Raw genomic sequence first — 576,716 nt, 5'->3', positions numbered from 1 at the left:
ATATTTATAAGTTGAATTATTCCGAATAAATTTATAAAATAAATCATCATTTTTCAACAATAGTACAAAATTGCTTAATTAATCGTATTGGTTTTAATTAAAATTTACGAACGTCCAATCAGATATATGCACCCTAAATATAGAATGCTGTCATATAAATGTATTAGAACACTTCATTAGACGCGATTGTTAATATCGAGGGCTCATCGAGTTTCACAACATCATAACAGAATAATCACTAACTACATTAACTGACATAAAACACAAGTTAGGAGTAATTAGTCTCTCAGGCCAGGTCTACAGAACTCTGGGGGAGAGTAATATAATATATATATATACATGGGTTATTCGAATGATTTGGAAACAGTATCCAAATCATTCGAATTGTATATGTCCAGTTTTATGAAATTATAATGTAAACACCATATTATTTTACTAATTAATTGTTAAAAATCCAACTGAAAGGTTTAGGCATAAAAAAATATGCACTACAGTTGCAAAAAATCAAATTGTAGTAAATGCAACTCCAATTAAAGAGCAGTCTAGTAAAATTTGCGCCGATTCGCCCATCTGCTGAAAAAACACACATTAATTGTGATTTGATTTAAAATTTGGTAAATTAATAATAATAAACGTATAAAATAATAGAAAAAAATAATTCTATGTTTTAGCGTTAAATACCTTGGGATTCATCTCGACAGAAAATTAAGCTGGTCAACGCACATCAAAATGAAAAGAAAACAGATGGAGAAGAAGTTCAAAGAATTGTATTGGCTAATTGTCAGGAGTTCAAATGTGTTATGAAAACAAACTCCTTTTATATATAAAACAATAATTATCCCAATCTAGACATACGGAATTGAGCTATGGGCGTGCGCAAGCAATTCAAATATAAAAAAATACAAATAGCGCAATCAAAAATTTTAAGATGCATTGTGAACGCACCCTGGTATATTACAAATGACACCTTACATAAAGACCTAAAAATAGAAACTATTAATGAAATGATAAAAGAAAGAGTAAAAAATACCAAGAAAAACTACCAGGTCACCCGAACATATATTTAAAAGAATTAAGCAAAGAATATCCCACTCGAAGATTGAAAAAAAATGGTCATACGATCTGAAATAAAATGTCAAAAAAATAAAAATAGAAAGATATCTCATAGGAGATAATCTCTTAAATGCATTTAAACCTAGCATGTTGTTTTAAAAAAATGTATATTATTTTGATTGGCAATAAAACTATGCAAATAAAAAAAAATTCTATGTTTTGTTATCTAATAATAATCTTAGTAGATACGCCGCTGGGTCTTAATATTTGATATGAAACTAAAATGTTTTTCTATTTCTATTGTTATACTGTACTGGTATTGTTAACCTCAGCTCAGTTTATTTCATATAAACTTATTTTGTATTAACAGATCTTAGAATTAAATTAGAAAATTACTAATAATGATATTGAAGCAAAAAAATGAATTACATAAAAAGGAGTTGCTTTATTATTTTACGTATTAAGTAAAATATTTTTTTTCCATAACAACAAATGGCAAAAACGCCTTTTCTTAGTTACTTTCAAGCTTTCATCTTTTACTCAAAATTTTTCAATAATAACATTATCAAGTATTTTACCATCTTACTATCCTGATTATAATTGCGACAACTTTTGATGGAACTTGCCAACTCAACTTTTTGATTGAAAAAAACCTACTCAAAGTCGACCGATTTTAAAAAAATTAAATTTATAGTTCAACAAAAAGTCTTAATTCTTGAAAACTTGGGGCAATTGTAGTATTTTTCACTGTAGTCCTAGAAATGTTCGAGCTCTATGCTGCACTTAAAAGTTCATAATTTCCAAACAACGTGAGATAATTTTTTTAAAAAAATTTTCAAGACAGTTAAAGTCAATACTTCACCCCGTCACCCCAAAGTTTAGGATACCATATATAAATATATATATATGCTATCATCTTTAATAATTCAGTAACCAAGTTACTGAAAATTCTCTATATATTTCATTGTGTTTGAATTAAATTTTTTACAATTATGATATAAATCAAATATTCAAGTAGCCACAGTGTGTTCATAGTTTACAGATAGGTAAGAGCTATTTCATTGTATTAGTCTAACATAATATTTTTATCAAAACAATTACGTGTTTTGCTGCTAAGGTAAACAAAATGTTCTCATAATTCGGCACGTGTATCAGCACTTCGTTCTAATTAATTATTGTAATTAATATACGAGTATCGTACAATTAAGGAGTTGACGAGTCTTGTTTTCGCATCCGTGTTTTTGATATTTACTACTTACTGCTCGAGTTATTCTGACTTTTCATGTAATTGATTAATTATGTAAAATATTACCTATCGAATAAAGCAATTGAAATAATACTTTAATTATATTTAAAATTGAAACCATTAGATTGCATAACTCTATGCAATGCATAAAAATTAATAATTAATATTATTGAATTTATAGTATCTGTTCGCGCCAAATCAAAGTAGCCGATATATTGATATAAACAAAAATCATCAATCCAAAATCATATATAAAATCAGTCATTACGATATTAAAACATATGGAAATTATTGTAAATACACTTATAACTTGTAATTAATATGAAAAAAATATATACAGTTATAATTAGAGTATTTTACAATTGGTCCTTCAAAATTCAATCAATTCAACCATTAAAAAAACATTGGTCCTTCGAGCCGGATTTGACATCCAGTAAAATCTAATATAAAAAAAACAGTATCTATCAATAATAAAACATGTAATAGATTTCAAATAAATAAAATCAATGATTATCCAAATCAGTATTTGTAAGTAGTGTAATTTTTTTATGTCGAGGAAAGAATTTTTTTTATGTCGAGGAAAGAATTTTTTTTCACTACCCGTCGGCATTATTGTTGCATATTGATTTTTCACTAAAATTATTTTCATGTAATTTTTCAAATATATAAAGCAATAAAGAATAATTATATTGTGGCTACACAAGTTGTCTATGACTGCGGAATTTGCTAGGTATAGAAAAACAAAATAAGATACTTGTCATGACATTTTCGAATTTGTAAAATTATTAGAAATTGTAGTACAGTTTCATACTTTTCTAATAAGTTTATTTTTGATGAATACTTTTCAACATTGGTGACCCCGTCGTGATTTGAACGTATACAGTACGCCCAGACCTCGGGTTGAATTGTTGCCAACACTGAACGGGGAGTGATGTGGCAACATAAGTTGGCAATGAGTGTCATGACATTTTTGAAAATGCTAAACTATCAGAGATTTTAATACAGTTTCATACTTTTCTAATAAGTTTATTTTTGAAGATTAAAAACAATACTAATTATTAGTTTTCTGAAATTATACATTATTTTCGATGTTTTTTTCACGTAGAATTTACGAATTTCTTTCAGTATTAATATAGTAACTATTAAATGAAAAGCAATCCTTTCAGTGGCGGATCCAGCTTTAGCGCCAGGGGAGGATATAGTTAAATTATTATTATTAAATCAATATTAACATATATTCGCAATACGTAATTTTATTGCTGAGTTAGTGTTCTATCTAAGTCTTAGGACTAGCTTAGGAGGGGGTTATGACTCCCGTGACCCACCCCTTGGATCCGTCACTGAATCCTTTAAACATATGTTTAATTTACCTAATAAACAGGTTTGTAATGTATGTATAAAATACGTGGGTAGATCTTTGCAGTCGAATGGGAAGATGCTAATACATTTTGCATTGCTATCACAAGATCGTATTACAAAACATAACATAACATAACATTGCTCGGTAAATAAACGACGTGGGTTATACACAAGTCCCCAATCTTTATTTTTCAATTAAATAATTATAAATTTTATGATTTTCTAAAATCTATAAATTACCTGATCTTTGTAGTCGAATAGGAAGATGCTAATACATTTTGCATTGCTATCACAAGATCGTATCACAAAACATAACATAACATAACATTGCTCGGTAAATAAACGACATGGGTTATACACAAGTCCCCAATCTTTATATTTCAATTAAATGAATATAAATTTTATGATTTTCTAAAATCTATAAATTACCAGGGCCTGATTCCCTTATTTAATCATCAAATTATTATAATGTGGTTGGAGAGGCTGAGAAAAATAAAAGAATTAGCTGACAATAAGCGAATTAATAATTCAAACATAATTCAATTTTATACAAATGTTAACATTTTATATATTCTGCACATATGCAAACTGCTTGTCTATACCACGTCACCTGTTTAGAGTATGCAGAAAAAAAAATCCTAAAAATTCAAAAGATTTGTGGTGCGTTTAAATCAGAATTGCAATCACAAACCTAAAATTGAAGCGAAACCCTTGCATAAAGAAACTTTACAATAGGATGAGTGAATTGTATTACATAAATGCTACTTGTAATTCATTCTTAAACAAAAAAGAGTGCGTGTAAGGTTCACACAAGAATGAAGTAAAACTTATTTGCTACTGTACAAGGTGACATTTAAGTAAAAATAAATACATCATATAACAATTTTGAATAATGTTTATTAGTAATATGGTAACACTCGTAATGCACATATTTATTAGTGTCAACCATTATACTCATTCGTATAATGATAAATTATAAATTATATATTTATAATAGCAATAAAAATATGTATAATATTTAAAAACAATAATGTAATTAAAGTCAGACTTCGAATATGACATGATCGGTTGGTCATTGTTATTAGCATTTAGAAATAAACCTTCATTAGAGAAATGAAGTAATTGCTGATTAATAACTTTTATAATATTCGTTCACACAGTGGATTATGTTAACAATGCCTAAACAAATATTGTTTTCGCAACTTTATTCATCATGTAATTATCTTTGAAGAACTTCATGTAATTAAAATTAACATACATTCATTGACTTATAGTATTTTTATACTTTTTCGCTGGCGATATAATCTCATTCTTTGAATAGCTGTAATATCTGTTTTGCATAAAAATATTTTTCATTTTAATAACTTCTAGGATTTATAGAAACTACGAATAATACAGAAATAATTTCTAATCAATAAATTTTGTTTATAATAAATTAACATTTGTTTTATTATTTTCAAGGAACAGGGTAAAATATCCTTCTGATTTAGGCATTTTTCATTAAATCAAGATTTGTATCACAATGTAACTTTAAAATGTTTAGTTATCTATGCCGATTTCCTTGTAGATATCGGTACGCATACAACGTTGACGCCGGTACGCATACAACGACCGATCTCTATTCACATACGCGACGACTAATCACAATCGACCCGTATAGAAATGATCGAGAACGAATGGCTCTCGACTCTTATCATATCTTATCTGCCGTAACGCACTTCCGTTGCATTTGTACGAATTTACACCCTAGTCGCGCCTAAAAAAGTTCTACTTTTTCAACTAATAAATTTATGTGTTTCTAATTGTATGCTCGCAGATAGTTGTAAATACTATATGAATCATAAAAGAATAAGTGCACATTTAAATTTTTGTATTTGGTATACAATTTGGAAAAAAGTTTTATAATAAAAATTAAATTAATACATCAACTTGACACTGATCCTTCTTGTTAGAGTATTCTAATATGTGTGCTTCTGCCGACCCCAAAGAGACGACTGGGGTGTGGGTTACCGGGAGCTTCGCAAAAGAGCGCTCGAGCTTTTAAAAAGAATTCCGGTTACAATACATATAGGGGATTTCGCTTATAGATATTTGATATGATTTATTCAATACGTATCTTTACTCTGTTGCCGCCTTTGATACTCTCAGTGCAACTCTACGGGGGATTTTCAACGCAACTCAATGGAGATTTCATACGAAATAGAATAAGCTACTTACGCGGAAAAGTACTGACGAATATTCAAAAATGTTATCAAAGTACTAAAAGGTGAGGAACATGTACGATACTGATGTATTGAAGGGAGGAATGTGCGGTAGAGTATGTTTAAACAACCACATGATGTATGACTGCTTAATTAATGTTGTTCAATAAAAAGATCGCTAACATCTAAGACTTCACTTGATCAACTTTTAAGCTACAAGAATACACTAAATTCTTACTAAAAAAACAGAAATATTAAAAATTGCAAAAATAATTTTGTTTTCCGACACATTATTGAACTAAGCAATTGAAGGTAATGCTTATAATTTGTTGAATTTTTTAAATAAAATTTGCAAAATAGAGTTGGAGCAGTGATGCCCAAAGTTGTCCATATGGATCCCCAGTGGTCCACGACAACACACCGTATTAATATATATTTGCTTATACTATACTTTCAATAACAATATAGTATACAATATTTATAAATGTACTTAAAAACTAAAAAATATTGTATATTGTTATAAATTTGTGGTTCATGGCAAAGCCTAAGGCACAAAATAGTTTGGGAACCTATGTGTTACGGCATCAACTTTTTGAAGAGCAATCAGAAATTAAAAGTTCCATGAACATATATCCAACGGTTGACTATCTATTTTAGATATATATTTGTTATTAGTATTTCTTTAATACTAGTGATATTATTAAATAAACTCAAAGTCAAGCCAAAATGGGGTGATAGTATTGATCGTGACTGTCCAGAAAAGTTAGAAATTAGTTTAGAAATTATGAGCTAGAGCTTTGGTGAAATTGTGAGCATATGCCGGTTATTGTGGTTGATTTTTATTATTTCTGTAGATATATATTTTCACGATAAGACTTTTTGTTAAACTATAATTTAATTTATTTAAATGCTTTACTTTGTGAGGCTTTGCTTTAGAAAAAAGTATTAAAGCATGCTGGCAATTTTCATCACAAGTTGGCGCATTTGATCAGGAATGCTAAAATACTTGATAGTTTTATAATTGAATAAATTGAGTAAAAATTAAAAACCTAAATATAACATGCCATATTATTTTATATTTTTTCGTCTTGATATTGGATTCTGAGACACCCTGTATTTCATATCCCAATTGCACTAGTAAACGAAAACCGCTTGTTAATAATATTCGCTCGGCCTGGCGGCTCAAAATTTGTCTTTGTGGAACTATCTTTCATAAACCCGAAACACATGAGTTTATTTTTTATAAAAGAGTCTCCAGGACAAGTGTACTTTGTGAAATTGTCACCTCCATGTCTCATTATTCTTGTTCGGTCATTCGGACAAACGCAAACTCGACTAACAATTCAAGGTTAACTTGACCATCAGTGACAACCCTTACGAATCCAAACAACCCTTATAGAATACTTGAAATAATAAAGACAAAATAATTGTTTTTGTAATAATTATACTATTTTAATACTATTTGCAAAAGAATTTGTAATTACTTCAAGTAATTCATAAAAGTACACTATTAATAATAAAATCAAACATTTATAAAAAAATGTTACTTCAATTGAATTTAATATAATTGTCCTGATAATTAATTATGCACGCTCGCTTATTGACTGTTATTAAAAAATTCTTGGCACTGTCTTTCATAAACACGTTACATTATATTTGAATGAAATTGCTATTAAAGTTAATATATTTTTATATTGTAAATATACCATTTACTTGAGAAAACTGTATATATATATATATATATATATATATAAATATATATAATATCGGGGGGAGTCCCCTAGTGGCGGACACCTGAGGTTACTTATAAATGAAAAAATATTTCATGAAATGATTATTAAATTATGACTTATCTTAGATAACAAAGTTAGAAATCAAACCAAATCAAATTAATACCATCAATCAAACTTTGATGACAAAAAATATGATTTTAAAAGTGGCACCTAGTACCGGACATTAAAAAAAAAACCTGCAGTGATCACATATGTAGCCATCTCCACACTCTGGAGTGTCTGCACATGTGTGTTTGACGAATATTCTTAGATAATGCATTCTTAGAATATGCATCTACCCTTTTGGCTGAGCCACACCGATGCTCTCAACTGGTGCATACATTATAAGCCTTTTATTCTTTGACTAGGAGAAACGAAAAATGGGGGTATGTAGTGACCGTTAGTTATACAGATCAAAATTAAATAATTAGAATAAATTACGTAAATTGTCACAAGAAAGATCAATATGTTTACTGTCCGGCGCTAAGGGACGACTTAGTATCCGGTGCTAACGGACTGACTGATTTTGAAATATAAAAAATACTCGCTTGAATAATAGGTGTTAAATAGAGTGTCCGGCGTTAGGTGCCGTCCGGCGTTACTGCACTTCCCCATATATAAATATAAACATATATATATTTATATGAACATAAATATAAATAGAGTAGAGCGGGGTTTAAAAGTCCGCGAGTAAAAAAGTCCACCAACAATATCTCAAAAACAAGTAAAGTTAGCAATTTTATCAACAACAATATTGCAATTAGAAAAATAGATAAAAAACATATTTCTAGAATTATGAATTAGCTTCATTGTGCATTGTGAGACATAACCGATACATAAACTGTGGTAATTATATAATAACTTTGTTGAATACATATTTAACACTTAATAAACGAACTTAATCGAATTTAAGATTTTAAACTCAACGAAGCGTACTTTCAATGATTACATATATTACGATGTAATCGAAACAACTAGAGAAAAGTACAAGAATAATATTTCTACTTTTTTTTTAAATAATAAGTTAACATTGTGTAAACGCAAATTTTAATGCCAAATTATAGGTTTTTGAAGACATCTAGATTCTAATCAATTTATATTTGCACTTTCGATATATGTGAATATTAAGTGTGAATATTAAATGATGAAGTGATGATAATTCTATCTAGTCAATATTTGCCCGATATCCATATCATTTTCCGGTAGAATTCCGTCGCCTAATGTGTCAACTGCAAGAATGCTTTTGAGTCGCTCCGAATGTAGTTAATTACTCGACAGCTATCAGTGCAGAGTAAGTTGTTTTCGCCCCTTCTCGTTCGAAAGATTCCCGTTATTAATAATGACTTCATAGCAACATCTTAATAACTTTGAGAATGTCTCCAGTTTTTAATTGGGTCGTTTTCACTATGTGCTCAGACATTCCGCACGCTGATGAATTCCGAAGCTAATGACAAATTTGCTGCATGGATTGATAGTTGTATGACAATAAGGGTGAGTTCGGTGACTAATTTGCGCAAGTGATAATCTAGGTCATATAATAATATGACCATAATATAATAAATATTTTTTATTGATATATTGTATTTATTGATTGATCTTGATGGAATAATTATTGTCTTAAATCTTTATCAGCATAACTTTCAGGCTACATATCAAAATTTTCGATATTTCACAAAATAATTATGGCTTTTTTAGTGAGATGACGCATAAATCTTAATTCTATAGCCTACAGTCTATACTATTGTCAATACAGCCAATAATAGTATTTATGAGTCTTTGATAAGTTTTCAAGCTGGAATAACATTTTTTTATATAGAAGTGCAAATATTCGAAAGTCACATAATGCATTAACACCAAAATTGTTTCAACAGAATTATTTGTTTTTCATTTGCATTTATGGTCCTATAATTACTGATTTTTGTTTCCTCATTGTTTATTAGCCATATTTATGATTGCGATTTAGCCATAAAGCAATGAAGAAAATAATTTTATCAATTTTTATATTTCAAATTAATATTGATATAATAAAGAATGATATATTTAATACTTCGACACTTACTGAATTACAAAACTTGAAGTGTAAATAATTTAATTTTTTGAGAAGAACTGATAATGTTAATAAGAATAGATAGTGTACTGAATTTCACTCTTCAAAAGTGAATTATAAAGTTCGAAGTGTATATAATTTAATTTTTTGAGAAGAACCCATAGAAAAGTCATGAAATAGTTACATGATTTTCATAAATCGTGTAAAATTTAAGGCCTAGGCCCTAAAAATAATGCTGACATTCCAAAAAAAGGTCCTAGATTTGATATTCCCTCGGATAGTCTGATATCGAGCAGATGAAAATATAAATAAATAAAATACTAATAACAAAAATATATCTAGAATAGATAGTCAACCGTTGGATATATTATATATTCATTCATTATATAATATATTCATAGAACTTTTAAGTTCTGATTACTCTTGAAAAAGTTGATGCTCTAACACATAGGTTCCCAAACTATTTTGTGCCTTGGGCTTTGCCATGAACCATAAATTTATAACAATATACGATATAATAATATACGATATTGTTATAGAAAGTATAGTATAAGGAAATAAATATTAATACGGTGTGTTGTGGACCCCTTGAAAGTTGTCATGGACCACTGGAGGCCCATATGGATCACTTTGGAAATCACTGGTCCAACTCTATTTTGCAAATTTCTTTTAAAAAAGGCACAAAATTATAAGCATTAACTTTAATTGCTTAATTCAATATTGAATATGCCAATATTAAGATGAGATTTGTTATTCTTTGTCGTCTAGTAGATTGCCCAAAGAAATTCTAGAAAGATAACTTTAAAGCGTTATTAACGGCTATAGTGTAATATGTTAAACTAGTGGGGCGCATGGCATCGTGCCTTAAGGCAAATTGCTGGAACTTTCCGAACCAAAAATTTTTTTTTTTAAAAAAACATTTACTCTGAAAAAATTCGATTTTAATTTAGAAAATATCTGATAATTTTATGTGCATATGCCTAATGATCATTTTAGGCCGCCAAATGGCATTTTTTTTACTTTTTCCACTAGATCATGATAATTTAATCAGTTGTTCATCTTGTCAATACAAGTAAAATGTTTTTTTAATTATTAAAATCGGACACTCCGTTCTCATAAATTATACTGTTTTTAGCACTTTTTGACCCGTATCTTCAAAACTGCCTATGCCAAAAACTAATCAGCACGTCTCCTTATCAACAGCAATCGAATTTTTGTGAATAATTGAAATTGGTTGAACCGTGTTCCCGAAATCGTCGACGTAAATTTGTATCCGCACACACACACGCATACATCCATTTTTTCTAAGGTATGCCAAAATGTTCAGAAACCTCTAAAACGTAAAGACAAATACAATTTTCAATTTCGATTTTTATGCTATTTCTATAACTTACCCTACGCGAAGTTAATTAACTAAACCACATATATTTCCAAATTATAAATTATATAGAGAATTATGTTATATTTGTAAAAACGAGAAGTTTTTACCACGTTTTGTCATATTGTGCATCGCACAAATGTCTGCTATGTGAAGCTATTTTTGATTAATGTAAAAGACAAATTTCCCTCACTTTCCTGAAAATGCTCAATCAAGTTTCGCATTGTGAGATTAGGGGGCGCGAGGTGATCCCATTGTTATGACGCACTAAACGTAACAGAGCAATATGTTAGGAGGGCACCATGGAATTCCGCGCTACCTGATACGTAATATGGCTTCATGTTTTCATTACGCCGGCATGCTTTCAGCGGAACCCAAAGCATTTTCCCCATAGGTAAAAAGCGATATGATATTGATATTGACCTCAATGATTATCATTATTTAGAACTGATTATAATGGAGATGAATGATGATTGATAATCGAGTGAAATGAAATAAATCTGTACGAGATTATATTTTGAACTAAATTCTGTATAATTTGTATCACTTATTAATCCTTTCGACTCGGATACCGCCGCTCCGGCGGTAAAATTCGTATAAATCTCGGAGTTCGCGAGTGTTAAGCTTGTGCAAATAAAAAATATTTAAAGAGACAATGAGTAAAATGCTTTAGAAATTACACGATTTTTATGGTTTTTACTTTTTTTAACTTCCCGTCTAGGGCAAGTTATAGTAATCGCAAAAAAATCGAAAATAAAATTTTTATATATCTTTACGTTATAAAACCTTCTGAACATTTTGGCATACCTTAGAAAAAATGGATGTATGTGTGTGTGTGTATGTGTGTGTGCGTGTATGTGTGAGTGTGCGGATACAAATTTTCGTCGACGATTTCGTGAACACGGATGCAGCGATTTGAATAATTAAAAAAACATTCGATTTGTATTGATAAGGAGACGTGCTGATTAGTTTTTGGCGTAGGCAGGTCTAGCCGTTCCGAAGATATGGGGCAAAAAGTGCCAAAAACGGTAACTCAGTTTTTAAGAAAACGGAGCGTCCGATTTAAATAATTCAACAAACATTTTACTTGTACTAACAAGATGAAGAACTGATCAAATTTTTATGAAGGCAGGTCTAGCAGTTTCGGAGATCTAGTGAAAAAAGTAAAAAAAAATGCCATTTGGCGGTCAAAAATGATCATTAGACATATGCACATCAAATTATCAGATATTTTATAGACATTTTAACAATAATTATAAATTTTATTTACATTCCTATGGGTTCCGTACAAATGTTTATCCGTTAGACGGCGACGCGGCGATTACGCGCTTTGATATGTCGTCTCTATGCAGTTAAAGCAGTACGATTGCTTTGAAAAAAGTTCAGAATTTCCAAAATATTTCAAAATAAATTTTTCTTCAAAAAGTTTTTTTTTTCAAAAAAAAGTAAATTTTTGTCAAAAATTTATAGTTTCTCAGAAATCTAATTGTTTGAGAATAAATTTTTTTCAAAAATGTTAATCTTTTGAAAAAACAAAAAATAATTTTTGGTACGGGAAGTTTCAGCAATTTTCCTTAAGGCACGATGCCATTAAGTTTCTAATTTTTTTAGTATGAAATTTAAAAGTAACAAGGGCAGATCGGGGCTTAAAGGTTTGCAGGTAAAAATGTCACCACCAATATCTCAATAACAAGTAAATTAAGGATTTTTTTAACAACAAGATTTAAAAGTAGAAGGCAAAAACAGTGTAACCAGTCATTGCCTTAAGTCAAGCAACGTTGATTCTCAGATATATCAGGCCATATTTGAAACACTATTACAATAGTATTATCTTTCGTTGTTTGTTTTTTGGTTGTGAGCTCTGTTGTTTAATTTACGATACCTTCATATAATTTGTAAGTAAATTTTATTTAATTATTTTATAAGATATATTGTTATTTTTAAGTTAGATTCAATAGATGTCTTTATATTACCTCTTACATGTGGGTGGGGTAAGAACCAACTAAACTTTTACCCAGACAAAGGTGTAAATAATAAAAAATAGTAAATAAAAAAATAAATAAAGTTAAAAAACGAAATTTTACAAGAGATAAATTAAATGTATAAATATTTCTGACAAAATACCACTTCAGTGTTATATACAGGGTTATCATACAGGCTCATTAAATTTATATCTTGCATTGGTTGATTAACTTAGCTATTATTTTGCAAAATATTTTTAAAATTGCAAATAGACATTTGATCTGTCCCTCTGCGGCTGTCTCATTTTATCCCAGAAGAAAAAAAGGGATAAACTATCAAAAACCATAATATAATTAAAAAAGTAAATTTCTAGAAAGTTACTACTCCAACAAAAAAAAATTATTTAGCAGATTATATTTTTATTTTTTTTTATTTTTTAAATTTTTTTGCTCCATTAAGTGAAACAGTAGTGAGAGACAAACATATGGTCCAAAGGACTATAACAATAAACCTTTGAGTATGTAACCGTAAAAATAAAGAAAAACTGAATGAGACCTGCAAGTCATTGAAATTTTAATCCATATAGTCGGAAAATGCATTATGATTTGGCCGGTGTGTCGCTTTTGTATTGTATTCCTTGGGCGTCTTTCAATGCGAAAAACGCATTGACAGAATATTTTCCCTGGTCGCGGTGTCTCCAAAGCCGTCCTGGTAATCCTCTCAGAGGATGAACTTTGTGACAAAGAACTGTCTAAGGGTGCACCATCACAATGATTAGAGCACGGGTCGGTATATTATGTATTATATATTAGATTTAGATTTATTGATAAATCAAAATTATTCAAAAGTTTAACAAATCAACATTAACAATAGAAAAAAATCGAATAATTGCCGGGAAAACCCTAAAAACAGCTCTTTTCTTTTTTACATATAAACGTTAGTATTTTCATATTTTTGCCATCGACAATGGAGCATTTTGGGTCTGAATTTTTTTACTGTGCTCCAATTCGTATGAAATTTTGAAATTAGGTTTGTCTTACTCTCAAGTTTAAAAGTGAAAATAATTTAGACTCCTTTGCCATTTCCTAGCGGGATGACATCCCTCTCAGTGGTGTAATTTCAATTTTTGTTCAAAATAACGTCGGAAATCGATAATAGAACTAATTATAAGAAAAAAATGTTTAATAATGTTTTTCAGAAAAGCAAATACTCATCATTTCATTTAGAGCAGTTGTACATTTAAGATGTATATGCATTTCGGTATAGACTGTAGTGTAAAAAAACATAATAACTTTTAACTAATTGGTAAATATCAGTATAGGTTATTAAAAAAAATAGGAACTTTTGAATTGTAAACATAAATACAGGACAACGCCTGTCTATAAGTTTATAATATTTTCGATACTGCATTCGATTTAAACTCCAAGTATCAAATTAATAAATAGGAAAACCTAAAGTGCAGAATGATCCACATTGCCAAAAATCCATTCATTTCCTCCATACTTTACCATCTATTGTAATATATAGTATTTTTAATATTGCATATCTATTTAAAGCGATTAACAGTGTCAATTATAATTGAATTATATCACCAAGTATAATCTAATTTAGTAGATATCTAGCAAAAGTAATTTAATAAAACAAAATTCGATAAAGATGTATTAATTGAATTTGCATAGACGTTCAACTAGACTTTTTAAGTAACTTATAAAATGTCAGTTTAAGCACACAAAATTATTGAGACTTGAGAATGATTATCAATCAGCCATTCCAATCATACTAAAGGTATATAAGAAATATAATTGAAGGTATATAAGAAATAAAAAAATAGTTAATAAATAATAATTAATTAATTATCGAAAATAGTAGGGTAGGGCGGGGCTAGTTGAGCATAGGGGCAAGTTGAGCAATCGAAATATCTCGAAAACTATTCACTGTCCGTTTGGGCATTATATGGCGGAAAGATAGAGGTTTAGGAGAAATAAACATCCCGCAATCGCTAGTGGCCGCTGGACAAATGAGTGAGGCTCACGGGCGTTTTGCTTATTTTGAGGCCAAAAAGTAAAAAAATAATTCATCACGAGTTTTTGTCTGGTTTAGTCAAATGTTATTTATTTTTAATCAGATAAATGTTATTCTTCCATATAATTATAGTACTTTTGATATGCACAGAGATTCTAAGTATAATTCTCACGGTTTTTTTAAAAACTCACTTTTATTTTGAAATTCCGAGGTGGGGTTAGTTGAGCATAGTTGCTAAACTTGTTCTGTCACTAAGACAATTACCATTACCTTCCAGAAATTAATTATTATTTTTAAGATTTAAGCTAAGTCTATGAGTAATAATATAAAGAAATAATGATTTTAAACAAAAATACTGAATATAATGGTAAAATAATTCATAAGATAGGATATTGTTTTGTTGATTCTACTTTTGGTTAATTATTCAAAGAAAATTACTATAAGTTTTGTTTTCTCTGTCAATAAAGACTATAAATATAGAACTGGTTATTAAAAACTAATTTTATTTCATCACTAATCGACATTGAACCTATGATTTCATTATAATTTCTTAGTGCTCAACTTGCCCCACCTATGGGGTACATTGAGCATACTTGACTTTTTGCATTTAAACAGCTGTAGCTTTTAAATTTCACTTATTGCCAAAAAATAGTATTAACACTTTTGTTAAGCGATAAACAACAAATCCATTAACCCTTATAGCAATTTATTAAGACTTTTCATTGAGGAGCTACATCCATTTAAGTAAAAAGTTGCTCAACTAGCCCCGCCCTACCCTACTTTAAACATAATATTCATATTTTACACTGAAATTAATTTTTATTAAAAAAATCGCTCTTTTTCTTTTAAGAAGAAAATCCATATAGATTTACTACAATAAAAATTGAATTTCAATGTCTGTGTCAGTCATAGTTATTTTTGAATAACTTTATGCGAATTGAAAATTGCACTTGAAGCATATTTTTTCAATTGCCTGATGAGCATAAATACTGCAGAATTTTTATATCAAATTTAAGAACATATTTTAGTAAACATAAATAACGAAACATATTGCAAACATGACATCGTAATAATAAAAATACTTGAATAAATACGTTGAAAAAATAATCTTTATAAGCTGTATACTAAGTATGACAGATCCAAGATTCTATTAGGCTTGAGCACACATTGCATACGAATTATTCTGCGAGTTTGCATTCATTAAATTAACAAAAATGATTTCGATACGTATGTATTATTTTTATATATTGAAAACAATTGAATAAAATTATTGTTAACTCTTATATTACATGAGACTTCTCCTGACATCGGTGTCTTATTTATTATCGTATCGCCAGGAAAAGAAAATCTCTGGTAAAATCTACAAGACTACAACACAAGCAGGTGAGGGCTGATAAATGTTATCTCTAAATTAATAATGAAAATAAATAATAAAACTTTGATAATAATATTTTCCGAATCACAAAATTCAAAATCAAATTATTTAAAGCTACTATGATTGCATTTGATTTATTTGAAATTTGTTAAATTTAAAAAAAATATTTTTGCCTCATTTTTTATTTTAGATAATTGATTAAATTTTCAATAATTTGTGCATTTCAATAATTTTAGTTTATATACTAATTTATAAGAAGTAAAATAATAAAAATGTCGAAAATCAAACATTCTGTTCACTGGCTTAAGCAAGCAAACAATTCAACAAAAAAATAGAGCTTTTAATGAAAATATCAGCATAAGACCAAAAATTTACAGAATACCAGTAAAGTAAAGCTTTTGTTAATAATTAAAAATATTCACAAAATGCTTGGATCTAAATATAATCATGTTGGGGGCATTATGATTTCTGATATTGGTTTTCCAATTCGTAATTCCCCTCTGAGGCAAAGGAAATAAACTAAGGCAATTGTCAATTAGTATTAGATCTGTCTCAAGCCATAATCCAATAATTCCCAGATGGTTTTAACGCAGCTAATTCATTACCAGATCAATAACGTTTATATAAATAAATATTTAACAACATAAAATTTTATGAACGTCGGAACACAATGTAATAAATATAAATTTCGGATTTAGTAAATTAATCAAAATAATTCATTACTTTCGGCACACTTGATGTTTTTTAGATATAAGAAAAAATATGGTTTTCAGTTTGCATAAATAAGTGTGTTTATTATTAGAGTATTTCCATAAGTCATTACGCATGTAACATAACATTATTAGTCTTCAGTTACATGGGCTGAATAAGTGGTTCACAAGATTAGATTTATAGTTTATATTGATGGCATATGTTGTGTATTTAATGGTCATTAAAATTATGGACTTTATTAAATATTCGTTCACTGAATACATTTAGATTTTTTTACATGGGATATTGCAGAAAATGCAAATTAGTTGTTTAGTTGACGTTGAATGTGTTTAATCGTTAGGTCCGTCGCGTGATTATTCGAGGCGACCTCGTGCGGATGCAGTAATCGCGTTTCTGCATGCAGGATATATAGGTATGAACATAATAGCTAAAAAATGTTAAAAGATTACTGAATAGCTAGTTCTACATGATGGCATTTTAAAAAACAGGACATTTCTATAACTAACTGAATAAATAAATCCAAATTTTATTAGCAAAACCTTTCATTAGCAACGGCTTTATAGCGCTTACATACATCCTTATTATACAAAACTATCAGCAATCTAATAATAATATACGTAATAATCATCAAATGCAAAATAAAAATTCAAATATTTTTTTAAAATAATTCTTAAAAATATACACTACCAGAACTTCTTAAACGATACAATTACTCTCTAAACATCAATGGATCAACAGATCAAAATAAAAAAAATCTGATAAAATTTGCACTGATTAGTTTGTATTGAAGAACTTAATATTAAGTAACAAGAAAAAAGTGATCGGGTGTAGATGTGTATAACTGAAATAATAGTATGTATAAATAGAAGTATTTTTGATGTCAATTCTTTTCAATATGATCTAATTTCATCAAACTCCTCGCATGTTTTTTCTATTGTTCTCAATTATGCAAGGAGCTCAATATTTGAAGTTTTTTAGAAAAAAAAAATAATTTGTTATTTAATTTACTGATTTACATAAGTCAATGACAATTTTAATGGATGAAAGTAAATTGAAATAATAACTATTGCTGAGCGATAATTATGGAGATTTGCTTTTGGGATCGCGGATATCAGTATGTATCGTTATAAATGTATAAATGATGCTTTTTTAATATTGGGTAGATTTGTATTTAAAAAATATTTGTGTTTGAAACGAGGATTCATAACAACTATATAAAAATGAAAGAACTACTGCAAACCAAGCTTTACATAAAAGCTCCAGCGTGGGCAACATGGTGATTTGATCGATGGAATTCATTAACATATTTAAAAGTTTAACAGTTCACGTAATGCAGAATTATTTTTGCGAGTAATAAGTTCTTTGTGTAATTTCAATATTTCAACGCGGTCTTATATATAGAAATCAGTTTAAACCATTTTTTCTTAATTACAAATTATATGAAAGAGATTAAATCAATAATTTATACTAAACATTTAATTTATATTTTATTAATAATATAATGGATTTTATTACATTTCATATAGTTATTCTATTATATTTCTGTAATAAAACAACTAAATTTTAAAATTTTGTTGTAACTAGAATCTACAAGCATTTATCGATGCATTGCGGAATTGTGCGATATAAAGTGTCAAAGAAAAAGTATGTTTCGAATTATTTAAAAAACATAATAATAATGTGAGATTAATACTTACATAAAATTATTAAATGATATAATTGTTATTAGAGCTTTTTTACTCAATGTTAGTTATAATATAGAGATAATATGTATATGTTATGTATATACTTAGTATATACGGAACAAATCGATTTTTTTCTGCAGTTATTCAATTTGAATCAGATTAGAATTCTTACAGTCTTAGAATAATTATTGGATTTTTAAATATACAATATAACCAATCAATTTAACACATTATATAATGATCAACATTTGCATTGCATTTTTGATCGAAAATACAAAAATATTGAAAACTGTAACTTCTATGAATGGTCAAACTGTAAATTCCCGTGAAGTAGAATATTAAAGCTCTACATATTTAATTTTTCTAAAATGAAATATTTAGCAGCGCAATTAAAAGTTTCTTATGCAAATCCGTTCATAATCAGTAATCTGTGATAACCCACATGTAGTATATGAATGGCTGGAATTATAAATTAGTCTTTTAACATGCACTCACTTCATTGTAACTACACGGCGCAACGCTACCACGCAATCAACGTAATAAATGATATATGGAGGGCAGAATGAAATATCACATAATGATAACATGTTCATTTAGTCGAGGAACTTTCGATAATTTAATAAAAAATAGTTTGGTGCAATGTTTTTAGTTTAACTTATGAAAAATCTCCCTTATAAAAATTATATAATTTATAGAAAATATGACATGATCGGTTTGTCATTGTAATTAGCATTTAGAAATTAACCTTCATGAGAGAAATGAAGTAATTGCTAATTAATAAATTCTATGATATTCATTCACACAGTGGATTATGTTAAACAACGCCTAAACAAATATTATTTTTGCAACTTTACTCATCATGAAATTGTGTTTGGAGAACTTCATGTAATTGAAATTAACATACATTCATCGACTGCTTCTATATTTTTACTTTTTCACTGGCGATATAATCTCATTCTTTGAACAGCTGTAATATCTGTCTTGTCTGAAAAGTATTTTCTATTTTAATAACTTCAAAGATTTATAGAAACTACGAATAATATAGAAATAATTTCTAAACAATACGGCACAAATTTTAATTTGTTTTATTATTTTCAAGGAACAGGGTAAAATATTCTTCTGATTCAGGCCTTTTTCATTAAATCAAGATTTGTACTACGATGTAATTTTAAAATGTTTATCTACGCCGATTTCCTTGTTGACATCGGTACGCAAACAACGACAAATCTCTGTTCACATACACGACGACAAATCACAATCGACCCGTATAGAAATGATCTCATCGAGAGCGAATGACGAACAGTTCGGGCGTAACGGACTTCCGTTGCATTTGTACGAATTTACACCCTAGTCGCGCCTAAAGAAGTTTTACTTCAGAAAAAAGAGTTATAATAACTAATAAGGCAGATATAGCAGAAACTTTTCTCAAAAGACAAGTATGACAGTGACATAAAAAATTAATTCAGCAGATTTTGAAATCTATTTTATAATAATTATTATTATTAGACAAATGCAAAAATTATATAAGATCTACATGTGCATTCATGTCTACAAATACGGTTTCAGTCCGTGCTGGAAAACTGGAATGCAGGTAGTCAACAGATGGAAACAATAGAACCATAATTAAAACAACATTTTTTGATCTCGTTCACAAAAAAAATAAAGCGAAATTGTTTGTTATTTGATGAATGATTAGGTGCAGCATCAGATTTCGAAATGCATAAACGAAAAGAACAACCTTGGAAGTTGTCTGTTTATTGTGATATAATAGGAGAATGTCCCAATTCTTCATTTCGCGATACATCGAAATAATTGAAGCGCTGGTGATATTGATAAAGAATTTTAATCCTGAAGAATTTTAAAAACCAATAATAAAAAATTCAACTAATGTAATTGGTCTTCTCTACCTGTACTAACCAAATAAAAAAGAATGACTGTTTTATCTTATGCAATAAGTTCAGCAAATTTCACAATTTCACAAAGATAATTATTAATACGAATTAAAATATTGCAATATGATTTTGTACTTATGAATGCACTTTTGTCCAGGAGGTTCATTAAAAAAAATGATGAACATAAGTGGTAGTATGGAATCATCACCAGCACACTATATACTAAATACTATATGTTACTATATACTCTATGTTATTATATATATATATATATATATATATATATATATACATCAAGGTGGTCCTTAATATGGACATTTTCGAATTTCCTTGCTCCCAAGGGCTCAAACGGTTCCAAATTGATAAAAAACAATGAAAGTTTTAGCTTTTAATATTCACTTTTAGATAGAGCGCAATTCAATCAAACTTCGTATCGAAATAGCATAGAAAATTTTTTGAAAATTAAAAAAAAATTTTTTTTAGGTATAACTTAGCGACTAATGAATTAAAAGTGAAAAATTGTGTTATTTTTTATTGAAAATTTGACGCTCTGCAAAATTTTTGATTTTTTTTCATGCTATTTCCATACAAAACTTTGAATTGCATTCTATCTAAAAGACATTATTAAGAAATTTTCAGAGAATTGTTTTTTATCAATTTGGAACCATTTGAAACCTTGGGAGCAAGGAAATTGAAGAATGTGCCTGTTGAGGACCACCCTAATATACATATATAATAAAATAGAAAAGAAAGTGTAATAGAGGAAGTCCTAGTATAATGTGAAGGCAAAAGTGATGATTCCGCATAATATTGTATTATATTATAATGTAATTTTTAATCATAAATTTTTAAGCATGAATGTAAAAATCAATTTGTTTTGATAAAAAAACACAAAATTTGTTTCTCTAGCTCCACCTTTATAATTATTCGATAAGTCTTACGATATCCGGTCATCATTGTCACCTCAAAATGTCTTGTATCTTTTGTTTCTATAAAACTGCTTGTTTAGCCCGAGGGCATTCTATTGTTAGTCAATTACCTAAAACGGTTCGAAGTGCGTAGGTAAGACCGAAGACCAATGGCCTATCACCGGAGGCAATGTTCGCAAAAATTATATTAGCCGTTAGTCAATCGAATGCTGATTTTGGTGACATCAGTTTGAAAATAGAGACATAGTACAATTTGGTGTTTAAATGAATTGATTATAAACCAGTTGGTTTTTTCTAAAATGAATTTTAAATATTGATCAATAGTAATTAATAAAAAATTTCATTTGCTTTTAAATGAACTGGTGCAGAATGTGAAGAAAGTGATACAGATTCATAAATAACTAGTGGGATTTTTCTTTTCGCTTATGTACTTCTTATTATAGTGTAGAATTAAAAATGGATTTAAAACATGAATGTGTTATAATAAGTTTAGTGCTAACTATCATTTTACAATTGAGTAACGCCATTACGTTACCCAATAGAACAGAGGATACTCCAATTGGTGAGTTACTCAAGTCTAAACGTTAAAAAACTAAATAATTTATATTTACAAAACAAAGGATTTAGCAGGTTTTAGCATTATTTTTGAATGTTCAATTATATTAACATAATTATGAGTATAATTGGTATATTAATTTCCAGATTGCTATAAACGTATAGTGGTTGGATCCAGACTTCAACCAGGTTCTTCCTACAAGCCTGCAAAACCCAGCAAAAGCTTAAGTGATTGCAAACGAGCATGCTCTAAACAAGGAATGCGATGTGGAGGATTTAGCATTGGGTAAATAAAAAAGAAAAGTTAGAATATCATATGAAATTAATATTAAAGTATTTCAATTGCAGAATGCAAAGTAGAACATGTTTTTGAAATATATCTTATATATAAAAATGAATCACAAATTGTGTTGGTAAGCGCATAACTCAACAACGCCTGGACCAATTTGGCAGAATTTTTTTTTAAATGTTCGTTGAAGTCCAAGAATTGTTCTTACGGCGAATAATTGCCGTGAAAATCCTAAAAACAGCTTTATTCTTTTTCACATACAAATGTTTTCTAACTAAAACGTAGAATCAATTTGAGCTCTATGGCTATTATATAATGTTCATATTAAATTACAAGCACTCACTGTATACTTCTTCTAAGCGGTTATTCGGATTTTGATAAATCTTTCTGAAGTTTGTTAAGGAAATTTTCTAGGATGTATGTGATTATAAATTACTTGGATGTATGTGCAATATTGTACAAATAAATGGAAAAAATTGCAAAAAACGACATGTCATTTTTTAAAGCAGCTTTACATTTAACATCGCTCATATTATAAATGTATATGCATTTTGGCGTGAAGAGTAATTTAAAAAACAATAATATTAATTTTAGGTAAACGGTAAATATTAGTATATTATAATAAAAAAATGGAGACATGGGTACAGGACAACGTCTGTCGGGTCATCTAGTTGTTAATAAAGTATATTTATGAAGTGCCACCAATTTAAAAAATGTAACTAAAATTTAATTTATAGCATTTATTATTAATAATGTAGTACGAGTATATAATATTGTTATTCCAACATGAATAATATCAATTTATTATTATTTTAATATTGGCTTCTTCATCACAGAATCAGTCCTTCTGGCAATGTTACATGTGAACTATCGAGGATTATAATAAAGTTATCCGATTTGCAAGCAATTACAAATCCAGATTTTGACATTTATACAAAATATTCTGGAACATGTGATGCCGATGATATACCCACTATTCAGGATACTATAAGTCAAATTTTAAATGAAACTTTTAAAATAGGTAAGAAAAATTAAAAGTAAGGGACCGATTCTGCCGCACAAGAGATCCATGTTATGGCAAGGCAATTTTATGCTCCTCATATATTATGCTACTGAATCATACTGAATACTGTCAAAAGGTCATGTATTTGCTGTGCATTCAGGCGTTTTACACGTAAACTGCACGGTCACTTGTATGTTATGAAGCTAGATCAGAAATACCCTGTTTTCTGAGATCGTTTTTTTAACAAATGTGCGGTTTAGGTTAGGATTTCTATGTTAACCAGAGAAAAACGCCTGACTGCACAGCAACAACATAGCTTTTGTCAATATTTAGAACAAATTTGTATGGAAAGTTCTTCATAAAATTGCCTTGCCATAATATTGTCAGTTATGCGGCAGAATCGGTCCCTAAATTAATAGTTTTCTGAGAGATTTAGAATCCACAATCTGTGTTTTAATTATAGACTCAAATATAACTGAAACAACAAATAGTACCACATCAAAAAATTCTACTCAAATTGAGATCAAAAACACCGAAAAGGAATTAACCATATTTAAGCAATCTTCGTATGGGCAACAATATGCCCCAAATTTCCAACCGCGAAAAAATGACGAAAACCAATCTTTAAATGTTCAAACACATGTTCAACTTGGAATCTATGATGGACAACTACAGCAAATGCAAAATCAACCGGTATATCCGACATCTCAGGCTGGCCTGATTTGGGAAATTCACCCGGCGCCTGCGCCACTCCTGGAGGGAATCTTCGATGGCAATGTTGTTCCATTATACACTCAAGAGCAAGTGTTGGAAGATCAGGTAATAAATAATATTTAAGAAAAATATATAGAATTTTATAAAATATATACCATTCCTAATTTAAAGATGAATCGATAAAGATAATAGTGTTGTCTTACACTATGTCTCTTGGTAACATGCTAAAACTTTCGGTTCTATTCAATGGTGATACTTGATAAATAAAATTGCATTTAAGCATTCTGGTGTCAGACAATTTTCCAAAATATTTTGAGTTTACCAAAATTTTCAAATCTTTGAAAAATAATGTGTTTTTTATTAAGGTGTTAAACGTTTATTATAATATAATATACGTCTATTTCTATTATAATTTATCTATTTTCAGATAAACTACGAAGTGCCCCAAACTATATACCTAAATCAACCGATAATTTCGGATATAGCCGAAAATTCGCAATCTCTAATTCCTTATGCAGACATACCACTAATCCTGCCATATGCAGGAGATTTCGAAGCATTTCAAGAAAAACTAGAAATTCCATCACCAGTGGTAGTTGTCGAGCCAGCATCAGTTATAAATAATGGAAATAATGACAAAACAGGAGCGGATAAAAATAAAGGTTGGTGAAAATTTATGAATATATTTTATTAACTTCCCGAAGAAGGGAAGGAGTGCTATTGTTTGTCAGTTTTGTGTGACGATTGGCCAAGCCGTTTCTTTGTAATTTGAAAAAAAAGTCTTAAACTTTTTGTCCACATTTAAGCTCATACTACCGAATCGATTTAAAAAAATCTTAAACTGTTCGAAAGAAATTAGTTAGAAATGATACTGAATAGTTTCAGGTGAAAATCTTTCGAGCCGTTTTCTTGTAATTAACTGTTGAAAAAAAAATAAGCTGATTTTTATAAAACATGTTGAACTTACTGAAATATAACGGCCTCACGACAAGTAGTTTTACTTTAAAAAATCATAAAAATATAAAAAATGAGTAGTTTTTTGATGTTTGCTAAAATTAAAATTAAACGATTTACTTGGTATAACGATAGAGTACTTGGTCTTAATGAACATAAACCATTAAAGTCCTACGGAAACTGGTTCAATTATAAAAATTATTGCTTTTTGAAAATTTGCTTTTAGAAAAAAACTCTGAGTTAGCGTGTTCGTTCGTTTTCATTTATGTGTAATAAATCTACTCAGAATACTTTTAATCACTCACAAATTAATTGATTTATCATAAATTAAGTCGATTATTTACACTTATCGGGAAGTTCATGTAACTTGCTTCAAGATACCAATACCAACTATGTAGTTTTTTTCTATTCTGAAGATTAATTAGATTTACTATAAAACTGTAAAATTATTATGTTAGAATTAATTATAATTGAGCAGAAATATAGACCTATACTCGCTTTCGCTTTCGAAATTGAAATTAGATACTCATTACTTAAAAATATCAATTATGATATAACCAATATATAAATGCAGTGACAAATATGTAATAAAAAAATATTTGTATTATTTAGCGGATAAAAAATGTTAAACGTAATATGATGAGATCTTTGATCAAAAGAAACAAAAAATCAATGTCCTTGTTCAAATATACTAAGTACTGATCAAAAATGTCATTGCAAAACTCACTAATGATTAATTAATTACTTCTGAGTGTTATCAACAAAATCTTCATAAAATAGTGTCATCATGAAATTGCCTACTGCAAAAAATATAAAGTACCTATTATCATTTTTATTAGTCAGCTTTACATAACTCTTTAGTTTGTATCTATTAAATTATATGGTTCTAAAGCTAAAAATTATTATTGAATTACTAAATTTGTAGATTTTACGAATGCAAGTTGGTTATTTGAAACAAGATTTTCTATTGAAATTATAATCAATTTTTATCGATTATTCAACTCTTATTCTACTTAATCATATAATTTTTTTCTTAATTCTTATCAACGTAGATAGAAGCTTATTTAGTTATAACAACTACATGAGTAAAATTATTCTGTAGGGCAAAAATGGTATAAAACTAAGATTTTTAAAAACTTATGCGCATTTTAAAAGAAAATTTTATCTGTTGCTTCATTTGCATCTAGGTACTTCCAAAATAGTAAATAAAAATATTTTTTTAACAATTTAATCACAAGCACAATATTTTAAGTTTTTTAAATTTGTTTTTACTATTTGCACCTATTCCATTCTGAACGTTACCAAATTTTTGGTCGTACTTAAAAAATGTCTAAATCGAATGCCATTTCAGTGATAGGATGTCCAGGAAGGATAAACGTTTTATATTGTTGCTATTTTCTATACATCTATTATAAATTCTGGAGTAATTAAAATGTCATAAATAAAAATATATCTTGAGAAACAGCGATATTACAAAGAATAACGGAAGTTATGTGACAGTTAAAGAGCAGTAAATAACCCTGAAGGTGTACAAACGTCAGTTACCATTTTTCATATTGTAAACTTTTTGTTTAGATAATTTATTGTCTTATTATTTGCAGGATATACATAATTCGTTTAATGATTTGCCTTCCTGCATTAGATTTTATGATGACCTTCGCGATTTATACCAGTATTGTCGTGCATGAAAATAATTAGAATTATTTATAGAAGAAAATGATGTTAAGTTGCAGTACTTATTTTTAAATTAAAAAATTATTACGTTCTATATTGGAATTTAACTTAAATACATTATACCAATATGTTATGAGTTAAGATCTAATAAATTTGATTAGTTTGATTTTCAGTTTCAAATGAAATGTTAATGGTCAGTTGACGGTCAGAGGCGAGGCGCAAAGGTCTAATTTGACTTTGAGGAATTATATTCTGAAAACCAGACCAATTTTATCGCAACAAATACCATATTTCAAACAAATAACTAGCTGACTACGTTCAGTAAATCTCCCAGCTAGTTCATCATTGTAGATTTTTATTCAAATTTTCAAAAGTTGGTGACCTCGCACTTTTTACTCCATAGTCGGGGTGAAATGGGGCAGCCAAGTATGAAACTGATCCAATGTCTTATTATTAATTTTGAGGGGATTTTACATAATAATATTATTTAGCAATAATTATTATTTTGATTTATTTTTTGTACAATTTTTTTAATTGAATTTACGTTTTTATTTACTATTTTTTTATTATCAACGCCTTGCCAGGGTAAAGATTCAGTTTTTCCCCACCCGCATGTAAACGATTATAAGATTATATAAAAATATCTCTTAAATCTGTAATTAAATTCGTATTTATTAATCTTATAAAACACTTATATAATATTTTTGTCGCGATAGATAAAATAAAAATGTCCATAATAATCACAAACAATAGTTCACAAGACCAATACGAAATTATACAAAACACCTTGAATTAGTTCATTATTTTTTAAATTCCGTTGCCTTATATTTTTTCCTAGAATATTAGTCATTAAATTCGCGATGAGGGGTCATAAAAAGTATAATTTCACTTGAAAAAAATCACACGGATATCTCAATCAAAACACAAAATAATCGACCTTCGCCTTGGAAGAATTATACTTTGAAGGTTTCAATACGGATGCTCACTCATAGAAGCGATTCTTATTTTTTAAACATCAGCGTAAATTACTGATTACATCATTAAGTGCAGACGGAATTAATTGTAATTAAGGAACGATTCAGTTATATGGTTAACTGATGAAATCTTACTGGTCATGTCAATAAGATCATCACTATGACGATTGAGTCATAATACATAGAGTATAATTTTGCACTAACCATATTTTTTTAAATTAAGATTCATACATTTTCTTGCTTACATTATAATTTCAGTGATGTAGAAATCGAACGATAATATTAAGAGAGTTTTCTAGCTAAAAATAATTTTTTTTTATACTTTCAAAGTTCAACTATTCAATAATATGTGTTCAAAAGGATTTTTTCAAAATAAATTACAGATACACTTCTGTTTGACCACGATAATCATTCATTGTTTGCTTTCTTTGCAAAACTTCAAACGCGTTTTTCTCAAAACTTTTTTGATACTCCACCTACGAGTCATCTGAAAATTTTCCAGAGGCTTCTTTATAGACTTCTTTTTTCTTCAGTATGAACTAAGTGCATCCCTTAATTCCGATTTTTACTATTTTCAAAAAAATCTAGAATATCAGAAAAACTTGTAAACAAATATTTTTTCATTAGACAATTGCTATTTTTGTGTCAATTTTTTACTTATCCGTAATTAATACGATAGCGACATTATTCTAGATCAGTAATTATACATATTTTTTTCTTGAGATTATTTGGTGGTCTAAATCATTGGTATAAATGAGGTGCCCTTTTGAGACCTCCTACTTCTATAAAGCAGAAACATTGTTTGCCCTTTTACAGCCTTCCAAAAATCGCATAAAATTAATGAATTATTATATTACTCCTTTAAGAAAATAAATCAAATTATCTAAAGTTTATCAGGTATGCACTTTGCCAATACTGAAGAGCATAAAATCAGCATTCAATACTGAACCAAAGATAATTCATACTATTAATATCTGACTATTCTGTTCTAAATAAATTAAATAATTGAAACAAAAATCAATTAAAGTCGAAAAAACACAGACTACTAGTATGATTAATTCACATTTTCCGCGTTATTGCCAGTCATATACAAATACTTGGTAAAAAATCATACACCGTAACATTTTATGCCACTTTAAGGAAAATAATTCACAAATATGTTAATAGGATGAGTAATAAAATCTGATAACATATGTATTACAATTGTGTTACTGCATGACTTAAACTTACATTGTTATTTGAATAGAAGTAGTCGATTATATAACCTGTTTAGTGGAAGGAAGCATTTATGGACGCGCTATAATTTAAACAGCGTCTATTTTTCTTGATAATTTGATGATTACTCTGACATATATTTATAATAATGCAAATGCAAACATGTAAGATGTTGGTGCTTCTCAGTATGGTGAATTGATATGATTCAGTATTGAATTCTAGAAATATTTGCTGAACAAGTAATTTTAAATGGCCAGTTTTGATAACGCTGATGATTTGATATGTCGATATTTCTTCAGAAAGCAAAAAATTTAGAACTAGAAATACTCTATTATTGCTATTCTATTATTCTATTATTATTAAATAAATTGCTGTTTCTATAATAATTAATTTTAAATAATACGAGTCTATCCGAATCAAAGGATTACATTTGTGCTTCCCAATGTGGCAAATCTGGATTATAGAAGGATCATACCTTTCTTAAAAAAGGAGCTTCAATTTTTTAGAAATGTTAAATTGACCCAAAAATAAAACAGTTGGGAATCAATAAGTTACACCGTTTTCTTGTTTCACTAACAAATCATTTAATTTAAACAAATATTTAGTAGATTGTCGAAGTAACCATGATATTGGTTTTGAACGTTGTTGGAAGTTCAAAATCATCGCAGGAATTGGTTAACAATAAATTTTGAATAATACAAAAGCTTTACATTAAACAGGTTCAATAATTGTTTTAATTATTCATTCTAAAACAATAGCAATTATTCATAAATAATTTGTCAAGTTGTCTGGTCCACAACAAATTTCGGAGGCGTTCGTAGCCGCTTCAATGTGATCGCATTGTCATTATAATGATGTATTGTGCGTATGCAACCATTTACGTTACATTACAAAATCAATGTCGTTCATGCGAAGGCTATACTCTTTATTCAAAATTTAACGAGAAAATTTCGAAAATTTAATTTATGTGACAATTAAAACAAATTGTTCTGCATTGCTATTGTAACGGAGGAACAAATAGTGGGACAAATAGATGTTACGCAATGCTTGTGGCATGAAAAGTTGATTTGGCAGGAAAATTGTAAGAACTTACTTTTTCTAAGAGTACTGGTCACAATATGCATAAATACTAAAAAAATGAGTGCGCGTAAAGTTCACACGCGATTGAAGTAAAACTTATTTGCTACTGTACAAAGTAGCAAATTGAAGTTAAGTAAGAATAAATACATCATATAACAATTGTGAACATTGTTTATAAGTAATATGGTAACACTCGTGCTGCACACATGTATTAGTGTCAACCATTATACACATTTATATAATGATAAATTATAAATTATATATTTATAATAGCATTAAAAATATGAATAATATTTAAAAACAATATTGTATAAAGTCATACTTCAAATATGACATGATTGGTTTGTCATTGTAATTAGCATTTAGAAATAAACTTTCATTAGAGAAATGAAGTAATTGCTGAATAATAAATTCTATAATATTTGTTTACACAGTGGATTATGTTAAACGCCTGAACGAATAATGTTTTCGCAACTTCACTCATCATGTAATTGTGTTTGAAGAACTTCATGTAATTAAAATTAACATATATTCATTAACTTTTTTACTTTTTTGCTGGCGATATAAACTCATTCTTTAAACAGTTGTAATATCTGTTTTGCCTAAAAAATATTTTCTATTTCAATAACTTCAAAGATTTAAAGAAACTACGAACAATATAGAAATTGTTTCAATAAACTTATGTTTCATACACGACACAAATGCTGCATTTGTTTTATAATTTTCATTATAATTATTTACGGGGATAGGGTAAAATATTCTTCTGATTCAGGCATTTTTCATTAAATCAAGATGTAACTTTAAAATGTTTATTTATCTATGATGATTTCTTCGTTGATATTTACAACGTTGATTCAGATTCAGCGTACGTCAGATCTCTATTCACATACGCGACGACCAATCACGATCGACCCGTATGGAAATGATATCATCGAGAGCGAATGATATCATTTCTAATATCATCCAACGAATCATTGGCACTCGACTCTTATCTTATCGACTCTTATCTGCCGTAACGCACTTCCGTTGCATTTGTACAGATTTACACCCAAGTCGCGCCTAAAAAAGTTTTATTTCAAAAAAAAAAAAAATATTGTATTATGTATACTGACATCAAACTGTAATAATGTTAGTTTTCATTGACTGAAAGTGAAAATAACTCTCGAGCAAGGCTGCACAAAAAAGTATGTAAAAATGAAAATGAAATGGATGAAATTGGATACGTAAGAAAAAAGAATTTATGTAAAAAAAATATGATAAAAATATATCGAACGAGGAAGGATATGAGGGTATGAGAGAAAAATAATGCAATTTTGTAAATAATGCTAATTAAAAAAATATATATCCATTTTTTTTTTTAATTTTATTTGAACAGCGATCAGAACTTATGGGTTCTATGAGCTGTTGTGATTAATATCTTACAAACTACGTTTGTTTTATTACAGATGGCAACCCAAACAGTTGTCACATCTCTGTATGATAAATTTTTATTACAATCTCTGTAATAGGGCAAGTATGGTGCAACAATGCCGGGTGAGGGCTATTTTCACTTGGAAACATATTGCTATTTATATTCCCAAGTGAAAATCGTTGTCACTGTTGCCTGATAACAGGCTGCTCGAAGTGGGTATCGAACCCGGGACCTCTGAAACAAGTCCCGTCGCTCTTAACCGCTTACCTACGGGCGAGCCCATATCCATCCCTAATAAATTATGCGTTGTGGATTATATGATTATAGTTTTATTTATATTGCATATAGAAATATCTAATATATACATGAAAAATGTATATTGGAATAAAATTTTTGTGATTCGATATCTTACAATTAATCAACAATTTTACGAGTGAAATGTTAGATCATTTTTAACAATGTTTACACAAATAAAAAGTCGTAAAGCAAATTGAGTAAAATATATAACAACTATCATTTTATAACGTAATAACCGCGAACAAAGAACGGTGGTGTTAATGAGATTTTGTACATCATCCGGTGCGCATCGCTCGTCATACCAAATGCACTGGAGTACCTGTACTTGTCGGTTGTCGCATGTAAACACGATTTTATAACCTAGTTTCGCACAATGTGTATAATAGCAACGACCTTGCGAACATTGCACACTAATCTCATTGTTCTACAATTATAAAAAGCTGGACAGAATCACAGAATTTACTACCGGCAGTAGTAAAGACGTAGAAAAGCAAATGAATCATTAAAAGCACATTTTAATGGACTCAAAATCTGGTTTAAGCTTGTAATAAGATTCGCTATAGATCAGTAGCTAGAGCTATGGGCTCTCAATAAGAAGTTCTAATTTCAATACCTTCTTCATAATGTGAGGCATCAGTAGTGACATCATTTTTTTCTTGGAACTATAGATAGCAATATCTTTCGATAGAAAAAAATAACTCTTATTGGTTTCTAATAATAAGTCATCATCAATATTAAAGCTATTCTATTAATAAATTCATCAAAACAAGATAGGCCCACCGATGGGGTTGCTATCTCTAAAGCCACATCCTTAAGAAGTTATTAACGTATAAGTTGTTACTGAATGTCTTTTTTTATATTGTAATAAATAAATATTGTAATTTATTGTGTAAAGACATAATGTATCTAGCATGGCATCGTGCCTTGAGGCAAATTGCTGGAACTTTCCGTACCGTAATTAAAAATCTTAGTGCGGACCAAAAAAAATTGCACAAAATGTGTACACATTAGTGAAATCTCTATAAAATATCTGATAACTTGATGTACATATACCCAATAAACATTTTGACCGCCAAATGACATTCTTTTAACTTATTTTCATTGAAAGTCTATAACTGCTGGGCCTGCCTTCCCAAAAAAATAACAGTTCTTCATCTTATCAATACAAATAAAATGCTTTTTGAATCATCAAAATCGGACGCTCCGTTCTCTTAAAAACTGAGTTACCGTTTTTGGCACTCTTTGCCCCGTATCTTTGAAACGGCTAGACCTGCCTTCGCCAAAAACAAATTAGCACATCCTCTCATCAATACGAATCGAATGTTTTTTGAATTATTCAATCGGTTAATCGGTGTTCCCAAAATCGTCGACGAAAATATGTATCAGCACACACACACATACACGCACGCACACACACACACACATACACACACATACATCCATTTTTTTTGAGGTATTTTAAAATATTCAGAAACCTTTGAAACGTAAAGATATATAAAAATTTCCATTTTCGATTTTTTTGCGATTACTATAACTTGCCCTACGGAAAGTTAATAAATAATCCAATCAGGGGTTTTAAGTGGTATATATCATTTGTTATACTGAAGAAAATTTATCAAGCTTTATTAAAAGCTTTTAAAACTAATTCAGCATTATTCAAGTATTTAGACGTAAACGAAAAATTAAATAGACTGGTTGCAAAAAATACCTTATGATTAGAAACATAAGTTAGTCCATGCTAATGCATATTAATATTAAGTTTAAGCAGATAATTATTTTTTGAATAAAAAATATAAACTTCAAAGTTCATATATCACAATTACATTTTGGTGTGTTTAATTTATTTAATTGTTTATAATTCCTCTCGTTATCTTTGAAAATGTTCAATGATTTCAAAGATGCTATCAGATCTGATGGGAGCATAATTATTCTCGATGTCACGAGAACAATACCTGAATTCAACTGGTGATTATTTACTTATTTGTAGAAAATTAGCGGCGTGATTTTGACAAACAATTTATTATTTATGTTCTGCGTACAAGAAAAAAATAACATGAAGGTTCTGGAAATCAATCTTGATACGATAGATGATAGTTTTAGTTAACGAGAGGAATTAACTCTTGTTACAAATGTATCATCAGATATGGTAAAGGTTAACTTATCAGACAGGTACATAATTGGTACTGATTTTATTATTTAATCGTTGCATTACTCTTTAATGAATTAAAGAACGTGTGAATAAACCTTAAAAAAAAAATTTATGACACCCCTGCTACTTTTCGCCGTATGTATAATATTAAGGTGACCATATTTTTTTAAGTCAAAACCGGGACGGCAATTTTTAGTTATGCTAATCCGGGACACGAGGGGAGAGGGGTTTAGCTTTAAAATGACAAATGCTATTTAAGGATACACTAAAAATCAGTTTTATTTATGAACCAATTTTTTAAATCGGAATTGCTGACTTCTAGTAAGAACTTTATTATTCAATTATATGTAATACATACTCTGTTATCTGTTTTATCTCTATATTTTTCACCTGCTTAAGCCTTGTATAAAATTCTAATAAAAAAAAAATAGTACTTGTTCGTTTATTATTATAATTTTTGTTAATTTACCTATTAGTTTTAAAAAAACCAAGACCATCCGGAACAAAAGATTTAAATCCGGGACAAATATTGCTTTTACAAAAATCCGGGACTCCAGTCGGATACAACTCCGTTCGGACATAACTCCGGTCGGATACAACTCCGGTCGGATACAACTCCGGTCGGATACAACTCCGGTCGGATACAACTCCGGTCGGATACAACTCCGGTCGGATACAACTCCGGTCGGATACAACTCCGGTCGGATACAACTCCGGTCGGATACAACTCCGGTCGGATACAACTCCGGTCGGATACAACTCCGGTCGGATACAACTCCGGTCGGATACAACTCCGGTCGGATACAACTCCGGTCGGATACAACTCCGGTCGGATACAACTCCGGTCGGATACAACTCCGGTCGGATACAACTCCGGTCGGATATGACTCCGGTCGGATATGACTCCGGTCGGATATGACTCCGGTCGGATATGACTCCGGTCGGATATGACTCCGGTCGGATATGACTCCGGTCGGATATGACTCCGGTCGGATATGACTCCGGTCGGATATGACTCCGGTCGGATATGACTCCGGTCGGATATGACTCCGGTCGGATATGACTCCGGTCGGATATGACTCCGGTCGGATATGACTCCGGTCGGATATGACTCCGGTCGGATATGACTCCGGTCGGATATAACTCCCGTCGGATATAACTCCCGTCGGATATAACTCCCGTCGGATATAACTCCCGTCGGATATAACTCCCGTCGGATATGACTCCGGTCGGATACCACTCCGGTCGGATATGACTCCGGTCGGATATGACTCCGGTCGGATATGACTCCGGTCGGATATGACTCCGGTCGGATATGACTCCGGTCGGATATGACCCCGGTCGGATATGACTCCGGTCGGATATGACTCCGGTCGGATATGACTCCGGTCGGATATGACTCCGTTCGGATATGACTCCGGTCGGATACAACTCCGTTTGGATATAACTCCGTTTGGATAAGACTCCGGTCGGATACAACTCCGGTCGGATACAACTCCGGTCGGATACAACTCCGGTCGGATATGACTCCGGTCGGATACAACTCCGGTCGGATACAACTCCGGTCGAATATGACTCCGGTCGAATATGACTCCGGTCGAATATGACTCCGGTCGAATATGACTCCGGTCGGATACAACTCCGGTCGGATATGACTCCGGTCGGATACTACTCCGGTCGGATATGACTCCGGTCGGATTCAACTACGGTCGGATATGACTCCGGTCGGATTCAACTCCGGTCGGATATGACTCCAGTCAGATATGACTCCGGTCGGATACAACTCCGGTCGGATACAACTCCGGTCGGATACAACTCCGGTCGGATACAACTCCGGTCGGATACAACTCCGGTCGGATACAACTCCGGTCGGATACAACTCCGGTCGGATACAACTCCGGTCGGATACAACTCCGGTCGGATACAACTCCGGTCGGATACAACTCCGGTCGGATACAACTCCGGTCGGATACAACTCCGGTCGGATACAACTCCGGTCGGATACAACTCCGGTCGGATACAACTCCGGTCGGATACAACTCCGGTCGGATACAACTCCGGTCGGATATGACTCCGGTCGGATATGACTCCGGTCAGATATGACTCCGGTCGGATACAACTCCGTTCGGATATAACTCCGTTCGGATATGACTCCGGTCGGATATGACTCCGGTCGGATACAACTCCGTTCGGATACAACTCCGGTCGGATATGACTCCGGTCGGATATGACTCCGGTCGGATACAACTCCGGTCGGATACAACTCCGGTCGGATATGATTCCGGTCGGATATAACTCCGGTCGGATACAACTCCGATCGGAAACAACTCCGGTCGGATACAACACCGTTCGGATATGACTTTGGTCGGATACAACTCCGTTCGGATATAACTCCGTTAGGATATAACTCCGGTCGGATACAACTCCGGTCGGATACAACTCCGGTCGGATACAACTCCGGTCGGATACAACTCCGGTCGGATACAACTCCGGTCGGATATGACTCCGGTCGGATATGACTCCGGTCGGATATGACTCCGGTCGGATACAACTCCGGTCGGATACAACTCCGGTCGGATACAATTCCGGTCGGATATGACTCCGGTCGGATACAACTCCGGTCGGATACAACTCCGGTCGGATACAACTCCGGTCGGATACAACTCCGGTCGGATACAACTTTGGTCGAATATGACTCCGGTCAAATATGACTCCGGTCGGATACAATTCCGGTCGAAAACATCTCCGGTCGGATATGACTCCGGTCGGATATAACTCCGGTCGGATATAACTCCGGTCGAATATGACTCCGGTCAAAAACAACTCCGGTCGGATATGACTCCGGTCGGATATGACTGCGCCAAAATATAACTCCGCCCGGATATAACTCCGCTCGGATATAACTCCGGTCGGATATGACTCCGGTCGGATACAACTCCAATCGGAAACAAGTCCGGTCGGATACAACTCCGTTCGGATATGACTTTGGTCGGATACAACTCCGTTCGGATATGACTTTGGTCGGATACAACTCCGGTCGGATACAATTCCGGTCGGATATGACTCCGGTCGGATACAACTCCGGTCGGATACAACTCCGGTCGGATACAACTCCGGTCGGATACAACTCCGGTCGGATACAACTTTGGTCGTATATAACTTCGGTCGAATATGACTCCGGTCGGATACAACTCCGGTCGAAAACAACTCCGGTCGGATACAACTCCGTTCGTATATGACTCCGGTCGGATACAACTCCGTTTGGAAATGACTCCGGTCGGATATGACTCCGGTCGGATATGACTGCGCCCAAATATAACTCTGCCCGGATATAACTCCGCTCGGATATGACTCCGGTCGGATACAACTCCGGTCGGATATAACTCCGGTCGGATATAACTCCGGTCGGATACAACTCCGGTCGGAAACAACTCCGGTCGTATACAACTTCGTTCGGATATGACTCCGCCCAGATATGACTCCGCTCGGATATGACTTCGCTCGGATATGACTCCGCTCGGATATGGCTTCGCTCGGATATGACTCCGGTCGGATATGACTCCGGTCGGATATGACTCCGGTCGGATATGACTCCGGTCGGATACAACTCCGGTCGGATACAACTCCGGTCGGATATGACTCCGGTCGGATATGGCTCCGGTCGTATATGGCTCCGGTCGGATATGACTCCGGTCGGATATGACTCCGGTCGGATATGACTCCGGTCGGATATGACTCCGTACGGATATGACTCCGTACGGATATGATTCCTGTCGGATATAACTCCGCCCGGATATGACTCCGGACGGATATGACATCGGACGGGTATAACTCCGCTCGGATATAACTCCGCTTGGATGTAACTCCGCTCGGATATGACTCCGCTCGGATATGACTCTGCTCGGATATGACTTCGGTCGGATATGACACCGGTCGGATATGACTCCGTCCGAATATGACTCCGTCCGGATATGTATCCGCCCGAATATAACTCCGCTCGGATATGACTCCTTCCGGATATAACTCCTGTCGGATATGACCGCTTACTGTAAGGTTTGGATTTAACACGCCATTAGAACATTTTAAAACTTTCCACATGACGTCTGCAGAAAAAATTGATGCTAAATTATTTTTTATATACATAAATCATTTTGAAAAGAATGATTTTGAATAGCATTCCTTTCACAGACTATTTACAATTCTTGACAATAATAGTATAATACAGTTAGGGATCCCAGTTATTATGAAAATTTATAACCTTAACCTTATAGTAAGCGGTCATATCCGACCGGAGTTATATTCGAGCGGAAGTATATCCGGGTGGAAATATACCCGGGCGGACTCCGCCGGTTATAACTCCGGTCGGATATGACTCTGCCCGGACTGATTATTTTTATTCTTCGCATGTTTAATTACGGTACGGGAAGCTTTAGCAATTTGCCTTAAGGCACGATGCTTTGCGCCCTACTAGTTAATATAATCATACACAATATTCCATGTTATGATGTATGTAGACATATTTTTTAATTCACCAATTTATCATTTAGCCCCGTTGCGGAATCTACGATCCTTGTAAGATCGCGTGAATGAAGATGTGCAAGGCGACAATACCGCTAGTCTTAGGGCTGCACGTCTCGTTGAATTTATTTTTTCCCTTAAATATATAATTCCATACGAGCCTATTAAATGTAAAAAGTAACATACAAGTTAATATAATTGTTTACTTGCACGTTTTTTGTATTTATCTACTCCTATTCTCTGTGTAATAAAATAATTAATATGTGCTCATTTTAGAACAATAATAATGTTAATATATCAATATAACAACTGCGGTAAATAAAAATATGACTAGTAAATTTTTCATTAATAATACCGGGATCCCGGTATTACAAATTTCAAATATCGAATACCGGTATTCAGATTTTAGTACGGTATTAGAAGCCCTAGTACCAGTGTTTATCCGTTAGACGGCGGCGCGGCGCTTACGCGCTTCGATATTTCGTCTCTATGCAGTTCAAGCAGTACGATTGCTTTGAAAAAAAAGTTCAGAATTTCCAAAATATTTCAAAATACACTTTCTTTCAAAAAAAGTAAATTTTTGTCAAAAATTTATAGTTTCTCAAAAATCTAATTTTTTCAGAGTAATTTTTTTACAAAAATGTCAATCGTTTTTAAAAAAATAATACTTTTTGGTACGGGAAGTGCCAGCAATTTTCCTTAAGCACGATGCCATGCGCCCCACTTAAGTTTATTAATAATGCTAAGATTAATTTATAAGTTAATTATTTAATAAGACTTTGTATTAGAATTGTATGAATGGCATCTGGCCAAATGATGTAAGTCAAAAGCCAATAAAAAAAACTAAGATCTATCAGCTCGTAAAGACACAAGTTTACATAAGCCAATCCACTGCTCTTTTTCAAAATAACTGAGTTTTCCATAAATATGTAAGTAAACATCAGTTATCCAATCTCCCACGCAGGTTTCAATTGGCCTTCGCGTGCTGTCATCAGCTCAAGCGGTTGTCATACAACAACATAGGCGAAGAGATTCGCGGTATAAAACCTTTGGCGCGAAATTTGGACGACATTTGTAAAGTTTGCTCCGAGTCGGATGGTTTAACCGGCTCGCGATGGTTGAAAGTGGTTAAATGTTGGTTGAGTTTGAATAGTGATAAAAAATCAATGTGATATGAGTGATAGTGGACCGAATTATAATACAATGTTGATGTATTAAAAGATTGGATTATATTTTGGTTATTATTATGTTGGTAGATACTAAATGTAATTATTAAATTAAGTCGGAAAATGCTACGTAAAATGTGTGATTAAAATATGAATTCAATTCGCCAAAACGAAATTTGAAAGGGTGTAAAATATTGTTGCATTAACACTAACATAATTGCGTTTAATTTATCACATCATACTATATAAAAATATTTTTATTTTTGCACTACATCTACTAAATATTTCTATACTATTTCATGCTAATATAAAGAATCAAAGGTTTTCAGAACTGAGACCAAAAAATGTAAACTTCTAAATAAATTTGAACAAATAACTAATTTGTTATCCTGAAATATCTGATTACTATAACAAAAAAGCATATTCTTACTTTTCAATAAAGCTAAAGTGCTAATAAGCTTGCTAATAAATATAGTAAAAATATAATGACTTCAACAGTTTAATCATAAGAGATATATTAAAACATGTATAAGAAAATATATTTCAAATTTTCATCTGTATTTAATATAGCACTGACATTTCCTTTTAATACTAAATTAGTATTAAAACTAATAAACTAAACTAACTAAAATACTCAATTAGTATTAAAAGAAAATGTCAGTGAAAAAGTCAGATGAAAATTTGAAATATTTTTTATTAGGCATGCTTTAATATATCTCCTATGATTAACCTGTTGAAGCCATTGGATTTATACTATATTTGTAAGCTTATTAGCACTTTAGCTTTTTTGCAAAAAAATAAGGTGTTTTTTTTTTCATTTTAGTAGTCAGATATTTTAGGATAAAACAATTTAGTTATTTGTTCAAAGATATTCAGAAGTTTACATCTTTAGTTATTAGTATTACTAATTGTATTCGAACTAATTCACTACCCAAAATCATCTGGTGTTAGAACAAACGCATGTTCTTATTCTGCAAACATAGTACAACAAAGACATTGCCCTACGTTTTTTGACCAGATAAAAATTTAATAACTTCAGAATTTGTCAAAGCTTTTAAATGCTTTTAAATTCTATTGCATTACAATGTATAAAAGTTAGAAGAATATGACAAATGTACAAAAATCATTAATTGGCTATTTAACTATCGAGAATATAACAGCTATATCATATTGTTTCAACCATATAGCCAAGTATCAATAAAATTTGCATTATTAAATTCACAGTTCACCAGTTAAAAACCTTTTTTTTCCAATTGCTTAAGGAGTTTGTTCGTTTTTTTTTACAAAAAAATGCAAGATATTTGTTTTTGTTTTTCTCGAAATGTATTTATCATAGAGACATGCGTTTTTTTTAAACAAAAATGGCAAAATCATAAATTATTACGAAATTTCCTTTTTTTTCGCTGTCATTTTTTAACCAGGAGGCGACAAAGTGGGCCTTGCAAAATCGATCTCTTTTGCGGTGCCACAGATAAATCCGTTGCGCATCGCCTGAAACAAAAAAAAAAGAACCTACGTTGAAGAAGAAGTTTGTCCAGTCCCCCTACCAAAATGAAAGAAAAAAATCAAGAAGGAAAAAAATGGCAGATTTAAAAAAAGAGAAGCTTCGCAAAAGTTTTTTGCGTAATGTTATCAAGTTGTTTGAGGTAGGCGTACTGGGTATTGTAGTGGTGAACAAATTAAAAAAATGCAAGTCAATCCGACTTGTAGTCGAATTACAAGTTACAATTTGAGAAAAACGTATTTAAAATTTTTAATATAATATACTAAATACACCGTTTAATTTAATGTACTGAATACACCATAGTGTTCAAAGATGCTGACACATTAAAAAGGTCATGTGCATGACGTATTATAATGAAAAAGAGAGCAGCTGGCATGCAATAGCTCGCGGAGCGATGAAAAAAACGGTTTCAGAGGATCATACATATAGAGATATATATCTCTAACTTCGTCAAAAAATAGATATTGAGATGATTTTTTTTTTTAAATAATTCTAAGGTTTTTAGCTTTCATATAAACAAAAAATCTCAAAATCGAAAAAAAATAAAAAACGAACAACCCTCTTAAGCAATAAATAATATTTCATTTATCTTTAATGTTTTTTATCATTTTTTTGAACAGTAATCAGAATTTAAGAGTCATATAAGCTCGGTTTACAGATGACAACCCAAACTGTTGTCTCATCTCTGTGTGATAATCTGCTATTATTACAATTTCTGTAATAGGGCGAATATTTTATTGATGCACGAATGCCTGATGAGAGCTATTTTCACTTGGAAACATATTATTATCTATATTTCCAAGTGAAAACCGATGTCACTACTGCTTGACATCAGGCTCCTTGAGGCCCCCGGCCCACGAGTGAGCCCATTATTTCTAATAAAGCTCATTATTATTCGTGCCAAGTTTAGAAAATAGTTATTAGTCCAAGTATATCAATAAGTAATTATAATGCAATAATAACGATAGAAAACCCAACATCTCAATTGACTTACTACGAGAAGATCATAATCCAACGGAAATGAATCAATCCTTTTTTTATACACCTTTCGAATTATAATGTAAATACGCGATATACAATTCTTAAAGAGCAATAATTCATTCGAGCGAGTTGAACAAAAGCCTCAATTAACGCTGTGCAATATACATTTTAATAACTATGTCGCGAATAATCTCACTTTCCCGAAACTTGCTGTAATATCAAATTGCGTTAGAAGTAACTAAGTAACGCATGTGACAATGCGCCGTGATATAATTTAATACCTGAACAGAGTTGGAATTAAACTGAGAAAAAAAGATTTACAAGTAATAAAAATAAATTTGCAACAAATCTAGGCACCATACAACGTTTTGCCATACATTGAAATATATAAATGTTTAACGGGTTCTTTTGAATGAGAACCAGCAAATACAATTTTGTTAAAATTGTATCTTTGAATGTGTGCAAATCACGATTCAAATATTAAACTAGTAGGGTGTATGGCATTGTGCCTTAAGGCAAATTGCTGAAACTTCCCGTACCGTAATGAAATGTTCGAAGAATATTGAATGTTTTGAAATAGATTATTATAAATACTAATATTGTCTAATATTTATAAGAATTATATAAACTGAATTGCAAAGTTGAAATTATTTGTTTAAAGTATATTAGAACTTTAGTCAGAATTAAAAATAAAATCTGAATCATTCTTGCCAAAAAAAATTTTCTGAAAAAAAAATTGAAAAAAAAATTTGGCAACAATTTTTTATTCCAAAATCAATTATTTTGTTAAAACAAGCAGAAAGTTCCTTGAATCATTTAAATCGGACGCTTAGTTCCCTCAAAAACTGCCATTTTTTGCACATTTAGCTCTGTATCTTCGAAATGGCTGGGCCTGTCTTCGCCAACAACTAATAACCACTTCTCCCAATCATTACTAATTGAATGTTTTTTAGATAATTCAAATCGGATGCTCCGTTCTTTTAAAAACTCGATTTCTATTTTCTGCACTTTATTTCCGTAACTGCTGGACCTGCCTTTACCAAAAACTAATCAGCACATTTTCCTATCAATAGGAATCGAATGTTTTTTGAACCATAGAAATCGGTTGATCCGTGCGCCCGAAAACGTGACCGAAAAATTGTATCCATACATACATACACACACACACATCCATTTTTTCTGAGGTATGCCAAAATGTTCAGAAACCTTCAAAACTTGGAGAAATGCAAAAATTTTCAATTTTGATTTTTGGACGCTTACAATAACTTACCCTACGGGAAGTTAATAATTAAATATACTAGATATAAAGTAAAATATTAACAGTATTATGTAAATAGGATGCGTAGCACAAGGATTCAATTTGACTTTCAGTAATTATACTCTCTCTAAACTCTGAACTAAACGAACTACATGCCAACGCATTACAATTATCAAACAAATGTTGAACTATGTTAAAAAAATAATAGTTAACTCCTAATTATAGAAATATATTTTCTACTATTTTATCTAAAATTTCCTATTTGTCTCTACTTTTCCCAAGGGTAGGGTAAGAAGGGGCAGCCAAGAGGCAAACAGATCCATCATCTTTATTTAGTTTTAAAATGATTTTACGAAATAATTGCTACTTCATTTAACCAATGTGAGATACGAGTTTTATTTTAAACGTTTTTTGTTACAGAGATTTAATAGTATATAACCCTGACCTGACAATTTGAAAGAAATATTGACTAACATAAGTTAACTATTAATTTAATTTTTCTTTGTGAAGGTTCAGTTGGTCCCTTTAACCCACTTACATGCAAATTTTCATAGAGGTAGGCCAGAGGCCTGATTATTCATAAAAATTATGCAATTCTATTTTGATATTTTTTATATTGTCGTTCCGATTACTAATGCAACTCATATACCAATTACAGTTTGCGGTTATTTTATTATTAATTTATTAGTGCAATAAATAAGGCATTATGTTCAAAGACTACTTATTACTGCCACATTCACTAGCCAATAATGTGTAATATAGGAATAATTTGTTATAACTAATACTTATAAAGTGATCAAAATGAAAGTGATAAATATACAATATTTGTTAATAGTTATATTAGGACTGAAACGAGTACAGTGCTCGAGTATTATATTAGTGGAAGATGCAAGAGGTAAATAATAATTGATTAATATCACACGAGGGAAACTTCTTAGAAAACAATATGTATATATATATATATATATATATATATATATATAATCAATTGTATATAATTATTTGATTATTTTCAGTGTGTTTTCAACGAGTGCTAGCCGGGCAACGAATTTCGCCCCGATGCGTACTGAGGCGTCTATTTTGCGAACGATTAGAAGATTGCCGCAGAGAATGTGCTGCCGAAAGAAGATTCGTTTGCGAAGGATTCAATTACAGGTTAGAGTCTTCAATTTTAATAATTAACCATTTACGATTGTTTGCCCACTCTCAAAACCGGCTGGACCGATTTTAAAACCCAAAGCTCTTTTACCGGTTTCGGTCGTCATTTTTCTGCCACCACGACAAGTTACTATTAGAATCGTGTAAAGTCTGTAAAATATGCATTCATACAGTATACAATACACAGTAACTATTAAACATAACTTTTATACAAAAACAACACTAGATTAGTGTATTGAATAAAAATATATCTAAAGTTTACGGAACAATTATTAAATCTTGTTAGCACATCCTAAACTTCGCCGTAAATTTAATTCCACCACCGTAGAGGGTTAAAACTAGTTGCAAATAGCATTTTACCCTAAGGGGGAGGCTTCAAAAAATCGCTTTTTTGAGAAATTTTTAGAGAAGAAATAAATATTTAATTTATACGAAACTTTCAGGTTTTATTGTTATGTATCTCAACATTCTTCTCATGTTTTTTTCAATAAAATATGTACCATAAAATGCCGGGTACAAGCATTTTGCCGATGCGTCATTTGGCGGGAAAGATGCAAGTCACATTTCCATCCGAAACAAAAAAATCAAAACAAATATATATTTTCAATGGAATAGATTCTAGTTGAACCTAAAATATCCATAAAAAAATTATAAATTCACCAATTTTTTGCAACTTGAAAAAAATCATGTTTTTTTGTACAAAATTTCACTTTAGATTGTTTAAAAAGTGGGTTAATTATAACTTTTTACAAGTTTTTTTTTAGTTCAACTAGAATAGAATTTAATCCTGAATACAATGAATTTTAAAAATCGCAAAAAATTGAAAATGAAAATTTTTATTTATTTTTACGTTTCAAAGGTTTTTGAACATTTTGGCATACCTTAGAAAAAATTGATGTATGTGTGTGTGTGTGTGTGTGTATGTGCGGATACAAATTTTCGTCAACGATTTCGGGAACACCGATCATTTGATTCATATTGCTAAGGCGACGTGCTGATTTTAATAATTCAAAAACCAGTTTACTTGTATTGACAAGATAAAAAACTGATTAAATTTTTGGGAAGACAGGTCCAGCGGTTATGGACTATCAATAAAAATAATTAAAAAAAATGTCATTTGGCGGTCAAAAATGTTTATTATGTACATCAAATTATCAGATATTTTATAGAGATTTTAATAATGTGTACACATTTTGTGTAAAATTTTTTGGGTTCCGTACCAAGATTTTTAATTACGGTACGGGAAGTTCCAGCATTTTGGTTAAGGCACGATGCCATGCACCCCACTAATTTCTAAAAATTTTTAGTCACTTTTACTTCGATTATACTATATTTTGCTTCCAGAATATATGTTACAACAGTTTGTTGAAAATTATGTCATTATTCGATCTGACAGTCGTGTCAAAAGTTATTGCACGCCTGATGTTTTCACTTTAAATGACCCATCTTTATCGTTTAAGCTATTGATATTTAGAAAAAAAAAATATAATAATAAATTTATCACTTACATTTTGCCAATTTGCATCCGTATATTTTAATCCTGGCCGGCTTCGAATATTATTTTAACTTTATAACTGCACTATGATATTTATTGCACAACTCCTTCCCACTAGACTGTCAAAATGAGACTGACCTTTGCATTAGATAATGCACATTCATGACCTTGAATCAAGGGCTCCTATTGGTCAAAAAAAATTGCCATCTTTGACAAATTCGACACAAATTTTGTAAGCGCGCAATTCAAAATTATAAATTGTAATACATATACATAATATAAAGAATCGGCTTTTCCTTGGCTTGTTGGTTAGAGCTTTGGCCTTCCAAGCAGAAATATCCAGGTTCGATAGCCACCCTCGATAGCTTGCTGTCAAGCAGTATTGAGAAATATATTTCCAAGTGCAAATAGCTAGACATTTCTGCATCAAATTTAATTAGTTATCAGTATTGAAGAGCAAATAATAAAAATAAATTAAATATATAAGTCATCATTTGGTCACATTTCATAGCATCTCAAAACCTGATTACTGTTCGAATATTAGAAAAATAGATTATAAGATATTGAATCAAGACAGATAAATGTTGTACAAAGGATTTGAAATTGAGTTGATTGAGTTAAAAAGTAGACAATTAATAAGACAAACGCTCTTATTATAATTTAACTTAGATGATATTTATTGTTTCGTGTCAAATAATTGAAATTTACACGATTATATAAACTAATTTTAAATATATACTTATTATATATCTACTAAAAGTTTGGTTTGCTAGCACTCAAAATTATTATAAAACATTTTAATAGAAAATAAAAAAAAAATTAAATTCGTCATTTTCAATTGAAAGACTTAGTATGGCTTAATTATACTGACTGACAAATATAACATTAATTTTAAAATACATAAACATTCTTAAATTTTTATGAGGAGCAAGCATAAACAAGCTTTAAGCCTTTAAACTAAACTAGGAGGGGGTTTGCAATTAAATATTATCATAATACATTTTACATTTATAATAAGAATAGTAAATTATATCAAATTACTGAAAATGTATTTTTCAAGTTTGATTGAATACAAAAAGTAGCCTAATATAATGACTAAAGTCTTTATAGTCGAATTAAACTGAAACTATTTCAAATACTTTTACCCAGCTAAGAAATACGCATTGAGAGGATTTTGCTTTGACTGGCAAATATAGCAAATTGAAAGGAAAACTTTTTTTGCTTAATTATATTGGCGAATATGACATTAATTGTTATAAACATATTTCAATTCTTGTGAAAGATTCTCATTCCATTGAATCCACAGGCTTATTTTTTTAAACTACATGTTAAACTAGTTGTAAACCTACAACCAAAAGAGTCAAAAACTATGTAGTACCACTAAATCAGTATTGAAATTTATTGCCCATGATTTTTTCACAGTCCTTTTATCCTCATTTAAATTTTCAATTTTTATCTTGCAATGGATCTTCGTCCCTTCTAAAACGATAATGATACATTCAGTAAATTACAAACAAGTTGTTTATTGTTTTGGCGGTCGTATTACATCTTTTGATATCATACACGATAACCTGATAAAAGCAGTATACACGTGTTTTACTAGCGGAAGCCCATCTATATAATCGCGTCTTGGACATCGTAATTAATTTAATTGTTGTGATGTAATTATTTAGTAAAAGTTAGAAGTGCATTGTTCGCTCGGCGAACATTCTGTTAGCTTTTCAATTACAAGAGAATTATAAAATTTTAATCGTAAAGTTTATTGAATTATTAGTTTTACATTTGAAGCTGGATATTTTTTTACAGATATTTTTTTTTAATTTCATTCATTCAAATATTTAATAAATAGTATCCACTTCAATTGAACAATTGAAAGTGTTTATTTATTGAAAATATGAATTTATCACATAAAGTTAAATTATACTTTTAAGAACAAATTGAAATAGGTTGTACGGCCCCAGGTCAGGTCCGTGAGCTGAGTTAAACTCTAACTCGATTCAGGAAAGAATAGTGTAAAAGATTCCTCGTTACCATTTTACACCCCAGTGCCCGAAATGGACTATTTTCAATTGGATACATATTTTTCAGCTATATTTTCAAGTGAAATTCTTCATCGCCCGATGTCAGGTTGCCCAGAGGGTTCAAACTCACGACCCACAAGTCCGTGAGCTTAACCATTGAGCACCCATAAATTGAGTTGTATTGAGAATCATTAAAGTTGATGTACTCTGGTATCTCATAAATAAAAATTTAATGAATTTAAAACCAATATTTTAAATTTAATACGAATAGTATGACTTCGAGAACTGTTTGAATATTTTAGATTTACATATTGTTAGTATTTTTCAACATATTTAGTACGATATTTAATATCAAAATTTTCAAGACATAATCTATAAAGCAAACAAAGGGACTCTATTAAAATTTTATCAAAGGCACATAAATTGCTAAAGTAAATAAATTAACAACTTTCGATGTGCATATATCATGTATTATATAATAAACTCTTGAACTTGTAAATTATAATTTGCATATGTTGAATGTGCAATTAGCATTTTAATTCGTAGGCGTATAAAAAAAGATCCCAGTTCTCGATTGTTGCCTTCTTCTGGTTAACAATACACTATAATACAATAAATTTATGTAAACAATGGGCCGATGCATATTGATAAAAAAATTTTATGCACAAACAAGAATACTTCAACAAACACCTTGGATAATTAAGAATGGCATGATTTGATACAAATTTTGGGATTTTTTTGTAAATCCGTTCTTACAAACTTACAGTATAAATTATAAACCTTCAATATATTTAATAATATAAGTTTTGCACCCTAGAAAAAAGCATCACTACAAATAAGCTGTTCATATGTAAATTATGAATAGCAAAATTCCAGCAATAAGTTTTTTTGTGACAACTATCAAATCATTCACCGTTTATGAAAATTGTATTATATCAAAATCTTAATATCAAAGATGGTAATTAAAAGCGCTTTTTTCATTCACTATTTAACGCTAAAGTGAACAAGAAAATTATTCGAATAGCTAAAGACAAATTGACTGAATAGGTTTCCTTCCTACGAAGAGATTGTCGCACAATACGTTTGATGGCTTCCCTTTGTTGTTCCACAAGGTTGATGTTATTATCAGATGACACATATAAATATATTATTTATTTAAATTTCAATTATTCTTGCTTTATAAAAGAATGAAGTGTTTAATTTACTTTTGCAATAGCTTTTTGTAATTTTACAATGAAAATCCGCATTGAAATCTTAACAATTATGATCGGGTTATTTTATTAACCATTTTAAAAGCTCAAGTTAAACGCAATTTTTTATACTGCGTCCAGGTAGTGATTTAGTACAGGTGGTTCGAACGCAAAAAGTGAGAAAAATAAACCGCTTCAACCAGGAAATTAAATTTAAATAATTGTAACCAACCCTATCAACAGGCACTAACCATTTTCATTTAGACTCACATACTTATTACAAAATTAATAATATTTTTATGGCAATTTTTTTAATCAAATTTTTACCTATTATGTTGTAATTAATTGTATAAGCACCTTCTCCTTCTATAAAACATCAGCAGCAGTATAACACACTACTGGCTACAGTTTTATATAATGTTTAGATATGTCCGTTTAATTATAATGAGCAAAATTTATTTGTCTAAAATAAACAAACATTTAGACAAGAATAATATACAAAACATGTTAACATTGTAAATTAAACAATAATATTTTTACCATTTTAGACTGGATAGGTCCGGGCGTGGTCAAGGAATATGTGAGCTAACAGAAGTTCCTTTATCGCAATTGAGTTATGGAAGAGACTATTTTCCTGATAAAGATTACGATTACTACGAAAGAGATCGAAATAGTTACCCCGATTGCAGTGGCACCAGACCCCTGGCACGCCCTTGGGATTTCGGCAATCTTGTTCCTACTGATCATTATAGTGAGCGAAGGTAATTGCAAAAAAAACAAAATCGATAATCATAGAGGAGATAAATATACATCTACTTTAGGCCTAGTTATCCTCACGGTGGAGGAGTATATGATCATCGCACACGTTATGATGATTATCCTGATTACCGGCCACATCAACACCCACCTAAACCTTATGGATATAATACTAGATATGACCGAAAACCTTATAGCCCTTATCACCCCTATCCGAAGTCATGGGGCGCTTATGGAGGGCAATATGGTGATCCATACAAGTAAGAACACAACTAAAAATATGTATTGGTATTGGCAGTATAGTTGCGTGTACATTAAATAATTGACTGCTCGGTTTGTTGATTATCAAGTTTTTGCTCCAAATTATAGGCATCATCGCGATGACGACCGCTACGTTTATTGGGGCTTCAATAAACACGGTGATTCGGGACCCCGTTATCCGTCCGACAGATTCGACTACCGTGATCTCGGTGGTAGACGAGGCGGCTGGGATAACTACTGGGGAGTCACAGGCTGGGGCTATGGCCGAGGCAGTTCCAGTCACGGCCATGGAATCGGCCCAGGGCAAGATTTAGGTGGAGGTTGGCGAAGGTAATGAAATAATGAGATATATATTTATGATAAAATAATATTTTTATGGCAATTTTTTTAATCGTTTTGTAATTTCTAAAGATACTCAGTTGGAACTGGACACAATTCATGGCCTGATGGCTATAGTTATAAAGGTTTTCCTTTCACCGGTGGTTATCAGCCACAAGAAAGGCCTAGATTACCGCCTCCTCAACCACCGAGAGGGCACGGAGGACATGGGATTGTTCCATACAACGGCGGGCACAGGGATTATGATAGACCGCATGTCGGGTTTCACAACAGAGGTTGAATATACTATTTTGGATTCTGTATAAATTTATTGCTGAATCAAATATAAATAATTTTTTTCAGGTAGTTGTGTTATACATGCCGCATCAGGCGTCAAACTGCATAGAAGTGCAGTTAGAGATTCGTGTTTTGCGAGAGATTTTGCTGAATGTGAGAGAAGATGTAGAGATGAAGTTAGATTTAAATGTTGTTCATTTAGCTATGGGTGAAATATTGCAAATATGACCATTTTCATAAGTGATCTTTAATGTTTGACCACGATAATATATTTTTAGACCTGCTCAATATGCGCCCATACCTAACTGTTTTATAAGTGAACGCGGTTTTGAATTATTGGATGCTTATCACGATTTAGAGCCTGATCGTTCGCATGATGTATTTACTGTGAACGATGCAGGAGACTGTTCTCCTCAAAGAATTTGGCCAGATACTAGAGTCGGACCTAATATTATTGCTGAAAGTGGTAAATTACATCTTGGTTGAAAAAATCTAGTAAAAATTATAAATAAATTCATTTGCATTGTTTTAAAATTCATACACACACAGATATATATATATATATATACATATATATATATATGTAATTAGAGAATATAATATATATTTGTCTTCTTAGAATGCTTCGTACGAGTTCGTAGCGGCCAACGTTTATCGTGGTCAGCTATTCGAGATGCAGTGTCAGCCTCAAGTGTAGGGCAATGTGAATTAGCATGTGTACGCGCGAGACATTTTCATTGTAAAACTTTTACTTACAGGTAACCAATAGCGTTTTTATTGTTACATAATATTAGATGATCCAAATCGTCGTATTGATCCAATAGATATTAAATCTATAGCACGTAATACTTACAGATACGGCCCATCAATAATTGGTCATTCAAACGAAAACTGCTTGCTCAGTGATTGCCCATTTTATGAATTAATACCAGGTATAAATCTACTAGAAGATCCTGGATTTGAATTATATGAAAGAGGTTCTCCAAACACAGGGTGTCATCTTCCGACACCTACACTTCCTCCACATTACCCACCAAAGCCCATAGAACCTGCATTTGCCGAAAAAGGTGAATAATGATTCTTATTTTTTTTTAATTTACAACATTAGTTTTTATATTATTATAAAATATTTTACAGTTTGCTACCTTTCATATGGTTCCGAAGCGAAACTCGTGAGACAATCTGTGAGAAAAGCAATGTTCTTATCTTCTGAATTAGACTGCAAAGCAAGATGTTCATCTTTAAGGAAGAGTGGTTCTTTGAAATGCATGTCGTACAGTTTCCGGTGAGATATTGCTTATTAAATCTAATTATATCGCTTATTTTAACAATTTAGATGCCATATTACTTAAAACGAACGATTAAATAAAATAAACTTCATACTACCCAGTAAGCCACAAAATGTATACAAAATCAATAAAATTGAAATTTGATATTTTGATATACATAACAAAAATTATCGAAAATTTTGCCGTTTATTGAATAGAATGGTGTCTGCGCCCGGTGATCGCTCTCCAAATTGCTTGCTATCTGACATTGATCAGAGAGACTTACGACTCGGTCTAGATTATGAGCATGTTCCTGGACATAGATTATTTGCATGGGATCTCCGAGATGAAAAGTGTAAAAGAGCTGCCTTTGACAATGACATATCTGGACCGCCTGAAAATAGAGGTGTAGGAGTTCCTGATGGTCGAGTTGGTCCATGGAGTCGATCTAATGGTATTGTTAAAGTGTTAACCAATATAGGGTTTATTAATATTTTAGTTCGTTTTTAGAGCCTGATCCATGGCAGCAGTATTCTGTCTCAGGATGGCCGTGCAGAAGAGATGGAGGTGGATGTCAGCACAATGTTATTTCGGGTCATTACGCTTGCGAACTTGAAGGATCCGAAGCAAGTAGTTGGGATTATTGTTGTGCGCCTGACCATAAATGCGGTTATTCGGAGGGATTTGATTACGCTTGGTGAGAATTATGTACTCCGCACAAAATGATTCTATGAACTTTAAGATTCTATTAAGAAACTGAATATAATTGTGATTTTTTTTCGCTTATGAAATGTGCTATTGCAGGTGCTACGTTGGACCAAATAAAAGTCAGTGGCGAAAGTGCGCGGATAGATACTACCCTTATGGTGTACCTACTCAATCGATAACCGGTAATAATCACCTCACCAGAGGCGACCATCGTCCAGAAATTAGTGGCGATCGCCCGTATCCACCCAAGTACCAAAGAGACTACGGTCATCATAGGCCATCCGCTGGATTCGTACCCCAAGCACCGCCTTGTTGCGGTGAACAAATACACCACGATGGACCTGATCAAATATTTTTAAGCCCGCCGTCACCAGGGGGTTTCGTTCAAGCCAGATATTGGCCTGTGGCTTATCTGCATAGCGAGACACCACCCAGCAACGTAACATACGCACCAAAGCCGATGAATGAATTGCAACAAAATGTCAATCAAAAGTCTAATAATACTGGAACAGATTCTGTAAATGCAGTTCAGACGCTTGCCGACGCATTAAAGACGAATGATTTATCTGATACCATGGCGTCTACGGTCGGAAAAAGAGGATCAGATACTAGAGTGAATAAAAATAAAACTGATGACGTTATTGAGTTCGAAGTGGTAGATAATATTTCTGTAACTACCGGCGATGAAAATGCAAAGCTTATAGATGATTCAAAAGAAAAACAGCCTACAAAAAATACAACAAACAAAGTTAGAAAGAGCATAAGATACTGGTAATGATAAGTGAATAACGTTTAAAAATAACTACGAAATATATTAATATAAATAATAATAATATTCGAATCATACAATGTTTTATATTAATTTCAAATAGACGTTAAATTCCATCGAATTTTAAAGTAAAGTACAAATAGCATATATATAATTTATATAAATTTAATAGTTAATTTTTTTGTATCTCTATTGCTTTATTTGAAAATTGAGATCAACAACATGTGATTCAAAATTCCACACAAATTTTTGATCTATAGTTATTTCTACATATTTATAATTAGGAAAAATAAATTAGGAGAGTATGTCAAACAAGCCAGACGCATATTGAAATGTTTCCTTAAATATAAATATAAAAATGATATGCTATAAAAAATAAAAAACTTACGTTTGTTTGTTCATATATACTAAATCGAAAATATAATATGCATATCGATTTCGTGATACTTTTACCGCTACCTCTGAAGTATCTTGACAATATTGCAGAAAAAATTAATAAAATGATTCCACCAAGAAACATGTCTTCAAAGTGATTTTGAAAAAAAAAATACATACTAGCACAATCGACCATTGTGGTGCATCACTATATAAATGTAATAGTAAATATATAAATATAGAAAATATATTACATAAGAGAATAAAAAAATACTATTTTAGATGTTTTTTTTATAATTATGTGACAATTATAATGCAGTCATAGAAATAATACAATAACATATTTGAATTGTTCATAAAATTTACCTCTGAGTTATTAACATCCTATATAGTTTACTAAACTAAGCACACAACTTAGCAATTAGTTTTTTCACGTGTCAATATTTCACTTTCTGTATTTTAATTTTACTGAATCCAAACAGGTCACAAATACAAACACTCATCATATATCACAATATTTCATAATATATTAAGCACCGACATAAAAATAAACAATTATTAAAACACTAATTGTTAAACAAGAATTCATCACACAAAAATATGTTATAAAAAATGCATCATTCATTTTTATTAAGATTCATCATATTTTTTTTTAGAAAATATGGTATCAAAATAATGCCTAATGATATTTAAAATAAATATTGGACAATATCAAAAATATGTTCAAAATAGAAAAAAGACACGTCACAATAATAATGGAACTTGCAGCACTTGAAATTTTAAACAGTTTTATTTTTTGATTAGAAAAAATATCATAATTTTTCCTTTTGCGCTATTTAAATAATTCTGTGGCTAATTCATCAATCATGTAGATATAATAACTATTATATCTAACTTGCTTTCATCAGAGAAGACGTTCCTACACAAAAAAACCTGAAAAATAGTAATAAAATATAATTTGTGCCATTATAAAAATTATTTGCATATTATTTTCTTGTGAACCATGAAAATAAGGATATGCTACTAAGAATATGTTTGTCCAAACAAGATAAAAAAAAGTGAAAATATAATAAACAAAATTTAATAATTTATACTATTATGTGTTTCTTGCCACTTTGACAATAAACTAAAAAAAACATTTGACAATATTACACACTTTTAGAATTATAAAATGTATAAGGAAGAAACATATTCTAGTCATTTAGAAGAAATCATGACTTGAATTTCAAACTTGACAATAAAAATGCTATTTGCAACATGTTCGACATTCTATAAATATTAACTTACACTTACACTCGATCCTGTGGTTGCTTTGTGCCTTAAGTAACTGCATTCAATCTTTCAAATAAGATATAGGTGTATATATATATATATATATATATATATATATATATATATATTAATTGTTTAATATGAACAAAACAGCACTCAGATTTGTTTAACACAACTTTATTTTATGATTACAGACGTTTCGAGACCATGGTGTGTCTCATCTTCAGTGTAATTTCAAAAACAGTTACTTATATACTACACATTCTTTAATAATTCAAAACGCCCGACTTTTTAACTCAAATTAAACATATATCAACATCAAATTCACGCCTGATATATATATATATATATATACATAATTGGACTAGGCTGAAATATATTGAGTCAAACTGATTTTTAAACGTAATTAAAAAACTTTTCAAGTCTATTTGTTTAAAAATTATTTTATTATGCTACCTTAAAACAACTCACAAACTAATCAACATAAAAAATGGAAGGTATTCTGAGTATATAAGTCATTGTATTTTTTAAGTCTTTGAAGACACAAAATGCAGAATATAATTCTCACTTATATCAATTATATTTAATTGTACACCAAATACACCCAAATTTAAAAAATATCAAGAATTTAAATGTAACTTTACAAATAAAATAGGATTATCATTTAAGTTGTAATGAAAATAAACTAAGAGGTCAAATGAGTTATTTTTTCATAAACTATAGTAAACTTCTTTATTTTTATATAATACATTTATCTCTTTAAATTTGTAAAAAGAAGGAAAGCAAGTACTTACACATTACTTATTTGCACATTACAGAAGGTAAAAGATTTTAAAATGTAGAATAATTTAACTAATATTAATCACTCTTAAGAAAATAGTGTGTCAATAAATTTCAGACGGTTTTTTGTTTTTTTTTTTCCAAAAAGTACCATTTTCTGTGATTGCATATAAACTCATATTTTCATGGTTCTCATATGTAATGTATCACAAACAAAATAATATTAATTTATACGCACTAATTAAGCCACGTAAGTATAGACTTTGCGGTCATCAGGCGTACGAGCAAGATATTCGCGCTCGATTAATCCTTCAATTCGTTTTTTGATAATAACTGGGGAAGGCATGAACCTGCTTCGTAACTGCGTTGTCACATCTGTTACCAGAACGTTATGCTAAAGGAGATTAATAATCCGAATAAATATGATTATTCAATAAATTATATTATCACTGAATAAACAAAAATAAATTTACTAACCGACATTCGTTTACGCGATTTCATAATACGAACTATAGCTGCTTCGATTTCATGTTTACGATCCTCATCCACCTTATTTCGAGTTTCACGACGTTCAGGTTCCGACTCGCCCTTAGCCGCCACTGTTTGAATTTTAACCCTTTAAAAATAAAATAAAATATAAGTTCAATAATTAATTTATCAAGATAGAATATCAAATAATAATTATGAATAGTATGTATATTCAAAGTACCTGTGAAACTTTGAAACAAAGTTATCATTAATATAAAATACGTTAGAAGGCTCAATATCTTTCGTTTTAGGATTTCTCATAAGAACTCTCTGTGCAGGTTTACCCATAGCTAGAGATTGTAACGCCCTGATTAAATCTCTTGCAGGAATATCGGTCTCGTTTAAAATTTCCTGAAATGTTGAACATATTTTTCCGTGTTTGAACAGCATATATATATATATATATATATATATATATATATATACATATACATATATAAAAACATATATATATATATATATATATATATATATATATATATACAACCAAATCCACTTCTTTGTCGGCGACCCTGATTAAAATTTGAAAACTTACAAAAACGAACAAATATTTAACTTCCCGTAGGCCAAGTTATAGTAATCGGAAAAAAAATCGAAAATGAAAATTTTTATATATCTTTACGTTAAAAAGGTTTCTGAATATTTTGACATACCTTAGAAAAAATGGATGTATGTGTGTGTGTGTGTGCGTGTGTGTATGTGTGTGCGGATACAAATTTTCGTCGACGATTTCGGGAACACCGATCAACCGATTTGAATAATTCAAAAAACATTCGATTCGTATTGATAAGGAGACGTGCTGATTAGTGTTTGGCAAAGGCAGGTCCAGCCGTTCCGAAGATACGGGGCAAAAAGTGCCAAAAATGGTAACTCAGTTTTTAAGAGAACGAAGCGTCCGATTTTGATAATTCAAAAAACATTTTACTTATATTGACAAGATGAAGAATTGATCAAATTTTCATGCAGGCAGATCTAGCGGTTTCGGAGATCTAATGAAAAAAGTAAAAAAAAAAAGCCTTTTGGCGGTCAAAAATGATCATTAGACATATGCACACCAAATTATCAGATATTTTTTAGAGATTTTAACAATAAGTATAAATTTTGTTTACATTCCTATCGGTTCCGTACCAATTTTCATCCGTTAGACGGGAACGCGGCGCTTACGCGCTTTGACATTTTGTCTCTATGCTGTTAAAGCAATACTTGGCTTTTAAAGAAAGTTCAGAATTTCCAAAATATGTCAAAATTAAGAATTTTTTTTTTCAAAATAAAGTAATTTTTTGTCAAATTTATAGTTTCTCAAAAATCTAATTTTTTCGAAGTAATATTTTTTCAAAAATATTAATCGTTTTTAAAAAAATAATAATTTTTGGTAAGGAAAGTTCCAGCAATTTGCCTTAAGGCATGATGCCATGCGCCCCACTAGTTACATTTATGAATTATAAAATTTTTAGTTGCTTTGCAATTAATTTATGTCAGCCTCCGATTTAAAAAAAATGTAAAAAATTGAAGACTCAAACCCAAACAATACAGGTTCGATTATCTAATGATGCATGGTGAAAATAACTACTAATTGGGCAGCAACGCGAGTCCAAAAAAACAAAAACCAAACGTCGACACGACGTTGTACCTACGTTATACATATTTCTATTTATATATTGCATAAATTTACCTCATAAGTAAGCCTATCTCGATTGTTGAACAGCATCAAGACACACATTTGATACGTTGAAACTTGAATTATATGCTTTTTAATCTGGCCGCTGTTAGAACCAACGCTTGCGCCACTCGAGCTGCACGGCGTGTCCGCAGACGCAGCTTGGGGCGTTCCATTTTCATCTCTTGGCTGATAGTTTCGGCCGTAAAACACAGCATTCAGATCAGCAGTGCCCATTTGTGGTTGCAGCGTTAACTGTCGGCCAGAATGTTTGCCTAAATAGAATCTGTAAAAAAAAATTGCATTCGAACAATTATATGTATTAAAGTAATCTGAACTATTATCTATTACCGATTCATTTTGACTGTATGTAAATTTTTTAAATGTACTTTTTTTATAAACAAAAGCTTTTCTAAAATAACTAGTTGGTATTGGTATTTTGCCCTAAGCCCTAAGAAAATCGAACACGTCAACCCGGTCGGATTGTAGGATTTTAATTGTTTAAATAATAATAATAATAATATGTTCATTAAGACTAAGTACTCTATCGTTGTACCAAATAAACCGTCTAATTTTAATTTTAACAAACGTCAAAAGAACTACTCATTTTCGCAACCGATCGCTGCACAAAACTGAGAAAAGATAATCCACACCGAAATACATCGATTGGCTTTTAAATCTTTGAAATCGGTTAAGCAATCGTCGATGAAAGTTCTTCGACTAACGCCAAAAAAAAACGATTCTAACTCTTGCAAAGTTTAAAGAATTTTTAAAATTAAACGACTTGTCGTAGGGCCGTAATATTTTAGTATGATCTATAAGACTATGGTTTCTACCAACAAAAAAAAAAAATCATGAAAATCGTCGAAAAAAAATTTTTTAACGAGTAAACATAAAATTATCGAGCCGGATTTTTTGATAAAAACAAACTTCTCCTTCTTGAAGTTAATAATAAAATAAAAAGGTATATTATTTGCACAAAAATACCTTCTGAATGTCTCAAAAGCATTTCGCGGCGCCAAAGGTATATTACAATTCGGAGTTGCAACTTGAGTCGGCCAAAATCCTGTAGTTAAGATCCGAACACTAAGATCTAAACCGTGTAAACTAGATCCTGTTGTGCCGACGTGGTTCTTGAACTCTTCCATAATGGTGTTTGAAACGGTCATGTCTTTAAACATGCCTTCCAGTTTCGATGTAAATTGACATCCACATTCGGTCTGAAAATATTTATATAGGATTTATTCTTAAACAATGCATTGATATTGTACACACATTACAATGATTTAATGATAAAATTACTTCAGAAATGATACTTAAAGGGTGTATAAGCAATAACATACAACAATACAATCACTCCATAACATCTTTTGTTATATAATATAATACAGTTATGATATAGTAAATTAGAAAGTTTACCAACTTAAAGCTTCAATACATGTGAAAACAATAATAAGTTTATCAAACGAATATAATTAATGATGAACTATAATATGACAAATTCATTAAATAAATATTTTCTGAAAACTGTAATGGTATTCAAATAGTTAATTTAAGAATTTAATTCTTACATATTATTAGCTAGTTGTACAAGTATTGCTTAAAGTCCAAAGCTGCAAAATTCTCAATATTAGCAAGAGCTTGTTCAAATAAATATTTTTTTTTAGTGACTACAAATAATTAATTTCAACAGCAAATTTAGACTTTAAGCAAAATTGGACAAGACTGCTGTTATAAAATTCAAGAAAAGCAGACTCACTGATAAACATTGAGAACTTTGCATCTTAAGTATTTTTTGGACACACATACATAAACACATTCTTGCTAAGACATTTCACAAATTTATCCATTTATGGATGAACAATCATCACTTCGTTTTCGCTTTTTAAGGAAGGGTTTTCTATATATGTTACGAACAGATTCTTGAAGGATGATATTGAAATCACTTAAAGCAGTTCTGCTAAGACCTTCTATCTGTGATTATTTTTATGAATATTATTTAATTAAAACAATATGATAAATACATGGACAAAAAAAGGATTAGTTTCCAAGAAATGGATAGAAAATTATATACATATATATGATAATACAAATAAATTAAAACTACTGAATTGATTCTGAGAAACATATATGAAAATTCAATTCATGTAATATATATGTGAAAACTTATTAATAAAAATATTAAATAGTAATTAAATTATTAAATAGTAAATAATTATTCAAAGTATTAAATATTGTAATATTATAAAATATTAAAAAATCTAACCTTGAGTTTGCTGATCATGTTTTTCTCACTATCATCACTAACAGATTTATTCAGTAACAGCCGTTTAGCCAAATGCTGTTTATAATATCTTTCAAAAACATCTTTTTCTTGCAGGTAACGAAACAGAACCATAGTTTTATCCAACACAGCTTCTATTTCTTGCTCCGTCATCTTTAAAATAAAGTATTGATTTAAATATTTGAAATATTCGCAATAAAAGTGATAATAATGGTACTACTTCATATCCTTACCCCTTTTGCGCCCTTTTTAAGTTTATCATCTATAAATAATGATAAATATTCCGGACTCTTGCTATTTAGATTGAGAAAATGTTCAAAATCTGATGATATCATTTGTTTGAAAATTTTATCATTGCAAAACGAGTTGTGCAAGAAATGATCAAACCTATCTTTTAGATCTAGAAGATTCTGAAACACATGTTATAATTGGCATAAATATAAATAACTAATAATAAAGCAATCAACAAAAAGAAAATTCATATCAAAATTATTTAAATTTTACCTGAACATATGTGATAGCGTTGGTACCAGCCTCCTCCTCTTCAACAAGTAGCTTACCTTGTTCTCGCAAGTGAGCCGAAACACAATCCGAAATTGTTTTTAAGCCATCTGTTACTCGAGAAAATAATTTATACATACATGATAAATCCTCTGTTTTGGTATTCTTTAACATATGCACTACTCCAGAATTTTCCATCTATAACAAAAAAAAGTTTACCAAATTAAATTCTGAAATAAATTTAACAAAGTTTTTTCATTTTTGATTAAATAAAAAAAATTATAAAGCTTAAAAATGTACCTCAACTATACTTTTCATATGTTTCTTAATTAATTCATCTTCTACAACTTCTACAATTCGAGGTTCTGTAGATTCATCGAGGTAGTGTGTTGCACGCTCAGCCTCTTCAGTAATTCTAGCTTCAACACGTTTTATATATACAGAAGCCGAATTTTCTGAGAGAAATTTTTGACTTTCGCCCTAAATTAATGAATAAAATTCATAAGGAATAATAAAATTAAATATTTTTATAAATAAATAAACAGATGATGCTTGGAGGGATTTAATGCTATTGATGAAAAATTATAAAATATTTGATTGGACAGACAAAAAAATTAGCTCCAACAAATCTGGATAAGATTACATACCTTATAAAATTCAGCTGATTGAAATAAAAATGGTCTTTCAAAATCTTCTTCATAAACACTGCGACTGTTTATACCTAAGACCATTAACATTTGACAAGCGTTTTTGATTGCCAAACGATCTACAACTTCTCCTTTTCTTTCACGCATCACCATTCCAAGAAGAGTATCTCTCATGTGATCTCTAATGCAACCATAACGCACAACCTGCAATAAAAATTATTGATGCCAATATTATAATTATACAATTGAAAACAACATACATGCAATTACACACACACACACACATGTATATATATATATATATATATATATATATATATATTTTGTAGAGTTTATATATATATATATATATATATATATATATATATATATATTTATATAAACAAATATAAGTAAATATAATTTCAATTATTCCAATATAAGAGTATAAGTCAAACAATTTGATCATGACACATTATGAAATTTTTTATAAATATTATATAATGATAAAAAGCTACACTAATAATGAATAGTAAAAGTATATGTATGTAGGTAGTAGCAATTGCAAAACTTAATGATCTGCATTACTTTACACCAAAGAGGATTTATTTCGCTTTCTTGTAATCTAAATCACAATCAAATTATTATGGAATGTAAAAGTTTGAGTAGCTTAAAAGTATTTTTGGAAAAATCTTTACTAACTTCTTACCACAAATTTGCCAAATTTTACTATTGCTTAAAATAAATATACATTTTATAAAACTTAGCTGGGTAACATACTGTACAAATAAATATAATCAAATTTAATATAAAGGAAACTCACCTGATCTCTGAAAATTATAAGTCCTAAGTTATAAACGTTATCTACATCATTTTGCTGGACATATACCCTATCCATGTACATTAAAATATCCCTAATCATAACCATTGAAGTTTGATGATCTGTCCAAGCTTGATTTAATGTTTGTAGAAAAGTATTGTGTAACATTCGCAGTACATCTTCTCTAACTTTAGTTTCCAGATGATGTGTGACAACTTCTTTGAGACCTGTGTATAATCGTTCTCCATGTTTATGTAATACCATAGTATATGCATTTCTATAGAGTTCTTCGAAAGATAGTCCTGAATTGTTCTTTTTCTGTATTTCTTGTATGGCATTCTTTAATAAGGACCAGATGTTCTCCACATACTTTTCGTCCATCGTCATCTGAAAAGATATTAAAACCAATATGAATTTGTAACCAATTAAATTACGAATCAATAAAATTGATTTTTGATCTAAATAATCTGTAGTGGATTAGTATGAAAGATATGAAATGTTATTGTTAAAAGAAACTGATACATCTGTATAAGTTCTCTACATAAATTTATTGAAATTCTTATTTAAATAGTAAAATAATTATTAACAAAACTTGCTTTATAACCTCGCATTATAAAATAATATTGAAATGATTTTCCGTACAGTATTAATAGTTTTCAATGCTTCTTAATTACAGATCATAACTGAGTTCACCATATTAGCAATTTTTATAGCAAATCATACTACCCTTGATATACCAACTTGTCAACATGACAGTTGCAAATTATGTTTCAAAAGATACATTATGCAATTGGCATTCAACCCTCACCAAAATTTCTGGATGTGTCTTGTATTTGGGGTTCCATATTTGGAATCTACTGTTCATTGGTCTCGACTTATTTTGCACCATTAAATTTCAAACATAACAAAAATGCAGGGAAATCATCAGTAATTTGCATTCTCCAAACCTTCATTTACCAGAATTTGTTAGGCATTTACATTAAACTTTAACTTTTTTTTGTAATTTTGATGTGGATTTTTGTTTAAAAAATTAAAATGTATATAAAACAAATTCTTATGAAACATTTGTTTGCATAAGTTATAAAAACAAAGGGCTACTATCCAAATGTCAAACTGTCATATGAAAAATTGTCAATTACTGACGATTATTCTAATTCAAAAACAATTATTGTATTTAATTCAAGAAACTCGCAAGATGTAGTTAGTGGAACTTGGAAATTTTACCTGATTGAAATTTGAAGGAACAGGATCATGACCTTGACAGATCAATGAACTTCATTTTAAAAAAATGATTAAGTGAACATAAAAATAAAACACAATCTGCACAATAACAAAATATCTAAATAATACTGTAGCAGAGTCATTTGTGGAACATATAATTGGGAAGGAACAAAATTCGTGTTTAACCTTACTGAAAAATTTGTTGTCGGTCACTTACAGGGAAAGCACGGATCCTCATCTTGCCTTCCTTTTTAGGAACTGCACTTTTCATCATTTTCAATAATTCAAGCAATGCTTTAATCGTTTACCAGCTGGACCATCAATGTAGCCCACAACTCAACACAAATATTTCACTTGTCATTTCATTGCAATATTTACTATTAACTCTAACGCCTCAACAATTATTATCTTTCACTGGCATGCTCTCAAAACTCAAACTTCATCATTAAATTATCAACAAATACTCAACACAGTACAAAATACTAAATAAGATGAAAATTAGTTAAAAGATCTCATCTTTAGCTAATCCACTAAAATTAATAATCGACATGAAGTTGTGTGTGAAAATGTCAACTGCAATAAATATGTGTTGCCAACGTGGAGTAAAGAGGTATTTAAGAGAGTTAGCGGTAAATTTGAAAGACATTGATATTTGGTTTTAAGTCTCTTTTATTTAGTTTCTACATAATTGTTGGTTCATTTACTTTTACAGCATTTATTTCTTAAATGAAATAAAACTAACTAAAAACATCAAATAAAATTTTATAATATAAGAAGTAATGTCTACAAAGTTTCTATATGTTAAAATTAACTTTAAAAATTAAATATGAATAATTTTTCAATTAATCAATCACTGACTAAGTAAATATATTGTATCACGAGCCTCATGTTGTTTATCTTGTGTTTTTCAGGACCCTCCGCGTGCACTAACAGCCAGCAACCAAAACTCTATTTTTTCAGATTCAGAGTGTTATCCACGGGGGCAGTAGCTTTTTAACCATTCTGCTTTTTGATATATTTTTGACAAATGTTATTTATATATTCTTAAGAATATATAATTATACTGTATTAATAGTGAATTTCAATAACTCATATATCTCTCACACATCTTTCTTATTCATTACTACCTCTACCCTTATCTCTCCCTCGTTCTTCCACTACCTTCTTATCCCTTTTTACATTTATTATGTATCACAGTCAAATGCGAACTTTGAGTGTTTTTCAGAAATATTCTAAGTGTGAAGGTCGAAATGCGCCACCCGAATTTAATATTTTGAACTGATATTTATTCAATCTGAAACGCATTTGATTTATCAAGAGACTTATCGAGAATTGAACCGAGAACCTCAAGCAACCGTAGTGAAAACTTATTAACGCTCTCGGCCAATTGTAAATACAGAATCACATTGAATTTCTCAAATAAGTTTTCTAAAAATATTGAATGAACAAAATTTAAAACTAAATATAATATTTTTTATATAATTGAACTACATAAAATATTATTTATTTATAAAACAACAACTAACAATAATAGTACATCTTACAATAATATATTATTATAATATAAATCACGTCAAATCAATCAAATACTATAATTTATAAAATATAAATATATGTAACACAAAAATCTATCCATCCGAATGTCGCCTAAAGCATATAACAATATATAACAATGAAAGTACATTTTACAATAATTATGAAACCACAAAAAAATCAATTGAAGTGTAGTTTTTAAAATGTGGCTAAATAATAAAAAATGAGCATGATACTCCTTCACAAACTCAAACGTAGGAAATATCCTGGTTGAAACTAAATTGGGAATAGTACTTACCGAAAGTTCATGCTCGATCGAGCTCGAGTTTCTTTTTGAAAAACCCATATTTTCTGAAGTGTATAAAATAAAATTAATAAAGTTTGATTACAACAGTAATATTATATTTGAATAAAACTTTAATCATATAAGCAGTTTTTTCATTTGTTTATCGTTAACATTTTTATAGTGTTTTTATTTTAACAAAAATTATGGATCAAGATGAGGAAGAGCATCCTACACCCGATGTTAGTTTTAAGGAAAGAGTTATTCAACTTGGAGAAACAGAGCAAGGTTTTATTTTCTATCATTTTTTTATGTTATTTTAATTTTAGAAATTGAGATCAAGTATAAAGGAGACAAACTGTATGAAAAAAAAAAAACAATAAACTGTATAAATTAAGAATGAAGTGAAAAATCGCACAAATATAACTAATTTTTACTGGTCAAAATATCCAAATAAAATCATTTAATATTTAGTTAGTATGAATATGTTCTATTTTTTATGGAAGGTATATCATCTATTGAACATAGTTTGAACGAGTATTATTCTGATGAAGAGCTCTGCGAAGAAGAAGACGTGAAAAAAGTAGAATATTCTCAGGTAGAGTAATAACTTCTTTACAATTATTACTGATGCTGTAACATATTTTTTTTTTAATAATACTTACTGAAGATAAAAAATTAATAACTCTTTAGTCAATTGAAGGCAAAAAAAGAAACAATGAATGTTTCACGCACGTTGCGAAAGTACGTGCAGTTAGTCTTTCAGCCGCTACTCGAAAAAATCGCGAAAAACTCAAACAAGAGATCAGAAATAAAATGCCTGTTATGACATATCAAGAAGTTCGAAGGTGTGACCCTTACATTAAAATATTTTTTTTGTTTTCAAACATTCAACATTAATATGTATACAGGCATCGTATACCATACTATAAAGCAAAATTTTTGGATTTGGAAGAATCTGGTCATTTAGAATCTGCTGCGTATTTTAATCAGCTAATTGAGTTTAATGTTCGTATGCGTGAGGATGCTGGAAAACATTCGATATTATGGACAAAACCGACCATTATGGATGTTCCAGAGATAATCGACATGGTGGTAAACAGTCTAGAAATAGCAGAGGATGCTAAAATGCGAGGTACTTCATGTGTTTGCATACTTATATTCATATAATCAATTTTCAAAATACAACCTATTTACTTACATCAATAGACAAATCAGCATCTAATATAATTCCTCCCATCAAATAAGTAATAAATTGTATGATATGGCTCTATAAAGAAATTCAGTATAGATTAATTTATTTCAGGAGACTCGATAGGAGAATGTAATGAATTCGTCCGTCTGGCAATGCGTTTAATGGAGTCTGACTGGAATTGGATATCTGATCAATTATTTCTTGTGGCAATCGATATCGCTACCCAAATTCGTGTTGACGGTGGCCGTAAAGAAGCGGTTACCCGTTATATATACGGACAATTTCTCATAAAAGAATGTACATCAACACTATTACAATTAGTATAAATTACATATCACTATGCATGTAAAAATAATTAATATTTTAATATTTTGCAACAGATAATCAAATAGAAGAAGGAGCCGTGCATTTGCACATTGCTAGAGAGCTTGCGAAAGAAAAGGTAATATGTTCTGAATTAGATATACTTAATCAGAACTTCTGATTAAGTATATCTTATAATACTTGTTTCTGCTTTGTTGAAAATTTTTGAGAATGTATCTGTCTTTCGTATATTCAGAAATGGATAGCAAGTCCAGAAGTAGAAGGTGCTTTCGAAAATTTGTATCGGCAAATCTGCAGTTTGTTATATTCAGGAATGTTGAAACTGTCGCAAAGAATACGTAAGACAAATCCGCAAAAAGCTGCAGATTATTGTGCAATAGCAATTAAAAGAGCGCAAGAAGGTAAATTACATGAAATGCCAATCAATAATATAATTAATATCACAATCATTTTTATATATATTTCTAATTACGTATACTATTCACTATTTAATGTAATTACAATTTACAATATTGTTTTTTACGTAAGCCGATAGTGATGAGGGGATAGCCGCAACATTAATGGAACAAGGTCTTTGCATGCTTTCGACTGGAGAACTTTCAGACGCAATGACTAATTTTAGGGAAACAATGAAAAGAAGCCTTGCAGCTGAAAACTATATTTCAGCTTGTGATGCACATTTGCAAATATCGAGAACTTTTGATGCGTAAGTTATTTGAATTAATTATCCTTGAAACTAAAAAATATAAAATTAATAAAATGCAACACCATAATTTCTGTTGTAAATAAGGTACAACAAAATATATTTTTATAAAAATATATATTGTACAAGTTTTGTGAGTAGGAAATTAAACTATAAAATTTAATTTATATAATAGATTTAGCAGTCAGTATAGATTATGTCAGGTTAACGACAAAATTAAAATATTCCATTAATATATCATTTCCATTATACTTAGATATAAGAAGATAAGCATAGTTTTCACAGTTTGGACGATTCTAATCATTTACAGAAAATAGTGATATTTTCTCACTGTTGACATCTAAATATGAGCAATAACTTTCCATATAGTATGAAGAATTTCCCTAAAGCAGAGAAGCATTTAATGAAGATGTTGCAGCTGGCCGAAACGCATGAATTACGATTTTCTATCGCAAAAGCACATCAAGCTCTCGGAGAACTTTATTTACAGAGCAAGTTAGACATCTTTAATTCATATAAAAAATCAGTTGATGAATTTGACAAAGCTATGCAAATTTATAATGAACTCGAAAAACACCAGGATTTAAGTGCAGCACGCGCTATGCACGCTGTTGCTAAAGGTGATCCACCTTACATTTTTTTACTTGAAAATCTAGCTAATTGCAGTATGAAATACAAAGAATATATTAAGTATTGTGAATCTCATGATACATTATTTCATGATATACGATCTTGTTTCTGACTGAACTAGTAATTTGCATGCATAAGTAGAAAAGCAATTCTGTCTACACATAGAAATTATGGCCAATATATATAGAATAGAATCGTTTTTTATTGATTTGGAAGCTTTTGCGCCCGTGAGAGCAAAGAAATTCGAAAATGTTCTTGTTAAGGACCACCCTAATATATGTATATGTATATATATATATATATATATATATATATTTGTTGTTTCGACATCTTTAATTATTACTTTAATTATGACATATCTATTATCAATACTTAAACAACCAGCTACATTTATTTTTTTCAAGTAGATATATTGATTATTGAATCTATATATAATTAATATATAGATTATATATATATATATATATATATACATATATATATATATATATATAATGTATATATATATATATACACATATATCTATATATATATATATATATATATATATATATATATATATATATATATATATATATATATATATTTATATTATCATATTTAAAATCACTCACTTTCAGGTCAACAACTCATGAAGCAGTTTTTCAAGACTGTATTAAAAGCTGGCGATCCTAATGACAAAGGCCACATGTTAACTAAATTAATTCAATGGAAAATTGATAGGACACCCTTTTGGTCGGAAGATACGTCAGATACAAGCTCCTTAGATATTGAAGAAGAATCTGTAAATGAAGAGTCCATTCATGAATCCTCAGCATCATTGTACACACCGCACTCATCGCAAAGGAGCAGCGTGATGTCAAACACATCGTTGCCTAATGGAATTAATTAGCAAGCCATTAGGCAAAATCACAACACACATTTAAAAAATGAATTAAATTAATATTTATTTAACAATAGTCTTTCTAATTATATATAATAAATTCATGAAAGAAAACAACTTTAATATATCAATAATTAAAATTCAGCAGAATTCATAAACAGCATTAGTGAAGAATTAACCACTTAAAGTGTGAAATTGTCTTACTTAATAAAAACGATCCATTTTAAAAATAATTAATATTAGTTACATATGACTTGATGTTCTATTAATTTAAAAAAGATCATAAATCTTCATTAGGCTCTAATCCTGACAATACTTCAGTTTCTTTTTCTACTAAATCACTATGGCGATTTTCACATATGATTGTTGGTTCTTCATTGCTGTCAGCATGGAAGGCTGCTTTAGGTAAATTTTCTATTAAGTTGCAACTACTTAATTCTTTCTGCATTGTATCGTTTACTTCACTTGTATTATCAGCAACAGAAATTGTAGGTGTGGTATCAGATAATTCTGAAAAATTCTCATCACAAGATTTCATACATTCTACTTTACTTTTTTTATTTTCAGCAATATCATTATCCACATTGAGACCTTCAACATCTGGCACCATATCGGAATTTTCTATTGAATCAGAATTTTGTGCTTCATTACTATTTTCAGCTTCTGCCTTTAATTGATTTTCAGAGATGGCTTTATTTTCTAGTTGCTCTTGGGCATTAGCTTCAGAATTAGAGCCGTTTTGCTTTTCTTCTATCAATGGCATTTCTTCATCTTCTAAAATTTCATCTGGTAGTGAGTTTGGCGGAAGCTCTATTTCTTCATGGATTTTGCAAATAGATTTGCAATTGACGATAGATTCTGTGCAAAATACACTATCTATTATTTCAGAATGATTATCATTGCCATTTTCCTCACTTTCTATAATTATTTTTTCATCTATGAAGAAAGAAATAATTTAATTAAAAATGATTCATTTTTATAAGCATCTTTCTTTTGTCACTATAGCAATAACAGTCATTAAGTAGTTTATGTAAAATGAGCAATCTGGAATTGTAATATATTTCAGACTTTTAATATCATTAATTAAAAATATAAAATCACAAAAATAATTAAGACTCATTTTATACTATCGAAAAAAGCATTTTGCATAACAAATTTGCTTCCAGAACGAATCAAGCATGGAAAATGAAGTATGATAGTAATATTTTCATAACATACATAATTCATAAAATCTTAATATTAAAGAAATAATGCATATTATATAAATACTTGGTACAAATTATAACTCAAAGATGTATTTCATTAGTTCATAGATAAAATCTATAAACTAATGAAACTAACATAACACATGAAGAGTTACATATAACTGATTTAATACCAATAAATAAATGCTCCTGTTACCTTTGAGCTCTGGTGATGCATTAACTGAAAAAATTTCAGTGGTTTCTTTCTTCGCGTCTTTATTATCTTGATCATCATGTGGAGTATCTAAATTAGATAAATCAAATTCTACATGCTTTGATTTCTTCTCTGACTTAGATTCCTCATCTGTAATCTTAACAGATAAAGGCACTTCATTTTCTATTGGCACTAAAAAATAAAATATTACATCCATTAAAGACTTTCTGATAATTAAACTAAGTATATATTTAAATTTTAAGCTGCCTGTACTAAGATATCATATATAAACAAAAAAATAAAATGCAAATTGATAATATTGACATGGGTATATGAGTATTAACAAATAAATAATAATAAAATACACTGTGCGAGTGGTATTCTGCTTTACAGCAAGTTACATGAATCATAAAATTTATTGTATTCACACTAAATGCTATTCGTTTCAATATATTTTGATCTAAACTAATTCAAACAGCAAATGGTAATCAGCAATAATATTAATATTGATTATACATATTATATATATACATATATATTTATATTATATATATATATATATATATATATATATATACTATTAATCACCATGAACCAAAGAATCTTTCCGCAAAACGGATAAAAGCATCTATCAGAAAAGAGTCATTCAATTTCAAAGACAACGGATTTTTAATTTTTAAGTTTTTATAAAATGCAGATGCAATGCAAATTTTATCTAACGGCTTCATTAATTATTTATTTATCATTTATTTAATTATCAACTCATTTATATAATTTTAAAATGAAAGATAATGTGTCCAAATTTACAAAATAATTTGAACATTAATGGTAATCTTACATGCTTCACTTTCTTTACGATCAGCGTTTTCAGTGGAACATTCAACAATCGTTTCTTCTATCTTCTTATTACCATCATTAGATGAAATTTCTTGCTCAACTTGTGCTGTAATATATATTAGAATTTAACATAGCTATTATTTTATGATGAATTTCACTGAAATTACTTGTTTTAAGTACAATCAATTTCTATTGAAATCACAATTACAAAAATGTATTTGAAAATTCATATTGTGCTCCATATGAATTAAAAATAAATTGATTGTAACTATGTCAAAACAAAAACATCTTGAAATAACTTAATTCACAAGGAAGTTTTAAAGTTTTTACACACTTTAAACTGTTCAAACAAGTTGTTACCATTTAGTTTTAAGATAAAATTTTTTTAGTAATTCTCACCATCTTCAGATATTTCTTCTTTTTGTGAAACAAGACAAATTGTAGAAATTTTGCTTGATTCATTATCAGGCTTTTCACTCTCAGACATATTTTGATCGGTATTTGGAACCTCATTTCCAAGTGCAGTTTCCATCACTAAAACAACATTACAAATAAAAATTCTAAATAATATATAATAGTAAACTAATGAATTAAAAATAAATTGATTGTAACTAAACTATGCCAAAACAAAAACATCTTGAAATAACTTAATTCACAAGGAAGTTTTAAAGTTTTTACACACTTTAAACTGTTCAAACAAGTTGTTACCATTTAGTTTTAAGATAAAATTTTTTTAGTAATTCTCACCATCTTCAGATGTTTCTTCTTTTTGTGAAACAAGACAAATCGTAGAAATTTTGCTTGATTCATTATCAGGCTTTTCACTCTCAGACATATTTTGATCGGTATTTGGAACCTCATTTCCAAGTGCAGTTTCCATCACTAAAACAACATTACAAATAAAAATTCTAAATAATATATAATAGCAAACTAAATCATACTATTTTTGTTTGTAGACTCTATTAGTTCAGTTTGAATTTGCGCTGGAACATCAGCTAACATATTGCTTTCTAATAGAACTTTACAGTCCATTAATACTACATCAACCTTTTTATTAGCCTTAGTTTGTCTTTGAACCTTATTTTTTGCATTTTTCTTTTTCTTAGTCGGTGAAATAAGTTTTATTTTTATTTGATCTATAAATAGAAAGATGCTGATAATTTGTATAAATATAAAAACAAATTTCAGTAAATCCACTCGAAGGATATCAGTTTGCATAACAAATCAAAATTAATATCTAATTTCAACATATAACTATTTATTATTATTATTATGTTTAAATTATGTGTGTATGATATCTACTTATTAATATCTATGTATTTATATAGAACCAATCTTACTCCTAGGCTTTTTTTCAGGTACCCCGATATCCTTGTCCACATCATTACCACCAGAAGATTTGTCATCTTCATTTTTAGTTATTTTATTTTCATCAGCAATCCCTATTTCATCATCAGCTGTGTTTGAAGTAGATGCTGTGGTGTCTTCATTATATAAATATAATCATTTATTAAACTTTCATGCAATGTATTTCAATATTTCAATATAGATTTTAATATATTGACAAAAATAAACTGGATCCTATCGACATACCCAGGTTAATAAAAGCATAAAATACTGAAGGTGCTGATGAATTTATTATATAATTTTTCAATGTTTAATTTAAGCATTAAATTAATTAAAATTTCTGTAGTTAATCACCATCAGATTTTCAATAAATATTAATACTAGGCACAATATTTCAGTTAATACAAATATATAAAATATCTTACACGGGAAATAATTTAAAAGGTCTAATAAATCTATATGGATTTCAACATATTTAAAACAATAAAATTTAGTATATTTTCTTGAAGTCAAAAAATATTTATTATAATAATTATTTAAGAAAAATTCATGTAATCTTCTGTAAAATCATAATATCCAGAAAAAAAAAACTATTAACCTTCTAGTCTTTCAATTAGACTAACTGAATTATCAGCCTCATTATTATCCTTTAATCTATCTTCTGAAGTTCTTCCTTTTTCATTTTTCTCAGCTATAAGACAGAATATATATAAGAAAAATTCATGTAATCTTCTGTGAAATCATAAAATTCAGAAAAAAAAAACTATTAACCTTCTAGTCTTTCAATTAGACTAACTGAATTATCAACTTCATTATTATCCTTTAATCCATTTTCCAAAGTTCGTCCTTTTTCATTTTTCTCAGCTTTTGCCTCTATAAAAATAAATATGAAAGGATATTAGAGCAAACTCCCAAGCTATCACAAAATATTATGAAGAGATCATAGACAAAACAAATTTTCTAATTCAAGGCATGAAGGCAAAATAATAAATAGAACAAGGTGAAGACAACTTTATGTGAATAAATTATGAAATTAAAATTCATCATAATTGACTATCAATTATTACTGTATATAAAAGTACCCATTATGAATAATGGATAATTAGAGAATATAATTATGGGTGTTAACACAACAAACATATGTTTTGTAAGTCTTCAATGAAATTCAATAGGATAAATATGCTAAAAATTAGAAGTGTCAAGAAAGTAGCAGCATTATTTATAACATTAAATATATGATTTAATAATAAATATCATTTTAGATTTTCTTGTAAAGTGTTCTAAATAATTACCTGCTTCATCTAAAATGTTTTCTGTTGTAATTTTTTCAGCACCTGTCTTTTTCTTACTTTGCAATTGTTTTCTTGTCGGGGTTTGTGATTTAGGACGACCTGTAAAACATTCTTGAATATTACAAGGAACAAGAACATGTTAATGCAACTTAAGCTTTTGTAAATAATCAACACACCTCTTTGAGAAACTGTTTTATTACTTGAAGTATCTTTTTTATTTTGAGACACTTTAGCAGTATCTACTTTAACCTAAAATTGATATATTGTTTAAAAATTATCCAAAATAAATTATACAATTCATACACATATATAAATATATAAGTACATGTTGTAAATATGTTCAAAGAAATAATTATAGATTAGGCTACTGATTTCAAAAATATAAAATAAAACTATAAGTAAAAATCTAATAATCAATGACTACTTTTTAAAATGCACATCCATCTGCATTACAAAACTACAAAAATAAAAAAAATTGTATACCCTGGAACATTCTCTTATATTATTTAGAAATACTATATATATATATATATATATATATATATATATATATATATATATAATTTTCATATATTTATTTACCACTTTACCATTCAGGAACATAGCCCTCAGCACAAATGTGTTTTATAGTGTGCGATTAATATTCGTTTACAAACAGGTCAAACATTTTTGTTCATAGCATATATGAAAATCTCAAAAGTATGGCAAAAGTGCAACAAAAATTTTGAAATACTAAAACTTAAACCAAGATCAGAAAAAAACCTATATTAATCAATAAAATGTTTAATACTACATATTTTAATTAACAATTTAAAAAAATAAAACTTATAGAATTCATATTTTTGAAAACGTCAAATCTTGTATGCAAACAGGAGAAAGTAAGAGTTGCCAGCAGTGAGATGAATGTGACTGCTTCTTTCGAACCAAATCTTTCATGTAATGAACACAAGTAAATGTAAATATCATGTACATGATAAATGATCCAGGATATGATTAGAAGAGAGAGAAATATGAAAACTAATATAAATATCAATATATAACTGCCTGGATATGGCTCCGAAGAAAAAGTCATATCCTTGGAGTTAATTAACATATATGTTGTGTGCCAGCAAATATATATATATATATATATATATATATATATATACACCGTCTTCGGAAGCAAATTTTTGATGAGTGGGCTCTGGGCAGGCAGTGGGTTCGTTTTTTTTTTTTAGACATATCAGCCCATACAATTTTTTGAGATTGAAAATTCATGGGTGGCCACACAGCCCACACGGTTCCGACGCCACTGTACATATATATATATATATATATATATATATATATATTATATATATATATATGTTTGTGTGTGTGTTAGGCATTATTCATTTAAAAAGTATATACTGACCTTTTTAGTGCCTTGCACCATATCTAAACCTAACTTTCTTTTAACAGCCTTCGTCATATTAGAAATAACATCTACTCGAGCTATCAATGTGTACATTTTTTTATCCTTAGTAATAACTGAATTAACTTTGATTAAATCTCTATCGACTAGTTTCTTTACTGAAGCGAGTTTACTTGTGCTTGTAAGAGCACTAACACTTCTTCCCTCAGGTACAAAATTTGCTGATGCATACTTTTTGCATTCTTTAAAAAGCTCAAGTTTGAAATAGCAATTCGAGCAAATGGTATCATTACTTTTAAATGATCTCTGTAAAAAAAAAAGTACATATCAAACATTAATAAATAATATCAATAGTTTCAAGTATTGTAATCTAACTAATTTAAGGTGCTGTAGTAATATATGTAATCAATTATATCTATATCATATTTGTTTAATCTATAATTTGAGTGCCATCAATCTCATTATCAATGGTTGAAAAACATTAGTTATAGTAATTTAACTAAAATCATTTAAGAGAAAGCTTCTTACGTTAATGTAATGACATAGTTGTATCTTTTCATCGACGAATGATTGGGCTACATCTAGATCAGAGTGTGGAGAACCACCACATAAAACACATGCCTGATCTTGGATATCGCATTCTAATAATTTTTTAAAATCTTCTAGAACTGTAATTTTATAAATGCACCTATGACACAAAGTTTTTGCTTCAGAATTTTCCTAAAACAAACAACGCAATTTACAATTTAATTATTTTATAGGTATAATCATAACTTTCACACTAGATAATAAAAAAACTTACTGGCATATCAGGCTGAAATAATTGATAAATATTAATAAGTTTCTCTGGTAAAAGCGTTGTGAAAACTCCTTCTTCTGATGTACATAAACTACATATTTTTACAGTATCACTGTTTTTAGATTTAGACAATTGAGCTTTCAGTCTAGGCATGATTTAATTTAAAACTTTATGATAAAGCAGAAGAAAGTTGTATATCACGAAAATAATTTTAGGAGTATGTCAATAAAAACAAAATTAAAATTGAAGCTAAGGTTAAGCGCGCTAAAACACTGTTCGGCTGTTTAACCCTTGTTTAACTACGCGTATGACATGTACATTTAAACCGTACATCGATGAAAGATCGAATGATACTTCACATCAGTTTTACACAAAGTTAACCAACTATAGAAAACTAAAATAAAGTTCATGTGGTTTGAATCTTAGACAATATATAATGGTTTGATTATAGATAAAAGAAGAGTATTTGAATTGGTTTGGATATAATGGTTTGAATTTGTATAATATAATGGTTTGAATTGGTTTGAATGGATTAAATGGCGGTTTTTAGTTCTTACAGTTATTTCCTTCGATTGAAATATATGTATTTTTTTTCACAAAAACATAATTTTAATATCTTTATCAATTTGAAATCTATTGATGGTATTTTTTTTTTTAAAAGAACTTTGTATACTTTTATCACAATGATGTAGTCATAGATAAAAGAATAGTCATATTTTATGCTGAAAATAATAATGTTCTATTTGATATGTATATTTTTACCGTAAGTTGTAATTTTCTGCTGGAAAATTAAAAAAATTATATATTCTATGTTCAAGTAGTTATTAAAGTGCCTATTTTCCAAATATTTCTTATTTGTGTAATGATTATGGTTTATATCCAACATTGCGAATGTTTTTCACTCCAGTCAATTCATAATTTTCTTGGTATCGTTGCTAACTTCATATCTCTTGAGAAACCCTTTTCAATTAAATCTAAAACAGTCAAAACTTAAATCTAAATCAAATAAATAAATTTAAATAGTTAAAAAAGTAACGTCTTTATCTGTATCTTTGATAAAAATAAAAAAGTAACCTTAATTAATTTGTGCAATCTGAGAAACAATGTGATAATTCATAAATTTAAGAATTATAAGAAACTGTGTCAGTGTAATCTAACTGTGACATTCAAGAAATATAAATTAAAATCAAAGGTATATATTCCACATTTTATTTCATGTTAAATTATTATTTCAATATGTATTGTTTTTATTCCAAATGCTTAATTTATGGTTTTGTTTTCATTTTTATTTATCAAATATTGTTTATTGAATTTATAGCATGAGCGTAGGTACTCATACTCACCATATACTGAGCTACAATATAGTAGCTAAAAATTTCTGTAAAAGTATAAAAAATATATGGTGTTCTCAAGTACGTTTTTAAGATCATTTTATATTAATAAAAGAATTGTAAAGCATTATGTTAATATCAGATCTGAATAATAATAATTCTAAGAATATATCTCTGAATAATAATAATTCTAAGAATGGCATGAATGAAATTTATGAAATTTTTAGTTTATTACAATTTCTTACTGACTTTATCAAATGAGACTAATTTACTACGACTCTTTAGCAACTTTTTTTTATTTTTCTGTTTCCCGTCTTGAGCTTTGGATTTATGTTCTGTTTCCGTATCCGAGCTTGTTTCTGCCTTTCGTTGTTGACGCCTCAGTTTATGTGTTTGTTTATTAGTGTTATTATTAATGGCCATAACAGCAAGACCCCCTAATTTTAATCCGTTATTTCGACTAACTTTTACATTAGATTCCTCGGGACTAGCAAATGACATGACAGTTTTTGCTGTGTTTTGTGTTGCTATAGGCTTTCTTTTTCTATGTCCTTTGTGCCAGCAATATAAATAAGATGGTAATGGTATTTCTGGTTTATCTTTACTAGTAGCCTTATCAGATCGCTTAAGTCTGAAATTAAATAATCAACACAGTGAGATTAGAATGTATTCAAATAAAACTCTGATGGAAATCTGTTTCCTAACAATGCATTACGATGCACGCGGTTTGTATTACAATGCAATTCAATTTATTACCATCCATTAAAATTCTATCATTTTTATCAATCAACTAATTATATCCACACCCAAATATAAGCATTTACAAGTACTTATTTGAATTAATTACTATGAAGAGTTTGCGGTTGGACATTTCTATAATATAAGGTACGCCGGGGCACAAAGGTCCAATTTGACTTTGAGCAATCATATTGTAAAAACTAAATTGATTATATCACAACAAAAATTCTAAGCTAATTCTTCATTGTAAAAATGTGTTTTTTGCTGTTTTTCAGAAATTTGCCACCTGCTCCTTTTTACCCCATAGACAGATATATTGCTTTTCTAATTTTTATTGTTAACGTATACTTAAAAATTATATTGAGGTCTCGTAAACTAAACAACAGCGCTCGCAACCAAAAGAACTAACAACAAAAGAAATTACTTTTGTTAAAAAAATTCCAATATTGAGGAATCAAGGTGATGGCTGGTTATACATCTTGTTTCCTTTTCTTTCAATTATTATTGTTAGAAAAATTAATTTTACTTGTTTTTGAGATTAATGGTGGGCTTTTTTACCCGCGGACCTTTAAGCCCCGCTCGACTCTATATAATAGGTGCAGAATATATATACCTTGGTTTTCGTTTTCGATTTTCTAAGCCATTTCCATCGCTCGATTGTTGCACGTAATTGGCTCCTGACTGACTGAATGATTTCTTTAATGATTTTGCGATTTTAGCTTCATTCAATATTTTCATGTGATAATTCAAACTCATACGTTCAAGGGTAAGAAGTTTTTGCGAGCATGATCTGAAATATCCAAATAATAATTTATTGATATATTCTTGAATAATTTACTATTTGAACAAATCTTAGAAAATAAAACAGTTTTGTTAATTTATACAAATCATGATCATATAAAACTCTCTTAATAAAGTAATCAAATGATTAACTTAAAAATTAATAATGATCATACATGTAATGAAATTTACATTTTTATATTAAATAACGTATGTGAAAACACATAATAATTTGTTAAATTCTTACTTTAACAAAGCGGTACTATCTCCATTAAAGTGTAACATTTTTGATAGACCCCATGATAAGGGTGCCCTGGGTCCCCATTCTGGTGTGCCCGTCCACACCTGCTGCCGCGCCGTGCTTGTAAGAAGCTTAGCACGCAACTCGCCTGAGCGATCACCCCGGTTTTCTGAAAACTGTCTTTGAAAAAAAAAACATGGTTGAACATTAGAACGTTATTTATATGGTCATTCAACTTATTTTAATAACAAGTTATTCGAAATTCTAGAACCTTGTTAAGATGATTATCAAATATTGTAAGTCATTATATGTAAAATAGTTGCCTGTAAATGCAAAACTTTGTTGAATTAATAAAAGTGATATTAAACTGACAAGGTTGATAGTATATATATACAAATATAAGGTTTCAAATCTTTTATAAATATTTTCCATTCGTTTCCCTAAATCATTAAATGATTAATAAAAATTGGCCAAGCAATTTAGTTCTTCTGAAACATTTTAAGTGTTAAAAACTAAATATTCATTTATAAATTAATATAAATTAGATATATTTTATATACTTATGAGGAAGACTCTTAAATTGATTCCACGGGCAGGTGCGCAGTTTATCAACGGGCGGAAAATCTTTAGGAAACTCGTATTCGCTGGATTGACGCTCTATGTGGATTTGGATTTCCGCTTCTCTTTTTGTTGTGTAACTTTCATTATCCGAAACCTGTTCATACTTCTAAAATTTATTAAAAATTTATTATAATAGTTATTGACTTTTGTCGCACATGTTTTCTTAACTTTCTTCAAACTACACTCACTTGCGCTATTTTAACGACTAGTTCTGGAGGCATTGAACGACGTTTTGTTTTACGTTTCCTGTCATCATTCAAATTTTGACGATTCTGTAGATTTTTACTGTTGGTTCTAGGCGAATATGAAGTTTTTGAGATAGCTACGGGCTCTGTATCATCTCCTGAATCTATTTCTGTTGTACATAAATCACTTCCAGGATCGGTAGTTGGTAAATCCAACGTGGTGCGCACCATCTTGAAAAAATAATTTCATTACTATATTATAATATAGAATATATAAATTTATAATTTAGTAATTCAAAGCATGAATGCATAATATATTTATAAATACATTAAACACATGTATATATATTTTGGATTGTGTAGAAATTTATATAGTTTTTTTACCTTAATAGCTTTTCGCTGATACGACTTGGTTCTATTTATTGGTTTTAACAGCTGTTTTTTATTCTGAAATTCAATTTTCTAAATTTCACTAAGTATCTGTTTAAAATTTGTATGTTAACAATATAATTCAGTTTTGGAATTTGCATTTTGAGTACCTTCTTGCTCTTCTTGTACTTATTTAAAATTACTGGTGACGGTGGTGGTACCACGAGTACTTCTTCCTTCTTATTGAACAAAAGATCGTAGTCTGAACTGCTCGAGCTATCGCCGTCATCACTAAGAAATGATAAAATTTTTAATGAAATATTGCTAAATTGGTAAACTGCTCTTTTAAGTACCTTGAGTAATCAGACAGCATGATGTTAATAGGTTCATCAGCAGTAGAACCTTCTTGTACGAGTCTAGTTATGATTTTACACCTAAGTCTTTCCTAAAATTTATATAGAGATTTCAATTGGGTTCTGCTATATAGACATATTCCGTTATTAAAATAATAAATATAAGTTATTTAAAACAAGTTATTTAGAAGTGTAAAAAGAACTCATAGTACCGATCATATAGTCGCTATGTAATTCCATAATTAGTGCAGTAAACGGAGAGGAAAAAAGGGTATAACCTCTGAATTTTTTTACTGTGCTCCGAATTGAATAAAATTTTGGAATTAGGTTCATCTTACCCTCAAGTTCAAAAGTGAAAACAATTCGGGTTGCGCCATCCCCCCCCGGGGGGGTGACACCCCTTCTTAATTGAGTGATTACATTTTTTCAAAATAACGTTGGAAATCGATAGAAGTACTAATTATAAGAAAAAAATGTCTTTTATAGTTTTTCAAAAAAAGTAATACTTTTCAAGTTACTGACCACTAAAGATTCATATATTTTTGGCGTTTTTCTTCGTTTTTTTGCAAATATCTCCTAAAATATACATTTTAACGAAAATCATGTAATGAACAAAATAATGTCAATGAAAATCTTAATAAATCGGTATTACATAAAGTGTTCTAAGAAAAATATTAAGCAAGATTTGAAGGAGCAAAGTCGTTTTTTATTTCGTTGAAGATTTAATTGTTGTATTTAAAGCCATCTAGTGTCGAGGTTTTACATTTATGCATTTCGGTGAAATTGGGTTTTATAGTGCTCATCATAAGCTTTAAAATGAGTGCTGTTACAAGTTTTTTGCGTGTAAAATGAGTGAGCTATCATGCAAATAAGAAGCATATACGAAGTTTTTTTCTTTTAAATCATATGGTTTAATGAGCGCCATTTCCACCAGAATCAAAGTAATTCACATTCCATCTAGAATTCACTTCATTATAGGCATCTTGATGGATTCTAGCAGATTCACTACTTTAGTACAAACTATTTTCAGAAAACTCACGATTTTATAAAAACTTTTTTTTCCAATTTGCGCGGCCGCGCAGTCTTTAAACATTCATAACTCTGTCAATTTTTGTGTGAAAGAAAAATAATAAAAAACAATAATAAGCTAAAAAGATCCCTTTGATTTTGATCTATATGCTTTTATGCGTATCTTTTATTCTTTTTAAGATATAATGAAAATAATTTCGATTTTTAAAAAAAATGGAAAAAAAAGTTTTTATAAAATCGTGAGTTTTCTGAAAATAGTTTGTGCTAAAGTAGTGAATCTGCTAGAATCCATCAAGATGCCTATAATGAAGTGAATTCTAGATGGAATGTGAACTACTCTAATTCTGGTGGAAATGGCGCTCATTAAACCATATGATTTAAAAGAAAAAAACTTCGTATATGCTTCTTATTTGCGTGATAGCTCACTCATTTTAAACGCAAAAAACTTGTAACAGCACTCATTTTAAAGCTTATGATGAGCACTATAAAACCCAATTTCACCGAAATGCATAAATGTAAAACCTCGACACTAGATGGCTTTAAATACAACAATTAAATCTTCAACGAAATAAAAAACGACTTTGCTCTTTCAAATCTTGCTCAATATTTTTCTTAGAACACTTTATGTAATACCGATTTATTAAGATTTTCATTGACATTATTTTGTTCATTACATGATTTTCGTTAAAATGTATATTTTAGGAGATATTTGCAAAAAAAACGAAGAAAAACGCCAAAAATATATGAATCTTTAGTGGCCAGTAACTTGAAAAGTATTACTTTTTTTGAAAAACTATAAAAGACATTTTTTTCCTTATAATTAGTACTTCTATCAATTTCCAATGTTATTTTGAAAAAATGTAATTACTCAATTAAGAAGGGGTGTCACCCCCCCGGGGGGTGATGGCGCAACCCGAATTGTTTACACTTTTGAACTTGAGGGTAAGATGAACCTAATTCCAAAATTTCATTCAATTCGGAGCACAGTAAAAAAATTCAGACCTAAAACGCTCCGTTTACTGCACTAAATTCATAACTAATTTTTCTATTGCTTATTCGCACACTTTGCCACACAATAATTAATTAAGATTAATTTTAATGAATGAAATCTAAGTTTAATCAAAACTATTTAAAATTATAATGATTGGTACTTATGCTGAAGTAAACATAAAAATTTTTTTACCTTGCTGGGATCCTCATCACTGTAGTCCAATAGAGTTTCGCAGAAAGATTTACCCATATTTTCATAATCCTGAGCAGTAAAATGTGTACCAGCTCGGGAAGACAATGCTGAGCCTGCAAATGAAGCCTCCATCGTGTAACTATTGGCAACACCCATCAGCCATACAACCACGCGTCCTGTGCCTTCTTTGGACCGTTGAATGCGAAAACGGCAAGATTCGAAGGAAAACTATGAAAATGATATGATAATTAAAACATTCTTTAATTTACATTTTTCAGCAAATTATTTATTATTTGCACACTTAATTTAACCTTATCTGCAGCATTTTTATGGAGCATCAGAGGGAAAACTTGCTCCAACAGGCGTTTGTCTGCTCCTCGTTTATTTTCACAGCCATATATAAAAGTGTTATGTTTGCGCGAATGTGCGTGCATGTCGCAATACATCAATACGCCACATTCTTCCATCAATCTACAAAATTGGGGATTTATAAATTTGCTTAAAAATCCTCTTTTTCATTAATCAATATTTTTTATTTTATAAATATTAATTATATTAGCCTAGAAACAATAAATAAAACACATTCTAGTTCAAGTTTTTATTATGACCCACCTGCGTATCATTAACTTAGTATGCCACACTGGTGGGTAAGTTTCCCTTATAACCGTTCTATATTGTCGATTTAAATCTCTTCCAGTTAATGAACATCTGTTATTTCCTACTATTACACCATCGGGGTTGAGCATAGGAACTATTTTGAAAATGAATTTAGCCCTGAGTTCACGAGCCCTTGCTGAGTCACCAGTTATGAAATCCATCAGACCTGTAATTAATTCATTGCATATGCATTTTTCATCATATTTAATAGTGAACCGTAAGCACGGTAATATCATAAATATTGTTATAAGCATGAATTTGTAGTGTTAAACAGTTTTTGAAAAAAGTAAACTAATTCGATTTTATATCTTATATCTATGAATAATTAGATTTTATCACCTTTCATCATGTACGAAGCCGGTGTTTCTCCTGGATGTACACGTGCTGTTACAATGATGGCTTTCTTTTTCTGATTGTAAGAGTAAAATTTATAAATTATCCTAATATCTAAAATTATAGAACTATACATTTCTATTTGCTGTCACCTTAGTTTCATTTTCTATTGGAGGTGCCGTGACTGTCAGGTAATAAACGTTATTGCCAGCTAGAGATTTGCATAACAATCTCAATTTACAGAAAGTTGATTTTATTGGATGGTTTTGAATTCTACCTAAAATAATTATTTTGAATGGCAATTTAGTGTCTATTGTTTATTAAAGCATTTATATATGATAAATATTTCACCTAAATAATCCTGTAGATCAGTGTATGTATATGGATAGCAATGAGCAAGATATACGGAATCTCTGTCGTGTGGAAATTCTATATTGAATGTTAAAGTATAGGAAGCACTTTGATCTGGTTCCTCATCGCTTCTGGCGAAAAAATTACTATTAGTTATAATTCATACAACAAATATTAAAATACTAGCTATCAGTAATAAATTTATGTACAATTCAAGGTAAATACAACTTTCCCATAAATAAAGTATCACTGTTTAGTAGTTTAAAGTATGATGAAGTTGAAATTTCAGTATAAATTTCTAATGATTTTTAATAAATTAAAATATCAGCTGTTTAATATTTCCAAATAATTATTACACTTACGATGAATCATTTTTATAAAAGCTGATATTATCACCACATCTTCTCCACCCTATGCTGTGCAAATGAGCATCGCGAGTTGAATAAAGCAATGGGCGCATACCCGAAGTGTAAAGGCTTTCACCCTTTGATAGATTTACTATAGAAAACCTACTTAGTTCAGAATATTTTATTAATATAATACAGGAAATAATATCTGAATGCTAGAATGTTAAAAACACAGATTATCTTTAAATAAATTGTTTAGGTTTACCGGTATATAAAACGTCTTCTCGTATTTGATACTCTGAAATAGTACCATTGCATATGTCTATTAGTGTACAAATCAGATCTCAAATGTAATTCATAGTAAGTGTCGGTAATTTTAACCACTTTGGCAAGATTTCCGCATTCGAAACGCGACTCGAATGCTAATTCGTCCTCCGATGTTGGCTCGCGCGGTCCAGCCGACGTCCCCGGAGGAGATAATCTGCTACCGCCTGCGGTAGATCTACTAAACTGAAAAAATATCATAGTTGTGACAAAATATAAGTCAAAAAAATTATTTGTTCACAAGTCAGAAAAGACTATGTGCTTACATAATTAACTGCACTTGTCGGATAATATTGATAAATCACGACACCACTTTCTTCACCAATAACCTTTGGCTGAGGTTCTTTTCCGCTAAAGTTATAATAAGGCTCAGGCTGTGGAGGTGTATACTCTATATGATGAACTCGTTCCTCCAAAACCTTAAAAATATTTAAAAATTAGATCAAGAAATTAAAGTATTGAAGCGATATACTAAAAAATAGTAAACCAAACAGGGAAAAAAATCATAAGTCGATAGTTATGAATACAAATTATGAATAGCAATAAATATCTGTATAAATTATACTATTTGATATAGCTCATATTCACAAGCAAAAAAATACATGATTAAAAAAAATACAAGAAAGAGGAGAAAAGAGAATATGCTTTGTTTAACATTGTTAATGAAGAAGTAGAATAACAGCAATTATTTTTCAAGATTACCTGGCATTCCGAAGGCCACCTAGCAGTTTGCTGGGGTCCTTCTGGATCCCGGGGTAAAGTGAAGAGTTCCCGCGGCTCGCGCAATCTGGCCTGCACCGACCCATCATTCAAGGTTCCCAACTCACCTCCGTCTATACCAGGCGGAAAATGAGTATCGACGCGTAACTGGTTACTTTTTAATGATCTTTGAAGAAAACTTCCCAGCAGGCCACCTTAACAACAAAATCTTGTTCAAGAAATAAAATATAATACTTAAATATAAATCAATGGTGTAACGCATAATCATATTTTAATTACTCCAGAAATGGTATTGTAGATTTGAACATTTGCTAACCAATATTATTAAAGCTCTATTTTACTGGAGCTGTACTATGATTTTGGAAAACTATAAAACAAATGTACATTTCAGACCAAATCAATACGTCAATGGAGCATGAAATAAATATAGATTAAAATGTTAATTTTGGTACACTGGGAATGGGAAATGGAAAACTTATATGTTGATATCTAAAAATCTAATCACTTCATAATTGATATATTATTTATATTCTGTATTTACTATTTATTACAAAAACCGTCTAAAATCTCCCACAAACCTCTGGCAATAACACAAACGGGAAAAAGCTCAGCTTGAAGATAACGTACTTGATCGGCTTCATAATAATCCATTTTCTGGTAAATTCTTTATTAATAACGTAACACATGTTACTAACATAAAATTGCTTTTATCTGTCCTCCATTGTTGAACTTTATTAAATAGATTCCAAATTGTTCCAAACACACTTCTCTTACGTTGTAGTCATTTTAATATTTACTCTTCGAATATTGTTAATTTTGAACTAACAGCATTCAAACAATTTTTTTTTAACTAATCAATATTTATCAATAAATAGTTGAGCAATTTTTTTTAAAATAAAATTTTCAAAAATAGTTTAGTTTAATTAAACGATCTACTCATGAATACGTACGATGAGAGAATAATATACTAAAATTCAACTTAAAGTTTATTCAACTATGACTAATCTATTTAATATCGGAATATATACCATTTATGCATTCGTGTTGAACTATTATTGACACATTTATCGTTTTCGGCTAAGAAACAAATTCTGATTTTAACTTATGACACGAAAGACATGTTGGCATGTAAATCAATCATAAACCGATTCAAATCGATTACACGTTGTCATGATACTAATACTATATATATATATATATATATATATATTTCAATTACTTTCTATAATATTAAGAATACGAATATGATTTTATCTATTTAAAAATTCACCGAATATGACCATTACTTCATGTTTTATTTATATCAATTTACAAAATGCACATTAGTCTTATTTAATTAGACCTATGTCTATATTACTCTGCATTACCAAACTTATTCAACTATACCGTAAATCTAAACTTAACTTATAAAACAAATTAAACTCAAATAAACTATTCTTCAGTAACTTTTTGTAATCATATACAAAACACATAATTTCACTAACCGGTACGAGAAAATAATAGATCACGAAAATTTATGGCTATAATTTGAATTTAGATACATTTGGATCGACAGTCGTTCAGGGTTTTTTCAATACTTTAATTTTTTGTACAAATAAAAATATAAACATTACGCAAACATTAAACATTATTTACTAAAATATAATATTTTACTACTTAGTAAATATTGTCCGAAGTAACCGCATGTTATAGTAATATTAAATTAAATATTTATTTCATTTGCATGTTCTAAATATGCAATAAATAAATAGCATAACTTTATGATACTGCTGTTTGACTAAACCGATAATTGATAAAAATAATTTTATTTTTAATGAAGTTCGTATACACGTATCTTATTTACTACTCATATTTATTGAATTAATTTTTACTTTAATTAACAGCGGCATGTTAATAAAGAACTTACAATGTTATTAAGTCTATGCACGGAAACATACTAAAACTAGACTACACAAATTTTTCTACACTTTACTTATAACCAAATTTGTCTCTTTATTGCACTTCACATTTCTGCAACTTGTATTTTTTTAACTTTTATTTTATATTAATATGTTAAAAGTTAGAAAATATAATTTGTATTGGTTTTAGAACTATACAACAATTTAATATACTTTTTTATTAGTTACATGATTATTGGTTTTGTATAGCTTTTGTGAAGTTTTAAATTATCGAACTGGTTTTGATAAGTATATCCGATGTTTATTTTCAAGTAGCGTCCATAGCAACCGGTATTGGATTTCATAATATATTATATTTTATCTTATTTATATATATTATATAATATATATATATATATATATATATATATATATATATATATATATCACATCGAACATGATTTCTAATATTATTTCATGTTTTAAGAAACACAATTTTCAATATTTATTTCAATTCCAATTGTTACTTGAGACTAGAAACATAATTATTAATAAATCGATTTTAAAAATAAATCTAAAATTAATTTTTTAATACTTTGATAATACAAAGGCTATAGATAATAATGACATATTCAGCAAATTTATATACAGAAATTAATTTACAATTGATTGGATCAATTAAATTTTTCATTTGAATTTTAAAAATCAGTTTAAAGAAACAAACAACACAAACAACAATCAGTGATAATTATTAGAAAATTAGAATGTAAACAATTAATAATAAACTATTTTGGTTGTTTTTACAATAAAATATATATTAATATAATTTTGAATATCTGTAACGATTTATTCGATATTGATGGGGAGCAAAATAGATAATTCTATATTTTGAATTGCTATGTATACAAAAATCATTTAGAATATTTAGTTGTTTTAAAATCAATCTTAATTTGTTTATATACTATAGTTGCAATGACTATATTGTTGATGAGAAGATAATATATTAATAGCTCTACACTTGACAAATTATATTTAAAAAAAAATTTTTTTAGAGTTTTATATATCAAAGAGCATGTTAATTATTAGATATAGGATGCAATTATAAATAAATAATATATCTAAGAACTACATAATCAAAAATTATCAAAAGACCGCAGGATTGAATAATTAGAAGCCACTAAAATAAACAAATAAAACCGTATTAATATTAATGAATAATATTAATTATTGATATTAATAAATTATATTGTAAAATAAAATAAAGGTTTAGTATTAGACCAATGTTAAATAAATTGATTTGTGAAAATTAAAAAAAAAACAATCACAAGTAAAAGTTCACACAGTGACAAGATTCTTGATTGATCAATAGTTATCAGTTAACGATTGATGTATTGATAAAATAGACTTATGAATCTATAATAAATATCTAATTTAAACTGCAATAAGAAATCGTTGTTTTACGTGTACATAAACTATCAATGATATCGTTCAATCTATAATGCAATTCTAGCACAGTTTATCTAATGAGCCGCGCTCACGTATTTCATATGTCTATAAGAAAATTCGTCTTCTTTTTTATCATTGTGAAAACCCAATTGAAATTGCTATTTTGGGTTTTATGTTTTACTTTCGTGCATTTCTGGCGCCATGTACAGGTAGAGTAAAGGTAAAGGTAAAGCACAATATGTAGATTGTAGGTAAAGCACCATATATAGGTAGAGGTAAAGTAAAATTAAGGGTAGGCACAATATATAGGTAAAGCACCATATATAGGTAGGGATAAAGGTAAAGGTAAAGCGCCATTTATAGGTAGAGTAAAGGTAAAGGTAAAGCACCATATATAGGCATCATAGCACCATATATAGGTAGAGGTAAAGGTAAAGGTAAAACGCCATATATAAGTAGAGGTAAAGTAAAGGTAATTGTAAGGCACAATGTATAGGTAAAGCACTATATTTAGTTAGTGGTAAAGTAAAAGTAAAGGTAAGGCACAATATATAGGTAAAGCACCATATATAGGTAGAGGTAAAGTAAATGTAAAGGTAAAGCACAATATATAGGTAAAGCACCCTATATAGATAGAGTAAAGGTAAAGGTAAAGCACCTTATATAGGTAGGGGTAAAGTAAAGGAAAAGGTTAAAAATAATAAAATATATGGTAAAGTAGGTATGCCTGCTTTGTAAGAAGGAATAAAAAATGAAACTAAAGATGGTATTTTTGAAAATTTCATTTCACTATTCTAGTTTCGGAAATACCTTAACAATTATGATTCAATTAAATGAAGTTGAATAAATACGTAAAAATTAGTTTGTATTTACCTATCGTAAAATTTAAAAACTGAAATGTTTGGAAAGTATTACTTCTGAATAATTTATATAAGAATAGATCAGCTTATTTATATGTTGAATGTTACATCTTAATTCCAGAAATTATAACTTCCATGAAAATTGTCACAAATTATAAAAATAAGATTTACTGCTAAAATATAAATGTTCTCGTGACATTCTATATTCAGCTATTTTTATAAATCTATATACTTTATGACATGGATAAATAAATTTAACGACGGCGTGAACGTTTCGACATATGTTCACCAAATGTTTGCGAATGTGTTTTGTGATATCTTTGCAATCGTAAATTGGAAAATTACGTAACATGGCTATAGAAATATTAATAAATTTAATATAATAAAATATATTGGGCTGGCGCGTAGGTAAGGATTTAAGACCGACAGCACTTGATTTAGGGATCCCGGGTTCGATACCTACTTCGAGCAGCCCATTGTCAGACGGTGACAACGATTTTCACTTGGAAATACAGATAGCAATATGTTTCCAAGTGAAAATAGCGCCCTCCGTAAGGAGAAGTTTCAGCTCAACAGCTTATAGCACTTAAGGTTCTGATTGGTATTTAGATATGAGAATAAAAAAATTAATTTATAATTAATTTATAAGTCATTTCACTGTTAAAAGTATTTTAAACTTTGAGATATATTTTGACATATGTGTTTTGAATACTAATTAACTAACTATATAATTATTAAACGAATATAAACATATTTTAAATTAAGCTATCATAAAACTTAAAGCAATGTTAGTAAAAATATTATTGATATTACACATAATATTTTATTTATTTAATCTAATCATTTCAAATATTTACCTATGTTTATATCTAGGAAGTAACGGAGTACAGTTAGATGATCTACAAAATTTGATGAAATTCTAATTGAAAATGGTTAATTGTAGCAACTTTGCACTAGTTATAGTTTGTATACAACCTTCAATTGTATTATTTAATTTATTTTATAACATTTATTAATGCTTTGTGTGTGAGAATGCAAATTAACTACTACTTCTGACGTATGAGTGCAGCATAGGTTATAGACCTAGATTTTGCACATATGTTTGAATTTAAGACAGATCTATATAACCTTTATTAAACTATTATAACACTACTAATAACCAGTGGGGTGCATGGCATCGTGCCTTAAGGCAAATTGCTGGAATTTCCCGTACCAAAAATTATTATTTTTTTAAAAACGATTAACATTTTTGAAAAAAATTTACTTCGAAAAAATTTGATTTTTGAGTAACTATATTTTCTTTATTTCGACATATTTTGGAAATTTTGAACTTTTTTTCAAAGCAATCGTACTGCTTTGTAATCGAACGCGCCGTTCTCTTAGAAACTGAGTTACCATTTTTGGCACGTTTTGCCCCGTATCTTCGGAACGGCTAGACCTGCCTTTGCCGAAAATTAATCAGAACGTCTCCTTATCAATACAAATCGAATGTCCTTTGAATTATTCAAATCGGTTGATCGGTGTTCCCGAAATCGTCGACGAAAATTTGTATCCGCACACACATACACACACGCACACACACACATACACAAACACATTCATTTTTTCTAAGGTATGCATAACAAACACCTAATTTCAAGAATTGTATTAGCAATATAACGATAAATGAGTTTTGGCGTGACATTTATGAATTGAGTCATTATATAAGACTAAGTGCATCATTTTCGGTCTATATGCATTGCTGAGTAATTATGATTTCTAATAATTAAAAGTAATTATGATTCTCTAGAATAGATATTTCTTTCTAATTAACAGTAATTTGTAATTGCTTTTGAGATATGGCTGTAAATGACAAAATAGGCACAAAAAATCCTTATATAATTTAAAGACATTTAAGTACTATTTAATTTTAGCTATTTATTTTTATAGTAAAATAACCAAACGTTATTGCATGATGTATAACAAGCTTTTTACGACTCGAATGGAATTATATTTATTATGGTCGTTTGATATTTATTAATTAATTTTTAGTTATGTATTTAAATAACGTGTAGAGTATACAAAAACTATCAAAATTACATACTTTCAGAATTAGTCAAAAATTGAATATTAAGAATTAAATATAATTGACAAAATGAAAATGCAAAATGTAAAACTAAAACACATTTATTTATTTCTGTAGTTTACTGTAAGTTTGTGTGGCCAACGCAAAATACTTCTTCCAAAATAATCAACTACATTAATTTATTTATAAAATAACATATTATTCATCTAGCGTTTATTTTTCTTTTTAGTCGATATATACAGGACAGGGGGTTGTTCCATCCTGATATGAAAGAAGCAACATGCATGCCTGCACGCTTCATGAGGCAAATCTGGTTCAACGATCCGATAGCGAATTATATTCCTACGCACCACTAAAAATAAATTTCCTTTGAACGATTTAAGCACGCCAAGTTAATTAGATCGATTCCGAGATCATGAACGACATGATATAATTGATATTATGAAGTTAAAAATTCTCTCCTTCAAGAATCAATCGGGACTCACCTGTAGCACGAATAAAATCCATTTCACATATGATTTGATATAATAAATAGAGATATATTTTTGCTTTTGAATATATGTTTTTGCTTTCTTGTGCAAAAATGAGAACATAAAATTCTATAGGCTTCACTTCACTATGTGGCTTTATTTAGAAAGCAACTCAATATGGGCAATATTATTGGGTACAATATTTGTTAGTATTTTTTAAGCATCCATGATATATTTTTATTCCATTGCAGCAAAACCGGGCTATTTTTCATTGTAAATATATTTTCATTTTATGTTTTGCAATAAAAGTGAATATCTCTACTGCTTGAAATTAGGTTATCCGTTTCGCGGGTTGGAATTTGGCGCGATTACGAAGCCAGAATATAGCCATAATTACCTTGCCCGTGGGGTAAGTTATTGTAATCGTCAAAAAATCGAAATTGAAAATTTTTACATTTCTTCACGTTTTGAAGGTTTCTGAACATTTTGGCATACCACAGAAAAATTGGATGTGTGTGTTTGTGTATGTATGGACACAATTTTTCGTCCACGCTTTCGGGCGCACGGATCAACCGATTTGAATGGTTAAAAAAACATTCAATTTCTATTGATAGGGAGATGTGCTGATTAGTTTTTGGCATAGGCAGGTTCAGCCGTTTTGGAGATACGGAGCAAATCAAGTTTTTGAGAGATCGGAGCATCGTATTTGAATGATCCAAAAAACATTCAATTCGTAATGACGGCAAGGTAAAGCACCATATACAGGTAGATGTAGAGTAAAAGTAAAGGTAGAGCACCATATATAGGTAGAGGTAGAGTAAAGGTAAAGGTAGAGCACCATATATAGGTAGAGATAGAGTAAAGGTAAAGGTAGAGCACCATATATAGGTAGAGATAGAGTAAAGGTAAAGGTAGAGCACCATATATAGGTAGAGGTAGAGTAAAGGTAAAGGTAGAGCACCATATATAGGTAGAGGTAGAGTAAAGGTAAAGGTAGAGCACCATATATAGGTAGAGATAGAGTAAAGGTAAAGGTAGAGCACCATATATAGGTAGAGGTAGAGTAAAGGTAAAGATAGAGCACCATATATAGGTAGAGATAGAGTAAAAGTAAAGGTAGAGCACCATATATAGGTAGAGGTAGAGTAAAGGTAAAGGTAGAGCACCATATATAGGTAGAGGTAGAGCACCATATATCTATTTGAAAACATTTAATATTCCTCGAACATTTCGTTACGGTACGGGGAGTTCCAGCAATTTGCTCCAATGCACGATCTCATACACACCACTAGTTTAATATTTATTCAAAACCGTATAAATTTGAGATTGGTTTCATTGATATATTAGATAATTCGTGTAAAATATTAGTTCCAAAATTGAATTAAAATTATTTATGCATTTTATACACATGGTTTCAAGAATTATCATAAAAATAATTTGTCATAAAAATCTCTACATTAATGAAATTTCATGATTAAATGTAGAAATAAAACTTAGAACGTGATGTTCAACAAAACACTTTATTAGGAATTTTATTAAATATTGATTATTTTTTATAATGTTTGTATAATTCAAAATAGCTTTAGAAAATCTTTGCTTTAATGGAGTTTGAAGATAAATTACGAAAATTACATATTGAATAAATAAATAAGAATTTTTCTTATTATGGCAAACTATAATTGTGACCTGTATTTTCTATTTTGAGAAATATTTTCCCTAAGATATAACTTGCCTTACATCCAATAATAGCGAAACTTTCTTATGCGAGTTTTTTTCAATTTAATATTCTTCGTAAAAAAATACATTACCAAGAATACGTTATTAAATCGATTTCGAGCAAAAACGAAATAATATAAAAGAAGGCGCATCAAAGTAGATCGCTATAGGCACGAGCTTTCAGAATTACTGACGGATTTAAAGGGAAAGTTATAAGAAAAATTATTGTGTAGAAACTCGGTCAAATAATAAATTTAATAATCATGTTTAATCTAGTACGTGTATTATCTATGAAAGACAATATCTAAATTGTTTTATAAAAGTTTCAATTAATGAATTATTCGAAAATAAAATTAAATGTTAAAATATTTAGGTTTTTCTGGATAAATGAGTAAAAAAAACTTATAGACATAATGAATTTTGCACTTAATTTAGTTATACAATATTCTACAAATATATGATATATATATATATATATATATATATATATATATATTTGTAAGGAAAAATCTTCCCATCAACTTAGAGTTACGTTCAATTAGCGTTGCAATAGTTATTTTAAACCCTATGTTATCTGAAAATATATTTAGATATATAATAAACTTTTATTAACCGTCTTCCAATATCGCTTTTCAGAGAATTTAATCAAAATCCAGTCGATAGTTCTAACAATCAAAGTAATTTTTCAGTTATAGAAGTTTTGGCATGTTAATGATCGGTTTCATGAAAGCGAAACTAAATTGAGAAATAGAATGAACGGCACTAACACTTCATATTGATCAATATAATCTCAATTTGTGAAACAAGTGATGTTGAATTGTTTAACATTTATCAATTTTTTTTATTCAAGCTAGCAAGCTATTTAAAATTTGTAAATAATTGTAAATATATGAAGAAAATGATAATTATAATAATTATTTTAAGAGAATAGAATTTGCAGTTAGATAATTGATTGTTTTTGATAATTAATAATTAATTTTCTGCATAAGAATAGAAATAACAGTATTTTACTAGTAAGGAATTTTAACAATCCACATCATTGTATTACTGAAACTTATGTGATTTAATCATATTGTGTTTCTTATGTTTTTAGACATTTCGTCATTTCTGATATTCATTGATGTCCAGAAGGGATAAAACTATTGAAAAAGTATTAAAAACTTTAAATTTAAATTAGTTGCAAAAACTATTATACAGACTACTAAGCTAAATCAAAAAAATAAATTAGCATATTGATTATTAAATTTTCTGAAGTGAAAATTTCTAGAACACTTATCTTAATTATTCTTCTTATTTAAACAACAATCACAATTAAACTGTTCTGTAGGTTATTATAACCAAACCGTTGATTATCTATATTTGATATATCTTTAATTTACTATTATAATACTGATGATACATAATTTTATGCAGCTATGCAGAAAGGGGGCTATGTCAATTGGAAAAATATTTTGATCTATAATTCGAAATGGAAATGGATATCATTGCTGCTTGATATCAGGTTATCCGAGGTGAGTATAAAACCTGAAAACTTGTAATTATAAAGCCAATGCCTTTTAACGAGCCAAGAATTAGCTCTTAAAACAAATTAAGATAGAATGAATTTAAATTTTAATTATTTGTTTTATATTTAAAAACTGTGTTAATGAATTTTTAAAACATAATTAATTATCCTCTAAACAAATTTTTTAACAAATTAATTATCTAGTTTTTATTTTTTGTTAAAAAATTGATATAATCGTTATGACTATATCGTAATCAATCATATTTTAAAATAGGTTCTTCACATTGCAGATAAGGAGTGCTGACTGTTACGATATGTTTATAAGTTTTGCTTATCGGGGAATTCCTGAGTGCATAAATGAATCAAATCATCAGTTGAATATTGCTCTTTGCAGTGTTTGGATTGTCAAATTAATATTTTAATAGAAATTGGATGAGAATGTAAATTAGTGAAACATCAATGTGAAAAGCTGGATTTTATTCATATCTAATAAATTTGTAAGTACAGTTTTATTCATATTAGAGTGTTAATTACCTAAGTTATAATGTTATTTGCTATACTATTATTATATTGAATTATTATTATGCTATATGTTATTTGTCTAATAATAATACTATATGAATTGTATCAACAATATAATGTCTAGTGAAACTCTAATGAGGTTTTTGGTTCAGAGACTTCTAGCGATTTTTAAAAGATGATTTTTTAAAAAAATGCAAATAACATTTTAACAATAAGTTTTTTACAAGTTAATAGTTAGTGTTTTGAGAACATAAAAATTAAATAATCATAGAGTTTTAATACTAGAAGGTGATGAATTGAAGAGTCTCAAAAAAATTTCACCTGTCATACTCAGAATTTTAACCCTCCAAATAATCCAAAGAAAATATGTTCATACCTGCATCAATCTAGAATAATGTCGCAGTCGTATGAACTACGGACAAGTTAAATAAATATTTCTTCGCAAAAATGTCTATGAATAAGATCTTGTAAAATTTCAAGTAAATCGTCTTAGTAGAAGAGAACCTTGGTATTGTATCGTAAAAGATAGTTTCGAGAAAAATGCGTTTAAAGTTTTGCCGAGGATGGAAATAGAGAAGGATTGTCCGAAATTCTGATGTCCGAAAATAATTCAAATGTTGAAAAATTGTCTTGTAGACATATTCTTGAATAATTATACGCTAAAAACATAACAAAAAATTATATCAATTTTAAAAAATTTTAGACCAAAATATCCCCTAACCTATTATACCATACTCATCACACTTTATAAAAATTAATTGGAATTGGAATCATATTTTTATTTTTTTACCAAAAATGGGCATTTTTGTCATTTAACACTCTGGAAGAAATTTTCCTTAGGCTTATCTATATAAATCATTACATTAAATAATAGAGAATTTCTCAATGAATGCTTGAATTGAATGCACGTGAATGTGAGAAACTTTTAATTATATTTATTTTAGTATCATATAAATATTGAATTTTAGATTATTGTTTCTACAATTATAATATAAATCACTTACAATATATGAGTTTAAATATGCTGCTTATTTCGGTACTAGCGAAAAATCTTACCTGTTGTCGAATTTTCATTATTTTTGACCACATCCACTCCGCCTGCCATCTCTGTAGATCTTGAAGAATATTTTCTTCTCAATCAATATTATAATATCATCAAAACCATTTTATTAATTAATATGATTTACTTCGTTCTCAACTACTTGCGGATTTTAACAGTGCGTCCCGCAAACTCAAACTGAAATGCAACGTTCATCAGCACACGAATGAATTAATCACATATACCTATTTCTATTAAGGAATTTGAAACTTGTTCGCCATTTTCAAAACAATTAATTTTAAACAATAATTGATTCATAAATTCCGATAGTTTGATATTAATTACTTGTATCGAATTGCTAGTTTTGAAACGCGTCGAAGTGAAGAATGAAATGATTATAAAAGCTTTTTCTATATTTATTGTTTCAAATATTACAATAGGTAATTGTTATACATGTTTATTATTTAGAAAGGTGATTCATGAATTAAAGCTTTATGCATAAAGTAATTCTGTTATTTAGACTTAGTTGAATCATATTTTGTAATCACTAGTTCAATAAATTATAATAAATAATTGTCATAAATAGTCAGTAATGGAAAATGTTAAAAATAATGAAAAATGTTACGTTTATTTTTAAATTAAAAACTTGACGATAGTTATCGAATTTTTTGATAAATAATATTGTTTAGATAAAATGAAAATCATTATTTACTACTTTTTTAACTGCCCATGTCAATACTACAAAGTTTTCGGTAACTTGGATTTTGAAGATTATTGATGAATTTCCATATGAAAAACTGTATAAACCGCTGATGATCACAATTTTTCGCAAACATATTTAACTATTGTTATTTTAAAAATTACTTTTAGTTATTTTAATTGCAAAACTCGATATGTTCATTTTGATTTTGGTTACTATTTTAAAAAAATCTAACAGTTCTACGTTAGCTATCACGCGCTCGATGAGCGTGAACTAAACTGGAATATCGTAAAAACTTTTTCCGCGGTTTACCATAGTTTTCTCTCGCGCTGGCATGTGCTACGGCTGAACCTATCATAACTCTCTAAGACTTATTGTCGATTAATCGACATGCAACTGATGAATCGAAATAAATTCTAGAAAACTTATGTGTGATATGTACTAAATATATCGAACAAAGCAGCCTAAGAAATCAAGCATTATTTAGCTTATTTTAGTCAAAACTAGTGGGGCGCATGGCATCGGGCCTTAAGGCAAATTGCTGGAACTTCCCGTACCAAAAATTAATTTTTTTACAAAATATTAAATTTTTTCTTTAAACTTTGAAAAAATTAAATTTTTGAGAAATTTTAAATTTTGAAAAAAATTGAATTTTTGGAAAAAAAACTTTTGGCAAAAAAATGTTTTTTTTATTTTGAAATATTTTGGAAACTTTGAACTATTTTTCAAAGCAATCGCACAAAGACGAAATATCGAAGCGCGTAAGCGCCGCATCGCCGTCTACCGGACAAACGACGTTACGGAACCCATAGAAATGCAAACAAAATTGATGCACATGATTAAAATCTCCATAAAATATCTGATAATTTGATGTGCATATGTCTAATGATCATTTTTGACCGCCAAATGACATTAATTTTTTACTTTTTTTACTAGATCTCCGAAACTGCTGGACCTATCTTCTCAAAAATTTAATCAGTTGCTCACCTTGTCAATACAAATAAAATGTTTTTTGAATTATTAAAATCGGACGCTCCGTTCTCTTAAAAACTGAGTTACCGTTTTTGGCATTTTTTGGCCTTCGCCAAAAACTAATCAGCACGTCTCCTTATCAAAACAAATCGATTGTTTTTTGAATTATGCAAATCGCTTCAACCGTGTTCCCGAAATCGTCGACAAAAATTTGTAACCGCACACACACACGCACACACATACATCCATTTTTTTTAAAGTATGCCAAAATATTCAGAAACCTTTGAAACGTAAAGATATATAAAAATTTTTATTTTCGATTTTTTTGCGATTACTATAACTTACCCTACGGGAAGTTAACAAAACTTATTTTTTAACTCTTACCTAATTTTAATTATTTTTAATAAGCAAGCAGTAATAAATTACATATATTATTTCAGGCTCTAATCAAGCTTTCTTATGATAAGTGACTAAAGTAAAATTATTTTAAAGAATGTTTAATATCTGGCACAGCATTCGCTTCTATTAAAAAAAATTGAAAGTTGAAAAAACAAATAAAAATTAAATAGACAATCGTCATACAATATTTCATGATAAAGTCTGATCAATCTCACCAAGCATAAATTTTTAGATAAATATTTGGTGAGAAAATATATTATAAGTAATATATTATAAGATAGAATTTACCAAATTCTTCTTATAAGCTTTATAAAGTCTTTTAATTTATTAACTTCCCGTAGGGTAAGTTATTGTAATGGGCCGAAAATCGGAATTGAAAATTTTTACATTTCTCGACGTTTTGAAGGTTTCTGAACGTTTTGGCATACCTCAGAAAAAATGGATGTGTGTGTGTGTGTGTGTGTATGTGTGTGTGTGTGTGTGTGTATGTATGTGTGGATACAAATTTCCAGTCACGTTTTAGGGCGCACGGATCAACCGATTTGAATGGTTCAAAAAACATTCGATTCCTATTGATAGGGAAAAGAGCTGATTAGTTTTTGGCAAAGGTAGGTCCAGCCGTTTCGGAGATACGGAGCAAAGAGTGCAGAAAATAGAAATCGAATTTTTGAGCGAACGGAGTATCCGATTTGAATGATCTAAAAAACATTCAATTAGTAATGATTGGGAGAAGAGTTTATTAGTTTTTGGCAAAGGCAGGCCCAGCCATTTCGAAGATACGGAGCTAAATATGTAAAAAATGGCAGTTTTTGAGAGAACTAAGCGTCCGATTTAAATGATTCAAAAAACTTTCTGCTTGTCTTAACAAAATAATTGATTTTGGAAAAAAAAATTGTTCCAATTTTTTTTTTTTTTTTTTTTTTTTTTTTTAGTATTTTGTATATCGAAAATATTTCAGATTTTATTTTTAATTCTGACTATAGTTCTAATATACTTCACAAATAATTTCAACTCTGCAATTCGGTTTATATAATTCTTATAAATATTAGACAATGTTACAATATTTATAATAATCTATTTGAAAACATTCAGTATTCCTCGAACATTTCGTTACGGTGCGGGAAGTTTCAGCAATTTGCCTTAAGGCACGATGCCATAATTGCCTCAAGACAGAATTCCACTTACAGCTAGTTTATTTACTTTATTTTGTCATTCCAATAGATACGAAAAATATTCAAATAATTTTTAATTTAACTAACTTTTCCTAGTATTAGGTTTTTTGTCTACATTAATTCCAGTAATATCGTTTTTCCATTGAAATACCCTTTTCCTGCAATGAATTATTCGTGGGACTATTTCAATTACGGATTTCTTGTGTGACTATTTTGAGCTTTAAGAATGAAGCTACTTTTTGATAAATAAATAAAATAAATTTAATATACTATGTCATCGATATATTGCCGGAAAGTGCATTTTGAACCTAATAGCAGCTTTATTAAAGCCTCCCGCACAACAGATTTGTCTGAATTTTATAATTATAGAGACCAACAAAAACATGAATATTATAATAATTTAAATAAGCACATAGTTTAAATTAGAAAACTCAAAATATAATATTAGTTTTATTACATCTTAATTGTATGAGTATTTTTCTACATTATATTTATAACTCAAAGTTTTTGGTTCGATGATTTATTTGCAAGTATACATAGGAATCTATACTTGGCAATATAAGCGAACATTGTACTCTTATACCATTTATTACCAGGGTAATAATAGTTATTTAAATATTCATGAAAATGGGCTTCCTTTTATGTATAAAAACCATTATCTTTACTTCTTTTATATTGATTTCATACATCAAAAACATTTTTAGAAATGGATGGTACGAACAAAATTGCAAGAGATAGTAGTAGGAGAGCGAAGAGCTAGCTTAGAGAAATTATTAACGCTTCTGAATGACTTGAAACGTCGAGGTAACATAAGTTTAGCAAATGGGATTTTTCGAGGAAACATATACTTCTCCTTCGGAAAGTTAACAAATTAAAAATTTCATTACTCACTATTATTCTGATTTTGGTAGTTAAACATAATATCAAACTTTTAATTGGCAATGATATTTAGAAAAAAAAATACGTTTGAACTTTGTCAGTTGCTAGGTTCTTGTTTCAAACCACTTTCCCAATTGAGAACTTGACCAAGACGCCTTGCACCAGTCAACCTGACCTCAAGGTATCAAATATTGAAATTATAAGTGCAATATCAATAATAATCTTTGCATTATTTTTCTGAAGTAATATTGCCGACCATACCATTGACTATAATAATAAGAAGCTCAGAAATTGAGATTTATGGGTTGTACATAGTATATTTATTGATTTACAAATACACAAGAATCAACAGAATAGATGATGATACCTTGGAGATTGTAGGCTGATATTGTTTGGGAGTACACAAACCGATTATTCCTGTAGTGTACTCATCCTTGTAGTGTTTCATGGAAAATCACTCTTGGTAAATTATTTTATAAGTTACAAATTATTTTTAAATATACATCTGCATTGGAAATCTAATATTAAATTTACTTTAATATTAATATTCATTTATTGTATATGAGATTTAAGAGTTTTTAATATACATTATTCAATTTATTCATCAATTCGGAAAAAATTATTTGTTTTTTCAATGTAATATGATAATTATATAAATAAATTTGCGCAAAAAGCTTTTCTTCAAAGTTATAAATAGAACATCGTAATTTTTAACTAACATAACGGTCATCATCGCTACAATCGGTACAAGAATAAAAATATGGTTAGAATATATATTTATCATGTGTTTTAAGTGTGAACATTTGTTATATATATATCTAAAATTTATGTTCAAAATTGTTCACGAAAACTAAAAATACTTGAATGATATTATTGTATATTTATGAAAAGTTAATTATTAAATGCACTTGAATAACTTATAGCTTAATTGTGTCGAATTTAGTAAATTTTATTTAAAGTATATAACAAACAAATTCTGCAAGGAAGTACATCAAATTGGAAGATATTTTTTAGTATTATCATTTTAATATGTTTCCACATATGATCTTATTTCATCTTTAGTGGCAATTTAAACTGGAGTAATCTTAACTCACTTATTTGTATCATTCACAATAGCACAACTGAATGAACGTCATTAATTATTGATTGAATATTTAAAGAATTTTATGAATGCTTAAAAAATTTGCTATTGCAATTAATTAGTTTACTATTTTTATAACTTACAAAACAAAATAACATATAAGATGATATGTTGAAACGTATGGAAATATTGAATGTACTATGAAAAAACTTTTATGTTTATTAGATATATTTATATAGATAGAAGATAGAAGAATTTATTACATACAATTAAATCGCATCATAATTATAAAAAAAAATTATTAAAAAAAATATAAAAAATAGCTATACTAACAATAAGTATTCATTCAAACTATTAGTAATTTGAATGAACTTCATATGGTTTGCAGCACAAGTTTTTTACATTGGAAATATACAAATAAATAATATACATTATTCAGAAATTTTATTTATTTTGCCTATTAATTTTATTATTATTATTATTATTTGCTTTTATTTTATATTAAATCAACATACTACGAATATCATTTGATTGAAAATTCTATCCTTTATTTTGTGCATTTTTAATAAATTTATATAATTGTTCATTACTGTTACTAGATGTTAATTATTTCAGCAGTTGTAACATATATAGTAATTAAAAAAAATATATATATATACACGCACACATATATATACATAAATATAAATATATATATATATATATATATATATATATATATATATATACATATATATATTTTTATATTTATATATATATACATATATATATATATATATATATATATACATATATATATATATGTGTGTGTATGTATATATATATATATATGTGTGTGTGTGTGTATGTATATATATATATATATATATATATATATATATATTTAATTACTATATTTGTTACAACTGCTAAATAATTAACATCTAGTAGGCTGCAAAAATATTTAAATATATATATATATATATATATATATATATAATATATATTATTTATCATACTTATAGTATAGTACTATAGTACACTATAGCATAGTATATATTCTTGTAACTCAGATTGCTTAAATCAATATATCAAGTTTTGAATAACCCGCCATTATTGTTATCTTCTATACTTTGAAGTAAGGTTCATTCGGTTATGTCAAATGTCAAAACAATGACGAGTCTGACGTTTGGACTCACGTGTATAATAAACATTCAATTAATTACATCGTTATTTTCTTTTAAATGATAAAATACCCTCTTCACAAATTAAGACACAATTATGCCAAACTAGATAAAAATAAGTTTTATATTTTCTTAGAGAATAATTAAATTACTATCATGGGTCACAAAATAACAGTCGCTGTGTGCACTTTAAATCAATGGGCTTTGGATTTCCAAGGAAACCTTGAAAGGATTCTGCAGTCTATTCAAGAAGCTAGGGAATTGGGTGCTACATATAGAACGGGACCAGAATTAGAAGTATGGTGCGTATAACTGATCCTGCTTGTAAGGAAAGTCTAATTATGAGTTTGACGATTATTTATTTTGCAAAATTATAGTGGTTACAGTTGTGAAGACCATTTCCATGAAAGCGATACAATGCTTCATAGCTGGGAAGTTTTATTGGAAGTCATGCTTTCACCATTTGCTCAGGATATGTTAATCGACTTAGGTTTGTATCATTTAAACAGGAAAATGAATGATTATATTGATTCAGTTATGTTGTAACCATAGATAAGGAAAATGGTTGTAATGGTTGTAACATTATATAAAACATACATACATTACATATATTTTTCAATAGTCTTGTGTTAATTCTATTTAGACGATTTAAACAAATATGACCTGAATATATCTTTATTGATAATATATCATTATTTTTTTTTATACGCAAACGATATGGATATAAGCAATGCAGATACTTATTTACTTACATTTATATATTTATAAAGATTATATCTTCTAGGTATGCCAGTACAACATAAAAATGTCACATACAATTGTCGGGTAGTTTTTTACAACAAAGAAATTCTTTTAATTCGACCTAAGATGACTTTATGTGAAGATGGAAATTACAGAGAATCAAGGTGGTTTTCACCATGGACAAAAGTATATTTTTATAAATTTCCTTATTATTATCACTTATATATTCATTTACATATTTATATGTTACTAAATATTTAGAAACGTGAAACAGAAGAATATTTTTTACCAAGAATGATATCAGAACGGACTAAAAGTAGTGTTGTACCTTTTGGAGATGGTGTTATTTCAACTAAGGATACTTGTATTGGCTTTGAAATATGTGAAGAACTTTGGAATCCTGAAAGGTATAAACCAAAAGTGGTTTTCTTTTATTCAAGTATTATGAACACTTCTTTAACTTCTTTTCTGTTTTCAACACATTAAGTTTAGTAATATTGAATTTATGTTATGATGAAAATTGTATCTATTTGTAAAGTTGTATTATATTTATTATTTACAGTAATCACATTCCTATGTCTTTGGATGGGGTTGAAATATTTTCTAATGGCTCAGGCAGTTACATGTCTCTAAGAAAGGCTTATACGATTGTTGATCTTATCAAAAGTGCCACATTAAAAGCTGGAGGAGCATATTTATTTAGTAATCTTAGGGGCTGTGATGGGCAAAGAGTTTATTTTAGTGGTTGTTCAAATATTGCCGTGAATGGTGCAATTGTAAATCGTGGTCAACAATATGCTCTGCAAGAAGTAGTAAGTTAAATATTTCACTTATTTAGTTGTTATTTAATAATGTTAACTAAAACACTTTGCAGGAGGTCACAACTGCGACAATAGATTTAGAAGATATTAGGTCATATCGAAATGCATTTAGATCTCGCTCTCATAGAGCAGCTAGTGCTCCTGCATATCCTAGAATTAAAGTTGATATTTCTTTAACTTCTAAACGTGATGTGCTAATTGACAACCATAAACCCATTCAATGGCAGTATCACAGTCCAGAAGAAGAAATTGCATTAGGTAAATTAATAAAAATTAATGTGTAGTATCAACTTTATGCTGAAATAACATAAATTTACTTAAACTTACCTAATTATATAATTAGGTCCTGCTTGTTGGCTGTGGGATTATTTAAGAAGATCAGGTCAGGGTGGCTTTTTTCTACCTCTAAGTGGCGGAGTTGACTCAAGCAGCTCTGCTATAATAGTTTATTCTATGTGCAGATTAGTTGTTGATTCAATCAGTAAAGGAGGTAATAAAATACAACGACATTACATTTTTACTCAAAAGTTGAACTAATAACTAATTACTGTGATTTTGTTTTCTAAATTTTTGATAGATTCAAAAGTCTTACAAGATGTGAGAAAAATTTTAGGTGAGTCTGATTATGTACCAAAAACGCCACAAGAGATGTGCAATAGGATATTAGTCACCTGTTACATGGGCAGTGAGAATTCTAGTCATGAGACTAAATATAGAGCAACAGTATTGTCATCACAAATAGGAAGGTTGGTGAAATTACACACACACACACACATATATATATATATATATATATATATATATATATATATGTGTGTGATTTAGTTGTTATTTTTGATGTTGTAATATGAGTAACTTCTTGTGGGGCGATACATCAAAGAATAAAAAGCAAAGATTTATAAATTAATCTTTAATTCCAAACGTTTAGACATTCAATTTAATGTCATCATCAGTGGGTCTAAAAACAGTATAAAAAACAAAATATAAAAGATAAAGGTAATAGAAACTAGATATTAAAAAATAGATAAAAAAAGAAACAAGACAACTCCGTAACTACCAACAGACTTGAAATTCTCAACAATAAAAACAGTTCTTCCACTTCTATTAAAAGTTCCAAAGACAATAATTATATCGGCAACATTTGTCTACCATATATAAAAGAACTCTTCCCAGTGTGGAAAAAACTTTTTCATAAGGTAGACATCAGATTAACTTGCAACATAGATCTATCTCCTAATTCCCTCTACACAAACCTAAAATCACCCACTAGTATAGAACGTCCAATATTGTCTACCAAATAAATTGCAATGATTGCCCCTCTATGTACATATGTGAAACCGGACAAAATTTGATAAATAGATTCAAACAACACGACAATCATTCGAAAAACCCCAACCTAAACCAAACTATGATAACAGACCACATCAAAAATTTCAAACACTCCTTCAATTTTTATGATGCCCATATTCTCTACCGGCAGTATTTTCTTTATGGTTAAAAAATTATGGCAATACCATTCAAAGACGTTTTGCAGAATCTTATTTCATAGCATTAAGTAAACACGCTATAAACAAAAGATGTGATACCTCCTTACTCTGCGATAACTACCAAGTAATCTCCTCTGAACAAAACTAATTCTGACCATACAAACCTTGCCTAACATTACCAGTTCAACTTCGGCCATGAAACCCGATCTTTACCTACCCACCCATAGCAAATTTTGAATGACCCTTAAAAATCTTTATTTTAGGTATTTGAGGTATTAGTATAACTACCAAGTAATACTAAATAATGTTTCCAAATTTATCTCCTCTGAACAAAACTAATTCTGACCATACAAACCTTGTCTAACATTACCAGTTCAACTCGAACTTCGACCATGAAACCCGAGCTTTACCTACCCACGCACAGCAAATTTTGAATGACCCTTCAAAATCTTTTCTAACATGTGCGCAACAGATATGCCTCGGATAGTGCAAAGTACACAAGTCGTGGCAGGAATTATTTAACTTTACTCACATTTTTGTCAAATAAAACTATCATTTTTCTTTTTACTTCATACAAAAAATGATAAAAAATTCATGGTGTTGACAAGTTAGATGTATAAATGTTATTGCTAATTTCTAGTGTTGTGTACACATCTTTAGATGCAACCTACCAACGTTAATGTAAGTCTACTTTTATTTTGTATGTATTCTCCATTTTCATAAATATTTTGTTTATGTTTTTATATTTTGTTTTGTTTATATATATATATATATATATATATATATATATATATATATATATAGTAATAGAAGTAATAGAAGTAATAGAAACTAGATATTAAATAGATAAAAAAGAAACAAGAAATATATATATATATATATATATATATATATATATATATTTGTGTATATGTGTATGTATATATTAAATATGTATGTATGCATATGTGTATATATATATGTATATATATATATATATATATATATATATATATTTCTTGTTTCTTTTTTATCTATTTAATATCTAGTTTCTATTACTTTTTCTATCTTTTATATTTTGTTTGTTGTTAAGTGTTGCTGTTCTGTTAATTTTTCTTTTATATTTATAGTTTCTGTACCAATCCACATATATTATAATTACCTAGTTATACTAATTTTTATACTGTTTTTAGATCCACTGATAATGACATTAAATTGAATGTCGAAACGTTTGGAATTAAAGATTAATTTATAAATCTTTGCTTTTTATTCTTTGATGTATTGGCCCACAAGAACTTACTCATATATATATATATATATATATATATATATATATATATATATATGTTATATATATATATATTACAAGAGAATTTATAACATATTGTTTGATTTTTTTTTAGTTATCATTTTGCTATCTCGATCGATGTTGCAGTCAGTGCGGTATTAGGAATTTTTACATCTGTTACTGGTCTTGTACCTAAGTTTAAGACCAAAGGTGGTTGCCCGAGGCAAAATTTAGCTCTACAGAATATTCAAGTGATGATACGATTTCAGAGTAAAGTTATGATTGATATATAAGTTTATCCTATCTTTTCTTTTATGTAGGCTAGGTTGCGAATGGTTTTAGCTTATCTCTTTGCACAACTGATGTTATGGGTGCGAAATAGGCCTGGTGGTTTATTAGTTTTGGGTTCTGCAAATGTAGATGAAGCACTCAGAGGATATATGACTAAATATGATTGCTCTAGTGCTGATGTTAATCCAATTGGTGGAATTTCAAAGACTGATCTCAAATCGTTCCTGATCTATGCTAAAGACAAGTTAGCAAAATTTTTAATTCTATTTTTTAGCTTTTTTTAGTTTAAATTGTTTATTTTTTTTAATATTTAGGTTCACATTGCCAATTCTTGGTGAAATATTGAGCGCTCCTCCAACTGCGGAGTTGGAACCATTGGATGAATCTGGTCGATTAGCACAAACTGATGAGCAAGATATGGGAATGACATATGCAGAAATTAGTGTTTTTGGAAAACTTAGGAAGCAGTCCCAATGTGGTCCTTATAGCATGTTTTGCAAACTAGTGTCAACTTGGAAGAAAGATTATACTCCTGCGGAAGTAAATAATCTAATTGAAAAATAACTTATTTGATATGATTCAATATATTTGATTTAAAATCAAGAAGCAAATTTTATCAGAAATAATGATTTTGATTGAATTAACAGGTTGCTGAGAAAGTCAAACATTTCTTTCGTTGTTATGCTATAAATAGGCACAAGATGACAGTTTTGACACCTTCATATCATGCAGAAAGCTATAGTCCTGATGATAATAGATTTGATCATAGACCATTCTTATACCGTGCAAATTGGTGCTGGCAATTCAAGGCAATTGATAATGAGGTAAATTGAAAATTATATCTCATTTTTAATTAAAATATTGTGGTGCTCTACTATTATTATTTTTCTATAAATACTGTATTCATAAATAATATGTCTTATTTTCAGTTAGATGAAATAACGAAAATGACATCCAAAAATTATGAAAGTGAAAAAATAGGCGATAGTTATAAACTCATTACATCTGGAAGTTCTTTGAATACTTACAACTATGATCGACAATTGTCAGGTAAAAATTCAATACTTAACAAAGTTGAAAATACTTCTGTTAGACGTGTAAGAGCAGCTGTTCCAGTCTAAACAATTTCCAATTTTACACTTGTTACACTTTTAAAAAAAATCATTGCCTTGATATTAGAGAATAGAAGTAATAGGGAATAGTTTTAAAATATTGACAATGCTCTTTGTTAGTGAATACCAGAAATTATTCGTTTTTAGATTTTAGGTTGTGATAGTACAATGTATTGTCAAAAACTTTACAAATAGTTAATAGTTCATGTTTCTTTAATCAATTAAATTTGTTTCTATAGCGTGATTTAATGAAAGCATTTCAAGTTTAATGTCATTCAAAATGACAACAAAGTTGTCGGTCTTTAGAACACATATCACAATTCCAGAATTTTTATGCAATTAAAATTTTTATAAGTCCAATCTACAATAAAGTCACTAATACTATATATAATAGGAAATTAATATTATAAAAATTCTAAATTTGAATTTATTAGATCCTGTCATTATTCAAAGTTCCTAAATTCTCCAAACGATTTTTAATCAACTAGTTGTAGGATTTTTAAGATAATAATTTTTCAAATTATAGACCAAAAATGCTAGATCTCTGATAGAAAAATATATGGCCGCTAGTATATAAGTTAATAAATAAGAATAATAGAATTTTTTGCTATGAATGAATTATAACTACTTACTAAATAAAACCATCTTAATTATATTAAATAGTTTTTAATATCAATTTATTTTAATAAACATATAAAATGAAGTACAATTCATTAATCTTTCTCTTTTCAAATTTTTTCCTCTTTTATTAACATGCTCATATTTCATTGAACATAGTAAATATAAATATGATACTGGCTAAAAAATATTTTAACAATCACAGGAATGAGAAGTTTCAATCCAAAAAATAATAAATAGAATGGGCAGAATTTTCTTGCTCTCTCTATTAAAAATAACGAGTTTTTATCATTTTTTGGTTATATATATAAAAAATTATAATTGATTAATTGATATTAATAAATAAGTCCTTAATCTAGTTAATATGATATAAATTTAATTAATGAATTAGCTCATATGAATACTGTCGATGCTTTCAGCAATTTCAAGAGTCCAGTTTCAAATTATACCTTATCGAAATTGCAAAATAGAAAATGTAAAGTTACGATATATCGTCAAACATTGGAAGATATTTAGTATTTTTAAGTACATCTTGTAGTTAATTATATTCTGCCCATTATAAAAAGGTTACAAAACATAAACAGAATTATTAATTCAATATATGATATTCTTCTTATAAACTAAGGATCTATAAATCTATAGAAAGGTACATTCAAGCATTATTATAATACGTAAAACTAAATATTTATTACTTATATACATAAACAAAACGTACAATACTATATAAAATATCAAAAATCATAAATATTTAATTTTTTATTCTTAGAATTGGGCGAACCAATCAGTTTAAATTATATTTAAATAATAGTCTATACTGTTTTTGGACAAACATTCAATCTTTATTACTACATTCCAATTAGGCTTTCATTCATACAAATCTTTCTAACTACCTTTTATACTAATACACTCATAAGCAATCTGAACTTTTGATTGTATATTCTTTAATAAAATTTAGCAAGGTAATAATTTTAGCGAATTTTTCTAATTATATTATTAATCGATAGTGATAATATCCCAAAATTACTGCTACCCACACACCTAGATTGCACAAAACCCCCTATGCTTTGTATATTATCCAGTCTTATTTGTATAAACGTCATTTATGAAACTTAGTCTTGGCTTTTTCTAAAAATAAGCCATTAGATGTTAGTTTCCTTACATCTTTTAGAATTAATATTATATTGCGGCTAGTTCAGATGTGTTTTGTCAGATGTGTTCTTATATAATTTTCTTAAAATTTTTAAACTAAAATTTGAGCATTATCATCAAACTATCAAACATTTAACTGACAACTTTTTAGAAACAGTTTATAGATTTTTTTTCACTATGATTCTAATTTAGGGAACTAAGTTCTCTTTCTCAAATGTTTATGTTTATCTATAAATACTTTAATATATCTTATAATAATCCAGAAATCATCTCTTAAAGATGCTCAGCTTTGCGGCAAAACAATTAAAGATGACATCATAGTAGAGTCTTAGTTCCCTATTCTAGAATAAAAAATCTATAGTCAATTATTTATTCAGTTTCTATATATCACAATAGATTTGTGTCATTTTTTCTTTAAATATTTTCATATATACATATTTTTGATATCTATCCAAAGAATTTATCCAAGATAGTAACATTTAAATTTACAATGTTTCTATTACACATGCAATTAATTTTCTACATAATTTTTCATATAACAAAATATAAATATGTATGTATATAGCTCATAAATGTCCAATAACTCAGTTTAATTATGAACTGGCATAGGAAACTGACCTAGTAGATTGTTTGCAAATTGTGAATTTGTGAATTTGAAATGACGTTTATCGTAGAATTTAAGTAGCGCAGGTGAATATGGGTGTTTGTCTTTTAAATGTAAATAGTGCACTTCGGGCTCACTCGTCGTGTGACCACATTCTTCACAGACGTACATCTGAAATAGGGAGAGGTCATTAAATATAATATATACAGAATACTTATCATATTTTGTAATTGAACTATAGTTTTATGCAAGTTTGTTTTAGCTGAACAATTTATCGTTTTATGCCAAAGATCTGAACAAATTTTATCGCCTGTACTTCTCATCTCATCTCATCTGTACTGTTCGTCTGTTTCACCAATCTTTCAAAATTAGTATAAAATTGATAAGCAACCCAGCGAAAGGGTTTTCTAAGTATCAAATACTATCAATATATATTCAATTATATTCAATTCCAATTAATATAATGAAAGTTTAGGGCATTTATTATTTACCTTTGTGCGCCTCTCCTTGTATGCGTATTGATGCTGTACTCCATGGACTTTTAGGCAATGGGATTCCAAGGAACACCTCTGCGTGAAGGATTTCTCACATAGATTACATTTGTAAGGTCTCACACCAGTATGCGTCCTTGTGTGTCTTTTCAAATCGAACGTATCATTGAATCCTTTTCCGCAGAATGTGCACAAGTACCTTTTTACATCAGAATGGCACTTCATGTGCCTATTTAGCAATCTTTGCAGAGTGAAGGTCTTTGCACAGACTCTGCATACAAATTTAGTTGGATCGTCATCAGAGAGTATTGCTTGTGGCTTCTTATCTTCATCTCGGTGCCCATGTCCATGATGACTATGGTGCCTGGATCCACCAGGACCTTGTTCTGTGGCGAGTGGGTTCTTGATACCATGACCGCCGTTTACGAATTCTAACTGCACTTCAGCAGGTAATCCCAGCTATAATTATAAGAAATTATATAAGAATTTGTTTTATTTATTTTGTAGTAATACTAATTACCGATTTGTTTAAATTTTAATCAATTTTACAAAAAATCTCAAGGCACTGATGCAGATTTGTTTGAATTTTTTTAATTATATTTGCAAAAATAATATTTTAAAAAAAAATATTCTAATTATTATTCTAAACCGTATAGTAAAGTTCAATTTGATTTTGGCTGTAATTAATTTATTTTAATTATTTATGTAATTGATATGAAATTTTTCTATATTTATTTCAAATCTTTAAATTTGTTGAAATAGCAAATAACGCGAATGCTATCGAATGAACTCAGCCGTTTTACAAATCAATTTGAATCTCACCCGGTGCGACAAAACGTGCAGCTTGCTATCGGCCGGTGCACTTGTCGCCGAATTTCTTCTGGACGTTGTTGTACTCACGCTGGCCGGGCTGAGGCTGGTTTCCTGATGTGAACAGTTATCTCCCAGTGAGCTATTGCCGCCAGGTGAAGGTAGGGACATCGTAGTAGGCGAGTCCAGATCCAGACCACTTCCAGAAAATGATAGACCAGGTGACAGTACTTGTCCTTGATGATGATGACCATTATTATTTTGTTGTTGTTGTTGTAGCTGAACCTGTATCTGTAGCTGTTGTGTATCAGCAGCGTGTTGTTGCATAAGTTGCTGTTGAAGAACTAGCTCTTGACGTTCCCTTGTCATATGGTAGCTTGGAGGTGGAGGTGGACTATTGTGGTTATCTTGATGATGATATAATTTACTATGATATTGCTGATGCAAAAAGTTTCGGTCATAATTACGATTTAATAGTAAATGTTCTGGATAAGGTTCTAATGAAGACTCAACAGGTGTTATGCTAACAGAATCAGGCGTTATGGAAGGTGTCGAAACTAGTTCGTCTGTGATTAAATCATCATTGTCATTGTTAGAAGAATCTCCATTAGGTAAACGCTGCAAATATGTGCTCAAGTCCGTGGCGTCTGACAGACTATCTAATAAAGCATGTTCAGCAGGACTGGAGAAAGTTAAGGTTGCGGTGAATTGTAATGGATCCACTACGGTTCCTGTGGCCATATCCACCATCATTGCATCGTTTACGTCATACCCATTATAAGACCCTTGCATCAAATTAGAATTGAGGCTTAATGCATCAAGCTTACTTTCATAGTCTAAATCTACCTCATCTTTCAACGCTATTCCATAGGCAGCGTTTTGAAGCATTGAGTATTGCTTTTGTCCATCGTTTCCATAATTATTCGAGTTTGCACTTCCGGAGGAATCGGGGTGTCCATCACAATCCATGGATCCCATCAGGCCATAACCATTTTGAGCAAAACCATTTGCGTTATAAGAATTCATTGATCCGTTGTTACCACCTTTTAATGTTTCGTAAAATGGCGGCAAACTACCAGTCGGTGGACTGTTAGGTCCATAATTAGACCGGCCATCTCGTCCATTTCCAGATCCACCAGCACTTCCGCCCATAGCTCCTCCTCCACTTGCGCCACCCCCACTGGAGAAATTAATCGAACCACCTCCACCTTGTGTATTACTTTGGCCAGAGCTTTGATTTTGACCACCATTTGATCTACCATGACCTGCTGCACAACTTGTTATAGCTGGCATCTTACCTCTAGGTGCCACGGCTTGTCTTGGGGCCAAATTTGCAATTTTGTGGGAAGAGCATCTACGCTGGTCTCTGAATTTTTTCTCTTCTTCTTCGTTTTCTGTTTCACCACGACGTTTTGGAATATGGTAATCGATGGGCTGCTCTTGTTCAGGTTGTAATAACATGAGTGACGTGGGCAATTTTACCTCGGAATCTTCTTTTCGTTTATCTGATAATTGTTTCTTGCTTGCTTGCAAGTTTATTAAATTTGGAGTCCGCTGAATTACTGATACTTGATGACAACGAGGTGGAAGTGGAGATGATCGCTCTTCCACTGTTTTGCTAATTACACCTAAATGAATAATTAAAATGGTAAGGTAAATCATCTATAAATTTAAACAAACTAAATAATTGAGTATGACGTATTAAATCAAATATTTTGAAACTAACCTGGAGAAGGGCTCCCGCGCTCTTCATCCGATTTCTCTGATTTTGCAGCACTATCTTTATTGCTACTTTCGCTTGTCGTCAGTGGTCTTCCAATTGGTAAATACTCTTTGCGCTCTGCACGCGTCAAGACATGTCCACGCGATCCATAAGGTATATCACCTCCCAAGATCGACGAAATAAATCTGCGGGCTGGAGGGATGCTGCGATCTGGACCAGGTGAAGAGGAACTAGGCGATGGAGTATGTCGTGATGGAGGCCTTTGTTGTTCTGAACTTGAGTCTTCAGAAAATATATCGCGATCTGTGAGGTGAAGAAAAACAACTATTATTATTCTAATGCATTTCTATTGATCAAATTAATTAAACAGTCTAAATATTCGAAACATCGCAAAAAATCGTTCTATTTTCTATTTATACATTCTAGTCATATATGATTATATTTCTACATGAGTGCATGTATGCTGTACCTTATTCGCACTTTGCAATGAAAACGCATGTCAAAAATACATAAGCACCTTAAATAAACAAACTTTATATTATAAAATATAATGCCTAAAAATATATAAACCTTATACTATAAAATTTAAATGATGTTATTCGTCATATTATAAAATATCTAAAACAACCAACTCCTATATAAACACCAATATTTTTTATTTATTATCGAGTATTACTTATATGAACTTCACGTTCGTGATTGTCCTGTAGAATAATATATATTTATTATTTAGCATGTAGTATTACCACAATTGACAAGTCGGCACGAAATCATAATTTTTGGCAAGTGGCGCTCAGGTAGCAGAAGAAAGAAAGTTAAATTATTTTCTGCATTCAGTACCCTATCGGAAGCACATTGACAAGTATCGGTAACCGCATGTTGGTGATACTTTGTTATTTATTACGAAGTAGTTTTGTTGTTAGCATTATATATGTGAAAAGATGAACAATCAATGGATCGAAGACAAGTCAAAAAATATAATCTGTGAGTTTCATAGTTTTTTTCTATAACAATATGTATGTTTTCTTAATTGTTATGGAAGTTTTTATTATCATGCTAATTGTAGTACGTAACTAAGATATTTTTCAATTTGTTTTCGTGTTAATAATGAAAATTAAGAATGTTTTTATGTTTGGCGTGTATTTGCAAGGATAAAAATACATAGATTCTAATAAAATCACAAATCATCACTTCTCATTGTATTCTGGTCATTTTATGCTGCGTCATTGCAATTAGATCTGTTGTACAATTGCTATATTTCTTATTTTTATTAATACATTTTATTGTTCTGCAAGAAACTAAACGTCTTTCAAGAATTCTAAAATGGTTTTACGATCCTTTATTCTATCCTTTCATACCACCTTCTCATTTAGTTTGTATTGTTTAGTGTCCCACGACTGGGGACGATTATATCACACACATATGATCTTCGCAAAGCTATTGTTCCCGTTCCGACAGTACAGTCTCGTCTTGCATACAAATGCATTCAAAACAACATGTATACCATATATAAATACATCGATGAACACGTGTGTTCATGGAAGGTGTGCGACAGGTTTTGATAACCTATTATTAACACGTTGATCGCTATGTCAGTCTTATGGGTCTGACGATAAGGAGTTTAACATGAGTCTGATATGCGCGATTTTGTAAGAGAAAAAATGTTTTAATATAGGGTCATGTCAGTGACATAAAATAGTGTTTTTATAAGAATTGTGGCACATTTTTTTCTTTTATACATTATTGAGGTATTCCGGGCTAGAATTAAACTAGTTGGGTGTATGGTGTCTTAAGGCAAATTGCTGGAACTTCCCGTACCGTAACGAAATGTTCGAGGAATACAGAATGTTTTCAAATAGATTATTATAAATATTGTAACATTGTCTAATATTTATAAGAATTATATAAACTGAATTGCAAAGTTAAAATTATTTGTTTAAAGTATATTAGAACTTTAGAATTAAAAATAAAATCTGAATTATTTTCGATATACAAAAAAAAACTAAAAAAAAAGAAAGAAAAATTATACTTTTTTTTCCAAAATCAATTATTTTGTTAAAACAAGCTGAAAGTTCTTTGAATCATTCAAATCGGACGCTTAGTTTTCTTAAAACCTGCCATTTTTGCACATTTAGCTATGTATCTCCGAAACCACTGGACCTGATTTTGCCAAAAACTAATAATCACTTCTCCCAATCATTACTAATTGAATGTTTTTTAGATCATTCAAATCGGATGCTCCGTTCACTCAAAAACTCGATTTCTATTTTATGCATTCTTTGCTCCGTAACTCCGTAACGGCTGAACCTGCCTTTGCCAAAAACTAATCAGCTCTCTTCCTTATCGATAGGAATCGAATGTTTTTTGAACCATTCAAATCGGTTGATCCGTGCGCCCGAAAACGTGACTGGAAATTTGTATCCATACATACACACACACATCAATTTTTTCTGATGTATGCCAAAATGTTCAGAAACCTTCAAAACGTCGAGAAATGTAAAAATTTTCAATTTCGATTTTCGGCCCATTACAATAACTTACCCCACAGAATCGATTTTGTGTTTTCGCTCATTTTTAAAGGTTCTAACTCTTCAGGAATATGTGTACAAGAGGATTTTTCAAAATTTAAGTTATTTTTGGAGATAACACTGTTTGAACTTTTACGAGACCGATTTACTTGAAATTTTTACAGTGTCATCTTTATAGACTTCTCTTTTGTTTGAACTGCATTCATCCCTAAATCCGATTTTTACTATTGTTAAAAATATCGAGAATGACTATTCTAAATATTTTTCATTGGTTTATATTCTTATCAATGTCGATATTTTTTATAAATTTACTCGAATAGATTTATAGATCATGCTTTTTTTGGTATTTCAAGAATATTATATTTTAACAATTTAAAATAAATCCGATAGTAGTTTATAAAAGATATAAATAGAAAAAACTAAAGGAAATAACAAAAGTTAACTAGAAACTAACAAAAGTTAATTTTATCAATTAACATCAAAGTATAAGTCATGTTTCAACATAAAAACCATGATTTTTTCCAAAAAATAATTTTTAAACTTATTTTTAAAAATAGTCTCTTAGCAAGCAATAGTTAGCAAAATACTTCATATAGACTGTTTATGCTTAACCGGATGGAAGAAGGTTGATTGTTCCTGGTGTTCACGTACATACAGAAGATGATTTTACAGTTGGTCGTGCTAGCCGTACAGTCTTGTAAAGAATCCTTGACCGTCAGACAGAGTCGCCGCTATATCGGTATGTAGGATCTTCTCGTTCCCTCGTTGTTCCGTGGCGATTACCGCAAGTAGAGGTTTTAGATTCGATCGTGAAGCAGAATGAAGAAAAAAGATGATAAAGAAATATACGTGGATTTTGCTTTTTGCTGCTTCGCGACTTCGTGTATTGGTTGCTTCAACTCAGCCCAAGCCAAGTCTCGGGACCGGTTTGCAGTTGGGAAAAAATATATAGGCCTAGAGAGGAATCTCGTGCTGCGATACCGCGATACTGCCGATATTGTAACCGTGCAACGTTTGATTTGGTGTGAAATTTTTTGAAGAAATAGATAACTGCTCGTGGGAATAGATTTGTGCATTCTTACTCGATCATCTATCTTATGAAATAACAGTCATTCAGTAATTTTAGTGACTAATGTGTGAAGATAATATTATAAAATGCTGCCCAGTGGTAGTCATTTTAAATTAGATTTTTTTTATTGTTTTGAACACCATTCAGTATTTAAGAGTCCTATAAGCTATTGGACTAATTTGAGTTAATATTTTGTCGGTTTTACAGATGGCAACCCAAACAGTTGTTACCTCTCTGTATGATAAATTATATTATAACAATTTCCATAATAGGGTGAATATATTATTGATAAAGCAATGCCGGATGAAAGTTATTTCCACTTGGAAACATATTGCTATCAATATTTTCAAGTGAAAACGGATATCACTACTGGTTGACATCAGGATCCTTGAAGCGGTATAGAACCCCGGACTCCTAATTCAGCTCCAGTCGTTCTATTTCTGTTTTCTATTTAAATGTGGTTTATTTATATTTGTTATAAGCTAATGCTGAAGAGGATTGTTTACCTTTATAGCTAGGAGCAATGTCTTAGCTAGTAAATTTAGCATTTTCAATTTATTTCTCGACTGGATCCAAATTGAAGCAATATTATCTATAATTTTGTGTAAATTTTTGTAAGATTTTTAAGTAATTTGTAAATGATATATGACAGGTCAAACTTAATCAAAGCAACTTGCACAATGAAACTAAAAGTATAATACAGAACACTTCAATTAGTTTTCAAATTTTTTTTTAGAAAAAAAACTATCTTGTGTTGTTGTTGTTGTTGCTTCTGCAATGATATGAATTACACTTCGGCATATCTTTCACTGTACTGTACTTTACAATATTGTTAGTTATTTTATTTGAGGGCTCGCCCGTAGGTAAGTGGTTAAGAGCGACGGGACTTGTTTCAGAGGTCCCGGGTTCGATACCCACTTCGAGCAGCCTGTTGTCAGGCAACAGTGACAACGATTTTCACTTGGAAATATAAATAGCAATATGTTTCCAAGAGAAAGTAGCCCTCACCCGGCATTGTTGCACCATACTTGCCCTATTACAGAGATTGTAATAAAAAATTTATCATACAGAGATGTGACTGTTTGGGTTGCCATCTATATTAAAAACAAACGTAGTTTGTAAGATATTAATCACAACAGCTCATAGAACCCATAGGTTCTGATAGCTGTTCAAATAAAATTATAAAAAAATTATAAAAAAAAATTATTTGAGATTAATAAGGGTTACATATCCTACTATTTTGAATTACATTCCAAGACCCTGAACTAATGCTTTAGAATACTAGTATTGGCTAATAGTGTTTTATCATCAAATCATTAGACGATTTCAAATGGTCTCAGCTTCGTTGCTCTGCCAATGTCAAGATCACGGTCATTTTATATTGCCCGAGAATGTTGCAGCATGCACATATAACATGCCATTCTCTGCTACCAATGTAATATCGTGTTCGCGTGCAACAAAGACTCAAGTCTACTACTTCCCAAGTGAAAGATATTCTCTAGCCAAGAGCCGAGAGTCAGAGTCAGAGCCACGACGAGTCGACTCGGCCGTGACATTGCATAATGTGATAATCAAGCTAATGATCGTTACGTAATCGCGTGCAGATTGCAAAAATGCAGTCTTCGAGTTGACATACTGATGCAAATGGTAATGAAAATGTATTATGTAGGCTGGAAAAAGATCACAATCATCGACAAACTTAAAATGATGTATATTGTAATTATTATTTTTATACCGTCTTGCTTTATGGAACATGGTATGTTACTATTTTACTTCAAGTAAGATCGTATAATTTTTTTTATAATTTTATTTGAACAGCGATCAGAACTTGTGGGTTTTATGAGCTGTTGTGCTTAATATCTTACAAACTACGTTTGTTTTATTACAGATGGCAACCGAAACAGTAGTCACATCTCTGTATGATAAATTTTTATTGGTGCAACAATGCCGGATGAGGGCTTATTTTCACTTGGAAACATATTGCTATTTATATTTCCAAGTGAAAATCGTTATCAATGTTGCCTGACAACAGGCTGCTCGAAGTAGGTATCGAACCCGGGACCTCTGAAATAAGTCCCGTCGCTCTTAACCGCTTACCTACGAGCGAGCCCAAGTAAGCTCGTATAATTTAAAACAAAAAACATTTTTATTCTTTCGAAATATTTTCTAATACATCTGTTCCGCATTGCATAATTACATTACTCTTCCCTGTTAGTAATATTTAGTTCACATTAATTTTTGGAAGCAACTTATCATTCTAACATTCCAATTCTGGCCATTGCCTAACATATAGATGTTACATGAATAGAATTTATTTTGAATGAATCAACAAACAAAAGACCCCTAAAAACAATGCTAGTTTATTCTATTTATTGCAGATTATTTGACGTCATGCAGCGTTTGTTTTAATTTATGCAGTAGGGTATCCGCTGTTCTGCATTTACATAACATTCATTTATTTCATTTTCAATGCTTCAAACAATAAACAAAGTCAATTTACAGTTGAACGTACTCGAAATGAAAGTGTTCTGAATTGCAATTTCCTTCATTGTCTGATTATGATGTATTTATTCTGATTTGATGGAAAAACTGAGTATTGCGATAACTGGCCTTTTGCATGTCAATGCGGATTGCTTCGGGTCAAAGGTTTGCCATTGCAAAAATATGTTCCATTGAAACAAATGTTGATTTTTTGTCACGAATAATATGAATAATTTACGATTGGTTTACTGGATTTCGAAAAAAGCGTTGGATAAAGTATTGAAACGTTGATATCGAAAGATTTATTGCCATGTGCGGATATATTTTGAAAATATTTTCATGCTATTTGAAGCTAGGTTGAAATTTCAATGCATATTTAAGTTGATAGCACATATCACAAAATTTAATCGATTAGTAGTAGATGATCGGTCATATAATATCTCAGTAGTGACATTTCAAATCTGCGATACATCGATATGATATATGGTATTTATATCACAAATCACAAGAAAATATAATATAAGAATTCGAAATTAAATGATTGACACATTTGCTATTGTGATATAGAGTGTCTGACCGAGAGACTACAATGCATTTATGTCGCGTGCTCATCCGTTCGGAAATAACATTGACACTTCCGTCCAGTTAATGGAATTCGTTGAACCGGTACATGCAGAGAATAAATAGTTAACTCACTGACTATCAACTTTGATTATTTTACTATCTCATCATTTATATGCGTTTTTAATATAATCGCAATATATGAGTTTTTTTTATTAATGTCTTTGGCTAGTACAATTAAATTCGGACGGTATCATGATGTAAAAATATAGGAAGTTGCCCAGCGCATTTATATCCTTGAAATTCATTCAAAAATATTAGGTTTGTACATCATATTTTGTACGTAATCATTGATATCCAATATTGGCAGCTGTTTAACATACTCCAGATCTTAAAATATTAAAAAAGTATGACTACTGGATGAAGCCTCAAATCCTTGAAAAACAAATAATTTCAAATTTAGTTTATAGATTTTCTGTATGTATTTTATGATTGCTAAATAAACAAAATAATATATTATAAATATTGATGGTATGGGACGTATGAGCTTTTTATCGGCTTATGTGTAATGAGCAAAATACTGAAATTGAACCAACCTATTGATTAGATTTCGTTATCTTAAAACTGCTAATACTGGTACCGCTATGCAATTGGAAATGATAATGGCAAATAAACAGAAAATTCAAAGTTCCTGTTTTAACTTTGCATTCATTCCATTTGTTGTGAAATAGAATTTAAACAGGTCGTATTATGGTAGTTAAAGCCTTAATGTTAATCGAAGCACTTGCTTATTTGAAATCAATGATAATACTGCCTTTTGAAATACATATTGTGACGATGATCCACGACTTGTTACACCTAATTAGATCAATATCCACGACTTGTTTTATGGATAATCTTCCACATATTATGTTATTATATTTTGTTTTTGATTTAAAACATTGTATTCTAGTAATCAGCCTGAAAATACGTGCGCGTTCGTACGATCGAATAATAAGTGGTTTTAACATCTTTATTTATTTTCTTTGCCTTGTTGCTTCATTGTTTTACTTATTGTTCTTTTCATTTGGTCTTTAACGTTAGTTGTTTCACATTCCATCATAAGGATTTGTACGGGATAACGAGCAGTGTTCTGCTAGCCGAGTTCAAGGCTTCGAGTTATCTAGTTTGCTGATCTTATTCGTGATAAAGAATAATTTAAATTATGTAAATTATCTTTTAATGATTTTTTACATATCTAACAAGAGTTAATGCAGATTGTATAAACTTACATTGTTGATTTAGTAAACTACATTGTCGAAGGAGGGAAGTGTATGAATATAATTGATAATATGTGAAACTACAATACTCAATATTTTGGTTGATCTCAATATTTTATTTAGATGTATTTCATTATATTTTATTTAGATGTACGTCATTGTGAACAATTCAAAATGACATGAATAATTCTTATTGCGTGAATTGAGCAACTTAAATCAGTGTCAGATGAAGCCGCCTTGATGATAAAATTCATTGTCTTTGACTTTGCTGTCTGTATAAAACATACAGTACAATAATTTCCTTGTTCAATGTCTGCTTCGTAAATATAACGTTCTTCTGGCCGCGGCCAGTTGGTTTTATTTCCGCGATTATAAAAACATGTGCTTTATGAACAACTCGAAGACTTTGAAGTCTTGTTCGACTGGTCTGGGATGAACCAGAGACGCATTGTAATTAGTGAAGTAATAAAAATCATACTTCAGGAACAAATTAGTTGTTCAGTTAAATCTTACTTTATTAGCTGTTATTCGGTGATGTTTTCGAGCATTTACTAATCAAAAATGTAATTCTAAAAGTCATAAAATAGTCCACGCAGCTGTTTCTATGTTTTTGCATTCGTCAGTCTGGTCTCTTGTTTCGGTCCTACTTCGTGCAACAAAATAGCATATCTTCTAAAAATTTACATGTCCAATCTGATTCTTTACTCATTAGGATTGTTGCATTTTTTTGCAATGCAAGATGCAACGCTAGTACACAATACTCGAGAAATAAATCTGAGCAAAACCAACCGGCTCCAGCATCGAGATGCAAGGTAAGACGAGGACCGGTTTTGCGGCGGACTAACTGCTTCACCGTGTGTTTGTGCCCTCTTGCCGCCGCGTTCGCCGCTTCCCGGCGGATCGTGAATATCTCGCCGTTTTCTTAGTCTTTTTGCAAGAATTGCTGAGACAGACAATATCGTAACGATAGAACGCTCGAAGGTTAGTTTTTGCCCCCGGGAAGACTTCTTATCAAAAATCGTGAAACTTTGGTAGAAGAAAATACGTGTTTTATAAAATTTAGAGTATGCATATTTAAGTATTTGTAGTCATTTTCTTCGGGAATATAAAATATAAACGATTATAGTTAAAAATAAACTATGTGAACGCTTTATGACATATTTAACATTCACAACTGCCATGGCTAATTGATAATTATAATGCAATAACTTATAACGTAGTCATTTCTTATGAAATTAATCTCCAATTTTATTACATATATTATTATTAAATGGAATTCAACTCGATAAATTGATAAATTAATAGATTTTCAATTATCTTCACATAATTGGTAATTACTAGTGTTTCCTTAGTTTACAAAATCAATCAGTCTTGATATTTTATTGCTCAGGTTTATATTTTTATTTTTATATTTTTGAATAGCAATCAGATCTTAAGAGTCCTATAAGCTGTTAAGCGGGCTAATTTGAATTAAGGGGATATTCTACTGTAGATGCATGAATTTCGCCCGGTTTTTGAAGCGCTGTTTAAAGGAAACAAATAATATTTTTTACTATCGATTTTTTTATCATTTGTTTGATATTTTATTATTACATAAAAAAATTATTAAAAAAAAAAAAAAATCACAAAGTTATGAGCAGTCAAAGTGGGGGCTCAAAAAAAAAGAGGGTGTCCTGGCGTGCATGATTCCAACCCTCCTGGTGATCTAAAACGTAAATAGATGGATTCTTAATTATTATAGATGCCGCTATCGTATGACCCTTGGATAAGCTAAAAAATTCTTTTTGTTTGAATGGCGGCAATTTGAAAAAAAAAAATTTTTTTCATGTTTTTTTAAACAATCCCGAATTTTTTAAAAATACTAAATGAAAAGTTATAGTTTTGGACAAGGTCCACGCGATAAAGCGATGTATAGAGAAGATCCTCTCCAAATTTGAAGTAAATCGGTTCATTAGATCTCGAGATATCCTTACCGCCAGAACTGAGACTCGGACCCGAACCGAGGCCACGTCACTAAAACGGCTATAATTCAGGAAATAATAGTAATTTTGAAAAATCCTTTTAATGACATATTTTGGAAAAACTAAACTTTGAAAATATGAAAAAAATTTTTTTTCGATTTTTTCAAAATTCTACAGTAGAATACTTCCGTAATACTACGTCGAATTTACAGATTGCAACCCAAATATTTAATATATTTTATTATAAAAATATTTGTAATATGGCGAATATTTTTGACGCAGGAATGCCGGATCAGGAAAACATATATTACTATCTACATTTCCAAGTAAAAATGAATCTCGTTACTGCTTACATACGGCTCATCGAAGTGATATTGAACCTGGAACCACTGATTTAGGTCCAGATGCTATAGCCAGTTACCCCGTGCCCACAAGTGAACCCAGTTTTATTTTCCTTACTAGTTGCTTTCCTTAGTGTAAATAATTTCTTGGAGGATAATTTTTTATGCCTTCATAAGGAACTTGCCATTGTGTACATATTGTTTCAATATCCTTTTAGAATTACTAAAGTAAACTGGTCTATAAATATTTAATACTCAGCAGAATATATCTCGTAAAGCTTTTAAGAGTACTTAAGTACTATAAAATTTCATATGGATACTTTCGGTTTATAGCGTTTAATTATTTCCCACAATATCCTGTGTTCTTCAGGTACAATAACATAATAACAACCTTGTACTTATCTTCCACTTGCATTCGACACAGCGGCTTTATTATTTTCGCATTCCGTTCGTCTCGTTCCATGTTCATTTACTGTTCCTTTACTGCAGTTCTTGTATGAGCCGAGAATTAAAATTAAAGGTTTCAGAGCCGCATTTGAAACACTTTCAGCTGGAATCATTACTAGGAAGCTTGCAAATTCAGCAATAGTGAGGGATCTAGTCAAAGGCATTCAGCGTACAAATGCCTCCATCATTCAATGCTTTGCATTTATTTGATTGACGAAAATCATTAGGTTTTTGCCGAGTCATGAGGCTATTTGTTCTAAGCAAAAGTTTCAGCAAGATTCAGTTAGCAATTTTAGTGTGTCTACTTCATATTCTGGCTCTTCCTCCAGAATCCTTTATCGTCCTTTCGAATTGATCAAGCAAGTTTTGTGGTCTGTGGATGCGTGCTCGATAAACTTGTACTTTTGCAATATAACCTTGCAGGAGGGATTGTTGCGTTAGTTTTTTGTATGTTATGCAGTGCAGAATCACGCCAGGAGAATAAACTGTAAATCCAACATGTCGACAGAACGGTCGAAGCCAAGGATGACACTACTATACTAATGATCCGTTAATCTGGAATCGAAAACTTGTTTGTTGCTCGAGTATAATGCATATTTAATGTAAAACTAACGCGCAAACTGAGCTTGATAAAACAAAATATACTAATCATTTTGAATCCAGCACTTATTTTTCTATACTAGTTTCTGTTACAATCTTGTTCAACTATTATAATGTATGTCTTTCTTACATGCAATTTTTCTAAGTTACCACAATTTTCATGCCAGTTCATTCATTAATTACATGTAAGAATCCAGTTATGCAAACAAACCAATGCCGATGCTAATATTCTCGTTACTCACACCCACGTGTCAATTTCGAGGTAAATCGCAATTGTGGATATAATTCATATTGTTGAATCTCATATTTCACATAAATGTAACATGTTTATGAGAAATTTCAGTTTTTATAAAATATTATATAGACACGCCAAGGTTTTTATCAATAAATAAATCTGCTTTATGCGTTTGTGTAGATATGGATCGTAGAAATAAGTGAAAAACAATCTTATCATCCTCAATTCAATAGCAAAAGATAAATTAAACCTATGGAAAAGTTATTAGTTATTGTTGAACATATAAAATTGATCAAAGGATCATCTTGAATTCAATTGATATTGAAATTGGCAATTACTGTTTCGGGTTACAATAGACATTTATAAATTAGTAAAACTTGTTTTTCATAATAAATGAGAAATGTTTAATCGATTAAACAATTTTTAAGCAACAAATTCTACATAAGATTTTCATGTTCTTTCACATAGATATTTATTTAAAACCTTGATAAGGAGTATCTGACAATATGAATCTTTATTAAAGCACATAAACCAAGTTTCGTGGTTTATATTCATACGGAAATCTATTACTAGCCAATCCATGGATAAATTATTTCAACAAACTATAATTATCTCAGTCATTGAATCTATATTTGGAAAACACTGAACAACTTTGATCATGCAATTCTTGATTTTTCCATACGATCTGTTTTTTCTTTATATGTACTCGCATACACGTGCTTTATGCATAATGCATTATGAATAAACTCCTAATGGATTCATTACTATTACAATTAGAATGTGATTGACTGACAGTGCAATAGAAGTATCGATTTTTATCATCGGTATCTGTTTTTTTTTTTTTTTTTTAAATTTTTTTTATTTGGCTTCGCTTACTCTGAGCATTTAGCCACCTACAACATTTATTTACATTCTACACTAATATTTTTATATCATATTCAATTTAGATTCTATCTTCTTATATTACATACTTTCTTTCAACTTATCTTCTTCACTTAAACCCTATTCTTCTTCACAGTTCAACTTATCTTCATTCTTCCCTTTTTATCTTCTTTACTTCTTTTTACTATTTCATTTTTTTTTTTTCAATTCTAATTCAATTTCTATACATTCTAATACATTAACCATTTTTTTTACATACATCTTACAATTGAAATTCTTATACATTTTTGATATTTTATATTTGGAAGCGCCAGGGATCGAACCAACGATCTCCGGCATGTGAGTCGGACATGCTACCTCTGAGCTATGTCCGCCACGGTATCTGTTTCATTAATTGAATATATCAGAATGTATAAGCTGTTAAAAATGATAATGCAATTTTTGAACAAAAAATCAAAGATGATTCAATATCAATATTTATATACAGGTTAGTTTTATTTATTCACCTGTCCGTTTAAATATTACATAATCGAAAATAGACTTTGTTGGCCCTCGTAATAACCCGTTATAATAGAATACCTATCATTAGTATAAAATTAATATTCAGTAATACGCCGAAAGGACAAGGTCACTTGAACTTTGTCCAAACTTGGTAGCTTGGCGTATCCAAACCGGTATCTGCCATATGTTGTCTATCAATACATTGAGAACATAATGAATTTATTGCAAAATTATTTGCATGACAAATCATAATAAATCGACGACCGCAGGATATGTAAATACATAAAAATTAACTTCAATAAAACTATAAATAAAAAAATATACTGGGACATGCCAAGTATAAAATTTGTGTTTTTAATAAGATGATTAGCATAACAAAACTAGTCCCTTTTCTCAATGAAAATTAGTTCATACTCTATTTATTGCAAAATGCGTGCTCTCTCAGGATTATAATGAATAAGCTTCGTAGATGATTCATTGGGCATAATTATACGTTTTGAACCCGGATGCAAAATATGGAATAGTATCATGGCTATTCCCGGAAAATAAGCATCATATATGAACGCTAAGGAATTTGCTCTTTTATGGCTGGAAGGTAAATACTTTATAGACAACCTGGAATCAACTTGATTGATGGTGGTTTTAGATATTCATTATTATAGAATACTTAAGAATGAGGAAAACTATAAATCTATATAGTGCATTTTATGCAGAAATCACCATTGTATAAGAAAATCAGTTTAACTGGAAGTGAGATGTTTGCTTTGAATTGAGTGTATTGTTCTCTTGTAGAAGATTTTGATGCGACAATATATGATCTAAACTTATCTAGCTTTAATTTTTATTAGAATTCATCAGTATTTGCATATCAAATTATGAAGTCTTTAAGTTTGAAAGATTGGTCTATTGTTGATTTTTTTCGTTCTTTTATTTTTTTCAATTTTTACTAGCATTAAATAGTCTTTCTCGACAATTGAAGTTTTAATTGAAAATAGTATTTCTCAACGCACAAAAACTTTTAAAGTTGATGTGAAATTGTTACATTTTTGTGCCAGCTCATCGCACGTGTCCATCATTTACTTTTTTAGAACCATAACCATTTCCCACAAACACATTTATTACTTAGGAAATTTTTCTTCTGTATAATTTAATCATTTATACTACACAATAATTTAATGCACACACAACATAATATATGTACAAATATATAACATAAAAGAGACGTTTGTTAATTAGCAGGTCAGTGGTATTATGCAAATCGGCCGTCATGCGTGCACGTTCTGCTAAATATGCTATTATATTGAATATTATTATGCCAGTGTTAGTATTTGCTATTTTCTAATATATCTGTGTAATACAAACGGTGAATCACGGTAATGATGATGGAAAAATAGACTGTTGTTGACGGAACAAATCATCCATTGTTGAAATACCATACGATGTAGTTTTGAATAAGTGATGTTGTTCTAGATCGCGGACACAATGACCGAAAAAGCGTTTGTTTTGATGAAATGGGAATAATAGATAATTTTGATTGACTGATATCATGTATTGCAGAAATGATATTTGCTATATACATTGCAATAACAAAAGACTGGACTGCAAACATTTCTTTCTTTATCAAAATAGCACTGATCATCTGATGTGTCTGACATTATGAAACCAATAAAATTATTAGAACGTTAATTCATTCTCTACTAATGACTAATATTTAAAAGTCAGTCATAAACAAATAAAACCAAGATAAAAAACAGCTCCAAACTCTTATTCGCGATCATTACATTATGCAGATATGTATGACGACACGACATCAACCAGCTAACGTGACTTTTACAACAACCTATAATTTTGATATGTCGAATTTTGATGATTTTGTTTGTTGTTGTCTTAACAAAATGCCATAAAAGTGTTGTTGTCGTTTCTTCAAAACGAAAGTTAACTCATCGCAAGGAATGTAACGGTTCAATTCATGAATTTCAAGATTATGCATGTAGATATGTCGTAATTTACGAAAATCGATCGATTTTGAGGAATTTCGATAAATTTATGGTGGACACCTGCGATACTTTAAACGCAAAATTCTGAAAATTTTATGGTCATTGCGAATTCCTGATAAATGAAACTAAAATAAAATATAAATATAAATAAATAAAATTTATTATAGAAGGTTTACTTGCCAGTTTGGTATAGATCATCAATATTGGTTTGTAAACATTTGGGCCTTTAATGATAATTTGAGTATATTCCTTAGATTTTAAGTGCAATATCTTCTTACTTTTGCTTTGACTGAAGTATTTGAGCAAAATAATTTAAAGGTGTGTATATAGGAATGCGTAAAGATGTTGTCAAAGTTGTCGTCAATTTGTATTCCACTATGTGTCATTTATCCATGAATTGATGTGTTTGGGCTTGGCTGTTCTTAGATAAATGTGGCAATTTGTCCACGTTGCCAGCAAAATAATATATAATATATTGCAACTCACGAATTTCAAATATTAGGTAACCAAACCACAAAATTTGGTCAACATCTATTGCAATAAATTGCATATGTTGTTACACTTTGCTAAATCTACTTTAACAACGCAGAATAAAAACTAATGAAGTAACAATTGAAGCAAATTGTAGTAATAAGTCTGAATCATAGGTAAGCGTCGGTATGTAATTTATTTGAAAGTCTACAATCAATGTCGATATCATTATCGATGCCCTGAAACCATCGCTTATCCCTAAACCAAACTCGTTACAATGAGATACCGTTTTGTGTGAACGTTTTTATTAGGAAACTAACAAGAATCTGTTCTGTTCTATTCTAAGTGATTCGTCCTCGGATTGTTCAGGTGTTAAACGTTTACAAGGTACCTCTATGAGCACATACACATAGTAACTGTTTGACCATTACACAATACAATATGTATACACGTTCTTGTATGAATATCAAAGTGAACCTAAAATCTCACGCATTGTGTGTATAATGCGTAAATAAATACATACATCTATTATATATATATATATATATATATATATATATATATATATATATATTATAGTTGCTCGGCTGGTGACGCAACACGCATTTATGCAGCGTTCTGAGTAACTGTAAAAACGCCGCAGGTCGCCTGGACAATACAACAACGCGATCAGATTACGGAATAACAAGAAATGACGCTTTTTTAATGCAAGATTGTCTGAGAGGATTTTTTTAATAGCAAGACGCGCCCTTATTGGAACTCTAAGGGAGTGGTGCTTTAAAATGACACTAAACCAATTTACATTCTTATTTGTTTATGTTTCCTTCGGGAAGGTAATCGTACAAATATTTTTAATACTACTTCATGAATTTTCAACATCAAATTATTGGTTATTTTTAGATGTGAACAGCAAAAATTTTATATAAAGAAGTACTTGAGGAATAACTAATTCTGCATAAAAATATATCTAGAGTCTCATGGGCCAATTCTGCCGTAAAATAGATCATTGTTATGGCAACGCTATGCTATGCTGCTTTTTTTGGCAGTTTTTAGTACCATTTTATATGAAAAAATTAGCATAACATAGCGTTCCATAATATTGGTCTATTTTACGGCAGAATTGACCCATACATGTTCATATTTTAATATATTTCAATCAATATAATATTGTAGTCAATGCCATTTACGAGAGTGCCCTATTTTGCACTTCTAATTTGCGAAATTTGAGAATCGTCATTTGAGGTATTTCTGAGAAAACATTTTTTCATCGAATTTATGATGAAATTTTTGTCGTTCATTGTGGTTTGTCCAGTCACGTTTCAATTTCAAGATATAATAATTAATCACATACCACATGTAGCACTATAATAGCATTTGTATTTAAACATTAAGATTATGTATAAAATAATATAATTACTACATTAGAATAAAAAGAATTAAATACTTTACACTATGTTTATATGGTAAATTAGATAATTTAAACTGTAGCTATTACAGTAGTTAATTTTTTAATATATTTTGAAACTAAATTTGTATCATAACGTTTTATCAGACGGCCATAGCCAAACAAGTCCAAACCAGGCAAATTTAATGAAAAATCCATTAAAATTCCATCAGCAAATTGAATATTTGCAATAACTGACCATTCATATTGTACAACACAATACTTATATTTATTTAAATTGGCCGATAGTGTCGTAATATTTGATAACGAAACGTATTGGCTCAATTTAAATTCATTTAAAATGCGACCTATATATTTTTATTTGATTTAAACTCTGATGCTGTTAATGATTTTGTTTTTTTCCATAAGAATGCTGTAAATCAAATTAACACAAGATGAACGAATAAAATAAATATAGTCTTTGAAAAAAAATTGAAATGCAAGTCAGTCTTTTACTTGAGAGTACTTTGTTGAATTAGTAGGAACTTCTTTGTTGGTGTAAAATTTATTTTATGGTGCAACGCAATGAACAATTATTTTACATACCCTTTACAAGATAAATCTAAAAAGGATGTTCTTGAATAATAGCAAATACTTTGTTAGTTATTTAAACAAATATATTGATTCGTTTATTTATTAAATATTTTTTTATAACAATATTTTTGAAAATACATAAAAATTATTTTACCTTTACTGTTAAAATATATATAAATAAATAATTCAGGTTTCATTCTCATGTTTTGGTCTGCAATATAACAAAATAGTCTGCATTAAATAAATTATCCAGAAAAAAGATCCTATTATTAGATAATCTCTTATATCAATTATTCCCCAAAGTCAACTGAACGCATTGTCTTTTCGTAGAATTTTACGCTTATAACTACCCTATTTCACGGTATCCGTTGTGTTAAAAGCAAATACAATTCTTTGAAGGGAAATACAAAAGACACGCCAAATAAGTTTGTCTTTTGATATTTGCATAACTATAGGGGAACAGGTTGCGATGGTATTTATTATTTCGTTCAACTATTATCCTACATACAAGATACAAGAGCCAGCCTGTTCTGACCTAATGCGTCGCCCTACGCAAGGTTACCACGAGGGAAAAACACCGTTATTGTTATCGAATAGGAATATATTATATGTAATAAGTGTCACATATAGAAGGAAGATGGTGGAAGACGTTGTATTTAATGAGAGAGCTGGTCAGCCAGAATTTGCATGAATTTTCTCGGTTTTTACAGCACTAAAGTACATAAAAATTGATGTATCGATGTGATTAAAGAAATTCGTTTTTTATTGATTTTAATGGTATTTATTAAATATATAAATACGTACCTACTGCCGATCAATTATAATATATAATAAATTAGTCATTTAATTTTCTGACGACACCTGATACAAGTATCTAAGAGAATAGCAGATCTCTTCTTTGATCATCTCATTTTACTTTTTGTACTTGTATAATAAATAAGTCAACGATTGTATATCCAAAGTATTTTATTTGCATTCTTTATCACATACATATCGAATATCTAAACTCTTATATCAAATCTATTGAATTAAATTAATTTTGAGTAAAATTTGCATCATGAGAGTCTAGTTTTACAAGGAGAATCTCAGGTGTACTCTTTTAGGATTTTTATGAAATTTTGCATAGTGAAAGATTTGATAGTTAAACTGAACATCTCAAAATATTAAAGGCATATGAAAAGTGGTTAAATTATAAAAAATAATTTAAGTTCATAAACTATTTATATCTCAGGTACGCTCCCTTTAATGCTTGAATTTGATGACAAGACTGAAAAATTATCGTTTTTTTAATTAATTTAATTAAAAAGTTACTTCAAATTACTTCCTCATTTGAATAATCGTGAATCGAAGTGTGAATGAAGCTTTAAATTGCGAATGCCATGCAAATAAGGACAATCTATATGAGTCTCTTGTTTGCTGCATTTGTCTTACTGTAAAAATTCTTTACGGCCAAGAATGTAAATACTTGAAATGAATATATAATAAAGAAGGCACAATGTGAGGACAACTGACAAGCCCCGGTTGTCTTATATTATTTTCGCACCTTGAAAACTGTTAATTTTTGACGTCATCTCACACGAAAATTGCGGTTTACATACTTGCACATACATTTGCATCTTATAAAAATAACAGTTGAAGAAATACTTGAAAAATGAAATAAATACAGATCATTGCCGTGCAAACAACCGACAAAAAGTGTTTGAATAAAATAAAAATAGTTATTTTTCAGATGTGATAATTTAATTCATTATTGTAAATATTTTAACTGTTTTTCATTTTAATAAAAAATATTACACAGCCGATATTTCATAAAAATAACATTGAATGTTGAATATCGCTTAAAACGTAATAAACAAATTTTTTCAACCATAATTATTTTTATCCATCGGAAACAATTACGAAATTTGAACTTGGATATTATGTCTTGTAATGCGGGCTAAACCGGCCACACATTCACCGCAGCCAATAAACTTTGAATATAAAAAAATCGCAATTCTAATAAAAAAGTGGAATTAAATTACATAATAAAACTAACCGAGAGAAGGAGCCGTAAAATACATATAATTTGTGAGTGACTGGTCAAAGGTTTACTCAAACACAAGAAATACATAGAAAAAGGTAGAGAAGGCAGAAAAAATAAAATATGAAATTTCAGAATAATTTACAATAATAATAATAAATTAAATTAATTAGCATTACGAATATTTAAACAAGATCAGTTTCAAATATATTAATTATAAATAATTCTGTTAATGAGGAAAAAATATAGTGATTTTCTTACATTATACTGCCAATGAAGTTAAAACCCTTTAAGCATTGTTTGATTCAATTCGACTAAAATATATAGAATATTATTATTTTGAATAATATCTGCTTTAATTGTGATTTTGATACTTATTGGATTGTCAGGAAAATTCTTTATTTTATTATTTTATTATTATATAGTCGACGAAGTTTTTTTTTTTTTGTCAATCAAAACTTTATTCAAGAATCGACGAAGTGGATACAAATTATAGATCCAAGTCGTTTAGAAACCGTTCAATCCTTTTTAAGCAAAATGGAAAATATCATACATTGCTTTGTTATTGATTCCTTATATTTTTTTCAAGAATTTCTTTAATGCTGATAATTTATTTAATAATTACTTTAATGTAGCAATTTCAGGAAAATGCTAGTTTTACTTGGGAATCTATTTAGATCGAAATTATTGGATGAAAACGGACATTACTACTACCAATTAGGAATATTATTTTTATCGGACTATTTTCGTTCTTAGTTATATATTTGCAATTATTCCATCCTGAACATCAGGAATTTTTTGGTTGTACTTGGAGAAACCGTCGAAATCAATTTCCAATCCATTGATTGGACGTCTGGGTATGATGGTATCCTGTTTAGCTGTTACATATCCAATTTAAGCAAACCATCGTACTTATAAATCTTTATCTTCCTCTGTGATCTAGCATCCTTACTAAGTACCAAATCATTTATTTCAATAAAATACATCTACCAGCTTGGATATTATTATTACAAACATGATGAAGCCGAAATTTATTCAAGGCTGTGCACGCACTCTCCGAAACATCGCGTCCCGCAAAGTTACAATGAACCGTACGATACCGCAGTCAAGGCCTTATTTTTACACAATCTCTTCAAAATCACATTAATACATATTCATGTCAGGTATCGTTGGTGTTTGTGAGCATGCACGCTTTAATTATCACTTAAGTCAAAAAATAACCACTCATACATAGAAGAAAATGTTTGTAAGCTCGTTCAAAGACTGCCGAATATTTTTGCCTTGAAATTCTTTTACGTACGAAACATTAAAATGAGTCTCCAAACTGTACTTGTTGCTGTTAGCTGAACCGATAGAGGAAATGATAGAATTTAAATTATAATATAAATAGTAAATGTCAATGGTAGATAATTATCATTATCCTCAGGCTCTTAAAGTTGTTTGGAACCCTCAAATAATAGCATTCTCAAACCTCGCTGGAAAAAAGCAGAGGTGAAATAAATTTTTTATTTCTCTTAAAATTTAGACAAGTGGTAATTGTTTTGTCTCAGATTACAATAATTTTTCTAGCTGAAATATTCAAGGCTCAAAAAAATTTTGAAATATATTTTTTATGATATTTTAAAATTATTTCGGTGAGTTAATCATTTTCATCAATGTTGCTCGACAATAATAGATATCGCTACTAGATCAAATAGTTTTTATACATCTATACTATACGATTATTTTATTTTTGTGTTTTTCATTGATGATTATCCATTGCTAAAATTCACCATGCCAATTTATAAGATTTTCATAATTAATCTAAAACATTGATTTGCCAAACAAGTCGTTTATTACTCCTTGAAAATTTAAAATTTTAATTTAAATACAATATTAATTCTGCTTTAATATTGTAATAGCTGATGACAATTTTGTGTGTATGTATGTATGTATCTTTGTTTTGTAACCTACTTTCAAAATCTTTTTTTTTAAATATTAAGAGTAGTGGAAGACTTAACACGTGCTATTGCAAATTTAAAAAAAGAACAACCACGTGAAAATAATTAACCATATATCACTACCACCGAGCATGTTTTTCAATAATATATGAAAATAAGTTATTTTGAACTATGACAACAACTCTGCGTCCGTGGTATTGTAAAACACTATACAAACAAATAATATTCAAAACGATGTACATGGAGAAATGGTTTTTCCGAATATAATTAACATTTTAATTAACGTTTCCAAAAATATTTTAAACTTGCTAATGAATGGCTTGAACCTTTAAAGATTGAGAAACATACATCGTTTTTTATTATGTCAAAACTTCACGCAGAATTGCTTAAATATTGCTCTTTAATGGAACCAGGAATTACGTAATTTTTCTAGTTTTTACTCGTATCTCTTCATTTGTCAACTACACATATAATATTCAAATGTTGATATTTTGGAGCCTGTGAAATATGAGGTTATTATGCAGCAGATTGTAAAATGGCATAAATTATCGTTTATTGTTTGTTATTCAAATAACGGTATTTGTGAATTAGTTATCTATACAAAAGATGTATTTGAGTATTGATGACATATTGCAAATGTAAAATCTATATTGAATCTATTCTATTTTACAGATATTTTAAAAAAATACAAAAATATACGTATTAAGTTGAAGATGATGAAAATGCATACCATATTTTCAAAATAAAATATTCTTTCTTTGCAAAGTATATTAATTTCAAATTATTTTTTAAATAAAAACTGACAAAGCTTTTTTCAGATTCGACATATGGCGTTTATATTTCGGAAGCAATAAAAAAATCTAGTAATTGCCTTTTCGTTAAAGCATTCTGTTTTTGTGGTTTTGTGGCCCAGAAAAAAATCATAGAACATCTTTTGAAACCAGGCAATTTTTTTTAAACAAAAAATGAACAAACCTGAAATGAAAACAATTTACACATGTGTGTAACAACTGTACAATGGTTCATTAAAAGTATATTGTATTAATTGATTACAAAATTAATTATGCACATGCTAAACGTATGCAAATGTAATCAGTGTGTAAAACAGCTTGAGAACTGAATTAGCTGAGGAGAAATGGAAATTTGTATTTCATTATATATATATATATATATATATATATATATATATAAATTAAATAAAACGTAACAGCTATTTCATTATGTATTTTGTTCCAAAAATATTCATGTAGATTATTTATGGTACTTTCTGTGATATAGTTTAAAAAACATCAATCTTAATAGTTGTTAACGAAAAAAAAGTTTTACATACAAAATTGATAAACGACTTCTGCATAACTTAAATTAAATGTTCTAATTATTATTAATTTCTTTGTATTTATTATTATTTTTATTGTACATCGGTTATTATTATTTTTATATAATCTTTGTTATTATTTTTTCTTAAATAATTCATAATTCTAAGAATCTTCTTGCAATTATTGATTTATTATAACGTATTTAATCAGAATTTATTTAATCGATTTATACCACAGCCAACTTGGGCTGCCAACTATAAATTATTTAGCAGATGCCCAAAACCTTAATTATTTAAACTTTAAACTTTTTAATATTAATATTTTTGAATCTTGGCGTATAAACTATCTAGAGATATTTGTATATTCTAATCTATTCAAAAAGTTAAAATTAAAATTTGAGTTTGAAAAAAGTTAAAATTAAAATCAAAATTTGAAAAAATCTCTGAAAACCAATTTTTTTACTAACCAATGAATTTACCAAAAATACAATATTTTGAAAAAGAATAAATAATTTTACAAAAGATAAAATAAATATCACCTGTTGGTAATTTCGTCCCGTATCATATACATTCAATAAATACATCTACACGCATTTATTATAAAAATTTATTCAGAAAATCAATTAGCAACCTGGTTGTAATCACGCTCAATAAATTTATTAATCAAAGTCGTCGACGTGCATCTGCCGCCAAGTTATAATATTAATGTTAATTAGGAAGTCGGTATAGGTATTATAAAATCTGAAAAGGGGTTTTTGCGATTCGCATGTTCCTTTATCTTTTTCGGTTTAGAAACCTGTAACCTCGGGCTCTAATTTGCCCCACTAGAGGCGTGCATGGGCACAGGTTGCGCCGAAATCGTTGCCAAAAAGTCAGCAGGTGCCGCCAGCTGACAGATGAGTATCGCCGAAAATAAATCGCAACAGGAAAAAACGTAAAAGGATCTTTAGAATTTTAAATAATAATAAAAGAACAAGTATGATAGAAATTGAAGAGCTGGTGGAAAGAAATAGAGATAATTTACTTTTAATGAATTTTTATATACATGTAAATTATTTATCAGTAATATCAATTTTATTCAAACTTACAGATTTGCTGATAAATAATTGCATTCAACAATATTGATACACGACAAAATTAACATTCCACTATTTACAAAAACATATCAAAGAAATTAATTTGTTTTAAAGAAACTATATGTACGATAAATAGTATAAAAAAATAGTAGATATAGTAAATCGTTTTCAAATAATAGGTTGTCAAATATCTCCCTTCCGCCTTTTTGTATTATAAACCAAGAGCAAAAAAGCGGAAGGGAGATATTTGACAACCTAATATTTTGTTAAAAAAAAACATAGTTCAAAATCTGAAAATCAACGTTTCTATAATTTAGCTTCCATAGGTTATACATAATATGTAAAAATAAAAGGCGTTTATGTTGTTGATAAATAATTTTTATATTTAAATATCGAAATGTTGGTTAGACTTCATCAATAAGTTTTATAAGATTTGTCTAATCTGATTTAATAGATTGTAACTCGTTTTGATATCCAAAATTAGATATATTGATTTTTATTTAATATTTTGTTTTTTATTAATAACTAGTGAATTAATTTAGATATAGCTCTAAAAATATATTTCCAGGTATTTCACAAATTTTATTTTGCATTTTTATTATAAATATTGTGCACTTGTTGTTGAAGACGACATTATATTTATAATGGTCCTGTACTCGTATTGTACTTTTAAGAATTTTGTAATCAGAATCATTATTTTTTAATATCCTGGTAAAATTAGTGTAAATACTTAAACTTACTTAAGGCGTACTTTTGTTTGATATTTCCATTTGAAATATTTGCATTTAATTAATTATATTATTTTTTATGGTATATTCAAATATAATAGTGTTTTTTGTATTAAATTTTACTGGATGTCAAATCCGGCTCGAAGGACCAATGTTTTTTTTAATGGTTTGATTGATTGAATTTTGAAGGACCAATTTTAAAATACTTTAATTATAACTGTATATAATTATTTTATATTATTTACAAGTTATAAGTGTATTTACAATAATTTCAATATGTTTTTAATATCGTATTGATTGATTTTTTATATGATTTTGGATTGATGATTTTTTGTTTGTATCGATATAATCGCACGCTTTGATTTGGCGCGAATAAATAGTTTAAATAAACACTATATTAATATTATTCATAAAAAAGGAGATTTTCTTCCAAAGTTTATTTCTCAATTTCATAGAAATAAATATGTGCAATAATAAGTAAATTTATTAATTGAATGTCAAATGTTTCAAATCATTGAACAAATACTAGTTTTCTTTTAATGAATAAATGGATGATTAACTCTCAGACTAATCGCAAGTACCAAATTCTGGGCCGCCGGTAATAACACGCCGTGATTATATGTTTGTGGCAGGTACACAGGTATTTTGCTTTGTATTATTGTGTACACCAACCGCATGTGCAATTTGCCATTATTATAAAAAAATAGAGTAAATAGTATTGTGGCTGACCGATATTGCCAGCAATAATAGAAAAAGTATCTATTTTATTTGGCAATAAGAGAATACTTACTTAAATTAAAAAGATAATAAAATTGTTATTGTATTCATGGAAAGATGATACAGTTATTTATTTCTTGTATGTTATAAAAAATTGGCGTATTATAAGCTTTTTTTATTATTTTGATTAGTTTTTAAAATTATTTAGATAAAAAGATAAAATTACACTATTTATTATTTATTTAAATTAATTATGAAATACGACCTGTCAATTTTGCTACTAGCCGTTTTTATTCTACAGCTTCTTTTTAAGTTTTTTGGTTATTGAAGTCGTATGAATTATTTTTGAAAAATAATTTATCATTTTAAATAAATATGAATTTTCCACGTTTCTACAGATATAAGAAATATATTTGTGAATAAATAATTTAATCTGATTTATATTCTTTGAGCTTTTTAAACTTAGAGCTTTTTACCGGAAAAGTACACCATGTGACCATCGGAGATTCCGACAGTGCGCTGAGCATTGAACCCGCGTAAAATTTAATTCGTGTAATTACTTATCGTCCGAAAGTATTTGTAATTATTTTAATTAAACACTGAAAGTATTCAGGATTTGCATAAAATTGTTAATTAAAGAATGGGTACTTTTTTGGTTTTTGTGGAAGCCATGTGTTGGTACAATTGAACATTTGGTGCAAGATTTAGGAAATTATGCAATCAGAGTTCAAGTAATTTGCTCTAATTAGACTTAAAGTATTAGTTAGTATTCATCAAATGTTACGAGAACTGAATAATGTATAAACAAAATGTTTCCCTGTTTAATTAATGATGCTCTTATTTGATCAGAAGTTTTGTGTTGGCAATGAAAATTTGTAAATTTACGTAAGAATTGATAACTATCAGCAATTACATGTAAAAATATTCAGGAAACATCATTTTACAATATGTTCAAAATGATTTATTTGCTTGCTTCACACAATTATTTTATTTAATCTAGCTAATGTAAAATACAGCCAATTCAAACATTTTGAACTAAAACGAATCAAATAATTAATCAAAATTATTGCGAAACTTTAATCAACGCAAGATAACAATTTTAGAAAAATAAAAAACACTTTACCATCAGCTTTTATCAAAAGGCAGGTGTTTATAAAAAAATTCTCGTCTTATCTACGATTAGAGCAGAAGACCTTTTGAAGTTTTGCACATTGCCAAAATAATAATAATAAAGCAAGAATAAATTGGTTTGCTGTTCGTGGCACGCGATCATTTTATGTTTTGGAAATAAATGCTCAAAGCTGATTAGTTTTTAATACTTGTCGATGGTCATCGAGATTGCCATCAGTTTGTAAATTTAATTCATGGTTTCTGAAGGGTATATACATGTCCTGCTCATTTGGCAATACTTTGTAGCATATAATTTAAACTGATATATGCGAGATTGTATTTATTTTAAAAGATAATCATTAGTGATTGTCATATTTCAAAATTGAATCAGTTGATTAAACATTCAGTTTTAAATGTTTATTATTTTGAACTCACAAATATTACAGCTAGTTTGAGGTATAAACCCATTTGAAATAGAATTGTTTTTGTACAAATAAAATGTAAGGAAATGATTGTCTTCAGCCGTCATGCTCCGCAGAACGTGACTTTTGTGAATTCTGGCTTTTCTCAGCAATTTCAGTAAAAACCCTCTACAACTAGCACTACTAACATAATTTTAATTTAGCAAATATATTTTTCAAAATAACTTTTTCAACTTGTAAAAATATAAAACCTATTTTTGGGGAAAAAAGTTGATTTACTGTTCTTAATTCCTTTATCTCCAACACATTTCAAAATATTTTAGCTAATAACTTTCCCATTACATAAATTTATATTCTTTTATACATCATCTTATCCGAAAGGTTCGATTTTGTGTATATTTTTGCTCCAGGTATGAAACTCCGTTATAAGAATTTATCAAGTATGTGTTATTTCCAAGAAAAAAGAGATTCTTGGGATCCAGAGTTCAGGATTTAGAATCTTTCCAAATAAAATGCGTCATTCTGAAATTATTACGGTTGTTCTTTGTTATGACAGGCCACATATTAGTGCAAGTTTTTGTACGTCTGCGAAGTGTCAACCAGTTTTCTATTGCAGGATTGATGTAACATAATGATAAAAATTGCTCACCAGAAATATGTGGTATAATAGTAGAAGAAAAAAATTAAGCTCCTTTATTTTTTATCAAAATATTTAAAATGCTGAGCTATTATTTAAAAAAAAAAAACTAAGTGATATTTATAAATTATTTATGGCATGATATTGTTTCATGTATTTTGATGTCAATGGTAATTAAGAAGTAGAATCTCGTTTATTATTGCAGTTTTAATAATATTAATAATTTTCGGGAATGAATTTGGTTTACTGTTTTTAGTTTTTATATGTAACACATGTTGTAATAAGTAATAACATTTGAAATCATGTCAATATTACATGAAAAGTGATTGGAAGCTTCTGATTTCCGTGATATTTGAAGATATTTATTTTTGTCAAGTATTGCGTTGAATGATGGCTTTTGTGGATTATTTTCTAATTACCTTGATTTAAATCAAATAAAAATTAATTCAGTTCTTATTTATTAATAAAGTATCGATATGCAAAAATATAAATATATTTCAGAACTTTTTGGATACTTAAGTATGACAAAATTAATGGATATTTTTTTAAAAATAATTACTCTATTAATAAACAGTAACTGTGGTTTATTAATTATATATTCTGTAGTTTTGTAGGGTAAATAAATATTTCACAAACCTTCTTTCTTCCTGGCGACTAGGGATATTGGCTCCCTGCAATCAAGCAGTTCATCTCCGGATGACTTCTGCGATTCCAGCAAACGCAACTGTTGCTGATGCAAGCGATTTTTAATCAAAAATATCTTCGGCATCTTGTCAAAATTTTATCACATAAAATCCTCAAAAAATCCTTTTCACACTCTGCACTTTTATCCCAAAAGTTATCAATATATAAACCAAAAATTTGGTATACAACACACACTATATTGCACAATGAGTTTACGTCCAATTTTAATTCAAAGATAATCCATTTTGGTAACCGAATCTGTCACGACACTTTCTAAGCTTATCAAAACTGAAATGAATTGTTCTATCCATGAAGGATGATGGGAAAGATTGAGTGAAATTAAGGAAAACACTGTTACGCGGAACTTGGAGGAAAAATAAAATAAATAAATAAAAAAATGTTCTGTAACGTTTGTAACTGTTAATTTCCGATCTGTTCACAACGGTGTCCGCGTACGTACTAAACTTGGCCTCTAATTTTGTTCAAGGCGTACAGCGAACTTCAACTTCTTCTGCTGCTTTTGCTAGTGTTAGTTCTTCGTACCTGAGTTTGCTTTGTGTACAGGTTACCTTCTTTGTTAGTGTTGGATGGAACTCTCTGTTGACTGGATTCTGGTCGTCTCTTTTTCGCCGATGTGTCTGTTTTGCTCTACCGACACAGGTATATGGCCGAGAATCGCGTTTTACCACTTCCATCACAGAATGAAAAAATTGTTGAAATTGCTCAAGTGTTAGTAACAGTATGAAAATGATGATTCGGAGGTGTGGTGGTGACCGTCACCAACACAACCGAACACTTTGAGAAGCTGGTGGGAGTTGTGAATAAACTGTGGAGCTTTTGTTGCAAACGGAATGATCAGTCAGAGGATTACAAAAAAATGCGCAACATGCTTTTTCTCATTGAAATTGATTGATTTTAACGCAAATATTATCGATTGATTATTTGTATATTTTTATATTTTCAACAGAAATATGACAACTTTTCAACCATTAATTTGGTTTTGATAACATTTTTTTTTTCAATTTAAAAAATCATTTTTTTTCTCGTAACTGCTAAAATGCATTAGAATGCCATATTCTCTACTAGTTCTTTCCTATTTTAATTCTTATCTATATTAATTTGAACAGCTCTTTTTTAATGTGAAAAATTAATTTTTTTTTGATAATTACTATATTGTCATTTACTCTGATGTTATTTATAACTAGTTTATTTCCCAATTTCTATATTAATTTTATTAAATAAACATAATCCTTTATGATATATTTTATTATGTTATATTTATAATATTGTATATTGATACAATTTTTCGAATACCTTCAAAGGATGGCTTCCATTGTTTTCTGTATATTTAATAATAATGCAAAATTAAGATTAAAATTACCCGAAAGTCAAATGATGCGTTTTTTCCAAATTTTTAATAAGATCTATATGTACTTTGAATTGGTACTTAAAACGGAATCAGGTATCTCAACGTACCTAACGTACCTATTCAATAGAAAATTACAAAAAAAAAAAAAAAAATTAGATAATTTTATTAAAGACCCTCACCTCACATCTAGTTTTACCAATGGAGAAGAATCTTATTTGTGATTATTTGATGTGGTAACAAATTTTACGTTTTTATTTGCGATGTGTCTTAACTAAAATCTTTTATCATATTGTTAGTTTCTATTTATACATTTTTAACTTACCTTGGGGTAAGTTATAGTAATCGCAAAAAATCGAAAATGAATTTTTTTTTTTTTATCTTGTCGTTTTGAAGATTTCTGAACATTTTGGCATACCTTAGAAAAAATGGATGTGTGTGTATGTTTGGATACAATTTTTCATCCACGATTTCAGGCTCACAAATCAACCGATTTGAATGATTCGAAAAACATTCGATTCCTACTGACGAGAAGACATACTGATTAGTTTTTGGTGCAGAGACGTTCAGCCGTTTCGAAGATCCGTGCCATAAACAGTAATTCAATTTTTGAGAGAACGGAGTACCCGATTTGAATGATTCAAAAAATATGTTACTTGTATTGACGAAATAGAGTTGATGAAATTTTTGGTAAGACGGGTCTAGCGGTTTCAGACATAAAAAGAAAAAAGTAAAACAAAATTGATATTTGGATAATGTAGAATTGATATAATGGATTTGATATTTTTTTTAAAAATGAGTACTAATTTTGTTACAATTATATTGTATTCCGTGCCAACGATTGTTAATTTTTAAAGTTTACTTATACAGATCAAGCAAATCTTTTAGAATTTTTTTTTAATTTTCAAAAATATACAAAATTTTATACTTCAAATATGAATTAAAATTTACTGAAAATGTTTATATTTTAAATCCCTTATTCTAATCGTAAGAAATATATCCTCAGATGGATTTATTCTTGCTAATGTAAACTTTCTTAAGTGTTTTGAGCGATAAGATCGTCACTGTATATTTTATGAACGATAAAACATATAGTGATTATAATTATCTATTTGAAAACTTTATATTATTGGGTCTATCAGCAAATATAGCAAATCGTTTGAAAGCTAGGAGACGAAAGTAACATTGCTGACACTTTAAAATGGAATATTATTCATTCATTACTTTTGCTCATATAGAATTGTTCTACAAGTTCAGTTAATGTTATCAGCAAATTAAGAAATTTGATATATTCTAATCTTTGAGATAAAGATCAGAATAAAATTATATTCGGTATTCAGTTGTTATTTTTTAAATAGTATTTTCTTAAATGATTCGAAATGATTTTTGGTAAATTTTTAGTTGCTAATTTTTTCATGATCATGACATAATCTTACGCTGCTTTTTCTCTGCTATCAGTTAGTATTCATCGCCATAATTTAGAGCAAGATTGAATAAGTGTCTTAAAATCTTCTTCTATTAAATGAAAAATAATTTAAATTTCCACTTTGTCAAACCAATGCGTCAAATTTATGTATCTCTTAAAGATACAGATAAATTTATTACACTATCTTGATTATGCCAATATCAACCAAATTCAAAACGCACAAATAAATACGTAGATTGTTGTACCTATTAGTTATTTTTTCATTTTCTACAATTCCAACAAACAAACAATGCATTTCTACCGTTATTCCAAGATGGGTCTAAATTAAATTATACACTCATGTGATTTTTCTAAATTTATTTTTATTTATTCGCCTATAAATAGACTCATTTTTTCGATGTGTACGTGTGCCGGAACAGCGATTTCACACAATCAAAAGTCGTTTCAGATTCGTTCGAGCAATACATTCACACAGGTGCACGAACACACACCTAGAATAGAATCGACGGTCAGGTTTGGCTGAACCTGGCCTTTACTTGGGCAGGTTGTTCTGAGAGCGAGACATAATAAGATAGAGAAAAAGAATTTTTATATTATGTCTTATATATACATATAAATGTTGTTATATATGTTCTAACAGGAAATACTTGAGTCTGTGTTACAGTCGGTACAGCACTTGCGGATTACAGGTATCTGTATAGGTAGAACTCGGTTATATAGCGCTATAAACATGGGGTTATTGTACATAAAATTTATTTTTATATCAAAATTTGTTGATTAATTAAATTTCATGGTGAATAATTAAAATGTTATCATTTAACATAGTTTTTGGTTAATCAATAATCTCTAATTTGAGAGAATTTATATAGAAACGAGAGAATGAACCTTATAGTTTTATATTTACAATTTCAGTATTAATTCCAATATTCTTTATATATATATATATATATATATATATACATATTTAAAATTCTTCTGTAAAGATCTCCTAAATGATTATTCGGATTTTGATCAATATTTCTGAAGTTAGTTAAGGAAAATTTTAATGATGTAAATGATAGAAATAGTAATATTGTAGAAATTTCAAAAAAATGTCATTCTGCGACATTGATAATACTTTCACAAATAAGAACTGTCACCTGCCAGAAATTTCAATTCATTTATGATCCTAGACAATGTTACAATATGATATATTTATGATTATGAATAAGAAAAATGTAATGTCTACATTATTATTGCCAAAAAGCTGCCGAGATGTGCCAGAAATTAAAATAATATAAGATACAGTATATGTTTGGCAGATAAAATTATATAAATTAATTTGACAGATTGGTATAGACTTGTGTAAAAACATTAATTTTTAACTAAAAGGTAAATATCAGTATAGGTTATTAAACAAAATAGGAACTTTTGAGTTGTAGATATGGGTACAGGACAACTTCTGTCGGTTCAGCTAGTATACTCAAATAATTGATGTTGAGACATATGAGTTGGTTCTTTTAAGCAATACACCAAATAAAAGTAAAAGACTTAAGTTAATTTTTAATTTTTCCGAACGTACATATACACTAACTTGTTTTTCAAGAAGAGAATGTGTATGTTTTCAATAATGTAATTGAAAAGTTTAGAGATATTTATAGTATTTATGTGTTTATTTATTTGCTATTTCCTAGACGGATCATATATTTTTATGCCTTTTTGATTTTTTGTCGAATCAAAGTAAAATAATAATTTACCTCACGTATATACACCCACACAATATTATTTACAAATTATATTGTGTACAAGTTATAATTAACATTTTTGTCCTATATTGTTTTGTATTATTAAGTATATTTTCTCATGAAATTTCAGTGTAAGATAAAGGGCTATTACATTAATTTCAAGTTACTGTTTTAAATTATGCTACATTTTTCATTAAATACTTGAAAAGTAATTAACAATTCAAAAATTGATGAAGTTTGTATTACAAAACTTTGTGTGTATGTTAAAGTTGAATTTCTTACAAGTTTACCATTAGACTTCCAATTGATGTTCAAAAGTTTCTTGTGATATTCAGCATTGAGATCTCCAGAAGATTTCAATGCTTGTAGAGGCTCATACTCCTAAACTTTTCAAAAATTAATGAGAATTCTGTAGTTAAAATAATTATGATATATAATTGTTCTTGTAAAAATATAGTTTTTTCTGATTTTTTATTTTGGTTCTCTGCGTTCAATACCGGGTGATTATTAGGAGTAGTTTTTCTGATAAATAAAACACAATTTGTAGAAATTATGTAATATTGAATTTTTAAAATTGTAGTACAATTTACATCTTGTATGTGAAATCAAAAAAATAAAAATTATTGGCATGCTGTATTTTTTACATCACAATTAAAATTCTATCGCGTTATAAATCTTCAATATTAAATTTACTGTACTATACATTAAACTTCGTGCAAATTAATAATTTCCACGCTTAATTTTATAAATTGCGTGAAAACTTGCTCGCTTCAAAGTAATAAAAGTCAATTCAGATATGCGGCGAAGATTATTTTCAATAACACATCAGAAAAAAAATCTATTATATTTTCACATTGTTCAATTTTTCTTGATTCTTTGCATTATATAGAATATTATCTTTTTGTATAACACTATTTATAACCAATTTGTGCGGTATTAAATTCATAATAGAGAGTATCAATAAACTTAAAATACAAGGCTTTTATATAGTTTTATTGCTATCCCCATGGGGTCATGCGGAATTCGCAAGGTCCATTTTACCCCATACGGTGTCCCTTCTGTGTTGTGCTACAATAAATGCATTTTGGGAAAATAATACTTTTATTGTGAACCGCAATAAAAGCATTTCTTTTGCAAAACACCGGCCTGCAGTATCATCCTTGATTACAATTTTAACAGGGTCGAATTTAAAATAAATATAAAGACGAGCATCTTTCTATACAAAGGCCGGTAAAATAATTAAATTGGTTGATCAATAAGTTAAGTATAAGCCTACGCTTTCCATTAATATGAATATAAAATATTAAAAATAATCTTTATTAGTTATATATCTATAGGTATTATTGAATTCACATTATTTGATATACATGTAATAATAAGCTCTATTCTGAAACAGGATTCCATATGTACACGTATAGAAAATTGAATAAAAAAAATATTAATTATTACTAATATTTAATATATGATCAACATGTCGAGTAAAGCTTCATTGAATTCAATGGTTTTATTTTTACGATGTGATACTCAAATATAAAATCTAATAGGTGTATAAAAACTTGGTAAAAGTTTATATATTAAAATAACTAGTCTTTATCTTTTTTTTAATATTACATAATTTTCATAAAGTTTTGTTTTTTTATTAAATTATATTAGAGCATTTACATTACTGATGGATGCGGCTCTGTTTGCACTCACAAGAAAAATTTAAATGAAATAGAAATAAGCTAACTTTTTGCAGCATTGTGTGGTACTAATCTCAGTTTTAATTTTCTCAGAAATAATTATTTCTTGACATTCCTAAAATTATAGTGAATCAAAATTGCTTTTGAAAATTTAATGTATATCTATAAATCTTTTGTGAAATATCACCACCATCGCATTATTTACTTGGGGATAGAAATCTTTTATTAGTATATTTTCCTATATAAATTAGTTAGTTTGCTAACTCTTTAATAATTTTCCAAAAAGTGTCGTCATAACCATAATCTTGATTCAATGAATTTTGTATTATACTGTGGCCAAGCTATAATTTATGCATAATCCTTAAAAAAAATACATGTAATATGACAGTATTATAATTATAATTGATTAACTTTATCCCTTTAACTGAAGAATATATTTTTAGTTGAGTATGCTTGATTTTAAATTTATTAAAATTATTTGATGGTATTAAAATTTCATATTTGGTAAAACATACAAAACTATTTTACTCTCAAAATTGTGTTATAAGTTGTTATTTTAGAAATAAGATAGCAAAACCTACATTGTGAATCTGTGGAAAATTCTTTTATATGAAAACTCAATATCTTTAAGCTTTACACAAACAAAAAACAAATTAGACGCAAAATTAAATAAATATTTGTAACGTTTAGAGCTTTACATAAGTATGTACATGAATACATACATACAATATATATATATATATATATATATATATATATATAATACATTAACAATAAGTTTCATAAATTATTACGTCTTTCAAAATATTTAACGACAGGTATTTGCAAGTACTTTCTGTATTTCAATTCATTCTTGTCGCAAAAGCGACCTCAAAGTATACACACTTTTCTGGTTTTCGGTATTGTTGGCAAAAAATATTTTGGGAACATTTAATTCTCATTTTGGCGCTTTTCAATTTTATTATACAAGTCTGTCAGACATAGTGGACAGCGTGTTATGTAATTATACCTTTTGGATACACTGATTTTACAATGCGTTTATTGGGCCATCCTTTACAATTTTTGCTACTTTGTGTTATTCGAAAATGTACTTTCGTGTACTTGTATATTAGAAAAATGAGAAAATCGATATATAAACAGAATTATATAGTTTGCTTGAAGTTTAAATATCATTAATTTGCTGTTGGTAGTTTTTTATACATCTAATGCAATTTCTTTGTTTCTTACAAATATTTTTTCCAGTAATAATTTCGTGAGTTTTGAATTATGAAAAAATACAGTTAACCATGTAACATAATAATATAGTATTATTGTGATAAAATTATTAATGCTATATAAAGCATTTATTTTTTAAATTTATTTCAATTAATTTTATTTTTTTTCATAAATTATTTTTATTATAAATGCAATTTAGTTCTAAGCATTTCTTTCCGAAATTGTTTCTGTTCAATGTCGATTTTAAATTTGTACGAATAGTATCCACTCTTATGCAAAGGGATAAAAAAAATAAAAAGGGTACAAATGCGATGCTCTAGTTTTTGAATATTATTTAAATACAATTTATAACACCCTGTCATAAAAATAAAAGCAGTATTTTTTTTAACAAAGGTTTTGGTTTGCGTGGTAGTCAGCGCATTCTGTTCTGTTATAATAATAAAATTTTGCATAGAGGGTTATAAAATGAAACATTTCATTCTTGGAAAGATAGTATAGACAGATAACTAGAAAATTAACTTGAAATGTAGAATTGATGGTCAAAGTTTTATGTTTATTTTTTTTGTATTTATAAACATAAGTATATATAGAATAAAACCAATTTGGCTTATTTTATATCAATTTAGAACTTATTTTTTTGTTTTACTAGCGAATTGAAACGACATCTTTCAGGGGTTCTTCTTGCCAGATGAATCTATATGAAGCAGTATTATTTAATAATAGATTATCATACAAATACAAATAGCTAAAAATTTCAATTTTTCTGCATACTATACCATTTTGCTATAGGTACAGAAAGTTAAGCTGGACTCTTAAATTTAATACAAAATATTAGTATAGAAATCACGTTATCGTCACGTTATGATAAGAATTATTCTTATGTATAGAATTAATATTATTGCTATAATAATAATAGTAGTACGAAGCTTTGAAAGAAAGATCCTCATCTTAATTCCATATAGATCGAGTACAAAAGTCGAGGTGCAACAAATGCAATATTCAAACCGCACGTTGAAAACGCAAATGTATTGTAACAACTATATTTCGTATTCATGTAGGCACGAAGCTTATATACGACCAATATACATATAGGTTTGAATTGATGTTTCTTTGGCTTATGTTAGTCTTTGCTCCCATGTACCTCACAAATAAATGCCTCTCTCGTTGGGCCATATTTCTCATACAGATCCAGCATATGTAGAGAATAATCGTGGAATAAACATGGAGCGAATAGAAATACATGATGGTGTTAAGAATTCTCATCCCAATTGTTAAGAAATGTATAAAAAGTATTTACAAATCAGTAACTACGTTTTCTCTAAATGCAACATTTAAATTTGAATTTATCAATATGAATATTACTTAATTTGTATTGATTCCACTGTTTTTTTTGTGAAAATCTCATATATGGAACTGGAAAACAGTAAACTAGTACTACTACTTGAAAGAATTTGATGCTTAATCATTAATATTAAGAATGTGTATCGGTTGCCTATAATTATGAAAAACATTCGAAATTTAAGTTTTCAGTATTTATTTCTAGCAATAAGAGGCACTGGGAACAGTTGTGCCACGTTACGATAGAGATATAGTAGTCATAAGAGCTAAACTATACTGATTTTGTGATAGACCAAAGGGGAAAGATGAAGTATGTTTGTTCGAACAAGTTTCCATTGCATTGAGTCAGCGTCCTGCACTAGATCTGTATACCCTATCGTTTTTAAAGAGACAAAAGTAAGTATTTTTGTGTGATTTTTTTTAATAACTGTTACTTTTATACAGATAGATCACTTTGTTTGTTATTTTGCTGTAAGTTGAACATTAGTAGTTTATTTCCAGTAATTAATTTTTTTTTTATGTGACATGTATATGTTGGCACATGTATTTCTTGTGTTTTTTGGACAAAGATTAAGTAGATTTACTAACTGGCGAATTAACATAATTATTGGTAATTACAAAAAAATGGCATATCCGTACCCGATCACTTCTATATAATCTACGTGTCAAAAATTGCAACATATGTTATTGTAATCTATCAATTCGTTTCCTCATTAATTCTAATTCATTGATTTTAAAACATTATTTCTATATCATGAGAGGTGCAAATCAAAATAAATCAACACCAACTCTCCTTCTAATCGATATACACCTATCCCATATTTGTTCCCACGATGTGTGCTCGGTTACATTGTAAACAGAAGGCAAAACTTTTCAATCCGAATGATTTTTTTGCGATTTTTGGCAAAAATTTCATTCGCTATAATGCGGGGGCGTTTCTATGCACAGGAACATCTGGGTTTAATTCAACTTTATTCTTGTCAGAGTGGAATATTATTCTATTATTAACAGTGGGATATTTTGTAGAGAATATTTTTCTGATTGAAGTGGGTGGGTGATATATAGATATATTTGATAGATGATAAAATTAGTGATATAATTATATTTATATTTATACAACACAATTATACAATTATAAATATTAATGGTACATAACTTAAATTATTAGATAATAATACATACTATATTAAATGAAATATAATTTGAAAAACAAATGTTCACTCAAAACCTCAATCTAAGTTTTGCCTTTTATATGAAAGAAAAAAAAAGAGAATGATTTACTAAAAGTAATAACTCAAATACTCATCAATAGAGTGAAAAATTGCTCTTTAAAAAATGTGTTGAGTAATTTATAAAAATTTCTTATTTCCAACTTCTCTAATACCTAATGCCCATAGTGATTAGTATAGGGATATTTCATAAATTCATCTTAATTATCGAATCATAGTTCTCATACTATACGAGTACAATAAAATAAGTGTAATAATAAATATCTTCACTAACAGTATGTTTGTTTGCAAACAAAAATTATAATAATTAAAAATATCTATACGAAAAAACCTATATGAAATTAATGGTACTTAATATTTAGTCCAATTCGGTATTTGATGTCCAAAGCTTTAAACTTGCAGAATTTGTTAACGATTAATATATATCTATATATGCTAATTTGAATTTGTGGCAAAAGTGGTAGCAAACCACAAGGGTGCTGCAAAACCATAGGCTTAAATTTGCGTTTTGGACAACCTGATATCAAGCAGTGGAAGTATATATTTTTATAACATCCAATTTCCAAATACATATTCAAATGAAAAAAACCCTTCCGAGCTTAACTGCAAAAATTAAGTAAAAATACTAATTATATTAAATAAACTTATATGAAGTTTAAATATCGAGCATTTGCAATATAAATTATAAACTAAACGAGTGGGGCATGGCATCGTGCGATAAGGCAAATTTAGGATTTAGGAACAAAATATCGAAACCGCGTTGCAGTCTAAGGGATAAACATTGGAAACATAAATAAAATTTATACTGATCTCTATAAAATATCTGATAATATGAAGTGCATACATCTAATTATTATTTGTGACCGCCAAGTGGCATTTTATTGCTTTTTGTAATACCATCACTGGAGCGCATTCCATAAATAACTAAATGTATATTTAATTAAAAATAAATACTAAGTAATTTTACGATGATTTATTAAACATCTATAATAATATTTTTATACATTTTTTAGTTTTCTATATAGCAATTATCATGGCACACTAAATCTAACTTGGAGCAAATTTGCTCCAATCACTTTTAACTTGTAATTGTAATCTGATTCTTAAAACTAGCAGAAATAAAAAAAAACAAAAAAAATCATTTGATTTGGACGCTCCGTTCTCTCAAAAACTCAATTACCATTTATCTCAATTTTGGCCCCGTATCTTCGAAACGGCTGAATCTGCCTTCTTCAAAAACTGATCAGAACGTCTCTCCATTGAATGTTTTTTGAATCATTCAAATCGGTTGAACCTTCTTACCAGAAATGTCGATGAAAATTGTATCCGCACACTCACACATACACACACACATAAGGTATGCCAAAATGTTCAGAAGATTTGAAGCTTAAAAATATATAATAAATTTCATTTTTTTTTTGCTATTACTATGACTTACCCTGTGGGAGGTAGGGTAAAAAATCCTTGACAAAAAACGCCAATAATTAGATTTTGTCTATAATGTTCAGCACGATCAACTCTACAATAATGCAAGCTATTTAAAAGTAACTCTTTATTAGCATATAATATGTATGTATGTTTTTTCATGACATTATGTATGTATGCATATAATATGTATATATGTTTTTTCATGACATTATGTATGGAATGTTTGTTTGACAAATATAAACCTATGGCAACAAGTGAATCTGCGCGATGGCCGTTGGCCCAGCGAATGTGGGGTGCGAGTGCGAGTCCGCGCCTCGATAACGGTACAACTTATGCGACGAGCAAAAATCTTATTTGCATGTCTAACACACAGTTCTACAGGCTCGGAGGCTCAAAGACAGACACACCAGCGTTCGTTCATGATGTAATGATACATGGTGGGATTTGCCCATGTGGATACAAATTGATTGAAAAATATAGCAAAATAGTAGTGCATGATATTGTATCTCAAGGCAAATTTGCTGGAACTTCCCGTACAGTAATTAAACATGCGCGAAATAAAAATAATCATTAAATTTTTTTGAGTAAAAACAATTGTTTTAAATATTTTAAAGTAATATATATTAGTAACCATATTTTTTGCATGAAATCCGGGGAACACATTTTTTTGGTTAAAATTTTTTAGTATATATTTAAAAATATATTGTCAATCAGAACATTTTTAAAAATTCGGGACAAAAGACCTATAACCGGGACAAATATTGCTTTTAGAAAAAGCCGGGACGTATGGTCATCTCATATATTGTAACGACAATTGGTATTTGGTTAGAGTTTAGGCACAGTACATGATTGTACGTGTAGGTACAGTCATGCCCTCAGATCTGTAATAATAATTAGTTAAATTGAATTAGATAAAAGTACATTCTCTCTCAATCGTGTAGTTAGTAGGTTTACTTTTCCCAGGTAATTACAGGGTGTTTATAGAGGTCGGATTAAGGAGTTGGAGTAACCCTTTCGTAATGGGTGCAATGCTAAGTTATAATAAGTGGCAGACATTGCAATACCCCCAAGAAAGGGGTCGTCAACCCCCTTAATCCATCACAATATATATAAATATTGTAAATTTCATCGTCGTATATTATATATCTAATGTAAGTGCTTATATTTGGGCTTTATCCATGCTTCTCTTTAAGAACGAAAACACAATAAATAAACAGCGTCGACACAAGCAATATGTTTTTTGAATCATTCTAATCGGATGCGCCGTCTCTTATTTTTTGCACTTTTTGCTCCGTAATCATTTATCAAGCAATCAATGCAAATTGAATGTTTTTTTAATCCATGCTGCCGATATCGTGGACAAAAATGTGTATCCAAACATACACACATACATACTACACACATATATAAATCTATTTTTTCTAAGGTATGCCAAAAATTTTCAGCAGGACTTGAAAAGTAAAGATACATAAAAAATTTATTTTCGACTTTTTTGCGATTACTATAACTCACGCTACTAGAAGTTAATTAACTCAAATTTTATAGATAACGGAATTATTGTAGAATAAAGAAGCATACATTAGAATTTGGATAATTTTTCTTTTTTCACATAATTATTGTCAAGTTTAATTAATCTGTACATAGTCATAAATAATTAATGTTCGTAGAAATTTATTTAAAAATAGAGTAATTCATCAAACATTTCAAAAATAACTAGGTATAAGTGACATTTTACTTTGCGGAAAGTTGCATGAATAAAAATATCAAACTTTTTCTTTTAATTTCAGAATACACATCTTTTACTAAATACCTGTAATGATAAAATTAATATTAAGTGATTTCAAATAAACATTTGAATAGTTAAACTAATTGTTCATATACTTCACTATCTCTGGAAAATAATTTATAATGTGAATCAATAAGAATATGGCCATAAATGGAGCAATTTAATGGAGATTTCAACAAAAAAATAGTAATTTTTAAGTCCAATTTTACAGATAAAAAGGAAATTTGGGAAACTTTTTGATCGAAATATTTCCGTACATTATCATTTTATTGCTTATTTGGTGGTACCGTTAGCTATTTCAAATAACACATAAAATTAAAGTTGATTTAAATTTATAATATTAATAATAATCACTAACAAATATATATTAAAATATGAAATAAATTATTGTTAACAAGCAATCGCTAATTTCAATAAACATGATGTAGAAAAACATAAATAATAAACTTTGAGAAAATCAACACGAAATTCTTAAAAGAATTGAAGGAGAATTAGAGCAGCAATTTTTTTTTTGCATCGACCCATTGTCCCCCCCCCCCGTTCTAATAAAAAAAATTGACGCGCCACCCTTAATTTATGAATTTATAATATTAATAATAATTACTAACAAATATATTTTAGAATGTGAAATAAATGATTGTTGATGATAAGCAACTGCTAATTTTATTAGAACATGTTGTAGAGAGACATAAATAACATTTGATAAAATCAACGCAAAGTTCTTTTGAATTGAATGCGAAGTTAGAGCAGTATTTACTAATTATTTTGCATTGCAACCCCCTGTTCTAATAAAAAAAATGTCTGCACCACCCTTAATTTTTTCATAGATTTTATTTCTTAAACATTCAATTGATGTAATCAGACAACAAATTAATATGCATTCACATGTAAAAATATGCATAGAATAGAATGTTTTTTGATTTCATTTTTTTGTTTATTTTCGAAAATTGTATTTTGCAATGTTGTACGACTCCCCCATGTAACTGCCTGGCCTCCACATGAGGAGGGCGCGCCCCATAGATTGTTTTTTGCACGGAGTTACGGTGTTGGTCCAAAATTTCGTCGACTTATTTCCACCATCGTATCCCATTTTATGAATATCTCATTTCAATGACAAGTTTAAACTTCAGCAATTCAATTAAAACAGCCTAATAGCATTTTCATCGTGGTATTACTTCATATGCGGTCTCTGGTGTGTAAACTTATACAAAGAGAAGTTAAACTCATACAATTGAATGAATCAAGTTTGTTCGCATAATAAGCTCGAAAAACAAGACACATTCCATCGCGTCCGTCCATCGGATGATATGAGCAGTTCTGTATTATGTATGCAATGCAAACAACATATATAGGCATCCGTGAGCCAAATTGTGCTAAGAAACTACGTGGTTAGGCACTTACATTGAATAGATTTAGATTTAAGTCGCATTTTGTGGTTTAGCACACAGCCACATAAGAAAAGTTCCTTAATGCAAAATTAACGCCTTAAAATAACTAATTTATACCCATTTTATATTCATAAATCTAATCTTTCCTTACGAGTACAAAGGTGGTGTGGTGTTGCAAAAAAAAAAAACAAATATATTCAGATAGTCTTTTATCAATTTTCCGCAGGGTAGGTTATAGTAATCGCAAATAAATTGAAAATGATTTTTTTTTGTATATCTTTACGTTTCAAAAGTTTCTGAACATATTGGCATACCTTAAAAATGAATTTTTTTATGTTTGTGTATGTGTAGTATGTATGTATTTTATGTATGTATGTATGTATGTATGAATGAGTGAAAACAAATTTTCGTCGATGATTTCGAGAGCACTGATCAACCGATTTGATTTATTCAAAAAATGTTCGATTCCTTTAATGAAGAGACTGGGAGACTTGTTGATTAGTTTTAGGCAAAGGCAGATCCAGCCGTTACGAAGATAATGATTCAAAAAACATTTCACTTATATTGATAGGATGAAGAATTTATGGAATTTTTGCAAAGTCAGGTCTAGTGGTTTCCGAGATTCACAAAAACCATAAGGCACTATACCATGCACCACTAGTTTTTTTTTTAAATCTTTTAAATTGATGAAAAAAATATTTTTTTGGAAGTTGGATATCAATATCATTTTCGTAGATGATATTAGTAGATGTTATCAAGAAGACCTTGGTTATTGATCTGAAATAAAAATTAAGTTTCATAACTTATTGGGATCAAACTTCTACTTGACTTCTAACTTAGAAGACAACCCAACGTTTCTTTTATTAATATTTGATCTATTTTATTGAAGTTCTGAACTGCATAATATCATAATTATGGAGTTCCTCTCATAATAATAATATTTTTTAATCTGATGCAGTATTTGTACCGAGTATTTATACTAAATATATTTCAGATCTCTATTTTCAAGTAAAAACGTATACCAGGATATTTGAAGTAAGAATTGTACCATTGAACCAGGGCAATTTTACCAGAACAAAATTGAACAGAATAGAATTGATGTTTTCCCCACATGAAGGACTGACAAAAAACTACCCATTAACTTACTGTAAAATGTGTATTTCATAGTCAAATAATACTCATAAGAGCAAACCTATACTATTGCTTCTCGTTTTTGTTGAAGAATTATCTACATTTAGTTTAGCTTTATAACTCATAGAGTTATGTCAATTACTCTATAGTTTTAGAATCATATGAAAATTATCAAAACAAAACATGGTTGTGATATATATTTAAAGCGACTTAAATGTTTACAATCATAAGAATTTCTGAGAAAAATCAAAGTTTACCTCAATTGCAGACGAAAGTATTTACCAGCCATTTATTTATGCATGCAGGTTTTCCAAATGCACTATTATTCATATTCATGAATTTAAAATTAAAATAATACTTTTACATAACCGTTTTTGTTTAAAAATACTCTTTCATTCATGTAACGAGCTAAATGCGCCATTAAACGTGTTTGTCATCGTTAATTTTGAGTAATAGCCAGTAAATATTTTTTTTATTCATATTCATAACGCCTTTCTTTATGGTTTTATGTATGCTTTTGTTAAATACAAAAATGGGTTACGTCTGTCCACCAAAAAGGTTTTGAAATTTCTTTTCATAATAGCCATTACATATGAAATGTCACTTGAATAGATGAATAATTTCTCAAATATCTATCATTTCAAGCTACTTCATACAATTTGTACTGTATATCAATATTACTAGAATATTATGAGAATATTGAAAAAAATACTTATATAAAAAAGTTTTTTATTCTTAAGAGCTTTTGGTAAAAACATTGAAAATTTCACTCTTATTATATTAAAATTCCCGTTGCTTAGTATCTAAGATTTTTTGCTACTCATAAGAGGCCACTTACAATTGAACTTATTTAGGATCAAAAAATCATTATTTGTTGATCTACTGATTTTATAATAAATAAGAATAAAACTATTCAGTTAAGAATTTCAGTTTAAGCTACAATTTAAATTAATTTATGTAAAATTATCTCAAAATTTAGATTGTTTCTTATATACAAAGATTTTTCGAAGATTCATCAAACAATTCTTCAAAATTAAAAAAAAAATTCTTATATAATTTATATCTCAACTCGTTGTTTATATATATATATATATATATATATATATATATACATTTATACATGTGTTTATGTATATATGCATTTGGTCCAGAATCCAGTCTTGCCATTATTTCTTTTCGACATCTTATTTCAAAACTGACTGACAGAATATTATATGTAATTTTCAGTTGCATACAAATCATTCGTATATTTTTTGGTTTCTTTGTATGACAGCAAAATCAATTCAGATCAATATAAACGTATTATAATGCATTCCGCAAAAAACCTTCGACCTGCAAGAAATCTGTTGTTGTCCAATCGTCTTCTTTAGGGTCAGAACATTCAGATCCGAAATTATTTAGTGTTGCTGTAAGAAAAATGATTGCTGAATAAAATAATATTCTTGGACTTTTGTCCAAGGTTTAAATTTTGGTATAGTCGTTTTCTGAAACTTTTCTCGGGTTGTCCGTTTTTTAATCTGAAATTTAATTCGTTTAGTTGCTAATTTAATTGATCTCAATGTGTGTTAAAATAGAATAATAGTATACATTTTTAAATCCACATTTTTGTGAATAATTGATTGTGAATATAAGATTAAATTATTAATGTCATTGTTGGATTAACATTTATTACTAATCACAATGTCTTTAATTTGATAAAGTAATTAATAAAATTGTATGGATGTTATGGTTTCTCAAGAATCAGATGTATATTATAATCTACTTCACCTGCCATTTGATCGTATTCTTGAAAATAATCTTTCCTTATGTATATATATTTAATTTTCATATAAATTTATAATATATTTTATAATTCCAAATCATGATTCATTAGAAAGTAATTCATCATGATTATAATAATAAAATGACATATATAAGTAAATGCTTCAGATTTTCTTTTTTGGTCATTTTAGGAAAAAAACTAGCTCGTCTGTTCAGATGTTCAGCGGCATCCCCCGACTTACATAATCTTAGAACTATTTTCTAATCCTTCAAAATTATTTGATAAAAAATACCTACTTTCATTTTTGTCGCATGAAAAACTTATATTTTTTTAAGTATTATATGTAAAGCCTTAAAAAAAACTCAGTGGAGTTGGCACTCAATTTCTTAAAAATATATTAAGATACATATGAAATAATTTTGTAATGGTAATATGATTTTAATAATTATTATTATCACAGTTATTTATTGAGCTTTCCTAAATATTTGCAATGCATTAATAAACTTTCAATAGTAATTTAAACTACTTCTGTAATTCGAAGTACGATATAAATAAATATGTGTGTAAAATTTTTTATAAAATTATCATTATTCCAGTTTAATTTTGTAAATCAAATTTGGTGGTGAATCCATCAGTACTTTAATTTTCATTTCATGGATAGATCCCGAAAAATATAGAGACGATTTTCTCGAATCGTTAAAGTTAATTTTAAAGTTTATTACATACTACTTATTTATAATTGATTCTTAAGTCGTAAGATTAACCAAAATAGTGGAATAAAAAAAACAACATAAATTTTGAATAGTTTGAAAATTTCTTCTGATATTTTTGTGATAAGTTGCACTAACATTCCTAAATGTGTAAGAATTGATTCAATTTGATATTGAAATTTAGATATTTAGATAAAATTTTCAACTGTTTATTTCAAAAATAAAGTTATCGCTTTCAATTAAATCCGAACATTGCGATTTTGAATAAAATTTATAAAAATTGGCAAATTGGCAAGGGTTAATTTCAAGAAAACGGCCGGGTAGATTTTTACCTAAAACTAACCGATATCATTTCCAACCAATATCTTTCGAACAGTTTTTGATTTTTTAAAATCGATTCAGATTTGAGAGCTGAAACGTCGACAAAAATTTTTTCTACTATCGAATGGCTTTTAAATTTTTGAAATCTGTTAAGAGGTTTTTGAGAAAACGTCTATTTACAAAATATCTGTTCACATACACACACACAAACTTTGTCCAAATTCGGTCTCATTCGATTCAGAAGGGCTTGAAAAGTCGAGAAAATCAGCGATTTAGATTTTTTGATAAAAACATAAACTTTTCCTTCGGGAAGTTAAAAATGAAATTGGTAACTACTATCATAAATATTGTTCGAATAAAAAATTTTAGTTTTATGTTTATATAATATAGTAAAGACTTAAAATTAGTATAGAATACATAAAAGAGTAAGAGACAACAAAAATGAATATTTAAAAAAAATAGGAATTCATTTGATACATTTTTATTTAATTATTGAATAATAGTAAATTAGTAAATTACTGATTTTATTAAAATTTTTATAATAAATAATAAATTACCTTTTTCCGAAAAAAATATTCACAAAATAAAGCTAAATATAAACAAATGCACCTGAATAACAATTAATTGACTTTTACCTTACAATGTTAAGCGTCACCAAAAAATGGCATTTGAAAACTTCATTTTTAAAGTATTTTTTGTAAATAAATAAATTATTTTTTTAAATATTTTTTGTTCTAACGGTTAAAAATAAATAATTACTAGTTTGTTAGTGAATTTAATAAGTCTTCTACAAATGTATGATATTTTATTATTAGTTGAAACAACTTATGAACAAATTAATACTAAAATTGAAAAAGTGCCCTAAAGCAAGATGACGTTTCAGTAATCCAAATTTAAAGTCCTTCTTGCATAAAATCTTGTCCTAAAATACTAATTAAGATGATTACGATTTCCTGGTTCATTTTATCCAAATCAACACTTACTTCCTTTACCACATTCAAGGTTCTTTATTTGAAACCATTCATCAAGATTACAAGGACCAAAAGTCTTTAAAAAGTAACACCATAAAATTACATGTTTCACTTTCGACGTAGTAAATACCGTCTGCCTTGACCGACAAACTCCAAATCGTATTATCCTTACACGCATCATACCATCGTATAAACATTCTCCAGAAACTTATTATATTAGACACAAAAGGAATAAGTTTAATTTTACTTTCGGTAATCCCGTATGTGTACAAAGGTAGTGGTCAGTCATAATAGACTATAAGAATTCATCAAGAATTTGTTTTGGGTAGGAACCGGTTTTTGAAAATTCAATACTTTCTTGATTTCTAACAGGACAGCCAGGTACGGTACCTGCAGGTAGATTTTGTAAGAATGTGTTTGTATGGGCTGTGGACAGTGTGGTTCACAATTCTGGTTATGTAACATGGATTAAGGGTTTTTTTTGTAAAGGAATATATAAAAGGCAAACCAAACTTTTCTTTAGAAACTTACATTTCCTAAATTCACCAAATTTCATGGTTTTTCCTTATAAAGCCAATTTGTTTCTTAGTATTATATTGTAAAATGGCTAGTGAGTCTAAATATATAATTTCCTTATCTAAATTTTGTTTATATAACACCTTTTACTTTTTTAAAATTGAAATGAATTTTTTTTTTCATGATATTTTGAGCTTTGTGCCTTCTCTTTCAATTCCTTGCTTTTTCCCTTTTTATGTAGTTTTTAAATTTCTATAAAATATAAAAAATAGGTGCAAAAATATATTGATATTAATTTTCTGAATAATTAGTATTTTATTTTATATTTTTTATATTCTTTATTTAATTAATATAATTAATATATATTGATTTCTTAAATAATATATTAATTGAGGTGATCAGTTATGTTTCATTTTATTCAAATTAATTCGTACTTTCTTTATGAAATTTAAGGTTTTTTTATCTGAAATCATTTACTAAAAATCACAAGAAGCAAAAGCTATAATATATGACATAATTAATAAGTTTGTAGTAATTAATACTATGTATCATCAGAATCTTTCTTCATTTTTTTAATGACATCATGTAGAGGGCTTTCTTTTTCTAACAATATTCCAATCCAGTTTCCTCTTTTTTTCTACAATCATATACAGCAGATTTCTTTTCTACTTCCTTGCTCTTAGCAGTAGGTAATTAATTTCTTTCCTTAAAAATTATATACTTTGAGGATTTTTAATTTGAAGCTGAAACATATGATTGGATTACTTAACAGTCAAATGTATAACTAAAAAAGTATTTATTATATAATTATAAAGGTGCAAATAAAAAAAAGAGTGATTAAACTATTATTAGCGTTTTTATAATATTTTGTGCTTGTTTTTTTGTATATTATTCAGATGAATAATGAGACACATTTTGTTCTCCAAACTGCTATTTAATTTTTTTTTATTTTGACGCATTTAGGAACAAATAAACTCATGCACCAATAATAATATTTGCTTAATTTATTGTTTTTTGCAATAAACTGTAAAATATTTAATCCACGCAAACAAAAAAACATGTACGCAAATATTCATATATACAAATATCTGTTCTGAATGGGGAGTGATGTGGCGATCAAATAAGCTCTGGCGTAAAGGATAATAAAAACAATATGTCATGATATTTTTATATTTTTGTAAACGATAAGTTTTGTAATACATTTTTATTCATTTCGAAAGTATTTTATTTTAATTTAATGCATTTCCGAATTAAGTCTTGTGAATACACATACAATTGTTATTTATATATCTTCATTTTCAAGATACCTCTAAATTATGAATCTTTTTATAGAATAAAATATTTAATTGGAAATTCAAAAACTTCTACGTCTCATTGTATCATTTCTGATTCTAAGTCTGGAACAGTAATTTAAAAAGCACTTGCTAGTTATTATACAATCAGTATTTGCCAAGATTTATGTGCAGAATTGTTATGTCAACATCCGTAGAAATCTGTTAATATTTTATTATACAAGGACAAGAAACAGTTGTATTTGACATAAGTTTATGGTAATTAATACTATGTGATAAGTTATGATAATATAACCTGTTATTCGTCCTAGAGAGATACGAGTACTATCGATGGTTTTGTGTCAGGAAATCCACCATAGAATTTTCTTCATAATTATTAATTTTTTATATATCAAATTTTTGTTGAAATAAATATTTTAAACATCAAGAATGCGAATCAGTCAACGATTATTTATATTTACATTTTTTTATAAATCATATGTAAGACAACGTCTTAACTGGTTATTGATTTACCTACACTAATTACACATTTCTTCATTTACAGGTATTTTTATGAAAATATATTTTCATTTATTTTTTTAAAGATTGAGAATCATTCTTATTAAAAATTGTTATCCAAGGACTTATGGCCTAAAAGTGAGAATTACTCATTCTTAAACCCGTCTGTTGCAAAGAAAAAAAATCATGGTAGTGTCTAGTCCTTCTTCCCATATGATTCTGATTTTACTTGTAGATAATAATAGAAGCAGGAAGACCGAGTAAAGACCAATTCTCACTTTAGTTTTTGTTTAATAGAAGTTCATACACTTTTTTACATACTATTCAAGTTTAATCATAAATTTTCTATTAATTTGTATATAATTCAGCAGTACAGTTTTAATATCTCATTGGAAATATTAACCTTATTAGTTCAAATAAGCTAATACCGATCTTGATGTTGTATTAAGTCCATATCTAAATTTTACACATATTTTATATTTAAATTATTTTAATTACTTTTTTCAGTTCTTTCAGTTTACTTCATTAATTTGTTTTATACATCTTTATAAAGTTGATGACCTTATATATATTATTAAAAAAAAATTTTTTTTTCAACGTTAACAGATAAAATCTTTCTACTCCGGGTATACTAAATCATGATATTAAATAGCATATTACAATTTTTAGATAATTTGCTGTCCTAGTTTTAGGCATATCAAAAACTTCGAGAAAACTGGAAAAAATTCGGGATTGATAATTCTTGTCTCTATAAATTGAATTAGATTTTTTGTTATATTACTAATTTTATTGGCTTCAAATTAATAAAATATTAGCATCAAAGCATAGTATTAAAGAATTTCATATAAAGGTTTTATTAGTTGATTGATTTTATACTTACGTTTTTATTTTCTTAATTTTAATTTTTGTTTGTTTATTTATTTGATACAAATCATACATACTGTATGTATCTCAGATGAAAAAAAATCTAGTTAAACAGATCACGGCAATATTAGAACAAAAATAAATTCTTAATTTTTCTATAAAAAGTTACATTGTGACTAACATATATACTTACATATATACATACTCGTATATGCTCACTTAAATACATACATACACCTAGGCATACACATTTTTCACCCGTTTGCTATGAATGTCGTTCATGGACGACATCCACTTTACTACCCGTGTAAAACTGTCCTCCATGAACGACATCCGCATGGCAGCATGTGTATTAATATTAAACTTATATAAAAGAAATTAATATTTCCTTTTATATAAATTTACTTCAGTAAATGTGAAAAGGTCCTAACTAACCTTAGTTACTATTTACCTATACACATATAAAGTTTTTTAAAACCCCTCGCTGGGTCACTTGACCCTTTCTCACTCTTCATTTCGTTTCGTTTTGTGATGCTTGGACGAATCGACGGGATTTTAATTTTTTATGTTTTTTTTCAGGACAGGAATAACATTATGTAATACGGGATCATTAGACGGTCACATGTAAACGAACGCCGAATGTGGGTAAGTCGTAGTTAATGTTTAATTTATTAGATAGAGCTTGACATAAATATGTTCGGCAGGTGAAATTTGACGATTTTTAAAATCTAGGATTATGGTGGTTTTTGTATGCAATGTGTAAAAAATATGAATGTTATATTTTAGATATGATATATCTTTCGTTGTCTTATAATCGTGATAAATCGGATACTCTACATTTTTAATAAGATTTTTTCTAACTGATGCAAATATAAATTGGAGTTATAAATTCATTAGTTTTTGTTCGACTCCACATAAAATTATCAGATGTGCTTGAATTTTATGCAGAATTATAGAACCTTTGAATTGTTTTTTATTTTATATTTATTCATGCATGTAGATTATTTACTTCTTATTTCATGAGAAACGGGCGAACCGATGTTTTCCTTCGGTTCAATTTACATTTGACCCCAAATTATCAGACCCGTCTTTTAATCTTTTGAATAGAAATATTCAAAATTACAGAAACGTATGAAGCTTTGAATTGTATTTTTTTATAACAATTCAAAGCAAATTATTTATAATATATATACATGCATTTTAAATGGTTTATTTTTTGTATCCTGAGAAACGCCTGCACAAATTTTACAAATTCAAAAGCCATTGTCTCTATAATTTTTTTTAAGTGTATCCTTCTAATTAATAATTAAACGTTAATGTTTTGTTGACTCGATAATTTAATACGTTATCTATTATGATAAATACACTTTTTGTGATTAATCAAACCATCCAATTTATAAAAAATTCAATTTCAATTTAATTTAAGTTCATCAATATATTGCATATATGTATCTACTGTAAGCATAAATGAATTTTTTAGCAACTTAAATTGTTAATTTTTGTCTAAACTTCCATTTTATGAAACGTATGATTTTCAGATATTTTTAATTTCAATAATACCTAATTATAAACCAGCTATCACCAATGAAATTAATTTTTCTCTTATGCGATTTGGTAAAATTTATACTGGTAATACTTACCAAAAAGTGCTTAACTAGCTGTAAGTGGAATTCTGTCTTAAGGCAATTAAGGCATCGTGCCTTAAGGCAAATTTCTGGAACTTCCCGTACCAAAAATTATTATAACTATATAAATAGCGATTAACATTTAAAAACACACACACACATATACACACACATACATCCATTTTTTCTAAGGTATGCCAAAATATTCAGAAACCTTTGAAACGTCGAGAAATGCAAAAATTTTCATTTTCGATTTTTTGCGATTACTATAAATTACCCTACGGGAAGTTAAAAATGACATTCAATTTAATTTTACGAATCTAAAAATTTGGCTGCTTTTGAATCTAGAAATTCAACATTATTTTGCAATAACTCAATAACTGTAACACAATGTCAAATATTGTGATCAATATTTTATAAAAATATTAACTTTAAATTTTTATCTAAAGGGTGGACCTGAATACAAAGGTTTAATTTGACTTTCAGTAATTGTACTGTCTAAACGAGCGGTCAGGAAACTTTTTTAATAATCATACCAAAATATTTTTGTCAAAATTAATATTACCTTATGGCGAAGAGGGATTAACTTAACATACGCACAAATATGTAGCAAATGCAGTAAATTTCTATTAAAAATATATTTTTTTACCCCAAATTACATTTTTACACCATTTGGTTAATTTACCCTGGCTCTCCGACCACTGGTCTAAACTAAATGAACTACATCAGATTTCACAATACATGATGTACATCAAAGTACCAACAATTGGGCTATTTTCAGAAAAATTACTCATTAATTCCTAATTATGATAAGTTCTATTGCTTTAATACCCCATGGGCAGGGTAAAAAGGTAGACATCCAGATCCTTCGTCTTAGTTTTATGCCAAGGTGTGTTGAAGTCTTGGAATTATCTGAACATTTAAATTCCGTTATGTTCCACCTATATTTATATGTTATATAATTAAATTTCATCTTTTTATTTTTATCACCAATTCGATCTATTGACACCATCCATATTTGGCCCTCACCAAAACGGTTACAGGCGAAGTAGATGTTCATTATTCAATCCAAGCCGTCAACTGTAATTGTTGTTTTGTTTTCGTCAATTTTGGCGTCTCAATTTGTTCGTGATCGCTTCCTCTTGTGATACCACGTATAGCTTCCGTTTCCTGCAATGTCACAATGTCCGATTGTCTTCGTGGGTAATGACTTGGCTATGACTAGGTGATTAGGTCTAGAACTGACCCTTATTGTTTACCTTAATTGCGTTTTAATGTTGGCTTGAAATATCGGGTTAAAAGTATTCGCCAAGTAGTCGCTTGTGATTAATTTTCTGCTTCGAGCTTTATCAATAACATGATAAAATTAGCAAGAAGACCATTACTTCTCAAGCTTTAGAATCATTCTCAAACTAGTGGGGTGTATGGCATCGTGCCTTAAAGCAAATTGCTGGAACTTTCTGTACCGTAACGACTGGTTCGAGAAATACTGAATGTTTTCAAATGGATTATTAATATTGTAACATTGTCTAATATTTATAAGAATTATATAAACTGAATTGCATAGTTAAAATATTTATTTAAAGTATATAAGTGAGCTTTGGAACTTTAGCCAGAATCAAAATTAAAACCTGAATTATTTTCGACATACAAAAAAAAAACAGTAAAAAAAATTAAATAATTTTTTTTCCAGAAGCAATTATTTTGTCAAAACAAGTAGTAAGTTTTTTGAATCATTCAAATCGGATGCTTAGTTTCCTCAAAAACTGCCATTTTTTGCACATTTAGCTTGGTGTTTCCAAAACGGTTGGACCTGCCATTGCCAAAAACTAAACACCGTCATTACTAATTGAATGTTTCTTGTTCGTTCTCTCAAACGAAACTGAAACGCAAAAAAGAGCCAAAAATCGTAATTCAGTTTTTGAGAGAACGGAGCTTCCGATTTGAATAATTCAAAAAACATTTTATTTATATTGATTAAACGACGAACTGTTTAAATTTTTGGAAAGATTCAGCGGTTATGGACTCTAAGTTCAAACAAATCTTATGTTTTTAATTCTTTATAGAAAAAGCTCACGTTTTCGCCAGAAAATCTGATACGCTAATTTTATGCTTTCTGGTAGTTTCAAGTTATTCTGAATCGTTTACTATTTAAATTGATAATATGTGTCAAGTTTGAGCCAAAACTTGACATTTGATGTCAAAACGGCTAAACTGATTTTTAATCATTTAAAATCCATTCGATGAAGTTTGTCAAGGACTTGCGTTAATTAATTTTGCCATACCATTGGTCAAACTGTTTTTCAAGAATAAGCAGAAAAGTCCAAATTTGTCTAAGTTTTCGGGAAAAATCCTGTGGAGATTTTGGAAATTTAATAATTTTCTGATTGTTTTTATATATTATATCATTATGATGAAATTGTGTGTGATGATGGAGTTTATGGCTTTAACAAACATTCTAAAATACTATAGGCCTACGAAAATTGGTAATAATAACATTGGTCTTCATATTTCAAAATTTTATTGTCACAATTTTAAAAGATTGCAAATCTCACTTCTCATTGATTAAGTCGATTTACACATGTCAGAAAGTTGGCATACAAACAAAATGCTACCTACACCTACATCTAGTTAAAATGCATTTTAAGATAAAATCACTAGCATCTACTGCTAATTTATAGTAATATTACAGTTGATTATAATCTTACCTTGTAATTTATTTCGATGACATTCGGTTTATGCGTGTCAATTGAGATCTTATGATATACTAATTAGTTGTAGTGTAAAAATACATTGAATTATTTTAAAATTATTACAGGGCACAAAAGTGATTTGATTCAATTTTTTTTATTTAAAAATTTTAATCTTCAACGAATGTTTCTTGATTGCTCTTTCCTAAGCTTACTTACATACTTTTTATAAATTAATTTTTAAAGATATATTTCGAACACGAAAAATTTTAGCATTTACTTCAAACGTTGTATTTTTATCTATTTTTGGAACACTAGATTATCCTTATTATTCCTTAACAGTAATTTTTCTTACTCCATTTGTCAATTTACCATGTTGATGACATCTCATCCTCACAATTGAGTATTTTCTCACAAGCTCTGTACCATCATTACCAGTAGTCAACATTTTGTTTTTTCCTTGTTGCTTCATTATTGGCAAGTCATTCATCATTAATATTGAATCAAGATCGTTAGCCAAATTTCTCACAGACTTAGGAAAACTCCATACAATTATTGTATAAAATCGATCATTATTGGTGCGATACCGTTCTGCACATAACGGTAATGTATTATATCATAATTAGACAGAAAAATGATTGAGTTAATTTATATGAAGTCGTTTTAATTAAATCATTTTTGATTAAATGGTGCTTCATTCGATGAGTTCATAATTATAAGTTTTGAGGTAAATAACCTGCAAGTAATTGTTGTAAATTATGAGCGCATATTTGTGCGAAAGAATTCTTTTGATACTGAAATTTAAGCATTATTTTATCAAAGGCGGTAAATATTAAACAACACATAGCGTGGTAAAAATATAATTAACAGCAGCCAGATAATTCATTATTCAAAATTTATTTTAATTATATAAAATAATTAAAAATTGCTGTTTTTAATGTTTGACATACCATCTTTTTACTCAGAGAAATATATTTTTTTTGTTAAACACAACTAGAGGGTAAATTAATATACTTTTTTGATCAAATAAGGAATCATGTTGATAAATTCTATGTAAAAATTTATTGAGCAGTTTTTATAAACTTCAATTTGTTTGTAAATTTTTCAAAAAACTATATTAATTTAAAGAATATGAATTCAAATAAAAAATAATAAAAACTTAAAAAGTAATTGTAATTGTTAAAAGTTATTGTAATCGTCCAAAAATCCAAAATCGTCCAAAATTTTTTTTTCAGATTTTTTTTTGTCGAAAATAATTCAGATTTTATTTTCAATTCTGACTAAAATTCTAATATACTTCAAACAAATAATTTCAACTTTGCAATTCAGTTTATATATTCTTATAAATATTAGACAATGTTACAATATTTATATTAATCTATTTGAAAACATTCAATATTTCTCGAACATTTTGTTACGGTACGGGAAGTTCCAGCAATTTGCCTTAAGGAACGATGCCATACACCCCACTAGTTATGTTATATATTTATACTTCATCTAATATCACAGAACAACTTTGGCTAATATATTTTACATGTATCAAAATTAATAAAATTAGCAATTTTGGAAATGACTGACTCACATTTAACCTATTGCATGAACTTAATCCTACATTTTTAGCAACCTGATTAACATCATGGTTATAAGTTTCCAAGTTTCTTTTACTTCAAAAGTTTCCATTTGTTCTAACAAGTTATTATTATTTGGCTAGTATTTTCTCGAATTTTTTACATGTATCAAAATTTATAAAATTAGCAACTTTGGCAATAACTGACTCACAATTAACCTAGTGCATTAACCTAATTTCAATTTTTTAGCAACCTCTTTAACATGCATCATTAAAATCCAAATTACCTTTTTCTTAAACTCTCCGAAAGGTTCCATTTGTTCTAAGACAAGCTATTATAATCTTTGATATATGATTCTTCTCTCTATACAAAAGATCTTAAAGACAATTGCATATATATGGAATTTATGTGTCAACTATTATGTGCATATTAGCATCCATATATAAAACTCATAAAACTTGATGAATTGTCATCTATCAAAATCGATGTCATCTGCTCATCGCAAAAGCTCGTTTGTCATTTTTAGAAAATTAATAGATTGCCAGATTATATGATGACATAGGGCTGAGAGACTAAATTGGATACAGAACAGTTTTAAATGATACTGAAAATATCATATCAAAAAAAAAATTTTTGCTACTATACATCAATTACTCTTCTACTACCATTATTCTGGAATGCAGTAACATATGATAAAGAAACTTCAATGCTTGAAGATTTTTTTGGATCTGGATTTTATAAAGTTCCTGTAATAAAACATTAAATTTAATTAACAATTCTCTAATATAACAAAAACAAATTAGAAATACAATAAAATCGACTGATATTATAAGGATGATATGTGCCTTTATATTATTTCTCTTCTTGAGTTTCTTCAAATTATAGAATTTTGTATCCCAACTTGTTTGCATTGCTAGATATTTGAGAATTTTTTCTAGAAAATAGTAACAGTGTCAAAAAGCCAAGTGTTGTTATTATGTTACTAAGAAATCTAGTATAGCTGAAAATAATTTGAAGAGATTTGAAAAAGTAATATATTAAAAGCCGCGCTGAATCCTGTGGTGAAATATAATTTCCGAATTTTTAGACTATTACTACCACATCTACTTTTATCAAAGTTTATAATTATTTACTAGCTCTATCTTTATCACAGCTAATGCGTGCAATAGTAATTGCAATAAAAAGCCCAGAAAGCATATTGTGCCAAATCTCAATTTCCTCTGGAATAGAAATAGACAATGCTGTGATCAAAATGCATATGGAGTTTTAATGCCTAGAGTTTTACGATTGTTCCAAAGTCTTATAAACTCATAATATGCGGTCGTTCGTCAGTCTTGAACAAATATGAAAACTCAACGAATCGCTTTTATAGCAATTCGCGTAGGTTCTATGCTTGAATACTTGATTTTTAGATACGTCTCGAATATTGCACCCGGGACGAGACAATAGTTTTCAATCTATGAGATATCTATACCAAAATTATCACGAAAAAGTTTATTTGTATACATACATTTATATTTTGACTTTGCCTCTGCATATATAATTATATAAAAAATAATTGCTTAAAATTTCATAGAATATGATTCTATAGAATCATAAGGTCATGCCTCAAACCTGCGTGCCTCAGATGGTGTCATCCCGAAACAATTCATCTGAATTCTACAAATTATTATTTGAATTTATCTTTGTATATATACATTAGGGTGTTTTTTGATATGGACATTTTCGAATTTCCTTGCTCCCAAGAGCTCATATGGTTCCAAATTAATAAAAAACAATTCTCTGAAAGTTTTAGCCTTTAATATTGTGTTTTTGATAGAGCGCAATTCAATCAAAGTTTTGTATGTAACGTTTTTATTAAAAAAGCTGCTCTTTGATATACCCTGGTTTTATTATGTGAAACGGAAATGGGAAACCATATTTACTTTGTTGATTTGAATTAGAGTTTAACTATGCTCATAGATCTGCCTTATGAACTTATTAATAATATTTATATTTGCATCCAACATCATAACCTTCTTTCAATAGATAATAAAGTTCAATATCCTAACTATAAAAATAAAATATTATTACACTAATTTATTAGGATGTGCACTTTGTTAATATTTTTTTTTAAAATACTCAAGATTCAAAATTGCAAATGTGTTCTGGTATAAATGTCCTAATTAGACATGGTTTGTCCAGAGCTGGTTGGTTTCTGGCACCAGTTAGTGATTAATTGGTGATCAATTGTACGTATCAGTTTGATATCAAGAAAGTTAGACAAAAATTCCTTTCTAATAAAACAGTCAGTAAGTGTTATTATATTCATTCTTAGATATATAGTTACATTATAATAGTCTACTAGTATTGATATATGTATGGAAATTTATTTCTTTGGGGTTGATTAGACAGACCGGGCTGACTTATACGAATTGTGACTCATATATTATACATAATGTTATAAAATAATTTTTCTTAACGGATATTAAACAAAATATAAGTACAGTTGAATTATATCTTTTACGTAAAAATTTGAAAATAACTATTGAGAATCTTTGAGCTATAATATTAAATTCGCCGTCCAGCATATCTAGTAATAGAATCCTATTCTCTTCATCGAAATAACATTTACAGTGTGAATAATCGTCAAGAATGAGCGCGTATCCTAGATCCATGTGAAAATAAGTTTTATATGTACCTTCGTTCTACTTTTGTCGAAGGTTTACAATTCTCACCTATATTGGTACACCAGATAAAAAATATTTGATTTTAAATCGATCACCTCAATTCTAATACAGAATGCATTGGGCGGTTTATTCTGTTTGCAGTAGTTAAACAAAGTCATATGTACTTTCGCTTTTAATGAAATTTCATCGTAAATCAGTTAGTTATTCATGACAAAAAATGATGATTTTGAAAAATATCCAAATGAATGATAAGAGATAACCACAGAAATATTTTGCATTATTCAGTGTCAATGCAGATGAATTCTTCAATTGAATTATTGCAAGTAGGATTGTTGCTTTTTGATAAATTATTTTTATTATTTATGTTAGAAATACTAATTATATTCCTATTGGAGGTGTTGGTAACCATATAGTTTTAAATGGAGTACACGAATAACAAAAATTTGAAGCTAATGAATCTATAATTTTAATAAAATTTATAAATTCAAACAGTTGCTATGCATTTTTATAGTAATTAATTTCTATTAACTTTGCTCAAAATTATTTTGATGTATTATGCTCAATATTGTAAAACTCAGTATATCCATATTTTCTTTGAAATTTAGAAATAAGACTTATTTAACAATAAAACATGTGTCAATCTGTAATTTGAGTGGATTAAAAATTAATGAAGTTTCAAAGCCAACAGTAAGAATTTACCTGAAGCCAATGACATTGGAAAGTAATATTATCATATATTGGTATAAATCTGTGTTTCCAAGTCAAATCTTTGACATTCATTTTAGCCGTAGTTAATTACAGTACAAATGTAAATATGCGTATATATTAACATCATTTGTTTATTACCATCGTTGAATGTTAAACTTATTTTTTTGTAATTCAAATCTGTGTGAAACCGACATTTGAACTTTTAATTGTGTTCAGTTAATTATGGTTTCAATGCCGCAGAGTCATTAGTCCGACAAATCGTGTACCGTTTCAATATCTTAATTATTATTTTTATTTAATTTGTACACCGTCTTAATCGTTTATGCACAAAACACTCATGCAATAAGTTTAATGAACAATAATTAGAAATATTTTTTTATTTACATAAATATATATTAAAGCAACGTCTCAAAGTTAATAAGGTTTTTAGGTGATTTTAATAATGTTATCTAATAAAAACAAGTAAATGATTTACTGCATTTTTTCTATGAAAGACATGACAGTGTTTGTATCGATTAGTCATTTACAATAATCATGAAGTGTTTTATCCCAGGTAATTATTAAAAGTAATAAAAAGTCGTTCAGTTGAGATGACAGTTATTACCGATACATATAATCATGTAAAACATTCAATGCCGTAACAGAGGCGATGTGTTCATGATCCAAGGAGATAATATATTTTCTAATGGAAGTAGTCGGGAAGTTGAGAGAAATTAACTTAATAGAAATTAAAATATATTTATAAATAAACCAATCATAAAATGATTCAGAATCTCTTCTAAAAATAGTTGCATATAAACGTTGCATTAAAACCATTAATGTTATCAATTTTGTTAGGAACAACCTGATATCAAGCTGTGCAGATATAAAATTTTACTTGAAAATATAGATCAAAAGTATGTTTCTAAGTGTTAATTTCGTTTGTCTCTAATCACTGGTTTATTGTCTCTAAATACACTCTATTCATCTCTATGTGTTACTATTTGTCTCTCACAATATATAATCTACTCAAAAACATAATCCCACACTTTCTGATTTTAATATTTTTGAAATATTATCAATGATATCCTACTTCTGATTTGTTAACTTCATTCATCTCTATTAACATACTTCATCTCTAATTACTCGTTTATTGTCTTTAATTACACTCTCTACAATATTCATCTCTATATGTCACTATTTGTCTCTCCAGCATTGCTGCATTTAAGTAAAAATATATCCTGCTCGAACATCTATCTAATATGAATATTTCGACAGATTGCCTTTTAACCCTTTCGACTCGGATGCCGCCGCTCCGGCGGTAAAATTCATATAAATCTCGGAATTCGCGACTGGAAAGTGTTAAAAATGTTGTTAAGGAGAAGTGCAAATTATGTATTACAAAAAGCTCATAGAACTGCTAAGTTTTGATCGCCATTTTGAAGTAAGATTAAAAAAATTAAATCGCACATGCTGGTAATCTGTAAAAAAGCTGTTAGGCTTCTCAGGCTAGGTTTTTTGTTTGGATATGTCAGACTAAATATTATTCTGGGTATAATACCGAGTTAGAATTACCGCCTAAAACCATTTTCACTTGGCTTGGAGACATATAGTTGTCTATGAAAAGTTAGCACAGCCAACAGTTTAAAATAATTTGAATCCCCGATACAATATTTTAAAAAAAAAAATTGTATCCAATGAATTTTTATCTCAAGTGCATGGAAGCTCGCATTATTAATAATATACATGTTTGAAGGAAAGATTATTTTCTATGTAATTCTGAGAAAGGACACTATGTAAGTGATCTGCAAATAGATTCTGATATATTATTATGGGTGCGGTGCATTTGTCGGCAGTTATTGTAATAATGCGGAATAACAAGTTCAAGCACTAAAGGTCATAAATGCATAAATAAAAATGCATCGACAATCAGCTATCAAGAATGTCTTAATGGGTGTAAAATTAATCTTAATACATTGAATATTGGGATTTAAGTAGATATTTTATTAAATTTGTGTTTTGGTCGACTAGATATCAAGCAGTACATAGTCACAATATGCTTCTAACTGAAATGAGACAAAATAAATCAACTGGATAAGGCAGTTATTGAGTTGCTTTCTGAAGATCTAGGAAGTAGAGCAGAAGTATCAGCATCACAATAGCTTTTGAAGCAAAAAACACTATATTAATCGGAATAAATTATTTGATTTAAAAAAACTTAGACAGAACATAAGGTTTATATTTGATTATCTACAAATATATCGATTCATGGATGCAAATATATACTGCGGGTTGCGATTTTTCTATTGGAATTGGTAAAAATTCATTTATTCTAATATATAAAATCTTCAATTTCATGTAGAGTCAATAATTATGATTTCTGGCAAGTGAAGTTTATGGTGGCTTGCTTATTTATGTCCAATAAATTGGTGATAAAATCTTGCATCTAGAGCAGTATCTATATTTTATTCGCACATGCGTTGTCTTTTTTTGTAATAAATATCATGTTCTAATATTACATTTGCTTTAGATGATTATCTTTAATAGTATTTTAGTGCAGATATCACATTTGCATAAACGGTTGTTTTGATCAAAATCATGAGTAACACCTGATACTAACCAGGAGATAGAAACAGTAAAGCTATGCAATATATCTAGAAATCGGAAATACATACTTATGTTCTGAGCTATAAATTAAATATCCAATATACTCGTATTTGATAGTCTATCTGATATACAGTCTATCTGATATAGTTTTATCCCATTTGTTTTACAACTAAATAATCCTGTAAAGATAATCTGCATATAAGTTAATGGCATCTATTAATATATAATGAATGCACTTAAATTATTCTGAATACGGTGTAGTTAAATCATTAGAAACACGCGCTTCTAATACATTGCCTGGCGATTAATATTCAAAAGAATTTGCAACTTATCTAGAATATTAAAATAAAGTACTTTGAAGCAGTATCAAAGACTTTAATATTTATATAGCAAGAGAAATTATAACAAATATAATATAAGCAATATATAGAAAAATATCTCTTAAGATAGAAAATATTTTGTCTTTTGAATCTTCAGACATCAGTGAGACACTTTTTACTATTCCACCAAACTGTCCCATATAAACTCATTATTATAATATCTCAAATTTCACAAGATACTTACAAGAAATTCTTAATGTGAAACCAACATCTTTCTTGAAATATTACTGTGTCTGAATTTTTGGCTTCAATTAGTTTGTTCTGCCATTTTGTGCTTTTGATTTAATTAAATATTAAACTAATCATTTATTTAATAATTTAATATTTATTAGTTCGTATTTTGCAGTAGAGATTTAAAAGAAATCATAGTGTTTCTACGTTGATTATATATTTTAATACATTGGAAAGTATTGGACTAATTATAAAAACTATCGATAATCATGATGCAAATTGTTGTAAGCATCAAAATACGCAATAAAATAAAGTCGAGAATTTCAAAAAGTACAGAAGTTATCATCAGAATCATAGATTTGCATACATGGCAAGCATACATTACAATTTCTAGAAGGAAAAAGAGTAAAGCAATTTTAATAATTGCATTCTTACATTGGTTCAGAACTTTATTTATGTTATATTAGAATAAATGGCTAAAGTCGTATAAAGCATATATATATATATATATATATAAATATATATATATATATATAGATGTGTATATATGTATATATATATATATGTATATATGTATGTGTATATATATATATATATATATATATATATGTATATATGTTTAATTTGAGTTTAATAATCGGGCGTAACATCAATAAAAATATTTATAAATTTTTATTGATGTTACGCCCGATTATTAAACTCAAATTAAACATATATATCAACATCAAATTCAAGACTATTCAAAAATATATGTATATATATATATACAAAACTGATAGACTACAAGTACCACATTTATCCATTCAACTTCTTTACTGTGCATGCTAAAATATACATGTATACCCAAACTATGATGTTCTAAAGTTCAAATATGTTTAAAATGAAATTAATATTTCAAATTATTTTTCTTAAATATATGTTATTTTGATCTCAAATATAAAGATATTCATATATTCAATAAAATTTGAAGATACTTGTTACCTTGCAAAAATATTTTGTATTTTATTTGCATTATTCTTTTTGCATGGTTAATATGCAGTAATTTATTAATATACAAAGAGATTTTTTTATGTTAAAGATAAGTGTATGAATATTAGTATTAGGAAAATTAAAGATCAATATATAAATCTTTTTCATATATTTCAATACCAAAACTAACTACTCTCACTCACACATATATTTATCAATAATAAAACTAGTGATGCATGGCTTTTCAGTTTTCATCGCCAAATGACATTTTTTGTTACTTTTTTACTGCATCTCCAAAACCGCTAGACCTGCCTTCCATTTTTGGCACTCTTTGCCCCGTATCTTTGAAACGACTGGATCTGTTTTTGCCAAAATCTAATGAGCACGTTTCCTTATTAATAGGAAATATTAATAAGGAAAATCTAATCAGCACGTTTCCTTATTAATAGGAAATATGTGTTCTAGGAGTAGGAGATCTGTTAATCAGTGTTCTCAAAATCGACGATGAGAAATGTATCCGCACACGCATACATACACATACACACATACAAAACAGACAAAAGACTAGTCTGGGATGCATAAAGGCATTTCCTTCGCTATACAAAAAAAAACATACACACATACATCCATTTTTTCTAAGGTATGCCAAAATATTTAGAAACGTCTGAAACGTGAAGATATATAAACATTTTTATTTTCGATTTTTTTGCTATTACTAGAACTTACCCTACGGGATCTGGTTTTTAAATATAAAATATTAATGTTATCGTGTTTATGCTAATAAATGAAATAAGATCAGTAATTTCCTGATATTATTTTACGTCTTTTTATTGTTTACAAAAGTATCAAATTGATAAAATTATCAGCTGTAAATGTACGAGTACTTTTTGTTATACAAATATTTGGCAACAATTGCACAGTATTTCAATATATAGAGCGCCTCCAGCTCTACCTACATTTTGGCGGAAATATTTATATATATCCTAATATAATAAACTTCAAATTCATAAAAACATCTTAGACTACAAATGCAGTTGCAGTGCTTTAAATTCATTACATTATTAAACTTCTATATCCATCGTTACATTTCTTGTGCAATCATCGGCGCAGCCTTCTTCCACCTTGCAGGAAATGTTTTCAATCTCTATTACCATGCAACATAATAACGAAATAGAGATGCGTAGTAAGTAAATCAAATAGCATGAGTTATTAATTATACATGTGTGTGCAGTTTGTCTGGTCATGACTCGGCGCTTGTTTTGTAATTCGAACACGTGGCTGGCACCAGGTAACTAACTACCTCTATGCGACAGGTACAGGTTCCGTCGTGCTATGCGATTTTCAATCGATCGCGCAAAAAATATTTATGGAAATTTACGATAATTACGTTATTATCGCTGTTAAGAAGACAGCTATAGCGGATAGTTAGTTACAAGATGAAAGATAAAACGTTTGTCGCGGGATTTGCTTATGGTAATGCATACATGCTAATATATTTGTATACATACATGTACTCCAGATTCATATTTAAAATATAAATAATACTTGATAAGTTTTAGATATTTTATTTTTGAATTTACATCAACAATATCGTTTATTTAATTTTTATTTTTACATAGCAATTATTACTATTAGGTATTGTGGTGATACTTGTCCTCAACAACGACAGTTTTTGAAGGCAACCCTATGCTTAGCTTATCTGTATCTTATATTCTTAACTTCTTGAAGGAGAAGTTTGTTTTCGCCAGAAAATCCGATCTGCTAATTTAATGCTTTCTCGACATTTCAATCCATTCTGAATCGAACGAGACCAACTTTGTAAAAAATGTATATGTGTGAGCTGATATTCGATTATTATTTTATTTTTTTTATATTTATTAATCAATAATTCAATTATTTTAATACAATGTAATTTTAAAACTATTTCAGCAATATTTTAATTTATTTAAAAACAAAATATATATTTATTACTGCCAAACTCCTTCCTAGTCATTCTTTTTCTTCTAATTTTGTTCAGAAAATCGTATAGTGATTTATTTTTCTCCAAATTATACCATACTATGGCAGAAACAAACCACAGTAAGGCTCTTTGCTTTTACCTATTTTTTATTTTGATTTCAATTATTCGTCGACGTTTTCTTTAAAAAAGGTTTGAACAGATTTTTTGATAAGCACTCGCGTTGATCAGTTTGTTGATAAAATCGGCTAAGTCATTTCTTTTGAATAAGCAGAGAAGTGTGAAATTATTTATTTTTGGGTAAATAACAAAAGCTTTTTGTAAATTTAATGAGAAAGCCACATTTGCAGGCTCTCAAATAACTATAACAATTTCAATAAGAAAACTATTCTTTAAATTTCTGACTTTCAACAAATATCAGATACTTATTTACATAAATAAATATTTATTTTCACAACTTATTTATCTACATGAAAATTAAATTTTCATTATTTTGGCATAAAATTCTCATTAACTCTATAATATAATATAAACATTCAACACTGTAGCAAAGAAACACAAACTTATCTCATTGTTTTATAAAAGCCAAAAAACAAACAATTTTTTGAAATAATTTGAAATATAGAAATAAACAATATATATATAGTTTATTTTTTCAAAAAATTCATTTATTTTTGTTATTTTACTTCAACAATTTGTTAATTTTGTGGGTTATTCTTCTCGTTTGAATCTGTTAATATGTTGAACTAATATTGTATTTTACAAAGTCAACAAATATATATATATATATATATATATTATTGATATTATTTTCATATTTTCGTCTGGCAGGGGTGCTTGTTATGAGATTATGAAAACAGTTTTCATATCGCATATATTACTATTAATAATGCAACATTCTTTCCGCTCTTACGTTATAATTTCATTAGTAAGAGTAAGTAATTCAATATAAATTTATGTCAATTATAAAGATTAATTAATAAAACAAATGCTGGGAACCTGTTATTTGCCGAAGCCGTTGGCCACGGCTTGACTCGCATGTGCCGTCTGCAAGCGCAACGGAGGCGCGAATAGCAGCATGCGATTGTGCACATGCATATTTTATTTTTTACCTTGAATTACAAACCAAGTTCAGTCCGAATGATGAATCATTTCGAAATAATTCGCCTCATTTAATATATTTCAATTGTGTGCCTAAGAATTGAATATCTCGCAATAAAGATATGAGAAATGAACGCACGCATAGTAGACGACACATGCAAATAGGTACCCATATGCCTGGAAATAAATACATTAATTCGAATAACCATGAATTTTATGTCGATTGCCATATATGCTGTTTATAATTAGTTACACATTTGAAAACAATAACGAATACATTAAGCTGAAACTTGGTTGTTAAGTGATTCATTAATCTAATTAGAGATACATATTTTTGTAATAGAAGTATTTAGTATAATATATTACTTATAAGCTACGAGTGTCACCTATAGTCGACATACAGTGTGGAGAGTTTGATTACAAGTAATAACGCTCTGATAAAGAATTAAATGAGTAACTCTGATAAAGAGATGTCGACTATGAAGTACCAGTGTCGCCTATAGTCAACATCCAGTGTGTCGACTTTTGATTTAAAATTTATGATCTTGATAGAGTTAGTCTACTATGCTTATTATATAGCTAGTATACTATGTATAGTCTACACACTAGATGTCGCCTATAGTCGATATACAGTGTGTAGGCTCTCGTTTCATGATTTATCAATCCAATATGGAGATATTTTGTAATAGAAGTATTTAGTATAATATATTACTTATAAGCTACGAGTGTCACTATAGTAGAAATACAGTGTGGAGAGTTTGATTACAAGTAATAAGCTCTGTTGATAAAGAATTAAATGAGTAACTTTGATAAAGAGTTTAATATCGACTATGAGACACGAGTCGCCTATAGTCAACATCCAGTGTGTCGACTTTTGATTTAAAATTTATGATCTTGATAGAGTTAGTCTACTATGCTTATTATATAGCTAGTATACTATGTATAGTCTACACACTAGATGTCGCCTATAGTCGATATACAGTGTGTAGGCTCTCGTTTCATGATTTATCAATCCAATATGGAGTTATGTTTACTATAAGTTACGAGTGTCGCTTACAGTCGACATACAATTTGTTGATTTTTGCTTCAAGATTTTATCGATCTGATAAAGAATTGAATGAGTAACTCTGATAAAGCGTTATGCCGACTATAAACTACCAGTGTCGTCTATAGTCGACATCGAGTGTGTATTTATAGCTCCAAATAGCTTAGCATTAATTAAATAGCATTAATTTTAATTAAACGACCTTGAAAATTAAATTTTGTTTCTGTAGACTTTTGTTTCGTGATTTATCACTCCAATATAGAGTTATGTTCACTATAAGTTACCAGTATCGCTTATAGTCGACATACAATTTGTTGATTTTTGCTTCAAGATTCATCGATCTGATAAAAAGTTAAATGAGTAACTCTGATAAAGCTACCGACTATAAACTACCAGTGTCGCCTATAGTCGATATCCAGTGTGTAGACTTTTGTTTCATGATTTATCAATCCAATATAGAGTTATGTTCACTAAAAGTTAGGAGTGTCGCCTATAGTCGACATACAATTTATTGATTTTTGCTTCAAGATTTTTTGCGCTGATAAAGATTTGAATGAGTAATTCTGATAAAGCGTAATATCGATTATGGGGCACAAATGTCACCAATATTCCACATACGACACATGTATAGTGTGTCGACTTTTGCTTCAAAATTTATCACTTTGATAAATCACTCTTAAATGAGTTATCCGGATAAGAAGATGAATAAAATTTTTAAAACTACTGACTAGCTAAGTATAATTGTTAATTTTTGAATACATTTTTATCGATATTGAATGGCAAATCTTAAAATATTCTGTGTAACAAATATATGGGCGGCTTGCTGGCTCGTGTAGCAGTGTCCACTCCTGCGGAGAACACTCTGGTAGAGAAAAAGTTAAATACCAAATTACATTAAATAAAACATGTTAATATCACATTCAAATATGAAACAACAATGAAAGCTTCAAAATTTTGAAATGATCTGAAAATATTTTATTACAAGATTGTATAAGAATATTGGATTTAAATTACTTTATCGGTTAAAATTTCTCTGAATAGGACGAAGCACGGACTATATCGTACTAAAACTTTTTTTCCAATATGAATATAAATGCAATTCATATAAACATCAATTTCAGCGCAATTGAAAATTTGTTTGAATGAAATAGTGTTTTAACTAAAATTATATACGTTTGAGTTTTCATAAACTTTAGAACAGACTCAAAGAACAGACTTGACAAACTCAAGATGTCATTTTCTCTATTATGAAATAATTTTTATTTGTTATGAATCATCTGATGAAAACTATTTTCTTTAACTTTTCATCAAATACAATGTTAAAAAAAATGTTATGATTGAAATTATGTTCAAATAAAACATTTATTCCCGAGTCTTCAATAGCTTTAAAACATACGAAACCAAATGCCATTTTCTTTCTATCCTGCAATGATTTTATGTTTATTTATAATCTGATGATAATTTTAAATGAAATATAAATGTACATTGCATGATTCCGAATAATTTTACATATAAAAGTCTAGAGCACCAAACAATGAATAAAATATTGAAAAATGACAGTAACTAATATCACAGCTACTGAGTACTGAACCAGGAAAATTTTATACTGTTACTGCACATACGTATTAAGCAACTAATAGTTATTAACAACACATCTTTATGTTACATATATTCAATAAACATGGATCTATTACCTTATTTATTTAGTGCAATATATTTATTTCTACGTTGTTGTATCAAGATTTGTTTTATTTATATAAGGCGCAATTGCCGCTAATTAATATGTTAAGTATTCGATACAGTTATATTTGCATGTTTACATTTTTTATCATTGGCAGTAGTAGATATGTGCGTGTTTTCACTTACTCATACTTACCTGTTACGTATTTGCAATTGTATAAATTTAACTAGAATAAGTAGTAGAAGAATTCAATAAATATTTATTTGCAAATGTATTTACTACTCTATTCTGCTCCATAAGCTGATTTAAAAAAAAATTCTCCAAAAGTCTGATGGTTGGCTTTAAAATTTTCGTAAGTATTAATTTGTATGTATTGCATAGACGATTTTTTAAAATTATTTCAATTAAAATTACCTGGTGGTTAAAATAAAATTTCTTTCTAAATGACTCTACGCAATAAGTTCTTTCATTGTGATGGATTTGATCATGCATAACTGGTTTCAAGTTTAGTGGAAAACATGTTTATTCAATAGATTTTTTGTCATGAAAATATGCGCAATAATTGTAGATACAAAGGATCTGTTGTTTTACAAAGTTGAGTAATAATTTCTAATATGTTACAAGTCATAATTTGTCGAAGACATGTGGTATAAGTTATGATATATTTATATAAAAAATAGATTATTGATATAAACATACATTTATGCACATACTCATATATATGTATATTTACATATATAGATGAATATTTTCATTTATGAATGTTTTTGATCTTTAAAGCTTTTCTTCTAAATTTATTACTGAATTTATTACTTTTAATTATTTAGATATTTTCGGGATTTTCACTCCACAAATTTCAAAAAATATATATTTTTTTTAATTTTAATGTAGGTACATTCATTAAAAATATAAATGGTGTAAAATAACTCATGTATCATTGATAATAATTATATTGACATAATATTGTTCTTTTTACCTAGATTAACCCATCTATCAATGACATAATTTTTCTACAAAAAGTGTCAATATAGAAGTTTCTCATTATTGTGTCCTTGTTATACTAAGTCAGTACTGAAAAAATTAACTTTTTGACAATGATTCCAAAAAATACAATAAACATAAAATTTTCTATTACTTTAGTCTTTTGCTGGTACAAGTTTTTTAATTGAAATTGATATTTTAAATAACTGTCTTTCTTTATTATCTTATCCATTTACATTGTTTGGACGTATTTTCATTTTATTATATTGGCCATGAAGGTGACAATCTTCATGACATTGAGTTTTACACGGGTTGGTTGCTACCCCTGGTAGAGGGAGTAGCTGATAGTTTGATAGGATTAATTGTTCAATTCCAAAAGTATAGTCCGCAAAACAACATGTATAATAAATAACCAATAAATATATCTTCTTTCATTATAACTTAGTAACAAATCAGTGATTGTAATTAGTTGATTGACAATTGATTGCAACAAATACATATTATGATTACAAACAAATCAGTGTTTAATACAGCCCACAGCTACAAGATTTAATTTATAACCCAACAACCAAAATTCTCGAAGGAGAGTTTTAATAAATTCCATAACTACGTAACATAAATACATACATATTGTTTATACCTTGTCTCCATAACCTAAAACTTGTAAAAGTTTGAAAAGTTGAAAAAAATAATTAAAATTATAAAGTCATTTCCTACTTGCTCATAGATTTGCAGATTAGGATTATAAGGAGCTACAGAATTTTTGCAATAAACCAAGGTATTTCATCCTCATTAAATCCATTTAGTACATTAGATTTCCACATAGTTGATAAAGTAACACGTAAAGCTTTCAGTACTATCAAATCCTCGCAGTTAGATATATTTTAATACCCACCCAGTAATGTCTTCAACCATGGCCAAGTGTGATGGTACCTGCATTGTCCATTAAACGTGTCTTTGCAAAACGTGAATGATTACGACTTTTGTTATCGTACAAATGTTTATAGTTAATATGTTTTTATGGCTTTTCGTCTTGTTTTGCTTTAACCCCTATATATTTATGTTTAGTAGTTGTTTGTTCGAACAGAGTCGGTGGAATCATTTAAATAGGCAAGGTTGGATGGACTTGAAGAAAAATTGTACAGCCAGGATTTGTGGCTGATGATTTTTTTTGGCTAATTGATTTTTAGACCTCTTTACCATTTTTTTAAATATTCTATTTGACAATAGTTTATTTAATTCTTATATAAGTGAATTGGTATTGTTTCCTATTTAATGAATTAGATCAACTAACAAAAGTGTTGAACTCTTCGGTACTATAATATTAAGTAGTAGTATGTAACTTCAAAAAGAATTTGTTCAGTAAGGATCTTTTACTGATGGTAGTTTACTTCGACTAATTAATTTATTTGATCACGATGTTAATTTTCCTCATTTCTTTCCCATTTGTTTATGTTTCTGATTTCTTGTTAGTTCATTCAATTTTTGGATAAGTGGATTGAGTTGATTTCCTTCCTACTTTTTCATGATATCTGATGCTCCTTTTCTTGATGATGACTTTATTAAATTAGATAAACTTATTACAGTGATTACATACAATTAGACAAATTAATAAAAGCATTTTTTAAATATTGTTACCAAAAACAACTTTTGGGTTCTATAAGATTATTAACTCCTGATGAGAAATATAAAATCCTGACTAGTAATTTTTCCTAAATATTATTTCAGGAAGTTGTATTTTTACTTCTGCCATATGAGGTTTTCGGTGGTTTCAATTTTTATAATGGTATTTTACACTTTTTTCTTACAACAATTTTAATTTGTTGAATTTTTAGGCCTCTATAAATTAGTTACTTGCTTTCATATAATTATAATCTGCCAAGGAAGACATTTAGTAATTTGTGTTCAATATCTAATTTCAAGTAAAACGATGATATAAAATTCACTCAATAGTATTTATTTATTATAGATTAAAGATTCAGGATAAAAAAAGTTTAATTATGTTCAATTAAACCTTAACTACTTATAAACTGACTAAGTCTAGCCGTCAAATGATTTTAAGTGACCTAGTTGCATTTAGGTATCTGGACTTTGTTACTATTTGGTAGTAAATCTTCTGAATTTCTATATTACTATGTTCATATTCGTGTCTTAGTGAATTAGCCAATTTGATATACATCTGAATGCTTCTAACATTTGGTTGAGTTTTTTTTTCAAATTTATTGCAAAATATTTATGTTGGGTTTATAATTTAAATTGACTTCAACTCTTCTTTATAGATCAAAATCTAGTTAAAGTCGATAATGTGATGCAGCGGTCGAGGAACCGGAGCAAATTACCCCAAATATGGTAAAAATAGATTTTTGGGGGTGAAAAGTATGTATTTTTGATTGATATTTACAGTATTTGTTACATCGTTGTCCGTATGGGGGTAAGACAAAAATATTTTGGGGTAATGATTATAGTAGCTCGCGACCGCTGGTGTAATGTATTAATAATAATGGTAATCCAGAATAATACAGGGGATAGCAATTTTTTACGAGTGATTAGATGTAGCTAAGACAGATTACTTACATTAATAAATATAATATTTTATCAAAATATATAAATTTGACTCTGTCATCAGAATTCGCGCAATGTGTAACAGTTGTATTGTCACGTTCAAGGGCGCGCCTGCGATGGGGGCACTCCAAGGCTGCGCCGAAAACCTTGAATCGTCTTGTCTCATTGTTTCCGACGTGCGTTATGATAATTACCTGAGCGATGATTTCAAAATGCTCGCGAATATTGTAATAAATTTGAAAAAGGCATTGACGCACCTTTTGCATTCGATGCAGAATAATAAATAGACAGGTTGCTGGTGTAGTTGTTACTTCCAGCAGAAGGAATAGATAGTTTAAGATAAATGCTGTTTTATAAAAATAGCCAAAGTACTTTTTATCTATCTGTGTTTTAGGGTAGTTACTTCTGAGTTACCTCTTTGTGTCTGGAATAAGTATTCTGCTTGAAGATAGATCCATAATACGCAAGGATCAATAATATAGCGTTTATGTATTTTTTCTCAATTCTAAACCTCAATTAATTAGGATTAATAATAATCAATATACTGCCACATTTGGGATATTGTCTGCTATTGTAAATATAGCGTTTAGTTTTTCTATTCTCAATTCAAAACCTTCAAAGAATTTTATAGATTTAGTATTAATCGATTTGATTAACACGAGTATATAAGTGATTTTAGGAGTATTTGCATAAAATTTTCCATAACTTGAATAATAATGTACTTGTAGCCATAAATCTTAATTTTTGATCAGAAAGACAAACTTTTTATACATGTATTCGAGTCATTGTGAACGCACCCTGTTATATCACAAATGACACTCTACATAAAAACCTAAAAATAAAAACTATTAATGAAATGATAATAGAAAGGAGCAAGAAATACCATGAAACATTACCAGGAGGTCACCCAAACAAATATTCAAAAATATTAAGCGAGGAATTTCTTACTCGAAGATAGAAGAAAAAGGGCCATACGATTTCTTTAAATGCATTTATACCCAGCATTTTGTCTTAAAAAATTATATTATTTTAATCGACAATAAATCTATGCAAAAAAATGCATTTTAATCAACGCGAGGTTCAATAAATTTTATCTACAACACGCCGAAATAAAGATGGCATTTTTGGATGCCTTAATTTAAAAGATTTTAGTATTAATCGATTTGATAGATAGATAAGTGGTTTCACGAGTAGTTGCTTAAAATTTTGCTCAAAAACTTAGATATTAATATACTTGTCATCACTAATCTAATTTTTTCAATCGAGAAGACAAGCTCTTTACTTAAAAAATAGATACATTTGAGTCGATTTAAGGTTCAATAAATCTTCACTAATCGCCGAATAAAGATGGCATTTTTCGATGGCTGAATGAATGGATGAATTTGAGAGATTTTAGTATTAATCGATTTGATAGATAAATAAATGTGTTTGCTTAAAATTTTGCAATACTTAGATATTAATATACTTGCCGTCACAAATCTAGTTTTTTAATCAGAAAGAAATTTTTTTTACTTAAAAAATAACATACATTTTAGTCAACGTACGGTCCAATAAATTTTATCTCCACAGAAGATGCCATCCCCAAAGTGAAGATGGCGTTTTTAGATAGCTTTGTATTTAATTATAGTTCACGAGCAAAATTTTTCTTGTTGATCAACCAAATTGCCAAAAAAATTGGTAGTCTCTTCAATCAAATGTTCGATCTATCTACTTTTAATCAAATCTTTAAACCTTGAAATATTTGCAGTTCTGTAAGCAATCGTGCTCTAAGATATAGTTCTATATTTTAGAACTAAGATATTCATTATCACATACTGCAGAAATGCAGTAATCTTAATCTTATAAAAATTAACTATATGCTATGCATTACCTATAAATTACAAACCTTTTAGATTACTGACGTTAGCTGTTCAGATTATAATAATTTAATATACATCAGCTTACTAACTTAAATGGAATGCTTTGTCGGCAAATGGGATGATCTCTATAATAACTCAAACTGCAATAAGTAAATCACAATCCCACATCATTGAATCATTTTAATTAGTTTAATCGTTAGTCATTTTCATTTTTAACTATGATTCGGTCAAATGTCTAGTTATGGTTAAAGGTGTGATCGGTAATAAAAATATTTATTGTAGATAGTATCTACGTCACGTATAGAATCATGGAAAATTTTGTTCACCGGGAGTTTCACCTTTTTCCAGGTGACAGAAAAACAAATTTTACAATGAATACTTTATATTTCATTAATTAAATATATCGATATACAGTACCTATAATATCAAATCATTAGAATTTCATCATTAGATAAAATAATAAAAAATCATTAAAATAAATAATATAGTAAATATAATAATTTACTATTTAGAGAAGTTTTGCTTATATCTTACCTAGTCCGTCTTCGGTTGTGACCTATTTTCCAACAAACCTGATTCCTTTGGATACACCATGCATATATCCGAGACTTTAATACAAGTTTTAGCTAATTGCGGAATAATTATAAGAGAATGAATTATTTTAATAATTATGGAGAACGAACATTGTTAAATCTAAATATGCACATAATGTGAATACTATAAATATAAATGAAACAAGATCAGTTTATATAAATATATGTATGTGAGAACAGTCTTTTATGAAAGTACATGTTCACATTCTGTTAACATGTCTTGATATTTTTTTAATTATTTAAGTAGTAGTAGTTTAATAAGCTTATAATATAAGGTTATGCCGTACAGTTTTTTCTTTTATTCCAATATTTGTCCTTTTGTTAAAGTATATAAAAAAAAATCAAGCTGCAAAATTGCAACAAAAGCTTCTAAAATACCCTTGACTTCTTTGGCTAAATGAATTTTTTGTCCATACTTTATTATGAATTTAAAAAAATAATTAGTCATATAAATGTTCGGAATAAACTCATCAGAGCATAATGTTATAAATTATATTTAATTAAATACAAATATGATATACAATTTAATCTAAACTGACCTATTCAAATTCTTGTATCCTTTTTAGAATTTGCAGTCACAAAATTATAATTAAATAAGACTTTAAATGTTCTGAATAGTACTTTTATAATTCAATTATAAATATATGGGGCTACTAGCCTGTCCAAGTAGTAAAGGCACTTTTTTGCATTGCGCCCCCCGCTCTAGTAAAAAAAAATTGTTGCGCTGGCCATAATTTTTTCAACAATGAAGTACTCAGCTGATATTTATTAGTTATCAGACTACAAATTAATATAAAAAATATGTAGAAATATGCAATTATTAATTATTTTTTGTTTATATTTTAATATATTTTTGTTATAAAATTTTTGGTTATTTCCGAAAATAGTATTCTGAAAACAAATGTTTACGTTTACGTTTAATTACGTTGGAAACCGCTGTGGTAAGCTCTCGCTACAGGGGTACTCAGATCGAATCTCGGTCGATCACTGTAGATCTACAAATTGAAAAATGATTTAGGCTTGAAAAACTGTCAAGAACAAGATTTCAGTACATGATTAAAAGAAGAAACTGAAGTTTGAACGAATTGTATTTGAATAAATGCTAAAATACTAAGACCAAAATAAGTATCAATTAAAGAATATGTAATAAGGAAGTCGACAATAAGTTGTAAAGATTTTTGTTGATAGATTATATGGTTATTTATCCTCTGATATATATGAATTTTTGTGTGTAGTCATGTTTTGACTTCTGTGTGCTTCTGGTAAAAGCTGAAATAAAAAATAACAAGTATATAAATTGTATAAACACAGGTAGCTCTTACACATGAAACAGTTGCTTGTAGGAAACACATTGTTATCTTGTCTTTGCAACCGGTTGCCGCGAGCCTGAAACTAACTGATGTTTCGGAACTCCATAGATAGCATAACATCAAGTAAAATAATTTATATTTAATGTTAAATACAAAAATTTTCAAAATTTTACTCACTCGTAATTCATTAATCATAGATAATTTATTTGGCAAATTTCTTGAGCCAGAAAAAAAGACCGCATCAAGATTTTTAAAAACAAAGTTTAATTATTTAGGTGCATAATTTTTTTATTGTGTACTTATTTCAATATCCAAGGCTTTCAACATTTTGACTGAATAGTTCTAAACATGTTGAGACTTTTCAAATACCGCTAAGTCATCTTCTTTAATCTTTCTGATATTCCGTATAATTTTGTAAATTCTGGTAACATGAATCCATAAATTTATGTAGGTAATTAATTCTTTATATGTATACTTATTACAATTTTTCAAATTTTAACTTTTGTTCAGAACTTTTTAGGACCACTCAACCAAAATTGTAAGTTTTTTTTGTATCTTTGAGTTCTATTAGCAAATATCCTTCAATCTTTTTGTAATTATATATAAAATTTATTAAAATTTTGTAAATTATACTGTCTCTATTTATTTCCAAAGTCTTAAACAAACGACGTATCATGAAAGAACACACTAACATTTTTGCAGTTCAAGAGCTTTTTACGTTTTTTGTATAATCTAAGAAGAGATTCTGAACTTTAACACCAGTCGGTTAATGAAAAATTGCGATTGAGAAACAACTAGGATATTTAACCATGCATCGTTATATTTTTACTATTTTTAACATAATTAAAATGTTTTTATCTTATCTAAAGTATCATTGTACATTTTATATAACTTTTATATAAATTTATTGTTTCTAGAAAAACCAGAAACGAATTCGTTTTTATAAGTCAATTAATCAAATATTAATTATTTTTATTAAGTTTATCAATACAACCAATATGATCCTCTTACTGGTATTATTGAGCAACTTTTACAACAGGCTGCAATATTTAGAGTATGTTGTCCTTAGATTTTTACAAAATGCAACAATTGTGATAAATATTTTTCTTAAATAACATTTTGTCATTCAAGACTTATAAAGTTAAAGAAGCAACCAGTAGATCTTCTTTAAACTATTGATCGTCAATAGAGGATCATCTACCATGTAAATTTTTGATAATCATGTAACATATTGCTTAAGTTAAATATTTATCCAAACAGCTATAGAACAACATTTCTGTTTGCTGTTTAAAAACAACCTATGGAGTCAATTATGCTATATATGTAGTAGAACCATGATTCAGAATTGCAAAATTCACAAAATTATTAATGCTTTTAAATTTCTTTCTTCAAATGTTATCTTGTCGGATATGTGACAATTAAATGACATTGTGAACGTGATGTATTTTTGTTTATAAAATATGTATATATTATTATATCAGGAACGAGTTTTTGTTTATTGCAGATAATTGATAATTATGCGGTCAAATATTAAATCTAGTTCATAATAATAATTTCTACCTAAGTGAATTAATTTACTTATATCAGCTTAATCTGCTACAGTAGTGGTTTGTGGAATCCTGAATTGTGTAGCAAAATCTTGTTTATTTCGCAATCCAGTTTCTAGAGTCATCAAAACATCATCGAGAGAATTCACTGTAACTGTATTCCATAATATTGCGGATTTAGAGTTGGAAAATCTAGTTTGACCTTGCACTCCAATTCTATCAGGTTTATTTCAATAGCAATGGAAAAGTCGTTATACACATTTTACATTAATTATTTGCACAAACGTTTGAGAGACTTGTTTTCACATGCGATTAAAATCCTGCCTTAACATAAGTTTAAAGTTTATTATCACTATAATTAACTTGTCTAATTCTTTTCTTCTAACTGTTGTTATTGTCGCATTTTTTCGTGTATTTTTGGGAGTGACATAAGTTCATTGTCATCAGGAAAATGAACTTGTACGACCGACATCCATGGCCGTTCTTGAGAATTCAAAGTAATAAAATAACATGTTTATTATGTTGATGTACAAGTAATTACATAGAATAATGGTTAGATTAAATAATGAGTTTTATTAAATGATTCATTTTGTTGTATCATGATATTAAAAGCTCGATATGGATAGTGGATATGTTAATACATTATGCTTATAATTTATATATTTTAATCGTTCAATTTGTTTTTTTTTTATTTAAAACCACAGTAAACACATACAATATAAGGCATAACTATCAAATATCAATTAATCTTAAAAATTGTATTTGAATTTGTTTTAATAACGTTTTTCCAAATTTATCCAATGCCATCACCAATATTTGAAGTTCTATAATATTTGATTCTAAATTACATTTGAAGTTCTTTTCTTATCTTGTTTTATATTATTTGTTCATAATATAAAACTATTTTTAGTTTTTTCTATATTGTTTATTTTTACTTGAAAACATTGACCTAAACATGAATTAAAGTGATAGTAGGCATTGCTACAACGAATTATATATATATATATATATATATATATATATATATAAATTTTATATAAAATATTACAATTAAACATAGAATTGTTTATATAATAAGTTATTAAAATAAACTCAATGATAATAGCCTATAAAATACTAAATTAATTCTATTTACTGCTCAATATAAAAAAATAAGAAAATAAATACTATTTAGTTTATCAAAAAACCCAATATCAAAAATACAAACATACGTGAAGTATTTTTTATTATATTCTGCATTGTATTTTTTATTACATCTGCACTGCAAATTAATATTATGCCTGATATATGAAAATTAAACTTAAAACAACTGCATTTTTTGCAATGACTATTTAACTGCCAAAATAGGTACTCAAGTTTATTTTGAAATATATGTCATAAAAAGTTACTTGTTTTACCTTCATATGAAGATTTGTTAATACTGCCCATGCTCTAATATATCAAAATGGGCAATTATACTTAAATTAAATTGTAGTAAATTTATAGAATACATAATACACCATAAATAAGCTTAAAAAACAAAACAAAAACTTATCATTAATTGGATAAAAATAATATTGCTATTCATTTTAGCTCTAACAATCAGAATTTTATAAGCCGTCTGAATATAATTCAGGAATAGCATTCAACACTTATATAGGTACTATAGGTTGTTATTTTTGTTTTGATATATGTATATATATACATATATATATATATATATATATATATATATATATATATGTATATATGCATGAATATACGAACAATTTAAAGCTTTAATAATATTATTAGTTCAATAATTACATGACAAAGAAGTGTTATTCCATTCAACTCATAATGTGCAATACATCATATCGACGACCGTGACACAGACGTAATGGCAAAATGTAATAAAATATGTTTTCAAAGGCCTATTCTTGTATATAAGTCGAAAGAAACTCAGTCATTCTCAATGTCGACCATAAAAATATATAACATACGTATATAGTTTAAATTATAATGAAATTTTTTGATATGCTGGAACATGGGAAATGGGAACAAATCTTCTAAAGTTAGAAATCCTTACTTTGATATATACTTGAGAGTGAATTTAAGAAATTATTTTGGCAGGTAAATTAATATATTATTAAGATTGATAAGCAGAACAATTATTTTACTGGCTATATTATAAAAGAATCCTTATGACAAATTTTTGGCTCTCTTTGTATTTTCTATATTGACTTTAAAACAAAATATCTTGAAAATTGCATACAATTTTTTTTCAACATAGTAAATCCATATAAACTCTATCAAATGTTCAATTTCAGGCCAAAATTCCTTACTTCAGCTTTTTTTTGATTATTCATATAAAAAATGAATTCAATTTATTATTAACATTTCACAAAGTATTTCAATCTGAAATCAAAATTTTGATAGTTTTCCTAGCAATTTATATGAAACAACTCTAGTCTTGCTCAATATATGTATTATCTATATCTATATTATATAGTTATCTTTTATATAAAAATAAGTCGGGTTTTCCTTTCTGACGATATAACTCCAGAACTCACGAACCGATTTCGACGATTCTGCATTCGTTGGAAAGGTCTCGGACTCCGTGAGGTTTACAGCAAAGAAAATTGAAGAAAGATTTCAACAGAAAAGCGGAAAACACTTTTTCTTTTCTCACATACATCGTCATCTCTGATACTTAGCATGTACTACAAACTAATATTTTTTGTTTGACTGCTACTCATTTGTTTGATAGCTACTCATTGTTCTCTGCTCAGTTAATTTCATGTGACGAAAAAGTAAAAAAATAAGTTATTCGTTTCCTAACATTTGGAAACCATCAAATCAATCACATGTATTTGCACTATTTTTATTCAATTTCAACAGCAGACAATTTGGTGGTGAAACGGAGTTCGCCCGATTTGCTAGTATATATATATATATAGATCATATGAGGATATATAATACTCGATACACGATGAAGTCGTATTATGCTCTAAAAAACAATAATTCAAATTTTATCATATTTTTAATACAACTATATATGACAACTGCTTATTCTTGATAGTATTACTCGTAAATCAATAGACATACAATTCAGTCCACCCGGTGTTCAAAATTCTATCTTTTATCGAAGGTATTATCTCCGGTATAGACAAAATATACGATTTCGCTATTGTTACTATTTTTATTAGAACTTAAAGCTGTAATAAACAACAACCGAGGAAAATCGCATTTGCGGCGACATTGTAAAACATGATGGCGAAACCAATCTGAAATAAACGATTCCATTGCGTTAGTTAAAGAAGCATCGCTGGTTAATGCCAGGAACTGTTATTCGATTAATGAAGAGATGTCAGTGATTTAATGATTTAATACATTTTTTTTTCTAAATCATGCCTTGGTTACAATTAAGTACGTCCACAGTTTTTGTAATATACTTGTTAATATCCTTCATAAAAAAACATAATAATATCTTTATAAAAATTGAAAATATTCAGCATCAGCATCCTGTGACACACTCCTAAATATTGTGATAGTATTTGAATTCTGTTGGTGCATATCTCTTTAGAAATACCAGATCCAAGTCATATGCAATGTTTTTTTTATTTATTTATTTATCAAGTAAGTGTTACCAACTTGGAGCATTTAGCCACCTGCAACGTTTTAAATTTATATAATCTATACTATTTTTTTAATTCAACTTTTTCCTCATCTTTCTCTGCAATTTCAAATTAACAATACATTTTGCAATTAATTTTAACTCAACATTTCAAATTCTAAGTTCATTTCTTTTAACTTCACAAATTCTTCTTTTTACTGCTTAATACTATTACCATACTAATACATCTTCTAATTCTGTCCAAATTTTTACTTGATATTAGGTTTTTTACATATTTCTTCGACATTACCTATATACTTATTTATTCAAGTATATTTATATTATCATATACATACTCGTTATTACCTACAATTCAATTTTTTGGGTATAGCTGCATATTATAATCATAAATTGTCAATAAATACTTTGAATATGGATAATTAGTCACAACTGGCAGTGGACAACTACAGGGTCCATTCAAAAACCCATATAAAACGTTAGGACTGAATGTCCTATTTTGACAGATTTGTTATTAATAATATAATTATATATACTTACATGAATTAAGTTCAGCCAAAAATTGATTAGAGCAGTGTTCCCCAATAAGAAGTTCACATCTCACAAAGTGGTGAATTGAGGGTTAGTAGGGGCAATTTTTGATTTATATTTTTTTAAATTATCTTAAATGATGAAAACTATGTTTAAAATTTATTTATACAATTTTTTGAAATTTTCAACGTGGGCACAGTCGAAACTTATCGAAAACATTAGATAAAATTGCTTATAACCGTTAAATCATCTTGAAATTTAGGATATAATTTAGGAGTTACTTATATTGTAATAATTAATTTTGTATTATGTTACTATTGTACTAACTTCTGTACAAATAAATTGACAACTTAAATGGTATTAAAATGTTCCACATTTAATAAGAGCACATTTGAGCACAAGAATTAGAATAGAGCCTTAATAATTATTTCAGCATATTACTTACAAATCCTTTTTAGTTTTTAATTTTTATAACAGTATCTTGTATTTTCACGTTTGTATTAAAATATGTAATTGATTATAAAAAGGTTCAAATTCAATTCAGTATCTGAGTAATTTTAATCATATTTCCTAAACAAGTTATGGAAAATGCCTGGGCTTACTATAATGTGCTTTAAGAAATGTATAAATCTTTTGAGTATGTTTTCAATATATATATATATATATATATATATATATATATATATATAATTTGCTGGATACAATAAACATAATAGCAAAGTCTATTATTATTGATACAATGGAAAATTCTCAATTAATTCAATCTATTGACAACATATCGTTTTCGATTATAGAATGAATTGGATATAGTAATTAGTAATTCTATAACTATTTGCTTCTTCTATTCGGATAAGATATGAAAAAAACTATGAATCGTTATTATTCAGACATTGAACTCTCTCAATTAAATCATATTGTATATTGCATAATTATGTTAATTTATATAGCATGCATAAAATACGTTAATAATACTATTAAAATGCTTCTAGTCTGGTAGCGATAATCTCATCGTGTATGAACTGTTATATTCGAATAATTGAAAAATTATTATAAAATATTTTTATTAGTTACTCATTCGGTCAGAGTAGAGTTAAAATGCATATTAAATTACGGTTTGTGAATACTAATTATTATTTAAACGATATGGATGTTTGGTAAAATGTTTTTCAAATGTCTGTCATGGAGTAACATATAACTTTGTTCATTACTGTATTGAACATGTTTAGTGCTACGACTATGATTTATTGACATGTATCATAAATAATAAATATAAGTTGCTGTTGTCAACGCTTAAATCTTTGTTTTCAAATTATCTAATTAATGTCAATTGTTTTTATGACTCAAAACAATGTCTTCACGTTCTAAATCATATCCCAGTAATACAGTATTCAGTGATAACTTAAGCTTGGTTAAAGTTTTTATTAGTATACGGATGAAACAATAATATTCTAGTAATACTTGTAAATAATCTCGATTTCACATTGAATTAATGTCGAGTTTTTTTCAGATCAGATTTTCTATAAATTTAACCATAGTTAATTTACACTTAATCAAATGAATCTTTCTATATATTTTTCCAACATCGGTGTTAAGATTCTTACATTTTATATATAATTTTAGAATAGAATTTTATTAAAATATCTAAAATATTTGCGTGTAATGTAAAATGATTAAAACAAAAATGAAGATTTAAATATTATCATACCTAAAGAAAATTCCTTGGAAAACTGCAGAAATAGCTGCAGAAATTGAATTTTTAAATTTCTTGAAGTAGTCCAAATATAATATACTTTTTGTTAGTGAATAGTATGCAATTCAGATGTCCATCAGTGAATAATTTTTTTCGTTTGGCGTTCATTGAACGATGAAAAATCAAATCGAAACATTTTGTCATATTTTGTATTTTTATTTCTGCAAAGATAAACACGCATCTCAAGCTCACAAAAATGTAAGAAGTTATGTACTGTTTATGGTGACAAAGCCTTACACTTCTGGTATATTTAGTTCTGGTGATTTTACACTCAAAGGTAAAAAACGCTCATGTCGTCCACTTGAAGTTGATTAAAAAAGAATTATCAATCAATCAAAACTAACAAAATTACACAATAAATTTCTAAAAATGCGCCCTGAGTTGGCAAATCAAAACGGTGATTTTTACTTTTATTGACATCCTATATCTTTGGCCACTCGGCAAAAATTATTGGAGCTTGGCTGAGATTTTTTATCATCCATCAGATCATCAGTCCTGATGGCGGATTGTTCTCGCCTTGCACTTGCTGATTAATTTTTGTTTCGATATCTACAAAAGTTTTTGGATGGTAAATAATTTAATGATTATGATGGCGTCAAATTGTATCTGATTCAGTTTTATGCTAATAAAAACCAGGAGTTTTGGGGAAGTGAGATGATGATGCTGCTTCAAAAATGACAAAAAGTTATTGATCAAAGGGAACAATGCATAAAAAAATAAAGTTATTTAGTTCTTCGAATGTCAAAGCCATTTCGACTAATATAAAATAATAAATAATTATTATTATTCAAAGAGTATTATTTTGAAGAATGTGTACAAGAAAAGAATTATAAAATGAATAGATTTTTTTTAACGAGTAGTTGACAAAGTTTTTTAATTTCCAGTAGGGTTAGTTATAGTAATCACAAATAATCGAATGAAAATTTTTATGTATTTTTACTTGTCAAAGGTTTCTGAATATTTTGGCATACCTTAGAAAGATGGATGTGTGTGTGCGGATACAAATTTTCGTCGACGATTTCGGGAGCACCGGTCAACCGAATTGAATAATACAAACAACATTCGATTTCTATTGATAAGGAGACGTGCTGATTAGTTTTTGGCAAAGGTCTAGCCATTCCGAAGATACGGAACAAAAAGTGCCAAAAACGGTAACTCAGTTTTTAAGAGAACGGATCGCCCGATTTTAATAATTCAAAAAACATTTTACTTGTATTGACAAGATGAAGAACTGATTAAATTTTTGGGAAGGCAGGTCCAGCGGTTATAGACTCTCAATAAAAATAAGTCTAAGAAATGTCATTTGGCGGTCAAAAATATTTATTGGACATATGTACATCAAATTATCAGATTTTTTATAGAGAATTTGATAATGTGTACACATTTTGTGTAATTGTTTTGGGGTTTCATACCAAGATTTTCAATTTCGGTACGGGAAATTCCATCAATTTGCCATAAGGCACGATGCCATGCACCCCACTAGTTTATTTTTTATTTTCTTCAATTAAGCTTTTTGGCAAAGATCATTTTCTGTTATAATAAATATATTCGTGCGCGTGCTCAATGCGCGGAACAGTCGGCTAGAACTTTGGCTAGAACTTGGAACAGTGCTCGGAGTAACTGTTGTTGCGTTTCGCACGACGGACCGGCAAGGCCAATTCGTGCGATAGAGGAGAATAAAATTATTACATAGCATCATGGATTCTAGACAGAGGGCTAAAATTTAATTTACTGTCACTTGAACGATTTAGACATAAACCTTAAATAGTCATGAACCCTGTCATTTTTGCATTACTGTGTAATGACACCTAAACTATACTGATTTTGAGAAAACTTCCAGGGAGAGAAAGTTATAGTATGTTTGTCACAATAAGTTTCCATTATTGCATTTAGTTAGCGACATACATTAACGTGATAGAATTGCTTTTAAAGAGTCAAAAGTAAGTTTTTTCGTTCGATTTCGTCTAATAATAACTGTTGCTTGTATCCAGATAGATAACTTTAATGTTATTTTGCTGTAAGTTGGGTCCCAAGTTCAAACTGTCCACCTACAACAAACTTCTTGTATGCAAAGTCGTCTTAAAACCAATATGGACTTACGGCCATTCTCTCTGGGGTAGTGCCAATTGATTTAATATAAACATCTTACAGAGAGCTCAGAACAAGGTCATCACTGGAAAAATACCGGAGGCTCGCAGATATGTATTTAATTGGCTTGTTCATCAGGACTACAACATACAAACAATAGCGGAATAAATTAGTAGATTCGCTGCGAAATACAAGTCAAGATTGGAGAACCATCCAAATTAACTCGCAAAGGACTTACTCATCTGCTAACACTATCAGGAGACTAAGAAGATTAGATTTATTAGATATAGTATAGTAATTCACACTTGAAATACTACCAATGGGCAGTATTTTAAATTTTTTTTTATTATCTCAGTCACAACAATTACTGAATGCCTTTTCAGACAGTTGTAGTCTGATGAAAAAAAATTGCTGTAAGTTGAACATTAGTTTTTATTTACCAGCAATTAGTTTTTGCTTAGATAATTTAGCTCAATCATAATGATAATTTGTTTTCAGAAGTGTGCGTTAAGTACGGTTATGACAATTTTGTGAGTATGGTGGTGACACATTTTTATGGTTGAAATGCTAAATATGTGAAGAAACATCTAATTAAACTAAGACAAAATGCAAAAGAGAAAAGGAAAAGAAAAAGCAATACAAGAAAAGAAAGATTCTGTCTATTTTGTGGAAGCTCATATTTTGAAAGACGTGGTGACGTAGATTTTTTGTAGGTTTTGTACATAGTGGTGACGTAGAATGGATCAAGAGCCAAGGAACATGTGGTTTTTGGTTCCAAGTAAAATGCGCAAGTGAAAGTCACTATTACATTTGTCACCATTGTAATGATGATTCTGACTAGATCTTAGTATATTGATACATAGTTACTGTAATATTTTGATTGGTAATTAACTGATAATTGGCAGTTAACTTTTTCGACTGATTTTAAAGAAAATATTTGTGATAACACGAACCATGATGATATTATTAATTATAAGAAGAAGAGTGATTGCTTGAAAGTTCAGAGAGTTTAGTTTATTTTTTGGTAACTTTGTTTAAAAAACATGTTTTGTTATATTATATTCTTATATTATTCTTATAATATATTCAAAAGATTTGTGATTCTTAAAATGATTATTTTGTTTTGTGTTGTATATTTCTGATACCAAAAGTCGTTATAAACCAATTGGGTGTTTATACCTATACTTATGTTTGTAACAACCGACCTAGGAGTGTTTATGCTTATAACAACCGTCCTGGCTTAAATGTTTTACCTGGGTATGTCCGACTAAAAGATAATAATACCCACTAAATGATCATTTTTTTTTGGGGAAACTACCGCTATTAAGCAATACTTTATGGGGGGAGGATCTAGAGTGATACTTTTCTCTTTCTTGATTATACATTTTTTGCTAAATGGTGCCATTGGCTCTCCTTATTTCTGTTTGTTATTATGTATATAAGCATGTCGTTAAATCCAACCACGCTTCAGAAAGAACACCTAAACCGATTTTGATCATTTCAAAACCTTTGGTACCTGTACTTAATATCATATTTATGTACCGAAGAAAAATCTATCGAAAACAACTCTGAGGCTAAAGATCAGTTCTCTACATTGTATGACAAATTATGTGATTATTACAATTGCAAATCGCAATAATAAAATTGCCAATGTACCTATGTTGCATCCGCTCTCCGTCTATTCGTCCGTACGTCTATCTACGGCGAAGAAGTCTCAACTCTGAGAACAGAACTTCAAGAGCGCGCTGTCAACGACCCCGCGGTTCTCCGTGGCCTAGCCTAGCGAATCTAATATCTCGCGGCTCGGTGGAAACTGTTCGGATCGAACGCTTCTTAAAACTTTGAAGCAGATGAATTATTGAACGTTTTATTTGATTGCCGTGATTTAATTAAAATTCTTCAAATTATGCGTCGTGTAAAATTAGCGATATAATTCACTACTGTATATATTATATAAACAACGAGCTTTATTCTGCAGACGTAAATAATTTCATTTAATTTGTTTGAACTATCTATAAAAAGTACTTTCTAGTTATTGTTTTTGATTTTCACGTATAATTTTTTTTGAGGTTTTACTGAATCTTAAAATCGACGTTATAAAAATGTTTGCAAATTACTACTATTTAATCAGTTTGAGGTTGCAGTTTTTACTTTTATATATAAAGGTAATTTGAAAAGGAGTTCCTATTGTTAGAGCAGTTATTTTGTAAATAAAACATGTCTAAAATATTTTCCACCTGGATACTTTTCATATGTTTTCCTGAAAATATGTTATTTTCTATAATGTGTATGCAAAATGAGTGAGTAATTCTTGGAAGTAGTCTTACAAATTTTCAAATTTGTCTGAATTAAGGGTCTCTCTTTAGGATCGTTTTCTCCAGTTTCAAGCTGGTGAAATCTGATCAAAACTGACATTAGGCAACTGTTTGGATTTATCCTATCTATATGAGATTGATTTTATTCTTACATTTTTTGTAAAAGTGAAGGTTTTTTGATGAAGCCATGTCAAGAACGGGTTATTTCTACTTGGAAACATATTGATATCTATACTTTCAATTGAAAACCGATATCGCTACTGCTTGACATCAGGTTGCCTGAGACGGGTATCGAACCTCGGACTTTTGATTGAAATTCCAAGATTTAACCATTAAAATACCACAACTGGTACAGCCTAATTGTTCTTAGTTGGCTTATTATTCGTATTGGTCAGGAGGAATGAACGAACTCTTAGGATTTAAAAATTATTTGTTCCTGGGTTACTAATTTGACAAATAAATTGTACTGAAATTTAAATGTATGATGAAGAAGCTCTATAATTTGAAATGTCATTTGATTCATGGTTTTAGCGACGTTGTTTTGTAGTTCACGGTTGAAATTGCCAGAAGTTAGAAAATGTTTAATCTTATTTTGTGCTGTATGATTCTTTGAAAATAAAAATATAAAAAAAAATAAAATAAATTTTACTAAAAACTAAAATTTTCATTTACTCAATTTTTTTAAAACTTATTTACTATAACAAGATTTATTGTAAAATAACTAACTAATCACATGTAAATGAATTTTAAATTTAATTTGTTAACAGTGTAAGTAAACTGATTTAATTATTTTAAGTATTTTAAATCATATTATGTGTTTTGTTATTTTTCTTTCGATATATATGACTCTAATAAAACGCAAATTACTAAAATGCTATAGTTCTGATAATTTTATTAATCTTTTTTATATGAAATTTGTTTGTACTTATCAATGTATTACGATACTTCGTAATATATCACGTGCGCAAGGAATCTTACGATGATTTTGCATATTTTGCTAATCATAGTAATAAATACTACGAACGACATAAAATTCTTCATCTGTAACATAAATCAATGATATTCTGATATTAAAATTCCATTTATGTGATCATTTCTGCATAACGCGTAGAAAGGTCATCAAACTTGGTAAGAAATTGATGAGACAGAAATTAGGTTGTAGAATTGCAGATTTTTCACACGAAGACATTTCCGCATGTAGTAGATTTTCAGTTCATGACATCAGCAATGATATTAAAAGTATATAAATTATTTATATATAAAATGCTAAATTATAAATTAAATGTCTTATTTGTAAACAGGCTACAGGTCAATATACCTCATCATTTATCTCATCTTACACGAATCTTTATTTAATAAGTACATTTAATGAAAATAAAATTCTATCTCAGTCTATTTGGCACAAAATCGCAGTCAATGAATTTGAATTCGATTCAAGAATTGTGAAATCTTTAATCTTTTTAAATGTTGCACTCTACGTATTTTTTACGAGAGATCATTCGCCTTAGCATATAGTATTCCGTTGGATTAAAATATACAAAAAAGGATAAATTAAATTGAAGACCGTGTTGTTTTTTTATTCTAATTTCACGGTGACGAATATTTAACAAAGATTAGGTTATCACGATTACCCTTTTCGAGTTCGCTGATCTTTTGCTGTTATTTGGAAATTTATTTTAGAAGATGAGTTCAATGTTTTTAGTAAATAAATTATTACGTCAGGTGTTGTAATAAATTTTAGTTAGGAAATAGTTTTTATTATTTGAACGGCGATGAGAATTTTTGAGTTCTATAAACTGTTGTGATTATTTCACTAACTACGATTTTATAGCCAGTTGTATTATCTATATAATAAATATTGTTATTACTGTTTCTTTAAAAGTGATGCTTTTTGTATTGATGCAGTAATGCCAAGTGAGGGCTATCTCTAATTGGAAACATATTGCAAACTATATTTCTAATTGAAAACCGATGTCACTATTGCTTGACATCAGGTTGCCTGCGGCGCGTATCACACCTTGAACCTCTGTTTGAAATGCCATGGGTCTAACGACTAAAATACCAAATGGTAGAGCCAAATTATACTATAATATTTAAGTTATGAATTTTTATATGCAACATTTTCATATAGTTTTAAATGTAAAATGATAAATGAATCTTTAACCCAATGTTCACATATTGTGTACAATATTTGTACATATGCCTGTGATTTATATTTTTTTCATTATTTTTGAATAAGAAATAAGGAGTTGATAATTTAAATGGACCATCCCAAACATACCGTGATTCCGTTAAGCTGAGACAAAAGAAAAATTGTATTTTTTAAATGTTCTTGTATTGTAAACTTTATCTCCGCCTAAAGCAGTAGTATGTAAAATACTACTTACCAATATTTTTACATGATTTTACTTCATTTTTTATTATATAAAAGAGCCTCATAGTCTACCCTGGATTTTCGTAAAATCAAGAAATAAGTTTAAAGTCAGAGTACTGCCCTTACTGCTCTAGGTCCGTAAACTTCTACTCAATTCAGGGAAGAATTGTGTGCGAGATTTTTCATTGCCATTTCACACTACAGTGCTCGTAATTTTCAATTGGAAACATATTTTTGATCTATATATTTAGGTGAAAATTGATAGTACTACTGCATGATATCAGGTTATTCAAAACGGTTTGATCTCACGACCTGTCTACTGATGGTAGTGTGCTTAACCGTTACATCATGAAACAATATAGACATAAATAATATGTTTGACAACATTATTTAGTTATAAACTCATCATATCCTCACTGTATTTCAGATTGCCTCGATTTTTAGGATGGTCCACTCTTGTTACCAGTTCCTCAAATATGGAAGTATACTGAAATTTGTAGAAATTAATGATATTTGTTGTAGATTTTGAAAAACATATGTATTAGAATTTTGTATCGACCACAGTCTGATGACTTTGTAAAAATACCAAATAATGATTAATTAACCATTATGTTTTGCCTTAACTTAAAGCTTGTAATTCTATGATACGAAACATATTTCCTGATTCCCCGATTCGTCGAGCCATTGGTAATGAAATTGCGTAGTAGAATTTAAATAATTTACGTCTTGTTAACATTCATCTCGGTTTGTTTATCTGTGAAGTTCATCGATCTACTTCTGCTTCTACACTATACGGAAAGTTTATGACATAACTGGCGTAATGTATAGCATAATACATTTCTCTAGCGATACGATACGAGCCCGGAATTGGAAAGCTTGCATTGGCGCGAGCACGGGCGCGACGATCCGAGCAAGAGCGGCCATGGAAAGGGTTCGATAAATCTAAAATAACAAGCTGTAAGTGGAATTCTGCCTTAAGGCAAATTGCTGAAACTTTCCGTACCAAAAATTATTATTTTTTTAAAAACAATTAACATATTTGAAAAAATTTTACTTCGAAAAAATAAGATTTTTGAGAAACTATAAAATGGACAACAAATTACTTTTTCTTTAAAAAAAATTTTTTAATTTTTTTTTTTTTGAAAAAAATGTTTTCTTTGTTTTGACATGTTTTGGAAGATCTAAACTTTTTTTGCGATTGCCCTACGGGAAGTTAACTAGTGGATCGCATGGCATCGTTTCTTAAGGCAAATTGCTGAAACTTCCCGTACCAAAAAATTTTTTTTTTAAAAAGATTAACATTTTTGAAAAAAAATTACTCTGAAAAAATTAGATATTTGAGAAACTATAAATTTTTGACAAAAACTTACTTTTTTTTGAAAAAAAAAAAATACTTTTTGAAGAAAAATTTATTTTATAATATTTTGGAAATTCTGAACTTCTTTTCAAAGCGATCGTACTGCTGTAACTGCATAGAGACAAAATATCGAAACGCGTAAGTGCCGCGTCGCCGTCTAAAAGATAAACACTAGTACGGAACCCATAGGAATGTAAATAAAATGTATATTTATTGTTAAAATCCCTATAAAATATCTGATAATTTGATGTGCATATATCTAATGATCATTTTTGACCGCCAAATGGCATTTTTTTTTAAATTTTTTTACTAGATCTCCAAAATTGCTGGACCTACCTTCATGAAAATTTGATCAGTTCTTCGTCTTGTTAATACAAGTAAAATGTTTTTTGAATTATTCAAATCGGACGCTCCGTTCTTTTAAAAACTGAGTTACCGTTTTCGGACCTTTTGTCCCGTATCTTCGGAATGGCTAGACCTGCCTTCGCCAAAAACTATTCAGCACGTTTCCTTATCAATTCGAATCGAATGTTTTTTGAATCATTCAAATCCGTTGATCCGTATTCCCGAAATCTCGACGAAAATTTGTATCCGAACATACATACATACACGCACACACACATACATCATTTTTTTCTATAGTATGCCAAAATGTTCAGAAGGTTTTGAAACGTAATGATCTATGAAAATTTTTATTTTCGATTATTTTGCGATTACTATAACTTGCCCTACAGGAAGTTAAAAAAAAAATCAGTAGAAACATATAACAATAGGAACTATATTTAATAATTAATAGTAAACAGAAGTTCGGACGAAGAAGTTTTCATTTTATAATATTGGCCAAGAAGGCGACAATCTTCATGGCATTTTCTTTTACACGCGATGGTTCCTACCTCTGGTAGAGGAGGTAGCGGAGACTTTGGTGGAACTAATCGTTTACTTCTAAAAGTAGAGTCCGCAAAGCAACATAAGTAATAAATCGTCAATAAATATGGAAAAATGGATCTGCCCTAGAACAGTACTACTCATCATTATTATATATTATTTATTGTAATTCTCATGATACTACAAACACCGTGATCATCTGCTTGTTTATACTTTTTATTTCAGATAATAAGTAGGTAAAACTGAATAAAATATTGATATAAACAAGTGTGTTATATTAAAAATACTTATTGTCATTCATTGACAATAAACAAATATGCTAAAAATAAATTAGATATCGTCTTAACCAAAGCACAACTTAATTTGTTTTTATGCAAAAACTAAAGCAAATTTGGAAAATTGCTTCATATTTCATCAATTTTATCAAAAAAGTTTACTCAAACTTGAAGTCTCACCAATTAAAATTTGCTAATTTGTACAGAAATATTTACAAAAAATATTTACTGAATTTAGTACAATATTTTTTAGCGATCTTTATTATTGTGGCTCTTGATTTTTTATGAATCGTCCAGCAATGTTGTAAATGGTCAAAGTCAGTGAATATTACATCAACTTGGAGAAGAGAAACATTCTCTCTGGAATCGCTCTCCGCTGAGTTCAAGGTCGGACGAGATAGCGGATATAAAGAAAATTTCTTACAGAAATAGATTTTTGCAATTACAACTAATAAATTAATCGTATTTTAGGAATTCGTCATTCTGAACAAAAAAAAGTTTGTTATTATTAGTACTCCTAATAAGATCCAACGCTTAACAGTAGAATTAGCAATTAATTAAAACAGATACTAGCCATACCTTAGCTAAGGATTAAGAGCTTCTGCATTTGGACTTGAGCCCTTACAACAAAATGAAATTTTCTTCACATTCTAATTGTTATCATCTATGTGGGTGGTATTTTAATTACAAAACAGTATAAATATGAACAAGCATAAACTGCTTCGCTTCCATCCTTCGTGCACCATGAAAATTTTCAATTCTCACATTGTATATGATTTGCCAATTTTGAATAGAGTTATGTACACGATAAAATTAATGCGTGCAGCGATTTCGCCCTAACATCAGAAACTACAGTGTTGTAAGTGATGCTTTATGAAGGTTTTTCTCTTCCTATGTGGTCTTCAGGTGTTATGCGTAGAATAAGCATATAACTTACCCTTTTCTGCTTATTTCCTGATGTTATATTCGCTTCCTCGTAGTCTCTGCGTGAGAATGGAGTATAGATAGATTATATGTATGTAATATCAGCCGTTTTCAACCTGAGATTTTCTTATAACTGGGAAAAGACGAAATAAAGAATTATCCACACTTATAAATACACAGACACGTATTTGTATATATGTGTGTAAAAACATAATTAAAAATAAAGTTTTTTAACTGGTATCCATCCAGTTACTAAGATTAAATCTAAAAAACGTTTAAATTGTATTTATAAATTTTCATAAATTTCGAGTCCCAATTTGGGTTTCCAACAGTGAGCAACAAACAAAATATTTGAAGACAACACAAACCACAATAAATGAAATGATTTGTCATATGATGATTATGAAGATGAATAATATATATATTTATAATGTATATAACTTTTATATAAATTTTACTAAAAAAAGTCATTATAACTTTTCTTCACTTGTCTTCAGCACAACACAAATTATGTAAAAAACACAAATCCTTACACAATGAACAAATGAATTGATAAACAGCCATATAAGCAAAATTAAATAATAAATTATTATCAATGAATAAAAAAAAACAATGAGAAATACAAATTATTTCAAATATTTCAAAATAACTATTATAAATACTGTAAATTTAACTCTAATTAGATACGCTGTTTTCCCAAAAACTTCTATTCTTTGCATTTGTGCCTTGTATCTCCGAACTGCATCTGCCTTCTAAAAAATGCAATCAATTATTCACTTAATCAATACTATTAATCGATTGATGTTTGAATCATTCTAATCGGATTTGTCGTTATTCCAAAACTGTCTTCGAAACAACTAGACCTTCTTTTGTCACAAACTAATCAGCACGTCTATCCGCCAATGCGAATCGAATGTTTTTTGAATCACTCAAATCGGTTGATATGTGCACCCGAAATTGTGGCCTTGTAACGTATCGTGAAATTAAATCCAAATACACCCACACACCACGCACACACACATAACATTTTTTTTAAGATTTGCCAATATGAATTTTAAATTATCAACTTTGAAATTTTAATAATTGATGATTAAACATAGCCTATCTTTGTTTAATTTGTAATCATAGAACTAACATATATAACTTAACCTTTATTATTAGTATAATTTTTATTAACTTTTCGTAGAGCAAGTTATAGTAATAGCAAAACAAATCGAAAATGCAAATGTTTATATATGCTTACGTTTTAGAGGTTTTTGAACATTTTGATATACTTTAGGAAAAAGTGATGTATGTGTGTGTGTGTGTGTGTGTGCGGATACTAATTTTCGTTGACGATTTCGGGAACGGGGCAAAAAGTGTGAAAAATGGTAACTCAGTTTTTAAGAGAACGGAGCGTCCAATTTGAATAATTCACAAAAACAAAAACATTTTACTTGTATTAACAAGGTAAAGAACTGATCAAATTTTTATCAAGGCAGGTCTATCGGTTTCGGAGATCTAGTAAAAAAAAGTTAAAAAAATACCATCTGGCGGTTAAAAATGATCATTTGACATATACACATCAAATTAACAGATATTTTATAGAGATTTAAATAATATGTATAAATATTGTTTACATTCCTATGGATTCCGTACCAATGCTTATTCGCTAGACGGCCGCGCGGCGCTTACGCGCTTTGATATTTCGTCTCTATGCAGTTAAAGCAGTACGATTGCTTTGAAAAAAAGTTCAGAATTTCCAAAATATTTCAAAATATACTTTTCCTCAGTCTTTTTTTTCAAAGAAAGTAAATTTTTGTCAAAAATTTATAGTTTCTCAAAAATCTGATTTTTCAGAGTATTTTTTTTTTTCAAAAATGTTAATCGTTTTTAGAAAAAAAATTTGGTACGAGAAGTTCCAGAAATTTGCCTTAAGTCACGATGCCATGCACCCCACTTGTCATTTATATTTTCATCCCTGTTTTATAACTTAATCAGTAATTTAGTATCCGAACTACCTCACTAACTTCGCATACGACTACCTCCGCCTGTGGGCAGTGTTATTTAATACGATTTGCGTATTGCAGATTTCCGTGCACCGCTCTTTGTTCGGACTATCGGACCATTATCCGCGTTATTACGGTCATCATTAGGTTTTTGTTCTACGTCACGTCTTGCCTTATTCTTCTATTCGGTTACGGTTGCGGACGTTGTACACGGTTTACGGTTTTATGTGCACATCCGCGCTCTTCTACGGAACCGAAGCAAACCGCTCTGTAGTCTGTAATAAGTGCAGGGTACGAGGCGAAAGATATGATGTAAGGATTTAACCGAGACGGGATATTTGCATCGATAGAAATAACGTAACTTTTCTATAGATTCAATCAATACATTGAATCGAATCATATACCACAAAAAAACTACATTTGTATACATACACGTACATGCAAAGCTTCGTAAGCCGTTTCAAAGGGCCTTATTAACTTTCCGTAGGGTAAGTTATAGTAATAGCAAAAAAATCGAAAATGCAAATTTTTATATAACTTCACATTTCAATACCTTCTGAAAATTTTGGCAAACCTTAGAAAAATGGATGTATGTGTGTGTCTATACAGGTGTGCATGCAATTTTTTGTTCAAAAAATATTCGATTTCAATTGATTGGGAGACATGCCGATTAGTTTTTGGTAAAAGCAGGTCCATTTGTATCGATGATACGTTATACAGATATTTTATAGAGATTTTATTATTATGTGTTTTAAAGCTTTTAAAAACTATAAATTATGGTACGGAAGGTTCTAGCAATTTGCCTTGAGGCACCTAAAATAAATACCTAATAATGAAGAAAATGGGAATAAACCAAATAAGAATAAAATATATAATAAAATTTATAATACGTTTAAATACCTTCTGAAAATTTTAGCGTACCTTATTATTAGAAAAATTGATGTATATGTGTGTGTGTGTCTAAGTAGGAGCGGATGCAATTTTTTGCAATATTCGATTTCTATTGATTGGGAGACATGCCCATTAGTTTTTGGCAAAAGCAGGTCCATCTGTTTCGAAGATACGTTATACAGATATTTTATAGAGATTTTATTAATAAGTATGTGTTTTAAAGCTTTTAAAAACTATAAATTATTGTACGGAAGGTTCTAGCAATTTGCCTTGAGGCACCTAAAATAAATATCTAATAATGAAGTAAATGAGAATAAACTAAATAAGAATAAAATATATATTTATTTACATTAACATATTTGGTCTACGACAATTAAACAAGGATTTCAGTGATGAAATATATAGACGTTAAATAACGCTTGATAAAATACTTCTTTAGTTTTATTAAATTTTAAATAAGGCATTATTTACTTTTAAATTAAATTATTTTTTTTTTTTTAATTTTATTTGAACAGCGATCAGAACTTATGGGTTCTATGAGATGTTGTATTTAATATCTTACAAACTACGTTTGTTTTATTACAGAAGGCAACCCAAACAGTTGTCACATCTCTGTATGATAAATTTTTATCACAATCTCTGTAATAGGGCAAGTATGGTGCAACAATGCCGGGTGAGGGCTATTTTCACTTGGAAACATATTGCTATTTATATATCCAAGTGAAAATCGTTGTCACTGCTGCCTGACAACAGGCTGCTCGAAGTGGGTATCGAACCTGGGACCTCTGGAGCAAATCCCGTCGCTTTTAACCGCTTACCTTTGGGCGAGCTCAAATTACAAAATTAAATGAAAATTTAATTTTGTCAAATTTTATTTATTTGACAAACGCTTACATGAAGAGTTTATAAAATACATTGGAAAAAATACGAAAGTTGAAACTTGTAAATTTTACAATAACCAGAATTTATGTGGATCAAAGTTGAAAAAAAGCTATCAGATGTAACAAATAAACAAAAAGTGGTTTTTACTTATCGTAGTCATTAAAATTTCAAATTCAACAAGCATTTGTACCTATTTAAATATTTAAACCCTTTACCGATACCATGTGCCTATAGCTAATTAAATTTTTTTATTAATTTTCATCTAATGGCTCGTTAAACACTTTCAACGTACTGAAATAGAATTTTTACCGCTGATATTTTATGCAAAGCAAAAATTTATGTTTCAATATTTTTAATAATTATTTTACAGTTAAGTATCAATGCAAATAAAAATATTTTTCAAAATCCTTATAATTAGTCACATAGTCATTTATCTTATAATATTATTCGTATAATACCTTCATTGAAAACAACTATTTTTTGTCACAAGGAAATCATTTTTTCTAAGCGGTGCAGTAAAAAATCAGAAATTATACATAAAAACTTAATTAAAATCTAATGAAACCAATTTCATAGCATTAAAATTCATTCGATATAAAAGTTGATTGCAGTTAACACGCTGTGATAATCTATATTTAATGTTGTAGTATCAATTGTGAACTTAAATGGACATTTCTTATAACGATTTAGTAAACACACACACACACACATATATATATATATATATATATATATATATATATGTGTGTGTGTGTGCGTATGTGTATTTATGAAATTATAAAATTATGAAAATATCAAATATAAAACGAAACTTGTAGAATGTTCACTTTATAGTCAAATAAAGGCCAATTTAGAGACAAACCTAACTCAAAATTTTAGTAATTTTCTTACTCCTAATTTTCCTTCCTCATTATGGAATGTACCTTACTAGAAAAATTTAAATTAGAACTCAGCCATGTTATTATTATTTTAAAAACATAAAATATAATTGCATTTCAGATCACATACGCCACTTCAATTACTATCAAGTGTTTGTTAGCAATATATATTTTGAGTGATATAACATTTGCATCGAATCTTGTTGCTCGTTTTCAATATGCATTCAGTTATTTGAATGCAGAATAGTACAATGATCTCTTTGTCACTATCTGTGAGAAATACAATTATTATAGCAAGTAATGAAAATTCTTGAACGAATGCTATAGAACTGTATTAGCCACACGACCACTGTACATCTCGTGAGAACTGCTCACTATTCTATATAGACGGAATATGAATAATTATTCATAGGAAATATATTTTATTATGACTACAAAAAAACAGCTTCAGAAATTTTACTCTAGATAAAATATTTGGAGTAAAACATTTGAGTTTGCGATCAGTTGATTTCAAATTTTGAATCCTTAGATTGATTTAGCAGATTTTTCTAAAGTTTTTTTATAGTTTCTTAAATAACTATATTTGGATACAGTAATATACTACAGTTATCTAGTTTTTTTATTCAAATTACATATTAGCAAAACTATTCAGTAGTTTTCGATTATTTGTTTAGTCTTGTTTTTGTATTTTAATTATCATCATTTATACTATAATATTTTATATTATGATCATTTATACTTGTTTATCCATGATTATGATGAATAATCATTGTTTTATTATTCATGAAAATAAGCCTACAAGAAGTACTTCAATTAAAAAAAATTATGTTAAGAATAAATAAATTCTATTATTGTCGGGAAGAAGTAATATACAAGAGCTTTGAATGATTTTATTTTTGCTATACTATTAATGGTATTTATTTTGATTGTAATATACATTTTTTGCTCCTCATATAAACACTATTTATTTATCCTTTACTCGATTTTGTTATGTTTTTTGAGAGTTAATTAAAATTCACAATCAGTATCTCCATATTCAGTATTTCGATAAATATTTTAAGATACAATTGTTAATTTCTTGGTCTAATTGAATTTAAGCTACCTTAAGGGTGTAACTTATTACTAGTCATTCCTAGTAAAACCAGTTTTAATTTTTATTCTAATTAATATATAGTTGAACCATTCAATGGATTAATTATATTAAATTACTTATATTATATTCTATTACTTCTTATTTTGTTCATAATTTTAAAATTATGTATTATTGCTAGTTGAATTATATTATCTATTTAATAACAAAAAAAATAATAAAAAAAAATTATAAAATGAATTTTGCAGAACCAATACAATGTTGTAACAAATGCTTTGAAACTAGAACGATAAAATCAAAATTATTATAATAATTTTTATAGATGTAAAAATTAAAACTCATAAATAAGTATATTATAATTGAATGCAATCGCATCACTCTAGAAATTTCTTTATGCAAAACTACTTTATGCAAATATAACATTTCTAGAAAACAATTTAAAACTAGAAAATTAGATTCAAAGTTTTAATAATTTTTTTATAATTAAATGCATTTCCATTTCCATCACAGCCGCTCTACTACAAAATTTACTTTATGCGAAATAATCAATTCGAAGTCATAGCAGAAATTATTGTCAATTATTTCCAAAGAAATATCACTCGTATTTGAATGTATAATATCCTTTAATGTAATTTCTATACTCTTTGAATGTTTTATTGTTAGTACTTGACATTCGCACAAATAGAGCTTTTTGCATCTCTGAGTGCAAGCTCTAGAAGAGCTTTGCTTTGCATCACGTCAGGCCAGTTGACCTCGAGTAGTCTCTTCATTCTAAACAAACAAAAACAAATTAATTCGGTCATCGGCATTTCTCTATACTCTTCTCTAGAATGGAATGACTTCAGTCCATTTGCAAAGATAATATCGTCTAATGTGCTTTTGCTATATTTGGATAGTCTTAACCAAGCCACTTGGAGTATTTGAGGAGTAGGAGTTATTAACTGCATCCGAAATTTGAGTTTTTAATTCATTTTGTATTGTTTTTTATATTCATTGTAGAGACGCTGAGAGTAATACATTTTTGACAAGATTAATATAAAAAGTAAATAAGACATACGAAATTACATATTCTTTAAATATTTTTTTCATTATTCAACAACAAAGGTATATTTGTGATCAAATAAAATTTCTAAACATTTCTTTCAGAATTAACATCTTGTTAGTTATTGAAGATAAGACAAATTATTTTTTTGAGACATTACATTGAAATTGACAATTCAGTAAATATTTTTAATTCCGTAGACGAAATACCTTTGGAAAAGTTAGCATTGTGTGAAGATCTACTAAGGAGTTCTTTGTAATTAAAAAGTCCATAATGATAAATTATAATTTTTTGAACAATTCAACATGCATCATATTATATATACAAAATATTTAGTTATATTCGAAAATCAATAGTTTATGATTGAAATTAATTTTTTTCACCAAAAGTCCAGAACGGACATTAACATTGGAGACTAAAGGATATAATTTAGAAACAGTTCTGATTTTCTTGAAACAGCTTCAAAAACCATTTAACTTTACTAAAGATATTTAGTTTGTTATTTATTTCTCAAATTACTCTTCTTCTTGAAAGTTCGCCAGAAAAAAGAAAAACTCGCGCATTACTTTTGTTATGTAACGTCTTCTCTGATAATTATAATAATAACAGTTCTGACAATAATCACATAATGCTCAATGAGATTTTAATTTCCCACATTCAGCAAACAATCCGTATTCTGTGAATTCAGAAAGAATAGAATCCATAATACCTCTCAGTACAATTTGCATGCAGTAATAATAAAAAGTTCCCAGATTTCCTCACCTTGAACTTTTACGTTAAAATTCAACTTAGAGATGAACTTGAGTTGCGTAAATACTTGGGCGAAATCGAATGAATTTTATTGGAATGGATAAATAAAATACATTCAACTTGTATCGAGATTTATTTAAGAAATTTTTATTACTTCCTATGTTATACTTATATATTATTACATATAGCTTTTTTAAAAGTATATTTACATACATTTTCATTCCACACCAAGGGCATTTAGAACTAAGGGTGCAATACCTATTTTGCTCAAAATTGATTTGTACTAATAAAAATTCATGTAATACATTTTTGACAAGATTAATGTAAAAATGAACAAGACATACGAAATTAAATATTTTTTTAATATTTTTTTCATTATCTAATACTAACCACAAGGGTATATGTTTGTGATCGGGTACAATTTTTAAACATTTCTTTCAGAACACCTTAACGCAAATTGCTGGAACTTCCCGTACCGTAACGAAATATGTTAGAGAAATATCAAATGTTTTTATATAAATTATTATAAATACTGAAACATTGTCTAATATTTATAAGTATTATATAAACTGAACTGCAAAGTTGAAAATAATTGTTTAAAGTATATTAAAACTTAAGTCAGAATTACAATTAAATTCTGAATTATTTTCGATATACAAAAAAAATATTTAAAAAAAGAAATTTGAAAAAAAAATTTAAACGAATTTTTTTCCCCCAAAAGCAATTATTTTGTTAAAACAAGTAGAAAATTCTTTGAATCATTCAAATTGGACTCAAAGTTCACTCAAAAACCTGCCTAAACCAAAAACTAAACATCACTTCTCCCCATCATTACGAATTGAATGCTTTTTGGATCATTCAAATCGGATGCTCCGATCTCTCAAAAGCTCGATTTCTATTTTCTGCACTCTTTGCTCCGTATCTCCGAAACGGCTGGACCAGCCTTTGCCAAACACTAATCAGCACATGTCCCTATCAATAGGAATCGAATGTTTTTTGAACCATTCAAATCGGTTGATCCGTGGCCCGAAAACGTGGACGAAAAATTGTATCCATACATACATACACACACACATCAATTTTTTTTTTGAGGTATGCCAAAATGTTCAGAAACCTTCAAAACGCGAAGAAATGTAAAAATTTTAAATTTTGATTTTTGGACGATTACAATAACTTACCCTACGGGAAGTTAAAAAAATGAAAAAACTTATAGAAAATGACAACAATGAAATAACTTTATCAACTGTTCCATATTTATTTGTTAACATATTTAAAAACTCTAATGAATCATAATATTTTAAAAATCATTTACACACGTGTGCACGTGTCCATCGATCGTGTTCGGGCTTTGACATCTCGATACGAATGTAAATTGTTATTAATAACAACGTCTACAAATACAAAAATATTGGAAATATAAAATATGTACTTACAATATATGAAAATATCTAACAATAGCACTAACATCTAGTAAAGGTATTCTAAATGAAATATTTGACACCAGAATGCTAAATGCATTCCAACAATACACGTGGTATATTTTGAAGGGAGCTGGGCGGTTAGTAATTGAAATGTTTTGCTTCAAAATGCATTTTATATCGTAATTGTAATGAAAATCGTCATTGTAAATCTAGTAATTAAAAATTATTAAAATAGTGATAAAAATTTTTAGTTTTTTATTTTATTATTAGGTGCAAATTAGATTATTATGCATTCATTTATTTAATATTATTTATTATATTTTTCGCAGCCTATTTTGCATTGTTGTTTAGAAATATGTTATTAAATATATAAAATTATTGTTTGTTTTCCACGGCCTGGAGGAAAACTGGTTTTACGCCGCACGTTAAAAATAATTCTATATTTAACATTAAATTAGTCATAGTTAGTTAAGAATCCCTATCTTGAACACACAAGACGGCATCGGCATCTATTATACTATTTAAATATTTGTACTTATGGTTTTATATTGGCACCAGAGTCAAGTATTGAGGTTTTATTCCGTTACAAGGATGTTTATGAAAGCTCTTTAGATCTGGGAGTGCCCTTTGTTTATTGATTGTTTTATGTTCGATTTGTGTCTATAATTAAAATCAAAGCCCACGCTTCGATAGTACCATTTTGATTTAAATGTCTAGTACTGTAACGTTGGAATAAATTCTAAAACGGGTAGAATTGAATTTATTACCTGACGCGTGTGGAGTTTTAATGGTAAAGGTTCCAAAACTTTGGATACAAATTTACTACATGAGTGTATAAGAAATATTGGGATCAATAAAATTATAAAAATAATCATTTATTTGTGCATTGCCGAGATAGCAAATTTTTCATCACAAATCAAAAGAATATTGAAACAAAATATTTATTTAAATGAATGATAATGTCAAAATATATTACAATGTTTCTATATATAATATATCATTAAGAAAAAATAAACATCTGTAACTACATTAATGGACCGATTCTGCCGCATAACAGACCAATGTTATGGCAAGGCCATTTTATGAAAGACTTTCCTTACTAAATATTGACAAAAGCCATGTAGTTGCTGTGTAGTCAGGTGTAACGCTGATTGACAGATAGAAAACCTAACCTAGAAATCGCACAAATGTCAAAAAAAACGATCTTAGATAACGGGGTATTTCTGACACAGCTTCATAACATACGAGTGACGTTGCAGTTTATGTGTAGAACGCCTGAATTCACATTGAAGTTGGAGCGTAACATAGCCTTGCCATAACATTTTTCTGTTATGCGGCAGAATCGGTCCCTAAATTTTACATTTGCATTTAATGGATATCTTTTTTAACGCTACTGGAATATTGATTCTTTGGCTACGAGCCTATAGACGACATTCGGTGTATCGAGAGATCGAGACTATCGAGCATTGACTCGATATTTCAATTGAAAATTCTTTTGAATTTATTTTTGTATTTAGTCTGGCTATCTATATCACTCTACATTAACTACCCTTGTCTTCATCATGTCCATAGTAAACCTATATAGATCCATAACTCTTATTTATACTAACATTCACACACAACAACAACGCCATCTATTGATAGCTAACAGTTGTAATGTTTATTTCTTCATAATTACATATTTTAATTTTTTAGTATATTTCAATTTCTAATAAATCGAATATCTTAAATTGTGTTGTCACAAATACTTTGGCGGCTTGCTAATTCTATTATTTTCAGAGTTATTTTATAATGCACGTGAATTAATTAGTAAACCTACTTTTTCGATTGAAAACGGGAATTAGAACTGCTTGATATGAAGGTGTCCGAGCGGGAATTGAACCTTGTGATTGCAATAATCACTATTATTTAATAATATTTTGTACACCTTTCATACTACTATTTACATTATTTTATTTTAGAAAATGTACAATAAAAATTTCCAAATATTTTTTTATATTTTTAATGTTTACCACGTTTTTGGGCAAAATTTATGATATTCAAGTCGATTTTGTTCCATTTGCAATATATTCGTTTTTCGTTTTTCGTTTCTTTCTTACATTTATATGTTACTTATAGAGCTTTTATAATTTACAGGTAAAGAAAGTCGCGATGAAGCAGCAAATTGAAAGGTAAGAATAGCAAATTAGTGCATGTTGAATACAGTGATACCTCGCATAACGTACGTCTCGCACAGTGGACGATGCTCATAACGAACTTTTTTTTCGGTATCGAACGCTCCACACAACGAACTTTGCTTCACACAACGTACTAAATCGTTGTCATTTGTAGTCAAAAAACATATATTGCTCAAATTAAATCAAAGAGTAGACTTTGGAAATTTTTGATCCGCTGTGAAAATATACTTGTTGGAAAAAACTATCGACGGTTTTTTTAAAAAATCAGAAGCTAAAAGGGCACAAGAAGAAGCAGTACGACTCTGATAACAACTTATTTCGTAAATCAGTAATAAGTTTCAAATGTCTTAATTATATGTAAAATATTTCTTATTTGCTATGAGTACATTTCAAACTACAGAACAAATTAATATAATTTTTATGTATTTATATGGAAAAGCGCGTTTCACATAGCGAACTTTTCGTACAACAAATTTTCTCCCGGAAGGAATTAGGTGCGTAATTCAGGGTATCGCTGTACATTAAGTATAAATTTTTGGGTGCCAAACACCAATGTCAATTATAAACATTATAAAGTTGAGCGATACTAGAGAGATTCCGCTAGTTTAAACAAGTTCGGAATATCAATGGATCTGTTGATATTTAGCTAACAGTTTTTGAATAAATTTTGAGAAATGAGTTATGGGCACACGCGTTTTATTCGCGTTCGATAACCGATAGTTTCGGCCCTGACATTCCACGTCCGAAGCTTGCGTGATTCTCCTCAAACAACTCGCGCGTTTCCTGGTTCACACGCGCAGAACCGCATTATGGCTTAAACATTTTTTTTGTTAGAGGAAAGATATGGAAATGTTACAAATTATTAAACTTTTTTTTATTCATATTATTCGGCATTAGGCCAAACAAAGGGGCCGTTCAAGTATTACGTAAGCACTATAGGGGGGGCGGGGGGGCTATTTATTTGCTCATTTTGGGTGACATTTTAGTGACAGCTTTGCTTACTTTTGCTGAAAAGGGGGATGGGAGGGGTAAATAATTATACTAAATCTGCTTACGTAATACTTGAACGATCCCAAAGAACATTAAAAATATCATGACAAAATTAGAAAATAATAATTGAATAAAATTACAAGAACATTACTGCTACTGTAGCATATAATATATGTTCACGCCAAAATCAAAGCATATATTGATATAAAAACAAAAAAAATCATCATAAAATTAAAGCTTTCAATACAGTTGAACTTTGTAAATACTAATACAATTTGTAGTTAATTTAAAATATACACATAATATTACAATTAGTGTTTTACAAATCATTGGTCCTTCTGAAAATTATTCAACCCAAATAAACAATATAGTTACACAATACACTCTTAAAAATATGTAATTTATTTCTTTAATAATGAAAAACATTTTTAGTCATTTCTAGTTGTAAACATTTTTAGTAATAAAAATAGATTAGATAACAAAATTCAGTTTAACCATTTTTAGCTAAAAAATGTATTTGATTACAAAAGACTCTCATTAATATCAATACAACTTATTAAATATCTTCTCATTCATATTATTCGGCATTTGGACAAATATTATATATTTTTTACTTCTATTTAATAATATACAGTCATCCCTTAGACAAACAATATTAAGTAGCAAGATTACAGCACAATCAAAAAATAAAAAAGTAAAAAAATTACAAGTACATATTGTTAGTTATAATATTCATTAATATACCATAACTTATAAGGCACTACCTTTCATAATTATAGTCTACATTTTTATTACCTTCTAGGAGACAGATTATTTTTTTATGAAAATAAAAAAGAGATATACAGGCAGTTTGCACAATTTCATTTATCATTATTTCTATGATCTAAAATTTTGCATCGTCAAAATATTATTTTTTTTATAATTCAAACTTCAGTTAAAACTACCCACAAAACCTATTAATGGGAATATAACAAAAATTAAAAAATGATATCCTTTCATATTTAATAATACATATATATATATATATATCAAAATAGTCAAGCAAGTAAAACTAAACATGACAATGTTTTAGATATGATTTTAGAGATTATATACAATTTAATGTATATATGAAAATATAATTCAACAAATCAGTTAAAAAAAAACGAGATTTTATTTTTGATTACAAATAACTATGATAATATAGTCATTATACCATCGAACATCAATATTTATAAGCATATATATTAAATCATTTACTCTATTTATTAAAGTCAATCCAAAATGACAAAATTCTATAATTAATTTCTTTAATTATGATACACAACTTCGAGTAGTTTCAAAGTTTGGTAATAAAGTTTCAGGTAACAAAAAAAATGAAATTTATCAAGTTATTTAGCGAACAATATATATTTGACTACTAAGTACTATGATCAAGTTGATACGATTGATAGATATTTTTAGAGAAATATATTAAATCATTATTTGTTCTGTTTTAAATCCATTCTATAACTCGAACATTGCGATACATTTCTTGAAATATGATATGATACCATTTCTAATCGTACAAAATTTTCATGATAAAATTACAAACCAGATACCTTTAAAAAATTTAACATTTTTTAGCTAAAAAATAGCTGAATATTAAGAATTACACTACTTAATAGCATCGATATTTTTAAACAAATACAATAATGGCAGTTTACAATCAATTAGACCGCTTAAATTTTTTTTTAATTCCATAGACATATAATACTAGTAAAATTAAATACTATTAATTGAACTTTATAAACTATCTCGCTTTAGCGAATAATAGAATTAATTACATATTGATGGCATTATAAAGCCTGCATAATAGATATAATTAGAAGTGTAAAATTCATAATAACTGCATATCATAAATGGTATTTAAAATATAATACATAACGATGATTTTATTGATACTAAATTTATTTATGTCCATTTACATTTAATTCTTAAAAACTTTTGTATAGCAGTTATATTATTTTTATGATTTAAAATTAATTATTACTTCTAATAAAATTTGATTCAACAAAATGAAAATAACAAACATTTTAATCTTCTCTTCATAAACTTTATCTCGAGACGATGTGAGTGGTCTTATTATAATCTGTAAGACATCAGAGCCCACCCAATGCCGCCGACTTCAATATTATTAAAATGATGTAGTCATTAAACTTCTTAATCGTTCAAATTGATAACATGAAAATATGCAAACGAGATAAATTATATACACTCACTTATACATTCGTATATTCAAGAAAAATTTGTGTTACGTACATCGTAATTAACGGTATTTATTTTTGATTAATGTATAATTTGATTACAAATATTGAAGAAATAGTGTTCGCACTAAAAATATTTTTGTTTTAATTACAAATTTGGTTTATGTTTGTTTATTTTAAAATTAAACATTTTTTTACTCACAAAATTTTGCTGTAGTAACTTTTTACTTTAGTTTAAAAATTTTATAACTATGACAAAATGAAATAGCATTACATTTTTGATTGAAGTATTATTGTTGTATATTAAAGTATATTAAGAGTTGAAGTATATTAAAATCATATATTAATTTTCTAAAGAGTCTCCGACACCTCGATAAAACAATTTTTAAATAGAAATACCGTCCGAGCCGAAAAAGGTTTAAGATCGTTTAGCTACAATATTTAAACCGAACCTTAACAAATAAAATTAATCAAATTTGCTATTGAAAAAGTTTTATTTTAATATTCATCCATTATATTTTATTTTTCAATATTGGTGTGCAACTGTTCAGTATGTATATCCTGCTACTTATTTTTATACCAACTTTTTATAACTAAAAAATAGCTGAATTAATTTAATAAAAAGCTACTCAATTCTTTGTTCTAATTATTGGTTTTATTCAAAAGTTATGGAGTAAAATTAAAGAAGTTTAAAATTGCACAAGTTATGAAACAACACTAAAATATCTGTTTGATTATCTATATAAAATATTAAATAAATTTTCCATAAAATATAACAATTAAAGTTTACTTTATTAACTAAGTCTTTTTTATCAATTTTTTTTTTTTATTTTAGAAAAGGTATATTTGGATATTTACCCGTAGGTATAGTATCCATTGTATCTGTTGTTGAAAAATAATAATAAGTATTAAGGATATAAAAGTTATGGCATAATTTCAAAAAAGGAGGAAAGGAAAATATCCCAAAAAAGTCACACAACAATCTTTATAATAATAAATATTTACACAAAACACAAAATGTACACGAGATATTTATGCGCTCTCGAAAATCACAGTGACGATTATTGAAAATATATATACCAATCAAAATTCTATAATTTTTTTAGGCTATTATGAAAAATTAAATGAAGCATATATTATTTTAAAAAAATGTATAGAAAAGACTCCGAAGAGTGATATTTTTATTAAGGCCGATGCAGGTCTATAGGCCAACTTATAAAACTTATCTTAGTGATCAAGGCTTCCTTAATCCTTCTATCTTTAATAACAAGATCAATATTTTCAGTTCATCAACTGCGTCTAGTGATGAAAACAAAAAATAATCAATTTTAACTTATTAGTTAAAAACGAGTAATTAATAGAATTTTGAATTCTTCTGTTTTAAATTTAACCTAACAACTAACTTTCTTGCTATGCTTTTAGAATGTTGAATCATCCTCCTTTTACACTTCTCCTTATGCCTGAGTACCTACATCATTTCTGATGGAAACAGGCATATAAATAGAGATTAAGATCGCATATTTATAGTGTGAGAAATCATTATTCCTTCAAACAGAATTATTTCTGTCATAACTCGATATACCTACACTTATTTCCATTTTTGTGGCATGCCGATAATACATATTATATAATACACGTGAACTTCCCCGTCTGCCAAGAATTTGATCATAATGCATGGCTTTATGGCTTTCATCCGAGATAAGCAACTCAGTAATTGCATTTATTATCTTGGCCAGTCTTGTTATTATCTTTGTCTATGCTTCACTCCATAGATTTTGCTTTTGTTTCGGTGGTTTAGACATAGTACTGGATAGTGTTCTTGGTATACGTATGGCTTTCGGAGAATAAACTAGAGATCATGGATAAAACTTCTAACACAAATATAAATATAGACTTTAAAATTATTTTTGATATGCATTTGGCAATAAATTCATAAAATATCATTTGTTTTACATACAAACTGCCTGTTATTATATGAAGACATTCAGTAACTGTTTTTTTGATTCAACAGATTATTTTTAGGAGACAACCCTTTCTGGTTTTGCTGGTTATTATTTATTTTGAACATCACAATTAAGAATTGTGATTTCATTATTTTTCAGCAATGCGACAAAATGTTATTCATATTTAATATTATTTTCTTAGTTAATATATTTACTAGTGGTTTTTAGACCAATTTCTTACCATGGAGACACTTGTTTCCATGGAGTAATTTATTAACTGCTTTTCATACTTCACTACTGTTCAAATAATCCATTGAATAGTTTATTTATTCCCTTGAATGACTGATTAAAAAAATTATTAAAATAGATGAAAATTGTCGAGCAAGTAATGGAATTTATAGGAAATTATACATCACAAAAAATGTATATTAAAATATTACATAAATGAGATTCGTAAAAAGCTGCTAACCAATAAAACAATTACTTGTGTTATATGTTATAACTTTCGCAGAGTTGATTTTATAACATTTATACACAAGCCAATCAAACAATTGCCATAAACATACTTCAAATAGTATTAAAATTATTAACTTGAAAATAGAGTAAAATATTGATTACTGTCTTATTCGCAAGGCTAAAAGTGATAATATTTTTAAGGTCTCAGAACAACTAATCTTCAAATATGTTATCAAAATTTCATGTTCATTAGAGTAATAGCATTAAAAGTACCTTTTTTTCGAAAAAAAGCTTTAAGTTTCTTTATTTTTATAGAAATTTTATTAGAAATAGAAGTGTTACTTAAATTACTTCATCATTACTTAAAAAATATTAATATAACAAAAGTAATAAATCAACCAAAATATAATGCCTATATATACTATATTACCCTGTATTTACAAAAGTAATAAATCAACCAAAATATAATGCCTATATATACTATATTACACTGTATTTTGCTCGCAAATTGAAATATAAAAATTCAACTTACTAAGCACATCAAATGTTTCAATAAACTGGTTACAAAATAATTTGCATTTTCAAAGTTGCAAATCGTTTTTTTTTCATGAATCTAACAAATTTATTTTTTATGAATTAGTATATGAGTACTGTCACACAACCTGATTGTGGTTTCGAGATTTGATTTCTAATTCGACAAATTGTAAAATGCAATGAATATGAACAATTCTTTATTTGTACGAAACTTGATAAAGTTATCATTCATCAATTCAAACCAGGAGAATGAAAATAAACAAAATAACAATAAAATACAAAAATTATAAAATAATAAAAGAACAAATAATTTTGTGCAATCATAATTGATTTACTTATTAACAAAAAAATAGAATTTTACCTAAATTTACAAATTATCAATAAATTTTATATCCCATTTATGTATTTTTCATATGAAAATCATCTTTTACCCCAGTCCTTCCACTATTTTGCAACAGTATTTACAACCCACGCGAATTTGTATGTTGCATTCGATTTTCAGTTAAAATAAAAGAAATGCAAGAGACGCATTCACATGACTGACCGTTATGTCCAGAGATAAAAATACTCTATCAAAGTATTTTATAAGTTTTGAAAGTTTATGATTTGTTGCTTATAGAAGACAAATGATATATTGTAATGGATTTTGTGAACCGATAAAATCAACTATTGGTGCATGGCATCGTGCCTGAAGGAAGTTTGCTGGAATCTTTCCGTACCAAAAAAGATTAAAATTTTTTAAACAAATTGAAAAAAATAGAATTTTGATAAATTTAAAATTTTTGAAAAAAATGTTTTCTTTGTTATGAAATACTTTGGAAATATAGAACGTTTTGTCAAAGCAATCTCACTGCTTTAGCGGCCTAGACTAAATATCGTAGCGCGTAAGCGCCGCGTTGCCATATGGACAAACGATGTTACGGAACCATAGAAATGTAAATATCTGATAATTTGATGTGAATATGTCTCATGATAACTTTTCTTCGCCAAATGACATATTATTTTACTTTTTTAATATAGAACAGCTAGACCTACAAAAATTTAATCAGTCGTTCATCTTGTCAATACAAGTAACATGTTTTTTGAATTATTAAAATCGGATGCTGCGCTCTCTCTTAAACACTGAGTTACCGTTTGTGGCCCTTCGTATCTTCGAAACGACTAAACCTGCTTTTACTAAAAACTAATCAACACGTCTTCTTATCAATAGGAATCGAATGTTTTTTAAATAATTGAAATAGGTTAAACGGTGTACACGAAATCGTCGACGAAAATTTGTATCCGCACACATACACACACGTTTATACACACATACATCAATTTTTTCTAAGATATGCCAAAATGTTCAGAAACCTCTGAATCGTAAAGATATATAACATTTTTCATTTTTGATTTTTTTGCGATGACTATAACTTACCCTATCCGAAGTTGAAATTTAACATTTCTACATATCTATTTTTCAGGTATGAAACAAATTTATAAAATATTTAACTCCAACATCAATACTATAGCTATTTCACTGAATTTCGATCAAGACTTTTTTAAATTTATACAAAAGCTTAAATTCAACTTGAAAAATCTTATTTTTAGTTGAGGGTTGTCCACCCGTAATACTTTTTCTGATTTTTTTTTCAACAAATTTGTTTTATTTTTCAATGAATGTTTATGACTACATATGGGTCGCAAGCCAAACGATATGTTGAATTAGCTTATACCATATTTCCCATACGAAATTGGTGAACTTTCCAGTTTGATTGTATTAGCAAAAGGTGGTGGAACTAAAATTATTATATACATTTTATTTTAAAAAGTTGTATTAAAATTTCCTTATTGTCTATACTACTGGTACACCATGTCCTTACAATAAATTATGAAGAATTAGTAATTTTTTTCTTCTCTAGAAATAGTTTACATGGTAAACGCTTGCCGGGCCAGCTAGTATATATAGATTTACATACATATGTAGTTTTTTTAACTTTCAAAATAGGTTCAGGATTTTTTAAACCAAAACTAAAATTACACACGCTCAATTCTTGTGGCAATTATATCGATTTTCAACAATCCATGCAAATTGCTAGAATTTATGTTCTATTTTCCTAGTTCACTATTCTTGGAAATAAAACTAATTTACCCCACAGTAAATAATAATAATTTCAAAGCTATTTTCTTTATCGTATGACATTAGAGTAAAATAATGAATGCTTATTCTATTATATTCCCATGGTTTTTTGCAAGAAGCGAGTTTTACTACTTGCATAGAAAATTGGACATTGCAAGAGAGTACCTTTGCAAATAGAAAAACTTCAATAGACTTTTTTTTTCTGCTTCTGACAGAAGTAATTAAAACTCAGCACTATGATGATAGAGCATCGTGCGAATCGGGAAGATTATTCTAGAAAGGAAATTAAAAAATTGAAAAGATAATTGAAGAGATTTAAATTAAATAAATGCCTCTGTTGTAAAAGACTTCTCAAAATGTCTTATTGTTTTGTCTGCGATCGTTTAATGACCCGATCACTTGTTGAGAATTTATTATCATGGAAATAGAATATATGTATATATAAATATTTAAATATAATTATATTTTTAAATATTTTTGTAGTCAAACTGTCAAAATTTAAAATAATAAATATTTGTAACATTTATTTTGTACGTTTCGATACTGTAAGTGTCTCATCTATCAGAAAGCTTTATCAGGAACAAAAATAAAACATTGTTTTATAATTAAAGAACTCAAAACAAAAAAACTAAATTAAAAAATAAATCCGAATAAAAAATAACGTAGATAGTCATACGACTTTTGAAATAAGACCTTTACAACTGATGTGAGCAAATATTCGAGTTTTTTTTACAAATTTTAATACATTTGTATATGATCAACATAGAGTTTAGTTCCTAAAATAAATTTATATATTATTTAATTAGACATTTTTATAAATTATTTTGATATTTAATGATCAGTCTCATGTTCTGATCAGTCACAATACATCTAAAAAAATATTTAATATTCAATATATTAAATATATATATATATATAAATATATATATATATATATATATATATAAATATTCAATATATTCCAACTATTAAGATTTACACTTGAAGTAATATTAGAATAGTGTACAAAGAATTTATTGATAAATTTACTGATAAGATTCATAAATAATCACAAGATTTTAATCAATATTAGATTTTTTTTTATTTCATTAAGTAATTACAACTATCTATAAGTATGACATCTAGTAATTTTTTTGATTAATATAAATAGAAAGGGCATATCAGGCCCAATGGTAGTCCTAATATTATTGTTGTTAAACTAAAATAGATTTGATCCAGGTACGATACTAGAATTTAAGTGACAATAAAATAAACTATTTTTACAAACGTGGCGGCATGTTCGAGCCTCACAAATTTTATTAATCCATCTCCCTCTACCTGACATAATATAATAATTTCCTACCCTACTCTAGCTACTAGTACTAAGATTGTTTTTAAGAAATTCATCCTTATTCTGTACGCAAAACTTGAACCTTGAACATCAAACAAATAAATAATATTAATAACTAATTAGAAACATTGCGCAGGGCGCTTACAATTATATTTATATACAATGATATAAAATTTCGTTTGGAACTTACATTGATTATTTTAGAAGTTTTCAGTATTGAGATTGTGTATATATTTTACCTTCAATTACAAGATTATCTATTGGTGTAAACTAATTACAGTTTAAATCAGACTTGGACTAACATCAAGACAAGAATCTTTTATATTATAAAATGTGAACTAATATAAATATATTATAAATATGAACAAAAGTGTGTAAAAATATGTAAGAAGCCATTTAAAATAAAATGAAACTTGTTTCTAATAACGAATGATTTTACAAATTACGGTTTGTATTCATCATTATAACTATAAAGTAATATTTTCTATGCGTATGGTAAAGTTCATTCTACAGCTTTCCCACAGCCGACGCGTTGTTAAAATCTATTTTTCCTGTTCTATTTTTATTACCATAACTAAAATTGCTTCCGAATCTCATAGACATGAGTCACCATGAAATACAATCGTATTATTATAATGAAATTTGCAATGCCCCAGGCTATACATCCTCCACTCAACCAGGAGAAGTGTCCAGGTTCTTGACTGGACTCGGACACAATACTCGATAATATTTTGTATGCAAGAACATGCTTCAAATCTTTGTTACTTAAATGTTTTAAATAGTAATCAACGTTGTCGTGTTACTGAAATAATTGAAACTAATTTAACGTGAGAAAATGGAATTATTACTATTAGAAAACAAATAGTTGCATGCTTTTAGATTTACGTAAACTACTTAAATCGCTACCTAGTAATATTTTAAATTTGGTGAAGAGATTTTACTAATGAAATCTAACAAAATTCTAAGAATATCAACTCTTGAATTTTTATCAGGATTATTTTGCCAAGAACCAGCAAAAAGCTCTTCTCCATTCGAATCCAAGCTTACATACTTGCTCATACTCAATTTCTAGAGTTTCCGAACGAAAACTCGTTTTTCCAAGAATAGTATTATTATCAATAATATGTGATTTAATAACTATTTAGACAAGAATATCATTATCATCAAATGACTCATTTCTACGACGAATCCGATTCAATTTCATTGATCCACAAATAGAGTATCGGTCTTTAGACTATCATACGGTAGTAACTACTAACGGTTCTGTCCTGTACGGTTCAGTTTATGTTTTCAGTTTTGCGTCCTCGATCAATTACAGTGATAGATATTTATAGAAATTTATGGGGCCACATTGATAGTATTAGATATTATGTCTAAAATAGAATAGAGATCTTATATTTTGTACTATGACAGATATTCAGTGGGTTTACATTATATATTTAACAGTTCAGTTCAAATTTTAAACTTTGTCATGGGTTTTATTCTCATAATATTTTATTAAATAACCTATAAATTACAAGTCCAATTTTACCCGAATTACTATTCAATTCTTATTATATGAATACCAGTTATAGTATTCATTTAGTCATAAGATTTGATACAATTTTTTTAAATATTTTTTCAAAATGCAGAATACATATTATTTAGTCCTATAAGAAATTGCTAAAGGTATTCTTGATAATTTAAGATATTATAAGAAAATGTTCAGTACCATCATTTAACGATTTCAAATAAAATACCGAGATACACTGCGTTTCTAATTCATTAAAACTCGAATGTGTTGACTGTGGAAGAGAAAACCAAGAAAATAGTCCAAAATTATTAAAAAAATTCCAACTAAATATATAAGCTGCTGAATTGTGTCTTTTTAGACTTAAAGTTTTAAGTTAAATTATTTGGAGAAGGTCTTATAAAAATTCGTCGAATGAAAAATAATTAGAGAATATCGTTACAAAACAGCTTGTAATTTACATTGAAATAAAAAAAACAACACTGCGCAATTATACATAAATAGTTTCAATCATATTAGTTATACTTGAGTATCAAAGAGCGACATGTTGATGTTTAGGACTATAAAATGTGAATGATAAAATATACAAATAATTAAAATAATAACTATAAGTTCTGTCACTTACTGAGCAGATTGTTTTTTTGCTCCATTATGCATTTAAATAAAATTTCATTCTTCTATTAACTATGGTTTTGTGTTGATTTTTGTCAAAAAAAATATTAAGATGCATAAGTTTCATGCTTTTGTCCTGGTGGTATGCATATTGTTTCTCATATATTTATACTAGTTTTTCATATAGTTTATTTATATTTGAATATATTTTTTATAATTTTATATTTTGTTCTCAATTACTTATTTATACAAAGTACTGAGTGATGACACACATCGGGTGTAAAGGTTTAATGAAAGGTTTAATAAAGAAAATTATTTTTTCATAACTTAATTTTTTATTTCGACGAATGGGCTATTAAAACATTTTTTCAAACATGTTTCAACGTCGAAAAATCTATCAATGTAGTATAGTAATATAAGTAATACTTACAATCTATTGAAAAATATAAACACTATATGAAATATATAAACACTTGTTGTCAGTTATTGATCAATTTGATTATTTATTGATTATTGTATTTTTTACTCCTAAAATTTATTTTTTGGTACGGAGAGTTCCAGCAATTTGTCTTAAGATACAATGTCATGTACCACAAGTTTACTTTATTTTTTAAAAATCTAAAACAAGATACCTGATTTTATTTTTTTTCTATGTAGAACACAAAAGTGGCATCTTTGTATTACACGGTATGGTGTGTACATGATAAACTAGGTAATTAACTAATCTTTTAATGAATTAGTCTCATTTATCCGGAGTCGCCTTTGCCTACCTTTGCTCTGGTGTATTGCTTACAAGAGTGGGCGTAACGGCGATCCCGATGCCCCGGTTGGTACTGTTAGCATCAAGAGCAAAAGTGTCCGGCGACGCCGAAGACCGTATTTTGTTCTGTTATAAATACCGAAAGTGATATGAAATACCGCAAAATTATTTTCGGTTTTTAAGGCCGATTCTGTTTATTTATTTTTGTTTGAAACACACTGAGTGAAAATGCTTGCTTGTTCTCTTGAACTTTGTAAACGATTTTGGTAGCGCAATATATTTTTTTGCATTTTTGCAGTCAAATTGCAACCGCAAGTTAAGAGTTCTATTAGCTTTTGTGATGTTATTTCTTATATAAGTAGGTTTTTTGAAGGCAACCAATGGTCTACATATTTCTGTTTGATATATTTATATTATTAGAATTTCTCTTATACTCTTAAACTCTCTTATACAATATCCAGATTAAGAGGATAAGAGATGGTGACGCAATATCAGATTAGGTTCAACTAGGTTTGCTTTTTTATTTGTATTGAACACTTGATCTTTATACCCAAAATAAAAAAAAAAAAAAAAATTGGGAGATTAAATAGTGGTAATGGAATGAAGGCTAAGGGAATCAATTGTTTGTGGTAGCTCTCACACCATGGACCTTCCTTCGGGCATACTACCATTTATTATTATGCGGTATAATGCCTTATGTGAAAACTTTATAATTGCTGAAAAGTTCTAGGATCTTTACAATTGCAGTTATTTGAATTTCGAAGTAGTCACCATTTGCATTTTCTGCGAAAGGGCATAATTTGTTTCCGTGAAAGGCATTCGTTGTGCCTGGTAATAATCCGAAGGCAATCTACGTTATAACGATAATGAACAAGTCAGTTTGCAGGTCGCTTAACAGTATCGCAATGAAATTGAAATGGCTTAGAGTTCGCTTCTTGTTTTGTCTGGATGCCGTCAATGTCAGTGGTGCCACTTACCTAGCACAAGAGCAACAACTTTAAATTTAAATCTTTTATTTGCTAAAAATATCGGAATAGTTGCACAATAATGTAATAATTGCACAAAGAATATGCTTTTGACTATCGAGTGCTACAACAAATTTAATTAAGGTAGAGTGGGATAAAAAGGTCCATCACCATTATCTCAAACATTTTGAAGTGGAACGTGAAAAATGTGTAACCAGCCATTGGCTTAATTTCTTACAAAGTCACTATGAACAAGTAATTTTACAAAAGATAAATAAATTTAATAGTTATTTTAATTCTGATAACTCTGTGCTGATGAATGTTTCTGACGAAATAGCAGATCAAGGTTATAAATGGTGTAATATTTGTAAAAAATAGGCACATGAAATTTATAATTCTTATTGGTTAAATAATTTACCAATATGTCGTAAAACGCTTTAAAATTAAAATTATTGTATTTCTTTGCCCAATGGCTGTCCGTTTTTCATCCAGCCTATGAAATAAAAAAGGACAAATAACAAGTTTTAGAAAAATAGCTAAAAACAAATTCCTATAATTAGGAATTATCTGAAAATTTTACTGAACATAGGTTGATAGTTTTTGTTTAATACGTGTTAGGTGTTGTGATATATAGTTCATTTGGTTTAGAGAAATAAAAAGGCCAAGAAAAATAAAATATAAAATAAATTGTAAAATTTAATGAAAAACAATATTTTTCTTCAAATTAAAAAGATAAGAATTTTTTTATTAAACGAACATATATTTCAATAAATATAAATATTTCAATAAATATAAATTTTTACATTACATTTTTGACTTCTAATTAAAAAAAAAACCTAGGTCGAAGTGGTTTTAGATTGTAACACTGGAAGATAATATATAACACTTTTAATTTTTTTATTGAATGTACAAACTTCTTGATATAATTTTTTTTTAATATATTTTTAACAGCAATCAGAACCTTACGTCCTATGTGCTGTTGTGCTGAAACTTCTCCTCACTTCGTATTTTTTAGATGATAACCCAAAGGTTAATCCATCCATATTTGATTTTTGTTATTAGAATTAATCTAATGGGGCTGACTTTTTTTATTGGTGCAGTAATGCCGGGCAAGGGCTATTTTCATTTGGAAACATATTGGTATCTATATTTCCAAGTGAAAATCGTTGTCACCGCTGCCTGACAACAGGTTACTCGAAGTGGGTATCGAACCCGGGACCTCTGATTCAGGTCCCGTCGCTCTTAACCGCTTATCTACGGGCGAGCCCTTGATATAAAATTGCGATTCAAAATTGTTATGTTTTCGTTAAAACTCTAATTAAAATCATAATGTAGAAGGTTTGTTATTTTTTACATCGATCTTAGATAAGAATAAAAAAAATAATGCTCTATTTTAAGTATTATTGATTAGTATAATTGATGGGTTAAAAATCGAATCTACTTATTTTGTAAGTGTACATCAATGTGAAGAAATGCTTTATTGGATGTAGTTTTTTGGTTTGATTTTTTGTTTTGGTTTTTCTATCTAAGACATAAATAGACTGCAAATTCTAAATTAGACTCTACATCAATACCCTGGATTAACATGGATTTGAATTAAAGTGAAATTATTGCTAAAATTCATGTGTTTTATTTTCGACGTTGAATTTTTATTAGTTATTTCTTTTAACATAGCTAATGACAGTGAGTTGGATATTTTTTTTTCACAATAATGTTTCAACAATCAGATGTAAGCCTATGATTAATGCAGGTTCGATTCGCCGTCCGCAAAGCTCTCTGCAACGCGTCGTATGTCGGTCGACTCCGGTGTTGTTTATGTTCACTTATTACGCCCGTAGCAGTTATTTACTTTCCTCCAATAGTAACGGACCGTCCCGATTGTTTATTGTTTCAGCAATTTCGATTTTTAACCGCAGGCCTATGAATATGACCACCCACATTTCGGAAGAGTAATGCATGCAAATCATAGACTGCAGGAAGACACGACTATGGATAGAGAAATACATTTTTACAACTTGGATGCACTAAAACGTTAATTTATTTGTACAGTCAAGTTGCATAATTCAATAAAATTTAGTAGCTTTTGCAGATAAATTATAGACAATGCTTATTTTATTTTTTAAATATTATATGAAATATAAATTTTATTTCAAGGATCCAAGTTCAGAACTTCGTGCTGCCGATTCTGCCGTAAAATAGATCAATGTTATGGCAAGGCCATGTTACGTAGCTGTTTTCATAGAGAATGGTACTAAATACTGGAAAAATGCCATGTATTTGCTGTGAGATCAAGCGTTTTACACATAAAATGCAACTTCACTTATATGTTATTAAGCCAAACCACAATGATGCAGTTATAACATCGTTTAATTGACATTTATACGTTTTAGGTAAGGTTTTCTGGTCAGTAACCACATGGTCCTTAACAGTATTTAGTACAATTTTGTATGGAAACTACTACATAACATAGCCTTGCCATAACATTGGTCTATATTATGCTAGCATAGGTTTCTTACATTCATAATCTGTTATTATATGTGAAAGAGCAACCCAGTAGTTAACTTCTAATCTAATAGTATCTAATAGTGTTAATCTGTATGTGATTTACACGTGATAATATATTTAAGATCTATAATCCCAAGTAGACATTTGATATCATACTGTTTGGTATCGAACTTTGCCAATGTTGGGATCGAACTCGGGAACAGTTGGTGCTAACCAACATTGTTACCAATTTTTTTTAGTAAATTTGCATTTTTGTACTGGCCAGTTTCAAAAATAAATTCACTTATATATTCACCTAATTACGTCAAATGAAAAGCAATAACTAAATAATCCTTATACTATTTTAAGTTTTTAGTCTCTAATCGATGGTATAAATTTTCGTGTTAATTAGAAAAATTTAAAAAAGTATATAACGTACCGATATGAATTTTTGCTATTTTAACAAATATGTTTGTACGGTTTAATGATAAATTAATTATTTAATTCTCAGATGAAATAAAATACACTGTTAAGTTACTGGCATCTTATGTTAAGTAGTCGCATGACTTGGTAGCCACAATATTGTCAAAAACCTATAGAGACAATTCTCGTATAACATTAAAATGCTATGTTACGGGCTTATAATCGTATGAATTGGTAGTCACAAATGGTCAAAAAGCTATGTTTTTTCTGTTCGATCAAACTTTTCGCACAAAAAACCTGACCTCCAATTGGCTGAAATGTCGGAAATTGAACTTCGGTCATTGGTATGTATTGACATCAGAAAGTTGCACTTATGGTAAAATTGCTATTTGTTGTTCAAACCAATTAAAGTTTGAATTTTATGTGTGAAACTCTCGATCAAACTGCAAATACATAGCCATGCAATTATAGACCTTTAACATAACATTTCTATGTTATCCAAAATTTGGTCCTTATTATGTTTTTGGTGTTTATTTGAGTGTTTTACATAATATCAACTGCTAAAACCTTAGCTCCAAATGGAACAAATTGTCGAAAAATCAAAGCACGCCAATTTTATTTTTAAATGCAATAAATTGTTGCCTTTAAAATAGCAGATGCGGAAAGCCAAACTAGTATTATATTTTGAAATTTATGCCATCTGCAGGTTAGGTTTTTGTAGTAAATATTATGTAAAAGCTCGAATATATACCAAAGACATAGGTGGTTTTCGACAGTTTTTTGACTACCGAAACATACGACTACTCGGCATACCAGACTGGTATTATAACATATCTATAATATCCAAAAATTACCCCATAAGCTTTATAATAAGAATGAAACAAAGTTTAATATACGAGATTCAATCAACAATATATCTGAACTTCAACTTGTTTTGTTGTTGTTTTATTAAAAATCGAACCAATTCGGACCGGTTTTGTCGATTGGCAACAAACCAAAAACTGCGTCGTAGGTGGATATCTGCTTCTTCCGTCGCCTCCATTTGCTTTCATACAAAGTTGAAGTTCCACAGGGTGCAATGATCTCGCTGCGTTCTGCGGAAGACTTGGCGTCGACTTGACCTCAATTCTGATACCAAACGACTCTAAGCATTTCTCTTCAATGTTGAATCATACATTACATTCACGATCACGGCTGGTTATTACATCGGATTTTTCTGCGAATGGTAAAGGATTCTTGGAAGTTATCAAAAATTCAGGATGAACACTAGGTTTATTAACCCAGATACTAAGCTTATGTTCTTAATCTTTCCAAAAAATGATATTCAAATATTAAATTGTTTTTCTTTTAAATTGACTTTCAGTTACATCATTTTGTAATGAACTACTGCGCGGAATTTTTTTTAGAGTAGAAGGTCAGTTTACATAAAAATTTTAATACAAAATTATTTGATTCTTTAGGTTTTAAACATACCTATTATCATATATTTGCAGAAAATACTATAATTTATAAATGGCATGGACTCACTTGTGGGTAAGTGGCTAGAGTATGGCCTGAATCGGTTTTCACTTCAAAATATGGATAGTAGGGTTTGTCGGTTCTCAAAAACCGTTTTTGAAAACCGGTTTTTCGACGAAAATTATGAAATTTGAAAACCGGTGTTTTAGAGAAAAAAACTTGGTTTTTATTGTATTGGAAAATGACAAATATACTAGATGGAAGCAAGCGTTTTGGCACTTGGAATGATATAGGTTCGATAAAATTTGGAATCATATCAGTCTGTTCTATCCCAGAAAGGTTCTGTGTTATCGTTTGTCTAATGTATATATTAATTTAGATTATTATATCAATGGACATATTAATTTAGATCAATGCGACTTCTTGTTGAAGAAGTGAATTGCTCTACTCAAATTTAAAAACAGAGTTTTTAGCCCTAGAAGCCACAAAGAACAAAATTTCCAGAATTATTATATCACACTTTAGTCCGGTTGCAAGTGAAAGAGTATTTTCTATTTCGGAAAATTTGCCGAAATTTTGTGAGTAAACAAAGGACACTTCTAAATAACATATTAAAAAAAACGATAGGCGTGCTCAGCATTTGGCAATCATCTTTCATTAAACTAAAAAACAATTAAATATTTGAAGTTAATTAATTAAAATTGTTTGGAATAGAATAAACTCGGGGTTTTGTTTAATTGTTTTTAGAATTAAAATTGGCATTAACAATTATGTATCAATATGTATCTATTTTTTTATTTAATTAAAAGTTAAAAGTTTTTTATTTAAAAATGTATTATTTTTATTTATTCACACTCTTTTATTTCACTATCATAAAAATATTTATAATCTATATGTGAAAATGATGCATGAATAACGAATAATTATTTTCAAAGTCATTTAATTCACATCAACTATTATTTCTTTGAACTACTAATTAAAATTAAAATAAATTCATTTACTTTTCATAAAATTCAACATTAAATAAATTCCATCAAAAACTGCTTTAAATCACATTAAATTTGCCGATATTTTTTGTTATTGCAGAATATTCGAGCAATTTCAATTTAAACCGGAAATTTAAAATTCAAAAACCGGTTTTCTGAAATGTCGGTTTTTGTATAAACCCTTATGGATAGTAATATATTTCCCAGTGCAAATAACCCTCATTTAGCATTGCTGTATAAATATTCGCTCTACTACCAAAATTGTAATAATCAAATTTATACCTGTGTGGGTTGCCATCTGGAAAACCGACACAGTATCAAGCCAAGTTAGCCCTACAGCTTATTGGACTCTTAATTTCTGATTGCTGTTCAAATATAATAAAAATCGTAAATAAGAAACATAAAAAAAAATAAAAATAAATATTTGCTGCAAAATGAGAATGCAAATGGATACGATTTCCGAAGAATAATACTTTGATATAATTGTATGAATACGTACATAGGTATTTATAAAGAGAATTTATTAAGGTCTGCAATTGAGTCCATTGATTGTACATTTATTGCAAAACATTTTCATATAAGGCTCTCCTATTTCTTACTTTTGTGACTGCTGCATACGTATTCGTACTTCGTTTCCGCGCACGTAGTTAGTGTGCAACTTTTGTTTGCAGCTCTACGTGCCAATGGAACTCGGAAAAGGAAGGCATTCTGTTGACAGTCTATTCATTGAAGAAGATGAAGCTAATAACAAAATAATACAGGGCTAGAATTAAATGAGTAACAACGATATAATGACAATAATAAAAGCTTTGCTCATGATTCAAACTATATACCAATTAAATTTTTTGCTATTCAATTCATATGTTGGCTTATCTGTAGGTAAGCTGTTAAGGGCGACGGGACTTGAAACAGAAGTCCGGGTTTTGATACCGACTTGAAGCAACCTGTTGTCAAGCAGCAGTGACATCGATTTTTACTTGGACATATAGATAGCAATATGTTTCCAAGTAAAAATAGCATTTACTACCCTGCCGGCGTTGCTGCACCAATAAACAGTCAGCCCTATTAAATTAATTCTAATAATAAAATAATCAAATATGGGTTACCATCTAAAAATACGAGGTAAGGAAAAATTTCAGCCCATCAGCTTATAGGAATTATTCGATTGCTGTTAAGATATAAGAATAAAAAAATAAAATGTTTCTTATTTAATTGGAAGAACGAATCCAAAGGGTGTAATATTGTTGTAAGAAACACCTGAATTTCAATTGGATTAGCTTTGTTAAAGATAGGTATACGCTTTTCATTAGTCAAAACCCTTTAGGTATATATAGTTAAATTTAACTTTTAATAGCAATCACAATACAATTATATCCAATGTTCTATTTAGCTTAATTTATTTCCTCATACACATACACATTAATATATGTATAAAATTATTGTACTAGATTTTATTATACCCAATTCTGTAATTTCTCCAAAGATGTGGCAATGTCAATGGTTTTGAATATTATCTATATGAAACTTTTTTTTCAGTCTTCTTGAGACTGAATTTGCTTCCAGTTTCTGGAAATGAAGGACATTTTTTGGACATGGTCTTTAATGCTATATTCGACTTACTGGTACGTCCCTATATAGCTTTAATATGGCAATAGTATTTCTGTGCATATTTTATGAAAGTGCATCTGTAAGGAAATCCAGTAGTTAATCATTTTCTTTCTGATGAGTTTATATAATAGTGGATATATTTTTAATATGGACGTGAATATCCAGCTGAAAGGCTATTTTCATTTGATATATTTCATATTTGAAATTTGTAATCTGATATCAAGCTCGTCGAGATGGATATCGAACCAGGTACCGGTGGCTCATCCACGTTCTTACCACGAAGCCATGGCCGCTTGAATATTTTAAGAGTAATTTTACTTCATTGCAAATAATAATTAATTCATCTCTATCATTTAACCAATTCGGCCCTAACTCTTATTGGAATTCAGCTACACCACAAGAATAATGATGACAATCGAGCGAAGTGTTTGAAAATAATGCGTGCGATTATTAGCCTAGAATGATGAATTGTTCTTCGGGTCGCCTCGCCTGCACAATGCTTTTGATATTAAAATGCAAACGGCCGTGGTTCGGTTACAATGTTGAGTTAGGATGCACTTTATTGCATTTTAGAGGCAGGAAGTACAGATTTATGAGAATACTTGAGAAAATACTTTTAACACTTCAAATTATGAGCAAACTTGCAATATTTTTTGTTGTAGTAATTCTATTGTTTTAAATATTTATACTTGTATTCTTAGTAATATACGTGAAAAATTTGTATGAAGCTCACTTTATTTTCTGTGTGGGAAGACATAAAATTACAGGATTAATGCATATCCGTATACTCTTCCTAGAATGCACATTACCGTAAAAGATTATTTTTGTCTTACGATGTCGTTTCCCATTTTCTGGATAGTATTTTTATTATTATCGGTATCAACATATTTACTTTTTAATTAACTACTGTTATTACACTTACAAAGTTTATTAATCATTATTATTCTTCGCTAATTTACTATAAATTCACGCAGCGCACATAATGTAGTATAACTTTATTGTTAACAAACAAAATAATACCTTTTCTCAAATCATAATCAAGTTTATTATTTAGATTTACTATTGCGTGTATATCTCTAGACGATTTGTATTTTTAATCATGTTTCTTTGTATTTTTAATCAAATCTCTGTATAGTACAACAGTTGTTTTTTCCTTTGTAATAATAAAATCATAGTCTATTCTCATGAAATTTATTTAGGTTTTTTACTTCGCATGTTGAATTAAATCGTAGGTGCATTAATTTTACGAATATATTTTTCAAAGTTGTAATATGAAATTAAAGAATTCGTTATTTAATCTTTTTTAAATGCTGAACTATGAAAAGTTTTATTGTGATGTATTCACACAAATTAAAGAACGTATTTTCAAACATGAGTTCGTAATTGAAGTTAAAATGTCAGAAATAATTGTAAGTATGATTTAAAATAGATTTTAACAAAATATAATAATAAAGGAATTATCGATATCAAAAACTTCATAATAAAGTGAATATTTATTTTTTACGTATTTGGACTTCAGTTTTCAAATCTCGAATTTTAGTTTAAAATTTTCAAATGTTGTTTAATTAATTAATTCATAACTCTTTCGTTGTTTTTTATATATTCTGCACATACATAAAAGTAAATGAATCACATTAGTATGAAATGTCTTGCCAATTTTAAGTAGAAATACAATAATATATATATTATTGTTGTTAGATTAAATATGATGAATTATTCACTATTAAATATGATTGGAAAAGCCACCTTTAAAGGGTAAATACTCGATTTGGCTTTTTGCGATAATTGAAAAATTTAAAATGTATTGTAATATTTTCTTTAAATTTTCTTTTCTCGAAAGTTATTCGAGTGAAATCTTTGCATGATCAAATTTTTACAAATTATTTATGTAATTTTTTATATTTTAATACATAGTATAGATTAAAAATTTAGATTCGTTTTTATTCAGATTTTTCAAGAATACATGCTTTCAATTAATGAAATATTACTTATAGCAAAAACCCACAAGTGTCTTATAAACTAATACTTCATTAATTAAAAAAAAAGATTATAAATTGCAGGTATGTATATTTTTCTATACTACAGGCTAATGTTATAGAATTTATTAACTTCCCGTAGGGTAAGATATAGTACCCAATCGTCTGAAAACCGAAAATAAAAATTTTGGCATAACTTCACATTCTAAAAGTTTCTGAACATTTTGGCATAGGTACCTTAGAAAAATGGATGTGCGTGTGTTTATGTTTGTATGGGTGTAAGTGTTTGGGAGCACTTTCCAACCGATTTGAATGATTCAAAAAGCATTCGATTCTTTTTATAAGGAGACGTGCTGGTTAGTTTTTGGGAAAGGTTGGTCTAGCCGTTTTCGGGGGATAAGGAGCAAAGAGTTGCAAAATATGGCAATTAAATTTTTGAGAGAACGGATCATCCGATTTGAATGATTTAAAAAGCATGCCACTTGTATTGAAGTGCAGAAGAATTTATTGATTTTTTGCAAGTGCCAGTCCAGCAATTTCGTAGATCCAGAAAAAAATCTGGCGGTAGAAACTCAGATATTTTTGATAATGTGGATCAACCGGCAGGAATGGGTATCAAATACTTGCGAGAAATTTCAAAATTTGCAAACAGAATTTGAAAAAGAACAGTTTCAACAGAACTGTTGAAACAACAAAGTTTAAAATTTAAAAAAAAAAAACAATATTTTATGAACTTTTAAACATTTTAAATTGCGGTACGGGGAGTGCGAGAAATTTGCCTTCAGGTACGATGCCATGCACTAGACACCAGTTAAATAATGTTTAACTATGAAGCCCAAATAAAATACTAGACTTCTCCGTGAACTGAACTTCTACATTTTTTTCCTTTTTTTAACTTACTTTAACTTTTTCTACTAATGTTAACTATTAACTTTTTCTGCTATTGTTAAATAGCTTATAAGATATTATTAAATCATGATTGTATTACAAGGAAAAAAAGTTGTGTCATGGTCATGTATTTATAAAAAAAAATTTAAATCAAATACCAGTGATCCAATGCTTGTGGTGCGACCCACATGTGTCATATAAATTATCCTTAAATATTTATCAATTAAACCGACCAGATTTGCTTATATTATATTCACATTATATTTTTGGTGTCAAACAAACAACACCTCGCGGAATTTCCAACTTCCTATGGAATTCGCGTTCCTCCAGTGCGATGTGCGCGAACATAACGCGGGCTGATATTATGTTCCGGTGACCACGTAACCGACAGGCGATGCGAGGCGGCCGCTTGCCGAGATTTGTTTTGCCGTTGACTTGACTCGGTCTCGAGCGGCCTTGACTCGTAATTCGTAACTGTACATACGGCTTACACCAGAACAGAAAACATCGAATGCTTTCGAGATCATTGGATTCTAATTATCGATTTGGATAATTAATGGTATTAAGTGTACTGTGGATACAGATAAATGGTTGAAATGCAGGATTGTATCTTGCGTTGTTAGCTACCGTTTTGAAAATTATAGAATATGCAAATTTGAATTTATGTACGTTTTATCAATTTTGTTCATTATTCAGAATTTATGAGGTTTGCACTTTAATATGAAATATAATTCAGACTATAACAAGAAACAACGAATGCTTTTCATAATATTGATCTCTAGTACTAAGGGGGCGTCCATTAATGACCTAAGGCTCAGAAGGAACGGTGTTTGACTAAAATCAAACAAATTCGGGAGTTTGACTAAAAATTGTAAAAAGCATGAAATACCATTTGGAGAAATGTGGATTTTTTTTATTTTTTTTTTTTTGATTTTGGATATAATTTACATCTGTCCAATTGACATTAGGTAAATTTTATGAATAACACAATAACAAAGAAGCTGACTGCAAAATAAACTATTGAATGCTTGAGAGAGTGCACAGTTGCAATCTCTCCTATTTAAGAAAAGATTATGATCTAGATTGACTTGGAATGCCAGTTAGGTCCAAAGGCGTTTTCCTTCTTAATCTTTTTAAGTAGTTTGCTGAGATGAGTGCCTTGGCGAGCCCGTTGGGATGGTTCTCCAGTCGGTGCTTGATGGCGTATCTTGCAATTTCTTCTTTTACCGTATGCAGGCCCGTGTCCTGGTGGAGCAGCCATACCGGTACATATTTTGGGGCGTTCAGGATGATCCTTAGTATCTTATTTTGAAACTTTTGAATAATTTTTGTGTTGCTCTTAAATGCTGTCCCCCAAAGTGCAATTCCGTAAGTCCATATGGGTTTTAGGATAACTTTATAGATCATTAGTTTGTTGTATGTCGATAGTTGAGATTTTCTTCCTAGTAGCCAATAAAGGCTCATGAATTTTTCTTCCAGTTGTTTTCTTTTCTTCTGAATGTGTAAAATTCCAATTTCCTATCCAGATATATACCCAGGTATTTAACGGCAACTGCTTGTGGTATCTGTGGAGAAATGTGGATTTAATAATATATTACGTGTATTTATTTTTTTTACCTGAATTTTAGAGAAAATTTCAACATTTTTAAAAAAAATTACAGTATATTCACGTTTTTTTCTAGGTACTAAAAATACACGCGATGTTGGGTGGCAGAAGGGGTTAAATGTAAATATCACCACATATCACCAAAAGGTCCAAAGATCCTTAAAAATGGATCACATGATTAATGTACAACCCCCTAATGATTTAGAGAACATGGATGGATTTAGTAAATTATATCTGGGGTTGTTATTTACAGTTATATAAATATATACTCTGAAACTCATTTTTTTGTCATATTGTAACAGCAATCAGAATCTTACACCCTATAAGCTGTTGGGCTGAAACTTCTTACGTCGTATTTTTATATGAAACCCAACCGTTGATTCTTCGATATTTGATTACTTTTGGTGCAACAACCTATCTATATTTTTAAGTGAATGGTGTCAGTACTGTTTGGCATCTGGCAGGTATCGAATCAGAGACCCTTGAATTAAATCTCATATGCCTGAATTCAAACCAAAATTCAAATTGATGTAGGTTTTATCAATTTTGTTTAATATTTTCAAGTTATGGGGTTTTTGAGTGAATCATCCAATGCTTTCGAGATACTTGGTTCTAAATTACCAAATTGGATAATTAATTACCTACATTAAATTTAAAGAAATTTATATAAATATATAACATTGAAATTTATTATTTAAAATTTTATAAATTGAAATTGTGCGTCTTATCATTTCCAATGCCTTTTGAATAAATGGGGTGTTGTACTACAACTTGAATTTCTGAAGTATATAATTTATCCATTGGAAGTTAATATATACAATTATTTTACAATTCTGTAAATTACAATAATGTAAATTGATGAGTTTAATCATTGTCGTTAAATATTTAAATATTTATAGAATTTTGCATGAGAATAGAAAGCACTTTTTGACATCATTGTGTTCTAATCAATGATTTTGGTAATTAATTAATTATATCAAATAAATTTAGTATACTGAGGTAAAAAATCGCAAGTCGTTAGGATACATCATAAAAATATCCAAAAAATTTTAAACTTGCGGAGCTTTTTAATGAAATAATACTCCTGCGACATTTTAATTTAACAGAGCAATTAGGTAAAAACAGTATATTTTTTATGCTTTCACAAACTGTTTTAAGTTTAATTACTAGTAATTAATATTTCTTAGAGGGCAAGTCAATGTTTTCTCTATTCAATTGTTATTTATTGTACGTACTTTGTGCAGCATGATGCATACGGATATTACATTTATTCAAAAATAAATACTGAGCATATCGAACAACTACTACTAGTGAATTAATATACAATCTATTGATTAATTCAATTACATTAAATATAGTTACACTTTGAATATATTTCATTTCTACAAGCTAATTAGTTACTCATGGCAGTTATCATTTGGATTACATGTTCCAACCATCAGAGTAGACATCGATCGGAAAATATTAATTGTACATCTCGTTAACTTAATACCGTTAATAATTCTTTTTCTACATCGTGTGTATATAACATTGTTATTATTCTTATTATTGTGCGGACACGGAGCGCCGAGTCTTCAAGTTCTGTACGATTAATTTTATAATGAAAACTCACTTCGAGCGTGGAATCTCACGCATTGTTAAGCCCCATAGGAAAACCGACTGAGGGCTGAGGATGAAATAATATGTATTTTTTAATTGAAAATTAAGATACAAATTGAAAAGATAAATACAAACTGCTATGCAAAAAAGCTCAATAATAATTTTCCTGAGCCTAATGCTTTTTGAAATTCACCTATAGCTTTAACTTACGGTAATTATTGTACATACATTTTTTAATGTTTATGACGATTCAATTTAATATACGAATATAAATAGGTTCAGTTTTATATATGTATAAATATGTTAGAATAAATTACTTAGGCACGATATTATCTGTTTAATAAATGACTATATTAGATAAACGGTTTATTTCATCTTGAGCAAATTTTCTTCCAGATCTTCTTTTAATTATGATATATGTGAGCAAATTCATTATCATTGTTGTTCCTTTCTCGGTTTTATTTTTTTCTATTTCGTTTTTATGCGAAACAATCCTCATGGAACGTGGACATAGCGGTTATTTGCACCTCGTTAATTGAAATCTCATCGGACTTTGTTTGTTATTACCTTCCGATGAAAACAATTACCACTGTAATATAATTATTTTTTATTAATCAATTAATAATATATTAATATATCTACTAACATTTTGAAAATTTTGCTTGTTGTAAAACTTCTAGATATATTGGATGCAAGTACAAGTAACAATAGTAATGAAATTAGCATAGAAGCCTAACAACTCATCTAATTTTTTTCTTTTTAACTTCCCATAGGAGAAAAAAAAATTTTCATGATTTTTTTTGTATATCGAAAATAATTCAGATTTTAATTTTATTTCTGACTAAAGTCCTAATATACTTTAAACAAATAATTTCAACTTTGCAATTCAATTTATATAATTCTTATAAATATTAGACAATGTTAGGATATTTATAATAATCTATTTGAAAACATTTAATATTTCTCGAACATTTCGTTACGGTACGGGAAGTTCCAGCAATTTGCCTTGAGGCACGATGCCATACACGACTAATTAGTATTTTATAAAGAATCACAAAGGATTATCACTGAAAATATAAAAATTATAAGATAAAATTTGATAATGTTTAATAGTATAGGGCTCTTCGTTAAATTTCGTTCTTATAATCATACTCATAGTATAGTTAAATTTTTGTAAAAAATTTGATTTTATTTGATTAGTAGATTTATTCTTTTATGTTTAAAACTTTTGAGTTTTTCTTGAGTTAATTCTTATATAACTTATTATAACCTGTTTTGACGATTTGACTTAACTAACTAAAATCCTATTACTATTTAATGACTTTCATTATCACAATTTCTGTAATTATGATGAATTTTTTAATTGATGCAGCAATGCCGGGCAAGGGCTCTTTTCACTTGAAAACATGGCTAACTATATTTCAAATCGAAACTGCGTGACATCAGGCTGCCTGAGGTGGGTATTGGACCTGGAACTTCTGAATTAAATCTCAAAGCTCTGAGCATTAACCCCCCGGGAATCTTTAATATAGCTCAGGATTGATTATAATTTACGTCGTAAGATTAACAAAATTATTAAATTTTCAAATTTCTCGAATATTTCCAGATCGCCATCAGAATTCCAATTTTCCATCTCGTTTATCTAAAAGTACAGTTATGTCGACATAATGGTCGATTGTCCAGCCAACCGACTGACTACGTAACTCACTGAGTGAATATGTGCTCAGCTTATTTATTTCTTACGAAATTCGAATATTATCATATAATATTAGTCATACACGGTCATGCCATTGAAGATGACCCACTTTGGAGGTTCAACGGACTATTGGTCATATTTTCTAAAATTAGGAACTTGAAAATGAAACGTAATATATATTAATGGACGACGAAGTCCACATGATATTTACTTACACACTCTATCATTATTGCGCAATTGGGTGTAATTTTTTAGAAGACACTGCTTCACAGAAAACCATTTTTTCTGTATATAATTTTCAATATAAAACATTCTAATTCAAAATGCTATCATAGAAATAATGTCAGTTAACCATATCTTTTTAAATTTATAATATATTAATTTTAAGAAAACAGTTTGATTTAGCAAATTATTAAACTAGAGTAGATATAGTGTCTCCGTGTAATAGAATGTGGAAACGTCAACTATTAATTATTTTGATTTAAAATTTGAACCACATAAAAACATAAATTTTTATGATTTTAAAAATTTTATCATTGCCGTCTAAACTTTCAATTTGGATAATACTTGTAAATTCTCTACATTGCATACAACTTGCAATATTTTTTTTCAATCAGACCAACATTTTCCTCCCTAATGTGTTAAGGCGTCCATTAATCACGTGAGATTTTTAGGGAGAGGGGATTTTTAGACAAAAAATCACAAAATATCATGTGAGGCAGGGAGGGGTATAGGAGGATATCACGTGTATTTATTTTTATCTGAATTTTTTTTAAAAAATCCTAACATTCTCAAAAAAAAATCAAAAATTTTATCATTTTTTCCGTAACTAAAAATACCCGTGAGATTCGTTGTGGGAGGGGGTAATTTTGAATATCACCACGTATCACCAAGGGGAGGGGGAGGGTTTCTAAGAATCCTTAAAAAGTTGATCACGTGATTAATGAATGCTCCTAATACCGTTTCATAATATACATTTTTCATATAATCAGTCCTTAAGGATAAGGATAAGCGGTTGTGATGATTTTACTCATCTTACAGCATTGATTTTATAGATGACAACCCAAACAGTTATCCTGTATCTATGTGATTAATTTTATTATAACACTTTTGGTATTAGTAATATAAATTTTTATATTGATGCAGCAATTCCAAAGGGCATATTTTTGCTTGGAATCATATTGCTATCTATATTTCCAAGTTAAATCTAATGCCACTACAGCTTGACATCAGACTACCCCTTGCGCCTATTAAACCTGGAACTTCTGATTCAAATTACATAGTTCTAACTACTAATCTGGCGGAATCTCTTTTCGAAATATTAAGTTTAATTTAGCGTTTATAATTTTATTTAATATTTGCTATCGAAAGCTTGAAAGCTCCTAAACTTTACAGCCATTTATATTTTTTTAATATACCATTGTATTTATGTTACGTATTTATAAAAATTTATGTAAACTCCCCCTTCGTTAACTCAGGTTGTTGGTTGTAATTTAACCCTTGCAGTTGTGACTGTATTAAACACTGATTTGTTAGCATATTATGTATTTGTTGTAGTTCTTATCACAATTACTGATTTGTCACTAAGTTATAATGAAAAAAGATATATTTATTGGTTATTTATTATACATGTTATTGCGCAGACTTCACTTTTAGAAGTGAACAACTAGTTCAATTAAAACACTCCGCTACCTCCTCTAACAGGGGTAGCAATCATTCCGTGTAAAGCTTAATGCCCTGAAGGTTGTCACCTTCATGGCCAATATAATGAAACGAAAATACGTCCGAACAACCATATTACCAAAAAATAATAATTATTAAATTAAAATTATAAAAACTGATATTAAATAAAAAATGTGACAAGCAATTAAGCTTACAATTAATGAATAAAACATTTGTCGATATTCGTTTGTCCAAATATCTTTAAATCTGTTACCGATTACATCACTTTTGTCATTTTTCTCTCTGGAGTTCAGCGCACCTTTCTTTTTCATCTGCCTCTGCTTATCTCTCTAATGTATGCTAATTCAATTTTATTCGTTCATTAAGATAGAAACAACTGGCCATGTTCATCACGCGCTGCCCGACGATTCCTAAGATTTTTCCAGAATGCCCACACAAAATATTTCGTATGTCGGAATTGAGCAATCTTATATAAATAGACGGGCAGCTGGTGGTAAATAAATGAGGAATCAGGAAAAACTGAAATTGGATAAATTAATAGCCAAAAGTTTTGGTTTTGGGACGTAACTGCATAAGGACTTGTGGTTATCTTACGCCTATTTGAATTATATTTTATTATTCATGTATGATCGTTGTGAATATTTATATTAGTATGCTATGAATTAAATTTTATTGTTAAATTGCTGGACTTATGATAACCTATCTGCAAATTTGAAATAGTTATCTATATTGCTACTCTATATGCTATATTGCTATATGGGCTACCATCTGTAGATTAGATTTTAGACGTCGATATTGTGTGACGCTTGATTGAACAGCAATGACATTGCTTTTTAATAGTTTCGTGATTATCGTGCAATTTCTTAACTACATTATGTTATATACATTGCTATTTTGTATGAGAATTGGCCTATAAATGAAGAAATAATAGAATTCATTTCAGATAAATCGACGGTAAATTTAAGCAACTGAAAGTGTTTTTTTTTATCAGGAGTCAAAATAAATCTATCAAAAACTTTTAAGATAGTGCTTGATGAGGTGTTATGATATTATGAACAAATTTTATTTGCTAAAATTTTTATTCAAGTACTACGAAATATTCACATTTATTCATTGAAATTGTTAAAGAACATTGGTGGAATCGAAATCGCGTTAACAAAGATTTGTACTATTCACAATAATATGAAAACTGAATGGATCTGGATCTAGAATTTTATAAACGATTATTAAATACAGGGACCGATCCTGCCGCATAACAGAAAAATGTTATGGCAAGGTCATGTTATGAAAATCTTTCCATACTAAATATTGAAAAAGCAAATGTCAACAAAAACTATCTAAGATAACAGGGTGTTTCTGACACTGCTTCATAACATACGAGTGACGTTGCAGTTTATGTATACAACGCCTGAATGCACAGCAAATACATTACATTTTGATAGTATTCAGTATGATTCAGTAGCATAATGTATAGAAGCTGGAGCGTAACATGGTCTTGCCATAGCATTTCTCTGTTATGCGGCAGGATCTGTCCCACAATTCTATTAACGACAAAATTAAAAAAATATTTAAAAAATATAGGAGTATGCAAAAACAATACATTTTAAAAAAATGCAATATAACATTAAATTGTTCAGGATTAAATTAAACATGATTATGTAGTATGAAGAATTATACTGATTATGTAGGAAGATAATGGATAATTTATTTGCCTCATCAAATATCAACGACTTCTTAGAATTTGCAAAAATATTTTAGTATACAATCTCAGCTCTCGTTCTATTCAACTTCAAAGACTAATATATTATTCTGACGAGGTCTTTGAACCTGCGCAGAGTTTTTCGGGAGTTCAAAGACCTGCCAGAGAGAATTACAAGTCCACTTTGCTTACCTGAAGTTCCACCTCCTCTGCCCCTTTCACTGACATCGAGATTTTGGTGAAGTACCTACCTGTTACTTACTCGTTACACCTGTTTTGCGTCATGCTCATTAGTTATTCGGCAATCCTGAGAATCTACAGGCCGAAAGCTGGTCAGCGAATTATAAGATTCGGAAAAATTAAATCATATGGAAAAAAATTAAATTTGATATCGTGTTGATAACAATTTGCTATGTAAATGAAGAAGATACTATTTGAAGTGGGATTGAATATCAATTTACTTCTGAAATATGTTTCAAAATATTCACTAATTGGTTTCATCGTTTGGGATTAATATTGTTATAACTTAGTTTTATGAATCCTATAATTTCATATCTAAAAGATTTTCTAAATTCTCCGTAGAATTCAAGATACCATATAACTTACTTTTCTAAATTTTCAGTAGAAATCAAGATACCATATAACTTTACCATCAAAATTTGGATTTTCTTTTAATAATAATAAAAATAATAAACGTTTTCAAATAAAATATTTATCATATATTTGATGAAAACCATAATTAAGACAAAATTTAATAAAATGTATAATAAAGTCTCAACCATGTTTTCTCTTCGAATATCTTAACATATCACAATTTTTTAGTCCTAACTGAGTCACAGAATAATACTTTTACAAATTCACTTCTATTTAGCTGAAAACTTATCTGCTGATCAGAAAAAATTAATTCTTAAAAAAGAATATTCAGGGAAACAAAAATTATTGCATTATAGTACAATTTCGAAAGTTGGAGCTGAAACCTTCTTCAAAAAATATCAGTAACAATTTTTCTCTTATAACTGTTTTTTCTGTTGGAATCTTTTTGTGCTCATTACTTTTCCAGCAATCTTGCAAATTTTATTTTCCTGGATTCAAGGCTAATTATATGGAGAAAATGCAAATGTAGTTAGAGGAATCTAAGGCATTTGAACCAATTAAGATTCAAAATAATAAGCATATAAGTTTGTATAAAATATTTGTAAACCGTTCACTCGTTACATCTGTTTTTTGTTGGTAATTCGGCACTCCTAAAAACTGATCTTCCTGCGGAAATCTCATCAGCAGATTTGAAGAACCAGAATAATTAAAGCACAAATCTTAATTAGGTAATATTGATAATACTAATTATATTTTCCATTAATAGCTGCAGGAAGTAGAACTTTGAATTAAGGGGCACAACTAGTGTAACCGCCTAAAAAAAAGGTGATTTTTGGGAATTTATATTACAAATACTACTTTATCAATCATTTAAAAATTTTAGAAATATATTTATACATGCTTTAAGAATACATAGTAAAATTTTTGAAGAAAAAAATTAAATATTTTTTAAGTTATCGTCGATTTCCAACGGCGCGACAAAAAAAGGCCCTTAACTGCTGCAGTGATTCCGGCCCTCTACGTGGATGAAATCAAAAGAAAAATAGTTCCTGTTAAACTAGATAATATTGTCTGTAAAGTAAACAACGATAAAAAAAATAAATCAAAAATTGACAAAATGGCGGCGTTTTTTTAAAAAAAAGTCGAATTTTACCCAAAATTTTGGTCGTTTTTCGATTGCCAAATTTCGATTTTTGATCCGATCAAAAAATCGATAGTTCATTTTACGGAGAACTATGCGAAACTCGAAAATGCTGTTTCGAGGAAAACGCGTTTAAAGATAAAATGATCGTTATACTATATACTATATGTATACTTTTTAAATGGCTGTAACTCAAAAACTATTTGAGATATCGATTTGAAATTTTAATATGTTATTTTTAAAGGTGTAATATAAATGTAATTTTTAAAGGTACCGAAATATAAAAAAAAAAACAAAAATCGATTTTTTCAAAATTTCACACTAGTTGTGCCCCTTAAATGTACATAGATATTTCCATCTACCATCAGGTATTTTAATCGTGACCTTTGTATGCTAAATAACTATAAATAGAATAAATCCATGATTTTATCTATTAATAATTATTTCATAATCATAATCATAATAATTATGATTAAACTGAACATGTTAATTTATTTGTCATATACAATGCAATTTGAAGGTGAAAAATGTGACCCAAAACCGAATTGAACTAACAATTAAAAAGTAAGCTTTTGAGGTATATTTCAACTCAATTGTATGCTTTTCTTACAATATGATGCTGACATTTTGTTATTGCTAATTTTTAATTATATTGCTTATTAGGCAATCTTTTAGGCAATTTAGAATGATAGAATTTGTTTAGGTTATGCCTGTGGTTTTAATTCCAATCTTCGGAAACTTTCAACTATCAAACTTCCTGCTTGATTCGTTCCTCAGTAGTTCCAGTGTGATTAAGAGCGTTTTATGGATATTTTTTTTGATAAAATGGAAGAAATAATAGATTATTCCAAATTTTTGACTCATATGAGTGAACACTTGGTGGATGTAACCAGTAATATATGTATCTTCATAAACAGTTCCATCGTCATTTATAGCACCCAGAGTTAATTATTCTATAGTTGCATTTGTTACTTTTGGGGATTACTAATTTATTTTCTGAGCTTTTTTCGTTAATAAGGTCTGACTTCTTATCTAACAATCAAAAAAAGTTGATCTTGTACTGAAGTTTATATAGTTTATTACATGATGACTACCAGGTACGACTAAGGCTATTGGTGGCAACAAGATGCTTAATTGTACACAAATTATGAGCATTATTATAAGCTTTTGACTTTGTAGGGAGAACATTGTTACTGCATGTATCAATATTTCAACATACTTACTTTTTAATTTCATAAAATACAATTTGTTAACCACTAAATAATGTAGTAATATATGATAATATGAAAATAAAAATCAAATATTTAACGAATTATGTCTCGTATATTCTTACAAAATTTTGATTGGTGTTCAGAAAAAAGCTTAATAATATTATTAAGTTTGGTATTAAGTAAGTGCGGATTTTTGATAGAAAATCAGACATATTTTGCATGGAATAAATGATTTTATTCTAAAATGCATTACATAATGTTTTATTTAAATATTGATTTTTCTGGAAATGACATATGAAACTATCACTTTTCCTATGAATAGCCAAATACTCATACAAACCTTTATGGACTTATTATATTTCCAAAAACTGTATTTAATTTGATAGGGAAATCGCCTATCGTACATTTTTGAAAATCGAACACATATTTTAAAGCAAAAATCAACTAAATAAACTTGTGAAGCAACTAATATAAATATATATTAAACTACAAAGATTTTATATTAATTGCTGTAAACAGAACAAATTCCTTAGGGCGCAACCTTACCCTACATTTTTATTTTTTTAAATTTTTTTTTTTGAACAGAAATCAGAACTTAAGTCATATAAGCTGTTGTGTTGATTTACCTTAATACTAGTCTATTCGTCAGATGCCATCCAGTTGTCTCATATCTTTATGGTAAATAATTATTACAATTGCTAGAATAGGATTAATATATATATTTTTCTTATAATGGTGCAATACCACTTTTTTTAATTTTATTGGCCTCTGCTTTACAGCATTTTTAACCACCTATATTATTCTTATTATTCTTCATCATATTCTATACAGCCTTACATATATATTTCTTGTACATCCTTACATGCGTATATATTATACACACACACAGATATATATATATATATATATATATATATATATATATATACTATCTCTTCTTATATTCTAATCTTTCATTCAATTTTCTTTCTTCGATTCCACTCAATTTTCATTCTTCTTCTTGTTTCTGAATATGTTCTTCTCATCTTCTAATCTAAACTTCTTCCTTCCTTCTTACTTCTAATACATTTTTTTTCTTGTATTCTACAAATTAACAATTCTTAATCTACTTTAATATTTTATATTTTTAATTCTGGTATTGCTGGAGATTCGAACCGAATTCCTCTAGCGTGTGAGTCGAGAACGCTACTGAGTAAGCTATTTCCGCCATATTGATGCAGCAATGTCATATTATGACAATTTTCACTTGGAAACATATTTATATCTATGTTTCTGAGTGAAAACCATTATGACAGCTGCTGACAACTGGTTACTCGAAGCGGGATCGAACCCGGAATCTCTGATTGTGGTCCAGATGTTCTAGCCACTCACCTACCTTTCATAGATAAACCTTTAGGTTTTATTTATGCATGCTTATTCAAAATAACAAAAATATATATTTTTGTTATAGCACCTATCAAGGGTCGTCTATTACGGTTTACTCGAACGACCTTCTCCCAAGTTCAAATCGCAACAATCAGTTGTTCGTACGCACTAAATTGCATTCTATTACTCATTGTCCGACAAATGTGCAGAGTCCGATAACGAGCTTTCGAGTCACTGCACAGGAATTCATTGAAGTATTTCTAACATTAACATGTAACATGTAGTTATGTATTATTTGAATTACCTGAACAGGTCGCGTGCGCTTCTAATAATATATGATTGCCGCTTATCACAAACGAAACAGTTCAAGTTAATGACTTACTGACGGGTAGTCAGTCACTCACAACAGAGTATTGACTTATCGCTTCCAACAGATAACGAATAAGCTACCTTAGTTAATTTTTAAATAAATTGTGATGATGTATATGCGTAGTTGGAAAAATCTGTTACGTATGTACATAAATAATCCAGGAAAGCGGAAAGCGGAAAAAAGCAAGTCTGAGAAATAGTTTGTAAGGCACTTAACGCTCGAAGATAAAATAAGCATATGTGCTTATTTAATCTGTTGAAAGGTATTATTGGAATGATAATTATCAGTTAAAGAGTAAAAACAATTTTATCATGTAGGATAAATTATAGTAATCGCAAAAAAATCGAAAATGAAAATTTTTGCGGATCTTTATTTTCCACGGTTCTGAACATTTTGACATACTTTGAAAAAATGGATGTATGCGTGTGTGTATATTCATGTGATTAGCATGTGTCATATATGGATACAATTATCAGTCCATGATTTCAAGAGCAGGAATCAACCGATTTGAATGATTCAAAAATTATTCGATTCCTATTGTTAAGGAGACGTGCTGCTGAGTTTTTGGTTAAAATAGGTCCTAGTCATTTTGGAAAAACGTGTCAAAGAGTACAAAAAATGCAAATTCAGTTTTTGAGAGAATGGAGCATCCGATTAGATTGATTCAAAAGACATTCGATTCCTATTAACGGCGAGACGTACTGATTAATTTTTGGCAAACACGAGTCCAGATGTTTCAAAAATACAAAGAAAAGAGTGCAATAAATGCATTTTTTTGTGAAAGCGGAGCACCCGATTCGAATCATTCAAACATTTCACTTGTATTGACGGAATAGAGAATTGATTATATTTTTGCGAAGGCAAGTCTAGCGGTTTCAGATTGCAGGGAAAGCGATAGTTAAAAATTATTGTTATTGATTCATATACATATAAAAAAATAGACTGGTAGGCTGGTAGGCAGGTGGACATTTAGACAAGTGGGAAGGTGGACAAGAAAACAGGTAGACAACGGAAGATAGGCGTATAGACATGTAGACAGGTAGAATGTAGAGAGGTAGACAGGTAAACTGGTGGACCCACGTACAAAAGTTGACATGTGGACAACTTAGACAGATAAACACCTAGGCTTAAGGTAAGCTTTGCCAACGGGAAAATGCCACTTACACCTAGGTCAATTTGCAGATAAAAGTTGAAAAAAATGTATCCAATTTTTTTCACATACATAACCCAGTACATCAAAAATCAAGAAATTAAATATATTTTTTTAATCAATTCTTAAATAAATGTAGCAATGAAAATGTATGGATATATATATATATATATATATATATATATATGAATTCTTAATAAGATCTGTTTTATCTTTTTATGGTCAAAAAGATAAATGTGACAAAATTTCAGAGAGTTTGCAATTTCTTGCTCTAATATTAGAATATTTAGTCTTATGTCTGTTGATTACTTTAAGAATCCTATTTATCTTTTCTTCAATTATAAAAGAGAAATATCAGCAACTTTCATTGAGATAAAATGCCATATGTCACTAATTTTTAAAGATTTTTTTTTACTTAAGTACTAATCTATTTATCAACTTCTGTGATGAAGCAGAATCCAATTGGAACGTAACTTTGTCTTCTAGTCATTGACACTGGAAGACATTTTATGTGAACGAAAAAACATCATTTAATATCCGTCTTTATTGGCTGTTATTCAACTGGTATCTACGTCACATCCTTTTCCTGTTAAGAACTTGATTGGGTTTTGATTGAAGTGTAATAAAAATATTATTTTTTAACATTCATATAATAGTCATTTGCAAAATTATCATTTTATATTCTATTTTTAACAATTTTATATTTCTATTTTATTTTTATATTTATGTTTCAAGATTGAAAAACAGTTTAATTTAGGCACAAAAGGATATAACTATATATTATAAAACTAAAATATGTTTTTTGTGTATCTTCGAATAAAGCTACGAAAGCTCTACAAAAGTTTTCACAATTACATCGATGAATAATTTTTAAATTAATGGATATTTAAGTTTTATTTCTTGGCTTTTTATGTAGTTACACATATGTTATCTACAATTGTAATAAATAAATTTATAAAAAAAATATCATAAAATTTTAACATTAAAGCTTTGAATTTATGAAGCAAATTTAAAATTTATTCCAACAATAATTATTGGAAACACATTATGTTTACATTCTTATTAGAAATATGGAAAGTATGCTGCAAAAAGTGAGGAAACGTTAATAAAATTAATTTATTTAGTTAAAAATTATTTTTGACGGAAAAGCATATTACACAGCAAACAAAAAAATATTACACAGCAATACTTGCAACTTTTGATAATCATTTGCCTGAATGGCTAACTCTTGTATATTCTAGCGACCACATTATTTATACCAAAGTAAAAAAAATGAAAAATATCACCTTATTCAGACAAAATATATTTTCATTAGATTACAGAAGTGAAAATGTCCATATTCCAACTTCGAAAAAAATACAAATATTAGGCAATAGCACTTGATAATTAATTATTTACCTTTCGACATTTTAGCAATTTGAATTTACCATGCGAAATTATATAAATTCAATCCATATCACGTACATAAATTTTATAAACAAATATTGATTTAAAAATTTATAATCTCGCTAAACAAGATTTATAAGAATTCTAGTAAAAATACATATCATTAAAATTCTTCAAAATTATTACCAATCCATATATCACAGTAACCGTTATTCGAAGCACCGAAATCAACATGACATTCGAAAAATACAGATAATTAGAATTTGAAATTTACGATATTTCTATAATTAAATATTACGTTTTATGTCTACTCATTGGATCAGATTGAAGTTCTGGATGATGTAATAAGATTAAAAGAGATGCGAGCTTTACTTGATTTCTGAATAAAATTAATAGAGAAAAACAACGGTTGTTGGGAAATAAATTATACTTGATTAAATTGCTTGATTATAAATTACAAATAGTTAATAATAATGCACGGTTTTACTTGAATATACATGAGTGCGGTGAATTATGGTATCGTATATTCTTATGATAAAATAATATTATCATAATTATTAATGATTATAAAATTAGCAGTCATCAGCAAGGTGAACTCGAAAGACGCTGATATAATTTATCATATTTCAATTTTGAACAAAAATTCAAGTATTTTTTATCAAGCATCGAATAAGTTAGTCAAATTTATTAAATAAATTTTTTATGTTGTTTAGGCAATCTTTAGAAAAAAAGTTCTGTGTATTCAGTACTATATTTACTTGGGATTGGACACTTCACCCTTTGGAACATTTGGTAGAATCTTTCATATTTTCTTCCAAGATTTATAAATCACTATAATATATTTTAATTATATATATTATTGCAGTACCTACGCAATATTTTTTATTCATTTATTAAACAATATTTTTTGTCGAACCTTTACTGTTCGTTCACCGCACATCTGCAAAAATCATAAAGTCGCATAAAGAAAAAAATAAATCTGCTCCATCATAAAACTAATCCTTTTTTTATATCCTTACAATTATCCATATGAACCCTTTCCTACAATAAAAATATAACTCCGTGCAATTTTCGAAATTTTACGATGATGGTCATGCGCCCAGTTGTAAAAATTGAAAGTTTACATCTTCGGAAAGGGTTGCGGTAATTTTCTGAAGAAAAAAATTGGTATGTTTGTGCAAAAGGGTTGTAACGGGTTATTTAGAGAATATGCATAATTGTAGTTTTTTTTAAGATATGTGCACGGGTTGTAAAGTTTGATAATAAAACAGAATAGTTTTGACCAATAATTGCCGATGTGTCCTTTGTGATTTTTTTTATGCCCGTTTAAACGTTCGTGATTTTTTTATGTTCAGAATGTGTAATAAAATTAATGTTTTTTAGGAATATGTAGAAATATTTTGTTTATTACTTCCTTACAGTTTTGTAATTCATTTTTTAAGACGTATTATGAAAACGTAAAAAAAGCTTGGGAATTCGCGTTTCTTAGAAATTTTAGTGTTAATCATAAAACTATAATTCCATATTTAGATTCACTCAAAGTAACTGAAAAATATTATGAATCTAATACTAATACCCCTAATAATATTTCTAAAACATTTGGTTTTCATAAATAAGTTCAATAAACTAATTGTAATACCAAACTGCTGATGTGGTTCTTCTCAAATTTTTAGTAACAATTTTGTTAGCAGTATCTAAAACGATGATATATAGTTTGAAAGGATTACTTCACTGTATAAATTCAGTAATAAAATAGTACATAATTACTAAATTTTTTCATATATAACGTATAATAAATTACTCAAATATCTTTGGTTGTTTATGTATTAGATTCTGGAGTCTACTTTTTTTCAAAATTTCTAATCCCGAGCCTCACCTTTAATTTATGTTTCTGTATTTTCTCGTGAATTTCAATCCTTTTATATTAAATATATATTTTTATAAAAAATAAATTTATATATCCTTATGTTAAGCTTGAAAATTCTTTGTAACAATATTATATATTCCTAGAACATGTTGTTCTCATAATCTTTCACAAAAATAACCACATTCAAATTCATGTGATTATCATCAAAGCCAAAATATGTATGAATGCAAAAATCATCTATCAAATAAATGTGACATATCGATCCAAATGTATTTTATTGTATTGCAAATAATAAAGGTACAGGTGGTATGCGAAATATCATGGGAATTTTTTTTTGCAGACTATATCGTGATCTACGAATACATTTGTGAATTTATATATGACGGGTTAAATATGCCAATATTTCAATATTAAAATAAAATCCAAATATTGAAATTCTTTTTTAAATCGAAAATTTTCTTGGATTTCTCACATTTAATATAAATTATTTTTTTCATTAATAATTAATTATTAATAATGTGATTTGATTTTTAATAATAAATGTTTGCATGCTAGCATAATTATATTAATGAAGTGTATTATATTTAGTTAATTTTGCATTTAAACATAAGGTTTTTTTCTTATGATTATTGGAATATTAATATAATAAATAAAAAAAACTTCAGACAAAATCCCCATAGCAATATTGTTGCTATGCAATGGCTTTAAATCAACAAAATCCCACAATAAAGCTTAGATTTTGATGAATATATAGGTATAGGAACTTATAAGTTCAAGTGTTTTTTATCTTTTCGAACTTCTTTATATAATTAACTTTTGCCATATTTTTTGTCCAAATTCCATCGATTCTAACAAATACATTCTGTTTCCAATAGAGTCATAAAATTTAATCCCATTTCTGAAAATGTTCCACGAATTTTCTAAAATTGCCGCCGGACTATAGAAAAAAGTCAAAAACTGTCCCAATCAGTAGTGACAGACATGTCACAACAGATAATGGACAAAATGTGAAAAAAAAGTTTGTACACAGAAGTGAAAAAATATACATTGGTGTCAATAAACAGAAGTTTTTGACTTTTACGATTTAACATGGTTTCTTTTTATTGCGGTTTGACTTCGAAAAATTCACTTTCGAAAATGTAGTCTGAATTGAAAAAAGAACGAAAAGGGCTTGAAAGTGCGAATTGTTTACAGCTTTACGACTTTTCAAAATTACCATATTTTAGAACTAAATATGTTTGAACATTCCGCGTTTTCTTTAAAATGTTTATACAAATTGTCGTAACAGCCGCATAATAGAATATTTATCTTAAACTAATATAACTACGTATTGATTTAAGGTATAAGATCAGCAAAATTTAAATAATTATGCTATAAGATTATTAAAATATTTATATGAATCGTTATTAGTTTAAATAAAATTACAAATCCTAAATCCAATCCAAAATCTATACATAGAGTTGATAGAATCGATAGAATTCATACGTAGATTTATTATATAGGTATAATATAATTGATAAGTTTAGTTTAATTAATATCTAGGTTTTGTTTAATTGATAGGTTATATATTTATATATATATAGATTTTTCAATACATAGATTTAGTTTAATACATACAGATAATAATAAAGCCGTTCAGTGTCCGGAGTGTACGCCTAGTAAATGCTAAAGTAGTAGTATTAGTATTAGTATTAGCATTACTATTTTATTATTGTTTTTATTTATTTTTTAATTCCTATAATTTGGTAATAGTAACAACTGCAAAAAATAATATAAAATAACATTTTATATAATAAGGTTAGTATTTTTTTGTCACAGTGCATTTTTACTGCAACATTAGTATATAGTGTATATATGTAATTAGCTCGATATAAAGTTTAATTCATTAATAGGAAATTATCTATTATTTTTTCATAGAAATTCTCAAACTTAGCGTTGTCTTTTACCGAAATTCAACCGGATTCTTGCATGGCACGGTATTCGATACGGTCTTGTACCCAAAACCGAAAATCGAGAGGGCGGCTGTGTCAACCGGTCCATTATAATATCATCCCTTCTTGTTTCCTCATAGTTTGAATAAATCCATTCACATCGAACAGGGATCGGCAATATTTATGGAAAGGTTAAAATGCATTCAGTTTTATTTAGAAGTCATTTTACATTATTAATGTTATTTTTATAATTTATGCCGAAAGCTTAAGAATAAGCTTATGGACTCGCTTATTTTTTTATTTCAACTTATCATAGTCATGATATTTGTCTGGTGATCAAATTTTTACCAATTTTCTTAAAGCAAAGAATGATACAAAATGTTAACTGTTAATGTATGATAGAGCATTTATTAAAGTGAAATAATATTTGTAAATTTGTTAGAGTGCTTAATTCTTTATCTCACAACTTAGTAGTTGTGAAATAGAAGTTGTGAAATTGTGATTGTGAAATTAGTTGATTATGGCATCATATTAAACTTCATTAACTTCCCGTAGGGTGTTATTGTAAAAGCCGAAAAAACAAAATCGAAAATTTTTGCATTTCTTCACGTTTTGGCATACCTCAGAAAAAATGGATATAGTTGTGTGTGTTTTGTGTGTCCGCATTTTTACAGACACGCGGATCAACCGATTAGAATACTTCAAAAAACATTATATTCGTATTGATAGGGAGGTGTGCTGATTAGTTTTTGGCAAACGCAGTTTCAGACGTTTCGGAGTTACGAAGCAAAGAGTGTGTTTTGTGAGTCCGCATTTTTTCGGACACACGGATCAACCGATTAGAATGCTTCAAAAAACATTATATTCTTATTGATAGGGAGGTGTGCTGATTAGTGATTGGCAAACGCAGTTTCAGACGTTTCGGAGTTACGAATACGAAAACGATTGCTTTTAGACAATTTTTTTTTTGAGTATCAAAAATAATTTAATTTTGAATTTTAATTCTAGCTAAAGTTCTAAAGCTCACTTATATAATTCAAATAAATAATTTTAACATTGCAATTCAGTTTATATAATTTTTATAAATATTAGACAATGTCCTTCATTTTAAATTCGAGTGATTTTCTGTAAACATATATACGCTATAGTATTTATAATAATCTATTTGAAATCATTTAATATTTCTCGAATATTACGGTACTGGAAGTTTCAGCAATTTGCTTCAAGGCACGATGCCATACACTACTAGTTTATATAGTATTTGAGCTATTTTAATCGATATAGCATTACAAACTCATAATAATATATAACTTATAATCAAATTAAATCTGAGAATATAATCTAATAGGTAATAGTTTGCTACCTCTGACAGGTGATACGGGGGATGATGTTAGAGCTGTACCAGACAGCACCTGTTTTCTTAGAGGTTCCCACGATTCACAGATATAACGATCGATTCAACAATATGAAAGAGTACCAAATACTTGTAAATTGATTCATATGCATATACACACATTATATATATATATATATATATATATATATATATATATATATATATATGTATACAGAACATCTAAATGTTATATGTAAGAGTATACAATAGAAATACGGAAGGAGTAGCAGAAAATTACTTATGCACGCTATGGGATTCTTCTGCCCATTGTGTATATTTTTTACGAAAAAAAATTTATGCCTGCATACGCGTCTTGGTCCTAGATGTTTTGAATCTTTTCCTAGAGAAAATAATATTCAAAATAAAGTCTCTTTGAAACTCCTTTTATGCAATTTTGGTGTAACCATATATATTCATTGTGAACAATGAAAAGGATTTATTGATTCGTTTTAAGGCATGAAAATTGTAACTTTCTAATCACTTTTTCTAATTCTAGTTACTTTTTAACTGTTTTATTTTTTCAACAAGTATAAATTTAAAAAAATTGAAACTTAATCTCAATTAAATTTAGTTATACGAGTATTCTACGATTTTCTTACTTATTTTTGGGCAGCAATCAAAACTTAAAACAATTTTATGAGCCTTTGCAATAAACCTTTCATCTCTGTAGTTGACCAATCTATATTTGACATAGTTTCATCATTAGAATTTTTATAAACCCAATTATATATCATTAATTTGATACAGCAGTACCAGACAACTATATTCACTTGAAAACGTATTAAGATATATATTTTTATGTGAAAATCGATATCATATTGTTGCTTGATATCATGCTGATCGAGGTGGGTATTGAATCTGAAACCCTGTTGTTGCATGTCTGAAGCTTTTACTTTATAAATCAATTCTATCCTGTAATTAGTTGACTTTGCTATTATGAATTTTTAACATAACTTCAAATATTTTTCTAACCTAAATAACATTTATAAACTCATAATAAAACATGTTTAACATGATTATCTAATGTGCAACTTGATACAAATTAAAGCTAATAAAAATAACACCCAAAACTACTTCTTCGTAATTTATGTATTAAAGTTTGAAATATCAAAAGATTTTATAAAATTTTCAGGGTTGAATTAATAAATCACAGTACAAATTAACAGTTTTTCTGATACTACAGTTTCACAGCATGGTTTATTTGCTTTTCAACAATATCCATTACAATTTATCATCTGTTTTGAATACGGATTTCTATGCTAAGATGAGTTTCAAAATTCTTCTATATAAACAATACTACGGTTTCAGGATTTGAAGGGTTATTGTGAGATGTACGTGGGATGTATTGTATTGACTCAGGGGTTGATAACTTGTTTCGAAAAAAAATAGTCGTGAATAATTTAAAAATCAATAGTTTAGTTGTCCGTGCAAGTAAAACTATAGGATCACTAAATGTGCGCATTAAACAATTTAAAGTTAAACAATTTACTGCTAAGATCTATATTTGTCAAATTTGTCAAACAATATTTGATATTTTTATAAGTCGAGAAAATATTACAAAAATATCATAAATTAAATAAAATTTTTCTTTACCATAAAATTGTACATATTTATATATCTAATTATTTTAACAAATTTAGTTTAAAATAATTATTCTTTTGTTAGTCAATTACTTGATGTCTTTCTATAGAAAGTTTGTAATTTATATAGAATCAAAAGAATATTATTTTTTGTTGCGTACCCCTGTTTTTCAGGTAAACACGATGAGGATGCTTTACTTATGTGAAAGGATAAAGAGAAACTAGAACAGAATTTATTTCAAAAAAATTTAAAGGGTGCTCTTAAGTATGTATGTTTTTATGGAAGATTTGAGAGCATCTGTATTTTACACGTGAGAAAATGACTTATTAAGATGGAGGGCGGATTATTTTGGTAATGAAGTGTTCGGATTGCAGTTTTAGGTAAACTACTCAATTTAACACTTTAAAAGATTTAATGGGATCTTTGGCAAAGATTTAACGGGTAGCTTACAAAATTTATTGATAATAACATTGGATGCTATATATTGTAGAAGACTAAAATTAACGATAATATATATATATATATTTTGATAGGTTATTTAAAATCGGGCAGTAACACCAAGTAAAGTAACTTTCTTTACTTGGTGTTACTGCCCGATTTTAAATAACCTATCAAAATATAATATCAACACCAAACTCACATATTTCAAAATATATATATATATATATATATATATATAAATTTTAGAATGCAATAATAAAATAAACATGAATATTATGTTATGATTTGAATATAGTTACATCATTTTTTGTATTCGGACAAAAATATGATTTTGAATCCTGATGAGATGTTAATAAACTTTATTAAAAATTTATTGTAATGTAATTCAGTAATGGTATTAAAATTGATATCATGCTGATCGAGAAGAATATCGAACCTGGAACCTAGTGGTGGCAAGGTCAAAACTTTTACCACTAAGTCACGACAAACCTCTGTGAATAATTTTATCCCATAATGAATTGAATTTGCGAAGATCTTTGCGATTATTAATTTGTGCACAAATCAATTTTAATTAAGTTAAGAGTGTATATTTAACATAAGCATGACAAAATAATTAAGATATTAATATAGAATGCACTTACCTAATATTATAAGCAGCATGTCAGAGCTTTGATTTTTTGAATTCTTCACAAAACACAAATTTATAAAAAAATTGAAGAATTATGGATTTATAATATGGGTTTATAATTACATAATAATAACAATAATCTTTTTTTTTCAAATTTTTGGGCAATACACAAAGAAGGTAAAATTGATTAAGTTTATTTAGAAAAGTATTAGTTCTATCCATATTTTTTGTATCTCTTGAAACAAAATAGGGAACAAATAACAAAAGCTACTTCACCATAATGGACCACATAGATTTTACTTCAAATATTAGAAAATATTTCGTTTCATATGTCTATAACTGGCGAATCAAGGACTTCCTGTTTTTTGCAAAATCGATACAAAAAATACCCAGAGCTTCCTTTTGACCCAATTGTTTGCCATTACTTTTGCTTTCTTTGTACATTTTAATACCACATATATCTCACCCACAAAGATCTCACAGAAATTTGATCTCTATAGGATGTTCCACTCAGGTATGATTCCTGGGATGGAATAAAACGGATGATCTGGGAGAAACTGTAATGGAAACAGTAATAAAGGAAATTTGGCTGCAAAATCTGGTTAAATACGAAGAGGATTATCTATGTAAAATAGATCTATTATAAGAAAGAAACTTCTATCTCATTTTTTACAAAACAATCCAAATCCAAAATTTGTAGTCTTTAACATGATCTTTTTAAGGCATTTTGTTCATTTAATGTGGTTTTTGTCTTTTTTCAATGAATTTGTGATTTTTGTCTTCTTTCAAAGAATTTGTGATTTTATTCACTGAAGAAGAGGCATTTTAGGATTCAAAACGTATTAAAGTATTAAGCAGTATTAAAAATTACTTAATACGATTTTTCTCCGACTCTTTTCCAAAATTCTTACAGCATTCTCAATTTCAACATTCACATCCTACTATATAAAACATTGTAAGAAAATATACGTTTTAAATAAACGTTTAGAAATTTGAAAAATTATGATATTAAAAGTACTCGAATTTCTTTGTAGTAGACTTTTTACTTGACATGATTATTTCAAACCTTTGAATCAATCTAAAGAAATCGAAAACCAGATCCTTTGAAAGTGATACGTCTAATTCAGAAATATCGTATTAAGTTTCGCAGGTCGAAAATAATCCTTTCATTGGAAACTTAAGCTCTATGCGTCTATATTTTTTATTACTAGATCTAAGTTCAGCAACACGAATAATAGTTCACTGTACTCCTACATCCGATTTTTTATATTTCCTTTCAATTTCAAAATCAATCATATAAATATTTTTATACATATCTATAAATGAACAAGATGGTTTCCTGTCTTCTATTATTAATTTTCTTGTTTGTCGAAGGAAATCGTATTTTCTGATATGGTATAATTGATTATAACAAATAATGTGAGTATCAATGCCCTATAATAAAGAATCTGTAGGTTCATTGAAATAGATGATCATTAGAAGAACATTGACCAATTATAAAAGATATATTATTGTTAGTAAACTTTTGTAAGTGCTTATAGTAAATCAATTAATTAAAAATAGTCGTTTCTATTGAATAATAATTAAATTATCACGTATATAAATAAATAAATATATGATGTACATTCTTTCCTTAAAATCGAAATTTTTGTTCACGGTTCTAAATTCGCCTTTTCGGCTTTTAAATCAGATTTTAATTTTATCAAAGTTGATAATAATTTGAAGATGAGAATAAACAAATTAAAAAAAAACATTACAAACAAATACAAATTTGAATCTATTTTATTTATTAAGAAAAAATTAAACAAATGTCCTTTCTTGTGTAGATCTTTTTAGAAGGTCATAGGTATCTACTATAGCTAATAAAGTTTTACTATTGTGTTTAATAAAGTTGATTGCTTTTCAAAAATCTGTGACATATTAGAAAGTCAAACTGAGTCATTACGATTTAAAGTCCAAATATTACATTTTAAACCAATTCTACTAATTAAATTAATATACAGACGTCCATGATCTTATCTGTTCTTATTGGTCATTTAATCGATAATAAATCAAAAGTCATTAATCCTTCAAAGGTTTTCTAAATTTGTAAAACGGTATCGTCGTTTCAAAATCCACAGACGAAATTTACCTAATAATCCTATCTTTTCTGATATAAATATTTTCTTTAACAAACTTTCAAACATAAGTAGGTACTATTTTTTGTAAATAATAGATCACAATTTCTTAGTTTTATAATTTGAATTATATATCATTACTCCATTTAATTTTTATTTAATTAGTTTTGGTCATTTTGCTCACTCACTCGAGATTTTATTCCACATACGAGTATATGTATCTGGATGGAATAATAAAAGTTGTCCAAAATTTTAATATATTTGATTAAATCAAAACTAATTTTAGTTTTAATGTAACATATAGTATATGTGTTTATAATATTTTTACTGCATATAACTCCTTTCAGAAAATCATTGAATTAAATAGTTTCACCAAAATATATACTAGTGATTTTATGGCATCATGCCAAGGCAAATTACTAGAACTTCCGGTACCGTAATGAAATGTTCGAAGAATATTAAATGTTTTTAAATAGATTACTATAAATACTGTAACATTTACTAATATTTTAAGTATTAATTAAACTGAACAACAAAGTTAAAATCATTTATTTAAAGTATATAAGTGAGCTTTAGAACTCAATTAAAATTAAAATCTAAATTATTTTCGATATACAACAAATTTTTTTTCAAAAGCGATTGTTTTGTCAACACAAGCAGATAGTTTTTTTAATCATTCAAATCGGATGCTTAGTTCTCTCAAAAACTGCCAGCTTCTGTACATTTAGCTCTGTATCTTTAAAATGGCTCGACCTGTCTTTGCCAAAAACTAATCATCCTATCCCTCTATCAATAGGAATCGAATGTTTTTTGAATCATTTAAATCGGTTGATCCGTGAGCATTCAAAACACACACACATAAATTTTTTCTGAGGTATGCTAAAGTGTTCAGAAACTCCTCAAACGTGAAGATTTGCAAAAAATTCACTTTCGATTTTTGGCCCATTGCTATAACTTACACTAAGGGCAGTTAATTAATAGTGACCAATTATATTTGAATATATAAACATCAACAAAAACTTCCAATTTCTCAACGTAGCAATATGCGTCAAGATTGATAACATCAGATAACAATACTAAATGGCAGGTAGTCATTAAAACTAGCCAAAATTTTATTATATATAATTAAAGGCATTTATCTATTATTTTGTTTGCGAATTGATCGTCCATCTATCATATGCATCTTGGCTGGCTCACCCAGTGGCCCAGTAGTCGAATTCCCCTATTTCGTTAATAATAGCACTCCAGACCTATATTTCTACCTGTCGTAGTTCGTTAAGTTATTTTTATTTTTATTCTCCTGTTTTTGGTTCGGATCGGTTCTTTTGTGCACCTGTCGGGTAGCGGAAGGGTTGAGCTAGTTCGTCATTAGGACGGTGTCTGATAGCGTCTACTAAGTCATCGATGGAACACCTTTGCGTCTATCTGCCACTATCAATATGCTTTACTTGGAAACCCTTTCTAGAGGCTAGACATTTGTATCCGAATATGCAGCAGAGGAATAATACAGGGAGGAATTTTTAGAAAACGTACTATTTTATTAACTTTAACTGTTTCCCGACGTTTGCAGTTTTATTTTTTTATTAATCCACTTGTTTCGGTATATGTCAAGACCGACATTCTGTAAAATGAAATTAGGCTTGAATTAGAAGCATGCCTATATAAGTTCATCCAATTTAAATTTAAAGCTAAGTATGGGTAGCTGATTAAGGACCAAAACTGGAACTAGTGGTGTATGACATCATGCCATATAGATTGGAAGAACACGTTTATCACAGTAGTTGTAAATATTTTAATTTTCACATGATTTTATGAAGTTTATCTTTAAAATTGCATTTTTTTAGTTCAGCATCTTCTTTTATATCAGTATGGTTATAAGAAAAGATTAAAATGAAATGATTAAAAGAATATTAAAATGATTAAAAGAATATTAAATTCAAATGCATTTAAAAAAATAGGTGTTCTATTAATTTTATTATTCTTAGATATGCATTGCTCACATTCTATGGAACATTTATGTACTTTATATGATTTTAATAATAATTTTGATTGTTCTCAAATTTAACTATAATTAAATATATATTTTGTACAATGTTTGATCTATAATTTAAATATTTTTCTTGATTTGAATTATAATTATTTACATCACAAGTTTTAATTTCATTATTTTTATTTTGCACCAAAATAGATGTGAAATTCACAAAATAATATTAACTTTTATATATTATTTACTCTTACATTGATATATTGAATAGATGCAATTAATATTTATATAGGACTTATATTTATATATTTGAATGATATGATGTAAGTTATTAATATTTAAATATTACAATGATGTAATTGTATGTTTATTTGAAAATATAAATTTATTTCAAAATCAATTTTAATTATTGTAAAAAATTTATAACTCCTAATTACAAAATAGTATGCGTAGTGCTTTGGAAGCTATCTTAAATCTTTAGTCTATTATTGCAAATATGGTAAACTTTTGTTATACCATTAAGTTTATTTTTACGCAAATATAAATAAATATTTTTTAATTTACAATATATTATTTCCAGTATTATTAAAAACCTCCCCTGTATTTTTATAACAGATAGAGATAAAATTTGTCCATATGCCCAATGACCTTAATCACAATTCGAGAAGACAGAACAATACGAAAAAAAATATCCAGAAAAGCTGTTTCATCCAAATAAACTTGATACAAAGGGTTAGATTCAGATTATTATTAAAAACACATGCTCCGTTCGAAATAAGCAAATGGATGATGAATGCGCTTTGGCCGATATATTTATTTCTCTGAAACAGAAGAAAAAACGTTTTAAAATTAATCGTTCCACCGGTCGTTTGTTATTTTTTTACGAGGCAAAGACACTTTATCGAAAAAGCCACTGCTTTGGGAAGATGATAGATTAGTTGTTGACAATTTTAATTTAGACTTAGAAAATGATCATAATTTATAAATGATTATATAGAAGTATATTTTGTAAGATAAGTTAATGCCATAAAAATCAAGATTTTATTTTAAATTTGATTTGAAAGAAATATTGTGGTTAGAGTATACTAACGAATTGTAAGAATTTTTTCAATGATGGAATGAAACTATAGTTGTCACAAATATATAAAAAATTGCCATTATGTATAAGCATCTACATACACACATATATATATATATATATTTATATATATATATATATATATATATATATATATATATATATTGTTATATATACAAAGTAAAAGCTTTCTTAAAAATTCTTTAAAATACGTTAAGCCTCACACTGCCAGACTTAAAATTTTTATTTCATTTCTTTCTCGCATACTAAATAACTACAATTTTTTTATATCCAATATATCAATATTTTGCTTATATGTGTTATTTAAAAATAATATATGTAAATTGCGTATAACGCATTTTCAGTATAACCCTTTAAAATCATTAAGTTCTAAAAATATGATAGAGTATTTGCTCTTTAGTAATATCTAAATGCTATTAAGTAAAAGCATCCTGTTATTTTTTCTAGACCTACATTAGGCTTACATAAATTTATCCTCATATAAAGTTATTTTAATAGTTGAAAAAATGCTTCACAAAAAAAATAAAACCGGGACACACATTTTTCTCTTCATTAACGAAACTGAACAACTTTTTTTTATAGACTTTGATATGAAAAAAATAGTATCGTTAATTTGTGAACGAAAATGCATTTATTCACAAGACAGATGCAAGCAAGGGTTATTTTATGAGGTTATCCTTTGTCTTTTGTCTATACGAACTACACATGTTATTATAATTTCATCGACATTTTGAATGATTTATGTCTTAACCAGTGATCAAGAAACGTTTTTGAACTGTATTTTATCATTTTATATACATTTTCATTGTAAATAATTGGTATAAATAAAAAAAACCTTTTTAATTGCAATTAGAACCATAAAAAATCAGCATGTGAGTACAAATTTATTGAAAGTTTACTTAATATTTTTCAGATTTGACTAATTCAGATTTTATTTTCATTACAAAGATAAAATGTTCTATCGACTACTATTAACATAAATTTAACAATTTTGAATCAAAGATAACTTAAAAAATTCGACGTATCAATATAAATGCAACACTTCCAACGATTCGACTCAATTTGAATCTATAAAAACCTTCAGTTAACATTAGAAATCAAGAATTTATTTTAAGCCATATAAAATTTCTTTTAGAGCATATACTTTTATTTTTAAACTGTTATTTTTATTAATAAAGCCAATTTCTGAACAAATGAGAATAATATTTCGTACCAACACAGTTAAAATACTTCAGCAATCAAAAATACAACTAGTGGGGTGCATGGCATCGTGCCTTAAGGCAAATTGCTCGAACTTCCCGTACCGTAATTAAAAATCTTGCTACGGAAACCAAAAAAATTTACACAAAATGTAAACATATTATTAAAATCTCTATAAAATATCTGATAATTTGATGTACATATGTCCAATAAACATGCCAAACCGTCAAATGACATTTTTTTTTTAAATTATTTTTATTGAGAGTCCATAACCGCTGGACCTGCCTTTCCAAAAATTTAATCAGTTCTTTATCTTGTCAATACAAGTAAAATGTTTTTTGAACTATTAAAATCGGATGGTTCGTTCTCTTAAAAACTGAGTTACTGAGTTTTAGGCACTTTTTGCTTCGTATCTTCGGAACGGCTAGACCTGTCTTTGCCAAAAACTATTCAGCATCTCCTTATCAATACGAATCGAATGTTTTTTGAAATATTCAAATCGGTTGATCGGTGTTTACGAAATCGTCGACGAAAATTTGTATCCGCACACACACACATAATGTTTTTTGTGTTTAACGTTAACACGCATAAACACACACATACATCAATTTTTCTAAGGTATGCCAGAATATTCAGAAACCTTTGAAACGTAAAGATATATAAAATTTTCCATTTTCGATTTTTTTGCGATTACTATAACTTACCCTACGGGAAGTTAATAAAGTCTCTACCATAATATTTGACTAAAAGAAAATCCATAAATCTGTTACTGTACTTAATTATTTCAAAACTAAAAAAAATATGAACGTTTAAGTCCCAATCTCAACAATGGAATATTTTTATCCCCGGCCAACGGGCAATCAAATCAGATAAAAGCGACATGTGTTTTAAAATACGTCCAATATCTAAGACAATATCGCCGATAACTTTAAAAAAAATCAATATAAACAAACGAAACGCATCCTGTTTCCTGACCGATATTCAAAGGACCAGAAGGACTTCCAGTTAACCCTTTTTTATCCGCATCCTTTGTCCACTTTTTTCGGACAATCTTTTCTTAGTTTTTTTCCTCCTTGACATGCCGCAATCGATGGGAAAGTGATCTCATTGAGAAAGGAACCACAAAAAATATCGATAGCCGAGGGTCGCTATAGATAATCGTATGCATCAATGAAAGTGATTAGATAAAAGGGCTATCTCGATTTTGTAATAAGGGTTTGATAATAGATTCAAAGGAAATAAATTGTTTAATCGGATTTTATCAATTGGGCAGGTGCTTTGAAATTATTTGAATAATTAAATAAGATAGACCTAGTGATTAAATAAAATAGACCTATATAGCACATTTTTGAAAATAAAGAAAAAGCCTTAAGGTAAAGGAATTCGTTTTTTTCTTCTCCAAGGTATACTTAAAAGAACGTATTATAGAAATGGCTAAAACGAAAACTCCCAATGATCTCATAAATATCCATTTATAAACGCTAACATTATTATTATTATTATTATCTTATTATTTCTAATATTGTTATTTTGTTATATTTCTTATTATCTGTCACTTATTGTTTTAAATCCACTTTATTGTTTTTCTAGTATTATTTTATTATTCAGAAATTTTATTTATTTTATTTTTATTATTTGCTTTTATTTTATATTAAATCATCATACTACGGATATCATTTTAATGTAAATTCTATGCTTTATACACTTATTTATTTAAATTTGTTATTGTTTATCATTATTACTAGATGTTAAATTATTTAACAGTTGTAATAAATATTGTAATTAAAAAAATAGTAATGTGCAGACCAGAAATTCAGCTTAGCTATTAACAAAACCATGGTATGGATCACTAAAAAAATAATCTAAGAAGTTGATAACAATGATTTGCAGATTAAGATTCAATTATGGATCCTACAAAATAAGAATTGACAATAACAAATGGTGGTGAATTTAAAAAAAATACACTGCATTTGTTTCCAAGATGCCAAGAACACTCATTCCAAAAATCCAAATTTTCAAGTAGAATATATAAATTAAGCATTGATAAGCTGATGTTTATTGTTACAAACTTATATTATTATAAAAATGTTATTATATGTAGAGTTATTTATCATTTTTTAGAATAATGTGAAATTAGTAAATAATAGTTTTAATACAGAAAATGATGAAGTTTTTAGTTGTGAACGTGTGAAGTTAGAATATAAACTTTTTATATCATGAGTATGGCTTATGTGTAAACAGGAAACTAACAAAATCTATATTAGAAAAACCTTCCCAAAATATTTATTTTCGCACAATTATTTTTATAGTAGTTCGTTTTTTGACTTGTTCGTTAATTTTTTTCCTTTTTAGTTACTGTAGTTATTTTTCTCTAGATTAAAAATTAATAAATTTTGCGTTGTAGGTATTTAAAGCAATATTAAATTTAAAGCAACCAAAGACCTTAATTAATTCGAATAATGCGAAATTCAAAATAATATCTTATTATTATTCAAACATTCTACCATAAAAATAAATAATGTTCAAAATGATTGTGAAGTGTCTAACAACAATAAAATAGATTTGTTTAAAGTTTAAAGAAAAAGTAGGGTAATGTAAATAATACGTTGGACAGGCCAATTTTTGGTCTTGTTGGGTTCGACAATCTGACTAAAAAATCTTCTAACAACTTCTAAATGAACTAACAAATCTTCAACATAATAAGTTTTTGCCTATTAATTAAATTTTATAAAATTATTTATTTAAATTATAGACATATAAACATTATTAGATTTTGTGATCTAGGAATTTCTCTTCAGCATACTACGTTGGACCTTTTTTTTCTAAATAGTGACATATTGCAAATTTATTAGTTTAGTGAAAAAATCTTGTGATAGAAAAATACATGAAAACATTCTTAAGTAAAACTAATAAGATATTTCTGGATAAAGATTATTCTGGTTGGATTTTGAACATGAAGCTCTAATTGCAAAACCAATGATGAAAGGAAAAAATTCTTCATAAATAAAGAAAATTACAAAAAGCTAATACATAGCAATATATCCACAAATATCATATCATCATCATTATCCGTAGTCCACAATATATCATTGTACATTAAATTTTAAAGTACATTGTATTGCATAATTTATAATCATATTGTAATTGAAACAATAGTCAAATTATAATGCAAAATGTTGATCATTTTAATGATTAAAGATAATAAACAAAAATGGTTTATTGCCAAAAAAAATTTATTTCAAGATCTTATTTTGACCAATTTTAGAAATTTCTAGAAAAAAGAAATAGCAACACAAGTAAATCACATGTTTCTTTCTGAATATGTCTATGTCGGCAATAGTGTCTTCCACCTTTATTATTCTCTAATTATAAGAGTTGTCGTCATGCAGAATAAACTGGATATCGTCACGCTGTGATTTTATTTTTGATATAAACAAACAAAAATTATTATTGTGACTAAGCAAGTATATTAAATAACATTCATTAAGATTTCAGATATCTCAAAATAACTGTTTCTTCATAATTATGCTTAAAAATTATAAAAATACCGAGTGGAATCGGAAATGTTTTGAATTCAGTAAATGGAAATGAATTTTATCATTAATTTGGTGATGAAAAGTGAATAATGGTAAACTGTTAATATGAGTATTTAATAGTTATCAAAAAATATGACTCTGTAATATTAGTTTCTTTCTATGCAATAAATTAGAATCAATAGAGTTAATTTTTACCCTTACATAAATTTTACCTAAACATAAAGTTATTATTTTATTATGTAAATTTTTAGCATTTTTTTAGCAGAAATGACAAAACTCAGACAGGAAAGTTTATTGGATATATTTAATAATTATGTTAAATTGATATAAAATGCATAATATAAAATATGAAAAAAATAACTACATCAGTTACTGGAAAAAAAATCTAGTCACCTTTTAGTTATGAAATAATTAAATTTGATCAAAAAATGTAATATAACTATAAATATAGCATTTTAACAATTTAATAACAAAAATTATGGCTTGCTTACGAATTATTATTTTGAAATTAATGTTAAAATAACTTTCATGTAAACAGTATTTATTTAAAGAAAAGTATTTGTAATGTTGGTAATCAAGCATGTGCTATGTTTCTTCTATTTTTGAATAATTTTATTTACGAGTATACAGTTTTTGCTTTTACATCAGGCTGATGCAATTGATATATTTCTCTATTTCAAATTTATCGTTTATCTTAACTTATTTTACTACATCATTTACTTTTTGCAATTTACCGTTGGTTTGCCAGATGTTTAAAAGCTTTTACATAGCTTTAGGGCTAGTTGTTATTTTGCTAAATTATTTTAAATAACGCTAATTGTGTTTTAATCAAATGGATATTTACTTACTTAATTTGGAAAACGGTGATCAATTATAAAATTGTTTCCAGCTCTAGGCGAAAAAAATTCATTATTTAAAAATTTTATATACAAATTCAAACATAGATTGTTTATTAGTTTTTGTTAAAATAAATCTAAGACAAAGAAAATAGTATAATTTTATACGGAATTAATATTTAAATAAATAAAGTAAGAGTGGGTATGTATTTATCGAAATCATTCAAATCCGTTTAAAAATATAAGATTAGAATTGTTTTAAGGTTTGTATAAACATAAAATAATAGTAACTCAAACAGTTCAATAATTTATTTTTAAAGTAATTATAATCAAACCCATGCATGTATTTGGCCAAAAAACACTATGAATTAAGAAACTGTTGAATTAAAAAAATAAAATTAATATTATGTTATAGGTATCCAGTTTTCGATAAATTATTTTTTCCTAGTACTACTATTTTCTAACAATTTTCCTGTTATTTAAACTTACTCTCTTACTTCACTGCGTTTGCTTTAGCAATGTAATTAGTGTTTGCAGAAACACTCAGCCAAGGAATGAATTTATCAGTAGATAAAATAAAAAATGAAGACAGGTTTTTTACGTGTGGGCACGTGCCTATATATTCCTAAGATGTAGAATGCCGACCAGCAAGGCAATTTGTAGGACTTTTATGTACATCAAGATCATCTGAGTGTTATCATCAATTTTTTTTAAACGTTACTTTAGTATTTTAAAGATAAGAAACATCTTTAGTAACTAAAGCAAAAACAACAGTAAAACATTGGACAATATCAATATTTTTGAAACTAATATTGCTTAATACTGCTTTTAAAAATTACTAGATGTTTTGTAATATGGTGATAATATGCTCTTTAACTGTTCTTGATTACCACAGCTTCAAAACTTAAAATGATTTAGATAAATTAGAAATTACAAAAATTAATATTGGAGAAAATATTTTTTAGAGGCACTTACTTCAATTTTATTAATGACATTAAAAAATTAATATTTTTATAATAAAACATTCTTTATTTATTTTTAACAACCGTAGTTTCATTTTTATGATCGATCTATATCACAGGTTTTCAAACTTTTCTTGTATCATAGCAACGCAAGGATTGCATTATTATTTGTTGAGGAATATACCACTTTATTACTATCCCTACCTGATATTGATATTTTAGAGTAAACTGAAGATTAATATTACAAGCAAAAATTCTAATTACATTTTCAGATTAATTAATGATGCTTTAATAAATAATTAATACATTATTATTCTGTAAACTACAAAATATTACTTCACTAATGCGAAACCCTTGGAAGTTCTGATAGAACCCTGGGGGTCGATATAAACTAATCACGGTTATTTAGAATATATTTTTAAAATATAAATAATCATAGAATATTTAAATTTATCTTAAATGTATATTCATTGTAATTCGAATGGTATTATTTAAAAAAAAAAGACTCAACTTCACTATTTCATAAATCAATGCTACATGCATTGTTAACAATAACATTATTCCACAATTTAATTATATATATTAAATTCTTGTTTTTTTATAAAATAATTGTTTACGTAGTAGCTTGTGTCTTTTTATAGTATTATTATTAGTACTGATGGCTTGCAAAATTAATTATTTTTTCTCTAGTTACTCTATATTTTAGAACCACTTTAATTTAAAGGTCTGATAAGAATTTTCCGCTATTTTATTTGCCCATGGCGTTGAGTTGTCGGTTAGTTAGACAGCTACTGGTTGAAAAATGCAATCAACACATGTATTACCTTCTGCACATGCCTATCAGAGACCACGCAAGTGCATCGGCCTGGTGCACACTAGATAAACAGGTACTTTTAAAAGGTACTTTTTATCGATATTCATTATTATTCGAAATGCACAGATAAGATATTTGTGAAATGAGCTGCTAAGTGGACACGAAACAAACAGATGTTGGTGTGATAGATTATAAATATGTCTTTGGCACCCTTGGATTTCGATTTTTGATTTCAGTTTTACTAAAAATCAAAAGTAAATATTATTTGGATAGCAATCAAGACCTTAAGAGTCTTCTAAACTGTTATGCCGATCTGACCAAATAGTTGTCATAAATCTGTGTGATGATTTTTATTATTACAATTTCTGTAATAGTGATAATTTTATTGATGCAGCAATGCCGGATGAGAGCTTTCTTTGCTTGAAAACATATTGCTAGATATCGTAATTATGAATATATTTTATGAGCTTTTTACATTATTTTATATCGTATCATTATCAAATTATGACATTTTTTATTATATTGAATATTGGTATGTTCAAATAAATCTCGGGCGTGTACAAAACTTACAAAATTTTACTTATAATCACTTCTGAAAACTTACTTCTAGTCTACTTTTATGGACTTAAAATAATATATCTTTGTCAATTCATATTTTTCTTCGAATAGAAAGTTTCCTGAAGAATGTTTCCTGATGATGATTCAAAATGACTTATAAATTGGATAAAGAGCTTTAAGCTAATAATTTGAGAAATTAAGTTTCAGATAAAATAACAAGGACCAGCACCGAAATTAAAATATCTTTTCAATTATTCTACATCAATCTTTCATATTTTGGTTGTTATTAAATAGCTAGATTAGTAGGAACTCAAAATTTAGTAGACTTTTCATTAAACAGGCCAGGATTTTTCTTCCAAAGTATTTATAAGTAAATTTATTCTATTGATATTAATTTTCATAATAAATATGCTATTTGTAAAAATGCATTCTTTCATCTTCTGTAGATCACTTGTAGCTATTATTCTTAAATTCCAGTCTTATGTATAATTTGCTATTTCAATCGTGTATCTTGATTGACTTATTATTGGCTGATTATCTTAAGTAATTGATTATCATATTAAATAATTACGATCTACGACATTAACAGAATATACAAAATTTATACTAAACTAATATTTCATATTTTGGTATACAATCTGTAGAGTAGGGCGGGGTACAAATGTCTAATTTGACTTTTGGTAATTATACTATGAAAACCAAACCAGATACATCACAACAAAGAATACATATCAAACGAGAAATAAGTTTATTTTGCTATTTTTTTAAACTTCGTGATCTGGCATTTTGGACCCCATAGATAGAGTAAAAAGAGATACCCATGAGACAAAAAGTTTCACTAGTTTATTCTTAATTTTAATGAAGGTTTATGGTAGGAGAGTTAATCAATGTAATCTGATGCAGTTTAATTCTTAGATTAAACAACATAATTACAATTATAATGTTGATGCATATTATTAAACAATAAACAAAAATCTCCATCAACTCTTGTTAAGATTTCAAATAAGTAACTCAAATCTGGTAGGTATCAATTTATCATAACCAGGTTCATTGCATGTAACCTTTATGTGGAAGTTTGGCAAAAGATTTCATTATCAGAGTTGGAATAACTATCTATATATTTATGTCTGATGCCATTAGATTGAATAAATAAAAATTATATCAACCTTTTGGAGATTGTACCAATATGCCTATTACTATTATCTGTAATAACGCATCACTTTATCTTTTGCGGATTACTTCGAGCTATTATTCCTTAATTCCTATCCTATGTATTATTTTCTATTCGATCGTTTTTCTCGATTGGCGTTTATGATACTCACGATTATGATATAATCGTAAGTCCGACGATATATCGTTATTAAACTGAAGCCCCGTCTCAAAGCGTTCGCGTAACAAAGAAACTATACGCAATTGGAAAATGATAAGCGCATCTAATACGACATCGCTCGGATAGGTTTTTTGTTCGTATTTTGCGCAATACATGGTTAATAGATACGGAGTTGATAATCTTCTTATTTGTAAAAGTCATATTCGTTTCACTTGCATTATTCTTTATGCTTTGAATAAACATTAGCCGATTAGAGGGGTGAAAGAATTATTAATCGAACGACTTATCTTATATATAGATGACATCTAAACGGCAGCAATTCTGTAAAAGGGCTGTTTTCACTAAGAACCAAATTGATATCTATGTTTCCAAGTAAAAACGGATGTCACTGATGCTTGACATCAGGCTCCTAGAAACGAGATCAAGCCTGGAACCTCTAATTCAGGTCCAGTTGCTCAATACTAGTATTGAGAGGGGTGCCTGCCACCCATCAACCTCGCTTATCTCAAAAACTATTGAATGTTCCAACTTTAAATTTTTGTCAAATATTTAGTAAAGTGTAGTAACAATGTTTGTCAAATTTCATCAAAATCATATTATGCATTTTTGAAAACGTATAATCTGTTTCAAAACTAGTATTGAGAGCGGAGCCAGCCACGCATACCTGAAAAACTAATAAATGACCAACTTTAAATTTTGGTCACAAAAAAAGAAAAATATGAATTGGGCTCCGAATTGCTCCCCTTTTTAACATATTCTCTAGATCTCTTCCCTAGCGATCATATACCGATCTCAGATCTCAAAAGGCTTGCTGTGCAGAAACTTTTACCAAATGATGAGATGATAGCTGAATTTTGTGACAAAGTACAAAACGTACTAAAAAAATGGTTTCGAAAACTTTGAAGGTCGCTATAATCATTATTTCGTCTTCGAAGAAACCATATTCCATAAAAAAAAGAAATTTGCCAACAAAAATTGGTTTTTCTTAGGAATCCTACGAATTTGAGTGATGTGAAATACATCGTTTCCAGATATTTGATGGGTAGTTGTCATTTTAGTATCAAACATTGCGAAAATTCGATTTAAACCTATACTTTTTGAGAACGCGACAGAATCCGGGCCGAAAATTGCTTTTATAAAAAACCCGGATCACTTGATGGAAATCCGCAAATGTTTCGGCGAAACAGGTACGTGTGGTCACTTTAATATAGGGGGTCCATGACAAAACAAAAAACATTGCAAGGAGTCCACGGCATAAACAAGTTTGGGAACCTATGCTCTAGCCACTTGCCCACTTGTGAGACCAAGCATTATTAAATAAGTTAACTGTTTGAGAATTTTAATTTGTTGATGTAATATTTAATACCAAAAGAGTTATTATTCATTCTATCAAAATTTATATCAAAATGGAAGTAGGTATCATAAAATAACGTTTATTAACATTTTGCTTACTTATGTGATGGTGTACGTGTATATGGTGATAGTGTATATGATGATAGAATCGTAAAAATGATAATGCAGAAAAAATATCCACTGGCTGTCTTCAAACATTCTATTGAAAAGAGAGAAGATGATTAAAGTGAAAAAGTGTGCTGTTCATTATCACACTAATAATTCAATAATTTTGCAAATATGTAAATCAAATGAAACATCAATACTTGATAATATATTATTGTGTACTAATTTGCTACCAGTTCTATTTTAGTAGTAAGATATCACATGATTTAATAAATATCCTTGAAAAAATATCAAATAAATACACATTTTTTTTAAATTTATTCTAGATAAATTATACTGGTCGGTACTTAGACGTACAGTTTAGTCCTTTTAGTAATATGTTAGCTACCAGCTTTACTCCTATTATCTACCATATTGCTGCAATATCTGTTATTTTCCAAAGTCAATTGCATATGATTCGAGAAGAAGCAAAATGCCTAACCATTTTATTGCCTATAAATTAATTGATCGATAATCGCATGAGCGTTCAAAAGCAACTCATATCATTGCAAATTGCAGAATAACCATTGGTTTGAAGATCAATTCCTTTTTCATGGTAAATTGCAGATGAGTAATTTTCAAAGTCTTGGAATCACTTTTGCATGGATTGAAATATTTAATGTATAGTCTTATTAATAATAATGCTAATATTATTTATGACATGGTAATAAAAATAAGTATATTTACTTAATTATAATGTGATTCATCATAATAGCAATAAAAATAATATTGACAATAAAAAAAAATAATATCGACTATTTCAGGTTCTGTTTATTCCTAAACACTTCAATTAGCAGATTGCTAATATAATTATTAAAAGAAAAGATTGACTTATTTTGATAAAAAAAAATTCGAAAATATTAAATAAAATCAAATATTATAGAGAATACAATATATACCCAGTTTCTAGATTAAAACATATTATTAAAACAAACACATTTCTAAAGTCTCACTTCAATTTGGCTAATTTTTACTTCAACTATAACAAATCTCAATAAAATAAAAAACACCAATTATTGATTCAGATTTCAATATCAAAGAGTCAACTTACCAAAATTTAAGAAATTAGACTCAAAATCTTGTCTCATAAATTTACCTTGATTATACAATTCAGCTTTGTAAAGTGTTAACTTACCAAAATTTAAGAAATTAGAACGTTGCAGCACATTTTTTATTCAAGACCTTGTCTCAAACATTAATCTTGATTATACAATTATTATATTAAAATAAATGTATCCTCTACATTTGCTTCATCAAATATCAATTTGATTTAACAGGCATCAATTGTTTTCTGAGAAAAATAAATTTGACCCAGATGCAAGCTCATTAATGACCGCACGCACGTTCTTGCAATAAAATTCGCATTCGAGTTTTGCCATTTCGCTATTGCAGATTGCAGGACGTCTCTTGTATTATTTAGCAGTTTGTCTGTTCTCTGCAGGCCGTCGCGGCTACGATGTTCAAAGCATTCCTTCGCGTGTTCTTCAAGTTATCCACAAACAAACAGTCGAAGAAGTCAGTGGCGTTGGAACTAGAAGATATTAAATCGGTTTTCTTCTGAGTTATACTTAGAGATAAACTCATCTAATATTACTTATTCTTGCATTATATGTAAGTATGTAAATATTTTACTTAAAGTTGATCAATATTTATTCGTAAATATTTATAGTGTAAAAATTGTATGTTCATCAAACACATGCAAACTAGTTTCATTGCATAATTATTAGATACCATTTAGAAATTGTTCCTCTCTATAAGATCATTAAAATTATAGTTATCTTCACTAGTGGAAAATGAAAAAAGAATTCTACTGGGTTTTGAATAAATTGCTCGAAATAGCAGAAAAATAATAATTGCCTATTGCCAGCATATTAAATTGTTGGAGGTTATATAAAGTTATAAACTTTAAATTGTGATATATGTATAACTTCATCTTCAGCTTTTAACCTTATTTTTCAAATAAGTTTCAGAAGTTTCCTTACACTTATATTATTTGGCGTGCTTGGACTGCTAATCCTTTAACATTATTTATTTCGATTATTTAATTACTTAAGAAAATAACAGAGTAAAGTAAACGAGAATCATAAAAAACAATCTTGGGTAATTTTTATGTTATGGATAAAGCAGCGTTGGTTGATCAAGAGAATGACTTTTATGCTGAAATATAAAAAACAATAAAAATCCTTAAATTATTCTCATATATTATTTTAATATCAATAATATATGTGATCGGCCAAAAATAGCTAATGTAGAGATTATTCACCGTGAGCAAAATAACATTTTAAGACAAGTATTAAACGCACCAAGGCGTATATCAAACTTATAAATTAATCGAGACAGAAACTTATGTCTAAAGTTAATTAAATTAATTTATCAGCTCAATTTCTTAATCAGCGCACATCGAGTCCCGCACCTCAACTCAATTTTTTTTGAAAAGATTGAACAACTTTCTGTAATTTCTTTGGTCAAAATCTTTATATACTTGTTTTATTATTATGCTCGCTACAATTACAATTATAACAATGTTTTACTTCTATTATTTTTTTATTTGAGTTTTAATGCAGCTTTTGAGAGAACAAAGCATCCGATTAGAATCATTAAACTCGATTCGTATTGATGGGGAGACATGCTGTCTAGCTGTTTCAAAAATATGAAGCTTCAATTACAATAAGTAGCAGTTTTTACGAGAATGGAGCATAAATGATTCAAAATATTCTATTCGTATTGACGTGCTGATTCGCTTTCGGCAGGTCTAGCCGATTCGAAGATACGGAGAGAAAAATGGAACAAATCTAGATTTACTCGGATTTTAACTGGTTTGCTTCATTCTAATTTGATTTCATTAGATTTTGTTTAGTTTTCGTGTAAAAATATATACTCGTCGTTGCCTAATTTATAAGTACATACTTGTATTTTGTCTATAAAATACCAAAAATGAAAGAAACAGTACTTATAATAATCTATTTGAAGACGTTCAAAACAATTGTCATTAATCGTTCATAAATTTTTATTCATTATTCCTCGAATATTTAATTACGGTACAAAATGTTCCAGCAATTTGCTTCAATACACAATGCTATGCATCATTATTTTTCTTAGGTTTTAAATAAAATCAAAATATAGACTTTATATAGTAGTGGATATAAACATTTTTATACGTATTGCAACTACACATCTATCTATACTTTGGCACTAGACGTTAAGGGGGGAGCCAGCTTTGGAGGCTTAAAAAATCGATTTTTTATTGCAAAAGCGCCTTTCAAAACTAGCTAAGAATATATCTCTTAAATTTCAGAAACAAATTCAAATAATTTTCGGAATTACAGCAGAAATAATGAGCAAGCGTCAAGCGGAAAGAAAACTTCGATGTGCGATTTCTCGGTTTTGAATTTTTTCGATTTTTTCTAATTGGCGGGAAAGATAGAAAAAAAACTAAACGTCCTATCAAAACGGAACAATTTATTGTATTTAGGATGAAATTCTATTCTAGATGAACCTAAAAAAACTTGAAAAAAGTTATAATTAATCCATTTTTTAAATAATCTAAAGTGAAATTTTGTATAAAAAACATGACTTTCTTTCAAGCTGTGAAAATTTGATGAATTTCTTATTTTTTCTGGATTTTTTAGGTTTAACTAGAATCTATACTATTGAAAATATATATTTATTTTGATTTTTTTGTTTCGGATGGAAATTGTGACCTGCATCTTTTCCGCCAAATGACACCTGCATGCTCGTGGCGCATCGGCAAAGTGCTTGTACCTGGCATATAACGTCATATATTTTAATGAAAAAAATTGAGAAGAATTATGAATTATATAACAAAAAAACTTGAAAGTTTTGTTTCAATTTTAATATTTATTTCCTTCCTTACAAATTCTTCAAAAAAGCGATTTTTTGATGCCTCTAAAACAGGCTCCCCCCTTAATAGATAATAGTAGGAGATAAATGTATTATTAAAAAAAGAATCTGCAATGATTTACTACAAAATATAACTTAACATCTATGAAGGCGCTATCACAGGATAGCGATCCTTCTCACGCCGTCAATTAATATATAACTGTAACAAATGTAGCTGAATGTACTTTGTATAGCTTGCTATGAATAATAAATAAAAAAAAAAATATTATTATATAAATTTGTAACTTGAAGAATCAAATTTTCCTCACCGTCGCCTATTCTTCGCGCTCCACTGCCACAAGAAGCAACTATCAAGCGAGGCAACGAACAAGACAACCATCGAGCCATCGAGCCATCGAGCAAGCTTTTTCATTCCGGCGAGCATTACATTTCCATGAGCATGTGTTCGCCCGCTCGGAGTCTTTGACTCGAAACTAGGCCACGTTCAAAGTCGTGGACTCCGACGAGTTCTCTTGCTCTTGGCTCTTGGCTCTTGTAAGCTTCGTCGGTGTTGGTGATTGCTTCGCTAACCGTGATTCCAACTGCGCAATATATTGTGTAATAAATGCGAATATTACATTTTGATATTTTCACTGAATGTAATACAACTGAGCTGATGAAAGAAAATGGATTCAGATGGTTGATTGTTTATGAAATATGACTTGATTCCGGATATAAGCTCACTGTTGCTTGTTCGAATAATAATAATATTACACAATATTCGATGAATATGATACTTAAATAAATGTTTTAATTAATAAATACTAAGTCTGCTGTTATTTTTGAAGATGGATAAGTAAAGTGAGCATATTCTTTAGGTCGAAACCAGGACGGCAGTTTTTAGTATCGTTTTCTGATATTAGAATGGGTAGTTGTAATTTTATTGGCAATCAATACAAAGAATCAATTAAAAGCAATTTGACATAAAAAGTCTAAATCCGTCCTAAACATTGCTTTTACAAAAACCCAGGACACAAGGTGGAAACCCGGAATAGTCTTGGCCAAACCAGGATGACCTTACCACCTTATGTATATACCAATGCAGAAAAGTATTGTACTGTACGCCAGTAGTCTATGAATGTATTTTGTGATTTTTTGGCTATTGAATTGAATAGTAATATATTAAAAACTAATTTCTTTACTGCAGTTTGGAGTAGTCTTGAAAATTTTGATTGAGCTATGAATTTTGGATTAAAAAACTATATGTAAATTGAATATAAATTTAATTATGTCTTAATTTATTGATAAAACGCTTATCAACCATAATTTGTAGATTCGAAGACATCGTGAAGAAAAACTATTATTAAAAATATGAACTGGATTGTTAAAGAGAACAAAAAATGTATGAAATGGAAGTAATTGTTCTTGTAAAACAATTATTTTGCTTTGTTTTAGATTGAATTTGCAATTTTACAACCAATTTGTTTATGATATAGTTTTTAGTACGCTATCATTTTCATTCTGATAATACTACTTCTGTATATTCTGTAATAAATATACTAGTCTAGCATAAAGATAATGTATCTTTGCCATAATCTTATGAAACACGAAGCTCATATAAAGTTAAGATTTTATACGCATCTTATCATCTTTGGAATCTGTCTATATGTACAAGCCTCTTACAGATTTTATGTTTTATTTATTGAATAAATTCTTCATAAAAGCTCTTTAATTTACCTATAAAAATCTGTACTATATTAATATTAATACCAATTTAGAACATCATCTATATTAAAAGTCTTCAATTGTCTGAAGGTCTTTTTTAAAGAAACCTTGATTGATTTAATAATCTAATTTTTTAATAATATTGACATAATCAATGATTTACTTTTTGTTAAATAAAATATTTAAATTTAAATCTATTATGTAATCAAAAATATGCATAACGCTCATATATGAATGATATGTTTCACGCATCGCATTAGTTAAAAATTTTGAACAACTAACTGATTAAAATATAATAGATACACTATTGTATAAAAATATGATTAATATTTATATTAATGAGTTTGTGTTTCTACATATTTTCTCAAAATTATCACGCTTAAATTGTTATATTTATATATAAAATGGTTGAAGTTGAAGGATAGCAAATAGTTGCAAGCCTGAGAAGAGAAGACGTACGATTAATCTGTCTTCTAATCAAATGTTCATGCGATATTTTATATACATATAAGTATTTTCATTTTCATTTTCTTCAAATAATATCACAGATTTTTTGTTTTAATTTTGCTTGGAATTTAATTTATAGTTCTCACGCACATGAATTTTTTTTATCATTCCGTGCAATTTGATTAAAGAAACTTAGAAACCTAGGTATTTTTTTTTAAATCCTTATATAAAGTTCATATATGACAAAATCTCTGTTTTTACTATGTAAATTTAAACTACATCTTATAAGTAGATTCTGAGATGTTTTAAAAAACATTGCAAAAAAATTAGTGGGCAAATGTAGATTGAAAATATATGAAACTTTTCCGAACACGATGCCTTTTACAAATTACTAATTTATCTGTTTATCTACAATTTCATTAAATTTGATTGATCAAATTTTCAAGATGGTTTATATTAGTGATTAGTAGTTTATATTATTCTTGTTTCTAAACTCTGTATCTTCCATATCGTTCATGTATTTGGTGGTACAAATTCGCAATTAACGTTGCAACAACAACTGCTGTCAATTGACCAGATTAATGTATTATGTTTCTCTTAGACATATGATTGACAGAAGAATTAATTATTTTTGTGCTCTTGTATTTTTTTAATAAAAAGTAGGCTAATGCGTACAAAGTCAGCATATTGATTTACTGTATTATATAATCAGCTGTTCGATTTGCGATTGAATTTTATTTTTACATATTTTTTCGACTTTTTTTCAATATTAATTTTGTACCATATATTCGTCAAAATTATTCAAATTTGAAACCTTTATACAAAAGAAAAAATATTATTACACATCTATAAGCATGAGAATGATACTACTTAAACTTAGGATTATAACGATATCCATATATTCTGTTCTTCTGTATATATAAAGATGCATAATATATATATATATATATATATATATATATATATATATATATACACACCTAAGTCTGTTTTTACACGGAGATTGGTTCCAGAAGAATCCGTGTAAAAAAAAAAACGTGTAAAAAAAGACATTGATCTTATACAAAAATGGGTGATTTGTTCTTAATCTCTAAAACCTATTAAAATTGGTGAAAAACAAGAATTTTTAAGAACAATAATTAAATTAGTGCTATTCACATTTGCTTTGACCAGTAAAAATTGTTTGTACGCGCTAAAGGGGAATCCACTTAAATCTTTAAGCTAGTGTTCGCAAACTATCGATACTATCGATGGTTTCAGACTTTTTTCTTTCATAAACATTTTTTTGTGATATGATCATACTTCGCCAAAATTAAATTTGACAAAAAAAATTTAGGTACATAAAATTTCAAATCGTGCTAAATGGAATAAATTCGTGTAAAAAAATTAAAAATATTCAATTTTCAAACCGTGTTATATCAAAACCGTGTACAAAAAGACCGTGTAAAAACAGACTTAGGTGTATATAGGTAGATGTATTTAAATAAAAACCTATATCATCTTGTCAATCGAAAATCAAACGATTACAAAATACCTACAAATCAATACCATACAATGTATCCAAGCACTAACTTATCTCAATGTTCCGAGTATCAAATCGATATCAAATGTGAACTTGTGTAATAAATTTTACGATATAATTTACGTTTTGAGAAACCAAACAAGTTTTGTATTTAATTGCCGAATTTGAATTGATATTTCGTCAAGCAACTGGTTGATGCTTTCGTACCACGCATATTGGATTTGTTCATGAGAGGTCTTTCAACTTTTGTTTAGTGAAAGCTTCTATTCGAGACCTTGAAATATTCAATATCAATTTGGAATTACGGATGCCACAGCGAAACTTTCTTAACGACGAAATTATGTTAACATTATTATGTTCGGATGCCGACGGTGTGACGCAATATTAAAGATTTAGTGATGGATTCAAGTTCCAATTGTTGTTACCACAATTTTTTTAAGCAAAGATAAAATTGATATTTTGTTCCATTCAATTTATTGCTAGTATTATTATTATTATGATATATTTGAACAGCAATCAGAACTTAAGGGCCTTACAAGATGGTATGATTACTTAACTACATCGGTCCTATCTTCGGTCCTTTATCGATTACATTTATTGTTACAATTCCTATAGTAGTATAAATTTTTTAATCGTGAAAAAAATGCAGGGCTAGGAACATTTTCACTTGAAATCATATTGCGAACTATATTTCCAAGTAAAAACCAATGTCATTTCTGCTTGACCTCTTATTGAAATCCCGTATCTCTGACCACTAATATACGGTAAAACCTAGTTTAATTTTGAAATGTTATAATTCACTTTTCTTTTCAGTTTTGTTTTGGTAACATTGTATTAATTTTTCTCATATCACAAGATTAAAATGTTAAAAATATGTGCCGAAACTTATAGTCATCCTCAACTCATCTAAAATTACATGCACATTATTGTTTATATATTTAAAAATTTAATTAAAAATTAATATGCAAAAACAGTTTTCATAATATCTATTTATGGTGAATTATGATCTGTATTTTTGCGGTACAATCAACTAAAATTTGCTATCACTGCAGACTTGTTAGATTTAATTGAAATCCTTACATAAAGCAACTTTGGGGTATTATTTAATGAGGTCTTTTTCTTTATTTATATACACAAAATACGAAAAATATATTATTTTTGTATAAAAAATTTTGGAATGACCATTTGATTGTTTTTAGCTATTCGATTATTTGTTTTGTGTTTGATCCAAAAATTGTTTATTTGATAATTATAAATTTTATTGAGAATAATTGGTTCACTTATATAAAAATAAATTTGTTTGAAGCTATAAATAACAATTGGAACGATGTATGAAAAATCGTTTGAATTGATTCACCCGAATAGAAAAGGATAGTGATGGATATGAAATCCTTTGATGATGAAACGTACCAAGTTGCAAATTGTTTTTAATTAAACATCTAGAAAAAGACTGATTGGTTTTTATGTTGTATTTTTTGCCGTTTTATCAGAATATATAGATATAATTTATGCCAGCAATATGGCATTATTTATAGTAATTTTAAATTATAAAAACTTAGTTAAAATATTTTTATTTAGTCCAAAATATTTCTTTATTATTAGAACAGTAACTAGAACAATTTCCAGTGTCCTATAACCTGTTATAATAAAATGGCTTTGGAATAGCTTTTCATTAAAAGGCTTCATATATGCTTCACATAATAGTAAAGTGTGATGTGACATAATGCAGCTATACTTTGAAAGACTATTTTCACCTAAAGCATATTTGTATATTTATGTTTTCAAGTGAAAACCGATATAACTACTGCTTGATATCAGGTTGCACTTGAACAAAAATATAGGTTTCTTAGAGTTCATCAATTATAGAATCAATCTATATAGAATCAATTCTCTAAAATAATGAGTAAATGAATTGCAGAAAAGTTAAAAGTAATCTACAGCTCCGCAAAGACTGAAAAAAATACTTTCATTACCATTACATCATCTCGAGAAGAGTAAAAAAACAAACGTAACAAAAAATTCGACTGTTGGCCAAACTTAACTCGCCTTTTTGTCTTGGACAAACAAATGTGCGGTAAAGTTTGTAGATCTCATCATAGCGATCGTTCTTTGTGTATCGATAACGGTACCTCTAAGACGGAATACACGCCAATCGGCAAATCACCTCCTGGCCAAGTGTGAACAAGTGTGAACGAGAATGAATATTGTGATGTTTGTTATTTGTTTGCTCATCATTTCCTTCCCGATGGATGGATGGACGGGATTTATGGCTTGTGAACTGAGGGCTAGTCAAGGAAAAAAACGAATTAATATATGATTGAGTAAATTTAACTGAAATTTGCTATAAATTAAAAGAATCGATTAATGAATAGAGCAGACAGAAGCTTGGTTGATCAAACATATATATTTTCTAAGTTTTGCGATAGAATAAAATTGGCAGCAAGATAATTTAGGCTTGTGGCAGGGTGAAATTCATAATAGCAAAAGTTTTTATCAAATCCATAAATCTGTTTCTAATACAGATACCAAGATTATCATAAGATACAACAAATTTAGGGGACGACTATATACTAAATTAGACCAATGTTATGGCAAGGCTATGTTACGTAGCGCTTCTCATACAAAATGGTACAAAATACTGCCAAAATGCTATGTGGTTGCTGTGCAGAAACGCCTAACTTAAAAAACGCACAGGTGTCAAAAAAACACTGATATCACTGATATCTTGGTGATGTGTCATAATAACATACGAATGAAGTTGCATTTTATGTGCAAAACACCTGATCGCACAGCAAATACAAGACATTTTGACAATATTTAGTACCATTTTGTATGATAAACAATTTACAATTTAAAATATTAAAATCTATTTTTTAAAATAAATACGTCATGTGGCAAATCATGTGATTTTTAGATCGCACAGTATATTTTTTAATTTTTTTGGTCTGTTGCCCCAATAATAAATTTAAAAACCTTTTATACTATAAGAAATTATACTTAAAATTTGTGAATTTAGTAATATTCCCTCAGCTTCTCCTCGAAAATGTTTGTGAATTGACTCAACTTGTTAGTAAGAGTTCTGAATTGCGCATCAGGCTTGGGAATGACGCACATTTTTTATTACAACGAACAAAACAAATTAACCAAATTCGTATGAGAAACAACAGTAATTACTCATTATTTATACGCACTCAAATTTATGCCAAATCGAATTGTTCAAGTTATATTTTGTAAAACACAAAATCATTCCAAATATTTGACATGAAATAGCAAATATTAAACCAATTTATTTTATTTGTTAATTGGTTATGTTGATATGAAATCAGGGGAATTCATAGAACTTATGCAAAAATCAGATTATTAAAATTGCAGGGTTTTGAAATATTTTTGTACAATGTTATAATTATAAGTTTTTAGTATCATCAATATATTATTCAAAGAAACAATTGTTTGTTTCTTTTATGATAATTCAAATGATGCTTTTAATTAAATTTTTATAAAACCGATACATATTGTTTTGAATTAAATTATTGGTATGTATTTGTTAAGGATCATAAAAATATTTTAAAGTACATATATATTTATTTGCAAAAGTCATTTAAAAAAACTGAAATCGAATAGTTTACATAACAGTGCATGTTATTTTTTAAACATTGTGTTAATTATGTTCATTAACATTATTAGCATTATTATAATTGAAAAATGTAATAATTTGAAGAATTTCCAGATTGTTTCTTATTTACGATATGAGGAAAATTTATATGCAATGATATAATTGGATGATGTTTATATTAAAACACTCTATTAGGAAAGTTTTTGTTTGTTATTTTTTGCTTATTTTCTAATAAATTACGTTTTAATTATATATATATATATATATATATATATATATATATATATATATATTATATATATATTTGTATATTTGATAATAATGATAAAACTAGATTTTGATTTATATTATACGAATCTATTAGGTACTTTTTTCACCGGTTTTTCAATAACATTAAGTTTTAATTTTAGTTAGGTAATTTTTAATATGAGTTATCGTTTAAACCATTAACTTCATATAAAAACAAATATTATTCAACTTTTTAATCAACCGTTTTGATTTATGTAATATTTTAAGTACGTTTTGATTCATGTAATATTTTAAGTACTTCAAGTAAGTCCCTTCAAGTTTATTTTAAATTTCCTAAAATATCTTTATAGTTTTATTTTTATCACGCAGTTATTATGAATCATCATAATCGTTGTTTCAAGTATATTCAAAGTTTTAAACAAAATTTTTAAGATAAGTGGTGCTAAATCCTCAGCAATTTGAAAAATAGTTAAATAGTTAAATTTTGAAATATTTAGATTTAGGTTCAGAAAATATTAAAATTAATAGAATTGTATTGATCATCGGCTTTCCGTTTTATCTAATCTTTACTTTATTAACTTCCCGTAGGGTGGGTTGATCAAAGGGTAATCGCACAAAATCATAAACGAAAATTTTTGCATATCATTACGTTTCAAAAATTTCTGAACATTTTGGCATACCTTATTCTTAGAAAAAATGGATGTATGTACAATTTTTCGAAGACGATTTCGGACGCACGCATCAACCGCTTTAAATGATTCAAAAAACATTCGATGTTATTGAGGGGAAGACGTAGGGTAAAAAGTGCCAAGAATTGTATAACAAATACTACACACCTCGAGTATTTGGAGCTTTGTTACGAAAAAAGCGAACTTTTGTTTCATTTTATATGAAATAAAACGTTTTATCACTGAGCTTTATATTTTTCTGATTTCCAGAGCTTCTGCCATCTCAGTCTCGGTTTGTCTAGTTCTTGTGATTCTCTTTCCATGCTCTACGATTGCTAGTGCAGAGAAGTTCGTTGAACTTGATCCGCCTAAAAGTGTAAAGTGTAAAGACGTGAGACCAACAAAACCTGCACTCGGATTTGTAATAGACAAAGAGTTGAACAGTAACAAATTTGCAATTGTTTAATTTTTTTTTTGTATTTACCTAATTGTAAGTATATCTAACTATAACACGAAAATATACCATCTCCAACGCCACGAGAGGGAATGCAATTAAGGAAAGCGTAAATTCGGAACGTGAACAGATTACTGTTCACTACTTATATTTGAAAAGAATTTGTATTTTAATTTTGATGGACAGGCAGACAAAAGTATTTATTACGCTTATTATACATTTACATTATTTTCCAAACATTCATCTACCCGTGGGTATTTTGTATGACATATGAGTATAACATATGAACTATGAATATTAATCAAATATACAAAATGTTTGCATTCATGTACAAAAAAAGGAAAATGAACATTTTGCTAAACAAGGTACAAATTTCTCTATTTAAGGGATAATTAGTTATTATGTTAAGTCCCCTTGAAGAAAGATGAATTACACAAACAATATGCTGTTCATTTAACCGCTATGAGTCGATCTGGATATACTTACTTGTATTCTAATTTACCTACTTTTATTTTTTTTAATGAATAAACGACACAATTATAATGTTACGCTTAAACATAAAATTAAACAATTTATTGTTAGATACAAATTTACTATCCGAGCTTTTAAGGAACAATATTCATAGTTGGTAAAATATATCCTATAGTTTTCCGTAAGAGTGTCACTGCTATACGAGCTAGTGGGCTAACAACTATTAGTTACGCTAACTTTTTTAAGATTTTTAAATATTTATCTTAAGAAGTGTATTTAAATACACCTATATAACTCAAACATTTAACTCAGAATGATGAATACTAAACCAAAATTTGACACCTCTAGGCTACACTTGTAGACACAGTTTGGAGGTCGCCTATAAGGTTAATGCATTCTAAGTTTTTCTAATATTTTCTAATAATTAACAAGTATACTGATATTTATTATACACCATAAAACAAATAATTGCCATCTCTACCAGTTAATTTTTTATCTTCAATTGTTGTAAAATATTCATAACTTAGTGTCAATAATTACTAAGTATCTTATATTATGTATTACAATTATATTCCGAATATCAACATTTACAACAGTTTACAATATTATTTTCAGTAAATCAAGATCAATTGATTGATTTGTATAGTTTTCACATTTTTGCCTAGATCAAATAATAATTTTCTTTATTATTTATCTATAAATTGTTTTGAAAAATGGAAAAATCCACGAATTTTATTTTAAACACAATGCCACACAATCTAATATTTTATTATTTTGAAAGCTTTTTTAAAATACTTAAAAGTTGACTTCAAAATGAGCATAATAAAAAAACAAAATACTGATCTGATCAGCACAACTGGAGATAGTTAATTTAATCAGAGGAAGTTCATGAAAATTGAGCAAATCATTCATATTCTAATCTTAAATATTTACGTGAAAAAAATTCTTTACAAATTTGTATAGAAAGAAATTCTCTATAATTTGTAATTTACATTTTTGTTTATGGCACGTTTTTCTGGACTTAAATCCTGAAATACATGTCAGCGATTTTATGTATATCCCATTTTTTCCTCAAAATCTGTGCGATTTGTAAAAGATTGACTCTTATACGAATTTTATAAAATTGTTAAGTACCTCTGACGTTACTGTTAGCTAATAATAATATTTGAATAGTTTTAGTTAGATCAGAGAAGATAATAAACGGTAATGGAATTATGAGAAAGTAAACTGAACCTAGTCAACTGCGAAACATTGTATAGATAACAAACATTCGGCATGTGTAACTATTCATATTTAAATATTGTTACTTTATGATGTATGACGATTAGTAAAACTAAATTTCCTGAATAAAATATCATGACTCTGTTTGTAATTATCATAATATATTTATGATGTTTATTGACAACTTTACTAACTCTTCATTTATAGTCTAGCAGTATATATTCTACAATATTTTTTTATGTAAGTCACACAATTGAGAGTAAGCAACTATAATGCATAAAAATGAATAATTGAACTGTATTGATTGCAATAAATTCAACATGCAAATGTATTAGTAATTCCTGACCTCGTGCTTGTCTGATGATCTGTTATGGGTCAAAAAATTATGCACTTCTGACTTTGACAAATTTGTCTCATCAGAAAAACACTTGCAGAGAATCTGTTTATGGATTTGTTGCGCATCGGAATTCCAATGATGTCAGGCGTACATAACTTTGCGAACAAGTTGTGCCATTTTTGGTTCGTCGACGAACCGGTCACCTACACTCGTATTTTTTGTTTATCATGTAACAAAAGTTGAAACAATACTCATACTCATATGTTATGCAATATTAAACTAGCTGTAAGTAGAATTCTGTCTTAAGTCAATTAGGGCATCGTGCCTTAAGGCAAATTGCGAGTAATTAAAAATAACCAATAATAATAATCAATAAAAGTTGATCAATGATTTGAAACTTTCTATCTTAAATCATTTATTTTGAAATATTTTGGAAATTCTGAACTTTTTTTCAAAGCAATCGTACTGCTTTAACTGCATAAAGACGAAATATCGAAGCGCGTAAGCGCCGCGTCGCCGTCAACGCGTAAACATTGGTACGGAACCCATAGAAATGTAAACAAAATTTATACTTATTGTTAAAATCTATATAAAATGCCTGATAATTAGATGTGCATATGTCTAATGTTCATTTTTGACCGCCAGATGGTTTATTTTATTACTTTTTCCTCCATATCTCCAAAGTCGTTGGATCTGCCGTTCCAAAAATTTGAACAGTTTTTCACTTAGTAAATACAAATAAAATGTTTTTGAATTATTCAAATCGGACGCTCCGTTCTCTTAAAAACTGAGTTTTCGGCACTTTTTGCCCCGTATCTTCGGAACGGCTAGACCTGCCTTCGCCAAAAACTAATCACCACGCCTCCTTATCAATACGAATCGAATGTTTTTTGAATTATTGAAATCGGTTGATCCGTGTTCACGAAATCGTCGACGAAAATTTGTATCCGAGCATACATACATACTCGCACACACACACATACACACACATACATCCATTTTTTCTAAGGTATGCCAAAATATCCAGAAAGTGTTGAAACGTAAAGATCTATAAAAATTTTCATTTTCGATTTTTTTGCGATTACTATAACTTGCCCTGCAGGAAGTTAATAATTAAACAATTCTTTCGGCAATAACTGGTTCAAAAATATTGAAAAATATTTATTTTTCCATGCTTATTTATTTATTTGTGTGTTAATTCATAACCAGAAGATCGATAATAACAAATAACAATTTTAGTTTTTGCCAAGGAAGATTTTGAATGATGAAGATAAAGTTATATTAATTTGACATTAGCAAACACAATTTAAATTATTTTTATTGAAGTTTCTGATAAGTAAATAAAGCTTCACAGTTATAAAGTTGAATTATGGTGAAGATTTCAAAATAAATGTTTAGGGGCATGAGGTCTAATAAATCAATCTACTCATAAATATTTGCTAGTAATGTGGAAGTGCTAGTTCAATAATAATTTCTGTCCATTGACCAATAATAACTTCAATATCTTCCAAAGCATATCCGTGAAATAACTTGTACATACAATAGTTGCTTTTAATAATAACCTAGGTTCACAAAAAATGTTGTCTATATTGAATGGTCAACATACGTTTTCCAATGTAGTTTTTACCGCTGAAGACTAATTTGAAGTCAAAATTAGGGGTCAAACTACAAAAAATTGAAAAAAAAGACAAAATCTCTAATCTTTTAATTGTTCTAAATGATAATTAAATTCTTATAACTTCTGCCGTTTCCTGAGCCTTTTTACCTAATTGACTATTGAGTTTCATTTAAATGTTCTATTACGTTTTTATTTTTGTAGAATACAGTGGTAATTTGCAAAATTTATTAAACTTGCTTTAAATTCTGAAAATATGTTTGCAAATTACTGCTCTATTCTACAAAAAATTTAATTTGAGGACAGGAAAGGACCAAAATTATAGAGTTTTAATTAACATTCAGAAGAATTACCATTATGGCTACAACAGAGATACATTAGTAGAACTACCAAATCACATGTTCATTAAATATTTTCTTCCATCATGTCATAAATTCCTCAAAGTTGACCAAAAACACTTGTCGTAAAACACGAAGTATCGAATAAATTTCAATTTTAATTCGCGAATGTCTGTGCCCGTCAGCAATGGAAGATTGGAAGTGTAGTATAAGAAGAAAATAAGAAGCGAGTGAAGAACGAAGAACGAAGAACAATAATGAAGAGGAGAAGAAGAAGAAAATGAAGAGTGGTGGCAGCGGTGCGGCGCCGACCATTTTGTGGCACATTGACCCGCGTGTAGCAACTCGGTACCGCTACGCGCGCGGACGTGACGTAACTCATCGACAGTGACCAACAAGCAAACTAACTAACTAACCAACACACCTTTACAGAAGACTGAATCTAAGCGCACTTACACTTAGGAATAAGCGGTGTGTGAAAAACCACAAACATGTAATGCACGTCTAACACGAGAGCTTATGTAACAGATACTTTGACATTTGAAAGACAATTAATTTAACATTAATTAGTCAGCTATTATTTTAAGAATCTATGCTATAATTTATCAATTAGAACAATAGTCTAATGCACTAGTAATTTACTCTAATATTATTTACCTTGAATTTTCTTAAACAGCAATCAAATTAACTTCTTCTGAGACTACCTTCTACCATCGAAATTTGTAAAAACCATCTCCAAAAGTATTTGATTTATTGCTATGTTGCCAGGCAACCCAGAGATTGTACTATTTCTAATAGGCATATTTTAACTTCTTGCAGCTATACCGGTTGTACTTTTCTTACGTAGTTATAGAATTTATTAAAACTCTCCTTCAATAATTCAGGTTGTTGCGTTATAATTTAACCCTTGTAGCAGTGGACTATATTAAACACTGATTTGTTTGTATATTACGTATTTGTTGCAGTTCTAATTAATATCACGGATTTGTTACTAAGTTATAATGTTGATTTTGAAGATAAAGAAATTGTCTTTAGTTTCAAACTTTAAATATAAATTTTGAAATCCTAGTTTTTAAGTCATTCAATATAAATTTTGAAATTCTAGTTTTTAAGTCATTCAACATGGAGTAGACATTCGCTGTACTCCAAAGTCATTTGATAAAGAGTAGTATATTCAAAAAACCATCAATTCACTGTTTTTTTAAATATCTGCACTACATTTCCATATACCAATATAATTTCATTTTATCTGCACTAAATTGATTTAAATCCAAAGAATTTACAAAAAGTTATAAGAGATTCAGTAATGTATTATAACAATTTTATGTTCAAATCTCGGTCTTTTTTAGATTTTAGATATCAATTTTGAAATTGTTGTTGAATTGATATTTCTTTATCTTACAATATTCCTTAAAGTTTTACAAATATCAGTCGTAAATTGTATATATTTTAGATTGGACTAGTGTTATGTTATTCATATTTTTAGAAACTGTTAAACTTTAATATATTATTCCTAGTATTATTCTGAAATTAAGGGACCGATTCTGCCGCATAACAGAAAAATGTTATGGAAAGGCATGTTACGCTCGAACTTTCATACATTATGCTTCGGAATCATACTGAATACTGTCAAAATTCCATGTATTTGATGTGCATTCAGGCGTTTTACACATACTGCAACGTCACTCGTATGTTATGGAGCTGTATCAGAAACACACTGTTATCTAACATCGTTTTTTGACATATGTGCGATTTCTAGGTTAGGTTTTCTATATAACAACCTGAGAAATACGCCTGACTGCATACCAACCGCATGGCTTTTGTCAATATTAGTATGGAAAGTTCTTCATAACATTGCCTTGCCATAACATTTTTCAGTTATGCGGCAGAATCTGTCCCTAACTTTCACAAACTAAAAATATGAAACACAATTTAAATTTGTTGTCTGTCATATTTACATTCACCATTTATAAACTTTAACTCATCACTTGATGAATTGATATTTTATTATATTATGATGCACTTACACTTATTATTATAGTTTACGCTTAATTTGTGATAAATAACAACATATGATATGATAATTTAAAATTAATATTTTTTAAGTAAATTCTGGTAAAATTGAACTAACTTTACTTACCTACCACTTAAGGAAAAAATAATCTTGAGCAATATAATATTTTCACTTATTTACTTCAACTTAGTAGGTCTTAAAATATTTTGTGCTAATGGTAAAAATTTATTCTTCGAACCAGCGCTCCATCTAACTTGTTTACGTTTCCAATGGGAAAGAGCATATAGACAAACACATGTCAACGTTTGAGGCAAACTACGGACAATACTTGACTGGATAATCTGGATTATCAGTGGAATGCAATTAATGAAATAGTACGGTTGATTGAGCTCCATTGCGGATTAGTTGTTTCCAACAACTGTGACGTATAATAGAGTTTTTTCTATACAAATAGAGTACATCTACTGTAAAACGAATCATTCCAACCCTAACATTTAGTTGAACTACTAGAATAACAGGATTTATCACAGGAAACGTAAACCTTAAGAATTGAAGTAATTTTTACAGTATTTTTCAGTACAATAAATGATATTTACATATACATGAATTGAAGCTACACTATAAATAGTCTAAGTCTCCCAAATTAATAGAAGATACAAATAAAGCCTCTTTTTTCTAGACCCCTTATGAAAAAATGGTTGGATAAAACCAAGTTTTCAACTCAAATAAAACTCTATTTCGTTGTTTTTTTACATCATTTCGCAAGTGCATCAAGAGCATAAATCAATCCTGGGCGCCCGCAGCAACACAGCCGTTATTCGTTGAGGTTCGATTTTATTTTGGCCGAAAGTGCTCTAATGACTTATATCGCGTAGGTCGGTTTATTGCATATGGAAAAATCTGAATAAAAAATGTTTTTGTATAAGATTTTGGCGTTTAACATAAAAACGAATTGGTCCTCTGCAAACCCGTTTATGTACGACTATATTTGTAAGTAGTGTTAGAAGTATCGAGGCAAAGTATCGATACCGAGTACTGAAAAAAGAATCGAGGCAGAGTATCGATTCCAAAAAAGTATCGTGGCAAAAGTATCGATACTACTCAGTATCGAGTACTTTTCATCAAAATCAAACATAAGTGCAGAAAGATTTAAAACTCACTACAGATCGAATTACAATATTATGATAAATTCTATTGCCTGTATTTGATGCTGTTAAATCAGCATCACAAAGAAAAATACTCATTAACTAAAAAATAGTATTGTTTTGTGACAAAAGTATTCATTTATGAATTTAGTATCGGCTAATTTATATTACAAAGAAAAATACTCATTAATTAAAAAAAAGTATTGATTTGTGACAAAAGTATTCATTTGTGAATTCAGTATCGGCTAATTTATATCACAAAGAAAAATACTCATTAATTAAAAAAAAGTATTGTTTTGTGACAAAAGTATTCATTTGTGAATTTAGTATCGGCTAATTTATATCACAAAGAAAAATACTCAATAATTAAAAAAAAAGTATTGTTTTGTGACAAAAGTATTCATTTGTGAATTTAGTATCGGCTAATTTATATCACAAAGAAAAATACTCATTAATTAAAAAAAAGTATTGTTTTGTGACAAAAGTATTCATTTGTGAATTCAGTATCGGCTAATTTATATCACAAAGAACAATACTCATTAATTAAAAAAAAAGTATTGTTTTGTGACAAAAGTATTCAATTGTGAATTTAGTATCGGCTAATTTATATCACAAAGAAAAATACTCATTAATTAAAAAAAAAGTATTGTTTTGTGACAAAAGTATTCATTTGTGAATTCAGTATCGGCTAATTTATATCACAAAGAAAAATACTCATTAATTAAAAAAAAGTATTGTTTTGTGACAAAAGTATTCATTTGTGAATTCAGTATCGGCGAATTTATATCACAAAGAAAAATATTCATTAATTAAAAAATAGTATTGTTTTGTGAAAAAAGTATTCATTTATGAATTTAGTATCGGCTAATTTATATCACAAAGAAAAATACTCATTAATTTAAAAAAAAGTATTGTTTTGGGACAAAAGTATTCATTTGTGAATTCAGTATCGGCTAATTTATATCACAAAGAAAAATACTCATTAATTAAAAAAAAGTATTGTTTTGTGACAAAAGTATTCATTTGTGAATTTAGTATCGGCTAATTTATATCACAAAGAAAAATACTCATTAATTAAAAAAAAGTATTGTTTTGTGACAAAAGTATTCATTTGTGAATTCAGTATCGGCTAATTTATATCACAAAGAAAAATACTCATTAATTAAAAAAAAAGTATTGTTTTGTGACAAAAGTATTCATTTGTGAATTTAGTATCGGCTAATTTATATCACAAAGAAAAATACTCATTAATTAAAAAAAAAGTATTGTTTTGTGACAAAAGTATTCATTTGTGAATTCAGTATCGGCTAATTTATATCACAAAGAAAAATACTCATTAATTAAAAAAAAGTATTGTTTTGTGACAAAAGTATTCATTTGTGAATTCAGTATCGGCTAATTTATATCACAAAGAAAAATACTCATTAATTAAAAAAAAGTATTGTTTTGTGACAAAAGTATTCATTTGTGAATTTAGTATCGGCTAATTTATATCACAAAGAAAAATACTCATTAATTAAAAAAAAGTATTGTTTTGTGACAAAAGTATTCATTTGTGAATTCAGTATCGGCTAATTTATATCACAAAGAAAAATACTCATTAATTAAAAAAAAAGTATTGTTTTGTGACAAAAGTATTCATTTGTGAATTTAGTATCGGCTAATTTATATCACAAAGAAAAATACTCATTAATTAAAAAAAAAGTATTGTTTTGTGACAAAAGTATTCATTTGTGAATTTAGTATCGGCTAATTTATATCACAAAGAAAAATACTCATTAATTAAAAAAAGTATTGTTTTGTGACAAAAGTATTCATTTGTGAATTCAGTATCGGCTAATTTATATCACAAAGAAAAATACTCATTAATTAATAAAAAGTATTGTTTTGTGACAAAAGTATTCATTTGTGAATTTAGTATCGGCTAATTTATATCACAAAGAAAAATACTCATTAATTAAAAAATAGTATTGTTTTGTGACAAAAGTATTCATTTATGAATTTAGTATCGGCTAATTTATATCACAAAGAAAAATACTCATTAATTAAAAAAAAAGTATTGTTTTGTGACAAAAGTATTCATTTGTGAATTCAGTATCGGCTAATTTATATCACAAAGAAAAATACTCATTAATTAAAAAAAAAGTATTGTTTTGTGACAAAAGTATTCATTTGTGAATTTAGTATCGGCTAATTTATATCACAAAGAAAAATACTCATTAATTAAAAAAAAAGTATTGTTTTGTGACAAAAGTATTCATTTGTGAATTTAGTATCGGCTAATTTATATCACAAAGAAAAATACTCATTAATTAAAAAAAAGTATTGTTTTGTGACAAAAGTATTCATTTGTGAATTCAGTATCGGCTAATTTATATCACAAAGAAAAATACTCATTAATTAATAAAAAAGTATTGTTTTGTGACAAAAGTATTCATTTGTGAATTTAGTATCGGCTAATTTATATCACAAAGAAAAATACTCATTAATTAAAAAATAGTATTGTTTTGTGACAAAAGTATTCATTTATGAATTTAGTATCGGCTAATTTATATCACAAAGAAAAATACTCATTAATTAAAAAAAAAAGTATTGTTTTGTGACAAAAGTATTCATTTGTGAATTTAGTATCGGCTAATTTATATCACAAAGAAAAATACTCATTAATTAAAAAAAGGTATTGTTTTGTGACAAAAGTATTCATTTATGAATTTAGTATCGGCTAATTTATATCACAAAGAAAAATACTCATTAATTAAAAAAAAAGTATTGTTTTGTGACAAAAGTATTCATTTATGAATTTAGTATCGGCTAATTTATATCACAAAGAAAAATACTCATTAATTAAAAAAAGCATTGTTTTGTGACGAAAGTATTCATTTATAATTATAATGTCGGCTAATTTATATCAAAAAGAGTTTATTATTTTAGAAAAAACAAGTATCGGCTTTAAATATTAGAATCGGAATTATAATAATTTTAATGGAAATACTTAGTGATTATGAAGTAGTATTTATTTTAGAAAAAAAATATCGGCTTTAAAAATTAGAATCGGAAATCGAATGTCTTAACAAATTATTTAACCAAAGTTGGTTGCGTGACAATTTCGCAGATAACAAGGTTTTTGCATATAACATACAAAATTTATTATCGTTGATAAACATGTTCTCGGAGGAAACAGAAATTATATTATCGACGTACGTAATCTTAAACTTTAATTTTTTTATTTATTGTTAATCATTGGCTTCGAACTAGGGGCATTCATAAACATTTTCTTTAACAAAAACCATATCGCACTCGACTTATCGCTTCTTTCGTTCGTTATCTATGAAGAGCGGTGCCGCCACGACAAAAAAGAATGAGTAGTGTTCATAAAATGCGGTCGAACTTTTGGTGGGGTCAAAAAATATAGCCGATACTTTTTGAGTAGAATCGGCGCAAAGTATCGATACCGCCAAAAGAATCGACCCGAAGCATCGATTCCAAAAGTACTCATTATCGAAATCAAAGTATCGATACTTACTCAGTATCGATACTATCGTTCTAACACTATTTGTAAGCACACGATCTTTCGGATTGCATGCAAATGTACAAATAAAGATCAGAATCAGAATGCATTAATTGTGAGTTTTTATGATAAAAAAATGAAAAAAATATAATAGAAATATACAACTTTTAATTTCTGCGTAATTCAAACAGTACATCTACATATACAAAGAGCTTTTTGATCATTGGTTGACAATAATTATATTAATAAATACATACCCAGCGATTTTTTCTGAACCGATTTTTAGTTATTGCTGGACTTATTGAAATGCATGATTTATTGAAAACTAATTAGTGTTAAATCTTAGATTTTTTAGGTGTACATATTATATCTAATATTAATAATTTTGGTGCTAAATATTTAATTGTTGTTTTGTAGCAAAATGACAATTCATATGGATGCACTAGTTTTTTGCTTTATTTTTCAAGATGAATTAATGGCTCGAAAATAATTGCAATATTTTATTAATTACTAAATTTAATGTTATATTTGTTAGTCAATTATTTAATATTGAAAATATTAAAAATAATTGGAGAATACATGATCAAACGTCATTTGAGAACATGAACTTATATTTGCAACTTTCAATTAAATTTTTTGAAATTATATAAATTGTTATATTATTATAAATATTTATAATAGATTTTATTACCTTCGTAATATTTTCCAGTAACTGTACATGCAGAAAACGACTAACAGCTTTCTTCGAAACGTTCATATGCACAAATGTTATTTTTCATAACAACGTGCAGTCGTAATACTAGACTAGTTTTTGTAGACAAAATTCATTATTCCAGTCACGTATTTAATAATGTGGATACGAACACATATTTGTAGTAATTCTAAATCATAATGCGAAACATTGCGCATTCATTATAGTAAAATTCATTCAAAATGAAATTCAATGAAATTAAAATCGCCCAAGAAGCAGCCGCTAATTGAAAACGTGGTGAAGCAGTACGCGTCCAAATCGCGTTAAACAGAGCTTAACAGTCAGGCATGGAAAAATATTAAAATAGTTAATATATCTTATAATTAGATAATTATTCAATATTTTTGATTTAATTTATTCTGCGAATTTCTAATAAAAGCAATGAGCAGAAATGGTTAACAATATATAAGAAACAAGATATCACATTTTATTCTGATATCAATAGATAGGCCTAGAAGAATAATTAAGGAATATACTCTTTCGTGATTTTTAGCTATAACTACTTCATTTATTCAAGTATAGTAATAATTTGAAGTAATAAGTTATAGTAATCGCAAATGAAAACTTATGCGTTTTAAGACCCCTTGAACATTTTAACATACCTTCAAAAAAATTTATATATGTGTGCGTGTGTGTGTAGTTTGTGTTTTGTGTGGATACAATTTTTTGTTGAAGTTTTTAGGAGCATCGCTCTTAATGGTTCAAAAACATTCGATTTCTATTGACAAGGTCCAACCGTTTCGAAGTAGTGATGGGCGTTGAATCAACGAACGGTTATTTTCAACCGTTTCTTCTTCGTTAACTAACTAACCGTTTCGTCGCAACGAAATAACTAGTTGAAAATCAACTAGTTTCGAAACAGTTGAAAACATGGCGGCCAGTTAGTTTTTTCAACGATATAGGAGTTCGTTCGTTCTCGAAAACGAACGTTAGCAGGTACCTGGCGTTGGAAAGGATCAACTAATACTATGAAAATCGCTTATTGTTAGGCTACTGCTTTTATAATATTGCAGATGTTCGTGCACATATTATAGAAACTTGCTACACGCGCCAAATCGTTTAATTTTAGAAAATAAGTTACATTTTTTATAATTTTCAATGGTTAATATTTTTTCATAAAATTCTCATAGCATTTATCTTGTAATAATTTTTTAAAACTAAACCTGAAAATTGATTTTTTATTTTTTATAACATTTTTATGTAACTATATATTTTAATATTGCTATTTTTATATAACATGTAAATTCAATGTTTTAGTATACGGCTTTGCTGTAATGAAAATATTTAAGTTTTTTAAATTAAACCATTATTTATTATTATTAGTAATAAATGTGATATATATATATATATATATATATATATATATATATGTAATAAATGTGACAATTCACATTTTTTTCTTCTTATTCATCAAATCAGTTGACAACCTCAACTTGACTTTTATAAGAACAAACTTCATATTACCAACTTTCAATGAAGCAGTTATTTCAACTATCAGTTTCTTAACGTTGCCAGCGTTGAATCGTTAAAAATAACTATAGTTGAAAAATAACTAGTTATTTAACTAGTTGACGAAACCCCGATAACCGTTTCGTTTCGTTGACGGCAAAACCGTCAACGACCCACCTCTATTTCGAAGATACAACAGAAAGTATGAAAAATCGGAGCATCCGATTAAAATGATTCAAACAACATTTTACTTGTATTGACAGAGTAAAAATTGAATTACATTACAAGGTGATTCTAGCGATTTTGGAGTTAAAAGTAAAAAAAATTACATTTGGTGCTAAAAACGGACATTAAAAATTATTACAATTGATTCAAATACATGTAGAATTATTGGTGCACAGATGACAGGTAGACAGGTAAACAGGTAAACAGGTAAACAAGTATACAGGTAGGCAAATAAACAGAGAAAAAGATAGACAGATAGATTATTAGAAGATAGATAGAATTAGTAGAATTATTGATACACAGATGACAGGTAGACAGGTAAACAGGTAAATAAGTATACAGATAGGCAAATAAACATAGAGAAAGATAGACAGATAGATAAGTAGACAGGTTGACATGTAGTCAGGCAGTAAGGTATATCTACAAGTAGACAAGGGAAAAGTAGACAAATAGACAAGTAGGCAAGTCGGCAAAAATAGACTGGTATGCAGGTAATCGAGAGGACAGGTAGACAGTTGCAAAAGTAGACAGGTAAGCAGAAAAACTGCTTTGACAGGCAGATCACACACATATTAAATATTTAATGATTAAATCGATTATTTACACATATCCGGTAGTTCGTGCAACTTGCTTTAAGGTAAAATTTCACTTACACATCGTTTTATTATTATTGCATAGCCCACAGAATACCTCCAATTGAACTTGAAAATACAATTATAATAACATAATAAGTATTATTAGTATATTAAGTATTTGTTAACAAATCTAACATAAATATCATAAATAAATATGAGACAAAATCAATTTGTTTTATAAATATTTTTCTTGAGGTAACTTCATTAATTGAGTCTTTATTAAACTTTGTAGGCATTAGTAGAGGAGACTGGGAACGGTTGTGTCAGGATACTATAGTGACAGTCGTCATTATAGCCAAGCTATACTAATTTTAACATAGGGTCCAAAGAAAGAAAGATGTAGTATGTTTGTTTGAACATGATTCTATTATTGCATTTTGTCAGAGCCTTACATTAACATGACCTGTAGTGTAGGTCGCATTACTTTTAAACTGTCCAAAGTATGTTTTCATGATCGATTTCTTTTAATAATAATTATTACTTGTATACAGATAGATCACTTTATTTGTCATTTTGATATAAGTTGAACATTAGTAGTTAATTGCCAATTACCAATTACCAATTAGTTTTTGTAGTAGTAGTTACCATGTACCAATTAGTTTTTGCGTTTTCCTCTGTGGATCGATATACTATCTCTTACAACACTTTGTGATTAAATTTTAACAAACAAATAAGCCAAACTTTATTTAATCACTTGTTATTAATTTTAATTAATGATATCCGAACATATAATAGAAAATAACTGAGTAATAATCTTTAAATTGATTTTTTCGTACGCCACGAAAGAGAATTGAAATTTATGATAATTACAGAGTGCTTTCGATAATGAGTAATGTCTGCGAATTACTGATATATTAACTTGGTAATACCCTGTCATTATAATGTCTTTGGTGCTGCCGGCGCGGTCTTTATCTTCATCGGGTCGACAATTAATTTTAAAAACCTGACGATTGATGACTGAACCATTACCATAAAATAATAATCAATTTTGGACACAAATATTACATATATGTATGGTAATATACATTTTGACTAGTATTTCATGTTTTAAAAAATGTTGTTAAATGTTGTGATTTATAATAAGCAATATTTAAAATACTCTTCGTCTTAGTTTTAACTGGAAAAAATATCGTTTTTCATTTGAAGTAATTAATTGATGGGAATTCGCAAGCCGGCAAAAGTAGAATGATAGGCAGGTAAACGGGTGGGCAAGTAGGCAGTTGCAAATTTAGACAGGTAGACACATAGATAGGTAAGCAAAAAAAACTGTTTGACAAGTAGATCATACACAAATACATAAATCAAATATTGATTGAATCGATTATGTACACTTATCGGAAAGTTCATGTAACTTGCCTCAATGCAAAATACCACTTACAACTAGTTTAGTTTCTGTGTGATATATAATCCTGACAGAGTGTAAAATATCGTGTCTTTGCAAAACGTGCCTTCGATTGTTCTATTGCCCACTGCAGGGCACTTTATATTCGATAGACGGCCGATTCGTATAAGTCCAAATGCATTGGAATTGTTCTTTGACTGAAGCCGGTAACCCATTTGCAAACTATCGTAATTGTTAACATAGGTCTACATGAGAAAAAACACTCAACAAATATCAGAATACTTGGTTTCTTGCACATCCTTAATTAAAATCATATATATATATATATATATATATATATATATATATATATATATATATTTATAATAAAAATAAAAACATTTACATAAATATTATAATAATATTATTATTTTATTATTTAAATTTTATGCTAGTCAATCACTCGTATCCTTACCTTGCAATTTAATCTAGAATTTAAATTTTATTAGGAATTCAAAATTGTATTAATTCATCGTTCTATTTTGTGCAAGTCAATAATTAAATTTAAAACAAAACCATTTCTTGAAATTATTAATTGATATAATTAATTTTCATTTGGGCTTTTTTGTGTCTCGGGTGGGGAGGGACTTGCCAATGCAACTAAAAAATGTTTAGAATCTATTCCTGCTATGGACAACTAGGTATCAAACAGTAGTGATATAGTTTTGTCCTGAAAACATGGATTTAACTTATGACTTTAAGCAAAAAATCATTTTCATTGCTGCAATATGTATCACATCATATTAAAATTATCTAATGATGGTTATGGATAACCACTGGGTTGTCTTATAAAAACACTGAGTTGGTCACCAGTGTGGAAAATAGTTATGTATATAAAAATATAAAATCCATTGGATGAAAATATAACCAATTTATTGATTATAAAAAATCCAGTGTTTTTATAAGACAACCCAGTGGTTATCCATAACCATAATTAGATAATTATATTACAACTAATGAGCAATTATATTACTACAGCTTATAGAACACATAAAAAATGTTGTGATATTATAAAACATTCATAATAAAAGTGAATTAGATGAGTTAGTGACTGACATAATATACATATATTATTGTTATTTGCTTATAAATATAAATATATATATATATATATATATATATATATATATTTATTTACTTATTTATTTATTTATTTCCTGAAATATGTAAATGTGTTTACTCAAATGATTGCTAAAAAAATAATTAAAGTAGGTAAATCTAGTTGATGAAATACAATAAGTTTACAAAGAATGCTAACATTGATGATTTTATAATTCAACTATTTAAAATACCAGCATTATCATATTTGATGATTACATTTTATCAAAGAAAAAATTGGGAACAAACTAAAAAAAACTTATAATATTGTTATTTTAAATATATATATATATTATTATATATTACAAAAATTAATAAAGCAAACAACATACACAAGTGTAGACCAAGCTTTATCATTTAGTACCATGTCAAACGTATTACCTTCAGGAATGCAATTAATGCAATCGTGATTATCTAATTATCATAGAGTAAGCGATGTGAAGGAACTGATAATATCTAGAGTTCATTACTAAACTTGTGTTTATGAGACACATTAGTCTTATCGAATATATAAATGAAGAAAGTTTACTTTAAATAAATATTTATATACATATAAATAATTATAATAAAATAAAATCCCGGAAGAAGAGATCGTTTTGCCAGAAAATCCGATTATCAAAATTTGTTTTGGATCATTTTGAATTGTTCCACATCAAAATTGGAAATGGAGTGTATATGTTTGAGCCAAAATTTGACCTTTGCTCTATGATAATAGTATAATAATATAGATACTTTGATTCTATATTAATAAACTATATATATAGTTTGTAAATGTTTTCAGTATTTCTAAAATAAATACGATAAGACTAAAATTGGTTCCAAGAGAATTCCATACTCAGAGACTTATATATTATAATCAATTGGTAAGCATTCTCAACCAATTTGCATTTGTAAATTTAGTCGCATTTTTTATAAATTTCTTTTTATAAAATAATAATACAAATGACATAATATGTGTAAGAAGCATTACACAATAACTTATTTCATATTTTCCGGTTTCCCAGGCAATCGTTGCGTTCGTTGAGCAATCGTCGTTGACCTCATTTTTGCTTCCTACCATCTCAGTCCAAGAACTTGTACGTGAAAGAGTTTGTACTCACAAAAATGTAAATGATACAATACGACGTAAATGTAATTTGATTTAGTACCTATATATAAACACCAACATAGTCATAGAAAAAGTGCTGAACACTTGGTGTTAATAACTTCCCGTAGGGTAAGTTATAGCAAACGCAAAAAAAAAATCGAAAACGAAAACTTTTGAGTAAATATACGTTTCAGAAGTTTCTGAACAATTTGGCATACTTTAGAAAAAAATGATGTATGTGTGTGTGCGTATGTTTTGATACAATTTTTCATTTACAATATCAGATTTGACCTGTTCAAAAAATATTTGATTCGTATTTACATGGAAATGTACTGATTAATTTCTGACAAAGGCAGGTCCAGCCGTTCCGGAGATATGGAACAAAATGCGCAAAAATAACTAATCGATAAGTTTTTAAGAGAATGGCTAATCCGATTAGAATGATTCAAAAAGCCAAGTGTCGTAGGCGTTTGTTTATTAACTTTCCTTAAGGTAAGTTATAGTAATCACAAAAAAATCGAAAATGAAAATTTTTATATATCTTTACGTTTCAGAGGTTTCTGAACATTTTGGCATACCTTAGAAAAAATGGGTGTATGTGTGTGTGTGTGTTGTGTGTGGATACAAATTTTCCTCAACAATTTCGGGAACACCGATTAACCGATTTGAATAATTCAAAAAACATTCGATTCGTACTGATACGGAGCAAAATGTTTTTGGGATAACTCCACATCCAATTAGAATGATTCAGAAAGCATATTACTTGTGTTGATTGTTATTGTTTTTGTTCTTGTTGGCAAATATAGATAAAAATATCGTCCAAAGCACTTCTCTTCGTCTTCGTCTTCGTCTTCGTCATATTATGTTAGATTTATATAATATAATACTATAAAATATTTGAAACAATTGTTATTACTCATAATTAATGTTTAATTACTGTACCGAAAATTTCAGTAATTTACCTTGAAGCACAATGCTTTACACCACTAGTTTTTTTTGTAATCTGAATATAGATATTTATAATTATGTCTATTAGCCTAACAACTTATTCGCGAAATAGTTTGTATTTACAAAAACGTGATTAATACAGCATTATATTACAGTAAATTGAGTTACTAATTTATTTGATTCTAAATTAACTCATCATCTTCAACTATCTTCATATTCAGGTCTCGGAAGCTTTCTGCATACCTGCAATGAACTTGTTTTTCAAGTATATTGTTAGTAAATGCAATAATTATTTACCTACCGACTGCTTGTCTATTTGCTAACTTTTCTTAATATTATTTCTCTTCGTGGTGAATGCACCGCCCTCGACTGTTGCGTTCATAGACCAAAGTCAAGGCCTAATCTTTCACAATAGCACAATAAGAAATATAATGACTAATTCATTGCTGTAAAGTATTAGAGAATATCACTTTATCATGTAATTCGTAATATAGCACTCATATTTTGGCTCGAATATTGGTTAGTGAATAGAGGTATGGGAATTAGATCGGAGGTTCTAGGTTTGATGCTCGCCTCGAGTAGTCTGATTAGTGACATCGGTTTTTATTTGGAAATATAAAAACAACACTTACCCGGAACTGCTGCTTCAATAAAAATTAACCACAATTATAGAAATTACAATGAAAAAATCATCACATAAAAACGGGATAACTATGGTAAAATAATTAAAAAAAGCTCATATGATCCAAGATCAGATCGATATTGAAGTAATAACAAATAAAGCTCCATGAGCTTGATATTTTTGTGTTTTGAAACTAATTGTAAGTTAATGTTTTTTACTTTAGTTTTTAAAAATTGAATTTTATTAACATTAAGAAGATTTTGTAATTTATTTTTGAGGTATGATTTCTGTATGCAAACATTTATAAGTTGAGTACATTACAGAATTTATATAATTTTGTAATGAAGGGTATATGGATTCATGAGGTAATCTCATTATATATAAATATATATATATATATATATATATATATATATATATATATATTGGGGTGGTCCTTAATATGGACATTTTCGAACTTCCTTGCTACCAAGGGCTCAAATGGTTCCAAATTGATAAAAAACAATTCTCTGAAAGTTTTAGCTCTTAATATTGTCTTTTAGATAGAGCGCAATTCAATCAAAGTTTTGTATGGAAATAGCATGAAAAAAATTTCAAAAATTTTGCAGGGCTGCGAATTTTCAATAAAAATGACACGAATTTTCACTTTTAATTCATCTGTCGCTGAGTTATATCTAAAAATTTTTTTTTAATTTTCAAAAATTTTTCCATGCTATTTCCATACGAAGTTTGATTGAATTGCGCACTATCTAAAAGTTAATATTAAGAGCTATTGTTTTAAAAGCTATTGTTTTTTATCAATTTGGAACCATTAGAGCCCTTGAAAGCAAGAAAATTCGACAATGTCCATATTAAGGACCACTCTATAATATATAGAGTCTATATACATACTTTTTTACAAACAACTTGATCATTCATATTTTGACTAAAAATACGACTTTCAATGCAAATTCACCAATAAATATTAACAAAAATTTATTTTATAATAAATAATCATTATTCCATATAGGAAATTTTATGTGCAATCGCAGACTTGTCTGAGATGATGAGTCAATGTTTTTGATTCATTTATAACTTTTTTATGGCGATTTGGGAGAATTGCACCTACACAACGCAGTCGAGACATGATTAAATAATGTAAAATTATTAATGCTGATATGTATTTAAATATACGTGCTGTAATTAAAATAGTTTAAAATTATTTTTATATGATATGTATCATCAATAATAACGTGATTCTAATACGATTTTTACTAACGTTTACTAATTAACTGAACTTGTTTTATCAATTGTATTGCATCACGCGTCATAAACTTTTTTTGGAAGCAATAAGTTTTTGCTAAAAAAGATTTTATTGAATTTTACGTTTGTAAGTTGTATTTCCTCAAATATACATATGGCGAAATAGGTAAAAATATTTTTGTGTTCAAATGTACAATATTATATTAAAGCTTTTTATGAAATTTTTATTCAGAACAGACTAAATCACTTACCATATCAAAATAAAAATTGTATATGTATTAGTTTTTTTTTCATTTTTCAAATTCTATTAGCAACATATACTTTTAGAGTAATACCAGCAATTTATAAGACACACTCAAATTTTCTTAAATATTAACATATAATCTAATATATGAAATTTTCTCAAGAAAATTTTATCAACGAATAGGATTAGCGAACTCTGAAAGTTTTCATTTGCTCTATTATATAAAAGTATTTCTTCAATATCTATATACTTTTGGCACATCATTTTTTTAATAATGCATTGATTGGAATAGTGATAAAAAACAAATATTAATAAAAAATAGGAACTACCATTGATTTATCATTCTGTTTGTTAAAAACGAGTGATCAGTTTTTGATTCATAAAACACTTCCTACTCGATAACTTTTGAATAAATGTTACAAATTTTCTTGTATGATTCATTGACTATTGACTATTGCATCTAACCGGCCATGACACGATTGAATTTACGATGTTGTTTCATTTTATTTTTTATTTCATTACTATGTGAGCTCGTAAAACATTTCTCAGTAGATTTATTGACACTAGCTTTCTATTTGCCCGTGAAAACATCGAATAGAATTCTAAACCCACTAGGCATGTATGTGCTGATGTAATGTTGTTCTTAGTAATTTATAGCCTATTCTGTGTTTGTATTTATCGATTTATGTAATTTAAAAATAATTTTCTTTTCTATATTTTACCGGTATTTTATTAAGAACTTATCCCTTAGTTCCTAACATTGGTTAAAATACCGAAATATGGAAATATTAATGGCCAATTATGTTATTCATAATTCTAATTAGATTCTTCTAATTAGATTGTGATTGGTTGAACTTGAAGATGTTTCAGTACCATTTACTATAATTTTACTTGATATAATCTAATTACGAATAATCTAATTAATTACGGTGAAACGCTTCGCCTAATCTTTACCAAAAATTAATCAGCAAGATCACCAACCGTTTTAAAATTTTCAAATCGATTCATGATTTTTGGTGCAAACGATGACGACTATTTCAGTGTAAATATTAATCATAATACTTTGAACTTTATAAAACAAATATTTTTGTATACTGAAAAATTGTACCCAAAATTTCCATTCGTGACAAATTTTTCTAAATTAGATTTAAATTGTTCTAATTTTATTAGACTTGACATAAATTTCATTAAAGAGCAGCATCACCGAATAATTAGGTTCTTATATCATATGCAAATATAACTGTAAAATTTATAGTAAATATAATTATAATGTGACATGCGGGCTAGTTTAACTATGTTTTGGCTTCAAATTTTTTCTTGAAAAATTGGGGCAATTTTGTCATTATTTTTTACTGTGGTCGTAGAAATGTTATTTACGATTACGGATCCAAAGTTTGAATGAATAAATGTAATAAAAATCAACAACAATAATCGAAAAATGGTCACAATTTCACTATGGTTCTTGGTGGCCCTTAAAAGCTCACAATTTCCAAAACCGCGAGATTTTTAGATTTGACTATTACGTTCGATACTATTACCACGTTTCGGTTTGGCGTTGAGTTCTGGGACACCCCGTACATAACATTATATTTAAACATCATCATATTTAAATAGCTTGAATTGATATAACTAACACGATAAAAATGCACTATCATACATGTTTCTACATTAAAAAGCTTGTTTCTTGTGTAAAATCAATTTATATAAATAAGTAATTTATTGATTTAAATTGATAGTAAATTAATTATCTTTAAATTTGAAGAATTGGTCTATCTCTCGATTTTGCCGAATGTCAATTATTTATATCTATAAAGAATATTCTATCCGACCAAAGTGCAAAGTTTCAACACCGAAATCCTACAAAGGGCTCAAGGTGAAGGTGAAATCTTGTCGGTCACGGTCATATATTTTTGCTTTCAAAATGTTTTTTAAATAAAATCAACTCGGAAGACCGACGTGATGTGATGACGATGTGGCGATTCGTGATGTTTTTCCTTTCTTTCACTTTTTCGACAGCGAAATGTTTATGGTGTTTTAATTTCGGCATGACGAAATGTTTGGCGGCCGCTCTGATCGCATTTTGAATGGAAAACGAAGGGGCAACTTTTGGTTTCATATTATGAGAACAGGCAATAAACGAGACTGGACAATTTAAACCGTGTTAAATGTATTTCTTAGCAAAGGTAGAAGATTGATAAACGTGCATAAATGAAGCAAACTCATACAAATGTGTAAATTTATAAAATAATCAGGAAATAATTAAATAAAAGAGTAAAATATATTGTTGGCATAAATTTGTCAACATCCAGCAATTTATTATCTAAAATAAATATGTGTACAACATAACTGAAAACAGATTTCATACAAAAATTTCCAAACTTGATGTAATAAAATATGTAAATTTAGAACCAGTGATTGCGAAAATTTAATTGAATATTAAACCCATACACTCATAAATAATTTATATGAAGCAAAGTTCGGTAGTTTTAGGTATATTTAAAAAAAATCCATTTTAATTTTAGCTTTTAACAATGAACATTGTATTCAGAAATCATTTATAAATAGTTCATATGATTTCATAAATCAATCATAAATAGTTCATATGAGTTTATAATACTGTTTGGTATATTTCTTCTTGAATATGCAATTATATCATAATTAAATAACGTCGGTAATTGCATATTATTTTGTATAAGAGATAATATTCATTCATAGATAATGTATACAAACATTTTATCCAAAATTACCTTATTATATGTATAACTTCATATTACGAAAATTAAATTGTATATGAAACCATATTACATAATATGATATATAATATTATATAATATATGAAAATTTATTATATCATATATAATTATAATTAATGTAGTTTATTAATTACATGTAATTGAATTTGTACAACTTATCTTGAATGTTTGTTTCAAAATATTCATTCAAAAATATTTTATATGAAATTTTTATAACCCAAGCAACCCCATTTTAGAAACCTTTTTATCTTAAAAATTAATTTGAAAATGAAACACACAAAAATGTAATAAAATTGGTTTATTTTGATTAATTTAGTTTCTATAACCTGTTAACGTAGGTTCATAATATTTATTTTATATAAAAATTCTACAGAGAGTGAACTAATTTTGCGTAATAATTTAGTTTTTGCATGAATTTTCTGGTAATAAAATAAAAATAATACAAAAGTTTTTTTTTCTCATTTCAAAAGTTTCACATAAATCTATTGTTTAATGCAACATACAAATTGACATAAAAAATTTAAAACTTAAAGTAATTCACAACAACTTATTAATATGTATGTACATTAAATTTTTAACCAAGTCATTCTTTATCATTAAACAATATGTTATACACAATTTTTGCTAGAATATCAAAAAAAAAATCATTAAACAGGATTTATAATCGCTAAAAATTTATATAAACAGGATTTATAATCGCTATAAATAATAAATATAATGAAATTTTTTTTTATCAAATCTACTCAAAGCTGTGATAGATGAGCTGTGAGAGCTGTGATGAGCTTTAAGTATAAATGCATTTAAATATTTATGCATGCAATATATTAATTTTTATACCGTAAACAAAAATTTCAATAAAACTTTAAAAAAATACAACAACTAAGTAATAAAGTACAATTGCACATGTAACGTTACCTGTAAATATTTTCTTAAAGAACATCCGACAAAAAAGGGTAAAAATATCAAATGCATATTTTTTATATGGGGGTGTTCAGTTATAAAAAAGAATACTTGCGAAAAGGGTTTTTTCTATTGATATTTTTTAATGTGTATTGTCCCTTTAAAATTTTACCCACGTTTTTATATTTATATTGTGTTTCTATAAGGGTATGTTGACAATATAGCACTATGGATAGAATTACTTATGTTGTAAAGGTATATCGGCACATAAAAAACGTTATTAACACAATTTATTATTCAGAATCGGAGATGATGAACTTTTTATATTTCTGAAATTGATTGTTTATATTTCATTCAATTTTGGTCAATTTTAATAATTTCGTGGACAATATCTGATGCTCCTAACTCGTAGCAGGTGCGGCATATTATTTACCTTCCATAAGTTTAGAAGAACATTTATTTTATATACATACCTATTTTAAATTGAATGTGGATTTTGGAAAAAAATATCATATTTCTTATATATTTTATTTAGGAACATTGCGCAACAAATATTTATCAGGAAACGGTATAAAAAATCTGACCATTTTCAGTCCTTCTTAAATAGTATTTTGCGGTCCATATGCAACAGATGCATTTTCGAGTAATATGATATCTATATATTTCTTCATATTATTTAATTAAGTACTATGTGGCATAACATAACAATTTAATAATAGCACCAATAATATTAAAATAAAAAATCGTATTAAATTAATTTAATCAGGTATTTGTTTTTTATTTCAAAACTATTATTCTTTGACTAGTGTGGAAAAAGAATTTGACCAAATTTGGTCAAAGTGAATGAAGTATGTGGTAAATTACACATGGCTTTTTCTATAAAATATTATATTCATTAAAAAAAATCTAAAGAGTTAAAATCAAATGGATGATGAATGATGTATGCTGTGCTTCTCAGGGAAGTATATATTCATCTATGATTAAAATATATTCAATTGTTTCGACGTTGATACATATTTGTTATATGAGGCAATCAATTTGTTGAAAATTAAATTATTATAACAATTTTCAGATATTTATATTTTTCTATACCTGATATATGTTATAATTCAGCTTTTCATACCAGAGAGAACAAAACATGAAAAATTAAAACATTTTTCATAAAATAGAAAAATACTAAAATATAACAAAAAATATTATAATAATAATATTATATATAATAAAACCTAATTAATGTTCTATGAAACCAAGATGCTCATCTACATATCTATCATTTCCCAATGCAAACTATCAACATTTTCTAATTTTATATTATTTTATTTTTTAATTTTATATTTTGGTGTTATGTTATTAATTAAATTTCTAGAAAAAATATTTTAGCTTTTTTTGTTTTATTCATCCTGACACGATTTACTGAATTCAGTACTGGGCGATAATAAGAATAGTTATTAACATTATTATGTTAACTATCTTTTTAAATTATATTTTAATTTAATTAAATAAAAGACAGCGGCTAATTTATATACACACATATATATATATATATATATATATATTTATATATATATATATATATATATATATATATGCATTAGAAGTAAACGACAGGTAAATCGTGCAGACATCTACCTGAAAATGCTGAGACAGGTTGTAAATCGGTTGAAGCTTTCGCTAAATGTTATATTTACTCTATATTTTATATATATATATATATATATATATATATATATATATATATATATATATAATATATAGATAGATATATTATTTATACTTGTTTATCTATGATATATATATATATATATATATATATATATATATATATATATATATATATATAGTAAAATCCAGATATAATGACTTCATGATATTAAGACCTTCTAGGTAATATCAACCTAATGAATTCTTTAAAACTAACTTACACAATGCTTACACATAAATTACGATCTTTAAAATAAGTTATATCTGTTAAGTGAAGCTGTTTTATCTGAATTCATGTATTCTATGATCAAAAAACAAAAATCCTAATAATAAGACTATTATATACTGCTATATAATAACACATCATATTTTATACATTTCTTTCATAATACATTTATGTTTTACTAAAGTTACACATTTCATATTTAGAAATTTTTGAAAACTGTTATTCGTTAAAATTATCCATAGTTTCTGAAAAAGTAAAAAAAAAGATATATAAAATTATTATAAAAACAATTTTGTGTATTTTTGTTTTATGACAACTTTATTCTTACTGTTATTGTATGACATATTACAATATTTCATATTTTGTATAATTTGATTATCCTTATCTTAATGAATAATTTAGTACCGCTTCATGAACAAGAATTCTAATCACATCATATCGTGGTCCATTAAATAGTTAAACAAAGGCCTTCCAAGAGTTTGGCCTAAGTAATTCTCAGCTTTCCAAAACTGAAAATAAAAAGATACAAAAGAAGTAAATTAGTACAAACCATTGAACTATTTAACTAGATCATAACATACATCTAGATCCTGATTTTTTACATGTTTATTCCTGACAATTTTATCCAAGATGCCGTCTTTATTCTGCTCGTTGTCGGGCTTTGAACGAAGCTCTAGAGCGAATTTTTAAAATTTAGCAATAAATATAAAAAAATATTAATGTTATTTTGAGAACCAATTATTTTTTGAAAAAACATGTAAAGTTTCTAGGAGGATTCTAGTTGGAATTAAAATGACAACAACTAATTATATTTTTAAATATAAACCTGCATTATTAACAGCTGGTTCCTGATTTTCGTCAGATTTTCTCAATGGATAGAAATTGGCAGGCCTTATGTTGGGTTGGTCTAAAGTTTCTACCAAATATCCAGAAGCTGAAGATGTTTCTTCCAAAGATGACACATCGAAGTCAATATGTCTTGGACTCAAATCTGATTCACTTGGAGTTTCTGGATCAATAGTGAATTCAGTTATTGGAACTATAGGATCTCTTTCCAGAACAGATCTCGCATCAACATTAGTCACATCATGTGATGGTTGGTTTTGAACTTGATCTCTTCTGGGTGGAATCGTAGATGTTTCAATATTTTTTAATAATTGTTCTGCTTTAGAAATCATTGCTTTGGCTAGACTGACAATTGACTCAGGAGATTGCGAAGGATGAATTTTTTCAGGGGTAGGTAAGCCCTGGTGTTGACCTTTTTGGGTATCTACAGGTTTCACACTTACATCAGAAGAGCTTAATTGCTCCTCGGCATTTTGGCGAATAATAATTCCATGAATTATTTCATTATAGTAGTCTTCAATACTTTTCGAAGATAAAGATCCATCTTGATTGTCAACATTTTCTGCTATTGATTTTGATCTTTGAATTGCATTAGAAATTAGAGGATTTGCTTGCAAAGATCTAAGGTAATCGTAAGTTGTTTCTGGTAATTGAGAAGAACTTTCTGGCGTGAATTCGCTTAATGTTTTTGGAGCTTCTGTTGGGCGACTTAAGGAACCGGTCATGTGCAATAAACCCCAATCATAAGAAAGAGTCCCATTTTTTAATGATATTTTTGGCTGAGAAAATAGATTGCGCAAATTATTAAAAATAAACCATAAAATTATCATAAAAATTAATTTTAATTTACTATAACTGACCATTATTAAATGCAACAATCAAATTTTTTTAGTTAAAAAGTTATCAAAACTGGAGAAAGCTTTTGGGTACCTTTGAAAGTTAAAATATATATGATATTTTATAAAATAATCTGAAAATTTAATAAAGCATTTTGATACTATAATCGTAGTAGCATATGATTATCGCTGAAAATACTTTGGAACCAATATTTTTATATCATTATTTTTAACAAATATTTCATATTTAGATACACAATTAATATCTGAAGTGATTGCAAAAAGTTACTAAAAGTGAATATATTTTTTTTAAATAAATAAATTAATACTTACAATGAAGAAAGATGGACTTGGCACATACGACTTTGCTTTATTATAAATAGATCTTAAACTATATTTTGGTATTTCAGTTTCTTCATTTTGTGATTCAGAATTTTCAGATAACTCTATTCTAAAATCATTCACTATATTCACAGATCCAAATGTTGTTCCCAATAACGCAAACAGTAAAATTATCTTGAGAGCACTCATTTTAATTCACCTAGAATTTTATATAAATTTTTGAAAAATATTTTATTACTAATAATTGCGAATAATTTATACTGTTTAAATACCTTGTCTTTTATAGATCAAATTATAAAAATGATTAAATATTACTAGTTAATAAATGCACAAATGAATCATATGTTATTCCATTACATACTGAATCATTTGTCAAAACATGAACTTGAAATTTAACTAGTACAATATCGACAGAGGATTCTAGATAACTGTTATGACTAAATTCTTGTGCATTTATCGTCAAAAGGTCGTAAGATTATCTTCAATAGGGTTTACAAACCTAATTGTAAAATTAATTTTAATTTAATTACTTATTATTTTAATTTAAAAACTTAATTTTAATTTTATGTCATAAATAAGATAAATTACTAAATAATATATTTTTAACTATTATTGCACGAAATAAATATTTACTAAATAATTTGTTTAGTGGTATATTAGTGGTTTTTATATTAGTCATGCATATAAATAGATCTTGTTTTATGCTTTTGCCATTTTAACATTTTATTTAGTTTCTATATTTTTTAAATAATCTCTTTATTCATTCCATAAAATATGTGTCTTGTTTTATTTCTAATGATAGATGATTTTGTGATGATCTGAATATGTAACCTTGATAGTTGCGAAACGTTGTTATAAATAGTGTTTTTATAATAAATAGTTTTCTTTTTTGGATTTCTGGTTTGAAATATAACACATTATGTACATCATTCTTGAATTATTAAATAAGAATCATAAATTATCGATTATTTTTAAGGATCAGATAATTTCATGAAAAATAAACTACCCTGACTGTTTGACAACACATAATGCTAATATAGGTTTCCATATTTTAGATTTTAAATTATAACACACTGATGATGAGACAAACCTAGTCTCGAAACTTTTGTGAAATTATTATTTAGTAAATTAGTGTAAAAAAAGAGTGTTATTTGTTCATACTTCTAAATTGATATATATATATATATATATATATATATATATATATATATATATATTTACAAAGAGTAAGATTATCGTAATTTTATTCTGGAAAATTTTAATTCAATGCTGTAGTAACGTGAAACTTGGACGTGTTAATTACTTTGTTGAACCGGTCATAAATTTTATTTTGCTTCACAGGCAACGAACTTTGATCAAAATAAAACAGTATCATATAAAAAATATACTTTTATTGTACACTTACTTTTAGAATAACTTACATACTTATATAAACAGTTCCTATCCTAATAATTAACATATTGTATTTATATAGACGTCAGTTGGGATATCAATCGAAGGCAAGAGTAATATATTGCCTTAAGTTAAAAGAAATTTCTCTTAGAATTCTAATGAAAGCTGCGATTTCAAAAAGATACTACCTTTACATCTGTATGGTTTGGTCCACAGTTCATTCAATATTAATAATTATTAGTAATATTTTGCAAATAATTTTTAAAACCGATTACAGATAATAATGTTACTAATGCTAATAAATTTAAAAAAATATTAGCTACATATAATAAAATTATAAACAATGCAAAATTAGTAAATCGAAATAAAAATGTTATAACAACTGAACATCTTATTATTATTATTCTTATAAAACTACTTTTTTATGAAAACGCTTCAGGCGTATTTAACAATTGCAAATCGATATTCATATTCTCTAGAGCATTTATTCTCTATAAAATCTCTGCCACAACAACAAATTCCTTAAAATATATTTAAAATCACAGAAAAATGTTTTATCAATTTGTTAAATTTTTAATTTCAGTTGTGACAAAATTTACAAAAATTAATTTTATATTACAACCGAGGATATTTACAGTGAATAACAATACTAAATTGAATCGTTATTCATTTTCGTTACTAAATAGTAAGAATGATTGGAAAGTTGAATAATGAGTATTAAACAATTATCTTATAATAAATGCACTGTGAATAACATATAAATTAATACAATTATAACCATAGTTTATGTTAGTTAGACAACTTTTAATTGTATTGATATCCTGATAACTTTTTGCATAAAATTTTGAAATGGAATCCCAAGCATAACAAATATTTAAATTAGTATGAAATACATAAAGTATGTAGATATGTGCAGATTTAACAGATTTAGTAGCCTATATTATATTAATTGTACAAAATAAAATATTAATTCGCAATAGATATTTTGTAATAAATGCAATCAAGATAGTAATATATGTAAATAGACAAAAGATAAGCACTTAAACTAAAATCTCAATTCTCAACTAAATTTTTTATCTTTTTCAAAATAAAACAAAATTTTGATACAAAATAATAAAAAATAATGTTATCAATTAAATTGATTCATATCTTTCGATTTTCAATAACATATAGAAAATTAATTAACAATGATGTTATCGATACTATTTTTTATGAAAATCTAAATGATAACGTTTTATCTAAAATTCTAAAAAATAGTCAGTCTAAGCAGCAGCTGCGGTTTGATTTTTCTTCAAGGGTGCAGATTTGATAAGGGCATAATGTTTGTGCACATTCGCAATTGAACCGTGAGCCCCATTTCGACCTCCCCTGTTAAGAGTTGCTCCCGAATTGAATCCTAGAGCAATGCTTTGCACTAAGTCACTCACTGCACTTAAAGTCACAATTGGTATCTAGAAAAAATTATAATAGATTAATATTATTGATAAAAATAGACATATAAATTATAGTTAGATTCAGGACATAGAGACACATGGGGAATAAAAACTTTTTCCTTAAGAAAAACTAAAGACATCATTAATGATATAATAAATCAATTTACCAAAAAAGGCAGGGAGAGTGTGTATTTAACTTAATGTTTTGGAAAAAAAATCAGATAGATAATTGTTATCATATCAAACTTTTCTTGAACGCGGTTTAGATACTAATATCATAATATGCTAGCACAATTTAATGTAGTATAATTTAATATCAATTTTAGCAATAGTTTAGCTATTTTTTATCATACAAAAATCTCTTCACAAACGGCCCTTCAAATTTGTCTGTAGTACATCTTTCTAATTTTATCTCATTTAATTACTAAAACAATTAATTAACATATGTACAAATTACTGATATCAAATTGCATGTTATATTCATTCATATTAAATTAGCTTTTATAATTACTTACGATTAATATTTTACATTATGCATTCATTTTAATTGTATTTTAAGAATAGAATTTTTAAGTTTTTTTGGAGCTACTCAGTGGAATATTATTACATATTGTAGGAATAAATGAATAAAAAAAACATTAGTAAAATTACACAATTATGCTGCTTTAAGTCTTTATTTGCTACTCTAAACATAAAGAATTCATAAAGTATTTATACAATAAATTATCTAAATTCTCCTGTTATCAGATGTTTCGAGGATAATTACTTCTAGGTTGAGTATTAGTTATCCCTATTTTTAAGAATATGATTAGTTCAGGCAGATTTTCAGTACTCTTTTTAGGGGCCTCGCTTACCTTATCTTTAGCCACCTACAACATTTCATTTTATTTTCATATTCTATAATATTTCGATGCCAAACTAACATGGAAATACCATATTCAAAAGAAACGCCAAAAGCTGGAAATCACGAAAACAAAACTGTACTGGTTGTTAAACCGAAAATCTCAGTTCAGCACATGCAACAAACTTCTTATGTACAAAGTCATGTTGAAACCAATTTGGACGTACGGAATACATATCTGGGGAACGGTACGCAAATCCAACACCGCCATAATACAAAGATTTCAAAACAAGATTTTGAAAGAAATTATAAACGCATCGAAATATATCCCAAATTGGTTGGTTCATACAGATCTGAACATTAACACTGTTAAGGAAGAAATTGAAAAGTTCAGTCTGAGATACAAGGATAGAATTCAGAACCACCCTGACATCATGGCCAAAAACTTAATAAAAAACCATGGCATTGAACGGCTCAGAAGAAAACGGCTCATTTTTGATATTATTTATTAATCCTATAATATGTATGATTACTCGTAGGCTTAATTAAATATTTTCACAATAGGACTACATCTAAAAGCTAAACATATTCAAAATCAAATCGACCACCAATGGGTGACCTTTCGACCTTTTTTACCTTTATTTAATAAACCATCAAAATTACTGAATATAGTTTAAAAACGACAGATTGTAATTCACAAATGTAAATAAAAAAAATCTATATTAGTATCTATTCAAATTCTGTATTTGTTTATTTACAACTGGATTATTGATTCTTCTTTTTCTTATAAATCTTAATTTATACATTGCAAATTTTGCTTTTTTTCTTACTTCTAATTTCTATTCTAATTCAAATTTGAAGACAATTCCATGCCAGCGAAGGGATTCGAACCGTGATCTCAGACATGAAGCTACCGACTGAGCTATTATGCCGCCACATTTTTAGTACTTGGGGAAACATTTTGAGGAAAAAACTCCATTATTTCATTGTATTTCACTAAATCCTTGCCATTATCGTTATATTATGGTCCGATCACGTAAATAGTAACCTCTGTCCGGACGTCTGGAGGAGTTCCGTCCGATATACGTGTTGTCCGATCTGCAACTTGATGATAAAATATACGAACCGATAATTGTGCATCGAATACACAATTAACAATTGCACAACTCGAACCAATATTGTGTATGCAGATTTGCGAATACAATAAATTTATATAGTTTCATTGACGCAAATAAATCTCGATCACTTGATGTTGATCGAATCAATCTGATCTTGATGATTGACGCGTAATTGAAATGCGGTCGAGTGTGAAATTTGTAATTAATAATGGAAACATTCAGATGCAGATGATTTTATCAGAGTGTTAGAGAAGTGCCTTGACAAGATAATACAGACTTTTTGACGAAAGAATCCAATTTCTTGAAAAATTTCTTGGTCCAGAAGCGTGGCGGACCTTATCGCCCTAGCTTAAGTTATTTGGATGCCTGAAGATTTCTCACTAAATAAAAAAAAAAATCATAAAATCTAAAGAACTATTAATTGATCACAATTATCTATCTGATTCTTTTTCCAAAACATTAAAATAAATATGCACTTTACTTTCTTTTTTTGGCAAATTGATATCATTAATTGCTGATGATGACTTTAGTTTTTTTTAAGGTTCTCTGCTTCTATGAAAAATGTGGGAAGTTCAAATATGGGTATATCAGTAATTTTGATAAAACTCTCTTTACCATTAAAATTATTGCTAAATCAAATTCAAGTTTGGAATGAACAATTGTATAGTACTTGCAAATTAGCGACTCGCCTGTTTTAAATTCTAAAAACTATTTCTTAAAACCATACTTAAAAATTTATGTGCACAAATTTTTGCTATATGATCGATAAAGATTGAGTTAGTGTCAAACAGAATGTCAAAGTCAAATATTTTATCACATATTTCCGTGCTGCTTGACATTTTTTAATTACTAGATTATTTATATCCAGCATAAATCATCTATTTTATTATTTTTGTGCATTCGTCTTCATAAAATCTTACCAAATTCTTTCCTTTTATACAACAATTTTTTTAAAACTAAATACTAAATAAAAACATATTTTTTAATTTTTATACTTTTTAGTTTATTTTCTCCATTTAATTTAAAGTAAACAGTTTATTTTCAATAATTAGTCATAAATATTGAATTTTGTTAATTTATTAAATGTTGACTTCGGCGAGTCCCAAGCTTGCGTCCTTAACCCGGCACGAGGCGTCGTTTTAGGTTAGCTGACATTTCGGCCGCCCCGGAAAATGTATTCTAATACTTATATGATTTTTGTAATAGCATGTATATTTAATCAACTCTAACATCTTCATATGATAATAATAGTTACCGATATCATCTTTGCTATGAATTTTATATACATTTTTTTAGTTCGAATGTCAAAAATAACAATGATAAGATGTGGGTTCTTATATAAATCCGCATCAATATACTTGAAGAGTAAAAATTATATTTGAGTTCGTTTATTAATAATACAAATCAAAGATTATGAGATGATCTCAGGTTTTATTAGTTTGTTGATTCAAAATATATCTCTTTGATATATTATAATTATTTGCAATAAATCATTCTTTCGCTGAAGTAGAGCCAAACTAGGACTTTGGCAATAGACTAGGCAATTGGCAATGGACTAGGACACATGGCAATCATTTTTTATAACACAGTATTTCTTTTTAACAATCGAACATTACAGAATTAAAAAAAAATCTATATATTTTTAAAAAACTATAAAAATATCAAATGCAACAGGTCATGCTACTATATCGATACCATATTTAAAAATATAATAAGCCAAAATGTAATAGGTAAACTAGATATAGGTATAGGATCTTTTTCATAATGATTTCACATAAAAGTAATCAAAGCGCTAGCATATTTAATTTAATATTTTTAACATATATAAAAATTTAAATCATTTTCTTAAAGATACTTACAAATTATATTCATTTCGTATAATTTTACGCGTACCATATGCGGACGTAAAATGTATTCAGAATACTAATATTTGAAATATTAATCTAATTATTACATACATTTCAATAATGACAAATCCATATTTATAAATTCTAATTACAATTATTGAACAAACTGCATTACGCAATTCATGATTTTTATTCATGACACGATGAGAACTTCAAGAAAATAGGTTGCGTAACAGTATAATTGGTTTGAATTCGAGACATTGTATTCCAAGAGTAACAAGAAGAATATAAAAAAGTCTGAACAATATATGTAATATAATCCAGACACGTGCCCAATATTTAGTACTTTTCCATAATACATCCAAATTGAAGAGCAATGTATAATAGTTATATTTGTGACCTATAATATCTTTTGCGTAGAAAATTAATTTCATATTAATTCACGTGGGTATTATTATTGTTAACTATGCATGTTAATATTTAAATCATTTTGCTTAGCATTGTGCAAGATTCGAGATCTATAATTATTAGTTTAGTTGATCTCCGGTAAAATATACCGTGACAAAGTGTTGTTATGGCATGGCTATGGTACGCTCTTTTTCCATATAAATTGGTAGTGAAAACTGTCACCATATTATACTATAAATGTGCTATGGGGTCAGGTGTTTTAGATATAAAATCCATCCTAGAAACGGCACAAAAGTCAAAAAATGAATGTTATTACTATAGGCATCGTCATGATAACACATGCGTAAAATTAAATTTTATGTGTGAAACGCACACCAAATACATAAGAATTTTTACAGTTTTTACTACCAATTTATGTGAAGAAACGAGCGTAACATACTATTTTACCGAAGAATTGGCTCCCTAATCTAGGAAGCAACATAGACTAAGTATGTCAGCACACTAGTATAGAGTTCTCATTATATATCCTTTAAAATTTCGCAGTAATGCAAACTTTATTTACCGCAAAAATATATTTGTTTAGATAAATCTTCGGAAATCCGTTTCTTTCACTTCTCTGAATTGATCATGTGTCACAGACCGCTTTAATTTAAATATTTTCCATGAATATCTTATAACAAATAAACAAACAAGATGCTGAATTATGTTTGGAATTCTAGTGAAATTTAGAATATTTTTTCCATCTTATGCAAAAGGCACAATTTTGCATAATTGCATAATTAAATGTGAGATAAACGAAGTAAGATATTGATATATTGATAGATTGAACTATTATGTGCATGGCATTTTATGCAGATGCTGTAATGATTTGGTAAGCTCTAGTTTTTTATATGTTTGTTACATAAAATATAATTAGTGACGGATATAAGTACAGTTTGTGATCTATATATAATTGAGCGACCATTAATATTTCAAGGGGTTTGTTCTTACTATCGTTTCTATTACCTAACGAAGTTTAATCAAAATCCCAAATGATTTAATCTAAGTATTTCGTTGTTAGTTTCTACCTTACTATAAATTTACCTAATATATTTATTATTTATTACAACAGCTTTTTATTTATCAACTAAACTTATTTAAGTTTATATCAATTTAACTAAATATGTTTCCATTATTTTATCCAACTTTTATTATCCAACTTGCTATTCATAATAATTCATAATATTCATAATACAATTTTTAACTTTTAACAAATAAAACATTACTCCCTAAACAATATTAATTATATTACATATGAAATTTCTTAATCGAATGATTTAATTATTAATTTCTCGAAGGAAAAGAATTTTGTTTTCATCAAAAAATCCGATTCGCTAATTTTAAGTTTTTTCGACGTTTCAAGTCATTCTGAATCGAATGAGACCAAATTTGGAAAAAGTATGTGTGTGTACGTGAACAGATTTTTTGCCGTAAACCGACGTTTTCTCGAGGCCTATCGTTTGTCAGTTTTGTGCGACGATCTGCCAAGCCGTTTCTTTATTATTTGAAAACAAGTGTTAAACTTTTCGTCCACATTTAAGCTCACCGAATTAATTTTAAAAAATCTAAAACTGTTCGAAAGTGTAGGTTGGGAATGATACTGGTTAGTTTTAGGTGAAAATCTACCGAGCCGTTGTCTTGTAATTAATTGTTGAAAAAAAAATTCAGCCGATTTTTATGGAACTTTTATTTAGCGATATATATCATGTTTTAGAGAACATACTGTAATATTACGGTCTTACGACAAGTAGTTTAATTTTGAAAATTCATCAAAGTTTGAGAAAATGAGTAGTTTTTTTTGACGTTTGTTAAAATTAAAATTAGACGATTTACTTGATATAACGATAGAGTACTTGGTCTTAATGAACATACTAAACCATTAAAGTCCTATCCTACGGAAACTGATTCAATTATAAAAATTGTTGATTTTTGAAAATTTGCTTTTAGAAAATACACCGAACTTGTTAATCTTCGTTTTCAATTATGTGTAATAAATCCACTCGGAATACTTTGAATCACTTATAAATTAATTAATTCTTTATTGATTAAGTCGATTATTTACACATATCGGAAAGTTCATGTAACTTGCCTCAAGGCAAAATACCAATACCAACTAGTTAAATTTTAATAAGAACTGTATCATGTGGTCTATGGCAACGGCGTCGGCATCATCTTATTTCGAAATGCTACGTTCCTGTTTATTATGCGATAAATTAATCACACGACACGAAATTCAAGTTTCTGCGAAAGTGTTTGACCGACAAATGTATACGATCGCGTTTATGATTAGCTTACATTATATTTGATTTCCCTTCTAATCAGAATCAAATAAGACCTTGAAACAAAACGGACGCCGAGCGTAGTATGTGACGGAGGTCGTAATTTACGCAATTCGACTTATTGGGATAGGTAATAGCTGGAACTAGTTGGATCATTTTTGCAATGTCGGTTTTTCTTGAATTATTAATACGGTTGCTTTGTGAATTAAACAAAACTCTGGTCATTGGTTAGTTTATGGAGCATCACTCAACTAGCGGATACACATATACAAATTTTATAATGTATGTACTGTAGTGGTATCATCTGTTTTACTGATTCGCCTTCATAGCCTGGTACCAGCTTGATGCTTAGCAGCAGGAAGAACCTACATATTGTCGGCACCGTCGCTGGATAGGGCACAACAGTACCAATTGAAAAATAATTTTACCGAAAATGCCAAATGTACAAACAGGAAATTGTTTTAAAAATAAAGTTTTTCAACTGTTTCAATCATAAACCAAGCCTGATCTGTTTAATAAAAATTTTGCAATCTTATGGATGTACCAGTTAACCGTTGACACAATCTCAGTATGAGATTCTCAACTTATAACAATTCTAGCTTTTAAGGAAATTTTTAATGAATTCAATGTTAACTTGTATGATATATTAACTTTTCTGCTTTTGTTACATTCACTATATTTATTTTTTTTCATGTACTATTTGAACAGGGATCAGATCAGTGGTTAAAGTTTAAATAATCTTTTGCAGATCGCTATCCAAACATGTTTCTATCTTTATTATTACAACTAATATAATACTGATAAATTTATTTCATTTGAAAACCGATCTCACTACTGCTTCGCATCATGCTGCCCGGTATAGGTATTATACCTGTAGATATCAACTATAAAAGTATAGTAAATCCTGCAACTCCACTACGAATAGTTCTATCACAAAATATGTAATCTGGTCTAATATCATAATATTGATGTAAAATCTATGGTGCATGTTCACCTTGATATTCAAACAAAAAAATATATGTGGATGTTTTAATCACTTGCTAAAAATTTAACCTGTTCTAACAATATCATTTTATTTTTATATATGCATTTCTAATCATATGTTGAATAAAATCTAAGAAGATTATGTTGAATTCTTGAATAATAAAAAATGATACTGTTTTTGTCTTGCATAAGCAAAAAATTGTTATTAGTAAGAAACTCAATGTATTTAATATCATTTGAAATCAAAAGTTTTAGTAAAAACAATGGGCAAAAAAATCTTTAAATGATTTCTGAGGTTAGTTTTTAAACGTTTTTGTTGACCTTTTATTGACCTAATAATGTATGCATCTACTTTCCATTTTACGAATCAATTTGTAAAACTGTATTGGATTCCCTATCTTCACTTTGTACTATTACAACAAGGTACCTTTTTAAATATTTTTTTCAATCATAATGTGTTATTCAACTCCAGTTTTTGCATAATCTATTTAACTTCCCGTAGGGTAAGTTCATAGATAAACAAGTATAATGGGTAAGTTTAAGTTATCGCATAAAAATCGAAAACATTTTGGAATACCTTAAAAAAATAGATGTATGTTTATGTATATATCCAGCACGTGTGTGTGTATTTTTGGATAACATTTTTGGTCCACGATTTCGAGAGCACGGATCAACAGATGTGAATGATTTCATTTCCAACTATTCGATTCAAAGTCAAAAGCAGGTCCAACCGTTTTGAAGATATGGAACAGAAAGTGCAAAAAATAGCAGTTTTTGAAAGAACGTAGCATCCGATTTGAATGACTCAAAATACTTACGATTCGTATTGATGGGGGTGGTGCTGATTAGATTTTGTCAAAAGCAAGTTTTGCGAAGACAAGGAACAAAAATTGCAAAAAATGCAGTTTTTGAAAAAATGGAGCATCCGATTACAATGATTTATAGAGCCTTTTACTTGTGTTAATGGTGTGAAGAAATGATTAGTATTTGCAAAAGGCAGGTCCAAACGTTTCAAATAAAAATGGTGTTTTTTATATTCTTTACTAGATGACCCGACAGACGTTGTCCTGTACTTATATTTACAATTCAAAAGTTCAAATTTTTTTAATAACCTATACTGATATTTACCGATTAGTTAAAAATTATTATGTTTTTTTACACTACAGTCTATACCCAAATGTATATTTATCCACCCATATGGATATTAAATGTACAACTGCTTTCAATAAAATTATTCACATTTGCTTTTTTGAAAAAGATTATAAAACATTTTTTTCTTATAATTAGTTCTTTTGTCGATATCCGACGTTATTTTGAAAAAAAAAATGAAATTACACCACTGAGAAAAATGGCAAAGGAGTCTAAATTATTTTCACTTTTGAACTTGAAAGTAAGATAAACCTAATTTCAAAATTTTATACGAATTGGAGCACAGTAAAAAAATTTAGACCCAAAACGCTTCATTGACTTGAGTAAATATCCGATGGCAAAAATATGAAAATATTAACGTTTGTATGCGAAAACGAAAAAGTGTGTTTTTAGGGTTTTTCTGGCAGTTATTCGATTTTTTCTCACCGTAAGAACCATCCTTGGACTTCAACGAACATTTTAAAAAAAGAATTGACCAAATTGGTCCAGGCGTTGTTGAGCTATGCGCTTACCAACACATTTTGCGCTACATTTTTATATATAAGATAATGAGTATAATGGGTAATGAATGTTACAGTATTTACAATAAATTATTTGAAAATATTTATAACAATTGTTATTAATCATTGAATACTTTTGTTGGTTTTAGATTACTTTTATTTCTTGATTGTTTAATTGCGGTATTGAAAGTAGCAGCAATTTGCCCTAACGTACAATGCCATGCAACACTAGCTATATTATATTTTTGTTCCACTAGTTTTTCTTTACTCCACATTTACTATTCTTGCAACCCATGACAATATATCTATCTCAGTGTGTGGCAATCATCATCATGGCAAAAAACATAACGTACGCCGGCGTACGTGCCGTCCAGCCCGTTGAATTATGGCGTACAGATATCTCGATTCGTAGTTATTAGTCGTCTGTCTTTGCACAAATGCACACATAGTAACATTAACTACAACTACATGGGTACGTGAGCATTAAATGAGCCCTCGGCCGCCGTCCGTTCACTAGTATAGTTCGCTCGATCCGCTTTCCGCAGTTGGCAGTCACGGCCAAAGCCGAAGACCGAAGGAGTCGAGGAACGCGCAAAAATCCACATTCGTTGCCGAGGTCGCGCGATCGCCGTAGCGTAGTAATAGACTCTATTCCACTCGACGACTCGATTCAATCATGCTACGGGTAATAGACCTAGATAATGACATGGTACCGTTAGATTGATAATGTCATAAAATTATATTTTTCACTGTTTTTGAGCCAGATAAAAGTCTATGTAATTAATTGTAAATTCTTTCATACGGGATATTAATAATTATAAATGCAACCTACTTTTATAACGCTTATCGTAACCGTCTTTTCGTCGGGCATACACTTTCTGAAAAATCTGAGGGGCGCTGATTGGTTCGACCTACCGGTAATAACTGTAATGAGTTAATGATTAATCCTCTCAAAATAATTTTTTGAAGCATACGTCAAAAAAATGGATATGTGTGTGTTTATGTATGTATGTACGTTTCAATAGAGCATTTTGACATAACTTAGAAGGACCCCCCAGGGGTCACAATCTTAGTAAAGTATAGTAATAATGTATGCCAAGTTTTATCAAAATCGACTGAGGCATTTTTGAAAACGTACAATCTGTTTCAATACTAGTTTTGAGAGCGGCGCGAGCCACACATCAACATTCCATATCTCAGAAACTATTGAATGATCCAACTTTAAATTTTGGACACAATCTTAGTAAAGTATAGTAACAATGTATGTCAAGTTTTATCAAAATCGAATTACGCATTTTTGAAAACGTACAATCTGTTCAATACTAGTATTGAGAGCGGAGCGAGCCACCCATCAACATCCCATATCTCAGAAACTATTGAATTATCCAACTTTAAGTTTTGGTCACAATTTTAGTAAAGTATAGTAACATGGTATGTCAAGTTTTATTAAAATCGAATTAAGCATTTTTGAAAACGTACAATCTGTTTCAATACTAGTATTGAGAGCGGAGCGAGCCACCCTTCAACATCCCATATCTCAGAAACTATTGAATTATCCAACTTAAAATTTTGGTCACAATTTTAGTAAAGTATAGTTACAATGTATGTCAAGTTTTATCAAAATCGAATTACGCATTTTTGAAAACGTACAATCTGTTTCAATACTAGTCTTGAGAGCGGAGCGAGCCACACATCAACATTCCATATCTCAGAAACTATTGAATGACCAACTTTAAATTTTGGTTATGTAAATTAAAAAGAAGAAAAATATAAATTGGGCTCCGAATTGCTTCTTCTTTTACCATATTCTCTAGATCTGTTTCTCAGCGACCATATACCGATCTCAGATCTCAAAAGAATGCTTGCTGTGAAGAAACTTTTACCAAATGATGAGATGATAGCTGAATTTTGTGGCAAAGTACAAATCGTACTAAAAAAAATGGTTTCAAAAAGTTTAAAGTTTGCTATAATTTTTATATCGTCTTCGAAGAAACTATATTGTATAAAACAAAAAGAAATTTGGCAAAAAATTGGTTCTTCTTAGTTATCCTACAAATTTATTGAGTGATGTGAAATATTTCGTTTCCAGATATTTGATGGGTAGTTGTAATTTTAGTTTCAAGCATTACGAAGATTCGATTTAAAACTATACTTTTTGTAACGCGGCACAATCCGGGCCGAAAATTGATTTTATAAAAACCTGGATCACCAGATGGAAATCCGTGACTGTTCCGGCGTAACTGGTAGGTGAGGTCACTTTAATATTGGGGGTCCATAACAAAACAAAAAACATTGCAAGTGGTCCACGGCACAAACAAGTTTAGGAACCTATGATGTAAACATATATAAATGTCGTCGCCAAATTTCTAAACCCCAATTTATACTAATTGAAAAGATTTGGAATTTTTCGAAAATTTCATTATGGTGCGGAGAGTTCCAGCAATTTGCTTTAAGGCATGATGCCATGTATTACAATTGATACAAGAACATACATAAAAAATATGTATTAATAAATGAAAACTTACATATTTAAATATTTCTTACATTTTACTTACGCAATATTATTTTCAGGGCACTTCATTTCTTCGTGAGCTATATAGTACAAATGTCCTATACACCTACTTTGTTTGTAAATCTAACAATAAAATCAAGATGATTGTATTTATAAATAAGAGCAATTTAGGAATATAATAGTAACCATAGTAACCTCAAAATGTCTTTTTTAATATCAAAGACGCCGCTAACTAAATCGTGCAAATTTTGCACATTCTAGGTAATCGTATTACAATGGGCTATGAAACAAATTTAAATTTAGCTTTTTTAGTATGCAGTCTTAACCTGCATAAAATCTGAGAATCGTCCTTGGTTTTTAAGCAAATGAAGGGGATTTGAGTTTTATAGCTTTATACTATCAATTTAAGTTTCTATTTTATATCCACCATGTACTCTATGGTTATAGATTTGTAATAAAAATCAGGTCTATAAACTTGTTTTATAGAGCAACTAAAAATATTGTACTACTATGTGTGGCACTTAACTTAATTGGTCACACCTTTACGAAAGGTCAAAGTTTAATTTTTAAATTATTATAGATAAAGTTTAAAATTAAGTGTGAAAATTGTGATATAAATAGAAAATGATGAATGATATCTAACGGGAGGAGATGAACGACAAATAATAACTAATTATGATTGTGATTTTCGACAATATTACTAATATGAAAAAAATTCTTATACATAGTTTGAACGATCAATTTCATTCACTTAAAAAAATTGACTTTATTATTTTCTTATAGATAATTATTACCGCATAAATTTGAGAATTATAACAATTACCATTGTTATAAAATTTTACAAATTCAGACCAAACATTACCCGTGACATTTATTCAAATAGTTAATGAACATTATCTGTATTATTTTTATTAGCACTTCATTATTATTGTTTCTTGTTTTTGTATAATTTTTTTTTGAAAAAAATAATTTTAATATTACGTTGTTGAGGTAGTGATGCACTTGCATGTCGTCGAGGCGATCCAGGCATTGTGGAAAGTTTATTACCCAAAATAGTTGGTGCTTGGTTTAAAGTGAAATAATTTAAATAATATAGGAAAACATAAAATATTTACAAGAAAGTTTATATTTACTTCTTCACTGGGTAAATCATAATTAATGGCTAATTACTGAGAAGCCAAAATTATTGTTTAGGTGCTATTATTAAATAGATATTGAATAGTTAGAATTTGCTTTACAGAATATTGTTATATTTTACTTATATATAATTAGAAACACTCCAATATATAATTATAAGATTAAGTTTCAATTGAAGTTTGATCAATTCAGTAATAATAAGAATAACCTTTAGTTCTGTATATTAATCCTGAATTGTATTTGTAAACATGTCTTTAACAAGACCGCCAAATTTATTATTCGAAATTACACCGAAAACAAATCAGTAACGCCTCTTTATGCCTTATGACGTCAATGAAACTCGTTACTTCAGTCTTTTTTATGCGGGATTTTATTTTTTCTGGACTACCGGATATATTTATTGAATTGTTTATAGTTTCTTTATTTTTGTTTTCAATTAGTAAAATTTTATTATGTGTATTCACCGGAAAGTAACGCATTTTTGCACAAATGAATTTCTAAAACATTAAACATTAAACACAAAACAAGTCAAGCGAGTAATGTTGAAATATTTTAGACTAAAAATTTAAAGTAGTATAGTTCAGTATCACGTTTTAATTTATCAATGAAATTTGTTGAAATTTGTTTTGGAATTCGAATTTTGTCAATGGAATTTTGTATGTTCAAAATTTATGTTTAATAAATATTTTGGGCTTGCCCGTAGGTACGCTGTTAAGAGCGACGGGACCTGAATCAGAGGTCCCGGGTTCGATACTCACTTCGAGCAGCCTGTTGTCAGGCAGCAGTGACAACGATTTTTACTTGAAAATATAGATAGCAATATGTTTCCAAGTGAAAATAGCCCTTGCCCGGCATTGCTAAACCAATAAAAAGTCATCCCCATTAGATTAATTCTAATAACAAACTCATCAAATATGGATGGATTAACCAGTGGGTTACCATCTAAAAAAGTACGAAGTAAGGAGAGTAAGATTTTGATTGCTGTTAAAAATATAAATACAAAAAAAAATTGGCATTATTAACTTCTCCAATGGAAATTTTAAATTCTTTCCATATGAACCGATGTTCTAACTTTGTTTGTTTGTTTTCGATATTCAAGTTATTCTGCATCATTTGATATCAAAATTGAACTAGTTGGTTTGGTATTTAGCCTTGAGGCAAGTTACATGAACTTCCCGATATGTGTAAATAATCGACTTAATCAAAAAAATGTGTTAATAATATACTTCATCAATCCTACTTTAAAAAAAAAACGATAATAATTTTAGCAAAGTTTGACGAATTTTTAAAATTAAACTACTTGTCGTAAGGCCGCAGTATTACAGTAAGTTCTATGAGACCATGATGTATATCGCCAAAAAAGTTCCATGAAAATCGACTTAAATTTTTTTTAACAGTTCATTACAAGAAAACGGCTCGGTAGATTTTTACCTAAAATTAATCAGTATCATTCCCAACTAATATCTTTCGAACAGTTTTTGATTTTTTAAAATCGGTTCGGTAGGATGAGCGTAAATGTGGACGAAAATTTAACACTTTTTTTCAACAGTTAATTGCAAGAAAACGGCTCGGTAGATTTTCACCTAAAACTAATCAGCACCATTCCCAACTAATATCTTTCGAACAGTTTTTGATTTTTTAAAATCGGTTCGGTAGGATGAGCGTAAATGTGGACGAAAAGTTTAACACTTTTTACCAAATTACAAAGAAACGGCTCGGCCGATCGTCGCACAAAACTGAGAAACGATAATCCTCATCGAGATACATCAAATGCTTTTTAAATATCTGAAATCGGTTCAAGCGTTTTTGAGAAAACGTCGATGAAAATTCTAATTTTGACAAATGCCAAAAAGACCATACTAATTTTTGCAAACTGTGACGAATTTTTAAAGCTAAACGAGTTGTCGTAGGGCCGTAATATTTTAGTATGATCTAGAAGACTATGGTATCTACCGTCAAAAAAATAATCAAAAAAATCGTCGAAATTTTTTTTTAAAAACTTTATTACAAGAAAACGGCCCGGCCGATCTCTACCAAAAACTAATCAGCACGATTCCCAACCAATATCTATCGAATGGTTTTTGAATTTTCGAAATCGATTTAGAATTGCGGGCTAAAACGTGGACGAAAAATTTTTCACTTTTCTGCAATTTACAAAGAAACGGCCCGGCCGATCGCCGCACAAAACTCAGAAACGATAGTCCTCATCGAGATACATCGAATGGCTTTTAAATTTTTGAAATCGGTCCATACGTTTTGGAGAAAACGTCGATTTACGGCAAAAAATCTGTTCACACACACACACACACACATACACACACACACACACACACACATACTTTTTCCAAATTTGGTCTCATTCGATTCAGAATGGCTTGAAACGTCGAGAAAACATAAAATTAGCGAATCGGATTTTTTGATGAAAACATAAACTTCTCCTTCGGGAAGTTAAAAATATTGTGTATGGTTAGGTGAGAAAAAATTCGAGCTTTCGATCTTTTCTCAAAACCAGCTTTATGAACACCATATATTTAGATGCAATTAAAATAATTTAGATAAAGCCTTGCACTGATTAATTTTGCATGGCGATCCGCCAAGCCGTTTCTTCATACTTTTCAGATAAGTAAAGAGAAATTGTTCACGTTTTTCCCAAAAACCTAAACTGATTCTTCAAAACTGGAACCGAAACTAAAAATTCAAAAATTGATTGAAGAATATCTGTTGAAAATCGTTATGATCAGTTTCTATTGAAAAATTGGCAGGACAAATTCTTTGTGATTATTTATTGAAAAAAAATTTGGAAACGATTTGATAAGCACAAACTTTTGATTTGGTGTAGCATTCTATGTCAAGAGTTTATTGTCTAAACGAGCAAACTCAAATAATATAGGCATATGAAATATTACATTTAATTAGTATATTTTTTTAGTAGTAAGTCTAGAATAAAGGTCTATTATGTCCTACGTGCTTGTTGGTGCAGTTAAATTGCTCTTGGTCTAACACAATTTGCTTTTTTATTCGAAATGATTAATTGAAAATGTTATGATCACAATAAATTAATTATTATTATTGGAAAATTCATGCAACTTGCTATTAGTTCACATATTAGCTTATACCATATATCGGTTTGAACTACAAATTGTTTCTACAAATAATTGGTCAATAAATATCAAGGTTTCAAATAAATGAATGTCATTAATATAAAACGTCCTAATTAAATACTAAATTATGTAATTACATTTAATTTATAACTAATTAATTTTATGGCAGTATTTAATATGTGAAACTAATCAATCATGTGTGAGCTCTAAATATGTGATCGATGGCTTATTTGCATTGGCCTACGTGAGGAATAGCACATATTAGCGTAAATTTCAAATGAACATAAAAAGCTAATAAACATTTGAAAGAAAAAAAATAGCGCAGATATAGTCACGCACGGACGAATCGCATAACAAATTATTTGTCCATGAGTCAGATCTTAGTAATCGAGATATATTGGATCTATTATTTATAGATCTAGAGACAAAATGATTAATGAATATTGTAATTGATAATACAAAATATATGATAAATATCTGTCTTCTGTGTGAAGTTTTTGCTAAATAACCCCGATTCATTCTTTAGATTTGAATTTCCAACATCTCAATGTTTTTGACATCAAAATGGTTGAAGGTTGAATTAATTAAGAAGGTATTCTAGTGTAGAGGCATGAATTTTTTAAGTCATTTTTAAATTATCGTGAAAAAAGGCATTTAATGTTTTTACTATCCATAATTTATTTACCAATATTACAAGAGTACAGGAAAAAAATTAAAATAAAAATTAAAAAAGTTGAAAATTAACAGTTGTTGAAGTAAGGGGTCCTAAGAAATTGGCACGTGATCGTGCCTACGATTGAAACCATCCTAGCAATACAATCTAAAAAAAAAAATGAAATTTTGTAACAGTATAATAATATAGAGATTTTATTAGTCTAGTATATGCTTGAGAAAAGACTATAAAGAAGATTCTCTAAAAATTTTAAGTAAATCGGTCCAGTAGACCTCGAGAAATCTTTTTGAGAAAATTGCGTTTAAAAGGAAGAAAACAGAAAAAGATTATCATGGACATACAGCTGTATCTCAAAAATAATTTAAATTTAAAAAAATCCTCTCGTACACATATACTAAACTTTAAAAATATAAAAATAATAGTTATTTTAAACTTATCTACACAAGAATGCCTCCTTAATTATTAATCATGTGATAATATACTGTTTATACATACATAATTAGATTAAATTTAAATTAATTAGAAATATTGCTGATTAAAATACAGTTTGAACTATTAAAAATCAGACAAAATCTAAAGATAATTTATTCTATTAAATATTAGTTCAAAATTTCGTCAAATTATTTCAATAAGTTAAATGTTTCCAACACCATAATTATATCACTCGAGGTGAGAAAATTAAAATGCTCTTTGTGATCATAATAATAGGCTAATATCACGCGCTGCAATAAAAAGTGGCAAAATCATACGACATAAAAAAGAGATTCTTTGAATAATTATAATTATTTTATTCAAACGTTACATAAAAGGAAATTTTCAAGAGATTTTTTACAATCACGTTTGCAAACGCGGAAGTTTATTGAAGTGTTTGCACAGACCGAGTATAATATTTATAGTAATAATATTTGACAATATATAGAGATATGAATACGTGATGACGTTATGGCAAAAATGTTTATTGATTATATAAAATTCACATGATAATAATTATTAGTTATGTAGTGAGTTGTCCAGTAATAAGAATACATTACAAATTTTGCAATCAAATTTTTCAAACTGGGTACTGTTGTGCCAGGTTATGGTAGTGAAAGTCGTCATAACAGTTAAACTATACTGATTTTGACCTAGGGTCCAAAGGGAGAAAGATGAAGTATGATTGTTCGAAAAATTGCATTGAGTGCGTGCCCTACATTAACATGATCTGTAGACCAAACTGCTTTTAAGGAGCGAAAAATAATTTTTTTTATTCGATTTCTTTTAGTAATAATTCATACTTGTATACAGATTCGATCACATTGTTTGTTATTTTGTTGTAAGTTGAACATTACTAGTTAATTACCAGCAACTAGTTTAGTTTTAAGTGATATGTATATGTTGAGACATGTATTTCCTATGTCGGTTGCGACACTCGTCCTTTTCTTGTATGATTTGATTTTTTGACTAATCAATCGTATTTAAAGATAATATTCAGTGTTTCTTCGTAGAAAAATGTTTAAAATACTATTTTATTCACTTTTCTTTCAGCTAGCTAGTAAATTAACAAAATTATTGTTGATCAAAAAAAGTGGCACAACCGCACACAGTCTCCTCTACAAACTTTTATAAATTAACTTTTTAAATTATGATCATTCAGCATCAGGTAATAAGATAATTCAATTAATATAGTTTTGAACTTTACTTATTTTAGAATGACTAAAATATGTATCTACATAATCATGCAAAAATCAACATTAAGCATGTAAACTAAAAGTCAATATAATACAGGATATTTAAAGATACCTATATTATATATTAAAAGTAAGTAAAATGAATAAATATGTTATAAACAATTTGATACAAAACATTATATAAATTAGGATAAAAAAGTATGCAAAATAAAAAAAACGGAATGAAAAAAATAATGTAATGTAGAACAATGGGTTTAGTATATAGCCAAAGTAAGAAAAGCAGAATGCTATAGCAAGGCTAATACATATATGTATATATATGTATATATATATATATATATATATATATATATATATATATATATATGCATTAGCATTTTCGATCGTACTTCCTCACCCTAAGATCACTGTCCGATATACGAAATACCTTCGAACGGTATTATTGTTTATTTTTTACTATACAACCGGTTTTCTGTATAAAAATAGCGAATTTACCATAAAGATGCCTTTCTTGTCTCGTAAACCACTCCATAATTGTAAATTTTCTAAAAATAAACGTGCGTGAGCTTTGCCTGTTACAGCAAAATACAATGAATTGTATATTCGTTTTTGTAACGAATTTCTGAAGATACATAAAAAATCTTATATGGTTCATAATGATTATGAATTTATTGTCGGCATGTTCATCACGTCATTAATCAATCAATGGACTATTAACTAATCAATAAACTATTTTTTCACAAATCTGAAGTTGTAATAAAGCTTTAATTGTAAGAATATAAATCTATTCAATGGCGATTGAAAATGTCAAGAAATATGCACATTTTTCTACGTTTAAAAAACTTAAAGACCAGAATATTTATATGAACTGGATAAATAATATTATTCATTATGAAAGAGTATTATGGACAACAATGAATTTTAATATTCATCCTTGTTATTACAGTTTTGTATCCTCGAGGAAAAATTTTCAAGGGATTCCAGATCAAAAATAAATGAATATTTGTTCCATCTTGCACATAAAGATGTACAAGATTGTGTTCAAAAATACACAACATAAATGACACCAGATACAAAGTAATGAAAATGTGATGATAAATATCGTTAGGAAAAAATTGTCATTTAAAATAATTGGAAAACATATCTCTCCATTTCCGAAACTAAGTCCAATAAAAAGAACTGTATTGACGAGCAATTTGAACTTCGACATGGAAACTAAATTTATGAAGAGCTTTTTCTAAGAGAAGATTTTATATTTAGTGTGTGATAATGTATGGTACTACCCTAAGGTAGATCCGTGAGCTGTGTTAAACCCCAGCTCGATTCAGGAAAAAATAGTGTGCACCGCAGTGCCCGAAATGGGCTTATTTTCAATTAAAAAAATAACTTACCCTACAGGAAATTATTGTATTTTTATCTATATTTTCAAGTAAAAATGGTTATCGCTGCTGTCTGATTCAGGTTGCCAGAGCGGCGGCTTGAACTCGTGACCCCGACCTCACTAGGCCGCGCATTTTTTTATTTCAGAGTTTTAATTTTCAATTTTGTTCAAAATTACAAATTAATGCTAATTTCTCTTCGACTGTGATATAAAATAAACTGGATTGGATCTTTTTTATAAGTATCCTTTCTAAAAGTTCAAATATAAAATGAAAGGACAGGGTTGAATAATAAAGCAGATGTTAAAAAAAATCAGAGATCATAAAACAGAGGCACCTAATATTGAAAAAAAATTGACACGAGGATTATATACAATCCAAAGTAAATGAAAATAATGCGTTCTCACCGTACAAGTCCGCCTTGTTGTTTTGATTATTACAGGCATGTATGTATGTATGTATTATTATTACCTAAAGTTACCCAATTGTCTTGCTCGATTTCTTATTTTTTACGGAAATCTGTTTAGCATATAATTAGAATATCTAAATAATTTCAAACCAAGTCAATTAACGTCAATCTATCTGCAAGACTGCATTGAAGTAACATGCTTAATAGACATATTACATGTTTTCTGCCTACATAAGTATACACAGGATACCTTCGCAAATGTTACAACTTTTTATGTTGTAACATTGGCTAGGTCTTACGACAAGACTGACCTTCGCAGTAACCTTTTAATGCATTATTCATTAGAAGCTGAAGTACCATCATAAAGTTAAATTTAAAAACGATAGTGGCTTGAACAATTGCATGGAGTTCATTGACTAGCTTTGGAAATCTGTTTAGCATAACGCTTTCATCATCATTTATTACTAGAAAGATAAAAAATGGTGCTATAGTAAACAAAATTGGCAGAGTATTATAAATGTGGTGGCGCGAATCCCTTAATCACTAATATGCCCGACTCACACGTCAGAGATACTCGGTTCGAATCCTGGCACTGACAGAATGGTCTTTTATGTAGGATTGAAATTAAGTAGAATTTGAATTGTGATTTGAGGTAGAATAGAATTAGAAGTTAGAAAAAGAAGCAGTGCATGTTAGATGAAAAACAAAAAATGTCAGTTATCAAGATAATTAGATAGTATAGAAGATATGTTGATAGTATATGTAAATCTTATTTGCTACTGTACAAAGTAGCAAATTTAAGTTAAGTAAAAATAAATACATCATATAACAATTTTGAATAATGTTTATTAGTAATATGGTTAAACTCGTGATGCACACATTTATTAGTGTCAACCTTTATACACATTTATATAATCATAAATTATAAATTATATATTTATAATAGCATTAAAAATATGTATAATATTTAAATACAATAATGTAATTGAAGTCATACTTCAAATATGACATGACCGGTTTGTCACTGTAATTAGTATTTAGAAATAAACCTTCATTAGAGAAATGAAGTAATTGCTGATTAATAAATTCTAGAATATTCGTTCATGCAATGGATTATGTTAAACAACGTCTAAACAAATATTGTTTTTGCAACTTCACTCATCATGTAATTGTGTTTGAAAAACTTCATGTAATTAAAATTAGCATGCATTTATTGGCTGCTTGTATTTTTTTCACTTTTTCGCTGGCGATATAATCTCGTTCTTTGAACTTTTAACTAACTTTGAAAAAATGTATTGTTTTGAATTTTATGATCTGATCCTTAACTAATTAAATATCAGCATATTGCTAATTACTAGAACTCGATGTTTTGTTAAAATAATTACCGAATAATTATTATTTAATCTGTTATTAATTCTAATTAAAGAATTTAACTATAAAATGATGCAGGATATAAATAACACTCGCAAGAGCTCATTTAAACTTATCGCATGTAAAATCATTGTTTTGCAATTACCTTTGACTTTAATATAGCCCTCTTTAATTTTGAGTCATCCGATTTATTCAAATATTGCTGGTAGAAACAGTAAATTATTTTAATTTATTTTATTTGCAAGTGAAATGGGTTCAAAATAAACTAGGAAGCACATTTCGCATTGCAACTACCATCTTAATGAGTGCTTGGAATAATTATATTGTTAATTAAAGACAATACATTCTCATTGTTTTATATATTTTGTTGGCTTATTTAAAAAGTTACTTTACATTTACTAGATGCATTTTCTTAGGTTTAATGAACCATGTAAAACATGAGCTATGAATTATACTAAAGATATTTTTGTTCCAAATTGGAAAAGATGTTTAATCAATTGATCAAAAGAAAATTTAATAACTATATCAATCACAAAATATTAAATAAAAGACACAAAACAAAAATGCTATGTGGACGCTGGTGTTCTTATAAAATGAGTTCTTGTAAAAATGGAATTTTGTATAATTTGTTCTGAGATTTAACTGCATTATTTAATCCAGATTTTACGGTAGTTTATTAAATTTTGTAATTGATAATAATGTACGATAATAATAATGTTAAAATGTATAATACAATTTCTGTTTGAATTTTCACGTACATAATCGCTATTATAATTAAACAAAAGGACAATTTGTAAATCTGCATCAAGTTGAATTAACGAACAAAAAATCTAGAAAAATTTAATTCGGATTATAATAAAAAATTAGATTTTTTTCTTTAATTCTTGGTTAAACGTTACTGTATATATCCTATTATATTTCGTTACTGTATATAAAATATTTACACGCATGTAGTTGCATTAAATGAGAAAATAATAACAGTGAATTATGTCTGTTAAATCAAACAGTTCCCTGTTATTAATATCATTAAATCATATTCATTTTGCTTGAATTTATCTAACATTTTGCAAGATGCATGGACAAATATATAAATGCATAAATGCATGTATGTATATATATATATATATATATATATATATATATATATATATATATATTATGATTACATTCGTCTATTTATTTCAATAATTTAAATTTATTTCAATAATTTATCACATGCAATTCCGTTATGTAAGTAAAGAAATTTAAATGCAACTGCAATATTTTAATTTATGCATTTCTGCTTTCACCTATTAGAAAATCAGAGCAAAATAGTTATATAATATGAAAATATTTTATATCGAATTACAAAATTTTATTACTCATGTGTAACGTATAAATACATTTGAGTATATGAAATCAATTATACCTTTACATGAAAATTCAGAGAATTTCCAACTTCTAAATAATTTAGGAATACGAATAAACTGAGAATAAAATATTATATTTTATATATATATCATTAAAAATTGCATATTTTCCTCACAATGAGATTTCATGAGCTATTTCAATGTCAAAGAGAGAAAATAAGTTAGAATAGAAAAAATAATAATAAATTAGAGTTCACTCTTCATGAAAAGAAATATTTAAATATTTAATTTATTAATTATTTGTTGTTTATAATTGATATAATAATCAGTCTGTCTAACATAAATAAAAACATTGTAAATAAAATCAATTATTGAATGATCTCAAATAATTTATGTCCAGACTTAATGTATCTAAATATTTACACGATTTTTGTTATGCGACATCCCAAATGCGACACACGTGATAAAATGATTTTCAAACACAAAATATTTAAATATGCCAATCACATTTTTTGACTCGCAAATTCAAAATATTATTTGCAGCTATTCAAAGTCAAATTTAAATTTTTGTTAGTATGTATATGAAAACTTATAAGATTGTTTGTTCAATTAAACATACATATTTTATCATGCAATGCATTACTTTAGTTATTCTTCGACGATTGAATTTTTGAATATATATTTTTAAAAACTGCCCACTCCTAGGACCAGATCAAAAAGAAAGTTCATTTTAAGTTAAGTTGTTCAATCCAAAATCGCTGACAATGGGCAAATGATTTTGCAATTATAATGTCTATTTTCATTCTTTATTTAATTTTACTTAGTAATATTTTGAAAAAAATCTATTCTCCGCAACTTTCGGTTAATAGACAAGATAATAAATCAGTGATTCCTCAAATGACCTATATCGACTCCAGGGGTCTACGACAAACTATGATTACGACATGGGTTCTACGCCAGCGAAAAAAGTCGATGAAATTAAAAAGTTGGTCTACTATATGTTTATAATTTAATAATAAACATCTGATCCATCCTTTTCATTAAAAAATCTATGCTAACTTTCTAATCCTAAGCATTAATATTTAAAAAAAATAAAACATCAAGAAATATTAGGCAAATAGCTCTATCCCAAAGCGAAAAATAACTCAAGGGATCGAGAAGTAAATATTCGGAAACATAAGTTTAAATCATCAATTGTCAACGATGTATTTCCACAACTCCTACATTTTCTTCTTAATTTTCTTGTGATTGATCATAGTACTTAATAATTATTTTAATTTTCTTACCACATAAATTTTGCTGTCTTTTAGGGCCTGCGGTCCTAGGCCTGAAAACTCGAGGGCCAATGCAGATAAAGCAGTGAAGAGCAAAATGCACACCACGCGGTCTAGTAACATGGGAAACATCTGGAAAAAATATATCTATATAATCCAAATGCTGTACTTTTGAGCTATGCAATACTATTATATATATATATAAACATAAATAATTAAGATCTTCAGATTTATAAAAAAAAGGTTTTGAGATTTTTTCAACCAATCATGGTTCAATAATTTATGATTCTGGTGATGGGATAAAGATAGTTTAGAAAAAATTGCAATATTAACTTCATATATTAAATATCTAATTTATTCGTATTTATATTATTTTATGTTGTATATCATACCAGGTACATTATGAAAGATTTGATTATTCAAGTAATTAACGTACCGCTAAACACAAACAGCAATTGGAGCGTGAGAATTTATTCAAGATTTAACTATTGTTTCCTTTATATATATTTGTTTGAGTTTTACAAAAAGTAGTGCAAAAATGACATATTATGTATCGGCATTATCATAAATTCCAGTGAGGTCGGTCAGTTTGCTTCAAATTAAAGCATTTGTTGAACTCTATCACGCAATTATAATATATATATATATATATATATATATATATATATATATATATATGTATATATATATATACAGTTTAGAGAAAAGTCTGCCAAAACGTAAAAAAATCAGCATTAGTTGAATTTGACATTCTCTATCCCATATTCTGAAGCATTATCAAAATAATCAAAACTCATATGGGAAAACTTTTCATTAAATGACTCTACTATATATTAGAGAAAAATAGATGCAAAAAAGTAAAATTAGGTGAAAATTTTCAGCATATACTTGTTATTATAACAAATATATTCAATACTAAATTACGATAAGGATTCAGATGATATTCAATTGCCAAACGTTAATTTGGACTTTTGTGCCCCGTAGAATATTTTATTTTTTATACAATACTTTACAATACAATACTATTATTGATATATATTTATATTAATTACTATAAATTTCTCACAGCTAGAAGACAAATTTAATAAAAAAAAGCGGAAGCCTGACATTAAATAATTGCATATAATTAACTACACTACATCAGCAATTAAAATTCAATATAAACAATCTCTATTAATATATTCACACGATTAGTCTACTTTACTCTCCATAAAGGTTAACAAACCGATATCGATATGAGCGCATTCTCGCTTTAATAACTCTTTTTTCATCGCCTATGTAAATAATAGAAAAAAATATTTATATATGTGGGTATCGATAATTTCATCGATATAAATACAGCGGTAGCCGGTTTAATAAGTTAGATTATCGTACAACCTTCAAATAGACCTAGTTAAAATTCGCAGCACATGATAAACATTACATTCTGGACTAGGTGACAGATGATTGTAACCTTAGATTTAAGGATTTATTCTAATCTAATAGCTGTAATACGTGATACCTTGATTGCTTTATTTTATTTATAAACATATATATTTTTATGAATTGAGATTTTTATTCGGTATGAAATACATTATTTGAATTAATTAACAGCCAACATGTCGAAATTAAATATGATACTTATTTTGAACTGTACGTTTCGAGAACCATATTCGTCCCATCATTCCTACAAAGGAACCAGAAAGTAAACTAACTAATGCAATTTAATAGTGGTAGCAACAAAAGTTTTATGTATTTATGAATTCATATGTTGTATAATTAGTTAAAATTATAAAACTGAACACTATTTTGGCTGATTTTAAACATATTATATCAGCAAAATCTTTTGTTTTCTAAGGTCTTTAAATATTATTTTGAATAAAACTTATTGGTGCACTTTGATGCATATAATTATTACAAGGTCATGAATTTAAGAAAACGTCAGTAAAATATAATACACGTTTTAGGTATTTCATAAATTACAAAATTCCAAAGACAATTGGAAACCGTGAGAAATAGAATAAAATCAATTTTTCAATGAATTGAAAGGAATCTGAGAAAAATCTCAGCTTGGGATAATGTTTTCAGCTTGGGAATATGTTATAAAAATAAAATATTTATTTACTGCAAACATATTATGTATTGAATTAATTGCAACTTTTTATTTACTGATGATTGTAATGTTCTTATTATTAACTTCCCGTAGGGTAAGTTATTGTAATCGTCCAAAAATCGAAATTGAACAATTTTGCATTTCTCGACGTTTTGAAGATTTCTGAACATTTTGCCATACCTCAGAAAAAATGGATGTGTATGTGTGTATGTATGTATGGATACAATTTTCCAGTCACGTTTTCGGGCGCACGGATCAACCGATTTGAATAGTTAGAAAAACATTCGATTCCTATTGATAGGGAGATGTGCTAATTAGTTTTTGGCAAAGGCAGGTCCAGCAGACACGGAGATAAAGAGCAAAGAGTGCAGAAAATAGAAATCGAGTTTTTGAGAGAACGGAGCATCCGATTTGAATGATCTAAAAAACATTCAATTTGTAATAATTGGGAGAAGAGATGATTAGTTTTTGGAAAAGACAGGCCCAGCCATTTCGAAGATACATAAATGTGCAAAAAATGCCAGTTTTTGAGAGAACTAAGCGTCCGATTTTAATTTAAAAAATTGTTTCAATTTTTTTTTTCAAAAAGGATTTTTTTTGTATATCGAAAATAATTCAGATTTCAATTTTAATTCTGACTAAAGTTCTAATATACTTTAAACAAATAATTTCAACTTTGCAATTCAGTTTATATAATTTTTATAAATATTAGACGATGTTACAGTATTTATTTATAATAGTCTATTTGAAAACATTTAATGTTCCTCGAACATTTCGTTACGGTACGGAAAGTTCCAGCAATTTGCCTTAAGGCACGATGCCATACACCCTACTAGTTTATGATAATATTTGCTATAATATTGCATTATTTAGCCAGGAACTTCTAATGTGGAAGTAAAGAACATAGGCTAATTTCGGATTCAATCCCAATATCAACCAACAAGGGATCGAGTAGCATTGTATCAGGTTTATATTTTAATCATAGATCTCAAAATGGATCTCAAGTGAAAAGAGTCATTCAGAGACATTACTGCATGAAAATATGAGATAAAAAAATGTTATAAACTATAGTCATAATATATCTCAACCAGGATTGAGCATGACTGGGTTGCCATATCAAACAGATCAAAATTTAAATTGAGTGGTAATTTGAGCCAGCCTTTATCTTGGATCATAAAAACAATATTGTCATAACATGCTTTGACTTTTGATTGAATGTTGATATTGATAACACTAGTTTATTTTTTTAATAATATTATCATAATGGTATATCAATATATTGATAACAGAAAGTGCTATCATAGGATAGATATCCTTCACACGCGAAATGAACTTATTGTATAGATGGGGAAAATTTTTATTTTCTAATCTAGTTTTAAGTTGGAAATGTTCATAAGGCCTGGTGTTTTTATGATTGTGAATGCATAATGGGTGCAATATTAATCTATTGCACGTTTCAGTGAACTAGAGAGGAAACGCCAATTGAATTGGATATTAGTTAAAGCTTGTATCTATAACCTTAATCCATTTTAAGCAGTTCTCCGCTCAAGTGCATTTTTAGTCATACAGTCACTTGGTCACTTGTTTATTATTAAAAATTCCTAACATTAATACGTCAGTAGGTAGACTAAAAATTTTCAGAAAAACCTCATTTCCAAATACCAATTTCTAATCTGTTCTCAGTCGACATCTGGCAAAGTAATATAGAAAATATAATAAATAAACTTACTCCTACTTTTACTGAAAAATACAATAGAGTAAGAGTAAAAATTAATTTTTACATAAAAAATAACAAATAGATTTGGATGTATTCTAGTAAGTTAGTATGTTTTTTAGGAAATATACCAGCCAAAAGGATTTGGGCTAATTTATTGGATCGGGACGTTTGTCTTTCTTTGTATATGGTTTCAACCCGTTTTTTTCTTGCAAAGTGGTGTCCTGATGTATGAACCAGTTTGAGATATATTTAGGCGCTGACAGACTAATTCAAAAATTTATTTTGAACTTTTTGTATTATGTTGATATTAGTTTTACTAACACTACCACAAAACTGAATACCATATGTCCACCTAGGTTTTAGAATGGTTTTATATAAAATATATAGTCTTCTCATCTTGTTTCGACTAAATAACGATGTTTAATTTGTATATAACCGTTGAATTAATTAAAATGTTTATTGATATAATATCATGCACAATTTCATAATATCCATTCCAGAAACCATTACCTTAGATTTTATTTTATTAAATAAATGTATATATTCATCTAATAATTTTAATATAGACATGAAGTTCATTTCTTAGGACTCATATTTTAAGATCAAGATCAAACATTTTGTTGAATATTGTGAAAAATATCTGCGATATTCAAATTATGTGACAGTGATCCAATCGATACGTTCGATATGCAAATTGAAAATATAAATATTTCCAAATTTATTTTATATAACTATGTCTTCTATTTTTCAACGAAACTAATAAACGAATAGCTAAATGACAAAACGATAATATTAAAATTTTAAATAATTAATTTAGGTATGGATGATGAACTATTAGTCAGTCTGACTACTAATTTGTTTTAAAATTCAAATCTACTATTTGGTCAAGGACGCAATTGGCTATATCACATCCTGATAGTTTTTTTATTGATTTTCTCTTCATTCAAAACGTAAACCTTATTTAAATTTAAAACGCATATTTAAATGATTATTCATATAAACTGGTTTATGTCATATCAAATAATTTTACTACTCAAAAAATTAATATACTGCTCGATTATAGTAATTAATTTTGGTTAACAGATATATAAATTCGCAGAAGTTTTTGCATAAAGGCATATTTAAATATTTTTCATTATCTATTTTAATTCGGGTGACTTATAGAGACTTTTTTGTTTGCATATTATACATTTTTAAAGAACATGTTTATTTATATTTATGCTCAATTAACATACATATCTAAACAAGGGAATTAATTAAGTACATATTATCATTAATTTTAAATCGGCATCAGTAGTGATTTTATTTATATCATTTGTATATACTGAATAATATTTTACAAATTATTTGTAAACTACATGCAATAAAAACTTCTCTAAAGAACAAACTTATAATTTCTTTCATTTAAAAATTAAATACTGTACTTATACAAAAATCTCAATTATGAATTACAGAAATTATCATGGTTTTCAGTCATTATATTGAGAAAATCACTAATATCAATATAATTTTTATTGTTTATTTTGAATAATATCCTGACATGATAAGATTGGGAAACAAATAATTTATTCTAAATATCTCTGCAACTTTTGATCATAACTATTGATTGGAAAGTTTTTTCATTAATTTGCATTTCATAACGTAAATTTTAAAATTATTATCTAATTCATATCAACTTATAATAATTAAATTTTCATAAAACCGAATTGAACTGGATAAACCTATTGGGCGTGGGAAAAATCAAATTATCATATCACGACGTATAATGTTCAAATAATTCAAATGTTTAGGTCTTTATAGGATTGAATTTAATTTAAATTAATCTAAAATTTAATTTATACTGTTGATAAAAATGAATCAGATCATACGATAGTTAAAACCAGTTGTTTGCATAATATCACAGATGTGTGCATAATTTGTCAGTTTTAAAAAGAGCAATTTCAATGTTTATTTTGGCTGTTAATGGCTCAATAGTGGCAAAAAATCATAAAAACAAATTGAATTATAATTATTAAAATTTAGCTATGAAATTTTTACAATTAATAAATATTGTGCAGCAAACACGTATGTGAAAATTACTCTATGATTCTGTTACTTTAATATGCATTATATTTTTATATTATTGTTTTTATTTTTTTCTAAAATACTATCAATTTTGATTATTATAATACTGGATAAATCTGATCTTTACATCTGATTTTAATGAAAAAATTGAAATGTTGTCCACATAATTTTTTTAAATTCGATTCCGTTATTGCGTTTTATTTCTCCACAATTATTGTTACTGAGCCTGGCGAATTAATTGGGTTAGGTTATATCTTGAATGGCATGAATAAATTGAGGTAAAAAATCTACATAAAAATAAACCAGTAAAAATATACCAGTATTATTATAACTTATATTATTATAAAGTAAATTAAAATACTGTTTATGCATATATTGCTCCTTCGATAAAATTGTAGTTTTTATCAGAAGGAATCTCTATATACTATAATGAATGAGAAATTTATAATATCCTCGATTAAAATTCTCTGAAAATTCAGTTTTAGATGAGTTTGAAAAAAACTCGCTTATCCTAAAAATTTCAATTAAAAATAAAATTTTTCAATTTTATTTTATTTAAATAGCTAATTAATGTAGTGCTACAATTTAAAAAAAATAATTAGGAAAAATAAATAATTAAGAAAATAATTTACCACAAAATATGTTTACATTTAAGCATGAACTATTTTGTATATATTTTTTAAGAACTGTTATGCCAAAACTGGGAAAAAACATGTGAATCATAATAGATGAAACATAAAAATTATGTAAAAACCGACGATAAAAAAAGTGTTATAAAATTAAGCGACTCGCCAAGAAAATCGAAAGTGATTATCAACGTCGTCTAAAAGCGCATGTGAAAGTTACTGGCACTTCTATTGATATTGTTTATGTAATCATTAGCGATTTTATTTTTAACGTAATACTTCTTATGGAGATATATATTATAAAATATTTAAAATATTGAACTTTAAATTAAATTTAAATTGGTAAACGTGGTTAGTTAAAAGTGAAAGTCTCTCTGAGTTTTTATTGTCATTGGCATTTAATCTCTTCTGCTGGTAGAATTTTTTTACCTCCCTTAAATAATAGAGACAGAAATCAGTAACCTTAACTTAGGTTAACTTAAGTTATATTTACTTATCAATGTATGCAATATATTTTGTATTTACTTTGTATTTTTTTGTTATCAATATATCAACATAATTTGAATTTATATCAATAAAGTTTTACCAAAAAGCCATAAGTTCTTAAGAAATAATCAGAGCAAATACACAATATAAACTGAGTAATCTAATTAGTTTCCAAAAAAGATTATTAACAATAAACGAGTATGGGACTGGGTACAGTTGTGCCAGGGTACAGTGTAAAAAAATAATGAAGTATGTTTATTTAAATAAGTTTTAATTATTATATTTGCATTATATCAACCCCAAATGGTAGAACCGTACTCAGTCTCCTCTATCTGATATAAAATGAGAAATTAACTGAAATGCTACAAATACTTAAATTCGTCAATATTTCTGAATAATATAATACCCAATATAAATTTCAGCAAAATATTAAAAATGTTAAACTGTAAATTAAAATGTTATATTAAAAATATAATACGTTGGTTTCACTTGAGCCAAAAAAAACTTTCACTGAATAACTTCTGACATTTTTAAATAAATAAAGAATTCATTATTCAGGTACTTTATTATTTAGTTTAATGATTAAATTCGGTTTGAATGAACTGTGAAAGATATGAGAGTTTAGTAACGTCAGTATGCAACTTTCCAATGAGCGCAATAGGATATTGACCGCGAAAAGAAATTCTCCCACATGAGAAATTTCTTAGTCAATAATACACGAGACACAAAAATACAATAAGAAAATAAAATATGTATATGAAATAAAATAAATTATAAAATTAAAATATCAATCTAATACTTGACAGAGTATTTGTGTGAAGTAAAAAAAATGTTTTCTTTAAATAAAAGACTTTCCAATATGAGTAAATATTTTGAGATCTAATAATTTTTTTACACCTAAAATATCTGATCAAGACGAATAAGTTCTCAAAATCAAATGTAGAATGAAGTCTCATCAATCTAATTATTAATTAATTAATTGTTCTATAGAGATAACAAACTAGAAATATATTATATAATTTTAGTATGTTATGGATATTTAACTTATCACGTGCATTATAATTGATAGTGAAAGTATGCAAATTTATATAAGAGAATAATAGTAGCATTTCCTATTATTAAATGACCTAATTATGGTAATAAATAAATATGTAATTGATGAATATTACATACAAAGATAGGACAAAATATAGAAATCGTTAATTAATATAATTATAACATATCCAAATAATTTAATTTGTATATTTACAAGCAACACTAATATTCATTATTAATAGACATATTATTATTAATTTATTATTCAGTTATAATAAGTTCTTAACCCTTTTGCTACGAAAGTGTTGCCCGCGAAAGTGACACTGCTGTATGGGCCAGCCGGCCGCCCACGTACTTTCTACACAACATATTTAAAGATTTACCAATTATTATCAATAAAAATATATTTCAAAATTCGAAATCTCAATAATTTGACGCAAAGTGATAAATACACACAGGTCATCAAGCGTTCAAGCGTAGCGAAAGGGTTAATTATCAATTTAGTCTAATTTTTACCTTGGCTGTAAATGTCAAAATCAGCTTCAAATTATAACGTCGCACATAAATGAAATATCATTTAAACTCTGTTTAAACATTTATTTCTGCACAAATATACCTTACCACTTCAAGTATTAGAATACACATGTATATTTCTTAACTGTAAGAATTATTAAAGTGATGTTTAACACTTCAGCTGTGCTGATACAAATCAACGTATTGATGAATCGTTCATTTTTATGTATTTTTTGGATCTTTTGAATTGCATTAGAAGATCTCGCGTGGCGCGTGTTTTTTTTTTAATTTGATTGAAATAATAGCGCTCGTTTGAGATGATAACGGCGCGGAACCTCGTGTGCGACTGTTGTCGGCAGTTCGGTATTATGGTAACGGCGGACGACGCTATACAAGAGGCATGGGCATGACCCACCAAGGAAATCGCGCTGTTTATACAGATGATGAGTCCACCGTGTGGAATATTGTTACTATACAACAAATACTTTGTTAATATAAGACGGCGAATTGGCGGCAGGTGGTTGAGACTACAAATTAGCGGCAGGAATACTATTTTTTTTAATATATATATTTATTAACAGCAATCAAAAATTACAAATTTCTTTAAGCTATTGAGCAAAATTATACAAATTACATAAAATTACATACACAAACACAAACAAATATACAACATGAAAAATTATGTGAAATAGTTTTATAGTATTCGAATCTCTCCAGCGAGAGATTTACAAATAAGTGCTAAGTTGCATCAATGGGCCTTTTTCAATTGAGTCTTCTCATTGACGGTGCATTGAGCAAAGATGTAACTAAAACGTTCGAGTGAAACTCTAATTTTAACACGTGAGTGAGGGGTACTAATAACACGTAATTTTATTAAGCAAAATATTTTATTATTATTAATTATCATGTTCCGTTTTATATCGTGTCCGGCAAATTGTGCGGCAACCTGAAGCGACGCATTTTTCAGGTTGTATGCCAACTTGATTTAGATCAATTATAATTACCGAAATAGTATTAACTTCCCAAAAAAGTTTATGTTTTCATCAAAATGTCCTATTTGCTCATTTTATGTTTTCTCGACGTTTCAAGCCATTCTGAATCGAATAAGACCAAATTTTGAAAAAGAATTTGTATGTGTGTATGTGAACAGATTTTTAACTTTTTGTCCATGTTTTCTCAAAAACGGCTTTGCCTATTTCAAAATTTTAAAAACCATGCGATGTAACTCGATAAGAACTAGCGTTAGTCACGTTTGTAGGACGAGAAGCCAAGCCGTTTCTTTGTTAATAGCAGAAAAGTGAAAAAAAAAGTTGTCTACGTTCTAGTTCACAATTCTGAATCGGTTATAAAAATGCAAAAACCATTGATTGGGAATAGTGCTGAGTAGTTTTTGGTAAATATCGGCCTCCGTGTTCTTGTAATTAACAATTAAATATTTTTTTTACGATTTTTATGATAAATATCCTTATAGATTATACTAAAATATTTTGACCCTACGACAAATCGTTTAATTTTACAAATTCATAAAAATATGTCTAGCATTGTTTTGGCGTTTATTGACATTAGACCTTTTCTCGATGTTTTCTCAAAAATGATTTCAAAATTTTAAAAGCTATTTGATGTATTCTGATGAGGACAAAGACTAGTTTACGCGACGATCGGCCAAGCCATTTCTTCGTAATTAGTAGCAAAGTGTACACTTTTTCCTCCACGTTCTAGCCCATAACCCTGAATCTATTCTGAAAATCCAAAAACCGTTCAATAGATATTGGTTCTCAATAGTGCTGATTAGTTTTTGGTCAAGATCGAAGAGCGTTTTCTTGTAATTAAGTGTTGAAATAATATCATGATCCTATAGAACATACTAAAATATTCAAAATTCAAAAATTTATCAAAATTTGAAAAAATCAGTAGCGTTTGTTAAAATTAGACGCTTTACTTGGCATGCCGATAAAGAACCTGGTCTCAATGAACATACTTAAACTTTATCGTCCTACGAAAACTGGTTCAATTATAATAATTTATAGGATTTTAAAAATTTGCTTTTAGTAAATACTCCAAGTTGTATTAGGCAAGTGTTTGTTTTTCAATAATAAATTACAAGAAAACACTCGTCGAATAAATCTACTCGTAGTACTTATAAATCACTAATAAATTAATTTATTTATTATTGTTTAAGTCGATTATTCACACATATCGGAAATTTCATATAACTTGCCTTAAGGCAAAATACCACTTACAACTAGTTCCTATTTAGTTCATATATAAGTTATATAACGGATATATAAGTTTGTGTGTATACATATAATTAAATTTAAAAATTATATCTCCAATAAATAAATTTAATTATAAGTATAATGGTTTTGTTTGTGCTTAACAGTCGGAAGGCAGACAGTTGTTCGGTCTACTTTCTCCGATTATGAAACATTGCGCGAAAGTTCACCGCTGTTTTTTAGCGTTTATATTTACATTGATTGCATATTCAATGTAATTTTTGACTTATTAATTATTTATCAAGGCATGATAGAATAATTAATTAAAGAACTGGGTTTCACGATGTGCTACTCTTTTTATTTATATTTTTCTTCGCATAATAAAAGCTTGGTTTTAATGTAATGTGACTACATAACATATCATTTAATAAAATATATATTAATCAAACATTAACTTCAAAAAATGAAGTATTGAGGTTGAAAATGATGGACAATTAAGTTTACTTATCCATTTTTTTATAAAACTGTAAATTTATATGACGATTCAATAAATATCTTATGTAACTGAATATAATGTATATATGGTTAATTTTATGAATCGCAAAATATATCAGTGATTGTTTGGCCGCACACTAGGTTTGTGCTAACGTACTTTAGAACCATTTTTACAAAAGCGTTTTTATTTTTAAAAAAATGATCATATTGTTTCCGGTTATATAAAGGTTCATATGACCTCGTTCGCATTTTAATGTTTTTTTTTTCATTAATCTTTTATATTTTCGAATTCGACATGCGGACGCAAATTGTACGATATTTTGCTTATTTTATTATTCTTTGAAACATAATATTCATTATATTTAATGTAATTTATAAAATAACCAATTTCGACAATGTAGATTTTTTATTTACATTTTTCATTTTTAACTTTCCGTAGGGTAAGTTATAGTAATCGCAAAAAAATCAAAAATAATTTTTTTTGTATATCTTTACGTTTCAAACGTTACTGAATATTTTGGCATTCCTTAGATAAAATGGATGTATGTATGTGTATTTGTGTGTGCTAGTGAGTATGTGTGTGTGTGCAAATACAAATTTTTGTCGACGATTTTGCGAACACGGGTCAACCGATTTGAATAATTTAAAAAACATTCGATTAGTATTGATAAGAAGACGTGCTGATCAGTTTTTGGGGATATGAGGCAAAAAGTGCCAAAAATGGTGACTGATTTTTTCGGGAAACGGATGGTCCGATTTATATGATTCAAAAAAATTTTATTTGTACTGACGAAGTGAAGAACTTATTTTTGGGAAGGCAGGTCTAGCGGTTTCGGAGATCCAATAAAAAAGTAAAAGAAATGCTATTTGGTCAAATTATCATTTCACATATGCACATCAAATTATCACATATTTTATAAATATTTTATTAATAAGAACAAATTTTGTTTACTCTTCTATGGGTTTCGTACCAATGATTTTCGATTTTACGCAGCAAGCTTGTTGCGAATGCTTTGAAAAACAGTTCAAAATTTCTAAAATAGGTCAATTGTTATCAGAAATTTTAAAAATCTCAAAAATCGATTTTTTTCAGGGTTCTATAAGAAAATTGAATCTTTTTTAAAAAATTAAATTTTTGGTACGGAAAGTTCCAGCAATTTACCTTAAGGCACGGTGCCATGCACCACTAGTTATTCTTTTTCATTACCACCAACTTCACAATCGTAATACTAAAATGTCATAAAATTTTCCTCAAGTTGTTCTATTTGAAATTCGCAACATTTTCGCCTGAGTTCACGCAATAATACCAACAACGAATTGTTACCGTATGACTAACATGAACTATGCTAACAACGCCACGGTCATCTGTCATAATCAGTGCTGGCAACACGAAACCTTTTCGTGCTTCTCGGCATAGAGTGTTCGACTCACATCATTTCCTTTTCAATACATCGTTTTGGAGAGGACGCAGCCATGGTGAGTTAAAAAGTTATTTATTAATCATCCACGATGTTATTAATATTTTAATATATTTTGCATGAAATGTATAGTGTGTTACTGATGAATTTTGTGTTGTGATGAATATTTTATTGAAATTCGTGTTTTTTTTTAGTCTGCTCACAAGACTTTCATTATCAAGCGTAAGCTTGCCAAGAAGCTAAAACAAAACAGACCGATTCCACAATGGGTCAGAATGCGTACTGGAAACACAATTAGGTAAGTGTTTATTAATGTTTGTCCTTAATTTATTGAAAATAGTCGCTCCATAATTTTGTTTGAACATAACCTCTAAATTAACCTCGTTTGAAGTGTCATATTTGTATGTAATTCAAGATTAATAAGTATTGACGATTTTAACCTGTTCTTGTATGAAATCATTTATCCTATGACTTTAAACTTATTCTTTTATTTAGCAACTTTTGTTATATATCTATACGGTATTAACTTTTAAGCGGTCATTTTCAATAATGAACTGGGAGTAGTTTTTTCATTTGATTAGACAGATCTTGCATTGAAAAACAATATATCTTGTATTACTTATGGTCTATGCTTTGCGTTTGTCAAATATGATTTATTTTGCTCATGCATATTCATGATGGATAGTTTCCCATTACAAGTAATTAACTTCTTTTATAAACTTGTATAGTTCTTACCAGTTTGAACTACATTAGACTGCCAGCTTCAACTTAAAATGTTGACAGTATTTTTCTGTCGCAGCTTGTTTTGTCACCTTCGATCACTTGTTTCCACACATTAAAATTATTTTTTCTTTCCAGGTACAACGCCAAGAGGCGTCACTGGAGACGTACCAAGTTGAAGTTGTAAGCTGATCAACTTCCCAAAATGTTATTGTGTGAATATCTTGTGGTCCTATTTAAGAATAAATTTCTTATACATTAATTTTGTGTATTCATTTATTGAATTAACTTGTTCAAGATATCGGAAACAAATGATTGATGTACTAAAGCATTTTTGTAACAGGAATATACAATAAGTTGCAATGATATTTGAGTTTTCTTTCTTACTTGTTTCTTGTTACGAGGGCTTTTAATTCACAACACCCTGCAAAAATGTCATTTTCAAAATATGGCATTGTCTTAAGTTACTGTCGCTTATGCTCCAAATGTATTAAAACCTTATCATGATATTTCAAGGTTAAAAATCAATTATTAGAAATATTGATTGAGAATAATTCAGGTTGCGATCTATGTTCTTATTTCGTTTAAGTTGCTTCTGAAGAAATGTACATCTTTTTTTTTTTGTTGCATTTTAAATATCCCTGAAATGTATGTAATTGTTTCGAAGCAGCAAATCTGTTTCCATATAGCTCAGGTGTTTTTACATTGTTTGGCTTTGGTAAGATCCACTACTAAATTTCCAAGTGCATTTTATATAGACAATATAAATGGTTTTATTTTATAGATATCAATACTACTATTTTTGTATCTTAGCACAATAGTGGTGCTTTCGAAAGCATATGATTAGAATCAAAAGAATTCATTGGGTTTTTATTACTATTATTGCTATATTTTTAAATTTAAAAAATCAAATGCTAATGCTTACAAGACCCTTCGTTACGTTACCATAAATTATGATTGTGAAAAAAAAAGTTTAGTACTTATTTCATTTGTACTAAAGTCAATTTTATTTTGTATATTATGATACTTGTGTGGAAGAGGAAATCACAATAGATATTAAAATAAAAATGCAGCGCATTTTATGATAAGCAGTGGCACTGAAATTATTGCAATTTCCTGTTCTAAAATTTAAAATCCATTCATTCATTTATATAATGACTAAATGTTCAGAATTTATTTACTTAATTTAAATTTTTCTTTTTTGTGGTGATAAACTTTTGATGCTATTTTTTATTGCTTTAGATACGTTTTCAGTATTGGTTAATAAAAATTAGTTGTAGAAATTTAATAGACCAAATTAAATATCGTTTAAAATTTTAATTTTTAAGAATGGTTTTAAGCATCTTTTCAATTTTGAACGTTTATTAATTTTTGACCATACATATTTGTGTTTTACGATTCTTACAAATATTTTTTTTTCCGACGTATATTAACCCTTTCGACTCGGATGCCGCCACTCCGGCGGCATAGTCATTTTGCCGTTGCGCTCGGATGCAGCCGAATTAATACGAACCGTTAAATCAGTTCATATAATTCGTAAATACTATTTATAAATTACAACTTTCATTTTCATTTGTCAATTCAGATTAAACTAAATAGTTAACATTTACATTACCAAAACCTCTTGATATGATTTTGTAATCCAATTTATATTGTCTCCATCGATTTTATTATCACAGTAACAAATTGCATTGCCTATCTTTACTGTTGTAAAGGGAGAGCTGATGTTCATTTTAATTCTATAGAATAAATTCTACTTAATTATAACAATAATATTTGTTAAAACTAAACTAATATTAAATGCGATATGCAAACAAAAGATTTTTTTCCTTTTTTGTTATATATAAGAGTAGTTTAAACACATAACGATTTTTTTTTTATTTATTTATAATTAGCAATCAGAATACATATTCTATAAGCTAATGTGTGATGTATGCGCAAAATAAAAATTAAATAAAGTAATTAAAGTAAGCAAATAATGAAGATACAAAAATACAGATTATAAATAAATACAAAAATATGATTATAAGCAAATTAAGATAAATAAGTGCGTTAGGATTGCCTCCATTTACAAAATCGAATTATTATATTTACATAAGTTAGTCAAAATGTTTGTGGAACATTTGGGAATATTATAATTTGCGTTTTAAACATATTAATTACTTAGGTCAAACAAAAACAATTTATGTAAATTGGACAAAGTGCTTGAATCGCTTTTTAAGGATTATTGGACATGATTGATATGTGGTGATGTTTAAAATTATCACGTGTATTTTTAGTATCTAGAAAAATTCGTAAAATTTTTGGATTTTGTTTTAAATTCGGGTAAATTTCAAAGTTTTTTTAAATGCACTAGGTATTTCAATAGATTCACCCCCATGTAGTACTTAGTAATTTTTGTTTGTCAGCCTCACGTGATTAATGGATGATTTGATCTTATTTTTATTTTAGATTGATGTTCACAAATCTTAATATAAATTTGCAAGTTTCAATCCGGGCATGTACATGGTCTATGTATTTTTTTTAATAATTTGTGGAAATACATAAAGTAAAATTTTTTCTTGTACTAATATTTAGAAATATGAGTTTTAGTGTGAGAGTCGGCCTTATCAACGCCTTTTCTATAAGTAGTAAGTGCAGAGGAGAACAGTTTCACTGATAAATAGCGATGCAATTGTAACACGAATTATTTCTTGCAGTGAACGCCGCCGGTATAATAACGTTCAAATCGAAAGTTATGTTATGAATAGAGGTCTATGATATGTTTAATTTCCAGTCTCTTACATGCAATCAGAAAGATTGCTGGACAAAAAAGTGAGGTGAATTGGTTCGTTTGTGAAATATACTGCTAAACCTTTTGTTGGTCATATCAAAATTTGCACATGCCAAAGGATTTTAAAGGATTTTTGATCTCTTTAATATTAATGTGTTTTATTATTCTGATAATGAGTATTATTTTTCATTATTTTGTTTTAACTCGATCGCAAGTTGCAAGTACGTAAGAAAACAAAAATAACAATTGATGTATTTAACAATATTTTATGCAGAGAAATATGCAATTAATCTTTAAATGTGTAATTAATCTTTGAATCATGTGACTCAAAATGAAGTGATTAAATGTTTTACGAAAGGACAATTGTAGAACATTTTAGTAGTGTTGTTTTAGTGTTTTGTGTTAACAATGAGTGGTGCACTTTTTAATATATTTCTGGTTCATGTGATGTTGTAGCAAATAATTCCAATAATGTCTTCAGAATTAGGCAAGTTTTTAATTAATTATTTATATTATTATTATTAATTGCATTGCATGAGCTACAGTTTGTACATATTAAATAATGCGATATAATATTTTTATATTATAAAAGAATGTAATTCAGTTGCTCCGAATTATATTCTTTGTTGTGCTCAGGTCGTTCCGAATTTTGTTCACAAAAGCTATTTTTATAATCAAGTTTTATTTTTTATATTTTAATCAGGATTTTGAAAAAAAAAAACAATTATGAATTTAATAAAACTTAAAATTAAATGCGAATTAATATTACTTTAAATTTGTCAATAAATTTAAAAACAATTGCTATCAAATTAAATAACAGAATTCTAGAAAATGAAGCTTATTCTGTTATATAATTTGATAGCAATTGTTTTTAAATTTATTGACAAATTTGAAGTAATATTAATTCGCATTTAATTTTAGGAATATCAATTAAGTTTCGACAAATATTGTTTATTGATTTATGTGTTTTTGTTAACTTACTTTTAATCTCGTTGAATTTAAGAAATATTAATTAGTTTAATAAGTTACATCATGCTTAATTTTTAAATAAAATATTATCATGGTTTTTAGAAGAAATTACATCAGCTATAATATCGACTATAATATCTACACTATTGTAGTTTCGTAGGATGTTAATTTTCTAAATTACTACTACACATTCATTGATATTTTTTAACTTCAGTTTATAAAAATAATATCCTTCATTTTTACTCGCAAGGATATGAGTTTATAACGAAACATTCAAAACACAAGTGATATTTTATATTATAACAAAATTGTCTTTTCTATAAATTTCCAGTTCACGTGATACAGGATTCAAATGTGCAGCGCAAATGTTAATTCTTGGGTAATGCATTTGCAATGCAAATTTTATTTGCTCAGACTATCTACATTTCGGTCCATTTCCTCTCAAATCAAAATAGTGATACCATTTTTGCAAAATAATATTATTTATTATCTATCTAAACAGGCGTGTCTGATTTTTTTTATTTACATTTAAGAATTACAATCTGTCGTTCTTATACAACATTCAGTATTTTTGATGGTATATTAAATAAAGGAAAAAAGGTCGAAAGGTCACCTATTGGTGATGGATTCAATGCAGGCGTGTCTGTGTACAAAAAACTATTTGTTTTGCATTTGCGTTCAGGATCAAAACATACGATGACAAAAAATATTAATAAACAAAACGTCGTAAAATAAGCCGTTTAAAAGCAGTAAAGGGTACAATGAGCTGATTGATTTAGTTAACGTCGCATCGAGAATATCAATTGCAGATATGATAAACGAAGTATCAAGAATTTTTTGCTAAAAAAAATGCCATCATGTCCAGGGTGCAATTACTAATATTACATACATACCAATATAAAAATCGTTCTGTTTTTACAAAAATTATCAGACTCATTTTGACGCAAGAGGGATTGTGTAAAAACCCACTTATATATCTTAAATTACAAAAATTATTTCTATGTATACGATTACTGGATAAGACAGAATTTTGTTATCCCCGTTAAGTCGAATTTCACCAAAGTTAGTTAAGTTCTGCAGTTAACTTTTTCTCTGACCAATCAGGGACATATTTTTGATAAAATTTTAAAGCTTCATTTTTAAAAAACGTCCTAATAGATTCAAGCATCATAATCCATTTTGTGATTATTGATTGCAGTGGAAATATAGTTATAGTAAAGTATATTTAAATATTTTTATTTTTTTTTTTCAAATTTCAAGAAGGCCTTGTCAATCACAAATGATATATTTGCAGATGTTTCGAGCAGTTGGCTTTTAAGGAACAGAAACTAAAAAAATCTCGAAACCGCTAGACCTGCTTTCTCAAAAACTTAATCATGTTCATCTTGTCAATACAAGTAAAATGTTTTTTGAACTATTAAAATTGGACGCTCCGTTCTCTCGAAACTGAGTTACCGTTTTTGGCTTTTTTTGCCCCGCATCTTCGGAACGACTAGACCGGTCTTTGCCAAAAACTAATCAGCACGTTTTCTCATCAATACGAATCGAATATTGTTAAAATTATTCAAATCGGTTGATCGGTGCACCCGAAATCGTCGACGAAAATTTATATCCGCACACACACATACACACACATATACATCCGTTTTTTCTAAGGTATGTCAAAATGTTCGAAAACATTTGAAACGTAAAGATATATAAACATTTTTATTTTCGATTTTTTTTGCGATTACTATAACTCACCCTACGGGAAGTTCTTAAACATACTACTTAGATAATTTTGTTGATAAAAAGAACTAATATAGCGCCATCTCACTTATATATGTGTGGTATAAAAAATAGTGTTTTCCAAGAATTTTGGCAAAACAAATTTTTTTCTCTGATACATTAACATTCCTTGATACATTTTTTCCTAAACTATCTGATAAAGTTACCATGGCCAGCAGAAATTTTCTTGATATTATCTTAGCAATTAACGTGTTAAACTTTAAAGTTAAAAGATTCAATATGTTTTATAAAATGAATATAAAAGATTATCATAATAATAATAAGTGTAGTCCCACTCATTGCAATACTATCTAATCTAAAAAAATTAATTCATTTAATTTATTTAAGCAATTGCACTTTCCTCAAGCTATAAAATACATAGATACCAACTCAGGTCCTTGTTTACCAATATCATATATCAACAAGTGTATGAACTTTGTTAACACCTGTTTTCCACAGAGTGTTACTGAACTATAACATTCTACTAGGTATCCAGAGAAAGTGTTTCACTATATTATGAAACTCTGCAAATTTTTGCTTGGTGTACTGCATCAATTAGCAGAGCTGCTAATCATGTGCAATTTTTAGGTCGCGTTGCACCATCGTCGTACTCTGAATGCAACGGAAGCGTAAATTCTATGCATTGAGATAACAAAAAGCAATCGGAAGCACTAGTTCTAATTGTTATTCTAATCAAAGTAGTGATGTTTAAAAAAAAAATTAATTATTTTTTATACCATTTTTTGTACTAGACTCCTTTCTGAGAATACATTTCTGAATGTTTCTCAGAAATTAATTCCTTCCCGAGTCAAGATCGGTAAACTGTATTTATTTTTATATCCCTCAAAGATTTATTTTGAAGGGCTTATGCTGCGTTGAATTGATTTACACGATTTTAGAAAAATCAATACCCAATGAAAGTTATTACAACTCTTGAATCTGAGTATAGATTTTTTATATGTGTATAAATATCTATCTATAATAATCTACGCATATAAATAAAATTCTTGTCCCAAAATATAGAAATAGTCGTATTTTACGACAGTCATATGAATCAATAGACGTTTAGGTACATATACCAAATTATTTTTTTCAAAGGTTTTGTCTGTTTTATATTTACTATTATTATAATTATCTTATCTTATACATCTTAACGTAATTCAAAATATTTTGATGCATTTTTACTGCTTTCATTTTTTACATTAAAGCTATTAAATATGATTGTTAATTAAGTACATTGGAGTTCAATATTAAGATTTTAGTTGGAATTGAACAAATTATTTATAGATTATTTTTGTTAGTTATGTGATAACTTTTTGTTAAAAATGTAAAAGCTTTTCGTGTTAAATTGCAACCGAACGAAGTTACAGGTACAGCTAGTATATTTTCAAGATCTGTTTAACATATTAAATTAACATAATATTAAAAAGCGCTTTATTATGAGCATGTAAAAATAGTCATTAAAAGCTTACTTGCAAATAGCTTTTATAAATCTACGTATAACTATGATTTCTATGGTAGTTGTTTCGATTAATCAATATTTTTGTAATGGCAATGTTTATCAGAAAAACACGTAGAATTTTAATCTTTGTTTAGTTTTATCAATTAGCGATTTTATATATTTATTTATATTTCATTTCTGATTATAGCTCGTAAGCTTAGATACTTTTTGGGAAATTTTCAATTGAAGAAGAAAAGTTTTTTACTAAGAGCCCAGAATATAACCAAGAATTATATGGTTTATAATTAATACGTGAGTAATTTAACTACCAGCAATAAGAAAACATAATTGCAATTTCGTGACATGACTTGACAATGCTAGTTTGATACCTTGACTTGAGAGCTATTAATTTAAGACCATTTAATTATTAATGACACAAATTATTATATATTATATAATGAGACTAATGTAAAACTATAAAATTATTTAAACGAATAATTATATACAAGATATATGAATTATAAAATTATGTGGGTTTGTGTACATTTATAAGGAAAAAATAGTATAATTTGAACTTATATAGCTTAGAATATAAAAAACATTGAAACAATTACATCTTTATTTCCAACGTCGATAGCATTTTACAATTCAACTAATATATAATATTTACTTATTAAAATCAGTTTAAAATGATTGGCATTGATTCATATCAAATAGAATAGAATAGAATAGAATAGAATATTTATATATATAAATATATGTATATATATATATTTATATATAAATGTATGTATATATATATATATATATATATATTCCTCCATATGTATGTATACAGAATTGTATAAAGTTGCATGTGCAATATAAGTCCACATCTTAAGTTTTATATGCCAATAATAGTCATATTTATACAATCTTGCCATTAAACACTTTGTAATAAAACAATTCGCATTTCTGTTGAATCAACATTACGTCATGTATCATTTTAATTAAATAATAATAAATCGTTAATATAATATCCTTGCCACTTCGAACGAAGAAGTCATCTCTGCTAGATCTCTCATTAGAAGAAAAAATAATCAATTGTCTTTATAATTATGCAAATTCTTACAAAAGATGCTATTAGATTGATATTTTTTTTGCAGGGCTGTGTAGAGCTACTTATACGATTTCGGCATACATCTACTGTTAAACAATTTCTATATAAAATTATTTCATTTATAATATGTATCATACATACAGAAATTTAATTCAATATAAAAAATATGCTGTGTAAAAAGAAAGTTTATTTGTTAATTACAAACAATGTCTTTTATAATATGCAAATTTGCATCAACATTATATAATATTATATAAATTGCATTTTTATAGAAATAACAATGTGATTCGTGTCGTATCTTTAGTTGTTATTTTCATATTATTAGTGGATTATTACTGCAGTCTTAGCTTTGAGTAGAATATTATTGCAATAAAACTTTCTAAATATCATTAAACATTTTATTATGTTATATGTAAAATTATCTTAAGTAATATTACTTTCACATTACATTATATAAATAGAGCAATGCAAAAAACGATACCGCATTATAATTTTATGAGTCATTACCTGCTCTGATCCGAAATAGAGCTAAATAGAGTATTTAGTAATAATAGTTTATTTATAATAAAACTTAATCAAGTGTATTTTCTGATATTATCCAATTTTCATTAAATTTCTGATTATGGGGTACTTCAATTTGTAATTACCAAACATTTATTTAAAACATTGATAAAAATCATTTATTATGAATTTTCATGACACGAGGTAATAAAATTAAAAAAAATATATCTTTGCGTTTCAAAGGTTTTTGAGCATTTTGGCATACTTTAGAAAAATTGAGGTATGTGTGTTTGTGTGCGCGTGCGGATGCAAATTTTCGTCGACAATTTCGGGTGCACAGTTCAACCGATTTGAATAATTCGGTTAAAAAATATTCGATTCGTATTGACGTGAAGACGTGATGATTAGTTCTAGACAAAGGCAGCCGTTTTGAAGATACGGGGCAAAAAGTGCCAAAAATGGTATTCAGTTTTGAAATAACGGGGCGTCCGATTTGATTGGATCATAAAACATTTATTTGTATTGGCGAAATGAAAAACTGTTTAATTTTTTTGGCAGGACAGATCCATATCATTAGACATAGGCTCATCAAATTCCCAGATATTTTATAGAGATTTCAATAATAAGTAAAAATTTCATTTATATTTCTATGAGTACCGTTCCAATATTGTGGATATTTAGTTATCGTCAGCTGGATATTTTTCCTATAAAACAGCAACGCAGCGCGATTGCATTGAACAAAAAATTTGAAATTTCCATAAAATTTCAGAACAAAAAATTTAAAATAGTCAAATTTCAAAATTCTCAAAAACCTATTTTTTTCAAGTATTCAAAAAATATGAATTTTTTTTAAAGATTTTAATTTTCGGTACGGACAGTTTCAGCAATTTGTCTTAAGTCATGATGCCATGCACTACTAGTTTTTCCTTGGAATATAATATGAAGAGATGATAGTTGGTGATAGTTGATAAAATAATAATACGAACTCTCTTATTGTAATAATCCACTTGCTGTTATCCTTTTTCCCTCCTCGAGTCAACGTTTTCAAATGCATTTCCTAAACAAAATGCGTACAGTTTTACGCATGCGTTTGCATGCGCAGTCGATCGGCCGGACGAAGCGGCAAACTCTCCAACCCAAACCAACGCTCTGCTACGGGTTGCGCTTCATACTACGACTCCCCGCCGGAGCGCTGAGCAGTTAGTTCACCCTGTATAGATACAAGGCCGAACGAGGTAAAATAGAACAGGATAAAATTATGAAAACTTTTATTATTATTATTTTTTATTTCCTTATGAATATTTTTAGCGAATGTATAATATCTTACGCAATAAATACATTTCATTAGACAAGTCTGCGCTGAAATAGTATATATGAATAATATATACACCTTCAATTATAATTCAGCTATTAATTTATTATTACTACAAATTTAGTGAATTTATTCCATAATTTTTTCTCATACCGTTTCAGGCTTGTTATTTCAACCTAAGTTTTATTCATATTTTCTGCTCTACGCTAATCAACATATTCTATATAAAAAATAATAATTATGTGGATAGCATTTTATTCCTACTAATATTTGTATTCATGCCCTTGATTCCTATTTGGTAAAGTCAAATAACTTTGCCTTAGATTTTTCTTATTGAAAAATATATTTAGTTTTCACCTAATCAATAATCGTGCATTTCGGCGTGCATTTGTAATTCAAGATTTACAAGAAATTCATAGTAAATTAAATTTTGAACTATTTATTGAAGGATTCCTAATGATAATCGATATGATTAATTAATTCTTATGAAAAAATATTGAAAAAAATGATACTAAAAAAACGCAAGTCAACTTTTATTGACTTCAAAACATAACAAGAGTTTATTTTATCCAGTGTTCTTTATATTTTTTATTAGCTTTTATTAACTAGAGTGACTTGTATCCCTTTCTAAGAATTCGTATATACTTGACTCACTGTAATAATATTTAAAAAGTTATTCTTGAAAAATAACATATAATGTAATATTTACATACATTTATTTATTTTTCAATCACAAGTTTTACGTATACACTCATTCTTTATGAGTAATAAATTCAAAATATTATGCTTATTACAATTTACTTCGTTAGGAAATCTCAGTATTAAAATTAGTTCAACCGCAAATATAGTTTTAATCACACGTAACATTTATCGGTAGTTATTAAATTTATGTGTTGATTTAGATCAAATCGACGATACATATATACTATATTGAAGTGTGAGTATTAAATATATTGAATACTATTTATTACAAGTTTGAAAATACTAGATTATTATACTACAGTCAAAACTTACATATAAAACCATGAAAAGACAAAGCAAGTCTGTTATTTTAGTATTTTATGGGATTTATGAAACATAATTAACATCATTCAAAAAATGAATTTCGATGAAAAAAAGGTAAAACACAATTGTTTTTTATCATTTGCACAAACGATTTAAAATTCGTCACCTAAAAAGTTCTTAGATCGTTGCAAATACGAAAATATATACATTTTAGACCTTGATTCGTTTTATCTTGCTTTATGTAGTTCAATAAATAAAAATATCAAACAAATTAATAAAATTGAATTATTGACATATTTACATTTGTCAAACACAATAAATGTTTTATGTCTACTCCTGCTAACTATGATTACTTCATGCTATTTTTCTGTTTTGTATATAATATATTATTAATAATATATTGATTCATTAGTTTATAAATTAAAAAAATCGGTATAAGTACGTAGATTTACTATAATAAACTAAGAGCAGTAAGTAAAGAGATAAGAATTTATTGATAAGAATTTAATTAGAAATGTTATTTTTTTCAAAATCATTGATTTTATAATAATGTTTTACTTAGATTATTTATTAATTATAATATCAAAATTGTTTTTGATTGAAAATATTTGCTTCATTATCATAAACTCGAGCACCATATATTACTGTCACAAACTAAGTATTACGATTGTAAATTAAAAGTATAGTAAAATGCTGTGCATTTTTAAATAATCTAAACCTGTAATATTTATTTGTCTGAATTATTCTCGAAAAAAGATAGTAAATAAAATGACAATAAATTCATTTCTTTCATTATGTTGAATATATAAGCACAAATATTTGACATACCGAAAAGTTGGATTTCGCGAAAAAATCCGATTTGCTAATTTTACGTTTCAAGTCATTCTGAATTGAATGATACCAAATTTGGAAAAAGTATGTGTATGTGTGTGTTTGCGTGTGTGCTAATGCTCAACAACGGCTAGACCGGTTTCAAAAGTTTAAAATTGATGTAACTAGATAAGGACGTTTATAACTTTTGTGCGACGATCGACCGAACAGTTTTATTGTAATTAGCAGAAAAGTGTAAATTTTCTCGTGAACGTTTTAGGCTACAATTTTGAACCGGTTTTGAAAATTCAAAAGCTGTTCGAAAGATACTGGTTAAAAACCACGTTGATTAGTTTCTGGTAACAATCGGCATTCTTCTTAATTAAAAGTTGATTTTTTTCGACAAATTTGACGATTCGAACTTTGTATGACGTAGTGAAATAACATATGAAATAACATACTAAAATATTATAGGCCTACGATATGTGGTTGATTTATAAAAAATCATCAAAGTTTCAAATTTCGCACCAACTTTAAACGATTCTAATCAGAATCTTTGCTGAAGCAAATGCGCGTTCTGTGGTATTTTGCTGGAAGCCACTTATTAATGTGTAATAAATTTTCAGAACCCGAAAAAGATTAAATAAATTATGCTAAACAAACTAATATAATTTCATTTAATTATATAAATTATAAATAATAAAACAGTTGAACATTGTACCTAAATGGCTGAATCTCAATTCTTATTGATTTATTCAATTATGTGTACGTATAGAAAAGTTTATTCAACTTGCCTTGTAAAGGGGTTACCTTTACTTACGATTTAGATTCGAAAATATCGGGCCAAAGTTCTACAAGCTGGCGCAGCGTTCGTGAATATGTTTTTACACAGTATAACACAAAATTAAAAATAATTTTATATTTTAGAGTTTTGTACAAATCAATATTTGGGTAATACTTGATTTTGTAATACCGTACCGGGCCATGTCCGTAATTTTTATAATATTATATTTATTAATATGTTTGCTTCTGGCCCGATTATTGTACACGATTATCGTAATATTCACATTTGGCCCTAGCCATCGTACGCGGGCTATATTCGTGATTCTAAGTTAAGGGGTTAAGACAAATGCTACTAACAACTAGTTTAATTTATTTCAATCTTAACAAATTCGTTCGGTATGGTATCTTTAACATAACAGAAGTGAAATTTTGCGTTTCAATTATGACTTTTGTAATATTTTCGAAATCTGGCCCTGCATTCCGTCTCCACCACGGGCTGTCGAGTGCGCAGCTACAATATTGGCCCGTACTTCCACAAGCCGCAAGGCATTTGGTCCAGTGCCGTTCCGTCATCGGAACAAATCTGTTTTAATATTCGTCGAATCGCGCAACAAGATGTACCGGTCGTATTACATCTACGTCTTCTCGAGATCGGAGATTTTTCAGATGAATAAAACAACCATTTTTTAGTGCTTACTTTATAAAAAATATCAAAAGTTCGGGTACAATAGCAAAACGCCAAAATTTATATACACTAAAATATATTTTAGGGACAATTTATATATAAAATGTAAATATACTCTCTTTATGTTGTTGGTATGTTGCATGATAGTATTTGTATAAAACACAAACTCATCATACACAAACCACTTATTAAAGTACTTTTTTATAATACCATATATAATATAATAAGCAATTCATTTATATTTGAATAGTTTTAACTTATTTTATATCTTCACCATCTACGTATAACAATGTTTGGATTTTTTCATATACTATTCCTTCTGACCCTTATTTATCAATGTAAATATAAAACCTATTTTCTCCATATTTATTTCAAAATATACAAAAAATGGAACGCATTTCTTTGCAATATGTTAGATTCCTTGTAATATCCTTAGTTTCATTTACTCTTTTTTCTAAAGGGAGTAAATATTAATATAGTGCCATATAAAGCTTGTTAAAAAAATAGACCAGTAGTAGATTTTGTTTAAAATTTTTTTTAAAAAAATCTTACAACCTATTAATTTTTTATGACCTCACTAGTAAGAATTTTTAAAAGTTCATGCACACCCTTGCAAAATCGCATACAAGTAGTAATGTGTAAAAAAATGTTTTTTTATTAGTTTTATTTTGAATTTGATAAACAATATCCTCAGATTGTGATTCGTCAATGTATATGTAAAAAATAGTTAATTCAACATTTAATTCAAAATAAATAAAAAATGGAACGCATTTTCTTGTAATATGTTAGATTCCTTGTAATATCCTTAGTTTCATTTACTCTTATTCTCTAAAGAGAGTTAATATCAATTTAGTGCCATATGGAGTTTGTTAAAATAAAAATGGGCCAGTAGTAGATTTAAAAAAAACTGTTAATTTTTTATGACTTTACTCGTAGGAATTATAAAAAGTTCATGCATATTTAAACACCCTTGGAAAATAGTATACAAGTAGTAAGGTATAAAAATTGCCTGCTTTTAAGAGTCTTATTTTAAATTCTTCTCTAGTTTTCACAATTTCCTCTAGTTCTTATTCGTCAATGTAAATGTAAAACAATATTTTATTCAAAATAAATAAAAAATTGAACGCATTTCCTTCTAATGTGTTAGCTCCATTGTAATATCCTTGATTTTATTTACTCTTTTGCTCTAAAGAGAGTTATTAATAATTTAGTGCAATATATCACTTTAATAAAAAGGTCATAAATAGGAATTATTAAAAGTTTATACATATTCAAACAAAAAAATAATATTGTGTGTCTTTAGATCCCTTCTCTATTATTGTAGTAAATTAAACATTGTCTTTCATGAACGTTTCGTTTAGTTTACTACTTTTTATACCGCATAATTAAATAAATTAATTAAATTTTTAGAATACTCTACAATTTTATATTTTTAATGATTAAATATCTAGCTCCCTTGAGGATTGACTTTAGATACGATAATCTCTGTCAATCTTTGTTATTTTAGAAATCATTTATATTTTATGATTACAACGCCTGACTAGACAAGAGTATTTCGCTACTTAATTGTAACAAATATGTAATTCTTTATATACATATATTTTTCTATACATTTTTTCTGTTCAAACGAGCCTTTCCTTGCGTTCTAGTAACATATTTAGCCAAGGAATAAAATCGCGTGTCTTATTATATTATTGTTTTTTGTCGCGCAATGTGACGTTTGTAACAACACGTTACTTTTAGCACGAGGATAGTAAATAAAAAATATTTCTAGCCTTGAATTCAATCATAAAATATTAAAAAAATTATAAAAAAAGGATTAAATTGAAATAAAATTTCATCAGTGTATTTGACTTTATTCTTGTCTTTTAATCATTTATATATAACTACTATATATATTTACATTTGAACCATAATTTCTACGCCTTAGAACGAACGTCAACAAAATTATTTTAAAAATTGCTCCATTACATATATAAAATTGTATATATAAAAGTAGTTTCCAATTATTATAAACAATGCTGCTGATGCTCGTAAAATATATGTGTTCCATATCTAACCTTTTTAACAGATTTCAATTAAAATCGATTAATTCAAAAATGGCATTTTTCAATTTAAAAAAAACAAACTTCTAGGACAGGATAGAGATCCTATTTGGAGTTTTACAGTATTTTTTATTCACAACGCAAAATCATTACAATACATTTTGCCTATATTCAATTTAAAAATGTTGTTCATATATCTCTTCATTTTTTCTCTATTTTATAGAATCGTTAATCAACTATTCTTGATATTTCGCCAATAAAAGCAGTATAAAATTATATTCCAAATATTTATACTACTGTTAAATGGTTTGCTATTATTATGTTTCCTTTAAAAAAATACGTACAAAGTGCAAGTTTAATTTTCCTTGAAATTACTTTAATTAATAATATCACCTGTGATGAATAAGGAAGTACACCGATTTAATGGGGAGAGATGACATCGCACAATCACAGGTAAAAAATAAAAGAAATATATTGAATAGTTGCAATTAATCTTGATCTTCATTAATATAAATATATGAATTTCACTCAATATCAGATATTATTAGAGCAAATTAATCAATTTGCTCTAATATTTTGTAGTAATTATTACACTTCTCTATAATTTCATTATATCCTTACAATTGTTTCGAGGTAACTAAACAAGCATTCTACTACTGCCATTACAATACATGTTAAACTAACTCGTTATTTTATTAAATAACATTTGAGCACCACACAGAAGTTAAATGTCAATAGGATAATAAAGTTCGAAACCTAATGAAAATAATGCATGAAGTCTTATATAAGACTGTTCGAGTTATTGGCAGCTTGCCAGGTCCTTGTAGTGAATTAGATTTTAATTCATTTATATATATTTATATATATATATATATATATATATATATTTTTGAATAGTCTTGAATTTGATGTTGATATATATGTTTAATTTGAGTTTAATATTCGGGCGTAACATCAATAAAAATAGTATGAGTTTTTTTAAAAAATTTTTATTTATTTAAAATCCATACGTTTCGGCTAGCATCTTAGCCATCATTCAGTGGTAATCAAGTTAACTATAAAAATTGAAACTAAATAAATTATATGAAAGGAAATTTCATGGAAAAACAATAATAATAATAATAGTAATAAAACACTTACAATTTTGTATCCTAATATAGCATATGAAACCATTATTAATCCATGGTATGAGTATGTGCACATTGATAAGATATGTATTTTTTAACACAAACATCACAAATGGTAAAACACACTAATAATCATGATAACTTGACAAGTTGTCGAAACTATGTATTTACTCTTCGGAGTTTAGGATAGAAATGTCACAACTTTCTCAAAGTAGTTTTTAGCATGTGTTGATATTTTTTGGAAAATTTAAAAGGCGATGGGATTTTGTTATTTTTTAAGGAATTTTGACACGCTATTAAGAAACCACGTGTTCGCTTCGTTCAGGGCCGTATTGTCAAAGCGTTTGTTTATCACTTTGTCGTTATGTAATTGTAAAAACAACCCCTCAGCGAATCTTCTTTTAATTGTATTCTCTTCAAAATGTAAAATTTTAGGATATTAAAAATTTAAATCACAATATCGATTTTTTTAACCCTAAAATTTTACATTTTGAAGAGAATACAATTAAAAGAAGATTCGCTGAGGGGTTGTTTTTACAATTACATAACGACAAAGTGATAAACAAACGCTTTGACAATACGGCCCTGAACGAAGCGAACACGTGGTTTCTTAATAGCGTGTCAAAATTCCTTAAAAAATAACAAAATCCCATCGCCTTTTAAATTTTCCAAAAAATATCAACACATGCTAAAAACTACTTTGAGAAAGTTGTGACATTTCTATCCTAAACTCCGAAGAGTAAATACATAGTTTCGACAACTTGTCAAGTTATCATGATTATTAGTGTGTTTTACCATTTGTGATGTTTGTGTTAAAAAATACATATCTTATCAATGTGCACATACTCATACCATGGATTAATAATGGTTTCATATGCTATATTAGGATACAAAATTGTAAGTGTTTTATTACTATTATTATTATTATTGTTTTTCCATGAAATTTCCTTTCATATAATTTATTTAGTTTCAATTTTTATAGTTAACTTGATTACCACTGAATGATGGCTAAGATGCTAGCCGAAACGTATGGATTTTAAATAAATAAAATTTTTTTAAAAAAACTCATACTATTTTTATTGATGTTACGCCCGAATATTAAACTCAAATTAAACATATATATATATATATATATTAGGGTGGTCCTTAATATGGACATTTTCGAATTTCCTTGCTCCCACGGGCTCAAATGGTTCCAAATTGATAAAAAAACAATTTTCTGAAAGTTTTAGCTTTTAATATTGTCTTTTAGATAGAGCGCAATCAATCAAAGTTTTGTATGGAAATAGCAATATACCCATAGGGTATTTTTCACAAAAAGCTTTAGTAATATTCATTTTAACTTGTAAATATAGATTTAAATACATAGGGGTAGTAAAATATATAGTTAAATTTAGGGTATGCTGAAGAAATAACTTAATCACAATAAATTACAGAACTTAGTTCTGATCGCTGTTTAACACGTTCGCGGACCTGAATGCTATAACATGCATTTTATTGTGAAGCAGAATGACATGAAAGCTATAGCGTTCATATCAAATATTTTGAATTTAATTTTATATATTTTCTTACGTTTTTGTAATTGTTATACCTGTGAAGGAAATAATTAACTGATCCTTTAAGTATCTTCGTATTATCTTTTCTTTTTCGTAAAATAGAAGCGTAATACTTGACGTGGATGCTATAGCATTTATTGTATATTATGATTAAAATATTATCATCTACCTAACTACCCGTATAAACAGTGTTTAATCAAAATTCGGGTATCACAACCTATTTAAAAATAAAATGACTGTCAAATTTTGTGCCTTGCTGAAACTTTTACGGTTCGCGAATGTGTTAATAAATATTTAAAAAAATGATGCATTACTCTGATGATTCTGTATATAATGCTACGTTTTTATAAAAAATATACACAAAACAATGAGAATTCGGAGCATATATAAATCTTCGATTATGTAAAATCTATGTTTCCAAGTGAAAACAGCCCTGATACGGCATTGCTGCACCAATAAAAAAAAGTCATTACTAATACAATAATTGTAATAATAAAAGTCATCACATAGAGATGAGACAACTGTTTGGGTTGCCATTTATAATAAAACAAACGTAATTTGTAAGAAATTCATTACAACAGCTCATAGGACCCATAAGTCCTTATCGCTGTTCAAATAAATAAAAAAGTAAAATCTTTGCACCATCTTAAATGGTGCACAAATATTCAAATTGTAGATAAGGAAATATTCAAATATTATTATTATTTAGTACTTTCCAGTTACTATTTTACTTTCTTCCCTGCATTTCACTTACTAAAGTAGGCTATCGATCATCTAATTGGAAAATTCATTCATTCTGTATGAAGCGAAGCGAAGTGGATTAGTTCGTTACAAAATAAATGATAGTAAAATATTTATTTGTGGAAATTTATCAATGGAAATTCTTATGTTACTCTTAATTAAAATTAAAAAACCTAGAACAAAATTAAAGCGTATACTGAACTAAAATACAATTGTTATTATATTAAAAAAAAACTTAACTACCAATAGATACCATTGCAACTTATCCATTTCTACAGCGTCAAAAATGGCCAGATTTTTTTCCACGTGAAAGATTGAAAATCATAATGAAATCTGTCTTACCATAAATATATGTTCTTATAATAAAATAAGAGTCAGTGATCAGACATATACCAATACTTGTTTTTTTTTTTAATCCATTGATCACTACGTTGCACTTCATTTGTTATTTATTTAAATATTATTCAGTTATTTATTTTAACGTCATTTTTGTATAATTGTAATTTTATATTTTTAATATTTGGTAATATTTTCTATGAGGAAGTGGAAAAACCGAGTAGCAAACTTTTTTAACTTTTCAAATGCAAAATTTTTCATAGAAAATACTTTGAAATTTGGAGGTTAGTTGCTGATTTTACATCTTATAATTAAAGCTATGTAGACAACTAGTTTTAGTATAATGAATAATCAATGTATAATATACTTCTATAGAAATATGATCACAATTATAGTTACCTTTCGATTTCGATGGGCTTTTATAAATAAGGCATCAGTTTCGTTGTTTGTCAAATAAAATTCAGAAAGAAAAACAACAAGAATAAATAATGAGCAATGATCCATGAACATTGTTCAAATAAAAACTTCTACCCTATATGTTATTTTAGGCCTCACTATAATTATCGGTTCTAATTTTTTATTCATTGATTAGGTATTATTAGCTGGCACTTAGCTGGCGATATTATCGATATGGTATGAAGTTTTGTATTATGGATACTCTATATTATTTAATATTTATTAAATTAATTGTAATTTAATTAAAAGTCATTCGATTCGAATTCGAAGTAATCTCTTAAATTATTACTGATATACGTATATTAGTAACAAATGAAGAAAAAAGAGTATTTTTTTAATATTATTTAAATTGATATATTAAATTGAATGATATTATTATGAGTATTACGATATAACACCTATTATATATTACTTATTATACTATATTATATAACAGTATTATGGTGATAATTGGATAAAATTATATTTATTAACTATGATGTATAAATACTTCACTAATAACAAAAAAATAAAAAAAAATACAAAAAAATTATAAGTAAAAACTAATGTATGTTTTAAAAATAATATGTTTTAATATAATTTATATCTTGGCATGCTATTTTATATTCTTTGCTGAGTTTTTTTTTCAATTCCTGACTTGTAATAAAATTCTAAAAGCGTGAATTTTTCAATTGCTCTTAATCGAAATCGTGATACCGGTTCATTTGCAATTATTTTTTTTCTAATTAAGCGCTTTCCCATTATTGATCGTTTCTGGACAGGAATCGCATGATTGTAGTTTCTATATTTGTGAAATTCATTAAATTCCAACCAGGCGTTGCCGGCTGGAGAAATAGAAGATGGGGATAATTTACACCTCATTCGCAATATTTAATTTAGTTCTAAATTTAGATGATTTTAATTTCCAGAAAATGCGCTATTGAAAACACTTTAGGGATGTGAAATACTTCAACCACACCAATTCCTGCCCAGAAAAAAATTTTATATGCCCATATAAGTTTTTATATGTGTTTGCCAAATATGTTTGGTTAGTTATCTTATAAATACTAAAATATTTAGATACTTACATAATTAGTACAAGCTATATATATACATTTTTATTACAATCTGTCGCACGTGGGACATTCAGTAATTGTTTTGACTTTATTATATGAATTTTTTAATGGATAGCAACCCTGATGCAGTTGTCCAATCGAAGTATGACTAATTTACTATACTTGAAGTATTTGCTAACATATTTTATTAAATACAAATTATATGTTTATAATAATACAGGTCCACAATATGACGAATCAGATTGCAAAATAAAGGTAAATGAAAATTAACGACAAAACTCCAATCTATTAATTTTTCTGTATAATAATTAAAATCTTATAATTACCGTCGTTTATTGGTCTTTTTCTTTTCAAAAGACCTGGGAAACGGATTTCTACAATGTTTTTTTTTTATTTATTGAGTTTCTATTTATTTCCTATTGCACATATTTGCAGTTATTTGAAATATGTTTGCAGATTACTGCAAATTGCTGCAAAAACTCAATACATATGAGAAAAGCGTTGCAGAAATCCGTTAAACAGTTCATTGAAGGTGAAAAGGGCCAAGAAACGACTTAAGATTTTAATTATCATGTAGAAAAATAATTAGATCAGAAATTTTGTTATTATTTTTTATTTTTCTCTATTTTTGGCAGTTAGACCCCTTAACTTTAATTTGCGGGAGCAGATTTGTGTTTAGGATTGAAAAGGCTTAATTATATGTATAAATATTTATGTATTAAATTTACTTGATTTATGTGATTTTACAATAATGCGTTAACTATCCATGTAAAAATTGTAGTCTTCATCGAAGTTTTAATTTAGATTTTTATTTCATTTTTCAATGAGAATAATATTTATTCATTTCATTAGATTAGAATTTCTATTTATTCATTATTTTAGACAAAAGGTGGGAAATTATCAAATGTTGTGTTAGTATTGGGTCTATGAAACTTCAGAATTATAGCATAAATAGTGTCAAGACTTAGTAATTAAAATATTGTTGAAATTCATTGAATTTTTTACGTATTCAAAGAATAGATTTGTCGATAATGACCGCATTTTTCTTATTTTGGCTGTTAGATTTTGTTCGATTTGTATTCAGCGTGCTCATATGTGAAACTCAACCACAATCCATATCCTTAAATTCAAAAATTAAATATATTCAACACGTTTACACTTAGTTTTCAAATTTAATTTTAAATTCAAATTCAATTCAAATTCAATATTGCTCTAAAAAATAATAAAGTTAATATTCGTATAAATCTTTTTATTTATTTATTTATAATTTGCAATCAGAATCCTATAAGCTAATGTGTGACGTATACACAAAATAAAAATTAAATAAAGTAATTAAAAAAATAATAAAAAAGATTCAAAACAAAGATTATGAACAAATACAAATAATATAATTATGAGTAAATTAGGAAAAATAAGTACGTTAGGAACTGAATGGAAGAGTTAATCCTAAGTGGAGATCATATAAATCTATAAGGCAAAAATATATTTGATTTTTAGTATTTACTCTCACTAAAAATATTGCCATGCTTTTATACCTAATTACCTCAATGACTTTCTGTCACGTGCTGATAAATAATCATGTTAAATTGTGTTAATTTCGTGCTGTGATTATTTTCCATCTATACGATTACCATGTTTACACCTTTGCCCTTATCAAGATTTTATTGCAAAGTTCACGTGTGCCATAACATATCATAGTGGTTAACTTATTTTTAGAAGCGCCTACGTTATTGTGGGGGTTGGGGCAAATCGTTGGTTTCTCAAATATTCAAAATCATACAGCAAATTGTTATGTTTTTTTATTTTAATCTACGAGTATTTGCAAAGATAGAATTGATATTTATTCCAATAGGGTTAACTACTTTCGCAACACTCGAAATTATATTGCAAATATGTAGTTCTATTTTTTTATAGTCATCTCATCAAGCATATCAAACTAGGCCGCAAATTGTTATATTTTATTTATTTTAATCTTAATGCAAAGATAGAATAGATATTCAATCCAATAATTTACATTTTTAACTAATTTCGCAACACTCGAAATTATATTGCAAATTGTTCTGTTTTTTACACTCACCTCATAAAGCATATCAAACAAGGCGGCAAATTTTTATGTTTTTAATTTTAATCTATTTGCAAAGATATAATTGCTATTCATTCCAATAATTGATGTTTTTAACTACTTTCTCAGCTCTCGAAATTATATTGCAAATTGTTCTGTTTTTTATACTCATCTCATCAAGCATTTGATAACTTACTTATATCAAACTTACTTTGATAGTATAATTAAATACTTGCGCAAATTAGAACTTAACTAGATTAAAGATAATCGAGTTTGTAAATAATAACTGTATCCTTTATATTTTGAAACATTTGAATTTTCATGTTGATATTATAAATTTGTACTTTATTTTAGAATATACTTGATTTAATAATGCAACTACTTTTGCGACTGAGAACTAAATTAGTTCTTTAGTTTTTTAATATTATAAGTAACAACTATCTACCATATCTTTTAAATCAATCTAGAGCCATACTATATTAATTTTCTTTAATAGTTCTTATTAACTTTCCGTAGGGTAGTTATATAATAATGGGCGGTCTGAAGGTTTCTGAACATTTAGGCATATCTCAGAAAAAAATAAATCAGATTTTAATTTTAATTTTGACTAAAGTTCTAAAGCTCACTTATATACTTTAAACAAATAATTTTAACTTTGCAATTCAGTTTATATAATTCTTATAAATATTAGACATTGTTACAGTATTTATAATAATCTATTTGAAAACATTTAATAATTTTCGAACATTTCATTATGGTACAGAAAGTTCCAGCAATTTGCCTTAAGACACGATGCCATACACCACTAGTTTTTTGCTAAATTATTATTTTAGACCCTGAATAACTATGTTAATTTTTTACAAAACCATTTCTTAGTAGTAAATAGTTTTTTTGCGGTAAAGTCCCCTTCATTAAATTGAAAAATATGCCACTATAATTTTGAAAAAGCATATAACTGAAATTGATATAACGTCTCATATTTAAAATAAAAAGTTAATTTAGACGATGTATATAAAAAATTATACTTTTTTGTATAATAATTTATAGGACAACAACGTTAATATTAACCATCAATTCAGCAGTTAAGTAACATTTTAAATATTATGATATTTTCAAATAAATGTTCCAATTAATTTCTCTAAATTAGTGATTTACAATATTAAATAAATGATTATTAACAATTCGTTATATTGATAAATCTAAACATTATATATTATAGTTTTCTAGTCCAAATACTAGAAATATTAAAAATCTAGCAAACTGCAATGAATAAAATATGCAGAACGATTAATATAGAGTTTCAAAATCTTTTATCTAAATTAGTTAACTAGTTAATTATGATATATGATTAACTGGTTAAATATAAATGATGATTAAAATTTTTAATTTAAATTTAATAAGCATTTTAGATTTTGGTTTTCTATTAAAAGCACCAGATATTGTTATGGCATATTATAGACAAGCAAACATTACCACGATGAAGTTTTTGTTAGTATGAAATGGTTCTGTAAGAATAATTGAATAAAATAGTTATATAGTACTTAAGATAAAAACTATTTTGTGATGTTTTGTTCTAACAAAGGAACGTTATGAACTGCTTAAAGTTATAAAGCTGCTTTGATTCAATTTTAATATAGTTGCTTTTCTGAAGTTCATTTTCATTTTGTAGTGCATAATGTATATTACACCTTATTTTGAGAGTGTATGATATAAAGAACTAGATCAACCCTGTGAGGTTCTAGGTACAATGTTTATCCATTACAATTTGTGTATTGTAGTACTCGCATGTAGTTGCCTTTGTATAGAGTTACATTAACTGGATTAGTTTCGCGAGTTTATTTCACTTTTAGTAATACAAATATAAGGTTGATTGCGACTTTATACGATATTACTGTAATAATTTAAATATTTCGTCCAGATATTTTCAAGTGAATTTGTTACTAAGAAATCTGTTAAGTTGCTAAGGTACTCCATGTACCAATGAAGTGATTAATATGAAACATTCAAACAAAAATTTTGTAGAAGAAAAAAATTTTACATGTGTAATGTTGATTAGCTAAAAGTTTAGGTAAAATTGTAGCTCAAATACTTTATCGTTAATATTAATATTAATATTTTTGTTGTATTTATATATTGAAGTATATCTAATAAGTTTAAACTTTATCATACACACGTTTATACATTATCAGATCAATATAATGAACAAGAACAAGAAACAAGTTGTTTGGAGGTTCCTATCACTTTTCTGTTGAAGAATATTTTCCGACTACACGAGGCCCATTAGATAATTTTTATAAAATATTACTTCACTGTTCTGAATAATATGTCCAGATCATGGAAAAGTGCATATATAATACTCTTTTATTTAGTATTAATGTAGAAGTGATAAATGTGCAACAGTATAATTTCTAGAAATGTTGTAGATAATTTTTAAGAATTGTTGGAGGTACTTCAATGTTTTCGAAAGAATAACCAGATAATAGAAAAAAACATATAAATAAAATAAAAATTGATACATGTGAAATTGCAATGCACTATACAATTGTATATATATTAATTGAAAATAATTAAAATAATAAATATGTATTTTTTATAAATGTGTATTTTTTAGCCATGCGCACACCAGCGCATGAGAGCTGTGGACCATCAAAAGAACCAGCTAATTCAAGTCGATTCCTGGTGCGCCCTCGCCTCTACATGGCCCTCAGCCTGGTTCTCTCTCTTCTTTATATCAGTACGACTTTCTTAGACTCGACTTCGGGGCAGCTGCCGACCCTGGTAAATGAACTCAAAAAGGTAGAGAAAATCATACTAATGAATGCATTTTACAAAAGTTGTCAAAAGACTACTTTTCAAAAGTTTTTTCCATGTGTTTGGCTCTATGTTTCTGACTTCAATATTAAATTTTTCTGGTGCAATTTGTCTCATTGCCATTGTGCTCTTTTCCTTCCATTATAAAATTCGAATTAATTATTTTTTCAATTGGTCAAATATATAAATTTCATATAAATTTGAAACATACATGTGATATATTTATATTTCTGACGTATATTTCTGACTATTTAATTTTTTTTATTATTTTCATTCTTTATATTATATAAGTCAAAATTCGACAACTGTATAATTTTATATAGCAAAGCCTCCTTTTTAGGTCTACTAAATCTTTTCTATTTACATGAATATAATTTTTTTTCTTATATTATTTTTTCCACTCTTTAAAACAAATAGCATGTTATATTTCAAAGATGTGATGAAATAAACATTCTGGATTCCGCTTTCTGTGATTCTGAATTATTTGGGTCCAAATTTTACATTGTGGTTTTTCAAAAAGGGCTGCACCAATTTTAAAAATATAAAAGCCATTAGATGAAAATTCATAAGGACTCGTTGAGTAATTTGTAACGCGGAACGCATAATTTTTCGTCCAAATTTTAGTGAAAAATTCTTAACCAAGTTTCTTAAAAATTCTTAATCAATATTCATCAGCTTTTGGTGAAGATTGGCCGGGCTGCTTGTGTGTAATCAATGTTAATTTTTTTAAAGCAGTTTAGAAAATATCAAAAGCTATTTTAAGTTGGCTATCATTACAATGCATATGAGAGATAAGAGCAAATCAGAGTATTTACTTGACCATTCATCATTTGCAGTTTTGTTTTGCGTCGTATTGTGCCAAATATTTTGTTCAATGTCATTGCTCGATAAGTTGTAACTCTATCTACTTGTTGACACATTACGCATTTTCATTAATAATATTTAATACGACATATATTCATATTTTCATTCATCTAAAACGTTAAAACACCTATGTTATTTTTATTTTAAACAGTCTTGTTAAATCAAAATTTGGAATAGTCTTATTACACAAAGAAGGAGTGAGAAAAAAAGAGAGGCTTCGAAAAATATATAATACTCGATGAAATAGTATTTTGGAAAAACTGACAAACTAACTATACTTCAACATTTTTACTAATATTTGTTATCATAGTTCAAATATTAAAATTATTACAATTTTATACAAGGTGTTAAGTATAATTATATACAAGCTCGATAATTTCAAACATATTTATTCTTTATCACTGTAATAAAAACAACACAGTAGCATAAGAAACTGATACGCGAAATGTTTTATTATTTTTAATGTTGAGTCTATTTTTAATAGGCATAGAAACAACATTGATTAATATAGCAGCAAATTTGTTGCATTAAAAAAATACATTTTATTTAATTTATTCTATTTAAATGTTTCGACGCGTGTCATCATTCATAAAATCATGCCCAGAAAAGCAATACAAAAGATTAAACTATTTTCAATAATTATAAAATAAAAATTGTATAACATATATACCAAACTAGTTGGTATTGGTATTTAGCCTTGAGGCAAGTTACATGAACTTCCCGATATGTGTGAATAATCGACTGAATCGATAATGAACAAATTAATTTATGAGTGATTAAAACTATTCCGACTGGATTAATTGAAAACGAACGAACACGTTAACTCGGAGTATTTTCTAAAAGCAAATTTTCAAAAATCAACAATTTATAATTGAATCAGTTTCCGCAGGACTTCAATGGTTTAGTATGTTGATTAAGACCAAGTACTCTATCGTTATACCAAGTAAATCCTCTAATTTTAATATTAACAAATGTCAAAAAAACTACTCATTTGTTCAAACTTTGATAAATTTTTAAAATTATACTACTTGTCGTAAGGCCGTAATATTTCAGTAAGTTCTATAAGACCATGATATCTATCGCGAAAAAAAGTTCCATAAAAGTCAGCTTAAATTTTTTTTCAACAGTTAATTACAAGAAAACGGCTTGGTAGATTTTCACCTAAAACTAATCAGTATCATTCCCAACTAATATCTTTCAAACAGTTTTTGATTTTTTAAAATTGATTCGGTAGTTTGAGCTTAAATGTGGATTACAAAAAAAACGGTTTGGCAGATCGTCTCACATAACTGACAAACGATAGTCCTCATTGAGATACATCAAATGGCTTTTAAATTTTTGAAATCGGTTCAGGCGTTTTTGAGAAAAAACGTCGATTAAAGGTCTAATTTTGACAAAGGCCAAAAAAACGATATTTTTTGCAAACTTTGATGAATTTTTATAGCTAAACGAGTTGTCGTAGGGCCGTAATATTTTAGTATGATCTAGAAGACTGTGGTATCTACCGCCAAAAAAATAATAATAAAAATCGTTGAATTTTTTTTTTAAACTTTATTACAAGAAAACGGCCCGGCCGATCTTTACCAAAAACTAATCAGCACGATTCCCAATGAATATCTTTCGAACTGTTTTTGAATTTTCAAAATTGATTAAGAATTGCGGGCTTAAACGTGGACGAAAAATTTTTCACTTTACTGCGATTTACAAAAAAACGGCTCGGCTGATCGTCACACAAAAGCGCTAGTCCTTATCGAAATACATCGAATGGCTTTTAAATTTTTGAAATCGGTCCAACCGTTTTTGAGAAAACGTCGATTTACGGTAAAAAATCTGTTCACATACACGCACACACACACACATACTTTTTCCAAATTTGGTCTCATTCGATTCAGGATGGCTTGAAACGTTGAGAAAACATAAAATTAGCGAATCGGAAAAACATAAAATTCTCTTTCGGGAAGTTAATATATATGCATATAATATGCACAATAATTATAAGAAATTAGAAAAAGTTTTACAACTATTATATACAACAAGCCGGGCAAAATAAAGCATTACTTACTTAAAAAAATGATATTGTTTTTGTTTTGAATTTTATAAGTATTATAACAATTTTAAAACTACTGAATGTTGACATAGTTACTAGAGTTTGAAACGTATGCAATAAGTATTTTTTAAATTATTATTTTCTCTATATTTTCGTTTAACAGACTACAATAATTGTATAACATTACGGTTCAATGTCGTAAATGCAAATCTTATATATGTATAATAGGTATTGGTTTTGAAAGGAATTGCTATAATTTATTTCCTCTACTAATTAGAACAATTATCTCATGTCACGTGCATTATGCAAGATTAAATTTTCAATTGCACATTTCCACATTACAAATGATTTCGTGGAATATTTCGACGGTATGATACTTTGATGTCTGATAAAAATAATCATTTGATGAATATTTTTAAAAGCTTTATCTGAAGTACATAATAAAAATCAAAGAAAAATGTTTTTTGACATGACAAGATAACTAAAAAAACCTACAAAAGGAATAATCAATTCCAATAATGCGGTTAAAAATAATAATTTCATAAATATTTTTAAAAGCTTTGTTTATTTTTGAACATGATAAGATAACTGATTGTTGAAACAAGCAAGAGTCAAATATGTTCTGTTATTTACAAATGATTATCAAATCTAAATGTATGGTAATTTACAAATGCGTAAATCATTTTCTAGATACAATCTTTCAAAGGGAAAGAATATGCAATAAAAAATGTAGATGGATGCAGCATTCCTGACTTTGATCCATTTGCCAAATCAACGAGGCACGTATTTCACAAAGTTTCAAAACCAAATTGTTCAGATCGACCACTTGCATCATCTGTGAGGAAAAAGGATTCAGGATATGAAATTGTGATAAATAAAAATATCGTTAGAAAGTATTACAAGGCTGAGACGAAGTATACGTGCTGTTATAACGAAGTATGGAGGGACCCAAAAGCAAGGGATCAAAATATAAAGTAAGATCATTAGTTTCAATATTTTCAATTTATGTACTGCTTTTAAGATAATACATTGCATTGCAGGAAATCAAAGTGCCATCCAATAAATGAAGAAACAATGCTTTCTAACACAACAGAATTTATATTAGTTTCGTGCCAAAATTCTGCCAAAGGTTTACGAAAGGGTAAAGTTTGGTATAAGTAAGTAATGTACCAGAATTAGAAAAAAAATCTTTTTGATATTAAAATAATAATTATTTACTTTTTTTAGAAACGGGCATGCTCTGATACCAGATAAAGAATCTGTCCAGCGCCGGTTGGCAGAAACCCGATCGGCCCAAATTAATCCTCCAATTAGCGTCCTTCTTATATCAATAGATTCAATTTCTAGACTTAATCTTATGAGATCTATGCCAAAAACTGCAAGACATTTGCATGATAATGGTTGGATTGAACTACGTGGATACAATAAGGTAGAAACTGGACAACATCATATTATACTATTTCTTTATTCACTTATTTAACTAAAGGAGCGTCCATTAATCATTAATCCAGCAATCGATTTTTTAAGGTTTTTTGGCCCCTACCCGTCCTTGGTAATACTCAAAATAGACCCCCCCCCCCAAACAACAGATGTATTTTCAGTTACAAGAAAAATCGTATATATATATTTTTTGAAAATGTTTCGAGTCTTTAATACAATTCAGGTGAAAAATAAATACACCTGATATCTTACTATAAACTATAACCTTCCTACACCTTCCTATAAAATATCACCTCCACGTGATATTTCGTGATTTTTTGTAAAACCCTCCCTCCCCCTAAAATATTCACCTGATTAATGGACGCCGCCTAGTCTATAAAATCAAGACAATTTTTACTGTTTATGTTATTTGTTATATAATTATCTGATTACTTTTACTTTTTCAGATAGGTGATAACACGTATCCAAATTTAATGGCCGTTCTTACTGGAAAATCGCCAACGAATTCTTACGTTTCCTGCAAACCTACGACATTACATGGTCTTGATAATTGCTGGTTTATCTGGAAGAATTACTCTAATGCGGGGTATGTTACGGCCTATGGTGAAGATTACCCGTCCATAAACACATTTAATTATAGGAAAAAAGGGTTTTATAAACAACCAACGGACTATTATATGAGACCATTATTTCTGGTAAAATATTATTAAAATTTATCAGTTGATTTGTTATGGAATTTAAATGAAAATTTGTATTGTTTCAGGCAATTAATTCGTTCACACCGGCTAGTCATAAATATGGCCAGTACTGTTCAGGGCCAGTTTCTGCAGGTCGACGAATATATGATTATGCCTTAGATTTTACCAACAAATTTCGTGATGATCCTTTTTTTGCTCTTTTTTGGATGAACTCGTTCAGTCATAACGAGGTTAACATGCCGAACTCTATGGACGGAGAAACAATGGTAATAGATTAGTCGCGAATTTTTAAATTTATAGTTAATATTCAATATTTTTATATTATCAACTTTCGAATATTAAATTAGTGAACTTAAAATAATTAACATTTGGTTAAAACTTTTTTGCTTGATCACAAAAAAATAAATGGTAAATAAACGTGTTAATGACTAGTTGCTATTGGTAATTAGCCTTGTGGCAAGTTACATGAACTTCCCGATATGTGTAAATAACCGATTTAATCAATGAAAAATAAATCAATTTATGAGTGATTAAAAGTATTTGAGTGGATTTATTATGCACAATTAAAAACCAACGATCACGTTAACTCGGAGTATTTTCAAAATCCATAAAAATCGGCTTAATTTTTTTTTCAACAGTTAATTACAAGAAAACGACTCGGTAAATTTTCACCTAAAACTAATCAGTACCATTCCCAACTAATATCTTCCAAACAGTTTTTGATTTTTTAAAATCGGCTCGGTAGGATGAGCTTAAATGTGGACGAAAAGTTTAACATTTTTTTTCGAATTGCAAAGAAACGGCTTGGCAGATCGTCACACAATGGACGATAGTCCACATCGAAATTCAACAAATAGCTTTTAAATTTTTTAAATCGGTTCAGGCGTTTTTGAGAAAACGTCGATGAAAGGTCTAATTTTGACAAATGCCAAAAAAACGATACCAATTTTTGCAAACTTTGACGAATTTTCAAAGTTGAACCAATTGTCGTAGGGCCGTAATATTTTAGTATGATCTAGAAGACTATGGTAATTACCGTCAAAAAAATAATAAAAATTGTCTAAAAAAGTTTTTAACACTTTATTACAAGAAAATGGCTCGGCCGATCTTTACCAAAAACTAATCAGCACGATTCCCAATCAATATCTTTCGAACGGTTTTTGAATTTTCATAATCGGTTCAGAATTGCGGGCTAAAACTTGGACGAAAAATTTCTCACTTTTCTGCTATTTATAAAGAAACGTCTCGGCCGATCGTCCCACAAAACTGGCAAACAATAGTCCTCGTCGAGATACATCGAAAGGCTTTCAAATTTTTGAAATCGGCCAAGCCGTTTTCGAGAAAACGTCGATTTACGGCAAAAAATCTGTTCACATACACACACACATACTTTTTCCAAATTTGGTCTCATTCGATTCAGAATGGCTTGAAGCGTCGAGAAAACATGAAATTAGCGAATCGAATTTTTTGATGAAAACATAAACTTCTCCTTCGGGAAGTTAAAAAAATGTAGTACCAACTACTATAATGTTTATACGAGTACATATATTACGCCAATAGTGGTAGTAATAGCAATAATTTACATAAGCCAGTATATAGTAGAAATTTACAAAAGCCGCGACATGTACATAAAAAAATATTGAACGTATTATGCTTATAAACTTATAAGAGTTAATGATTGTAAAATTAATATTATGCTTTTTAGCAAAAACTTTAAAAAGTTATTATTTTGTCTAAATGTATAAGTCAAAAAATAAACTGTATATAATTATTTTTCTGTTATTTTATTAGAATTTTTTCGATGATTTACAAAAGAACGGCATCCTGGACACATCAGTAGTGTTTTTCTTTAGCGATCATGGCATACGTTTTGGCAAGAGTCGTCAACTTTTTACTGGATTCTACGAGGAACGATTGCCTTTCTTTTTTGCTTGGTTGCCTGACTGGTTCAGGTAACACTTATATTAATCAATACTTTATCACTCAAAAATACAGGGATATCCCATTTCAAGTAATCTTCAATTACTCTAAATTTATAACTTATGATCATCATCTGAAACAAAATCTGAATAAAGCACAGTTAGGGTGCTAGAAAGCTATTATTACACTGTCTATTATTTAGGGAACGTTATCCAGATCTAGTCGAAGCGTTCGTGGAAAATTCAAATAGATTGACTACGCCGTACGATTTTCACGTAACACTTTTGCATCTGTTGTCGCTGGCTGATAATCCGGAAGCAATAGTTGAAAATGGCACCAAAGGTTGTTCCACAAGTCAAAGCTTATTTAAAGTTGTGTCCAGTAAACGGAGTTGTTCTGATGCTTGTATAGACCCACATTGGTGTACTTGCGGTGATCTAGTCGAACAAGACCAGAACAGTACACTTCTTAAGGTAATAAATGAGTGCTATATAATATCAAACACTCTGCTTGATCATGCCTACCATTTTGAGATAAAAATTTGAACCAATTTAATCATTTCCTCAGGACATGGCCCTTGCAGTAGTAGATCACCTCAATAATGTAGAGCTATTTAATCACACCATGTGCAGCCATCTCAGCCTGTACCAGATTCTTACAGCAAAAACTCTCGATGGAGTGCATTCTGGTTCGAATCAGAATGTTATCGTTTTTGAAACAGCACCAGGAAGAGCCCGGTTTGAAGCAACAATTTCCAAAGACAAAGACAATAATTTTATTGTCCACGACCAAATTAGTAGACTGAATACATACGAAGGCCAAAGCGACTGTGTTTCGCAAGATATACTTAGAAAATATTGTTTCTGTGTTAAATAACATGAAAGTATTTAAGTCAAATCTACCAATTTTATTTATAGACTATTTAAGTAATAAGTAGTTTTTGTTTATATTTTTAAGAATTAAATTTTTTAGTTATTTATGATGCATGATAAAAATTTATAATAATAATAATTACCGAAGTATATACTCTGTTGTATTTGTTTTTAGTATTTTTATAGGAGTTCCAGGAGCGTATTCGTGCTAGTGTACATATGATGATAGATGCAACAAATAATTATTTTGAAAATAATAGAAAATATAGTAATAGTGGAATACCTAAGTATATTTGTATATATGTTTGTATGAATGTTTGTTTGTTTATATGCATGTGTTTAAATTTATGTAATACGACAAATACGAATATTTAACAAAAGATATAGTTACTATTCCTGAACTTATTTATGCGTAATCCAAATTATTCTGTTTTAATTTATATTTTTTTATGTAACTAACGTTTAGTTAGTTTAGTAGTCGCATTAGTGTTTGCAATTTGAAAAAAACATAGATTTGTAGTAATCAAAATTTTGTATCTAGATATATCTTACTTACTTAAACTATTTTATCATGCTTGATCTAATCAATCAAATTTCTTCACCCAAATCTCGGGAACAAATAATAGTACCAAATACTAATTTTCATTGCTGAATATGGAATACATATAGAATAATTCGTTCTAAGTTTAGTTATATATTTTGTTAAAGAACCATGATATCAAGTAATGGTAAAAATAAAAGTGAAAAATGTGATATTGTTACTAAAATTTGTTAAAGCGTTAAAATTTACTTTAATACCTTTACATGTAACTAGAATGTTGATTCGAAAGACTTAGTTAAGTAAATATATTTTGATACTAGATGATCATATATTTATATGTGAGTGTATACATTATGTAATGAAGAGTAAATAAATGATAATTTTAAATAATCATTAATAACGTAATTGAATTTGATATTGAATATTTTCATACCTGTATATTTAAATTTTGTTCAATATCTATTTATAATCGTAATGCAAATAATTATATTACTACATAAAATATACGTAACTGATAGATTCAGAAACTACGTAAAATTTTTTTTCAAGTTATTATTTTCTCCATCATGTTAGCATCGCGTTGCATTTTTTTATGTCTAAATCATATATTTAGTTACTTTATAAAAAAACTTTTATATTAAAATAAAACGTACTTATGATTGATTAAAATGTGAAATTCAATATTATTAAAATAACTCAAAACAAAAATAGATTCAAATTGACATTATATCAGTAGCTCAATCAATTATCATAGCAATTGTAATTACAGTATATTTAGCCAAATTAAAGATGACTATATTGAAGATATTTTGCTCACTCATTATTATTTATGGACTTGTACTATGCATCGAGGTAATTATTCTCATCCAATGTGCTTTCTTTGCATTTACATGATCAATATTCAAACATATTATAAATAACTTGTTAACTTTATCTTTTGATCTCTTTAACTTAAAAAACACTAGGGAAAGCTAATAATTGGCAGAATGCGATCAAAATCACAAAATGATTTTAAACTAATCTATTGTATATAAGATCTTTTGCACTACCATATTATTTCATATTAAATTCAATTTTATATTTTTTTTTTATTAATTTCAGGCATTTAAATGGAAGGATTATGCTATATACAATCCGGGTGGCTGCAAAATCCCAAATTTCGATCCATTTGATCCATCTTACAAGCACCTGTTTGCAAAAGTAAAAAAACCAGTATGCGGCGATAAACCACCTGCGAGTTTTGTAAGAAAGCAGGAAGAATCTAATATTTACGAAGTTGTAATAGATAACAATGTTATAAGCGAAAACTACGATGCAGCCGAAAATTATGAATGCTGGTACAACATAGTTAGGAGACATCCCGTAAAAAAGGATCAATCTGTTGAGTGAGTAAAAAAAATTTGTAATATTTTTTTTATATATTTACATTTGTGAATTACAATCTGTTATTCTTATACAACATTCAGTGATTTTGATGATTTATTAAATAAAGGCAAAAGGTCAAAAAATCACCCATTGGTGATCCAATTCGATGTCGGATATGTTTAGCTTATAGATGTAGTCTTGTTGTGAAAATATTTAATTAAGCCTACGAGTAATTGCACATATTATAGGATTACTAAAGAATATCAAACAGGGAGTAATAATTTATTTACAAAAAAATTCATTCAAAGTATTACCCATAAATGGAGAAAGCAAATTGGTGACATAACTATAATTTGCACTTGTAATTAATTTACATGCACATTGTCCTGATTATAACACTATTATAGATTCTGCTATAAATTCTATAATATTTCAAATATTTTTTTGTCTTCATACAATCAGTTGGTGCTACAATACATATTTTTTTAAAAAGATATCTTTTACTGGCATTTTATTCTAATTTCTATATTCTACCATTCCATGGCATTATTTTAATATTTTCTTACATGTTAAATCACGTTGTCATCATTGTTATGATGATTATTACTATTATTATTATATGCACACTTTTCAACTCATTTAAAATTCTTTAACTTTCGAATGTATTGTACCACATGGACTAAAACTGAATTTTGCATAGCATAAGAGCTAATTTGAAATCAGTCCAAACAACCGCAATACCCAAAAATTTGGAACAAAAAATTGTTTTCACAATGATTATTTGTTATATTTATAACAATATATTATTAATAACAAATATATACCATATTTGTTATTAATAATATAGTCCACTCTGAAAAAAGGGGCCACTTTTGTATATTTTCAATGATATCTCGGTCAGAGTTGAAAATTGGTATATCGGATTTTTTTCGAAAAATGCTATAAAATAGCATCAAAATCATTCAAATACCAGGGTCACACGATCAGACCCTTTATATTTCTTATGTTTACAATATAAATTCTATAACAGAATCTTCTTTATTTTTACATTTAATAATTTAATATATTTTATATGATTTCGAATCATAGAGTTTGATTTTGTGTTTTCTTTATATATATTATTGATAGTTACAAGTTCTTTAACAATCAATATTATAATTCTGAGTAAGTGAAATTTTTATTAGCCCAAATTATTTAAGAAAAATTGTAAACAAAAATGATATTGAGGTCAGTGATGGTCCAAATAGTTTAGATAATTATACTATATTTTTGTTGATATTAAATTAAATATATAAATAAATGATAAATATGTAATTGAACTAGATCTCAAATACTCAAATATACTACATACTCAAAGCTTAGTCTTCTTTTATTCTCCGACTATTCGAAAATGAAGTTTTGTTAGTGATTTTGCATATATGATTGCTACTCTTTATTTTAATGTTGATAAATATTTGAATTATCATTTAAGTAAACAAGTATTGATTTTTAGTTATTGCTAAAAAAAATTTTATAATCGCAGACTATCCGCATCTTATCCAATAAAGAACAAAGCCGAGCTTCCTAGCTCTACCGAATTTATATTAGTTACCTGTCAGGATCTGCTTCCAAAGTCAAGTTCCAGATTAAGGAGGCCAAATATCTGGTATAAGTAAGTTTACTAACTTTTATAATATCATACGGCAGGTTTTTGGTAAAATCGTTTTTGTTAGAAATGCTCATGCAGTGATACCCGACAAAAAGACTGTACAAGATCGTTTGAAAAGTTTTCGCACCAGACACGAATGTTATAGTCCAATAAGTGTGCTGCTAATTGCAATCGACTCTATATCACGGATGAATCTTAAACGGAGTATGCCAAAAACTGCCAAGTACCTACATGATAATCACTGGATCGAATTACGAGGATATAATAAAGTAATTCAAAATTATATAAATATTATGCAATTATTAGTTTTACTCTCAATCGAAATTGCCATTGTAAATTTAACAACTTGGTTGAACTAATAGTTTTCTGTTATAAGTAATGCTTACATTATTGAAAACTTTTTTGATCAAAATATTTGTCTGCTAAATGCATACAAATATTATTAAATCATAAATAATTTGCAAAATCATAAACCATCTTTAGTTTGAAAAATAAAATAAAAATAAACTACTTGGTATTGGTATTTTGCATTGAGGCAAGTTACATGAACTTCCCGATATGTATAAATAATCGACCTAATCAATAAAAAAAAATATGAGTGATTAAAAGCTTTACTAGTATTCCGAGTGGATTTATAACACTTAATTGAAAATGAACAAACTCGTTAACTTGGAGTATTTTCTAAGAGCAAAATTTGAAAAATCAATAATTTTTATAATTGAACCAGTTTCCATGGGACTTTAATGGTTTAGTCTTTAGTATGTTCATTAAGACCAAGAACCCTATCGTTATACCAAGTAAATCGTCTAATTTTAATTTTAATCAAAGTCAAAAAAACTACTCATTTGCTCAAACTACAATGAACTTTTAAAATTAAACTACTTGTCGTAAGGCCATAAATAATTAGTAAATTCTATAAGACTATGATATATATCGCCAAAAAGAATTCCATAAAAATAAGCTTCAATTTTTTTCTCAACAGTTAATTACAAGAAAACGGCTCGGTAGATTTTTACCTAAACCTAATCAGTATCATTCCCAACTAATATCTTTTGAACAGTTTTTGATTTTTTAAAATCGGTTCGGTAGTTTGAGGTTAAATGTGGACAAAAAGTTTAACACTTTTTATCAAATTACAAAAAAACTGCTTGGCAGACCGTCTCACAAAACTGACATCGATAGTCCTCATTGAGATACATCAAATGGCTTTTAAATTTCTGAAATCGGTTCAGGCGTTTTTGAGAAAATGTCGATCAAAGGTCTAATTTTGACGAAATGCCAAAAAAACGATACTAATTTTTGCAAACTTTGAAGAATATTTAAAATTGAACGGCTTGTCGTAGGGCCGTAATATTTTAGTATGATCTAGAAGACTAGATCTAGAAGATCGTCAAAAAAAATCATAAAAATCGTCAAATTTTTTTTAAAAAAAACTTTATTACAAGAAAACGGCCCGGCCGATCTTTACCAAAAACTAATCAGCACGATTCCCAATCAATATCTATAGAATGGTTTTTGAATTTTCAAAATCGATTCAGAATTGCAGGCTAAAACGTGGACGAAAAATTTTTCACTTTTCTGCAATTTACAAAGAAACGGCCCGGCCGATCATCGCACAAAACTCAAAAACGCTAGTCCTCATCGAGATACATCGATTGGCTTTTAAATTCTTGAAATCGTTCCATCCGTTTTGGAGAAAACGTCGATTTACGGCAAAAAATCTGTTCACACACACACACACATTCTTTTTCCAAGTTTGGTCTCATTCGAACAAGAATGGCTTGAAACGTCGAGAAAACATAAAATTAGCGAGTCGTTTTTTTTTTATGAAAACATAAACTTCTCCTTCGGGAAATGATTTCTTTTCAGATAGGCGAATCAACATACCCAAATGAAGTAGCATTATTAACTGGGCTACCGCCATCTGACAAAACTTGTAATCCATTGTCCAGACATGGACTGAATGAGTGCCCGTTTATTTGGAAAAACTTTTCCTCGAAAGGTTATATCACTGCTTTTGGTGAAGATAATCCATCAATAAATACTTTTAATTATAATAAACAAGGATTTTATAATCAACCAACTGATTATTACATGAGGCCCTTTTTCTTGGTCAGTTAAAATTGTATTAGTTATAGAAGGAAGTGAATACTTTTACAAAAAAAACTCTTTGCACTTTTTAGGGTATGAGATCACATATGGCAGCAAGTGGTATTAAAGATTTTTTCTGTACGGGTCCTGTTGAGGCTGCTCGACGTATTTATGACTATGCCTTAAATTTTACATCAAAATTTAGGTATGATCCATATTTTGCTTTGTTCTGGACAAACTCATTCAGTCATGAAATAGCTGGGTTGCCTCTTACAATGGACATTGAAACTTTGGTATAAAACTAATATTACTATTATTATTATAAGAAATAAAAATGGCATATATATATATATATATATATATATATATATATATCAAGCCAAGTTTTATCATAATTAAAGATCTTCTTGTAATTACAGACATTTTTAGACGATTTGAAAGAAAATGGAGCCCAAAATTCATCTGTGATATTTTTCTTTAGCGATCATGGAATTCGGCGTGGTGAAAGCTTTAAATCGTATACTGGATATTACGAATTGCGGCTGCCTTTTTTCTTCGCATCTTTTCCTCCGTGGTTTAAGTAAATCTTTATTCTAAATGTGTTGGTCATGATTAGTATGAGAAGTGCAGATTTCAAATTCGTGACTAGGGCTTAAAGTAAAACAAATCATTGTACTTTATATTCTAGAGAGATGTATCCAAAATTAATGAAGGATTTTAGAATTAATGCGAATCGTTTGACAACTCCTTATGACGTATATTCCACACTTCTGCATTTGTTAACGATTAATGAAGATAAAAGATCAATGCGGAGCGCAAAATGTTGTTCAGAAAGTAATAGTTTGCTTGAGCCAATAGATTCTTCCCGAACTTGCAAAGAAGCCCGCATAGAACCTCAATGGTGCACTTGCGGAGAATTTTTAGAACACGATGACAATGGTTTAGTGCTTAAGGTACAAATTAAAACCCAAAATTGCGACTATGTTTTCCGTAAATCCAAGCCCCTGAACTAAATGACATAAATAATGATTTCACTTTTATTAATCCTTCTCAAACTATTTCTGATAATGTAAACAAATGCAATTATCCTTACTAAATATTGTTATTAGACGATATTGATGTTGATATATCTATTATTATATTTATACGTATTTTCATGTGATTTATTTAGGAGATGGCCCTCTCAGCTGTTGATCATTTGAACGAGTTTGGTCAAAGCAAAAATATAACACTCCATCGAGTTTTGTTTGGACGATCTACTGATGGTACTCTATCAAATACATTTGAAAATGTTATTGTCTTTGAAACTACTCCGGGATATAAACGTTATGAAGCAATTGTATCCAGAAATAAACATGATAAATTTAATATCGTTGATAAAATTAGACCACTGATTGCAGAGGAATAAGAAGGTATATGTGTTTCAGCAATGTAATTATTACTAAATAATTAAATGTAATTATTACGGAAAAATTAAAAGTAATTATTACTAGATAAATAAATATAATTATTACAAAATAAAATGATGATAATGTTTTGAATATACAACATGTTCCGACATTTATTTATTTAAAATATTTATTTCATATTATTAGAGTTTATTATATTTTTTTATTAACTTTGTTATAGTAATGAGCCAAAAATCGAAAATGAAAATCACGATTTGAAGGTTTCTGAACATTTTGGAATACCTCAGAAAAATGGATGTGTGTGTGTGTGTATGTATGGATACAATTTTTCTTTCGCGTTTTCGGGCGCACAGATCAACCGATTTGAATGGTTCAAAAACATTCGATTTCTATTGATAGAGAGATGTGGTGATTAGCTTCTTACTCATTCACGTACTATTATATTTACAAACACTGTTATATACTCTCGTACTATTATGTACGCAAATACTATTATTCATTGACGTACTATATTATCATCAAAATTGAAAATTCGATTTTTTGAAAATTTCACACTAGTTGTGGCCCATTTGTGGCCCTTAATATGGAAGTTGTTGTTACGGTTATCTAGGTGTTGGCTCCCCTGGCGTCTTTGTCTAAACTTGTCTTTATCTTTATATATCTTTGGTCTTAGGTTTGTCTACTCTGAAGTGTCATTTCAACTTTACTATTGACACTAGGGTTGCCGCTTTTTAGTTTAAAGTTATAAAACTGTCAGTGTCAAATTTTGTGCAGAAAGTCGTTGGTCTTTATGAAATGTTTTATATATTGTGATTGCTCGATTTCATGCTAAATATCATACAATATTTAAAACGTATGTCTGAGTTGTTGTGTTTTTTAGTTCATATTCTTCTATTTTAATTTATTTTCAAAAATATAATAAAATGGATCGAGCGGGCCAGAGTCCCTTGAATGTCAATTCAGCGAAAAGCCCCTTTAGTATTAGATCCAGACCTTCACTTAATTCATCTCGAAGGAGTTTAATTTTACCAGGATATAAGCAAAAGACACCAGGATCGTAAGTACCATGTAATATGATACCGGTAAGTAGGTTATGTTTTAACTCTTTTCTATGTTATAGGAAATACAGTGTATCAGGACGATCTAATCAATCAGTGCAAATATTATCTAAAACTCAATATAATACTGTTGAGAGTTATGGGCAACCATTACCTGTTATGGTGACTGAAGCATTGACTTTTGCTAATAACACTCATCGTTACTCTGTTAATATATCTAAGATTGGATGGGCCTGGGTATGTGTTTCGAAAAGAATCATAAATCTGATTACTAATCACATATAGAAGTGACAATCAAGTCTAATCAATGAGTGTAATAAACTTTTAGGTTGTATGTGGTAGAAGGTTACTAATTTGGCAGTGGCAAGATCCCCAAGGAAATGAAATTCGAACAGGTAGAAATCGAGCATTTGGGCAACAATGCCGTGAGCTTACGTTACCTCAAAGTGATTTATCACATAAAGCTGATCTGGTTAACGTGTTTATTTCTGAAAATAATCAGGTATGTGGGTTGCTGCATTTATGTTCATATTTTTAGATTGCACATGAAAATCAATTAATTTTTGTAAGGTACCATCTTGTATAGCTGTATCTCCTGAAGGCTTAGTTAGATATTGGCCGTCTATCGCTCATGAGGGTACATCCGTTGAAGAGACTGCTGATTTGCAGGGGCAAGAGTGTGATTCACTTATTAATATAAATCCTCAGGGTAATTTTAATTTGAAAGACAGTTATTATTGTTATAGTTTTATAGATATATCAAGTATATGATATTAATAATATAATTCATATATACTTTACAAAATCAGGGTTTATTCTTGCAACTACAACTTGTTCATTGGTATTAATACAACCTTCTTATATGGGTCATTATGGACTGACATGTAAGTTACTAAAAGCTCCATCTGGTTGGTTAGGCGGCTTAGGTAGAAGAATGAGTTCTTTAATATTTGGTGGTCTACAAACATCACAAGGAAATGAAAGTGTTAGTATTATTTAAATATAGTCCCATTGATACAGTTCTTAATGTTAAGTTCTATAAATGATTAGTTTATAAATTGTTTTTATAGAAACTAATAAAAGTAGTTGCTCTACCGCACAAAAATAAAACGTGGTCAATATGGATTCTTGCTTCACATGGCTTACAAAAGTGGCTAATATCTAATGAAGGAACAGAGAGACTAATTTTTGAATGTGATGCTGAAAGAATGCTTCGAGATTGTTTTTGTGATCGTGTATTCGAAAATTTTTCTGGTAAATATTGATGTTTTTTAAATTAATAACTTGATTAATTATTTGTTTAAAATTCATTATTATTTTAGGTGACCCTAATGATTTAGATATTTGGATGCTGGATATGCAACCATATAAAAGTGGAGTTATGATTTTAGCTGCTAGTGTTAACATGCAAAGTTCTGCACGTTTGCACTATGCGTTTGGTAAATTGAATATGGAGTGTGATAATTTTTTATGCAACAGATAAAATAAAAATATATTTTTTTCAAAGGAACTTTGTCCGGAAACGATAAGCCTCCTAGCCAATTGGATTATTTTTGTCCAATTAAATATTCCTTGTTTTATAATGAAGACAATGAAAGTGAAATTTTGGGTTTTGATTTTGTACTTAGTAATAATCAAGCATATATGTTCAGTTCGAAATGTGTTATATCTGTAACAAGTAAGTATCTATATTTAAAAAAAATCAACTGCTTTCTTAATCAAATACTGAAAACAAAATAATTTCAGCTAGCCACCCTAATGAAGAATTTGATACAATAGAATTTTTGTCTCAGGGAGACCTAATTATGGGCGGTAAAGTTTTAAATCAAAACACATTATTTTTCACTAAAAATCATGGTCTGGTGGTAATAATACCAAACGATTTCCAACCCGGAGATTTTGGTAACAGGTAGAGATTAGCAATTAGATTTATTAATTTATGTTTGAATTTACAACATTATTTGATAAAATTTTAGCTCATTTGCTTCCGAACAAGGATCAGTCTGTGATTTTACTGCTCAAAATGTATCTTTAGTTGAGAATACATGTATGCAGCCTACAAATACTGGCAATCTTTCATTATATGAAATCGACCCAAATGATATTCTGAGCAAAAATAATGATTGCCTGTCGCAGATGAAAGCAGCTTTTTTGATATATCTAAAAGATGATATAATTTCAAGTCAGAATATGTTGCAAGAATTATTTCCCAATGAATTAACAGAAGTTGATAGCACTTTAGATCGTATGGTTATAGGTAAAAAATTTATATAAAACGATTTTATTCTGGCAGTTCTATAAATTATATTAACATTTTTATTTCTAAGATGGTATTTGATTTGAAATCTTGAATGCACAAATTATCTAGTGAGGAATTAGTACTAATACAGCAATTTGAACAATAAAATATTTTATATTATGCAGGCTTGAGCAAAGACTTACTGAGTGATCCTCCTGCTGCTGATCCACGCTGGTCAGACAATAATGAAATTGGTCTTGGCAGTTCAACATCTATGCAAATATTACAACAGTTGCAAGATAAATTAAAAGCATTCAATCTATTTATAAACTTTTTAAAAGGAACTAGTTTTTGGAATAAGGTAAATAATTAATATATAATTTTTTTTTTCTCAGTAAATTATTTTATATTATATCTTTTGCATGAAGCTCGGCTGTATTACTCAACGAGGAAACATTACTGCAACATGCTATGCTTTAGGAGAATATAGCGAAAAAATTATAGCTGCTATTGAATTAAGAAAAATTCAGAATGAGTAAGTAAAATATATATTTTGCTAGGTGTAGTTTCAATATAGTTTATGATTTATTTAATTTTAGATTCAAACAAATAATAGATAAAGCAATAGCTGTTGCTTTAAAAACCACCCAAATTAAAAATGGATTGACACTTCAGGATTTATTCTATGTAGATGTGATCAACGTACATCTAGTCATACAAGCACTAACACAAAATATTGATGAATTGGTGCATTCAGATGCAAACCAATCACAAGTTATATCATCCATAAGAGATACTAATACAATAATTTTGGTAAAATAGTTTATTTTTAAATCAATATTTTTATAAAAAGAAATAAACACTTACATCCTGTTCCTTTCTTAGACAATTTTGCAAGCTGTAGTGAAATATAGGCAAGAAAATGCTGAAATTTATTCAACATCAGATAACGATACAAAAAGTGAATATTTGCCATGGACTACAGCAATGGGCAAACATGGTAATTTACAATCAACATTATTTGTATATTTTTTTTCATATCCAATATTTTTTTAAATATCTCGTTATACATTGTCCTTAGGCCTGCGGGATACGTTAACAAGTCAACATGCCTTTACATTGAGACACGCAGCTCGATGTTGCGATGGAAATTTGAGATCTAAGCTTTATGAAGACCTTGTAAATTTAGCTGATTTGATTTTAGATGGACGACAATCTCATTTGGAATCTACAAAGGGTACAGAAAAATATAGTTTACTTTTGCAACAATATGAAAGTCAACGATCTGAGCTCATTTATCCACTTGGTAATTTTATATTTCTCACATAAACATTTCTAAGCAATTGTTTCTATACTTCATATAATATTTCTTAAAATAGTTGAAGATGAGCAGTATGAAAGGGCAATAAGCCTTGCAGAAAAATATTTAGACTTTCAAATGCTGATCCAGATTTGTGAAAAAACACATAATCAAGCACGACTCGATGAATACATGGAAAAATTTAAAGAATATGTAAGTTTTCTCAATTTTTATTTGTATGTGCTTTAACTGAAGAAGAATTTCAATAATTACTACAATACATTTGATAGGATTTTTCAAATTATTTATTCAATTGGTATATAAGTCAAAAGAAGGGTGGAGTACTTCTCAATCGCTTTAAAAGTAAACAAAATGCATTAAGTACATTTTTGGGTGAGCACCCCACATTATCATGGATACAGCAAGCAATGAATGGGCAATATGAACAGTGCTACAACACATTACACAAATTGGCTTTGCAAGAATCTGAATTACTGACTAAGAAAAAGGTAGATTGAGCTACATGTTCAGATATTTTCTCACTTCAAATATTACTACATTGTACTTTTTGTAGACCATGTTATCTCTAGCAAAAATGGCAGCTCTTTGTTCTTCTGATGACTTATCAAATGAAATAGAAGACATTTCTAATTCATTGCAAATCATTCAATTTCAAGAAGAATTGCCACTTTCTGTACTGACAGCTTATGGATATGATATAAATAATATGCGAGTTTTAAGTCCTCAGGAAATTATTCAAGTATGAATCAAATTAATTTTTTATTTATACCTTATGAGATTAAATGAGAACAATTTGTTTTAGCTTTATATTTGTGAAGAAAATATTTCATGTACAGAGATCCACTTTAAAATGGCATTAGAATTGTTAAAATTTGTAGAAGATCCTTTAGAGAAAGCTGATTTGTGTCATGTTATTTGGATTGCTGCTACGCGGAGGGATCCATGGGAATATAACTCAACTGAAAATCCGCTGGATGCAGCTTTATCTACAATGTTCTTCAGATTAATTAATTACTGTTTTCTAATGGGTAAATTTTAGATAAGTTTAAGCAAACTAATGAATATCAGATTATTGAGTATGAATATTGTATAAATTACAGGTGAAGATATAGATGATTTTATGCCGCCCATTGAACAGATCCTAGGAGCACCTGAATTGGGAGCATTTGGAGAAGATAAATCATTTCAATATTTATTGAAGTTAGGGTATGAAAATATTCTTCAAACTAATAGAGCATCAGTCAAATAATTGTTTTAAATAAACTGTTTTATTTTGTAATAAATTTTTATAAAACATAAGATGCTTATATTATCTACTTAATGTTAAAACAAATTAACACAACACAATATGAATTTTTGAAATCTATCATCTGATATTTATTTTGTTTATGTGATTAATTCATTTTCATACTGTGGAACTGACTCACGTTTTGGCCTTAAAACATGTCTGACACTCGATAAAGATATATCTATATCTTTAAAAGTATTTAGTAAAACTATGCCTACAATTACTGTTAAAAAGCCACATATATTTCCAATAATGTCAAATATTGCAAGTTGATTCCACTCTTCAAATAATATTGTTGATGCAATCACAACGAAAGTAGTAAACATCACATAGTAAATTGGAGTTACAATAGATGTGTTGAAAATATCTAAAGCACGATTCAGATAATTCATTTGGAATGTAATACATGAAATAATCATGAACACAAAGAACAGTACTAAAGGACTGAATACGGATACATTTTTATTATTACCTGCAAATATTTCTTTACAAGCAACACCTAATGCCTTGCAAAACATTACACTTAGGCTTCCTATGGCAGAGCATAAAAATATATATAGTGAAATATTTTTATGGCCATGCTTATGAGTTACAAAAATATTTAAATATAAGCATATCAATATAATAGCAATACTATAAAATATAAATAATGGTTTTTGCAGTTTTACAACAAGCTCTTCTAAAGTATTAATATTTTCTTCTTTTGGACAATGTATTACTATAACTGTAGACCCTAATATACACAGCAGGCATCCAAATTTTCCTAATAAATTCAGCTTTTCATGTAGATAATATGAAGCTAATACAGATGTTACCAAAACACTGAGAACACCTAACGGCGTGACTAATGAGGCAGGAGCAAATGCATATGCAGTAAAGTTTAACAATTCACCAAATCCCACTGTAAATTTTTGCATTTAACAGGGTAAGTTAATAGTTGAAAAAATAAATAGATTTGTTATAAATAATTAAATCATAAGCCTACATTACTTCTTTAATTGAAAATTAAAAAGTATTAATTAAAAAAGTATGAACTAATATATTTTTTAGATTTAAGGAATATGAATAATAAAACAAATTTTCACAAGGAGGTAGCAAACATACAGATTAAATAATATACATAAAAAAGTAATCGACAATTAAAGTGCTATCTAGCAAAATGAATAAAAGGGAAAAGAAAGTATCCCAGCAATGCAAGCAGGCTTATGACCTAAATATTTTGGAATATTATCACACTTACTACATAAAAATCCTAGCCACCATGTGCTCTCCTTCAGATAACCAAAACCACCAGATCCAGCCCGTAGAAGACCATTTGTTCGTAGTTTTATAAGAGCCTTCTTTTTAATTATAAAACTTGAACCAATAAATAAGCTGGAAGAACTAGCAAGAGCCAGCCCCAGGTAAAAATATGCTACAGAGTTTTGCATTATGTAATTCTACATAATGCTTTTTTGAAATTACATTCAGGTAGGATAATAATATAGTACTTTTTGTCAAAATTTATAGGTTATAAATCTAGCAAAGTAATAATTTGTGTACATCCATCTAATTAGCAAAGTATTAGTAGGATATTTTGTAGCTTGACTTGTAGCATTAGCCAATATTTTTCCATAATTTTTTATAAATTATTAAAATATCAAATACATCTGACTTATTTTGATCTTTTTTCGTTTTTGACATAAACAAACATACTTCATATTAATTAAATTAACGAATTATCATGCAACGATACCAACTGAAACTAATTAATTAATTTCTGCTTTTGCTGTAAAAAGATTACAACTAAAAGTTTATGTTGAAATTTTTAGTATGAATGAATGTAAATCTAAAATCATTATTTGTGATATTGAAAAATGTGAAAATGTAATCAAAGGAAAAAAACTTTGTCTTATGTCTGTCTAAAATGAGCCTTACGAATTACTACCATCAGTAATGAAAAAAAATTAAATGCACATGATAAAGATTTATATATAATATTTTACGTAATTTGCTATGAATAATATAAAATAAATAATTTTACATAAAAATATTTATATTTATTAAAATTTAAAATTAAAATCGCTTGTGGCGGCCTCATTCGTCTATTAATGGAACTAGTTGACAGTTGTTCACAGCGCCCATCTGGATAACCCGTCACATCGTGTATAATCGTTGCACTTTTCTGTGTACAGAACTCAGGCATGTGAAATTGTGATTCAACAGTGTGCATTTGTGAATAATATTTAAAGAAACATATTTTGCTTATTGTATCCACAACAAAGATTTTTTTATTATAATGTGCTATGATAATATATTAATGGCAGTGGCAAAAGTGATTTAACGTGAATGTCTTGGATAATACTTAATGCAAAGTAATAAACATAACAACATGGCTGGTGTATTCGATTTTGAATTACACGATGTTGACGATAAAGTGAAGCCCCCAGATTCGGATGAAGACGATGTTATTGAAATAGATGAGGTCAGTGCCATTGATATTTATTTTAACTTGTGTGAGACGAAAAAATTGCCAAGTCGTAAAATATAACCTTACATTTTTTAATCCTTCTACACCATATGTGTAGAAATTCTGACTTTTACGTATTAAAATAAATATATCACTATTTAGTTTGCTGTAAGTTTTTACAGAATTTGGTCTTAATTTGGTGAAATAATTATCTGCTGGGAATTAAAGAATTTAGAATTTCTAGTTTATTCTAAAATAGTAAAAGCTTTTTGCTTTGTGAAAGAAATGTTTCGAACCTTAAAATTAAAGAGCCGCCAGCTTTACGATATATATATATATATATATATATATATATATATATATAAAATTCTATAATTAAATCGACATTTAAATATATCCTATGACTCACATTTTCTTCAAACTACTTTGTTGTAGCCATTGATGAAAAATATCATTATCAGTAAAATTTCCTGTGATTCAAAACCAAAACTGTTGGCTAAATTTTTATCATGAACAGTACCACAATTTTATTTTTATATTAATAAAGTCCATTCATATTTTGTGTAATTTATCTTCTTATGCAACTCTAATAAATAATGATACATACCTAATTCACAAATACTGGTGAAATAAGTAATTAATTTTGGCCTTTTTGTTTAAAACGTTTTTGAAATTTTAACTATTTCTTCTGGTTCAAAACAAGAATTAGATTATAGTACACAAATAAAAGGTGATCCATAGAGTTTTCCTTTTGTGTCTTCAAACTACTTTGTTGAGGCCATTGATGAAAAATATCATTATCATTAAAATTTCCTGTGATTCAAAACCAAAACTGTTGGCTAAATTCTTATCATAGACAGTACTACTATTTTATTTTTAGATTAATAAAGTCCATTCACATTTTGTGCAATTTATCTTCTTATGCAACTCTAATAAATAATGATACATACCTAATTCACAAATATAGGTGAAATAAGTAATTAATTTTGGCCTTTTTGTTTAAAATGTTTCTGAAAATTGAACTATTTTTTCTGGTTCAAAACAAAAATTAGATGTATTGTACATAAGTAAATGACAATCCATAGGGGTTTTCTTAAAAAAGCACTGTGAAATATCAATCTACTTAACTCTCTAATTACTCAATGTTTATCTATAGACAGATTGTAATTTATATGTAAATAAAAAAATCTTTCATTTTATTTATGTTTCTATTGCATTTGATCTTTTATTAAATAGGAATTATCTAATGCAAAATAATATGTTTATGAATGAGAATTTAGAATTTTGGTATACAATTCTACTCCATCTGCAAAATTATAATTAACAATAAAAAGTTTTTCATGCTTTCATACATCATTTTCTGGAATTGCTTTGGAGGATATATTTTTTAATCTTAAGCCTCTGTAGTCGATTTCACATACATACAAAATGCATTTGATTGTAATTTGATCATTTAATTAGTAAGATTTTCGACTTATCTCAATTCTTCTTGATAAAGTGGATCAATTTCCATATGGTAAAATTTCACCCATGTCTTATATTTATGGTATTGGCTAATTACATAATTTGCAGCAATAAATGAGTGATTTACTGATATAGTATAGTTCAGTCTATTAAAACTATAGTTTTAATTTTTCAAGAATTTTTATATACTATTTCTTGTTCTAAACAATCTGTAAAATTATAATTATTATATAAAGTTTTTTTTCGCTTTGATACATACTCTTCTGGAATTGACTGATTGTATATTATATCTAAATAAAAAAATCTTACTTTATTTATATGTCTACTTCTATTTGATATTTTATCAATTTTTATAAATAGGTATGTAGAATTTTGGTATACAATTTCTTCTTCTACTTCATCTGCAAAATTATAATTAACAATAAAGTTTTTTATGCTTTGATATATACTCTCCTGGAATTGCTTTGAAGGATATATTTTGTAATCTTAAGTCTTTGTCGTCGATTTCAAATACATACAAAATGCATTTGATTGTAATTTGATCATTTAATTAATGAGGAATTTGACTTATCTCAACTCTTGTTGATAAATTTGATACTTTTCGAACATCGGGTTCTAACAGGTTCTCACATGCTAAAATTTTACACATGCCTTATTTTTATAATATTGACTTATTATACGAGGTGTGTTCAAAAAGTACCCGGAATTACTAATAATTAAATTTCGCGGGTCTGGAGTGTCTGATTGTCAAAAATTTTTTTTTATTGTGTTGGTATACATGCCCCTAAAGTATGATGAAGTTTTCAGCTATATTCACTGTTTACTTTGTCTGTGGTAGTCGCTAAGGTTCGACGTGTTTTTCTGAGCTCGGCGATTTTTACAATGGAAGAATTGAAAAGTCAAAGAATTTGTATTAAATTTTGCGTAAAAAATGAAATAAAGTGTTGCAAAGTGCAAAAATTCACCAGATATGGCTCCGTGTGACTTTTTCCTATTCCCAAAGTTGAAGAGACCCATGAAAGGACGGCGGTTTTCCTCGATTGAAGAAAATCGCTGAGAGTGCTCAAGGACATATCAAAAAGTGAATATCAAGGGTGCTTCGAAAATTGGAAAAAACGCTGGCATAAGTGTATTATATCTGGGGGGGACTACTTTGAAGGGGACCACATTAATGTAGACGAATAAATAAATATTTTTTTGAAAAAATGAAAATTCCGGGTACTTTTTGAACAGACCTCGTATAATTTGTATCAAAATATGTGTGAAATACAGATATTATACAGATACACTAAAGTTTTGAATTTTTCTGGATCCAATGACCTTTATCTGTTCAAAATTGTCTATGAGTTTCTAATATGTTGCAACCACAAGAATTATACACTGTCAATACTCATGGGAAATTAATTGATAATTCATGGGTTTAAATAATTTTATATATTTATAAAGACTGCAGAAAATAGAAATCGAGTTTTTGAGAGAAAGGAGTATAGGATTTGAATGATCTAAAAACATTCAATTTGTAATGATTGGGAGAAGAGGTGATTAGTTTTTGGTAAAGACAGGCCCCGTCATTTCGAAGATACCGAACTAAATGTTCAAAAAATTTCAGTTTTTGAGTGAACTAAGCGTCCTAATTCTAATTTGAATGATCTAAAAAACTTTCTGCTTGTATTGACAAAACAATTGCTTTTGATGATAAAAAACTATTACATCTTTTTTTATTTTCTATAAAATATTTTTGTAATTTTGGATTAAAAATTCAAAAAATTACCCATGCTAAGCACGGTCTAAGCGCCACTCGGGTACAAATACATGTTTACCCAAGTACGTTTAGACAGTTTATGTACTGGAGCATTTTTCCAATTTTGTGAAAACTTATTGAAAAATGTGAAAACGCCGCCAAGCTAAGCACAGTATAAGTGAAAATGTCGCATAGAATTATTTGCAAATGCGTTTAGACTGTGACTGTGTTCAATTTTGTGCAAATTAGGCAACTATTTTTTTGAAATTGAATTCGAAATGAAATGACGATTGTTAATGTTCTGGAGATAAATTGATTTATGATTTACATTTGATTTTCTCAGATATAACAAGATAGCAAAAATAATGAAAGTTACAGTATTTGTAATAATATATTTGAAAACGTTCAAAATTTCTCGAATATTTCATTACGGTACGGGAAGTTCCAGCAATTTGCCTTAAGGCACGATGCCATACACCGCTAGTTATCTTAAGAAATGCACGTTTTGGATATAAGTCTAACTAAATTAATCTAAAGCAAAATATCTAAGAATTAGAACAGGCTGTTTATTTTTGCTAACAATATTTTTTTACTATAACTGATTTATTACTATGTAATATTTTGATATATTTCATCACATTTAATAATGCGAAATATATAGTAATTATTTTCAGCATAAGTAAGCATTATTTGCGTTATATGATACAATATTACCTTCCTTATCATTAACATTGGCGTTCATTCATTCAATTATTGAATGAGTGTGCAAACAAATACTGTTTTTATTATTGAATCTATCAGGAAAATATGTTTTCTCACACGTTATTAATTAGAATTAATCAACGTATATAGAAAATACATATACATATGATGGTTTTTATTATTGGCGAATCGACAACTGATAAAGCTTATCATAATCAATGCCATTAGAGTTTGTTCTTCCTAAAATGTGACACTGTTTAGAATCAACGTTATCAGGACAGATATAATATTTGTTACATTTTTAAATTTATAAGATTGTTTTTTGTATATAATTTATATATATTTTTTGTAAAACTTTGCAATGCATTTTTCACATTGCATTCTTTGCGGCTCAGTGATAAAAACTTGACAAGTTTCCAGGTTCGATACCCACCTCGGACAATCTGATATCAAGCAGTAGTGATATCTATTAAAACTTGGAAATGCAGATTGGAATATGTTCCCAAGTTACATTACTGGCATTACTGCAATAAATTAAATATATCAATATAAGTAAAATTCTAGTATAACTAATGGTGTATGGCATCGTGCCTTAAGACAAATTGCTGGAACTTCCCGTACCGTAATGAAATATTCGAGGAATATTATATGTTTTCAAATAGATTATTATAAATATGGTAACTTATATATGTTTACAGAAAATAAAAACAAAACTTAATGAATCAACTTTAAAATGAAGTACGATCTAATATTTATAAGATAAATATAAACTGAATTGCAAAGTTAAAATTATTTATTTAAAGTATACAAGTAAGCTTTAGAATTTTAGCTAGAATTAAAATTAAAATTCGAATTATTTTCAATATTAAAAAATTTTGGAATTAAAAAATAATAGAATGCGTTTCCCAAAAGCAACACAAACAGAAAGTTTTTTGAATCATTTAAATCGGATGCTTAGTTCTCTCAAAAACTGCCAATTTTTGCACGTTTAGCCCGAAACGGCTGGATCTACCTTTGCCAAAGACTAACCGCCACTTCTCCCCGTCATTATGAATTGAATGTTTTTTGGATCATTCAAATCGGATACTCAGTTCTCTCAAAAACTCCATTTCTATGCATTCTTTACTCCGTATTTCTGAAACAGCTAGACCTGCCTTTGCCAAAAACTAAGATCTAGCTGTAAGGATAGGAATGCCTGTCAATAGGAATCGAATGTTTTTTGAACCATTCAAATCGGTTGATTTGTGCGCCCGAAAACGTGGACGAAAAATTGTACCCATACATACACACACACCCTACGGGATGTTAAAAATATATTAAATATAGATAGGACAGCCTTTTAGTTGCCTTCTACAAATCGACTTTGTTGAGTAGATGTTTTATCACAACAGTTCATAGAACTGTTAAGTTCTGATTGCTGTTAAAAAATAAAGACATTTTTTTTCATGATTCTGTTAATTTATTCATTTGTTCTGATTTGCCCGCTGAAAATTAATATAAACTGTACTTTGATTAGTTATTTCTTTTTCATAATAAAAAAATACAATGAATTTTCCAAATTGTTGGATATTAAGTATATTAAAAGTTTGTTAATGATTTTAAACTGTTTATTTTGTGCATTTGTATATTGTTTAGCAACTGTACTTTATGCACGTCATAAATGCAAAAGAGTAATGTACATGGAATTTAAACAAGAGTTTGCGTCAATGAAAATTTGATTTACAAATTTATCATGATTGTTTATAAACAATTTTCAATTTACATAATAATAAAATATTATGAACTGAGTATGATTTATTGTTATCTAGATGTCATTATCTATTTGGTCTTATCTCTGTATTTTGATTTCTATTTGAATTACAATCTGTCTTTTATTATATGAAGATATTTAATTATTGTTTTGTTAATTTAGGAGATGGCTAATAGGACACTTGTGCTTTCTAGTTGATTCATTCAGTTGCATATTTTCAACCTATTTAATTTGTATATTTGTCTTAATGATTTTTGCAGTTTAAGCTCTCTATTTTTTTTCTATTTGAATTAAAATCTCTATTATATGAAGATATTTGGCAATTACTGTTAGAACACTTGTCCTTTTTAGTTGAACTAAAATCGATTAAATTGTAGGTTTTTAACATACTTTATTAGTATTTTTGACTTAATTATTTTTGTAGTAATGAATTGAAAGGCTATTTTCATTTGGTATTTGAGATTTTGAGATTTATAATTTTAAGTGAAAATTTGACATCAATATTAATAGTATCAAACCTGGAATCAGTAGCTAGACCAATAATTTACTACCTACTATTATTTGTATATTAAAATAAAAGAAATAAATAATGTTCTTGAATTTTTGTGCATATGGTTTATTTTCAAAATTAAACAAGAATCATTGCATTAGGTAAAAACAGGTAACTAATTGGTGAGGATAAGAGTATGAGAATAAGAGTTTATTATACATATTTTTTTATTAAATAAATTCGGGATAAGGGTATGAGAATAAGAGTTTATTATACATATTTTTTTTATTAAATAAAAAGAATAGGTTTTTTGCACAAAACTAAGATTGAGTGAAGCATCTGACTGTTTTTTAAAAATTATTTTTCAGTTGGTGAATTTTTTGTGTTATAATTTTTTTCATAAAACAAATAATTTTCAGCATCGCTAGATTTATTCGATTTTCATATTTAATTCTAGTAAGTTGTACCCAAAGCTTACGTTGGAAATACGAAACAAATGTGTCATTTAACACAGATATTTACAGAAGTCAGTTGATTAAATTAAATCAATCCACCTACTGTTTTAACGTAAATTTTATTTAAGAAAGATCAGAAGCCTTGGCTTTATTAAGCACACATCTAAACACATTTTTTTGGATACCGCCCAAGTATAGTTAATAGCCTGTTTTATTAAGATCTAGAACATGTTATATTACTGTCGATAATTATTGCTAATTAGCAAGGAATTAAAATATATAATATTTATAAACATATCTAATTATAATTCTGTTATTGATAAATATCAGACTAATATACTGTAATTGAAATGCAACAATGGTAAATGACATTCAGTTGTTACTTTTATTATTTAACTAGCGAACCCGACGAACTCCGTTTCGCCACCAGATGGTTTCGTGAGATAGATGAAGAAATTTTTTGTTTGTTTTATATTTGAAAAGGAAAAATTTGATTTTATTATAAAACAGTAACGAATTTATTTCGATTACAAAATTGATGTGATTTTTAGTTGAACTTCTCTAAATAAATGAAAGTGAATCCGCAAATTATCCGTTCATCAAAGTGCTCTTTGGTAAACCACATTTTTTGTTTTTTGGTCTGAATTGCAATCGTTTGAAGTCAAACGAAAGACCAGTCAGAATCATTGGTATGTCACCAAATCGCCAGCAATTTTTGATTGAATGGTGAAATTCAGTGCGTGGACATCATATTTCTTGGCGGCAAGAATTGCTCGTTGACTTAACCAAGCATAATTCTGATAATTCTCACTAATGTCATTACTCGAATTTTTAATTACGGTGCGTGAAGTTCCAGCAATTTGCATTAGGGCACGATGCCATGCACCATTAATTTTCTCAGCTATAAACCTTGCGGAGCCCGAGGCCTTTCCAAAGAATGCAAAATTGTCGAAATCGGTTTGTGCGACTTATTTTTATATATATATATATATATATATATATATATATATATATATATATAGATGTAAGGGCCTTTAGTTTTAAAATTTTCTACATTTAGCAGACACAATTTATAACAAATCCGAATATGTTTAAATATGAGTTTTTATTTTAAAAATTTATTTGCATTTTAGAAAATACTTTTCACCAGGAAATACCAGTTGAATTTCTTTACTTATAAGTAAAGCTTGCAACTTGAGGAGCAAAGTTGCATAAGTTAAACTTTTTAATGAAAGCAGTTGCAACATCAAGTGGGACTTCTTGTAATATAATTCTCTTGTAATATAACTCTAAAGAATCTTCAGTCGAAAACTGTCATTTCGATACAAATGAAGAATTGTTTCCTGTCTAATGCTTAATATGGTAAATTTTGCTTCAACATATAGGTCGAAAATTGCTAGAAACGCAAACTCCTAATTATTTACGCAAATATATGATTCTGTGCTTGGTAATTTGTTATAATTGACCATTTAATATAGTTCTACGTACGTGCACGTGTTTAGGTGTGTTTGTGCCCTTGCATTCTCGTAATTTTTCTCAAACATCGCTAAAGATTTTCTGATGGTATTTATAGATGATCTGAAAATAAACAATTAACAATAATTTGTGCGCCGGTAACGTATTTACAATCAGTATACAAATACATTTTAGTTTGTAATGCAAACATAAATAAATTCATTAACAAATGAAACGTTTGCATTTTTATTACAAATTGGAAACAAGCTGAAGTTTGTTTTATTTGATTACTATTTATGTACATAATGTAAATTTGATTACTAAATTACTCTTATTTTATTTGTTTCACTAATGATTTTCATTATTTATATAATGCTATTTTGTTTATGAATTTTAGGCTTCTTCGTATAAATCGGATAATGTATAAAAATTGAGTGAACTTTTGTCTTACATTTTCCAATTTTATGCTTTATTTGTATTAAAAATACTACTTTATTTTGAATAATTTTCTTGATTTATTTTATTACTATTTATGTACATAATGTAAACTTTGATTACTAAATTATTCTTATTTTATTTAATTTACTAACGATTCCTGTTTTATTTTCATTATTTATATCATGCTATCTTATTCACAAATTTTAGGCTTTTCTGTATAAATCGAATAATGTATAAAAATTGAGTGGAACTTTGTCTTTTATATGTTCCAATTTTATGCTTTATTTGTATTAAAAATACTACTTTCTTTTGAACAATTTCCTTGATTTATTTTATTACTCTTTCTGTACATAATGTAAACTTTGAATACTAAATTATTATTATTTTATTTATTTTACTTACGTCTCTAATTTTGCTTTCATTATTTATATTGTCAAGAAATTTTGGACTCTTATTCATAAATAGGATAATGTATAAAAATTGGGTGGAACCGTGTGTTATATATTCTTCATTTGTTTAAGAAATACTAAAAAGTTATTTTGAATAACTTTCTGAATGTTTGCACTTTTTTTAGTTTGATTTTTATTATTTATATTTTCAAGAAGGTAGTTCAAAAATCTAAGGTTTTTATGCATTAATATGATTATTAAAAAAAATAGCATAAAATTGTGTCATGTATATTCAAAAATATACCTAGTACATATTTGTTAATAATAAGATGTTATTTTAAATAATTTAATTTATTAGGAAGCTTGGAGGCAGATCAATATGATGTCATTTTTTTTAAACATTACATAAATTGCGACAAATTGTCTTTTATATTCAAATATTTATTTTATTAGTTATTTTAAATTTTTCAATTTACGATCTTTTGGGATTTTTTTATTCTATTGACTTTGTAAACAAGTACATTAGCCATTTGCGTACAATTATTACACAATACTTATAATTTCAAGTTATTAGATTTAATAAAAGTATGCAAGGCATCATATATTCTTATATCTATCAACAATAATGATAAATTTGTTGGAACAGAGATTTTTAGCCTTATTATCTCCTTTCATAAATCTTTTGGGAATTGTAGAGGCAATTTATCAAAATTATGTATTTTTTAAAAATGATTTCTAATAATTGGGTCCAATTGTATCTTGTATATTCCATTACATACTTAATATAATAAAACATCATTTTGATGCATACATTTTTTGTTTTTTGAGAAATGTGGACTCAATATGATGTCTTTTTTTAAGTTTCAAATGCAAAATATAGTTTACGTTTATTTCTCATAAAAGTAGAATCAAATTCATAATACATAAGGATCGTTTTCACATTCAACTCTGGATAAAATATTTATAGTGGCGCACATATTATTAGGAATCTGGAATATTTTTCATACATGTTTTCTTTTTCTTAAAATTCGGTTCTCATATAACATTTGCGATGAAAGATTACTTATCATTTCATATGGTATGCATTTAGTTTGACGTCGTCGGCCTTCGGTCATTCCGTTATGTTTTTATCAATTGATACATAATCAAAGATTATGTAATTGTCAATTCTGTGGAAAGTAAAAATCTTTGGATTTTATTTTTTTTGTATTTTGACTTTGCGTTGATTTTCAATTTCATGTATGAAAGTAAAATATTATGTTGTTTCATTTTTTGTTCATGGTTAATGGACCAGTGGTAAGAGCTTAAGCCTTTCAACCAAATGGTTCTAGGTTCGATACTCACACCAGACAATCTGATGAATCAAACATCGGATTTCATTTGAAAATATAGATGTAAATGTTTTAAAGTAAAAATTACAGACCTTGCCCAACACTGAATTCTAATTTTTAACAAAATATTTCCAATAGGAATTGGTCAGTTGTTGGGTTGTCATATCAAAAGCCACTTAGTTAAGAAGAATATTTACCACAATAGCTCGTAGAACTGTCCAGATCTGATTGCTATTTTTAAACAAAAATTTGTTAATTTTATATATATATATAAAAATATAATAATATAATATATAAAAATAATATAATAATATAAAAATATTGATTTTTTTTTTAAATTATTCAATAATAATTATCAATGATGTGAGAGATTTCTAATGTAACTATAATCTAACAGAAGATATTTTGATCCTTACCATGTGAACTATTTTTTGCGGTTTTTTCATAACAGAGTAAGGCGATAATAACACATTTATAAATTTCTTCAGTTATTTTCTTTCTACTTCTCGTAGGGCAAGTTATAGAACCGCAAAAAAATCGAAAATGAAAATTTGTATATATCTTTACGTTTCAAAACCTTCTGAACATTTTGGCATACCTTAGAAAAAAATGGGTGTATGTGTGTGTGTGTGTATGTGCGTGTATGTGTGGTGTGCGGATATAAATTTTCGTCGACGATCTCGAGAACACGGGTGAAGCGATTTGAATAATTCAAAAAACATTCGATTCGTATTGATAAGGAGACGTGCTGAGTAATTTTTGGCGAAAGCAGGTCTAGCCGTTCCGAAGATATGAGTTATTGAGTTTTGATTGCTGTTTTTAAACAAAAACTTGTTAATTTTATAGTTGAATATCGATTTTTTAAAATTATTCAATTATTTAAATTATCAATGATTTCTAATGTATATACATATTTCATACCGGATGAGGTCGATTATTTTATGGCATTTCTAATCTAACTATAATCTAACTGGAGATATTTTGATCCTTACCATGTGAACTATTTTTTTTGCGGTTTTTCCATAACAGAGTAAGGCGATAAGAACGCATTTATAAATTTAGAAGTTATATTTTGAGTTTCAAACAATTTACACTGAAGATCACGTGAAACTTCTAGGTTCTCTTGGACAATTATCATTATTACATCTGGAAAGTATTCAAAGATATTGAAATGAATTTTTTACTACGTTTTGACCTTCTACTGAATGATCTTCAAGAATATTTATTCTTGCTAATCTATTGCATTAAAAGACCATTAGCATCTCGTTGTAAATATTAAAATTTGAGCTACTGCATTATTCAACCCTGACTCTGTTCTCTTACCTTGAAATTGGCACGCAGAATGCGGAATAGGTGTTAAAAATGGTTTCGCTCTCGAGACACTTTCTCTATGAGAAAGTAAAATGAACGGAGTGAGAAGTCACTCCATTAGTAAAATCGTACCGTTAAATATTACGTTTAATGATTTCAACAAATTAATCCACTAATTAATTTTTAATTACTTCTTGGGAATTAGTAATATATTCATATGTGCTTTCGACCATCAATTTATTAATATATATTTTCTTATCTGTTACACCCACCGCTTTATTCATGTCAATTTTCAATCCCTTATTCAAAGAGCTTATAAATATTTAACGTAACTGTTACAAACTAATTGTTTTAACTATTTGAATTTTATGATCACCTTTCAACAGGTATTTTAATCGTAGGTTTAATTATAATAATATAAGAAGATAATAATAGAAATTTGTTTACAGGTGGATTATGAACCTGAGCGTCACATGAACACCATTGTCGAGTAAGTTTTCATCTAACACTTTTCTATAAATATATTATATTTTCTGTCAACACTTATCAAAGATGCTTAGATAAATTTAATTCATAAAATATTATGCATATTGTGATATGTTTATATTATAAAAGATTTAATCATATATTTTTCTGACTCATATGCAAAATTGATCTGTGTAGAATTAAGAAAACATGGTGATCTGTTGATGAAGCAGCTTCTTTCGTTGTCAAAATATCAAGTTTTATTTCTCATTAATTATATTAACAAATCATAAACTCTTGCCAACATTTTTGTGTGTTTCTTTGTAACCTAAGTAAACCTAAGTAAATTTTGTTTCATTTTGCATTCTTATAATGCTTTTTAATCAATCTAATGAAAAATATTCGAAGAGGATTTTTCTAATTTATTTGTTTTTCAATGTTTTACTTTAATAATTATATCGCTTTGTAGCTTTTAGAATAAACTTTTAGCTTTTAACTAACCATTTTATCTAATTCTGACAGTGGATTAACAGAATTCAAACTCATCATAGATTGTTTTTAAAATTATAAATTATTGTGTAAAACCTTCTGCATTCGCAAGATGCCTTTAATATTATACATATATGTGCCATCTTTGTAAAATAAACTAATAAAATAATGGATTAGGATTTGATTAGATACTTCCTTGACAAGTACAGGGTGGCTGATATGTAATGCAACAAAGTAAAGCGCTATAACTTTGTCATTTTCATTTTAAATTTCATTGTTCAAAAGCAAAAATATCGGAGATGACATCAATTTTTAGAATCAGTTGAGATTTGTTCAAATTGTTACCTTTGGCCATAACCATAAAACGCTGCAGGAAAGTGGCTCTGGGTTATTTTGGCGAGGCGCTTTCTTGGGATAATCGACACTTTGGTATTTTTTAGTGCGAACCTTACTTTCCAAAATGTCCAAGGCACAAAAGTCCAACGAATTTAGATCCAGAGATTTTGGTGGCTATTGAACGTTGGAAATGATGCAAAAAACCTCTTTTTTAAGCCATTTTCGGTAGCCGCGTGCTGTGTTTGATGGTGCTGAGTCCTGTTGGATTGTCCGTGGTCTGCGGCCGAAATTATTGTCTTCCCAGGACTTCAATACTGCCTTTTAGGCATTTTCCCGATAATTTCGACAATTATTTTGATCCCACGGTCGATGAATAAGAGCGGAATGTCACCATCGGCCGTTACGGTGGTTCACACCTTTACCTTTGGCGGCGCTTGACTTCTGGTGACCAATCGAAGGTGTAAATTTTTAGCTGACCTTTTTCGTGCAAGCGAAGCAACCCCTTGGCTCCTTCCCGTCTAACTTTTTGTTTGTGCATGGATGAGCTCTTGCACTTTTTGGAACTTCAATGGCTTTAGTCCAAGCTTATTTTTCAATATGTGTTGCATTCGTTTTTGCGATATGTTCAGCTCATGAGCCATTTTTTTACCACTGCGACACGAATTTCGATCGATTTTTGGCTAAACTTTTTGGATCATTTCAGGGCTCTGAAGATAGCCACTTAAGGTTTTCCAGCCAAATATGAAGCAATCGCCTATCACGCTTGACTTCCATCACGAATAACTTTTTTTTCTGAATGCAATAGATCAAAATGCTTTTGTACGCTTGTAAAAAACCAAATGAACAATCCCTGGAATAAATCTGTCATCTGTCTGATGAGCGGTTTAGAAATGATAGCGTTCTGAAATTGGTTGCAATACATATCAGCCACCCTGTATTTTTTCAACTTGAGGTGAGGAATTTCTTTAAGAAGATTTTATAATAAAAATCGTTACTTTGTGCCGAACATTTTAAATATGTGAAAAATTAACACTTATTTATCATTTTTTCAAAATTGAATTTATTCTTGATTGTAAATTGCTGTCAGAGTTAACAACTTCCTACTAACCTGTGCATTGCATCTGTGTTGTCCGTTCGTTGTCATCATTGTCTGTCCGTTTGTCCGCTTGGCAATTGCAGCGGCGACGATCAGTCGTATTGCAGGCAACCATATCACCATCACCAACATGATCACCATCAACTTAAAAAGCAATCCAATTTCGCCCGCAGGGCTGAAGGCTCGGAGACCATTCAGTTGTCAGAGGACAATGTCAACCCAGGTAAGAATCGACTCAGCCCGGCTGATTTTGAACTCAGGAAGGTTCTTGGAAAGGGTGGATACGGTAAAGTCTTCCAGGTGAGTTAAATCATTTGTAGGCAGCTTTGTTTTATAGAATAAATAAAATTTACGAACATGATACTTTTTATTTAAAAGGTTCGCAAAACTACAGGCGCTGATATGGACTCACATTTTGCGATGAAAGTATTGCGCAAAGCTTCGATAGTACGAAACCAAAAGGACACAGCACATACTAGGGCTGAACGAAATATATTAGAAGCAGTGAAGGTAGTACACACTTATTGATTTTATTAATTTAATCTGTTAATTTTTTGTTTTGCAGCATCCATTTATAGTTGAATTAGTTTATGCTTTCCAAACTGGCGGGAAGTTGTATCTTATATTAGAATATTTGAGTGGTGGTGAACTATTTATGCATCTAGAAAGGGAAGGAATATTTTTAGAAGATACTACATGGTTAGTCTAATGTTAGTAAAATGAAAATTGGGGAGATTTTGCATCTATAAGATTTTGTTTTATTCCAGTTTTTATTTATCAGAAATAATATTAGCGTTAGAACATTTGCATTCACTGGGGATAATCTATAGAGATTTGAAACCCGAGAATGTACTATTGGATGCACAAGGCCACGTAAAATTGACTGATTTTGGTCTCTGCAAAGAACACATTCAGGAAGGCATCGTAACACATACGTTTTGCGGAACCATTGAGTACATGTAAGCAGTTCTATATAATGGTACAGTATCTTAACAAAAGATGAACAACAACTAGGAAAAGAAGTTTTTCTACATTTTCTTATTAAAATTTGTTTTGTTTATTTAAAAAAGAAAAACAAATGTTTTGCTTAATTTTGATTATTTGCATTGTATCTATAGATATAATCAAAATATGATATTAAATACATATTATATGACATCATAGGGCCCCGGAAATTTTGACAAGGAGTGGACATGGGAAAGCTGTTGATTGGTGGTCACTCGGTGCTTTAATGTTTGATATGTTGACTGGCCAGGTACAAGATAATTTGAATTTTATATTTTTTTTAATTAAAATAATGTTGTTAAATGAAACATTTCTAACCTTTAGCCTCCATTCACCGGTGTTAACCGGAAACAAACTATAGAAACTATATTAAAAGGGAAGCTAAGCCTTCCTGCTTATCTTACAGTTGATGCCAGAGATTTAATTAGAAGACTCATGAAAAGACAAGTAAGTAATAAAATTAGGATTGTAATTATTCTATGAATGCTTAATATTCACTCTTCAATTAAATTACAGGTTTCACAAAGATTAGGATCTGGACCTGAAGATGCAGAAGCAATTAGATCACATGATTTTTTTAAGCATGTGAATTGGGAGGATGTGTTAGCTAGAAAATTAGAACCTCCTATAAAACCAATATTGGTAAGAAACATTGCAGTTTTTGAAGAAAGCTTGTAGAAGTATATTTAATATGTAGTTCTTTTATTTCAGAGTGGAGAAGATGATGTATCTCAATTTGACACCAGGTTCACAAAACAAACTCCAATAGACTCACCTGATGAATCCACACTTAGTGAAAGTGCAAATTTAATATTTCAAGTAAATAGTTGCCAATCTTGTTTTTAATTATTGCATGTTTTTCTTTTTTTTTCTTTTTTATAATAGTTAGTTTTCCTTTATAGCATTTTTAAATTGACATGATTTTTATTGGTATGCTACATATATTGTACATCATTTCTTTAATGAGTATTGGTGATTGTTTACTCTATTAGGGTTTTACATATGTCGCCCCATCTGTCTTGGAAGAGATGCATCAACCTCGAATAGTACAAGCTCGAACTTCTCCACGTCGTGGGCCAGCCCCTTATCTTGGTCGAAGTCAATTTTTGGCTAGACAACATCATCAGCATCAACATAATCACCATGGTCCTGCTCAACTTCATCATCAACTAGTGGCTGGAAGCGCTCAGGACGAACGCATGGATGAGGAACCTATTGCACTGTGAAATAGACGAGTCATGGAGTCGACGACCTGAGTGTCCAAGGTAAAAAGGGTAGAGTTTATTTAAATAATACTAATTGCTTTAATTATACTCGTTGTGCAACTGTATATCTGATGCTGATGGCAAATCAAAAATACACCCATAAATAATTATCTTTACCAGTTACTTTATGAAACTGCTAATTCAAAATTACATAGGTTGCATTAATTGCAGAGAAATTATAGGATTCACCTAGATATATGGTTTCTGCTAAGATTATTTGCTGGCCATCCAAAGATTAGATATTACTTTCAACACGGTTTTTCGGCTGACATTTGTTTTCTTTGTTTCAGGTAGATAAGTTAGATAATTGACATGGATAGACAATTCAAAATTCAACACCACTAGTGAATAATTTATAAGCGCAAATAAGTCATGAATTAATATAATTTATATAAATATATATTCGCATACTATGAAATCTATTACCAATAGCTTTTGGAAAAACTGTATTCATCAACAGGATTGAATCACAGTGACAATAATATTAGGAATTGCGGCTTTTTTATATTGCATTTTTTGTTTATTCAGACTGTGATTTATTTTAAATGGTTAATGGCACAAGGGTTTCTTCATTTTTATTGACGTTGAAGTGGATTTGTAGAAACGGTTTTGTAAGAAAAGCATCAAGGTTTAGAAACATGATTTGTTTGAAACTACTTGAATTTCTTTGGATGATAGTGATGATGGTTGACTATTTAGATTTAATTATGAAGAATGGTTTGATTTATTGTTATTTATGTTAACAAAAATATCTAGTTATACAAGTGGATAGATCGCAATACTTTTGTTATTTTTAATATTATAATCTAATTTAAAGTAGTAAATTTGTTCTAGTTTAGAACATGTGTTGAAGCTGTTTGTTTTTTTGTTTTGTTGTTGTTATACATTTTTGTGTCTCATGTGTTATTCACTTAAATATTTAATTTTTATATTTTTTTCAAATTCAATTAATGCTCCGATTAAATTTATAAATTCTGATTGAAGTTTTCACGTACTTAATATTTCCAATAATTTAATTCTAACAAATAATAATGCATAGTAATGGTGCTGTAAGATTTCATAGTATGCTTTAAGTGAAACTATAAAATACTAAAAAATATTTATAAGTTTATAAATTTAATTTTTTCATAATGTAAGTAATAATATGGAAAATGTTTTGTAAAAAAAGTATGCAGTGATATTGTACTTGAATCAATATTCTCAAAATTCTAACTATGGATATTTATCAAATGATATTTTTAAAAGTCAAGTTTATAGATTTAGTAAACTCTTGACTAAAAATGTTAATAATTGCTAAAAGTAATCGATATTTTTCTTATGAAACTGTGTGGTATTTCCGTTTGTGAGCGACTTCTTAAGTTTACTGAACAAGAGTCTTGCATAGAAAAATGCCTTCGCTGTTTGTAATAATAATATTTCGCAGGTATATCATAATAAATATATACAAATCGCGTTATTACTATACATATTTTATGTAGATCTTTTCTTATGATGTGAATAGTTGAAATTTTTAATGTGTTGTATTTTCTCAGGGATAAATTTAATTGCGATATACAAAATATATTCTAAATCAAACATTTTAGAATTAGCTTTTCAAGAATTGATAAAGCTCGCAAGCTGAAACTCCACAGAAATTGTAGTTGGAGTTAATTACTGATAAACGACGATTATAATCGAATTTATAATACTTGATCACTGACTTAAGTCGATTATGCAAAAGACGTTGAGTAAAAAACTTATTTTGAAGTTGAATTGGTTATATGTTTTATTGATATGTATTTGGTGAATTACGAATTACGAATCAGTTATGCATATATCCAGTTTACGGTTGTTTTTATTTATATGGGCTATTGTTTTTGAAAACTACTTTTTAATGGCCTGTTACGTTAATAGCATCTTGGATTTTAGATTTTTTTTGACCTCTTATTAAATTATTTAGATTTTTTGAGGAAACAAAATTCTAATATTGAAATCTTAAATTGATGATTATATGTAGTTAATACCTATTCATCATAATATTGATTTTGAAGAAAGTTACCTTATTATAAAGTCAAGTCTCTAACATAAGAACAATGTCACTAGAAAAGTACTTTTTACTCTAATCATTACAAATATTGTACATATGTAAAAATCAAGCTTGCACATAAATGTTTTATAATGAAATTTATTCAGACTTCCGATTGATTCATAAACTTGTGATAACCGTTTTTTATAAGCAAATGATATTTAACAGAATTTTCGAATTAATAGAAAATAATTGACAATTTTTTATGGCAGAACACACAGTTTTCTGCTAACCACAGTAATTTCAATTTTGAAATAAATATATATTTTTATAAAAGGATTTTATCATGTTTGCATGTGTATTTTTTGTAGAGTATGAAATATTTGTATTCGAGATGAAGAATTATGTAGAATCTTGGTCGATATAATGTTAAAGTTCAACTTCAAATTCTTGCCATATTTATCAGTTTTCGATTCAATACTATATGTTGTTTAAATAGCACCAAGTGATAAAATATATACGCTGATTATGAAAAAATAATAATTTATTGCTGTTCATTCGGCCAAGATTTTATCAATACGCTTCTAGACGTATTTGAGTTGGTAGTGTTGAATATAATTTTTGAACGAAAAATAGACAAAACTCGACTGCCAATTGCAATGTCTTACGAAATAGCTCAATTATTATTTTATATTTATATATTGTTATATTATATCTTTTAATGTTTATCAGTCCTTAAGCCGATATTAATTATTGGTAGCTAGTTCAGAAATAATTTGCTTTAATTTATAACTTAGGAAAACATATAATAAAAATATATGTGTATATAATATACTTTAAAGATAAAGAATACTATTTATATATTATAACCTATATATGCACAGTATATTTCGTACATATGTAAATTAATTTGTGCATAGTGTATATAAATGTCATTAATTCGGTGACTTTATGGTGCAGACTATTTAATCTTTAGACACCATGGATAATAAAACATAAGTCAATCATCTGGTTGATTCATTTATATGATTAGACTCGAAAATAACTATTCTTGGTTATCTACGAACTAAATAGTCTACACCCTATAACAATCACAGAAGTGAAAGCGAGCGATGAAGGCTTTTTTAATATTTAATTGAATTCAGGAATTATTTTTAAGATTTGTTTGATAAGTGTCAATGTATAAAAAACAATATCAATCATTATCATTTGTGAAATAATTGGTAATTAATCAATATTAAAGAAGCCGATTCCACCATAAATATATAGAGTTAATAATCATTTGATTGAAAATAACGGGTTACAAACGTTCTTGTTAAGACTTTGATTTTGTTTTTGACAAAACTTGATTATATTTTGAAAATAATATGCGGCTAAATATTTATTTTGATATTACATTAATTTGTCTGTATTTTGGATGTGCGCTAAAATATTATTTAGGAAATACTCTTATTAAATTTGTTATCATTATACTACTAATTTAATTATTATCTTATTATTATTAAGTTTGAAACTTTTTTGAAATTAAATTAATTAACAAATGATAAATAAACTCCCAGTAGAAGTTTATTCTATTTAAATGAAGTCATAATGCCAAAATTGCATTAAAATTCTACACGTAAAATTGTGGGTGTGAGATATTGAATTTTCATACATGTTTTTATTTAGTCAGTAATGATGATTGTACATTTAATAAATAATATAGTTATATATAAATTATTCGAAATTATTTGATTTACAGATTTTAAGAGCATTTATGAATCAGATGTGTTAAAAAAAACGAACATTCTCCATTGTATACATTTATTTCTCATTTTAAATAAATTTAGGAGTTACATTATCTAAAATTAAACTCACGAATCTTGACTATATTTACATACTTTGAAATTCGTTACACATTATATATTTTGATATGTTTTTTGATTCATCACATGTGGTTGATCCTATACCTTTCGTGGTTGTAGGTTTTTTTTAGTATTAATCATTTTCTTAGATTAATGCACAGTACATTTTTGGAATCTATATTAAAATTAATTTAAACAGAATTTATTCAAATAAAAAAAAATGAAGCAGAAATTTTCACATTAAAATAATTCCATGGTCGTAACAAGCAGAAATGTTTCGCTTACAAAATTAAGTTATAAGATAAAAACTATTTATAAGATAATAATAAACTATTGAAATTTAGTTTCAACTAAATCTATAATATACAGCAAAATTTCTGCGATTAGCTTAAATTAATAGGTATATGCGCGTTTCATATTCTTAGTAATAAGTATATACATTTGTAGTGATGTGCACTATTATATTCTCATTATATAAATTGTTATTTGAAATTATAATTCCGAAATGTATCTCGATGTTTACGCAATTAAAACATAAATTTCTTAAAATATAATTTATATAAGTAACCGAAATATTTTGGTAAATTATGTACCGATAGAGATATTGAAGTGTACATCACTGCTTTTTCATTTTGAACACTTAGTAATACACAAAACTTTTACAGATTCTTTTTGATATTTTCTTCACCTGTTTTAATTACATGTTTAAAATTATCAACAGATCGTGCATTTTTAACAGTGTAAACTATAGAAAAAATTTCACATTTCAAAAATCCGCAATGGTCTCAAAATTTAATTTTTCTTACTAAAATAGATGTAATTTTAATCATTTAAATTTCTACATTTAACTGGACTTTCTATGTTCTAGGTAAAGTTACAATTAAATAAATATTAGATTTATATATAGATACACATATATTAAAAATAATTACGCACTGAAGCTCATGCTCTAAGTTGGTGTAAGGAATTGAACTCCTATTAATGTAAGGAAATTACATAGCAATTTTTATTCTTTACACCATTTTTTGAACCATTATAATTCATCTCACATTTTTAAGTAGCCTTTAGTAATAATTTATTACTGAGTTTGGAAAGAAGTATCGCATTAAGACATAACAGCAGTAACTTATGGAAAAAATTATTTTTGAACAATTTTTTTTTTTTTTAATTTCTTGAATAAAGTTACTTGTTTCAACTTAAGCACACAGATTAGTAGAGAGCAAAAATGATACTTCCTATATGGTTTAAGGCTAACGCTAATTTACAGCATAAAGAGAAGAGCTTTTTGGAATAATGGACCGCGAGTTTTTATGTTAGAATAATTTTGTTTGTGTCCAAACCGGCGTGGAATGTAAAAACTTCATGAATGGCAATTATTAAAACAAATAACTATAGGAATCATTATATTATAATAAAAAACATTTGTATGAAATGATTTTTTAAAATCATTCAGAACATGTGGTAAAATATTATATGCAATTCTGAATTATTTGGAAAATTTCTTTAAGCCATGATTATCATCGTTTTTTGTTCCCAAAACTATGTTATCAGGGGATGCATTATTAAGTATTTATACTTTTATTGAATAATTGTATAACTATCTGAAATACATATATTGTATTTTAGATAAATTATCTCAGATAAATAACGATTATAATATATAGTTGGTCTGAATCACACCTATCTACCAATAGATCTATGGTATAAAGCCATTCATGAATCGAGATTTAAAATATTATGTTTTTTTAACCAATTATTTTTTACATATCACTCTTTTGAATAATTCATAATTTTTCTGCATTTGCTGAAATTGTTTTTAATTTTATAATCTTATATAATATTTCACTATATATTAGGTCGTCCAGTTGTTATTTATAATTAATACTAGTTGAAAGATAATTTATTATAAACAGTGATTATATTGATATTATATAAAAATATATATGGTTTTGCACCTTAACCACATTTCAGAAATTTGATGAATTATTTTGAAAACTCTTAATCTTTAATTAATATTTTTAATCTAAAAGCATGAATGCTTATGAATGAAATGCTACTATTTTTATGGTTGGAATGAAATTGTATTTGATTATAAAACAGAATAATATTTGGTTTAACAAATTATATATATATATATATATATATATATATATATATATAATTTGTTTATGCATTCCAAATTATTTAATAATTTTATCATTTTTGGAAAAAAATTGTACAAAACTATATGGCATTCAAATTTTTGATGAAAACAGCAAGATCGGAAATATTATGTTTTGTCCTTTTTCATCACACATACTTTAGAGGGGCGAATTGGGATAAAATTTTCTTATTTAACAATTGTGTGTGCACGCAGAACTTATGAAATAACTAGAACTGAACCCAGTTTTTAATTATTATTTTAACTTTAAGAAATTTCAGTTATTAATATAAATTTCTTATTTTTCCCATCCTCGAAGTCGGCTTAAGGTGCAAACCGACAAATACACCGATAGCACAACTAGAAGACACGACACATAAAAATCTTAACTTTGTATCAAAATCAATAACATCAAGATTGATAATAAATTTTTTTGTAATACATTTTTTTTAAAAAACTTTTATGTAAATGATATTGCTTAATTTTGGTGTAGTATTTGGTATTTTATAACTAACAACAAACATCGTATTATTGGTTTGATAAGTTAAGGTCGGGCCTGGTCAAAATGACCTTATAAAAGGATTATGTAATTTTTGAATATTCAGTTGCGATCATTCTGCAATGGACTTCCAGTAAAGCAAGTGTAGTGTGAGGAAGTGTTTAGAAGTTTTGGAGGTTTTTATTGTAAAGTATTTTCTATTTTAATGAAATAATGATTTAGTGATTTAAAGTGATTAGTATAAAGTCATAGCGGTTCACGAACCATACAAAGTGATAATTTTAATAACAATTTAATATATGCAATTAGTAGAAGTAGCATTTATAAAGTGTTCTATATCAGTTGGTTAAAGTGTTAGTTGTTAAAGTTAAATGTTTTTAATTTAAGTATGACAAACTTTTAAAGACAATCGAAGGTTTTATAATATATATATATATATATATATATATATATATATATTTCTTTTTCTGAAGATAGTCTTTTTGAACAAGCCCGGCATGCAAAGTAAGTACTTGGGAAATATCTGTATTATTCATATTATTGTTAAAAATCTATTTCGAAAAGAGATGCGGTAGTATTTTCAAGAATTTAGAAATTGTATTAAAAAATTATCGGTTTTAAGCAAGTAATTCAGTAAAACATTACAATTATAAAAAACATGTCTTGTATAAAATTGGTGTGTTTACATAACCGATGCCATCATTTCAACGGCAAACATTTGTCCATGATTTGCGTGTGATCGAGTTAAATCATTTAATTATTATGTATTTAATTATTATGTATGCATAAAAAACGTCTTATCTTGAATTGCATTTGATTGATTATAAATTCACTGATATCTTTAACAAATTAACTCATATTATTCCATTAAATTGAGGTAAAAAGTAGCATGATTCAAATCATCTTTTGATAACAATTTTTTCTAAGTTTTCTTTATATATTCTTTAGAAAAAAACATTTAGTATTCATATTATATAATGTGACAAAATATCATCTATGAGTAATAACATTTCAAGGAGATGATATATTTTTCGTATTCAAATTTATTTCAATTTTAGAATACACTGAATAGCCAAAGTAGCAATGATAATTAGAATCTCGTTAGATTAAAATCTAACCAAATTCCAATTCGATAATAATAAATCGAATAAAAATTTGTTTGTGATGTTAATAAGAATTTGGTAAGGTTAATTAAGAATGATTTAGAATAATTAATACATATCTGTAAAATAGATGTTAAATGCACACAAAATATCTTGGAATAATATGGGTAAATTTACTGCAGATCTAAAGCAGCAAATTTATTATAATTTATATATAAATATTTTTTATCGTGCACTTATGGAAAGTCGATTGATAAAAATTCTCAATACAATCATTTGGTAATGTATAGATCTAATTAACCAATCCTTAATTCAGAAATGTATTAATTTAAAATTTTGCTTTTAGAGAATATTTAAAGATATCTCTTAAATTATTTGTTTGCCCTAATATTTATTATATCTTCACAGCAAGCGAACTGTTTGGTATTATTTTATGATATGTATTGATAATATTAAATTTAAACTTTTTCAAAAGAATAATTATTCATATTAATGATTTCATGGATTTTTATCAGAAGTTTGATCAACACTTTGAGATACTTTTACCTGCCTTAGCGAGAAAGGACGAGAATATGGATATAGTTCTCATAACACTTGTATCGAATTAAATAATTTTCTTTTTATAGTAAACTAATTAAATAGATTAGATTACTAACTATAAAATTTTTAAGCATACAAAGTCATGTTACATCTTTTTCGATATAATACTAAATGTTTTGTATAAAAAACCACACATAAAATTATGCATAAATTAAATAACAACACCCTTATAACTTATGTTTAATGTTTTACAAATATTCAACAATTTTAACAAATATATGCGATAATTATGGCAATTGTATGAATTTACTATTCTATATATATTTATGCGATATCGATCGACGAGGGATAAATTTATTAATAAAAGCCATGTTAGATTTAATAATAAGAAATGCGATTGAGTTTGAAATGAACTAAGGTGTCCCAAATTTCTTCAATTTTATATTTGGTGGCTGCAATGTGTATTCAAACATTATAAAAAATAGCAAATGAATTTTGTGAATCACGATCACATAATCGTGGATGGTATTGACGTTATTTTTTTTTAAAAATTTCTCATATAGCTGTATGTATTTTCAAAGAAATGTTTAGTCTAATGTTTTCAAAGTTCACGTTTCTAAAATTTAATATGTTTTGTGTACATTTATGATATACAGGTATTCTTAAAATGAATGGATCATATTTATTTAATTTGCTTTAATAAACTTTGGATTTATTAGCATGAGCAATATAAATTATATCTCAACATTGATGTAGTGAAAACAATATCACATTTAAAAATAAATATTTACGATATTGAATCTTCTGTAAGTTTAAATATTCCTACTATATTTGCTCATATATTAATCAGACTCTCCTTTATATATTTTTAAAATTAGCGTTTTTTTTTAATAAAAATTATTTGAATATATGTGATTCAGCGTAACGGTTTATACTTGTGGCATTTTTAATTCTTATATAATATAACCAACATAAAATTTCAGAAGCTTAATAGATTCTCTAGTAATAAGTGATATATCGTCATACTTCACAAGATACAATGAAAAATTTTATGATGTTATAAATCATTTACATAAAATCCATTAAGGGGGTTGTTCTTTTTTTATTTTTCTTTGTTTCGGTTTTGAGATTTTTTGATATTATGAAAGATAAAACCCTTAGAATCATTTCAAAAAAAAATCATCTCAATATCTATTTTTTTGACGAAGTTATAGATATATATCTCTATATGTATGATCCTCTGAAAGCGTTTTTTTATCGCTCCGCGAGCTGTTGTATGCCAGATTCCTCTTTTTCATTATAATACCTCATGCACATGACCTTTTTAATGTGTCAGCATCTTTGAACACCATGGTGTATTTAGTACATTAAATTAAATGGTGTATTCAGTACATTATATTAAAAACTTTAAATACGTTTTTCTCAAATTGACTTTTTTCAATGCGGTGCCACAAATTAAACAAGAACTACAAGTCGGATCGACTTGCATTTTTTTTTAATTTGTTCACCACTGCAATACCGAGTCCCCCTACCTCAAACAACTTGATAACATTACGCAAAAAAAATTTGCGAAGCTTCTCGCCCCAAAAAAAGGCCTTTTTTGACACTTTTTTTTAAAATAGCTGCCATTTTTTTCCTTCTTGCTTTTTTTTCTTTTATTTTGGTAGGGGGACTGGAAACAAACTTCTTCTTCAACGTAATTTCTTTTTTTTTTGTTTCGGGCGATGCGCAACGGTTTTATCTGTGGCACCGCAAAAGAGATCGATTTTGCAAGACCGACTTTGGCGCCCCCTGGTTAAAAAATGACGGTGCAAAAAGAAAAGAAGAAAATCGCGTAATATTCTATGATTTTGTAATTTTTGTTTAAAAAAAACCGCATGTCTCTATGATAAATACATTTCGAGAAAAAACAAAAACAAATACCTTGCATTTTTTGTGACGAAAAAAGAACAACCCCCTTAAGGACAAAATGTTCATTTCGTTATTAGCACGACGATATAACGCACAATAATTTATGATCCTTATTGGCTAAATGACTCATAACAAAATTTAATATATTTATATACAAATCTCCGATCATACAACAATCTATTATATATTTTAAATATAAGTTAGATCTCTTAAAACTACATTACCTAACTTTGTAAATTGATATGTTTATGATTTTTTTTATGATATGCAATATTTCTATATGCATCTATGAAATACTTATTTAATTATAAATATACATTGATATGTCTTGTGATATGTTTCTGATAAATTTTTAGTTTGATATGTATAATTTCGGTTGCATTTTCATATTCATGAAAATGGTTTTAACAATTAAGTCGAATATCTAAAGTACGTACAATTTATTAGTACATGTATTAAAATATTTAAAAAAAAAATATTGGCATATGATGAAATTCATATATTTAACTTTAATTATTGTTGTATGTATGATTTTATGTACAATGACAGTACAAAAAATATCATCTATAGTAAATTTTAATATGCATGAGAATGATCTTATTTCCGAATTATGCTAATAAAATAGAAATATTCACATTTTTGAAACAACTTAATTGTACTACCTCTAAGAAATTTTTTTTCGGAGCCTGCCGATTAGGGTAACATGTATGCACATGCTTGAACGTAGTTATATAATTTAATTTAAGTAAGTTTCAAAAGTATGTAGAATGAAATTCAAGCTTTAAAAATAATTAAATCGTCAAATTTTTTTTCACATGTACGTACTTCAGAATTCGTATTAAAATTACTTAATATTTACTCTTCCGGCCAATGCAAATCTTCTCCGACCAATTCGTAGAACCTCTGGTTATGTTCACTAAAATATTTCCTTAATTTAGTAATGACTGCTGGATCAACTCTAGGATGCCTTCTACCTTTCGTTTCCCTTAAACATCTGTCAGCGGTTTCATTCCTCAGACAATAAAAACCTTTAGTTTCATTGAAGTAAAAATTTCGTTTGTCTATCCTCGCCTCCAGTCCCAGAAAGCGTTCGATTTTCCTCAATTGGGGAAGCGGATCGTCTATTAGACGATCTCCGTTGACCACCAGGATTTGTTCCCTGGGAAACACGTCCAGCCATCTCTGAAGATGGGTGTGGTAGGCTGATACGGCGAGAGGACGGTAGTGCCAGTTTACAGTGCCATTAGGGTGCAGGGCAAGTTGCTCGAAGGATTTGGGTGGTGATGCTCCAATTGTTGCTGGGGAGATAAATGACAATTACATGAAATGTACAGATATCAATGTTGCAAAGCCGGCAAATGTTGCATTGATAAATATTTTGATGAACACAAAACATTTTTTAACACTTACAGTACGGTACCGATTTCAAAACATTCTACTGTACCAGCTGTAAACTTGATTAAATTGTGTATTTTATGCAATTTCTTTGATAAAAAATTGTGTTCATTGAAGAACATACATTTATAATATTAATTTATTTTTGATCATTTTATAAAGAATGATGACGTTCACAACAATTTCCAAAATGCATAGCTGGTTGATTATGACATGTTTTATAATAAAATACTATAATCACATCCATCTTCGGTGCGAATAGTAATTTCGTAAAATTTGTCTGTATGAATGTCTATTTGAAACTCATCTTCACTACTGCTTAATTCACAAAATTTATCAGTCGTTTTGCCATATTTAAAAGCGCTCGGTAGTTTAAATATTAAAAAAGATTAAAGCAAAAAAAGGCTAAAAATACTACTAAAATAACCTAAAATTATTTTCAAAATACAACAATGTTTATCACTGCTATATGTAATTTATTCAACTTTTCGATGCAAACTGAGTCATTGTTTATAAAATAGCCTGTGCCTCACATAGTATGTTTGTCCACTCAAGTGGACAGCCGTCACCAAAGAGTTAAACTCGCTTCTATCCAAAAAATAGAAAATAAACGAAAACTAAATTATTTCTTTAAAAAAAATTGTCAATTGAACCTGCATTCACGACAATATTATTTTAATATATTATAGTTTATTGAATTCAACGTACTTCATTCTTTTTCACTAACACGGTTGTTATTGAAATATTATTTTCATTGATATATGTTTTTGCGTTTTATGACATCCAAATAATAGAATAAAATAAAGAATGCAGTGGTTTAAATTTTGTAATAGTCAAATTGGTACTTGAAACGTGTGAAAAACGATTGAAAATATTTTTAAATACATAATTTAGTTTTCTTTCTATTTCTATTATCTGGATACTTGTTTAAATATATTTTGTTTTCATCAACATTAAATGGAGTATATTTTACTGATTAAATCCCATTCATTGCGCTTAATTGTATAGTGCTGTAATTGTAGATAATACTTATATAATGAAATAAAACACATAATTACCAAAATATAAGAAATTGTATAGTCATAGTAGTCACTAATAAAGGTCGACTAATATTATTCAATTTCATAAAGAAATTACTACAGTTATTTTGATAGGCACAAAATTAATATTGAAACACAATAACTTAATTAATTTAATGAATACTAGACGCAGTAGTTTTACAAGAATTTTATTAAAATGACATCATTCTAATGTTATGTTTCTTATTTTTACCAGGTGAAGCGGCTGTAGAATGACTTCGCAATTGCGTGTAATCTGAAATGGCTCTTGTCACTGGCTCTCGGACTATCAATAGAAGTTTCACACTGGCATTCATTGCTCGGACTTTTTCAGGTACCTATTCAAAATATTATCTTTACATAACTTATATATATATATATATATATGTCTATTGAAAATCTTCGGTATAACATTGTTGGATGTAAAGGGCATTAGCAACAGTTGATTTAATTTAAACTCTGTTGCACCTTAATAACGAAAACACAAACCGCCCATTAACACTTCCATATAATCGTGACGTGACAAATATCCTTTCTCTTGTGATAAATTACAGTCACACCAGGGAATCATTAAAACTTCCTTCAACAAGTATTTGTTTTGAGTAGTTGCATAATTACTCGTTTGAAATATGAACACTTTTAATTTAGGCGTGGGATGCAAAACGAGTCCATTATAATAATGGTTAATGAATTTTAACATTAATTAAATCATATCATTTTCTGTTATGAGTTAAATTGATAATTAACGTTTACGTATGTATGGCTTCTGTTTCGTGAATTACATTGTTTCTGAATATCTACCTCTGGTGTTACGAAGTAACTAGGACTTTTTTCTATCGTGACTTGTCCTCGAAACGAATGCGGCATCCTTCTTCTATACCAGTCCAAACCTCGACTATAGTTTTCGTCCCGATCGAAAAAATGTACTTCTCCTGCTGCTTTTTGTATGGCTGGATGTAAATGCAGCATCTCTAGTAATGCCCTGGTGCCGCACTTCCGGACGCCTATGATCAGCGCTTGTGGAAGACGGCGCATGGTTCGTGGAAATCGCATGGCGGCGGACTGATGTTGAACAACCATAGGATGGTTGTAATAGATTGTGTTTTGTTGGTCTGGTTGAGCGGATAGTGTCATCCTGGATTCTCCTACCGCCTGAAATAAATTTTTAAATATTATATTGAGGCGGTATTCTAGAGTTAAAAAAAATCAATTTTTTTATTTCATATTTTCAAAGTTTAACTATCTAAGAATATTGGTACGAGAAGGTTTTTGAAAATTTGAATTATTTTCGGAGATATAGGCATTTTACTGACTCGGTCTCCATACTGGTTTGGCTTTAAATGCGTTTTTCTCAGAACAGACTTTTTCAGTACTGTTGACACGATTTCTAGAGTTTTAATCGACCAATTCACTTGCAATGTTCAGAGAGTCTTGTTTATAGACCTATCTATAGCCCGAACTAGGATTATCCCCAAATTCTAATTTTTACTATTTTTAAAAAATTCGAGAAACTCAAAAAAACAGTAAAAAAACACTTTTTTTTCAAACAGTCGCCAATTTGTAAAAAAAGTTTTTTTACTCATCGCTAGTTCGGGCGATTGCGACATCATTGTAGATTATTAATCTTTTATTTTTTGCATTTCCGATGGCTAGGAGGGCTAAAATCATGTCAAGACTGAGGTGCCAATTTTTTGAGACTTCATCAGCTGCCAGTTTTTACAATTTTCAACTTTTTTATTTTTTAATTTTTGTTTTGTATTTTAAAAATATTAATAAACATGTGGTAAAAAATGGATAGTCAACATTCATTGCTTTCTTTTACGACACTTTAAAAATGACCTAAAATTCATCGCTCTACACTAGAATACCCCCTTAACTAACCACGGAATTTTGTAATATACTTCTAAAATATCAATTCTTGAAGTAATTGCTTAAATTTTTATACCTATTAGGATGACAAGTAAATTTTGAAGAATATAATATGTGTTTTAGAAAAGTGTAATCTTCTGATCAATGTTTGTAATTTTGAGATTGACACAATTTCATATTAAATTCTTTTTCAATCTTGCTCTGGTAGTGTTGTGGTGTAGTTTACTGACAAGCGAATTTGGATAATCCTTTATGCGGCTTTTGTATTTGTTTGAATATTTCCGAATTTCATCGCTTATATTTCGTTGACCTTGGATTTTTTATAGGTAACCAATTGGTACATACTTTAGGACATTCAAAAAAAAAAATTTTTTTTTGACCTCATTGATATTAACATTGTTGTTTAATGCAATTCTGAGAAAATTGATTTTTATACTATGTGATATATTTCATTTTAAAACCAACAAATATTTTCGGAGCATTCTAATTCAATTAATTTCAAGAATTCTAGTTTCGCTATCTATGGATGAGGATTACTATAGCCCATTGTTCATGTTTCTTGGATACCCAGTACCCACTATCAATTATATTCTGAGCAACATCTTACTTAGGGAGATTATACATTCTAATTGTTTATGACACTTGACTATACCCTGCAGCTGCATCTTAAACAGCAAACGCAAACTTTGAACAATTGTGGGCATGATGGATATATCAAACTTACATTTTGATTGGCTTGTTAGCATACGTGCATCAGAAAATTGACGTATAGGAAATATAGGAGATTTTAATTTTTTGAATATTTTAACCCTTTTCACTTGCGAATTGCAAAATCTATATGAATTTTAATTTTAACGTGGCATCCGAGTAGAAAGGGTTAATCTATAAGTTAACTTTTGAGTTTGTAGAAAACTGATTCAGTTTCAGAGAAATTTATACGTATTTTTTTCGAGTGATGTGCTCGTCAATCAATCAATCAATTATAATCATGTTGTTTGTGATCTGAAAAACATGACCGAGTTTTACATTTTCATACATCACAATGCAATTATTTTGCTGCTGGTTTTTTGTGTGATACGCCGTCATTTTCTAAAGCATGTTCTAATATATATATATATATATATATATATATATATATATATATATATATAAATCGATAAATCGAAAATATTGTAAAAGGTCTGTCAATAATTATTTTATTGAAAATGCTATAAATAATTGCTGAGCATTTTCTTAAATTTATTATTTTATTTATAATGATGGAAACTAATTTCATTCAAACGACTTCCTATTATATTTTATTTTGAAATATATTTAAATATAATTTACTTTATTGAAATTTTGTTTTCCTATTTTTGATAGCTTGTTCAATACATATTTGATATTTTTTATAGTAAACTTTGGGTTACAAATTTTTATGTCAATTAACCAGTTAACTGTGGAGCGCTAAATAAATTTGTGTTGCCAGAATCGAGACAAAACGTCCTTTTAAGATAAAATGTAACTATTCATGAAAACTTACACTTACAATTATTGATTTTATTTCTGCATAACCTCTGAATATTCTAAATATCTCCAAAGTTGATAACATCAATGGATAAAGTTGCAAAAATTACAAATACAACATTTTTCCACTTTTCTACGACAAGTATTTTCGTCAATCACAGTTGCCTGGTTAAAATACAGAATATTTATTATTTTAATTCGATATCTCTGTATCCTTTCCACTGACCTGTAAGCTGTAAACTGCACTATCGTAGAGTACGTGAAATGTTAGGAAGAGCGAGATGAGGGTGATCGATAGCAGGGCCGCCGTGACACGCGGCCTGGACACATTTCCACGTCCGTGCTGGTAGTGAGAATGATGTCCTGGTAGATGGTTGTTTTGTCTTCTGAACAACGGTTCGCCGTCCGGCCCTGCCGCGTAGACAGTTGCGCCGCCGTGGCGCATTGGGGAGAAGGGACACCATCTGGGAAATAAATAATATTTATTAAATGACTGATCTTTCATCAATGTAGCACTTTGTAGCCTATCTTTTGGCAAATCGTTTTATAATGGCTATATGTTTAAGATTAATTATTACTAGTAAGGGGCGTTCATTAATCACGCGAGCGAGTTTTTAATGATTTTTGGATCCCCCCTTCCTCTTGGTGACACATGGTGATATTCAAAATTAATCCCCCTGCCCCCAACAAACATCACATGTATTTTAGTTGCGTGATAAAACTGTAAAATTTTTGTATTTTTTTTTGAAAATGTTTGAATTTTTTTCTTCTAAAAAATTCATTAAAAATAAATACACGTAATATCTTTTTATACACTTTCGTCCCTCACGTGATATTTCGTGATTTTTTGTCAATCCCCCCACTACTTAAAACCTCCACGTGATTAATGGACGCCCCCCAATCTGTTTGTATTTTAAAATTATCTTATTTCTTTGGGCGCTAACTTTAAAATATGTATGTTTCTGTGAGGGGCGGTCCAAGAATTTTCAGGCTGCAATTTGCCATTTGTTCTTTGGCGCTCCTTTTTTTCTATTTTTGTAAACTGTTTTTACAGTTTGTCATTGAAATTATATGACAACTTAGGTGTGATAGCGTCTCCTCAACGTAGCGCCCGCAATTTTTGCATGCAATAATGTGGTAAATAACAAAATAAAAACTAAATTTTCATAATTCATAAAAACTCGAAAACATTTTGAAATAGGAAAATTTGTCGACGTTGCAAGTCGTTCTGAATCGAATGAGACCAATTTTCGAAAATGTGAGTGTGTCTTTTGTGAGCCAATTTTTGACTTTTGGTTCACTTCTTCTAAACGTCTAGCCAATTTTTGACTTTTTGTTGACCTTTTCTATACGCCTGGACCGATTTTAAAATTTAAAAACTATTAGATGTAACTCGATAAGAACTAGCTGCTATTGGCCAGGTTTCTTTGTAATTAGCAAAAAAGTGTAAAATTTTTGTCCCCTTTCTAGCTCAAAATTTTAAACCGATATTAAAAATTCAATATCTGTTCGAAAGATATTGCTTGTATATCAGTTTTGCGCTGCATTGGCCAGGTTTCTTTGTAATTAGCAAAAAAGTGTAAAATTTTTGTTACCTTTCTAGCTCAAAATTTTAAACCGATATTAAAAATTCATTATCTGTTCGAAAGATATTGCTTGGGAATTGCATTGCATAGTTTTTAGTAAAAATAGGCCGGGCTGTTTCTTTGTAATTAATTGTGAAACATTTATTTTTGACGGTTGTGTTTAAACTTTATATACCGATACATTTTGTTGTCTACAATAACATACTAAAATATTAGAGGCCTACGATAAGCTGTTAAATTATAAAAAAATATCCAAGTTTATAATTTCGCCGCGAGCTTGGGTCATTCTAATCAGAATCTATCCCGAAGCATATCTATCGTTGATAGGTTAATTAATAATATCATTTTTAAAACACAAAATGAATGAAATAAAAATTGATAATTCAATTTATACAGTAACTATCAGATATTATACTTTTACTATTATAAGTATGTTTGAAAGACAAAATGAACAGTTAAATATTTATTTTATCTAAATAGCTGAAACTCAATTCATGTCCATTCTAGTAGCCTTTACGCAAAATGCTTCTTACGACTGATCTTGAACAATCATAGTGTGGTTAGTTGTAATAGTTTAGAAATTTTGATCAACGTTTGAAAAATACTATTTCAAAACAATATTTATAATGATTTGATAACCAAATTTATATTCCACTTTTTTATTCTTCTGCTAAAATTCCTAAAGCTATTATGTAACTTTCACCCCATCGGTGTATCTAATAGCAAACAATTTATTATTTGAATATTGCGCAATGTGCAATTCACCTTGCAATTCTACTGAAAATCGTAAAATAAACGACTCAAATAATGAATACTTCGACGCCCACGCCAAGAACTGGCTATAAATAATGATAAATAATATGCAATTACAAGTGCAAGGGACACCGTTTTCGCGTGGTTGTTAAGCATCATGCCATTACCCATCATTAAAAATGCCAATTGGATTTTAAATTGCACAGTATAAAAGAATTTAAAATGAAATATTAATTGTAATAGAATGTTAAAAATAGAGATAAATATAAAAATTGCGATGCTAGGAGTAAGGTAGAGCGGGGCACAAAGATCCAATTTGACTTCGAGCACCAAACCAATTTTATTACAATAAATAACATATATCAAATAAACGCCTGTCTGACTATATTTAGTAAAACTCTCAGCTAATTTGTCATTGTAGAAATGTTATTTTTCTGTTTTTTTTTTAATTTGTCACCTGGTTCTTTTTTCTCTATAGGCAGGGTAAAATGGGGCGGCCAAAGGGCAAACAGGTCCAATGTCTTATTTTTAATTGAAGGAATTTTACGAAATAATAACACATTATTCAATCAATGCAAAATGTAAATTTTATGCGCACAACTTTCACGGAAATAACCATGTATATAACCTTGATCTGGTATTGTGCTAGAAATATTCATCAGCTGTGTTGGAATAACTATTTATTTAATTTATCTTTTGTAAATTTGTTTTTTAACTTAACTTACATTTTTATTTACTATTTTTTATTGCACACACCTTTGCTTGGGTAAAGGCTCAAATAGCACTTTTTACCCCGTATAAAAAAAATTTGTTGAATCTAATTTATATATCAGGTCTCTTAAACTAAACAAGAGTGCTCACAACTGAAAAAAAGTAACAGAAGAAAATACTTTTGTTATGGATTTTCTAACATGTCGTAAGAATGAAAGTGGTGGCTAATTATACATTTTTGTTTTCTACTTTCAAATATAGTTGTAAAATATTCGTAACTTTTCTTGTTTTTGATATATCGGTGTCCGACCTTTTTACCCTCATTAAGCTTTGCTTTACCCTGTTGATGATAATAATTCACATATTTTATGTTGAATCAATAGATTTCAATATTTAATTTTAATTCGTGCGATAATTATGTCAAGTTTTGCTGCAAATAAACAAATTCATAGGTTTAATTAAAAGTTATATGATTTTCTAGTGAAACAACAAAGTTTTGGCTATAGACTTTTCGACAAAACACTATTGATACAAGCTTTAGCTATTTATAACATGTTTAATATTTATTTGAAGCATTAGCAATTCAGTTAACACTAAAATAATAAATTAATATTTTATCTAGTACTAAACATAAAATAATCCATATTTACTTTTCGTTATGAATATGTTAAACCATATTGCAAAATAGTTCATATATAAACTGGATAATGTTTGCGCGACCGCCTATACGGTTATGGCAAAATTATTTTTACGGCTTTGGCCTTCAGGCAAACCATGATTTTGATGATTTGGCAATAAAGATTATGCGGATAAATTATTTTCATATTGTTATATGTTTTCATATATCTATTCATCGCTCAACCATTGTGCAAACATGACTGTTATAATTACCAAATTCATCCTGTGTACATATAGGTACACAATATCCACACATAATCGAAGTGCCTTTGTTATTTAGTAATATGTATATTAAAAATATAGACGCTTATACATTTATAATATTAATTTTTGAACTTTACTTTTATGGTTTAAAATCTATTGAACTGATTAATCGAAAAATACGTTTGAAAATATTGAGTCCAAATCTAAATTTTTACTTCCCGAAGATAAGTTTATGTTTTCATCAAAAAATTCGATTTGATAATTTTTTGTTTTATCGACGTTTCAAGCCATTTTGAATCGAATGAAACCAAATTTGGAAAAAGTGTGTGTGTGTATGTGTGAACAAATTTTTTGCCGTAAACCGACGTTTTCTCAAAAACGGCTGGACCGATTGCAAAAATTTAAAAGCCATTCGATGTATCTCGACGCGAACTATTGTTTGTCAGTTTTGTGCGACGATCGGCCAAGCCTTATAAATAGCAGAAAAGTGAAACATTTTTCGTCTACGTTTTAGCCCGCAATTCTGAATCGTGCTGATTAGTTTTTGGTAGAGATCGGCCGGGCCGTTTTCTTGTCATAATATGTCAAAATTTTTTTTTTCGACGATTTTTGTTATTATTTTTTTGACGGTAGATACCATAGTCTTATAGATAATACTAAAATATTACGGCCCTACGACAACTCGTTTAGTTTTAAAAATTCGTCAAAGTTTTTCAATAATTAGTATCGTTTTTTTGGCATTTGTCAAAATTAGACCTTTGATCGACGTTTTCTCAAAAACGCTTGAACCGATTTCAGAAATTTAAAAGCCATTTGATGTATCTCAATGAGGAATATCGTTCGTCAGTTTTGTGCGACAATCTGCCAAGCCGTTTCTTTGTAATTTGGAAAAAAGTGGTAAACCTTTCGTCCACATTTAAGCTCATACTACCGAATCGATTTTGAAAAATCAATAACTGTTCGAAAGATATTAGTTGGGAATGATACTGATTAGTTTTAGGGGAAAATCTACCGAACCGTTTTCTTGTAATTAACTGTTTAAAAAGAAATTTAAGCCGATTTTCATAGAACTTTTTTGGCGATATATATCATGGTCTTATAGAACTTACTGAAATATTACGGCCTTAGACAAGTAATTTAATTTTAAAAAATTATCAAAGTTTGAGAAAATGTGTAGTCTTTTGACGTTTGTTAAAATTGTAATTAGACGATTTACTTGGTATAACAATAGAGTACTTAGTCTTAATGAACATACTAAATCTTTAAAGTCTTACGGAAACTGTTTCAATTATAAAAATTGTTTATTTTTAAAAATTTGCTTTTAGAAAATACTCCGAGTTAACGTGTTCGTTCTCGTTTTCATTTATGTGTAATAAATCCACTCAAAATACTTACTTTTAATCACTCATAAATTAATTTATTTTTCATTGATTATTTAAACATATCGGGAAGTTCATGTACCTTGCCTCAAGGCAAAATACCAATACCAACTACTTAAACATTGTGGTCATCAATCAAATGATTATATATTGTACATCACATAATATATATATATATATATATATATATATATATATATATATATATATATATATATAGTTAGTTTTCTGTAAAGTTTCTATCACTTCGGACTCAACAGTAAGCCCTTGACATTTTTAGAAAAATGTAAAAATACCTATTAAAAAATACATACGGCATATAAATAAAGATTTGATTAACGATACAGATTTTTGTTTAGTAATTTAATTTTCCTAAATAATTATTTTCTGAAGTTTGAACCAATTTGAAAACCTTTCCCTATATACAGGGTGTCCCAGACTTTGACGTCAATTGAACCTAACTGTCCTGAAAAAAATTAGAAATTCAATTATCTCACATTGCTTGAAACATGAGAGCTTTTATGACCATTTTTTGTTCATTATGGTTAACTTAATTAACTTAATTAATTTTGTTCATTCAAACGTTGAAACAGCCCCCTTGAATAACATTTTTAGGACCACAGTAAAAAAATACCATAATTGCTTCGAGTTTTAAAGAATTAAGACTTTTTGCTGAAACTATGAATTTTTGGAATCGGTCCACTTTGAGATGCCCTCCTTTAAAAAAAAGTACTATAATGTGTTGGCAAGTTCCGTCCAAAGTTGGCGCATGTAATCAGTATTTTAAAATGGTAAATGATAATTTTATAATGAAAGTAGGATGGCCATCTAGAGCAACTTACTCACCTTTTTTTTTTTTTTGAAATTGATATTATAGATAAAATATATTAAATTGAAAATTAAAGAAAAAACTAAAATTGGATAATTTGAATAAAACCAAAAACTAAACCTGTCATTTCTACATCAATGGCCTGCTTAAACTAGTTAAATCTCAAAGTTTCTAAAATTTTCTCCAACTATAAGTAAATAGTTTCCAGCTCTCTGCTTACCCACCGGGATGTATACCAAACATCGTGTTTATTTAATTTCTATCACAAGCAGGTTTGTTTAGATATACCCATCATCATTGCCTAAGAGCTGTGTGCTCAGGCCGCGTATTATAGACACACAGAGAATTGGCTTAAGGACTGACTATAGGCGCAGCCGAATAATTGGGCGTCGTGGGGTATGAGATTGCGTACAAAGCACAAAGTAATAGACTCTAACAAGTCGACATGTGCACAAATCGGAACATGGAGCCAGGTCCGCCTTTAATAAAAGACAAATACAAAAAAAATTATATATTTAGTTTTTGATAAATAAAACATAAGATGTTGTGAATGGCATTGTGATGCGACTACCAGCTTGACAAATATTATTGAAATTTCAGTATTCAAAGCAGAATAAGATTAATAATAATTAGTCGTGCCTTAAGGCAAATTGTTGGAACTTTCCTTACCAGAATTTAATATTCAAGCAAAAAATCATTAATCAATAAATATTGATAATTATAATTACTTTATATTTATTCATTCATATAATCTACAGTGACGATGTTAAACGCTCAAAACACTTAAAAATATTTACATTAAGAAGAGATGCCGAATGAATCCATCTGAGGATATATTTCTTACGATTACAATAACGCATATGAAATATATACTTTTTTAAACTCAATTGTAAATTTAAAATGTATATTTAAATTATAATTTTTTTTTGAAAAAAAAAAATAAACCGTATAAGTGAACTTTAAACATTAAAACTTTTGGTTTGTATCTCAAAATTTTAACAAAATTAGTACTCATGTTTAAAATCTCTATTAAATATCTAATAATTTTATGTGCATATGTCTGATGATCGTTTATTTTATACCGCCAAATATTATTGTTCACATTTTACTCTGTATTTCCGAAACCGCTGGACCTGCCTTCCCAAAAATTTAATCAATTCTTTATTTCGTCGATATAAGTAAAATTTTTGGCATTTTTTCCCCGTATCCTCAAAACGGTTGGACCTGTCTTCACCAAAAATCTAATCAGCACATTTCTCCATCAATAGAAATCGAATGTTTTTTGAATCATTAAAATCGGTGCCAAATTGCCCAAATTCGTAGACGAAAAATTATTCAAAACATTCATACACACACACAATATAACTAAACTAAATATAGATTTAATGAATAAATATAACATAATAAATGCTAAAGATTTTATTGTAAATGTGATCATTATTACCTTAGGGGTACATCTTGAGCATACCTTATATGAATGTATGCAGAAATATAGCACACACAATATGTATTAGGGTGATCTTTAATATGGACATTTTCGAATTTCCTTGCTTCCAAGGGTTTAAATGGTCCCAAATTGATAAAAAACAGTTCTCTGAAAGTTTTAGCTCTTAATATTATATTTTAGATAGAGCGCAATTCAATCAAAGATTTGTATGGAAATAGCATGAAAAAATGTTCAAAAATTTTGCAGAGTGTTGAATTTTCAATAAAAAATGACACGAGTTTTCACTTTTAATTCATTTGTCGCTAAGTTGCACTTAGTTTTTTTTTAATTCCCAAAATTTTTTCCATGCTATTTCCATACGAAGTTTGATTGAATTGCGCACTATCTAGAAGTTAATATTGAAAGCTAAAACTTTCAGAGAATTGTTTTTTATCAATTTGGAACTATTTGAGCAATTGGGAGCAAGGAAATTCGAAAATGTCTATATTAAAGACCAGCCTAATATATACTCGTATATATATATATATATATATATATATATATTAATTGTTTAATATGAACAAAACAGCACTCAGATTTGTTTAACACAACTTTATTTTATGATTACAGACGTTTCGAGACCATGGTGTGTCTCATCTTCAGTGTAATTTCAAAAACAGTTACTTATATACTACACATTCTTTAATAATTTATTTAAATTTCATTTAATTTTTGGTATACAAAAAACACCAACTATTCCTTGCAATGCTTGACACAATACTAAAGAAACATATAACACTTACAGAAATATTCTAAACAAATTTGAACTACTTATATAGATGGAGACAGAGAGGGTATCATTATAATGTAAACAAAAGGAGTGCTATCGCATACAAAAATCGATAAAAATGAAAAAACAAATTAATTTATTGAAAAGAATAAGATAAATGAAAAAAATTATAAATTATTAATGATGTTTATATAAGTGTCATGTAAAATATTTGTGTCGGTTCTTAGATTTATGCTATTGTTAGTCCGAACTATTAACATTGATTCTGCCATGCTCCGTTTAAATAAGTCTTTCTCATGGAATAAAATTTGGCAGAAGCATGGCAGAATCAATGTTAATAGTTCGGACTAACAATAGCATAAATCTAAGAACCGACACAAATATTTTACATGACACTTATATAAACATCATTAATAATTTATAATTTTTTTCATTTATCTTATTCTTTTCAATAAATTAATTTGTTTTTTCATTTTTATCGATTTTTGTATGCGATAGCACTCCTTTTGTTTACATTATAATGATACCCTCTCTGTCTCCATCTATATAAGTACTTCAAATTTGTTTAGAATATTTCTGTAAGTGTTATATGTTTCTTTAGTATTGTGTCAAGCATTGCAAGGAATAGTTGGTGTTTTGTATATCAAAAATTAAATGAAATTTAAATAAATTATTAAAGAATGTGTAGTATATAAGTAACTGTTTTTGAAATTACACTGAAGATGAGACACACCATGGTCTCGAAACGTCTGTAATCATAAAATAAAGTTGTGTTAAACAAATCTGAGTGCTGTTTTGTTCATATTAAACAATTAATATTCGTTCCACTCATATCATAAAATTCTATATATATATATATATATATATATATATATATATATATATATATATGTAGTATGTATGTATATATGTATATATATATATATATATATATATATATATATATATATATATACTGTAATAGATAACATTTTGTCATGACATAAATACCATGTTTCCTTTGATTCTTTTTATGCATTTTTTATAAGCGCAATGAGTTGACATTTAATATATCTCATAACCTTTATGACGTTTTCATTCATAAACCGTAAAAAACTAATGATTCATTTTATTTCTGAAAATTTTCTTAGAAATAATAATCGATGATTGGAGAAATATATAGAGCAAAGTTCATGCAATCAATACGTACAGAATGCCAATGTTTGATCTGCAGTACCGAGAGGCTCCGGCCTGAGAGTTGTTTGACATCAGTGATACCAGTCAAATATTTCTGCGTCCTCCATGTCTGTAGTTAGCGTCTGAAAAAATAGAAAAATAACTTGTTAATCATGAACAATAATAAATAAATTTAATAAAACAAAACCCATATTTAAAAAATCATTTCAATTTTTGCTAAAGTAAAGTCTCGATAAATGTTTCTTTCTACAAGATCGCTTGAATACAATATTTTATTTTTTAACTAGTTTTTGGACAATATCGAAAATAAGTAGGCACTGAGCATAAAAACAATCATAGTTTTTCATATTTTTTGTGCAAAACTGCAGATTTATTTGATAAATTTGATAGGAATTTTGGCATAACAAAAACCACCACGCACTTTTTTGGGTTGAAGTTTTTTTTAAATAACATGTGATTCATAAAGGTTCATTTCCAACACATAGTAAATTACGCACATATAGTAAAAATATTGTATTTGTGATAAAAAAATAATTATATGTATGAAGTAGGAAAAACTATGTTATACAAACATGGTATATACTTGTAAAACTTCCATCTGTTGAAAAGTACGAGCAAATAATAACAAAGAGACTCTACTGTGCGATGTTAATTACATTGAAAGCACAAGAAAAATGAAATTAACTCGCTAATTCCGTAGTTTTTCATTATTTCGGAGTACCTTACAGATTACACATCTGTAGTGTAGTATTTTATGCAAACATTAAACAGTGATTTGGAGGAAAGTATTTTTACAGTACACATTACCTCAAAATTGTTCTTGAATATACGAAATCAATCCTACACATCGTGAATAAATGATAATTAAATCCTTAGAATTATATATTAATTTTATTTGATAAATAGTCGACTTTAGAAATCATAATTAATTTCTTTGAATACAAAATATACTTTTGCTGTTTTAATTTTCTGAAGATTTTACTTAAAAAATAATTTTACAGATATTTATAATCTAATCTATAAATTTTTATGTTAATAATAAATAGTTGTCAGCCCGAAAGCAGATCCATGGCTTTACCAGTTTTTATGGTATATTAATAAAAACTGAGTATTATTTAATACAATATAAATTGAATAAAATTTTATTCGGCTTCAGTTTTATGATGCTGCTCTAACAAAATAAACAACGGATTTCCCTTCGCAGAAAAGTCACGCAATTAAAAACTTTTCATCCGTTGCAAAAACTGTGTACATATTTCAGTTTATAACTTAATATTTATATCATTAACTGCAGCAACTTGGCTTTTGAAAATCGAATTTTTTTTTGTTTACTTCTTACTAACTTTACTAAAATGCATTTACGCTTTTGTTCGAATGATTTACTAGCTTCTTTCAAAAGTCTTGAACACTTTTTTTCTTATAGTTGGGTAATGGAAGTTTTCGGTCGGATTTAATTAAAATTGAAACAATATTCGCAAGGGAATTAAAGAATGATTATATATTCACTTGTAATTCAAATTCAGTGTATATTTTAGGGCATATTTAAAAAAAATATTATAAGATTATTTTGTTCTGCTTTATAACATATTATTTCATTATTAAACAGCCAATGCCCAAAAATTATTTAAATGTTTTATTAAAAATTGTAAGTTTCGAGAACAAAATGTGTCTTATTATTTTACAGGGAAAACACTAAACGCTATACAATTAAATTGAAGAGAAGACTATTTTAAACCAAAAACTATAAATTATACTTTTTCAAAACAAGGTGAAGGAACCAACTCTTGTTTATTTTTTAATTTGTATGGTATCCATAGAAGGGTATAATTTATAGTATTTTGTTTAAAATGTGTTTTTTTTTCAAAGTTTATTTGTTTTGTTTTCTTTTCCTTTGCTGAATGATCAGACACATTTTGTTCTCGAAATTGTTAATTTTTTTAATAAAAATTATATTTTATTTACCCGTTTCGAATGTTTAATAAGCAAGTAAATTATGCATGTAAAAAAGATTTAAAAAAATTATTTAGACTTAAAATTTGAAACATTAATCCAAAATAGCTTCATTTGCTGTGTAAGAGAAATACTATCTGCTATTGAATAGAGCAAAAAAATACAATTTTTACTTACAGAAATAACGAAACAAAATTGAAGGTTGAATTGAATATTGATTGTTCATGTTTAAAGTGCCGAATTTCAGCATAGAATATAAAAATGCATTAGCAAAATAATTAGTAGAATTGTAATTCGAATTGTAACATTATCTTCAAGGTATTGTTATACATCCACTTCCAATTTATTTGCCAATTTGCTATTCAATGCGATTTTTATATCAAAATTAACCGGTTAAAGAGATACTATTCTATAAAATAATAGAACATAAAAATATATGGTCAAAATGAGCTGCAGAATGTAACTGAAATTGAATCAAAATTTGCAAGAAAATTAAAGTATGATTTCACATCTGATTCGAACTTATCGTATATCATTCTATCAACATTTATAAATATTTATTAAATTAGTTTTTTAATTACAGTTAATACTAGAAATATTAATCCAGAATATCAAAATTACTAATTTCAAATAACATTGAATAGAGCGACTCTTTATTTGTCCCAGAAGTGCTAATATTTCTTTCAATTCGCTTCCGACAAAGAATTATAATTTAATGGACAGAATCACGCACGTTCGCGTCCTTAACATGTCGCTAGGTTTCTTTTACTATGATTACTGCAATTATTTTTATCCTGGTCGCCGAGTATTTTAATTGATAATTAAAACATCACTATAACTCTTGTGAATCGACTTAATTTGTGGTAATATACAACTTAATTAATACTTCTGCGTTGTAATTTAAAGTGAAAGTCTGTTTGAGGTCTTGGGCAATAAATGTATAGAAACAGGATTAATTTAATAAGAATATTTTAATTAATTAATTAAATCTATCTCAAAGTTTAGAATAGTATATTTGATATACTCATAATGAAAAAATACTATAAAATAACTGAAAATCAGTAGGTACTACGGTTTCACAAACGTACACTCATCAGTAATAATTCACAGAAAGTCATATTTTTTGAAGAACCTGAGTCAGGCCAAACGTGATGTATAAAGAATTTTTTTCAATAAAGCTAATACAGAAAACAAAAAAATAGCTATTAAAAAATGACAAATCTTCATCTACTTTCAAAAATTCCATGCGAACAAAGTTTCATATACAGCTATTTTTAATAAACTTTCACATAATATTTATTCAAGAAAACATTGACAGACCATTTGCGTGCCCTTATTATTGCTTACAAGATACCGCCAATTAGATATATCGATATTTCGATACTACTTCAAATGGTTTGTTTACCAACCGAAGTTCTTATCTATACAATGCAGCATTGTTGGTCTATGTTTGATATTTTGATAATGGTCGACCTAACTTATTCATTTCCTTCCTGCGTTTCGTAAGGACAACAACAAAGGCGTGTCGACCCGGGCGTCAAATTCACCCGGGTCATTGTCGCCGCATGTTCGAAGTCTCGAAGGTACCAGGACAGTTTTATGTTAGTTAGTGGGAATAACACTTTATAATTGTATGTGACGAGTGAATATTGAATTTTTTTGTGGCGAGTATAATCTTTACGGTCATCCATATCATGTGGGGCCGAATTAAGACAGTCCTTCAAACACGGTACCACTAGTTCATGAATATATCTGTATTTATGGTGCATGGTGTATTGATATAATTGGATAGGGTTCAGTGTTATATTGCTAAGTAAGTAATAAGTGTATTTTCGTGTGACATTGTAAAAAATTATTTCGAATATCAAGGCCCATTTATTACAAACAAACATTGTGGTGAGTCTCATTTTGTATTAATGATTTGAACTTATTTTCTTATAATGATATATCACTGATTAGAAGTTTGTACTTCAGCAGTTTCTAATTCAACAACGATAAGCAACTTACAATGATAATTTCCAGATCCATAAGTAGCTACATAAAATACTTACGCTTTAATAAAACTCTTCTCGTGCTAAAAATGCTACTTTTTGCAATTTTCTGTACGTTTTGCACATTTTTCAGCGCATAATAATTACATTTGCCAGAATGTTCTCTTGCAATCATGTTAAGTGCCTGCTGTACAGTTTGATTAACACCATACAGCAACGAAACCATTTTTTCCTCGGCACATGCTCAATATATCAAAGGTTCTTTATTACGCAAAGATATGATAATACACGGGGAGCAGGAAGCGAGCATTCGCAGAGTCGTAATAATTTATCCCGCTAAGTAATTTTTCCCTGCTGGGAGATTTCATAGAGAGTTGGTCGGAAATTCATACATACTTTCTTCTACTAGTCCAATCACGTAGATTATAGATTTTAATATATTTTACAGTCCCCGTCGTATAGAATATTACTTATATTATAACCCAGACCACTTTTTCTCACGTGTAGAATTTAAATCACAGATAAAGCATTGTCGATAACGAAGGTTTTTTTTTAATAATGCCACTAATAATAATAAAATTAATTTATATTTTTAATTTCATTTATATCTATATGGTTTATGTAACTGAAATGGTGAAACTAGCGAATAAAATAGTTAAACAAAAAAAAAACATTAAGGGGGTTGTTCTTTTTTTATTTTTCTTTGTTTCGGTTTTGAGATTTTTTGATATTATGAAAGATAAAACCCATAGAATCATTTCAAAAAAAAAAAAATCATCTCAATATCTATTTTTTTGACGAAGTTATAGATATATATATCTCTATATGTATGATCCTCTGAAAGCGTTTTTTTATCGCTCCGCGAGCTATTGTATGCCAGATTCCTCTTTTTCATTATAATACCTCATGCACATGACCTTTTTAATGTGTCAGCATCTTTGAACACCATGGTGTATTTAGTACATTAAATTAAATGGTGTATTCAGTACATTATATTAAGAACTTTAAATACGTTTTTCTCAAATTGACTTTTTTCAATGCGGTGCCACAAATTAAACAAAAACTACAAGTCGGATCGACTTGCATTTTTTTTTAATTTGTTCACCACTGCAATACCGAGTCCCCCTACCTCAAACAACTTGATAACATTACGCAAAAAGATTTTGCGAAGCTTCTCGCCCCAAAAAAGGGCCTTTTTTGACACTTTTTTTTTAAATAGCTGCCATTTTTTTCCTTCTTGCTTTTTTTCTTTTATTTTGGTAGGGGGACTGGAAACAAACTTCTTCTTCAACGTAATTTCTTTTTTTTTTGTTTCCGGCGATGCACAACGGATTTATCTGTGGCACCGCAAAAGAGATCGATTTTGCAAGACCGACTTTGGCGCCCCATGGTTAAAAAATGACGGCGCAAAAAGAAAAGAAGAAAATCACGTAATATTCTATGATTTTGTAATTTTTGTTTAAAAAAAACCGCATGTCTCTATGATAAATACATTTCGAGAAAAAACAAAAACAAATACCTTGCATTTTTTGTAACGAAAAAAGAACAACCCCCTTAACTGAAAAATAGAATACATTTTAGAATTTTGATCAAGTTTACTAGAAGAATTATGAAAAAAATGATCTGGTGAAATTGAAACAATAGAAATATTTTTACTGAATTCATCAAAATATTGTTATTTCTATCGATGAAGAAAATCAAAGATCATCCATCATTTTGTGGTTTTATTTTATGTAATAAAACTAATCTGTCATATGGCATGAAAATTGATCGATAAAACGGGCACAATGTATCTTTATCTATTCAATACGATCTTTTAGCAGCTTACACCTTTTGTATTACAAATTCATATTATGAATATTTAATTGACAGTATATCTTCAATCAGTGTTGACTTCAGTAAGTGTTGACAATAATGACTTGATTATTTGCATATGATATATTTATTAGTGGACACTGAGATACCGAAAAAATACAAATGCGAACTATATCAGTGCAACTTAAATTACTGGACCAATTAATTAAGAAAAATAAGTCAAGACAAATCACAGCATATCATTATACATGCATTCTGAGTAAGAGTAAATTTTCATCTATTACCAGGAGGCGAACAAATCCAATGTCACACGTTTGATTTTGACGAATTGATAGCAACATTATTCAACAAACTCAAAGTATAAATTTCATGGGTAAATTTATTACATAGATAGCACTTGGGAATGCAATACCGGTATACCGGTATACTGAATTACCGGTAAACCGCCCGATTTTTCAGCGGTATTTTTACCGGTTTTTATTCCAAAAATACCGGTATTTTCGATATTTTTACGTAAGCGCTATTTGATACATAATACCCTGAAGTTTAAATTTCTCGGAACAAATTTATCTTTAAATTCCAGAATCGCATAAACAACTATATCTTCAAGTGATTCTATAAGATAAACAAATGTCAAATATTATCTCAACTCGTCATTAAACTGAATATTTATTGCTTCCCGAAGGGCTTCATTAAATACGTTACTAAATAGAATTGGACTGATAGATAATGTTTGTTTTATCTTTTGTAAAAATGTAACAGTTTTTTAATTGATATTTGCACCAATACAGATTTCCCCTGCGTAATCTTTTTTTTTCTAACTTTATACATAATAATTATGATAATTACTAAATATTTTTGCTTTTTATTACAATTATAAAACATTATTTTTCAAAAACGTTTCGAAGTTTGAATATACTATAGAAGCATCACATCGTTTTAAATAACAATACTCAACAATTATAGTAACTTATTATTTATCTCGACAAAAAATATGATCTTAAATTAGTGTAGAAAAAATATTTTTTTAACATATTCGAGATTATGCTAATTTAACACATCGGACACAGTTTATTATAATAATATAATATTATCTTTTATGATTTTTTGGTCTTTCTTACTCATAAGTTTGTTTTTGGTGAAAAGTACTCAATATACTCGATAGTGATAATGAATTAATTAAATTGCATATACTTTTGTTAAATTATTATTTAAAAAAATAAACTTATTGTTTTATTTTATTGTTTAGTTGAATATAGTTGTAGTTGTATAATATATACATTTTTTTATATTTGTAGTAGTAACTTTCAATTTTGTTTGCGTTTGTTTAAGATAATAAAAATACCGGTAATTTACCGGTATTCCGGTTTTAAAATGAAAAATTACCGAAATACCGGTATTGAAATTTTCCATCGGTATTGCATTCCCTAGATAGCACTGTCTCTAAACTACAGAGCTTACAACCAAATCAATTAATAACGAAAGAAAATATTTTTGTCATAGATTTTTAAATGTTGCCGTTTATCTTTTGTTAGCAACCGATGGTTGTCATCAGTTGTCAAAGAATTCTTAACTTGTTTCTTATATATCGGTGATAGTTTTTTAACCTGCGGATCTTTGAGCTTTCCTCTACCCTATGACATAACAGATTACTAGAGAATTATAAATTCAGTAAATTTGCAATTTATTATTAAATAAATATTTGCAAGACCACACTTTTGTCAATACATCTGTATTTTACCTTTTAGACTTTATTTATTCAACCTAGAGAATGTCTGCAGAAAGTTTCCATTACAGAGCATCACCACGTGTCGAAAAATCTAATAACATGAATACGAGTAAACCTTCCACTGGGCCTCCTTCAATGTGATTACCAAAGTCGGAATGGTCCGAGAATAGTGGGTGGAATTGAAGAGCAAAAACAAAGAGCACAAAGAGAAAGAGTGTTAGTTCGCGTGTTTTGTTAATTGCTTTCGGCTCCCTCGACGCTTTTGTTTTGCCGGAATGGAATATAGAACAACGCACTCGCACATGACACATGATGCAGCACTTGTGTGCCGCCTTGGCCATTGTTAGATAAAGTGATGCTGTTCGGGAATGACCTCGGAGGAAATGAGAAAACTGCGATTTTGTTATTTCGGAGAGAAACGAGAATTGTTTTCTTTCGTAGTTCCTGACAAAATTACGCATATATGTTTTTTAAACCTCTATTTTATTTTCTTGGCTACATATAATATAATAGATATTTTATGTTTTTTCCACAATATAACTCTATATGCGCCAAATTATTGTTTTATACCCAAAACAATAGGAACTAGTAGGGCACATGGCATCGTGCCTTAAGGCAAATTGCTGGAACTTGATATGCATATGTCTAATGATCATTTTTGACCGCCAAATGACATTTTTATTTTTTACTGTTTTTATTAGATCTCCGAAACCGCTAGACCTGCTTCACCTTGTCAATACAAGTAAAATGTTTGTTGAATTTTTAAAATCGGGCGCCCCGTTGTCTTAAAAACCGTGATACCGTTTTTGGCACTTTTTGCTCCGTATCTTTGGAACGGCTAGACCTGACTCCACCAAAAACTAATCAATCACACACGCACACACACACACACACATACATCCATTTTTTCTAAGTTATGCCAAAATATTCAGAAACCTTTGAAACGTCAAGAAATGCAAAAATTTTCATTTTTGATTTTTTTTGCGATTACTATAACTTACCCTACGGGAAGTTAAAAATTATATGAATTGATTTGCAAAAATATTTAATCAAGGTATATAAGTGAGCTTTAAAATTTTAGCTAAAATTAAAATCAAAATCCGAATCATTTTCAAATAATTAGAAAAAAAATTGGCAATAAAGAAATTTTTTTTCTAAATTTTGAAATCAAAATATGTATTTGCTTCTCCATAAACTACTCGTTTCTTCACACTGTAAATGTTTTTAGAATGATTCAAATCGAATGCTTCGTCCGTACTCTCAATAACTAAATTACCACAAAATGTTCAGAAAACGTTAAAATGTAATCGTGGGGTGTATGGCAACTTCTCCCATTACTAATTGAATGTTTTTAGATCATTTAAATCGGATGCTCAGTTCTCTCAAAAACTCGATTTCTATTTTCTGCACTCTTTGCTCTTTATCTCCGTAACTGCTGGACCTGCCTTTACCAAAAACTAATCAGCTCATCTCCCTATCAATAGGAATCGAATGTTTTTTGAACCATTCAAATCGGTTGAATCGTGCGTACGAAAATGTGACTGGAAATTTGTATCCATACATACATACACACACACACATCCATTTTTTCTGAGGTATGCTAAAATGTTCAGAAACCTTCAAAACATCGAGAGAGGCAAAAATGTTCAATTTCGATTTTCGGTCCAGTACAATAACTTATCCTACGGGAAGTTAAAAAAAATGTTTTTACGATTACTATCACTTGCTCTATAAGAAGTTGACTATCAGATGTGACATTTAGTTTTGCCCTAACTTCAGGATTATCTAGTTAGGTGTTTAGCTACTGTAAATTTGTTTAAAAATATTTTAACAATTATATAGAAAAAGGAACTGTTTAGGTGATCTATACTGTAAACTAATCAGTACGATCTCCAACAGAAACGTTGGAGATAGTGTTGATCTTGTTAAACTATTTTTGAATTTTCAATCGGTGCAGGATATTGAGCCAAAACGTAGACAAAATTTAGCACGTTATCGAGTGGCATGAAATATTAAAAAAAAACATTAATAATAATTAAATGATATGTAATGTTCTTCAAAATTGATAACATGCATTTCAAAACATTTTTCAAAAAGATCATTTTTTGCACTTTTAATTATGTATCTCCGAAACCGCTCGACCTATCTTTGCAAAAAACTAACCATCACGTCTACATATCAATACAAATAGATTTTTTTAACATTCAAATCGGATGCTCCGCTCTCTCAAAAATCTAGTTTTCATTTTTTGCACTCTTTGCTCCATATCTCCGAAACGGCTGGACCTACCTTTTTCAAAAACTAATTAGCACGGAATCGAATGCTTTTCGAATGAATCAAGTCAATTGATCCACGCTCCCGAAAAAGTTGACGAAAAGTTGTATCCACACATCTACACACATCCATTTTTTTTAAGGCATGTCAAAATGTTTAGAAACCTCTAAAACGTGATATATGGAAAAATTTCCATTTTCGATTTCTGGCCAATTACTTTCTCACCTTACGGGAAAATAAAATAAAAAAAAACTCTCATTATACTTGTGCGAAGGTATATTTCAAAATTATATAACACCAATAGAGAAATTATATTAAATGTACTCGTACAATAGCCTTTATCATTTACTCTCAATATGCATATGAAAGTTGTTTACTAGCGAGTCGTATATAACATTCATGTAAAGCTCTATTCAACATAAGCATTGTTGCGAATGATCTACGGCCCCTATTCGGAATCTCTTTGGAGACTGTCGCACATTTTTCCGCGTTTTCCTTATTCATACATCCGTTTACGTGTTAGCGTCACGTAACCGGAACAACGGAAGTCGTAATTATTCCCTTTAACCGTCGACGTTATCTCTCGATATCATTGATTACCAACGTTTGGTCGTAAGATTAAAAAAAAAAACAGTAGATATTCATTTTTCTGGCATAACTTTGAATAATACTAATGTGATCTTTTTTTTTAAACGGGGACGTCAATTTTTAGTTATGCTGATCCGGGAATGGGGAGGGAGAATCTTTAAAATAACAAATGCTATTTAAGAATATGATAAAGTTTTTTAAATGAATCATTTTTATTAATCAAAATTGCGGGCTTCTGTTTCTATGTTTTTTTCCTTTTTGATTCTTGTATACAATTCTAATCCATTTTTTTTTCATAACTAATTTGAAAAAAATATAGCATTTGTTCGTTTGTTTTAATAATTTTTCTTAATTTATCTTTTAATTTTTAAATGGTGAGGGAGTGCCTTCAAAATAACAAATGCTATTTAACAATACAATAAAAAAAAGTTTTTTAAATGAATCATTTTTATTAATCAAAGTTGCGGACTTTCTAAATGTTTTTTTTTCTTTTGAGCGTTGTATATAATACTATTTTCTTCATGATGAATTTGAAAATATTAGCATTTGTTCATTTGATTCCATGGTTTTTGTTAATTTACCTTTTAATTTTCAAAAACTGAGACAAACCGAGTCAAAAGATCTAAATCCACAATAGGACAAATAGTGCTTTTAGAAAAGCCCTATGCTACTATGTTTGACTATGTTACATTTGTTTTATTTTACATTCATTTTACAATTTAATTATTTATTTATTTATACGCCAATTGGCTTTATACAGTAATATAATATAGTTTGCTAATCCATAACTTATATATTCATATATATATATATATATATATATATATATACATATATATATATATATATATATATATATATATATATATATACATCTACTTACATACAGATATACATACATATATACTCATATAATACGCATACATATACATACATACGAATATAAGCACATTCACATATACGTACATAAATACATACACATATATACACGTAGACTATATAAAAAACTATGATAATTCAGTAACATAACATAATACTTTGGTAACATAATATTAATAACATAACAATAAAATAAAGCGTTTCAAAATTTTTTTCATTATTATTTTTAAATAAAAATTTGTTTATATTTCTGCCATATTTTTTACAATTCAGGAGCATACGTTAAACTGTTTGAATTTCTTCTCCGAATATCGTATTATCTAAACAATTTACAAATTAAACCATAATATTTAATATATCTCAATAACATAAATAAATTATCAAGTTTTGTTGCTTCTTCTATACTATTAAATTCAAAGAAAAATATGATTCAATTTTTATCATATTTTTTATAGTTGCGAATCTGTTTGAATTTCTTCTCAGTATTTTGTATTGTCTACAACATTCATTAGTATTTATAAAAAATATAAATATTAAATATTATCTAACAATATAACTTAATTATCAAGTTTCTTTCTTTTTAAAAATGTTCTTTCCCACTATTTTTTTTAATTTCATCATATTTTTAACAATTCAGAATCACAAGCTTATCGCATTGTCTACATTTTTAAAATTAATGAAATTAATTTTAACTGTAGAATATAATCAGCTTACTTAATTGATTCGAACAATTTCTTCGTTAAAACAGATTTTTAATATTTTAGGCTTAATCTTGAAATTTTTAATATTTTTAACTTATTTTATATACGTGGTTATATATAGTTTTTTTTTTAACTTCAAAAATACTATTTACTTTTTATTTGTTCATATTATACTATTAAAATCATTTTTCTCGCCATCTATTGTAAATATTTTAGACATAAATTTAATATTCATTTGTGGGACGTAAACTAATTTAAGTAAAAGAATTTGTATCACTGAGTCGCAACTGAATTAAAGGATATATAAAAAGAATTAACATTGTAATCAGTGAATTGCAATTAAAATGCATGCATAATTAAATATATTTTTTAGTAATTCTTAACCTTATCATACTGATTGTATATTTTGATACTAATTGAAAAATTATTGATACTAATATTAGAATCAATTTCATACTGATCATATATTTTTAGATTCATAGCAGCAATGCTCGCGAGATTCTTTTACTGTGCTCTACATTTTTTTTAAGATTCAGGAAAATTTTCTAACATTTTAGTAAGAATGCTTATTAGTAGTACTTAACATTAGGTTAACTGTAAGGGAAGATAGAACCTGGACATGTATTAAATTAGGTTTCAAATTTAACTATTACAATAACTATTTCAAATTGGATCGTTTCTTGGGTTACTTCTATCGATATAAAATTTCTGTTCAAGGAATTATATGGTTTAACAATTGAATATATTGATGTATCCTTTCCTACCAATTAAGTGGTGGTTATTCTATTTACCCCTTCTTAAAACGCAGGTTTTTTACCCCTGCTCTCCGATTTGCGACTCCGGCGCGACGCGGACGCGTCATTTGTCTAATTTTTTTTCAACGCTTTCTATGTGAAAAACGAGTAAAGCGCAAAATGAAATAGACCACGGAGGCACTTATTGTCCGACACTGAGAAATATGACCGACACCTGAATTATATTACAGTAAATCTTCGGACTCATATTAAATTCCGAGCAAGGAGGAAATGAATTCTTGTGTAATCAGTCTTTTCAAGAAATATTATAAAAGAAGCTATTTTGTGAGATTAAATTTATACTGCGAAGCTTAAGATTTAAAGCATTTTAGGAATACAAAGAAAACATTAGTTTTGCAATTGGAAAATAGCCATCTTGTTTGAATAATAAAAATAGATTCTATTAAGTAATATGGTATAGTAATGTCTTTCATACTCCAAAATATACTATTTTTTCTTCTGAATGGCATTTTATATATTTGATTTGATATTTGATAGTTACACTATTTGTTCTGAATTTACACCTGTATCCCTCAGTTCTACATGATAGTTCATAAATTATTTCTGCTTCAGTTGCATTTATTTAAAAAATAAACTCACGTTTTAGTTATTCAAAAGTCATATAAATTTATTCTAATTTAATAGCCTTATATTCTAGCTTCTACAAAACTAAACAAAAAATGTTACTTTTCCTGCGACTTCAAACGTAAATAAAATCAGTACAAAATGAACGCAAATTTAGTTAAATTATAAGAACTGAATAGACGTCCATCCTAACCAACTAGCATGTCATTTATGAATTGCAGTTAAATTTGATTTATTGGAAAACTACTCGCGAATGTCTTTTGTAAGTTTCTGTAGTTTGTTATGAAATTTTTATTAAGAAACATATCAAATTTTTTTATAAAGGTATATTTACTACTAATTTCTATTCAATACTAATTTAGTGTTTATACTTATATATTTACAATAAGATGTAATATGACCTAAAATTGCAACACGCATAGAACTTTATCATCTTCCAAAAAACTCTCACATCATATTGCATTTTAACAAAGTTCACAAAAATAATTTGCTATAGTAAGTTTATACAATTTAGATTTATATGTAGTTAGTTTGTACATCTATTGTTTCTATGTTGTATTTTGTCTTACAAAGGATGTATGTTATATACAACTTAAAAATAATAATTGCGATAAATTGTAATGGTGAAAGACTTCTACTTTCAATTCCTTAGACTATGTAATAAGCTACTTCCGTAAATTTTAGCTAACATAAATAAGAATCAGGGCAAAACCTTTTACAGTCGTCCCCAGAATAAAAATAGTTGAAAACGTGGTTATATATAGTTTTATTCGTTTTTTTCTGACTGTATGCTTTTACCTTTTACCTCGAGTAGCCGCAAATTATATTGCGATGGTATATAATTAAGCCCAACCGGAACGGCACAAGAATTCGAAACACATTTCGGGTCGAGCTTGATAGAAATAGAGCTGATGATTGAGGTTAATGCAATTTTCAGAATTTAATACGGGTATGTTTTCAGTTTAATTTTATTTGTTGGGAAATTGATAGTTTAAGGATAAAGTGGAAATTTTAGAAGGTAATTTTTAAACCGTAGTACCTACTCAATTAGAAGTGTACTCAATTTATCTCAATAGCACTGTCTGTTATATAATTGGTTCATGTTTACTTATTTGCAAACGTAATACATTACAAAAAGTTGTTTTTTAGTCGGTAAAAGTTTTCCAATTTCATTCTCATACGACTCAGCACTTTCCACTGTTCATAAACCTATATAAACAAAGTTTTACTATAATTCTATCGTTTATCTTCTATTTTATGAGGATTCATAATTCTACTGGTTTTGTTTTCGTTATGGTTAGTTCGTTTATTCTATTTTATCGGTTCTTTTTCAAATTATATTAGAAAAAATTGCAGACAATAATTTACTTTTGTTTTCTTCATCAATTTTTGCTAGCACTTAGATAAAAATGTTAGATATAGTGATTATAAAATTTTACCTAATTATATATTAAAAGTTATAGAGAACGGAGAATATTAAAGAATGTTTTGTTCACAAATATTCAGTATTTTTGTTATCAAATGTCAAGAAACCAAGCAAAAATATTTAAGAACCTAAATTCCATAAGCGCCTGGGAGTTCAACTTGAGTTTATTTGCATTTCAAATAATTTAGTTGTTCATAAAATTTTATTCAAGACTACCATGGAATATTTAGGGTAGCTATATTAATATTGATAATAATTTTTATCACTTCATATATCTAACGTGTTAATCAATAAATCAAAAAAACCTAAATATTACTCCAAATTGAAATTGATAAAATAAATTAAATTTCATAGAGTTGTTTTTTATGCTTAGCAAAATTTTCATTATTGTGAAAGTAAACAAATCCACAAAACTGATGATTTGTCTAAATATCATAACGATTATTTGAGTTTTATTGAAGTTTTGTTGAATTATCAGATCCGGGGCTATAATCGTAAAATATAGGTCAGGCCAAGATGGAGGAGGTAAAATAATGATTGTTGAGCTATTGCAAGCAAACGAACCTTGGTATAAGACCTAATTACAATGGTTGATTTCGTTTCATTTTGCAATTTATAATGAGAACAATTATTTTATAGATAGATGGATTACAAATGATTTTAATTCGTTTTTAGTTACAAAAAAAACTAATTCTGACATATATTAAGTCTACGCTTGTTTGTTGTTTTAGAAATGGAATCTAAATATACTCTAACACTATTAACTGTTTCTGGAAGAACTGAAAGCCTTGAAATGCTTGAAAGTCTTTGAAGCTTTTGAGAGGCCTGAAATATTTTTTTTCTATTTTTGTTTGAATTATATCATCTAAATGAATGGAAGTTCAACTTTAATGATATTATCATCATAAACAAATTTAATCAATTTTAATTAGTAGAACAAAGAAATAATAGTTGATCTGGATTAAATAACTTCAAAAATGATTATTCGTTATTCATGCATCATTTTCACATATTTATGAGAACACAAAAATTCTTATGATAGTGAAAGAAAAAACATACTACAAAGAAATAAAAAACTTTTAACTTTTAATTTAATAAAAAATATTAAATACATATTGATACATGGTAATATCAATTTTTGTTCTAAAAATAATTAAACCAAACCCCGAGATTATTCTATTCCGAAAAATTTTAATTAAGTAATTACAAATATTTAATTATTTTTTGGTTTAATGAAAGATGATCGCTAAAAGCTGAGGACGTCTATGGATTTGTTATTTCAGAGTACACTTTGTTTACTCACAAAATTTTCCGAAATAGAAAATAACTCTCTCACTTGCAACCGAAATAGTCTTAATCGTTTTTAAAGCGTGATCTAATAATTCTGAAAATTTTGTTCTTTTATTTGTGGCTTCTAGGGATAAAAGCTCTTTTTTTAAAGTTTCAGGAGTAGAGTAGAGCAATTCAATCTTTCAAAAAGAAGTCACATTGATTTAAATTAATATATACATTGATATCTGAATTAATATATGCATTAGACAAAAGATAGACACATTAGAAAATGCAGATTACTTTTCTGGGAGCTGTAAAAGACTGATATGGTTCCTAATATCAAAACGCTTCCTTCCACCAAGTATATTTGTCATTTTCCATTAATACAGTAAAAGCCGGTTTTTTCCGCTAATAATCGGTTTTCAAATTTTATAATTTTCGTCAAAACCGGTTTTCAAAACCGGTTCTTGAAAACCGACAAAAACCCTAGTTGAGTTAGAATTTTCTCTATAGGTTTTGCCTTTCAACCAAAATTGATATAGTCAATTTTTTGTTCCATCATAAAAAAGCAAAATCACCAGTAAAACGCATTAGATCAATTATTAAATCAAATCGTTTAATGTAATAAGCCTACTTTATTAAATTTTTAAAAATAATCGAGTCGCCTAATTGAATTTGCATCTGAATGGCATCAAAAAGTCCGTCTCCAACTGTCATCATGCAAAACGGCGGAGTTTTGAGCCCCCCTGAGCCTTTGCATTATAACAATGGTTGGCAGGTATTAAAATGAAATATGTAAATTAGCAAACTTTATCGGGAACGTGCACACATACATTATGGATAAACGTTCTCTGGAATTTGAGTAACGATAGGAGCGATAGAAACGGCCGCTTTTGAAAACCCGATACCTCGCTTTATTATATTTTACGGCGCTATTGTTGCTTCCTTAAATATCGAATCTCTTGAGTCCAGCATAAAATATGAATTAGTATCATCAAGGAAAACGATGAAAATCCCAGGGATGAAATTGATTTTGTTTCGCAAAACGTGGTCTCAGATAATAACGATGACATAAAAATTTACACTGCCTCTGAAAATGTTATTGATAATATTCCATCATCAAACTAGAAGTTCTTGTATTTTGCAACTTGCTATAAAATTGCATGTAATAATTCATGAAATCATTAATTTATTTTTATTATTTCTTTATATCGTTTTAGCTTTATTCCAATTGTCATATTATACATGCCTTATAAACATATATTTTATGTTTTTATATAATAATAAATTACATTATATAGCATTTCATATATTGAAGTAATGTAACTTAAACGGCTTTACCACTTAATTCACTCTAAAGATTTTAAAAACTATGTCTCTATTCTTCTTATATTTTTTGAAATTCAGGGTTATATGTTCAACTGTTTGAAATTCTTGTCAACAGAATTAATTTATATCATTAATGAATTAATAGCATCAATTAATTAATTGTATACCTTTGCCGTAAGATAAGTTGTAGTAAATTGTCCAAAATTCGAATATGAAAATTTGAACATATCCTTACGTTTTAGAGGTTTCTGAACATTTCGGCATATTTTATTATTGATGTACGTGTGTGTATGTGTGTTTTGTGTGGATACAATTTTTTGTCCACGATTTCGGGCGCACAGATCAACCGATTGGAATTGTTCAAAAAAACATTTGACTCCTATTGATCCCTATTGATGGGGGTGGGGAGACGTGGGGAGAGTTTTGGGCAAAAACAGGTCCAACCGTTCTGGAGATATAAAGCAAAAAGTGCAACAAATACAAATTAAGTTTTTGAGAGCCCTGATTTGAATGATTCTTAAAACATTGCATGTGTTAACACTGTGAAGATAGGAATCGTTTTTGGGGGAAGCAATTTCTTATTCATTTGAAATTTTCAAAAACGATTCGTATTTTATTTTACGCTCACTTATATACCTACTTGGAATAAATAATTTCAACTTTGAAATTCAGTTCATATAATTTTTAAAAATATAAACTCTAAAAAAAATTCTGTAAGAAAGCTTGTTTTAAATATATTTTTGTATAAATTAAATTGCTTTTTGATTTGAATCAAATGTTAAAAATGATTTATTTGAGATTGTGCCATAAACTGCTCAACAATCGATCATTTCCATTCAAAAATTCATATAACCAAGAACAAAACTATATGTTCTTTCGAGTTATTATTATTGCTTTTTATGCTTTTTTATCGAAATATGCATTAGTAAACATTCGTCTATGCTTAGATATATATAATATATGTTAAAAAAACAAAAAAATTATTAACTATAGTTGCAATAATAATTATTGTGATTTCGACCATACTTAAGAGTCTGAATTGCAACCTATGTGAATATATCAAATATATTGAATTTTAATAATAAAACGTAATAATCTATTCAACTTGTTCAAATTTAATAATGAATTTATCGTTTTTATATAACTAATTTTATATTCTACTAAATGCAATTTATCATATTTATACACAAAACAAATATTTAATTAAAAAAAGCTTATCTCTCCTCTGGGAATATTTATCGAAAGAATTAATCACGTTTTATACGAAAAGGGGTTTTGTATAAAATTTAATCCAGTTTTCATGCATGAAAGTACATCAGAATATCCTCCGAAGCCTTTTATGACTTAATTTAAAATTTAATTAAAACAGAAATTTCATATGGAACATCAGGTTTGTAGAGGTAGATCGCGACGGGAGAGAAAATACGAAGGTCTAGACGTAACTAAACTGTTAAACATTTTGTATTCTATATTCTGTTTTGAAATCAACGTTAATTTATGAAATTAGTGACAAATTCTAGAATAGAATGTATCGTTTAGCTTGAAATTAATTCAGTCTAAAATTATATAAAAATGACAAGTCGTAGGTTTGTGATATATTATTTTTTATACCAATAATATAATACCTGACTACGCTTAGTAAAACTCGCTGCTAATTCATCATTCTTCAAAAATTTCTCATCTGGTCTTTTTCACCCATAGGCAGGGTAAAATGGGTCAGCCAGGGGCAAATAGGTCCAATGTCTTAACATTAATATTAATAGAATTTTACGAAATAATAATCGCGTTATTCAACCAATGCAAAATATAAATTTCATGAGTACATTCTTACAGAGATAACACTATATATAACTTTGATTTGGTATTTTGTCAGAAATATTCATTAGCAGAGCTAAAGTTTTTAAAACTTTATTTACATTTTTATTTACTATTTTTTTGCTTACTTGTGTAAAAGTTCAGTTGCTTCTTTTTACCTCACCCGCGTGTAAGCTTTTATAGAGGTTATGAAAAACGGTTAAATTTGACTTGAAACCAACAATACATAACATAAAACAATTAAATAACGTATACTTAAGAATTATATTAAGGTCTCGTAATTTAAACAACAGTGCTCACAACAACGAAGGAAAAAAAACGGTCAAGGTGATGGCTGATCATATATCTTTTACCTTCTTCTTTCAAATCTTTTTGCTAAAAACTTCTTAACTTTACTTGTTTTCAAAATATCGGTGCTGGACCTTTTTGTCCGCCGACTTTTATTCGAGCCACGCTCTACCCTTCTATATTCGAGAATTTTATTAAAACGTAATTTTGCAAAACAATAGTTGATTTATAATTTGGAAGATACATGCGATTTTATAAAGATACATGCCAATCTCTTTAATATGTTTCAAAAATATATAAATTATATTACAGTACATAAAGAAATTTTATTAAAGTTGTATAAATTTGAAATTTAAAAGACATCACAGGTACTTGGTAGTAGGCTATAGAAAATAAATTACGTAATTAAGTTTTATTTAATAGTATAAATAAGAGTCACGAATATAAATAAATCTTTCATATTTGGGTTTCTTACTGATTGTAAGTATCTGTATAATTTTTTACAAGTTAATATATGTTGTGAGTTGCAATAGAAAATGTATTCTCGTTTGTAAAAAGTTTTGAGTGCTTTTTGTTTACAAATTATACATTATCAGGAATTATCATTATGCCAAAATTTCTAAAATATGCATTATATGACTTGCGTATAAAATACGCAATGCATTACATCTCTTTGATCGAATTTATATTTCACCAAAAGAATATACCTCAATCACAGAAGTTTAATATGGTTCACGTGACAGCTTTAAATTTCATTGCTATTTCTTCTTATTTGATTTTTTCTTTTCTTCTTTTTAAGTAGTAATAAAATGTAAAAAGAATAAAGTCGTAACCGGAGTTTTAAAAGTTCTTGTTTAGAGTGCGACTTGTTTATGTATACACTTGCAGTGATATATATATATATATATATATATATATATATATATATATCAACAAATCGAATTATCCCACGCTCTTCGATAAAAAAGTTTTCCGACCAAAAATTGTTTTGGTCCAGGAGTGCTTCTGAGAGTCCCCTTTTTATGTTTGCTTGTAATCCGAAGATATTGATTTTGAATTATCTATCTTAAGGATGAATTCAAGTTGTTTCTTTACTTAACAGACAAATAATTAGACGAGCAAATATTTTTGTTTGTAGAGGTTTTTACTCAATTTTGCAAATATCAAGTGCACTTTGAAAATACAGTAGAATAACATTCAGAGTTGTTTCGTGCTTCCCATTAAACTGAAATGAATATCCGTTTTAATTTTTATAAAAAGTTTATAAAATAGATACCTTCATTTCACATATAATTTAAAAAGTTATTCACCATTGAAAATTGCTTTGCAAAAATAAAAATAAAACGAAATATATTTGTTGTGGTCTGACAGGAGTCTTTCTGGAATAAAGAAAATAGTATATTTATTGTAGGTTTGACATAATCACAGTGTAAAAAAATTGAATGCATATTATATATTTATATCGTTTAGTCAATAATCTAGTTACTAAATTATTTATTATTATTCAATAATTAAAAATATTCAATAAAAAAGATTGCTTACAGAATGCAGGATGTACTTGTAACACCAAATAAAATTTTAGGCGTCAATCAAATGTTAAACATGATAAACATTAGATTTTTATATTTTATTACTGTTGAAAACATGGAATTCTAATTTTAGATTTTTCATTTCTATAGAATTTTAATTATTCAATTAAGATTACAATATCAAAAGCTATGAAGTAGGCTTAGAAAATGCAGGATACGTATTCTTATCTGTAATCTTATGGACTAATATTTTTAGAAAATTGTTTTTGATTTAGCTAAAAAGTCAATTATTATAATTATTTCCAGAATCTTGTTAGATACTTCTTTATTAGTACCTTAATAAATACCTACCCAAATAAATGCAAGATTATTTTTTTCATAAATAAAAATAAATTAAACATTGTAATAAGTACTCCTAACTAATTTCAATATCTAATTTGTTTTCAATATTCAACTTAATAATCAATTAATTTGCTTTCTATTACTTATGCAATGCTAAAAAAGGAAATTAATATGACATAATCACAGTGTAAAAAAATTGAATAACAGTTCCAAAAAAACTATTTAAAGCATGATAATTGGTGTATATTTAACTAAAAATCTATTTTATTCACCATTATTTCAATTAATTAATTTTCAGCATTATTTCTTACCAACGGTGCTAGATGAATTTATTATAAAAATGTGCATATTTTTAGATTTTTTATTTACTTTATCTAGAGAATTTCAGCATCTATTCGTTCGTTTTCGTTTGCGATATGTGAAATCTTAATTCGATTTTACAGAAGCCCGTTCGTGTGCTGATGAGATTGTCGTCTTTGATATGTAGGTACCCCGGCGAATGATTTAATTATATCATCCAGCTCGATGTTTGATTAATTGCTTCGTTAAAAATTGACGCATGTCTAAAGCTGATTATTGACGTTCAATAAACTAATAGGAGAGCGAATGAAATAGAGAAGCTGACGACAAAATGTATCTACGTACTCAGAGTATTTTATTGAAGTAATTAAATTTCCCATATATCTCATCGTCATGGCTTTTTTTATTCTTCGTGAATAGATAAACTTGTGTAACATTTACCTGTCTTCAGACTCAAAGCCAAAAAATTTATATAAAATACTAAAGAAATTCATTTAATTTATTTATTATTACAAATTTTTACTTTTCTATTCAATTTCGGTTCTATCTAATAAGTCACGGAACTTGTGCGAATCAAAACATTGGAACTTATTTTGAATGAAATATAAATGCCTTGGTAAATTTTCAGGTTTCTATTACTTCTCTAGTTTTTCTCTAGTTGGTACCAATTTGGGGCCGATTTTGTCAATATTTCTAACAGTGGGACTAGAAATGTTATTTAGGATTAGAGTTTCAAAGTGTAAGTGAACAAACATGATAGTTAACCACAATAATATAAAAATGATAACTAAGTTTGACCAAAGCCTTAGGATATACATAAAAGCTCATAATTTCTAAACTGCATGAAATTCTTTTTATTTCTATTTTTTCTGAAGTTGTAATCAATGCTGTCATCCCGTTTTGGCTTAACGTTGAGTTCTGGGACACTCTGTATATGAAATAAAAACCGAGAAAATTGTTACAGTTCATAGGAATACTTAAATGTATATTCAATAGTTCAATATAATTCAATTCAATATAATTTTAACAAAAAAATATTAGTGATATGGATATATAAATTATTACAGGTAAATAATTTTTGCTTCTCAATTTTATATAAAACCTTTTTTAGTTAATTCTTATTACTCTTTACCCCGGTACATAATCCATTCCTTTATAAATTTTTTTTTTCTAATTAATCTGTATTGACCATCATTAATTAATGTTATTCAATATTTTTAAAAAACATTGTATTTGACAGAATAAACCTGATGATGGAACGTACCTAGTTCCGAAACGTCGTATTAAACATCTTCAAAAAACAAATTGTTTTTTATTATTGGATTTACTGTTCGGAAAAGAAACAATTAAATATATATATATATATATATATATATATAATAGATTAACATCTTTTTCGAGAAGTAGTCTTTTAACGTCGATCAATTTTGAAAATTTTAAATTCAATTAGTATCAATTAGTCTGAGTACTTGAAAACTTAGTGCAATTATACAATTTGTGACTGCATCGGTCTTAAAAATATTGTTTAGGATTACGCTTCAACTAAAGTCAAGTCAAAATAAACAAGTCAAAATAAACAAAAATAATAAAAATTAATTACAATAACCAGAAAATGGTCACAGTTTAGCGAAAGCTTTAGGTTATTCTTGAAAGCTTATAAATTTCAAACTGCATGCAATACATATTATATAATGTTTTTCACGATCGTTAATGCCCATTTCGGCTTGACGTTAAGTTCTGGGACACCATGTATGCAGAAATAAATATGCAGAAGTGATAAAGCATTATACTCCATAATTGAAATTGGTTGAACCGTGTTCCCAAAATCGTCGACGAAAATTTGTATCCGCACATACACACACATACACTCATTTTTTCTAAGGTATGCCAAAATGTTCAGAAACGTATAAAGATATACAAAAATTTTCATTTTCAATTTTTTGCGATTAATATAACCTACGGGAAGTTAAAAAGTAATAGAAATATGCCAAATTTTTAATGGTTTATAAAATTCTCGCTCTTCGTATGTCTCTATATGATGTCTTTGACTATAGCAAAATAAAAACAATTAGAAATATGTAGTATGCAAGTTTAACATGCTTTGGAAGACAATTATTTCCGATGCTAAATATATTTTAAATAACTAAAAAAAATATTTGAAGCACATTCAAAAAAAAATGATGATTATATAAATTTTTACCACATCTGCTTCGTTTCCATTTTTCTGTATCATTCACGACTTATTGCCGTAGCCATAAGCTTATAAATATATTGCAGAATACATCATAATCTCAGAATGACCTACATATCTGACGTTTCTAGAACAATTCCTTCATACATTCTTAAGCAATAACTCCAGGCGACAAATCCCAAGTGTGCAGTTCTAAACTATAACCATACTATTATACTTCCGCGAGTCGAGTGCACAATATTTCAAGACCGGGATTGTCCATTCATCATTAGGTTGCTGCTCGAGACGAAGAGCTTCGATTCCCAAATGCATTGGATGTGCAACTGAAATACTATTTATCAAAAACGTCGGGTGTTATTGGCACAAATCGCTATCGTTATCATTTATCACGTAAATACAGATATCAGGATCATTCCTGCACTGTGCAACATCATAGTAAAGGATGCTGTATCATTTCAGGTAGACTAACTTGATAAAAGAAAATTGATAATTTGCTAGTTTTTTAACCTCCCGAAGAAGTTTGTTTTCATAAAAAAATCAGATTTGCTAATTTTATGTTTTCTCGACGTTTCAAGCCATTCTGAATCGAATTATAACGATAGAGTACTTGGTCTTAATGAACATACTGAACCATTAAAGTCTTACGGAAACTGCTTCAATTATACAAATAGTTGATTTTTGAAAATTTGCTTTTAGAAAATACTCCGCGTTAACGTGTTCGTTCGTTTTCAATTATGTGCAATAAATCGATTCAAAATACTTTTAATAACTTATAAATTAATTTATATTTTTATTGATTAAGTCGATTATTTACACATATCGGGAAGTTCATGTAACTTGCCTCAAGGCAAAATACCAATACCAACTGTTTTATTTTTCATTAGAACTTAATTTTTTATTTAATATAGTCGTCTTTGCGATGTGACATATAAATGAATATTAAGATTAATTGCTAATTCAATCAGTTAACTAGATGTGCACAGTTTTGCGGCGTCAGAATTTAGTTTGAATGTTGTTTTTGAGATAAACTACTAAAACTTTTTATTTTATACCTGCATATCCTCAAAATATTATAAATATTTTAAAATCTTCAAATATATTACTTTGTTTATTTCTTTTCAAAAAAATACCATCTAAATAGCCAATGGTCAAGGTTTATACTCATGACTAGTATAGGGAAGCTAGGGGCTATTTGTAGCAAGGGCAAGTAACAACAGACGTTTTTCAATAGGATCTTAAATGATATTAACCCTTTCCACTCGAATGCCGCTGCTCCAGCAGAAAAATACATATTAATTCCGCAATTCGCGAATGGAAAGGGAAACATTTTTTGTGAAATAATAAAATTAAAATTATACTATCGTAAAATTTCGGTTAACGTTATTATTGCCAATTAATTTTAAAGTTTACATATCATATTTTGTTTTAAATTTATTGATCTCTGATAATATGTAATAGTTTTTGTGATTGCTATGTTGTTGAAATAGTTCCCTTGATTATTGAAAAGAAAAATCACATCTGGGTTTAGTTGAAACTAATGAATAGATACAAAAAACTCTGCCTTACGATTATAATTGTCAATCACAGTTAACTGGTTAATTTATCAAAATATACAATACCTTAGTAACAATATTGCGCTTTATTTAGGCGACTTCAATTTAGTTTTCTTAGAAAATAAAACTACGAGTAACTTTTTGTTACTTCAGCAACTTTATTTACCTATATATTTTAGTATTTGATTTAACATATCGTTGAAAAGATAACAAATTTAAATTTATAAATGTAATTTAGTTAATTTATAAAATTAACTTTATTATATTCTAATTTTTAAGTAAATTTTATTTAATATTAATCGTACTCGTATTCTGAAATCATAGCAACTTGTCTAGTCCATTACTTGCCTAAGAATTTTATGCAACGATTAATTATTAATTTGTTTTATTGAATAGCTTATTAATTCCCTAGTATAAATCAGAATGTTTTATTTTGAGTTCTGGATTTAACGGAGTAGGGGAAAGTCCCCAAGTGGCGGACACCTAAAGTTATTTATGAATGAATCAATAAAGATTTTACGAAATGTTTATTAAATTATGACTTAAGTTAGATAACAAAGTTAGAAATCAAACTAAGTTAATACAAACGCAACTTTTGCTAAAAACATAATTAATACTATCAACCAAACTTTGGTAACAAAAAATATAATTTTGGTATAATATAATAATAAAAAGTGGTTTGAAATGAAAAGATTTATACTTGCTTGAATAATAAGGTTTTTATGAATAAATATTACAATAGTGTTAAATACAGTGTCCGGCACTAGGTGCCGGCCGGCTTTACGGGACTTCTCCCTACTAAATTGAATGTCAATGAATAACAAGAACAAAAAATATATATCAATAACTCTAACGAAAATTTAAATATTTATATATTGCAATAAATGATTAATGAATTTATAAAGTACTAATTTTACTTCAATATTGTACTTTATCAATGCTAAAATATTACTAAAATATTTTCTCACCATGAACATCAATATTTTCTAAATATTGCTATTTTTGTTCTGGTAATACGTATGAGAAAAATCTTCCCACAGCATTCCCGATCTACCCTGCAGATCTAGGTCAAAATTCTTTGATGCATTTTTCTTGTCAGTTGCATCTCTGATGCCATATTTTATTATCGTTGAGTGGTGCCGATGTGAGTACTACAATATAGTATAGAACTTGACTTGAAGATCTTATAGAAAGAAGTGCTTCAAAGAATAATGAAAATTTTTCTTTCAATTTTCATCTCATGTTTCGCTGCAATCGAAAAAGCAACGCAGTTTGATATAATATCGGAAATATTCATATTTTTACCTTTGCAGGTAATCAATTATTACATAAACTGCCAAATTATTTTATGTCAACTATAGTAAATATTAATATATTCTATCATATTTTTTCAACCAGGATTTTTTTTGATAATTTCTCTAAGATTGTTTTTTTTAAATTTATTGGACAAACTTTGATAAATCGTACCTAATTTTACATTTCTTACCCATATCCTTGCCAAACATTTTCGAAATTTGTTATCTAATTGCTTTCAGTTTAAACAAATCACAACTTCAAAAGATTACCCATTATAAGCACCCTCTTCCTCAAACCTGTTTACTAATGGTTAATATTTCACTAGGGCTGAGTGCAGTCATTTGCCATAAAATGAGCAAAACTTAGCCAACTTTTACATTATATTATTGAACGACTAACTTTGAAATCTCCTTTCGATTACGCTTATAGGAAACATAATTAATTAATGAAGTTAGAGGTTTATTCGTAAAGTAAATGTAATATATAAGTGTAATTATATACTCACCCATTTACAATTATATATATATATATATATATATATATATATATATATATTACTACTAAATTATTTCTGTCAGATGTTCAATATATAATAAATATGATAAACGTTTTACTAAAGCTAGCACACAGTTTTCTTTGTATCATTTTCCTACAATTTTTTTATGGTAATTGTTAAAATTGGTGAATATTATATTATGAAAAATATTATATATAGTATATATGGTAAATATTATATTATGAATTAAATACTCGTTAAAATATTATGGGCAATTGACTAAATGCATGGGTTAGCAGCACTTAATAGATAGATTTGTGGTATGCAAATTTCAATTTTAATCGTAAAATTTCGATTTTTAATAAAAAACGACAAAATTTTATTTAATATTTATTATGCCATAAAGTTTTTTTTACAGAGATTCCTAAATTCAATTTCACTCTAAAATATAATAGAATTTTGTTATTCTTCAAATACGTCACAGTTACTGCTACGCATACGCAAATATTCTTCATTCATCTAATATGCACATGGAAATAACATTGAAAGACTGTTATTATGCATGAAGTCATTTCTATGAATATTTTTCTGAGTGCTACACTATAAATTTTTCAGGCATTAGTCTGAGAACCTAAAGGATTTTTGCGTGTCACATTCAGAGGCAACTTGTTATAAAAATAAACTGCAAATTATTGCAAATTTAAATAAACTTATTTTACTGCAGGTAAAAAATAAAGTATTTCAGGTTCATTCCATGAGTCGTTCTGAAGTATCTATATGTAAGCTTGTTCCTAAATAATCAAATTAAAATGAAAAGTGTTTTTGAAGGTGTTATATATCGACTACTACGTTTCCATCATCAGCCAATCTGGCAGAAACCAATTATGTAAACAAAATATGCATATCTGTATCTCATACAAACTTAAGAGTAGATTAAAACCAACAAATACTAATAGTATAATGTCATTGTGTCTTAAGGCAAATTGCTGGAACTTTTTGTGCTAAAAATTATTTTTTTTAAAAAGACGAACATTTTGGAAAAAAAATTACCTTGAAAAAATTAGATTTTTGAGAAACTATAAATTTTTGACAAACTATTAAGCATTGGTACGGAACCCATAGGAATGTAAACAAAATTTATACTTATTGTTGAAATCTCTATAAAATATCTTATAATTTGATGTGCATATGTCTAATGATCATTTTTGACCGCCAGATGGCTTTCTTTTTTTACTTTTTTCACTAGATCTCCGAAGCCGCTAGACCTGCCTTTATGAAAATTTGATCAATTCTTCATCTTGTCAATACAAGTAAAATGTTTTTCGAATTATTAAAATCGGACGCGCTCCGTTCTCTTAAAAACTGAGTTACCGTTTGTGGCACTTTTTGTTCCGCATCTTCGAAACGGCTAGACCTGCTTATGCCAAAAACTAATCAGCACGTCTCCTCAACAGCAATCGAATGTTTTTTGAATAACCGAAATCGGTTGAACCGTGCTCTCGAAATCGTCGACGAAAATTTGTATCCACACACACACACATACATACATTTTTTCTAATGTATGCCAAAATGTTCATAAACTTCTGGAACGTAAAGATACATAAAAATTTTCATTTTCGATTTTTCGCGATTACTTTAACTTATCCTACGGGTAGTTAATAACAAATCATATTATAAAACAATTTAATAACGTATATTTAAAAATCGTAACCTAAATAACAGTGCTCAAAACTAAAATGCTGATAACGAAAGAAAACATTCGTTAACAAATTGTCAATGTAGCCGTTTATGTCGTGAATGCTATGTTGACCAATTTAAGATTAAGCCTTTTTTGTCCTCTACTTTAAAATAGTATTGTTAAAATTACCACGTTGTACATGTTTTTGAGATAATAGTGATGGACCTTTTAATCCAAGGCTCTTTAAACATCGCTCCACTCTATATTTCTTGATAAATGTGCTGTTTATGGCTTATAATTAGTATCCTAAACATAAATGCGATTTGTATAAAAATGTAAAATTCACCTGACAACAAATTTGACATTGAATCTATCTACCTTTGCGTGTTTGCGAACTAAAATGCATGACATACATGAAACATGAAACTGCTTATTAGTCATTAACGTCGTGTGATAAACTATGGCAATTGCAGAACACTGATGGAGTTCAACACTTGTCACGTTAAATAAAAAGTTTTTGCAAATAATTTCACAAGGTCTTCATATAAATACATATAGCAAAAGTGGGTGGATATCACATTTGAAAACTTCCAGGTTTCGTGACAGTGGATGTTTTCGTATCGTGAGTTATGCAACGGAAAGAATTTTATTGAATTGACTCTATTTTATCAAAAATGAGGGACTGCTGACAAATTCATTGTTACTATTTATGAGAGCATGTAGGCACTTTGATATACATTTGAATTTTTATCAACATTGCGTAGGGTAACTTGTAGTAATCGCAAAAAATATGAAAAGAAGAAAATGAAAATTTTTATATATCTTTACGTTCCAAAGGCTTCTGAATATTTTGGCTACCTTAGAAAAAATGGATGTTTATGTGTGTGTGTGCGGATACAAATTTTGGTCGACGATATGTAAGTTTATAGTATGTATTTATAATAAATAATCTATTTGAAATTATTCAAAACAATTATTGATTATTTTCATTTCTCGAATGTTTAATTACGGCACGGTAAGTTCCAGCAAATTGCCTTGAGGCATGATTTCGTGCGCCCCACTAGTTTTACTTCTTTTTTAAACTATTTGACATTAAAATACTTAAAAAAAATAGTAAGTGATAGTAAGCTGAAATATTGACATTTTTCTATTCTTTGACCATTACTTTCTTCAAACTTTTTAAGAATGCAAGTCATACTTCATCAAATAATTCAATTGCATTTTATTATATGTTTCTAAAATTCATTTTTTCATAAACATTTTTCGTTTTATAATATTTGCAATTGCATTCTCTTTGACATTCACATACGGATTACAAAGGTATTTTAAATTCATATATGCATGAGTTTACGAGTATAGCATTAGTAAAAAATGAAATTGTGAATATCCTATCAAAGAATGTCATTTTAACATCATTTTGAGTGACAGAAAAATACAAATTTGCTATTAATTTTGCGCAGCATATTTATAAACTAAAATTAACAACGCTTTATCTGGCACATTTGCCGATATTGTTTGTTTTCAAATCACAATGTTTTTTCAAAATTCTTTTGGTAATAAATATAATTAACTTTTAAATTTTTACATATATTCACGTTTCAAAGGCTTCTGAACATTTTGCCATATCTCAGAGAAATGGATGTGTGCGTGTGTGTATGTATGGAGACAATTTTTCGTCGACGATTTTGGGTGTATGGATAACCCGATTTGAAAAATTCGAAAAGCTATCTATTCCTATTGATAGGGAGATATGCTTATTAGTTTTTGACAAAAGCAGGTCCAACTACTACGGCGATACGGAGTAAAGAGTGCAGAAAATAGAAACCGAGTTTTTGAAAGGACGGAGCATCTGCTTGTATTGGCAAAACAATCGTTTTTAGAAAAGTTTTTTTATTTCATTTTTTTTTCCAAAAAGATTTTTTTTGTATATCGAAAATAATTCAGATTTTAATTTTAATTCTGGCTAAAATTCTGAAGCTTACTTATATACTTTATATAGATAATTTTAACTTTGTAATTTATTTTATATAATTCTTATAAATATTATACAAAGTTACAGTATTTATAATAATCTATTTGAAAACATTTAATATTCCTCGGAAGTTCCAATAATTTGCCTTAAAGCGCGATATACACCACTAGTTTCATAAATTATTAAAATTATGTACTAAAAGAATTTCAGCTTTTATGCAATATTTTTTAAATAATAAATTAGTTTTCGTTCCTATACTCTTCAATATAAAAGATTTCCATATAGTTTTAAATTTTTAGTTAATTGTTGTCAATCAGTACACTGTATATATATAAAATTTTAATTATAGGTACAATGTGCACAAGATGAAGTCTTTATCAGTTTGTATTATCAACTGGCATTTAAAATTTTGTCCTATAAATTTGCATACTTTAATGTCAAAGTAATTTATCTTGTCGGAAAAATGTACTACAATTTAGTAACACATTAGTAATTAACGACAAAGTAAATAAAATCTCATATAACTCTATTGTAAGGAAAATCTGACACAAATTTACGTTCAAAGCACGCAGAGCTTGTTAGTTCTTTGGAAATTCGATACTTTCACGTACATCAAGTTTAACTAGGTAGCTGGTAGTCCAACAAATTTTAATAAATAATTGTTGTTGACTATAATTGAAAAGTTGGGTCCAAGTAAATAAAAAGGATTGAGGCAGTAGATAAACTATGACTTGTTAACTTCCTTCGAATTTTCATTAATTTACCGTTAATTTGAGCTGCTTGCTTGATTAGCAAAATATTACGATGTGATTCATTTTTAAAAGCTCATTCAAGATTCATAAAGTTTATATAACTAATAAGTATAATCTTTTAGACCAGAAGTTGATACATCAAGTAACTCGTTCAAAGTTAAAATATCTCTCTCAAAATTGATGCATTACTCCAGACTTCTTCTCTATCCTCTGCAAGGTAGGATTTAAGTTTAAGATCTAGTTGGTGCGAAGTTGAGAGCTCTTCATGTTCTCGTGCATTATTCTGAAGTTTTAAGGTGGATTAGATTTGATTTGCAAAGTGCATAGTAATGCATCTTGAGCCGTTGTCATTACGGACTGAGGCACAGAACTTCCAAGTTGTTGAGTAAAGTAATTATGCTAATATATCCCCAGCCTACAACTATGTTTTTAACTACATAAATTTTGATATAGAGGCGTGATCGTCAAATGTTTACGTTAGAAGTAAGTTAGGTAAAAGATTTAGATTCCTAAATTTAATATAAGCTATTGATTCAATTGGTTATAGAATTTGATAAATAATATTTTACTCACTATCTATTCGAGCATCTATTTTTGGTATAAAATAAAGATGGTAGAAGACTCGTCGACATGGGTCACTTTTTCTTCAAAGTAGGTATATTGAGTGTGAATTCAAGAGTCAATTTAAACAATTGTAGTACTATTCTGCAAATTACTTCTAGATTTGTTTTGTAATCCTATAAAGTAGTTGTTACATAAACCTATTTTACTAATATTATAATTTTCGATTGACATTGAAATAGAATTATCAGTAAAGTCTTGAACAAGTAAATAGTTATATTTAAAAAAATATTATTTATTCTCTATGTGTAGATACTTGATGAAAAACAATGATAAAAGTTAACAAAAGTTAATAAATCCTAATTATCGGTAATAATTTTCCGAGCGAAACCACAGTTAATTATTAAAATATTTATTTACTTTACTATTACTTTATATTTTAATGCAGTTCAATCCATATTCCTTTTTCTAAAACAATTTCTAACACGACGCCAACACTCCAAGAAAAGCATCGCCTTACATTCTAATGATATTAAAATGGAAATAGAAAATTTCTTCCAGAACTCTGGAAACGTATGTAATGGATATTTCTCGTTGAAGTAATATCGATACGCGTTTCTTTAAATTAGATTTCGAATGATTGATGATGAACATTATCCTTTTCTCGGAAACTCTTGCGCGTTCATCGCATTATTTATTCTCGAGGAATCTACCCACTCACTCAGTTGCATATTATTGATGAGGAAAAGTGTTTATCTAGGAATTAAGGAAATAAAGATTTTTATTTGCTATTTGCAATGTTATTAATTAATTTACTTGATATTACAAGGAATTAATTTAAGTCAATAAGTTGTTAATAAATTATTTTAATTTTGTTTCTTGGATTTAATATTATTTGGATTTTTATCACCTTTTGTATAAACTATAATATTTTATTGTATTTTGTAGTATATTTCAAGTTTTTCATTCTCTTTTTCTAGTTTAGGAATCATTTCGGTAGCATTATCAATAGTTTGCACTTTTACATTTTTTTATTATAATTGATTTATGTTATATAAATATAATTTTTATTAATTCATTAATTTTTGAAAAAGCGTTTTTTAATTTGATCTAGCTCTGTAAAAACATTAATCAATTTTCAATAATAAATAATTCAATTTTTTTACCACGCTTAGAAAGTACTAAACTAAATTAAGTACATGGTTCATATTTAATTTAATACTAAAACTTTTACTATACCTGCCTAATAGCACTTAACTGAACTAAATAAGTTATTTCATTATAATCCTATAATAATGTCTCAACAAAGTTCACCTACGTAAACAATTTAAGAACTTACAACTGTAAGCTCTTCTTCTCACAAAACGTATAACACTATTTATGGTAATCTCATTGAAGTAAGTGATTTTAATTCCATAATATTTTATTATTAATTGTTTGTATTTAAATAAATATTTTTTACGTATACAGCTGAATATAAGTAGTATAAAAAGGAATTAAAAAGATTCTATATTCTGTATTCTATATTTGGCTGAGTTCTATAGTCCGGTGGAGACGCCTTGTACTTTTGTCAGTATTCCTTGTAGGTACAAGCGTTTTATTTATTTTTAATTTTAACCCTCAATATTCTATTTACCATCCTTCCCCTTTTATAATTATGAATATAAACATATATTTATGTTAATTACCTACACCGGCATGATTAATTGTTTCGTATCATCCCACACCACCTGGAGAAGCCATGTCAAAGGCTTCTTACCTCAAGGGACTTTGACGTGTGTGTGTTACATTGAGGAGATGAGTTGCTCGAAGCGGTTATTACTAATTGATCGTTTCTCAGTTAGTTCAGGCCTCATTCCACCTCTGGTAATTGTTACTAAATATCACATTACTTAATAATATGGCCCCTAGCGAGGAGCATCCATTACTAGGCGATAGTCAATACAGGATAAGGGAATTTGGTACCAGGTTAATAGTCAAAATTAATATCACTTAAATATGCAATCAACCAAAATCAATAGTATTGCACCTAATGATAATTGTGAAGGCATTATATGGCGTTAAAATCGTCAACTATAAAACTAAAAGTTAGTAAAATATCATACGTAATTTTTTATCTTAAAACCCAGATGCAATTTATTTATACAAATTGATATTACGTCAATTTCTATAATCTATATAGAATACTCTATGTGTATTCAATTCCAATTCCATCGCGCAGAATTCATTATAATTTATATCTGCCACTTCGAAAACGAATCGAGTTTTGGTGCCAGTTGAAGAATATGGGTCATAAGGGATAGGTTCACCTTAATATCATATAATATTCATCAGGTGAAGCAATACTTGAAAAACCAAAGGAACAGGAGGCTCTTGATGAATGTACGGATGCAAGATTGTTTTTATTATATCGTGCTGTAATTTAGATTAGAAATATATATATATATATATATATATATATATATATATATATATTTATATATATATATACATTTGTATCTCTATCAAAACTTACCCATTTACTTTATCAATTAAACAACAAAATAATTATAATAGAGATTAGTTTCATTACTTAATGTGCTGCAATGAGGTAATTCCCAAATTACTTTCAAATTAAAAGGTAATCATGTCTAAAATATTAAAAGCATTACTTTTTCCCCAAAAATAATTATTATTTCATTTAATCATGTCGTGTGGAGTATCATAAAAATCTCGAAATATTTTCCTAATAAAAATTTCGCCAACCCGTAGGTACATAGATCATAACCCTCGATAAATCTAATATCCTTCATATATGACAGCAACTTCGTTTATCCTATATAATATGAAAACTGCACGAAATGTGCTATCATAAAATCTTACCTAATTTTCCAATTATATGATTTCGGAATATGGGACACGAATTGAAGGGGGTCGGGGGTATATAGATACTTTTATATATAATTTTGGACAGGCGATTTGATGTAATAGATTTTTTTTATTCATAAATGATCTCACTTAATTTAGGCATTATGTTTAATTACAATATAACGAGTGAACAATCGGCAGTAACAAATAATTAAAAAATATCAAAATCTTCATATTCTTTGTAACATGTTAGGTTAGTTTGCAAGACACAAATGGTGTCGATTATACACACATAAATCATGATCTATGTATATCTATACACAACATTTAAAATTTAGTATATATACCTATATACATACATATATATATATTCTATATATTTCTAAATATAAAGTCTTCACTTCCTAGGTAATGTTTTTAATTCCTGTGCACTTTCATACCAGAATAATTAACATCAGCGCACTTTATAATTGGATTTACTTGAAAAGGTGTATTCGTACAGCCGGTGTACAAGTATTTGTATTGTGTTTGTATTTTACGGCAAATGTCGCAATCTTGTTAACTTTGACCTTCAGCTTATATTATTACCAACTCGCTCGAAAGAGGAATAAAAGTACAAATGCAATTAAGAATGCTGCCACCAGATGTTATCATAATCCGAATAAGGAACAGGAAACAAGATGTTAATAATTTTGTTAATTAAAATCGTAAATTTAATTTTTTTATTCATTAATAAGCAAAGTCGTTCATCAAAATTTTCTGGTATACTGCATTCGCATTGTTCCAAGAATCTAAGGCTCTCACTGCTTGATCTATATTGTAAAATCTATTTAAATTTTCCAAATATAAATGCTGAGTAGCGGATCCTATTTGTTATTTTCTATTCATTTACCCTTTTAGTTTTAATACTAGCTGACTAGGATTTAGTTTATGATTGTTTTAATATTTTCAAAATTTTATTTGTGTCCTTCTGGTGACATATTTAAAGAGAGCAAACGTTATTTATGGAAATTATAAATATCAGCTTAAATAATTGCTCAAATTGCTTCATAATTATTCAAAATATATATAAAATGCAACTTCAATATAAAAACAAAAATTCCAATAGCCGGAAAATTTGCATATCGCCAGCTGAATTGCTGTATTTATATTGGTTTTCTCATACATGAAATATATATAAGGCACATAGGTCAAATTTGACTTTGAGCAATGATAATTTGGAAACCAAGCCAATTATACGAAAACGAATAACACATTTCAACAAACAACTATCTCACAATGTTTGGTAAAACTCGTTTGTAGAAATGATTTTTTTTTGCAGTTTTTTTTTTAATTCGTCACCTGATCCTTTTTAGCTCATACGCATGGTCTTACTTTTAATTTTGAAGCGATTTTACAAAATAATAGCATTATTCAACCAATACTATTATTTATTTTATACTGCATGCTGTTTTACGTTTTGAACATGCAATTTTCCAATTTTTGACCAATTAGAACTGTTACCATGAATGTTTTTAATCATCGTAGATTTTATAAAATTATTCATATTCATATTTGACTATCAATATCACTACGTCTTCGTGTTGATTTCATAAATATATCTATGTCATCTCACAAGGCAAATACATTCAGATACACCACTAATGAAATACACATATATTGCATTATCATCGACATTTGCATTACAAACACCAAAGTTGGTATACAGCAACGATACCGCAATGCAATTAGGAGTACACCATTATTTGGATGTTCGAATGCAATAATTTTATTCAAACAAAAACAAAAATCATCATGATCATTATTATAGGGCAAAAAATACATCATTTCGTTGGGAATATTGATTGACAAGTAATTAATATTTGAATGTTTTACTATAATAATGCTTTATGAAATCCTTAGTATGCTATTTTTATATCGTTATTTCTAATGCATATATAATTGGTCTTTTAATTACTTTTTGCACTTTAGGTGCAAAATTTTCATAACCAGGTAACTAGCTACAACCTACGCACTACATTCTGTGGCATTTTGCTATGCAATTTCTCGTTATACCATTTATTGAAGTTGGTAATTTACATTTCCCGCCTACATAATCTTTAAATAATTCAGGGTATAGTTTTTGACTAAATTAATTCGGATAATTATATTTATAAATATATTTATAAAAATATTTAAAAATATATTTATAAATTCATATAAATTGAAGTTTCTATAAATTTTTAATAGAGCAGGATAGTATTATCACAGGAATAAAATTGAATTGAAAATTCGTATTTTTGTATAATGAATAAATTACTTAGTGATTAATTTTGTGAATAAATTAATTAGTGAGTATCTAAGGCCGCATTCGTCAAATATTGATTAGCATTTAATTATTTTGTATTTTTTTCAAATTTTTATGATATTTTTGTATGTTTTCTAATTTTCTATGTAATTCGCATATTTAATTTATTTCATATAAATTTCAGCTTTTTTAAACTTCTGATAGCGCAAGATAATATTTATCTTAAAAATAAAATTGAATTTGAAATTCATATTTTTTATAATAATGACTTGCTAAATAAATTAATCGGAAACTATCTAAGGCCGCTATTGCCAAATAATAATTAGTATTTAAATATGTAATAATTTTCTTCTAAAATTTATATGTTTCACAGCATTTAATCTTCTCCTATCATTATTATCTAGTTCAGATAATTTTTTTTAAATTTTCATATAAATTAAAGCTTCTTTAAACTTCTAATAGAGCAAGATATTACCTTAGAATTAAAATTAAATTAAAAATTTGTATTTTTGAAAAATGAAAATTTCCTTCTTCGTGAATAAATTAATTAGAAAATATCAAAAACAGTAATCGTTAAGTATTGATAGGTATATTCAATTCAATTTTTTCTTATCTATTACTTATATTGATTTTAATAGGTACTCTATCCTAATAAATAGCAAACTTAAAGACTCGTTCTGTCAATTAATTAATATCGATGTTTTTGTGCAGTAGCTGCTTGGAACTGAGAATTCATATAATTAATATATAATAATAATAAAAGTTTTGTTATTATCATATTACACGGCAGTGCTTATTTTCATTTGGAAACATTTCTGATCTATCTTTTTCATAGGATCAAGTAATTAACAGTCATATTAAAGTGTTTTCTCGGTGGACAAAAACATTGACAACATACCTTCACACAATTATTGATTATATTTACACTCATTTTTTTTTTCTTTTAATTTTATTTATCTTTGTTTTTTTCAACTTGCTTTTTATTATATTCACTTTAAATGACAGCATAATTTAAATTCATTTGTTACAGTTGAGTAACTCTTCAGAACTGATGTTAAATGGTAAATGCTCATGCATCGTCAAAATTACAGAATGTCATATTTTTTGTTTTGCTAAGACAGATTGTGATTAAAAAAGTATCTCTCTTGACACTTGATTTTTTGTATTAGTGCAGCAAACTGTTATTGAATTCTTTACCTATCGTTATTATGATATAGATAAGTTTTGTACTGTATAATTATTAAAAACGAAATAAACCATCGCCTCAACATTACTGCGAAAACTTTATATAGCTTTTAATTCATAAATGAAATATTTCTCATACAGATATATCATCCACTTCCTATGAATAGTTGGATGCCAAAATAATATCATGTGAAAATCGTCACATGTTAAGAAGGACTTGCAACCCGCCGAGGCGCGCTTAACCGCGCTTAGTGTGCTGATTCGAATCGAGCCCAGCCGAGCCGAGTCAAGGCCTCGACATTGGCCTAACCTTTGCCTATGGAAGCCTCGCTTTACTTGTTAATACGGATGATGAGCTTTACGAGGCCTCTCCGGCGGTAAGTCCTCTTTATGCGTGAATACTGAATTCGGCATTTCGACCAGAATCCAGTCGTATGAATTTTATACCGTCCCTTTGTTGGGGATTACAAACTATTTTTGAAATTCCGATAGAATGTGATATCGATTTATTCAAAGATCTAAAATGAGGAAGGTGTCGTTTTATAATATTCTGGACACTGTCATATATTAATATTGATATTGATAACAACAAACTCAATAATGAGTAGTTCATTATATGAAATTAGAAATTGTGTATCATAATCATAATAATAATAAGTAAAAAACTAAATAACTAGATACATAAACCCGTTCGCTACGAATGTCGTCCATGAACGACATCCACTCGACTACCTGTGTATACGAGTGCCGTACTTTGCTGGACGTAATGTTCTGAGTCGGTCTTTTTTTTATTCATACTTTATTTAGCAATCAGAAATATACAACATTTCTATAAGCTAAACTGAAACCTTATGTTGTAATAGAGATAATCTCCAATGAAATTATCTTTTTATGTGGTTGTTATGCATTGTCCAGTGGCCAGTTTCTTGAACACCTTGCATATACATGAAGATACAGTTTTGTTAGTCTAGGATCGATCTCAGGATTTTAGTTTGTGATCTCTGAATAATTGCTATGTTGGATTTTGAAGCGCCGCCCCATAGCTCTAAACCATATATCCATATTGTGTCGGTCTTTGCTTTAACATTAATCACTATGATTTACATTATTGATAATTCTGATTTTTATTGTAATTTTAAGTTTATTAGAAATGCAATTTTTAATTTTGTATTCAATGACACTACTAATGGACAAGCTGTTCTGTACAGCAGCGACACTCATGCGAAAAAGGGTTAACACAAATATAAAACATACGTAAAACAAAAAAAGTCTATATACATGCGATTTTTATAATACATAATACCTGTTAAATATTTGGATACATATTATGAATCGTACAAATTACAAAACGGTGTAGTTGTTTTTGTATTTGACATCGCAGGTGTAGAGAAATCTCATTTATTTTTATATATTTTTCAAAGTGAAGATAAGGATAAATATTATCCTTATCTAGATAAAGTTCATCAAATCTAGACTAGTTTATAAATTAAAATCACAATGAGTTTATATGAACAAAATTCGAAGGATTTGTCCTGTCGTTTGTATCGGTGTCTAATAATAATTTCGAACTGAATACGCAATTTTGATGAAACAAATACCTGTGGCCAATTGAACTATGTCGTAAGAATCGAGGCAAAATGTTGTTTGAAATAATATGCCATTTGCGACTATTTATTTTGTTTTGGTATAGCTTAAATTTATTCTATATATTATGAAATTTGAAAATACGTTCAGGTTTTTTTTTTAAATCGCAATCTCAATAGCTAAACGTCAGATTTCTATTGATAACTAGCATACTTGTTAATATATAAAATTCTACCATATCTTCATGACGAGTATATTCACAGTCAACTAGCTAAATCTCATAAATTTCTTATTAAGCAAGAAGTCAGAAATCCAATTAATGAAAAACGTCTCTCTTTTGCTACGTATTTCTATTCATTAATTAGAGTTTCGTACATCGGGAAGTTTAATGAAGTGAATATATATATTTGGTTAATTTTCCAGATTGCAGAAGAGCATTTCATCTCATATTTCCGCTAGTTCCTATGATATTTGATAGTGATCAACATGCACATTGCAATACACTCAGTGCGGGTTTGTTTTGTTTGCATTTAATATGTAGAGTAACATATCATGCATATATATAATAAAATCAATTTGTTCAACGTACTTAGTTTACATTGTGATGAAAGTATTGCAAAATTTAATATCGAAATGGACAATTTGCAAATGGATGTGTGTATTTACACATTTTATGCACTACGGTGTTTTAATTTTAAATAATAATTAATTAATTTGAAAATATGATATTTGATATTAGTATGAAAGCAATAATCAATGTGATAATTAAATATTTTGATTATTAAATATTTAAAACTTTAGTAAGTCAGTATAATTATTATCCATAGTTATGTTTAACCCAGCAATGCAGTTTTAATTATTTTAAACCGTAAATCTGATGAAGTAATTTGATTAAAAGATGCATAATTATCAAGCGAAAAGATATTTGTATATTGAGTAAGGTTTAACAACAAAATGTTAATTCAATGTTTCAAATTTCTATTCCTTTCTTTTTGGAAGATAATCGATTACAATAAGAGTTAATTCGAACTGCCTATTTAATTTTATCAAATTGCATACACAGAATAAAATTTTAAATAAAAGTCAAGATTACAAAGTTGAAAACTGAATTGCCATTGTTTGCCCTTTTCGGGTTGTATTTTTGAAACGGCAAGTCCTGTCTTTGCCAAAAACTAGTAAGCATTTTTTTGTCAGTAGGAATTACTAGTGTAGTAAGAATTATGTTTTGAATCGTGCAAACAGATGGATCCGTGCTTTCGTAATTGTCGACAAAAATTTATATTTGCACATACACACGCATATTGATATATATCTAATTATGAGGTATGCCAAAGTTTTCGGAAGGTTTTGAAATGTAATGGTATCAAAAAAGTTCATATTCGATTTTACTATAATTTAACGTTTGGGAAGTTAAAAATACAGTATAATTATAATACAGTAAAAATACATGCCTCATATATATCTCGTTATAATTTAAATCGTAGTTTTCTCTCTAAATTCACGTTCAATAAAATTTCTCTAGTACTTTTCGACGTCCAAGTACATCTTCACGAGATAACACAAACTCTTTGAGAATAAACGACCACAAGAGACGCACCAGAATATACGAAAGCATTATATTACCAGGGGACTGTGGCCGGCCATTAGTATTCTGTTTGAATATACCTTCCGTTTACATCATAAATGGGTCAAACTTTTAACCATGTCCGTGGTTAGATTTCGCATTATAAAACGTCGAAAATGAAAATAAAGCATTACAAAATTATTTGTGTACGATTATATAGACCTTCAATCTTGTACAGTAGAAGAAATTTAATTCTTCATATAATACATACTGTTTACAATTATTACCGCCATTAGCGTACCATTTAACAGTAATGAAAATGAATAGAAATTTATAATAACCATAAAATCACTTAGATGCATCTCTAACCAACAGTTACCAGAAATGATTAGTAAAAAAATATTATTGAGCGATGGTTATAATTACTAGTCTGCATTATATGCTGTAAAGCAACAACAAGCCTGTATCATTTTCATACGGTTCTTTGTTGAATATTTATATTTTATTTAGTTTTTTGGTATACAGAAAACTTCTTTGTTATAATATCATAGAATGATTTTTCTAGAATAACAATATCGAACAATGTGTAAGTTAAAATTTAAAGGATTTGTAATCTATTTGAAACAGTTGCGTGTTTCTGAAACAGTGCTGAATATCCTGCATGCGTCGGAAGTTCCTTCGAATTAGATTCAGGTTTTACAACACACGTTGCTATGTATATAATTATACTGCAATTAATGATCATTTTATCTATTTGATATGTCGGAAACGCAATGACATTATTTTTAATTACAATTCCGTAATTGTAATAAACCAATTTGTAATTTGGTATAGTATTGTTTTCCGCAATGATTTTAAACAATTGAAAATAATTGCCGTGAATGCTGCATTGAAAATGGCATTTGAAATTTTGTCAGTAAAAATATTATAAAGGAGATTTATGTAGGATGTTATTCTATATGAGCCCAGATTCGTGCTGCAAGTGGCCAAATATTAAAAGTGGTATACATATATTTTATTTTATGATCATAGAGTATTAAACGATAAGCTTTCTAGAATACCTCTATAAATGTATAAACGATTTCTACTAGGCGGTTATTTCTTAATTACATTTTCCGATCATAATAATAAAAAAGAATGAAAATTTTAAAATTTTGTATGATCTCAAAGCAAATATCTTTTGAAATACACTAAAAAAAGAGGTATTTAATCCGGTCAAAATTTAATTAAGTCGATAAATAGTTGATTTAACGATTCAAATTAGAATATGACGTCTTAATCATAATAAAGATTGATGGTTCATAATATATTTTGCAATGCTTGACTAAATAATTAGTTTCAGAAACTACTACAAAATATTTTTGTAAAAGTACATATTAAAATGTAATTGACTTGACTAAATTAGTTTGAGAAACATTATATTTTTGTAGAAGTACAAGTTACAAAGTAATTTTTCAAATGCCTAACGATATGATACATAATGAAAAATGAAATTATATGATTGGTGAGTATAATCGCTATGGAGAAGTGGCAGAATTTTATGTATTGACGAGTATACTCGTCATGCGTATAAATATTTAACCAAACGCTATCAGGTTGAAATTTCTAAATAGGAAAAAAACAAAAATCTTCTCAAATTTTAGGATATTTAGAAAATTTTTAAGCTTTAAGTGGCATTTCGCCTCAAATTTAACATTTTACCTCTTCTGTCGACACAAAACTGTGCGCACAGTTCAATGAGTGCGCCACTGTTAACTAGTTAAATGATATTTAGCTTTTGCGTTACTAGTGCCTTCTATGGACGACATCCGCATGACGTGCTGTGTGTGTACGGCCTTTGCTTATCAATATATCACAATGAGTTAAACTAATGGTAATTCTATTTTTTCTTGTAATTTTCAGATTATTAGAAGCGCATTTTTTAATTTTTCAACACATTTCGCTTGATAATCATAGAAAAATTTTGAAATATTTTGTTGAGTCTGGCCTATTTATTTATATTATTTAGTAGCACCACTAATGGACACGCTACTCCGTACAGCAGCGACACTCCTTCAGAAAACCTTCTAGTAGTAAAACGGTTAAATACCTTAGAATTAGTGAATTCTCAAATGAGGCTGATATGTATCGTATATTGAGATGATTTTTATTAAGCACGAATATTGCAAAAGTCGTCAAATTGCAAGCTTGTTTTTTGAACTTTGCGAAATTATAATTCATGTAAATCTTTCTTTTACAATTGAAAACAATTTCAAACTTTATCGCTACCAGGCAGTTTCTAGGCAGAGTTTCTAGGTGCGTTTGCGGTTAGATGCACGTAAAGTGCCCGATACGCACTGTTACCATTTCGACAAGGACGACGCGTTGATTAGTAAGCTCACGCGAACTATGAAATAATAACGCAGTACTTAGAGTTTTGCATGTATGACCTACTATCATTAAAAACAGAATGCAATAACCCATTCTGTGGGAAATAATTAATAAAATATAATAAAACGCAGCGATGCCAGGAGTCATAAAAGGTAGTCTGTATAAACCTAAAACTACTAGACATTGCTTATTATACCTGAATTATTGTGTTAAATTAAGGCATAGTTTTATATACAAATAGTTTATTTTATGATAAAGAGATATTTTTAATTTTCCACAAAAAAATCGAAAATGATATTTTTTATATATCTTCACGTTTTAAATACTTCTGAACATTTTAGTATGCATTAGAAAAAAAGGATGTGTGTACATATGCATGTATGTATGTATATGTCTGTACGTATGTGCGGATACAAAAATATTCGATACCTATTGATAAAGAGACATGCTGATTAATTTTTTGGCCAAGGCAGATCCAGCCGTTTCGAAGATAGCGGATAAAAAGTAACAAAAATGGTAATTTAGTTTAACATCCGATTTCAATCATTCAAAACTGAAATTTTTGGTACAGGAAGTTCTAGCAATTTGCATTAAAGCACCATGCCATACACCACTAGTTATAATTTTAATTCCATAGTACCAGATTGTTAAATACTATTATTTTCATAATCAAAAATGAAATAATTAGCACATGTTTTCATATCATTATTATCGTGATTTAAATATTAATTTATTGCAAATATTTCTCTCTACATAATACGGTCAAATGAATTCTAATTTATTATATGCTAATATCAAGTAATTATCTAATAACGTAATAATGATTCATGTGCATTTTCGCTCAAATGATATATTTTCAAATGAGCATTATAATGCAAATTGCTAGTTTACTATAATATACCATATATTTATCTTTTCATTATTCAAACAATCTTGCTGAATATGCTACGTGAATAAATTTTCTTTGCAATATAACAACTTTAGTAATATTTCTTATATATTTCCGCATAGAAAACAACGCGGCATTCAAATGGAACTTTCTTCATTAAAATTATTTATTGTGATAGACAGCAAGCTAGATAATAGTTTTAGTTTGTTTAGTTATTGTGAAAATCATTTATATGCATCTTTGGAAAGAGTGAATATAGTTCAAAAATAGTTTAAAATTAATTTTTATTTTATAAATGATATTTTAAATAGGTTAGGTAAATCCAAAATATATTTTTAAGACATTCTTACTCAGTCTTAGCATACAAAAAAATACATTTTTGAAAGTTTAGATAGAAAGGAATATCTTCAAAGGTATTTATAACCTAGTAAAATACCAACTAAATACATGAATTTTGAATATTTTTGATTTCGATGTATTTTAAATAGGGTATAGAGCGGAACTTAACGGTCCACTCGTAAAAACTTTGATATCTAAAACACAAATTCATAAAGAAATTTTTAACAATAATATTTGTAAGTAGAGGGAGAAAGATGTATTATCTTTTTTAAATTACAATAAATTAAATTACATCATCTTGATTGTTACGACTTTGCCATCGGGAGATGAAAGGCAAAGTTTGAAAATCTATAACAAAAGTATTTTCTTACGTTGTTAGTTTTTTTTTGGTTTAGAGCACTCTTGTTTAGTTTATAATATACTTTGATATAATATTCAATTATACATTATTCAAATGTTTTATAAATTATATTCTTAATTTTGAGTTAGATTCAATATGCTTTATAAAACCTCTACAAAAGCTTACATGTGGGTGGGGTTAAAAGGACCAACTGAAACTCTACCCTTGCAAATGTGCAAACAATAGAAAGTAGTAAATAAAAAAATAAATTGAATTAAAAAATGAAATTTTATAAGAGATAAATCAAATGAATAGTTATTCAAACTCAGCTGATAAATTTTACGGACGAAATATCTGATCAAGTGGTAAAATTAAAAACATGTCATTGGACCTCTTTGCTCCTCGGAACAGGTGACAATTTTTTTGAAAACCAGCAAAAAAACACATTTCTACAACGATGAATTAGCTGGGAATTTTACTGAACATAATCAGATAGTTGTTTCTTTGATATGTGGTATTTGTTGTGATGTAATTTGGTTGGTTTTCATAATATAATTGATCATAGTCAAATGGTATCATTATGCTTCGCTTTTACCCTACTTCAAAAATCTTTCACGAATAGTGCAATTGAAACAAAAAATTCTCATGTTTGTATGCTAATTTTGTTTTATGACTTCATTAGAGAATATAAGGAGTATACAAATTCTCAACTTAAAAAATTAAATTAAAAGATTAAATTTGATCAAATTATGTGTTATCTAATAGTTGATATCCTAAATAATCAAATATTTCTTCAAAATTTAGCATTTAGGGTAATTTACTGCGCCTTACCTTATATATAAAAATGGAACTCAATATTATGTTAGATTCGCTAAAACTCGAAAACGGCTACACCGATTTGGCCATTTTTAGTCTTGAAATATTCGTGCAAATCCAGAGGTTGTGGGAAAGGCGAGAAATTATTTTAAGATTGCCTAGAAACTTAACATTTTCAATGTCTTAATATATTCGTGCAAATCCAGAGGTGAGAAATTATTTTAAAATCGCCTAGAAACTTAACATTTTCAATTTAATTTTTTTTGTAGAAGCGTAATTTAAAATAAAATATTGCATGTGGCTCATTAGTCAAATGTCAAATTGTTTTGACAGATTATGTTCAATCAAATTTAATAGGATGTTGTAAATGAATATTATTTATTGTAGTAAGTAGTTTTATTTATACGCAAAAACATTACTAAGCGGGTTGCCAGTGGTATTATAGAGACTCAATATCAATATCAACTTTTTTGAAATGTTTGAAATGACAATTTTTGGATTCTCTAGAAATTATACAAATATCTTATACGGGATCGTTCAAGTATTACGTAAGCAGTTTTAGTACAATTATTTACCCTCCCCCCCAGCAAAAGTAAGCAAAGCTGTCACCATAATTTCACCCAAAATAAGCAAATCAATAACCCCCCGCCCCCCTATAGTGCTTACATAATACTTGAACGACCCCTATGGTAATACAACATTTGCCGGGTCAGCTAGTATAATATATATTTCCATAGTAAGTAATTTATCTGTAGTTCAATTTACTTAAATTGCAAGTCCATTCCCCCCACCAGCTCCAACTTTATATATCCGTGCGGCATTTCGTTCAGCGAAATAATGCAAACGCAATCAAAACTGTGCAGCGATCATATTCGCAACGTAAGAGAAGCAGCAGAATGAGTAGAAGGCGGACGAGTCGAGTCGAACGGCGAGTCTGGTAGCATTACCGTGATTGCATCGAACATGTCGATCGGTACTGCTACGGCCTGGCCTGGCCTGGACGACCCACGGCCCTATGTTGCGCTTTACGCTTGATTGCTCAACGTAATGAGCACATAGTACAAAGGTAGACGTTTTGCTACGCCAATTTTGTAGACAGGGCGCTGGTGCTTAGTACATTAAAAACTAGCTGTACGTGGAATTCTGTCTTAGGGCAATTAAGCTTCGTGCCTTAAGGCAAATTGCTGGAACTTCCCGTACCAAATATTATTATTTTTTTAAAAACGATTAACATTTTTGAAAAAATTTTACTTAAAAAAAATAGATTTTTGAGAAACTATAAATTTGACAAAAAATTACTTTTTTTTGAAAAAAAAAATTTTATTTGAAAAAAAAAATTTTTTTTTGAGAAAAAAAATTTTTTTTTGAAAACAAAAAAAATTTTTGAGAAAAAAATGTTTTCTTCATTTTGACATATTTTGGAAATTTTGAACTTTTTTTCAAAGCAATCGCACTGCTTGAACTGCATAGAGACGAAATGTCAAAGCTCGCAAGTGCCGCGCCGCCGTCTAACGCATAAGCATTGGTACGGAAACCATAGAAATGAAAAAAAAATTATACTTATTGTTAAAATCTCTATAAAATATCTGATAATTTGATGTGCGTATGTCTAATGATCATTTTTAACCGCCGAATAGCATTTTTTTTACTTTTTTCATTAGATCTCCTAAATCGCTAGACCTGCCTTCATGAAAATTTGATCAATTTTACATCTTGTCAATACAAGTAAAATGTTTTTTGAATTATTCAAATCGGACGCTCCGTTCTCTTAAAAACGGAGGTACCGTTTTTGGCACTTTTTGCCCCGTATTTTCGGAACGGCTAAACCTGCCTTCGCCAAAAACTAATCAGCACGTCTCCTTATCAATACGAATCGAATGCGTTTTGAATTATTCAAATCGGTTGATCCGTGTTCCCGAAATCGTCGACGAAAATTTGTATCCGCACATACATACACACACACACACACTCACACACGTATACATCTAATTTTTCTAAGGTATGCCAAAATGTTCAGAAACCTCTGAAACGCAAAGATATATAAAAATTTTCATTTTCGATTTTTTTGCGATTACTATAACTTGCCCTACGGGAAGTTAATAACTAGTGGGGCGCATGGCATCGTGCCTTAAAGCAAATTGCTGGATCTTTCCGTACCAAAATTTAAAAAAAAAAAAAGTAACATTTTTGAAAAAAAATTATTTTGAAAATATTAGATTTTTGAGAAATTTATAATTTTTTTATTGTTAAAATCTCTATAAAATATCTGATAATTTTATTGCATATGTCTAATGATGATGATCATTTTTGACCGCCAATGGCATTTTTTTACTTTTTTATTTAGATCTCCGAAACCGCTAGACCTGCCTTCATGATCAGTTTTTTATCTTGTCAATGCAAGTAAAATGTTTTTTGAATGATTAACATCGGACATTCCGTTCTCTCAAAAACTGAGTTACCGTTTGTGGCACTTTTTTCCCCGTGTCTTTGGTTAGACCTGCCTATGCCAAAAACTAATCAGCACGTCTCTTTATTAATAGGAATTAAATGCTTTTTGAATAATTGACATCGGTTGAACCGTGTTCCCGAAATCGTCGTCTGAAATTTGTATCCGCACACACACACACATACATCCATTTTTTCTAAGGTATGTCAAAATGTTCAGAAACCTCTGAAACGTAAAGATGTATAAAAATTTTCATTTTCGATTTTTTTGCGATTACTATAACTTACCCTATGAAAAGTTAATAAAAGATTTATATACTCTTCAAGATCTAATAATAATCTGCCATCTGCCATAAGTTATTAAAAATTTATTATAAATACAATCAATAATTACTTAGACATATTACATGTAACGACTAATTTATATTGTTTATTGTATAGCATAATGACAAATATATAAAAAAATTAATTTTCCGAAAATCAAAATTAAAAATTTTTATCTTTCATTACGTTTCAAAGATTTCTGAGTATTTTGCTTACCTTATAAAAAATGTATGCGTGCGTGTGTATGTATGTATGTGTAGATACATTTTTTCGTCGACATTTTCGGGAGCACCGTTGAACCTTCATGTAGTGAAACTAAAAAAACGTATTTTAGACTTAATTCTTAAAATATATTTTAATTATTTGTTTTAGTTTTACCGAATGATGCTTATCAATTTTTGTTTTTTTAGAGTGTCTAATTATTTATTTATCTTGGCTATGCTATGTCGAATTACGGTTCGAATTTAGGACAAGTTGTGCATATCAATGCAGAATTGCTATATTTTTTTTTAAGATTTGATTTGATAACACAAATTAAGAATGAAAGCATTTTTTTAATAGTGATATAATTATGATTCCATCAAATTATTCCACAATTTGCAGCCTCTCAGTCTGTCCGCCTTAAACAATTTTTATTTCAAATGTAGAAAGTAATGTTATATCTTGTGAATGTTTCAGAGAATGCACAATTTCTGTTCCACTCTTTCAGATTGAATGATTTATTCAAGCAAGGAAGAAATTCTATTCGTGTATTCGTCTTTCTCTCTGTCAGTCACAGTTTTGTCCTAAGCAAATAGAGTAGTAATATTTTATTGCAATTCATAGAACGCATTGTTTACCTTTCGCTATTTTAAATTTAACATTGTATTCTTGATGAATTTAATAGAAAATGCTAAAAAATTAGAATATATTAAGTATGATTTGACAAAAAACTTTAAAATTTTATTACGAAATTATAGTAAGATTTAAATAACAAACTTGAGTGAACAAAAATTGAGAAACCTTTATTATGGTTGATTTGGCTTGGTTTAGCATTTGATCAGATGACAGTGATTTTTAGTAATCTTAATAAGAATATTTCAATGGGATCCAAATATTTTATATAGCAGTAAACGAAAATAATCCGGTAATAAGGTTTATAGAGTAGATATATTTCTTGTATATGTAACGATGATTTAATTAACACACTACAAAAATTCAAAATTCAATACATGAGTATAAATAATACCTTGAAAACTTCAGAGAATCTTCAAAAATCATTCCTCTTACCTGAAATAGAAAAAAAAACATTTAACTTTTTTATTAAAATAAATGATTAATTAAAATAAATTTGTGTAAAAATTTTCTAACATAATAACTTGTAGAATAAGTTTTATGTTTCAAGTACCTGCTATATGTTCTATCTGAAGTGGTTTTAATATAAATATAATAGAAAGGTAATAAAAATTTTTCATTGATAAAATTATCAAATAATAGTATCCTAATTTGATTCGAAACGATTTTAAAACCTATATTTTTTTTTAATTTGAGTAAAATCTCTACTAGCCTTTCTTCTATTTGGATCACGTCTATTTGCTACGCCAATATAACCGCAGATCCGTGATAGAATTCTACCTTTCATGTCGAATACAAAATGTGGAAAACCACATTTCATAGTTTTAACTCATGAAAGTCATTAATTCACAACTATTTTTACTGCATGAGGTTTTAAACTACAATTATCAGAAAATATAATTGTTGTTTTATGACGTCATTAATGTATGCTGAATTATTTAATCACTCATATCAAATTCGTTTATGTAATTTATCGAGTAATAAGAGTAATGTCGTAAATATACTTTTTGTGGTGATACTACTACTCAATAAAAATTATGAATAATATGATTAATTATAAATAATATTATTCATAAATAGTTAATTAAATTTTGTTTGCTTGCATGTTACAAAACAAAACTTATAAGGTGTGTTTGGTGTTACATTACTAGTTAAAGCGATGAATTATTTCTCAAGATACAATTTCGATCTTTCTACCTATATCTCAAGATTTGTACGTATTGATTATAATATATTATTCAACTTGGTCTTAATTGGAGAACCCGATATTGGTCAAACTTCGATAGAAACTCCGATGAAAGGAGCTTTATGCATTTGATACTGACATGTAAGGAGCTTGATGTACAGACGGAATAATTCATACCCTTAAGGTAAACTTTGGCAATGTCTACAATTATATTAATGAATTCGAAATTAATCTTTCCCCTACATTATATTTGAATAAAATAAGAAATATAACTTTAGTGCCTGGATAAATTAGGGAATAAAGACAAGGTATATTTACTTTAGTGCAGCAGTCATTTTGTGTAGTGATTTTTCTTCTGCATTATTCATGATCTGTCCTACGTGCGCACGGCGTTGGGCTTTTCAAACAAAGATGAAGTTTTTAAGAAGATTCTAAAAAGTTTTGCTTACGACACATTCATTTATATAATACAATGTGTTTGTAAAAACCCTAATAATTGTAAATCGCAATTGTCGCTATTATTCATTATGTTCAGCTGCTTTGAAATTACTTGGTAAACTACAATAACCTAATTTAGATATATAGTTAAATAGATATAGCCAAAAGGGTGGTTGAATAGTGACTTTTTTGCAATATCTAAGAATTTTCATCAAAGACACATGCAGACATTCCAGAGCGTTGAGATGGCTACATATGTGATCAATGCAGGTTATTTTGAAATGTCCGGTACTAGGTGCCACTGTTTGAAATCATATTTTTTATAGCAAAGTTTGATTGATAGTATTAATTATTTTTTAGCAGAGATTGCGGTTTTGTTAATTTAGTTTGATTTCTAACTTTGTTATCTAACATAAATCATAATTTAATAAACATTTCGTAAAATATTTTTTGATTCATTTATAAATAACCTTAGGTGTCCGTCACTTGAGGATTTCCCCCTATACATTTTTTACGTTTTAATCAAGAAATGTTAATTGCATTTATAACAAATTTTTGGGCCGATTCTGCTGTAAAATAGACCAATGGATTATGACAAGGCTATGTTATGTTTTCAAAATAATTTGGTACTAAACACTGTCAATATCCTATGTGGTTGCTGTAAATTCAGGTGTTTTGATAATAAACCTAATCTATAAAACGCACAAATGTCAAAAAAACAATATTTTCATAATTGGATATTTGAGATTTGGCAGTATTTATAAGAATTTTGTATGAAAACTGCAATGTAATATGCCATAACATTGGCCTATTTTACGGCAGAATTGGCCCATTAATTAGGTCCTCAGGACTATAAAATATTTGCAATTAAATATATCCTTCAAAAGTTGCCGATTTAAACTTAAAAAATTTTACGCGATTTTAATTTGTCTACTTTTACAGTATATCTTAAAAACAGTTTAGAAATCTCTATTTCTAGAGGTACTCTGTTTTCATATTCATGACATCCAGAACATTGTCTTACTATAGCAAAATTCATAAACTTACTGATGCACAATGCACTTTTATTAAAGTTCATAAATTCGTTCCAACTATGTAATATGCATTATTTAATCAATGAATTATATATAAAGGAGTCAATAGTATTCTAAAAATTCAAATTTATATGGATATCGATCGATTTTGAATTGAAAGAATTAAAATGAAAGAATTAATGTACAAATGAAGATTTTCTATCAGTCATCTCTAAATCAGAAAGCACAATGGAAATAATAAAATTGCAGTTATGCAAAAAAACAGCAAAATGGAAAAAAAAACACTATCAAGATGATGTATGCATGATCAGAAAGCATAACCAATTATTACAATCAACGTATTTATAAAAATTGAACCTTTAGTATCAATAATACAGTAATAAAATTCATATAAGTGATACATACATTTTTCTTTTCGATTTTTTTTGACAAAATATTGATTTTAATTGTATAAGTTGACAAAATATTGATTTTATTGTATAACATAAACAACATTGCAAAATTGATCATAAACAATTGCACTATTGAATGCCGAAAAAAAAATTCTAAACTACTGAAATATATCAGAGGCCTTCTAAGTATTTACTTGTTTTTTTAACAATTTCAGAATGATGAAATTATATAGGATAAAGGATGACATTTTCTAGTCAAAGAATAAGTATTTTCAGTTAAATCTTAGCTATGCCAATAAATTTAGCGCATCTGCTCTTTTACAAATATATCTTCCCAGCTCGCAATCTTTTACAGTATACGTACATCCATCTAGTGCTTTCGAGATTTAAGATTCAAATATCGTTTTCTCTATTTTTTTCTCTTATCCTGTAGTTTTTTTCTATCTCTACAACGTCGAATTGCTAAAGTTACTTATCTCAGATGAATAAGCGAAGTAGAACTTATGTGACGTTCACAACATAAATGGATTGCGAGGTATAAAAGATACGAATATTTTTGCTATGAATTAATTCTCACTCGGGATATATATATATATATATATATATATATATATATATATATATATATATTATGTGTATACTTCATAAAAATAGTGAATGTGATAAAAAGCACAGCTACTAATAAATAAAATGCAATATATTGCCATAGATGAGTAGTGCATATTTAAAATATAATGATTTGGGTGTTAACTGTCCTTCATTTTACTTCAATTAACGTCCTAAAGGAGAAATTTGTTTTCACGAGAAAATCCAACTTGCTAATTTTATACAACGTGCAATTAAAAGTCTATAGGAATAACTTTAATAATAATACCTAGAAGTTCTTGTTGTATGCATAGATCCTAATGCATATCTTTGTATCCATTTTCACTTAAAAATATAGATAAAAAAATGTTTATAATTGAAAATACTCAATTTCGGGCACTGCGATGTCAAATGGCAGTGGACAATTTCATACTATTATTCCCTTAATTAAATTGGAGTTTAACTGAGCTTATAACAATGGGTAGTAGAGCCCTAAGGCACATCCCTACGGCTCTACTACCCATTGTTATATTTATATGAAAATACAATATTGTACAGTATAATTTTTCTGCGACAAAAATTCATTACAATATTGGCTTTTTTGTTCACATCGACACCAGGGGCTTTGGCATATTTTTAATTAATCATCGGAAACAGAACTATAGCATTCTATAAATTATTATATAGAGACTGCGAATGGTGTGTCGTGTACACAAAATATCATTCCTGTTATTGATGAGTTTAGTATTCGAAACGTATATTCACTTTTCAGTGGAAATATTATGCCCGAAGGATTAACTGTGTGGTGACATATTTTGTCGCATTGTTCATATGAAATAAAATATTTTTGAAAATAGAATATTTTTTATCAAAAATCAATATAGATGAGATGAGAATGTTTTTTTATTAGTTTATTGACCTTATGAATATTAAATTTACAATAACTATATATCTACCAATAATTTAATCTATTTATAACTTATTATCGTAGACCTCAAAAAATATCTTCAATTTAAAACATTTTACTACAAAAATATGCAGACTGATTAATCTTTGCGGTTCCATTTTTAACGATTAACAAAAATTATACGAATCGTTCCGTAACCCCTCAATTTAGTACTCTTTCTAAGTCTGCTTATAAATTCATTAATCTGGTTTAGATTAATCATATCGAGTATTAAATAAATTCAATATTTAACAAAAAATATGCTTATTTCAGAATTAAGGTGTGCAAACAAATTAAATTACCATACAAAATAAATACCCTATATGAAATTGAAAACAGAAGAATATGTTAGCATCAAAGTATTTTGTTATTATAATAAACAAACTAGTGGCGTGTGGCATCGTGCCTTGAAGCAAATTGCTGGAACTTCCCATATCGTAACGAAATGTTCGAGGAATATTAAATATTTGCAAATAGATTATTATAAATACTGTAACATTGTCTAATATTTATTAGAATTATATAAACTGAATTGCAAAGTAAAATTTACTTAAAGTATTTAAGTGAGCTTTAGAACTTTAGCCAGAATTAAAATTAAAATCTGAATTATTTTTGATATAAAAAAAATTTGAAAAGAAAAAATTTAAAATATTTTTTTTTAAAAGCAATTATTTTGTGAACGAATTATTTTCTTAAAAACTGTCATTTTTGCACAATAAATCGGTATCTCCAAAACGGCTGGACCTGCGTTTGGCAAAACCTAAATACAACTTCTCCCAACCATTATTAATTGAATGTTTTTAGTCCATTCAAATCGGATGCTCCATTCTCTCGAAAACTCGATTTCTATTTTCTGCACTCTTTGCTTTTTATCTCCGTAACTACTGGATCTGTCTTTGTCAAAAACTAATCAGCACATCTCCCTATCAATAGGAATCGAATGCTTTTTGAACCATTCAAATCGGTTGACACGTGCGCCCGAAAACGTGACCGAAAAATTGTATCCATACATAACATACATACACACACACACATTCATTTATTCTGAGGTATGCCAAAATGTTCAGAAACCTTCAAAACGTCGAGAAATGCAAAAATTTTCAATTTCGATTTTTGGACAATTACAATAACTTACTCTACGGAAGTTAATAATACATTATTTTGAAATATAAATTTTGTCTATAATGTTTATAGTATTTTTCCAAGGTTTTTTAATAAAAAATCTTAAATTTATATTATATAAATTTGAATAAATTATTAAGAATGAATAAAGAGGTTCTTAAATAAACAAAATAGAAGCAAATGTGATGACATTTATTTTACAAAAATTGCATTAAATCACAATATTCTGAACTGGTACTTAGTAGCACTGATAATAAATTTTATTTGAGAATAGAGTTTATAATAAATTTTAAAGTGCAATTAGCAGCTACGGAAAATATATCTTCACCATTACATGGGTTAAATTTGGTTGCCTTCTAAGAAGAGGTGAAGACGTCATTACCACAGCATATGGAGCTTTTAGCTCTGATATTCAAAAAGTTGTAAAATCGATACTGAAAAGGTATTACGAAGATATACTATTGTACTTGAAAAATACAAAAAATCATTGATATATCGTTGGAAGTCCATTTTTGAAACTATTTTTGTATTATTTTTTATATCCGCACATCTAATCACTGGATTGGCATTAGATTTAGACATTCTAAGAACTACCAAAAATTTGCTGATGTTGTATCATATGGCAGATATTAGAAAAAAAGTTTTTTGATGGGATATATAATAAGGCAATATTTTTTACAAGTAGTATTGGCTCTTCCAAAACATGACTTCATAAATAGTTCTAATCCAAGACTCGTGTTAAATTATTTTTTCCTGTTAACGCATTCTGTAAATCGTGGAGATGCAGTTTAGTTGTGATCCAAATTACATGCCACATGCATAAATCATAGTGATTGTAAGCTGCGATAGCAGAAAGGTCGAATTTATCTCGAAGCAATTTTTCATTTCAAAACATAGCGTTGGCATATCAAGAATATCTCAGTTGACCTAGGTCACGAGCATACCAAAAGAGCCCGGCAGCCAATGTCACAAGGAATATCGATCGGACGACGATGATGAAAAGTTTGATGAAGATGAGCTTTATGTAATATATTCGATACATCAAATAATAACGAATGCAAATTTATTTTTGACGTTGCCAAGCTTTTACTGCAAAACGAGTTTTGAAAGTATTTTCCTGGTAACGTTTTGGCAATTGAAGTTTAAGCGAAGCATTTAATTTTGTTACATAACTTGAAACCATTTAATGATCTATATTTTTAAGTAAAAATAGGTATCACTACTGCTTTATATTAGATTGTCCTAGACGTGCGTTAGAAGTTGGCACTTCTTTGTCATCACATTTCTTTTCACTGATACTATTATAATAGATGATCTTCAACCATGATATAGAAATGTGAAACTATATATATTGAACATTATTTTTAAAAGGATTTTTGTAAGAAGCCTGGATTTTTAATTGATTACCTTTATTTTGTATATTATTCTTTGTATAATATTCTATTTCATTAATTCAAATATAACAACAAATCATCATTTAGCATACATTTAAAAGTGCGCAGCACTACGTATGAGCTAAGCTAACAATAATTATGCACGAAATTTATTTCAATAAATTTGCGAAATGGAAATTCCATAATATATAAGTTGGGGATTGCAACTTTATGTCTGATAAAATATAATATCAATAAAATTACCAAGTTATCCATATTTAAAACTTAGTTGATGGTCTAGAGGCATTCTTCAGGATATTAGTATTATTTGATTACTATAAAGACTTTAGTAACAAGGAAATATTTCGGGAAAAATCTTAGAGAAAGTGCCGAAACGTGGTTTTGTAAATTGCTAGAATTGAGCGCTTGTTAAATAGTTTTATTAATTATTAAAAATAGGACTTTATCAGAAATATCACAATAATAGATTTCTTTAGTAATTTAAAACTTAATTGGTACTTAATTAGTATTTAGTACAATGATAGATTTGTCACAGTTTAAGTATTCAAAATACTTGATATGCCATATAATCAGATATGAATATATCTGATTATTTGATTATGTGATATATATCATTTTCTCAAGTATCATAAATGGGTTATAGCTCTCATTTAACAAGTATTCATCAAGTATACATACAATACTTTGAATGATGGAAATATTGTCATCTATTTCTGTGTTTATGAAGAACAATCAGAACTTAAAAGTCCTTTGAACTGTCATTTTATTTTTAAACTATGTAGCTAGTTTAGTAAACTTTCTCTAATAATGATAATATTTTTATTAACTATGCATATGGTATGATATGCAAATAGGATAAATGATTAGAATAGTCAAAACTTAATATAATAACCTTCTGGCTCTTGGTTTACAAAAATATCAGCAATATGTGAATTGTGTCAAAATATTGTACATTTTTTGAATATATTAAGAATATCGAGCTTTTATTAGCTTAATGCAGCAATAGGATGGGCTCTTCATGTTTGAAACCATTTAGTGATATATTTTTTCAAGCAAAAATAGGTATCTCTACTGGTTTATATCAGATTGTCCAAGACGTGCGTCAAAAGTTGGGACTTCTTTGTCATCTATATTGTTGATAATTTTTTTCTCTGATACTATTGAAAAAGATAGTCTATATAACCATAATATGGAAATGTGAACCTATATAGAGTGACCTATGGTGATTTTACAACCAGTATTCTAAATTAATTTTTTATTGTCATAATCGAGGTATAATATCTTTTTTTAATGAAACTTACAGTTACCTACTCTATGCCAGCTCATTAAAGTACTGTAAACATCTTGAAGAGTGAGGCTATGATTTTTGCTAATAGTCAATAATTTATACGCATGTCCACGCTTTGCCGTGATTCAGTTTAAATTAAAAAGTTGAATAAAGATGTGTATTTATTACAAATATTTTAACATTATCTGTTCAACAATTTATTCACGAATTTACCTATCAACTTGTTCATCAATCTACCATTTTACCGGCTTACCAATTTACCTGTCAACCTATTTACCTATCAACCCGTTTCACATTTCTACCAATTTACCTGTCAACCTGATTATCCGTCTTGTTATTTGCCCATCTGCCAGTTGTTCTGTCTACCATTTTACATATCCTCCAATTTACCTGACCACCAGCTATCCAACAAATTACCTTTTTACCAATTTACTTGTCTACCACTTCACCTGTCTATCGATTTACCTGTCAACCTATTTGCCTATCAACCTGTTTATCAATACACCATTTTACCTATTGACCAATTTACCTGTCATCCCGTTCTAAATGTCTTCCTATCAACTTGTTCAATAATTTACTTGTTGAACAATTTACCTGTTTAATAATTTGTCTACTAATTTACCTATCAACCTGTTTATATAAATACCTGTAATATACCATTTTGCTGGCCTACAAATTTACCTGTTATCTCGTTCTATCTGCCTACCAATTAACCTGTCAACCTAATAATTTGTCTACAGTCTACATATTCGTCTATCTACCAGTTCTCCTCTCTGCCAATTTACATATCCTCCAATTTATCTGTCCATCAGTTTACTTCTATAAATTCTCTAATTCACCTTATTTATTTACGCATTATGAAAAAATTAAATTTCTCGAATTTATTCTACGTTTTAGTTAGAAAATGTTTGTATGTGAAAAAGAAAAAAGTTGTTTTTAGGGTTTTCCCGGCAATTATTCGATTTTTTCTCGCCGTAAGAACCATCCTTGGACTTCAACAAACATTTTGAAAAAAGAATTGGCCAAATTGGCCCAAGTGTTGTTGAGTTATACTTACCACATTTTGCGATTCATTTTTATATATTATATAAGATAAAAGTCATCTTCTTAAATTAGTGGGTAATCTAGTACTGTTCATGGTGTAATTAAATTCCATAATATTGAAAACATCAGGCTGTTTCATCAACTCTTCATGTTGGAAAAAGTTCATATTCCAATGCTGACCTAAATATTAAGCTTTCCACAATTTACGTCGTTTGACAGTATCTGCACTAGGGTCACAGAAACATCCTGCCGGGCTAAATAATGTGCAAAAACCTTGTAAATAATTAAACAGAAGCGCGTACCGAAATTAGTCCATTCCCTTCCAGTCCCACTCGTTGATTTATATCACGTGTGCGTTCCCGTTGAGTAATTCTATTACAGTCGTAATCTGCAGTTGTAAAATAAAATTAGCATACAAAAATCCAACTGTATCTGCATCGTTCGTGCAGGCCCATAAAAAGTTTACTAAACTAGGATCCAGTGATAAAACAAATTCAGAAATTCTTAACGTTCAATTATTCCTTTTGAAACGAAACCAAGTACCAAGTAAATAAAACTAAATCCTTTATTTGATTAATGAAATCTTTGATTCATTAAAATATGCCTGCAATATTTTTCGGGTTGATAGTATTTTGCATATATAATCCTAATATTCAATAATGTTATATCAGTGAACAAAATTTCCAAATAAAAGAAAAAGTACTGGTCTATCATTTAACATAATTATTTTAAATAAATGCAAGTAATTTTTATTAGCATGAATTATTTTACAGTCATTGACACCCTTAGGACGGTTGATACAGGCATAAAAATAGATGAAAAACAATAGAACACCAAAATAGTTTTTAACGACTTCTATCGTCAGAAATATGTAAAGCAATACCACATAATCATTTGAACAGAGCATATGAATATAATATAATAATATATAACAAAACACAATTTTTTAAACTATGTATACTAGAAATCTTTGCAACCTTTCTCACAAACACATGTCACAATCTCACAACCATACCCAAAGCACATTTTTGAAAACAAATCATTGTTATTCAAGTCAATGGAGCGTTTTGGGTTTGAATTTTTTACTGTGCTCCAATTCGTATGAAATTTTAAAATTAGGTTTATCTTACTCTCAAGTTCAAAAGTGAAAATAATTTAGGGGGATGACATTACTCTCAGGGGTGTAATTTCATTTTTTTTTTTAAAATAACGTCGGATATTGATAAAAGAACTAACTATAAGGAAAAAATGTTTGCTAATGTTTTTCAAAAAAGCAAATACTCATCATTTTATTTAAAGCAGTTGTACATTTAAGATCCGCATGGGTGGATGTATATACATTTCGGTATAGACCGTAGTGTAAAAAAAACATAATAATTTTTAACTATTAATAACTAATAATTGGTAAATATCAGTAAAGGTTATTAAAAAAATTGGAACTTTTGAATTGTAAACATAAGTAGGTACAAGACAACGTTTGTCGGGTCATCTAGTTGCTAATAAATTACTATTAATGTTCAACTTACAAAAACATAAGTCATCTGTCTGTGCAAGTAACAGTTGACTCTAAACTTGAACAAACATACTTCATTATTTGCTCCTTAAATTAATTACCCAAAAAAGTTTCCATGAAATAAAACGTACTGGTACATGATGTATTAATTATAATAGATGCATTAATTATATATTGTAATAATTAAATAATATTAAAAAAAAAATTTAGAAATGATTTTTTTTTGCAATTCTATAGAAGTAGTACATTACCTTAATTTTTAGAAGCCTTGATTTTTGATGCATGTACATATATAGTATTTTCTAAGAATATTATTTTCATATAACCTCATATTTTGTCTCACTAATCCATTAATCTTCGTTTGAAAAAAGCTTCGATATAAAATAAAAACCACTAGTATATCATTATTTGATAATATCGTAAATGCAAAAACGTAAGATTAATAATGAGTATAATTTTTTATATAGAACCAGTTCATTGACTCCATTTATGAAAGCAGTGATTTATTTTGATGCATGATATAGTATTTTTCTAAAGATAATATTTTCATATAACAAAATACTTTTTTCTACAATTTTTTTGTGCGAAAAAAGCTTTCCAGAATCATTTGATTTTGATTCGAATAAATGTAAGCGCAAAATAATCTTTATATTTTAAATTTACGTTCAATTCATAAAAAGAGTGATTCATTTAGAGACCTTTATATATTATTTATGCTGTAGAAAACAGTTTTAGAATAACACTTTAAATAATTTAGTACCGGAAATTAATTATGTTTGTATTGAACAAATATTTGACTGCGCGTTAATTAATAAATGTCAAGAGAATACCAGAAATGTTTTATGAACGACAATATGTATATTTAACATTATATACCCAAGTTAACTTGAAACTCACGTTAATCACAAATCGGTAATAATGGATCTATTCATTATCTTAGTTTTTAAAAATGAAAAAAAACATGAACATGCAAATAGTATTCTTTTTTGTAAAATTAGATTTCATTTCCAAAATTTTTCATCATAATAATTGATTAGTCTATTGACTAGCGGTTATATTAATGATATGTGTTAGCAGTAAGTTTAATTTTTGCCTAATGTTTATATCAATATGCTTTATAGTTACAAACAAATTTATAACAATAATTATCCCAAAAAAATTATAGAATTGCATTTGCGAAACTCATATAAATTCTGTTCTTAATAAAATTAGATTTGATTTACAAAAAAAAATATCTCAATAATTATCCAAAATATTTATGTACATGTATTTGCATTTGGTGCTCCTATTTTATAAAAATTACTATTAAAAAGTAGAATTAATTTATTAGTATATTAGTTAATAACATAAATGAAATGAATGTCTTACAAATTCAAATAATATTATAACATATTAAGTGTGAATGGATGTATCTTGACCAGAGATAAGGACAAAACTGTTATAAATCACATGGCTTTGTATTCAAATCTCGTCTTACATACAACCTGATATCAATATGACAATAAAAACAACATATGCTTCGGACAATAGTGCTTGTTTCAAAAATATTTAAACTAAATATTCATTCACCACAAGAAGAAAGTACAATCATTGGATTGTCTTCTACTCCTAGGTAGTAGACAATTGACCACTATAGTCCATACTGAGAATAGTTCTGATTTCTGTTCAATACACTAGATACTCAATAAGTATAATTTTTTTTGCAATTTTTTGTTGCTTATAAAAATTTTCCACCAACTATCCGTCTATGTATTGTAGGCTACAATGAGTGGGCATATCAGTGAACAATGAAATGCATTGCAGCAATCATATAATACATTGTTCCAGAGATTGCAATGCAGAAGTGCGCTTGTATAGGGTAATGGCTGAAGAGCTTCGCAAATTAAATTTTACTATAGAATTACTTCAACGTATATATGTAGACTCAAGAGTGCTGTTGCTATTCCTAGACGTCATAAGGACATAACAAGAACGTGAAAACAAGTACTATGACTGTCACAGGACTTAAATATTAACTTCAAAATATATATTTTTTTGTATTTTGTTATTTTTTATATATTTTTTATCGTCTTGTTTTTAATACAGACATATATCCTTTGTAATATTTTGTCAATTAATAACTGATAGAGCGGGGCTTAAAGATCCGCGGGTAAAACGAGTCGCCACTATTATCGCAAAAATAAGTAGAGTAGGGTATTTTTCAACGATGCTATTTTAAAGTAAAAAATTCAGGCTTATTTGGTAACTCTCTATCACCATCATCAACTATGGTGAATTTTTTAAATTAAAATACTTGTCGTAAGGCATTAATATTTCAGTAAGATCTATAAGACCATGATATAATATATCGCCAAAAAAGTTTCATAAAAATCGGCTTAATTTTTTTTTTTCAATAGTTAATTACAAGAAAACGGCTCGGTAGATTTTCATCTAAAGCTAATCAGTATCATTTCCAACTAATATCTTTCGAACAGTTTTTGATTTTTTAAAATCGATTCGAGAGTTTGAGCTTAAATGTGGACGAAAAGTTTAACACTTTTCTTCCAAATTACAAAACAACAAGCAAACCGTCGCACAAAACTGACAAGCGATAACCCTCATCGAGACACATCCAATGGCTTTTAAATTTTTGAAATCGGTTCAGGCGTTTTTGAGCAATCGCGATGAAAGGTCTAATTTTGACAAATGCCAAAAAAACGATACTAATTTTTGCAAACTTTGACGAAATTTCAAAATTGAACGACTTGTTGTAGGGCCGTAATATTTAGTATGGTCTAGAAGACCATGATATATATCACAAAAAAAAAATGAAAATCGTCGAAAAAAATTGTTTTAACACTTTATTACAAGAAACCAGCACGGCCGAACCTCACCAAAAACTAATCAGGTCGATTCCCAATCAATATCTTTCGAAAGGTTTTTGAATTTTCAAAATCGATTCAGAATTGCGGGCTAAAACGTGGACGAAAATTTTTTCACTTTTCTGCGATTTATAAAGAAACGGCTTGGCCGATCGTTGCAGAAAATTGATAAACGCTAGCCCTCATCGAGATATATCAAATGGCTTTTAAATTTTTGAAATTGGAACAGCCGTTTTTGAGAAAACGTCGATATACGGCAAAAAATCGGTATATGCACACACACACACATACTTTTTCCAAATTTGGTCTCATTCGATTCAGAATGGCTTGAAACGTCAAGAAAACATAAAATTAGCTATTCGGATTTTTTTATGAAAACATAAACTTCTCCTTTGGAAGTTAAAAAAATGCTTCCAATGGTAAATAGCTCATTTCAGGCACTGCGGTATGAAATGGCAATGGAAAATTTCTCACACCATTCCTCCCTGAATTGACTTGGAGTTTAATTCATATTACGGATTGCCCTGAATATTTAGATAAAATGATTTCACTAATTTTTAAATTACATATTAAATCTAAAAATTTCTACTCCTAAATTTAGCCATGAAAAATTAAATTTCCAAATTACGACTTTCACTATAAATTCCTCCATAATACATAATGCAAAGCAGAAAAAGCTATATCGGCTATAGTTCTTAATTATTATTTTCCATCTCTCTAATGTAATGCGTTTTTCCAGCGCTTCGTGTAATTTACAAATGGATTGCTGAATATTATATAAGCCGAGCACTGTTTAAAGGATAATTATTTAATGAATGGCCCGAGGAAAGAAATTTTCTGCGCAGACTGCAGTCTACTGTATTAATCTTAATGGTAGGGCAATTTATTTGCAATTTTGTGATATGCAATTGCTCGCTAATTGTGCAAATTGGGTGTATATAGTAATTAAATGTTTATTCAAGATATTGCTGATGAAGTTTCTACAATAAGTAGCAAAGCTTTCATGCTAATAAATTAATATAATAATGGTCTACGTAATAAATAGCCTATTTCTATGTTATATTGCGCAAATGTTCTTTGAAATTTTTATAATACATACTGAATTTGATTGATATTGATATTGATAGTTAATATTATATATGAATATTATCATATTATTATCAAATAAACTTAAAAAACACTCACATTTTTGGCATTTGACTGTTATGTTATGCTTGAGTATTTCCGATAAGGGGTGCATTTATATTAAAATCTGTTTCTTTTGTTCAATGATAGATTCAACAGAAATGAAATTAGAAAATTTAGTATGGTACGGAACCAGTTTCTTATTAATATAATAAATATTGGGAACTAACTATCACTAATTCTAATAATTAGTGATAGTATTTTTATTAAAACGTTTGCTAAAATTTTCATCAAGATATAAATGAGATCAAAACAAAACATAAAATATTACTCGCTCTGTAATTTAACATACATATATCATTTTTATAATCATACGTACTTACAATTTTTTTAAAAATACTCTGCAAATTCACGTATTACCAGCAAGAAAATTTGTAATATAAATACATACATGCCAATTTTATATTAAACTAATGGTGCATGGCATCGTGCCGGAACGAATCGATTTTTGAAGTTTTTAAAAATTTTGCAAAAAATTGACCTTTTTGAATTTTTTTTTATACTTTGAAAAATTTGCCAAATGGCATTTTTTCACTTTTTTATTTCACCTTCCCAAAAATATCACCAGTTATTTTGTTCGTCAATACAAATAAAATGTTTTTTGAATCATTTAAATTGCTTCGACTTCGCTTTGTTCTCTCAAAACTTAAATTACCATTCTTGGCACTTTTTGCATCTTATCTTATAAAGTTTCTTTTTTATTGAAACAGAAATCATAACCTAAAAGCTTTTTGATAACATATCATAATAAGGTCGCTTTTGAGAAGGAAACTCGAATGACTTATTTTTGTTTGATTTATTTATATTGTTAGCTCTTTTTTATCAATGATGACTGTTGAATTGATACGTCAATACTGGTAAGGAACCACCTTCACGTTGAAAGACTCAAGTTCTAACCACTAATCCGCGGGTAATCACATTTTTAGTAAATTCAATTACTAGATTTAACAATACTCAATTGTATGAATTCATAAATTTTACTGTATAACCATTTTTGTTCTACAATTTTTTGCAACTGAGATTCACCTCTATATTTTAAATACATCACATGCGTGTTTGCATATTGATTCTGCATTTTCTCCACCAAGGTGATGATAATAGCACACCTGAGTCTGAAATGTTTAATATACAATTATTTTCTATAATTACTCAACTTAGGAGCGCAAACTCACTATAGCACGACTCATAAACTTTATGAAATGATAAGGCAGGTAACATGTACTGCAGGTGAACCGTATGACAATATAATGATATTTACGATGGGAGAGTGCAGCAAAATTTCCATGTTTCATATGGTTTTAGACAGAAACGTTGAAGGGCTGTATAAGGGCTTATTTATAATTGAACTAATTGTTAGTTAAATAAGATTCTTCATACGTATGTTACTCTTGTGTTCTAAATTTTTGCTCTAAACGTCCATATATAGCAAATTATTTTCTCAAATAAAATCTTAATTTTTCAATTAGAGTTTGAAAAACTTAAAAATTATTACTATCTAAATCGTATCATAAAATACTAATAAAAAGATTGAGTTTGAAACAAACCAAACATAAAGTAACAAGTATAATATATATTGTGTAACTCTTTTATTGTATAATCAGCTCAGAAGACCTTGGTTTGAATATGAAATTAGTAAAGCATTTCATTTCCTTTTATTTATATTAAGTTCCTATACAGGTTTCGCTCGCGTGTCGTGCACATTACGTTTCGGATTTGCAAAAACAGTTTTCGTCAGAGTTGGCATTTATCGATCCATCGACTGACTCATTCTTTTGCCCTTGAAGTTGATTTTTATCAAGCAAAAAAGGTTTTATTTTAAAAAATATTTATCTATTCGTCTTTGAACAATTATATTGCAAAAACCAAACCAATCATATCATAATAGATAACACATTGGAAGAGTAAAACTCTCAGCTAATTCGTTTTTAAAAAAATTGACATCTGGTCCTTTTTACCCCATAGGCGGGATGAATTGGGACGTCCAGGGGGCAACCAGGTCTTATTTTCAATTTTAATGGGATTTTACGAAATAATAGCAGCATTATTCAGCCTACGCAAATTATAAATTTCATTGGCACTTTTTTGCAGAGATATAACACTGTATATAACCTTGATCAGGTTTTTCGTCAGAAATAACCATCAGCCTAGTTGGAATTGCCATTTATTTATTTCTTTGTGAAATTGCTTTTTTAATTTAGTTTACTACTTTTTGTTTACCTTTGCCAGGGTAAAAGCTCAGATGGTTCGATTTACCCACCCCACATATAAGTTTTTATAAAGATTATGTAAGAAAGCTGGTGAATCTAACTTAAAATTAACAATACATCACATATAACAATTAAATAAAGTTTATTTAAAAATTATATTAAAGTCTCGTAAACTAAACAATAGTGCTCACAACCAAAAAAAACTAACAACAAAAGAAAATATTTTTGTTATGGATTTTCAAACCTTGCTGTTTATCTCCTGCTGATAGCGACGTCGTATAAACCTAGGTTATGCATCTTTTTTACTCTACTTTCAAATATCGTTGTTAAAAGATTCTTAACTGTACTTATTTTTGATATTATATTTTGATATAATATAATATCGGATATACAATATCTAATATTTTTAAATACGTTTCAGTTTCAATGCACGTTTTCCTTCTCGTGGTTTTATATTCTATTACATCCACAGTTTTCAGGGAAATCGCTCAGTATTTTAAAATTTCTCTTCGAACAAAGATTTATATATCGGGATTGTCAAAGGTATTGCAGAACTATGTTTTTGTTTATTTACGACACGTTACAAGAGCTTTTACATAGAACACTTGTAGAATGATGTAACATCAATATAGCATTTTTCGATGCAAAGAACTTTGATGTCTCAAACACTGCTGGTAAAGAGAAAATACATGTCTTGGAAGGCAATTTTCATGAAAATGCTATTGCAAAATAGTTGCTATATATTTTACATGACATATGTAAAATTGTAAAACAAGTCATGACGAGTTGCCTTCATTAATTTTTATATAAAATAATCATTTTTATATGTTTATAATCTTGATTGTAATAAAATTACAAAATACATATAATCCTACTCTTTGGATTCAAATCCTTGAAAACGAATCCTGAAAAACAAGTATGATAATTATATGTAGTTCAGTACGTGATGTATAATTTTCGATATAATTAGTTTACATACTACGTATTTGAAGAAAGTAGCTCTAAAAAGTTTATTTACTATAGTCCAGGTGTGCTGGTTCCACGACCTTGTTGATATTTCTATATCATTTCTATTTACGTAGATATATTTTAGGAGTATCTAAGAAAAAGTACTAGTATATTATTTAAATAGACGACAATGGAAAATATATGACTATAAATATGCATTGCTGATTGGTAGCATACATTGACCTTTGTGAAGACATTGAGAGATTCAAATAAACATATATCGTTCATTTGAATATCAACCCAATTCGTATAAATCTTTAAAAATGACGTTTGGTACTACTTGATCATAATATATTTTTTTTATATAAGTTTGATAAGGCTGGTTTAGTAGGACATTTCATCTAACTTTATTAATTTAATATACAAGAATACAGTAAAGCTGCTCATTAGTTCTTTTTGCTACGAGAATGTTTTCCATAGGAGCGATCATAATATACTTTTTTTTTCATATAAATACTTGATCATTTTTTTCATATAAATTTTACAAGGCTGGTTCAGTAGTACATTTCATCTAACTTTATTAATTTATTATACAAAAACTACAGTAAAGCTATTCATTACTTCTTATTGCTACGAGAGTGTTTTCCATAGGAGTGACTCCTCTGTTCGAGCCAGCAAAACATTCATTTATTAGACAAAATATTTTAAAATTGTCCAATCTATTCAAATTTAAAAATTACTTTTCCGAAAGGTAAATTCACAGGAACAAATTATAAATTTCTTTAATACAGAGTGATATATCTTGAAGCAAAATTTGTCACACTGGATGTCGTCCATAGAAGGACGCTCGAGGGCAAATTGTTAGTTGAATAATTTGCGTTGTTTAATTGATCTGAGAGTTAAACTTGATTGATATTTAATACTGGAAGTTATGTTGTATTCACTTGTGCTAGTATAGTTTTTAGACAATTTATTTTATAATTTTGTGATTCATCCAATTAGTAAAAATAATGAGGAACAATTGAGTTTTAACAAAATAACAGTAAATAAATTTATAAAAAATATTTATTTGCTATAGTTGACTCAATTCATGATAAATAACTCCGCAATATAATTTAAAATTCAATCAGCATCAATGGATAGCGTCGGTGGCAATACAGAAATATTAACGCGAACGGCGTTTGCCTCGAATTTATATTGCTTTCTCTTCACTTTTTCCTGACGTTCCTGTCAAAGATATAAAAGGCACGCAAATATCATCTATTGTGGACAGAAAAGTCACAAAAAGTGTAAACACAGACTTGATGTATCTATTCCCATATATAGAGCTACAGATACATCAATCTCTTGAAAGAAGAGATAGATTTTGTCTTGTTGTACTTTAGATTCTTTTAAAACGCTGATAAAAATAAAAATGATTATTTAGATCTAATAATCATATGTAAATAAATTTATGTTTGTTAATGTTTTCGCTACGAGAGTGTTTACCTGCGGAATGATGCTGCTGTATGGAACAGAGTGCCGCCAATTATCGCTACTAAACAAACCGATCACCATTTTTTTTTATAACTTTCCATAGGGTGAGTTATAGTAATAGGCCAATCGAAATGAATCGAAAATGAATTGCATTGCATTTCTTGGCGTTTCGAAGGTTCCTGAATATTTTGGCATACCTCAGAAAAAATGGATGTGTGTGTGTATATGTGCGGATAAAAAATTTTATCGACGTATTCGGGAGTATCGCTCAACCGATTTGAATGATTGGAAAAGCAATTGATCCTTATTGATAGGGAAATGTGGTGATTAGTTTTTGAAAAAGGTCGGTCCAGCCGTTACGGAGCAAAAAGTGCAGATAATGAAAACTTTGTCTTTGGGAGAACCGGGCATCCAATTGGATTTATTAAAAAAAACATTAAATTCGTAATGATGCAGAGATGTGGTGATTAGCTTTTGCCAAATGCAGATCCAGCCATTTCGAACATACGAAGCTAAATGTGCAAAAATGGCAGTTTTTGATAGAACTAAGCATCTGATTTTAATGATTCAAAAAGGCTTTAGATCTAATCTTGGTGCTTTATATTAAATATGCAATACTCGATTTGAGTATACTATATTCTCTAAGATATTACAAAAGAAACATTGATAAATTTTATTTCTGTCAACCTATTCTCTTAAGAGAAATTCTGAAACTATAAGAAAATAATAATAAATAATATACATTCAACAGAGAGTAACAGTTTGAGGCAATTCGAGTTAACTGAAGATATATGGTTCTCAGCAAAATTGGCGATTTAGTTTTGATTATTGTTTTTTTTTATTTGAACAGAGATCAGAACTTCGTGTACAAGAAGCTATTATTCTGAAATACATCTCACCCTGGATATTTTTTTCTCAAGAGGGTCACCCAGTGGTCAACCATTCTTGTTCTTCTGTTAATTATACTATATATTAGACATGATATCTAATAGTTAGGGCATATATATTTTTTATATGCAGGTTTGCCCACGAAAGGCTATTTTTACTTGAGATTTTATTTGCGATGATATTGAAAAAGATTGATTTAATAAATAAATATACTATCTTATCGGTTTTCGTAATTGTTAAATAGCCAGACAGTTTTTGTTTGGTATGTGTTCTTTGTTGTGATATAATTGGTTTGATTGTCACAATAAAATTTCTCAAAGTCAAATTGATCTTTTGTGTCCCGCCCTATCCTATAACAAAGAATAAAAAATAAGTAAGTAATTAGTATTTTATATAATTCAACAAACGAAATTATCTACGAAAGAATTGTGCAACAAATTAGGTATGGGTATGAGTTTTGTTACGTTAACAAATAGATTGAACGTAAACTTTATGTTTAATAGTTTCTATATAATCTTAATAGACAAACTTTATATTACTATAAACTTCAATATAACTACTAACTAATTTTTCCATTCACTAAAATTATTAATTCGCAACATGACAATGTAATAAAAACACATCAAACATTTCATGTCGTTGGTAATATTTCGTAATATATTCGTAGCTCGGAGCGCAAGAAATTACCATACAAAAGCGTTCGGAAAAGCGTAAAACATGGCAGAAAAGCGATTATAATTTAAAATGACGACCGATATAAACACGGCGACCGTTTGAATTGGTATCTATGTTATGTCAATATTAATTAATAACACACAGACATTAATGAATACCTGAACCATGTTATTGATTGATAGGATCAAAGGTGTGAGTTATGTCAATAAAACTGGAATGCTAGCTGAATTAAAGGTTCAATAACAATATATTTTTTTACTGTAGGTTATACTTGTTTTTAGATTTTACGCAAAATTGACATTACACAAAAAATATTTGCCATTTATTAATTTATTAACTTCTCGTAGGGTAAGTTATCTTAATAGTCCAAAAGTCGAAAGTGAAAATTTTTGCATAATTTTATATTCTATAGGTTTCTGAAAATTTAGGCATACCTCAGAAAAATGGATGTGTGTGTATGTGTGGATACAATTTTTTCTCGGAATTTTTGGGACTACCGCTCAACCGATTTGAATTATTGAAAAAGCAATCGATTCATACTTATGGGGGATTAGTGGTGATTAGCTTTACATACGAAGCAAAGAATGCAGAAAATTAAAATTAAATTTTTGAGAGAACAGTGCAATTGATTTGAATGATACAGAGAACATTCAATTCGTAATGATAAAAAGACGTGGTGATTAGTTTTTATCGAAGACCGGTTCAGCCGTTTTAGAGATAAAGGGGCTAAAATTATAAAAAATGATAGTTTTTAAAGAACAAATGATTCAAAATGCATCCGATTCAAATGATTCAAAAAACATTTTGCTTATGAAGTAACGATTAGGAGTTTCAAACAACTATACTGTTACAGATATGAATATTTAGAGTAAAATGTTTCAAAGATTTATTTATGAAGTAAGGTAGGGCTGGGCACAAAGGTTCATTTTGATTTTGAGCAAATATATTGTGAAAACTTAACCAATTACAACACAACAAATAACGCATATCAAACGAACAGCTATCTGACCATGTTCAGTAAAACTTCCAGCTTATTTATCATTGTAGAAATGTGTTTATTTTTGTATTTTTTTTAATTTTTTATTTGGTCCTTTTGACCCGTAGGTGGGGTAAAACAAGATGGCCATGGGCAAAAATGATCAATGACTTTTTCTCTAAATTCGAAGGAATTTTACGAAATATTAGCTATATTATTCAGCCAAAGTAAAAAATAAATTATATGTGTCACAGAAAAAACACAGATGTATATAGCCTTGATGTAGTATTTCGATAGAAATTTTCATCAGAAAAGTTGTAATAATAATTGATATGATATATCCCTTGTAAGATTTCATTTTTTTTAACTTATTTTTTTAATTTATTGTTTTTAAATTTAAAGGTTCAGTTAGTCCTTTATACTCTTATATCAGTAGTGGATCTTTTTCACTGCAGACTACCCTATTTGTGGTAGAACTTTTCACCCGCCGACTATCCTATTTGCCAAACTAATTAAATTATAGTTAACCACAATTTAATTATAGTTTACCACTAGCAATAAAAAAGTAATAAAAATATTCTATTTCAGTAAAACCAAAAATTGCCCGTGCATATTTCATGTCGATCCAGAAGGCAAGGCCGCGAGCCACACCACCGCCCGGAAGAAAGGAAGGTGTTTTGATTCGGCATTGGCGCACACGTGAGTCTACTATTTTCCTCTTTCTGTTTGTATATAGAATGTGTGGCTGTAACTGAGTGTATGTTTTATTCGTCAGCTCACCTTGAACTGTTTTCTGAACCCTGTTACCTCTTCTCCCTCATCAGGCCAATGTAAATATTTTATGAGCGAACTGACCCGATAGATGGATACAGTTCGAATATTGTCTTTTCCGAAACATGTGTATCGGAAGTCGATAGCTGGTAAACCTATAGCCGGTGAAAAGGATGCTTATTTTATCGATTTTAGTAATTTATCCATTTTTGGCTTCCTGTAGAGCAAGTTATAGTAATTGTAAAAAAATAGAAAATGAAAATTTGCAGATCTTTACGTTTAAAGATCATCTAAACCTTTTGGCATTCCTTAGGAAAAATTGATCTATATATGTGTGTGTGGGTGTGAGTATGTACATACAAATTTATAAATATATAAACATCGATAATATTTTTTTTGCATATCTTTACGTTCCAGAGCCTTCTGAACATTTTGGCATATCTCAGAAAAAATGAATGTACGTGTGTATGTGTGTAGACAATTTTTCGTCGACGATTTCGGGCGTATGGATAACCCGATTTGAAAAATTCGGTTAAAAAAAGCAATCGATTCCTATTGATAGAAAGATGTGGTGATTAGTTTTTGGCAAAGGCAGGTCTTTGTATTACGGAGATACGGAGCAAAGAGTGCAGGAAATAGAAACCGAGTTTTTGAGAGAACAGAGCATCCGATTTGTTCTAACGATCTAACAAACTTCTGCTTGTGTTGGCAAACATTTTATATTTTTTTTTTTATTTTTTTTTACCAATGAAGATTATTTTTGTATATCGAAAATAATTCAGATTTTAATTTTAATTCTGGCTAAAGTTCGCTCGCTTATATCATTTAAATAGATAATTTTAACTTTGTAATTCACTTTATATAATTCTTATAAATATTGGACACTGTTACAGTATTTATAATACCTATATTAATACAAATTTTCGTCGACGTTTTCAGAAAGGACATTCAACCAATTTCAAGGATTTGAAATATTCAATTCGTAGTGTTGGGAAGACGTGCTACTAGTTTTAATATAACTGGCGCCAGAAAACTACTTTTTGATTTTTTTTGAAAATGTGAATCGAATACTTACAAAGAGTGAAGATGTGTTCATCTAGTTTTATTAGCCTAAAAATTTTTATTAACAAATGATTTAAACACATTTTAATTACTATTCACTCTATATTTGAATTAATAGTGGGATTCTTTCTTTTTAAATATTATATTTCATTGCACATGATTGATCATTACGACCAATAAACTTTCTAATAAATTAATTTGAACTGAATTTATACATTATATTCATAAATGATGTAAAGTCCATGTATAATTTTGGGATGAATATGCAAGCCTTAATATTTAAATAGTTATCAGTTCAAATCAAATGCCAAACTAATTCACATTTTGTAAAAGCAATTCACAACGACAAACGGTGTAAATTTATTAACTTCATTATTACATCACTATTTTTCAAATATCATATCAAACTTTACATTGATATCTTGTCATTACATTTTTGTTTCTGTAGATCAAAATATGATTACAAGTAAATTAGCCTTTTGACGCTGTAACCAATTAAACTATATCATGTCAATTAAGAATAAATATATTGCCATCAGAAAAGAAAAACCATTGGGTTGTCTTCTATAATATCGTTGGTAAATATAACTATACTACAAAAGCTCATAAAACATCTAGTTATTTCTGAGATTTTCGGAAAATCTTCTTGCATAAATAGTTTTAGTCATTTAGTATTAGAATTTGTATTTTGTGATATTATTTAACGTCGTAAACTGTGTTGGTTATATTTTGCAAAAATTTTGTTGCTAATACGCAATATGTTAAGTCTAAAGAATCAAATTGTGGTAACCGTAATGTCTATATATATATATATATATATATATATATATATACTTCAGAATATGTGCAAAAATAATTGGATTTCTGATTTCATATCTCTCTACTCATCGATCTAATAAGAAAAAATACCAATCGTGTCCTTGTATATACCGACCTGTTCATTATCTTGGCAGCTGTTTCGTATTAAAAGCTTTTCGATGTTTGTTTTCGTTAACAATGTAGGAATTATATGAATCCCATAATTAGACGGTTGTCAATATGTCCACGCAATGAGGTTCATGTAGTCGTTATTGGGTTCATGTTTGTATTTTGTCATATTTTGTATAAATGTATTACGAAATTCCTTTGAAGAACACTGCAAAATCAAGGGACAACGAAAAAAATCAAGAATTAAAAATATACAGAATTTGCGGAAAAATAATCGAGATGTTTGCGGCTACATACATACACCTGTTTTAATTTATTCTTCTTACTTTCTGTATTATTAATACTTAATAAAACAAAACTATTAAAAGGTCAAAATTTTGAAGCTTATATTTAAAAGCTCAAACATTAAAAAATAATCACATGTCTATATCTACAGATATTATACTTATACTATTAATTTTTAATTACTGCGATAATTAATCATTTTCATGATTTTGTCATGGCCATTAAAACTACCTTGTCTGTTTGATATGTCGAAATTGAATGACATTTGGTAAATGGGAAATGTACAATTTATATTGGAAATTTTCTCGCAGGAGCAAGCGGAAACTTTATTTCATGGGATATTCCGATAGGTTTCACTCTTCAATTAATAATTTATAATTTAATTGAAAAAATAATTTCGTGTTTTGTCAGCAATTAGTCGAACAATTTAGGTATTTTTATGGTTTTAGGTTGAGATAGTCATAAAATACCACCGGCTTTTAAAATTATATCAAAATTATATGAGAGATATGAAAGTAATTTTGTAAGTTATTGGCGCTTTGACTTTCCATCATCGCAATTTTTATCATAAATGTTCTTGATAACAGTAGAGTTTAACTACTGCTGATTTAAAATTGTTTTATCTTTCAATATAATTTTTCTCGAATTTTATCATAACTTGATCAAAATTACCTTCCTGTAGGGCAAGTTATAGTAATCGCAAAAAAATCAAAAATGAAAATTTTTATATATTAAAGATATATATATATATATATATATATATATATACACATATATATATATATATATATATATATAGTTTTAGAGGTTTCTAAACATTTTGGCATACCTTAGAAAAAATTGATGTATGTGTGTGTGTATGTGCAGATACAAATTTTTGTTGACGATTTTGGGAAGACGGTTCAACCGATTTCAATTATTCAAAAAACATTCGACACCTATTAAAAAGGAGACGTGCTGATTAGTTTTTGGCGAAGACAGGTCTAGCCGGAGAACGGAGCGTCCGATTTTAATCATTCAAAAAATATTTTACTTGTATTGACAAGATAAAGAACTGCTTCAATGTTTAGGAAGGCAGGTCCAGCGGTTATGGAGTCTCAATAAAAATAAGTTAAAATATCATTTTGCGGTCAAAAATGTTTATTGGACATATGTACATCAAATTATCAGATATTTTATAAAGATTTTATTAATGTGTATACATTTTGTGTAATTTTTTTGGGTTCCGCGCCAAGGTTTTTAATTACAATACGGGAAGTTCCAGAAATTTGCCTTAAGGGACGATGCCATGCATCCCACTATTTTTTTAAATTTATATTACTTCTGATAGTAGAGATAATTCAATCTATTTTCCACAAAGGGTCTAAAATATTTTGAGCGAACTCAGTTTTCCTGGAATTTGTGATTCATTTTTGGGGTTTAAGGGTTTTAAATGCGTATAGTTCGTGTTAAATTTATGTTCAGTAATATATTGATCTTAATTATGTGTCTACAAAAATGAAAAATGACCAAATATTTTTACTGGTTGCATCATATTGAAAAACATTTGTAAAATATTAAAAAGCTGGAGCTAGACATTTAATGTGAAGATTTCAATTAATCTTTGGAATCAAAGTCGATCCGAACAAAAAAAATGATATGTCATAATATATATTTTTGTAAACAAATATTTTGTATTGTAAACAAATATTATTAGTTATAAATTAACCCATTACCACAAATTTTAAGAAAGTTGATTAATAAACAATGTTAAAATCTATTCATGCCTAGAACATATAAAGTGTATTCACTTTATTAGGTATAACTAGAACATGATTGTTTGAGAAATACATATGTGATTATAAGACTGCTTCTGACCAACTGGGATTTTTTTCTAATACAATACAAGACAGTTATATTATACATATATATTACATCATAAAGAAAATCTAGGAACTTTATTGTATCTTGCAATTTTACTCAAATTATAGAACCAATTCTTCGGTAAAATAGGTCGGCTCATTACGCTTCTTTCTTGGTACTAAAAATTGCCAAAATTTCTGTGTATTTGCTGTGCAGCACAAATACGCTATGTAACCTGTGAATTGCCCCCTAAACTTAATTTAAGTAAAAGTTTATTATAAAAGAATCTTAAACGACAAGTTTTTTTTCACCCTTATAAAATTCAACGTTCTAGTATGACAAAATTCCAAAAACTCTCTATGAGATGTGCACCAAACAACATGCAATTCGTGTTCATTAAGCCCTTTGGCTATCCAATTTTCATTATAAACTATAACAGCATAAGCTGACATCCGACAATGTTCTCTCATAATGGGTTATTGCTGAATATCTCACGAGGGCGCCCGTTTGTGTCCTTATTTGACGTTTATGCAACGGGCGTACAATGCAGCTTTAATGGCATCGTGCCATTCGAAAATTCACTAGAGACTCGGCTTCTGAGCTCAGATAAGTCTTAATCACCATGCATAAGGTATGACGACGAGAAAATTACAATATGGTGTAAAATAGAAAAAGCGATAAAAAGATTTTATAATAGTATATTTTACAATTTGTAGTGGAGACCATCTATTAATTAACGATTCAATTTCCATAATTCTTGTCTGCAAGTATCTTTTCATGGTGAACTTTTGCCTCAAAATGATATAAAAAATTTCCTGTAGGCAGAAAACTTGCTTGGAATCCTCACACACAAATATAGGAAACGAAGCTTAAAATTGTCTGATTTTTTTGAGAAATGATCACTTTACAATAAAGTGGCTTTGTATATGACTATTTTGTATAAACTTTGAAGGTGTGTTATACTAGAAGAGACTACCATCAAAATCTTTCAGAAACATTACTTACCGCGGTATATTTATAAGTATAAGTAAGATTTTGTACGGATTTTTTTTTTCGATTTTTATAATTATTGTCCGCAAGTATCTTTTCATGCGTCAAAAAGATGTAATAAATTATCACTGGACAGAAAACTTGCTTGGAATCCTCGCATAAAAATCCAGAAAACCAAGCTTAGAATGCATTAAAATAAAAGAATTCAATAAAAATTATTGCCATTTTGAAAAATTAAAACTATCACTGGAGACTGAAGTAATTCCATATAATACAATATAATTCCTGTTACCCAGGCCTATGGAATTAAACTTGGTGATCTGTTTGTATAAGACCCATATTGTACTGAAAGAGACTTCAATCTAAAACTCTCAAAATGATTACTGATGCTTCCTGCAATATTTCTAAAAATGATATTAATTAACATTTGGTTACTGGATTATTAAAGTTGTTTTTTCATAATCACTTCTTATTTTTTTTAATAAACAAACACTTCTTAATGGTCATTCATACTTTATATTGATTTTCTGCTAAATTTTCCAACAGTGAGTCGCCTCAAAAGAAATTTGCCAAAAGATTCAAATCAATTCATACTTACTTCTCTTTATTTGCAAATCTCTCATTGAAGATTTATTTGATTTTGCTTTTAAATTATCTCAAGCAAAGATATATCTGTTCATGTAAAAATGTGAATGTATGTATATATAATATGTAAGTATCCTTCTATTGCTTTTTTGTGTTTTGTGTTTTTTTTTAAATCTACCATATAGCTTTTGAAAATTTATTTAAGAAAAAATATATATCAATTATTTTATACATAAAAAACATTTAATTATAATTGGTATACGCAATAAGTTAAAAGCTTTTTATCAGATTTTATGGCAAACAATCAGAATAAGCATCAGGAAATGCACTGAAATGCAAATTAAGTTTTTGTGAGTGATATGTAAAAATGAAAAAACAGTTGTTAGTACTCTATAACCTTCATTTATAATTTAATTTTTGACCTTGGCACATATCATAAAGGTCCAAAGCAATTACTAAAATGCAATGTACTAAAAATAATATAAACCGGAGACACCTTACTTAAAATATGAAAGTTTTGTAACACAATAAACACTTTTTGTAAAATTATTATTTTTTACAGCTCTTCTACTTACCATATTCAATATTAAATCTAGTAAGGAATAGGTATATCATAATTATTATATAATATTTTTTGTTGATGAATTAAAGCGCAACCTTAAATTTTCTAAATGTTTAAAGGTATAATTATGAAAAATGAATTTGTACTGTTTCAGTAAATAGTCATCTTCTCAAGTTACGTTCTTCTTCAATTATTTATAAGTTAGTGAAATTACATTCTTTCAATCAGATCTTTTATATATTTCTATATCTATCTTATTCCATCTATCTTTTTCATATTTTAATAAAGTTTTCGGTGACTGAAAACAACATAACGAATTTTCCTAATATGAATTTATGCAGAAAAAAATGAAATATGAATTTAAAAGTAAAAATGGTTTGAAGTACTACATTAAATTTAAATTAAGGTCAAACGTCAAATATCAAAGCGACATTTGATTTGTTTGAATCGGAACAAAGCATATAGAAATAGATAGCATTATCATAGAAATGTAATTGCATGTTAAATGTGAAAGCTTTTACTGAACTTTGACATTTCAATACCCTTTATAAATTTGGTTCAAATATGTTTTTTCAAAATAACCATATTTATTATTCATTTCCATTAGCTCATTTTAATTTTCATTTTACATTTAAATAACATATAATGTTTGATGGAACTGAATACAAAATTCAAACTTTATTATTGTTAGCCAAAGAATTTATAAAAATGTCATAAATCCCAATAAAAAACATCACCATATTATAATTCCTTTCCTGTCGGTAATTTTGATTCCACGATATGATGTCACGTCAAAAGCATATCCCTGTGAATCCGTACATGAAATAAATTCATAATAGGCACCAGAAATATACATTTTTGCTTGCAAAGCGTAATATTGTGAATATGAAAGGATTTAGTCGTCATAAAATTAATATCGTTCCATTTTCAGGGAATATTGGCTTGGCGCACGTAAAAGAGGATACATACGTATAGGTAGATACCGACTTGTCAAATATTGTTTATGATTTTTTTGCGAGCCATGAAAAATTGGTAATGGGAGAGCTAGAGTAAAAAAAGATATAATTAAATCAGAATAATGTTAAATTACTGAATAAATCAGTATTAGGTTTAGCAAAATATTTTTTTTTGTTCAGTATTCTATTCTAAATATTTTTAGACATAAAATGTCGTATATAAAATAATAAACATTATAATCAAATTTATGAAAAGTTAAATTTTTAGCATTTATGAATATCCGTTCAAATTCAATTTAATAACGTATATCTAAAATTCATATTCAGGTCTCGTAAATTAAACTACAGTGCTCACAACCAAAACAAATAATAAAGAAAGAAAATACTTTTTTTGGATTTTCAAACATAGAAACAAGGTGATGGCTGGTTGTACTTCTTTTACCTATTCTATCTGAACTTCAGTAGTTTTTGAAATATCGATATTGGACCATTTTAAACGCGAACCGTTAAGCCCCAATTTACTCTACTTTATAAAATATTTCGGATAGTGCAAATTATTAAGATATAGGAATCATTTTCTATTTTATTCTTACAAGATTATCAGTTTTTTTACATTACAATTTTTCCACCAACTTGCTGCCAAAAGTTCGTTCTGAATGCAATAACAGCAGTGAATATATGACCGACTGTTGTATATAAAAATATAAGAGCGTTATATAAAATGTAATTTACGATTATGTCAATATCATATAGAATATGAATAGGATTTTGTATCATACGGGCTTCATCGCTAACATAATAAACAAGAAGAATTTTTTTTGTGTTTTACTTATATAAGCAGCAAGAATAAATAAACTTCGGGCGAAAATGTTATTTCTATAAATAGGGGAACCTAAAAATGTTTCTTGCTTGTTTTAGATAGTAAATATGATTTCATGTTTTGAATGTTTATTTGGTTTAAATAAATATATGTTTTTGACTTAAGAGCTATGTTTGAAAGAACGCGTATCTTATTTCAATACATATGATATCTAAAGAACCACTGTAATCAACTTATTAAATGTAAATTAGCATTCTGAAGATATACATATATTTTAACACATACAATCTATTTATTATTCGGAATCCGCTGTAATTAATCAAATAAGTCCGAAGAAAGAAAATATTACTATAGATCTATGAGTAAAGATATATTGCTCTTGACCAAATATCACTCTTGTAAGAGTAAATCAATATGTAACTACTCATGATTTAGATACTAATTTCTAGATTTTTAAATTGAATATATTTATCGAAATTTCTCAGGAAGAATCATGGCAATCAATACAAAATATAATTCCAAATTTTGCATATAAATCAATTTCTACTCTACTCAGATTTTTTTTTATTTCACGCAATGCAACTTTCAATTACTTATAGCAAAAGATATATTATTAAAAGATCAAAGAGCAAAATAATTGACCACGATATTATTGGCTTTAAGTAAAAATATTGCAGTGCAGAAATTTAAAAAATAACAAATAAATTTATTATAATTGAAGTTTTCCAAGGCACAATAGAAATGGGAAATGAGAAACATTTCATATCTCTATAGGTTAAAGTTACCGAGAAAATCGATTCTACTTCACGCTCAAAGCATATTCAAGAATACTTCGGAAAGTGTAGCGCTATTATTATTGGAAACGGGGTCATGTTATTCATACCCGAATTCTACCTATGTATATTGTTAAATTTATAGACATATGTCCAGTTGTCAAATTATTCAAATCATTACATTATGATAAATTGTAATGTGTATGTATATTTTGTTAACACTTTTTTTTCATGTATGATTTCAAAATAAAATCAGAAAAAAATCCAATGCTTAAATAGACTATTTGCACTCAAAGAAACGTTTTGAACTGCATACTAAAAGCAATCAAAAATTTGCATTACCTTCAAATATTAACACATTTGTTTTGAAAATTATGTTTATTTTATATTTGACTAATTAAATTATCTCTTACTATCGATAAACCATAATCTATACTGTGTTTGATAGTCATGCAATAGTTTGAGTTATTATTTGATATGAATAATTTAGCTCCCAACGTTCCACCTATAACACTAGTGTTCCTATGCAACTTTCGTTATTCCACAAAATAAACCCATTGTAAAGCATAACACTAGGCTGTTCAATCGCAATACATTTATTATAACAAAATTATCATATTCTCTACAATATATATCTGGACACATAATATTATAATACAAATTATCTGTACTCTATACTAAAGAGAATATCTCTTCAAATGTAATGTAAAACATCGATAACAAAAAAGTAAAATGTGGTATACAAAATTAACTGTTTTGATTGTGACATTTATACATTGGTCAGACGTTCCAAAATTTGTAGACCCCGAAAAGTAGATAATTTAAAAAATTGAAAGCACTCTTGTTGATTAGGCTTCAATAACCATTGATCTAATTCTGATAATTCATAAGAATTTCGTTAATAGTTTATACCAACACCGTACATTTGAGAACTCATAAATATTTTACATGACTCGTATATAAATCTTATTAACCATTTATAACTTTCTTTGACAATTGTCAATTGTCTTTTATCTTTGATTATCAGACACATATTTTAATTTTTTTCATTTAATTTATCTGTTTTGATACAGGATTAGGATGCCGGAAATCCTGAAGAATCCTCACTCCAGTTGGTACTTATAATTCTTTTACATATTTTCACATACAATTCACATATTCAGTACATTATTGTCATGTTTTGTGATAGTCATTAATTTTTACATAATTCAACATAATCAATCAGTTTACTGTGATTCACGTCTACTTAATTTGCTGTTTTTGAAAAAATTAAAATATATTCTCAAATTTCAAACGGTTTAGCATATTTTTAGGCTATTTTAAAATAGAATGATTATTAATAGTAATCGTAAGTGCAGTGAGTAATCGACTTAATCAATAAAAACTCAGATTTAAATATTTAGTTCCAGTTTGCAAATGTATGTTTTGATTAAATATACAACTTTTTTAGCAAAAACTAGTCAATGCGATTTTTAACTGATATCATTCAATCAAACTTAAATATATTTGTATAATTAATTTAATTTAATTTGTGTTCTAAATCAGTGCAAATTACAGAACACACACACACACACACACATATATATATATATATATATATATATATATATATCTTGTATAAACAAAGATGATTCGACTATTTATATATCGAATAACCCGTCTCGCATCTCATGTTGACTATATATACAAGTAAAATTTATCGGAAAGTTTCTGCTGAGCTTTCATTTATTTCAATACACGGGCAGCATCCGGCAACATTTCCGGTAATACTAGTTCATGAAGCTTAGAGCTTGCTCAGCCGATACACATACGGAGCTTTCAAACACTACGCGCTTAGGAAAACATTGACAGGTAGCTGATATCGAATATCATATTGAGATGTAAAAGGTATCAGATCAAATGCCTTAATAATATAATTTAAAATTCATTGCATGGTTTTGAATCGTTCTCATATTTTAAAAAAGTAAACATATATAGTCATTCAAAACTATTTCATGCATTTATTTATTGAAAAAATACTATTCTTTTTGTTAAATTTCTTAAAAAGATGGAGCACAAGTCATTCAAAACTATTTCGTGCATTTATTTATTGAAAAATTACTATTCTTTTTGTTAAATTTCTTAAAAAGATGGACCACGAGTCATTCAAAACTATGTCGCGCATTTATTTATTGAAAAATTACTATTCTTTTTGTTAAGAATATAGATAAAAAACCATTTACTTCTTTACAAATGAATTTCTTATATAGTTAATCAATACACTGGTGAAAATTAGAAATCAAATTTTTCACCTTAAATTTTCAGAATCATTGAAACAAAAATATCGTTGATATTGTTTTTTAGAAAATCACCAGTCTTTTAATTGCTTGAGGTAGTGGGATTTCCCAGTAAAGGAGACTGGGAGAGAAATATGAAGTATGTTTGTTCGAACAAGTTTACATTTTTTGATTGAGCGAGCGCCCTAATGCGTCTAATGATTGATCAAATGATCTGTAGAACGCATTGCTTTCAAAGAGTCGTTTTTTTCGATTACTTTAAATAATAAATGTTACTTGTATACAGATAGATCACTTTGTTTCTTTTATACGTTGAACATTATTAGTTATTTGCCAGTAATTAATTTTTGCGTACTTAATTTATTTTTTGTTATTTTTTTGTTAATTGAACATTATTAGTTATTTACCAGCAATTAGTTTTTGCGTCTTATCGTATGTAAGTATATTAGTATTTTCACAAATAGACAAAAGTTGAAATTATCATTTATTTACTTACTTTTTAACTTAAATTAACAGATAAAAAAAGTGGCATAACCGTATCCAGTCTCCCTTGTACAAAAAAAAACTTATTAGTAAATAAATAATTTTTGAAATGATATGCTTATATAACAAATAACATTTCATATTATTGTCGGCTTGATTTACTATTTTAGTACTAGCTTGAGGTCTAATGGGTTTCCCACGAGAGATAAGTTTCCGCTGGGAAGCACAGGTGCGTTTCCAGGTAATACTCATATGACTCTTTATGGAGCTTTTTACGTTATGTTAGTTTAGCGTTAATGTATGTGCTTGTAATAGTTATTAGCTCACTTGGAAAGCTAATTAACGAAACAACTCTAACTCATAATTGAATCATTATTTGGATTTGCAGATAAAGAAAACGTAATAAAAGGAATGATATTCATTTAATATTAATTAATGATTTATTTAATATGGAAAATGTTGACTGTTTTATTTCACCACTGGACATGATGAGAAATATGACGAGGTTATTTCTTAAATAATACATATTGAAAAAATGTTTCTTTAAAATATTTTTATTCGCTATTTATAGTTTGCTATTTATACGACATGTAAATCTAAGGTAATTCTATTTAGTTAATTTCAAAATTGCATTGTTTTTATGTATATAAATAGAAAAAAATTAAATAAAAATTACTAATCATCTAGAAAAAAATTCTTTATCTACAATACACTAAATCCATAGAGCACACGTTATTATTGTTTATTCAAGAAAACTATATTGTCTATTTCTGTAGATGTCCTTCATTGTCGACATCAGTCCATTGTTTCTCGAATTTTTGACCTAAATTAGTTGTTCTAACATATTGACAACTTACGAATTACAGACAAGAAAATAGATAGGCATTTTAATTCTTTGATATTTGCGTTGTAAATTACTATTGAACATAAATAATGTTTCAAGTTGATTTGTAGTAAAATTTAACATGTAAGTGATATTGTTCAAATTTTGAAACATTAGAGAAAAATTTCATATAAAACTATAAAGATATATGTATATAATTACATGCTTTTCTGAGAAATCTCAAGTTTATTCATCACATTTCTGTCAAATTCCAAATATTCTGGAATATATCTACGCTTTCTACATAAGCATTGGATACCCAGAAAATATTTTTGACTATAATGTAATTTACTTTAACATTAAATAAACGCTTTTTTACAAAGCTGCTTCAATGTAGAGGCTACTCGGCCTCCATAAAAGTTCCTATAATTATGAATAATGTGCTCGACGCTTAACTTTTACCAGTTTCTCTACAAATTAGTACAACTCTCTCCCTATAATGTTCTTCATTATTTTTAATGTGCTTTACGAGCAGCAAAAACTGCAGAACCGAATGTACTTCGTTAATGAAATGAAAATATGCATATGATGTTTCGTCAATTAATTACTAATGAATAATGAATATTCACCCCGAGAGGGATAACAGACATTTTTATTTGGATGTCATATCAGAAATTTATAACATCACACTGAAAATTTTTATGTATTTTATAGGATTGTTATTTGTGAAAAACTTTGTTAATGAATATATAATTAGATAATTATCTACTATTGCTGTTGGGATATATTAATTTCACAAACCAAACAAAGATTTCAAAACCTTTGCTACGTAAGCAGTTACATTTGTCTTTTTAAAATCGAGAATTAATAAACGTTTCCGGAAAACTGTCGACTGAATTACTGTAAAGAAATATTGTAAAATATTTCATATTATCATGACCAATTGGTTGTTCTAGAAATAGGTTTGAATACAGAAATCTAAGAAATTTATTTTCTTCTTATTTATTTAAGAAAATAGATGGAAAATAGAATCGAAAAATTTTGGTTTGTTATTTCTGCAAAGGTAGAGAGGCATCTTAAAACTCACGCCAAGTATCGTACTAGTGATTTTTTACTCAAATTTGAAAAATTCTTTGGTTGAAGTTGATTTAAAATGAATTGTATACTTTTAAATGTTACCACCAACCGAATGATCAATTCTGATACTTCTAACGAAACCAAACAATACATTTATAATGAATAATTCACCTTTTTTTAATATGTATACATAAACAAAATATAATTTAGTAAAATATTACTTTATAATTGAAATTTATATGATGACAACAAACTTACCTTTGTTTAATTAATTTGAATGCCGTTTAGTGCAGTTTGTGTGTGCGCGGATGTTCTTGTGCTTTTTGTAGTTGTTAGAAATCACCTTAAAGAAAATAAAATCAAAGTTAATGTTGTTTATTATTATTTAGCTAATATATCATCCATTAAATATCGTATCTTACTTTGGCTTACTCACATAATTGAAAAAATATATAAAATGAAAGGAGATCTATAAAAATTTAGAAAATATTGTAATTTGCACAAATTAATCTTGAAGTGTGATATTTTAAACGTCAAAAATTTATAAAAACTTAAATATTAAAAATGCACAAAATACTGATCACCCAATTTAAAAACTCAACCCTATATCGATTTCTAGAATAGAGTTCTCTAACTTCGTTTGTACTAAAAATTAGATTTATTATTTGTCATACAGATATGTTGCCTGACTATATTTTACCTTATATAAAATATTGATCAAATGTGAACAACTACATCTAACTTTTGCGAACTGCACCGAACAACTTTGTAATTGCTTTATTCTTTCTAAAACTATTCTTTATGAAGTTACTCGACTGATATAATAAGAGAGCTATAGGATATTTTATAGACTCATCTAATCTATCAGCAAATATCACGATTATAAATCATAATTTGAACATGTATTTTTAAACATATTAAATAAAAAAAATTAACTTTTACTACTTCATAAAAATTGCTTTGGTAGTTTGTTCGATTTAATTTAATATAATCAGACTTATAGTTTCTTCTAATACATTACAAATGAGATAAACACAACTTCTCTTTCAAATGCATATTTTATGAGCACATTTTTTGGATACTGGATACTACTTCCGTATTATATGGAACTTTTTTTTAAGTCATTGGAGTTGGAATAACTTTTAATTTAATTTATCTCTTGTAAAATTATATTTTTAAACTAATTAGTTTAACTATTCGTAGGGTAAGTTATAGTAATCGTTTAAAAAACATTGATTAGTTTTTGGCAAAGGCAGGTCCAGCTGTTTCGGAAATACAACGCAAAGAGAGCAGAAAATGCAAATCGAGTTTTTAAAAGAACGGAGTATCCGATTTGAATGATCTAAATAACATTCTAATTGCAATGATTGAGAAAAGTGGTGATTAGTTTTTGGCAAAGGCAGGTCCAGCCATTTTGAAGATACAGCGCTAAATGTACAAAAAATTGCAGTTTTTGAGAGATCTAAGCATCCAATTTGAATGATTCATAAAATTTTCTGCTTGTGTTGACAAAACTTTTGAAAAAAAAAGTATTTCAACTTTGTTTTTTCAAGAAAAACTTGTTTTGTATATAGAAAATAATTCAGAATTTAATTTTAATTTTCGCTAAAGTTTAAAGCTTACTTATATACTTTAATTAAATAATATTAACTATGTAATTCAGTTTATATAATTTTTATAAATATTAGACAATGTTACAGTATTTATAATAATCTATTTGAAAACATTTAATATTCCTCGAACATTTCGTTACGGTACAAGAAGTTCCAGCAATTTGCCTTGAGGCACGATGTCATACACTACTAGTTCATTTTAAGTACTATTATCTCATCGTTTACAATTTACCAGTATAAAGGTTAAAGTGGTATCTTTTACCCCAACGGCATGTAACCTATTCTAGGGGTTATATAAACTGTCGTATCTAACTTAAAACTTAACCCCGTTCTACCTATTCTATATAAATATATGTATGAAAATCATGAGTTTAAAAACTTCTTTATGTTTCTGAACTGACTGTTCATATAGTATTCACAATTTAATATATACAAAGTTGCATTATTATCTTAATGTTTCATCTCAAATGTAAGACATGTCGAGTACTCTGACTGCATTTTCTACATTGTGCCTTCAAGGGCAGTTTGTGTTTCTAAGTTTTTATGTAGTTCGTGCTCAATAGGTTTTGCATTTGCTACATTGTTGTAAGAAAAGAAATTGCAATTGAGTTTTATTCACATTTTATTGCGTTGTCAGGAGAAGTTTTATAAGAAAAATATCTTGACTGCATAAAATCGATTACGAAGTTATTTAAACGTATTTTCAAATCAGAATGTTTCGACATATTTCAATTGAATTAAATCACATATCGAAGTTGTGACTATTTGAATATCCATGTTGAACAGTTGTGGAATTTCTACCCTGGTTTCGCTTTAACTTTGACCTTAACCACACGACCAAAAGTTTACGTGAATCAAGGAAAGCCGCAATGCTAGATAGACTTAGTGTTAGAATTCTCTCGAACATACATTGGGAGCTTATATATAATATACTCAATAGATTGTATTTATTGATGCATAATTTAGTAGTTATAAAACTTGAGAAAAAGCATATTACATCGAAAAGTTTCCTTTCTTTGAAAAATATATGGAGAAAGTGATGAAATGTGGAATATGATCCCAGAAGTACCAAGAGGTATTTTTTTCTGAATCAAATTCACTTTTCTTCATTTGTGGTGATCACTCTTCATTGCAATTTTTAAATAACGCATATTTTTTATAAACAATGCTTACAATTACTACCAGATAGTATTAAGATTTAGATAATTCCAGAATTTGTAGCTGTTACTGTAGATCAATGTATTATATATTTCATATTCAAGATGAGGACTTTGGTATACCTATATTATTTTGTCAAATCCTGTTCATTACATAGAGACTTTAAAAAATGCTTTAAAATTAGTTGTGTATATATATGATGTATAACAATTTATTTACATTACATTCATAATATTCTTTATAAGTTCTGCATTTGCTATCAATGACTAATTTCAAAGATGATATTTCAAATTCAATATAGATTAACATTTAAATTTAAAAATTAAGTGTGCTTATTTTAGTGCATATCAATATAAAATTTGAAATTTTTTTGGTCCTTCAATTTTGATACCATTTTTTTCATTTTGATAGCTATAGTACATCGGGTAGGACAGAGGAGGGCACAAAGGTCCAATTTGACTTTGACCAGTTATGTTGTGAAAACCAAACAAATAGCATTACAGAAAAAATACATATCAAACTCCTAGCCAAATTCATCATTGTAGAATTATGCTTTTTTACTGTCTTTCAAAAATTTGTCACTTGGTTCGTCTTACCCCATAGGCAAGTTAAGAAGCGACAGCCACTGGCAAACAGACACAATGTTTTACTAGCAACCTTGATTTAGTATTTCGTCAGTGATAATCATCAGCACAGTTACAATAAGTATTTATTTAACCTGTCTCTTGTAATATTGCATTTGTTAACTTAATTTACAGATCTATTTACTTATTTTATTGTTGATCTTTCCAGGGTGAAACCTTAGTTGGTCCTTTTTACCCCACTTATGTGTAAGCTTTTGTAGAGGCTATATAAAAAAACTGTTGAATCTAACTCAATATTAACAATGCTTTTTATAAAACAATCAAATAACGTATACCTAAAAGTTATATTAAGGTCTCGTAACCGAGCACTTTAACATTTTAACATTAGACACTTTTTTGAATTTATTTATTTCTAGGTGCCTCTAGAGTGACGGTCTATAATAATTGATTATAATTAAACTTTAAATTTTAAGGACTTTTGTTTGCAATAATTATAAATGATAAATTAGGACTTTAGCACCAGTTCTCAGTCTATTTTACCATTGCAATTTCTGACTTGTGGAATTCATGGAGTGAAGATTAGTTGCAACAGCAATGAATTAACATATTTGTATTCAACAGAAGCACTAAAACTAAAGTCACTTCCATAATATATTCTCTGACCTTCATTCGACGCATTGCAATACAATTTTATGATAATAAAGCCACGTGCACTTGTGCGAATTATAGAACAAATCTAAAAGTGCTGTAAATCTAGATATTATCATAGCTCAGAATTGTGCACATGTGCATATTAAAATAATTGGCATGTAATTTTCTTAATTATGATATTGAGTTGTAATAATTTTCAAAACTGGGCAGCTGTAGTAGTTGATAAGAAGTTGTTTCTGAATAGTTGCAGGAGTGCTCAGATTCATATCTCGTGCATTTTCACATTCGGTGAAAATCCATTTTGTTGTTCCAAAAATCATTTTTCATTAAAAAAATATTCGGATAAAAGTCAAATTATATTAAAAAATATATTAAAAAGATTATTCAATTTTTAAAGGTACTTTCATAGTGATAAATATATAGACTTAACTTTTAATTTTGAAAAAAAAATGTAGTATTCCAAATTCCAACTAAAAAACACCTACTGTGCCAACAGAACACATTTTAAATCAAAATACTAATGAAAATGTTTTTTTTTTAAATATTTTGCCAATTCATGCGCATAAATTAAATTCTCATATCAGTTTTGCATGTCATTTTATCAATATAGTAAACCTCAATATATGTTTCTACTTAGGGTTTCTTTAATTTTTTCTATTGTTGGTTTTGTATTTTTCTTTAAACTATTATAATTAACTTCCCGTAGGAATAATTCAAAAAACATTCGATTCGTATTGATAAGGAGACGTGCTGATTAGCTTTTGGCAAAGGCAGGTCTAGCCGTTCCGAAGATATGGGGCAAAAAGTGCCAAAAACGGTAACTCAGTTTTTAAGATAACGGAGCGTCCGATTTGAATAATTCAAAAAACATTTCACTTGTATTAACAAGATGATAATTGGTCAAATGTTCATGAAGGCAGGTCTATCGGTTTCGTAGATCTAGTAAAAAAAGTAAAAAAAAATGCCATTTCGTGGTCAAAAATGATCATTAGACATATGCACATCAAATTATCAGATATTTTATAGAGATTTTAACAATAAGTATAAATTTTGCTTACATTTCTATGGGTTCCGTACCATTGTTTATCCGTTAGACGGCGACGCGGCGCTTACGCGCTTTGACATTTCGTCTCTATGCAGTTAAAGCAGTACGATAGCTTTGAAAAAAAGTTCAGAATTTCCAAACTATGCCAAAATAAAGCAAACTTTTTTTTTGAAAAATGGTAATTTTTTGTCGAATTTATAGTTTCTCAAAAATCTAATTATTTCGAAGTAAAATTTTTTCAAAAATGTTAATCGTTTTTAAAAAAATAATAATTTTTCCAACAATTTGCCTTAAGGCACAATGCGATGCGTCCCACTAGTTTTTTGATGAAATAAATAAGGCTTGCTGGCTTTTTAGTAATTATCAATACCGTTATAGTATATTTTAATGTTCTTCAAATAAATATTTTTTATATTAGGTGTAGCAGAAACAATTATTAAAGTTATTAATATTGTTCTTGTTTAAACCATATTTAATAATGATTTACTCAATTAGCATACTATTATAATTTGGAACACTGAAAATAACATGGATGGGGTGGAATACTTAATTCCATTTGACGAATACTTAATACATTCGTCAAATAATCTATTCATTTATAAACTTCTTGAATTTTTATGAGTAATAAATATATACCATTAGGGCGATCTATTATTTTCTGACAAAACTGTATTTCTTAGCCAAAACACGTTGGGAACAGGAAGCAATCCTAAGGCCTAACACGCCAGATATCGTTGCCGATAATGGAACTTCCTCTTTCGTCAATCGGACCATGAAACGAATTTACGGATGTCGATTAACACTCTCGTATTTGAAATGGCCGATATAAAAAACTTGGATAAACGAACGCTATCGTAAACATAAAGAAAAACGCATAATGAAGGGCAAGAAAGTTGTATTTTGAGCCAAACGTATTTTCGAGGATTATTGTCTGATTTTGTACTAAGTCATCCAATTTTTGGTAAAAAATGCAATATTCTGGATCTACTTTTTAGCTAATATAATTATAATTGCGATTTAAATATTACGATTTCGAGAATTTTCTCAAACACAATATATAACAATTTCAAAAAAAATTCTATGCTATTCCCATAAGAAGTTTGATTGAATTGCGCACTGTCTAAAAATTAATATTAAGAGCTTAAACTTTCAGAGAATTGTTTTTTATCAATTCAGAACCATTGGAGCCCTTGGGAGCAAGGAAATTCGAAAATGTCCATATTAAGGACCACCCTAATATATATGCTGGTTGCCCCAGAACCCAACGTAAAGTTAAAGTAGTGAGCATAACTGTCATATAAAAAATCAGAGAGAAAAATTTTAATTTTATTTAGTTTTTTTTTATTTTTATACTTAATTTTTTGTGTTGTACAATTTTTCAATTCTGATTAAATATGCCAACTTTTGATGAAATCATCACATTTTAGTTAATTTAAAAAAAACATCAATAATTTGAATATTTTTAAAAAATCATAGTTCGACAAAAAGATTAGTACTTAAAAACTTGTATCCATTGTGTCATTATTTTTGACAGTAGTTCTAGAAATGTAATTTACGATTAAGGAGCCTAAAAAAATAAATTCAAAAAGAATTATCCACAATAGGTAAAAAATAGTAAAAAATGGTAGAAAATGATAAACATAGATATGAAATATATTCATAAAATAAATTTAAAAAAATAATAAATTTGAACCTGACATCTCAAAGAACGAAACACAAATTTCTTTTGTAAGGTTCAAATTTACTATTTTTTTTTTTAACTAATTTAACTGACTAATTTTTCGTTAAGATGTCTCTAAGTAACAATTTTTATTTGTAACCTTTTCGTTTAGTGTTCAGTGCATATTCGCATTTTTGGTGAGTTTCTCCACATTTTATTTCATTACATTCTGACCTTATATATTCCTTATATTAGATTTATCTTTTTCTATTTTTGTATTTCACACTTGTTTTATGTTAAATTCGAATATTCTCATTATGTCACTTTTTGTAGTACTATTGCCACTGAAGAAGAGTCAAATTGGACCATTAAATTCACCTTAACAAACAAATTATAGTTTCCTTTATCTTTATTAACTGAAAGAGTACTTGTTTAAAAAGTTTATAGTTTTATAGACCTTCGTCGTGACGAAGGTCGTTAACACGTTGACTTTGTATGGACAGGGTCGCGCGTTCCATTCCCCGCTTTGGCAATCTGACATCGGGCAGCGCGATGTCCATTTTCAATTGAAAATATAGATCAAAATATGTTTTCAATTGAAAATAAGTTCATTTCGGTAACTGCGGTGTGAAATGGCAATGGGAAATCTCTCACACTATTCTTTCCTGAATCGAGTTGGAATTTTAACTCAGCTCACGGACTTACCCTAGGGCAGTACAGCCATTATTATTATTATTATTATATATATATATATATATATATATATATATATATATATATGTAACTTTTGCGATTGTTTTCGAGTTTTATATTGGGTTCTTAAGACACGTGCATTTAGTAAAGAACAAGTTGGGGGAATTATAACATTATGTTATTCTAAATATTAATATTTTAAATTTTAAATTATATTACATTGATGACCAGATAAACCTAGTCTCGAAACTTTTGTAAAATTAATATTATTTAATAAATTAGTGCAGAAAAACAGTGCTGTTTGTTCATATTTCGTGTAATTTAATATTTAACCACTCACAATACATTTGTTATATATAAGTGTATGTATGTATGTATGTGTGTATGTATGTATATATTATCGAGTGTGCCATATTAGTCAGTTACGCAATATTTGCGCATATCCTCTAAACCTTTGACCTTACATCTGTATAGTAAAGGTCTTTATCGAATGATCTGAGCCGTTAAGGTACGTTCATTAACCTAAATGAGCGATAACTAAATAATGCGTATCGGCTGTTCTCTTCGATTCTGCCAAAAGGCGGAGTGCGCCTTTTATAAATATTTCATAGCTTATTATACACACTTCATTGAACCTTCATAGTAAATCACTGATTGATATTAAATTATAGTCATTGTGTTGACAACGTGTAGCTAATGACTTGTTCTTTTATCGCGATCATAATAATGATATGTTATGAGTAAATATTTCGAACAATTTAAAGATTGATAGTAGTTGCATGATTACAATCGATAAGGAATGAATCACTCAATTTAATATACTTTTGATATTAAATATATATATAGAAAATTGATGATTATTCAAGAAAGGTGGTAAGCATCTGGTGTTATGCAACAATGCTAATTAACGATACCTGAATTATTTTTAAAATCTAAAAATTTTTTTACAAGAACTGGCACTGGCTATAATCATTTTCATCATTCTTATTATAGATTTCTTTCATCTTCCAAGTTGCTACACAACAATGCTGAATTAATTCTATTTTTTTTTTATTCTCTTTATTGAATTACAATCTGTCTTTACAAATGGAAGACATTCAGTAATTTTGATGATATATGAAATATTAAACATTAGATCTGAAAGGTTACCCAGTAGTAGGCCTTTTCAATTTTGATATATTAAATTTAAATTTTGTATGGTATTGACAACCTATCATATGTAGGTTTTGAGACAACTTTGGGGTGCCAATGTACAAGTGTTTAAGACTTACAGCTGGGTATCTCGAATTCAGAGATTCTTACCTAAAATAAGCTTAAATTACTGGACTATATGAATTTGGTAATGGTATGAATTTGATTTTAACAAGATCTCAATAAAACGGCATGCAATATTTTTACTGCATTTTTTATAAGTAATTAATTATTGTTTTGAGAATATAAAAAAATGCCACATAACCATACCCATGATTTTAGTCCTTTAAGTACTCTAAAAAAAATTCGCAAAAATAGCGACTATCTGAAAAAAAGTTTATGTTCTCGAATTGTTTAAAAATAGTGTTAATCGGAATTTGCGGGTGAGCATTATTTATACTGAAAAAAAGTTTCAAAATAATGTGAAATTGTATCGAACAAAAAAGTTTCGAAAAAAACGCGTTTAAAGTTTCGAGGAGGAAGGATACAGAGGAGGATTATCGTGGTCAAAAAGCTATATTTTCGAAAATGATCTAATTTTTGAAAAATTGTTTTTTATACACATTCTTGTATAGTTACACTTTAAAAATATAAAAAAACGATTTTTTAAAAATCCCAGAGTAGAATACACCCTTGATGATAGGGAGGACTGCGTACGTTTGTGCTATTTTTTTGATCAGCAATAATTTTATCAATTCACCAGTTAGCTGGGAGACAAGTATAGTAAATGGTAATTTGAATATTTGTCTACGAGGAAATGCTGAAGTACTGCCTTTAAATACGATGGATTCATAAGTCATAAAATCACACAAGAAAGGACGAGAGAATCTTTTGTTTTCTGATATTACATTTTCCCTTGTCTTTCTATTTCGTATTTTTTATTAGTTAGGTTTTTCTTTATCTGTTTAATTTTTACCCAAAAAGGGCAAAAATACATGTGTCAACATATACGATTTACGTTAAACAAAACTAATTGCTGGTAATTAACTATTAGTGTTCTTTTTAGAGCAAAATTACCATCCTTTCTATATACAAGTAACAGTTGTTATTTAAAAAATCGAACAAAGAAACTTACTTTTGGCTCTTTCAAAGAGCTTATAAATCATATTGAAGTAGAGTGCTGACTCAATGCAATAACGAAATTTATTAGAAGAAACATACTTTATCTTTCTCCTTTTGGACTTTATAAGTATAGTTCAACAATTATGATGACTATCACTACCGTAACCTGGCATATTCGTACCCAATCTCCCCTATTTGCATTATAATTTTGGCACAAAATAACAACGCAAAGCATGGGAAAAAAGTACTGCATAAAATAAACCAAGCTATCATTCTCATTATATTTACAATGTTCAAAATCGTTAAGATAATTGGATTGCTTGTGGTTTTTCCTAGAGGGATAATAGGGGAAAGCATGATAGATAATAGTTTCAGTAATGTAATGTAACACGTAACAGGGCTTCCATACGAGCTTATGTACATCAATGTTTGGATCATGATTGCCATTAAATTAATTTTGTGTGAAAATTTATGTACACATTCACGTAGATTTATAGACATAACACTTTTGATTAGCTACAGCAATTATTATATATAAATGAATTTCTCTCTTACTAATTTATCTGAATTATTTGTGCTTGCTCTTCCTAGATAAATATTTAATCAATTCGAGTAGTTCTTGTTATTGATAATAAATATAATAATATTTTTTGCGATAATAATCATTGCAATATTTTTAATTTAATCAGTTATTCATATTCTTAAATAAATCATAAATAGACTAGATAATAATAGCAATAATAACTAGTGGTGTTTGGCATCGTGCCTTGAGGCAAATTGCTGAAATTTTCCGTATCGTAGTGAAACACACACACACCAATTTTTTCTGAGATACAACAAAATGTTCAGAAACCCCTGAAACGTGAAGACATGCAAAATTTTTTATTTTAGATTTTTTTAGCCCATTACTATAACTTAGGGAAGGTAATAATAGTCAATGTTCTGGTTTAAACAGTGTCAAGTGTTTCTTTATGCATATTTTAATTTTTCTTAATATAAAACTCTAACCTTCTTATTATTATTTATTCAAATCATTTTCTATTTATTTTTCATTTATATTAACATATATTTTTTGTGATGAATACCAATCAGTACGTTTGGAATAACTATTACATTTGAGTACAATATCTTATACATACATTTTATTTGATTAAAATTTTATAATAATCTTTTATAACAATTTCTTCTCTACATTTGTGTCAATCTATATACCAATTGATTTTTATCCCTATTCGAAATTTTAAATTATTTGTTTCTATTAAACAAATTAATTGTGGAAAATATTTTTAGCTAATCCTTTAATAACAATAGAATTATTGCCGTAATTATTACTACATCGATCACTTACACCATAAATGTAATTTCTAGCGGTAATAAATTCTGCCGCCGCTTTAATATTCTCAAGTAATTAATCTATTTCGTATGAAAATCGATGTTGTAGTAAAACACATTTGGTATTATAGCCGTAAATGGTTTAGAGTAATTAAAATTTACATTTTATTCGATAAATAATAGAAATATATTGCTATATAACAGCGTAATAATTGGCAGATAAATTTTGAGTGTATATATAATATATACAGGGTGCACCAAAACTTTTCAACGTCAAGGTGAAATGCGGTAATAGTATTGATCATACCTATCATTAAAAAATTAATAACAAAGTATGTATCTCTTGTAATATCAAATTTATTAGGTGAGTAGTGCAACCTAAACCTTTGGTGAAAATGCGACAATTTTTGGTTGTTGTGTTTAATTTTTATTAATTTTGTTCGTTCAAAATTTGAATTACAATAACATTTTTTGGATCACGATCAAAAATAATGAGACAAGGTAACAAAAATTTTCTGAATCTAAAAAATTTCTATTATAATTTTCAAAGTTGCTCCATTAATAGTCTTTGATAAGGTCCTCTTTAAAAAACGCGCTAGAGTGTTCGTAAGTTTCATTCAAAGTTGGCGCATTTAATCAGAATTATTTGGAGAACATAAAACTTTATATTTTCATAATAAAAAAACGAGTGAACCTTAAAACCTTAAAACGTGTATTTTTCTAGTGCACTATATTCGCAATCAGTTCTAAGGTTTTGTGTACGCACAACCTCTGGATGAAAATCATTTGAACTTTATTATCTTACTCAAATTTTGTATTATGAAAATATCAAGCAATTTACTATTTTAAAACCCAGATTAAATGATCCAATTTTCCAACACACTTTAGTGTATTTTTATTTAAAGGACTGCATCTCAAAGTCATATCATATCATATTAATTTGTGATTTATTGTAGTTGTTATAGATTTTAAACGTTTTATAGATGTTTTTATGATTTTTCTATTTATATGTTCTATAGATTTTAAACATAATTTCTTAAATTGCTTCACATGTTATACTACATATTTTGAAAAACATAATGAGAAACGTAAGTAGAAGTAATATAGAGAAGAAAATTTATTTCCTAATAAGAGTTTCACGATATGTATATTGTTAATAATAAATGATATTTATTAACTTTCCGTAGGAGAAGTTAATGTTATCATAAAAAAAATCCGATTCGCTAATTTTATGTTTTGTCGACGTCTCGAGCCATTCTGAATCGAATAAGACCAAATTTGGAAAAAGTATGTGTGTGTGCATGTGCGTGAACGTTTCTTTTAATTAACAGTTGAAAAATAAATAAGCCGATTTTTATGAAACTTTTTTGACGATATATATCATGGTCTTATAGAACTTACTGAAATATGACTGTCTTACGACTAGTAGTTGACATTTAAAAATTCATCGAAGTTTGAAAAAATGAGTAGTTTTTTTGACGTTTGTTAAAATTAAAATTAGACGATTTATTTGATATAAATAACGATAGAGTACTTGGTCTTATTGAACATACAAAACCATTAAAGTCTTACGAAAACTGGTTCAATTAAAAAAATTATTGATGTTTAAAAATTTGCTTTTAGAAAATACTCCAGAGTTAACGTGTTCGTTCGTTTTCAATTATGTGTAATAAATCCACTTGGAATACTTTCAATCACTCATGAATTAATTTTTTATTGATTAAATCGATTATTTACACATTTTAGGAAGCTCATGTAACTTGCCTCGAGGCAAAATAACAATACCAATACCTTTATTATAAAACATATAAAATTTACCCTGAACGTGGCTTTGACCACAACACTTTACTAAAAGAATTTGGTATTCCTTCCCTTGCCTCACGTCGATTTATCTGTACAATTATGTTCTTATTTAAGCTTTGCAATAATTCTATAGACTGTCCTCTTATTCTTAATCAACTATCCTTTAATGTTCCAAGGCTATCTTCGCGTTCACAATTATTTTTCAATTATCCCACTCCTAAATCTAATTCTCTCTTAAATTCGCCAATTTTACTAATGTCCTCTAACTTTAACTTAATTAATAATGAAATAGACATTCACAACACATCACCTAATCAAATAATCTCCATCTGCACAAGTTAATCTTTTTATTTTCTTTCAAATATCTTATTATTTTCTGTTTATAAATATTATTGTTACATTCTGCATTATATGAAATTTTATCTTAGCATTTTATGTTACTAACTATATATTGTAATTTTGTGTATATTTTAATTGTTATTCATTATGTCAAATAATTGTATTTTTGAGTCCTCTTGGAGAAATCTGTGGGCTATATATTTAAATAAATAAATAAATAAATAAATAAATAAATAATACCAACCAGTTTTGTATCAATCTTAAATATTTATAAAAAACTTTTCTTATTAATCTATATATTTATCAAAAAAATAATATGATAAAGTTAAACTTATAACACTATTATGTATAAAATAGACCATTCAATTTATAATAAAAAAATTATGATATATGGAAATGAATTTCATTTATTTTCAAATAATATCAAAATCTTCGAAAATATTTTAAGCTAAAATAACTTAAGAAAAAACAAAATTTTCAAACCTATTGTAGGTTCGCGAAGATATTTTTCTCACAGCATCTTTAAGCTTAATTAGATTAGATTAGATTGTCTTCTTCATTAAAAACAGTTCTATTTCTGCTTTTCTTCAATTTACAAACGTATAATTAAAATTTTTTGCAATATAGGTGAATCGAGTTTATATGCCTTGATATATATCAATTATTAAATTTATGTACATACATAACGATAACGTATTATATTTTATACCTGTAATCAACCTTCATCGAGGGTTAAATTAAGGGTCGTACATTTATAGATTTTATTCCATTATAAAACTTTTGTTTCATTATTATTGGCGTAAAAGCCGAAGTATTATTTTATGACGAAAATGGTTTACGAGGGCGCAACGACGGTCACCGTTCGACGTGCCTCATGCCGAGAAACATGTCACGAAATAACACGGCTACGAAATTAACATTTTCCATTATTGAATTTGTACATGCATTAATTTGCTTGCTAAAACGTCTAAGTGTAAAGCAAGTTACTTTGGAACTAAGTTATATTATCCATTTGAATTGGAATTATGAAAATATCAGCATAACAAATTATGAATCAGTCGTAGTAATTATGCACGACGTCATTTGCATATTTGGATGATTTGTATAAATATTCTGTGCTATACAGCAAAGTAATTTTGTTCAAAGTTTTATACAACTTTATTATTACGTGATTGCTTTATAAACTTTACCATTATGCTATTCATATTTTATTATAACACTTTTATTCAATTTTACTTTAATTGATGGTGAAAACCCCAAATATATAAAATAAAGGTTAATATATCCATCAAAGTTCATAGGTTTGGTCAAACAGATTCTACGTCTTTTTTAACCTTCCGTCGTGCGCAGTCAAAATATGTACAGAATCGGGCGCATTGTATCTCACAGATACAGATAATAAGTATATTGATAGGAGGCTTTTAGTTTTAAATATTTTTATTTAATTTGAGTTTTTACAATGCTGAATATGTATATTATGTGTAAATAAAAACAAAATATATATTAGATCAATATTATTTTTATAATATAGCAAAATATAAAAATTCGTACATGCGCTCAAAATACTTTTCTGAAATGAATAATTTAATTAAAAAAATATTCAGATTCTGTTGGAATGTTTATAAAAAGACTATATAAATAATTAGGATAGTAAAAACTTAGTGTTTTTCATCATTTTGTACGTCAAATAGAATTTGGCTTAGTGGGTTTTTTTTCAACAAAATTGCTATTAGCAAAATATGCGAAGTTCAAAGACAATCTAATATGAACGAAGCATGAAATTTAGTAGACATAAAATAATGAGGCTACTGAGATATGGAGGTCTCGATAACATCAAATTATGGTAAAACATACTAAAATGTTGGTCTAACATACTAAAACCTGTGTCTGTCAGATCAGCTGCGCCCGACGGAGTGTTAATTTTGAAGGATTTTTTACAAAATAATAGCTACATTACTTAGCGATGCGATATATTTACATTATTTATCATCGAAGTTCATAGGTTTTGGCGAACAGATTTCCCGTCTTTTTTAATTTTAAAGGAATTTTACAAAATATAATAATATACATAGCTACAATATGTAACCAATGTGAAATCATATTATTTATGTATTTAAAATCTTATAAATGATTTGATGATTTAGTATACCAAGCATAACAATTTTGAAAATCATTAACTATCCAAAACTATGTCTATATTTATTTTTACAAATAACTTAAAATGAATATTATGTTCAGTTTATTAAAGTTTATAAGACAGACATTTATTTTATTTATTTATATAATACATATATAGACTTTATTGTAGCTTATTTTACGAAGATTTCAATCCATTTAACCTTGATCTGGTATTTTAGAATATCAGCAGGGCTCAAATAACGAATTAATTTACCTCTAGTAAAATTGCTTTTTTAGCTTAATTTACTTTATCTTCTTGCTTAATCTTCGAGATTGTGAAGGTTCAGTTGGCTTTTTTACGCCACCCACATACAAACTTCTATAGAGGTTGAATCTAACTTAAAAATAACAATACATCTTACAGAACAATTATAAAACGTAACCTAATAATTATATTCAAGTATCATGGACTATTACAAAAGCTCAAAACCAAAAAAACTACAAATGAAAAAAATCCTTTTGTCATGAGTATTGATACATTTCTGTTTATCTTTTGATAGCGAATTCGTAAAAATTAAAGTGATGACCGGTTACACATTTTTTACTTTGTTCTTTATAATAGCATCATTAAAAAATTCTATACCTACTGTGCTTGTTATTGAAATAATGATGATGAACCCTTTTAGGATGAGCTTTAAGGAGCTTTAAGCCCCGCTCTACTCTAATATATAATACTAACTATATAAGTAACTATGATATTAAAAATATAATAAAAGTCGTATTAACTAAAATAGCAACGGCAGTCAAAATTTACAAAATAAATAAATAATGAGTAAATAATGAATAATGAATAAATATAAAATACATTACTATTATAAAGTATAAAATTGTCGATTTTATATATGGAAACCCAAACAATTGTCCCATCTCTAAGTGATAGATTTTTTAATATCACAATTTCTGTAATAATGATCAATTCTTTTAGTGATGCAGAAATGCTGTGTAAGGAATATTGAAATCAATACTTCTAAGTGAAAACTGATGTGACTATTGCTTGAAATCAGGCTGCTCGGAGCAAGTATCATATCTAGGAATTGATTCAAATTGCAAAGCTCTAACCACTGACCCAAGGGTGAGTCCTATTTTTATAATATTCATTATCTTTGTACTATTATACTCTTGCATTCGTTCTATTTATGTTTGATTTAGCTCGAATCTTCATTATGTCTTGTTTCTTTCTTGAATGGTTCTTGAAGTGTATACAAATTTCTAAAGACAATATTGGTAATTATGCAATAGTATATTACACAAAGTTATGACGTCAAAATCCAAATTTTCTTATTAGAATGTATTCTTTAAAATATATTCCTGGATTGATTTCAATTTCACGCATGCGAGTCGTAAACCTCACACATGTCTATAATCTCAATACCTGATCCGGATTCCACACGAACGGATTTGTGTTATATTTTTACGTTCCGAGCTCCAAAATATTATGTCGTAATTTTTATATCATGGAAGACGTGGATACAATGGGCACGTGTGCCAAGATTTAGCTTTTGCGTGTTTCATAAAATTCTAAAGAAACGAGAAGAGAGGTATGAAAAAAGTAATATTTTTCTTGAAAGGTTTAAGTAAATTTGTAGAACGAAGAATAACTTGTTTTATTCAGGTCCACGTTGAACTAATAAAATTAATAACATTTTTTAAAATTAATAAATATTACTATGTTTTGTCTACGATAGAGACATGCAGGACCTCAGTTTAAATATTGAAATGTACAACATCATGTGCATTTGTACTGCTCATCTAAATATCGGTTTATATGTATTCTCTAATTTCTAATTTTTATAATTAAATATTATTAAAATTATTCAAATCAATTTTGATTAACTTTCATATCCATCTTTAATTTTGAGTAAACTGATTGAATATTAAAGAATATATTACAGTGGGTTATAATTTATGGGCAATAAACAAGTGTATATATCTGACTCTCTTTATTCAAACACAAATTCAGATACTGTGACAAACAGAAGGAAAATCTTAATAACATGTAAAAACTTTGAAAAAAAATATAGTGGCTGTAGTAGTTTATTTCTCGATTATGATCATGAAAATCATATTTTAATTTTGAGTAAATTGTTTGAACATTACAGAATATATTAGTGTGAGGTATAGTATATATACTTGTTTATTGCAAATAAAATATATTCTACACTAATATATTCTGTAATATTTAAACAATTTACTCAAAATTAAAAATTTATTTTCATAATGATAATCAAAAACTACTACAGCCACTAGATATTTACTCAAATAATATGAATATATTATATCATAAATAGGGGAAAGTCCCGTAACGCCGGACGGCACCAAGGATCGGACACTCTATTTAACATGTATTATTTGAACGAGTATAAATCTTTTCATTTCAAAATACAAGTGAAAGGGGCATGGGGGGGCACACAGGTGCAGAATCACGCGCCAGAACCCAACTGTGATGCACACGGCCACGGCAACCTTTGCTGTTTTAGACGCAAAATCACGGCGTCACCTAAATATCAATGAAAGTAATTCTTGCATAATTATGCATTTACATTTGAGTGGTATGCAAAGATGTTGTACTTGATTGTTATCCGTAAAATGGTAGAATATCATTAGATCTTTTAACCAATTTTAATAGGTGCGAAATGAACGAAAATGTCTGTTAGCCTTAGCACCGGACACTATGTCGTCCCTTAGTGCCGGACAGTAAACATATTGATATTTCTTGTGAGAATTTATGTAATTTATTTCAAATATTTAATTTTATTCTGTATGAGTGCTAACGGTCACTACATACCCACATTTTTCGTATTTTCTAGTCAAAGAATGAAAAGCTTATAAATGCACCAGCTGAGAGCATCGGTGTGGCCCAGCCAAAAGGGTGGATGAATAATGATTTTTTTGCAATATCTAAAAATATTCGTCAAAGACACATGTGCAGATATTCCAGAGCGTGCCACTGTTTAAAATCAAATTTTTTGATAGCAAAGTTTTATTGATAGTATTAATTATTTTTAGCAAAGATTGCAGTTTTGTTAATCAAGTTTGATTTCTAACTTTATCTAACATAAATCATAATTTAATAATCATTTCGTAAAATATTTTTTGATTTATTTATAAATAACCTTAGGTGTCCGCCACTTGGGGATTTGATGATGTAGTTTACCAAACATATTATTTTCAATTTTCTAAAATGATTAACAACCCAAAACCATGTCTATATTTTATTACTATTACCAATAACTTAAAATGTATTCAATGTCAACTTTATGAGACAGAGGATCTTCATTTAGCCAAATATTTTAATTCCAGAATATTTATTGAGAATTGAGACTATACCACATTCAAGTCGATAAATTTATTAATAATAAAAATCTTATTATTTGCATATTTCAATAATGATTTTATTATTGAATATCTAAGATATAAATAAATTCCGTAGTTTTATTAAAAAGCGACTCTGAAACTCAATAATAATTAAATATTATTATTTTAAATACTTTGATTTAGAATATCAAATCATTTATTACAATAGCTACTGTTTGTCGTTGTACGTGAAATTTGAATTTGTAGCTAAAATAATGAAACATATTAAGATATAATATTGGGCATGTTTTATTATTCCTTATTTGGGGACTCATTTTACGTTCGTATTATTTTACATGTTGCCTAAAATCATGTAAAGCACCAAAAAGCAATGTTCCTGCAGTTGAATACTATTTTTCTCCAACAAAACGCATTAAGGTGTATGTATAAAAAACCTAATGTAATAAGTTTCGATCACGTACTCGTCTACTTGATACAATGATGCTATTGCATTTTGTTACAACAATGTATTACAAATCCACGTAGTTTCAGAGTTTTCTAGAAAACTAACATTTTGTTTTTGTAGACTTCTTGGTTTTAGCGCAGCGAATTGTTTTCTTTTATGGCAAACACAATGATGCTAGTTTAGTGTTTGAGGTAATAGCTACCGACTTTTCTTGTGAAAATCGCACGATCAGCTATGTGGAAATAGAAAGATAGCTGGCAATCGAAATATACTCATTGTTTTATATTCTGCACTAACCTAAATGTATTCAAAAAGCCTTGCAACTTGATTCACATCGAAATGAGTAGTTGTGCATTGTAACTTCATTACTTTTAAAATAATACAATTCTTAAGAGCTGAGTTTTGGATCATATTTTGACTGGAAAAAACTGAATATAATATAAATATACGTATATGTACTCCTTATTTTATATATATATATATGTATATATATATATATATATATATATATATATCATTCTTTCTTTTCAATAAATTTCAATATATTATGAACATCATAACAATTTATAAATTTTTACATCTAATTTTAGAAGGATTTTCCTGTTGAGTACATATGATTCACAATGGCATATATTTTCAATTTACAAATTATTACGTTGTTACAGTATTCATTTAAGAGTTTTTACAATTTTTAACTGATTTTTTTAAAGCAATTCACTCACAATCTCTTTGTTCACATAAGCGACATAGAAGCTTTTAAACTGATTTTGAGTGAAATGCATTAGGAAAAATTGTGCTATTTTTTAATTTTTTAATATGAAATTAACAAGTTTTGTACTATTTTGCAATCCTGATTAAATACTCAAACTTATAATAGAAATTTCCAATGCACTTTAATACGGTCCTTTTTAAAAGTCGGCTTTTCAAAGTCGATCACTTTTAAAAATTTTAAATTAATAATTTAACAAATAGACTCAATTATATAAAATTTGGAACAATTGTGATATTATTTTTGTCAATTTTCAGTAGAAGTTTAAATAAACAGAAATAATAAATATTAATCAAAATTGGAAAAATAGTTGGACAGAAAGTTTGACAAGAGCTCTAGGATGTACTTCAAAGCTCAAATCTTCAAACTGTACGAAATAATTTTTTTTATTATAAAAATTAATTCAAATTGGAAAAATGATTGAACAAAAAGTTTGACAAGAGCTCTAGGATGTACTTCAAAGCTCATAAAAGCTCATAATTTTTTACAGTTCAAAGCTCATAAAAACTCATAATAATTTTTTTTTATTATAAAAAATAATTGAAGTTGAAAAAATGATTGAACAGAAAGTTTGACAAGAGCTCTAGGATTTACTTCAAAGCTCATAAAAGCTCATAATTTTTTACAGTTCAAAGCTTATAAAGGCTCATAAGAAATATTTTTTTTATTATAAAAAATAATAAAAATTGGAAAAATTATTGAATAGAAAGTTTGAGAAGAGCTCTAGGATGTTCTTCAAAGCTCATGAAAGCTCATAATCTTCAAACTGTACGAAAATTTTTTTTTAATATAAAAATTAATTAAATATTTTTTTATGAATATTTTTCATCACAATCACTATTGTAACTCCGTTTCAGCTTAAGGTAGACTTCTTGGACATGTGTGTTTTTTCTTGTACGGCAAAGCAATACTTTTATGAATTCCAAACTTAGTTATTTTGTCTGGGTATGTTGGACTTATTATACATAACACACATGCATATGTGTGAGAATGAATGTATATATGTATTAATGTATATATTATATTACTGTACTTTGTAAAACATAAAAATAATATTTATACATTCTTATATACAATGGTCTATAATTATAACATCAATTACACAGCCATTCAAGTAAATTAATGTCATGAAAATAATCGAAAATTCTAATGACTATTTTACATACAAGGCTGGCAGGAACTTAACAGAACTTCAGTTATTACCAAATATTAAAATTCGATTAATTCTAAAAATAAACCGCTAAAATATTCGAATGTCGCAGAATTATATAAGCTACTTCTCCTTTTGCTTCATCATGCATATTCAATATCACTCGGGCGACTAACATAACTAAACTAAGAACTCATGCGATGTTCGCATTAGCGCCGTCCGAGCTCTTTCCATCTTAATATATTATACAAATAGCAAACAATGAATTTAAAGTTCTTTTCGACTTTGTAAGTCGATATTAATAAATAATATCAAATACTAATTAGGCTTCTTAATGGATACGAGAACGTACTTTGTCAAATAATTAACCATATACATAAAGTTGTATATTACTTAATGGTATGATTCAGCACAATGCTGTTCCAGACTTTACATCTCATGATTTTAGAGTAAATTTTCAATTTTAGTGTAATATTTTTATTTTATGTTGCAAAATGACTAAATCTCTTCAATTTACTTTTCGATTTATTGAAATGATGCAGAAAATGTTTATATATTCAGACAAATTTTATATTTTTACTGAAATAATTAGTTTATATATGTTGTGTTATGTATTCACTAATTCATCCAATGTTCTATTTTTACAGACCTCGCTTACTTATAGCAATTAATTACTTACAAAATTGCTCTTTATTCCGGTTTAGCCAGGACCTTGTGTCCCGGGTTTTTCTAAAAGCAATGTTTGTCACGTATTTAGATTTTTGTCCCGGATCGTCTCATTTTCTTCTTTAAATTAATACGTAAATTAACAAAATTTATGAAAAGAAATGACAAATGCTATTTTTTTTAAATTAATTGAGAAGAAAATTGTATAGAATGTATATAAGGCTCAAAAGCGATAAAACGTTACCGAATAGTAAATATTACTGAAAGTTTGCAATTCTGATTAACAAAAAAATTGATTCATATAAAAAAAACTATAAATACCGCCCCCCCCCCCCCCCTTCCATATTTTATTCTATTCAATTTTTTCATAACGAATGATTTTTTTTTCTACTTCACACAACACTTTATACAAATTTCCTCATTCTTATTTTCTTCTAATTTTTCTCATAAATCCTCTTGTTCTTCAAAAAATATTTAATTGCATTTCTATCATTCAAGTTGTATATGTTGATTTTAACATAACCAATTTTAAAACACTACGGCAATGCTAAGATTCGATCGAAAAATGGCGTATGAGTCAGGTATGCTATTGACTGAGTTATTTTAAATTTTACATTAAACATATTTAAATATTATGTTATTTATTTTATAATTATAATTTTAATTTGCTAATCAGAGCGACTAATTTTGTGCAGCCCTCACAGCTAAAATTAAAGATCAATTTAGATGAAACATGCGAAAAAGTAGACAGTTCTTTGTCATTCTTGAAAATAACTTAATACTTTTTACATCATTCTCATATTATTCTTGTTTTGTTTTGTTTTTCTAAAACGAATTTACTAAAAGAATGCTTATAATATTTATTAGTTGCTCTATATTGAAAAATCCTGATGCTATCTACAAGCAGGGCTAAATTTAAATATTAGTAATAAGCCCTTATTTTACATCATTGCAGTGATATATTGCAATTGATATATAGTAAATGCAAAAAGTGGAGAAACAACAGATCAATAATTATAAACCTCTAAATGCAAATGAAAAACAAAAAAAAATATGTTTAAAAATATGTTTAAACATTTTTTTGGTATTGTTGAATTATGTGAGTCTGAAGTCATAACGACCTATAATGTTTGCACTTCTCTGTATGAAAATGTTGTTACAGGTTGAAAAGCCTAGCAAATGCCATAAAATTAATATTGGTCTGGATAACGTTATAGAATTAGGATTTATGCGTCATCTCAGTGAAGGTCATAATTATTTGTTGAAATATATGTGACATGAAAATTATGAATGAAAAAAAAATCTACTATGATATGTACTAGTACTACTATGTACTATGATATGTAATATTACAAAAAGCCTGATTTTATAAAGAGTTTTAAACCTTAGTGAATGTCAAATCCTGTATATGAAATCTAGTTAAAACATCAAATAGTTTGCCAAGGTCGTGCATTGTTGGCATTCAACGTTGTATACAAACATGGTACATAAAGTCAATATTTAATGACAACGAGAATAAAATATTAGATTTCTGATTCGATTTCATGCCACCGTATAATGCGAGCAGCTTTAGTATTATTAGTAATAAAGAGCAGAGTGATATTGTTGATGATCAATGGTAAACTAGTTGAAACTTTGTGATTTGCTGGGAAACTGGGTCACATAATGATAGAGGTAATTATTTTTGTTGACAAAACCAATATTTTCATTTGGAATTACCTACCAAGTCACCAATGAAAATACAACTTGCTTTGTGCAGTATTTGCTTTGGATATAATCAATTTCTGATCCCACTTCTGATAAGTGAATGCTTTGAATGAGTGAATCTTAAAATACTAAATAATAATATGCTTACCATTAATATAAATATATTACTTTGATAAAAAACGTAACGAGCAATACTTAAAGAATTAGTATAATTCAATAAACATCAACAAAAAGTAGAGAAACAAGTAGAGAAAAAATGGGCAATAAAAATCTTTTCTGTATCGCTGACTATTCTCCATATCTCAAATCCTAAACCAGCATTAAAATTAAATTAAGAACTGCATTAAATATAATGATATGTTATGTGCTGAACAGTTGCTTTACAGAAAATGTATGTATTTATAAAACTACGAGCAGCGAGCTTTTAATTCAGTTGAATAAATCACACGATTATGTAACATTTCGTGCAGAGACTGGCTATTATTAATAATTATGTATGCAAAATAGTATTATGATGTAAATGAAGTGCAAATTCATTAGGGCACTGAAGAAGTATTGAAAATGCAATTTATTTTATTTAAATGCGTTTATTATACGATAGGCATTTATGTAATAAAATAATAAAAAACGCTTAAAAGCAAATAAAGTTTGTATCAAACTCAGAAGCACATATTTATTAATATGATTGAAAATTTAATAGATACTGAAAACGATAATTTTATAATATTGCACTATATTTTTCATTTATTGAATTTTTCTTTTCATTGAGCAAATTAATTAAATGAAATTGCAATATGAAATTATAATAATAAAATGTTATTGCAGGAAATTCATTTAAAAGTTTACCTTTATTTTGCTCAACTCATTTAAAAGTCGCGGAAAATAGGATGAAACGATTGAGATAAAAAAGTATGACGTACATCGCAGTCTTCTACAAGATTTTGAGAAAAAGGCAAAACATTATGCAATGCTCAAACTGTAAAAAATGGATATCTACAAAATGGATATAATACAAAAATTATATCTTAGGAATGGTTATTGAATATTTAATAGATTAACTTTATTAGGTAATTACAAAAAATAGGTATACTAGTACAATAGTGGTACTACATCATATCTTCAGCAATTTATACTTAATTTTATTAATATTTTTAACTTTGAGAAGGAAAAATTTATGTTTTCGTAATTTACTATTAAAAAACTTTTCTACAATTTTGATACATCTTTTTATAATGATAAAGTTCAAGTCTTATCCAATATCCTAAAATCTTATGGATCTAGGAAGAAAGGTATAATTAAAAAAATGCAGTAATATTTATAATAATGGGTCCTAGAATTTTTAAAGTTTTCTGAGCCAGCCCTGACGTATCCTGTAAGGATGTAGGCTATCAAACAAATAAGTTTCAGGTTCGATTCTAAACTTTTTCAAGCTCGATATCAAGTAGTAATCGTATAAAATTTCCACTTGAGGTTGTAAATTCCAAATAATAACTCAAGTGAAAATCGCTTTTTGTGAGCATTATTACGCCACAGAGAAATCAATACTCTTAGATAAACAAATCTAATATATATGATACATAGTCTAATATATATAGTGCAGTTACAATAAGAAGAATGGTTAACCAATGGGTGGCACTCTCGTCTAAATTAATTAGGAATGTAATCACAGCTCGAAGAACACATAATTTTGATCTCTGTGAAAAAGTTAGTTTCTGAATCTCAATTTATATTGATTATTTACACATATCGGAAAGTTTTACTTACTTTACTTAGCTTAGCTTTACAAAATATCACTTACACTTATTTTGGAAACGTTACGATTCTCATGCGGATCTATGTAATACTTTATATATATTATTTGTTAAATAAACATTTTTTCACATAATCTAATAAAATGTTATCTAATAAATTGCTGGAACTTTTCGTACCGTAATAAAAAATCTTGGTACGGAACCCAAAAATAAAATTACACAAAATATATACACATTATTAAAATCTCTATGAAATATCTGATAATTTGATGTACATATGTCCAATAAACATTTTTGACCGCAAAATGACGATTTTAAAACTTATTTTCAATGGGAGTCCATAATAGCTAGACCTGCCTTCCCAAAAATTCGATCAGTTGTTCATCTTGTCAATACAAGTAAAATGTTTTTTGAATTACTAAAATCGGACGCTCCGTTCTCTTAAAAACAGAGTTACCGTTTTTGAAACTTTTTACCCCGTATCTTCGAAACGGCTATACCTGCCTATGCCAAAAACTAACCAGCACGTGCCCTTATTAATAGAAATTGAATATTTCTTGAATAATTGAAATCGGTTGAACCATGTTCCCGAAATCGTCGACGAAAATTTGTATCTGAATACACACACGCATACATCCATTTTTTCTAATGTATGCCAAAATGTTCAGAAACTCTGAAACGTAAAGATATATAAAAATTTTCATTTTCGATTTTTTTGCGATTACTATAACTTGCCCTACGGGAAGTTAATAAATTAATTCGTTTTTATTATGCATATAATAATGCTTTTGATTTTCTAAAAACGTTTCAGAAAAATAGTACGTAAAATACATGAAAACACACATAAATATTAACACCAGAAATTAGATAGAACCATTTAGATGCTGTAATTCCTACATATTTAATAAAAAAATACTGATCAAATAAAACTATTACCAAAGCCTGTATGCCAGCAATCAACATTTGTATACCCAGTAGTATTGTGAACCGTTAATAAACAAATTTCCATTTCCATTTTGCCGAATCGCTCCCGCCGAAACGTTTCCATTTGGCATTGTTTGGAAACACTTTTGGGAACGGTTTGAATATTGTGTAATCAGGCTGACGATTTCTTCGCGTGCGTACCTCCCAGTGCTTTCGCCCGGTCGATGCACCCCACGAGAATTTTCTTTCTTCCAATTGCTACTTTCGCCACCTTTCCTTTGTATAACATTGGATTTTCTTTTCGCTCAGCGTTGTTTTTCTTACGTTTCACAGCGGAAAGTAGATATAGAATATTGGAAATTCTAAATCAGCTTCAATGTAGGATTTTGCATTGAAATGAAATCAAGTCAATTGCGTGAGGATAATAAGATTTAAACGTGTGCATATCAGGGTTTCTTAGGTTGTTCAAGATTATTTTGTATTTATAAAGTTTATACAAATCACACAAAAAAATTCGAAAAAACGCATTTCACTCACAATCGTTTTTTTAAAGTAAAAAAAATTAGACATATGCACATCAAATATTCATATATTCTTTAGAAATTTTACTAATAAGTATATTTTTTTTACATTTCTATGGGTTCCGTACCAATGCTTATGCGTTAGACGGCGGCGCGGCACTTGCGCACTTTGACATTTCGTCTCTATGCAGTTCAAGCAGTGCGGTTGCTTTGAAAAAAAGTTCAAAATTTCCAAAAAATATCAAAATGAAGAAAACATTTTTCTCTCCAAAAAAATTTTTTTTTCAAAAAAAGTAATATTTAGTCAAATTTATAGTTTCTCAAAAATATAACTTTTTCGAAGTAAATTTTTTTCAAAAATGTTAATCGTTTTTAAAAAAATAATAATTTTTGGTACGGGAAGTTCCAGCAATTTTCCTTAAGGCACGATGCCTTAATTGCCTTAAGACAGAATTCTACTTACAGCCAGTTTAATAATAAAATTTTACCGTTTTATAATCATTAGTATTCTAATCACCTTTTGATGAAACTTGCCAACAGATTTTAGTACTTTTTTTTAAAAAAAATTAAATTTATGAAAAAATATTAATTCTTGAAAAGTCGGCACAACTGTATTGGTATTTTTCTTTGAAATGTTGTTTACGATTAGAAATTTAAAGTTCAAAGGTTTAAAATTAATAAAAATTAACCACCAATAGCCGAAAAATTTACACATTTTCATCAAAGGTCTATTTTGCACTTAAAAGCTCATAACACTCAAACTTTGCAGGATATTTTTTAAATTTTTATTAAGAATTGAATTGATTTTTTATATGACTATCTTCATCTGTAGGAACTTTAAATTATGTAAATAAAAAACAATTACTGCACACTCACTAATGATCAACTTGCACATTTATCAAAAATTGTAATCGAAAATATCTCGTTTACATAGAAAGACAGTCTTTCCAGAAAAACTTGAGCTGCATAAATACAATAGAACCTCTTTAAGACGATCATTCTTAGTACGATATTATTTATAATGTTCTGCTGTATGCTTTGAAACATATTGTATTTATATTCTACAATACTTAAATTTACTTAAATTTATAATTTAAGATTAATATTTAACATATTTATATGGTATATAAATAATATTCAATGTAAAGCACACATAATAGCTTTGCAATACATAATTAGGCAATTAAAATGTACAAAATTGTAAATTAAAATTCTTCAGATCCATTATTATTATTAGCAGTATTATCAATAGAAGTAATATTTAAAAAGTTGAAAAGTCAAGCTCTAACTTTGCAACCTTTTCAAGCAAAATTGCTCTCAAAATCTTTACGTGTCATGTTTGTATAAATCCCCTAATGCTTATATTCAAGCTGATGGTTTATCGTCAGTATTTGAAATGGTTCAATTCATTTGCAATGTGATATATGTAGGAATTGACAATAATTTCCGTGCTTTAGAGGTATCAATATATCAAACTACCAGAGCGTGCAAATATTCTACTGTGTCTCGAGCTATTGTTAAATTATTAATAATTGGCATGTGTGCTCTACAGATAAGCTTATTTGTTAGCTTTTTTGTATTAGTTGTTGTTATTTTTTATAAGATATTTTATAAGCACAGTTTTTTATATAACCTCTGGAGAAACTTACATCTGGGTGGGGTAAAAAAGACCGACTGAAGCTTCACCCTGGCAAAGATGCAAAAATTAAAAATTGTAAATAAAAAAATAAATTAAATTCAAAAAAATAATTTTACAAGAGGTATATTAAAGATGCTATTTCTGTAAAAAAAGTAATCATGAACTTTATATATTTCTTATCGTAATTTATATATTGTATTGGTTGATTAATGTAGCTATTATTTCGTGTTAGACCTGTTTGTCCCGTGACCGACCCGTTTTATCCCGTCTATAGGCTAAAGTGGGACAAATGATAAATTTAAGAAAAATAGTGAAATACCACATTATATAATAAGGATTTAGCTGGAAGTTTTACTGAACAAAGTCAGATATTGTTTGATGTGTGTTATTTGTTGTGATATTATTGGTTTGGTTTTTGCAATATAATTACTGAAGGTAAAATAAGACCTTTGTGCCCACTCTACCCTATATATATATATATATATATATATATATATATATGTATATATATGTATATATATATATATATATATATATATATTCTAAAATGATCGTTTTATACTTACTAAAAGTGTAAGAGCGTTTTTACAATTGCAAAACACCAGTATTTTGTTAAGACGTTTTCCCTTACAAAAATGTTTGTGGGTCAATACAATATTTATTCAAATATTTGTAATGGAAAGAAAAAATTATCGCCTCGCGTGTTAAACATATTTGACCTAATCGTTATATTAGAACGTTTTGCATTGTAAGGCTATTAAGATTTACTAAACGCGCGTAATAATTGTAAACAAACGCCCACGATTTGTGTGCGCTGCATATAGTAGGGAAACTCTCGATATATAAACCGGAGTTTACCGGAGTTATAGACGCAGAGTTGGTAATTAACTTCCCGGAGGAGAAGTTTATGTTTCCGTCAGCAAATCAGACTTGCTAATTTTAGGTTTTCTCAATATTTAAAGTCGACTAGAATCGTTTTAGATCAAAATTCGTATAAGTATGTTCGTGTATGTAAGTTGAAATTAGATTTTTGTTTAACTTTTCTCCAAAATAGGTGAACTGGTTTCAAAAACTTGAAAACCATTTAATTACACTTGATAAGGATACTTTGATTAGCTTTGCAAAATGATCCGCTGATTCATTGATTAGCAAAAATCATTCAAAAGATATATCAAGCAGATGAAGCTCGAGCTTAATAATTATTGATAATTATTATTAAGACCATTACATAAAACAATAATAGTGGTTTAATAATAAAAATGTATTAAAGCTTAGAATGTTTTTACAAAAATTTACTATGTATATAGGATCATAAATTAACAGAGTATAAAGATATTATAATTATATATTTGATAATTCAAAGTTTGATTAGAAAGTGTTTCAATATTAGAAAATTATCAATTTACGGATTATCAATTATCAATGAACGGATATTACTAACATTAAAAAAATTATTATTATAAATTGATTATATAATAGATACTCCCAGCGGTGAATCTATTAAGATTAATTAATTTTAAATAATTGTTGAAATTAACGACGACAATTTGTATGATGATAAGATTTATTAACATAAAAAATATATTAAAATATTATAGGCCTAAAGTAACGGGTTTAATTAAAAAAAATTATCAAAGGTCGGAGTGCTTTTACAAAAATATACCATGTATGTTAACCATATTAATCATAAATTCACAGAGTATGAAGATATTCCCAGAGAACTATACATCTGATAATTTAAAGTTTGATTCGAATGTGTTTCAATATTCAAAAGTTATTAATTTACAATTTGCAATATGTTTTTTTAGTATTGTTTTTTTTTAATATTATTCAAATTTATAAACATTCCAGGAGGGAAAAATTATTTATTTTTTTGTTTGAACAACAAGCATATTATTTATATAAGGAAATAAGTTTTTGAGTTGGTTTCTTTTTTTAAAAAATGTGGGTATTAAGTAGTTATTATGAACAACAAGCATGTTAAGAAAATAAGTTTTTGTTTTTCTTTGGTAAAAATGTGTGTACTAATTGTCCTGTTATCAGTAGTTATAGGTACAGTTATTAACCCTATTGCTACGAATTTTGTCCATGGACGACATCCACATGACATGGTGTGTACGGATGTCGTCCATGGACGACAGGTTGTATTTGCCTTTGCTTCAAGATATATCACTCTAATTGTGAGTAAAACTATTGATAATTCTAGACTTTTAAAGTAATTTCTAGATCATTAGATGCTTATTTTGTAATTTTTTAGCACATTTATATTGATAATGATCGAAATATCTTGAAATATGTGATTGTGTCTGGTCAGTTCAGCAGGAGCACTCCTGCGGATTACACTCTCTTAGCAAAAGGGTTAATAATTCAATACTTACCTTACAAAAATTTTCAGTGTGGATCATAAAATATATATTCGCTATTATTTTCACTTCTAATTCCATCGTTTTCATGAGTGCCATTTACACCTAAACGAAAATACATTTCATTTTGTCCAGAATTTACTTGGATATAAAGAATTTGGTCGATATTAGCAGTTTGGCTGCTTTAGAACAAAAAATCGCGAATGTAGAAGTTATTATATTTTTATTTTAAAAATTTTGTAATTTTCATTAACAGATCTATTGCAGTATTCTGAAAGCTTTCATTGGAATTATTGAAAATTTTATTAATCATTAATTTAAATAATTCAACCACCAGCCTTTTGTCTAAAGCCGGTGTAAATACGCATTGCTATTTTTAACCCTGCTTCGCATCAGCCCATGTGAGAGTTTGAAGGTCGGTTGCGGTGCTTGTTTATTGTTAGTCCTCTCGCGATTTATTCGATTTATTTCTGTATTTTACGATGTCATTCATAACAAATTTATGCTTCCAGTGAAACAACAGCAGGCGGAAGCGAAACCTGCCCCTCTGCAACATATTTTCTGGTATACTATTGACATTTTTACGCATCCGGGGCGGGTTGCTTCCGTAACTTTTGTTTTAGAGCAGAGTTACGCCGATAAGTAGAATGCCCGATGTGTCACCCAGAAGTATGAACTAGGGTGTTTCTACTTGGTTCTGAGAAAAATTTTTTGACTAATAAAATATGATTTATATATGGTAAATTTTACATCAAAATGCAAGGTACTAAGTTACTAATAATTAAAACGCCAATATAATTTATCTAAACATGCAAAAAATAAATTTAATATACAATAGTATTATATATAGGGTTGGAGAAGGGCCAAAGGTTCAATTTGACTTTGATCAATTATTTTGTTAAAGCCAAACCAATTATATCACAACAAATAACGCATATCAAACTACTATCTGACTATTTCAGTGAAACTATCAGCTAATTCATCATTGTAAAAATGTTTTTGGGCTATTTTTCAAAAATTACTCCTGTGTTTTTTTGCCCCATGGTTGGTAGAAAGAGATAGCAAAGAGCCAAGATATCCACTATTTATTATTAATTTTACTAAGCTACATTAGCTGCATTGATTCAATCAATGCGATGGAATTTAATTATTAGGGTTAACAAAAAAATTAAAAATCATAATATAAATATATTATTAAGTATTTGTGAAAATGATAAACAAAAGAATTTACCAACTCTTGCTACTTTATGAATCTTGCTTTGGTAGTTATTTCTATTTAATTTATTATAATCCCACTCATTTTTTTGAAATATAATAATTAAATATGAAATAATACAGCTTCTATTTCAGATACATATTTTAAGGGTATTTTTTATACAAATCGTATGAAACTTAGTCAGAAAAATTCATGAAAAGAATTGGAATAACTAATAATTAAATTTATTTCTTGGAAAATTGCTTCTTTTTAACTTGAATTTGACTGATTGTTCATCATCATTCCTCCTCTTTCAAATGGTATCGATAAGAAAAATCTACACTTCACTTGGTTTTGCAAACCTTTCAGTCCCGGTGATAATTTTTTTTTAGAAAATCTAAGTAAGAAATGATATATACTGATTTTACGTTTCAGTATTCTTAAATATTATTTTATTTAATTTTTTTATTGATAATGCATAGTTTCTATACTTTCTAATAAACTATTAAAAGATAAAAACTATATATAAAAATAATAATAAAATATATCAAATAATCACTCCATGTCGTGAAATCTAATTCACTAGTGGGAAAAGTATTCTGCCCCACCGTACTCCGGAAAATATACATTATTATTAAAAATACTTACTAAAATTTTTAAAATGTAATTTGGTCATAATAACCATTATAAATCAATTATCAAACCAATCTGGACTTACGGAATTGAGCTCTGGGGATGTGCTTACAAATCTAATATAGCTATAATGCTGAGAACTCAGTCAAAAGTTTTATGTACAATTCTTAATTCTCCATGGTACGTAACAAATGAAGCCATTCACAGCGACCTCAAGATGAAAACGGTGCATTTCACTTTCCAAGAATTCAAGGAAAAATACAAACGCAAACTGGACTCACATTCGAACCCCTCTATAGTTGAAATTACTAAACCTTTTGGTACAAGGAGATTGAAACGACAATGGCCTTTAGACTTAGTCTTAGATTAGGTCTAATATAATATTATTATATTAATTGTTAAACTGAGAAGATCTCATTGGAGCTCTTCTTAGGCATCGCTCTTACATTGTCATTTTAGCTCATAGGAATCTTAATGTATTTCTGATTGCTAAATAAAACGAGTTAAAAAAAAAAATTAATGAATCTCTCAAGTGATCTTAAATATGTCAGTTTTCAGGAAATAGCGATTGACGTTTTGAAGGAACAAGAAATTTTATTTTTTCTAATGATCGTTTGCTTTGCTAGACAATTTTTTGAGCGACTCTTTCTACTTTTAACAAAGACTTTAATAAGTTCGCTTTTTAATTTGAACTAAGACAGTATATTCCAAACTCAGAACAGAATGATAATTACTACTGTATCCTAAAGGCGCACACATTTATAATTAACCCAGCAAGGTACTTAATCTGTTTAATTTTCTTGCTATTATAGCGTTATAACAAAAAAATACATAAAGTTACTCTATATAAAAATTGTCAGAGCTCTGAAGGTATTATCTACTTTAGCTTAATTAGATCTGCGAGAATTGTTTCAACTTTTTCTTAGTAAAAATAATTAACGTGGGTGATTATTATATAATATGAAATATATTTTATGTGTAGAAGTTTTCAAAAAAGTCATATCTGAATGTATTATATTTATATGCAAGTGTCTATGTATTTTTGTCAATATCACAAAGCTATTTAGAGCCCTAGAATTTTTTTCTTGTTTATTGTTCTTGTACACCCATTCTTTCATTTATTTGGTTTCTAGAAAAACTAAAATGAAAAAAAAAGTTTTTCATTTGATAAGTTGCAGTACCGTTAAGTTTCCGCTTCAATTTTTCCAATTATTCCCAGACTGTCGCTGCGTCATATAAGTTTATTTAAAGCCTTTGCTGCAAATGAACAGGAATCACTTTGAAACTAAATTAAAACTAAAATGTTAAGTAAGTCTCGAGGAAATGATGTAGGTACGTACGCGCAAGTTTTAAATGAGAAAACACAACAAGTAAACAAGAAACAAGAACAACAACAATAGTAAGTTTTTGAATAAGACATTTCGTGCAGGATCTCCTTCGTATAAGATGGTAAGAACTTCTTGCAATTGTACACTGCCGGCGCAGAATGCGGTCTCATTTCGAGGCGGTGCGCCCAAAACCATGCAACGGAACAAATGAACGCCTCTAAATTATTCCTGCTCCATTTCAACTTTATGCATTCTGCGCTAAAGATATGTTTCTTTCGGTGCTTTTTAGGTAACAGAGACTGTTCTTTTTATTGGGCTTTTGTACGAATGATAAAGATAGTGATACATGCAGCGATGCTGAGAATTAAAAAACTGCATTTGGGTTGCAATTGTCAGGCTTTGTAATCGTTTATAAAATATTAATGGGATAGAGCAGACCGTAGAGCGGGGTTAAAGGTCCGCGGGTAAAAAGTTCTCCAACGATATCTCAAAAATAAGTAAAACCAGTGGTGTATGGCATCGTGCCTTAAGGCAAATTGTTGGAACTTCCCGTACAGTAACAAAATGTTCGAGGAATATTAAATGTTTTCAAATAGATTATTATAAATAAATACTGTAACATTGTCTAATATTTATGAGAATTATATAAACTAAATTGTAAAGTTAAAATTATTTATTCAAAGTACATAAGTGAGATTTAGACCTTTAGCAAAATTAAAATTAAGATTTGAATTATTTTCGATATACTAATAATTTTTTTTTAAAAAAAAAAACAAATTTTTGTCCAAAAGCAATTGTTTCGTCAACACAAGCAGAAACTTTTTTGACTCATTCAAATCGGATGCTTAGTTATCTCAAAAACTGAAATTAATTGCACATATAGCTCCGTATCATTAAAACGGCTGCCTTAACTAAAGACTAATCACCACTTCTTCTTATCATTATGAACCAAATACTTTTTAGATCATTCTATCGGATGCTCCGCATTTCGAATTCTCAAAATTTCGATTTCTATTTTGGGCACTCATTACTCTGTACCTCCGTAACTGCTGGACCTGCTTTTACCAAAAACTACTCAGCACATATCTTTATCAATAGGAATCGAATATTTTTTGAACCAATTAAATCGGTTGATATTGCGCCCGAAAACGAAAATTGCAGGCATACAAAATACACACACACACACATTCACAGATACACACATCGATTTTCTCTGAGGTATGCCAAAAATTCAGAAACTTTCAAAACGTGAAGATATGCAAAAATTTTCATTTTCGATTTACGGTCCATTGCTATAACTTACCCTACGGAAAGTTAATTAGAAAGTTTTTGACAATAACATTTGAAAGTAGAGGGTAAAGATGTATAACCAGCCACCACCTTAAATCTTACGACGTCACTATCGTGAGATATCGTGACAACAATGTTTGGAAATCCAACAATAAATGAAATGAAATTTATATTTTGCATCGGTTGAATAATGTAGCTATTATTTTGTAAAATCCCCTGATTAAAAATGAAACATAGGATGTATTTTCCCTCTGTCTGCTTCATTTTAGCCCGCTTATAAGGTTAAAAGGACCTGGTGACATGACTACAATGATGAATTAGCTGTGAGTTTTACTGATCATAGTCAGCTATTTGTTGTTTGATATTAGTCAAGTTTGATTTTTGCGCTCCGCCCAAATCTATGTTTTTTATATAATACGTAATATATTATTTTGCAAATCTTCTTAAATTAATAAAAACAACAAACCACAAAGTCGAGAATAAAATATTTTTCTTTGTTTGCGTCTGAAATCGGACATAAGTACAACAAAACTAAGGTCAAAAAATAGCATTTATATACGAATATTTGTGAATATGTATATATGTTAATCCTCCAGAATTCACTCAAGCATTTGGAATTGACGTATTTATATATCTTGCCAAAAAACATACCGACTTTTGCAAAGAGCCACGTTCTTTAGTTCATGTTTTATACATTTCTGCATTATCATAATGCGCATTCCGCCAATGAATGACTTGAAAGGAAATACACCTACTCATTTTGGCAGATGTATCTCGAAAACGCATTTCGAATTCTCTTCAAAGATACTTACTATGTCTCTGAATGTACTGTGCTAGTTTTATTCAAATAATTCTAGGATGTTGTGCTTTATATTGTAAGAAAAGACTTGAGATGAAATCTAGAAATGCAATAAATGTTCTGCATTTTTAATGATAATTTGCACTACAGGAAGTGCTGTCAAGCTTTATAAAAATGAAAAATTAAATTTGCGATACGAAATCGTGTACATGCAATTTTTGCTATTTGTGCTTTATATTAGAGTTGTAATAAAATATAGTAATGTACATATGCAAGATGACTATAATATTGCATCTATAGGGTAGTGCGGAGATTGTGATAGTCTGCGGATAAAAAGGTCCACTACCAAAGTTGGAATTAGAAAATAAAAGATTTATAACTAGCCATCATCTTGAAATAATTGAAAATTCATACACAAAAGTATTTATTACGTTCATTGTTCTTTTTTATTGTAAGCACTGTTGTTTAGTTTGCAAGACTTCAATATCATTTTTTAATATAAGTTATTTAATTGTTTTATATAATGTATT

General features: G+C 28.3%; 15 protein-coding genes and 2 long non-coding RNA genes across 23 annotated transcripts; 10 read left to right on the top strand and 7 right to left on the bottom strand.

Moving 5' to 3' along the window:
• The first annotated feature begins 22,088 nt into the window (after window positions 1–22,088).
• On the top strand, window positions 22,089–53,621 carry LOC113383175. Its single transcript, XM_026621424.1, has 19 exons — window positions 22,089–22,194; window positions 22,335–22,473; window positions 22,536–22,543; window positions 23,943–24,298; window positions 24,621–24,855; window positions 44,210–44,269; window positions 44,391–44,529; window positions 49,787–49,999; window positions 50,060–50,254; window positions 50,364–50,585; window positions 50,667–50,869; window positions 50,937–51,078; window positions 51,149–51,336; window positions 51,490–51,628; window positions 51,726–51,937; window positions 52,008–52,155; window positions 52,357–52,592; window positions 52,649–52,835; window positions 52,943–53,621. Exons 1-19 carry the CDS (start codon window positions 22,089–22,091, stop codon window positions 53,619–53,621), a joined length of 3,807 nt encoding a protein of 1,268 aa, XP_026477209.1.
• Window positions 53,622–54,760: 1,139 nt separating this feature from the next.
• Window positions 54,761–64,195, bottom strand: LOC113372117 (cullin-3-A). The gene is made up of 13 exons (XM_026612448.1): window positions 63,897–64,195; window positions 62,462–62,845; window positions 61,660–61,863; window positions 61,313–61,492; window positions 61,016–61,210; window positions 60,745–60,921; window positions 60,494–60,664; window positions 59,215–59,447; window positions 58,243–58,513; window positions 56,752–56,921; window positions 56,520–56,658; window positions 56,281–56,436; window positions 54,761–54,923 (listed from the first exon to the last, which is right to left on the bottom strand). Exons 1-12 carry the CDS (start codon window positions 63,951–63,953, stop codon window positions 56,284–56,286), a joined length of 2,334 nt encoding a protein of 777 aa, XP_026468233.1. The 5' UTR covers window positions 63,954–64,195; the 3' UTR covers window positions 54,761–54,923; window positions 56,281–56,283.
• A 2,307-nt stretch (window positions 64,196–66,502) lies between these two features.
• Window positions 66,503–69,261, top strand: LOC113374959. Its single transcript, XM_026614919.1, has 7 exons — window positions 66,503–66,630; window positions 66,802–66,987; window positions 67,071–67,132; window positions 67,250–67,415; window positions 67,543–67,720; window positions 68,087–68,337; window positions 68,968–69,261. The coding sequence occupies exons 1-7, from the start codon at window positions 66,510–66,512 to the stop codon at window positions 69,237–69,239; spliced, it is 1,236 nt and encodes a 411-aa protein (XP_026470704.1). The 5' UTR covers window positions 66,503–66,509; the 3' UTR covers window positions 69,240–69,261.
• Window positions 69,262–69,419: 158 nt separating this feature from the next.
• On the bottom strand, window positions 69,420–76,613 carry LOC113374941 (dentin sialophosphoprotein-like). 2 transcript variants are annotated; one of them, XM_026614903.1, is made up of 14 exons: window positions 76,300–76,613; window positions 76,026–76,217; window positions 75,498–75,803; window positions 74,281–74,353; window positions 74,105–74,203; window positions 73,584–73,685; window positions 73,411–73,503; window positions 72,806–72,949; window positions 72,407–72,601; window positions 72,213–72,347; window positions 71,865–71,999; window positions 71,467–71,571; window positions 70,632–70,820; window positions 69,420–70,166 (listed from the first exon to the last, which is right to left on the bottom strand). In XM_026614903.1, the coding sequence occupies exons 1-14, from the start codon at window positions 76,447–76,449 to the stop codon at window positions 69,511–69,513; spliced, it is 2,574 nt and encodes an 857-aa protein (XP_026470688.1). In that variant the 5' UTR covers window positions 76,450–76,613; the 3' UTR covers window positions 69,420–69,510. The 2 variants fall into 2 exon arrangements, with proteins under 2 accessions (XP_026470688.1, XP_026470695.1); XM_026614910.1 differs by lacking the exon at window positions 72,407–72,601.
• Window positions 76,614–77,858: 1,245 nt separating this feature from the next.
• LOC113383166 (cytosolic carboxypeptidase 2-like) lies at window positions 77,859–86,509 on the bottom strand. Its single transcript, XM_026621416.1, has 19 exons — window positions 86,437–86,509; window positions 85,841–86,052; window positions 85,405–85,557; window positions 85,080–85,324; window positions 84,830–84,976; window positions 84,468–84,598; window positions 84,269–84,393; window positions 84,123–84,192; window positions 83,739–83,949; window positions 83,438–83,597; window positions 83,127–83,354; window positions 80,915–81,006; window positions 80,732–80,852; window positions 80,577–80,639; window positions 80,196–80,423; window positions 79,947–80,113; window positions 79,393–79,566; window positions 78,979–79,155; window positions 77,859–78,258 (listed from the first exon to the last, which is right to left on the bottom strand). Exons 1-19 carry the CDS (start codon window positions 86,507–86,509, stop codon window positions 77,859–77,861), a joined length of 3,177 nt encoding a protein of 1,058 aa, XP_026477201.1.
• A 9,681-nt stretch (window positions 86,510–96,190) lies between these two features.
• Window positions 96,191–109,583, top strand: LOC113374044 (probable glutamine-dependent NAD(+) synthetase). The gene is made up of 14 exons (XM_026614300.1): window positions 96,191–96,293; window positions 103,860–104,025; window positions 104,101–104,213; window positions 104,508–104,650; window positions 104,726–104,871; window positions 105,027–105,276; window positions 105,339–105,543; window positions 105,629–105,775; window positions 105,863–106,031; window positions 108,155–108,290; window positions 108,360–108,574; window positions 108,645–108,870; window positions 108,978–109,154; window positions 109,260–109,583. The coding sequence occupies exons 2-14, from the start codon at window positions 103,880–103,882 to the stop codon at window positions 109,449–109,451; spliced, it is 2,265 nt and encodes a 754-aa protein (XP_026470085.1). The 5' UTR covers window positions 96,191–96,293; window positions 103,860–103,879; the 3' UTR covers window positions 109,452–109,583.
• Window positions 109,584–111,772: 2,189 nt separating this feature from the next.
• On the bottom strand, window positions 111,773–142,930 carry LOC113363163 (transcriptional regulator ovo). 3 transcript variants are annotated; one of them, XM_026605642.1, is made up of 5 exons: window positions 142,750–142,930; window positions 114,841–115,140; window positions 113,127–114,742; window positions 112,305–112,763; window positions 111,773–111,984 (listed from the first exon to the last, which is right to left on the bottom strand). In XM_026605642.1, exons 1-5 carry the CDS (start codon window positions 142,880–142,882, stop codon window positions 111,799–111,801), a joined length of 2,694 nt encoding a protein of 897 aa, XP_026461427.1. In that variant the 5' UTR covers window positions 142,883–142,930; the 3' UTR covers window positions 111,773–111,798. The 3 variants fall into 3 exon arrangements, with proteins under 3 accessions (XP_026461427.1, XP_026461428.1, XP_026461429.1); XM_026605643.1 differs by having other exon boundaries at window positions 113,205–114,742; XM_026605644.1 differs by lacking the exon at window positions 142,750–142,930 and adding an exon at window positions 115,584–115,652.
• LOC113363164 lies at window positions 115,059–138,410 on the top strand. The gene is made up of 3 exons (XR_003365864.1): window positions 115,059–115,147; window positions 115,578–115,821; window positions 138,216–138,410. It is a non-coding gene; the product is annotated as an uncharacterized LOC113363164 (long non-coding RNA).
• Window positions 142,931–166,055: 23,125 nt separating the features above from the next.
• LOC113363601 lies at window positions 166,056–350,596 on the top strand. Its single transcript, XR_003365922.1, has 3 exons — window positions 166,056–166,089; window positions 220,616–220,650; window positions 350,552–350,596. It is a non-coding gene; the product is annotated as an uncharacterized LOC113363601 (long non-coding RNA).
• LOC113363600 lies at window positions 322,011–324,048 on the bottom strand. 2 transcript variants are annotated; one of them, XM_026606094.1, is made up of 5 exons: window positions 323,926–324,048; window positions 323,645–323,852; window positions 322,456–323,254; window positions 322,211–322,302; window positions 322,038–322,138 (listed from the first exon to the last, which is right to left on the bottom strand). In XM_026606094.1, the coding sequence occupies exons 2-5, from the start codon at window positions 323,840–323,842 to the stop codon at window positions 322,058–322,060; spliced, it is 1,170 nt and encodes a 389-aa protein (XP_026461879.1). In that variant the 5' UTR covers window positions 323,843–323,852; window positions 323,926–324,048; the 3' UTR covers window positions 322,038–322,057. The 2 variants fall into 2 exon arrangements, with proteins under 2 accessions (XP_026461880.1, XP_026461879.1); XM_026606095.1 differs by lacking the exon at window positions 322,211–322,302 and having other exon boundaries at window positions 322,011–322,138.
• A 12,518-nt stretch (window positions 350,597–363,114) lies between the features above and the next one.
• Window positions 363,115–364,156, top strand: LOC113363447 (60S ribosomal protein L39). The gene is made up of 3 exons (XM_026605948.1): window positions 363,115–363,232; window positions 363,369–363,472; window positions 364,033–364,156. The coding sequence occupies exons 1-3, from the start codon at window positions 363,230–363,232 to the stop codon at window positions 364,079–364,081; spliced, it is 156 nt and encodes a 51-aa protein (XP_026461733.1). The 5' UTR covers window positions 363,115–363,229; the 3' UTR covers window positions 364,082–364,156.
• A 2,827-nt stretch (window positions 364,157–366,983) lies between these two features.
• Window positions 366,984–397,282, top strand: LOC113373714. 2 transcript variants are annotated; one of them, XM_026614001.1, is made up of 10 exons: window positions 366,984–367,154; window positions 389,029–389,195; window positions 392,830–393,113; window positions 393,180–393,296; window positions 393,367–393,568; window positions 394,026–394,274; window positions 394,343–394,543; window positions 396,069–396,229; window positions 396,400–396,670; window positions 396,765–397,282. In XM_026614001.1, exons 1-10 carry the CDS (start codon window positions 367,139–367,141, stop codon window positions 397,071–397,073), a joined length of 1,977 nt encoding a protein of 658 aa, XP_026469786.1. In that variant the 5' UTR covers window positions 366,984–367,138; the 3' UTR covers window positions 397,074–397,282. The 2 variants fall into 2 exon arrangements, with proteins under 2 accessions (XP_026469786.1, XP_026469780.1); XM_026613995.1 differs by having other exon boundaries at window positions 389,029–389,213.
• A 3,490-nt stretch (window positions 397,283–400,772) lies between these two features.
• Window positions 400,773–404,122, top strand: LOC113383157. The gene is made up of 6 exons (XM_026621405.1): window positions 400,773–400,892; window positions 402,493–402,735; window positions 402,807–403,007; window positions 403,134–403,294; window positions 403,403–403,667; window positions 403,886–404,122. The coding sequence occupies exons 1-6, from the start codon at window positions 400,812–400,814 to the stop codon at window positions 404,120–404,122; spliced, it is 1,188 nt and encodes a 395-aa protein (XP_026477190.1). The 5' UTR covers window positions 400,773–400,811.
• Window positions 404,123–404,847: 725 nt separating this feature from the next.
• On the top strand, window positions 404,848–410,005 carry LOC113375667 (nuclear pore complex protein Nup133). The gene is made up of 20 exons (XM_026615605.1): window positions 404,848–405,180; window positions 405,244–405,418; window positions 405,510–405,683; window positions 405,752–405,890; window positions 405,991–406,166; window positions 406,252–406,435; window positions 406,504–406,620; window positions 406,689–406,859; window positions 406,928–407,090; window positions 407,158–407,438; window positions 407,606–407,781; window positions 407,849–407,955; window positions 408,020–408,233; window positions 408,306–408,420; window positions 408,502–408,726; window positions 408,800–408,933; window positions 409,011–409,229; window positions 409,295–409,480; window positions 409,544–409,769; window positions 409,842–410,005. The coding sequence occupies exons 1-20, from the start codon at window positions 405,047–405,049 to the stop codon at window positions 409,988–409,990; spliced, it is 3,465 nt and encodes a 1,154-aa protein (XP_026471390.1). The 5' UTR covers window positions 404,848–405,046; the 3' UTR covers window positions 409,991–410,005.
• Window positions 410,006–410,127: 122 nt separating this feature from the next.
• Window positions 410,128–411,611, bottom strand: LOC113383146 (magnesium transporter NIPA2). The gene is made up of 2 exons (XM_026621395.1): window positions 411,270–411,611; window positions 410,128–410,930 (listed from the first exon to the last, which is right to left on the bottom strand). Exons 1-2 carry the CDS (start codon window positions 411,457–411,459, stop codon window positions 410,128–410,130), a joined length of 993 nt encoding a protein of 330 aa, XP_026477180.1. The 5' UTR covers window positions 411,460–411,611.
• Window positions 411,612–412,182: 571 nt separating this feature from the next.
• On the top strand, window positions 412,183–429,424 carry LOC113370194 (ribosomal protein S6 kinase beta-1). Of its 2 annotated transcripts, none has more exons than XM_026610877.1 (12): window positions 412,183–412,493; window positions 424,454–424,494; window positions 426,564–426,690; window positions 426,769–426,900; window positions 426,956–427,089; window positions 427,158–427,349; window positions 427,555–427,645; window positions 427,720–427,842; window positions 427,912–428,037; window positions 428,107–428,214; window positions 428,388–428,660; window positions 428,951–429,424. In XM_026610877.1, the coding sequence occupies exons 1-11, from the start codon at window positions 412,377–412,379 to the stop codon at window positions 428,619–428,621; spliced, it is 1,425 nt and encodes a 474-aa protein (XP_026466662.1). In that variant the 5' UTR covers window positions 412,183–412,376; the 3' UTR covers window positions 428,622–428,660; window positions 428,951–429,424. The 2 variants fall into 2 exon arrangements, with proteins under 2 accessions (XP_026466662.1, XP_026466655.1); XM_026610870.1 differs by having other exon boundaries at window positions 426,474–426,690.
• Window positions 429,425–439,557: 10,133 nt separating this feature from the next.
• On the bottom strand, window positions 439,558–446,669 carry LOC113383136 (heparan sulfate glucosamine 3-O-sulfotransferase 1-like). The gene is made up of 6 exons (XM_026621388.1): window positions 446,650–446,669; window positions 444,734–444,994; window positions 443,710–443,749; window positions 441,957–442,217; window positions 441,370–441,493; window positions 439,558–440,000 (listed from the first exon to the last, which is right to left on the bottom strand). The coding sequence occupies exons 1-6, from the start codon at window positions 446,667–446,669 to the stop codon at window positions 439,558–439,560; spliced, it is 1,149 nt and encodes a 382-aa protein (XP_026477173.1).
• Between the last annotated feature and the right edge of the window lie 130,047 nt (window positions 446,670–576,716).

The sequence above is a fragment of the Ctenocephalides felis genome, unplaced genomic scaffold (genome assembly GCF_003426905.1).
Source record: "Ctenocephalides felis isolate EL2017-DRISC unplaced genomic scaffold, ASM342690v1 CF-g0.4_SCAFFOLD_00845, whole genome shotgun sequence".
NCBI lineage: Eukaryota > Metazoa > Arthropoda > Insecta > Siphonaptera > Pulicidae > Ctenocephalides > Ctenocephalides felis.
This window is presented reverse-complemented; position numbering and strand designations above follow the sequence as displayed.

Excerpts from the sequence above, each read along its gene's own strand:
- LOC113383157 (XM_026621405.1), top strand. The coding sequence starts at position 400,812 with ATGAATCTTAAACGGAGTATGCCAAAAACTGCCAAGTACCTACATGAT. Across the intron at positions 402,736-402,806 it reads ACATGAGGCCCTTTTTCTTG|GGTATGAGATCACATATGGC; the intron begins GTCAGTTAAAAT and ends TGCACTTTTTAG. Across the intron at positions 403,008-403,133 it reads CAATGGACATTGAAACTTTG|ACATTTTTAGACGATTTGAA; the intron begins GTATAAAACTAA and ends TTGTAATTACAG.
- LOC113372117 (XM_026612448.1), bottom strand. The coding sequence starts at position 63,953 with ATGATGAAAAGTGCAGTTCCTAAAAAGGAAGGCAAGATGAGGATCCGT. Across the intron at positions 60,922-61,015 it reads ACGCTATCACATATGTTCAG|AATCTTCTAGATCTAAAAGA; the intron begins GTAAAATTTAAA and ends CATGTGTTTCAG. Across the intron at positions 60,665-60,744 it reads TTAAAAAGGGCGCAAAAGGG|ATGACGGAGCAAGAAATAGA; the intron begins GTAAGGATATGA and ends TTTATTTTAAAG.
- LOC113363600 (XM_026606094.1), bottom strand. The coding sequence starts at position 323,842 with ATGAGTGCTCTCAAGATAATTTTACTGTTTGCGTTATTGGGAACAACA. Across the intron at positions 322,303-322,455 it reads ACCAGCTGTTAATAATGCAG|AGCTTCGTTCAAAGCCCGAC; the intron begins GTTTATATTTAA and ends AATTCGCTCTAG. Across the intron at positions 322,139-322,210 it reads TAAAAAATCAGGATCTAGAT|TTTTGGAAAGCTGAGAATTA; the intron begins GTATGTTATGAT and ends TTTTATTTTCAG.
- LOC113363163 (XM_026605642.1), bottom strand. The coding sequence starts at position 142,882 with ATGCCGAAGATATTTTTGATTAAAAATCGCTTGCATCAGCAACAGTTG. Across the intron at positions 115,141-142,749 it reads AGTCGCCAGGAAGAAAGAAG|ATCGCGATATATTTTCTGAA; the intron begins GTTTGTGAAATA and ends TTCACCTCACAG. Across the intron at positions 111,985-112,304 it reads ACAAGGAGAGGCGCACAAAG|ATGTACGTCTGTGAAGAATG; the intron begins GTAAATAATAAA and ends TCCCTATTTCAG.
- LOC113383166 (XM_026621416.1), bottom strand. The coding sequence starts at position 86,509 with ATGGATTATTATGAAGCCGATCAAGTACGTTATCTTCAAGCTGAGCTT. Across the intron at positions 80,640-80,731 it reads AGTACAAGAAGAGCAAGAAG|AATAAAAAACAGCTGTTAAA; the intron begins GTACTCAAAATG and ends ATTGAATTTCAG. Across the intron at positions 78,259-78,978 it reads AATCGAAAACGAAAACCAAG|ACTTAAGCGATCTGATAAGG; the intron begins GTATATATATTC and ends ATTTAATTTCAG.
- LOC113375667 (XM_026615605.1), top strand. The coding sequence starts at position 405,047 with ATGGATCGAGCGGGCCAGAGTCCCTTGAATGTCAATTCAGCGAAAAGC. Across the intron at positions 406,436-406,503 it reads TGTATTCGAAAATTTTTCTG|GTGACCCTAATGATTTAGAT; the intron begins GTAAATATTGAT and ends TTATTATTTTAG. Across the intron at positions 408,234-408,305 it reads ATACTAATACAATAATTTTG|ACAATTTTGCAAGCTGTAGT; the intron begins GTAAAATAGTTT and ends TTCCTTTCTTAG.
- LOC113363447 (XM_026605948.1), top strand. Across the intron at positions 363,473-364,032 it reads CGTACTGGAAACACAATTAG|GTACAACGCCAAGAGGCGTC; the intron begins GTAAGTGTTTAT and ends TTTTCTTTCCAG.
- LOC113374941 (XM_026614903.1), bottom strand. The coding sequence starts at position 76,449 with ATGCCTAGACTGAAAGCTCAATTGTCTAAATCTAAAAACAGTGATACT. Across the intron at positions 74,354-75,497 it reads TGGTGCAAGGCACTAAAAAG|GTTAAAGTAGATACTGCTAA; the intron begins GTCAGTATATAC and ends TATCAATTTTAG. Across the intron at positions 72,000-72,212 it reads AGAAGAAACATCTGAAGATG|TGATGGAAACTGCACTTGGA; the intron begins GTGAGAATTACT and ends ATGTTGTTTTAG.
- LOC113374959 (XM_026614919.1), top strand. The coding sequence starts at position 66,510 with ATGCGTGAGGATGCTGGAAAACATTCGATATTATGGACAAAACCGACC. Across the intron at positions 66,988-67,070 it reads ACAATTTCTCATAAAAGAAT|ATAATCAAATAGAAGAAGGA; the intron begins GTACATCAACAC and ends ATTTTGCAACAG. Across the intron at positions 67,721-68,086 it reads ATATCGAGAACTTTTGATGC|TATGAAGAATTTCCCTAAAG; the intron begins GTAAGTTATTTG and ends CTTTCCATATAG.
- LOC113370194 (XM_026610870.1), top strand. The coding sequence starts at position 412,377 with ATGCAAAGTAATAAACATAACAACATGGCTGGTGTATTCGATTTTGAA. Across the intron at positions 426,691-426,768 it reads GATACGGTAAAGTCTTCCAG|GTTCGCAAAACTACAGGCGC; the intron begins GTGAGTTAAATC and ends TTTATTTAAAAG. Across the intron at positions 428,038-428,106 it reads CTCCTATAAAACCAATATTG|AGTGGAGAAGATGATGTATC; the intron begins GTAAGAAACATT and ends CTTTTATTTCAG.
- LOC113383146 (XM_026621395.1), bottom strand. The coding sequence starts at position 411,459 with ATGCAAAACTCTGTAGCATATTTTTACCTGGGGCTGGCTCTTGCTAGT. Across the intron at positions 410,931-411,269 it reads GTGGCTAGGATTTTTATGTA|TGGGATTTGGTGAATTGTTA; the intron begins GTAAGTGTGATA and ends AAAAATTTACAG.
- LOC113383136 (XM_026621388.1), bottom strand. The coding sequence starts at position 446,669 with ATGATTGTTCAAGATCAGTC. Across the intron at positions 442,218-443,709 it reads CATGCCCACAATTGTTCAAA|TCCGCCGCCATGCGATTTCC; the intron begins GTTTGCGTTTGC and ends GTTCAACATCAG. Across the intron at positions 441,494-441,956 it reads GTTACTTCGTAACACCAGAG|GTACCTGAAAAAGTCCGAGC; the intron begins GTAGATATTCAG and ends TATTTTGAATAG.
- LOC113374044 (XM_026614300.1), top strand. The coding sequence starts at position 103,880 with ATGGGTCACAAAATAACAGTCGCTGTGTGCACTTTAAATCAATGGGCT. Across the intron at positions 104,872-105,026 it reads GAACTTTGGAATCCTGAAAG|TAATCACATTCCTATGTCTT; the intron begins GTATAAACCAAA and ends TATTATTTACAG. Across the intron at positions 108,575-108,644 it reads CTGATCTATGCTAAAGACAA|GTTCACATTGCCAATTCTTG; the intron begins GTTAGCAAAATT and ends TTTAATATTTAG.
- LOC113373714 (XM_026613995.1), top strand. Across the intron at positions 394,275-394,342 it reads ATATGAGACCATTATTTCTG|GCAATTAATTCGTTCACACC; the intron begins GTAAAATATTAT and ends GTATTGTTTCAG. Across the intron at positions 396,230-396,399 it reads TGGTTGCCTGACTGGTTCAG|GGAACGTTATCCAGATCTAG; the intron begins GTAACACTTATA and ends TCTATTATTTAG.
- LOC113383175 (XM_026621424.1), top strand. The coding sequence starts at position 22,089 with ATGGATTTAAAACATGAATGTGTTATAATAAGTTTAGTGCTAACTATC. Across the intron at positions 51,337-51,489 it reads TAATATTATTGCTGAAAGTG|AATGCTTCGTACGAGTTCGT; the intron begins GTAAATTACATC and ends TTGTCTTCTTAG. Across the intron at positions 51,629-51,725 it reads TGTAAAACTTTTACTTACAG|ATACGGCCCATCAATAATTG; the intron begins GTAACCAATAGC and ends TAATACTTACAG.